This window comes from Ochotona curzoniae, unplaced genomic scaffold (assembly GCF_017591425.1).
Source record: "Ochotona curzoniae isolate NIBS_2020 unplaced genomic scaffold, NIBS_Ocur_1.0 contig_64, whole genome shotgun sequence".
Classification (NCBI taxonomy): Eukaryota; Metazoa; Chordata; class Mammalia; order Lagomorpha; family Ochotonidae; genus Ochotona; species Ochotona curzoniae.
Genome location: NW_024466502.1, coordinates 1,910,639 through 2,487,354, shown reverse-complemented (window position 1 = coordinate 2,487,354; position 576,716 = coordinate 1,910,639). Strand labels below are relative to the sequence as shown.

At 46.1% G+C, this 576,716-nt stretch overlaps 1 protein-coding gene across 1 annotated transcript; it reads left to right on the top strand.

The window, feature by feature from the left end:
- Positions 1 to 196,808: 196,808 nt before the first annotated feature.
- Positions 196,809 to 557,956, top strand: MYO16 (myosin XVI). The gene is made up of 34 exons (XM_040991535.1): positions 196,809 to 197,064; positions 211,897 to 211,967; positions 223,526 to 223,669; positions 259,115 to 259,223; positions 263,783 to 263,907; positions 278,337 to 278,462; positions 281,583 to 281,658; positions 283,853 to 284,006; positions 298,575 to 298,725; positions 305,556 to 305,666; positions 308,746 to 308,811; positions 314,666 to 314,793; positions 318,841 to 318,946; positions 326,314 to 326,431; positions 330,817 to 330,948; positions 365,710 to 365,852; positions 368,791 to 368,908; positions 369,555 to 369,626; positions 372,101 to 372,242; positions 389,288 to 389,360; positions 402,590 to 402,742; positions 407,013 to 407,213; positions 426,903 to 426,978; positions 434,621 to 434,796; positions 436,726 to 436,806; positions 437,033 to 437,238; positions 465,904 to 466,006; positions 483,575 to 483,671; positions 488,042 to 488,288; positions 489,976 to 490,190; positions 498,921 to 499,928; positions 517,601 to 517,759; positions 528,767 to 528,858; positions 556,675 to 557,956. The coding sequence occupies exons 1-34, from the start codon at positions 196,839 to 196,841 to the stop codon at positions 556,900 to 556,902; spliced, it is 5,433 nt and encodes a 1,810-aa protein (XP_040847469.1). The 5' UTR covers positions 196,809 to 196,838; the 3' UTR covers positions 556,903 to 557,956.
- The last annotated feature ends 18,760 nt before the right edge of the window (positions 557,957 to 576,716 follow it).

The window sequence follows — 576,716 nt, the reverse complement described above, 5'->3', positions numbered from 1 at the left end:
CTCATCTGGGAAGTTTTAGCATTGTGGTGCGTAATGCTGATTAGATAAGCAGGCACCATAGGTCCCTCCTGTAGGGAAGTGCCTCTCCCAGTTGGACTTTTGATGGCTTTCTCTGGAGATAATGTTATGAGCGATCTGTCATGGACTTGGGTTCCCAGAACATATGATTCATTTTCTCTTACAGCCAAAGCCATAGACCTCGTACTAATGGGACAGCCAGGCTGGAAAAGGCTGGTGACTAATTGACCATTTGACTCTTAAGGAAAGAGGATAGAAAAAAAAACATAGTATGATGTTTTGGAGACAACCACCAACACACGGCACCCTTTTTCTCCCAAGAGTCAGTTCATACTACAAATTAAGTACAGAGTAAAATGTTTCTGGTTTCCAGTAGGAAAAGCTGTTTATTTGCTGGTGCAAGAACATCTCAAGTTTTGGATTTTTGTAATACAGAAGTTGTTTGTAGCCAATGTTTTCACACTTAAAGATAGTTATGACCAATTTACAATGTGGAACATAAAAGCAGAAGTACTATGGGTCTAACCCAAGTCATGCCTTGAATGTGGGTGTATGGAGTATGTCATGCAGCAGACGTTCTGAGCAATAAGAGTGCTCTTCCTCAGGTAACAGGCCGACTCAGCGTAATGAGTTGGGTGCAGCTGTGTGGCTTCCAATTCTGCTGTTAGGAACCAGTGGTGTTGCTATGGATTGTACTTGAGCTCTTGCTAGAATCAAGAACTGGATGCATTCCATGAATTGTACTTGTCCCTCCTTCGAGTGGTGGAGCCTGGTGTGGTCCTGCGGGAGTGAGTGGTGCTCTGACCTGTGCAGTGACGACATGGTGGTCAGATGGGGCGAATGGTGCTTTTGTTCACATGTGATAAACTGGCTGTGGCCATGTGGAAGCTGGCTACGTTTTCGCTAGCATTGGACTGGTTGCAGTCTCACAGCTCCGGACTGTGCTGCTCGATAAGCAATAACTGGATCTGCCTGTAGGGATTCCAGCTGTGGGCTTAAGCAGTGAACTGGACGAGATTATGTAGGCGCTGATGGTGCTGGAACTCACGTGGTGCGCTACAGTGGTTGAATTGGATTCTAAGTCTTTGTCAAGCACTGAACCTCATGTGATCCTGCAGATCAGACAGTGATCTGCCTCTCATCATGATCTGGACGTGACTACGTGACGTGTAACCGGATCCCTCTGTATCAGTTCACTGAGTGCCAACTGTGTCTTCACGCATAGAATGAACTGAGTGTGGTCTTACAGCTTCTAAGTGTGCTTGTGTAATGAATGGGTGTGGCTGCATGGATTCTAACTCTGCTCTTGTTCAATTAAGGAATCAAGTGTGGTTGCATGAAGCATGTCTGAGCTCTTATTAGTGGACTGGATGTTGCAGGGGTTCCAATGGCTGTTGCTCATATAATTAACACTGCATGGGATCTAACAGTGCACTGAAGTAATGAACCACTTTTGGTCTTATGGGTTCCAATGGTGCCCTTACCCAAGCAGTGTGGCAGACGTAGTGCACGGTGTCTAACTGCGGTGTTACACTTGTGTAACCTGGGCGTGGCTGCACGGGCTTCCACAATGCTGTTTCAGGCCACAGTCCAGAGGTGATCGAACGGGTTTGAACTCTGTTCTTACATAACACAGTTATCTTTGAGTGAATGCTGCAAGCTACTTTTATTGCCTTTGAAGTTTAAAATTTTGTTTCTTGAAACAAGCATTTATCTAACTTTGGGGATCCATGTAATCCACGAAGCTTTCGGAAATGTGTTTGAAAGAGATCAGTTCTTGTCACGTTGGCCAGGAGCTCCTCGTTCGTCGGCAGAACAGTAGGACAGCATTGGTCTCAGCCACTCTGCAGCTCTGGGAGAAGCAGTTCGAACTTGGACTTTGCTTCTCTCCTGTCATGGTGCGTCCATTACAAGCAACAGCATTCTTCATGACATAATTGCAACCAAAGAAGATTGTGAATTTCAGGACATAAATCAGCTGAGGGTATTACACTTGGTATTTTATTCCTGAAACAAATGAGCAACCTGGGACTCAGAGTAGCCAGTACCACATGCCTGAGGTTATTTCCATGAGTCCCACAAAGAAGGTAATGCAGCCTGCTGAGTGCAGGAGACCCACCCCATTTCCTTCACCTGTCTGTCTTCTGCACACCTGAAAAATTATTTTTGCCATGAAGCAACTGGATGAAAATTCACTCTACAAGTACCCTGAGACACCAAAATCGAGTCATGGAAGACAGCGCTGAGCTATTTTTTCTTTTTAACTTATTATCGCTTTATGTGAGTGGGTCTGATGTTTTGTAGCATTGATCTGACAATTTCAAGGGAAGGAAGAAAACGGATATATTTTAAATCCTTGCTTTTGTGCTTCCCGTAAGAGCACAGAGCAGATATTGGGAGTCTACCCAGGAATTAGGCTGAAACTACTAACAGAGTTGGTGAAATTTTATTTGACAGCAACTTGGCCAACCACTTTCATAGACAAGAAACAAGGCCAAAGGAATCTATGATAGAGTGAAGTAGCTCGTGAACAGGATCAAAGCCAGCGACATCGGGAGAAGTGGACAGGTGGGAAGACAAGCTGTGGACATATGTGAATTGCCAGACATGTGGGAGTGACCGGGAGGGGTGACTGGCATGCCAGCAAGTGTCGCAGCTGTCAAGCTCAGTGCCATCTGGCCACACCAGCCGCTGGCCTGCTGTGAGGCAGCAGATGCAGGGTGGCCCAGGACGAGGCTGGAACACAGGAGCAGGTGCTGCTTGACCTGATGACAGAGAAGAGGCAGAGCACAGCAAGGAATCCGTTGGCGTGCCCTCGTTTATTCCACGTCCATTTACCACAACCCCAACACGGAAGGGACGTAGACATGTTAGGCTATGTGCTAAGACAATATGAGGGTCTTCCTTAAGATCAATATGTTGTAATTCTATGTTTTCAGTGTTCTGAAGACCGCTTTCATTCTGTGAAGGAGGAAGCATCTGTGGAAGGGAGTGGCTCACCCCCACATGCGGGCACCTGGCTCTGCTCCCCCGTGTGCTGCGTTCCACATTCTGCAATGCTCTGCTTCTGTTTTCATGTGGACAGTGGGGATTCTGTGGCTCACGGTGGCAAAGGGCTATTGTGAACATAAACATATTTCTTTTTGAGAAAATATTATTAGCTATTACTGCCTTAAAGTTCCTATATGCTATGGGGGAACCACACAAATCATTCTGTTTTCCTTGAACCCATCTCATTTGCAAGAATAAAACACTTGCAGAACTTGAACCTTCAACCAAAATACAACAAAGGGAATGCTGAGCAAATTTATGTGAGTCTTTCAGAAAGGTAGAGAATTCAAATTTTTGGTGAAAGAATTTTGAAGTCCATACATAAAAGAGGTCTTCAAAATACCATGAAAATGTGTCATTCATATATATGTGTGTGTGTGTGTGTATCATATATGGCATACACATTACATACATATATGACATACATAAATATGATATATGCATATAAAAATATATGTATGAACTATGCAGGACTTTTAACTTTTGCACAAAAACCTTACCTTTTAATTCAGTATTCCGTTACGTTTTTGAAGTCCTCTATTAAGTTTAAGGAAGCAGTTAGTACAGAAGCATTTAAATAAAGTTGCTCCCCAAATTGCCACTTTCGTATTTACTCCCCCAAAGTTGAGTTCTGTTTGTAACTGAAATATGTACAGGAAGTAACACATGTGCAGGAAAACCAGGAAAGCCTAAGTGTGTGCACTGATTTCTGCTGAAGCAGCATGCTTAGAGCTTACAGAAGACCTGAACTATCAAATGTGAAGTTTAAAGCATGCGACCACTTATCAAGTTCCATACACTTACAGAACTCACACGGGAATCATTTATTATTTATGTAACTCTTAAGTATATTTGGGAAAGTTTGAGTATGTGAATCCACTTTTTAAAATTTACAAAGTCAAGTATAGTTTAAAAACTTTAAAAAATTATGATGTGATTTGAGATGGACTGTAAATTCAAATATGTAGCAAACTGCAATGGCAGAAAAATTCAAGATGTTGTGTTGATGCAATATATCTCATGTTGGCCTAAATAAAATCCATAAGAAGCCTTATCTGTTCTTCATATTAAAGTGATACATCTTAAAAATTCATTTACTTGAGCAGCTGGTATCATGGGGTGGTAGTGTAAGCTGCTGTCTGTGGTACTAGCAGGCCATATGTGCGCCTGGTTCGTGTCCCGGATTCTCCACTTCCCATCCAGCTCCCTGCTTATGGCCTGGGAAAGCAGCACAGGATGGCTCAGGTTTTTGGGCACTTGCAACCATGTGGGAGACCCAGGGAAAGCTCCCTGCTCCTAGCTCAATCCCTGTCTCTCTCTCTCTCACTCTGTCTCTCTCATTCTCCCTGTGTAATCTGGCTTTCAAATAAAAAAAAATGCACCTTGCATTTATTTCTCTGTAAGACAGATTGAGAGGCAGAAAGGGAGAGAGGGAGTGACAGTGAGGATGATCATTACTCAAGGGCCTGCAAAGGCCAGGGCTGGGCCAGGCTGAGGCCTGGAGCAGCTGCTCCCTAGGGGTCTCTCAGAGGGTTAGCAAGGGCCCAGGGGTGAGTCACCCTCTGCTGCTTTCCCGGGTTCATCGGCTTTGACTCCAACCCATGCTCTGATATACACTAACACCGGTCCTTCTTCCTACTTTCTGAACAAGTGCCACCAAGTACTGCAGATCACACGGACCTCATGTTCAGTTCTGCAGTCTGCCCAGTGTCTTCAAGTCCAGCCTTGATGTGCTGCCTGGCTTGTAACTGTGATTCTTCTATTGCCCATGTTGGAGAACATCACCGTCCACTGATTGATTCTATTGCAAATTATTTTGAATGCTTTTCTTTGTTTTCCTTCTTGCTATCCTATTCTAGAACCAAGCTTCTCTAACCTTTCCGTCTGCAGACCACCGAACCTGTTTCAGGTGGAACCTGTTTCAGGTGGAACCTGTAGGCCGTCAAGTCGGCACTGCTTTTCCTGTGGGACCAGTGTAATGTGCTGAGCTGTGATTTCACTCCTTGCTGTTGTCTGTCCAATCCCACAGCCTTTGCCCCAGTATAGAAAATGGCATTAAATGTGGCATTGGTAAGGTGTCTGTGCCGAGAAACCCACCCTGTTCCTGCACTGACCACCTGGGGTCTGAGAACTGTCTCTACTCATGATTGGACCAAACAAATCAGCAGCAAGGGCAGTTCTTTGCCTGGGTTCACCTCCTGAGCTCCTGGTGAACTCCCCCTTCTACCTGGTTAATGCTGGAGCTCTGGCTGCCAGTGGGGCGATGATTGTCGCTTTCTGCCTACTGCTGGAGTATCTGGTCATGGCAGGACTGCTCCATTGTCCTGCTTCCTCGTTCCATGAGTCTTCTGGTGCCCCTCTGCTATTGGCCCGTCCTCTCCTATCTTCTGGAATCTTTCCTCTCTGCTTCACTCTGGCTAACGATTGGCTAATGATCCTCCATCAGTTTAAACCTGTCCTCACTTAATACTGCTATCTTGCTCTCTGCGAGTCAGGACTTCAATTCCAGTCTCCCATGTGAGTACCAGGAACTGATGTAGTTGCGCCTTCACCTGCTGCGCCCAGGTGCACAAGAGCAGGAAGCTGGGAATAGAGCAGCACTGAAGCAGGCACTCTGCTATAAGCTGTAGGTGTCCAAGCAACATCTGGGCCACAAGGCTCCTCCTTCATCTTGCTGTCCCCATTTTTGGCACTTGGTGAATGCATGTATTTATTGCTATGTTTTTTACATTTTATTTTTAAAAGTTGATACACAGGGCTTGGCATTATGGCTCAGTGTCTAAAATCCTTTCCTTGAATGTACCAGGATCCCATATGAGTACCAGCTCATGTCCTGGTTGCTTCACTTCCCATCCAGCTTCCTGCTTGTGTCCTGAGAAAGAAGTATAGGATGGTCCACGCTGTGAGACCCTGAGCCCACAAGGGAGACCCCAAAGAAGCTCCCGCACCTGGTTTGTATCTGCTCTTTTCTGGCCATTGTGGCCACTTGGAGCGTGAACCTGTGGATAGAAGATCTTTGTCTCTGAATCACATTCTCTCCATTAATCTCCTTTTCCATTAAAAAAATCAATACATCTAAAAAAGTTGATGCACGGCAATTTCACACATTTATAGGATATAATGTTCTGTGTATCTATACAATGAATAATCCATACAATGAATGATAGGATCAGGACAGTTAGCATGTCTATCACCTCAAACATTTATCATTTATTTGTTTTAGGAACTTTAATGATCATTTCTTAAATTTCTATTATGAAACACACAGTAAATTGAAATCCAAAAAGTGCTCTAACGTGCTATGGGACACTTGAACTCCTTCCTCCTGACTGACCACTTTGCGGCCGTTGACCAGCCGCTGGCTTATGCCTCCCTTCCTCCGCCCTTCCCAGCCTCTGAAAGCACTGTTTCATTTTTTGCTTCAATGGGATCAGCAGTTTCAGCTTCCACGGCAGAATAAGAGCACATGCTTTTTTTTTTTTAATGTGCCTTATCCCCCTCCCCCCCCCCCCCCCCCATTCTTCACGCTCCTCCACGTTGTGTTTCTGTTTTCTGAGGCTCGTGAGTGGACGAACGCTGCCTGTTGGGCCATACGTCTTCACATTCAGTTTTCTGAAGTTTACCTGGACACATGGTTCATGGACAGCACTGCTACCACCCCTCTTCTCACGGCTCAGTGTGTTTGCTGCAATCCGCCCTATAAAACTCTCCATTGCCACTGTACCCTGCTGCCATGGCAGGCTCACACAATTTAGCAATAGTGAAAATCAAGATTTCAACTCCCATTTTAGGTAGAATGTGTAATCTGGGAAAATTTCTGAGAATTGATTTAAACAATAAAAATTCATATTTTGTTCACTTCCTATTGCTGGTTTAATAGTGGGTGGTTGTCATTCATGAAGCCAAGATTTTTTTTCTTCAAATGCCTATATTATTTGCAAAGATTTTATCATCTGATTGGCGTTTGGACAGTAAAGCAAGGAAGAAAAGAAACAGAGGGAGAAGGAGGGCGAGAGCAGGAGAGATGCCAGCGTAGCTAAGAGACAGAAACGTCGCCATCCCGGGAGAAACGGCTTGGGGAATGAGAAGTCCAAGTCCTTTAAAATATCCCTTTGCATTTTCCCTTTTGAATTCAGCTGCACTTTAACTTTAAACATCATTATTATTGTTTTTCCAAATTTACTTTATTCCTTCTTGGGACTATAAAAAATACATAATTTACATACAACTACATATTTATATAATGCTTAATTATGCATTATGTATATATTTTCACAATCTGGTTGCAGAGCACAGGGATTCCCCCTCTGCCTCTGCTGTTTCCCCTTTATTGTCGCAGTCATATAGCCCTTCAGCAACAGCCACACGTCCAACATTCTGCTCTTTAAATGTGTTGTGGCACCGCAGGTGTAGACAATGGTAGAAAGTCCAGCATCCTACTGTCAAGACGTCACGATTTCCTTGAAAGTCAATCTTTCATTTAGGAGCAGAGGTGCATGTTGTGATGTAGCGTCACTTCTTGGTATGCTAGTCGTCGTTTATATAGTTCCTCTGGATGAATCTGTGTATATGCTTGTTTACCTATATTTATTTACAGGCAAATAAATATAGGTATTTATTTATAGGCTTATTTATTTTACCTCCTGCATTAAAAGTCTATGCTACTTATCCTTCTTTTCCAGTTTCTTTTTCTTTATTCATTTTTTATTTTTTGATCTATGTAAACCTATTAAACACAGTTCTAGAGTGTTTTATGGTGTAATTTTTAATTTTCTGATTTCTAGGTTTTTTTTCTCTTTTTTCATTCTGAGTTGTTTGATTTGTGTCTCTTTTTTACTTTTTCTTATCTTCAAATGTTTATTTATTTGAAAGGCACATTTACAGAATGAGAGAGGAGGCAGAGATCTTCCATCTGCTGGTTCACTCCCCAAATGGTCGCTATGCCAAGAGCTAGGCTGCTCCAAAGTCAGGAGCTTCTTCCAGGTCTCCCAATGCGTGCAGGGCTCAGTGCCTGGGCTGTCTCCTGCTGCCTTTCTACCCCATTGCAGGGAGCTGGAATGGAAGCACAGCGTCCATGGCTCAAACCAGCACCCTTACGGGAGACTGGTGCTTCAGGCAGTGACTTCCCTCATTGTGTTCCAATGCTGGATGCCAGTTACGGCTGTTGTTAAACGTCTCTGAGTCTCTAGTTACTCATATTAGAGAGAAAGACCAGAAAATCCAAACAGAAGTTCTGTGTTGTTGGTCCTATCATTTGAACAAATTCTCTCTGGTGACTGAGAAAAAGCCAACCATGAACCTGAGTATCTTGTGTACCAGAGTTAAGTTCACTTCCTGCTGGGATTCCAAAACTCCCCAGCATGCTTCCTGTCCTCTCTCAGTGCCCTGAGCGCACAGCTGTGAGAATCCTTGGTTGTGTCTTGCTCATGCTGTGGATGTTACCTGGGAAAATGGTTTAGGAGATAGAATAGGAATTACCTTGCTCTGTCCCACCTCTTTCCCTACTGACTCCTCTGCTGGGCTCTGGACCCCGTGCCGGTTCATCCACATGATGCATCCTTCTTTTTTCCTACTTTCTGTCTTGCAGGGATTTGAGCAAATCCTTGTCCTCTGAGGCTCCTACACAGATCTCTTCCTTCTTATGTGCTTATGGACTATTTTTTATTTTCAGTTAGAATATGGAAAGAAGAGATTTTTAAAAATCTGTCCTCTGAATGGAGTCCCGAAGCATTCTACTCCAAGGGATCCAAGGCGGTATTTCATGTTCCGAAGGCCAGCTCGGTGGGGGTATGGACAGACAAATCAGAGTGTGGGGAGAAGGGAAGGAATGCTGGCTTCCCTGAGCTGCCCGTGGAGACAATGCAGTTTTCTGGAAGATTCTGGAGCTTTTCAGGTCATGGCAAGGGTCCAAGTGATCAGACCATCAGGAAATTACCTAGCTTTCCTTTCACAGAAGTCAGTACTTGTGTTATTTCACAAGTGTGGCTTACATTGCACGATACAGGAATTTCATGTGAGGGGTTGAGTCCAAGGTCGTTTTCTGGGAAGGCCATCCCTCTGCCAAGCCAAGTCTCAGGCCTGCCTGAAGTACATCCTATCCCATGAGATCAACCAAAGGTGTCCCATGGGATAATTGTGCAGAAGCTGAGCTAGATATGGTCATCAGCTGAGGCTCTATGTCGTTCGCTTATTTAAAATTAGACTAGGATTCTAATAATAATTTGGGCTATTCTTATGACTGTAGAATCAACTTGTCTACACACTGATCCAAAAATTTAAATTTCATTTTTTACTTCAATATGCAATGATTTTTTAAATTATTTTCTGATTCTCAAGCTTCATTCTACATCATTGTTCTCCATTGGACTGTCTTCTATCTCACTTTGGAAAATATTCAGCGGGGGCCGCTCTTTGGAGCGTGTTACGCTGGCATCTCCCATGGGCACCTCTCTGCTGATGTGCCCCAGGAGGCAGTGGGTGCCAGCCCTGTGCTCCTGCCACAGCGTGCAAGGCCAGGGTGGATTCCCTGACTCTTGGCTTGACCCGCCCAGCCTGGCTGTTTCCACCAATCAGGGGAGAACCTTCAGGGAGAGGTGTCTTGTCTCTCTGTCTTCGTAGCTCTTTCAAATGAACAAATCTTAAACGCTTTATAAAGACTTTTAAAATTTTTATTGTACAGGTAAGTTTACAGGGAGGAGGAGAGACAGAGAGAGATCCTACAGCTGCTGGTTTACTCCCCAATTAGCTGCAATGGCTGGAGCTGAGCTGATCCAAAGCCAGGAGCCAGGAGCCTCTTCCAGGTCTCCCACATGGGCAGCAGAAGCCAATGAACTTGGGGCAATCTACCACTGTTTCACAGGCCTAAACATGAAGCTGGATCAAAGTGCCCATTTGGGATGCTGTTGCTTGCAGGTGGAGGGTTAGCCTGGTGAGCTACCACACTGACCCCTAAATCTGCATTTTTACCAATACCTCAGTGGTTATCACTGTAGGAAGTTCTGTGAAGGTGCCACTTAGTGTGAGGCCCCCAGGTGTATGCGTGTGGCTCTTTCATGGCAAGACTCCTCATTTCCCAAAAGGTTTGTGGGGGAGAAAAGTGGGCCCATAAATCCAGTCTCACATTTACTGTGAGTTCTGCTTATCCCAGGGGTCAACATCCAGTCTAGAGTCACTATGGAATAACTTGTTCAGGAAAGAAGGTCAGTGCTGAGGGCTTCTGCAGATGATTATTTATTTACTTGAAAGTTGCAGCTACAGATAGAGCAGAGAGAGAGCAAGGAGAGAGGGCGGGAGGGAGGGAAGGAGAGGAGGTAGAGAGAAGGAGGAGGTAGAGAGAAGGAGGAGGGAAAGAGAGAGGGGGGAGGGAGGGGAGAGAAATAGGTGGTAGGGAGGAGAGGATGGAGGGAGAGAGATGAGGGAGGGAGGGAGAGAGACAGAGAGATGTGATGGTTCACTCCCCAAATGGCTGCAACAGCTAAGGCTGGGCCACAGGAAAGACAGAAGCCAGGAGCGCCTTCTGTGTCTGCATGGGACGAAGGCCTAAGTACCTGGGCCATCTTCATGACTTTCTGCAGCACATTAGCAGGGAGCTGGATTGCAAGTGGAGCAGCTGGACTGGAGCTGGTTCCTGTATGGCATGTAGGCCCCACAGGTGGTGGCTTTTACCTGCTGTGGCATAACAGTAGCCCTGAAGATTTTTTTAAAATTAATTAAAAATATGGCAATTGGACATTTTGAGCAGAAATTCTGTGCTTGTGGTCATGGATGCTATCATAACTGAGCCCACTGTATTTAAAGCAATAAAAATTGTCATCTGTTTTTTATGTCGATTTTTTTCCTTTTAAGCTTCTATAGGGCTTAATCAGTTACAATCAACTTTCAATGAAGGTAGCTCTAGCTTCTTGTGCCTTCCATGAACATTCACAACACATCACATTAAGGAAAAGTGTCAATGTGAGAAGCCATATTTTGCAGGTGCATCGTGTCCATATGCCCTGTGGCAGGTCTGGGGGCAGAAGGTCCATATGTGCAGGGTACGGTAAACAATCCATAGCCTACAGACGGCTAGAAAATAGTTTATAGTATAAGATTTTCAGGTTTTGGTTAGCATAATGGAGGGATTTCTTTTTGGTAAGATCTATTTACTTAAAAGGCAGAGAAACAAAGATGAGTAAAACTCAAGCCATCCACTGTCTGCTGATCAGATCCCTGAATGAAGCGGCAGCCAAGGTTGTTCCAGCTAGATCTCCCATGTGGCAGCAGAAAGCCAAGTGCTTGGGCTGGCACCTGCTGACTGCCCGGCACGTGAGAGAGACCCTCAGTCATAGACAGAGTAACTCGGACTCCAACCAGACACTCTGCTACGAGATCTGCCACGCCAAGCAATGGCTTCACCCTCTCTGCCCCAACAGCTGCTCTAATCTCAGGTGTGTAACCCTGTTAGACTGAGTTTTCTCAGCCCTGGCAGCACTGATACTTGGGGTTAGCTGTTTCTCTATTGAGAGGCTATCCTGTGCCCCTTAAGTATTTGGTGTCCTCTGGGACCCCTGGCCAGTACACACCATTAGCTTTCCAGTCAGCTTAACTCTGGGTGGAGCTAACTCCAGGCATTGCCAGCTGACTGGGGGAAGGGGGAATCCCATGAATCCCAGTTGAGAACCACTGAGGCAGAAAACGAAAGCCATAAACAGTGACCCATGTTCGCACATTGTTGGGGACATAGAAAAAGGTATTGTGAAAGACAAAAAATAATCACATTTCAGAAGAATTGTGTTAAGACCATCACATGGAGTGAGCTGTAAAATGCACTGGCATTTGTACTAGCTTGTGTATTGTATCACCCAGTGTTATGTCACCGTGTTATTCCCCATTCCCCACATCTCCAACATGACGTTCCAGGCATGCTTTACTTAAAAATCGTATGTTGCACATACATGTCAAATACTTCCATGATTTATTTTTGCTATAAAATATTTATTTTTCTTCCCTAGACAACTGTAATTTTCTGGCTGTTGGATATTTCTATTTTATGCTGTACTTAACGAACTGTGACAGAACAACCATTTGTGGAGTCCTATAAAAATACCCATTTTATTTTAGACCTAGGTAACTTCCTAATTCAGTGCTGCAATTTTACGTGCTTCATTTACAGAGTGAGCCTATGCTTCCTGTTCTTAAAACTCATGCCCGCCCCATCCAGGCACCTCAGCACGACGTCTTCAGTAACCACGGGGCACTCTTTCTTTGTAACAAAAGGCCAGAAACTGGTGATCTCTCTCCATTCCACTCTAGCCTGTGGTACATGAAGTTAGACTGATTTTTGTTAGAATTTTGAGTGGGGAATAGAGCTATTCAGTGGAACCGTAGACCATCAAGTCTTTTGTTCATATCAGAGCCATTGAACATTCAAGAATAGTATTGCAATGAGACGAGGATACAATCCTCAAGAAGTAAACATTTTTTTAAAAAGATTTATTTATTCATTATTGGGAAGTCAGATATACAGAGAGGAGGAGAGAGAGAGGAAGATCTTTCGTCCAATGATTCACTCCCCAAGTGGCCACAACAGTCAGAGCTGAGCTGATCCAAATCCAGGAGCCAGGAGCTTCCTCCAGGTCTCCCCTGCTATTGCAGGGTCCCAAGGCTTTGGGCCGTCCTCAACCACTTCCCCAGGCCCAAGCAGGGAGCTGAATGGGAAGTGGGGCCACCAGGATTAGAACCAGTGTCTGTATGGGATTCTCGCATATGCAAGGCGAGGGCTTTAGCCACTGGGCTACTGTGCCAGGCCCAAAATAAACATTTTAAACAGTACCATATATATCCTATTTTAAAAATATTTCCACTCCCAGATGATCTTCAGGTAACCCAGTAGCAAGAAGAAATGTTTTCATAACTTTAAAACGAAGTTTACCATTATAGCACAATTGAGATATATTAGCAAGTGTAAAATTCTAGCTATTTCTTTTCAATAATAGCTTATTAAAATAGTGTTGGAAATACTAAAGTAAATAAAACGTATTTAAACACCCACTGAAAATGGTCATTTTGCTCTTCGGAAGCCATTGTCAACAGCAAATGATATATTGCAGCCTAAAATAGCTTTTCTCACTAGAAGCGTACTTCGTCCCCGTCTGCGTGAAGGCACTGTCACACGGCTTTGGAGCCTGACTTGGCAGTCACTGCAGGCGACTGCCTCTCAGAGCTGCAGCTCTCTAACACAAAAGCAAAGCATGTGGCTTTGGAAAAAATGCAATTTTTAATTCCATGCTAACTTGGGAGAGCACTCTAGTATCATTCTTTCTGGAAAGCTCACCATGCGAGGAGAGTGCATTAGTGGTGGCCAGTGGACAGTGTGATGGGGCGGCTGGACTTGGAGAGGAGAGGTCTCAGGAAGCTGAAGCCACTGGCAAGCAGGTGACAGCACACGGAGGACTGAGCGCAGGGAGGAGTGAGTGCAGGGAGGAGTGAGTGCAGGGAGGGGTGAGTGCAGGGAGAGGTGAGTGCAGGGAGGACTGAGCGCAGGGAGGAGTGAGTGCAGGGAGGGGTGAGTGCAGGGAGAGGTGAGTGCAGGGAGGACTGAGTGCAGGGAGGAGTGAGCGCAGGGAGGAGTGAGCGCAGGGAGGAGTGAGCGCAGGGAGGAGTGAGTGCAGGAAGGAGTGAGTGCAGGGAGGAGTGAGTGCAGGGAGAGGTGAGCGCAGGGAGGAGTGAGCGCAGGGAGAGGTGAGTGCAGGGAGGACTGAGTGCAGGGAGGAGTGAGTGCAGGGAGGAGTGAGTGCAGGGAGAGGTGAGTGCAGGGAGGACTGAGTGCAGGGAGGAGTGAGTGCAGGGAGGAGTGAGTGCAGGGAGGACTGAGCGCAGGGAGGAGTGAGCGCAGGGAGGAGTGAGTGCAGGGAGGAGTGAGTGCAGGGAGAGGTGAGTGCAGGGAGAGGTGAGTGCAGGGAGGAGTGAGCAGGGAGGAGTGAGTGCATGGAGAGGTGAGTGCAGGGAGGAGTGAGCAGGGAGGAGTGAGCAGGGAGGAGTGAGTGCAGGGAGGAGTGAGTGCAGGGAGGAGTGAGTGCAGGGAGAGGTGAGTGCAGGGAGAGGTGAGTGCAGCGAGAGGTGAGTGCAGGGAGGAGTGAGCAGGGAGGAGTGAGTGCAGGGAGGAGTGAGTGCAGGGAGGAGTGAGCAGGGAGGAGTGAGCAGGGAGGAGTGAGTGCAGGGAGGAGTGAGTGCAGGGAGGAGTGAGTGCAGGGAGGAGTGAGCGCAGGGAGGAGTGAGTGCAGGGAGAGGTGAGTGCAGGGAGAGGTGAGTGCAGGGAGGAGTGAGTGCAGGGAGGAGTGAGTGCAGGGAGGAGTGAGTGCAGGGAGGAGTGAGCAGGGAGGAGTGAGCAGCGGCTGCTGAATGGTTGCATATGTTTCTGGCACACTTTACATACTTAGCTTTTTGGAGGGATATCCCAAGCATTTAGCAGACTTGAACAAAGCTCACCCAGATGCCGGAGGTGATGATCTATGCACTGACGTTGTTGCACAGGTCCCTGCAGTTCCTGCTGAGCACTACGAGCAGGGCCTTTGGTGGCGGGAGCTACTGCCACCTTGGGCCTTCAGCATGCTTCCTCGTGTGTGTCCATTAGAAATGACTGCATGTCCCACAGGCCTGGAATGTCCACGTGGCCCTGTGTGCCGTGCCTGCCCTCTTGCTGTCCAGTCATGGTCTGTGGTTTCCACATGAAGCTTTCCAGTTGACATAGTTCTGTTTGGGTTTCCTGCTTTTGCTCACTGGTGATGTTGAGAAGCTTCAGCAAGCCTCCTCCGGTCAAGGGGCAGGGAATGTGGCCAGGCCCCCGCTCAGTTGTCCTTCCTCTGCCATGCCCAGGGGCAGACATTACCAACAGCTGCAAGGCCAGGCCGAGTGCTCAGGCTTGGTCCTTCGCGAAACACGTGCGCCCTCTCCCCCAGGATCAGCCATGCTCGTGCACTGTCACCAGCAGTCAAACCACCAGTACCCTGAGTTTTAGTTCTTTCAGCTGCTCGAGGTGCTGTGACCTGCAGGCAGCTTCCCCACCCCCCAGGGCTGGAGTTTCCACCTGCAGAATAAAAAGGCGCCCATTTTTCAATTTCCCCCTATTAACTGGACTCAAGGAAGGATGGAAGAAAATTGAGGTATATGAAATTTGATATTCCAATTCATAGTTCTATTATGAAAATATAGTATTACATTTTCTATGAGAATTTCAATTCCTCACACACTTTTTACAACTTACGTGTAAAGATTGCATTAATCCAAAGTGTTTTAGCTTTTATATTGTTTCTTGCAATTCTATTTATAAAATAAATCTAAATTATTACCTGGAAATTATTTCTTGATGCTGATTAAGAATTCCGTAGGCTAATGCCAGCTAACATTAGTCACAAATGTCTTTTTAAAGAATCCATTTTTGCTAGGATTCCTCTTAAAATTGTTTCAAGTTTCAGTAATTAACTCCAGCTTCCAATTACAGTGTTTTTAGCACTTGTTGTTCACGTGAGAACAACCCAACAAATGGAGCTGCAGCTGTTTCAGAAAATGAGCTGAAGAAAGTACCGGTGTTTTCCCAAGTCCCAGGTAGAGGGACTAACGTGGCAAATTAAAGATTGCAGTCAGCCTCCAGTTACGCCAACAGAAAAACTGCCAGTGTGGCTGGCAACTGGGTTATGTAATAAACTCACTGGAAATGGCTCAGTTCTGTGCGGGAGGGGGCGAGCTATTTTGGAGACAGCTGTCTTAGTGCGGGCACTTGTGTGACCTTGGAAAGTTCTAGAGCACCTCTGCATCTTGTTCTACATGTGCAGAAAGAGATAGCTCCGGTTATGTGGTGTGCTAGTGCAACAAAGTAGAAAAGAAAATATTTGTGATGCTTAGAAAGCTGTGCGTCAACCAGCACTAGCTCAATACATGAACATTACCGTGACCAGAGATTCATTTCAAGTTTGTAGCTGTTTTTGCTGCAGGCCAAGACTCCTTGGCTGACACCTGGCCACAGTCTGTGATGGCGCTGTGTCTGCAGGGCTGCCTGCTGGATTGTGATGATGCTGTGGTGCTGTATGCCCATGGCCCAGTTCCTGTGCCTTAGGGAGCTTCTACAGCCTCCATAGCTTTTGTCTCACAGGATGGGTTGACTGTGGCTTTGGAATCAGGACACAGAAGGCCATGCCCTCGTAGGTGCAGGTACTGCTGAGCAAAGCCAATGAGCAGTGATAAGGAGGCGAGTGGCCTTCCAGTCCCCTTGTGGATGCCATGCTATCAGCCCCAGAGCATGTCACAGTGCTGTGCAAGCATCCAGTGACTGCTCCTGCTCTGGGCTAGGTCTCCTGGCCAAGGCCTCCTCTCATTCACCTTCCAGGCAGGTGCTCTTCCCAGTGAGCCTTTTGCCTCTGCCCCTTCTAGGACCAGAAATGTCTACAAAAGACCTACTGATTCCCAAAGTCCCACCTAGGCCCTTCCAGGAAAGTGTGGATGTAGTCTGGCCTTCCGCTGTGCCCCAGGTCTGGCCTCGGGCCTGCTCTCCTGAGAATGGTGTTACAAGATATTTGAACCTCAGACACCTGAGCACACAGGTTGACCAAGAGACCGATAAGGCTAACATCTCTGGAATTAGTTTACCTCCTGCAGGTATTGTCAGTGAGTAGTCACCCATGAAAACCACTTAGCAGCGTGGCCTTTGACACGCCCCACGTGACCGTAGCGTCCCATCACTCAGGAGAGTGTCAGGATACAGAATCTCAGACACTCCACAACCGAATCAGACTCCCCTGCTGACCAGTGTGCGGAGTGGAGAAGCTATGGCGAGCAGTGGCCCTCACATTCAGACGTCACCAACTCTATCACTCTGGCACTCGCTGCCTGCAGTCAGAGTCCAAACAAGGTAAACACCCTTCCAGGACTGACAACCCCTGCAATGCCCCATGATGGCCTGCCTCACTTATTGTGAAGAAAGTGCAAACAAGACTGAATGCAGACCACACAGGCCCAAAGGCAATACTTAGTGCACATACTGTGAACATGATTCTCTTAAGGCTCTCATTCCATGCAACTACCAAAGACCATTGCCCCGGGCAGGATTAAACAGGGGAAGAAAACCTCGTGTAAGAGTTATCCTGTGGAGAGGGACTGAACTTGAGTCTACTAGAATAAAGCAAGGGGGCATTTCCCAATGCTGGGCTGAGCTGCAAGGGGGCAAAGAGGAAGGCCAATACGCTGAGGCCATCTGAATACCGCGGTCGTGTCTGGGGAGTCAGCCTCTTGTCACAGCATATGCTGGGAGACTCTGAAGGTTACATTTCCAGGAGATGACAGCCAGGTCCTTAAGAAAAATGGCAAAGGGCCTCCTACCAGACTCACAGACATTGCATGGATGTCCTGCACAGGCTGGCCGGCTCTGCTTCTGCAGGTGGTTTGGACTTGGAGTTCCTTTCTCATTACTGACGTTGCAAAGAAGCCAAGGGTCAGGTATGGGCAAGCCCCAGTGGGTAACAGAGCCCTCTTCCCCTTTTCTCCTCTTTCTCAGCAGAGCTCTCAGATCTAGGGTTCCTGGCAATGAGCCGGCTACACAACTTGGATTCACTTTCTGTGAAAGGTGAGGCTCCATCTCAGCTTTCAAATTCAGTAACATCCTCTACTTCATTGTACCAGAATGAAAGAGTAAGACTTGAATAGCAGAGGGAAGAGAGGCTTTGGTCTTCCTTATGTGTGCCTCTTGCTGAAAGCTTACCGAAAGTAAACATGATTCTTAGGAAGCAGTGCTTGTCTTACTGGTTCCATACATTCAGCATTGCTTAACAGCCTTCAGACGCTGTATTCATCCCTCAGCAAGAAGCCAGGCTGCAGTGCATTGGGCAATTCAGGGAGTGTGCAGCGTCCCTCCCTGTGGCCGGGCTAGAGGAGACCAAATGCCTACCTTTAGGGAATGGCTGCAGGGAGGGCAGCGTCCCCCTAAGCCTGGGCTGGAAAAGAGCAAACCCCTCCTGCACATGATCCTCTTGAGGACAACAAAGGCAGCTCTTTCATGATGGCCAGTTGTTTTACAGCCGTGCTCTTGTCCATCTCCCAACCCCTCCCTGCACTCTGTTTTGTGGAATGTTCCACACATAAGGCAGGTGGGAGGACTTACATATTTCTTTCAGTCTTTCTGCAGTCCTACACCCAACTCGCCAAGGTGTTGCATATCCAATGCTCTTTTTTTAAATCTAAGCTGGCACCTACTTGGACAATGATCTTATGTTTTCCTTCCTGCAGCATCCATGAGATTCCTGGAAGGCTTCCGTGGTGTTCTCTGTGTCTCTCACCACCCCATCTGCACGTTATCCTCAGATCAATGTTCCCAATGTAAAAATAGCTTTGTAAGATGCAATATTGGAGCAAAGGCAGTGACAGATGCATGGAATTGCTTATTTTTTTACAACTGAACGTGAATTAACAATCATGCCAAATGTAAAGATGTGGGCTTTTACAGTAGACCAAGCTGCTACTTAGCTGCCTGGGACACCTGAGTCCACATCAGAGTGCCTTGGGTCAAGTGGCATGTCTGCTTCCCATCCAGTTTTCTAATATTGACCACTCTGAGGAAGGGGCAATGTGTGATGGTTCAAGTATTTGGATTTCTGCTACTTGCAAGGAAGACCCAGATGGAATTCCTCTTGTCTTGGATCTGGCCCAGTCTTGAATATTTCTGGCATTGCAAACTGAAATGCAGAAAAACATTTTTAAAGTTAAAAAAATCCCTAACTCTCTTTTCCAAAAAGATTCTAGAATATCTTCCAGAATTTGTAGTTTCCTTTTATGAACTGACTTCTTGGCTTGCCCAGTCTTATTTCCGGGTATGCTGTTATGGCTGAATTTTAGGGAAAAAGGAGTGGTGATGAGATGTTCTTTGTACCAGTTCAGTCCTAAGAAGTCCATTAAAGCCAGAACTGAATCAAGCCAAAGCCAGGAGCCAAGAACTCCACTGAGCTACTCTGGTCTCCCCCATGAGTGGCAGGAACCCAAGGGTGTTGCTCATGATACGATGCCTTTCCAAGCACATTAGCAAGAATGCTGGATCAGAGACATAGTAGCCAGGACTTGAGCCATCACCACAATATGGAATGTGGATGTCCCAAGTGATGCCTTGAATGGCCATGCAACAACATCCGGTCCCATGATGATGCTTTTGACTCAGGCGTACAGAAGTACCCACTGACACCAGAATCTTCACTTCTCTCACGCTTTGGTCTTTGTAGGTGATGCTTCTTTTGGCCTGGGTGTTGGGGGGTGAAATGGGGTGTGGTGCACCCCTGCAGTTTGTCACTTTTACAGCTCAAAGTTCATCCTGCTGCTTTCTCTGTAGAGACTTTCTGGATGAGCGCATGCTGATCTCCAAGTTTTACGTTTAAATTGTGCAGCAGCTTGCAGAGACTTCCACGTAAGCAAACGTTCTGTGTGCAGGATGTGCTTTCTGCACATTTGCCAGCTGTCCTGCTAGAGCCCTGTGACCTGGCATTACATGCTTGTGTCTCTGTCTTTTAGCTGAGACAAAACAGAGCTAAATAACTGCTCCATGTGTGTTTCTACTTGCTTTGATCAACAGACTAAGATTCACTGTTGTTCCCAAATACCACTGAAATTTAGTATGACATTTCAGAAACTTTGTGTCTATGTTCATGAGAACAGGTGGAAACAGAAAGATTGAACATGCTATTATATATTCAGACCACATCTTGCATTCTACATTCTTCCCAGAGTTTCAGAGACAGCATGAAAAAGAGAGAGAGGGAGAGAGAAGGGAGTGGGGGTGAGATCTTCCATCTGCTGGTTCACTCCCCAGATGGTCATCTAAGCCATGTGGGCCAGATCCCATTGGGAGCTTCTTCTGTCTTCCGTTTCCATGGCAGCAGCCCAAGCTCTTGAGCCATCTGCTTCTCAGGTGGTGGCTTTACTTGCTATGGCATCATGCAAACCCCACATCCGAAAGTCCTAAGTCAAATGAATCCATTGCTGTTGTGCTGTGGCAGACAGAGGTGAACCCTGCGATACTAGTATCCCATGTGAGCACTGGCGCATGTCCTGGCTGCTCCACTTCCAATCCAGCTCAAAGCTAACCGCTCGCAACCTTAATGTTGTGGGCTAATCTGGGTCTAAAGTTTCTACTCCAGATTCTTACCTTTTCCTTTAAAAGGCATTCTAATTACAGTCACAAATATGACCTAGAAAGTGACAAAGTTTACTAAAAATATGAGGAAGTCACGGTGAGTGAGCCTGGAGGGGAACTGATTGAAAGATGTTTCCATCTTTCACCTGTGTGTCTGCAGAAGAGGGAGAGCCCCTCCCCACTGCCTGCCTTCTTTGAATTTAGGAAGGGGAAGCAGGAGTGGTCAGGTGCTAAGGCCCCCAGGTCCAACGGAGCAGAGTTACTTTCTTAGGAAGAACTCTGACAGACAGTGGGAGGTCAGGGTTACTTAGGTCAGGGGAGGTGTGCCTTCCAACTGACGACCCTCATCTAGCTACCTGCGTATCTCAGCTTGTTAATACAGCTGTGCAAGTCACTCTAACTGTATGTGAGTTGTTTAAGAGTATGCAGGCACTCCAGTACTTGCAGGTTCCATCTTGGACAACAAGGGAGGTGGTCCATGAATAGGAGTGTCTGGTTAGTGGCGGAGTGAACTCCCACAGCACTGACTCAGGGCAGCATCCTACCATAGGGATCAGCACCCCAAGACTCATACGCCCCGTTCGAACTTGACTTCCATGGAGTCTCCCCTGTGGGGAAAGGCTGCTAACTGGAGGACCCCAAGATTTGCATGCTCTTGCTTAATTCTTTTCCTATAAGCTTGGATTTCTGTGCTATTGGTATGTCGGAACGTGAAAACCGCTGTGTGCTCTGATAATCAAGTTTCTGAGTGTATGAAAATTAGAGCTGCTCCTGGAATAGATAATTACACCAGCTGAACAGCCCGCTAGGGGTACTTTCTTTTCTGGGTGATCAACAATGCTTGATTTCTACCAGCAAAACATTTAGAACAGAAACAACTCTGATGAACAGAGAACTCTCCTGGGGTTTGGCTAGGCAATCAGAATAATGAAAGTAAGATTAAGCAACTTGAATTCAATCAGTTTCCCCATCACTTTTACATATTACCGTAGGCTCCACATTTTGGGGTATTGTTAGATCACAATTGTTCTCATCTTCTTTCTTTTACTGTATCTTTAGAATAATTATCTTATGCATTAAATAGGTATTTTATAGTTGAATACTTTGGCTTTTAGAAAATATAGCTTAAATTAGTTTTTATAGAGAAATGGTTTTAAATTATTAATTATATGCTTTTAACATAATTTAAGGTATAATAAGCTTAATGTAATGGTTTGTTATATTCATTAAGGAGAAACATAAATGTAACATGTACTTTAAAAATGTAATTAATTTCTTACAGGTTATATCAGAGTGAAAAACACTTCGCTGCATTTCCCTACTTGTAAAAGAGTAATTTCCTCTAGAGTCATAAAACCTTTGATAGATATTACTGAATTGCACAAAATGATCCAACTGCCTTTGAGAACGAGAACCATGGTACATATATAAGATGGCTGGCCAAATCCCATGAAATGCCTCGCAGATGCATTTATTTATGAAGTGTATATGTGTGTGTGTGACAAACATGTTCTTTTATAACAAATCCAAGAAAGGGGAAGAAGGAGACCATGTGGGATGTGGGGCAGTTGGAGTGACCAGTAACCAGAAAAATCAACAGAGATCATTGGAAGCTAAGACGTACAGACTTGCTGGCAGTGGGGTGGAAAGGAAAACTATCAAGATGGTTCAATATAGTGCAACTGTTTGGGGGGATTGGTATTTTGAAATATACTGGGAATTTTTAAAATAGTGAAAAGTGCTAAAATTGATATCCCTAATTATAAGACAAAAAACATGACTCTCAGATAACTATGAAACAGCCTTAATCAAGTCTTTGCTGCCTATGCTTCTTTCGCCAGTTACCGGAAAAGCCTGCTGGGTTCTTTCTGCAGCTGATATAGAAACAAAAAGCCGGGAACTGGTTGTGGACAGGGTTTTACTTGCAAAATGACCAGGTGAGCGGGGAAAGAAGAGAGAAGGGCAAAGCACCTCCCAAGAGAGAGCCGGGAGTGGGGTGGCTCTTAAAAGGAGAAAGAGGAAAAACAATGGTTTGAGGAAGGGTCTTGGGATTGTAAGCATTCTTTGATCCCTTCTAATAGGGCAGAAACCTCCAGGTGAAAAGCTCTCATTTGGTGGTATCCAGTTGGGAGATGTCTGAGCAATGCTTGTGCCACCTGCTTGAAGATGTGCCCAAGATTTTAGCCGACTTAGATGATCTCACTTTTTCACACCTCTGATGTCAGTTTCCCTCGATGTAAAAATGGTATCAGTAGTATCAACACCCAGATCCAAGATCTCTTTAGCAAAGTGGCCCTTAATAAAGGATATCTCCCATGATCCCCCTTCCCACTTGTTGCCGGTGGTGTTCTGGCTGCCAGTGGAGTTCAGAGCATGAATGCCGCTGAAGTATCGGTCACTGCAGCACCACACCGTTGTCTCTGCTGCTTTCCTGTGTCCATCAGTCTCCAGATACCCCTCTGCTGTCAGTCTGTCCTCTCCTATTTCCTGGAATGTGCCCTCTCTGCTTCATCCTGGCTAATGTTTCTCTGTTTAAACGTGTCCTCCACCATCTTGATTCCCTGGATTGCTTTTTTCAAAGTGATGTTTAGATACAATCCTTCAGCTGAAGGCAGGAGATGGAATGGCAGATTGTCAGCTGTTAATATTCTTTACAGAAAGATTACCCTGTTGGGATGTTTCTTGCTCAGTTTAGAGATCTTGTGATCCTTTGGGTGTGTAGGTTTCATTTTTGCACTTGATAAAAACTTCATTGACTTGCTGTTTGTGACTTTTACAATACCGTTTTTTTTCTCTGCATCTTTTTGGCAGAGTCATTCGTGGATCTAATAATGTGAAAACCCAGCTACTTATCTGATTCCAGGTCTTTCTTAGGCTTCTGTCTTATAGTCAAGGATCTTAACTTTGACTAATGACAAGTCAGTCGGTTTGACATATTATGTAGTCAGATTTCCTGGCAATATGGTGAGGAGGAAGCAATTGTTTTACAGAATTTCCACATAGGAATTTATTACAAACCAGCCTGGATATTTCAGCTATGGAACATTTTATATCCCTTGAATTTTGTGTGTAGCATGCATTCATACCGTATTTCTGTGTGCATCTTAGAAGACAGGTTGTTCTTCAGAGATTTTTCAAGGTGCATTTAAATGATATGGGACTTTACAGTCATCAAAGTTCCAGGGAAAATTCTTTCATTGGTAGGCATTTGTCTGTAATTGTTAAAAAAATTTTTTGAAGATTAATACTGGCAAGTATTCAATTAAAATAATTATAGCCAAGTGAATAAACTTTCCATAGATTCCTTTTTTAGAGTTCACCATTGGAGAAAAAGCACGCGTGGCATTCTTTAATTTTATCTAAATGCCAAGGTAATTGAAACATCACAGTCACGTGACAAGCATCCTGTAACTTGTGTGTAGGTTTAGAATCTAACAAAACATCCCACATTCCACCAGTGTGTGATCTGTGGCATAAAATGAACAAGTTTGCATAAAAATGTACAACTTGTGTGTATGAAGTAAACTCAGACCTTGAGGAGAGCGACCAGAAGGCTTTCCGTGGCTGCTGACAGGTCTTGCACTGGAAAACACCAAACACTGGCTAGTATGTTCAGAAGGCTCCTTCAAGGCATGGCTGAGCAGGAAAGCTGGTGACCGGAGCTCCTGGCTGTCAAAATGCAGGGAGTGTGACCAGAGAGAACCTACTGGCTGCCCCCAGAGCATGCAGGGAGCAGGGACCGAGCCCCACGTGGGAGGGCAGTCCAGGGGGTGGCCTTTGCCTGAGGCAGGACCCCAGCCCACCATGTTCTCTGGGCGTCTGTGCCAGACACAATCGCCGTGCAACATCTGCTCGTACGGGGTCCTGGCTGGCCCTGGGAAAAGCACACACCAAATCTTTCCCCCGAATCTGTCTGCAAACACAGGTTGTTCCTTCCGTTGCTATGGGCTGCATTCTCACAAGTGTGCTCTGGAATATTTTTTTGTGTGTGGGAGTATAAATTGAGCTAACTTTAGAGAGGTTGACTTGGCAAAGCAATCAAAATGAAAAATGCTCATTATTGAGCCAGGAATTCCACTTCCAGATTTAGCTGCTAATACAGGTGCACAAGGAGAAAAAAAAAATCCTCAAGAATGTTATAATAAAGAAGAAAGGGAAGAAATGACTATATATCATTACAAAAAATAGCAGACAACCATTTTACTCAATAATCAGTTGATATCACATATATAAAAGATGCATGTCATATAAAGCACACCGGGCACGTGTTTGATGCGGTAGCTCTTCAGCCAGACATCACAGGATGTCTGCATCTCCGATCCGAGTGCCTCGTTTGAATCTCAGCTACCCCAGTTCTGATGGACCGCCCCACTAATGTGTCCTCTGGGAAGCAGCAAATGATGACTTTCGTAATGAGTCCTTTGTCAACCTCATGGGTGGCCCAGGTCCTCTTTGCCCTGCCTTATCCAGCTGTGCCTATTGAGAGCAGCGCATGGGAGATCTCTGTCTTTCAGATGAAATGAAGATAAGCAAATATGAGTTTTTAAATAAATATAATAAAATGTGATGGCAGGGTCAGTGTTTGTGGCACAGCGGATTAAGCTGCAGATTGTGACATTTGCCTCCCGAGTTAGGCGCTGATTCACATCCTAGCAGTGCCACTTCTGATCTAACTCCCTTGGAATCCACCTGGGAAAGCAGGAGAAAACGGTCCAAGACCTTGGGTCCTATTCTGGCGTGGAGACGCGGATGAAGCTCCTGGGTTTGGCCTGGCCCAGCCCTTGTCACTTGCTTTTTTCAAACTAACGACCTTTATAGTTGCATATTGTAGCTTCACAAAAAGTGACGGAAAGATGGTGCCTCGGGCCTCTGCACCGACAACCAGTTTTTTTTTTTTTTTTTTTTCTGACTCTGTGTATTAACTTGAGAAGAGAGTCACGGGCACTGGTTTGCTAACATCCCTTCTGAGTCACAGCGATTTGCACATTCCTGGTGTGCACCGTGTCATCCCGGAGCACGAGCTTGTGAGCACACGCGTCACGCACACGCGTCACACACGCAGCTGTCGTTTTTCAGTGAGCACACTTTCTGTCAGCGTTTCCGAGGAATGCCACGTGCTGTTAGCCACAGCCACTCTGCTGTCCAATGGAGCACTTGAGGCTGCGTCTCCCATCTAAGCGTGTGAATGAAAGAACCAGGTCACGTGTGCCAACATGGATGGAAGGGCAGGACACTGAGCTAGTGAAGCCACGCAGTCGCAGAAGACAAACGCTCAACATGTGGGTCCTGTAGAAACGGGCAGCGAAACAGCGATGAACGGGGCGGGGAGGTGGAGGTTGGACAAATGCCAAAAATTCTTTTAATTGACAAGATATGTGGGAATTACGAGTATCTGTTTTAAAAGTATTTTATGTTGAAGACTCCTAAAAAAAATGAAGGCCACCATTTTTAGTTTTCATTGAGGACATTTGTCCTCGAATGTATCTGCTAAGATTCTCACCTAAGGATTGCGTGTCCCTGCTCGGGCTCCCGGTGCCTGCCCGCTGTAGCACAAGTCCTGGGAGCGGAATGTGCTTGAATCCCGCCTGCCCCCTGGCACAGGTTAGGAGGCACTGCCCGGGCAGTCTGCATTCTCTTTGATCATGGCAGGTTGTTTCCTGTTTAGCCTTGAGTAACATGGAACAGGGAAGTTGTCACTGTGCCTCTAGGGAGTGTGCCTTTCATTTAATTCAAAGAGAATCATAAGCAGAACAACAGTAAAAGTGCACAAGGGCCCAGCAAGTGACTGTAGGTGCATCTGGTATGTTCTGAGATAAAGACGGACCTGTGCATTTTAAGATTTCTGCTAATTGAAAAATCCTTTCTAGTACTTTTCCTTTCTCAAGAACTCAGGTTGGGCCCAGCTCAATAGCATAGTGGTCCTCGCCTTGCACGTGCTGGGATCCCATATGGTCACAGGTTCTAATCCCAGCAGCCCCGTTTCCCATTCAGCTCCCTGCTTGGGCCTGGGAAAGCAGCCGAGGACAGCCCAAAGCCTTGGGACCCCGCACGCACGAGGGTGACCCGGAAGAGCTCCGGGCTCCTGGCTTTGGATTGGCTCAGTTCCAGCCGTTGCGGTCACTTGGGGAGTGAACCATCAGACAGAAGATGTTGCTCTCTGTTTCTCCTCCTCTCTGTATATCTTCCTTTCCAATAAAAATAAATAAATCTTAAAAAAAGAAGAACTCAGGTAAAATTAGCTTCCTTTCCATGTAGAATGGAATACATTATAAAATTAAAGAAAAATTGTCAAACAATGGATCAATGTATATGTTTTTTCTTATTTGAAAAAATCATGAGACGATAAAATAGATGCTAGGTTCTGGAACCAGAGCAGCCACAGCCAGGACAGACTGTGCTATTGTCCCTATTTTCTTCTGCTGTTTACCAAGGATGCTGAAGCGAGATGTCGTTCACAGAAGGCAGCAGGTACAGCCAGTCTAGCAGAACCTTAACATGCCTGTGCAAAGAGGAGCTGATTTTACAGTAGTAACTAGACTTTGCTGTGCGAATGTTTTACAGATATTTTAAGGTCTTTGTTTAAATTCAAGTCAGCAGGAAGCCAGAAATGTCTTACCCAGTGGTGGGATCACACAGGCATTCCAACTGTGCCATTTTTTTTTGTCTTTATATTTTGACATTTCTAATGCTTGGATTGTTAAGGTTCTAAAACTGGAAATTTTGCAACTTCTGTACAATGCATTCTAAACTGATCACGGCCAAACTGAGCATTGGAAACAGCTCAGACAGGTCTGTGTCATTCACTATTTGTCATCAATATTAAAAGGAGCACTTTTGGTGCTCACTAAACACTTTTGAAATGAATACTATCGGTTATGGACAAGTTCAGCCGATAAAAGATTCAAGTTATCTTTGCTGTTATTTTTAAAATTATCAAATCATTTGCCCAAGAACTGCTATGAAAATTCTATGCAAGAAGTGTTGCTTTAAAATTATCTTAATTTTCTCCATGAGTGCCTTTCTGTTGTTTGCCTAATTGTTTTTGGTAATTTTAAGATTGCGAAACACTGTGTGAAAAATTGGGGATGTTGTGCTTGTCTACATTTTGCTTGAGCTGTGTCTAATATTAAATGCTGTTTTTATGTTAACTTCATCTTTTGGACAGCAGTTATTTTGTGGGGCTGGGCTTGTGGCATAGCGGGTGGAGCCACCACCTCTAGAGCTGATATCCCTTCTCTTGGTTCCTTCTTCCAGTCCGGCCCAGAGCTTGCCATTACAGCTCTCCAGGAAGTAAGCCAGCAAAAGAGGACTGCTGTTTCTCTCCCCCCACCACCCGCACTCTCTCTCTCTCACTCACTTGCTCTATGAGGTACATCTGGTACCATAACAGAGGATGGAGGACAAAACAAATTGGTCAACTACCCCAGCCAGGCATTGGCAGTTCATATCTGGGCAAGTGGAGACTCTAAGATGGACTATCTCAGCCAGTGGACATTGGAAAGATTTCTCCATCCATGGATCAGTGAGATCAATAGCATTTCAGAACTATTGTAACCACTTGAGCAGAACCCTCGGAGCATGCTCCACACCAGGCATACTGGGATGATGTCAGGTTGCCATTCCTCATTCCTAGATACTGAGGAGGTTGGAGGCTGTGTGTGCGTGCTCCCCTTATCTCCCCTCCCCCAGATACAGGAAGAAGAAAAAAGAAATCTTGGAAACAATGGTCTCACCCATTCCCATTAACCCTGGGCCATCCCTACCCTAATCAATTATGTAAACATCATCAAAAATAAAATTTAAAAAATAACAAAATTAGTTTTAAAAGAAAAGATTATTTGTTTTACTTGAAAGGCACAGTTACAGAGAGGAAAGAGACAGAGAGATCTTCCATCTGCTGGCTTACTCCCCAAAGGCCGTAATGACTATAGTTGGTCTGGTCCCAAGCCGGGAACCAGGAGCTTCTTCTGTTTCTCTCACATAAGTACAAGGGCCCAAGGCCTCATGCCATTCCCTGCTGCTTTTCCAGGCCATCATCAGGGATCTGGGTCAGAAGTGGGGCAGCTGGGTCAAACTGGCCCCATTTGGGATGCTGACACTGCAGGCAGAGGATTAGCGTGATATGTCACCACATTGGTCACATTCCTCTCTCGCTTTCATTCTATCAAAATAAAGAAATGATGATTTTTAAAAAAATTTATAAAATGGAAACAACTGTTTTAGCACCACACTAACTAGCTCTGTTTATTTCCATGGGAAATTAACAAGAAATACAAACTTCTTTTTCATCTTTGTATCCTTTTACTATTTGGAACAGGAAATAGGACAATGTTTCTCTTTCTATAAATAGAATTGAATAGTCCATGCATAATGGAATGCTACTTAGCCATAAAAAGAATGACATTCTTTCACAACAAAGTGGATGCAACTGGAGACCATTGTGCTTAGTAAACAGGACAGTCTAAAAAGACAAATCTAATCCATTTTCTCTGATTTGTTGTGTCTAATACATAGGATAAAAAATATATATGTGAGTGACACTGACATCTTGACATATGATTATTGTTTGTTCTTTGTCTTTAAACCTAGGTATATTGGTCTCTCTACTTAATGATTTTTTATTTACTGGAAAGCTAAACCTGTGACAATAAAGCGAATTAGAAGTATATCATTGGGGGAACGAACTCATTTCAGGCTCAATGAATTGCAATGATGTGGCATCCTACAGGTTCCACCCAAAATAAGTTTGTGTAGCCCCCAGACTTGATGGCCAGCAGATCAAGAACTCCATGAGTGCTGCATCAGATGCCATTTTGGACAGTGTGGCAAAGACTTTGACACTGCAGGGACAACAGTGAGATGCGCATGTGCTGAGCTGGGAGTACTAAGCCCAGTGCATTGCAATGGACCCACGTTGAAAATAATAGTGACTTTGGCATCTTACAACCCAAAATAGGTCCAAAGGGCCCTAAAACCTAATGGCCAGTTGGTTCCAGGAAGATCAGCACCACCAGCAGCCTAGCTGCTTATAATATCTGATATTGCCTTAGTCCTGAGAACTGTTTGAACTGGAAGTGGGAAAAGGTTGTGCAGAAAATGGTGCAACAACAGCAAGGGATCACAGCTGGTAGAGTGGTGAGGCAGGGCTGGGGCTAAGGAGACTATGGTGGAAGTCTAACACAAGAGCCCAGATCTAAAACTTGCTGGAGGGAGTGGCACATGTGACTGAAAACAAAGCACGGTGTACCAACCACAATAAGTAAATTTGAATTGCAGACCTGTGGATGACACAGTTTAGAAACCTGCCTTAAGCAGAAGAGTCTACTAACCAGAAGTACAATGACAAAGAACAAAAGAGGAGACAAAGGCACAATGAATATTATTGAAGACTCTCCTGCAAAGGAACAAAACCCTATGTCAAACTCAGAGTTCACTGAGGAAGACATCAAGAAAATAGGGATGCAGAATTTAGAAAACTCATTATGGAGTTTCTTATCAACAGCAAGAAGCACATAGAGAAGTTCAAGGAATTTGAGTAGTATGTCACACAGGAAAGAAGAATGCTGAAACAAACTCACGCCAAGTTATTTTGAATGAAGGATGCAATAGAGCTAATTTAAATATCAGTGGAAAGTCTGCGTAATAGAATGAATGAGGCAGAAAAAAGAAGCTCAGAATTGGAAGATATTTCTTGTCACAATGGGGAAACAAACAAAAACCTGGAAGCAGAGCTGGGTCAAGCTAAAAAAAGTATTCAAGAATTAAGAGACATTATTAAAAGGACAAATATAAGAGTTTATTGGAGTTCCAGAAGGTGCAGAAAGAGAAGCTGGGTTTTAAAATGCATTCAATGAAATAATAAGGGAAAAATTCCCTAATCTGGAGAAAGAATTGGGAAACAACATCCAGAGGAGCGCAGAACTCCCAACAGGCTTGATCAAAAGCGATCTTCACCACAACACATTATAATCAAGATCTCTGCAACTGAACATAAGGAAAAGATCCTTAAATGTGCACATGAAAAAAATCAATTGACAAATAGAGGAATGCCAATTAAATGAATGCTGATCTCTCACAGGAAACTCTACAGGCCAGAAGAGAATGGAGCAACATATTCTAGATTTTAAAAGCAAAAAATTGCCAGCCCAGAATAACACGCCCAGCAAAGCATTCCTTTGTCTTTGAAAATGAGATAAAATTCTTCCACAGTAGGGAAAATTTAAAAGAATATGCCTCTTCCAGACCTGCCCTACAATTGATACTGAAAGATGTTCTCCTGACAGGAAACCTACCAAAACCAAAGGCAAATGTGAAGAACATCCCAGTAAAATGACAACAGAAGACCAAATCAATGAACAGCCCCTTGCTGAATGACAGGAACAAGTTACCCCTATTTATATTAACCCTGAATGTGGGTAGCTTGGACTCATTGGTCAAACAGCATAGATTAGTAGACTGGATTAAAAACACAAGACCCATCCATCAGTTGCCTGCAGGAGATAGAGCTCACCAACAAAGATCAGCAGTAGCTGTATCTCATGGATTCTGATGCTTCTAGCTTCATTTCTTCAAAACAAGCTTTTTTTTCTCATTAAATTCTTCAATGATTCACAGATAACACAGTAGCATCATTTTCTTCAAGAAGGTTTTTTATTTCCTTTTTCATTTTTCAGTGACACATTAATCATCCAGTAGCATGCTATTTAACTTCATGGTGTTGTTAATTTCTTTTTTATCCTGTTATTGATTTTGTTTTGTGGCTTTTCATTTAAGGGGTTCTATATTAACTGTGTCATGGAGACTGTCATATCAAGTGTCATGTTGTTCAACTTCATGGCATTGTGAATTTCTGTTTCTCTTCCTGTTGTTGCTTTTGTTTTGTGGCTTTTCACTTGGGGGTATTTATGGTGACTGTGCAGTGGAGACTGACATGTCCAGCTGTGAGGATACGGTGCAGTGTGCATCTCTACTTCCAGATCGAGGATGGACTCCCAGTGAAACTGTTGGATGTGTCCTGACAATAAGATGCTGGACTCTCTGCCATTGTCCACGCCCGCAATGATGGACTTTATGACCGTCTTTGAGGAACTATGCTGTCGTAATGATGGGGGAGAACCTGGTGGGCAATGGGGATTATAGCAGGGGGGTAGGGAAAATTCCAGGGTCTAAGGAACTGTATAATAATAAAACATTTAAAAAGTATATCATTATAAAAATTAAAAGAAAAAATGAGAAAGGAGGGATGAAAGTATGAACATTCTTAAAACTTCATATGTGAGTATCTTTATATAAGTAAAAATAAAGATATTGTATTCAGTTTCCTGACATTAATTCTATTTGTATCCAAAAGGCCAACAGCTTTTTGATGACGTGGTTTACTAGTTCCACTTATGGCAATGTTCAAAATTTTCCAAGTTAAATTTGGTATGCATCTTGAAGTGCCTGAGTTGGTGCAGGGAGATTTGCATCAAGGGCTAAGCTGTGAGGGATTCTGGAGAATATTGCTTAAGTAAGATTACCTACACAAGCAGAAGTTTGGAATGGAACTTCTCTTTCGAATGGCACCAGCACATTTGATATCAGTGTGGTTGTTGCTGCTGGTTTACTTACTTGAGCTGAGTGATAAAGAAAGATCACAAGACTTGGACCAAAGCTGGGAGCTAGAAACTCAATGTGAGTCTCCTATGTGTCAGTGGGGTGAGGTGACAGGGAGGAGCACAGATGCTCAAGCCATCATCCTTGTCTTCTCAGGGTCCGCATTGGCACGAAGATGGAATCAGGAAGCAAAGGCTGATTTCTGGAATTGAGAGATAGAGAAAGGGAGAGAGTGAGGGAGGGAGATGGAGGGGAAAGTGGGAGAGAGAGAGAGAGGAGAGAGGAAGAGAAAGAGAGAGGGGGAAGAGAGAGAGGCAGAAAGAGAGAGGGAGAGGAAGAGAGAGTGGGGAAATGGGAGAGAGAGAGGAAGGAGATGATGAAAAGGGAGAAAGGAAGAGAGAGAAAGAGAGATGAAGACCTGGAGGGGGGCGAGAGAGGGAGAGAGACAGAGAGAGGGAGAGAGACAGAGAGAGGGAGAGAGACAGAGAGAGGGAGAGAGACAGAGAGAGGGAGGGAGACAGAGAGAGGGAGAGAGACAGAGAGAGGGAGGGAGACAGAGAGAGGGAGAGAGACAGAGAGAGGGAGGGAGACAGAGAGAGGGAGGGAGACAGAGAGAGGGAGGGAGACAGAGAGAGGGAGAGAGACAGAGAGAGGGAGGGAGACAGAGAGAGGGAGAGAGACAGAGAGAGGGAGGGAGACAGAGAGAGGGAGGGAGACAGAGAGAGGGAGGGAGACAGAGAGAGGGAGAGAGACAGAGAGAGGGAGGGAGACAGAGAGAGGGAGGGAGACAGAGAGAGGGAGGGAGACAGAGAGAGGAAGAGAGAATTTGAATGTGAGCTTAGGAACAAATGTCAGAGACACACCAGGAGTAAATTTGTTTGTAAACAGCGTAATTACCCAACAGAGTGAACCATACCCCAACAATTAAAAGCTTCCATAAATGCAAGGTAAAGCTATATATGTGGAAACATCATTTAATTATGATTCTAATAACAGACACTTGATAATTAGTCATTCGTACAGCAGTGGAGTAATTAGCGTAATCAGACAAATAAGACAAAATACATGAAGTAAAAGTAAACAAAGATAGCAAACGTGATGAAAACAGCTGTGTTAAATGCTAAGCTAATAATTTGAAAACTAGATGAATTGTTATATAGAAAAAACTAAATGTCTAAAGTTGATCTCAGCAAATATACCAAAACCAGAATTCAACAAAAATATTTCTAAACGAACAAATACTTTGCCATTAGAAATAACGAATGGATTAGAACATACTAATGTAGCAAGGAGGCAAAGCAATATTTCAATAGAGGCTAAAAATATAGCTGATAAAATTCCACATTTTCCTTGATGAAAGTTGTTTAATAAATTAGGAATTTGCAAGTTTGTGTCTCAAATCAAATCTCAGCACAAAGCATAATGGTACAAGACAAGTATCATTTCTAAGCAGGTCAAAAAATAACCAAGAATACCCAATACCACTGATTGTTTGGCATTATTTAAGACAATTAGCTAAAGGAGTCTGTTATGTACCTTGGAATTCAGCTTTGAAAGTGTAGGTCTTATCTGCAGATTTAGGACCTTGCTTTTTACATGGCTTTGGTGTTGTGGAGTGCCCAGGACCACATGGACACCCCAAGGGTGACCTGAAACAAGTCTGCAGTCGGGATTGGAGAGCAGGGTGCGGCTTCCGGCGTAACGTGGTAACATAGACAAAATGATAGCATCTGCTGACACACTGACCCCAGTGTGGACTCCTGCGAATGACAGCTCCACCCCACAAGAAAAAATCCCAAAAGATAGAGTGATTTGGTGTAGGAACTGAGTTTTCTGTGAAACATGAAGATCTGAAAGCATTTTTAGGATATTCAAGTAAAAATTCACATGGAATATTTGATTCTGAAGCTCAAGGATGAGAATGGCTTCACAAGTATCATTTAAAAGCTTACAATATGCTGGACTTTTTTTCTGGAAGGGGGAATGGATGCATGAATAATTGAAAATTTCTGCTGGAACCAACCAGAAATTTCAGTTCCATAACACGTAAGTGATACTTGAAAAAGAAGACTAGGTAAGATTGACCAGGAAATGTAAGTAGGAGGATGAGTAAGGCCTTGAGCAGATGTTAGCAGAGCAGATGAAAAGCAGCCAGGGATCAGAGGGAAATTACAGGATGTGGAAAGTGAAGAGAAATTGGAGTGCGAAAAAAAAAAAAAAAGCAAAAGGAAATGTCGAGGTGGCATACGCTACACAAAGGACAGAAATAAAGTCATTGATTTGCCTATCAACTTAGCAATGGCTGTGTTGACTAATCATGAGGACAGAATAAGCTTTGGGATTTATGCTGATGCCTTGTCACAGCAGTGAGTAGAACAGTCAAAGTCCCTACTCTATGATCTGCACTTGAGTTGTTAGGGGCAGGTGATAAATAAACATGTGACGTATCAGCAAGGGAGAGGCACCCTAGCACACCCCTCTCAGCAAGTGTGGTATAAGCAGGCAGAGAGGAGCTCATATCTGCAGGTTTCTAGAAAGGCAGAGGATTGATAAGAGCAGAGGTTGCAGGGTCAGGAAACAGGGCCCGAGCCAGAGCAGAATGAGTGTGGAAGAGGCAGTGACAGGGAGCAGGCCTGAAAAAACAGGGCAGCCCCATCTTGAAGAAGGCAGGAGGAGGGCAGTCGGATGGGTCTTACATCAACCCCTCAGCATGATTCTGGCAGGATGATCCTCAAAGGGACCCCAGGATGCAAAATGGAATAACAGAAATTGGTTGGAAATGCACTGCTCAAAGACTCTGCCAGTGACACAGTAAAAGGAAAAAGTACTTAGTGAAAATCTTAGTACGATTTTTGCATGTTACATGGCTCAGACATGCGTGCTACTATAGTGAGTGTGATGCAGAGCCTTGGAAGGACCCACTGTTGCCTGTGGAAGAGGCGTGGCAAGCACTCCAGCCGACGAGCTTCCCTGTGGCTCAGGCAGGGTGACCATGCAGAGCTGTATGGGCAGCGTGAATGGACAGCAGTGATCCTGTGCGTAGATCTGGCCCGGCTGTGCCGGCGTGGGTTTTGTGCATTCCTGCATGGCTCTCTACCCAGGGGCAGGCGTTTTTGTGTTTAGCTGATATTTCCTGCAGATAAAACCGGACACAAACGAAACCTGAAGCTCACATTGCTCGCAAACGCGTCAATCATGTAGCAACAAATTTTAGTTTTTAAAACAAGTGTCAGCAGGACTGATGGCATTTAATCGTCTTCAATCATCTTTGCATTCATTTGAATACTGTGCAACGTTTCTTTAGACTGCTGGTTCTCCACCTTGACCATTAAGTCACCTAGGAAAGCAAACAAATCAGCATTTAGTCACTCATGGATGACATTAAGCTGTCCCTCAGGGCAGGGGTCTAGTGCATTACTTTAGGCCTTGATGATTCCAAACCTGATTGGGATTGCACTTAGATGCAGTATAAGCTAAAGTGATGCACTTGTTTCTGATGTACACGTGTGGTCTTGTGCTGATTTGAGAGCTCTCCGTGGTGCTCTCTAGTTACTATCTGTGTATTTTATTTGCTGTTTCCCATTGTAGGTATTTGCTGCACCTTGTTGATCCGTTACAATAGTGATCCTGCCGCTATGCTGAACAGCTGAGTTCACAAATGGAGCTTGGCCTCTGCCCTCTACTCTGCCTTTCACGAAATCCCTGGTCTGGATTATCTGCACAACCCACTCTCACTGAATGAGCTTCTACATTGTCCTCGAGGGTGACTCCTGGCTCTCAGTTAAAGATGCTCCCCATGGACTCCAGCGTTAAGACCAGCTTATGCTCTTGGACTCCTGACTCCTTTTTGTTTAATTACATCTGGTGTTTTCATTCATTTTTCTTTACACTCATGGATATGCATTTAAAAATTTACCTGATATTTGCAGTTGTAAAGTAGGGTTGATTCTTAGAATATCCAGGCCCCTGTTAGTAAAAGCAAAGTTTTAGAAGTAGTTTGTCCATTTCTGATGCCTCTTTTTTCTTTCAATATTTATTTATTTGATGAAAAGAATTACAGAGCGAGAGAGAAAGAAAGAAAAGAAGAAAGGAAAAAGACAGACACAGAGAAATCTTCGCTCTGCAGCAGCAAGCACTGGGTCAGGCTGATGCAAGGAGCTTCTGCCAGGTCTCCAGAGTGGGTGGCAGTGGCCCAAGCACATGTACCATCTTCTGCAGCTTTTCCAGGCATGTTAACAGTGAGCTGGATAAGACAGAATCCAGCACCTCAATGGGATGCCGATACCACAGGCTATACCCAACGTTGGCTTCTTCAGGGATGTTCAGACATCCGTTTCCTGCAAGGAAAACCCTTTCATCTGTTTCCCTTTATTCTGAGTCCTTCTGTCTAAAAGTGGAGGTGGCTTTGTAAAAATCCTTTTCAATCTTTGGGAGGTGAATCCCTAGACCTTTTCAGGCCCCCTGAAACTCCTGAAAATGCTCATTTATTTCTCATCTTATTTTCCAACTGATCAGAATCCCGTCGTGCACAGCGCTTTCGTCTTGAAAGCTGTGCATGCCTCCAGCTTCCTCATGTAGCCCAGTTGTTCTGCTGGGGTTTTTGTTAATGCAAATATTTGCATGCTACTGTATGAACACATGAAGACAGTTTAATCTCTGCCTTTCAAGAGCGTCAGCTTACTCCTTCCTTTTCCAGGAGCAGGTTGGACATTGTTTACCCAAAGGGAGAATGTCTTTGCCTCAACCACAGAGAGACTGTTAGCATTGCTCCTCCTTCTACACTAAATATCATGGTTTTTTTGGCCCTTGCCATTGTTATATAGCTTTTTCAAGTTCAGAAAGAGCTCTTAGCTGGTGTTCTTAATGACCATTTTCCCCAAGATGATTGTAAAGGTCATTGAAAGCCTTGATAACCGTGAGATGATTTTGCATTTTTTCTGATTCAAACCATTAACATCAGTGTTTACAATGTGAGCCATCGTCTCATGTCAAGCACAAACTGCCTTTGGCTGCGTTATTTTGTTTCTATGAACATCTCACAATGGCTAGTGAACACATTTTGGCAGTTAATACTTTATGCAGAATTGTTTCATCCGTGCTAATACTTTTTGCAACCCTCACATACTCTTTGGTAGCAACATTCTACAAATCTTTTTACTTGTTTCCTGTTCCCAGACTCATTTTGTCTCTTTTTCTATCATTCATAGCATTTACTTAACAGAAGAATTCCTTGAAAGTTTGGGCAATTTCATCTGTGAAACACAAGTGCCCGTAACTGTGTGTGTTCGGTGTGTGTGTGTGTGTGTGTGTGTGTGTGTGTGTGTGTGTGTGTGTGTGTGAGTGTGTGTGTGTGTGTTTACAATAGCATGTAATACCAACCTTGGACCACACACTCTGCATAAACTCATGGAGAGGAAAATATTTTGAATGATATTATCAACTTTCTAGTCATCATTGGTCAAAACAAGTTTCTCTATTTCTCATTATGCCTTTTACATCTATTGTCTAATTCTTTGAAAACTTTAACCATTTGGTTTTTATCAGATTCTTCAGCTATGTCATGAGAACCCTCCAGGTGCCAGTCTAACTACAGTAAACCCTCATGGGGAATTAACCACTGGTTCCTTCCTCTTGAATCCACTCTATATTTATGGAAAGATCAATTGAGGCAGAAAAGGTTAGAAATCTCAGTAATCACATAGTAAGACCTGGCTGCTCCATTACTAATCCCATTGACCTGAGCAAAGCCAATTTCTAATGCAAATTGTATGGGGACTTCTAATCTATACTCACTGGGACCTAGCTGATGCCAAAGTTAAAGAATTCACTGTTCAGAGCTCAGCACTTCACTGTCTTTGTTTGAGTTCCATGAGGCTTCCCGACAACTGATTAGTCTGGTTTATAAACTAGTGTATCTCTAAAATGCCACTTCACTGCAAGATTTTAAAAAGGATAAATAATATTATGTATCCACATTCTAAATATAAGCTTTGGATGGTAACCATATTGTGCATTAACTGCTGAATTAATATTTCCTGGCGACTTTTTTGGCTTTCTTCCTGTATTAGAATATCTCTTAGTTGAATGACGAAATACCATGTGTGTTCACTTACGTCGTGCATTGCAAGAAGGATTTGCACGATAGTGTGCTGTGATTTAATGAGTGGCATTGGCAATCCAGATGTTAATCAAGGATCATCAACAGAATATTTTGAAATCCTCAAGGAAAAGTCAACAAGACATTAAGTGATCTTCAGGAAGTTAAAAAAAGGTCATCTTTAAATCCTGTGATCAGGAAGTAAGAAACTTGAAAACAGAAATCAAGCAAGCCAAAGCCTGAAGGCTCCACACGCTGTGGGTCGCACTGCCTGGATTCCCATGGCTCTAAGCTCAGACTGCGCCCCTCGGAGGACAGGTGAAACCAGGCAAACGAGTCCAGAGGGTGTCACTGAAGTTTCTGATAAACTTGTGTGCCACACCTCAATTGTGCAGTCAAGTTGGTTGGCTGTGTCATGGGTACGTGAAGGAACGAGGATTTCCTAATCTGCAGAAACATGCACTGGGGTCGACTCGCCCGCAAACAGTCCTGCTAAGAGGAGCAACTTTTAAGAAACGCTGAAAAGATTCAACGTGCTCCAAAAAGTGCAAAGCTCTCTCAAAATAAATCTACAATCAAAATAAGAAAAAAAATTTTAAAGGTGCCTGGTGTCCTTTGCCTGTTACGAGAGGTAAGCAGCTCCAGGACTGGGCTGGGGACACAGTTTGCAAGTCAGCCTCTGGGTCTCAGCTGTGCCACAAGTTACCTGCACCTAGGAGACTGGCAAGGGCGGTAGGCAGGGGAGAGGTTGCCCAGACCCCATCCCTGACAGCCATGCTGCTTTCTGTTGGTGCGTGAGACTAATTTAAAAGAAATTGCATATTTATTTCAAAGGCAGAGTGGCAGGGAGGTGTAGACTGAGAGATCTCCTACCTGCTGGCTTGTTGAGGCTGGAGCAGGTCGAAGCCAAGAGCCTGCAACTCCAGTCGAGTCTTCTGAATTCTGTAGAGGTGGAAGGGACCCAGACGTGGGAGCCATCATCCACTGCCTTCCTGAGCACATTCACAGGAAGCTTCATCAGAAGGGGAGTAGCCAGGACTTGAACTGGTGCTCCCATATGGGATGGCCAAGTTATAGGCAGTTAGTTAACCCACTGTACCAAAATGCTGCCCCTGCCTTTAGATTTTAGATGAGGCAGAGTTTTAAAAAATACAGTATTGCTCTCCAATGCACAAAACCTCAGGAATGAGAATACACATTGCCTTCTGCCTGTATCTTTCTCATCTTGTCCCGTTGGTGAATTCTGTCAAACTTGATGAGATGGCACTGTTAGCTGGTTAACAACCCATTGTTCCATGATGGCAGCTAACCAGAGATGAACTCAGAGAATGGTAAGATGCTTACAACTCTTTTCCCTGGTTCCTGGATGAATGCCCACTCCTCGGCTTCCTCAGATACGCCCCAGTGATTTCTCAGAACCAAGCATTTCCTCTTGAATCCTTATCCACACTCGATGTTTCTAGCCGTGATCCGTGTGTTGGCAGCAGCAAGTTTGAGAGTTTTGGCAGAGGTCCTAAACTCTAAGAATAACCAGGGACAGGAGCAGCCAAATGCATAGAAATTGGAGATTGCAAAACCGGGCTGGAGCTTTGCCTGGTAAACAGAGCCTGCTGAGTTAACACACACATTTATGGCTGTAGCTATCTCCATGCTCATTGTCAGTCATTCCTCAATGTCTGTCCAGGCAGGAGTCTGTGTCAGGATTTCCATCCCCGTGTAGATGACCAAATTCTTCAGCTCATGCTCAAGTCCTTTCTAACAACAATAACAACAACAACAACAACAACAACAACAACAACAACAAAAACAGAGAGAGAGAGAAGAAAAAAGAAGAAACAAACATGCTGTTTATATTCCACTGAATCTTCTCTATCTACTTTATATCATCCCTAATCTGATACATACTTTATGTACATAATTCATATCGTCCCTAGACAACTCATTCCGCCTCATCTGATACAAACGCTGTGAAGAAGGTGCTAGACTGTATTGCTTAGGGAACAAAACAAGGAAAAAATCCTCCATTCGTATTTCTATCAGGTTTTGTTGTGTTTTGCTGGGGGCAGCTTCTGAATTTGCTTGAAGTTGCAGACAGGAACCCGCTAGGGTTATCTGCAGTCTTAAAACCACATGTTCACACTGATACATGTGTCGCAGTCCATTATGGTGCTTTTTCTTCAGGGTTTTTTTTTTTATGATTTTTACATAGTTGATTAGGGCACAAAGGGTCAAGGGCTACAGGAAAGTGGGCAAGACCACTGGTTTCCTCATTCCCTTGTCTCCTTCCTGCATCCAGGGGAAGGGGAGAGACAAAAGGAGAAGCCACACCAACCCTCCCAACCATCCCAGGGTCCCTGATGTGAGACATGCTCCAAGGATACTGCTCAAGTGGTTTTGACAGTTCAACTGTTCTGAATTGCTGCCAATCTTGCCATTCCAAGCACGATGAAATCTCTTCAGAATCTACTGGCTGGCGTAGTCCACCTTAGCGTCTCCACTTGCCCAGATTTTCATTGACAACACTTGGTTGCGATAGTGGATCAGTTTGTTCTGTTGTGGTCCCAGGTGTCCTGTGCAGGCTCCAATGTACTACCATATTCTCCGTGTGCACCTGGATACGTGCCCACTGCTATATCTAAGCCACCGAGGAGGCCCAACTCTGACACATGTACCCTACAGTCAGACAATGAAACCTGTGATTCTCTCTGTGGTTGGGATTCTGAGTCCAGCAATTCAGTTGGGGTAATCCTTCAAGAAACTTCATCTGAGGTAATCCTACACCTCATTCTTGTGTATGCTTGCCAATACAGGATCCAGCACAGTCCATCGACCCAATCAGCTTATGCACATGCTGGTCACTGCAATTGCTGGGTCAGTTCTTTCTCCAGCCCTGTCTTCTACACATACCAACGGGTGGTGGAACCCATCCCAATCCTGCCCACCACACACTTGTCCACATAAACCAGTGGGATCTGCAGCCGAGTTGGAGTGACCCAATAACCCTCACCAGGCCTGCCCCCTACCCTGTTTCCCATGCGTGCCAGTATTACAGCAGACTGGTGCAGTCTGCTTCACATCGCATTCATGCATGTCTCTCGTACATGTCAATGGGCATTGAAGACTAATTCAACCTAACCAGCCCCACTATCCAGCCCACACACATACTGACAGGTACCACTCTGTCTAGTCATGCCTGCTCCAGTCCTGGTTCTCATGCTCACCACAGCGGCAACCCAACAGGGAGGCTCCCATTGTTTCACTCCTGGGCTCACTCCCAGATCATGTACTTTCCAGTTTGGCTTGACAGAATTAGCCTCCTGTGCCAGCATCTGCTGGCTGATACCGTGGCAGAACCCAACCAACCCACACCCACTCTGACTTATGCTTGCATCAGTAGGAACAGTCAACCCAGCCTGGCTTTTCCCTGGTCCAGCTCACATGAAGCCAACAAGTGTTGTAGCTCTGCCCAGTCTGGTCTACTCACATCCCAATTCAGGCTTTCCAGTGAGAATGGTGATCCAGCAGGGGAGCCCCATGCCATCCACCACTGGCTTTTTTCCCTACCCCTCAGGTCTTGCTTGTGCTGGTTGGGTGCTACAGCTCAGCTGGCATGGCCTGCCTCGCCTCAGCTTTTGCCAGTGGGTGCTGTAGGCTGGCCTGGCCCGGGCCACCCCCAATTCCAGCTCAGGTTGGTTGGGGCTACATCCTAGCCCAGCCCAGCTGGCACCCAGTCCAAGCCCTCATGTGTGCTGGCATGTGTTGCAACTGAACACAGTCCAAACCACACTCCATTTTGATCCTCAGATTCAATAGCATGTGATGTGAACTGACCTTGCCTGGTTCAACCCCGACCTGTGCCAAATGTATGATACTGGCTACCATTTCCTAGCCTGGCCTGGGCTACTCCCTATCTTAGTTCTTATGCTCACCTGCAGTGACTATGTCCTGATGGAGGAATTTCCCAGGCTCCTCCATCTGAACCTTTCCCAGTGCCAGATCTCTTGAGCACTGGCGGAATCATGGGCCAGTCCTATTCAGTCCACCTCCTGACCTAGCATGAACAATGGCCTTTCAAGACGGGTCTTCAAACCATTCCAGTTATTATTATTGCGTGTTATGGCCCAGCCTAACCTGGTCCACACACAGTCACAGCTCACACCCAGCTCAGCAGGGGCAAAAACCTACCCTAGCCTCTCCTACACCTCCCCTGGTTCTCATGAGCAGCAGTGGGTGCTGGAGTCTAGCCCAGTCTGGCCTACTCGCCCCAGTCCAGACTTGTGCCAAGGGATGCTGCAGCCATGTCCAGACCAGAGCACAGCTCCCATTCCAGCCCTACACTTAGCAGTAGAAACTACTACCCAGGCATCTCTTTAGTTTCCCAGCTAGGTCTGTTCCCAGCTATAGATCTTGCACATGGCAGTGGTTGCTTTGACCCAGCTTGGCCTAGCTGCTCACCTGTCACGAACTTGGCCTTTGGATGCTGTTGCCTGGCTTGACCCAGCCTACCCCAAGTCCCACCACTCGCTGGTAGGTGCTGCAACCTGACCCATCCCAGGCTCATATAAACTGGTAGGTGTGACAGCTTAGCTGAGCTTGACCTGTGTTCCAGCGCGATTTCTACTCCTGTCAGTGAGGTGAGGTTGGTCAGCCATGCCCAGCCCGCTCCCTTCCAAAACCAACCCACACATTAGCCAACAGTTGGATTTTCTCTGCTCAGGCTGCTCAACACCCAGGCCTGGAACATGTGCTCACCAGCAGGAGCTGTGATCTCAATAGGGGAGTTTCACAGATTCCCCCACTCAGCCCACTCCCTGACACAAATCTCACATGTTCCAGCAGGTGCTAGGCCCTTGCCAGGCTTAGCTTGCTACTCTGTCTTGGCCTTTGTATGAGCTGGAGGATGTTGTGGCTTGGCTTGTCTCACACCCTATTTCAGGCTGTATATGCGGGGCCTGCAGCCTGGACCTGCCCAGCCTGTTTCCCATGCCAGCACCTGTGAGTGTTGGTGGGTTCCATGGTCACTCCTAGCTTAGTTCATCATCACCCCAAACCTTAAGCTAACCAGCAAGACTTGTATTTCCATACGGTTGGACCCACTTATCACTGACAGAATCTATCCCTGGACCTGGTTCTCTCTCATGCTGGTTAGTGTTATGTGTCATGACCCTGCCTGATGGGACCCATCCCCTGTTCCGACACTCAGTCAAGTACTAGAATCTAGCCCTGCAAGACAGGCCCCCAGCCATAACTTTTGTGTGGGCTGATGTGTGGCAGTCAATGATGTCGTGTGCTAACAGCCCGTCCCAGGATGCCCATGTGGGCTGGTGAATCAGTCTGATTCATACAGATCTTACAGACTCTCCCCTCAAATCACTGGGCCTCAGTCTCCTCACTTACCTGCAAGTTCAGTGCCACTGGGAGTCACACAGGATTCCTTCCTACACGTTCAGTTATCCACAGATGTTCCCAGGTAGCAGTTACATACCCTCAAAGACCCTAGAGCTCATCTCTAGGCAGCCAGCGGGCAGAGCTCTGCACCACTTGGCCACCCAAAGCCAAGGACTCACTCACCATATAGCAGTGGTGGTCATGGTCAGGACCCCAAGCATTGAGTCTGACCTGGCTCAGGCACTCCCAGCAGCAGCCATGCTACTGGAATTCCTTGCACCCAAGGCCCATGGCCGAACTCCCCTCGGTGCCTCCTGCTGCAAGATGGTGATGGCAGGGCGAAGCCAGGGACCTAGTCTAGCTCCCAACGGAATTCCTCATGGCGTACTTACCATGGGGGGAGAAGTCAGTTTTCACTCTGCAGGTTTGTAGCAGACTTTCATCAACATACCCACAACAACAAAGAAACAGGAAATTGAGTCCTCATGTAGATTAATCAAACCACTTTGATCTGAAAAGTGAACCTGGCAAATTGCTTAAGACTATTATTCCTACTTAGGCTTGTGCACAGAAATGTCTGGACCAGTCCTGTTACTGAACCACGGCAGTATTTTAATTTAATTTGATCTTCTGAGTTTTTCCACACAGCAATGGTCTCTATACATACTGTGGTTTTATTCAACTTAACACTGGACCCTGCCAAAAGGAAGCAACTGATGTTTTTCTTTAAAACACTAAAAACAGAGCATAGCATTTGAATACTTTGTCTTTTGTACTTTGGAAGATGATGATCCTTGTGCTTAAAATCGCATTCAGCTTTCTGCATCACTTAATTAAACCCCTCCTGACTCTCACGTTGTGTAGCTTCTCAAAACAAAACAAACAAAATATATGTATATATATATATTTAACTTGTTAGTAAGATTCATACTTTCACCTTACGTTAATTGAAAGTAGGATAGATGCATAAACATTAAAAATACAAAAGAGGGTTAGTAAATAGCAGTGCTGGCAGATCCTAGTAAGAAGTCAGTAAACTAAAATCCAAGCATTCTGAAATAAAACTAACAAGAATTTATCTCAACCTTTGTTTAAGACTGAACATGGGATATTATGGAACTTGAACTTGTGCCACTGGGAAGGAAGACCGGAATAGTTTGAGATGGAACTACGTTGGCCCACACCTAGACTGCCACTGAGTAAGTTGTGTGTCAGTGGATTGGGTCCCCTCCCGTGCGGTGCTTTGAAGGGTGACCCTCAGTTGTCAGCGTATGAGGGGCTTGCTCTATTTGATTTTCGAGTAGATCACAAATTTCTGTATATTGCTTGGAAATGTAGTTTTTCCCTATTTTCCCCAAGCTTCTGCATCTTTTTCTAACTGGTGCATTTTATTTTGTGCATATAGCTGCATGTTATCGATCTGGTTAGGTATTAATTTCAGTTTGTCTGATATTGGAATTATAGATAGGAGGAGAGGCCGTGGCCCTCGCAAAGGGGTCTTTCCTGTAGCTGGATCCTGCCTGAAATTTCTATTAAAACTGAATGAGATTAAACCCAGACTGAATTTGTGTTTAGATAACCTTGTCACTTTTCATTACCCAATCCTAAACAGTTATGAATAAGTGAAAGCCCCAATTGTCCTTCTCGGAATATGCCAATGTCAGGGAAATAAACACAGTGTCGCCACCAAACTGTGTCATTATCACATTGCCTTCAGCAGTTAACAGATTCAATTTAAACAGGATTGATAAACCAGTCTCAGATTTTCCGTGGGGTCAAAAATGACGACTACTTCTCTATTTCTGTTTCTATGCCTTTCAAATAAAATTTTAATAAAAAAAGAGGACAGCCGTGGACATTCATCCTGGCAGCGAGGATGCAGTCTTGGGAATCCTACATCCAGTAGCAGAAGTGGATTCCAGTCCTGCTTTGCTCCAGACACAACCTCCTGCTGATGGACACCCTGGGAGCTGGCAGGTGATGGCTGCAACACTGGGCGCGTGCACGCAGAGACCTGGAAGAGGAGGCCAGGCTCCTGACTCAGCCTCGGTCCAGCCCCAGCTGTTGCAGGTTTTCGGCAAGTGAACCAGCATGTAAGAGATCTCCACCTCTGTGCCTTTCAAATCAAATAAAGAAATGAATAAATGTAAAATGGAGCACCAAGACTTCTCTTTATTTAGGTAGGTTAGACTCCATTTCTTTTGCTGATCTTGACATCGAATTTCCATTCTCCCACATGAAATTGCATCTCCTGGTTACATAGCACGGATGCTTTTGTTCGACACAGGAGCTAGGCAGCTGAGCAACAGAGGCACCGACTGTAAATGACAGCTCAGGCATATGTTCTAACATTCATAATGACTGCTTGACAGCAATGACGATGTTATGGCTGTCTTCAATCCTGTGGTGTGCCTGACACAGTGGCCCTTCTGGCAGCATCCACACTGGCTAACCACCATAACAGAGTATTTAGTAACTCTGAATATTAAGCATGGTTCTACCTTATCCAAATCCAGTGTTTTAAACAAGGCAGGACTTTCTCAACAGGCCACACCCGAGGCCAAGCCAGATTCCAATGCTTATTTTGTATGGACCGTGAGTTCTGAGTATTTCTTACATTTCAAAATTTGTGACTGGGGGAAATAAAAAAGAGGGATGTTTTGTGACACATGAAAATTGGTTGGGATTCGAATGCCAGTGTCTATAATGAAAGCTTTATTGGCAGGTAGCCACGCTCAGTCGCTTGCCTGACACCTGGGACTGCCAAGGCAGAGCTCTGAAGAGGTGCTGAATTGGGCTAACCTCACTAGCTTTCTCCCCAGCCAGGCTATGCCAGAAGGCCTGTTGAAGGTCCCTGCTCCTGTCGGCCAGAGGCGTGTTGAAGGCATGTTGAAGGTGTGTTGAAGGCATGTTGAGGGCATGTTGAAGGCATGTTGAAGGTGTGTTGAAGGCCCCTGCTCCTGTCCTGCCAGAAGGCATGTTGAAGGCGCGTTGAAGGCGTGTTGAAGGCATGTTGAAGGCATGTTGAAGGTCCCTGCTCCTGTCCTATCCTGAGTTCCGAAAGCACTTCACCTGGGTGGCTGATTAATGATAGATCCCTCTGTGTCCCTTTGAACTTGAATAAAATGTGACAGGTGTTGTGACCCTGGTCACGACACGTGGTGACTCCCCACGTTCCTCTGTAAGAGCCAGGGGCATAGGCAACAGTGGTTGCTATCTCAGAAACTATCCTTCAGGCTTTTTTCTTATAGCCAACTCACTTTGTTACAATGGAATTGGTAGTGCAGATTCAAGGTCCATTTTCACACATTTGTTTAGAAACAGTCACTTTCAGCAGTGTTCTTTCAGCGGTGCGGACACAGCTGTCATGGACACAGCCTGCATGCCAGCGTACAGCTGCACCAGCGTTCTTGCTCCTGGCCAGCACCCATCCTGCCCGTGGTTTCATTCCATTCCCCCACGTGAAGCAGGGCTTGGTTAGAAAGGGGGAGAGCTGAGCAGAGTCATGCCTAAACCTGGGGCCATCTCCGCACTTGGGATGCCTGAATAGCTCGTGAGAAATGTGCAGGCTCAGGGCATCTGCCTAGATTTTTCTGTCTTTTGTTTACATCCTGTCGTTGTTCCTCTGTACAGGAACATTATTATCCATATATTTTATTAATTTCAATAATTTTTCTGAACTTCAGATCATAGATTTCGGGGTCTTCTGTCCAGTAGGTCCTTGAACCACCAAGGGGTGAGGCTACGGTGTTTGTTTTGCAGCAAAACCACCGAAACAAAACTGGTGAAGGAATGTTTATTTGAGAGAAGTCACAAACCTACATGGGTAGGAGAAGGGAGCAGGCAGAAGCATGGCCCCTGCAGTACTTCCACCCAACAATGGCAGTGTGACTGGCTAGCAGGTGTGTCTATCTCTCTGGACCCTCCAATGAATTAAAGGTCATGACGCACAGGGAGCACAGGAAGCTGTGTCTCAGGCAAGCTCCTTATCTGCTGAAGAGCTGGATAAATGTAACATTTGACTTCCTAGAGCTGCTTACCAAGGAAGTCCTAGCTCTTTGAAGAAGCAGAGAAGAGAGACTGGGGTGCAGCCCGTAGCTCCTGCTGCATGCCCAGTGAACAGGCCATGCTGCTGTCTTGGTTAGCAGAGACACCCGTCAGAGGTTTGCCCTGGGACACTGTGTGCCACGTGCTACGGCCTCCCTCACGGGCTAGGCAGGCAGAGCTCCAGGGGTGATTACCCACACAGAGATGAAATGGTAAGGAAGCATGGTCCCCATCCCTTGCCAACACGGTGGCGATGGAGCTGAATGGTAGCTCCCAGTCGCTCACTGCTGTGGCTCACAGGGCCTGATGAGGAAGATACTGATGCGTCCATCACATCTAACTCTCAGGCACCCCTTCCCCTCGTTTTTGCAACTCTGTGGGTTTCCTCTTCTGGCTCCTAAGTCACGTGTGGGGAAGCACAGCCCTTTGCTGTGTCGTGACTGTGATCATACGGAGGTGAGTAGGATGATTCTCATAGCTCATACTTCCAAGTTAGGCCTCTCCCTTCAGCACTTGCTCAAAAAGCCCCGTTTTCAAACCCACCCATACAAGGACCACTACTCTGGTCACTGCAGCGTGTAAAGGTCAGGGTGGGCTGCTCCTCGGGAGAGACATCCCATGTTTGGCTGGGGTCACGATGTCCCTGGGGCTGCCCTCAGAGCGAGACCAACCACAAGTGCAGCAAAAGCTTTTTGGGCATATGTTTTTTTCTTCTTCAGAAATGCTGAGATTTACAAAGAAATCTGGGGGGAATTCTAAGCTCACTTCTTTGACTGTTCCCAAAAAATCACAGCGCAAAGTATCATTCACGGTGAAAACGAACTTCTTCTCAAAATGGCTCATCACCATCAGGTACATTTTATGTTAGAAGGCAGGAGACATGGGACACACAGGTTTTAGAAATGAAGAGCGGAAAGCTGACACATTCAATGGAACATCGACCTTCTGATTCCAGGAGGTTTTACCACGCAAGGCACACGGGGCTCACCCCAAGACAGATGTATAATGCATCTTTATTTTTGGCTTGGAAAATGAGAATTCCTTTGTTGTTTCTGGACTGATCCCAATTTGGTATGTGCTGTGAGCACCGCCCAGGGAAGGAGCATAATATGTAAGTGAAATAAGTGAACTTAAAACATGCACATGGGAAATAACAAGTAATGTTTAGCCTGGCTAATTCAAGTTAATAGACCTGGAGCCACGATTCCACTGGAAATCAGCAGGGATCTGCAAGAAAAACCGAGAACAGTGGTGTGGGATAGACCTTTTAGTTACAAAACACAGTCTGTGTGCAGAGGAAAAGAGTCCAGGGTGATTGACGCCATTGAGCTCTGGGTTGAGAACCTCTCTCTGTCATGCCAACAAAGCTGGAAACTGCCAAGAAGACAAAATGAACCCTGTGTCATCCAGCATGTCCCAATAACGTAAAGGCTTCGTAGAGCTTAAGAGCACACAAGAAAGCAAACAGCAGAGAAAGAAAAGATAATTAAACTAACAGGAATCCGTAGGGAAGAAATCTAATCTTATTCCCTTATAGAAAATGGGAAATACAGTGAAGATATTTTTCCAGGGATGTTTGTACAAGAGCATAATGTGATGTGCTCCATTTAATTGCATGCAAGTGATAGAGCACAAGTGATTTACATTTCTAACTCAATGAGCAGGAGGGGGATAAGGTGACGTGCAGACGTCTCCACGGAACTAGAGTTTGAAATCCAGAGACGGCAGCAGGTGGAGAGTGCCTGTATACAGAGAAGTGCTGTGTTTCTCCCTTCTTCCAACAGACAGGAGCTGTGCCCATTTCCTGAGCTATCAGTGGGAACATAGTGCAAGGCAGATGGCATCAATGGCCTCAATGCCAGTATTCGAAATTCCCTGCCCAACTCTAACAGTAAAAACCTTTCAGATTTTAATAACACCTGTCACCCGGGCACTCACGACCCGCCTCGAATTTCATTATATGGAATGTTTTCATTAGGCTCATGTCTGTTTTGCTGCCCTCTGCCAGGGAAGAATCCTATCAGGGGTGTAGGGAAAGTGGCCCAGTAGCTCATGGTGTTTCTAATTACTGCCTTCAGTTTTCTTGAAGCACCCTGTTCTGGTGTCCACACACATGCACACACACACACAGGTTGTTCCTGTGTCCACACACACGTGCACACATGGGCTGGTCCTGTGTACACACACACACTCATAGAGGCCCAATCTTCTCCCAGTGGTTACTCCAGCCACTCCTATCTCTTTGAAGTGGGGGGTCAGCCACGGTGGGAATATCTATTGAGGGCAGTTTGGTCTCCAGCCCACCGTATGCCATTCATCAAATAAGTCTGCCAACATTCTCCTGGCGCCTTCTCTCAGCCACCCGCTCTCACTCCGCAGAGCTCAGGGTTTGTTCCTTGTGAAGGACAAGAGACCACACAATTCCATCAGTTGAATTTCTTAGTAAAGATAGTGTTTGTTTTCAACAAAATAAACTATCCATGGTCCTCTGAAAGCAAGTTTTATATTCTCGCCATCTTCAATGTTAGCATGAGAGTCAGTGATTTATCCAGCAAGTTAACTAACCGTTCAACTGTTCAAATTAAACATCTCATTAAAGACATAAAACATGAGCTTCAACCTTCAGTGGACTGATTTGCTCCTTTCCATATGCAACTTGGAGAATCACGACTGTTGGTGACAGCACAGACCAGACCTGTCTTCCCCAGCAATTCACAATAACAGCAACAAGGGCTGGCATTTACAAAGTCATTTGCCCAGACCAGACTCTGACATAAACACTGTACCTACAAGAGTTAATAGGAATCTTACGAAGTAGGAACAGAGAGGCGAGGAAACTTGGCGAAAGCATGCAAGTGGAAGACAATCACGGAATCCTTGTCCTCACTGGATGCGGGATCAGGGCCCAGGACGCAGATGGGGCTGGTCACATACCTTGAAAGTTTGCAGTATGAAGTGATTTGAAGGCCCCTTGTTCCTAACTTCCCAGGATTTCCCTGGCAGCAAGAACAGCGCATGTAACAGAGAGTCAGTCCTCTGCACACGGGTCTCTGCTCCTTGCACCGGATCTGCTTAGGAGTGGCTGGGCCCACTTCTCCTGCAGCCAGGTCTCCTGCAGCGATTGCACAATGGTGAGTACATCCCACCTCTAGTCTGTCCTTACCAGAGAGCCGAATGCCTGTGTTCTCATGTCAGTGGCTGCTCACTTGTGGTACTCATTGACAAGCAGTAGGTTCCATGGTTAAGCTGTATTCCACATGCAACTGTGACATTGCCATGCTGGGTATCTCCATTGGGCACAAACACACTAACCCATACACTTATGCCTTTTTAAGTTACATTTTAGTAGGACTCAGTAATTATGCAAACTAGGATTTGTGCGATGTGCTGTGGCAGTGAGTTACACTATGTGTGATGGTCAGATGATCAGGGTTTGAGTTGAGCACCCACCATCACCTGCCTCTAGTTCATCACGGCCTGTATGAGGTCTCCATTGTTGTTGCAGATTTCACCTCTCCAAAGAGGACAGCACCAGGGCTTCTAGGTCACAAAATCTCCAGGGACACAACACATGTCTTGCAGAACTAAACAAGTTTATTGCTTTCCCAGAAACATGAGCAACAGAAAACTGGTGGTTTTATATTCATATTTATTTCTTCAATTTTGTGAATCAAGATAAGTCAGATTGAATCTGTCCTCATGTACTTTGAGAAATGCAACCTCTAACTTTTTTTCTCATAAAAAAAAATCTAGCTTCCTGACATTGGCTAGTGCCCTGTGTGTCTGACATCCAGTCAGCCTTGGCATCCAAGGAGTGGACTGTGACAACTGCTGCAGATTCCTTGCTTTCCACTTCATTTCCCAGAGCCAGAGGTCCCCAGTCCGGCCGATCGCCTCCTCCCTGTCTGCCCCCAGAGCACTCCCTATCCAGCCTCACCGCTCCCTTCAAGAACGCTGAAAATAACGGTGGTCACCTGCATTATAGGGGGTTTTCTTTTATGCTTAGAATTCCTTAGACATTTTAATTTGCATACCAAAAGGCCTTCAAACAATGCTTTGTGTCTTAGTACGTTCATTAGAAAAATGAGGGTTTTGTTCAGCATTTCTTCACTTGCCTCTCCTGTCAGGGAAGTTGGAACTGCTGCTTTCCAGGTGCTGCTAATCCCCACGTCCAAGCGAATATCTACTCAGTCTTCCTGTTCCTAGACTTGACATTTTGCTTCCAGAATTCTCAAAGTAAATAATTTGAGTCAACTAACTTGCTGCTAATTCAAGTGCTCAATTTAAAATTCATTCCACAAGACAAGTTATTTAAATAACAAATGAAACCCCCAAGTGAATATAGCTTGAGTTATTTTTACAGTTTTTTACAGTAACAAGAGACAATAAAGACTCATTTCGTTTTGATGAAATAAAGGACACATCTCAATGTAACGTTGACAATGCTAACCTTTTGCAAAGCCAAAGCATACCGCTGGCTGCATCTTGATTTCTTTCTCTTACTGTGACACAAGACTGGAGGGCAGAAATCTGTTTCTCACCATTTGGGTGTTGCAGGTCCGATTGCCATGGTGTCATCATCTGGTGGAGGTCTTCGTGCTGTGTCCCTGCTCGTGGAGATCAAAGGACAGACAGAGAGAGAGAGAGAGAAGGGGTTGAACCTGGACTTGATAACAGTGTTAATCCCATGCAAAGTGTAGTCACCTACCAAAGCATCTACCTCTGACACTGAGTCCAGAAGAAAGGGATATGAGGGCCAGAACAGTGACTCTCAGCTTCCCAGACAGGGTGCTCCTTTGCCATTGCACCTGCTACCTTCCAGTTACAGATAGGAGGAGTTGTAACAGCAGAGCAGTAAGACAGAGGTTACGGTGTGCGATGCAAGGTTAGGTGATCCTTGGCAGTGTGCTATCCCTCCTTCTCTCTCCTGTGACTGCTCACTCCAGCGGAGACCAGAAGGCCATGCTGTGTCCACCTGGGCAGTTAGTGCTGAGGCAGGCTGGCAATGCTGACGGGAAACCACAGGCTGCTCACTGCCAGGTGGAGAGTTCAGTTCCAGGACCCCAACTCAGGATTGTACTCGGCTCGTGGGGACCCCAGGCCTCTCCGAAACCAAGGCAGATCTTTAGTGTTCCTTGTTCAGAGTGCTAGGTTTCAGGGCATAGTTTGTTACAAATGTGGCATGGGCCCAACTTAACTGTGAGCAGAAAGTGCAGAGAATAAAGTCTCTTCAGATGTGACTGTCACACCCGCTCATTTGCTCACACGTCCTTCATCTAGGTGCTCTATGCTTCTAGTTAACTCAGGGACGGGTGGATGGCTTGGAATGAGTATCTGTGGCTTAGATATCATTTTGTGCAGCACACCAAAGTCATCAGCGAGGTGTTTAACATCTTCCTTAGCCCGTCTGCCCTGCTTTTCACCTCTTCTCAGCAGTCTGAGGTCTAGCCCACTTGATTCCATTGCAGGAAGGGGCGAGGTGCTGTCGGGTCTCACCGCCCTCTGCCAGCGCAGGGTCATGCCCTCCCTCTGCCAGCGCAGGGACATGCCCTCCCTCTGCCAGCGCAGGGACATGCCCTCCCTCTGCCAGCGCAGGGTCATGCCCTCCCTCTGCCAGCGCAGGGACATGCCCTCCCTCTGCCAGCGCAGGGACATGCCTTCCCTCTGCCAGCGCAGGGACATGCCCTCCCTCTGCCAGCGCAGGGACATGCCCTCCCTCTGCCAGCGCAGGGACATGCCTTCCCTCTGCCAGCGCAGGGTCATGCCCTCCCTCTGCCAGCGCAGGGACATGCCCTCCCTCTGCCAGCGCAGGGACATGCCCTCCCTCTGCCAGCGCAGGGACATGCCCTCCCTCTGCCAGCGCAGGGTCATGCCCTCCCTCTGCCAGCGCAGGGTCATGCCCTCCCTCTGCCAGCGCAGGGACATGCCCTCCCTCTGCCAGCGCAGGGACATGCCCTCCCTCTGCCAGCGCAGGGACATGCCTTCCCTCTGCCAGCGCAGGGTCATGCCCTCCCTCTGCCAGCGCAGGGACATGCCCTCCCTCTGGACACTGTTTGGGTGCCACCAAACTAGTGGTGCTCAGCTCTTTCTTCTTTGGATTGATTTATTGGATTTTGTACCAATTTTCAAATCTTATCACTTATACATTACTTATATAATACAGATTTGTTTTATCTGTAAGATGAATTCTGTACTTATGCGATTTCTAAGAACAGCTTAATCAATGTGTAACACATTAGACTCACTTAACAGAATACTGTGGATTAATAGATGCATTATGACCAAGCAATAACCACATAGTTTGTAACAGTATCAAACCTAACCTTAGGACACATGTGATGGGCTGATCTGTCTCTTCTGCTAGTTCTAGGGTGAATCCTAATGGCTACTACCTCAGAAAGTGACAGCAACTGGAAAAAGAGAAAAAGCAACTGGAAAAGGGTCCTTATGAAAGAGATAATCAAGTTAAGCTGAGGCCCTACAAGTCAGCCCTGTCCAATAGGACTGGTGTTCTTCAAAGGGGAGATTAGGACGCAAATACAGAGGAAATAGCAAATACCTCCTTCTGCATCTTGTGATATACCAGGATGCTGGGACTGGGTGATCTGCAAAGTACAGAAGCTTCCTTCCTGGTTCAGGGGCTGAGAAGTGGAGCACAAAGGAGGCAGCATTCACTCGGGGTCTCCCAGCTGCACTGGATGTGCAGGAGGTGCCGCATCGCAAGAGACGGCAGCTTTCACATTTCTGACCAAGCCACTCGGGCTGTCCTGGGGCTCATGACCTCGTCTGATCCTAGCTGCTTCCCAGCCATCATCAGCGTGTAGACTGGGAGACCGTGTTTCAGCACATGAACTATCCAGGGACATTTTCAATTCATTGCTGCAGCAAGCTGTGGAGGGAGCCCTCAAAAGGGGTCAGCTGCTCTGACACGCGACCTTGGGCTTCTGGGCTCAGGGGTTGCTGGGAGGTAAATTGACATTGTTTGAGCCACCCGGTCTCAAGTTCTTTGTGGTGTGCCAGCACAGGCGTTGGCACAGAGGAGAATGAGGGGGCAGGTTGCTCCTCCCTGCTGCATGGGACTGGGATCGGGGTCCCAAAGGGGGCAGGCTGAGGTCTGGGCTCAGGGTTTGACTCTGGGAATGCACACACTTTGAAATTTATTGAATATGGATTCCTTTACTGGATGGTCAATTATTCAAGTCACTTAGGGTCAAGTTTAAAATCTTACTGCCTACATTTTTTGTAATGAAATGATGCAATTTAAAATAAGAAGATTTGATAAAACTGCGATTATCTCTGAAGACAGCAGAGGTGAAAATATTTCCATTGTATGTGTGCTGTTTACACAAAAAATACCTGTGACATTATCATGCCCAGATCCCAAACCTTGCACCTTGATACCTCTCATCACTGTGATAGAGTCATAAAAAGCAATGTCACTTGGAACATGAAGAAGCGGTGAGGCCATCAGAGATTGAGTGACTTGGTGTCTGGTATTTGCTTTCCCTGAAGGGAGGCAGATGAAACAAAATTGAAAAAAAAAATGTTAGCTGGTCAGACTGGATGATGAATACAAAGAATTCATTTTACTTAGATGTATTTTTTATATGTTTGTTTTTTAAATGGAAAAATAAAAATCTTTTCAAATATTGGCATTGAACTCATTGACTTCAGTGTGTAGCAAGTTTAATTACAAATTTCCCAATCTTGGGTCCAGCACCATAGCCTAGTTGCTAAAGTTTTTCATCTTGTTAGAATGGCTGCCAAGTCTTTTATCACTTAGGGAGAGCATCTGCTGACTGCTTACCTGCAGAAAGAACAAAGGCAACTGTGTTTTACTTTATCTTAAAATGGAAAAAAATGTATCTAGTGTGTTTCCAACTTCACAATGAAATCATTTGCACAACCTGCCGCCATAGCCTAGTGCTTAAGTCACCATTTTGCATGCACTGGGATACCATGCGAGCATTGGATCGTGTCCCGGCTGTTCCACTTCCCACCCAGCAACCTGCTTGAGGCCCGTAAAGACAGAGGAGATTGGCCCAAAGCCTTGGGAGCTCACACTTGCTGGGGAGACCAGGAACACTCGCCTGATCCCTGGCTTCGGTCATGGCTGCTCGTGAGAACAGCTTCACATTAACAGCGAGCATGTTTTTTTCCTTTCACAAAGATTTTAATGTACCTTAAGAACGGGTTTGAATACCAAACAAATTGGCCACTCCAGGGCCCTGTGGAGTGGCATGGTGGGCATCCTATCTGGATGCTAGATTGTGTCCAGGCTACTCCACTTCTCATCCAGCTCTCTGCTAATAGCCTGGGAAAAGCAGAAGATGGCCAGGTGCCACGCAAGCAGGAGACATGAGTGGAATTCCTGGCTCCTGGCTCTAACTTGGCTCAGCCCCGGCCACTGTGGCCATTTGGGGACCTTGGCATGGCAGCAGGCAGCAGGCAGCCTCTGAGGATCTCTCATGGTAAACCATTCTGAATAATGGAGAGGAACAAAGGGCTTGTTTTAAATACTGTTTTTATTTTGGAGGCTATCTGGACAGTATTTAAAAACTTGCTTTTAGAAATTGAAATGAGATCATATCAGTGAAATTTATCATTGGCATGGAAAAAATGTAAAATTTATCTCATAATCTGATTCACCAATACAAGTGACCGTCCCTCACTAACCTCTCCAGGCAGCTTGTTCTGCTCAGGCCTTCAGAGCAGTCTTCCTGTTTGCATTGTCTGCAGGAATCACAGCGTGACTTTATGCACAGAGCTGGTTCCCAGGCCTGCTCCGAGAGCTGTGCGTGTGCTAAGTCATGGGCCTGCTGACCTACTGGCAAGGTGGCTACCCTTCCCACGCCAGCTCCACAGGTGAGCAAGCTGACAGACGCAGCAGTGAAGGACTTACGCCAGGACATGGTGACTTTGCACGCCAACCCCATCAAGCTCCAGAGCAAGCTGTAAGAGGATTTATTTACTTATTCGAAAGGCAGAAGGCCAGAGAGAGGGTGGGAGAGTGGGAGGGAGATGGAGATCCTCGTCTCTGGTTTGCTCCTCCTCTGGTTCAGTCCCAGGCCAGGAGCCGAGCACCGTCTCTGCCTCTCCCACAGAGTGCAGGGACCAGAACTCCCTGGTCACCCTCTGCTGACTCCCGAGGCGTGTCAGCAGGGAGCTGGACTGGGACTTGAAGACACAGCCTAAAATGAGATGCCAATATCACTAGCAAATCTACTGTGCCACATTGCCAGCTTCACCATGCTTGCTAAGATACGTGTGCACAACCCATCCACCTGTCCAAGCAATGTCAGGCATTTATCAAACTCTTCTGCCACCTTACTGTTCTCACTAAGAATGTCAGAAACCTTCTGCAGCATTTTTCCATCCCATAATGTATTCTGCACTGTCTGCCCCCTAATAGATCCTGACAGCTGAGTGGCTAGTAGTTGAACTTCCTTCTCAGTTTTTAAATTACTTGTGATTTGAACTATTTCTCAGAGTTTCATGCCTGTAGCTAGGCACAGCCAGATCCCCTCTGTGACTGTGAAAGCAAAACCAAAGGCCCAGTAAGGAATGAAAGGCAGAAGGAACTGGGACATCCCACCATGCAAGCAGGTGCTGTGCTGCATTCTAGCTGTCTCTGCTGCGTTACACCGAGCAGCAGCATCTCCGGTCACCAGGGACTGCAGCATTGCTGGCTGCACAAGAACAAACGAGAAAGAAGGCAGCCGTGGGGGAGTCTGCACAGCATCACATGTTCCGTTATTGGGAGGTGTTTTGCAGTGTGTGTGTTTGCAAAAATGTATTTGTTTGGAAAGCAGAGTAACAAAGACATAGAGGGAGAGAGAGAGAGAGAGAGAGAGAGAGAGAGAGAGAGAGAGAGAGAGAGAGAGAGAGAGAGATCTCCCATCTTCTGGTCCATTCCCCCAAACAGCTGCACCTGCAGGATCTGGGCCAACCTAAAGCCAGGTTTCCACCTATATGTGACTGCTTTCCCTGGCTGACTAACATATCAAGTGTGGTACTTGCTTGTGCTCTGCAAAACTTTCTCCATTACCATAGTAACTGCTTACATGTTGGCGGAAGCTGATGTCATTCGTGAATTGACAGAGTGCTAGTAGGCTTCAGAGTTTGCATGCCAGTTAAACATGCCTTAACCCCTTCTCTGCCAGGTGTCCCCACCTGCCCACTGAGCATCTCTCAGGGGTGTCAGAAATGCATCTGTAGTGATGGTGAACAGGGTCTCCATTAAACTGTAGGTTCCTGGGGTGGCCAGCACATCATGCTGATCTTCTGCTTGTGTCGCTGGTATCTAATGTCGGCACTGGCTTTAGTCCTGGCTGTTCCACTTCCGACCCAGCTCCCTGCTATTGGCCAGGGAGAACAGCAGAGGATGCCCAGGTGCGTGGGGTCCTATACCCCCATGGGGAAGACTCAGAAGAAGCTCCCAGCTATGGATCAGCGCAGTTATGGTCATTGAGACCTTTTAGAGAGTGAATCAGCAGATGGAAGCTCCCCTCCTCTCTCTCCCAAAAAATCTTTCAAGTCAAATAAACAAAATTTTTAAAAACTGACTTGCTTCAGCCAATAGATTTGCACTATTCATCTGCTGAGGTTGCCATACAAGGCATCACAGACCATGTGACTTTTTAAGAAGGTATTGGTTTTATCACAGGACTGGAGCCAGGAAGTTTAAGATCAAGCCACTGGAGAATTTGGTTGCTGGTGCCAGTTTGCCCTCTGGCTTGCAAGCTGCTATCCCTCTACCTAGGGGATTCTCGCCCAGCTCCCGGCGGCGGGGGCGGGGGCGGGGGGGTGCTCGAGGAGGAGAAAGAGCCCACTGGCTCCTGGGACAGAGTCACTTAAGCAGGGATCTAGGGATGTGTCTCTTGGACTCGGTAACATGCAGAACCGTGCTTTACTGGCCTCAGACGTGAACAGATGAGGAAGATGGACCCTGTAATGTACGGAAGGTGGGATTGTATGAACAGAGAACATGGCAGGGTGATTGCTCAGCAGTGCTTGCCACAGAGTGCGAGATAATCAGGTGCAACCCATTTGAACATGTTTGTATGCTGACAGAAAATAGGCAGAGTAATTAGCTTATAGAGGGGGCGAAGCCCTTCCTGCAGCGGGAAGCAGGAGCGTTCTCAAGGCGTCTGCAAGGACTACATGGCGCTGCCCAAGAGTCACTAGGGGAGCTGGGTGGGCGAGCTCTGTCTGCCATACTTTGTGCTGGGGTGGTTATGCTGCATTCAGTAATCGGGGCAAAATATTACAATTTTCCCTCAGAGAGTGTGCTTTTATAAACTTCTGTATGTGCAAGCATGTCAGTAGCCCAACACCCAATAATATTTTACCTTGTCTTTTTCAAATAACCCTCGTGTTTCTTGTTTCATTTGGTCTTCCTATTTTTTCTGTCTTCTGGTCATGGTGCTATAATGGGGCCAGTTTGAACTTCTAGAAAAAAAGTGCAATGATTTGATCAGGAGGCACAATTGCATACTGCAAACAGCAAGTTCAAGTCCCTGTTCCATTCAGTCTTTTTCAGGTGATATTCTGCTCTGTTGCAGTGATACTATCTGGAAGAAGCTGGAGTAGACAATTAGGCATCACCGAGCATTAGTTGCTTATTTTTAGACAGCAGTTACATACACATGTCCTTTTATCCACCTTCCCCTTCTGTGCATCGTCACCAACTTCCTGCCCTTTTCCTCTCCAAGCAAGAAACAGATTTGGAAAACAACTAAGGTCTAAGCAGTATCCGACCCTGAGTGGAGTTCTGGTCGCTTCTTTGAGCAGCCTCTGACTTGGAAGTGAAGCCTTCCGGCTCACCTCTTTTCTGTGACACTGGGTCATTAATCTCTTTGGAGCGATGAGCCATAATTCTTCCCATATATTCTAATTTTAAATGGTCCACCGTGTTTTGCAATATAAATAACCCCAGGATAAGTGTGGCTAAATTTACGTTTTACATCCTCTATTTCCTCAGCACATTTCTACAGTAAGAGTTTGTATACAATGTATGTGAACGTTTTTAGAGCTCGTCATAGGATTAGCAATTTGTTTCTTGCAAAGCTGTTCCAATTTATGCTCCCAAGAGTGTGTGAAGACGCTTGTGCTCTGTGGATGCTCTTCATCGTTTTTAACTTGTATCCACCTGCAACTTGAGAATAAGCTTGCATTTAATGTATTTCCATAACTGTCAGTATGTGCCGACATTATTCCACATATTTACTGGAAACATATATTTATTTTTTCTGAATTATGCCTTGCTCAGCTAGAAGTTCTTTTCAATTACTTTCCGTGCTGATTTGAAGCGCCCTTTGCTGCTTAGACGATTTGTCAACTGCTCTCTATATTTAGCGTGGTGTGTCCTGTGGTTGTAAAGCAATGAGAGGATCTTTACTCCTTAGTGCTCCGTGCCCCAGACATGGGCTGGCAGCCTGACAGCCAGCGTCACGGCCAGCCTCAGCGCCCAGCGTCACGGCCAGCCTCAGCGCCCAGCGTCACGGCCAGCCTCAGCGCCCAGCGTCACGGCCAGCCTCAGCGCCCAGGAGCCGAGCTGGTGCACACTTGGTGTTTCATGTCACAAAGTCAGGGAACACTTGTTAGACCAAATGAAGATATGTTCCAATCCTGTGTCCTATTGATTAAATTGATGCAATTGATAAAGTGCTGTTTTTTTTTTTTTTGTTTTTTTTTTTAGTAATGCAAAATTCTGTAGAGTTTCAGCAGAGACAGTCATTTGAGTTTTGGTTCCAAAGTGTGTCCTGAGCTGACAATGGGCAGTCTGTGCTCGTGGGACGCTGGGAGGGCGCTGGGAGGCGGCTCAGGGACAGAACGCACACTCCGCAGCATGGAGAGAGCTGAGCAGTGAGGCTCCTGGGCCAGGGCCCCAACGCACTTTTGGTTCATCTAAGCTGGGTTGATCAGGAGGTACCCCATCATAAACCCAGCAGCTTCCGTGTTTATCCTCATCAGAGTACAACTTCATTTTAACTGTTGCATGCTTAACCCTTTGAGAAAGGTATTTTTGCAGAAAGGAAACTGCACTTTAAAGAAAAACAGGTTAACAGATTAAATTTCTTTCAATAAAATGAAGATAATGTGTCTATTTTCTGTGTAGGAATGTGTACTGCTGAAAATTGTTTAAGAGCATGTGTTTTAAACAGCTTTTATTGTAGTTATAATATCTGGAAAAATAGAATCTGCTACATACATTTTTGGTTCTCTGACGTCTTGGAGATGTTACTTGTTCCTGGGTAACAGTAACGGCTTCCCTTACCGTACACTTTCTACAGGCAAAGCAAAGAAAGTGATCTAGACCTGCCCTCCTCCTGGATTACGCTGTCAGGTTCTGGCCACTGTGACACTGTCCCCATCACTCCAGAGCCAGGTGCCAGCAGGATTGACAGCCATGGGCCCTTCCTCCCAGAAACGCCTGAAATGACTCACCTGCTTTCCGTGCTGTCAGCTCTCCCCTGTAGCAGCCACACAAAGACTCTCTCCCAGGTCCTGCTGCACGTCTGCCTTGAGGCTCCCTGGTGCCGCCGGACAGGCTCCCCAGAGAGCCAGGCATGGCCCTCCTCTTGTGGCCTGTGAATGAGACAAGCTCCTTTCCTTTTCTGTGAGTTGTCTTCTCATCAGCCAGCCTTGCCAGAATGAGAAGATCTACACTGCAAGTCATGTCTATGCTTACACACAGGTGTACAAATGCAAGACACGTGTGTCCATGCACTGCTAAAGTAGCTCTGCACCTGTATGTGCATACATGTGAGGAGCAGGTAGCTGGGGAAAAGGCAGCGTGAGTTACACAGCGGCAACTTGCCAAGTCTCCAGGGAGTGAACTGTTCCTTTACCTGTGTCACACTTGAACGTCCTGAGGTCCTCCGCACTACCCAGTGGGAGTGAGAGGTGCCTGCTGGCCACTTGTGAGGACCACGCCTTGCTGCCACTGGTGTCTTCTCAAAGGTGGCTGCTCTTCCACCAGCATGGAATGGTATGTTTGCCATCCTTTCCATTATCTGGTTTTCACAGGCACGCAGTGTGTGGGCTGTGCCCTAGGAGCAGTGCTTAGCTGGACAATCAACCAAACATAATGCAATTGATGCAGCTGGTTGTCTGAGAAAACAGTATAGGTGATGAGGCTTAAAATCTGAGATTAAAGAAGAAATGCACTTCACACATCCTGACATGCTGCATGTTTCTTACAAGAAAGAAAAGCACTGATGAGTGTGTGTAGTTTTGACCATTTTGCCAACCATGCTGGTTTTCAACTTGCCTGTTATGACAGTGAGAAAGGGAGGCCGCACCAAAGTGAGACCAGAGATAAGGAAAGACTAAAACTGTCATGAGACAGCGAGGGGTGAGGAAGCTGGACAAAGCCTATGTGAAGTGTGACAGGAGAGGGGAGGGCCTGTCCTGGAAGCAGAGGGGGACAAGGTTCAGAACCAAGAGTCTGGACCAATCTGCACGACTCTAACTTCTCCCACCCCACCGGCAGCAGGGTCCTAAGTCAGTGTCGAGTCTGCACCACTCAAACCCACTCAAGGGCCTCGGGTGTGCGGGACAGTGTCCAGCCAGAGGGCACGGCCAAGGGCTGTATGGTAAGGGGCGGTGGGGAGTAGGCAGTAGGGACTCAGCATTCTCTGCATCCACAGCTCCTGAACTCGGCACCACCTGGCCAGCTCCTGAACTCGGCACCACCGGGCCAGCTCCTGAACTCGGCACCGCCTGGCCAGCTCCTGAACTCGGCACCACCTGGCCAGCTCCTGAACTCGGCACCACCGGGCCAGCTCCTGAACTCGGCACCGCCTGGCCAGCTCCTGAACTCGGCACCACCGGGCCAGCTCCTGAACTCGGCACCACCTGGCCAGCTCCTGAACTAGGCACCACCTTGCCAGCTCCTGAACTCGGCACCACCGGGCCAGCTCCTGAACTCGGCACCACCGGGCCAGCTCCTGAACTAGGCACCGCCTTGCCAGCTCCTGAACTCGGAACCGCCTTGCCAGCTCCTGAACTCGGCACCACCTGGCCAGCTCCTGAACTAGGCACCACCTGGCCAGCTCCTGCACTCGGCACCTCCTGGCCAGCTCCTGCACTCGGCACCACCTGGCCAGCTCCTGAACTCGCTGCAGCGCAATGTCCTGCTTTCATGATACATCACAAAGTATTGTAAGCATTCCCAGTGGCAGCGATTGGCTGCTGGGACAACATTAGCAAGGAAAAGTGCATCTTCATTATGGATTTAGATTGCCTCTCTAGCCCCCAAGGGCTCTGGAGACCCTTGAACTTCTTTAAAGGATCATTTCCTTGGTGCAGTGCAATCACTCACAATAATCCGCAGCCTACCCATTAAACAATGCTATGAAATTCTCAAAGGCGATGCCTCAAGCTAAAACTTGCAAGTGGAAACACATCGCACAAATCCATCATTAGGGAATGCTGGAGACAGACTTGACCAGACAGAACAGGCCAAGAGTCAGGCACGAGGCCATGTTTACCGAATGAGCATCCACTTCGAGATGAAGTTTCCTGGTGACTCAAATGCACAACCCGGACGAGAAACTATACCAGAAACTCAGTCTGTTCAGATGGAAAAGAATCTTATGGCTGAAGTTTCCAAGTGGAATGCTGGTTGTTATATCAAGACATGCTTGTCTCCAGACCATTACAGAAGGAAGCATTTTAATGTAAGCTGATAATATAAATGACATTTGGAATCAATGTTTAATTTATCTCAAATTCAGGAGAGCCAAATGTAAAGATTATAAAGCTTGCAATCATGGGATCTGAAGCTGAGTGCTAAATCTCCCTGACCTGTTAGGCAAATCACACAGGAGTTCTAGATTCAGAAACGTCAGACATCAAAGAACAGGAATAACCTCATTTCTCACGAGCGTTAAGATTCAAAATATTTTATACCCACGCGACTCTTAAGATGCATGGCAACATGTACATATTATTATTTTGGCTGCTTTTTTTCATTCTTGTGGTGACAAAACTTAACAGTCACTGCTGTATTTTTTTAAAGAATTCATTATATCATCATTAACAAATGCTTACTATGCAACTCAGCAGATCTCCTGCATTAATTACTTTTACCTAATGTAATTGCACATGTATCGTTGAACGACGTATCATCATCCCCCACTAGATACACATCCACTGTAACCACCATCCCACCCTCCACTGTTACATCAATATTATAGATTATGAATAAGATCACTGAGTAGTCTGCTTAACATCTCTCATGCTCGGTGGAACCAGTTACTATTCTTCTCTTAAAAAAAGTCTCTTAGACAACCTGATCATTTTATGTGTAAATAAAACACTCTATGGAACTCATTTTTGTGAGGCAAAAACAACCCCGAAACAAACAAAACAGAACAAAACAAAACAAAGCAAAAAACCAGATAGCAAGAGCACGCTTATGGAAAATGCAAATATTGAGAGAGATTAAGTATGTGTTAAATTTTACTCTGTAGAATTTCTGCAACAACATGAGGTCCAAATTTAGTAGTCATTCATTCCCTCTATATTAATCAATCACTTCTTTCGGATACCATTTTACAAGACTTCAATACACACTGATGCATTTCAACTACTTCTCTCATCTTAACATGCTGTTTCCATTTGGCTTACGTTTTTATTTTAAGCTTGTTTATTTCTTTCTACTTTACATTTTTGTCCTCGTAAGCTGTGTTTCAGAAAGAGAACACGTGAAAATAAAAAGAAACTGTATAATGCCGTTCATAAGGAAATGCTGTTTGAGGCTTGAGGAGCTAGCACTGTGGCTTAGTAATTTAAGCCTCCATCTGTGGCACTGACGTTCTATATGGCTTCCAGTTTGTGTCCAGCTGCTCCACTGTCAAGCCAGCTTCCTGCTTACGGCTTCGGAAAGCTGGGGAGGATGGCCTGGAAAACGCTCCTAATCCACAGCTTTGCATCAGCTCAGCTCTCGCTGTTACAGCCACTGGGGATTGAACCAGTGTAGACAAGATTCTCTCTCTCTCTTCTTTTCCCTGTATGCTGCCTTTCAAATAAAAATAAAATAGCTTTAAAAAAAGAAAGCCACTGTCTTGAATAGGCCTGTATATATATAATTTATCACAGATATTTTAAATGCATGAAGAGGGTACTGGGTCCTATATAATAACATATGTCACAGGTAATGCTTGCTGTTGTTGGAGAGGCATGATGATATTGCTTAAATTTCAGGTTTTTTGTTTTTCTGTTTGTTTGCTTTTTTGTTTTGTTTTTTACTTATTATTTCCAAGGCAAAGAAACATGGAAATGGCCTGGCTGCCAGTGTACTGCCCAGGTGTCTGCTTCACTCGGGCCGAGTCAGGTCACAGCCATGTGGCAGGACGCGAAGCAGTTGATTCATTCATCGCCTGTTCCTCCCATGGTGCACATTGAGGGGAAGCTGGAATCAGGAATGCAGGTGGGACTCAAACCAGGCACTGTGATGTGGTATACAGGCACCTATTATTTGTTACAGAATTACAGGCGTTGTGTAGCATCCACACCAACCACCTGCCTCTAAAATTCAGATTTTAATCACTGTGTTTTCAGACTCCAGTGATATTTTTCCTTTTATCCTTAGCAAATTATTCTGTATCAATGTCAGGAAAAGAATAAATACATGAAATCTAATAGCTAAAATATGCATTTTGTACAAATCAAAAAGTTATTAAAGGAAATAAGCATACACTTGTAATCTCATGAAGGATATAATGGAAAGCAGAGCACCAGAAATCAGAGACAATTGACAGAGTACTCCTAATGAAACTTCGAAATACACCTAGACAACAAAATGTTAGAGTGTCTACCATTGCTCATACCAACAGTGTAATGACGCTGAAACCGCCGGGTCTCAGCTGCACGGGGCAGTACGTGTGAGATTCCAGCTCCGAGCAGACACCTGGCCACGGTGGGGACTCAGCTGGCCTGGGCACACCGTCGCAGGCAGGAGACTGTCTTCAGGATCACCGCATTGCTACTTAAACACACAGAGTCTCCCTCGGTCCTGTTCTCCTGCCAGAGAAGAAACAAGAAAATCGTGGCTTCAGTAAATGGGCATTGGAAGTACCAAAGTCCTGTTCATCTTCTTTCTATCTTTTCTCTTCTGTGTTCACTAAGGGTTCTCTCATGACTTACGAAGAAGTGGCAAAGACTTGATTTCATCATTGGCACTGATAGGAAAACTTGCTCTGTCCTGGGCAGCTGCAGCACTGTTGTAACACAGTAACCTACATGTACTGAAACCCTGGCCTGACAGTACCTGCCAACTGGTTGCATGACTCCGGAGAACATGGACTCCCTGGAATGGTCTCTCAGTCCCTCTCCTCCAAGCTTCACGGCCAGCGCTCTATGTTGCCTCTCTCCCAAGCCGTCTGGGCTGCAGAGCAGTGCTGATACCATTTCCCACCATGCTGTTCCTACCCCAGCACCAAAAGCTTCTAGGCTACCTGACATGCCTACAGAGAGAGCTGACTGCAGCGTAAGTGCTTGATTCTCACGTTTGGGGCACCTGGAAGCTGATTGGACAGGATCTTACGGCTGAACTTCGGTGATCACACACAAAACTGAGGTCATCGCAGAGAAAGTTTAGGGACGGGAGAATCCAGCATACTGAAAAAGAGATATATTTTTCCTTTACAATCTGCAAGAGACACTGTTAAATAGAAAATAGTAACGGTCATAGTAATATATCTTTTTGAACCAATCTACGGCAGAAAAACTAAAAACTGGTGATTAGAAGACGTTAGTTGATTGCACTGCTCTAGTGAACGGTGTGATTCTGTTGCCTATTTGGTGTTCGGCATGCTAATAATTGTGCAGATAGATCACTAACTCTGCTAGCTTCCTCGGAGGGAGAGTGGTTGCTGCAAGAATAAAGTCAAACACAAGTTTCAGCCCTCAGGAACACTTGGAATTGCGATAAAAGCTGAGTGCTTCTCGAACCACCCCTGTAACAGTGTTCAGACGACAATAAGCAGAAACACAGAAGAGGAATATTGGCCAGCACATCTGGACAAGGGGACAGCTAGCCAAGGACTGTACTGGGGCCAAGACAGTGCAGAGTGAGAGCCGAACACCCGGAAGGAGTTGCGGACCTAATCAGTCTCACCGTGGCAGCAGCCTTCTGAGGAGAGTTCCACCAGGGAGAATTCAGGAACCAGAGACTTGATTTCCAATGATCCCCTTTGCAGATGGGGAATGGTCCAGGAGGAGACTCCAGGCGTGAGTTTGAGGGCACGCCCTCTGAATAACGCCTGGCTTCCCACTGTTGTAGCAGCACCGTGGGGTCCTTTTTCAGAGGTGGATGCACTCATAGCGGTCAGCATTTCACTGCGGCGTCTTTCTGCCTTTCCTGCTCTGAGTCTTGATTATAGTAAACAGCATTGGCTGCCTGGGTCAGCTGATCCAAGGAGGCCTTACCAGGGTCTCCCGTAAGCATTTGGAGCTTTCTCAGGATATCCAAGGCAGACTGCACAATAACTTGTCCTTGAGGATTGCTCCACCCTCCACTGTGTTTAGGTCCAAACTATTGAACTTTACTATCGCCCCTTGAGGTGTTCTAGAAAGTTCATCGGTGGCTCATTCTCCCTGATAAACAGCTCACCACTGTTCAGAGGCTTAATGTTTGCCTTTCTTAATCCGTCTAAAATATAATAAATAGATTTTGCTTCCACTTGTGTCTTATTTTTTAAAGATTTATTTATTTTTATTGCAAAGTCAGATATACAGACAGAAGGAGAGACAGAGAGAAAGATCTTTGATCCAATGATTCACTCCCCAAGCAGCCGCAGTGGCTGGAGCTGCGCTGATCTGAAGATAGGCGCCTCTTTCAGGTCTCCCACGCAGGTACAGGGTCCCAAAGCTTTGGGCCATCCTTGACTGTTTTCCCAGACCACAGGTAGGGAGCTGGATAACAAGCAAGGCAGCCGGGATTAAAACCAGCGCCCTTATGGGATCCAGACACGTGCAACGCAAGGGTTTTAGCTGCTGGGCTACTGCATCAGGCCATCTGCTCATGTCTTTCATCCTTTGGGTCCCAGTTGGGATTCTTTGTGTGGATTGCCTACGCTCCAATGGGGCTATTTATCTTGTCCTCTTTTCCCCCTGGGCTACATAATAACTGTCTCCAGCCTCACGACCTTTTCCTCTTTCTAAAGTGGTCACAGTGTTGTCTGACAGTAACATTACATCCTTCCAAGCTAAGTCATAAACAAACTGGAGCCATTCCAAAGTTTGTACATATTGACCAGAATTGTCAGTATAACTGCCCAAATAATTTCTGACTTCTTTTAATCCTCCAAGAGAGAAAAGATTATACCCACCAAGTCCTGCTGCACACGTGCCAGGGCAAGGCTGTGAGCCTGTTTCCCTGAGGCCTTGGGCTGCAGAGGGCAGGGCTCCTGGGGGCAGACGAGCACCATGAGGTCCCTTGTGAAGCCTTCTCTTGGTTGTGTCGAAGAAGTCTTTGTCAAGCCCCATGTTGGGCGCCAGGGAAACTGTGGTACCAGGAAAGCTCCTTGGGCTCTCTCCTCAGCCAGGAATTGTTTGCAGACGGAGAAGTTTTATTTGCAAAGTGATCAGCTGACCATGCTTCCTGAGAGAGAGTTGGGAGGTGGGGGCCTCTTGACAAGAGAGAGCTAGGGACACCTGGGTGCTTTCTCTAAGCTTTTCACCTGCACAGTGCCTTCTACCAATCAGCTTTAACTAATATAACTGTATAAATGTGCCATAGTAATTTTATTGGTCATCTCATGTGATTCCATTTTAATCAGAACTTAACAAAGCTTTTAAAAGAAATAAGTTGAGGAATTCAGGCTTGACGTTCTTATAGTTTTCTGAGTATCACTGAAATATAAAAGATGTATAATGGATTTTCTTCCTTTCTAACCAGTCCAGTATAGTTGAGTACATTTTGTCCAGCTCATTTAACTTATGGCACTTGATTTCTGATTAATAAAATCATTTACCCTTAAGATCTCTTTCAGAATTATAATCCTGTTTTCATAAGATATGCAAGTTTTCTTGAGACATGATGCTGAAATCTTCATAATTCATAATGCAGAATTAAAATGTATGTTTTAGTATTGCAGACCAAAGAAGCATTTTAAGAGAACATACGTTCAGGAATCACGGTTTGAACAGTTTTTGTAAATACTCTAAGTTGTGTTTATAGTCTCCACCTTGAAATAAGGTACGTTTTTAACTTTCTGGAATAGAACCTTCATGAAAAGCTCTCAGCTCCATGGTCCTACCGACAAAGGGAGGGATGTGGCAGTTCAACCTGCTCTTCAAGCCTAGACCAAGAAGACAGAACAGTAAACACAGACTACATGGTTTGAACTAAAGCTGCAATGATTTGGGGAACCCAGGGGTGTCCCCACATTTCATACACAGAGCTCTTCAAGTGTAGATGGTCTGCCTAGCATTGATGTGCATGTTTTCATTTGCTTACTTAATAAAGAGGAGAGATGCATGAAGTTCTTGTGAAGAAATAGGATTCTCTCACAACAGTGTTGATAATTAATGACTCATTCTATCTTTGCCAGGTGTGTAATGTGTGTTTTCTGAACTCTAAAGTTCACGTAAGCTCATTGTCCCAGGTTCCTTAGAGAACTTCCTTGTGGCTGCACAAGCTCTGTAGTCTGAACACAAACTTCACATGTTCCCTGATGAAGGGCTTCTCTGGTCCACAGCCCCGGCTCATCTCCTGGTGAGAGCTGTGCTCTGATTTGCTGAAATCACACGCTTTGTACATGACTGTTTTTTAGCTGATAAAATTTTAATCTCTCTCACTGGCATGTCTCTAGCCATCTTATCACATATTTAATCAGAAATGTTTGCTAGAGGCTAAATAAATACCTAACTAAATTTAAAAATAAATGGCAGCTTTTTACACAAATACACTTGCCAAATAGATACATGCTTAAAAGTATGAATGAAAAACTATATTAACTCCCTTCCAAGTGTCTTTAGACTACCAGCGTTGGAGTGCAGTGGCATTCCAGAACAGCTCCAGTTCAGGTCCCAGCTGCCTCACCTCCAGTCCCACTCCCGGTAATGTGCTTGGGAAAGCAGCAGGAGAATGGCCCAATACCAGGTCTCTGCTTCTAGGTGAAAGACCCAGCAGGAGTTCCAGTGTCCAGGGCTGGGCCTAAGGCAGGAGCCTAGAGATCTTGCCACGAATTGGGACTTCACTGGGGTCTGATACGGCATGTGGTGGTGCAGGGGTGGCTTAACGTGCTGTGCACACTGCCATAGCGCAGAACACATAACCTTAATACACTACTTACTTTAAAGGGTAAAGGCTGAATTGTCAATGCCTTGTTCAGGACTTTCACCAGCAATTGTCTCTTGAAGCATTTATCTTAATGAGAAGAAAAGCATAAATGCTTGTTTGGAGACACATAATTACATCTATTTAATCTTTTTATATGTTTGTTTTACCGAGTTCGAATGGCTGTGCAGTTGGAGAGGGGTGACCATGAAGCTGGTTCATAAAGGTCCCTCCTCTTTAGGCAGGAGGGTGACATTGCTGTACCAGGGGACCTGTTATACGAAATGGATTCACATTTCCACTGTAAGAACTGGCCAGTGCCTGATATTATTCTCGGCCATTTGTACATTAATCACCAGCCACACTTCTCTGTCGCATAAAAGACTAGTGATTTAAAGATATCTTGGAGACAACTCTGTGGCTTTGACGTTATTAGATAAATGGTTTGGCATAAATAAACAGAGATGATCAGTGAGCCTCTTAATAATTTGCATATTTTTCTAATAAAGATTCTTTTGTGTAACAATGGGGCATATTATACAGATGGAAAACTTTCCATAAGAGGATTTACAGTGAGTTAAATTACTTTCTTTATACTTCCTAATTGCATGAGCAAATCAGATGGAACAAGTTTTTATGCCCCAGCTCTCTTCCGGTGCCCCTTGGCTTTACCGTGCAAGTAGAATATGAAAAGTATGTTGCTACTATTATATTCTTATAAACTAACATGTAACGTGGTAATGTAAGGACTCCAAACTTTCCAGTTAAAACCACTGAAAGGATAAAAACAGGAAGAGCTAATTATATGCGTCCTCCAAGAAACACTTTAAACACCCCATCATTTAAAGGGCAGAGTATGGAATAAGATGTTGTGCACAGTATGCATGTGAAATTATCTGTAAAGTAAAGCTCGGTATTACTGATGGGAATGCACTCCAGAAACGTTTGCAGCACAATCAGATGAGATGTTGTTGCTGGGGGGAGGGGAGTCAAGGGGACAGCGTCCTGTGCAGTAGTAAGATGATAACCGAGTGTCCCTGTCACCTGTCAGAGTGCCGTGGGCGGGCTGTAGATTCGGTCCTGATGCTGTTCCAGCTTCCTCCTCACGCACATCCTGAGAGGCACAGGTCGTGAACAGGTGCTTGGTGGAAGCTCCCAGTGGGAGAGGCAGGGTGAGTTCCCAGCTCCTGGCACAGGCTGCCCAAGCCCTGAGGTTGTAGGCATTTGTGGGAGTGAACCATGGGATGGAAGGTTCTCTCCTTTCAAATAATTAATGAAAATCCTTCCATACAATTACCTCTGGAAGAACAGGTACATCAGAGAGCTTATAATCTTAGTTTTCTGGAAACAGAAATTTTATTCAATGTCAAATCCTAGTATTTAGCATTTCATAAAAAACCACAAACTTCAATCTGTAGCTTCAGTAATTGCTGCAATAATGTGCTAAAATGTCCACGTGTTTATTATGTTGAATTTAACCAATATTTATTAAGGCTTGAAGAAACTATGGTTTTGACCATTGCTGTATGGAGAGATATAAAACCTAGGCCATGTCTTTAAACAGTGTGGGAATTAATTTGAGAAACTAGACCTTGATACAGACCATGAGGTAGGACTTACAACTGTGAATTGATTAGAAATTATGTTTTCCAGTAACACATGCATAATTTTTCATTTTGGGGGACTCGTCAACACTTTTTAGGGATATGACTTTAATCTAGTGCTTCCTGTTTGGAAATGAGTGTCTTTGTTTCCTAGATAACTATTAAGAATCAACAAATAGCTTTACATCCATTTCTAAATTTCCATTTTTTGGAAAATTTTTCATTATTTTGGAAAGGTGTGTATACATATCATAAACATCAAACACCCAGCCTGGTGAGCCAGTTAGCCTCACAGTTGCAGGCTGGTTATAACATCCACAGCACCCCTGGAGTTCCTGGGGTCCCAGGGTCCTGTCAATGCACGCTCCGCAGGCGGTTGTGATGGCTCAACAATGGGTTCCAGCAGCCTTTTGGGAGCCTGGATCCCGTGTCTGCTCAGCCAAGCCTCTGTCACTCTGGCCATCTGGGGGAGTGAACCAGCAGCTGGGAACTCTGTCTGCCACTCAGATAAATGAAGGAATAAACAAAGAAATTTAAACAGCAGGAATTCACATTGTCCTGTAAGATGATATGTATGTTCTGAGAGGTGGCAACAACTTTACTTCAGGTAACTGTGGCTGGTTGAAGCCAGCAACCTCTCCTCTCTACCAGAACCTCGTGGGGTGGACTGAGCTGAACGGATAGTGCAGGCTTCTGGGCAGAATCACTACACCGCTGTGTCTCCGTGTAAACAGGGACCATCAATGGCAAAGCAGCGTGTATATCTCACTTTCGGGAGAACAATCACTGCAGGGGACTAAATCAATATTGACATTCTTAATAACGCATCGCTGTACACTTAGATAGCAGAATCGTTCTGGAAAGCCTTGTCTAAGAAGCTGTGTATCCAAGGCTGCCATGAATACTACCTGAGCCAGGCTGGGACGGCCTGGAGAGAACAGAAACCAGACGCGTTTTGTTACAAGATAAGCACGGTAACAGCATACACCACGAACCCTAAGGATCCCCACGTCAGCTGGATGTCTGTGATGCTAAATCCTAGCTAAATCTGTTCAAGCTTTTTTTTTTTCGACAGAACTTTCACAATATCAAGAGTGAAAAGGGCAATTTAAAATATGGCACAGCAAACATAGAAAATAACATTATTCCTCTCACCACATTTCCACCTCGCTGGTGGTGAGTGCACACAGCACCAGGAAGCGAGGTGCTGGAGCAGCTATTTGACTTGCAGGGACAGCGGTGTCGCCAGCCAGCCTTCTCCGGCACTCTTGTCTGGCTCGCTTCACTGTGTGCTGCTTCCACGAGGCCTGACACTAGTCTTCTCACAGTGATCGCAAGTTAACGTTACAATTCACAGAACATGTTTGAAATCTGTCAGAGTCTGAAATACAAACGCCAGGTAAAAAGCAGTATCTGAAACCATTATTTAATCCCTCTCTGTGTCCCGGGTGAAGACCAGGGTCTCTAACTTTTCTTGTAGCTGTGTCCCAAATATTCAGATGTGCCCAACTGCAGCCCTAAACGGCACGGTTAGAAATGCGTTTGCATAAAGTTACTGAGTACATAACACGCTACCGTATTTATGTCTACACAAGCATCGCATGTGTGGATTTTTATGGACAACCACAGCCTTCCATGAGGGCACACTGTAAGCCTGGACTGAAGACGGCCTGTGGCGCACAGGGCAGGGTGTGACCAGTGGGCCGTGTGGACAGCCCACTCAGAAGAAGCCTGGAGGCCGTCTTCCACGCGGTGCTGACGGTGCACCCCACTTTCCCGAGGTCTGGGACAGGCAGCAGCGCTGGCGCGGGGCTTGACCCGCCACAGGTTCGCCTCGGCCCACGCAGCGGTTTCCACTTTGGAGCTGACTTTACCAGAGCTCGGTTCCGGTCTCCTTCGTCGTGAAAAAGGTCCCCCATTTCAGCTGGTGACAACTGCCACACACCCCACGGGGGCCTTTGTTCTGGGCACTGCCCACGGCGTGCCCTCTGCAGGTCTGGGCGCCCCTGGCACCCGGTGCCCCGCGCCGCTCCCTGCGCCCCTGAGGAAGGCAGGAGGGAAAAGTTTGAAGAGGAAGCCCTTCACCCAGCTTGCACAAAGCGGGAACAGCTGAGAGGAGCCCGAGGGGCCAGCCGCCCGGGAGGCGCGGTCTCCGCGGCGCGTGGGAGCGCGTGGGAGGGGCGGCGCGGAGCCCTGCGGGAGCCCCCGCGCGGGAATAAGAAGAGCCGCGGCTCGGGCGCGCTGGGCGAGGCGAGGCGGCGGAGCGCGGAGCGGCCGGGCCAGGCGCCCGGGGAGCCGCGGCCGCAGCGGGCTCGGGGAGGGCCGAGGCGGGCCCGGCGGCTGCCCACGCGGAGCGCGGGGGCCGGAGGCGGTTCGAGCGAGCTGCGGCCCACGGGGCCCACGGCTGCGCGCCTCCGCCCGCCCGAGCGCGCCGCGGTCCCGGGCGCCGCAGCCCCGAGCGCGCCCTCGGCCGGAGCGTCGCGGACCCACCGGAGCAGGTAGGGGCGGCGGCGGGGCGCCGGGTGCGGGACCTCGGCCTGGTGACCGGAGGCGGGCGGCGGTGGAGGGCGCCGGGTGCTGGGAGACGCCCCGCCGCGTTCCCTCAGCCCGAGGAGGAGGCTGGCTACGCCCGCGGGGCGCTGGAGACCAGGCTGGGGGGTCCCTTCTCGGGACGGGGACCTCCGGCACGTCCGGACCGAGGCGGAGAGCGGGGACCCTGTGAACTCCGCGGGGCCGGGAAGCCTCGGGTTGCCAGGGAGATGGGCACAGCGCCGTCCCCTCCGCAGGCGGGCCGGGGGCGTCGGGGGCGCGCGTCCCCCTCGCTCTGCTCTTGGAGGATGCGAGGGAGGGAGCGAGCGCTTAGTTGTGAGAACAAAGATGTGGGGGTGAAGGAGGCTCCCCGACTGCTGCCTTCCCAGCGCTGGCGACGCTCGCCGCGGTCCGAGCTGGCCAGGGTCAGCCCCATTGTCTTCGAGGCTGGGCGGCTGGGGACGGGCGGGTGAGCGGGCGGCGTGGCACCTCCAGGCTCCAGCCCGGGCTGCCTGGGCTCCCCTGCAAGCGCCAGGTGGAACTGCTACCTTGCACGCTCCGGAAAGGAGATGGAGATGTATTTGCAAGTTCTCTCGGTATTTCCGCCCTTGACAGAGCGGTAGGTAAACTCACTTGTGGCTTGGATCCAGGCTTGGAAGCAAATGAGCCAGTGTGTGAAAACCGTGTGTTAAGCTTGTGTCTTCTCGGAGGATTTCGCCGTCGGAGGAGGGCTTGTCCTCTGCTCAGCGGGGCCAAGCAGGACCGAGCTGTCGGGAGGAGCGCTGGAGCGGAGGTCGGGCTTTGCGGGGGTGGGGGCTTTAGCCCCGCAAGTCGCCGTTTTTGTTTCCCTGTCTGGGGAGTTTTCTGGAGACCATCCAGGCGAAGGGAGCGCCTGTGCTGAGGTGTGCCCTGCGCTCTGGCTGTGTGCTGAAGCGGCCGCAGGCAATCCCTGCGCAGCGAGGGCTCTTCATTTAGAACCAGGGGAAAGGGCTGGGACCCTCTCCTCTTCATCCGTGGATCCCCAGACCCGGGAAGGGCCGCCTGAACCTCACCTGGAGCCCCAAGCCGCCCTCTCGGGTGTGATTGCATAGCTGCCAGAAAAGCTGAACTGGGGTCTTGATGTGTGTTTTAAGAAACTTTAGAAGCATTTTAGCATCTGTAGATTGACACTGCTGGAGCTGTTTTAGCTGATCTGAGACTGGCACCTGTGACCTGTGTCCTTATCACAGGTGGGCACCCCGGAGGTGTTTGAGAGACTTTTCAGAAACTCGCACACCTGCCATTCTAGGCAGCACCAACAGGTTCTAGGGATTCTCTAAATTACCACATAAAACCACGCCTAGTGCCATGTCCCTGTACTAAAGGGAGGTAAGCATAAGCAGCTGTGTGGCACTCAGGGGACACCAAGCTGTCACTGAGCTCAGCATCATTCTGTAAGAATGGGATGGGGAGACTGGGACAGACTTGTTCAGAACGTACCAATACTATAAAGTTTTTTTTCTTTTTAAATTTTTTGTCCCCTCTGGTTTGAGGACACCCGAGTGTACATGCCTCGGTAACTGTTGTCTGATAGTCCATGTGACCTGTGCGTGTGTCAGGGTGTCCACTCAGCCTTAGCCACTGAAGGGCATGCCGCTCCATCCCACCTAAGAAGTCGGAACTTAAGGCCTGTGGGGTAAAAGCCGTAACTCCTCCTCTGGTGGGTGCGATCCAGATATGCGTGCAAAGTTCATGCCAAGGATTGACACGCTGCTCGGGAAAAGAGCTGTTCTGGAACTGGAATATTCAGAAATGGCGTTTCTGTCTATTTGAATCTATGCTTATCTGAGCACCTCAAAGTGTGTCCTTCCAAATGGTATCGCCAGGGCAAATCTGAGTCTGTGAGAGCACATGGGCCTAAGATGAGAACATTTCTGGGAGGGAAAAGAACTTTAAAGATGATTTTAACAATCATACAGCTGGATACAGTGCTGGGCTTGCTGTGTCCTCATTGGAGTGTTGGGGATGGGGTGTCAGCCACCTTTGCCTTCCGATTCCTGACCTGCAGGTGTCACGCTGTAAGAAAGCCATTGGTGTTTGGCATATGGCAGTTCTGAAGTTCCTCTGAAGCCAGCCTTCCCTCTTTCAAGCATACGTGCTGTTCAAGGGGGCATGCCAAACAAAGAATCCTTTTTCAGGCAATGAAAAATTGATTAGCATTTGTGTTATGAGTGTTTGGAAATGAGCGGGCGTTCAAGTGTGAAGTGACTTAGCACTGATGCGTAGATTGCGTCCTGCCAGGGAGGGCAAGGGCAGGCGCTGGGCTGTGAACTGTGCAGGTGTTTAAGGGGCAGTGGGTTTCTGCAGCCCACCACAGATGTACTGAGTCTGGGCTGGGGCAGTGGCTCCTGGCTCATCTTCAGGAGCACTGTTTGAAGGCCATGGTTCATCTGTTGGTCAAGAATTGAGGCTCTGCCCACTATGGCCTCTCTCCTGCTGGGGACTCTGCTGAAATTATTTTTTAACGAGATTTGTTTCATCTTGCTTTGGTAACTAAGGAGACGCAACAGCAAACCTGGCCACTGATTTATAAACGTGTACATAGGCAGAGTTTGTTATTTTCAAGAAGATTGCAAACTTCAATTGGCTGGATCGTGTCAGCTGATTTCATCCGTGTCCACACAGGTTTATCATATTCGGTGCACTGTTGTTTCCAGGGGCCTGGTCCGTGTAACCTCTGGGTGGATGTGGGGAAGTCAGGTGCTGGGGTCTCTGTTCTCTCTGCCTCGTTCCGGCTTGTTCCTCAGCCTCACTGCCTGCCTGACTTTGCTTCCCGCCCCATCGCCTCCTGGCTCTTCAGGCTGTCCCTCGAACCTCTGTTTCCTGTTTTCCTGTTGTCCTGAGCTTCCTCCTTCACATGCATGTGACCAGGTTCTCCATGTATGTTGCTGTGGGTAAAAACCGTAACTTCTCCTCAGGAGTTCCTGACTTCCGTTTGTACATTCAGACCCATCCCTTGCCTGGATTTCCCAGCCATAACCACACTGGAATTCTCTAGCACCTCTTAAAGCTGGCGTCCGTCGCTGCTGTTTGCTTGCTGCGTATGTGTTCACTCTTCTGTCCCTCCCTGCTGTGTTCACTCTTCTGTCCCTCCCCCATTTCTCATCCGTGATGAACCTGTCCCAATTCATCTTCCGAGCACTGTTGGGATTAGTCTGCCCTGTTCTGACCTTCTAGGGCTGCCCTTGGGCGAGTCTTCATCAGACCCCGGCAGGGCTAAGGGACCGGGCCCTAATTCATCTTCCTGTTCTCGTCTGTGCCTGTCTCATCCGGTCCTGCAGGTGCCAGAATGATTTATCTTAAATGCAAATTCAACCATGAGGCTGCTTTCTAGAACGACTTGAATAATTTCCTGTTCCCCACTGTGTGAAGACCCTGTGCCACTGGGTCTTCCGTGTGGTCCTTCTTGACATGAGTCCTCTCCTTGTGTTAGCTCCCCCTTGTGACTCACATTCCAACACTGACGTGCTCAGCTTCTCCAAACCACACTCCACATTGTCTCTTCCATGGACTGTCCACGCTGTGGTGTGCTGGGAGTGAGCTGCAAGGCCGTTCAGCTGTCATCAAATCCACGCTGCCCCCTCGCATCCTTCCGACAGTGTTTGGAAGTGAGCAGGTGTTCAAGTGTACAATGACTTAGCGTTGACAGGTAGATTGCGTCCTGCCAAGGAGGGCCAGGGCTTCTGCTGCCTGCATGCACTTTGCTGTCTGACCCTCTGAATGGCGATAGCTGCACTCAGGTCTGACTTTCCTCTGAGCTGCGATTGCTCCTGTCTGAGGTGTCTTTGTGAAGTTGTGCAGTTTGGGCAGGTGCTCCATGAGTGAATCAGGAAAGGAGCGTGAAAGCCAAGGTGCACCGACGTGGCCTTAGGAGGACCCAGCGCCCAGCACTGATGTGCACTGAGCGAGGGAGTCCTCCTGCCTCGTTGCTGCATCCCTGTCTCTGTCGTCCCAGGTCCACCTTCTCCCTCCCAGAAGAGTCATCTACTGACTGTACAGGTAAGGAAAGAGGCCCTCGAAGAGATGGGCTAACATTTCTCAAGTTCTGTCGCCACCATCTTGAAGGTGACCAGGACTTGCACACAGGTCTGATTTTCTGTAGAAAAGAGGAGAATCATTTAATTGATGAATGCCATCTAGTGTGGGGACAGTGAGCTGTCACTAGTGGCCGGTCCAGGCCTGGCCAGCCTTGGACAGCCTGTAAGCTGAGCTCATGCTGTCAGTAGGCTCAAAGTCAAGGAGAAACTAATCAAACTAAACCAAGACTGTAGGGCTAACTCAGATGTCAGAGCCCACACTTAGCCCAAGACATTTACTCTCTGGTCGTGTATGGAAAATATTTGCTGCACCCTCATCCTTTGGGATGAGCGGGTCTAGAGGTCACATTTAGCAGAATTAGTATATATATCAGCAAATAAACCTGAACTAGATATATAAAAATAAGGTGTAGACTTTCAGATAATATAGGGAAGCTATAACCTGTATTATTCAAATAGCTGATACCATAATCATTTCTTGAGTTTTCAGTGCTTGTTATTTATTCACAGCAATTATGATATGCTTAATTCCTGTGAAGATACGAGCAATGAACCTTATTTTGTCTCATAAAAATCCTTGTGGAATTTGTGGTTAAAATATATGCTTTCAAAGTATGGATTAAGGTGCTCCAAGTTCAGCTTCCCGTAAGCGAAATAGTCACAAAGAAAGTGTTCAAAGTGTTTTCATTTCATTTTTATTACTGGAATCAGTTAGTGTTTTAAAAATAACCCAAGGAGGTTAAAACCTCCAGCATGTGGTACTGTATGCCTTTAATGAACACATTTGAAATATTAAATAATTCCTTTAAGAATGATAAAGTCTTATTCAGGCTTACTCATTTTCATTCCAATTTAGATTCTTGCTTATAAGCGGCTCAGTAATGTGTGGTTGGGAGTCCCTAGATAGAAATAATTTTATGAGCTCCAAATCTTTTTAAAAAGTCTATTAATATGCCTTTTATCTTTCTTATTTAGAACAGAGAGCTATTAACTTTACATTTATTCCAGTGAGTTAAACCAATTGTGAGTGCAAGAAAAAAGAAATTTGGCCGCCGGAACAAAGGAACTTGAGAGCACTGAGAAAATATTTCTTCCATAGATTTGCTGTTTTTGTTTTAGAAGGCATAGACACAAGTACATTTGAATGAAACCTATTTCCCAGGAAGGGAATCTGCTAAAGCTGTGGATATCTAGGCTTTCGGATCAGCATGATAAATGGAGTTTTGCTAATATAGCTTTTGCAGTAGCTCTTGAGGCAGGAAATGAGATTTAGTGCAAGTGTGGTCAGAGGAGCGTGAGCTTGAGGAGAAGCTCGAGTTGGAAGTGATTTCTGCTCGTTCTTCTCTGAGCCAGCGGATCCGTGGAAGAGTCTTCCCAGGCCTGGTCTTGAGACTGCATAGTCAGGTGGCCTGTCTCCAGGGTTCTGCGTAGACTTCAGCATATAACGGGCTCTGTCTCTGTCTCTTAGCCTGGCACTTGCCACCGAGAAGAACCTGGCTGCTAACGACTTCCTGTGCATTGAGCCTTCTGCTGAAATTCTCACTTACCAAAGTCTGAGGAACTTTGTAAAGTTTCAGTTGCCTCCCAACAAGTTTGTCATTGCAAACTCAAAATAAAAGATGGCTTAGCTCAGGCTCTGTTAATAAGTGGGAACTTGTTGGTGACACATGGGATGGAGATCTTTGAGCCAAATGGTGCTCCTACATTTTGGGGTGTGTTTTGTGGAAGCGGCTTGCTGTGTAGTAGATCCCTGGAGAGAAGGTTTTCAAGTGTTAGCAAAGATCGTAAGTCATCAGACACAAGTTGCAAAATCGAAAGTGACAAAACCTTAACAACATAATGGTGTCTGGTCAGTCATGACCGTCAGGAAGCAAAACGAGTCCTGTAGAAATATGCCCCTACTCTTGAGGGTCTGTGTGCCAGAGCCATTTCTCTGCAATCCTTGCATTGTATTCAAGAAAAGTGAACACGAAGCTTGTGAATTTATAAGAGCATCAGGACCAAATCTCACATGGCTGGAGCTGAGAAGGTGTCCTGAGGACCGTGTTCAGTGGAAGAATAGCATGGCGGGGTCAGCCTCTGGCAGGCATTGATGAGATGTGAAAAGTCAATGTGACTTGAAAATGAGTTAAAGCTTCTAATGGCTTGAAAATCATCACTCATAGTCATGCCCTCTTTACTATCTGTTGAGAAAAGTTCAACAAATAAAAAGTAAAAAAGGCATTAAATCTCAAGACAAGTGAGGAAGCTAAAACAATAATTGACCTAAAACACACAGAGATCTCTCACCTGCTGTATCATTACTCAAATGTCTGTGGCAGCCAGGGCAAGTGGGAGCGCAATCCATGTGTCCCAGGTGGGTGGCAGGGACAACATAGCCAGCCATCCCTTTCGCTTCTCAGAATATGTGCGAGCTTTGCACCAAGCGGGCTGCAGGCACCTTGGTGGCAGTTTAAGTTCTGTGTCAAAATGCCAGCCCCTTGTATAGCCCTTTTAAGTAAATTTAAGTTAGGTTCAAGGTCACTGCATTCCAGAATACTGAAATAAGTGAAAATATGACTTTGTGAGTACCGCGGTCATCTTTAGGATCAGATAGAAAATTATGAAACTGCTTTTCCTGATGTGCCTTGGACGTCTGTGCCAGGTGACACCGTCTTCGTGATGTGGAGTGGGGGTGTCTGGCACCGATGTATCCTTGAGGCTTGTAGAACCCTTCATGGAAGCCAGGTGGTCCTGGGCTGCTCCCCCCGACTCACCTGCTGCTGGTGACAGTTCTCATGAGGTCTTGCAGTCCTGCAGGATTCTGTCTGTCCGCTTCGTGAACCTAAGACGTGGTGGTTTTGGGATTAGCTTGTTAGGTTGTTCACAGCTGCCCCTGATCTGAGTCCTGCGGCATCTGGTGGGCTGCATTGCCTTTCATCTCCAGCTTGCCTTGTTTGATTTCCCCCTTTTCCTCTTGGTCTGCAAAGGTGCTTGCTAATCTTGCTGGCCTCTAAAACGGGGGCGGGGCCCCAACTGCCTAGATTTTAAAAACTGGTTCTGCTCTCCGTTTTGTATGTTTCTGAGGTGGTTTTATATTCCTAGTGTTGCTGACTCTGGGTTTGTTTCTTTGTGGATTTCCATGAGGTGTGTAACTAAGTAAGTTGTTTGGAGATCTTTATTCTCCTAGGGATTTATCACTGCGAAGTCTCCTCTATTAACATTGCTTTTACATCATCCCATACGTTTTTTATTTTCAGCTGTCAAGATGTCTTCCATTTTCTCTTGTGACTGATTAGTTTTCAAGACAATGTTATTAATTTGTACGTATTTGTGAGTTTTCTAGTTGTACTTGTGCTCTTGATTTCCACATTGATTCCATTGTGGTTATAAATGATATTTGGTGTAATTTCAGATTTCTAAGACTTGTTTAGGCTCGTGATTCTCTTTGGAGAACTTGAGATGAAAATATGTCCTGTTCTTGTTAGATGGCATGTTTTGTGTGCTGTATTCGGCTCATCTATAGCGTTGCTCAATCTGCATATCCGTATTATTCTTTATTAATTGGGTATTGAAGTCCACTCTTGTCACTCCTGTTTCCCGCCCAGGTTTCTTGCAGCATTCTGTGCTGGGCACTCTGAATGTTGCTTGCATTTACATACACAGGGCTTCTATCTTCCCATCAACTTGATTGTTTTATCAATATAAAATGTCTTTCATTGTTTCTTGTGGTATTTTTTCACTTAGTTTAATTTCTCCAATGTGATTATGGCCGTGTGGCCGTTACGCCTGCTGTGGGCATCCTGTGGTTGTGAAAATCTGTTTCACATTAATAACAGCTTAAGTCACATCACATGTAAGACCTCTACTGCTTCACATTCCCTCATAATTTATGTTCTAGATGTCACAGATCATATATTTTATTCTATGTATAGATTAATATAGTTTAGTAGTTCATCTTTCCATTCTTTGGTCTTAAATTTTTATTGTTTTGAAAGTCTCACTGGCTTTATTAGCCTGGTGGGGCTATTTGTTCCCAGCAGTTCATGTCACTGCCTCAGCTTGGTGCTTCCGGCAATATGTAAACCTCTTCCCTTTTATTACACTTTAGATGTTGGTCCTTGGTGTTGTGGTTGTAATTGTCTTGGGGAGCTGTGACCATCCTTGTGTGAGAAGGCAAGTGTAGTTGATAAGTACCGCTCGTGCTGACTGCTCCAAGGACCAGCCACTTCCGTATGTCACTGCTGCTGTCTTCAGATCGTCTCGTTCCTCAAGACACAACAAAAATGACATTAGGTCACCTGGTACTTGTATCGTGGTCTGAGTGCTGAAGGAAGTGGCGCACCCACTTCACTGTAATGGAAGGTCCAAGTGAGTAGGCTCAGTGAGGAAGGAAGGCTGAGAGCTGAGGGCAGACGTGGGCTAAGCGTCTCACACCGGTTGGCCAGATCATATAAGAAAGGAAAATGTTCAAGGACATGCAAAGTGCTGCTCCAGTTCCTCACAAATTGTTAGGAAGCAAAGCTTCCCTGTTTTATGGAGAAAAGCTCAATGGCCTTGGCAGATCAAGTGAGCGACAAATTTCTATTAGGTCAAAACCTAATCCTAAGCAAGGTCCTAATCCTTTCCTTTCTCTTTCCCTCCTCTCCCCTCCCCTCCTGTAACCTCCACTCCCCTCCCATCCCTCCTCTTCCTCCTCTCCCCTCCACTCCTGTATCCTCCCCTCCCCTCCTCTCCCCTCCCTTCTCTCCCTCATCTCCCTTCCCTCCCCTCATCTCCCTTCTCTCCCTCCTCTCCCCTCCCCTCCTGTAACCTCCACTCCTCTCTTCTCCCCTCCCCTCTCATCCCTCCTCTCCTTTCCCTCCCCTCCCCTCCCTTCTCTCCCTCCTCTCCCTCCTCTCCCCTCCACTCCTATATTCTCCCCTCCTCTCCTTTCCCCTGGCTCCTCCTCTCCCCTCCTTTCTTTCCTGTCTTATTTGAAGATTTATGTATTTGAAAGACAGAGGGAGAGAGGGAGGGGGAGAGAGAGAGAAAGGGGGGGGGCTAGCATCTACTTCTTTCTCAGGTACATTAGCAGGATGCTGTTTGGGAAGCTAAGCAGCCAGTCCTTGAGCTGGCACTTCTCTGCGATTTGCTGGCATCACTGATGGTGGCAGTGTGTCTCAGTGCTCTGCCTGTAACTGCATCACTGATGGTGGCAGTGTGTCTCAGTGCTCTGCCTGTAGCTGCATCACTGATGGTGGCAGTGTGTCTCAGTGCTCTGCCTGTAGCTGCATCACTGATGGTGGCAGTGTGTCTCAGTGCTCTGCCTGTAGCTGCATCACTGATGGTGGCAGTGTGTCTCAGTGCTCTCCCTGTAACTGCATCACTGATGGTGGCAGTGTGTCTCAGTGCTCTGCCTGTAGCTGCATCACTGATGGTGGCAGTGTGTCTCAGTGCTCTCTGCCTGTAACTGCATCACTGATGGTGGCAGTGTGTCTCAGTGCTCTGCCTGTAACTGCATCACTGATGGTGGCAGTGTGTCTCAGTGCTCTGCCTGTAACTGCATCACTGATGGTGGCAGTGTGTCTCAGTGCTCTCTGCCTGTAGCTGCATCACTGATGGTGGCAGTGTGTCTCAGTGCTCTGCCTGTAACTGCATCACTGATGGTGGCAGTGTGTCTCAGTGCTCTCTGCCTGTAACTGCATCACTGATGGTGGCAGTGTGTCTCAGTGCTCTGCCTGTAACTGCATCACTGATGGTGGCAGTGTGTCTCAGTGCTCTCTGCCTGTAACTGCATCACTGATGGTGGCAGTGTGTCTCAGTGCTCTGCCTGTAACTGCATCACTGATGGTGGCAGTGTGTCTCAGTGCTCTGCCTGTAGCTGCATCACTGATGGTGGCAGTGTGTCTCAGTGCTCTCTGCCTGTAGCTGCATCACTGATGGTGGCAGTGTGTCTCAGTGCTCTCTGCCTGTAACTGCATCACTGATGGTGGCAGTGTGTCTCAGTGCTCTGCCTGTAACTGCATCACTGATGGTGGCAGTGTGTCTCAGTGCTCTGCCTGTAGCTGCATCACTGATGGTGGCAGTGTGTCTCAGTGCTCTGCCTGTAGCTGCATCACTGATGGTGGCAGTGTGTCTCAGTGCTCTCTGCCTGTAACTGCATCACTGATGGTGGCAGTGTGTCTCAGTGCTCTGCCTGTAACTGCATCACTGATGGTGGCAGTGTGTCTCAGTGCTCTCCCCCCCCTGTCTTCAGTTGTGTAGATAGTGTGAAGAAGCTGCAGAAAAAATGCTTGCCAGTCAGTGTTTGATTGATGAGGCTTAAGAAAGGAAGGCCTGTCTGTAACATTCAAATGCAGCAGTTCTCATGCCGCCCGAGCTGATTCTGAAGCTGCCAAAAGTTATCCAGGAGATCCAAGAAGAGTGATGAACATGGCTGTAACAAGCAGAACATTCTCACACAGAAAGTTCTTGAACAGCAGTAGGTAAGTCAGCTTCATGGCTGACTTGCTTGGGAAGGGTGATGCAGGTGATGGGTCACTAAAATGTAAAGCCAAAAATCATTTACTGGTCCAAAAACCCTGGAGTCTTTAAGCAGTGTGACAAACGCGCTAGGAAGGCCCGGATTAGTTTATCTGTTTGCCTCATGTATTACTGAGTATTTTCACCCAGCTGCATACATTCCATACCAGGATTAAAAGTGATTTACACATCACCGATCAAATGTCTGTTTTGTTTCCAGAGCCTTATGTTTTTGTGTGTCTGTTTACCATCATTGTTGCATCACTTTGAAGCGTCGCCTTAAGTGTGTTTTGTTTTGGTAAAGCAGTTCTAGCAGTGCTGATCTCTGCTCTCCTCTGTCCTTGTTTTGAAGGATGGTTTTGTTGCACATACTGTCCTTGGCAACACGCCGTGCTGTCCCCGAGAAAGGGGGTGCTCCTTCTGTATTCCCATCATAGCCAGGTGATGCCTTTGACTTATGACAGTTTCCTTGCCCTGGGCCCCTGTGTGGCCACACTGGGTGCACCCTGCTGGAGCCTGTGGAGACCCTTAGGTTGGAGGTTCGTCTTCCTCAGGTTTAACAGCTTTCTGGTCATCGTGTCTTAAAACCGATCCAGTTCCTTTTGTTTTCTTCCGGGAATGCTGGAGCTCCAATAATGCCTGTATTTTCTTACTTGTGTCGCACAAAATGCCTTAGGCATTGTTCATTTTCTTAGATTTTGTTTCCTGTTCTGACTAAATGACTCCATAGCCCTACTTTAGGTTCCACAATTCTTTCACCTTGGCGACCATGTCTAATATTGCACTCTTCTGATGTTCGTTTCAGTATTCTGTTCTTCAGCATTTCTATCTGATTCTCATTTGTACTTTCCGTCTGTTAGTAGTCTTATTTTGTGAGTGCAAATTTTCTTAAACTTTGTTAGTTTCATTTTTATCTTCTATTTGAACTCATTGAACTTTTGAAGATTTTGAGTAACTTATCAGAGACTTTTGCTTCTTTAGCATTGAATTCTGAATATTTATTTTATTTTTAATTGAGCCATGTTTCCTTGTTTTTGCTTGTTTTATAAGTTTTTTCTTCTGTGACTTGGGCCATGTGAAAAACAGTTGCCTTCCCCAGTCTCTATGGGCTAGCTTTCTATTGGACAAGAATTTCTCTAGCAATCAAGACCAGAGATTCTGGAGCTCCTCTAAAAGCTTTTCTGGTGTTCTGTCTTCAGGTCTGTGTGTTCATAAGCATCCTTTGCAGTCCTTGCTCCCAGGTGTTGGTCTGTGGTGCCACAGAAAGCTACCAGCTCTTTCTGCTTGAGTGCCCTCTAGGAACTCAAAGCAAGCCAGCTAATTACATAATCACCTAGCCCTGAAACAACCTCTCACACAGAATAACACTCCTGGTAGTAAGCTATTGAAGTTTAATATTTTCATTGAGAACCGTAAGGACCATAGAGAAAAATGCGTTAAATGTAACATAACATGTAAGCATGAGCATTAAGAAACAGAATTATTGGGGCAGGCATTGTGAGGAAGCCTGTTGACTTGTCTGCATCAGGGAGGACTGGTTTGAGTCCTGGCCCATTTACTTCAGTCTGACTTCCTGCTAGTGTGCCTGGCAGGCCGCAGATGTTGGCTCAAGGATTTGGGTTTCTGCCACCCATGTGGCAGGGCTTGACGGAGTTTGCTCCTGGCTTTGGGTTGTTGAGGGCATTTGGGAAATGAACCAGCAGGTGAGAGATCCCTCCCTCTTATTTTTCCATGTAAATATAAATAAATCTTTAAAAACAGACTAAACAGCCACATCACTGCACATCCTTTTATGATATTTATTTATTTTGCATTTTTCTGTACTTTTATTATGTTTTATTTCCTGTGCTTTATTCAGTGTGATTATGAAATGTATGTAACTTAAAGGTTCTTTGTAGATCACTAAATTTGCATAAATATTTTTGCTATTACTGTTACTTAAGATTCATATATATTTGCAGTATTATATATTTATATCTGTGTGTACATAATCATTATATATGTGTATATATGCACATACATATGAGGGAGGGCGAGAGGCCGAGAATGAGCGGCAGTGCTTCAGGCTGGGCTGGGCGTGCACCTGAGAGCTAGGGACACAATCCCAGACGTTCATGGCGGCAGAAGCCTACTTGCATGGCCCGTCACCGTGGCCTCACACAACCTGCTTTAGTAGGAAGTTGGGATTGGCGGCCAGGGAGCCAATCCAGGTTCTCCAGCACGGGACAGAGGCCTGCTCACTGGCATCTTACCCTCATGTTTGATCTTGAATGCACAAGAACATATCTCTGTGTTGCACTGTCAGTGGCGTCTGTTACGAATGGCGCTGTTCCACTGAGCAGGTGTGTACGCGTGCATATGTGTGTGTAGAGAGTCCACACGGAGCAGGAGGCTGGGTCATGGAAAGGAATGCTCCAGGATGAATCCATATATAATAAGATCTTTAAAGGTTGGCATTTCGGGCCAAGAATAACAAGAGGGTGTTTATTTACTAGCGAGAATTGCTGTTGGTACAGTGTCAAAGGTTCAGACTGTCAAGGGCTTACCAAAATGACACTTGGAATAAATAATGTGTGTGTCACTTGATCTCTGCTTAACAGTAATAAACCAAGTGTTTGTCCAGCAAATGCTGAGATGCCACTGAAATTGGAGCCTAATCTATAATCCAAGTTGATAAGTTTACATTCAGACTACTGTATTTACTTTGGGGAACCAGAAAAATTTAAGATTTCCTGATCAAAGGATAAAAAGTAGAATACTTCAAGGCCATGAAGATATGCGGAAAGTATTTTCTTGGCAAAGGGTAGAGAGACTGTGCCTTGTTTTAATATGGAAAAGTGATGGGGCCAGTGTGATGGCTCACTTGGTTAATCCTTTGGGTGCAAGTGCTAGCATTCCATGTGGTATCACTGCCCATCCAGAGAAGGGCAGCCCAAAGCATTGGGTCCCTGTACTTGCGTGGGGGAGGCCCAGAAGACACCTCCACTGTTTTGGCCATTTTGGGAGTGAACTTGTAGAAGGAAGGTCTTTTTATCTGTCTTTCCTTTTCTCTCTGAAAAATACACCTCTGCAATAAAGCAAATGAAATCTTTTAAAAAAAAATGATGACATCTGTTTTACCTTCTTGAAGTGGACCAGTGGAGAGGGTAGGAAATCATGTTAAGGCATGCTTATAGGGCTCCCAGTTTAATGTCCACTAAACTCTGACACTTCCCAAGGAAGGGTAGTCTTGTGAGGAAGGGCTCATCATTGAAAGAGAAGCTCTCACAGAAGCAGGAGCGCATCAGCTACAAGTGTGTGACGTACAGAGTCCAGCAGATGGCTTTTAGAATCTTCTCGGGGCGTCTCCCTGTCAAGGAAGACAGGACTGAGTCACAGCCCCAAACAGGCCATGCTGCGGCACCTGTGAGCAACCGCTCCGCGTGTTTCCCACTTCTTAGATGTGTTTCTCCATCCTACACCGTGGCTTCCTTTCGGTGTGTACAATGGAACCCAGCTCTTTCCATGAGAATAATTGCTGTTCAGCAAAAGGATAGTGTTAGGTGAAGGAAAAGGCCACATTTCTGACAGTCTCAGGCAGTGTGGGACCTGGTTTAGACTTCACAACATCTCAAAGCAGGAATACAACAGGGGCTTCAGTGAGCAAAAGGAATGTCAGAATCCATAACATTTTACCAATTCGACGATTATTCTATTTTTTCTAGAACTGCTTTTTAGAACTACAAATCTCTACCAGGCCAAAGGATGCACATGACTTCAGGGATGGGCCATGAAATGGATGTTCTTAAAGCCGAAGCAAACCAAAGCCACCCACTTGGTGGGGGTAATGCAGCTTTGAAAGTGCTGAGGAAGAAAAAGAATCATAACTTTAAGCACATTGTCACATAGAAAATAAAGACTGAGAAGTTAAAACTTCTACTGAATTTTCTTGGGCATCCATGACTCTCCTCAACTTCCATTTTTGAAGTGATCTTGGTTAGTTAGTTAATATCACCATCATAGGGTGCTGACTTTCTTTGTTTTATATTTATTTTAAAGGCAGAAATACTCGTATGCCACACACACACTCGGTTCTTCTGCCTTCCAATGCCAGGGCCAGGCTCCGGCAGGGACCCAGCCTCTGGCGGTCTCACCTGTGGCTGGCTGAGATCCCAGCACCTGCACCATCCCTGCTGCCTCCCAAGGTCGGCCTCAGCCACAGGAGCAGGAAGCAGAGACAGACTGCAGGCAGGCACTGCACACGGAATGTGCGCCCTCCAGTGCCAAATGCTTACTCTAACCAATGCTCTGTTTGCAATGAGATCTGATTTGCCTCCATCTTAGTGAAAATGGAATTAAATGACACATATAAAAGTTATTTATGAAAATACAGTAGGCCCTGTGTTCATAGACGGTTGCAATCTCAAGGAAACCATTCTACTGCAAGTAGGTCTAATTTAGATATGTTAATCAAAATAAGTCTATCATTTATTTGATATTTGAGATTATAGTTATGTCTTCATAATGACTTTGAATTTGTATAGCACTTTACAAAAATACTGCCAATTTGTGGGAATTAGTACCTTTACTTCTTCAAATTAGAAAAAAGGCACATTGGACAAAGTTGCTGTTAGTCAAGGAGAAAATTGGATGCTAAAGACAACATGGTATGTTTTAAAAACTCAGCACCTCATAGCAACATTCGGATTCTGGTCAGGCCCAGGCACGTTTAGGTCGGGCAGTAGGAGCCCGATGCTCCTCTCCCAGCCAGGGCCGGGAGCAGATGCCGCTGCCCTGCCCCAGCCTCGGAGCGCTGGCGTCTGCTGGGGTTTGGGCTCTGAGCAGTCGCAGGTCACTGTTTCCCTTCACCGTCCTCCATCTCTTCCTCCTTCTCTGCTTTTCCTTGGCTTCCATTTGCTTGTTTTTCTCTCTTCCCTTATTGATTTTATCCAAAATATATCTAGATTTATTGTGTCAGGAACAATATACAGCAGCACAAGACACATTCTCTGAGCTTCTGGAATTTAGAATGCACATGAGAAAAGAGAAGTCCGTATGTGAAATGGGTCGGAAGGGAGCCAGCCAGGTGGCCACCAGGCGAAGGGATGGGGAGACCAGGAGAGCGAAGGGTGGCTGCTCTTCATGGTCGTTGCAACTTTTTAGGAAGCCTAAAGAAAGACTCAACTTATGTGGATAGCAAAGGCTGTGATATTTTGTGCTTTAGTGGTTATTTCTGATCGTGCTGGGTGGAATGTAGGGCAAATGTTTGAAACTTCTAGAATGGATTCCAGCTTCTTTTAATGTGCTTCAAAATCTGTGGCATCCAGCTGTCTGTTAGGCGAGTCCTGTTCTGAGTGTTCAGGTCACAGACTTCACTGGCTGCTGGCAAGCTGCTCCTCCGGCCACCTTCCTGCAGGTGCCTGGCACTCGGCCCTGTCCACACTCAGGGCTGGCCTCCTCATGCCGAACAACCTGCCGCTGAACCTGCCGGCTCATGCTTGTAAATGCAGTGAGATTTGATTACCTGCTTTGTAAATACAATTGTCTTTTCTGTGGGTAGTCAAGGGACAGTGTGTGCCAGGGAGATTTCAGCAAACATGCCTCTCATTCGGTTCTACATTGGTTTACATGCAGTTTCATCATCGTTACTCCAAATGTACAAATGCCACTTGGATTCATATGAACATTGCTCGGAGACAGAAGGAGTCACACTGCACTGCTTCCCATCTCCTCCGTGGCGGTTTCATCGGTGTATACAGAAGCTGTTCAAGAAACGGTTGTTGACATTTTCCAAATGTAAAAGCAATTTCTGTATTAGGAAGGGGAGACATCGCTTTTCATGATTACCAGGAATATACTGGGAGGGCCATCTCTCTTACTGTTTGGCCGTAGACCCCAGAACTGGGCCAGAATCCTAAATATCTCACTTCTTTGTTGTTCAAGTTAGGACTTTTGGGAATTCTGTGATCCAAATCTTTGGCAAGTCTTTTCATGTTTATTGACTGGATGATAGAAGCAAATGGAAATGGTGATAAAGAGCAGCCACTGTTTGCTACTTCCTGCAGGAGTTTCAAGCTGCACCCCAGTTCCTGGCTCCCAGCAGTGTCCCGTGGGCGTACAGGGGCCCAGCCACTTGAGCCATCCTTTGTTGCTTTTCCAGGCCACAAGCAGGGGGTGGATCAGAAGTGGAGCAGCTGCGACATGAACCAGCACCCTAAAGGCAAAGAATTAGCTTGTTAAGCCACCATGCTAGGGGCTTTTAGCATTCCTTTTATGGGTGCATTGTTCTTAAATCACCTAGAACTTCAGTTACTTTTACAGATTTTGCAAGTTTTCTGTGTGTGTTTTACGTGAACAGGTAATGCTGCTTGTTTTCTTGATAAGTCTAACTGCAGATTCTGCTCTTCATCTTTTAACATTTGAAGGTTTGAGGGGCAGAAGAGAGACCAGCTGTGAAGCCAGGATGTAATTACAAATTATGTCCTTCAAACAAATACATACATGGACAACCAGGAGTCGTTTTGGCAATTTCCCTAACCTTTGATAGGAAACCAGTAAAAGAATGGATTCTTCATGCACATGGTGTCAGTTTGGTAGATTGGGACCCTATTTCCTGCGAGATTCCTGTTGCATGTGCAGTTACCACAGAAGTCCATTACAAATTGCATTAGTTCACTGTTTTAATAGCACTTCCATCTTTGTTGAAAGTAGTGATAAATACGTCTTAAAAATGCCAGCTTGGGGAGCAATGAGTGACGCGGCCTCTGACTGTGGCATCCCATCTCCAAGTTCTGGTGATAGTCCTGGCTGCTGTGTTTCATGTCTAGCTTCCTGCTAAGGACCCTTGGAAAGATACTGCAGAATGGCCCGGGTGCCTGACTGCCTGGCACCCACGTGGAAGACCCAGAAGCAGTTCTGGCTGTGGCCTGATCCAGCCATGGCTGTTGTGACAAATTGTGGAACAAACTAGCAGATGAAAAATATTGTTTCTGTCGCTTTGTCTTTCAAATAACAAATCTTAAAACATAGAAAAAATGGCAGCAACAAATATGTCTTTAAAATAGAAAGCCTTCAGATGGAGAATAAGGATCTTTCTGTTTTTTGTTTAAGAGTACTCTCCCTTTTCTTAAAATTTGTTGTGTTCCTGGCAACAACTTGTGGGCATGCCTGCCTCCTTCTAAGTACTGATTTATTAGGGACTTAATTGCATTGAAATATGGCTGTTCAATAAAAACATAGCTGGGCAAAAGTAGGATCATTTGTGTACTAAAATTGCTATATATCTTTGTGACAGTTTTAAATTATTCAGGTAAAGTAAGGATCTTAAACAGTGATTTACTGGTGATTGCTGCAAATATTCTGCTTTATTTCTGGCTTCTGTTGCTAGCCACCAGTCATGCTGCCAATCATACCATCCTTACTTCTTTCTGATGTATCACTTCCTTTCCGGAAGGAAGTAGAATAGAGTGAGTGTTGGCAACACAGACTTCTGGACAAGCTTCCAGGGTTCAAGTCTTAATCAGCAGGCTGATCTTGGAAAAAGCCAGTGCAAGCTGTATCTTGTTCTGTCACTGACAAATAAGGTCACACCGTGAAGTTTGGATGGGTTACACAATGCAGTGGGATCACAGATGGTGAGTTAATTATCATGAGGGTTGGTAGATAAAATCAACCATCTATGACAAAATGGCTCATAACTAAGTGAACAGGAACAGCTTTCTAAGATGAATTTCTAGGCCGCCTTTTTTTTTTTCCAGTAAGCAATGGCAGTCATTGAAAGTTTCATATTATTAAGACATTTTTTTTTTTTTAGTCCTTATAGGAAACAGACTGGGTTTCTCTAGCAACGAGTTTGTAAAGATCCGTTTAAGATTACAGTCAAGATATGTTTGATAACAACTATTAAGCAAGTTTTGCGACGCTTCATTTTCTGATGAGACGCAGTGGGGGAGTGCATGATTGGATTGGTCCGGCTCATGTAGCAGTAGTAAGCCAGTTATTTTCATGCTTTCTTATTGACCTGCAGATTATGGCTTGGAGCTTCTGCCTTTAGCTGCAGTTTTCAGTAATGGGTATGTGACTAAAGTTTCTGGGACGACATGGTTTCTTAAGGAAATCCTTTTACAGTGATTCCTGTGGATTTTTACAAGGGTGTGCCAGTTTGAATTCTGAGACTAGATTAGCAATCTCGTTAACTCCACCTGACTCCAGTGAACTTGAACATGTTGGGAATGAGATGAAGAGTAGGGCCCCCAAATTAGACAGATCCTGCAGCCCAGCCTGTGCCCTGATCCTAGGTGGTAGGATTGGAGGGTGGAATTTGGGGCGTGAAACCTGCGGTTCAATGCCAAGAACAAGACAGAAAATGGACAAGAATGCAGTGAGTTGACTTGGACACTGTTTGATTTGAATAAAGACAGCAGGATTTAAAGTATGAACGTTTATATTCAATAGACTCTAAAATGGAGAGGTTTGTTTCTGCATTTACGTTTTCTTTGCCTCTTACCTCTGCTTCCTCTGTCTCGTTTCTTCTCGTTGCCCCTGCTCCTCCTCTGTTCTGTCTCTGTATGTGTACACCTCACTTTTCCTCTACAAATGGAGTTTTCAGTGTCTTCTAAGAGCTGTAATAAAGACACTGAAAATGTTTTAGAGGAAGATACATCCTAAAGTGAGGAGAAACCCAAAGGTTTAAAGCATATCTAGGGGTTAAACATCCCCCAGATGGGAGATTGGGTTCATTAAGTCTCAGGTAAAAACAAAAACAAAAAAACCGTCCATATCTGTCTAGAGTTTTCTTACACTTTCTGCTTTAAATCACCAAGACCTTTGAAACCTGAGTACCACTTTCCCCGACATCTTGTCTTAGGATGTGGAATGTTCTTCCTGTTTGCAAGCCCTAATATCAGTCGCGGCATAGTGCGTTGTTTATGCCATTGTTCTAAATGTTCTCTGTGTTCTGCCCTTGGCTACGTAACTTGCTAGAAAGGTTACTGGGATAAGCAGCATGTAATTGGGTCAGGGGACATTTTGAGTTCTTTCATCATCCCAGCACCTAACAGCACCCTTTAAGAGGACGTGTTCTTCATTAAATACATTATTTCTCCACTGTTGGACTGTCAATCTCAATAGCATATGTAGTTCCACTTTACATTTATATTCATGCTGGAATAAAGTGCTTTCCTTGGGAAGAACATACATACTCTAGAGGGTAAGAATAAAGAATCTCTTTATTACTTTGGATCGCATAATCCATCAATTTCCCTGCAGTGTGTACACCCAAAGGAAATGAAACCCACATGTCAAAAACACACCTCAGTTCTTGTGCTTATTATAGAACTATTCATGGTTGGTAGGATTTGGAACCAACTTAAAATCCGCTAGCAGGAGAGTGGATAAAGAAAGTGATCTGCCTGCCTGCCTGCCTGCCTGCCTGCCTGCCTCTATCTATCTATCTATCTATCTATCTATCTATCTATCTGTCTGTCTGTCTGTCTGTCTGTCTGTCTGTCTAGAGTTCACTCTGTGTTCCATTCAAGCCAGCAATCTTCCCTGTGCAAACACAATAAAAATGCTGGGTAAAATCAGATGGATCACCTAGCCAGGGACAGGCTAGAGACCTCAGTATAATCTCAAGATTATACACTGGAACTTGGCACTTACTTGTGATTTTAATTAACCAACAGGGCTCTCACGTGTGACTCTGTGGGAATTCAAATGCCCCATATGCCCTATAAGAGAATGATCTTAGCTCAGTCCAGTGTTCTCATGGCTGCTGCCTGCATTTCCATAGGTCCACTGTGAGAACACAGCCTGGAAGTAGCAGTTGTACTGAGAAATCTCACCAGGTAATCCTGGAATCCTTGTCTCGGTGATTTTCTGCCTTCACAGTGAGCACTCCAGTTGTTCTGGCATCTCGGTTCTCTCCTGCTTAGGAGTGAGCTCAGAGCGGCTGTGTTCAGAGACAGAGATATTAAAGAGGAAAGTAGACATTAGTGAAAGCTGCAGGGAAGAAGGGGACAGTGGTTATTTAAATGCATGCTATGATAATGTTATTAGGCAAGTATGTTTTATTTCTAGTATTATTTTAGAGAATAAATATAACTCATTTGAACACATCAGATCTCGCTGTGTAACTTTAGATTTTTAAAAATATTTTTATCTGTTCTATTATTTTGTTGAAAGATTTTATTTCTTTGAAAGTCAGGGTTAGAGATCTTTCAACTACTGTTTCACCCCCTGAATGGCCACAATGGCTAGGGCTGACGCCAGGCTGACGCCAGGAGCCAGAAGCTTCTTCCTGGTCTCCCACATGGATGCAGGAGCCAAGGACCTGGGCCAACTTTGGCTGTTTTCCTAGGTATGATAACAGGCTGCTGGATAGGAAGTAGAGCAGCTGGCAGTATGGACGAAGGGGAGAGTGAAGGAACAGCCTGGAGTTCCCCTTGTAGAGACTGAGCCAGATTTAGGCTTGCTTGATGAGGGTTCTTGGGAGAAGGAGAGAGCATGTAGGAAGACCCCCAATTCTGGTCCAGCAGTTGGATGGAGAGGGGGCACTCGCTTTAAAGATTGATGAGAACAAGGGGACTGTAGCTGTGGTGCAGTAGGTTAAGGCCATGGCCTGGAGTGCTGACATCCTATGTTGGTGCCGGTTTGAGTCCCAGCAGCTCCACCTCCATTCCAGCTCTCTGCTAGTACAACTGGGCAGGTAGTGGAGAATGACCCAAGTGCTTGGGTTTCTGAACCCATGTGTGGAGACCAAGAAGAAGCTTCTGACTCCTGGCTTTGGACCTTGGCCATCTTTGGGGAGTAAACCAGCCATTCTTTGGGGAGTGAATCAGCAGAAGATCTCTGTCTCTCCTCCCCTCTCTGTAACTCTGCATTTCAAGCAAATGAATAATTCTTAAAGAAAAAGGAACAGGAAAGAATTCACAGCTCAGTTGAGAGTTTTACTCATTTTTTAGTTTTAGAGGTATGTGTGGATATGTCAGCCGGAGTCCGTGTGAGTTCACAAGAGACCTATCTTAGGCCAGAAGTAAAATGTTTTAAACGTATGATAATAAATGACTTGGTCAACAGTTACTTAACCTTCCTGTACACGAGCTCAAGTGGGGACAGAGATGAGGGAGAAGAGAGGGGCTTCCTGCAGACTTTGAAGAGTGCCCGCATTTAGAGATCAGACCAGCAGAGTCATTTGGGGCCAGATAGGTCCCACATGTTAAGGTGTTGAGTGAGTGAATTCAGAGGGTCGTTAGCTGCCAACAGATTGTAAAGCCCAAATTCATAAGTTTTTCTTATTTTTTTTCTTACGTTAAAAAAGAACATACTTTTTCTTATGCAATTTGGTTTTTAAAACTTGTTCAGATAACACATTTTCTCAAAATTAGCATGTGAGACATTTAGTTTTGTGCTTATAGACATCATTTTAGGACAAGTCAAACATACTTGAGCATTAGGTCCCAGTTTAGAATTTGATGTTTGATTTTTCTTTTGCTAGTGGAGATTCTCTACATATTGTTCTCTGAGCTCTTCTTCATGGAAATCTGTGACGTGAGTTTTCGGCATGTCCTAATTTCAGGAACATGTAACTCGTGTAACCACATATAGCTTCTACAAGAGGGACATTTCAAATATAAAACAGCCCAATTTTCCAGTCTTTACTCATGAGTTAACAATCTTTCCCTTTCCCCATTATTCCTGGGACAAATATAAAGAGTTTGATACTGTTTTACTAGCAGTAAAGTTCAGTTTCCTGTAAGAGATTGAATAATTACAAGGCAAAAGCTCATAGACAATGCTTAGTTATACTGTGAGTCTCTTGAAAAGCTGAGCGACCGCTCACCAGAACACAGAGCCCAGCCTCACAATTTACTAAATACATTTCTTCTCAACTCTTTTGATCAATAAATTCTAAAAGCATCCATGTGATAGAGACAGGAAGTTTGTACGGTGTAGCCTTAACCTGTTACTTCCTCCTGTTGGTGACCTGAATAGGTGATGGAGCAGAGGCATACAGTCCATTCTTAAGGCAGTAAGTATGGACGACCAAAGCTTCCCTAGCATGGCAGTGGCTTTGCAGATGTCCACATCGTGATGGTTGAAATAACAAAGCCCAGCTAAGGTTAAAGCTGAGCGTTCCAGAAGGCCTGCCTTGGCAACTTGCCGTGGAGCACCCCCATGAACATAGGAACAACTTGTCTGAGGCCCCGGTGGCTGTGGAGAGTGAGAGCAGGGAGTCAGGTAAGCAGCTGGCAGCAAGCCCAGGGGCAAACACAGCAGGTGCAGTGGGAGGTCACAGCCTTGGCACCAGCATGGCGACTTTGTGATAGGATGTGCTGCACCACACTGCATCCGGGCAAAGGTGGCTCCTGCAGAGCCACTGAGGCGCGAGCAGGTCACACCTCCAGCTTCAGAGGACACAGCTCCACCTCCTTGGGTCCCACAAAGGACGTGCAGCCTCAGGGGAGTCTCGGCTCCAGAAGGCTCAAGCTCATCCACCAATCTGAAAGCAGTTCTATGGCATTGCCCACTCACTGTGGTGACAGGAAAATCTTATTTTTGAGGCTGTATTTATTTATTTGAGAGGGAGCAGATGGAGAGATAGATTCTACCCGCTGGTTCACTAAGTGCCTGCGACAGCAGGGCTGGGTCAGGACCAAAGCTGAGAGCAAGAACGTGGTCGAGATCTGGGTCCTCAGTGCTCCCTCAGAAGGTCAACGTAAAAGGAAGCTGGGGGAGCCAGGAGCTCTCTGGATTCTAACCAGCTGCTGCAATGTAGGACACAAGCATTTCAGTCCTAGCAAAGAGGGAACTGGGTGGCTGGGGAAAGAACTCCCTGAACATCCCACGGATCTGTTTCCTTCATTGGTGTTACTTAAATTTTGGCCTGGGAACAAATGGCAGCAGTATCCAAGTACTGTTACTCAGGAGGCACAAGTTTGCTTCTGTCTTGTGATTGTTGTCGTGCTAGGTGGATCCCAAAGCTCTGGCACCTGGGGCTGCCCTGAGCAGGATGGAAGCTGCTGCTCCAGGAGCACTCACATCAACTCCCAACACTGAGGCGTGCAGAGAGCCGCTGCTGGGCACTTGAGGGTTGAGTGGCTTCAGTTGACTGTGGAAAACGTGACTACCTGCTGTTCCAAGTTGTATGTCTTACCGAGAATGAGGGTTTGCAAGTCTAGCACCACATTTTCTGTTTTTTAGGCAGGTTGTTCTTAGTTCTTGATGAGACTTTTGATTTTCCGAACACCTTTCTTTCCTGAAAACTTGGAGTAGGATCCTACTTAAATAAGAATGTCCCTTTGTGCAAGTTGCATGTATTGTGCATGCGTGCCACCACACCAGGCTTTCTCAGTGGGAGGAGGTTGCTAAATCATTGAAGCTGAGGGGGAGAAATGTTTTGAAAATAGTGTTCCAGGAGAGAGAGAAATAGCCCGTGCTGCAGAATGTACAGCATGTTTGTCTCTAAGTGCTAGCCCCAATCGGAGCGGGTCAGGAGTTGGAATCTCAACAGTGCCACATGAAGCCTTGCGAAAGTTTCATAATCCTTATATTCTGAAATTTTCTTATCCAGTGTAAGGAAAATGAAGTTTTTCAATTATTCAATTAATAATTAAAACCTGTCAATTTAATCATTTGGCAATAACTTTGAGGAGTTAATGAAGGGAAATGTGAAATTTTTTATCACGAGATTTTGAAATCTTCTCTTGACAATTTCTCAGTAATTGAGTGGAATTTAATTTATTTTAGTTCAGAGTCATAGAGAAAAGTGCCAACCCGATTGATTCCAGGAGAAATCACAGTATTTAAACATTAAAGAGTATAGGAAACAACAAACAGGAAATAAGTCAAAGATTTAGAAGGGGAAGCAGAAGCATAATATTGTGGAAAGAGAAAGCAGTGCTAAAATGGACAAGTACCTTCAGCGCGATGTGAGCTGGATCCTTCCTGAATTAATTACCAGTGCCTTGTGCGAGAGACGGTTCCCTGGCTATGTGGATGGGGGCATGGAGTGCAGATCCAGAGCCTGCTGGGTACAAGAGACAAGGGGATGAACGAGCAGGTGGTGCTGGCTTGGCACTGATGCTTGGCCCAATTTGGGAGCTGCAGGAAGTGGGGTGATCTTCCAGGGGCGGCTGTCTATGGCTCTGGTGATTGAGAGGTGCTTCTCAGGTTCATTGCTGGGTTGGGATCTGTCCATGTCTTCAACTCCACCCTGAGTTCTTAAAGGATGGGAATTTCCTTTTACTGATTTGTCACGGAAGTTTTTTAAATTTATAATTTCTGTTTATTTATAATTTCCATTTATGTAAATGTTTCATAGATACAGTTCTAAGATTACCATACTTCCCTCCCTTGCTGCAACCCCTCTTTTCCTTTAATTTTTGCAAATACATGCTTTCAATCCTCTTTATAGTCACAGGCTTAATAGCAAGAGTACCCAGAATCTCTGAATGCTTTAAAAATTGTTAGAAAAATGCATGAAGATATTGATTCTGATGCATAACTCTTGAAATCTATGCATAAGAGATATTCAGAATATTCCCAGGAATGTGCGTTATGTCAAAACTGTGCATGCATTTCAAATGCAGTTACCAAAATATACTTACCTGTTAACTCCATTTTCCATGAGTTTTTCAATGTGTGCTTCCGTTTGTGCAGTGAGTACCAGACCTCACACGGCATTCTGATGAAAAAGTTGGATGTGCTATGCCAAGCCCTCTTATCTATGAAAATATTGTGTCTAGATTTGGAAAAAAATGGACAAGGATATAAAATTTTCCTTTTTTCAGTTCTACCAGTTGAACGGTGCCCCTCGTTAGGTCACAGTTGATGCCATGGCCCACACCTGCAGTTCTCCGCCATTACTTGGCACTCTCGTCACCTAGCTACATCATCTAAAGCTTTCTTCTGACACAACCAGATTTTAAAAATATACTGTGCCTGTACTGTCATTTGTCATAAAATTTCTTTCCAGTGTTTATTCCCCCATAGTTGAGGAAAAAGAAATTGATTTGATCCAATGGTTGCTGAAGACTGTCTTCTAAAAGAATGTCCTTTATAATGTAATTTACCTGACACACAGATACAGTGTTTAGCAGCTGCTCCCCCACCCTTTTTTTCAGAATAGCAAACTGTTGTATAAATCTAAGAAGTCCCCACCAATATACAGTAGAAAATCCTCATTCCCCTTGTGTGAGTCTAAGGGCAATCTGCACAGCCCCTGACTTTTCAAGTTTCAGTTCTTACAAGCTAGTGTTTCATCCTGGGAGCAAGTGCATGATGAAAGACCAAAATATATATATTAAACTTGATGATCTAATCTGGAAACCAGCACCAGGAAGTGTAAATTGATGATCACCCTCTCCATGGGTCAGGTGACTTATGATCTGTCAGCTAATGAAGTACCATGGTTAAGGAATATTACAGTGGTTCTGTGCAGATGTTTCTTACATTGAAAAATGGATTTATTAATGGCCTGCTTGTGATGAGAGCTCTAATCTGGGATTCTGTTACCGTATTTAATTAACTAGCCAGCTGTTGAAGATCCATGTAGCTGAGGTCTAGGAGTGAGTGATAATCAATTTTTGGTTTTGCGCTATCCACAGCCAAGAGGTTGGTTGCACATCTTGCAAAGCTCAGTCACAAGAGTAGATCGATATTTTATTTCTTTGTATTTTGCTCCTGGAAACCCACTGGGAGGAAGTACAGTTGTGTTTTCCTTGTTACTTCTTTGGCCCCATACTCCCATAATTTTCAAGGAATTCAGAGGATATGGGAGTTGAAAAAGAGTATTAAATTGTTTGTGTCACTGCAAGATGATAGTTAATGACAAGGTTATGCAACTGGTGTTATTGCTAAACTCCAAATTAATAATTCCCTGTAACAGGGAAGTATATATTCTCAGAGAACCTTCATAATAAAATGATTCAAAGCTTTTGGGGATAACGATCAGCTTGTTTTCTGTAATTAGATGGCTAGCTTCGTGAAGGAGAGTCTGAATAAACTAGACCATAGCGAAGGGCACACACTGGGAATATCTGGTGCCAGACTTCATGTCTGCACAGCCATGGCGTGGCCGAAGGTCTCATTCAGTGAGATTTTTGGAATGCCTTCCTATATTGGAAAAATCTTTCTTAATCACACTCAGAAATAGTCTGTTCTACTAATGGTGGCACTCCCAACTTGTCCAAAAGGTGGAACTGAATGGCAAAACCCACAGTGCAAAGATGAAGTTATTCAGGATGTGGGTGATTTTAAACTGTGGTTTTCAGAGATTCAATTTTGTTAAAGCCTAGAAAATTGGAGATTTTTTTTTGCCATTCACAGAGAAATACCTTAAATTCCTGTACTGGAATGTGGTTCCTATGGGCAAAACCACAGCATGTACGTTGGCCATCATAGAACAGTTTCTTTGCAAAGAGGTCAAGTCTGTAGAGCTTCTCTTAGGAGGCAGCGTGTGAAGGCCTTGGTGAGACTAGAAGTATATGAACCTGGGGCTGGAATTGTGGGGTGCAGTGTGTGGAATCTCCGCCTGCCACATCTCACGTGGGTGCCAGTTTGCATCCTTGCTGCTCCAGTTTGACTCATTCCCCTCTGATTGCCTAGAAAAAACAGGGAAGATGGCCCAAGTGCTTCAGCCCCTGTGACCCAGATGGAGCTTCTGGAATCGGCTTGACAGCCCTGGTCATCGTGGCCAGCTGGGGAATGAGCCAGCGGCTGGGCGACCTATGTCTGTCTCTCTAACTCTTTCAAGTAAAAATAAATAAGTCCTTTTTAAAACACAAATCTCCACATTTGCCCACAGGTAGAATCCTTCTGAGATAGCACCTCCAAGTTACTTTTGCCAAGAAGAACTCTGTTTTGTTTACTTGCAAATAAAAAGCAAAGTTTCGGTTTCTAAGATATTAAACATCAACCTTCATTGTCTTTATCGAATACTCTTGCTGTGTTTCACTGTGAAGAACAGGGGCACTCTTAAGTGAGGTGTTGGGAAGCAGTGGGCGATGTTTTCTTGTGGCTGGGCTTGAAGTTCCACTGGACGGAAGGCCGCGGAGTCCCTAGGCAGAGCCGGCCTTCACGGAGTGCTTGTCCTTCATGGTCTATCAGCAAGCTTGGACGGCCCCTCAGCATTGGATGCTTGACATGGTAGTCCTCATATCCAAATGGGAAACTTTGCACATTTCCCATAAGTCACTTTGCAGACCTTTGCTGGATATATTCATTTGGTTATATGCCTTAGAACAAACATGCATACCTATATAAGATTCTTAAATTTCTTTCTGACGCACTATAATATTCAGTGGTTTAAATAAAACTGTAAATAGTGAGTCTATATTTGTGCTTTAGAGATCATAACCTCAACATTTTGTTTCATTTTACTTGTGAACAATTTACCATTAAGATTTTCAGCAGATTAAAAAATTGACGTGAGAACAAACCTTCAGATATTCTAGATTCAGAGATCAACATTGATATCTTTTTAATAAGGTCTGTTTTTATTCATTTGAGAGGCAGATCATCCTTTGATCTTCTCCGTAGATGCCACAGTGGTTTAAGACAGGAGCCCAGGACTCTGCGTTTTGCCCGTCCTCCATTGTCTTCCAGGTGAATTAGCAGAAAGCTGGAGTGGGAGTTAAGCAGCTGGGATTCAGACCGACTCTGATGGTATCACTGGGTTTGCAATCAGTGGTGTAAGCTACTGTGCCACAACTTTGTTCTAATAACTACTAATTATAGGTTGGCCGTTCTCACAAGAATATATTCTGTAAGAGCTGTCTTAGTTCTGCTTGAGTCTTTGATTGTTAAGCTAAAGATTAGAAATAAAGCATTATTTTGTCATCTCCAATCAGACATTGTGTTTCATCCTAAATATTCTTTCAGAATCCTAAAATACTGTATTAGAGAAAGCATTTCTTGATATTGAATATTACAAGTATTTCTCTACAGAAAGTGATAAATGAATGAGAATAGAAATTGTTGAATGAACAAATAAAGGGTTTCTTCAGGATGAATTAAGAAAATGGAGACTTTCAAGTTTTTAAAGTTTGATTATAAAATGTCCTTTGCTGTTACTATATATTTATGAAAATTGTGTGACAGATCTTTACAAAATAAGATCTTGGTGTAATAGAATTTCACATTCTCCTATCTGACCATGAATATTTTAAGATTGTTCCACAAATTTGTGACCTGCTTAGTAACAGCTGGGAAGTCTCGGTCTCGGTGGCTATTTTGTCAATCAGCAGGAAGTCGCAGGCATCTCCTGGGACTTAGTTATTTAGAAGGTGAGGACGAGAACGGCGAGTCGCCTTGTGATAAAAGGGGCTGTGGAAGATGGAGAGGTGGCCTTGCTCGCAGGCTTTCTGTCTTTGCCTCGTTCACCTGCTGCGTGTTTTGCCAAGAAGCTCACCAGGGTGGAGTTTGACAACTGAAGTGCAGGATGGCTTAGTCTTTACTGCTTCCTTTACAGTGTCGCTCCAACACAGACCCCCTCCCCACACACACAGAGCGGTGGGCCACTTGATTCTGTTCTTTTCACTCCACTTTTGTGTCCGTTTTGCATGGGACACTTATCTGGCACCAGGAAATTGCAGGGTAACCCACACAAAGCAAGAGGATTTTCCACCAGCTGGGTTCCCTGGGCACTCTGTCCAGGCCCATCCCTTGTCTGCATAACTTTAAGAAGTAGGAAAACAAATGGTAGAAAATAATTCTGGAGGAAAACCACGCAATGTTCCTAAATAGATATTTTCCACCACTCCTAATATGTACCATGCTTGGCACAAGGCGTATTAAATAAGCGGAACTTGGGTGGCAGACTGTGGTCATACAGGGCACTGTTTAATATCTGTGGTTGGTTTAGGTTTCTATAAAGAATGACACATACCTTTCTTACCAAATGATGGCTTGGGTTATACCTTGTGTTCTAATCATGTTTAAATTTCCTTCTCTGACAGAATTTAATTTTAAAATACAATTTCAGAAATCTGTTTTTGTTAGAATCCTCTAAGAAACAAAACCATCCCCTTCTCAGTTTCTGTTGAAGAGGTGTGGATAAGGTGGTGGCTGTGTGTGTGTGTGTACACATGCATCCTTACCCTTCATTAACAGTGGTTCATTTCATTTTGGAGACAGTGGTCAAGAGGGTCATCCATCAGAATAAGTCTTGCACTGACAGTCCCTCCTGGTGCTGTGTACGCCAAAGCAGAGAGCAGGGTTTCACGTGGTCATGTTAGTGGGCTGCAGATGGCCCAAGGTAGCTGTTTTCCTTGCAAAGATTAAATGATAAGGTGTGGTGATTACTCATTCCTTCCAAAATTTATTTCCTGCCAAGTGGGTTTAGTTTGGTCTGATTTAACATTCCACTCACAAGGGTTTCTGGGCTTCTGGGCGAGATCTGGCCTGCCCCGGAGAGACATGATGTGGGAGTTGCTGATCCCGGTGTGTCTGTTAGGCAGGTGTGGCTGGCTGTGAGTCAGACATTTCTGCCTTATCAACTTTACCTTTCTGAAATTGACTCCACAAAGAAACAGTGTTCTAGGCCTGTGCCTGCTCTGCTGGACAGTTTTCTTTAGGCTAAGAAAATGTCAGGTGAATTGCATGTTGTAGAATGGTTTTACGATATTAGTCTTTTATTTACTCATTTTTGGTATCCTGGAGAGTATGGAGTGCATGAGTGAGGCAGGCATTTCATGGCAGATCTGCAGCATGAGGGTTTTTCAGTGTGGTGTGCACTCCTCTGTGCCCAGGCTTACTTCAGCATCTCAGGAATGTGTATGATTTATGATTTTCTACATAAAAGTGTTGGACATATGTGTGTGCATAGATGTATGGGTGTGAGTCTAGTGCCCTTATCGCGTATGAGCACTGGTTCGAGTCCCGGCTGCCCCACTTCCAGTCCAGCTCCCTGGTAATGTACCTGGGCAAGCAATGGAACATGGCCCAGGTGCTTGGGCCCCTGCCTCCCAGGTACAACACCCATGTGGAGTTCCAGGCTCCTCCTGTTGGCATGGTCCAGCCCTGACCAGAAACTACTTGGGGAATGACCAACAAATCAAGATATCCTTTTCTGCCTCTGTTTCCTCTATGTATATATTTGCCTTCATTTCTTAAAAAAAAAGAGATTTTATTCATTTTTATTGGAAAGTCAGATATACAGAGAGGAGAGTCAGGAAGATCTGTCTGATGATTCATTCCCCAAGTGACAACACTGGAGGGTTGAGCCAATCCACAGCCAGGAGCTCCTGTTGGGTTTCCCTCCGGGTGCAGGGTCCTAAGTTTTTATGCTTTATATACTAAACTTCCCATTCAAAACTTGGAAAGCACTTTTCTTTTTAAAAGACAGTTACTGTTTTTGTTGGAAAGTCACTTATAGAGAGGAGGAGAGACTGCTAAAGACCCTGCATCCACTGGTTCAACCTCAAATAGTGACAGCCATGCTGAGCCAATCTGAAGCCAGGATCCAGGAGCTTCAATTAGCTCTCCCGTGTCAATATGAGGCCCAAGGCCTTGAGCCCATCTTCTGTTGCCTTCCCAGACCATAAGCAGAGCAGCAGGGACTCCAACTGGCACTTATATAAGCTGCTGGTGACACACATGCAAGCTTAGCTGACTCTGGCATGGCACCAGCCCTGAGTATTACATTTATTTTTTGTCTGTTTCTCTTCATAAAAATTGTATTTGAAGAAGGGAGCTTGTTTTGTTCATTTTTATTCCCAGTTGTGTGAATATTCTATGATGCACCATAAATACTCCAAATCTGCTCCAACCTCTCCCTTCCCTCAGGCTCCCTCCTTCTGGGCAAGGTCTTGGGTATTGTTACAACTAGCCTGCAGTTGTACTCAGGGGACATTTGTTACTTTGAGCAACAAGCAAATCAATTCTGCTGTATTGCGAATTGGCAACTGCATGGAAAGACTACAGAAAGCTTCAGTCTTCCCCAAACCATGATAAACAGGCTGCTTTATTAGTTTGGGGGTTCCTGTGGAGGCCAAAGGGAGTCCCAGACTTCTATAGAAAGCCAGACTGGGGAGTTGGTGGGCCCAAGTCTTGTTGGCCCTGTGTTTTCTACAAGCAGGAGAGCCGAGTAAATATTTGATGTGTGGTTAAACGAATGGAGTTCAGTGTGGAGCAGCACATAGATTTTGTATTAAACTATGACTGGAAGTTAGTCCCTGGGTAGTGGCAAGAATGTGATGTCAGTGGAGGTGAAAGAGGGTTGTGGAAGAACGCTGGCGCTGGTGGCTGTCTGAGACCATCACCTTCCAGGATATGGGGATGATTGAAATAATATTTAAAAAAAAATAAGAAAGTACCAACGTACCCCCTAGGTGATAAGAAGGTTAACCGGACCCTAATGGCTGTGATGTAAAGTATACGTTCCTTTGGTAAGGAAGTTGCTGTGATTGGGCGCAGACTCGCTGGCCCCATCCGTGGGTTGCTGTCTTCAGTGTGGTTCCACATGGCTGGAGCTGAGTCCAGCTCTGTTTCATGTCCGCTATGTTGGTGGAGCCAGCTGGCCAGCACACCGATTCTGATGAGAAGTAGATGGAGCTTCTGAGCACGGCAGAGACAGTGGGCCCTGGAAGCAGTCTGCCCTGGCATGGGCACTGCTAGTGTGTCTGCTGACCGGGCACGCCTTCCATGGCGTCAGCCACTTGGCAGCCGTCCGGAGTCCTGGGAAGCACTGCTGTGGCTGTCCCCTCGCTGCTCTCCTGAGCTTTGAACTGGAGTTTCTCTTGGGGGCAACACATAGCATATATGCTTCAGTAGGGACATAAAATCCTTCTCCAAGTGACGCTGCTGCCTCAGCTTTAATGCCTTGCATGGGAATCCGGAGTCTTGTCTTTAGAGAAAGTGTAAAAATAGTTGTCTCACCTGCTAGAGTATGGCTGAATTTAAAAATACAACAGCAAATTGGCAGTGGTAGAACTGCTGTTTGTATTTTGTCATGACTTTTAACTAGAGCAAACAGTGTTGAATCATTTATAGCACGCTGAGATTTATTTAAGTTATAATGCCCATGGATGTGTAACACAAAAGAACTAAATCGAAGAGCAGTGTAATGATCTTCATTTGTCTTTATTTTAGTGTACTAACCAGAGCTACCCCTCTTTTCCAAATTTGCTCTTCCAATTAAACATTTACTGAATTCCTGCTAATGCTTTGAAAATGAATTTGCATTTGGGGCAAAGCATCACATTTTTTTCTCTCCTTCTATTTGAGCAATGTTAACTTGCTCTTTGAAGGTGAAGCCTCCAGAGAAATGTTATACTTACGTGTGTAATTCTTGGTTAAAAGTGCATCTTGGGCCCAGCCTGGCAGCTTAGTTGGCTAAAGTCATCGCCTTGTATGCACTGGGATCCATATGGGTGCCGGTTCATATCCTGGCAGCCCTGCTTCACTTACAGCTCCCTGCTTGTGGCCTGGGAAAGCAGTAAAGGATGGCCCAAAGCCTTGGGGCTCTGCACCCACAAGTGAGTCCTGGAAGAAGCTCCTGACTCCTTGCTTCAGAACAGCACTAGCCATTTCAGCCATTTGGGGAGTGAATCAGCAGACAAAAGATCTTCCTCTCTGTCTCACCCCTCTGTAAATCTGATTTTCCAATAAAACTATTTTTTAAGTGCATCTGGTAATTTTATGCCTTCAGTCTAGGGGAGGGTTGGGGAGAGCCTCATAAGTAGGAGGTATCTGGGACCAGGATATATCTTCTTTGTTGGAGAGGGAGGTCAACTTGCCACGCTGTGCCTGGCTGAGTGCTTCTTCCACAGCCGTGTCTTAATATGTCCGGGTCAGGTGTGTGAGAGCGGACTGTGGCTTTACGCAGGGATCCTTCTGGTCTAGCTCTGGTTGAACTGTGGCTTTTGTTTTTATTGGTTTCACAGATGTTTGTACATCTTACATCTGAATTCCTTCTTACTTTTGCCCGTTGAGGCTGATGCTTTCTGCTTATCCTTCACCTGCACTAACTACGCGGTGTGCGTTTCCTCTGTGTTTTGCTTACCTGCAGTGTGTGTATAACACCTTTTATGAGTTCCGTCCATTTTCCACATGAGTTTGGAGGGGCAGACATCCATACCACAGTGGTGTCTGTCTGCTGTTGTCTGATAGGCTATGGTCTGATTCTGTACTGATCTGCAGTGGAGATGATGTTAGCTTTGAGAATACTGAAGCTTCTTGCTGACACCTCCATTCTGTCGTACACTGAGAGCAACATGGGGTGCTAATTCTGGTAGAATACGTTTTGGTATTCCGAATGATCCCAGCCTGAGTTATTCCCATGGATTCAAAGGTCATGTTATTAATAGCAAATGTGTGTCTTTTGCTTCTACCCCTGGTTGCAAGTGTCCTTGTGACATATCTGGTCTCTGCAACGCTGTAAGAAATCTCGTGTGTTCAAAGCACAGTTTTCTTGCATGACAACTTTCGTGTGGGGTCAACCACGTGCTTATGTCTGTCCCGTGCTTCCTCATGTGATTTGCTTGTAACAACTGTAATGCCGAAGAGAAGAAGGAATCATGTAAGGATGTTTATGGGATGCAGTCCAACTCCTGGTTCCAAAATCCAGCCACAGTGTCACAGATACACTGCCATGCTTCAAAACCACATGCTTCCTTAAACTTACCATAGTACTGGCTTTCCCCAGTGTGCCATGTGAGATGCCTGGGATTCTGTGCTATTTGTGGCAAAATTTCTGTCTCTTTAAACCCTGCTTCCTGCTTCCAAGTCAACACGGCCTTGACTTGCCAGTGATTCATAGAAACTGTGTGCTGTGGCACTACTTTTGCTTCCTGAATTATGCTACTCTGCCTTTTTCTTCCTACTCTCTGCCTGCCTTTCTCTTTAGCTTTATTCTTCTAGTCTTTTTTGTTTTTCATCAACTGAAGGCAGAAGTTCAAGGTCAGCATGGTCTTCAAGCCTTTTTATAAATACCTGTCTCAGAGTGTTGACCCATCCTCTTTCCTTCGTGGCTTTGGCTCCAGATTTTATATCATTTGTTTTGCTATCTCATCCCAGCATTAGTCATGTTATAATTTTTGCAGTAAAGTTTTCATGTTTGCCAGTTCTGTTAACTTCCTAAAGCCATGTCTGCCATCTTTGCTCTGAAAATGATCCAACGCCCTTATCTTTTGCTTATGCTGTTTTGTAATCTTGGAAGAGATCTGGGCATCATCTAACAAATGCAAACCTCTCATAGGACAGGGAAATCTAATTCATAGGTTGTATTTCATTTTCTAGCATTGTGCTTCTAGCAGGTCTTAAATAAGTGGTTATTGATCAAATTACAGTATCTAAAAGAGGATCATTTAGATCATTGAGTATTTGGATCTGTGTGTCTTCCTTGAAGCCATTTGTCATCTCAGTGCAGTCAGTCTGGAAACGTCCAGCAGGTGCTGGTTGGGGTTGGGCCTTAGGATAAATTCTGTAAGTCACAAACATCCAGGAGAGCTGAGGCCATATGACACCTGTCAGTGCAAGCGCAGTAAGGTAGGTGTGTGGGGCGGTGGCTTTCAGATATTCAAAAAAATCATGCACATTAGGAATGACATTGAGCACTGCACACACTTGTAACCAAACAAAACTGTAGCTCAGAAGAAAAGTTTCATAAAATCAGATTTGTGGCTTGGGCAGTTGAGTTGGCGGTTAAGATCTTATTTGGTGAAATAGTAAGCCTTTTACTCTAATGCAAATTTAAAATATTTTATCTCAAAACTAGAGAAAGAAAAGGAAAAGAGAATAGGAGAAAGAAGGAGGAAGACTATCATGTTTTTAGAACTGTGTTCTAGAAACCATGTTGAGTATGTAAAACCTGAATTTAAAAAAATGTTAAAAACAATAGTGATGAATCGGAGAAACATGTTGGAGCAAAATAAGTGAATAAATATGCAGTTTTTTAAAAGATAGCACTTGGATGCTCACATCCCAAATCAGAGTGCCCAGGGTTCCATTCCTGGCTCTTGTCATTCATCTGCCTGCTGAGGCCCACTGAGAGGCAGCAGGCGGAACCCTGGTGGTCGGGTCTCTGCCACTTGTGGTCACTTGAGGAGAGAACCAGCAGATGGAAGGTCTCTTTTTGTTTCCATCTCTGTCTTAGTTAAAACCACACATTTGTCTCATTATGTGATGTTTGCAGTCCGGAAACAGCATTGCCTGCTCCTCCCTGCAGTGCCTTTTTGAATCAGTTTGAATGATGCCTTTTTGGTTTACTTGGAGTCAGGGAAAATTGCTATAGACATATTTCCTCATGTGGAAAAGTACTATTTCAGTGTAAAACCGAGGAGGAGAAGAGGTTTTATATATATTAGAATAGATGAAATTGGATAAATACGTAATTCAAAAGAGCTGAAATACTCATTTAAAACTGTCTCTTAAAATATGAAAATGTGTCACATATTTTCTCTTGTCCTTTTTAATTCTGTTTATATTTGAAAACCAGAATTAAAGGGAGAGAGAGACAGAGCGCGCATAAGAGCGAGCTCAGTCTGGTAGCCTAGTGGCTAAAGTTCTTGCCTTGCGTGTGCTGGGATCCCATGTGGGTACTGGTTCATATCCCGGCTACTCTGTTTCCCTTCCAGCTCCCTCCTTGTGGCCTGGGAAAGAAGTGGAGGACAGGACCCTACATGCACGTGGGACACCTGGAGAAGGCTCCTGGCTTCTGGCTTTGGATTGCCTTAGCTTCAGCTGTTGTGGCCTTTTGGGGAATGAACCAGTAATGAAGGATCTTTTGCTCTGTCTCTCTCTCTCTGTGAATCTGACTTTGCAATAAAAAAATCAGCATCAATCTTAGAGAGGCAAGAGGGATCATTCCCCAGATGGCAGCAATGGTGAGGGCTGGGACAAACCAAAGCCAGAAGCCAGGAGTTTCTTCTGGGTCTCCCATGTGGGTGCAGGGACTCCAGCATTTGAGCTGCTTTTACAGGTGCAGTATCAGAGAGAAGAATCGGAATGGAGCAGCTGTACCCTGCACTGGTCTGTATGGGATCACCAGTGGTGACTTCACCTGCTTTGACACAGCAGCCCCATTGTTCTACTCTTACATGGTGATAAAGCAGAAATGCCACAAAGATTATACATAAGTAGACAGAGATGCATGTGTGTCACCACCTTGTGGGGCTACATGATTTAATTGAGCGAGAAGCATCAAGTGGCCTCTGAGCAACCACACTGTGCTCATGCCTAAAGTTTCCCTGTCAATTTTCTTGAAGAATTCTAAACATTGAGATTCTTGTAACAGCATGGAAAATAAATCAGAATGTACCACACTCAGAGCTTGTATTCTTCCTGCAAATAGAGAGACCCAGGGATTCCCAAGTGTGAGTTCTCTTCAGTCCTGTGCAAGGTGCTTGCTGTGGCAAGGTTGACGTCAGATCAACTTTGTGGTTCCTAGTGGCGTCCTGACTTCGAGTTGAACGTCCCTTGGAGAAGCCCCTCCCACCCCATTCTGCAGCTCTCTCCTGCTTGGGGGTTAGAGTGTGGAGAGGCATCATCCTTTGCCTCCTTGTTCTGCCTGGAATCCGAGAGTGCAGGAGATCTGGCTGAGGGGTAGGCACCTTGTTGGGATTTCCTTGCTGGCTCACAGCCAGGGCGAGGGGTGGACTCCACAGGTCGCTGTCCAGAATATGCACTCTGTTGAACAGTACTGTCACCAGCAGTGAGAGTGAGCGGGTGAGGGCTGCTTTACTGTTTGTCACCAAAGCTACCACCACTGCCCCTTTATTTGACCTTGTGAGCAGATATGTCATCTGGAAGTTAGTGCCTGCAACATTGTTTTGGGAAACTGGAAGCTCTCTAACACTCTTCACACTGATAAACAATGTAGCTGGTTTTTGTTCTTTGGAGCTTCTAGAAAATGTTTCAGATGCATCTAATATGGTCTCTGCAATGTCAAGAACTACTGGAGATTTGTCTTTCTAGTGAATGTTAAGTTATCCTTACTTGAAATTAAGATCTCAGGCGCCGAGAGCTTGAAGATCCGTGTTTATGAAGGCGCAATGCTGACTAGTCCCATGATGCGGCTCACAGTGTGCTGGGACTTGAGCAGTGCTTGGCTGCTCTGTTACCATGTTGCAGAGTTGCCATGGCAATATCAGACCCATGAATGGACCCCCTTGCTGAGACAGGCTCTGAGTAAGTGTGAAATTGATTCAGTTGTACTCAGCAGTAGGTTCAAGCCAAATTTGTCGGGATAACCTATCTAGTAAGAAATTGCATTTTTAATTACATAGATGTTATGAAATGATATTTAATATTTGCTTTGAATATTCAAGTAAAATGATATTTGAAAATTAGGTACATTATTCAGGTTGTGTGTATTTTAATTTAATATCCATTCCACACTTATTTTAGGTAATACTGAATTTTGTTTTCGCAAAACAAAATTTGTTTAAAATTCGGGTATCTAATGCAGAATTTTATGCTTGCGACTGGTATGCCATCTACCTGTGAAGTTAGTTGCTTTACTTGCTTTTATATTAATGTGCTTGCAGTAACGACTTTTTAGAGAACATCATTGAAACCTGTTACATATATTCCTTTATTTTATGTAGCATGAACATTGCGTTGTGCAGACTATCCCGAGTTGTCCATATCAGAAATGAACAGGTCTTAACATTTTAGTTCCAAATGAGCTCATGTTCAGGTTTTACAACAAGAACTTTTTTACAGGGAAGGCTTTTTGTGTTCAGTCCTCCTTTTAGGCCCCAGGTATTATGCGGTTTAACTCTAGGTGCTAGGAATGTCTTGGACTCAATTTACGTAATTCTTTTTTGTTAAATGGTTGATGTGTAAACTGAGAAAATCTTGTGGCTTTTTCCCTCACCATTCTCATCCATAATACCCAAGACACTGCTCGTCTCTAGGGTTGCTGGAAGCGCTTTGAGGAAAGGTCTCTGTGTGATGAGGTGATTACTGGGGAGCTGAGACGCAGACACAGTCAGTTCGCAGGCAGCACCTAACTCATGGGGCTGGGCCCCGCGAAGGCTGCCTTAGTTCCCATCAGCTCGAGTTGCCCAACGGAAGAGCATGACTTGTTTACATAACAGAAACCAATATTTGCTCTTTTCTTCTCTTGGCATGGACTTCCAAGGGCAGCGTTTGCCAGATCCTGGCCCAAAAGAAAATGAGAAAAAAATCACTCTCACTGACAATGCGTTTCTTCTTGGGAGATGAGAAGACGGAACTCACTAAAACAATGCTGCATGATGTTTTTATGGCTTTCTAACAGTTACATGTGAAACTCCTTGTTTTAATACAAAGAACCACATCTGTTTTCAGTTTGAACTGAGGTTGAACCATCTAAAACGTGCTGCTTTTCTGTTCCAGGGTACACTTGCTGCTCAGTCACACCCAAGGATCTTTTCATAGCAAGTGCTCCTACCTTTTTGTTTTATTAAACCCAGTTAGAACTATGAACATCCAAATTTGGGGAAATGCATTCCCCAAATACTACACAACATGAAAGATTCAAACAATAAATTGAATAAATCCTCTTGCTATAAGAATCATGTTTAGATTTTTTTAAAAGCTTATTATCAGATGTGATGGAAGTAATGCCATTCAGAATGGAAGCTCAGGAGATAAGTACCTCACCCCACCAATATGTTTATAGCATTTCTGAGCCTGGACTGTAATCCACTAACCTCTTTTAAGCTTGCCCAAGTAACTTAGTTAGGTCAGCCTGTATCAGTAATGCATCTTAGGCTGTTGTATAAGCAATACAACAGTTCTTTCTCTCCACTTTGAAGGTTAGAAGTACATGGCCAGGATCAGTGAAGGCCATCTTTCTGGTTGGAGACAAGTACCTTCTCGAACCACCATGGCAGAAATAGAGAGAGCTGAATCTTTTCTGTACAACAACACGACCCTGTTAGGAGCGACCTGCTCCCATGATCCATCACCTTCTGAAGCCTCTAAATGCCGTCACAGCACTGGCTAGGATTTCAATATCTCAATGGTGAGGAATGCACACACTTAGTTCATGGCAGTACTCTGTCAGAGAATATAAAAAGTAGAAAGGGCATAATCCATTTTAACTTTCATTCATTCACTCACTCATTATTTTATGTGTTTCAGAAAGAACTCAGATCCCTGATTCGTGCCCTGAACACCTACAATAGCCAGCCAGGCCTAGACGAGGCTGACGTTGGGAGCTTGGGTTACATGTGTGATTCTTCTGGGGGATGGGGACCTGATGGCTTGAGTGTTAGTCGCATTGGAGAGGCTGCTGGAACAGGCAGCTGGAATCTAAAACAAAGGCTGCACTCAAGTCCAGGCACTTGGATAAGTGCTACACCAAAGGCGCATCTTGGAAGATTTGTTTAAAAAACATACACAACTGATGCACTGTTGGATGCAAGTTTTAAGCATGACTTGTTTACATTCTATAGAATTCTTGCAGGAAACTTATGCAAATTGCTGAAACTGTTTGAACTTACAATGACCATGGGACAGCATGGTGGTGTATGGTCTAAACCTGCACCTGTGGAACTGGCATCCCTTATGGACACCAGTTTTAGTCCTGGCTGCTCCACTTCCAAGCCAGCTCTCCAACGTCCTGGGAAGGCAGAGACATAAAGAAGCTCCTCGCGCTCAGCTTCAGATCTGTCCAGCTAGGGACATGGTGCCCGTTTGAGGAATGAACTAGCAAATGGAAGATGTCTGTCTCTCTCTTCCTCTCTCTGTGCAATTCTGACTTGCAAATAAAATAAACAAATCTTTCAAAACATCAGACTATAACCTTGTGTACAGTTGTGTTTTTCCATGTGTATGCCTCGACCAGGGTGGTGTGGCTGTGATGGCCAATGGCTTGACTAGAGGACTCTTTTCCATGGTGTGGACCCTGTAGATTTTGCTGATGTCATGGGCCACAAGTGCTGTGGGCAGCATTCTACTTTTACACAACCAAATTACATGTTTCTTTTCATTTGATTAAAAGAAGAAGAAAAAGAAAAATGGTCATTCTCATGACATCTTATAAATCATTGGTATAGACCACAGATTGCTTTCCATTAGAAAAGTTCAGACGTCACAAATTATGAATTCTACTGTATTTAACCCAGAATGGATTGATGTGGAGGAGAAAACAATCGGGATGATAGCAATAACCACAGCAAAAATAAAAACGGCAGTGAAATCCGTCTCCCTGCCTGAATACTGCATGTCTGAGCTGCGTGCAGGGTGCTTCCCAAGCGTGTGGTACATAGTCCTTAGGAATACCTGATGGTTCACTTGCCTAGCGACTGCAAAAGCCAAAGCAGAGCTGATCCGAAGCCAGGAGCCAAAACTTCCTCCAGGCCTGCCTCATGAGTGCAGGGTCCCAAGGCTTTGGGCCATCCTCGACTGCTTTACCAGGCCACAAGCAGAGACTGGATGGGAAATAGAGCAGCCGGAACACGACCTGGTGCCCATACGGGATCCAGGCATGGGCAAGGTGAGGACCTTAGCCATTAGGCTACTGCGCTGGGCCCAGTAGCTGCAATTTTAACATTTCAAGTAGTTTACAAACTGTTTCCTAAAGGGACAGCAGCATTTCACATTCCACCATTCACGTATAAGGGTTCCTGTCTTCTATTGCATCTCTTGTCTGAGTGTTGTCCCGCTCTCCTACTGTTGTGGAGTGGTATTTCAGGGAGGTTGTTATTTGCACTTTTCTTTTTTAATTTTATTTTATGATACAGTTCCATAGGCTCCTGGCATTTCCCTTATGCCCTCCCCAATTCCCTTCCCCTCCACCAAGTTCCTCTATATCATTCTTAACATAGTTCTTCAAACACAGTCATATGTTCATTATTGCGGGCATGGACAATGGCAGAGAGTCCATCATCCTATTGTCAAGATATAGCAAACAGTTTCATTATAAGTCCATCTTTCTCTGGAGTAGAAATGCATACTACATTGTAGCCTCAGATCGGCCTATGTTAGTCTCCATTTCACAGCTACTATACATCCCCTTAAATGAAAAGTTATAATACAAAATCAACAATAGAAAGAAAAATAGAAATTTACAATGCCATGAAGTTATGACATGTTACTAGATATGACAGTCTCCATTACACAGCTACTATACATTCCCTTAAATGAAGAGTCACAAAACAAAATCAACAGGGAGAAAAAAGAAATTAACAACACCATGAAGTTAAATAACATGCTACTGAATGACTAATGTGTCACGGAAGAGATGAAAATCAAGAGCCTTCTTGAAGAAAATGATGCTGCTGTATGATCTACGAGTCATTGAATGATTTAATCAGAAGAAAGTGTTTTGAAGAGATGAAACCAACAGAAAACAACAAAACCCATGTGATACAATTTGTGCAGATCTGTGTTGAAGTGTATTTCCTCCAGACAATAAACAGATGGGTTTTGTTTTTTAATCCAGTCTACTAATCTATGATGTTTGATTGAGCTTAAGCCATTTAAATTCAGCGTTTATATGTATGGATGGTACTTTGGTCCTGTCATTTTAGGAATGGGTTGTTCATTGGTTTAGTTTTCTGTTGTCATTTTACTGGGATGTTCTTCCCGTTTGCCTTTGGTTTTGGTGGGTGCTATTTCTCTTCTCTGTCAAGAGAACATCTTGAAGTATCATTTGTAGGGCAGGTTTGGAAGAGACAAATTCTTTTAACTTTTCTTTATTGTGGAAGAATTTTATTTCATTTTCAAAGACAAAGCTTTGCTGGATATGTTATCCTAGGCTGACAATTTTTTTCTTTTAGAATCTGGAATATGTCACTCCATTCTCTTCTTGCCTGTAGAGTTTCCTGTGAGATCTCTTGTGAGTTTAATTGGCATTCCTTTATGTGTCAATTGATTTTTTTCACGTGCACATTTAAGGATCTTTTCCTTATGTTCAATTGAAGAGAGCTTGATGACCATGTGTCTTGGTGAAGATCGCTTTTGATCAAGCCTGTTGGGAGTTCTGTGCCCCTCCTGGGTCTTGTTTCCCAATTCTTTCTCCAGATTAGGGAAATTTTCCTTGATTATTTCATTAAACACATTTGCAAACTCAGCTTCTCTTTCTGCACCTTCTGGGACTCCCATAACTCTTAGATTTGGCCTCTTAATAGTGTCTTTCAATTCTTATACTTTTTTTTGGCCTGATCCAGCTCTGCTTCCAGCTTTTTGTTTATTTTCCCCTGATGACAGGAAAGCTCTTCCAATTCTGAGATTCCTTCTTCTGCTTGCTTCATTCTATTTTGGAGACTCTCCATTGTACTTTAAATTTGCTCTACTGTGTTCTTAATTTCTGATATATCAGTCTTGATTTGATTTATTGCTTCCTTAAATTCTTGTATGTGCTTCTCTTTGTTGATCAGAAGCTTTAAAATGAATTTTGTGAATTCTTTGTGCCCCATTTTCTAGATGTCTTCCTCAGTTAACTCTGAGGTTGGCATAGGGTTTTGCTCCTTTGCAGGGGAGTTTTCAGTAATATTCATTTTGCCTTTGTCTCTTTTGCTCTTGGTCGTTGTACTTCTCATTAGCAGAGTCTTCTCCTTGGGGCAGGTTTCTAAACTGTGTCACCCACAGGTCTACAGTGCAGTTTTACTTATTGTAATTGGTACACAACTTTTTGCTTGCAGCCACTTATGTCACAACCTCCAGCGAGTTCTGGGTCTAGGTTCTTATGTTAGATTTCCACCGTGGTCTCCATAGCCCCCGTTCCTGGCTCACCACTCTCCACCTCCTGTGATACTGTGCTGAGGCTGCACTGTTGTCTCTGCAGCCTTTCTCCCATTTCAGTTGGAGCAGGGCCCAGGATTAGAGAGACACCAGATGTCCTATATTGTTAGGTTGTTGGTGGAGCTGTTCTTGTTGGAACCTGTTGGACATTAGGTCTGAGTGCCACATGGACCTATTTTGACCCATGTGATGCCACAGTTGGTATTATTTTCCTGCAGGACCAGTGCAATCCACAGAACTCAGTGAGTTCTCACGAGCTCAGCATTTGCACATCTCACTGTTGTCCCTACATTCCCGAAACTTTTGCCACACTGTACAGAATGGTGCCTGTCGTATCACTACTAGAGTCCTTAATCTGCTGGCTGTCAGGTCTTAAGGCTACCGAGATCTGTCTTGGGCGGAACCTATAGAATGCTACATTGTTGCAGTTCACTGAGTCAGAAATGAGTTCACTCCCAGCTCAGCGTATGTTCAGTCCTTTCCCTTGCCTTTGCCTCCTTAAGCAAAATGATGCCCAATTCGGCTCTAGGGGGCTGACTGGGCTGTGAAATCCACGCTGTTCTCACACTGCCCGTCTTGGATCTGCTAGTCTGTCTCTGCTCCTGGTCAAATCAAACGGACTAGTAGGACGGATAGTTCTTTGTCTGGGTTCACCTCCCAAGCTCCCAGTGCAAGTCCCTTCCCACCTGGTTGCTGGTGGAGTTCAGATCACCATTAGCTGAATGCCACTGGAGTATCAGTCACTGCAACACCACACCATTGTGTCCGCTGCTTTCCTGTGTCTTTCAGTCTCCAGGTACTCTTCTGCTGTAGTTCTGTCCTTTCCTATTTCCTGGAATATATTCTCTCTGCATCATCCTGATTAAATGTTTTTCTGTCCGTTTAATTGTGTCCTTACCTTATTCTGCCACTTGATTCTGCTCGCACTTTTCTAATAATTGAAGTTTTGCAGGATCTTTTTGGGTGATGATTTGCCATTTGTATATCTTCTGGAAAGCAGTGTCTTCAAATTCTTTAGCAATTATTTAGGTTATCTTTTTATTGTGGAGTTGTCAAGAAGCTTTACAGATTTAGATTACCAGTGCTTTATAAGATACATTTTATGAATATTTTCTTGTATTATTTGAGGTTTCCTCCTTTACTGATGATAGCATGTGCCTGGCAAAAGCCTCAGTGTTATGATGCAGTCAAAAGTATCTGCATCTTTACTGCTAGGCATGTTTGTGACAACACTTATAGGCGTGTTTTTGTGTTGATATTATATTTGCTACCAAAAGTTGTTCAGTTTCATTTCATACTGTTGTGCTTGTGATCCTGGTGATTTTGAGGTAACTCATATTTATAGTAAAAAGAAGGGAGTCCTGTTTTATTCTTTTGCTTGTGCATATTCAGGTGTATTAGCATGTTTTGTTGAAAAATTATTGTTTTGCTATTTATCCTTTTGTCAAATTCAATTAGCCATAACTGGTTGGGTTTCTTCCTGTCGGCTCAGCCCTAGTCCCTGGCTCTGGGTCTGCCACAATGCCATTCCCTCATTTTCTTGAGGACCATAGCTGTAAAGGAAGTTTTTTTTTTAACGATTTATTTTATTATTTTTTTCATTGGAAAGGCGGATATACAGAGAGGAGAGACAGAGAGGAAGATCTTCCGTCCGATGATTTACTCCCCAAGTGAGCGCAACGGGTCGATACTATGCCAATCCGAAGCCAGGAGCCTCTTCCGGGTCTCCCACGTGGGTGCAGGTTCCCAAAGCTTTGGGCCGTCCTCGACTGCCTTCCCAGGCCACAGGCAGGGAGCTGGAAGGGAAGCGGGGCTGCCGGGATTAGAACCGGCGCCCATATGGGATCCCGGGGGTGCAAGGTGAGGACCTTTAACCACTTGCACCACTGCGCCGGGCCTGATACAGTAGATTTTTAATGTGTGATTTTTTTAGGGGGTTCTCCCTATGTAAGATCATGTCTTCCTTGAATAATGATAATTTCACTTCTCTGTCTAATCTAGATGCTCCTTCCTTCTCTCTTTTTTTTTTTTTTTTTTTAAATCCTGGCTAGTACCTCCATCGGAGTGCTGAATAGAAGTGATAAAAAATTGACATCCCAGTCTTATTCTGATAGTGAAGGAAATATTATTAGGCTTTCAGTATCAAGAATGATGCTAAGGGCCTGGCATGGTAGCCTAGTGGCTAAAGTCCAGGACCTTGCACACACTGGGATCCTGTGTGGGCAGTGGTTTATATCATAATTGCTCCACTTCCAACCCAGATCCCTTCTTGTGTAGGGAAACTAGTGGAGGATGGCCCAATGCCTTGGGACTCTGCACCCACATGGGAGACGTCAAGGAGCCTCCTGGCTTCAGATTGGCTCAGCTCCGGCCATTGTGACCATTTGGGAAGTGACCCAATGGATGGAAGATCTTTCTTTCTTTTTTTTTTTTTTCTCTGTAAGTCTGACTTTCCAATAAAAATCAATAAATCTTTTAGAAAGAGAGAGAGGAATGCTTCTCCTGTTGTAACATAGCTGCTTAAGCCACTGCCTGCGATGTTGACATCTACTATGGGAAAGATTCCTGTCTCGGTGACTCCACTTACGATTCAGGTTCCTTCCTTCTAAAACAGTGGAAGGTGGTCCAAGTGCTTGGATCCATGTACCCGCATGGGAGACCCAGCTGAAGCTCCTGAATTCTGGCCTCTGGCTTCTGGGACTTACTGGCCATTTGGCCATTCAGGAACCTGACAGTAGATGGAAGATCTATGTTCCTTTGTCTCTGTGTGCGTCTGTCTCACTCTGTAGTTTTGCCTTTCGAATATCTTTTATTTTTTTCATGATAAGGTTCCTTAACCTCAGGGACTTCCCTCTACCATCCCCCCTCCCCCACTTCCCCTCTGTATAGTTCTTCAGTAGCAGTCACAAATCCACCATCTGGTTTAAGTGTGTCATGACATCGTAGGTGTAATGGTAGATAGTCTGGCATCCTATTGTCAAGACATACTTAACAACTTCATTGGGAGTCCATCTTTGATTTGGAAGTAGAGATGTGTACTGCAGTGTGTCTTCTTGGTATGCTGGTCTTCATTGTATGGTTTATCTGTGAGAATATATGTATATATGTGTTTACCTATATAGCTAATAATTTTGTGTTTTGCATGATGGTTGCCTTACATCAGAGAACGTATGATACTTGTCTTTTGGGGATTGGCTTATGTTTGATACACACACACATATATATATATATTTTGAATTTTCGAATTTTATGTGTTACAATTTTGTGTACACTGGAATTTCCCCCCAAACTCCCACTTCCAACAGATTTTCCCCATTTTACTACAGTGGTAGTAAGGAATTCATAAGGAATTGTAATTGCATCAGTCTTATTCAAGTGTACCCTAACATTGCTGGTACAAATTCAGACAGTCCAGCATCTTATTGACTACATTTGTCCAACTGTTTCATTGGGAATCCACCTTTCGTGTGGAAATAGGGATGCATGTTGCATTGTACCCCCACATCTGGATATGGTAGACCCCAGTACTCCATCATTATACATTTCCATAACTGAGAAGCCATGAAACAAGGTCACTCAGTGCCATGTTTTTTTATGGAGCTGTAATTTGTTGTTGTTGTTGTCATTGTTGTTGCGGCTGTTCTTATAGCAGTGGTTGACCTTGTTTCATGGATTGGTTTATTTAATTGAGCATAATGGTTTCTAGCTGGAACCATTTTGCAGTAAATGGTAGGATTTCATTGTTTTAATGGCTGACTAATACTACATGGAGTAGATGGACCACAGTTTCTTTATTTGTTCCGCTTTGAATGGGTATCTGGCTTTTTTTCCATCTCTGTGCTCTCAAAATTTAAAAAAGATAAATTATTAAAAAAAAATAATGCTGACTTCAGTTTTTTTTGAGATCCCTTTTACCAGAAAGAGGACATTTTCACTCTATTCCTGATTTATTGGCTGCTTATAACATGGTATTTCTGTCTTAACATAATGATAGTATATGAAGGATATGTATGATTTGCAAATGTATTTTTACATGATCAACTGTTACATCTTGCGATAAATCCCAACTTTCATGCTGTATCCTCTCTTCTGTATGTTTTTGGATTTTATTTTTGTTATATTGATACTTTAAAATATCCCCAGTCTTCTAAGTAAAATCTGGTGCATTTAAGTAGAGAGATGTCCACTCATTTCCTCCTCAAATGCCTACAGTAGCCAGAACTAGACCAAAGGCAAGCCAGAAGTCAGGATCCTATTCCAGGTGTCTCACGTGGGTGACAAGGTCCCAGTTACATGGGTCCTAGTAGTTTAGCTGTAAAAATATTTCTGTTTTTAAATGTTTATTCATTTGGAAAGCAGAGTTACAGAATGAATGCAGGAGAGGGAGAGATCTTCCATCTGCTAATTTGCTCCTTGAATGGCTGCAGGGATGGACAAGACAGAAGCCAGGGAGTACAATTCCATCATGGTGTCCCACATGGTGAGCAGGGATCTAAAAACTCAAGCCAGGCTGCATGGCTTTCCTGGGCACATTAGTTGGCATTTAGATGTTCAGAAGCCAAGAATTTGGAACTGAAACTCATGCCCATATGGGACGGCAGCCTACCGGGCAGCAGTTGGATTTGCTGCACCCCGAGGCTGGCCCTGAGACTGCATTTCGTGCCTGCTTACTTACTGTGAGGACAGGAGCGTGACCTAGTGTGTCTGCTCTGCTGGGCCCACGCGTGGATGTGAGGCATTGCTTCCGGCAGAGGTTTATTTGCTTCAGAGCTTTGTGAAAACGTGCAAGTATGCATTGACATTGATTAATCTTCATGGCTTTTCGTGGCTGATAGCCTGGCCTCTCTTTTTGTCAGCATCGCTGTTCTGTTCCACAGCGAGGCTCCCGAGTGGTTCTGTGCAGGGACTAGTACCTCCCTTTGAGATGGCCATGGTGGTGAATTGTGCATCTCCTGGGGCCACTAAATACACATACAAATATAGTTAAAAGGACAGAGAATTTATTAGATGCATTTTAGGGAGGCCCTCAGTAACAATGACATTATTATAATTTTTATTTTTTCTGGACTAAGTAAATTTTGTTTGTTCTAAAGCAGATTGTTTAGGCTTTAGTATTATGAAGGGGAAGAAGGTGGGAACAAGGCAAGCAGTTTGGGCTGTAGTTCCAGTTATTGCCCCTGTTCCCTCTGGGTTTCTGGAAAATACTGCTTTGATGCCTAAATCTCTGAACTGTGGCAAAGTAGGAATTGGCTCGCTGGTTAGGGATGAGAAGATCCACAGAGATGAAAGCCAGATTTCCCTCTTCTGTTCTTCACCCATACATGCTGTTTCTGTATTCAAAAAGATGATGAACTAATTTAGAGTTTCTCATGGGCCCTGCCAGGTACTTGGCATTTCTTGTGTTTTGCCCCACATTGACAGTTGCCTGGGATTGCTCTCGAAGTCCTGCATGGACATGTCCCTCACTGATGTCCAGCTTTCTGGAGCTGCAGTAGAAGCAAGAAAATCTGCACGGATCCCTGACTCCAGGAAGCAAGGAACTAGGATGGAACGCTGTACATTGCTCCCCTTGCACTGACTGGAGAATCCCCTAGTTGTGAGTCCGTTGGCACAGGGGTTCCCTGCTGGGAAAGCGTGAAACACACTATAAAATAAACTTTATTTCCCACTGAACCATGAGCATGTCAGTGGTGATAGCATTTCCTCTGACAATGGATGGACCATGGCCAGCTTTGAGTTTTCTGTGAACTCTTATATAACAAAGATGCTATCACTTCAGTTCTCAATAAATTTTTGATTCAGTAATATAAAATGCATGAGATGAAGGCTTCTGCCTTTGCACAATTGGAACCCTACTAATTATTAGACACATGCATATCTGTATATCTGTCTATCTAACCCTGCTAATTGTTAGATATCTCTATATCTATATATCTATGTCTGTCTATATCGAGAGAGGGAGATATAGAGAGGAAATGAGAGTTTTTTTTTTCTTTTTCTACCAGGCATTTCTTCTCAACATAGACTCTATTCACAACAGATTTCAGAGTGGGTTAAGAAATAAAAAGGCAAGTGGGTAGAATGGTTCCCATGTGGCTTCTGTTACAGGGTGAGCCCACACATTTCCTTGCTTAGGGCTAACCCTGACACCTGCAGGTGTCCTGGAGGTCATCAGAGGTCTCTGCCCAAGGGGACAGTCCAGCGTTCATCCTTCACACATTGACTCACCTGTGTTTCAGGATCCACCTTTACAGCCCCTAGGAATCTTGGGTGTTTGATTAGCTCCTTTGCTGGAGAGCAGCTTGGTGAGATCTCTGACGAGCCCCTCTCCAGCTGTTTATCCTGGGACCACTCTGTGCCTCTTTACTGCTCAAATCATGGCAGTACAAATGGTATGAGTTGTGGTTGTCATTCCTGCACTCTGCCAAGGTGATCAGTCATCTCACTCCCGCTCTGAATTTCTGGAGGAGTCGTCAAACCTATGCTCACTGCACTTGTAACAGCAGGAATGTAGTAATCTAGGGGAGAGCGAAGAACTTCACACACCAGGAGTGAATTCCAAAGAAGTTCTTTAGAATTATTTTTCTTCTTTTGTCCCAATGAAGTGAGTTTTAGTCATCTGGTGTTGGCACTGTAACTTCACATCTGGTCACAAAGTGGAAAGTGGCTTTACCAGCTGGTCTGCATTTTCATTACTTCTCTCCAGTATTTTATGGCCATGGAAGGGAGGTCCTGCTGCACTGGCTAGTTCTTTGTTTTGTAGCACTGTACTCAGAAGGGCTGGCAGTGCTGCGGTGAGTTCTGGAGTTGTAAAAATTATGGTCCATCTCTTTTCCAGTGGATGGCTGAGAAGCTGAACCCTTCAAGCCAACAGCTTCCAAGTGCCAGCAGCTGAAGGTCCAAGAGGATGTCGATAGCTCGGGCTGGAGGGGGCAAAGGCAGGCCCTCAAAGGTGATGCTTGCATGGGCAGCATCAGCATCCCAAAACTAACCTGGGAGAATAGATTCAAACCAGTGGATGAAATTCCAAGAAATTGGTAGGGATGAGCCTTCCGGTGCTGCAGCTTAAACTGCTGCTTGGGGAGCATCGGGATCGAGCCCCAGCCACTCCATTTCTGAGCCAGTTTTCTATTGGTGCAGCTGGGAGGCAGCAAAAGGTGGCCCAAGGACTTGAATACCTGCCACTCACCTGTGAGATTAGATGTGGTTCCTGGTTCCTGGCATTGGTCTCAACCCCAGCTGTTCCAGATATTTGGGAAGTGAATGACAGGAGGTTAGTCTCTATCTCCTTCCCTCTCTCTCTCTGTTAAAAAGAGTTGGTAAATGAAACTTCGCACCACAGTAAGAACGGATCCGCACACAGAAGTCGTGTCAGTGGCCGTAGATGAAACCCTATCCCCTATAAAGTGATTTCTCATCGTAGGCACTGCATTCTAAATTCTGCATGACAAGTTCTTGAAAGTTCTTGCAAATGTCCAGGGAAGAGGTGGCAGGGAGTGGGGAGCTGAGATTTCACTGGGGAGTACTGAGGCCTCAAGGATTGGGAGACCGGCTACTGTCATACTGAGGACACAGCCAGGAATACTGCTTCATTATACAAACACCTGTAAGCATCAGATACAATATGCAAAACAGTGGTAACTGTATAAGACTCTGATTTATCAGACACACAAAATATCAGAACTGTGTTATCTGTAAGAAAATGTATTTGGTAGCCATAGTTTTTGTTTAAAATAATTGTTATAAAACATTATCATACTCAAAAGTAAATTTAAAGTAAATATAAATGGTTTTTCTTACAGATTTTGGTGTAAGCAGTAATTTCAATCGTCTTAGAGACACTGTAGGTTTAATTTGAGTCTGATGAACACTGAAATGTCTGTTCATTTGATTGAATTTTCTTAAAGTTCCATATCTGATAGTTTTCTGGAAGCTTCTGCCAGGTTTTCAGGTGGGTGTTTTTAACATCTGCAGATAAGACACAGCACCATGCTGTCACTCACTCCACGGACTGCCCTCCTCAGGGCTGCAGTTAGAGGATGGTTCTGAATGAGTGTTTTCAGGTGGCAGCTGACGGAGCTTGCTGCCCCAGAGCCTTGGGTTCCATGTGTAGGGCAGGGCTGAGCCGCTCACCGTAATGTTGTGGGGATGTGACAGGATAGCTGGTGCTCATTACGCATGTCCTGGGCGTTAGCACACTCGGGTCTGTCACCACGCACTCTGACCCTGGGCATTAGCACACTCGGGTCTATCACCACACACCCTGACCCTGGGCGTTAGCACACTCAGGTCTGTCACAACGCACTCTGACCCTGGGCGTTAGCACACTCGGGTCTATCACCACACACCCTGACCCTGGGCATTAGCACACTCGGGTCTGTCACCACACACCCTGACCCTGGGCGTTAGCACACTCGGGTCTGTCACCATGCACCCTGACCCTGGGCGTTAGCACACTCGGGTCTGTCACCACACACCCTGGGCGTTAGCACACTCGGGACTGTCATCTCTGCTTCTTTCTTGGTTTCGAATATCGTTTCTTTCTCTGCTAGTGCTGACCTGCCATTAAGGGCTTCTTTATGTCCCCTTGGTTGGTCCCACGAGCCTTTTCAATCCACCATATGCTTTTGTAGTTGCATTTTCTCCTAAAATGTTGCTTTCTTCCCCCTGAATGGTGCTGAAAGTTTCTGAGGGAGATGTTTGCAGTCCCATACACCTTGTGGTCTATTTTACATTATAATTCTTTTGACATTAGGGAAGGGCTCCAAGCAGTCTTTTATTTAGAAGGTATCCTATAAGAGTGTAATGATTAACAAAAACAATGTATTCCTGTGTTTGTGTAAATTTTCCAAAACTGTCCTATGTCCGGATCCCACATCCCCCTCCTAGCCCACATTCCATTTGGGAGCCACTGGAGGAGCTTAGCGCATGTCCTAACTAGTCCAGTTCATCACCTTCACTCTGATCCCCTTCATTATGGCAGGGTATAGCTTGCAGAATGCACCTGCTTGGTTTTTTTTTTTTTTTAAGATTTATTTTTATTACAAAGTCAAATATACACAGAGCAGGAGACAAAGAGAGGAAGATCTTGCATTCATTGATTCACTCCCCAAGTGACCACAGTGGCCAAAGCCCAGGGCTTCTTTTAGGTTTCCCATGCAGGTGCAGGGTCCCAAAGTTTTGGGTTGTCCTCAACTGCTTTCCCAGGCCACAAGCAGGGAGTTGGATGGGAAGTGGGGCCGCCGGGATTAGAACCAGTGCCCGTATGGGATCTCAATACATGAAGGCGAGGACTTTAGCTGCTAAGCCACTGTGCCGGGCCTGCCACTTATTTTCGAATGACAAGTTAATGATTTTAAAACATATTTGGAAAATGAAATTCTACGGAAGAAATTACTTCTTATCTTTGGTCTTGTCCAAGTTAAGACGGGGTTTTCAATATGAAACCTGGTTTTGAGATTAAAGGTTTTCATTCATGCTGAACATGTCAGATAGCGCCGCGAGTTGTCAGCACTTCCCACTGTGTATTTCTGTGGTTGGAAAAGTGGTGTTATCATCTTCCATGTTTAAATGAAGTTGTGAATATACCCTAAATGTTCCACAAATTGTCACTAAGAAAATAAAAAATGAGAAACTTGCTTTTAAAGCAAACTTTCTGAATGCAATCCATTCAGTTTTTTTTGTAAACCCCAATGTGTACTATTATACAAAATACGGTGTCAAGGTGGCTGCCAAGATTGAATCATCTTTAGAGACAAGCACTAGGGGAGCCATGTTTTGCGAAATGCCATGGAGCCATCTCTACCTAGGACATTGGTGCTGTGTGTTTTTCTAACTTGTCCCAGTGAGGACCCTTCCAGGGCTCTTCCCAGGTCCCAGTAACTCCCAGCAAGGTGTCCGCGTCCCCGTGTGGATGTCATTTGTCCTGACACACATGCAGTTCTCAAGTTCAGCTTTCCCCTGTGGCAGCCCCAGCAGGCACATGGGGGCTAGATCATGGGGGATTTCACTTGCCCCAGCATCCTTCCATGTTTCTGAGGCTCTTAATTATGGACTGTGTGGGGAAAAGCGATGAATGGCTTTATGGTTCTATGTTACGTGAATATTTGATTTTCCAGCATCACAATTTTGTTACCATAATCACTGAGGAATCAGAGTTAAAGGCTGATCATATTTAAGAGACTTAAAATGAGTTAATGATACGTTGTTCCTTTGTGTTTTGTTTTTGAAAAATAAATACAGAGGTATACCTGGCTATTTCCAGTTGCACATACAGAATGGCGCATATATGAGAATCACCTGTGTTATCTGTTTGGCATCTGCTTGTTACAAGACAATTTAAGCCACTTCCTAACAGCACTATTAATTTATATCCTCAAACCAAAAAAAGCTGTGTTGCTGCTATCACAGGGACCTATTCAAGATTAAGGGATAGTGACATGAGCTTTTCCACACACATTGGCTTCAGGGTTTCCTGTAGGTGGAATTCCAGGGAGGGAAGCCAGGTAATAATTTCTCCTGGGGTATCCCATGTTTTGCATAATGTTAAGTATTCAGAAGGCAGTGTGTGTAGTGTGTATTTACATAAAGTATGAGATGATACAAAAAATTGAGGAAAATATATATGATTGCTTTATAATCATTAAGTGGGGTTTTTCTGAAGTCAAAAGGAAAATATGCCTTCTGTATGCTGGGTGTGAATGGAACTTCAAGCAAATTTAAACACTCTGCCTGATCACATGGTGCCATGGAATGCATCATTAGTGGAAGAAATTAGAACACTCGAGAACAAGATAGAGGAGCTTGTAAGCCGTGGTTCTCTGATGCTGTCTGCAAACGGTCACACTGCGTGTGTTCCTTAAGACAGAATGTCTAAACGTGGAGCCCCAGCTCACTGGTGCGAATAGCATTAGAAATTCAGGTTGAAATCCTTTTTGCCTGTCAGAATCCTAAGTCCTAAGTAGATGATCTCTATATACATTAACTATGCAAGGTAACTGGACATGCTGTGCAAATTACTTTCTGCCTCTTGTTCAAAGATGTTCTCAGTAATTGAGGGTTTTTTTCCTACCTGCAAGCCCTACCCTTTTCTTGCTTGTGTTTCTTGTTCTCATTAACAAGAAGAACTGCCCTCTACCCTTTGTCAGAGACAGTCCTTGGTAATGTTATGAATGAGGTGACGATCTTTATGGTCTGCAGGAATTTCCTATGAACCAATGAATGCTCATTGTTTTCACTTGAGAGATAATAATTTATTTAGGTACATTCAATAATGTTCTCCAGGTGTATTAAAACATGTTGGGGTGACATGGAGACCTAATTTGAAGACACTTAGGGCAGGCTAATTCAGATTGTGTAGTTCCTTTAGTCTCTTGATGTGTTCTAAGTTTTTCAGGGTTACATAGGCAGGATGTGCAGTGAGACGGAACTGAACCCGAGGATGAAGCACCACTGAGTTGCTCAATTGCTTTGTCTTCTGACCGTGAATCCTAGTTTGGCTCATGTCTGCCCAGTTTTACATGTATGTGTCCATCCCATTCCTGTGAGTCCGTTGAGCAGAAGGTGAAGTGAAACAGACAAGTTTTCTAAAATGGAAGGTTTTTAAGGATGAGGAGCTTGTTCCCCAAGGTGGCACACTCAGCTCAGCCCACAGAACACCCAGCTTGACCAGGGAGGCAAAGCCACGTTTTGATCCATGGTGTTAAACCAGGGGACGGGGCTGCAGGCACAGACAGCAGGACCAGGGACTCGACCCGTGATGGGATTGCATTGTGGGGTGGCTCCTGTGTGCACAGGGGCAGTAACATCTGGAGAGATGAATGTATGCGAACTGCACAAGGAAAGAAGTGTTTGTTGCAGACCTAGGTGTTTGGGATAATGAAGAAAACCCTGTCATCCAAACGAAGGTAGGGTCTGTAGTCAGGCAGTATTGGTGTGCATGGTCTTACTGAGTGATGGGAATAGAATCTTTACTGACCTCCTACAATTATTCAGCTGTTCTCAAAATGGAATCAGGTATGGGAAATCAGTGGACAGACTTCTCGCTGCCGGTGGGCCTTTGGCTTGGTGTCTGTCATGTGGGTTAGAGCATGTACTTCCCACGCTGTACTGACTGTGTTTGACTTTCTGTTGTGTCTACTGACACACGTCCTGGGAGGCAGGTGGGGATGAACTGTGAGGAGCAGTGTGCTAGAACCAACCCCACACATATGATAGGCCATTGCAAGATGGCGGCTAGCCGAGGGCCAGGAGGCGTGGTTGGTCCCACCAGTAGGCAAACAGGAAGTCATGGGGATAGGCTGATGCCCTCGCTATGATTATGTCATTGCTACTGGCCTATCAGGTAGCACCCAGTGGACCCACGGGGAGAAGTGATTGGTGGAGAGCTGTGTATATAAGCAGCCTGCTTTCGGCAATTAAAGTTCGTCTGTTCGTTCATTTGTGTTCTGGTTGCAGTTCCTGTTTTTCTAGACCCTCGAGAGTGCCTTGTTATTTTAGTGTCACTGCTGGTCTGCGACAATGACTGCCGTCATTCCCACCATAGGCCACTGGGTCAAGGCAGCTGCTTCACACTCCATCTCCCCAAGCCCGGGGACGACAGGGGAACCTGGCTGTAGACAGCTCTTTCTGTCTCGCCTTCTCCTCTCACTATGTGTGTGAAGATCTTAGAGATCTTATAAATATACCTAACTAATGTATCCCTTAGAGTAATATATCCAACTAAGGCATCCCTTAGAATAACATTTGAAAATTTGTAAAGCCAGATAGTTATATTTTGAATGGATAACTATAAATCGAATTTTGTTCTTGGAATTTTCTCCAGAATCTAGTTTATCAGTATAAGAAATCAGTCTGAGGTTCTGTGGTTTTCCTCCTTTTAGCCCCATAACAAAGTTGTGTTTACTCATGAGCAAGGACTTACTAATTTCTTCTTGTGGTATGACTAAGAGTAACAGCCCAAATACTCACTATGAAGTTTTGTAAATCTTCAAATGTTATTCTGCTATCATTAATTAGATTTATTTGTACTAGATTTACATGTAGACAAAAATCTAAATAATTACTTTTTTCTAATTATAATGTATTCAGGACGATAGAGAATGTCCAATGCTATTTCTCTTATTGCCTAATCTTTAACAGAGTATTATTTTAAGTTCCCCAAGATTCAGCCTGAGAATTAACATAAATAGAGGGCTGGAGGTTTTGAGAAGGCTTTTAGAAAGTGTACTTGAGATGGATCTTGTCAGAACAATAGCTCAATTATTTTAAATGAGATTGTTTGTGAAGAGTGCAAAATAGGCACTTCCACATGTATATCATGACCACAGATTCCCCCACTCACTAAGACACATTGAGAGAGAACAAGAAAAACATACCAACAAAATAAATCAATGTTAGGAAAATATATGGATTTGGGCTACCTGCCCTAAGATAACTAAACATAAACTTATAAATAATTTTAGACTGAATATGGAGAAATTGTATGATTTTTTCTATTTTAATATTGTTCTTTAGAAATGTCTCTCATATTTATTCATTTTAAATTGTGCAAAAGTAATTTTTTGAGAAGAGGTTGAGTCCTGCTACATTACTGCAGCTTGGCTTGGCAGGCTGAGGTCCAAAAGCACGTAAGAGTTGGCAACTCAGTACTTCCTGTTTGTTGTCTCCGTCTCTGTTTCCCTGGAATGGACGACACTGCTGGTTATTGTCTTTGAATGTCAACATACTCGGTCTACTTTTAAAAGTGCTTTATATATTTATTGGCAAGGCAGAGGGACAGAGTCAAGGAGAGACGGAGTTCCCACATGCTAGCTCTGTGCCCAGATGTCCACAGTACGGGGCGGGGCCAAGCCGGCCGAGTCAGGAGCTGAGAACTGACTCCAGGGCTCCTACATGTGTGGCACACACTTGAGTCAGTTGGCCCTGAGTTGTTTCCCAGGGTGTGTGTTAGCAGGAAGCTAGAATTTGGAGCAGCTGGAACTCACAAAGACCTGTGGAATGCAAGCTTCACACTTCACCACTTCTTCCACTGCCCACCCCTACTGTGTGTGTGTGTGTGTGTGTGTGTGTGTGTGTGTAGCAGCAGTTACAGAACTAATGCGTTAGCATCTTCATGCCCTAAAGAAGCAGTGTTTTTAGAAGTGTTATGTTTACCAACACATTCTGGTAACAAATCATATTGTTCAGTAGTAGGATCTGAATTATGATTTAAATCATATCCTTCACGAAAGACTCTGTAGGTTGAGGCTAACATTTGCCAAATTTTGTTACAACTGGGAAAGGATAGTTCAGATGTGATCTTTGTCCACTGTGCAATACCACACTGTACAAGTCTTTCTCATTAATATTCATGTGGGAATGACCTCCCACAACACCTTACACTCTTCCGAAGCACCGGCTTCCTGTACCCACGCAGTTAAATGGTCTGAGTGGGAAGTTGTAATTCCTGTGAACAGATTCATGCCAACCATGAGTCAGCCTTCTCAGAAATGATTAGCACGTCTGAACACAACCATTGTCTCAAACACCCAGCTTCTATTTTTCTAAATGGAAGTGTATTTCCGCATAAAAACATATATATGAAATAGTATATTTGTTTAGAAGCGTATCACAAATGTGCCTTGGGCTATCTGGAAAACAAGGAAAATATCTAAAAATAAATCATGTCTTCCAGCATAGCCTCTCATTGCATCACTCAGGAATAACAAACAGTAAAATCTGGCACAGTGGCATGGCACACTAATCATTCACTTGCAGTGCTGGCATCATTTGGGCACTGGTTCATGTCCTGGGTACCTCACTTGCGATGTAGGCCCTTGCTGTGGCCTGGAAAGCAGTGGAGGCAGGGGCAAGTCCTTGGGCCCCTGAGTCCACATGGGAGACCTGGGAAGAAGCCTTGGGCTCCTGGCTTCAAATCAACTTACCTCTAGCCACTGTGGCCATTTGGGGAGTGAATCAGTAAATGGCAGACCTTTCTTTCTGTTGTGTCTCCTTCTCTCTGAACAAAGCGTGTTTATTTCATATACCTAGTCAGATTCGTAGACCTCTGTGTTTGGATTTTTGTGGTTACCCTGTACTTCTAAAACTGTTTAGTGGAACCCCTCAGGTTTCTTGGTGTTGAAGAGTCTGGCCTGCTACAATCACCACAAGGCCCTTTGGAGAGAAGGAAGTCTCCCTTATGTGTGCCTTGAGAGTTGTGGCCGTTTCCTGGTGTGGACTGATACACAAGACTGCTCAGACCTGCATGATTGCTTGCTGACTGGTGCGCCAAGGACGTGTCAGTGAAGTGTGCACAGAAACTGCTGGGGCCTGAAAAGACCTGGGTAGTTTTTAGAAAAGTATAAAATCACGACAGAGCAAGACAGAAGTTACAAAGATACTGACGGCCCGGTGCGGTGGCGCAGTGGTTAAGGTCCTCGCTTTGCACGCCCGGGATCCCATATGGGCGCCGGTTCTAATCCCGGCAGCCCCGCTTCCCATCCAGCTCCCTGTCTGTGGCCTGGGAAAGCAGTCGAGGACAGCCCAAAGCTTTGGGACCCTGCACCCGCGTGGGAGACCTGGAAGAGGCTCCTGGCTTCGGATTGGCATAGTATCGGCTGTTGCGCTCACTTAGGGAGTGAATCATTGGACGGAAGATCTTCCTCTCTGTCTCTCCTCTCTGTATATCCGCCTTTCCAATAAAAACATAATAAAAATAAATCTTCAAAAAAAATTAAAAAAAAAGATACTGACTGGACTGCCTTTCTGTGAAAAAAAAAAAAAATGAAGACAGATCTTTGCCAGAGGGTGGTTCAACAAAATGTCGGGTCATGCCGAAAATTTTATACTCGCCAGTGTCCCCTTGGCCTTTCTAGCCTGGGGTAGGGGTTGTGCTGTGGTCTGTGCGTGGCTGCATGGCTCCGAGTCTTCAGTTTGGGTGAATGATATGGGAGAGCACAGAGGATGTGGCGGGGAGCCTGCCTTAGGCCCTTCCTCTTTGCTGTGCATCAGGGCACTGCCAGTGCTGAATGGAGACACTTGTGACCCCAGGAAGCAGCCATGGGCATAAGTGCTCAGAGTTGTTTTTGCTCAGTTTGATTAAGCCTGTTGTGGCTTTGCAGAACGACCCAGTGTGTACCATGAGAACAGTGCTTTAAAACAGTTACCGAGTAAATGGGCACTCTTTGTAGTTCAAGTGTGAAGCATGTAAGAAATGGTCTCCATGGGCCACAGTGACATCAGCAAAGCTTGGCCATGAGCGTCTAGGTGAACTCGCACAGTGGTTTCCATGCCTCAAGCGGGGCCGGCCTCATTTCCCAGTTTCCTCTGCTGCAGCATTAATAGTCGCGCCTCACCCTTTCAGACACCAGTTCAGAGGATGAATTCTGCCTTAGCTCTACATAAGCCCCACGTAGACTTTTTATTCTTATTTGGTCCTCCTGAAGAAGTTGGTGATTTGTTATTGTTGGCCCAATATTTTTGGTATTATTACTTACTTGAATTTTATTTCTAACATTTTACTATGTCATATTTCTCAATTTACTAGGTTTATTTTCATTAATGCAGTGTTTATTTCCTCCTGGAAATAAACTTTACACCATCTTGTAATAAGCATGATTGTCTATCCACTGTTTACTGTGACAATAAAGCAAATACTGGCTTCAATACAGAAATGAAATGACACGTAATATTTCTGTAAGCTTTTTCTAGGTGATTTTTAGGTCGGTAGGTCTCTGTTTTGAACATTACAATTCCTTTCTGTTCTGATCTTTTCCTGCCGCTTCCCCCCTCTCTCAACCTAGTAATTTTATCTACCTGTTTGGAAGATTTTGAAGCCAATAATTACTACATCCTTTCTGGAATCATGACTCTGAAAAATGGGGGACAGTTTTGAAAGAGCAGCTGAAAGACAGTCCAATACTTGAGAACCTTCAGAGCAAGATTGGAGATACACAGCTGTGGGCAAGTATTGTAGAAGGAATAGAGATATTGTAAATTAGGCAGTTTGCCCTCCAGCCTAAGTTTCTTCAGTTTAGTTCACTTGTTTGTAATTTTTCCTTATTTTCTAATGAACTTATGCTTATTTTTAAGGGACTTATTAAATATTGATAATTATCCCGACAAGGAACTTGTAGCCTCTTGAAGGCCATGTTCAGAATCTTGTTTTCTGCAAGGCATATTTGCAGCAGAGGCTACGAGGGTCGTTTTTAGTTGTTTTCAGGAAAGGGGACATTCTGTTTAAAATCGCCACGGTTCCAGAGTGTTGCTTGGTGGCTCTAGAGTTCTTTGAGAAGAGTTGAAAGAACCCCAGTGCCTGAGCCTGCCACGATGTGTCTGGTTGAACTGCTTGCAGCCAGTGATGCAGTGCAGAGCAATGTGGTCAGCAGTCCTGCAGAATGGCGGTTCTGCTGGATCCCGACCTTTGCTTGCACATTTTGGGAATTCATTGCACGGCCACGGTAGACACATGGAACCACTAATGGACAAGGTCCTGATGTAATTAAGATGAGGCCACATTGCAGCCGAGTGGGCCCTAACGCGGTGATGGTGTCACAGAGAGAGGACACCACATATAAGACATGATGGTCACAAGCAAGAGGCTCACGTGAAGGTGAGGGTGGAGATGGGAGTGATGAATCCACAAGCAATCATAAGGATTTTTGGTCGCCCACGGAAACTGCTGATCTCATCTCAGGGGGCTCATACGCTTCGGGGGGGAGGGACAGTGAAGCCCCCGAGGTGTGCGAGCGTGGCTGCTGGAGCCAAGAAAATAAGATAAGTCTCAGTTGCCCACAAAGATGCAGTTATCTGTTGTGAACTCAGCCTTTCCTCAGCACACAAGGGGAACGTGCAGAATTCCTCTGAAAATCAAGTTCTACAGAATGTATTGATTTGCTTGCTTTATAATTGGAACAAAAAGGGGGCTTCCAGGCTCCTAAGTGGTTAGGGTCTCCATTCTCTGTGAGTACTGGGTGATTTGTGCTTTTCATTTTTAGTTTGCAGTCAGTGGCTTTTCTTAAGGACTGCGAGGAAACAAAGAAATCAATTTCATGACTTATTTTTCCCTGACAATGCGCTTTGCAAAAACCAAAAATGGTGTTTGGATTTGGAGTTTACCCTTGCTGAGCCTTGGTTTTTATGTTCCCTGTCTTCTCTTTTTTCCTTCCTCATCCTTTTCACTGTGTAAATGACCTACTTTGAAGTTGCAAATAAAAGGAAGTTAAATAGGCTTTTATTTGACTCTTGATTCTTTTCTAGCAAGTTTGGAAGAGGTCCTCACTTTGAGTGTAGCGTGGCTGAGTGCAGAGGAGACACAAAGAGTGCCTCCTGACTTGTGTCTCTGTGCTGCTGCGCATTCGGGGACTTTCTATCTCCGAGTACAAGCCACTGACCTGCCAGACTCTTCACTCTACAAGAGAAGTATTTGCATACAAGAAAATATAAAGGCCGTTTACTCTCCTTTTCAGAGCACATGGAGTGTGTGAGTGTGTGTACGTACAGCCACCCAGGGCTCATCCTCTTCCTGGCTGCTTTGGCAGTACAAGTTGCCCACAACTAGACTTCACTGACAAAGGTTACTTCCTAATAAAATTAATGAGTAATGTGCTGTGTTGAAGGGAAGATTTTGGTGTAATCATTTATCAGATTTTGCAGGTCACTGTTCTGTACTCCTTCCCAGGGAAAACTAAAACTGCTTCAAAATCAGATGTGCCATGCCACCACATAGCTCTGTGCAAACTGAGCTAGTCTGAGTCATTGCCTGGTTTTCTGTTCTGGTGCACAGGATGGGACGCAATATATCGACACACTATCTCTTCACTGTCACCGTGAGGGTAGTGTTTTTTGTCTTGAAAGCATTGAGGTAATGAAGCAGGCTGCGTATGGTGGTTAAGAAATGATTGACAGTACGTGATGGAAGTTTGAGAATAGGCATTTAATATATAAACACACTGATTGAAATGTTTGTCCTAGACAAATTTATGATCTAATCATAAATATGAGTGTAGGTGTGATTTAAGCTGTATAAAAGCGGCACTGGCGATGCTGGGGCTTGTTGAATTGACAGGCCAGAGGAAAGGGTTCTGGGGTAAAACGTTTGTCAGCTGCTGCAGGCATGACCACAGGATGCACCTGAGGTCAGTCTCACCTGACACACTGCCAGCAGCAGAGTGGGGCAGGCTCATGTGTGCAGGCAAATAGTTTTCCACTGCATTTTGAAAAAAAAATGTATTAGAAGAGTGAGAGAGAAAGAGGGAGAGAGAGAGGGAAGGAATAAGAAAGAGAAGATGAGAGAGGCAGAGAGAATCTTCCATTTGTTGATTCACTCCCCAAATGATTGTAACAACCAGCACTGGGCCAGGCCAGAACTAGGAGCCAGGAACTTCCTCCAGATCTCCTGTGAGGATGGTGGGGGCCAGACACTTGAGTTATTCTTTGCTACTTTTCCCAGGCCGTTGGCATGGAGCTGGGTTGTCAGTGGAGCAGCCCAGGCATGTATCTGCATCCAAATGGGATGCTGATGCAGCAGGCGAGAGTTCTCTGCACTATGCTGGAACCTTGGTCCTTTGCATTTTTTTTTTTGACTTTAAATAAAATTTTATTTTGACATTCTTTACATAGTTAATTAGGGTAAGAAGGTTCAAGGGCTACCGGAAAGTGGATAATACTAGTATGTTTTCTATATTGTTACCTTCATGTTTAAAGGGGGGGTATTAAGGGAGAAGTCCCACCCAATTTCCCACCCTCCCCAGGTCCCGGATGTAGGGCTTGCTGTGAGGTTCTTGCTCCAGTGATTTTGATATTGCAACAGTCATGAATTGCTGTCAATCTTGCCCCCCCCTCCAAGCACTATGAGGTCTTTGAAAAATCTACTGCTTGACATAGTCCATTATAGCTGAGATGGTTGGTTGACCTGTCTTCTCTCTTTTCTTCGTTAGGGTTCTGAGTCCAGCATTTAGATTAGGAAGATCTCCAAAGAAACTTCTTGTATGTGCTAACAAGTACAGGGCCTGGCACCGTCCATCACTCCAATCAGCTGGTGGTTGCAATCGCTGGGTTGGTTCTGTTTTCACTCCCGACTTCCACTGGAACCAATGGGTGTTGCAGTCCAGCCTGGTTCTGCCCAGCACATACTTGGCCCTCATATAAACCAGTGGGAGCTGCAGCCTAGTTGGAGCGACCCACAATAACCCCCACCAGGCCCACCTCCTACCCTGGTTTGCCAGTAAGTGTAGCAGTAATCCAGACTGTCCCACACCTTATTCCACCCCAGCCGCTATCTTAGTTTTATGTCCTCCTGTGGAAGTGGTAACTCAAGAGGGATGAGCCCACTATTTCCCTCCCAGGCCTCTCCCACTCCCAGATTCCAGCTGATGCTGCATCTAAGCCCAAACAACCCTCGCCCACTTTAGTTTTGTTTGCACCAGTAGGAATGACCCACCCAGCCCAGCTTTTCCCTGATCTAGTCCACATGAGGTGCACAGGTGTGGTAGCTCTGCCTAGTCTGGTCTACCCCTATCCCAGCCCATGCTCTCCTGCGGAAGTAGCTGTCCTGCAAAGTAACCCTCCCTTATTCCCCTGCCGGCACTGCCCACTTCCTTTCTTGTTCTCAGGCTGGTTGGGCACTGCGGTCCCTTCCGGTACAGGCAACCTCACCTCGGCATTCCATATTGTGCACTGGTCTTTGTTGCGACCGAACCTAGGTCGACCCACACTGGTGCCTGGATTTGCCAGTGGATGACGTGGACAGATTCAGCCTGGTCTTGCCCCAACGTCTGCCAAGTGCATGCCAGTGTATAGCTTTCCATGGCCTTTTCTGGGCTATTTCCTATCATGTTACTTGTGCTTACCTGCTGGGTCTGTGTCCTGCCAGAGAAGTTGCCCGGGCTCCTCCATCAGAACCTCTCCCAATGCCAGGTTTCATGCTTACCAGTGGGTCCATGAGCCAACCCTACTCAGTCCACCTCCTGTCCTAGCAGGAACTGCGGCTTTTCCTGACTGGCCTTCCACCCAATCTGGTTCTTGCTGTTGGATGTTCCAGCCCAGCCATGGTTTGTCCATACCCACGTATGGCTCACATATGGCTCAGTAGGGGTTTGAGACCTTGCCTAGTCCATCCCACATCTGCCCTGGTCCTCCAGAACACCAGGGGGAGTCGGGGTCCGGCCCGGTTTGGTGCATCCAATCCCAGTCCACACTTGTGCCAAGGGAGACTACGACTGTTTCCAGATCAGAATGCAGGCCACGTGCCTCTTGGTGGGAACCTCAGCCCAGCTAGGGTTGTCCCCTTTGCTCCCCAACCGGGCCTGTTCCCAGCCATAGATCACTTGCCTGCCAGTGGATGCTCTGACTCAGCATGGCACAGCCCCTCCCCATCCCGAACTCTGCCTTAGACACTGTGGCTTAGTGTCCCTGGCTTCCACAGACCAGTAGGTACAAGAGTCTAGCTCGGCATGACCTCTGCTCCCTCCTGGTTTCTAGTTTTACTTGTGGGCTAAGGTTTGCTCAGTCGTGCCTGATCTACTCTGTTCCATTACCAGTTGACACATTAGCCAGCTGTTGGAGCTTCTTTTGCAGGACAAGCCCCAAGCCATAGCTTCTGCATGGACTGGTATTTGGTGGTCAGCATTATTAGTGATTACAAGTTTTGCAAAGGAAGAGTTACTGCCTGTTTCAGGTCCAAGAAGCACAATGGGTTCAACCTGGAGCTAATTAAGCAGCAAATCAAAGAACCAAATCCTCAGAGCTCCCCGGCCGGCCGGGCGGCCAGCAGGCGCAGCCTGGCACCAAATGGCGCACTGGCCGCCCAGGGAACAGCTCACCCTGTGCACATGGCGGCTGTCTGGGATCCAGGCATGAGACGCCCCGTCCTGAGACCCCGGTCCTTTGCATTTTCAAAGTGAAGAATATGGCTACACTTTACATACGGTAAGATTTTTATGTATGACACCATAAAGTTGTCATCTATCAAACAACACATTTGGGTTTGATCTTTAAATGAAGGAGGTAAGATGACCGCAGGCTGCCCTTCTTAGATTCTCTTTCTGTAGAGTCAGGATTCGTAGCACGAGCTAACACCTGTGAGGAAACCCCATTGACAATTGTCATGAAGTGAGTCAGTCTCCTGCCCAGTCCCAGGAGTTCCCTGTACTCGTATCTGAGAGCGAGAGAGCCGGCCCTGACATCCCACAGCTGCCTGGCAAACAGGGTTCACCCACGATGCTCTTCTGCACACTGCTGTGTTACTAAACAGCAGTAGCAGACAAGGCCACTCAGGGTTAGTGATGGATCAAGACAAGCTTGTATGTACACATACAAGAAGCACAAGCATCATGCAGTTCAGAGTCACCAAGCCACTTGTGCTGACTGACTCAACTTAGCATGGCCACTAACACCTTTAGTCTGGCTCTTGTCTTCCCTTCAGCAGTAAGATCAAAAGACAGCAAATCAAGAAAGGCCCAAGGTACTGACAGGTCCTATCCAAAGACAATCCCTGTGGCTTTGAATCCAGCCCAGTCCCCCTATGTGCTCCCAGATCACCATCCTCTAAACACGGCCTCCTGACATGGCCGGAGGTTCTCACTGTTGCTGCTTCATCCTCAGGTGCTCCTGAAAAGTCTCCCCACCTTTGTGCTTGCTCATGACTTCTGAAGATGCAGTCTAGCTCCTCCCAGCATGTCTGTGCTCAAGCTGGGTGATTAACATGCTGCCGTCTCGGAAGAAATACATTGGCGTCTGCACGTTAGTAGATTGGCTCCAGTTTGCCCGTGCTGAGATTCCCTAGATCTTGTGTTCCCTTGATGGGGCATTTTGCTGTTGGATGCTCTGACACAGCTTTGGACACCTTATCGCACCATTGGTTGCAATTTCTGGAGACCAGTTCTGTAAATTTCCACAACCCAGGGAAGCTGACAAAATTGATGGGATAACCTGTCTGTGCCTTCTGAAACTATTTAGTCTGTTGTAGGGGCACCTGCATTGGGAATTAATTTGAATGAATTGTTAGAGCTCTTCTGAGAAGTGCCTGTGACATTATCATCCATGGAAGTGGAAGGAGAGAAACATTTTCTTGCTGATTTATGACCCATTGCTGATTGTTTTTGCTGAAAAATAAGCCGCAGGGCACTGTAGGTCATAGCAAATATTTAACCTGCTGGAGAGGCTGGTGCGGTGGCTCAGCAGGCCAATCCTCTGCTTGCAGCTCTAGCATCCCATGTGGGTGCTGGTTCAAGTCCTGGCTACTCGTCTTCTGATCCAGCTTCCAGTTCATGCACTGGAAAGGCAGCAGAGCATGGCCAACTCCCTGGGGCCCCTGCACCCATGTGGGAGACCTAGGAAGAAGCTCCTGGTTTCATATCAGCTTAGTTCTGATCCCTGTGGCCGACCACTTGGGGAGTGGACCCATGAATGGAAGATCTTTTGTCTCTCTGTGTCTCCCAATTATGCAAATCTGCCTTTAAAAATTAATTACCTTCCTAACTCTAAACTCTCTTCAGTACTTTCAGTCTGTTCCATGGACATTTTGGCTCTCTGGATACTTCTGAAACTAAATCATGAGCATCTTGATTTCTGTTGAGAATGGGCTCTTACTGTACCCCTCATGTCTTCTTTAAAATGAGGTGTAGTTGTTTTACACGTTGACATTTATTTATTCTGCTTATCAGTCACAGAGGCATATGATGTCTAGCCTGGACATTCCCAGCTCATTTTGGTTTTGTTAATTTTGCTCCAATTTCTATGGGAGCATTTGGCTTATTGGAAAATTGAATAGATGTTTGGCTTCAGGTTGGGTCTTTCCACCTCCACTTGGTGTGTCTGTTTTAGGGGAGCTAGGCTAAGTGTTTGCTTGTGAGTTTATAAAAAATAGTTTCTTCAGAGTGGTTTGGGATATTCTATGAGGTCTTGTTCCCAGAGAATGCTGCTTAGGTGGGGCCTCTGTTCCGTCCAATCAGTGTGAGCCGTGGTCCTGGCAGGTGTCGCAGTGCTCTGGCTTTGCAGCCACTGGAATCAGGGCCAGCTCCACCTCCTGGACCAGGCCCTGGCCCCGTGATGCCTCTGATGGCTCCAGTGAGTAAAGCTGCTGGTTGACAGAGTTCTGGGGGTAAGGCTATTTGCCTGGGAGAATTTTAATCTGGGTTATTGTATTGGTTGTGGCCTCAATCACACGTGACCTCTAAAGAAAAATTGTGTACACGTGGGAGTTCTTTGCAAACTCAACTCCTTATTTTTATTTTCACGTGGTTGCCATTGCCTGCTCACGATGCCTTGCTCTTAAAGAGCCTCCCCGTGATTACAGGAGAGCAGTGACTGATGCTCTGGTCTTGATTGGAGTAGAGGTTACCTTTAAGTCATCTTGTGCTTCTAGGTTTTCTGGAATAACTTCCTCTTTCCAAAGTGAGGCTTTGAAACCCAGGAATGGGCCATCAGTTGTGTGTGGGGAGGTGGGCGAGGATGGCACGGAGTAAGTCTGACAGCGAGTGTGGCCCGGGTCTGCAAGCTGAGCCTCTCGGTGAAAGCAGAGGGGAGGTTTGCAAAGGTTGCTTTTCCTTCTAGTAGGTCGCTCATCCACACTGTGGTAAGTGGGTCAGCTCGGCTCCCTCTTCCCTTCAGGAGAGAACACCCAGCGCCATTAACCCTGCTTTTTCCACAGGGAGTTTCAATTTCCTTAATTTCACAGTGGGTATGTTTCAGTATCAAAATTTTGTTTGTCTGCTTTTGGTTTCTGATAGTTAAACTCAGCTTGTTCTAAGGAAATCATTGTCTTAAAAATATCTTCGCTCTAAGGCTAAATAGTAATTACAAAATGCTAATTTCTAAGAATCTTCCCAAGTGAGGAGGAAATACTGGCAAAGTTTTGAGAGACAAATAAAGTACATTTTTTAGTTGTATTTGTGTTAGCAAATTCTGTGTGTAACCTGAGATTGAAGCTGGCATGGACAGTGGTCATGTCTCTTACGCAAGAACATACACAGATTTTAAATGGCTCCATAGTGTGTAAAAAGCAGTTGAAGACTGCACACATTTTCCACCACATACATGCTTTTTTTCTTTTTTCAAAATCGGTGTTCTAGATTATCTGGATGTATCATCAGTGATTTAAACAAGAGGATTGCTACCATCGTGTATAGACCCTTCCTTGGAGGCAGACTGTTGCATTTTTATGTACAGTACTTCATGTGCCAGATGCTTTGTTAGTCCCTCAGAGTACTTTCATATCAAAGCTGTCATATGCAAGGTTGTCATGAAAGTTCCTATGCAAAGGCCACTGCTTGTTTTTAACTGGTATTACACCCATAGGCAAAACCAGGAGCTGTTTCTACATTTAGCTTTTGGGATACTTAGTGCCATCCACTTCAGTAATATACAAATACTGCTGCTGTTTTTTTGCACACTGGCAGCTGTTCTCCAGCTGTTACACGGATTTGGTGGTTTGGATGCCTTTGCACATGCCATCCTCCATCTTCCTGCCTCCCCCTTTTGATGAGTAGACATGCAATTTATAGTTCCTGTCCCTTCAGTTTCATTAGTAACTTCAAAAACTACTTGTATTTATTATTCTGTCAACCATAGCTAGTACAAGTCCTTGGAAGCTTAGTTTATTTTGGTGCTGGGAAGTTTTCAAATTCTTGCATATGAGGAGTCCTAAAGAAGTTCATGGAAAACATTTATTATTAAAAATACATGCATCTTAGTGCTGCCATGTGGCTCAGTGTGCTGATCGGCCTATGGCACCAGGATTCCATGTGTGTTCTAATCCCTGGCTTCATATCAGCTCACCTGTAACCATTGCGGGCACTTGGGGAGTGAACCAGCAGATGGAGGAGCTTTTTCTCTGTCTTTCCTTCTTTTTCTAAATCTACCTTTTCAATTAAAAAATGCTTTTGCTATTTTTAGTTTTATTTGAAAGGAAAGGAGACAATGACAGAGATCTCCCACCTGCCAATTCATTCCGCAGCTGCCACAGAGACCAAGGCTGGAAACTGGGGAGTCGGTCCATGTCTCTCATGTGATGGCAGGGACTCAATCACCTAAGCCATTGCTGTTGCCTCTGGGGCATGCTTTTAGCAGGAAGCTGGAATCAGGAGTGCTGCCAGGAAACAAACCCTAGCACTCAGACAAGGCAGGCTGAGCTGGGCTATAACACCTGCAAGTGGGAGCTCAGACTTCAGGTGGGCCATGCTGAGCTGGGTCAAAGCACCTGCCAGCATGTGCAAAATCAGGGGCTGGGAACAGGTCTGATAGGGCAGTTTTGGGGACTTCTGAGAGCCAGGGCTGTAGGTGGAGTGGGCTGGGTAAAGCTGTAGCAACTGTTGGCAAGTGTGTATGGGCTGCGTCTAAGGGCAGGCTGTGGGTGGACTAGGCTAGGCACCAGCATTGGCTGGCACTCATGAGAGCCAGATTGGTTTGGAACAGGTTGGGCTAGGCCATGGGACCAGCTGGGTCACGTGAGTGCTGCATCTGGGTTGTGGTCCAGGCTGGGCTAGGCTGTAGCATCACTAGTGAGAGCCAGAATGAGTGCAGTTCAGTCAGGCTAAGCTGCAGTACCTGTCAGTGAGTGGCAGGACTGACCGAAACCATGACAGGCTGAGCTGTATTCACGAGATCCAGTGCTAGCAGCAGACCTGGTAGTGGAACTTAAAGAACTCACTTGCTAGAATGCAGCTCCTGCTGTTGAGTGTGACAGTCGGTACTGGTGGCAGACCTGGATATGGTAGGCTGTGGCATCCATTGGCATTTGTGTGGGCCAGGTCTGAGGACACAAGTGAGAGCCAGAATGGGGTTCAGAACAGGCCAGGCTGGATCGCAGCACCTGCAGTTTACATGAGGATTGGGCCTGGGAGTAAGTCTGGCTGGGCTAGGCTGATGCACCCACCTGGGAATGGTGGTAGGCTGGACTGAGCTGGGCTGCAGTGTCTGCTGGAGAACGCTGAGACTTGGATTAGGCCATCTGAGGCTGGCCTGTAACATCTGCCGGAATGTGCAAGACCTGGAACTAGGCGTGGTCCTGGTAGGGGAACCTCAGGGACTGCCCTGCTGGGCCACTGTTTCTGCTGGTGAGTGTGAGATCTGCAACTGGCAAGAGGTCTGGGCAGGGTTGCAGCACCCATCAGCCAACATTTGGGTTGGGTCTTGGCATGGACTGGGCTGAAGTAGGCTGCTACACTTGCTGGTACAAGAGAGTGTCAAAATGGATGTGGGCCAGCAGGGCTAAGCTGCCTCACCAGTTGGCAGTGCTGGTACTAGGTACAAGTCAGGTCAGACTGGATTGCACTATCTTCTGGCAGGTGCAAAATTTGGGGCTGGGTGCAGGCCTAGAAGGGGAACTGTGGACTTCCTTTGCTAGGTTGTACTTCCTGCTGGTGAGCATGAGAGGCAGGGCTGGGGTGGGCCAAGCTGATCAAGGTGGCAGCACCTGTCAGCATACATGTGGGTCACTGGAGGTGGATTGAGCTGAGCTAAACTGCAGCACCCATGGGTGTGCACAAGAGCCAGATGAACTGCAGGAAAAGGTGGCTAGGCTGCAAGTTCATACTAACACATGCAAAAACTAGGGTTGGGGCAGGCCTGGTGGAGGTAGTTGGGGTTCACCCTGATTAGTCCATGGCACCTGCTGATATGCGTGAAAATTGGGGCTTGGCTTGGGTAGGCTGCAGTGCTTGTGACTCCACATGAGAAAAGGGACTGAAGCAGAACTGACCAAACAGCTGTATCTGTTGGTGGTGCAACTGAATGACCAAGCCTGACACTGTACTGACAAAAGTCTGAGGTCACTCCAGGTGAGCTTTCTTGAAGAACTCCGCAACTATATCGCTGGACTCAAATTCCAGCCACAGGGAAAAATCACACGTATGCGATCCAATCTTGGGGTGTATGCATTGGAACTAGGCCTCCTCAGTTGCTGATGCTTGAGCAGTGGGCAGCATGCCCAGATGTACACAGGGACATGACAGCCAGTTCGACAGAAAGTAGAGCAAGCAACTTGGACAATTTTTCTGGCCAAGATTTGCAGCAAGTGCCTGTGTTTGTGGGTAATACTAAGATGGGCTTTGCCAGCCAGTAGACCCTGGCAAGGTTTTTCTCAACTCTGGTGCAACAAAGCCAACAATGCCTTGGAACTGTCAAAATCACTCATGTAACACCCTCAGAACATTCTTCTCCACATAGTCTCTAAGGGGTCATCAAATGATTGTCCTCCATCCCCAAGTGCTGATGTAGTTTGACAGCAAGGAGTGGTCCCCTTCTTGCCCCCTTAGCAATCCAGAATAAGAAAAGAAGTGGAAGAAAAATTATAGTACAGAAAGCAGTTCATCAAACCCTAAAGTTAAAACATCTTCCCACATGAAAGATTGTGCAATTGCCAAACAAACAAAGTATTCTAGCACTGTGTTATGGGATGGAGGCATCTCAAGCAGTGTTTAAACCACTGTGCCAAATGACTAAATTGTTGGAGCGCTTCCATATTTCTTGACTCTGGTTTTATAAAATGCAGCTGTAGTCTGTTACTTCCCTACCCTGCCCTTCCCCTCCACCTTCCAGTCTGCATTGGCCTTTCATTGCATCAGTACAATGCCTAGGAGATTTCGAAGTGGAAGATTGGTTTAGTGATATCCTTTAAACTACCCGAATGCATTTAGAAACAGTGAAGATGGCTGCTGCTCCTGTGCCAGCTCAGACCGCTTGTGAGCATGAAGGAGCTGCTGCATTTCCCCAGCCACTGTCAGGGCTGCTGTTTGTTGAGTCAGTGCTCCTTTGCACTCTGGGAAGGTGAGGTATCAGCACCTTGGAGAGAGGAATGAGAGCCGTGAGAAGTGGTCACCACCTATGTTCTTATTCTGCAGTGTTTGTGGAGCTCCTGGCAAGACCCAACCATCGTGTGATGGAGCAAAGGTTGACTCCCACAAAGATTTCTGTTTCATGGGACTGCTGATACAGTGGCACTGTTATGTGTATGATTGTCTGTTGTGGGTTAAGGAGTTGACTAGTGCTTATTGATCTGGGCAGGAACAGGAACTGGGTTTGTGGCTAAAAACACCTAGACTAATTGGACTCATCTATGTCCAATATCCTGCTAAATGATGATGTGGGGAAAGAGTGTATAAGGAGAGGTGAAGGAGCGATAGGGAGACTTCGCAGAGACTTCCACCATGACTGGTCTCCTGTCGGTGCTTCATCCCCAGACCCTCTCCCTGCCCACAGTACTGGCTCTGCTGGCTGGGGCAGTTGTCCATAAGTAAATATTGGTTAGTCAGAGGGGGGGAGATGGACAAAGAGATTCAAACTTCAACTGGGATTCTGCTAAAATGTTCTGGGCTTTTAGAACATGGTATAAGCAAGACTGGGCAGTTGTGTTGATTTCTTCTGTGACTTGGAGGGATACGTGTGGGTTTCCTTTGTACTGGTTTTAAACACTGGAGCATAAAGGGGGGCAGATTGGTGTATGTGAGCATTGGGAATCCTGAACAAAGTTACTTGTGGATTATTTATGTTCATTTCGTAGAGGTATTCAGTTTTTATAATGCCATGAGAAAGTCAGGGTTGTGCTCACTTAAGTCAGTTGCTCATGGTCTACCAACATGTGAGACAGATGTGTACAGGAGGCCTGGGGTCCGGGCTCAACATTGGTGAGAGGGACAGATGAATTCACATATATTCCATGACCCTTGAGGTTTCTGTTAATTCCTTTGAACTCCAAGCCGCTCATTCCCACAGTAGATACAATTTCTGTTTGCTTTACAAACTCCTGTGCTGTCCCAGTTTTGCATTCAGAGTCCAAGAATAAAATCATGTTCTCATTTTTCACACCCTCTTGTGTGCGGGAAAGAAAAGTGCATGGGGGCTGGGGTAGCATCATGGCCTAGCAGATCAAGTCCTTGCCTGGAATGCACCGGGATCCCATTTGGACACTGGTTCTAATCCCATCAGCCCCGCTTCCCATCCAGCTCCCTGCTTGTGGCCTGGGAAAGTGGTCAAGGACAGCCCAAAGCCTTGGGATACTGCACCCGTGTGGAAGACCTGGAAGAGGATCTGGGCTCCTGGCTTCAGATTAGTGCAGCATCGGCCCTTGTGGCCACTTGGGGAGTCAATCATTGGATGGAAGTTCTTCCTCTCTGTCTCTCCTCTCTGTATATATCTGACTTAGCAATAAAAATAAATAAATTAAAAAATCAAATTCATCTTTTAAAAAATTCGAAAAGTGCACAAGGAATGCCTGCACCCAGGTCGTTGGTGAGCCCGGCAGACTTTATGAAAACTCTGGGCAAGTTGTTTCTGTTTTTCCACGCAGTGACTTAGCCATCCATTGAAAAATCACTTGCTTTCCGCTGCCGCCCCAGGACCCATGTATACGAGAGCTATTATTCAACCCAGTCAAATCATCCCTTCACTTACCCTGATTGTTGTACTCCTTAACTACTGAAGATGATGTGCCCTAATGTTCTGAGTCTGATGCAGAATTGTGGCATCTCTGTCCTGAGGGAGCCTGGGATGGGGCACCATCAGTGAACAAAAGCTCCAGGATCTGTACCGCTGTCAGCAAGAACTGGGTGTGCCTTGGGCCTGCTGCTGTTGGTCTTTGACATTGCTTAATGTGGTGCACTTCTGTGAACTGTGCCCTTCTTGTATGAAAAGTGATCACACCGTTTTACCCACTCCCTAGAGCCCTTAGCCCCACATAGCATAAAGCATTTGAGATGCTTGGACAAGCATGCAGCACCTTGCCTACAGCCAGCATCTTCCTGTGGTTAATACTGCGTTAACACGGCTGATGCTGATGCCTGCACACTCAGAAGACTCTTTGTGTAAGTTCCATCAATCATCTTTAGAAATCATCAGTGCTATAGAATTGACTATATTTAAAAATGGTTCCCTGGGAGGGAAGCAAAGTGGAAGATCTGAGGGTGACTGTGAAGCAGCCAGTGCACCAGGCTTGGTGTGATACCTGGACTCTGACTTTCCCTTAGAAATCATGGCACTTTCAAGTGATAATGCTGTGTGATCAATGGCAACACCCTTCTACTTCCAGTTTGCAGTTTCCTGTGAGATATTCAGTAAATGCAGCCCAAGGAATAGCTCTGATAGTAAAACCAGATTTATGTTCTGACCATTTATTTCATGATGGTTTTATAATCAGATAACTTAAAATCTCCAACAGTCCTATGAAAAGGACTTTACAGTGAGAATTTCCCCCTTTGCTTTTTAGAAAGAAACCTGAATAAAGGGGAAAAAAGAGATAATACTGAATCATTTCTCTTGGAAGGGCTGTTGCACGGCTTTAAGCTCACGTATCGGGTAGATAGACCCCATGGAGCCTTCCAAGGCAAGCCAGAGAGAGGTGTGAATGTGGACTTCACTCAGTGCACGCTTCTCTTAGGGTATATGTGTCCCACAGGGCAGTGCGACGGAATTTAAAACTAGAAATTGGCTGATTTTGGATTGTGTGATGAGAATGAGAAATCTTGTGAGGTAGCCAGCCAGTGCAAGGCATCCTGCAGTAGCGTCCCCTGAACATGGGCCACCCATGCAGGTTATATATATAATATATATATAATATAGGTTATATATGTATATATATTATATTATATCCCTAATGCCCTTTTTTTGGTAGCTTTTAAAATGTGTAATTAAATGTTAAGGTCATGTTTTCATGATATTGGTAGTATTTAATGTGTTTTGGCAATAATTTCTTCCAAATGAAGGAACGTTTAAAAAAACCAAAATAGTCATAGAATGCCATTAGTAATAGAAACATTAAAATGTCGCAAAATATAGAACAGTTGGGTTGTAATTTAGGTCTGGAGTCTAGCTGTTGATAAGCCTGTATCACATGTCAGGGTGTTTCGCTCTGAGTCGCAGCTCCATTCGCCACTCCAACTTCACGCTCATGGACACCGTGGGAGGCAGCAGGCGCTGGTCCAGTCCTGGGTCGCTGCCGCCCTTATATGAGCACAGGGTTGGTTTCCAGCTGCTGGCTTTGTCCTGACCCGGCGCAGAGTACTGCAGGCAGCTGGAGTGAAGCGGCAAGTGGAGATCTCTGGCCCCTTTACCTTTTTCTGTGTTTCTTCTTTTCAGATAAATGAACAATGCATCCTAAAAGGACATTGCCAGACACCCTCTGACACTCTCCCGAAGACTGGATGAGAATCCACATTGGTGTGCGTGATGATTGTGTTGGGATGGAGCAGTTGAGGAATGGGGGAAACAATTTTCCTAATTAAGAAGATCCTGGACATGTTTACATCACACCAGAACGTGCAGTCAATTTGTGAAGCGTTAAATTGACTGCTTCGCCTGGTCGAGAGTGTCTGTGTCCTGAATTGCAAGTGGGCTCAGAGAGCAGTTGGACTGTATTTAGCAATGGAGTCAAGGGTGTTGCCGCTTACAGGTTTTCTTTGTGATACATTGTGCACCTACTGAGCTTTGATGTGTAATTTTGGATGTTGAATTTGCTGGGAAAATGTTCGAGTTCTACGAATCTTTAGTTTGGATTTTGTGCTATGCTGACATGGAAACTGTTTCTTATAAATCATGCAGTTTGCTTGCTTCTTGTCTCACTGCGGCTTCATTTGGATGGCTACTTTCTCAGATGTTGCCTATATTTGGCTATTCGTAGTAGTTTGGTAGCAGGGCTCACACCGGATTAAATGGACAAAAGTGTTGAACTCACAGTCTTGCTAGATTTCAGTATGTGTTTATGCCCAGTCATCTTCCTCTTAAGATTGAGTGTTCCTCGATTAATTTAATGAATCTATTTATAAACGTGTTGTGTGTCTAGACTGTTTGTAACCTTTTAAGAGTCCTGGAATGCTTTGAGGAGAAAAGACATCCCTATACTAATTATAGAGCCTGGTGATTCCCTTTTGGGGGAACCAAGAGAGGACCAAGCTACTAAGTTGCAGCAGTGGGAGGGAGAGGCTGTGTGATGACAGGGCTGCTCGCTTCAGGGTGGTGGCCTGAAAGGTGAGCCAAGAGGTGAGTGAAACCAGGAAGATGTGCTGGCTCAAACACTGTCATCAGAGGGGACTCAGAAAAGTGCATGTTTAAAGTCAGTTTTGAGGAATAAATTTAGGGCCTCCATTCCGCAGCTGTGTTTCAGTACGTTGACTGTGGTGCCTTTGCCTTCCGGCTATTTTATGAATGCTCTGATAACTGATGTATTTAGAAGTTTTAGTAAGGGCTTGCTCGATGTAGTGTGAAATGCCACTGTGTCCTCAGCGCATTGCCGGCATCTGACTGCAGTGTGATGCGATTTCGCCCACGTGTCTGTCCCCCGCGGTGTGTGGCACCTGCATGTTGAATGTGGTTGGATGTGTGGCTAGATCAATCTGCTGATTGGTTTCTGGGTGGTAGAATGTGGTAAGCATTTTTCACTTTTCTCAGGGTTGACGGTGAACTAATTTTTGGGAAAAACACTGTATCTGATTTTGGCATTGTGTCCAGGTGGTGAGAAAAGCCCTTGTACAGCACATGACAGCACTGTGTCACTGTCACATGTTAATTTCACCTCTTAAAGGAGTAGCTTATCGATGCGGTTTGGACTCCTGTCGAGGTGTTTTATATGGGGGCTCGATAAAGCTGTGAATGTCAAGAACCTAAATACACCTGCTCCTAAACTTCTTAGTAATAACCTTCCATGTACTCATCTGACTTTGTATAAAAAGCTAATATCATCCAGTGTTACCCCTAGAATTTTAGAATCTCTCTTGATGGGGACAGGTTTCCAAGGCCCTGGAAGGATGCTGTCATATGCTCATTCGTTTGTGCGAAGTTGGTCATGCTCCCCCCTGCAGCACCTTCTGTCCCCCAGAGTCTCGAAGCTCCTTTCAGCCTGTGACCCCTGACTTTCTGTCTGCCTCCTGCAGTTCTCAAAGTGCTTGCCTTAGTTCTATCAGAAGATCTGCGAAGTTCGCGACCTTGGACAGGCTGTGTGAACACCAGCTGTCTCCTTGGCTGTTCCCAGCCAGCCAGGTCTTGCGCCTACTGCACCTCACAGCACTGCTGATCAGTGGCTATTATTTTTGGGTTTGTAGGGTCCTGGAAACTGTGGACCCTGTCCCTGGTTCAGGATGTTTCGTGTGAACACTGCAGACATGCAGGACAGCACGGGGCAGCGTTTCAGCAGACCCTAGTAGTCACTGAAATATATAGCTACGTTTGATCAAGTACTTGCAGTTTCCACAGAGTCTGTTGCTCGTCTTGACCCAAGACAGGATCTGACACCCTACCACTGCAGCTGCACTGTTTTCTCAGCACACCTTTTAATAATTTGCCATTTTTCCTCTTGCTTCATAGCCTTGGTGTCACCATGCCATTGACTCTGCCTGGAAATCCTACCCCTAAATATCGCCTGTTCACCTGCACCCTCATCTTCAATCCACTTTCTCATCCAACCTAACCGAAGCCCACCCTTTTCAACGAAATACACCTTTCCCATTCTTTCTTATCGCTCTGTTCCTGACTTTCCCAGTATTTTTCATAAATGATATCTTCGTTCATGTCAGCCTGGGTAGCCCAATGAATCTGATCCCATTTGTCCACTCTGCACAGAGTAACATTTTTAAAGTCTGTCATTGTCTGCAGTCAATGTAAAAGAAATCTGTGGGGCCCAGCACGGTAGCCTAGCAGCTAAAGTCCTCACCTTGAATGCACTGGGATCCCATATGGGCGCCAGTTCTAATCCTGGCAGCCCCGCTTCCCATCCGGCTTCCTGCTTGTGGCCTGGGAAAGCAGTGGAGGACGGTCCAAAGCCTTGGGACCCTGCACCCATGTGGGAGAACTGGAAGAGGCTCCTGGCTCCTTGGGACCCTGCACCCATGTGGGTGACCCGGAAGAGTATTCTGGTTCCTGGCTTCTAATTAGTTCAGTTCTGGCCCTTGTGGCCAGTTGGGGAGTGAATCAACAGATGGAAAACTTCCTCTCTGTATATCTGACTTTGCAGTAAGAAGAAATAAATCTTAAAAGAAATTTGATCATTTTTTAAAGATCGCTGAAAGGTATCCAACTTGGGGACTCCTGTGGCACTGCTCAGTTTTCTGCCTGCTGATTCAGTTGGGTTCAACACTTTTCCTGGGCACAGGACGTCACTGCCTTGCTGTGAAGCAGCCGTGTGGTTGTGGAACTCTGGGGAGGACTCTCTCCCCTCCTCTGAAGTGCTTTTCTATGAGCTGCATTGTTAGTGCCTGGCCTGCCTTGAGATTCTGCAGTGCAAACATTTGGGCTGTGGGCTTTGCATGGGGAGAAAGCACTAACCTGGTACAGAAACAGAGTTTGCAGGGAAAGGCAGATGGCGGGAAGACCATCCCACTATAGTGACCATGATTCTCTAATGATTGTCCCTGGAAGTGTGAGCCTGTGAAGGCAAACCATGTCTGCGAGGTGTGTGAGTTGGGTGAGTGTTGAAGAATATCAGATGAGCAATGAGTACAGGAACAATTTTGGGGAGTGTCCCCAAGCTGAGGACTCAGTGTAGTACTAAGCTGAAGACACTAGAGGGAGAACAGAGGACTGGAAGCAGAGAAGACTCAACTGTGCCTGTTGGTGTGGCGGTCTAATTTCTGCTTCTTAAACATATATAGGTGAATATTATGGGAAAAATTATGGATTTGCATTTTTTCAACAAAATAAACTTTTCAAAAAATGTGTGTTTATATTAGGGAGCAAATGGGAATGCTTCCACCTACTGGATTGCTCCCAAATGTTTGAATCAATGATGGCTGGGTCTGTGCCATGCTGTGCTGGGCTTGTCTGGGCTGCGCTGGGCTTGGCTAGGACTGAGACTACTAGTACTGGTGCTGGGCTGGGCTGGGCTGGGCTGGGGCTGGAATTGGGGCTGGGGCTAGGACTGAGACTGGGACTAGTACCGGTGCTGGGGTTGGACTGGGGCTAGAATTGGGGCTGGATTTGGAGCTTGGCTGGGCTTGGCTGGTCTAGGACTGAGACTGGTACTGGTGCTGGGGCTAGGACTGGAGTTAGGGCTGGAATTGGGGCCGGACCTGGGGCTTGGCTGGGCTGAGGTTGGGGCTGGGCTGGGCTGGGTTGTGCCTGGAACTGGTGCTGGGGCTGGACCTGGGGCTGGACCTGGAACTGGTGCTGGGCTGTGCCTGGAACTGGTGCTGGGGGTGGGCTGGGTTGAGTTGGGACTTGGAAGACAATCCAGGCCTTCCAGGGGAGTGGCAAGAATCCAAGTACTGGACATCACCGATGCTTCCTAAAGCCTACATTAGTGGGAAGATGGAGTTAGAACCTATTACTGCACATTAAACCCAAGTACTCCAATATGGGATGTGAGCATTGCAACCCACAGACTAATGCTTGTTCCTAAAAGTTATTTTTAAATTTCTGTTTCCAGGAGCTTTCTGGTGTACCTCTGTATGTGTGTGTTTGGGGGTGGTAAAATCTTATCAGTGACAAGCATCTATTCTGTGTCTTTAATACAAATTATAATGGGCCCCCCATCATTTGTACAGGAATGTGGAAGTGTGGGTAGACACTCTAGGAAGGTGAAAATTATTTGAGAAGTGCTGGGCACAGGGGTATATGGCTTAAGAGAATTGCCTAGAATTTGGACACTGTTAACTGAAGTGATGACCTATGCATCCCTGGAGGGAGCTGAGGGAACTGGAAATTGACAGACCATTCGAGGATGCTCTGTATGTTCTTTGAAATGAAGTCATTAAGATAATTCATTCCGTGTTTAGGAGAAGTAGGGAATTGCTTGGGTAACTCAGGGTAACATCCAGGTGGAGTTCCGGGGCAGACTTCCAGGTCTGAGAAAGGGGTCCAAGACTTGCTGTCTCTTTGCGTCTGAGGAGTAACTTGTGTAGGCCTTGATTCTTCATATGCAAAATGCGAGTCCCAGAGATTTGGTGGGAGCTAATAGAGGGTGCACAGCGATCAGCAGGTGTGTGGGAAGAACTTGGCACTAACTTGTGGCTGGTGGGAGATGGAGCCAAGACCACCAAGTATGCGCTCACGTTGTCCTGCTTTCCTGCCTCTTCTCTTAGATGCCCTTTTAACGATTATGCTGAGGGACCTTGAGTGTTTTGTGGGTAAGGGCACCACTGTCTTCTGTGTGTAACCCTCCTGTCTGTTGGCGTATCTGGTGCACGGGAAGAGAAGGTCCCAGCAGTGTTTTGTGAATGAGCCTCAGGACAGCAGTGGTCTGTGGGATTTTTGCAAGTCGTAGCAAATGCTGCTGGTGGAAGTGCTCTGTAAAGGAATTGTCTGAGTTCGCCACTGCGCTTCTTGACAAACGTGCTTTTTTACTTTTTTTTCCTTCTGGCTTCAGTGTTGTCACATCTGGCAGAGGCTCTGATAAGCAAATGGCCAAGAGCTATCTTCACAGAGAAGGTGACCTTGAGCAGAGAAAACAGGAGATAGAATTGGAGGATGGTTTAAAAGTAAAGTGAAACAACGCTTGGCTGTGGCTCATTACTTTTACTCGTCTGTATCCAAGTACCTTCTGCTCCCCCGGATAAATGAAAAGCTGCTTTAATAAAAAATGGTTTAATAAAAAATTACATGGACTCATTTTAATGAAAGAGGTGATGAGAAACTGTTCAGTGGGCATAAAAGCCATAATATTTTCAATGATGAATGCTCATACGGACTTTAAAAATTAAAAATATCTATTAGGCATCACATCTATCATTTTGAAATAATGTCACATCATCTGTCTAATTCTGAAAATGTCACTGGAAAGATCTAGGAGTTTCTATGTGCTGGGAATCTGAGTGATTCCGTCTGGAACACAGACCTGGGCGTAGGAACATCACGAACCTTTTGGTTGTGAAGACCCAGGAGTGGGCCTTCTCGTTGTTTGTGATTGCACTGCATCACAAAACAGATGCAAGAAAAAAAAACCTTGAAAAACCACCTATCCAGTGACTCTAATTAATCACTTCAAAAGTTCCAATTTGAAGATCATGTTGAAACCAATGAGAAACAAAAGTAATTAATTTGGAACTACCAGAAAAATGAGACGTAGCCAGTGTTGGACTCATTTCAATTTAAAATCAGTAACTTTAATGTTTTACCATCTGCCTCACCAAGAGTCTTGTAAAAGCTGAATACTGCACTCTTTAGGGATTCACAGACTAAGAAAGCTCTTTTAAAAGGCCATTTCAAGAACGTAAAACCAGAGTGGTTGCTTGCCAATGAGTAGTTAGTAATTAGGATTACTGAAAAGATACATTCATCTCTCATGTTATGAACTCGAGCATTCCATTTGAACTCATGCTGTCTGCCTAATCTCATGGTAGCCCATCTAATAGATGAGAAAAATTGAGACTCGAAGGGGACCAACAGTTAAGTCAGATTATCATCCTTGTAAATCTTGATATGCTGGAATCGAAATGACAGCTCTGAACTATTGGTTGTAGGCATGGCACGTTTTTTACAAATAGACAAAAGATTTGGAACAGAATAAGCTTTTTTCTACCAACTTTTCATACTCTCCATGTTAAGGTGAGCTACATAGGAAGCAGGTGACATTTGCTCATAACTTATTTTGTAAAGTTGTGCACATTCATGTGTCGTTGTAGACCTTTTATTAACCTTTCGCTTATGGAGGAGATGCCAACACGATAACATTTATGCTGCTAATTTTAGTGGATAATTCTGAACACCCTCTGGACATTCACTGTCAGTTACTCATCCTTGCAATCTCTTGTCGTGCACTTTACCAGCTCAACAAATAAATGGATGCCCAAGGAACGGGAGAGTTCACAAGCAAACGGAGAAGTGCTGATATGAGGAAGAAGGCAGTACTGCACTGGAGCCATGGTTATTTTAAAAAGGATTGTACAGAGCATGCTCGGGGGGGGGGCACTGAGGAAATTCATCATCAAAGAAGTGCCTTCGTTTTAGGAATACTAAATTACTCTTTATCGACTTAACATTTAACATGTTCTAGATATTTTGGGTTGAAGTGTTAAATACGATGTGGCCTCTGCCCAAAGGAAATTCCCAGGAGATACCCAATGAAATAAATAGAATGTATATTGACAGATGTTGAGGCAGTCCTTCAGTATGTGCAGCGCATCTCGGAGACAGAAGCAATGACTCCCAAGCATGAGGCGGAGATAGAATGGTAAGGCAAGCAGGGGAGTGGCTGATCCTTGCCATCTGTTCTCCAATTGCATTCTACCCCATCCTTGCAGGAGGTGAGAAATGCAGTACAGGTTGTCAAGATGCTGCAAGTTCTTGCTCCTCTGTTGTTGGACCTGTGTGTTAAAAGGGAAAGGAAACCAAGTAAGATTAGTCCCCGTTTATTGGCTGTGTGTTGAAGTTAAACTGAGGTGTGTTTCACAAAGCAGTAACCAGGATATCAAGAGGGACTATTGCACCATAAAGATTCTGAAGTAAAGGGAAGCATGGAATATGTGGTGACAGCAGTAAAGCTCGCTGAAGTGGTAAACAATGTTTATGAGTTACAAAGATGTGTGATTATGAGTACAGTTAAAAGAAATTGGACCCACTGTCCTAGAGAGGCTAAAGTTCAGTTTAATTTCGAGAATGTAAGAATATATTTTCAGCTTCTTCGTACTACATTTGGGCAGACTTTTATGCCTAGGAAAATTTACATAATCTTTCTGGATTGACATTCTGCCTGTTTAAAAAATTGGAGCTATGTAAACGAATGATTGCATCTAAATGTGTCCTCATTTCTGGCGATGCCTGAGACGCTGTAAGATTCATCTCTATTTGTTCCGTCTCTTTAATTCGTGTCATCCAGTTAGTTGACACGGCCTGCTGGTTATGCTCATGTAAATTAGCTTTTGATGTGTGACAAAACATCTTCAAAACCCGGTGTCATGATAGAAGAGGAAGGAACACTTCCTAAATCATCCTGTAGTCAGGACTGTGCTGACACTAAAATCAGACTAAGACCTTCCTAAATCATCCTGTAGTCAGGACTGTGCTGACACTAAAATCAGACTAAAACCTTCCTAAATCATCCTGTAGTCAGGACTGTGCTGACACTAAAATCAGACTAAGACCTTCCTAAGTCATCCTGTAGTCAGGACTGTGCTGACACTAAAATCAGACTAAGACCTTCCTAAATCATCCTGTAGTCAGGACTGTGCTGACACTAAAATCAGACTAAAACCTTCCTAAATCATCCTGTAGTCAGGACTGTGCTGACACTAAAATCAGACTAAGACCTTCCTAAATCATCCTGTAGTCAGGACTGTGCTGACACTAAAATCAGACTAAGACCTTCCTAAATCATCCTGTAGTCAGGACTGTGCTGACACTAAAATCAGACTAAGACCTTCCTAAATCATCCTGTAGTCAGGACTGTGCTGACACTAAAATCAGACTAAGACCTTCCTAAGTCATCCTGTAGTCAGGACTGTGCTGACACTAAAATCAGACTAAGACCTTCCCGGAAACTTAACAGGCAAAGTCTCCAATGGATATAAAATTGCTCAACAGAATTAAAGGACTGCAAATTCAGAAACATAAAAAAGGCATATTCACAATGACCATTTCAAATTTATCTTTGGAAAATGTAAGGTTGTTTCAACATGTGATCACTGACTAGTTTAATGCCTTGCATTGTTAGAACAAAATACAAAAACCACATGATCATAATAGACTGAGAAATATTTGACAAAATTTCAGTTTTCATGTTTAAAATATGCAGTAAGCCATGGATAGCTATGAAGAGAGGTTCTCAATCTCATCAGTTTTCTGAGGTCAGGAATATACATGTCTACTCTCTTTAATTGTGTAGTTCACCAAAGGCTCTAGCTAGAGCACCTGAGAAGGGAAATGAAGGGAAGAAAGGGATTCAGATTGGGAAGTAAGAAGTCAAGTTGGCTGTTAACAGATACCATTATCTTGCATGTAGAAAACCATATCATTCCACACAAATAGGGGAATAAAAATGCTTAATCAGAGCAAACCAATCATATTTCTAAAAAGGCAATGAAAACAATAAAATTAATTCAAAAATTTAGTTACAAATGGCATAAGGAAAGAATAAACTTCTTGGAATAAATTTAACAATAAGGGAGAAATATGTGCATTTAAAATTGCCAATTAATGTTGAGATTTAAAAGTTGTAAGTGAATGAAAGGGCAACCAGTTCTCTAGGATTGCAGGACTTCCAATTGGAAAGATGACAGAGCTCCCTACACTGGTCTGTAGGGTAAAACTGAGGCTGAACTTCACGTATAAATGCAAAGCTCCCAGACTAACCCGAAAATCTCTTAAAAGGAAAACAAGCACAGGATTGAGGAGTCTCAGTGTGAACATTACTATTGTATAGCCCTGCTGTGTAGTGTGATACTGGCGTATGACCAGATAAGCTTCCTGCTGGAGAGAATTAAGTTAAAAATCAACATTTGTAGTTAGTGTTTTGAAAATGTACCATCAGCATTCGATGGGTAATGAATAATGTTTCCAGGAATCCAGGATGGCCGACAAGGGAGAAGACATCATGCCAGTTCTTCCCAGGGGATGATACAGAGGAAGTGTTTCCCCAGGGAAGAGAAGGAGAGACGTTTATTGTGGAGATTCTACAGGAAGAAGGATCTGCTGAGCACTGTGAATGTAGCATGCAGTAGTCGTGAGCAGGGTCCTGGCCAGGGGCTGGCAGTGCTGCCTTCTTCTGGAAGGATCTGCTGAGCAGTGTGAACCATATAGTGTGCAGCAGGGAGAAGGGTCCCGGCCAGGGGCTGGAGGAGCTGTCTTTCTGGAAGTGAAAAAGGGGCTGAGACTCTGATGGTGATGGCTCGTGTGATCATATGCTCCCCGCTACGTGTAATAGACATCTGCCGCTTCCTACTTGGGTGTGACTCTGGACTCTTGCCCCATCCTGCAGCACTGAGCAGAGTTCACACACCCCTGGATATCCGCTGAAGGAGCACACTCCACTAAGCACAGCAGAATAGTTCAGAGATAAAAGCCATCTGAGAAGACCAACAAATACTTCTACAAATGCCAGAACAATTAAGACAATAGATAGATGCAAGAACAATTAAGACGATCTCACTCCCCCAAAAAGACAACAATTGCACTTCAATATTAGAATATGAAAAGGAAAAGTTTGATGAAAATCTGAAAATGAATTCAGATGAATGTTCATAAGATCACTCAGAAGCAGAGAAATGAATACGAGATAAATCCAGTATATTGAAAAGAAAATACAGTGAAAACTATCCATATATATGACAATACAGAGAAAAGGGTCTGCAAATTAGAAGACAAATCCTTGGAAATATCTGTGAAGTAATAGGAAAAATGAGAAAATATTGGAAAAACTCAATGTTCAAGATTTGTGGGATACTATAAAAAGACCAGACATACCTATGCTGGGATATCCCGTAGGTGTGGACAGAGAGAACTGGAATGTCCATTCAGTGAAATATTAACTACAAACTTCCTTTTGGGAAAAATAGTGACACTCAATTGCAGGAAGCCTGCAGAACTTCCAGGAGAGCTTATCAGAAAAGATCTACTGACACATTGTGGCCAAATATAAACAAAGAAAATGTACAGAAAGGATTCTAAAATCTGCAAGAGAAAAATTCAGATTATTTCCAGCAGATTCCCCAACTAGATTGACATCTGATTTCTCATCAGAAATCCTGCAGGCAAAGAGAAAATGGAGAGGTATGGTCCAAGTCCTGTAAGCAAGAAATGGCCAATTTAAAAATCTGTGCCCAGCAGAGCTCTCACTTCCAAATGAAGGTAAGCTAAAACCTTCCAAAACAGAAATTGAAGAAATTTATCAGCAATCCTTAGCCTTAAAAAATATTTTTAAGGATGTGCTACACACAGAAAGAGAATAATAGTCATTATTATGAAAGAATGTGAAGGTAGATCCAGTGAAAGAGCAAAAGAAATCCAAATCAAACAAATATTTATGGAAAAATATTAGGCCCAAGCAGTTACTCATCAATAATAACCTCTAATGAAAAATGGTCTGAATTATACAATTAAAAAATTTGGAGTAGGGCTGGTGTGGTAGCTCACCAGGCTAACCCCCCCCCGTGCAAGCATCGGCAACCCATTTGGGTGCTAGTTCATGTCCTGGCTGCTCCACTTCTGATCCAACTCCCAGCTTTGTGGCCTGGGAAAGCAACGGAGGACGACCCGGGTCCTTGGGTCCCTGCATCCATGTGGAAGAACAGAAGAAACTCCTGACTCCTGGGTTGGGATCAGCTCAGCTCTGACTGTTGCGGCCATTTGGGGAATGAATCATTGGATGGAAGATCTTTCTGTCTCTCCCTTTCTCTCTAAATGTGCCTTCCCAGTGAAAGTAAGTAAATCTTAAAGAAAATTGATCCAGTTATGCAGAAGAAGAAAAACTGGAAGAAACCAAGCCAAAAATTATAGGAGGTAAAAAATAATTAAAATTAGAGAAGATACAGACAGAATTGAAATGCAAAAAAAAAAAAAAATTAGTGCAATGAAGAGCTATTTTTTTGGCAAAACAAATAAACAGACAACAAAATCGATACACTGTTGTTTCCACTAACCAGAAACAGGATTTATCCCTGGTGTGCAAGGAGGAAGCAGTCTGCCAAGCGATAAAAGTGATGCATCCCATTAACTCACTGAAGTGCAGAGGTCATGTGAGTGTCTCAATAGATGCGGAGAAAACATTTGATAAGATTCTGATTCTTTCATTATAAAAACCTTAAGTAAATTGGGTATAGATGGAACGTTCCTCGATAAAATCAAAGGAATATACGACAGACCCACTGCCAGCATCATATTGAATTTGGAAAAGTTGGGTGCATTTCTGCTAGGATGCAGACCCAGACAAGGTTTTCCATTTTCACCATTGTTACTCAATGTGCTTCTGGAGGTTTTAGCCAGAGACACCAGACAAGAAAAAGAATTCAAAGAGATATAAATTGGAAAGGCGGAAATCAAATTATCCCTGTTTGCAGATTGCATGCTCCAAATACAAGAGAATCAGAAGAGTTTGCTGAGAGACTGTTGGAACTCGTAAGAGTTTGGTAAAGCGACAGGATGTACAGTCAACTAAAAAAATGAAAAGCCTTTGTATACACAAGCAATGTCATGGCTGAGGAACACTTGTGATATCAACACCATTTAAGCACTTTGAAATAAATTTAACCAAGGATGTGAAAGATCTCTACAATGGACATTACAAAACATTTTAAAAGGAATAAAAAAAGACACACAAAGAAAAATCTTCCAGCAGAATGGAGCAGAGCATTTGGATCTTGTGTGTGTGACGAGGGGCTTTCATCTGCAATATTTAGGGCATTCTTAATAATACAACGATAAGCAGCCAATTTTTAAAAAAGACTTAAGGCTTGAATATATACGTATCTTCAAAGAAAATAAACAAATGATACTCATGCTCTCGTGCCTTTTAACTTAGTAACGTGATGAAAACGCCGATCAATCAAGAACAATGTTGTCAAGAATGTAAAGAAATTGGGACTCTGCTGGTGAGTGCTGTGTGCCAAGGCGAAGATCCTGCAGGGATGCTTGTGTTCTCAAAATGCCTGGATTGAGATACTGGCTCTGCTTCTAATTGCACTTTCCTGCTGGTGCAGGCTCGGGGAAGCCATGATGGCTCCAGTATAGCTTGGTCCCTGTCACTCATCTGGGAGAGCTCAAGTCAACTGTCTAGCTGATGACTTCCACCTGTCCCAGCTGTAACTATCAACTGGTGGATTGGAGGTTGCTCTCTCCCTCTGGCTCTCAAAAACTAAGTTAAAATAAACTCAGACCTTAATAGATGAGTATCAGGATTCTGAAATGGTACGTTCAGTTTGGAAAGCAACCTGACAAGTGTATGGTATTGCATATGGATTATCACGTGATCCAGAAATCCCACTCCTAGATGGTTAACTAGGAAATTGTAGAGACAATCTCTCACACACACTACACCGATAATCATAGAAACATTCTTAATAGAAGAAGCTGTAAGCAGTCAAGATGCCCATCAATTAAGAAATTTTTTTAAAGATTTATTTTTATTATTTTTTTATTGGAAAGGCGGATATACAGAGAGGAGAGACAGAGAGGAAGATCTTCTGTCTGATGATTCACTCCCCAAGTGAGCGCAATGGCCGATACTATGCCGATCTGAAGCCAGGAGTCTCTTCCGGGTCTCTCACGCGGGTGCAGGGTCCCAAAGCTTTGGGCCGTCCTTGACTGCTTTCCCAGGCCACAGGCAGGGAGCTGGAAGGGAAGCGGGGCTGCGGGGATAGAACCAGCGCCCATGTGGGATCCCGGGCGTGCAAGGCGAGGACCTTAACCAATGCGCCACCGCGCCGGGCCCAATTAAGAAATATTTTATACATATGATTGACTGCCTATCAGTATTATACCTAATCAATACATATTGAAAATGTCTGATGCATAAAAACTCCTGCTGTGTGAAAAAAAAAATTGTCAGACAAAAAGAGCCAGGTATTGCCCAGAGCTGCACGAATCCAGAGACAGAAGGCAGATCAGTGCTTGCCACGCATTCAGATTGGTCTGAGTTTTGTTTCCGTCTTCAACAACTACTTGTCTCCATACTGGTGATTCATGATGCAGCGATCGTAGATGTCCAAGTGCACTTGCCTGCTTCCTGACCTGTTACAGCACCGTATAATCCTCAGATGCATTCTCCTTGAATGAGTCAGTGTGTCTGCATTGTTGCTGTCACACTACCTTGGCATTCTGACTTGACCGGAACAATCATGCTTTGTGTCAAACTGTTGATTTTTGTGGCGGCCTCCTTCCTTAACGTTATTAAGTTTGGGACACCTGACTTATTTCTCACCAGCTTTTAAGGAAAGCATGTATCTTTCAATATCAATTTACAGGAATTAAATATTTGAAGAGTAAGATTTTCAAAGTTGTGTTTGTAATAGTGAATAATAATAAACCCAGTTGGCAGTCTTTCAGAGCAAAGGGAAACATTTGAGCAGAGTATAATTCCAATTTGTCCTTCAGATTCTATTTTTTTCTCTGATAGGATAAATGCATTTGACCATTGAAAAGGCAGGGCACACCAACCCAATTTTAGCTCACTCCTGGCCATTTGATAGTGGCCTTTGTTGTGTAAGAAAGCTGAACTCTGGATAGCCATTCTTTTGCCTTTGTTCATCGTTAAAACATTTTCTCAGGGAGGTCAGCTGGAGGTTCTGTTCGGAGAGCCTGAAGTTGTCTCTAGGGAACAATCACATCCTTATTGTGGAACTTAAATTTCATGCTTTCTGCTGTAAGCAGTTTAAATGTCACAGTGTTTTAGGAACTATCATATTGCTTTTGAGAAAGTGGACTTGCCTGTTAATAATTCAAACAAGGGGGAGGATGCAGAAAGTGTGGAGTTGTTAAAATGCTTGTGTCTTTGTTGAATACAAGACAAGAAAAGGTTAGAGAAAAGTTAAGGCACTGTGTCAAGTGAACCTGTTAGTAAAACCATCACCACTGCCATTATTGGCATACTTTTGGCCAATTTATTGGTGTGCTGAAAAACTGTTTGGCAGTAAAGATTAGAAGATCAATATGACCAAGTTCTTGTTCATATTTAAAGGTGGGAAAATAAAAACTAAAACTTAGGGTAGTTTGAATCTTTTTTGTTTAAAGGAAAAAAGGTTTATTTATTTCTTTGAAAGAGAGAGAGGAAGTCACAGCAGTGGTTTAACTTTCCAACCTCTGGCTCACTGCACAACTGGCTCTCTAGACTGGACAGGTTGAAGGCAGGAGCCGGGAACTTCCTCCTGGTCTCCGGTAGGGATATAAGGGGTCCAAGGACCTGGGCCGCCTTCTGATGGCCTCCAAGATTCATTAGCAGGAAGCTGGATTGGAAAAGCAGAGTCCCCAGGTCTCAAGCTGGTTTCCCACTTTGGAGTGTGCGCATCACAAGCAGTGGCTTAAAGTGCTGCACTGCTCTTGGGCCCCTGTGCTCTTTTCTGCACTCTATTTTACTTACAACACAACATGCATGTATACATGTATGTTTACATGCACATACACAGTATATACGTGTATGTATGCATGCGTGTGTGAGTTTATATCCATCCGTATCGTGTAGCTTCATTTCACTAAGTTTTTTGTTTTTGTGTGTGGATCGGTGTCTTATTTGGTCATATTGCAGCCTGGATGTCAGTGGGAAAAGCTGAGTTCTGCCAGCTGAGGCTGCGGCACATGCACCATGGTCATTCTTGCATAACCTCACGTTTCTTAGGACTAGCAAGGCCGGTCACAGGATATGAACGCCTTCGGCATTGTGTCTCTGAGGTGCGCACATCACCGCCCTGTGGTGGGTTTACTGATCTGGCAGGGATGTTTGGTTATTTTTTCCTAGTGCTTGTTTACCCAGGATGGAACGTGTCGGCATGGTCCCTAGTTCTCTGGTGTCACTCCCTCATGCACGCTTGCCCTTTGCTTTTCTCTAGCCTGTAGATGCTCGCTCACCTACAGCAGGGGCTCGTGTTTCCCTTCTTACAAGTGTTGTGCCGTTTGTCTTTGGTTTTATTTGCCTAGAGCAGCAATTCTGCAACTCACCTGTATAAGAAACATCTGAGGACACAACTCTGAGTTTCACACTCAGCACTGGTGGGTAGGAGAGGAGAATGAGATTTTTTTCTGAATCGGGGAGGATGCTGGTACGGCTGCCTCAGTAAGAACTGCAACCTGCATCATTCCTTCATCCTCGTTTGTTCCTTTGTTTTATCCCCTCATCCTGCATGCCTCAGCTAAGGTAACTCATTCCCCAGCGCCTGGGCAGACTCTCCTGTGAATGCTGGAGTCCTTATACCATCGCACTGCATTGCCAGTCTGCTTTTGTAAATTCTGGGTGCTGCCTGGCAGTGTGAGCTCCTTACAGCAGGGGCTTTCATAGGGACACCGTGCAGCTCAGGGTACAGCCCTCTGCCTTGTTTTTCAGGCTCCATAGAAACAGTAGAGAAAATGATTTTTAAAGAAATGGATGGATACCAGCGTCGATGTCCAGTGTTGCTTGGGCTCTCTGTTCCTTATACCAGCAGGGCCTGTGCCCAGCAGAAGCAGTATACATGCTAATTTGATAAATCAGCAGGTTTACAGGTTCTAAACATTAGCCTTTCTGAGAGTGGCTGTAAGTACTTTTGTGTTGTGTTGTTTACATGGTTCATCCCCCTAGAATAACCTCGTGTCTGCTGCTAAGCCATTCTTTCCTCCTCCACTCTGATTCTGCTGATGGCCCCTCCAAGCTTCTCCCAGGTCTGCTTGCTCCTTCTCTCATGTCGAGCTCACCGCTCAGTCCTGTTTCTCTCCTATCACTGCTGGAGAACGCAGCTAGTCTGTTCCATCCTCCCCATCCATGGCTGCTTAGAGCTCTCATCGTTTCTGTCTGAGACTATAATAAGAAATTTTATTATATTTCCCTGCTGCCTGTCTTGACTCCCTCAAATCTGTTCTTCATAGTCTCGTGTCTAAAATCTGTCATCCACACCCCATCTGCTGTGAGAAGTGTTCATTTTCTGGGGCAGAAACCCCTTGCAGAAGCTATGGATTTTCTCCTGAGTCTGTGGCAATCTGTGAGAAAGCTGACTTAGGCAAAGCAGCTCTTGAGTACCACATGCAGTGCCCCATGGGATCTGTCCTTGCCTCTCCCCAATGGATTCAGTTCTAGCTGCTGGTTGCCTGCGATGCAATGTTCAGGAATCCCAGCTGTACCACACCAGCCCAAAGGCAGAAAGCATTCCCTGGATGTGTCTCCTGCTGAGATAGTCTTCCCTGAATTAACCTGTATTATAGGATTATCCTCCTTTATGTGCTCACGTTGTCCTGTTTAAAACTGACCCTGAACTTGTCACCTTGTATCCTGACTCCCCGTGGACCATGTGCAGGGCTCACAGACCTGGAGGAGAGCTTAGTGCTGCGTACTCGTGTGTGTGCATCTGAGTAACTGTGATAGTTGGGCAATAGTTTTTGAGTGAATGTAGAATAAATTAATACTTCTGACATGCTTAAATTTTATTTCTGACATACTTAAATCTCACATGCTTAGAAATCTTTTTATTCCTGTGTCTATGCCACTATGTTGGGAACTATGTCACTTTTTTCCCAACACTTGAAAAAGCAAGTGATTTGAATATAGTAAAATGTACAAGTTTGGCACCATGAATCTTCATATATCTCATGGATTTGTATTTGTATTAAGGAACTCAGATGTAAATATGAAATATTTCCATTCTAGAGAGTTCCTTGTGGTCCTTCCCCATCAGTGATCCACTTTTCAACTTCAGTCTTCATAAATCATGTGTACCTATTTTGATCTTCAGGTAAATGAAGTCATAAAGTTAAAACACCCAAAATATCCCCCACCAGGTTTACGTGTGACTTTATTTCAGGGATATTTCTTCACATGCATCACACGATTCCCTCCTTCAGCCAGTTAATTAACACCTTCACGTTGGGTCTAGAGGTGTGTAGCAGTACCCCCTGTGATTTGGGACTAATTCTTGCAGTATCAACTGCTGAGCTGTATCTGCCAGGTGTCATATTATAGCAAATTAAAAGGATAACTCTTAAAATTGTTGCAATTCAGTTATCTCATAAGAAATCTGAAGTCTCATTACGCTCAAATCCCATATCTGAAGGCATGCTCTGCCTTGCCTTGAGAAGACTTCCTATCCGTAGGGCAGTTCTGACCATGACTTTGCAGGTTCATAGTTGACAGCCCTGTTGGAACTCTTAGGTGAACAAGCAGACATCAGAACATCATCACTGTCTCCGTGGTTAGAGAGGAAACGCACAGGAGACAGATACACCGTGATAGGATATGGAGTCAGGCATGATACACCAGTGTGGTCACCGTAACCAGAGAAGGGAGGCATGAGGTCAGAGTGAAGAGATTTGTCCATGTCTGACCTTGAACTTTTGTTCCCTCGTCTTACTGAGCTCTTCCCTGCATCCCCTTTGCTCTTCAAGGCTCTTTGTGCACATATCCTCCGTTATGCCTTTTCCTCCACTTGTGCACATTGGGTAGAGTTGAAGGTCATCAGGAAAGGAAGGACGGACATGAAACAAGCACAAGAAAAAGTGCATTGAGCAGATATCAGGACCCCAGTGTGTGCAGAATCTAAAGGTCAACTCTAAAGCACTGGCTTAACCAGTTACCTTCCCTGGCACTTACCTCATAGTCATGAGAATTCAATAAATTGATCCACATGAAGTGATCAGCAAATGCCTGGCACATGATCAGCAGTTTTGTTTTGCTTTGTAAAATCATGCCTTAAGACAAATTCAAGGTTGCCTTCCAGAACAGCTCATTTAGAATATTATTTTTTAATTTGCTTATTTTCCCAATGTTTTGCTTGTTTGGGATGCGGAAAGAGTGATATCAAGCAACAGATGAACTGTGAGTTCCCATCCCATTGGCTCGTTCCCTACTTGCACACTACTACCAGGGCTGGACTGTGGCCAGAGCCAGAGTCTAGGGTTTGCTTATGTGGACAGGGACCTGTTTGCACAGGCCATCCCCTGCTGCCTCCTAGTGTGTGCGCAAAGCTCCAGTCAGCAACAGGAGCCAGGAACTGAATCTAGGTGCCATCACGTGGGATCTAATTATCTCAACTTCAATGCTGAACACCTGCCCCCTGGTTCCTTGCGTTTGAATAAGCAATCTGTGTGTTCTATCCTTATTTGCTTTGATGGACTGAGGTTCAGGGGCTCTGATGTGTTTGAGACTGAAGCTGTTCTGGGGCAGGGAGAGAGTGATGGGGAGAACCGTGAGAAAGAGTACAAGTTCCCTTTTCTGGTTCCCCACGCCCGTTCTTAGAACAGTTTCTACAGGTGGAACTTCTGGAATTTGGACTGCTAGGATTGGTGATGATCGATACATGAGAGAAGCACCGTGTTGGTCAGATGGAGGCTGCCCTGAAGTGGACACTGGAAGGGGCTGGGAGGAACTCTGAGGGGAGAGCTGTACAGAGGATACAACCGATCCAGGAGCAGTTCATGATGGCTCCTGGAGGCTGTGGATGCCGCCTGCAGTCAGTCACTGCCTGGCCCTGGCCTGCTCTTTAGATGACTGGCACAGCTGCCAGAGTACGCACTCTGTTCTAGCCATTTCTTATAGTACAATGTGTAATTTACAAATCTGATTGCCCCACTTTCTTGCCTTAAAGGCTTCACCACTTCTTTGTGACTGATGAGAGAAAGCATAGGCCATCCACCTACCCCCAAACTCCACAACCTGGCCTCTGACTTCTTCCTGGCTCCCCTCCCTCCTTGCCCTGTGTGTGCTGCTGTAGCTGTGACAAGTGTTCTGTTCCCTTTTGACCATGTCACAGCTCTCCCAGTCGCCCACTTGGCAACACCCTTGCCTGATTTCTTCCTACCTGTTCTCATGAATTCTCTAGGCAGCACTTTTGAGGGACACATATTTCTTGCTTGGGTGGCTTGCCCCATGATGCCATGCTTTTTCATGGCTCCTATTTCCCTGTGTATAACCTTGCTGAGCTGTCTGTGATGGGGTCTAGATGGGACTCAGTATTGTGTGCAGTGCTCAGCAGATGCTGTTAGAATTGGTAGAGATCTGTGATAGTTGCTTATTTGTTTGTGACTATCATTAGTATAGACTGGTGCAAGGCAGGGGCAAAGAAGAGTAATATACTCCAGGGAAATCAACATAGACCTTTCACTCATCTAAAGGCACTGTTAATTTTTTCAAGCACCAATAATACACAAAATGTTTAGAAAATAATGGTGGAGCCACCCCTGTTGAATAGGTCCCTGTGCATTTGGCATTGTGGTTTCCATTTTCCAGCTGAGGAATCTGCATTGCAAACAGGTGCTTGGACAGTGAGGGAATGGTAGACTTAGGACTCAGCAGAGGCGAGCGACAAAAGAGGAAGCGAGGCCGCTTCACTCACTGGAGGAGCGTTGGTGGAATGAAAGGAGCATGCCGTCTCTCCAAGGCTTCCTCAGCATTTCTCAGTAATGGACTTATGGCTGCTCCCCTGTGAAACCCCTCCAGACATCCAGCTGAGTGAAAAACCTGGAGAGGATGCAGAGTTGAGAAGGAGAGGAGACAGAACAAGGGCAAAGGAGAAGACGGAGAGAGGAGAGAGGGGTTCTGGCAGGAAATGGGAAATCATGGACCATGGATCAAAGAACAGACCACTTTCTACATTCAGCAGGGCCTACCAGTGAATTCCTGAGTGCTAGCCTAGTGTTAACTAAGTATGTGAAGTAAGGCATAAAACCTTAAACATGGGTCCACAGACCTGTTTTGCAGTAAGCCAATTAGTGACATAAAAGTGGTTAAGGAAAGTAAACATTTATTTGCAAAGTGCAGAGTTGGACAGCTATTGCTTAACTCTCAAACTCGCCAATGATTCCACTAACAGATCTTGTGGATTGAAGTTGGGGTTGAGAGTTGGAGTTGTTTTACTTGTGTGTAGGTCTCAGATTTGTCCACAACGCTTGTGACTGAGTCAGAAATATGTGCTTTTAGAAGTTTTATTGATACTCAAGAAGGCACTAGTCAGTCATAGGGCTACGTGTATGCAGCAGCTGATTGCTGAAGTTTGTTCAGGCCCGGAATTTCTGAGAAAACTAGACACAATAGCTTAGGATGGCACCTCTAGAGAAGAGAAACGACCTAGTGATTCTTGTTATTGGGAAGCCTGTGGGGTCAGCTGCACAACTCCTTCCATTTTGTGAGGAACTCTGAGAGGTTGACTCGCAATCATAGATGCAGAGCAAGGAATCATGAAGATCAGGTGAGAAGATGGAGAGACTGTGAAAGATGAAGGCCTGATGGTCTCCACTGTGCTCCCAGGCTGCCGTGCAGGGCTGTAATACAGCAGAGGAAACACAGAGGAGTCCACACTTTTATAGCCTGGTGGTACTTCTGGTCATATACCAGCTTAGAGAGGGTGTGGGGAGGAGACAGAACTGGGAAAAAGCTATCTGCCGAGACAGGAGGAGCAGTTCTGCCTAATTGCTGTGTAACACCCAGGAACGTGGAAGGTTATCTTGCAGGGTTCTGCAAGGCTCTGCGCCACTTGTTGGCTTCCACGTGTGTTTTCAACACACACTGCCCTTTGACCAAGTTGCCAGTGCTGTTATCTCTGACAGCCCAAGTTGTGTAGGGTCCTACAATAAATAACATTTCAGTGTTCTCCAAAGAGTTACTGGCTATAATTTTGGTAAATATTTTTATATCATTTGCAAGTTTGATTATTTCAACATATAGGTATTTCTCCAGATCCTTTATAAATACTGTCAGTTTGGGGAATCATCCCAAACTGTATACCCAGAGAAGAAATCTGCAACCAGGGAATTTTAGAATGAAATCTACTTTGTTCCTGTACTGTTTGGGGGTCCATGCTAAAGGCACCTCAATGGAGGACATTGGCAAGCCAAGGACACTCGGCGCTCCCAGTTGGCACACTGTCAGGAGAGAGGGGCTGCCATACTCATCCTCGTCTCTTTCAAGAATACTAAATGATACTTGGCCCCGTGCTAGTAATCCTGCCTTAAATCCACCCGTGGATGTTAAGTGTCTAGAAGGTGCTTTAGGGAAATTCTTTGGCTTTTCATTGGTGACCCTGTGATTTGGAAAGCAACATGGAAAAAATCTAAGCCTCCAAGAATGAATAACAAAGCTGGGGAATGGCTTCTCTGAGGAAATTTGAGAAAAAGAGGAAACATTGTGAACTAAAGAAAAAGATGAAGCAATGCTGGGTTGACTGGGACATGAAAAAGAAATGAATGCTGAATTCAGAAACGCTAAGACTAGTGGGAATTAAATATGGAGAGGTTTGTAGCTAAATGGACTTGAAGTGAATTTTGAAGATTGTATGGAGATTGAGTAAGTAACTCCATGTATGCACAGATAAAGGCAAGGATAATGACACTGTGAGAAAGGGCATGAGTCAACTAAAGTAACTCTTTAAAGATTAGCATTCAATATTATGGGCAAGCTCCAGATTTAGGAATTATCTATTCGGTTAAGTATAATGGTGTTGCTGGTTGTATTCTCCAGATAGAACTCTAAATAGGACAGAAGGTTGTATCTTCCCTGAGGAATCTATGCATCTATACATTGATTACCTAGGCAAATGTGTGATTTTAACTGCTTATCATTCACTTGCATCTTCTGTTTCTCTCTCTCTCTTTTTTTTTTTTACTGGGAAATAGTTTAGACTTATTTTAAAATCTGTTGCATAGTAATGCTAACATTTAAAAATTTAAAAAGAAAAAGTCATATGTTCTTATCAGGAGTAGTGTGAATAGTGAACAGCTGTTTGGTCTTTTTTAACTTTTATTATTATTATTTTATGATACAATTCCATAGGCCCTAGGATTTTTCTTACCTGCTCCCCAAGTTCCCTCCCCCGCACTGAGTTTCCCCTATTTATTACTAAAGTATAGTTTTTCATAAATAGTCATATGTCCATCATGGTGGGCATGGACAATGGCAGAGAGTCCATCATCCTATTGTCATATAGTAAACAGTTTCATTGGGATTCCATCTTTGGAAGTAGAGATGCATACTGCATTGTATTCTCACATCTGGATATGGTAGTCTCCGTTACACGGTTACCATACATCCCCTCAAATAAAAAGCCATAATACAAAGACAACAACAGGAAGAAAAATAGAAATTTACACTAGAATGAAGTTCTCAAGAGGCTTGGATAATTCAGCAGTCCTGGATTGCTGGCGATGCCACCCCTCCAACTGTGATGAGATTCCCGCAGAATCTACTGGCTGCTGCGGTTCAGCTGGTAGTTTCTGTCCGATACTCACTGCTGACACTTGGTTGGAGTAGTTGATCATTGTGTTCTGTCCTCCATCCTCTGCCATGGTACCCTGTGTCCTCTAGAGGCTGCAATATACTGCCTTATCCTCCGTGTGCCTTTGGAATATGCCATCCACTGCTCCATCTGAGCCACTGAGGAGGCCCAGTTCTGACACACGCACTCCACGGGTAGACCATGGAAACTGTAATTCTCTCCAAGGTTGGGAGTCTGAGTCCAGTGACCTATTTGGTAGGGAATCACCAAAGAAACTCATCTGAGTCCATCCCAAACCTGATTCTTGTGTGTGTTTTCCAATACAGGGTCTGGCACAATCTGTCACTCAGATCAGCCTACGCACACTCAGGTAGTTGCAATTGCTGGATCAGTTCTGCCTCCAGTCCCATGTTTTATGCAAACCAAAGGGTGTTGGAGTTCAGCCAGATCCTGTCGACAACATACTCGGTCTTCACGCAACCAGTGGAAGCCGGGCCCTAGTCAGAGTGACCCACTGTAACTCCCACCGGCTCTGTCCCCTACCCTAGGTCCCCTGCTTGCCAGTATGTACAGCTGACGGGTCTCATCTTTCCCATATCCCATTTGACTCTTGTACATGTCAATGGGCAGTGAAGCCCAGTTCATCCTAACCAGACCCACTATCCAGTCCACACTGATGTCAGTGAGTGCCACCATCTATCTAAGCCATGAATGCACCTGGCAGAATTTGCCCCCCATGCCAGCATCTGCCAACTGATGCTGCTGGAAAAGCCCAACCCACCCACACCCACTCTGGCTTATGCAGGTAACAATAGGTAGAGTCAGCCTGGCCTTTCCCTGCCAGTGGTTGCTCTGACCCAGCCTGTCATAGCCCCTCCCCTGTCCTGGCCTTTGCCACTGGACACTGCAGCCTGGCCTAGCCAGCCCCCAGTCCCAACTCTCACTGGCAGGTGCTGCAAACTGGCCCTGCTCAGTCTGCTCCCATCCCTGGCTAATGTAAACCAGGAGGTGTGATGCCCTTTCCTGGCATAACCTGTACTCCAGCCTAGTTTCTGCACTTGCCAGTGGGCTAAGGTTTGCTTGGCAATGCCCAGTCTGCCCCGCTTCCAAAACCAATGGATGGGGCTGCCTTGCTTAGCTTGCCTGGCCCCTAGTTCTGGACCATGTATTCACCAGTAGGAAATGGGACTCTGTAGGGGAGTTTCCCAGGTTCCCCAACTCAGCCCCCTCCCAGACCAGGATCTCACAAGCTCCAGCAGATGCTAGGCCCTTACCTGGCACATCCTGCCCCTCCGTCTTGGCCTTTGTATGAGCTGGTGAATGTTGTGTGGCCAGCCCCACACCCTGTTTTAGGATGCACATGCAGGTGCTGCAGCTTGCACCTTCCCAGCCTATTCTCGACTCCAGTACCTGTGAGTGTTGGCGGTTCCATGTTCACACCTAGTTCAGCCCATCCCCACCCCAACTCTTGAGCTAACCAGCAGGACTTGTATTTCCACAGGTTTGGGCCTACTGTCCCTTGTGGATTCTACCCCCGGACCTGGTCCTCTCTTGTGCTGGTTACTGTCATGGCCCTGCCTGTTGTGACCCATTCCCTGTACCGACACTCATTCAGGTCTGGGGATCCAGCTCTGCTAGATGGGCTCCCAGCCGCAGCTTTGTGTGGGGTGGCGTGTGGCAGTCGGCAATGCTCTGCATAAAGAAGCCCACCGAGGGACTCCCGTGTGGGCTGAAAATCAGCCTGACCCACACAGATTTTCAGTCTCTCCCTTCTAAACCACCAGGTCTCAGTCCCCCTGTTTACCTGCAAGTGCAGTAACTTTGTCATTGAGTGTCCCTCAGGATTCAGTCCTCACATGGGCTCTGCCCACTGGTTATTTTTTTTTCAAGATTTATTTATTTTTATTGTAAAGTTAGGTTTATAGAGGAAGGAGAGGCAGAGAGAAAGATCTTTCACCCACGGGTTCACTCCCCAAGTGACTGCAGTGCTTAGAGCTGAGATGACCTGAAGCCAGGAGCCAAGAGCTTCTTCCTGGTCTCCCAAACGGGTACAGGGTCCCAAGGTTTTAGAATGTCCTCTACTGCTTTCCTAGGCCACAAGGAGGGAGCTGGAGGGCAAATGGAGAAGCCAGCACAAACGGGTGCCCATATGGGATTCTGGCGCATACAAGGTGAGGACCTTAGCCACTAGGCTACTGCACTGGGCCCTCCTGGGTCTGTTAAAGAGGAAGATGTCTGGGCCAGCAGCTGAGATGCTGCCTGAGCTGCCTGCATCGCAGGCCACGTTTCAGGGTGAATCCTGGCTCGTTGACTCCAGCTTCGCTGCTGAGGGGCATCCAGGAGAGCAGCATGCTTTACATCAGGACCCTGGCTCCTGAGTGAGAACTGCAGACTGAAGTTCTGGGCCCCTGGCCCATCCCTGGCCCATCCCTGGCTCATCCCTGGCTCATCCCTGGCTCATCCCTGGCTCATCCCAGGCTCATCCCAGGCTCACCCCTGGTTCATCCCTGGCTCATCCCTGGCTCATCCCTGGCTCATCCCAGGCTGGTACGCGCATTTGGGAATGGAGCCAGCAGGTGGAATATTTCTGTCTTGCCTGTTTTAGACTCTTTTTTCAAATAAATAAAAATAAAGTTTAAAAGATATTCTCAAGCCCCATGTAGTAGCCTAGTGGCTAAATTCCTCGCCTTGAAAGCGCCTGGATCCCATAAGGGCCCCGGTTCTAATCCTGGCAGCCCCAGTTACCATCCAGCTCCCTGCTTGCAGCCTGGGAAAGCAGTCGAGGACGGCCCAAAGCCTTGGGACCCTGCATCCGTGTGGGAGACCTGGAAGAGACTCTGGTCTCTGAGTTCCTTGCTTCAGATTGACTCAGCTCCAGCCGTTGCAGCCACTTAGGGAGTGAATCATTGGATGGAAGATCTTCCTGTCTCTCCTCCTCTGTGTGTATCTGACTTTGCAACACAAATATATAAATCTTTTTTAAAAGAATTCTCAGTTATACCAAATTACTTTAAAACTATGTAACGTATTCATATTTAGTGACAACAATACCTCATTGTGAAGACTCAGAATAGTAAAGGGTGTATTATACTTAATAATTAATTGTTCTGGTTATGTGGAACACCCCAATATTTGAAATACATAGGTGAATTTGGTGACTGATTCTTGAAAATAAGCACATTTGTAAAACATGTGTATATCTAATTTCACTTAGAAGTTACTAGAATGATCTGTTCTTGTCCATTTAAAATATACCACTAACAGGGTCCTAAAATGACGATGCTGTGAGTTAACAAAGAGTTAACTTTCTCAGGGATGAACATGGACTGGGAAATTTTTATGAAATTTCATTTTTTTTCCTATTTTATGAAGGAAGTGAATTTAATACAGTCAAATTATGTTCCCTAAGTATGAATGCCTGACTAAATCATTTGATTGGGTAATGATTAGCAATATGCAGATGTGCACATGCATGCTAATAGGTAATTCTGCATATGTTTGCATGAGTAAGTGGTTTCTAAACATAAGACACAAGATGGCCGCCTGGTCTGGGGACTGCAAACCCTGCACCTCAAGGAGATCTTAAGAACTTTCACAGAGTTGGCCTTGTACCTTTGAGTGCGTGTCCCTTATCTGTTAAGTGGATTGAATGTTGCCTACAAGGCTTGGGGTACCTGTCACATGGCATTGTACTAAGCGGCATCAGGGTCTGTGTGTGTGGAGCACAGGGAAGGGTTTTATATACCTCTGGTAGTATAAACCAAGGACTTTCCAAGTGTCCATGGGATAAATGAGTAATTGGAAACTGAACACATCTGACCAAGAGTCCCAGGAGTATAAGGAGATAAGTAATTTCTGTCGGGTCACTTTGGTCCAAGTTCTCAACAAGCGGCAATTTATTATTTAAAAACAGACTTCTAAGGCTCCAAGCAGTGATATTTTTAATCTAAGTGCACATCATCCTTTTCTGAATCTTATACCTTTGTTTTCATTTTATTTACTGTTCTTTTTTAATCTTTCAAAAATGCGTTTATTTTACCATTTTATGATACAGTTCCATAGGCTCTGGGATTTCCCTTTTCCTTTCCCTAAGCTCCCTCCTCTCCACATTGATTTTTAAAATATTTTTACAACAGTAGAGTCCTTCATAAACAGTTCTAAGTCCATCATTCTGTTATTTAAGTGTATCCTGACATTGTGGGTACAGACAATGGCAGAACCCAGCATCCTATTGTCAAGATACATTAAACAGTTTTATTGGCAGTCCATCTTTGATTTGGAAGTAGAGATGCATATTGCATTGTATCTTCACATTTGGATATGATGGTCTGTATTACACAGTGACTATACATCCCCGTAAATAAAAAGCCATAAAACAAAATCAATAACAAGAAGAGGAAATTTACAACAATATGAAGTTACATCACATACTACTGAATGGCCAAATTATGGTTGAAGAAATGAAAAAGATAATCAAACCTTCTTCAGGCAAACAATAGAATGAATGGTCATAGACTAACTCTATCACGGGAGAATTCACCTATGCTGTAGATTGCTATTTCCAAAACCTGAGAAGTTGGAGTGTTTGCAGAATTTATATAGACACGACACTGTGTGATTGTGTTAAAAGGTGAAGTGGAGGACATATGAAGGGTGGACTCTTCCCCCAGAGAGGTGCTGGACCACACTCACACACATTCACCCTCACTGTACAGTCTTATTGGAACATTGTAAAACATAAAGGAATTCATTGTGTCTAAAGGCAGTTTGTTAGATCAAAAAGGCACATATTTTTCAAAAGCAACTCAAAGCTGACTTATCAGACCATAAGTCAACAGTTAATTGCAACGTGACTTAATGTGGTGTCAGCATCACCTTGGAAGGTGCAGAGCTTCCTTCTGGCTCTTGTTAAAGAAGTGTAAGTGTCCCCGGCAGTCGTCCCACACGGCAAAGTATTCCTCCTTTCTTTCAGCTATGGAATGCAGCAACACAGACTAGAACCTGTACTTCCAGTCTTCAGAAGTGGGATTGAAATTCAGTTACCATGCACAGGTGGGGAGAGAAACCCCAGGAGACTAAATAACTGGTGTAAAATGACATTCCAGGAAGGACAGTTGTGACGTGAGTTTAGATTGTATTTTACATCACACTATTAAAATGACTAGAATGTTAAACGGTGAAAATGCGGTAGTCTCGGCCTTTGTTTGCATGGATGTAAGTTTTTATTTTGTAGTCTTATATAATAAAGGCAATGGGTTTTTCTCAGGAAGGGATTCAAGAATTCTTCCACCACAAACAGATGTAGATACTTAACACACTCTTCATATTTACCGTTGCAATGCCTCAAAATCTGCAACACAAATTCTAGACTGGGACAAGTTGCTTTCACAGATCCATTCACAGAAGCTCATCATTGTGTCTCTCGACATGACTTGACCATGACCCGTCACTTTAAGTGACATGGTGTTGAATTGTAAGCATGATATTTATTTTTTATGACTATAAGAATAATCCTATATTCTTCTCTGGAATCAATTCAGACATAACCTCACCCAGTTAGGTTATGTAGTTAAACTCACTGTAGTTGGCAGAGGTATCAGGATGCTAAATTTTAAACCTGCATAAAGCAAAAGCTCTTTATGGGTGATTTAAATTTTACATTCTGCCGAGATCACCGAAAAGATAAGTTGTGAAATATAGTGTCACTTGTTCTCAGCTACAGGCAGATGGAAAGATCTCTGATTGTATGATGTGACTATTTTGAGCACCTGCTATCCATTTCCATTCACACACAGCAACTGGTGGCAATCAAATCAGCTTTGCCATCAGTAGGACTCCGGCCGTGCTTGGCTGATGGACAGTGGGGACAGTAGATTCAGGGTCCCTCTGTTGCTTGCTTCCCTCTGGCATAGTCATCAGCTTTTGAAAGCGATTGAAAAGCCATTAACGGGCAGGACTGGGAGAGCCGCACTGCAGCATACCTCGTGCCGGCAGAAGGTGACTGCATGTGAACACCAATTACAGCCGACTGTTCCCGGGATCCTGGCGTTAGGAGCCCTGTCAATCAAGCATGCTACAATAGCACGCGTGGCCGTGGTGCAGCCCTTCCCCCCGCCCCCGGGAGGCTCTTCTGAACTCCAGCTGCTGAGTGAGAATGAGTGAGTAGCTTATTGCAAGAGCATAGAGTGGAGCTGCATTCAGTAGTGCATCTCCAGGCAAACCGTTACCTGAGTGAGGGCAAGTCGTGCGTTTCCTGGGGACGGCGCCGGTAGAGGATGCTGGAACCTGTGCAGGATTGCTCTCTGACGTGGAAAAATGTCTCAGTATCATTTTATCAAGTGCTGTAAGTAAGCTTGGCATTTTGCTCATTTGACTGTCTGTATTCTTAAAGTATTGTTTATGCAGATGCCAAAATCAAGGCAGGTGTCCCTGTGCTATGTCCAGATGAGAGAGACTGCTGACTTTGAAGGACATTATGTAGGCTCGAGCTGTGTTGTCTTCATTTCAGGTTCTAGAATATTTCTGGCGCAATCTCAATGCTGATAATGTAGAAATCTGTAAGAACTAAGCTTTTTAAAAATGATAGAAATTGCAAGTTTTAAAACATTTAAAGATAACAGGCAGAAAGCAGTTGTGTCAGCGCTGCAGGAGGAACATGTCTGGATATCGTCATGATTCTCGAGGTATCTGTACATCCATTAACAAAGTGCATCCCCACGGTTCGTTAACAGGTGCTGAAGTCGTGAGTCATCATTTCACTCCCAAGTCTTACCTCCTAAAGCTCCGAGTCACAGCGTGGTCTTCTTAGATCTCTCTGATGGCAAAGTTTCGTCCTTGTCTCACTCACCTTGCAGTGTTCATGCAGGGAGTGTACCACATGCTGTACACTGATGCTCAGATGTGTGAACATAGCTTGCGACCAGTCTTTCTGATGAGATTCATCAGGGGCTGCTTTAAGCCTCAGTTAGCTGACATTTCTGAGCCGAGTAATGTCTGCCTCTGAGCTTTCTCTGCGTGATGATAACGAGGAGGGCGTGAGAATGGCTTGTTCCATATAAACATTTTATTTTCATGCTATAACACCTCCGAAAAGTTTTATGACATGATCTTAAAATAACAGATGGAATTTGTAGAAAGTGGTTTCCTTTTTGGATTAGGGTTTGGTTGATAAAGGACATAGCAGTGTTAAATCTAATTTACTATAAGAGAAACGTGTTGTGAATGAACACTGAGTTTTGTTCTAATGGAGACTGAAAAAATGATTGAGAGGGATAAAATATTTTATCTTTAAGGGAGAGTGTATACTGAAATTAAAAGGATAAGATTAGTAAAATGAAAATGTCTTACTCTTGACACTTGCCAAAGAAAATATGCTTTGAACCTGCAGAACAATGTTCACTCCACATGGAGTTTATAGAGCTGTGTGTAGATTGATGAAAAAGTAAGCATAGGAACTGGGGACCTGCAGCCCATTTAAGAATCTTTGTCGAAGCATCTGAAATCGTGGGGTTCCGTGTGGAGGGGGCAGTCTGTCTAGGCTGGTTTCTGTTGTGCATCGTGTGTTACCGCAGAGGAAATTCCTGAGCTTCCCTGGAGCGTCTGCCAGGAGTCTGGGCGCATGCCTGGTAGAAGGCAGCGGCTTGGCAAAACGCGCCAAGACAGAGCAACGTGGACAGAGCGGTTCAGGGAGCAGCTCGTTGGCAAGCATGCCTTGCCTTCTCTTGTTTTGTTTGAGTTCAATTAATTGAGCAATAATTTCAGAAAATTTAAGAAGATGAAGATATCCAGTCAATGGCATCACTTGACATTATTCTTTTGTCCATTGCTATAAAAGAAGCAATGTAAAATGAATAAATTCATAATTTTAATGAAAAAAGTTCCTGGAAACCACTATCCTGATGAATTATCAAAGTGAGGAGCAAGTGCTCAGTGCAAAACCAGTTACTTGCTAAGCCGAGGATGTGGCCATGTCCGTAAGTGGAAAGGAGGCATGGCGGCTACAGAGGCTGACTTCCCTAGAAGGCGGTGTGAGATGCTGAAGGGATTTGGGAACCATTTTCCATTGCGGCTGAGCTAGTCAAGGAACTTTGCGTAGAAAGGCACATGCGGAGCCAGACTTTAAAGATCAGTGAGATCTGAGTAGAAGCTGACGTGAGAACCTTGTTGTTTTCAGAAGTGTTGATTGCTAAGGGTCGTAATTCATAGATTAATAGTTGTTCTTGCTCTGTAAGATTGTCTCAAGTGGTGTTCTCTTGTTCCCTTCGTTGCCAGGGCTGATGCACTGGCAAGGTGATTTTGGCTATATTCTTAGATGTGTTCCTTCTCCTGTGACTGCCATTTCCACCACATGCCTGTTTTCTGCTTTTTTTTAAATACAGATCCTCATATGTCTCCAAGCTGTCATACCTTCCAAGCCTGATCACTGTGTAGGAAGTGCTTGTGACCATTGTCCAAGAAAGAACTTCTAAGATGGCGCATCAGTAACCGCCCGTCTAGCCCTTGGAGACACAGCGCACTCCTGGGTGGGTGTTAAGTGGCTGTTAACTGATGCTTACGTGAGATGCCTGCTCACCTGGGACAGCTGCTCATGCTTTAGTATTGAAATGGTTTATACTGAAGAGTCTGAATGCACCATCTAACAGTGGTTATCTCTGGTTTGTGGTGTTACCAGTTACTTCTGGAAGCTGTTTTCAGAATTGTGTATGATGGACCATGTTTTAAAATCAGACAAAGAAAACTTCAGCACAGTGAGAAAGAGAATATGGAGAGAAGGAACAGCTTAGCTTTATTTTACTACCCAGATCTCCTGCTGGTGCCATGGAAACTGACCTAGTTCTGCGGCTGTTCTGTTTCCCATAGAAATTCTATACCTAATGTACAAAGATCACTTGTGGAAGTGGAATGTGTTGCAAGGAAGTTAGAAACAACATAACCAAAAATGCTGGTGCTTCATGTCTGTGAAGTACCTTCAGATAGATGTGTAATAAGAGTTTTGTCTTCGAGTCTTGTAAACTTGGCCAGATGCCTAATGGAGTGCAAGCAAGAGAACTAGACCTGGAGATGCTGGCTCGTGGTTTCAGTGTCCTGAGAGGACTGAACTATGCTTCTGCTTTGCTCTTCATGAAGTGGTTCCTAGAAGTCTGGGGTGTACCTGTGTAATTTCCTCTTTGTTCCTTTCCATCCTTTGAAGCCGCATCATCTGCAGTGTGAGGAAGGCTTAAGTGATTTAAATGAATAGTTTCCAAAATTACTGCTCTATTTACAGCAGCTAAATTGAGCCAGCTGTAAAATCCGAATACTTTAACTTTGAAACAGCTTTATGGGGCCAAGGTCACGTCTTTGTGCCTTATTCCACTTATACCATGAGGTGCTCTCTGCTGTTGCCTTCAGCACTTCTAGCTTTGCACACACTGCCCATTTGTTCAAGAACTCTCCTGTAGCAGCCCTACAAGTTCACAGGAGTGCCAGATGCCCTTCCTACCGCTTCCAGTCTGCCCGATGCAGACGCTAGGGTCGGTGGCTGGAATTCTCTACTCCATCCCACCCTGTGTTGTACTCAAGTGACAGATGCTTTGCATATCCTGGTTGAACTCTGTCCTCACATCAAAGCAGTTGGATGGTCACAGGAGGAGGACAAGGAGAGAAAATGCAGATGGAGTTTATGTTGGAGCCATGATTGCAGGTCCCCAGCAGACAGACAGCAAACTCCTGCCCTCTCACCAGGAACCCAGCAGGCACCATTGTTCTGCCTAGAAAGCCCTGATCTTCCTTTAACCTCCCACACTCCCAAATAGAAACCACCAATTACAACCCCTGCACAGGTGCCTGCCTCTCTGTGGCTTCCAAGATCATTGCAGTTTGCCCAGATTGTGACATTTTCCTCTTGCGCCCCACTTTCTTGCATCCCATAGGGGAAGTACATCTTTTCTGTTCAGTGACAGAATTCTTATGTATTGTTATTTGGATATACCTTATTCTAGAACGTTTGTTAAATCATCCACATACTGATGTCTTCCCTTTTGGTACACACACACACATTCATTTCATTCAGAATTATATATTTCAGTCTTATACCATACACTGTTGGTGCTGATTTGCAAATGCAACATTGATTCCAGTCGCACTGTGGGTTTCATTCCATCGTGCTGCACCTCTTCGATCCCTGCAGCACTGAACAGGTGCATCCTCTGTCTGCTAGTTTGGACAGCTTCTCTACCTCCAAATGAGCTAGGCCTGTGGCTGAAGCACCGTTTGTTGGGACGTTTTCTTAATGCTCGAACAACTGGTGTGGAAAATTGCCTGATTTTTAATGAGCCTTATTCATCTTTTTGGTAGTAATTCCTTTGATTTTCTTTTTTTTAAAAGATTTATTTTTATTATTTTTTTATTGGAAAGGCGGATATACAGAGAGGAGAGACAGAGAGGAAGATCTTCCGTCCGATCATTCACTCCCTAAGTGAGTGCAACGGCCGATGCTATGCGGACCCGAAGCCAGGAGCCTCTTCTGGGTCTCCCACGCGGGTACAGGGTCCCAAAGCTTTGGGCCGTCCTCAACTGCTTTCCCGGGCCACAGGCAGGGAGCTGGATGGGAAGCGGGGCTGCTGGGATTAGAACCGGCGCCCATGTGGGATCCCAGGGGTGCAAGGCGAGGACCTTAACCACTTGCGCCACTGCACCGGGCCCTCCTTTGATTTTCATCCTTTTTCTTGATAGTTTCACTCTGGAGTTCATATTGGAAACTATTAATGTTTCTCTGCACTTCTGATTTTTCTTCTCCAAGGCTTTAGAAATAGGATTTATTTTTTTCAATTAAAATTAGTTGAAACTAAGTTTTAAAAAAAAATACATAGTCAACAATTTTGATTTAAAAATATGGATCAAATGCATGGCACATCAGGATGAGCCTTCGCTGACTCTGATGCCCTACACCACAGAGTCTGCCCCCCTGAGCCGCTTCCTACCAGTGCTGCTCAGGAGGCAGAAGGTGGTCCCAGTGCCCGCCATCCTGTCACATGGGAGAAGAGGGTGGAGCTCCTGGCCCAGACCCATCAGTGATGCTGTGAGGAGAGAGTCGGAGTGGATGCCCACCTGCCCTTACCCTGCCCTGTGTGTACAGGCTGCTGTCATGTTCACATAGTACACAAAGTCTTACGAATATGCTAGAATGTGTTAAGTGGGCGTGCAATGCTGTATTCTAAATATATTTAATACGTATCATCTCCTTGGAACTTACATTTGGTTTGTGACAGCATACTTGAAATTTTTATTGTTTTTACCAATATTACTTTATTAAATATTAAGAATGAATGCTACTCTCCTACTAGTGATACATCTAGAACTCGCAGAGTAGTGCAACTAGGAAAAAAAAAGAGCAGCCTTTAAACTTGATGCCGAAGAAAAGATTTCATCTTGGATAGCCACACCCATTTCCAAGTCCTTGTGACATCAGCGACAGGTGCAGAATAAGTACTTAATGGTTGCATTCTGTAGTATTTGTCATTCAGACCATCCTGGATGGCGTGAGCCACTTGTGTGCTGATGGTCTGCTGCGTCTGGCTGTTCTGCTGGGATTGACCATGAATTATTGAAGTCTTGTCATTCTGCCTGGCGGGTCCAGGCCTGTGCCCTTACTTGCCATCTGTTGCTGGAAGATGATACCGTCCCTTTTTGGGGAAATAAACGACGATCAGCTCATACTCAATATCGATTCAGGAACATTAGCCTGTCTGCTGACTTAACTGCTGGGTTGATTAGGTTGGCTTCTCTTTCCTATTCATTTGTATGTTTGTTTAGTTAGTCCTCCAAATGTCCTGGTCTGTACCAAGTATTGGCTTAGCAGACAAGCTTACAAGGCCAAGGGCATCATCTGACATCCCTAGTGAGTGGGAATCCCCAAGCCAGAGGATGAGACACAGAGTAAACATGTAAACAGGTATTGATAGGAACCTCTGGAGGCTGCGGTGATGTGAAGGCCATGAAGGAGCTAAGCAGGTTTGTGAATGACCTGGGAGCAGAACGTAGGTGAGGAGCACTTTTAAGTCAGTTGTGGAGGGAATGTGTCTCAAGATGCAGCTGTGAGTGATGAAGCCACCTGGGAGGAGGGCAGAGTGTGGCAGGCAGAGGGAAGAGCATCGTCAGGGTGGCTCCAAGGTGAGAATGTGCAGTTTTCTCTGATGACTTGGAGAAGCTAGACTCACAGAAGTTTCTTCTGTTTTAAAGTTTGTTGGTGCTTCTCAGCTAGGCGTTGATGCTGCTTTTTTTGTTTCAGTTTCTTACTCAAGTTAGTACCCATTAGCTTCTCTTACTTTTGATTCCAAACTTTTCAAAAACACCCGTACGTTCTCAAGTACTTTGGGACCCCGTTACTGCAGTTTAGCCACTATACCATGTCTGTACCAAAACGATGAAGAAATTGCATTGTGGATCCATGATCCACAATGGACTGTATAAATGATGGCAGTCCCATGAGTGTGTAACAGAGCTGAGACTCCTATGTACAATGTCCAAGAAATGGAAACAAAGTGTCCATCAACTGACGACAGATGAAGAAAGCTGGTGAATGTGTCAGTGGAATACTACTCAGCCAGCAGAGGGAGAAATCTTGCCGTTTGAGCAGCATGGGTGGAGTGGAAAGTCATAATGTCAAGTGAAAGAACCAAGCTCAGAAACCTAAATTCTGCCTCTCTCCCCCTCTCTCTTTTACCTCTTTCTCTGTCTTTCTCACACACACACCCTTTCAACTAAATAAATATGTATTTTAAAATGTTCTTAATGTAGGAGATTAGGCACAGTTTTAAATGTACTGTGTCAGAAGTAGGTGAGAGGTTCTGATATATTCATCTGTGCCATCATCTGGGAAGTCAGATCTGCCCCCACACTTGTTCTCCACTCATGTCTACAGCTAGCTGCAGTTTCCCTGTCTCCAAGTTGAGTGGAAAGAATGTACTGAAGGTTGTGCATTAACACTGTGTTAGATTTATTTATTTTAAAGCATTTCACAGAGTGTGCAGTGGTTCAAGCACTTATACCATGGTCTGCTGCTTTCCCAGGCACATTAGCAGGGAGCAGGATCGGAAGTGCAGCAGCTGGATCTCAAACTGGTTCCCATATGGGATACAAGCATTGCAAATAGTGTTTTACCCGACTGAACCACACGGCTTGGTTCATGAAACTGTTTCTGTAATCTTTCGGATTACAACCATGCCCTGAAAATAGCAACCACAGTGCAAATTCGGATGAAAGCTGGCCTGAGGGAAATGTGTGCCCTTCGCTAATTGCTTTAAACCAACGCTGGACCTGAGCATATAGAATGTTTAAAAATGATTGCTTGACATTAAGTCCTCTGCTTCATACTGTGGAAACTTGTGCTTCGAGCCTCAATTGAAGGGTGTTCTGTGTTCGGGAGGATGTATCGTCTAACTACAGACCTTGCATTTGTAGGTTCACTCCCCACAGGCTGTGGTTGTCAGAGATGGAGCCGGAACTGCCTAAATGGTTTTGAATCAGTTAAGTTTTAAACTTTTTTTTTTGTCAAATTAAAAAAGCAATCTAGAAGTCATGGCGGACAGTTCAGTTGATAAGTTACTCACAGTGATGGCTGTGGCCAACAAGGTGAGGTAAGAATGCTATGTACTTTAAAACAACATAATACAGTGCAAAGGGACAGGTGTGATTACCTTGTGTGGGTCACTTCTGACTGCTGTCCTCTCTCGAACTTGTTCTGCATGAAAGGTCTGTTGCTGATAGGAAGTGGTTGAGAGGAGGTTTATTAAAGGCACAAAGTGTTGGGATCATTGGAAAGATTAAGAGGCCTGAATTATTTATTATGTAGAAATGAGGAGTGACTTGAGAAACAGTACAAATTAATGAACTGTTTCATGGAAATCAGTTGGTTGTTTTTCCACATTCAGGCACTTAAGGGGAAGACCCCCATTGAAGTGGCTGGTGACAAGTATGTAGTTAATAAGGGATATGCTTGTGGGGTTTCGTATTTTCAGAACGTAGATGTTACCGCTGCGCAGTAAGGTTGAGGAAACCTAAAGCAGAAGACTGCAGTTCTCATTCGTTATTCTCCACTCTGAACAGCTTCACATCTCCAGGTCACCTTTGGAGGACCCGAATCCATCAGGAACCTCACCTCTTCTGGCTTGAGGACTGCTGAGCAAGTCCCGGCCAAGCCCTGTCATCACTCCATGAGTGCCTGATGCACCTCACCTGTGATGAGCAGGTGGCGTCAGTGCCCCATCTGCCCTGCAGAGGATGGTGTTGCTCCCTGCCGCTGGGAGCTGGGAGCACAGGTGACAGGGCCAGCATGCGTCCTCCAGTCATTGGGAGATTCCACTGCTGTTATGTGGCCACTAAGGCTGAAGGGTATCTATGCTCTTTTCTAAATAGAGTTTGCCTCAGTGGAGCACTTGGTTTCTCTGTGGCTTAAGACTTGGCATGTTCATTTGAAAATGTGGCTAATAATACCAGCCGTGTTTCTGAATGTTGGTAATAGTTAATTAACCTGCTAATCATCATCATCATCATCATCATCTCTGCTTTTCGTACTCCCAGTCTTTTACCTGTCCCGCATTCACCCTTGAGATGGAGTCACTGTGGACACAACACGGGCAAACTGGCCATTGGTCCTGAGAACACGGATGTGAAGGTGGTGTATTTGTTGTCCGAAGCCTATGTGGCAGTGTGAGTAAGCTCCTGGAGACCTGAGCAGCCCATCGTGTTTTGATGGATGGGGCAGGAATGGGGTCACTACGCTCTCCTCTGCTGAGCAGGCATCTTAGTTGCAAGGCCCTTTCCTCGGAGTCCTGTGGTTTGCAGCACGTGACAGGGAGTGCTCTGTACCCTGGAGTCCTTTTCCATGTCTCTTTAAAATAATTTGTCCATTTACAGATCATAACCACAGAAGTGTTTTCTCTTTAGAAATTGTTCACTGTGGCCATGTGTTAATGGAATATACCTCTGCATTTTGCTGGTTCAGTACTTTGTCTTACACTGGTATGAAAATCTGATTCTAAATTTGAGTCTCTAGTGTGTGTTTTGTTAAGTCAGAATTACTGAGATGTCATTTATGTGTAGAAGGTCTGTTTTTAGGAGGATAAATCCATTTGAATTCTTGAAAATGATCATTTATTAATTTTAAGAGTTGCAGAGATAGGGGGAGATCTTCCATCTGTTGGTTCACTTCCCAAGTGGCTGCACTGGCTGGAGCTGGGTCTAGCCGAAGCCAAGAACCTCTTTTGGGTCTCCCATGTGGGTATCAGAGACCCAGGCATTTAGGCTGTCTTGCACTGATTTTCCAAGGCACTTAGGGAGCTGGATTAGCAGTGGGGCAGCTGGAACATGAACTGATGCTCATATGAGAGTCTAGCTTTGCAGGCAGTGGCTTAACCCACTTTGTCACAATGTCCTTCCCATGGGTAAGCTTTCTTTGTACAGTTCTGTACATGGTTTTTTAAATGGAATTTTATGTGGGCTTTTCTCTTTTGAGTTGCTGTGTCCTATGATGAGTTTAGCTGTTTAAAGACACTGACTTGCATTCTTCCGTGCTCCGAGACTCATCTGTGTGGAGGCAGGCATGAGAGCCCTGCCCCCGCATACTGCTGAGTGATTTCTCAGTTTAGGAATGACCTACCATGGATCTGTTCATTCAGTAGTTTGTGGGCGTTTCTTTTGCCCCCTGCGTTGGGCTCTTGTGTATATGGACTCTACAAGTGTTCAAAGGCAGGTTATTGTTGTTTTGGGGTGGGAGCTTTGTTTTATTTGCATTTGGCAGATAGGAGTGGGATTTCATCATCATCTTGGTACACTGAATTTTCTGGCCCGCCCTGGAGGCTGCACTGCTTAGCAGAAGTCACAGTTCCGATGCACAAGCCACACAGTGACAGGGACACTGGATAAAGTGTCAGGTGCTTTTCAAAAACAATCTCTTAATAGAAGGTATGAAAGCAGGAACATGTTGCTGGGCTCCCTCCCTGTACTGAGACGTCCATGTCCCAGCGTCTAGACTGGCCTTCTCTCTGTAGATCAGGCTCTTTGCTGGGCTCCCTCCCTGTACTGAGACGTCCATGTCCCAGCATCTAGACTGGCCTTCTCTCTGTAGACCAGGCTCTTTGCTGGGCTCCCTCCCTGTACTGAGATGTCCATGTCCCAGCGTCTAGACTGGCCTTCTCTCTGTAGACCAGGCTCTTCAATGGGCTCCCTCCCTGTACTGAGATGTCCATGTCCCAGCGTCTAGACTGGCCTTCTCTCTGTAGACCAGGCTCTTCACTGGGCTCCCTCCCTGTACTGAGATGTCCATGTCCCAGCGTCTAGACTGGCCTTCTCTCTGTAGACCAGGCTCTTCACTGGGCTCCCTCCCTGTACTGAGACGTCCATGTCCCAGCGTCTAGACTGGCCTTCTCTCTGTAGACCAGGCTCTTCACTGGGCTCCCTCCCTGTACTGAGATGTCCATGTCCCAGCGTCTAGACTGGCCTTCTCTCTGTAGACCAGGCTCTTTGGCTTTATGCCCTTTGCTTTCAGACTTCACTCACTTGCTGAGCTCGTTCTGCTACCATAACAGCTGCCAGGTGTCCTTTCCTGGTTGCCAGCCCCGTGAGCCTGTTTGGGGTCCTACTGGACGTCCTCTAGCTTCTAGTCTCTTGTCTCCTGCGTTCCCTCCACCCCCTCTGAGTCTGTGTGCTGGTTCCTGGGCTCCAACAGGTAGCACATCTGCCTAACACCTAAACTGCCTTAACCCACTGTTTTGATGCCAGTGTTGCTTTTCAGTCCTGCATAGCTTCCTGTGACAGAACTAAAACAATACAATTTTTTTTGCATTGATGGTATTGATCCACTTTTTGCATTTTGTTGTTGTTGTTGTTGTTTTATTTTCAACTTTTCACATTTCCCAAACTGAACAAATACTTTTTGTGTTTCTAACCTCTGCCTGTCTTCTTTTTTCTTTGGATTGAGGTTTTTTTTTTCTTTAAACTTTAAGCTGTTACCTGCTGTCCAATTCCAGATCAAATGTCTTGGAATCTTGAGCTTCTTCAGTACCTGTTCTTGTCATTTGTACTGAATTTGGAATGCTGTCAGTGTTTCTTCTTTAGGTCTGTGTGGCTTGGCACTATCCTTTGTTTTAGCCTTCATAGACGGTGTGAGTGCAAAGATGTGACTAAGCCTGGAACTACAAGATGTGCTATAATCACTTTGCATGTAGAATTTTTTAATGATTTACTTGAATGAATGAATTAGTAAACAAATGGACGAATGAGTGCATGACAGAGTGCCTGTAATGACAGGTGCTTGATGCGCTCTCAAGGTGTTTCTGTGGTTCACTGGTCAGTGGAGCAAAGCAGGGAGGGTGTTGATTGAAGTGTGCTTTTCATCACAAGAAAGCTCTTAATAATCACAGTGAGAGAACTACTTCACAGCAGACACGTTCATGAAAAACATTAAAATGCAAGCAGTGGCTCAGTGAGCTTCAGTGACTTGAAAAGCACCAACCTGAGCTTGCGTGCTCCAAGAACAGGTTCTGCAATACTCCTGTGGCCCTGTATTTTCTAGGGAGTGAACTGTGGAGTTGGCCTACTGCAGTGGAAACAACACAGAATTCTTCCGTTTCCTCTGAAGGTTTCATTGAGTGAATGAATTATCGCTTCTGGGGTTAGAGCTTTGTAACCAGGGTTGTTAACTTCTGCCTTCTCATGTCTTAGTCCTTATCCTTGAACAGAGAATTCTTTCGGCATGTGTTTCATCTGCTAAGCATAGCTGTCTGTCTGAATATTGTCCTTTATCCCAGCACAGCATAACACATGGGACTCTGTGACACCTGAAACTGTGTTCTTTAAAAAGAAATTATATATATTAAGATGTCCTACATAACATAAAAAATATAGCCCTTTGCTCTGTATATGGAATAAACAATATATTCCCAACACAAGAGAACCAGAGCAGATGACCCAAGGGATATATTCTTCAGCTCATGGGGCTCTTAATAGAAGGTTGACATGTAATGGGCTAAGTACAAAAGGAAATCCACTGTCTCTAATAGCTGGAAGATAGCCTGCAGAGTCGAAGCGCATGCCTGTGTCAGGTACTGCTTTGTGTAGGATTGAACTGATATTCATTCTCATGGTCATATTCTCTCCCTCTATTGTATCATTGTCTCTTTGTTTGCTTTTCCAGAAGCTATGGGCATTGATTGGAATGCCTCCACATCTTAGTGGTTTTATCTTAAAACAGTAGCGGGTGCCTTAAAACCAACCAACCAACCAACCAACCAGTGTTCCTTTATGAAACCTGCATGAGGATCCAGGCATTGACCCAGGGTAAAGGTCACTATGCTGGGCTGAGCCTCTGTCAGGCAGCTAAGACCCCCTATCTAATAACCCCGCAAAATCTATGTGGATCTGATGACAGCTGACTCCACAGAGAAGGGTGAATCAAAACTCATGCGTCCTTGTAGGTAGTGGTGGAGAATGGCATACACCATGTGGTGGAGGAGCAGGAGGGAAACAGCAGTGAGGGTAAAGGTTATGGAAGAGTTGGTTGGTTTGTATGGCGCAGTCAGTAACAGTAACAGCAGAGGGCAAGCTGGAGCCCTTGGATCCTGAGCTCTCAGGGTTGTGGCCCTCTTTTCTGACTGTGCCATTATTCTGAGTGACTTTTAAGATGAAAGTGTTTTTCTAAGGTGTTGCTAGTTGGAAGGATTGGTGAGAGACTTAAGCCAAGGTTAGTTTAGGTGGTAACCAAGACCTGAGAGTGGGAGGGTCCTCAGGCTGGGCATAGAGTTACCTCTCTTCGCATCCTACTCTGCTCTTAAGTCAGTTTTGAGATTGACCTTGAAGATCTTCTTTCATCTGAGAGTGTCAAACATGATATGAAAGGCAGTTAAAGTCATCTGAACACACAAACCATATAACCAAGAAAAGGTAACAGAAGATATACCACTCCTTTTCCCTTAAAAGTGTTTACATTCGGAGAAAAATAGACAGCCAAAAGTCAAAATTGATTATTACTATGCGAGATCCAATTTTATCTCAGATCACTTCAGAACTGAACTTGTATCACATTTAGATAATATTAAATGGTAAATAACATCTCAAAGTAATATTTCAAATACTTTTATCATTTTAAAAAATGTTCACAGCCATGATGGTTATATTCATGAACCCAGTGCACACTTGCAAGTTTTTTTGTGTGTGTGTGCTCATATTTATTAATTTATTTTGAAAGGCACAATGAGAGAGATTGAGGAAGAGATCAAGAAACAAGACAGATCTTCCATCAACTGGTTCACTCACCAAATAGCCACAACAGCCAAGGCTGGGCAAGGCCACAGCCATGAGCCAGGGCCTTCATCCAGGTCTCCTACATAAGTGTCAGGGGACCAAGCAGTTGAAGCACTTGAAAATGTTGCGTTAGCAGGAGGTGGTTTGGAAACAAAGGGGCAGGTTCTGGGTCTCTTACCTGCACGTCCATGCCCTAACCCTAACCCTGACCCTGACCCTGAGATGCTAATGTTGCAAGCAATGGTTTAACTGACTGTGCTACAATATCAGCCCTGTTCATGAACTCTTAACTTAAACTAAAAATATCAGCTGAAAGGAATTGCAACTTCTGGCCACTGGTCTTGAGTTTGGAGAATGCCTTGTGTATTTCCAAATATTGTTGCAAGACTCAAACTGGTGGTGTCAAGTAGGAAGGGCTTATGCTTGTGTAGATGGCAGACCGGAAGGGAAGACAGTCCCTAGACACAAGGAACCCATCTATTGAAGACCTTGGTTTGTGGAGTAGTGAGCTGAACCTCTTGCAAACCCAGCTGAAGATGCTGTCAAGGGACAGAATAGGGAGGTATGGATTTAGAATGGATTGAGTGCTCCAAATGGATGATTCTGGAACCGATGACCTAAATGTCTTCTACTGATTATGAACCCTAAGAGGACTTCTGCCTTGAGCTAGAGCCTGTGTGTACAGTTGCCCTGCTCGTCAGGGACTGTGAGTTTCCAAGGTTTCCTCTTCCAGAAGGACAAGGTTGTGTTTCCCACCCTTGGACACCCAGGAAAGCAGGGTGGTGTTCGGAAGGACAGGGACAATTCAGAAGGAGCAAGATCTCCTGTCCACAACATGGCAGATGTCTGAAGACCGAGGGGAGGCCTCAGGAGGCAGGTGACCTTAGGAGAGCTGGACTTTCTGGAGAAGTCCTCCTTGAGCATACACCTGACAAGACTTCTCTGAGACCTCACAAGTGTATCATCCCTGCCTGGATCCTCCTGAGATGTGAGGCAGCGACGAAGGGCAGTGTGGCCAAAGACACACAAAGACACACAACAGTGAGGGGTGGGGAATGAGGATTTGGTATGCAAAGATGAGGCTGCAGGTCACCAGGCCTCATAGATGCTCTGCAGGACCTGACTGGCCAGAGCTCCACAGACCACGAGTAGTTCTGGAACCAGTGTGCACAGGACAGAATGTTCATGACATGGAACCCCTTACCAACTAGACCCAGTTACAAGGCTGGGACCAGTGAGGTGATGAACAGTGTCTATCGTGGGAGGTGACTGTCTTCAGTTTTATTGTTGCCTACACAAAGTCCTGGAAGGAGTTGTGGCTGCAAATCTGCTTCCACGGCAAAGCTTTCATATTAAAACCACTTCATATTAGTAAAGAAATATAGCATGTAAATGAGAAACCTGGGCCTGTGTAGATTGATGTATAAAATTATAGATTGTACAGTAATTTTATGTCATGTTTACTTGTTTTATTTCCACATTAATTTAAAAACATCTATCATACTGCTGTTGCTAGAAAACGGTACTCAAATAACTGCATACAGCCCCCCCGATGGCCTCTAGGTGCGTACATTTAGAAGTCTAAAGATAAATATGAAGGAGTGAAATAAAAAAAAAATATTGTTGGTTTTCTTGAAAGGAATTTAAATTATTTAAAGTTATCTAAATGTGTTTCCTCATCTTTTAGAGGAGCACTTCCAGCCAGGGTTAGAGCAGGTGAGGTGGTGTTTGTGGCATCTGTAGCTTGTGTGGAAGCTAGCACCCATTCTCTGCCAGCTGTGATTCCTTTGTGCTGTTTTTTGCTCTGTAAATAGGGATGCATGGTTACAGCTTAACTACAAGGATGCTGGAATCTAGCTCTTTCTAAATACTTCAATGCTTAGGGGCACTTTAAGCTTTGGGGGAGTGTGTTGAAATTGATTATAGTCTTGTCTTTGAAAATTCCCATTGTTCTTTTGTTTGGTCATGTACGCCATCAGAAGAGAATTGTATGACCAGTGGCAAATTAAGCCAGTGGATATAGAGTGGATTAAATGTATGCCTGTGGAAGCATTGCTGAAGAGGAAAGGGAGAGTGGAGTATGAGGGAGCAGGAGAGGCAGGGGAGTGAAGGGAGTGTGGTGGTCTTCTTGGACTTCGTGTATGAAACATAAAGTTTGTGCCATTTATATTAATGGAATTTTAAAAGTTGTCCAAAAAGCAAGAAAATTCAGCAGTATTTTAAATGCTTCCCTAATCACCATTAACCGTTGTGGGAGGAAAAACTAACTTTGTGAAATTAAGGAGTGTTAATTACTGTCATAGTTAAAATCTGAAATATCAGTGGCCGTTCACAGGGGCAGTTCGCTTCTCAGATGAACGCTGCTGGTGGCGGGCGTTCTCGCAGGCAGAGTGAGCGGCCTGGGCTGCAGTCCTAGCTGAATGCCCCGGAGAGGTGGCTTCTGTGGGTGCTTCTGTGGGTGCAGGCGCTCTGCATCAAGCTGATGGAGGGGAGAAACAGTAAAATACACGTGACATTGTCTTGGAGGGAAGCCTGGGAGAGTGAAAAATGACGTCCAGTTAGGTGTCTAAGATAGGATAACAGCACAGCTTTTGTAGACAGCAGCGAAGCCCAGCCACAAGGGAGCTGCATGCCGTGCAGTCATGTCAGTTAACGCAGCATTGTGCGAATGAGATTCTGCTTAATACTGACGTAGCTCCTGTGTGCTGATCTAGGCAAAGAGACAGAATTGTGGGAGACTCAGTGTTTATCCGGAAGAGACGTCAACACTTTAGCTCTGTTATGCAACAATTAAAAACCAGTGTCTGTCCAGAGTCACGCCCAGGGACATCTGCATCGCCACCTGATGTGTTCGTCGCTGTCATCCGTGGCTCCCTGATTGGAAAGTTCCAGAGGTTTAGAGTAGATGACACCATGTGTCCCCACACTGCTGTTTTTGATGAATGGATACGTGCTCATGGCATCGCCAGTCCACCTGTTACTGGACAGCCGCAGCTATACCACCCATTATATTTTCAGATCATGTGAACAAAATCAATTTGTGAAATAATTAAATTCAAAACATGGGAAATTATTTGGCAAGGAAATATGAGTATGTTAAAATCAATATTCCGTACATGTCTGGATATGAAAGTTAATGACTGTGCACTTTAAACTTTCCTGGACCACGAGGGCAAAGCAGATTAATCTAAGAACAGCCCTTGGTGCTGCTTTTGACAGTCGGTGAGAGCTTGCTCGATGAATCATGAGCTGTCACCACAGATTTCTTAAAAGTCCACTGAGAGTTCCCCCGACACCCTTCCTCGGAGTGCAGGACAGGGTGATTTCTGTGTTCCTGGAGTAGCCTCAGCTGTCAGACAGTGCTCGTCAGCAAGGGACCCTGGGACAGTGTTTGACATCTTCAGGTTTCTGGCAGGCCTGAATAATCCCTGGGTACCAGGTGACGATCCACCGGGGTCAGAAAATTCAGAGCGTCACAAGCATCAAAGTCAGTATAGCAAGCTCAATGTCATTCTCTGAGCAGACTGGAAAGCAAGCGATGGCTCCTGTTTGCCATTAGTGAGTCTCTCAGTTTGTGGCGTTGGTCCTGGTTTTTCCAAACATGCCAGCCAACTCTGGAGCCATTTGTCATTATTGCAGAACCACTGTTGTGTGTTGGTGTTTAGGCGTTAGGAAAGAAAACTATTGATGTGGAAATGGTAAGTTCTTCCAGTATGGCTGTTGCAAGTATGAAAGAGTTAGGAAAATGTGACTGCCCTCTTTTTTGGTCAAATGCTAGTAAATTCCTAAATAGTTTTTCTCCCACCCTTCCTCCCTTTTATGCAAAAGCTGGTGTATGTTAAGTATCAGGCTTTAGAGAACCAGTGAGAGTTTTGTTTATTCTTGAGTCTTTATGCAGACATATTTGACCTTGTCATTTGGCCTTGGATCAGTCACTGCACCCCTCTGTTGTCTTTGCTTGCAAAGCACAAATGTCAGTATCGGTGTATTTGGTGATTGTGAAAGCAGATTTCCAGGGATCCAGAGAAACGAATGAAAATAAGATGATTATGACTTAACCCTTTCAAAGGAACAGCGCACTTCTGAAGGAGAAGCAGGCTGTTGGTGTGTGATCTTCTCAGATGTGGAGAATGATCGGCAGCATTTTGTGCATTACAGTTGCCTTGTCTTGGGGATGGCATCAAGCCTGTGAAAACAACAGATGAACATCGATTTTGTGACCTTGCTCCCGGAATTTTCAGTGCTTCAATGTTAATTTTTCTGCCAGCCATAAAATATAGCAAATATAAGTGTTTGCACAATTTCATGACAGGTGCTTAAAGTGGTGTTTATGGAAAACATCTGGAAAAGAGTGTTTTCAATTCTATAAGAGAATTCAGTTTGTTGGCCCATGTGTTAAATAAAAACTGTAATAGCTACAATCCGTTCTATGATTACAATTTTCCCAAAGAAGAAAATCCTCTGTACTGTTTCTGAGTTTTGGACCAAGCCACAGTGAAGGATTTAAAACTGGAAATTATGGATGATGAGGAAAAGGGTTCAGCAATACATCTGCCGAAAATTCCTACTGTAACATTTTTAAGTATTGATATAATTATCTATTCTAGTACTTTGAGCAGAGTCACCTTGACAAGCAAACCCTGTTTTATTCATGTGTTCTGAAAGACTTCCTAACAAAATTTAACATGCAAAGTTTAGTTAGCATTAACCAATTATATAGAAGGAAATTAGCACAATGGTAGACATTCAGACCTCGGATATGAATCTAAAGGAATAGGAACAAATGAAATGTTGCTGATTTTATATATATATATATATATACATACATACATATATATATGTGTGTATATATATAATTTCATTTTTATTATTTGACTTTCACTTCAATTCTCTTATTTGAATTTTGTATTACTCTGAAAGTTTGTTTTGTATATCTTCTCAAAAACATTTTTCTTGATAGTTTAGTATTCCATTGCAATTCCATTTATTTTTGCTCTGTTCCTTATTAGTTCCTGTGTAACGTTTGCTTGTGTGTCGTTTTGTTCAAACTCTTTAAGATGTATCACTAGATCTAGTTTTTGAGACTTTTTAAAAATACAAGCTTCCCTCTTCATATTGCCTTTGTTGTATCACAGGGTTTGATATGTTGTGTTCTTGTTTCATTATTTCAAGGAAATTACTGATATCCTGTCTTGTCACTCATGTTTAATTTCCACATGCTTGTGAGTGTTGTATTGTTCTTCTTGGTGTTAATTTATATGTTTATCCCTTTGTATTCTGGAACGATAAATGGGGTGATTTCAGTGAATTCAGTTTTACTGGCACTTGATTTGAGGAGTAACTGACCTGATTGTGGATCCAGTCTAGAACGTGCTCCATGTGCTGATGGGAGTGTGTGTTCTGTAGCTGTTGGGTAAAATAGCTTACAAATGTCTGGTAGGTCCATTTGCTCACTAATATCAGGAAACTCTAATGTACCTGTTGATTTTCTCTCTGTAAGATCTTTTATAAGAGTGAAATGTTAATGTCACCCACTATTATAAAATTGGAGTGTATCTCTTTCTTAAGGCTCATGGTTGGTCTTATTATTGGGTTCATATATATTTTTATCATCATTACATCACATCTTATTGATCAGTTGATTCTTTTAAGTAAATCATCAACTTTCAGGTCTTCCTTAAGCTACAGAAGGTTTTGATATTTGTGAATTGGACATTGAAAGAATTGAATGAGGTTATGACATGTGAGTAGAGTAATAGGAAATAAGTGTGCTACACATTGTAGTGCTGCTCTGTTGGCATAGGATTAGGTCTAGTGACATTTCCATTTTATTTCTTTCAGGTTGCTTTCAGCTATGTAACGTTTTTCGATCCCATGAAATGGAAATTGACCAGTGCCTGCTGGAGTCCCTCCCCCTGGGCCAACGGCAGCGTCTGGTGAAACGCATGCGTGGGGAGCAGCTTAAAGCTTACTATGAACGGGAGAAGGCTCTGCAGAAGCAGGAAGGATTCCTGAAGAGGCTGAGGCATGGCAAGAGCCAGAAGGTTCGTTTCAGCCTCTGTGACATGGTGCGGGATGCCATCGTCCACCACAACGACAAAGAAGGTACATGCCAGGGAAGGGGCCCTGTCAGGACTGACTGTACTTGCTTCCTGCTCTTCCTGCTGGGGAGGGGTGCGGGTGTGGGTGTGAAATCCCTTTAAAGAGTTAGCTATCAACCTTCAAAACAAATCAACCTTTCAGTAAATGTGGAAAAAAATGTAAAATGTTGGTCCACTCCTAACACCTGATAAGGCCCAAAGCCAGAAACCAACTCCATCTGGCTCTGTCACCTGAGTGGCAGGGACCCCATCAGTGGGTACAGTGGCATCGTCTCTCAAAGTCTACAATCAGCAGGAAGGGAGAGCAAGGGCAGGAGCTGGTACTGAACCCAGGCATTGCCATAGGAGATAAAGTTATCTTTTTAACAAGGTGCACATATCCACATGGGTGACAGGGATACAGGCACTTTCCCCTGGAATTACAATAACGCTCAGTGGCTTTGACTAGAATTGGCTGCTCAGACATGGAATCTGGACACCCCAGAGAGTGGATCATACCACTGCACCAAACACCAAGCCTGGGTGCAGGTGTCTTAACTGGAATCTTAACTCTTGGGCAAATGTCTACCCTAGATTTATAGTCTGATGCCTCCCCAATACATGATGATTGGGAAAGCAGTCAGTTCATGCAGTTTATCATTTTGTGTAGTATTGCAGTAGGTTTGTGTTTATGCAATGAGAGATAAACAAAAGTTTGCTCTCCAATGTATCTCATTTAATTAAACTGGGAAAAAGAAAAAAAATGAACATAACTGGACGCAGTTACCACACAAAGTTGAAGTGTCATATTAGTACAGCAGTGAGGCAGTTCCTTGGGGAATGTGGTATTTCAGAGACACTTTTCTTGATGATTTCTTATAACTTAGATGTTTGAAAGAATGGCAGGTGAGCCCTCTGTGCTGAAAATCACAGTCTATGTGAGTCACAGGCACAGAGACCTTTGGAACCAGTGGCAAACGGACAGGGTGACCACTGAGGCCATTTCGAGTTGAATGAGACTGTAGGACACTCTGTGGTTTGGTTTGAAATGGAAAGCAATGGAAGCCATTGTGTATTCTTCAGAAGTATGTTTTTATGAAGCCTGGGATGCTTAGCAACGTTTCATGGTGCTTATCGCTCCATGTGGTCAACTGAGGGAAAAGGATGAGACCAGGAAGTAGAACAGCTAAGAACCACTGTTGTTTCAAGGTCAAGAGAATCAGCAGGGCTGGGGTAGCTGCAATGGAAATAGAAACGGTCCCCAGTCATATTCACAGACTATGTATTAGTTCATCAAGTATGTGTTGAGTCTCCACTAGTCAAGTGTGAAGGGCAGTTGTGAGTGGATCAAACTGTCTCTCTGATGCCCACTGTCATGTGTGGGTGGCAGAGAAGTGCAAGCTTAAACATGTGGTATGCTGGGGACTGCTAAATGCTGCAAGAAGCTTCCAAAGAGAGCTCACTGTGTGGATGTCTGATGGTGACGTGTCCAGCAGGTGCAAAGCCCTTGAGGCAAGAACACCTGTGCTGATGAAGGAGCAGCAGACCAGTGTAAACAAGGGCGGGGGACAGAGCAGAGCAAACCAGACGAGGTGGGGCCTGAGAGGTGCCCAGAGAGGCTGGAGATGGGTTATTAGTCGATCATGCTCATGTCACAAAACCATACAAATCCACAGATAACTGGGTTTGTACGGAAGGTTGGGAGAGTGCAGTGGAGAGGCCCTGGAAGCTCCTGTGCCTCTGACCACGCCGTGAGCCCTGTGCTTCTGCCTGGCTGTCTTTCTGTGTGCTTTGTGGTGTTCTTTACCACAAGTGAGTAAGCCAAAAGCTTCCTGAGTTCTGTGAGCCACCCCAGCACCTCTTGTATAGAGAAGGTCCAGGAAGAGGCCTGGTGTTCCTCACATTGTCAGGCAGGTGCAGCAACTGTTGCATTAGTGTGTGAGGGCAGTGATAATGATACCCTGGGCAGGGCTTGCAAACAGGTTCCAAGTCCAAGGTCAGGGTGTCAGCAGATGTATTTTCTCTCTCCTTACCTTGCAGCCATATGGACGTCTTCTCTCTGCATCCATAAATACTCACTTTTCTTCCCACCCCCAGCCTCCCACTGTATTTGTAACATTATCGGTGATATTGGATTTGGGTCTTCCCTATAAACCCTGAAATGACCCTGTCTCAGAATTCAGCCACATCCTGAGGTTGGGCAACCACTGTTGGATCTGGGGAGACAGAATTCATCCTGTCACACTGGTGAAGGAGAGAAGAAAGTAAAATGAGGCAGGGAAAGTTACAGGATGCAGGAAGGGTCAAAGAGAATGTTCCGTGAGGCTGACAGTGTGTGGCCAAGACTGTTGTGGCTGTCATCCTCCCGGAAACGGGCCTGTAATGGCAGAGTTCCCCTGCACATTAGCAGGGCGTCACTGAATCATGCTTTTGCTGCAGGAGATCGGAATAGACATTTTCATGCATACTGCAGATGTTAAGACGATAAAAGCCTGTTACAGCTGACATCAATGATGGAGTTACAAGTAGGGATAATAGGGCAGGAACTACAATCAGCAGAGAAAGCGAAGGAGAATTAAGGTGCTCCAAAACATGTTCATTGTCTGGACCAGGATCTTACCTTACAAACTTGCGACTGCAGTGCGGACCATGAGGACGAGGTTGAGTTCTCATTACCAAGACCATCTGGGGAACTAAACCAAATTGAAGGTCAAGTTGAAAATGCAGTGCAATGTTTGACTCTAACTCGTTCCTCAGATTCCTTTGTGTGTGCTCCCAACTTGCTGAAATGTTTTAAAAAGCAACATTACTGTATGTATGGGCAAAGTTTCCAAGACAGTTTGAATAGTCAAGGAACCAGTGTTAATGCAGGGAGAGTTGTGTAGCGATGGGGAGCTGTGGTGCGTAATTGGGGATGGGAATAGCTTTCTGCTGTGTGGTGTCTTGTTTGTGAAGGAAATGGAAGGCCTAAGCAGAGAATGCTGTAGCCCATCGCAGGAGGTCAGTGCAGGTGCCGTCCTGTGTGGATAATGGAAGGTGTGAGTAGAGTGGAGTAGCTGACCACGGGCGGTCAGTCCAGGAACCGTGTTATGTAGATAATGGAATGGCATAGCCGATCGCAGGAGGTCAGTACAGGTGCAGTTGTGTGTAGATAGATGCGTTCTTCATCAGCCTCCCATGCAGCTACCACAAGACAAGCAGTGTTTTTACAAAGAAAACAGGCCAGGTTCAAAGGCTTCTACCTTGGTTTCCCTGCTTACTGTTGAACTGTGTCACTGCCTCTTGTCAAATAACAAAGATTCTTGACTGACAGTTTCCACACTCAGCCTATGGTTAAATAGGCAGCTACCTTAAACATAGACATGCGGATAACACAATCTCAATGGAAGATACGTCTATCTTTTGCAGAGACAGGAGGCCTGTCCATGATGTTTTTTCCCGGTAGATAGCACTGGCAGAAACGGTGATGACATATGCACACCTGGCCCCTGGGCTCGTGTCTTTGCTAACACGGTTACCTCTTAGTGTGCCATCTCTTCTGTTCACTTCTTGTTACACTTCTGTGGAATTTTTGAAATAGTTAATTGAACTAATTGGCCTCCAAATTTTCTCAGTATCATAAAGTAAGTCTACAAGCTGTTGGTACTTACATGATGCTCACATGTTTGAGCTTAAACTATATTCTTGTACTGGCCTGTCTCAAAGTTCCTGGAAATCTCAGCAGAACCACAGCTCCCATAGGATTAAACGTCAAGTATGAACTGCTTTCAGTGTTAAGATAGGAGGTGTTTAGCCATAACTTCTTGGTAGAGCCTTCTTTCCTTTCCTCTGAAATTTCACTTCAGGCTGTTGGTTGGAGAGCTGCGGCATAAAAATGCAAATTATATAATTTCATTAGAGATTTTATAAAGGTATGTTTTGGCAAAGACCAAGCACTGGAAGATCAACAAAGTAAAAATTATAGATCTTGCATACAACATGTATATAGCTTAATGATATCATGGAAGTCAGATTCTTTGAGTTTCAGTTTTCTCACAGGTTATGCAGAAAGAATGACTTATAAACTTGTTGAGAATTGGACATCAAGTAGGCACCTGTTAAATGGTAGTTAATAAACTATCAAGAGGTTGCTAACAGATACGTTGTAACTATATTTCTTACAACCCAGTAAAGTCAGTATGGTTAAACTACTGCCATAAAATGCTGTGATTTTTTAAAAAACTTTAGGTTATAAATTTTAAGAGCATGTATTGTTGATGTAACATTTGAAGTTAAATTGAATTTTATTTTCATAGTTCATGTGGGCTTCAAACCTAACTCTGAGTAACACTTGGTATTTTGGTTATCACACATGACAAAAATATGTTATAGATATTAAAGCATACGGAATAATGCAATTAATTGGTTGTAATTTTAATTATATACATATATATATGTTTGCCTTAAATATCAGGTATATACTTTTTAATCACATTGCTATATACGAGTAATTTTAAAAACCCAAATTCTATCATGATAATGTATTAAAATAGTTTAGATAATTATTTTAATTGAATGACCAATGGGAATCTCTGTGTAAATAATAGACATTTTAACTTATCTTTACAATTATCATATTTTGTTCAATTTCAATTAGTCTTCATTATAAAACTGCATTGCTGAACTCAAACCCTAATCTACCTTATTATTGTTATCAGTTTGTATACAGCAAATTAATATAAAAATCTGAACTGTCTGAAATGAGAAAGATAAAAACACAGTCGAAACAAAGAAGCTAAAACTGAAAAGCTGATACAACACTGAGCTGAAACTTGAAGCACCACAGTGAGCACCATGGCAGTTGCTCCATTTGCAGCGGGAAAGTATGAGTTAATTCAGGAGAATGGGAGTGCAATGTTAAAAACATCGGAGCCTGTGTCGTGCAGTGAGACTGAGAAAGTCACCCGCACGGCGTCCCGCTGTAACTGTCAGTGAGCTGGCTCTCCTCTGCTGTCCCGCTCATTTCTCCGTTGTTTTAAATGCTCATTTCTCAGCGGACAAATCTAATGGCTTCTGCCAGATACTCTAAATTGTTAGTTTGCAAGATCTGTGTCTTGAAAGATGAGTACAACAGAGCAAGCAAGCATGTAGCCATGCACCTCTTGTGGACGCTTCCGGTCCCAGTGGGCTGTGGCGTGGGGCAACAGTCACTCCTACAAGCACTCTCTTGCCTTTACTTTCTCGTATCTTCCTTTCTTCTCTTTTGAATAATGGTTAAAATAAAAATTGCCTGCCGGTCTTCACTGCAGGTAATTTCCACATTTTTCTGTAATGCCAAACTCACTTCCTGTCCAAGATCTGGAGGGTTCACGTAGACATAGCTGACTCATTTTTTGAAATATATTTCTTGTCATTTTCACTGGTCTCTGGTGGAGAATAATTCTTCTGTGTACGTGCAATGCCGATTCTTCTCATTACTTTCTTCATTCTCTAAGCTCTAACTTAATAAATCCCAGTGGGAATTGGAAGATTTATTTCCTTCTCCATTCATTGCTCACACGAGTTTTTTTTTTAAAGATTTATTTATTTTTGTTGGAAGGGTGGATATACAGAGAGAGAGGAGGAGAGACAGGAGGATCTTCCATGCGATGGTTCAATCCCCGAGTGAGCGCAACGGCTGGAGCAGAGGTAATCCAAAGTCAGGAGCCAGGAGCTCTTCCAGGTCTCCTACACGGGTGCAGGGTCCCAGGGTTCTTCTGGGCCATCCTCAACTGCTTTTCCAGGGCACAAACAGGGAGCTGGATGGGAAGCAGAGTTGCCAGGATTAGAACCGGCGACCATATGGGATCCTGACAAGTGCAAGGCAAGGACGTTAACCACTATGCTATTGTGCCGGGCCCTGCTCACACCAGTTTTTAACACCCTTCCTAAAAGACCCTTCTGATTCTGTTGCTTCCTCAGAAACATGCTTGCTTCATTGCCTTAGCAGAATGAAGCCTCTTCCCATTTTGCGTGGTTTCCAGGTTGATGTAATGTTTATGCAGTTCCTACCATCCATTTTGGACAAATCTGAAAATGTGGGAGAGTTAGGTAACTGGGATGCTGCACGTGTTGGTAAGGATTTTCTCAGCATGAAACAAACCGACTGGTGAATCTGTATGATAGAATGCGATCATGTTTTGTTCTACGTATTTCTTTTTAGAATAGATTTATCATTATTTTTATTGGAAAATCAAATATACAGAGGGGAGGAGAGACAGAGAGGAACATCTTCTGTTTGTTGAGGCCCAAGAGGCCGCAACAACCAGAGCTGAGCCAATCCGAAGCCAGGAGCCAGGAGCCTCTTTAGGTCTCCCACGTGGGTGCAGGGTCCCGAGGTTTGGGCCATCCTCGACTGCTTTCCCAGGTCAGTTGGGCACCAACATGGGATTCCGGCACATGCAAAGCGAGGACTTTAGCAGCTAGGCTACCATGCTGGGCCCTTTCTACATATTTCTCTTTGATATCTATTCTCTAAACTTCATTTTGTATAATGATACCAATTTTCTAATGAAATAGCTTGAATTGATTGCTCTGCTCATCAAGAATCACTGTAATCCATGGAATCCAGTAATCCAGTTCAGAGTAACCCATTGGGTGCATTCTCTCTCTCTCTCTCTCTCTCTCTCTCTCTCTCTCTCTCTCTCTCTCTCTCTCTCACACACACACACACACACACACACACACACACACACACGTCTAGTCATGCCCTCAAGCCGTGTGCACTGGGGCTTTTGTGCCTGGAGTGCTGTCCTGGGAGCATTCTGCCCTCGTTGCTGCTTGTCCTCCCCGGCTGGATGTGCTAATGGAATGCTCATTTCTTCCTGTCTTCCCTGTTAGTTCTGATGTTCGTGAGACTCAGCAGCTGCTGTGCCATTTCACATTTTCTTGTTCCGTATTTCATCGCTTCCCTGATGTCATGTCAGCCTCTTAATTTGAAGCGACGTCACTTGCCTATTTTCTTTCAACTCTTTAATCCTTTAATCTAATAGCCAGCAGCCTATCTTGACAGTCAGCTGTGGCCTAAGCTATAGCTTCCAGTATATTAAATGCTTCCACAAAGCTAAATCTTTTTTATCCAAAATAATAAAACTGACCATTTCTTATAGCTTAGGGCCTAAATATCATTATTCTATGTGAATACCCTATTGTAAGCTCTTTTTTTCATAAACTTGGATCTATAATTATAATACAGAAATGTGTTTGATGATTTGAAAATGCGCAATAATAGATTAGTACAAAAATACTTCTTATAACATCAGCAGCTACACTTCAAACACAGCGGACAAAAACTTAGAGCAATATTTAACCACATGTTGGTAGAAATAATGGACATCATTTAATACTTACAATAAATTGACACTCATTAGGCCTGAATATATAATAAATAATGTACCTTCCAGGAAGGAGGAGATAGAACTATTTAATCAATGGTGCTGGATAATGTGGGTGTTATTTTTTCAACAATGGGAGTAGGGAGGGAGGCATGAGTTATTTAAGATTTTCTTAATGGATTTCCCAAAGTGCGCAGTCTCTCCACCTGTGAGTATCTGAGTTTCTCCAAGTGGTGTTGTAGCCATGGGCTTGGCAGAGCCGTGGGATCTGAGTTCTCTGGAGGCATTTTGGAGCTCTGGGAGTCACAGGGAATCATGGGCCACGGCCTCTTTCAGCTAGATGAATGCGTTTATTGTGAAAAAGGACATTTACTTATCCACCTTCCTAAATAAACTAGGATACATTGTGTTTATTTATTTTCCCTATATTTCTATTTTAAAGGAACTTTAAATGGCAGGGACTCTGTTTTACACCACAGTTTGTCTTTAGCACTTCCTTAGGGTAACACACGTAAGTATGGCCAAATATCGACCACCTCCACTTTTACATTAATATTCATACTGATAAATATTATATTAACAATTAATATTGCATCGATAATATGTATATTAATACATCTCATTAAATACAAATAACTATTTGTAATATGTAATGTTATTAAGATATAAAAAGTTTTCTTGGAAATTTTTTCTCTTGGAGCACTTATTAGCTTAATACTTTCTTTTAAATAAAAAGATGTATTTCTATTGGAAAGGTAGTTTTACAGAAAGAAGGAGAGACAGAAAGACCTTCCATCTGCTGGCTCACTCCCCAAGTGCCTACCAGGACTGGAACTGAGCCAATCTGAAGCCAAGAGCCAGGAGCTTCCTCTGGGTCTCCCATGTGGGTGTAGGGTCCCATGGCTTTGGGCCATCCTCCATTTCCTTCTCAGACCATAAACAGGATGGAGAGTAGAGCAGGTAGGATGCAAACTGGTATCCATGTGGATCCCACCACATGGAAGGCAAGGATTTAGATGCTAGGCTATTGTGCTGGGTCCAATACTTTGCTTTTTAAGATAATATATTTTTAATTCACATTATAGTTAAAGGCTGAATTATGTATGGCAAACCCACAGCAGACATCATGCTGAGAAGATAAAGCTGAAAGCGTTTCCCCTCAGATCTGGATCAAGTCAAGGATATTCATTTTTGCCACTCTTATTCAATGTACCTTTGAAAATATTACCATGAATAAATAAGGACAAGAAAGAAAGGGCCTCAAAGTTAGAAAGGAGAAAGTCAAAGTATCCATGTTTGCAAGAGTTTTAGGTTTTCCCATGTGCAAAGCTCTAAGAATTGATCAATCCGTTCCATAAAATTGCAGATTACAAAATGAATAAATAGAAATATTTTTACAAAAATAGCAAACTTGTTAAAAGAGAAATAAAAAAAAAACAAATCCCATTCACAAGAGCCATAAAAAAATCAAACATTTAGGGATAAATATAACCAAAGCAGTAAAAGATAGGTAATGAAAATTACAAAACATTGCTGAAAGATATCAAGAAGCTGGCTCTGAGTGGAAGAATTAACATCAATGAAGTGTCTGTAGTGCCTACAGCAGCCTACAGATGCAGTGCGAACCCGATCAAAACACCAGTACAACTGCACAGAATCACGCCTCGCCATCTTAGAATCCGTGAAGGAGCACAGAGCACCCAGGGTAGAGAAAGCGATTGTGAGGGAGGAAGAGTTAAACTGGGTTTTCAAGTCTACTGGGAAGTTACAGTAGGACAGGATAATACTCCCCTAAAGGCAGGCACGTGGATGGATGGAGCAGACAGAATGGCGATTAGTCCTCATGGCTGCGGCCAACTTCTCTGAAGAAAGGACAGTCTTTCCAATAAGCTGTGCTGCCAAAGCTGGATATGTTTATGTAGAAAAAGAAAATTAGATCCCTACCTCTCACAATGAAAAAATCAACTAAATATCAAAAGCCTGTATTTAAGATCTGGGACTGTAGAAATATTCGAAGAAAATATAGAGGGAACTACTGAGAACAATGTAGGTGATGACCTCTTGGTAAGACCTCTGACAGAGGTAACAGTAGTGAGATGGAACTATTGCGACTGTGGCAAACAACAGCGCTGCACATAGGAAAGGAAAGACTCACAGTGAAGAGACAAAGTATTTGCAAGCTACTTATCAGACAAATGATTAGACTCAGAGTATCTTCGTAACCAATGAAAGTCAACCCATCTGGTGAAAAAATGGGCAAAGGAATACATCAGTGGCTTTCAAAATAAATAATATTCAACAATATATAATAAAGTAAGGCATGTGAGTGAAATTGATATTTTGATATTTGATTATTACTTATAGCATTTATACTCCTGTGCTTGTTGAATTCTTTTTTCCCCTAAAAATAGGGAACAGCAAGTTACCTCTAGGAATATAAATAAATTTGGCCCCCTTCCCTGAGACTACTCCCATATTATTTACTATTTGTTTAGATATTCATTACCAAGTTGAGGAGGCTGCAGACCCCTGAGGGCCTCCGATTAAGGTGGAGGGGGTTGGGGGAAGCTGGTGAGATGAATGTTCCAGCTCCCTCTGTGGAATACATTGCTTGTTGCTGTCAGATCATGTCATTGCCAGGGTTGTTGCCTTAGAGGCCCCAATGTGGGGAACAGTGGTCTTGATGGTTCCGAGATGCTGTCATTTTCATTACAACAGGGGTGAGGCACTTTGTAGAGCCTGTTGGCTGTCCGTGTCTAGCTCAGTGTGCCCACTGACATACGTTCTTGTTGTAGAGCCTGGCTTAGTGTTGTTCAACTTGCTTTCTGTCTTTGCCTTGGAACTTGGCTCTCTGCTGGCTTAGAAGAGCTGGCTGTCTTGTCTGTATCTGGCTGTGCTGTCCATCCTTCCATGAGAGTCTGCAGCCAAGTTGGCTCAGTCCAACACTGCGGGCTCCGGGCTTGGACCGCACACCCATGTGTTTTTCTTGATGTTGGAGACAGTGCAGTGGTCTGGTTGGAGGTCCGCTAAGGCACCTCCCCTGAGCGCTCCTTAGACTTACTCTCATGTTGTTCAGCTGGTTCAGGCCAGACCCAGCATGTCCCCTGCACCAGCACTGTTGAATTCTTCATTGAGTGGAGGATCACACCTCTGACTACCCTGACTGAGAGGTCAGCCTGGGGATATGTTCGGGAAAAGAGGGGTATTAGCTACACCACAATTTTCTGCAGCATTTCTTTCTTAGAATTTTATTCTATTTATTTTGCAGGTAGAGAAAGAAGGAGGAGGGAAGGGAGAGGGGAGAGAGAGATTTCATCTGTTGCCCTACTCCCCAAATGGCCATAATCACCAAGGCTGTGCCAGTCTGAAGCCAGGAACCCGGGCGTTCCTCTAGGTCCCCACAAGGTTGGGCCGTCTTTCACTGCTTTCCCAGGTGCATTTCAGGGAGCTAGAGTAAAAGTGGATCAGCCGGTTTTTGAAACATGACCAGCGTACAATGACGGTGTCGCAAGCAGCAGCATAACCTTCCGTGCCACCCTGCTATCCTCTGCGGTGCCTCTTTAAAATAGGTAGTGTTAGATTCCACTCAAGCTACTGAGGCAGAACATGGAGAGGTGGGACTGAGCAGCATCCTAAGAGGGAAGAAAGATCTAGAATAAAAGTTTTGGTTGGGGGGATAGAAAAGCAGTGTAGCAATGGTTTATAAACAGATTCAGAGTGAAGAAGTTGTTTCAAGTTAATGTGGTGGGGGGCAATAAAAAAATGGAAAAGATCTGAAGCAGAAAAGCCCGTTTTAAACAATCCTCACGTCTCTCTTGCATGTCCCGCTGTTGGCGTTGTTCCTGGGGAGGGAGATCTGTGGGCGGCATTACTGTGCTGGTGGACATTCCCCTTGCCTTGATGACGGGGTTCCTGCACTTTCTTGCGCTTCTCTTCCTGTCATACAAATGAGATCAGGTAGAAGCTGAGATTTCTGAAAGCACTACCAACTCTGTGAAACACATTTCCAGAAGTCTTCACATGGAGGCTTCCAGTGTCATGCCAAGAAAAACAAACCTACTTCATTTTTGTTATTCATTGCAGCTTTTAAATTTAGAAATAAAAATAGCGCTTACAGACAATATGCTCAAATAACACAGATAACTCCTAAGTGCTTTCCAGCCCCAAGCTTACTAGTTGCTAATATTTTCTTTTTTTTCTTAATTATTTGGTTATTTATATATTTATTTAAGACAATTATTTTTATTGTTGATGATTTTTACATAGTTGATTAGGGTGCAAGAGGTCAAGGGCTACAGGAAGGTGGGTGAGCCCATTATTTCTACATTCTCTTTCTTTTTCCTTTCTGCACCTGGGGGAAGAGGGACGATTGGGGAAAGCCGCACCCAGCCTTCCAACCGCTTCCATATCCTAGGATGGAGGACAGCCACCTGACGCCATCCCAGGGTCCCCGAAGTGGGGCAAGCTCTGCCAACCTTGCCAAGCATGATGAAATCTCTCTAGAATCCATGGGCTGATATAGTCCATCTTCAAGTCTCTGCCCATGTATTCACTGCCAATGCTTGGCTGGGGTAGTTGTTAAATTTATTCTGTCCTCCATCCTCTGTTATGGTGCCAGGTGTCCTCTGCAGGCTCCGATGGACTGCCATATCCTCCATGTGCACCTGGGTATGCTGTCTACTTCTCCATCTAAGCCACCGAGGAGGCCCAGCTCTGACACATCCACTCCATTGTAAGACCATGGAACATGCAGTTTTCTCCATGTTTGGGGTTCCAAGTCCAGCAATTCAGTTGGGGAGATCCCCCAAGAAACTTCATCTGAGGTGGATTCTTATGTGTGGTTGCCAGTACAGGGTCTGGTACAGTCCATCATACACACTGGTAGTTGCAGTTGCTGGGTCGGTTCTGTCTCCAGCCCTGTCTTCTACATAAACCAATGGGGGTTGGAGCCCAGTCAGATCCTGCCCACCACACATGCAGCTCTCATGCAAACCAGTGGGAACTGCAGCCTAGTCGGAGTGACTCACAATAACACCCACCAGCCCTCCCCTGCCCTGGTTCCCATGCTTGCCAGTATGTACAGCAGACTGGTCCAGTTTGTCCCACATCCCATTCAGCTCTCTAAAACATCAATGGGCATTGAAGCCCAGTTCAACCCAAACAGCCCCACTATACAGCCACACACATGCTGGTGGGTGCCACTTTCTGTCTAGTCATGCCTGCCCCAGTCCTGGTTCTCAGGCTCATCAGTCAGAGTGGCAACTCAAGGGGGAGATGCCCACCGTTTCCCTACTTGGCCCACTCCCACTCCTGGATCTTTCACTCTCCAGGTGGTTCTGCAGTTTGGCTTGACAGAATTAGCCTCCTGTGCCAGCATCTGCCAGCTGATGCTGCGGCAAACCCCGGCCAACCCATACCCACTCTGGCTTGTGCAAGCATCAGTAGGAACAGTAAAACCAGCCTGGCTTTCCCCTGATCCAGCTCACATGAGGCCAACAGGTTGAGGGGGGCATTGCCAGACTGTGCCTCAGTGCCCAGCCAGTACACATGAGACCATGCTGGACCACCATTCCCTGTAGTTGCTAATAGTTTCTACGTAGGATGTATCCTTCCATTTTTCTAAAAGAAGGATTTGTCATAAAATTCAGACCCCACATTATGTTTTGTTTTACTGTTCCTTTGTTCATTTCAAATGTCACTTTTTTGTGGTCACGATGAGCCAATGTCAACAAGAGACTGAGTGAGAGGAGAACTGGTTTGTCACACACTTCACTCTGTCCACACCAAAGAAATGATCTCCAAAAACTCATAGTGTGTTATTTAATTATCATGCCTAAATCATGGGGCTATCTGGAAATGCAAAGCAGGTGCCAACCACCAAGTGTAATGCTGGGTTTGGTCGTAGTTGGCGAGCATGGGAGCCAACCACCCAGGCTCCCAAGGCCCCAGCCATTTTAGTCCCAGCTTGGCTCTGACAACTGAAGATCTGAGAGTGGAATTTTGGTTTTAAGAATCAAGGTGTGACACCGCCCCCACCTCCACCCCTTGCAGATGGCTCCCTGACAGAAGCCAGAGGCGTACACAGCGAGATGGCGCCAGGCAGAAACATAGTAGACAGACGCCTCTGCTTTAATGCTCTGTCCCGAGGCTGTTTCCCTAGCGCTTTGTCACAACAGAAAGCTGCAGTGTGGTAAGACTGTTTTGATGTACTGGCAGTCTGAATGCTGTTATTACAAGGGTGCCAGGAACCCCTGTGTTTCTAAAATATTCACAAGTAAATTGAGTAATTTTACATGAGATATTTTGAAGGTACCAAAATGACTCTCAGCTCATGTTGTGACTTTGGGATTTGGGTTAAGTACACAGACTGTGGAGTGGATGGCTAACTGAATGGTTTAAACCCCTGGCCTTAACCACAACACAATGTGTACATACAGTCCCCGAATCCTGCTGTAGATTCTTACTTCTAGCAATGCAGACCCTGGAAAGCAGCAGTGATGGCTAACATAACTGTGATCCTGCCTGTGGGTAGCCTGGATTGAATTCCTAGCATCCAGCCTCAGCCCAGCCTCAGCCCAGCTCTGGCCATGGCAGGCTTAGGGGGAGGGAACTAGTGGACAGATCTAGCCTAATTGTGTGTCTGACTGCTTGGCCCTCTCTGTTTGCCTGTCAGGTAGATAGGAAAAATGTGGGCTAGAAAGAAGTTCAGGCTTTGAGTGAAGACCGAAGAATCTCAAAAGAGAATCCCTGGGTGAATGAGTGTATGTGGCCATGCTTCTCTTTATGAATTGCTTTCTGGGAATGGATAGGATCAAGCTGGTTGTGTAAGCCAGGAAGGCAGGACAGGCATTGCCCTTGGGTAAGGTGAATGGGTTCAGGGTCATGGGCGGGAGGGCGGGTAGCTTCCTCAGACTGAAGGTGCTTGGGTTTAAGGAATGGATTCATGGAAGTGCCATTCAAATGGGAACATTGGTCACCTTTCAGCTGTGCATTTGTTTTGTTAATGGGTGTGCTGTGGGCACTACTAATTTGTCTGCCTATAACGCTTTGTGAGAGTGGCAAAACCTTTGCTCAGGACCGAAGGCACTAATGGAGGTTACAGTGCAAACTGTAAACTTTTATTCCCTTAAGCCAATAGGACCTGAGGAACTGGAAGATTCAGTGTCCTTATGCCTGCATGAACCTTATGTAGCAGTTTCCTTCTTGGAGTTTTATTTTTTGTTCAATAAAGGATGTCAAAATGTGGATACTCCAAAGTACTCCCAATAGTTACAGTATGTTACATTTCTCATTAGTTTGGGGGCTGTAAATAGCTCATTATGTGGCCAGGGAAGAACAGTCTCAATCCTGGAGACATGGAGTGCTGTCAGAGGGTGACCACTCCCTGGCCACCCCTTGCAGGGCTGTCCAGATTCCATTTGCAAAGGAGAGGCTACACAGCGGGGATCTGCTCTGGACTGGGAGACAGACGAGCTCTAACTCTGTCCTTCTCTGTTCTTTCTCAGTACTTCGGCTCCTGAAAGAGGGGGCGGATCCACACACTGTCCTGTCTTCCGGAGGGTCTCTACTCCACCTGGTAAGAGCTTCAGTGGTTGGTGACACCTTAAGACGGGGTTTCTCATGGGGCTGGCAACATGGTGGCAAATTGTACATCTGAGAGATCAGAAATGATGTGCTTCAAAGGGACAGACTCGAATACTTAGCTGCACCCATGGTTAATTCTGCACTGCAGCTTGCAGTTGTCATAAAACAAAGGCAAGTAGGCCTTGTCCGGAAGAAAATGCTTTGAAGAAAGAAGTCCAGTGCGGTGGCTCTGTCGTACACTGGTGGGCAGCCCTCTGTCTTTCCCTGTACAGTTCCTCTATTGTTAAATGCTATTTTGCTCTACCCTATGTGACCTGGCTCATGTAAGTGTGAATCAAATCCACCCTCTATTCTTTTTTAATGTTGTGTCATTTAAAAGGCTGAGTAACAGAAAGAGCTGGCTCACTCTCCCAAGTTTCTGCAAAATCCAAGTCTTGTGCGGGCTGAGGCCGGAAGCAAGGGTCTCCATGTCGGTTCTTCATCAGCTGCTTCCCAGGAACAATAATAGGAAGCTTTGCTGGAAGTGTCAGCAGTCAGCTGGCAGGTATCTCAATGCTAGCATTCCTTGGCCCACCACTCTGCGCCTCCTACTGTCTCTTATTTTGGAAACAAGAGATAGTTAAGTGAATAAATAAGTGAACACCTGGAAATCTTTTTTTTAGAGATTGATTTATTTTTATTGGAGAGGCAGATTTACAGAGAGAAAAGGAGAGAAAGAAAGATCTTCCATCTGCTGGTTCACTCCCCAAGTGGCCGCAATGGCAGGAGATGAGTCAATCTGAAATCAGGAGCTAGGAGCTTCTTCCAGTTCTCCCTTGCAGGTGCAGGGTCCCAAGGCTTTGGGCCGTCCTCAACTGCTTTCCCAGGCCACAAGCAGGGAGCTGGATGGGAACTAGAGCAGCCAGGACATGAACCAATACCCATATGGGATCCTGGCACATGCAAGGCAAGAACTTTAGCCAATAGGCTACTGTGCCAGGCCTATCAAACTCTAATTTTAATTAATGACACTAATTTGTTGTTAAAGGAAGTAGAAACTGCAGGCAGATATGTGGCCTAATGGCCACGATGCTGTTTAGATGCCAACATAACATACTGGAGTGACCTAGTGTGATTCTCAGCTCTGGATCCTGGGTGGGTAGCTAGTGGTGGCTGTAGTGTTTGCATCCTTGCCACCCGTGGAGGACACCTGGTCAGTGTTCTTGCATTCGGCCCCATCTTGGGGCTACCATGGGCATTTGGGGAGCACATCAGTGGGTGAGAGGTCCTGTGTGTTTGTCTGCTTGCTGCCTCTTGAGTAAAATATTGAAAGATACATTAATAACGTAATAAAAGAGAAAGTGGTACCCAATAAACTTTCAAGAAATCGGGGATGCAAGTAATCATAAATCAGTGGAACAGAAAGCTTAAAATATTGAAGGGGAGTTTACACAGTGCTATAGATGGTTGTTGCCTGCATTGGAAAGGCATTTCCAGGTTAAAGTTTGCCATTTCTGGTGTGTTTGATTATGAAACCTGTCCGTTTCATACTTCGATTATTACAGGATTTATAAAACATGTTAAAGAGCCATACCTCCTGATCATTACCTCCTGGATTTCTTCTAGACTGGGAGACGACATGAAGAGCCTTCCCTCTCTGTAGTCAGGAGTTTCCCTTTGTGGTCACAGCATAGCTCAGCACGAGCTTCGACAGTCGGCCTGCTGCCATCTTGTACTGAGGACAGAGTTTTCCATGCAGAGCAGGCTGTTGTTGCTATCACAAGGGAAGTGTTACTTCTGAACATTTGTCATGTGCATTGTGTGAGTTGTGGACAGAGAGGTTAGAGGCAGAGAGAGAGACAGGAGGAGTGAGGAGGAGGCGGCTGAGAAAGCTGACTGGGCCAGCACTTCTTCACGTGCACATGTAACTGGTCTGACTTCTGACAAGCGCTGTGTCTGTACAATCAGTCAATCTGCAGGCACTTCCTTTATTTCAAAAATAAGACCTGGACGCTACCACCTCTCACCCCAGCTCCCCTTCTGTCCTGCACTGCCGTCTCCCCTCTGCATCTTTCTCACTTGTCCCTCTGGTGCTTGCTTTGCCTGCGTGTAACTCCATCCGTCACAGCTGCGACACTGTCACACTCCAGTCACTTCTTGTCCACCAGGGAAGCATGCACAGTCCTGCCCATGTCAGCATTGTGATTGGTTGCCAGGTTCCAGTCCACATGTGGGTGACTCACCTCTAGTCACTCCCTCGTGGTCTCTGTTCCACCTACAGTGGTCACACACCTGCTCCTGAAAAGTGGGCCTGGAGACCTCGTGCTTTTGCTTCTTGACTTACTGTCTACCTCCCTCTCTCTCTGAAGCCATTGGCCTACTTGGTCACTTGCTTTGGGTGGGTCTCTGTGTTCATGTCATTTAACCCCCACTGCTTTGCCCAGCATCCTCTAGACAAAACGGTAACCCACTGCTCTCACCCACTGTCAGCTCCACTCCCATCCCTTTGTCTGTTTTCCCAAGCTTTATTACACAATTGCTGCCCAAAAGGCTGTAGGTTCACATGACTATTTTCTGTTTACTAGAATGCCAGCCTTGGCTTGGGTACTTCTCCATTTACATTTCATAGGAGTTAGCCAGACATGCAGAAGATACTCAGTAGACTTGTTGAATGGATATTTAATTAATGTTTTTGCTTACTTAGTCAATATCTAATGGAAATTAGAGAGAAAGGTACAAAAAAATACATTCTGTGCCCACATTGAGTTTGGTTTCCCAAGAGAATCAGAAAAATATTGAGTGCAGCGTATCTGGAAGCAGAGTGAGCCAGGCAGGAAAATCTGTATAGAACCACTCTTAGCCACCTTTGGGTTGGATATGAAGCTTTTTCTCTCTCTCCTGTCAAACCTACCCTTTTATCCAGCTCACAAGAGATGGTCTTTGCTTCTTTATAGATCTTGATACAGTGATTTGTGATTCGTGGTGTGTGCCTTCCTGAATGTGCTAGCCTGAAATTTCAAAAACCGCTGCTGTGTTTACCACTTAGTACATGTCCAGCAGGTGCTGCACAAACCCCCTTGGTGTTTGATAACTGGATGAATGAGTGCCAGTTAGCTGTCTGAGAGCAAGTAACAATAGAGCAACAATGTCTAGAGGCAGTGAAGTCACAAGAGAAGATGGAGAGTGAAGGGGGGAGGAAGGTGCGGGAGGCACTCTAACACCTGTTGATGGTGTTTTATCTCATGTAAAGGACACGTGCTTGAGACAAAGGGCGAGGAGAGGAGAGGAAGCCTCGTGGCCCTCGTGGCCCTCGTGGCCCTCGTGGCCCTCGCGGCAGCCGAAGAACCGAGGATCAGTGCTGGAATCCTCTCTTCCTGGACTTCCTGACTAAACAAAAACAAATGAAAAATTGCAGGTTGCCAGAGAGACAAAATTACAGGGTTTTAAAATGCCTTAGGTACTGGAAAAGGCAATTTAGCTATCTAAAATGTCAAGTGAGAGGCGCATGGCTGTTTACCCACCTCTCAGACCTGTGTGCTGAAGCCCTAATTACACATCCTCAGACTCGGAGAGAAAGGCAGCGTGGGCTTGTGCAGGGCCTTGGGTGGAACTGCAGAAATGCTGAGATTAGCTGAGTGGTGGATGTTCCACCCCATTATCATTCATTCAGGACAGCATTCCAAGTGTTGGTCTCCCTAAGACAGTTCTCAGAAGGACAAAAAAGTTGGGGATTAAACATTCCTTCAGGAATTAGGTAAATACTTGCATTTTTAAAATTGTATCTTTATCTTCTTCCTTTTAAATAGTCACATGTCAGACATTTGACAGATGTAGGGTTCCGTGATGGATGAAACATGATGGCCTAAAGGAGTGATATCTACACCCCAGGAACTTAGTCTCCTGCGAATAACATAGGAGAAAAGTCATGTCTAGGCAGTGAAAACAAGACTTATGTGAACATCCCATAATGTTATGCATTAAGAGCCTTAACAAATGAACGATTGAGAAGCACCCAAATGGCCTACAATGTTTGGAAGCATCCACATGGAATGTAACCCCCTGACGGGTTCTTTGTTTCACTGAGCCAATTCCAGTTTAACTTCATGATATTGAAACAATGAAATCCCTGTAGTGGCCAAAGGCAGTTTTGGGAAGGTGTGTGCAGTACAGCCGGATGGGGGTTGGCAGACAGAAAAATGGACAATTTTTTTTTTTAATAACTGACACCATATCTTGAGAGCAGAATAGAAACTTTCTTGAAACTGATTACAGTTGGAGGGGGCAGTGCAGTCTTTTAATTTTTACCATTTCCTTTTTGTGTTGTTTAACACAAAATAACAACACATGGATATTACATGTAATAGAAGAAACTATTAAAATCACAAGAATTATGTTTTTATTAGAAGCTTAAATTTTAAATGCTTTGCATATGAGAAAATCTGTGCTCTGATCAAAGATGCTCTTTCAACTTTACTGTGAATTTCCGTAACTTCTCTAGTTCTACCAGAAGCAGAGATAATTACCACGATAGGAGAAAATGATGTATTCAAAATTAAATAGAATGTTTTGTATTTTGACAGGAGGCAGATTATCATGGTGCCAGAGCAGTTCCTCCAAAAAAATATCTCCTCTTTTAAAGAACAGATATAGTTGGTGTGCAGAAGCTGCCAGAGCAGCTAACCCTGGTCGGCCAGCCTGAGGCATCTGGTGATTGATCCTGTGGCTTATCCTTCTGTGCTTTCCCGGGACAAAAGAAAATCCGTCCCAGAAGAAGGCAGCATACCCTCTCCAGGGGGTGTTCTTGGGGTGTGATTGGGGGCCCCGATGCATCATGATACAGCAGGAAGCAGAGGGAAAGAGATGGGAGTGTCCGTGAGAGTTGGATGGCTCTGAGATCTGAGCGTGAATGGCTATAGGGAGCTCAGGATGCTGGAGTGGGTAATGGTGGCTGTGCTGGGAATCGGGTCTCAGGATGCTGGAGTGGGTAATGGTGGCTGTGCTGGGAATCGGGTCTCAGGATGCTGGAGTGGGTAACGGTGGCTGTGCTGGGAATCGGGTCTCTCAGCCTTCCCCCACGATGTGACGTAGGTTTCAAATTCCTGACAACTTTTTGACAGCCAGTGTCACTTTTTGAGTGCCACAGCATCTATAACTGGAAGGACTGCAGTCTGGGATTTTAGATCCTTAGGGCAGTATCTAGATGTACTTGAACAGACGCTGGGACCTGGCCCTGCGTTGTGAGTGGATTTTTAGCATGACTACCTGTATACAAGGCTTAACGTTAAAAGGGCAATCGAAAATGAGATTGTGATGATTCTTGAAATGTTTCCAGAAACCCAAGAGACTGGCTTTTCCATTTTTGAGTGCATGCACCACACAGGCCTGATTATTCCAATATCAGCTGGTAAAAACGGATGGTGGGGCATTACCATCTGGACTTGGTTGTTGTCAGTTCTTATGCCTCTGCAACCAGGAAGGGAATCTTGCTTGGGAGGACAAAGCATTGCCTGCAGACTCCTTAGATAATTCTCTGCTTCTTCCCCCATCATGATCTTCACTTGTACAGAATTCTTTCCAGGAGAAACCTTAGTGATGTCCAAGACAGGTGTTCCTTTAAGTATTATCACCCTGAAACTCACTCTGTTAAAAATGACTTCCTCATTTCTAACAGTTGTGTTGTCAGCCAGATGGACCAAACTGCTCCTGCATGGACAAATGGCTCCTCCTGCTTTCTCATGCTCTTTCCATTGTGTTGCTCTCCATGCTGTCCAGGCAGTTGCTGGCCTTGCCCACTGGAGCTCTGACCTGGCTACATTAACCCCTTAAATGTCAGCCATTGATTTAAAAAGGGCTCTTGGTTCATTAAACCTGTCCTCTGGGATGCCTAATACTGGGCCCAGGATAGGTCTCCTGTAGGTATGTGTCTAATTGATAGATGTATGACTGTCTCAACACAGCCCCAAGTCCTCCAAGAGTAGCTCCTGTGATGAACTGCAAATCCGATGGTCTCTTTCTTGAACTGGTATAAGTTACTGCCTCCTATGACTTTGTAGAAAACTATACATGCTTGCCCAAAGAGCCCACATTGCTGAACTGCACGCCCAGATTCTCAGAGATATTTATGGAGTCATTTAAATGTGAATATGCATTGCCCAGGGCAGTGCCTGCGGTGCAGTGTTCCCCAGTAACCTTTCACCAGCTGTCAAAGCATTCACTCCGAAGGGTGACTCTTCCAAGGATGTTAACATTCTTGGCTGCTTACTGCTGATGCTTTGGAATCGCTTTACTCCTGGTCGGCTTCATACTCAGGTCAGTTGGCCAGACTTCAGATGGAAAGGCTCGATAGAGTGCAAGTTAAGGGATTCAGGAGACTTAGCTATGGGGAGGTGTCTGGGGAATAACAGGCAAAAAGTACCTGAAGTAGAAAACAGTGCTTGTGTGTTACTGAGGCCGAGAAGGGGTGAGCCTCGGACTGTGACTCCGGCCCAGGCTGAACTGGGCAGCCTCATGCATCCATGTCAAATACAAAGAGCTGCACAGAAATTACAATGATGTCAACATTTTTTGAAATGGGGACAAATTTGAAATACGTTTGCTAATGATACCAAGCGATCAGCCTGTTTCTCTCTCTGTGGAAATGTTTTTGAACCACTGAGAATCCACAAAGGACACGGAAATGAGACTGCCACTAATCCATCACTTTCCCCCTCCCAATCGCCCAAATGTCGAGAGGCTCACATATAGAGAAAAATAAGTCTATTTAAATGGAGATAGCTATGAAGATATAGCTGTAATCGTAATTTAGTAGGGCTATACATAGTACATGATATTCATGCTATAATCAATCCAGCAACAAAACTGAATGCTATCCCAGTAGCTCTAATTTCCTTACCATGATTGCTCCGTAATCAAAACAAAAAACATGGAAAACAAGCTCCAATCCCACATATTGGGAAAATGTACATATTGGGAAAATGATCATTGCAGCAGGTTCAGCCCTCATGTGAGAAAAGCAAGGTAATTTCCTTGCATAAACCATGAAATTTGGTGAGTGAAGTTTAAATATTTGAATTGATTCTCTTATTTTTCTGAGTGACATATTCATTAGCCAATCAGTAGAACAATACTGATGCCAAGACAGAGGGCAACAAAAGTGGATTTTCAGGTTAAAATTGTCTTTGTCATTTGGTTTCTCAGGTCTTTGGTCTATATGGAGTTTGCACATTGAGAAATACTGTTTTTGTTCAGAAGCATTTTGTAGCAGTTGAAAGAACACAGTGCCTGCTCGTCGCTTGCTAGTTGTACCATTAAAGGCGTGAGCAGCCCCAGCACACAGACCATGGCCTGCTCTGTGTGTGTCAGCTCCAGGAGGCAGCGTGGATATCCAGCCATGGTGTGGGAGCTTGCAGAGTCGGGAGGACTGTGCTGATGGCACTGGCAGGTGATGGCAGTGACGTCCAGGACGGAAGGCAGTTGATGCCTCAAGTAGGCTGGAGAGTCCAATTCTGGTGGTCCCTCCTCTGTGGAGGGTGCTCAAGTTGGACACAGATCTATTGTCAGGGTTCCCAAGACTCCATGGGAGAGAGAAGTCGTCAGGTTGGAAGCCGAGGATGTTCACGGTGGATTTAGGAATTAGGACATTAACCTGAACATCCAGTGATTCTTTGGGGAGGGGGATTCACTTTATTAGTATTTTAGTTTTATTTTTTTTAACATATTCAATGTGGTGATCTATGAAATTCTAATGATTACAGAAGACTTTATCCACAAGCTCAGAAGATGCCCGGGCTGTCGGGGTTCTGGGGGATACTAATGTTAGCTGCACTGCAGAGGCTGCGCAAACTCCATATGGACCAAAGACCCGAGATGGTGTCTGTAGGGACAACACCTTCCATTGAGATATTCTGGACATTTTCAGATGGGGAAAATTTGTTTACAAAGTTCTGGGTTCTAAAGGCTTGGTGGGAAAGAGGCTGATGGCTCCCTGGCTAGTGAGGGACTTGGCATTCAGGAAGCGTGTGGCACACAGTCCCTCAGAGACTGTGCCACGATGGGCTTCAGGCTCTGGTGTCCCATCCTGGAGCTCTCAGTTCCATTTTTGATGGGAGGCCTCACATTTTTGTGTTGCGCAGGGCACCACTCCGACTGTGTTCCTACTTCTGCCTGGCACCAGAACAAGTAGATGAAGGTGACCAGTGCTTGCTCCTGGCTCCAGGCTGAGGTAGCAATGGCAGGTGGTGGCAGAGTTCTGGTGAGCATGATGGCATGTGACCACCAAGTGTCTCCAGAAATCGCCTGCAGCAGGGAAGTGGGATACTGATTTGCTACTGAAGAAGATTGATGCTGGGGAGGATTCCCTCTACTGGAAATGTTAGTGTAAGCACGCTGCACGGGTGTGCTTAACCACCTTAATCTTTTCCGACAAGTGTGATTACAAGGTATTTATTGCTGTCAAATTATTATTCATAGTGCTCTGAAATGCAAGTCTAAAAATCACATCATGCAAGAGGGCTGATATCACCTTCAACATTGGAACTAATTAACTCTTTTAGTGAAAGACATTGGAAACCGGAGCCTCAGGTGTCTTTGAATTACACATGTGGATTCCTAAGGTGCAGGGTGGGGCGTATCTTGACAAGGACAGGAGGAGAGTCATGTGGCTGTTTGTTATGCAGTGAGCTGTAATAAAAGATACCAGGACTAGAAGAGGAATTACTTGCACATGAACTTCCTGAAACCAATTGGATCCAGGCTCCACATTTTAAAGCCAATTTATTGGAATTTACTGAGCGGTAGAACTGTGCCCTTGATTGCCTCTGTCCTTGTATCCAAACCTGGTATTGCTGTGTTCCACTTCTCAGGGACCCAAAGAGGGGATGTTTTGACTCCATCTAATCAGGATCAGATACCCCGATACCTTGGTTCCAAAGCAGAAGCTCTGTCACCAGCAGCATGTCTGCCATCGCTCCAGGCCCTTGCTTGCACCCTGTGAATGAACTCTGCTAATGACCTCATCCCCTGGGACCTCACGTTGAGGTTTTGCATTGTAGTTGTAGTTCACTCGGGAGACAGGCCACGCAGGCTGTGTAACTGTGAACCACAGCTATACAGCATTTTAATGGTTTTAACATCCTGCTTTGATTACTCTAACATGTTTGTCTCCTGGTTTTGTTTTTATTGATCAGTTTTTCTCCAATTTTCAGTGCTTTTCCAGGCATCTACAAATACCCTTTTTTTTTTAAGCACAGACAGAATAGATCTGTTACTAGCACAGACTGTATCCACAAGCTAAGGGTGCAGTCCAAGTCTCCCGTGTAAGTGGCAGGGACCCGGGTACTTGAGCCATCATTGTCACTCAGGAGATGTGGCAGAGAAGTCAGTCCACGCAGCTGTACGCCCTTTGGTTGGGACAGAACAGTGTTTGCAGTGTGACAGATGTCCTCCAGAGAGACAAGACTGCTGCGTTGATAGATGAGGCCAGTGGTGCGAACTGGCGCTGCCTTACGAAGTTTAGGTGCTGTGTACCTTCTCAACAGTTCTTTCCCCGTCCCTGGTTCCTTTACTGGAAAGCCTGTGCTGCCGAGCCACCGCTCAGGGGCCTCAGAGTCCCAAACCCTTTCAGTGGGTAGCTGTGCGCTCTCCCTCCCACTGGCTTGCCCCGCTTGAGCTGCAGGCATTGTATGAGTGGGCCGCCGTCCAGCAGGGTTACCCCTCATGTGTTGCCATTTGGAATCTCATGCAAGGTCGAGGGCTGGTTTCCCTTGTTCCAGAGGTCATAGAAATTTTCTTTCTTTCTCTGGCCAGGCAATGAAGGACTGCCTGAAACTGGACTGCCTGGGCCAGTTACATGTTCCAGGTTGGTCGGCAATGTCATGTCCTTGATGGAATCTTGGTGATGGCCGAGCAGGCTTCGGTCAGCCTCGTGGTTAAAGGCAGGTGATGGTTACGTTCTGTGCAGAACTGAAATTCCCTAACAAAATGGAACCCTTGAGACAATACTGGCCTCCACAGCATTCTCTATTGGAGAGGCAGATGAGCTCTGAGTGTGTGCAGCAAGCGGCACCACTTCTTCCGTGCAGTGAGTGAGCCCAGAGATGGTGGCCTGGGGCCGGAACCACATGGAGTCTCGCACCTGCATTCAAAGCACTGATGAGGGACTGGGTTTCAATAGGTTCCTTTTGCTTGATATTACCATTACACATTTGGCATTAATACAACACATAGATGTAAATATGGACAAGTCTGGTATAAGGCCAGGAAATTTGCAGAGCTCAGTGCTGGGTGACTATGAGGGACTTTTCAAAATATGTTACAAATTCAAGTTGGTAATAGCAGAACCGTAAGAAAAATGACAGGCCCCATTCCCATACAGCTGCATGGACTGTGCATTTGGCAAGTCAGGCCTGACTTCTCTGTCATGTTTATTTTTGTGTCATCTATTCATAGAAAATAAGGACAACGTCAGTTTCTGAATAGTTTGCCTTGGGAAATTATGGAATATCTATAAAATAAAATATGAATTTATGAATATTTATACTGGAAAACTTAAACAGTTCACTTTTGCAATGCTGCATGTGCAACGCCTTCTAGTCTTATGCCCCCAGGGTCAATGCCACGTGTGAGAATTGTGGAAAATGAGAGAAGAAAAATTTTGGAGAATCTTGTTTACTTTGGGTACAAGAAGAAAGGATCATTTTATTCTTTTGGAAATGACAGGCAATGCATGTTGTAAAACAAGACAGTCGTGTGACCGAATCAGCATTTTACAAAGATGATGATCGTAAATCAGTCAAGGTCTCTGCAGCTGAATAGTAATCTATAGCCATTTTAAGGTGTATAGAACCCAGCTGTATAGAAACTAATAATTGTAATGTCAATGTAGAAGTCATAGGATGTGGTTCAGAACTTGTACTCCTTTTTTGTTGTTGTTGTTTTCTCTCTCTCTCTTTGAACATGCTGGTTACACAATATCATGTCAACTAATCCCATTACGTTGTAAATTGTTACTGATGTAATGTCGGGACTTTCAATTGATTGGGATGATACTCTTTCGGCTGTACCTTCAGACCAGACTGTCTCCCCATGAAACTGTTGAACTTATCTGCACAATAAGATGCTGGACTCTATGCTTTGTAGATGCTTCCAAGGAAAAAAAATCTCAACTGAATTTGATCTGTGGTGATGCAACAAGATGGAAGAATCTACTATGGGGGAGGGGGAAGCGGGTTTTGGGGAGTGGAATGGGGAATCTCAGTGCCTGTAAAACTGTGTCGCATGATGCAATGTAATAAAAAAAAATTCACAAGAAAAAAAAATCAAGGTCTCTGATAACCTCATTGCTCAGGAAGACCCCACAAGTAGGATATTTGGATTGGCTTAATATCCCCTCCTGTTTTGTCCGCATTCTTTCTGCCCATGGACGCAGTGTCCCTCCAAGCCTGATGTGTGTCCTTTACCTTGTAGGTCAGTGGGGGATGAAAACGCATTCTTTAGCATTTAACTTTCAGAATTGTCTCTGAACTGAAGTGTGCAGTGTTGAGGTCTCCCGTTTCTTCTGTTTGTTTCTTTCAGTGTGCTCGGTACGACAACGCCTTCATCGCAGAGGTCCTCATTGACAGGGGTGTCAATGTGAACCACCAGGATGAAGACTTCTGGACGCCCATGCATGTCGCTTGTGCTTGTGACAGCCCTGAGGTCGTCCTGCTGCTCGTATCAGTGAGTCAGCCAGTTCGTTGATCTGCTGTTGAAATGCCGTAGCACATGCACAGCCATACATTCAGCTGATAGGATCTCATAATATGGAAATACTTGAACTGAGAAAAAATGTGTGTATGTCATTTATTTACCTAGGACACAGATAATTAGAGACTAAAGTTGAGAGTCATGTAGTTTGTGAAAATTTGGAAGCTATGCCAAGGTTGGCTGGTGCTTTTTCTTAGAAGTTGCATGACTGCCATCCTACTTGGTCTTTACTAAGTTGTTTGATAGTTTGATTTTCCAGTTCATGCTCACCTTCCTGAAATTTAGCCAAACAGCAAAATCTTTAGGTTATAGCAGAATCTTTTTTTATTCCCTTGCTTTTACTTAGTAGAGAGGTGGCATCGATGTTTGTTTCTATGAAAAGGAAAACTTGAAATTCTAACAGCTTTCTGACTGGTAACACACGACACTCATTCATTCAGTGTGCTTGTGTGTGTCTGTGCCGAGAGGAGTCCGTAGTGAAGAGTAACAGCACCAACAAAGAGAGCACGACCTTCTATCTTTTGGAACTCATGTTGTATTGGTGAGAAGTTAAAGAAAATTTAAAAAAAATGGTGTGGCATTACATTGTGGATTCAGTGAAAGAAAAGGGGCCTGAATGACTTCTTCCTTCGTGACCTAGGCACTGGGAAGCATGCATGAGATTGCTGCTGTCAGTGTTGGTTGTTGGAGGTTCAGGAAATTGGGCTTAAAATGTGTATTTTTGAAGTTTTTTTCACGTTCATCAGGATGCCATCTCTAAAAATGATGGCATTGATCCCTCTGATAACGGTTATAAACTATTATAAAGTAGTGGCCTGCGCATGTGTGGCCATCATATGTATGTAACAACATTTGAATGATGCTGGTTTAAGTGAATCACAAAGGTTTTATGTTTCAGAGTGGGCTTCACTCCTGAGCATTGGTCGGTGAGTTTGCCAAGTGGCTTAGTAACTGGCAGATACTAGCACTTTGCGTCTATACAGCGTTCCCTGCTGCCAAGCGTTTGTATATGTACCTTGTGGTTATGAACTCACTTAATCCCCACTTAATTCTGTTGCTTAGGTGCTGGTGGCTTTGCTTTTTGTGGGTGAGGCCTAGATGCACTGGGCGGCAAATCTACCTGCTGGAGGAAAGATGACGATGGCGGAGATGAGAACCGATCTCTTAAGTGCCAGCTGCAGAGGCAGAGCCCCCGAGCGTCACTGGGGCCATTGCTCTACTGCTCGTAAAGTAACACAGGACTCTAAGTCTGCCAGTGGGCTAATATCCCAGTTCTCATTTCAGTCTCACAGGTCTTTTTGTCTTTAAAGCACAGCCTCTGGCTTGGTCAAGCAGAGTCACTTCTTGTGCTTGAGCTAGTGAATACTGAGCACCTTCCCTTCTTCCCTTAGGGACATCGCGAGGTTACATCCTTTCCCCTCTGTTCTCAGCGGTTTCATCAACATGGCTATACATAAACTTGTTTTATGTATGCTTCTGTTTAAAAACTCTGTTTTCAGTGTCTGATGTTGATCCATTACTGTTGAACTCACAGCCAATAGCAGCACAAAGGATGCTGAATAAACCTTGTCTAAGACACCTGGTTTCCCTTCTTCCACTTACGAATGCTAGATCGTGCTTTAGGACTACCTGGGGGGGATTTTGTGAAAACTCACAGATGTGGAAAATGTTAAATAGACAAAAATAAGTAAACGGGCCTGTTTACCCTGTAAGACTGGAACAAGGGGCAGAGATGATCCGTTGTTTGGCCTTGGCTGCCGGTGTGCACACACTGGGTGTCCACCATCGCTCATCACTCGGTGTGGATCCATGGATGGCCACAGAGGCTTTCAGAGTAGTGATTGTGCTTGCAAATAATCCCTAGCAAATACATGACTTTGCATGCATGGAATGCGTGAGTAGTGACCACCACCTGTATCTATTACTGCACAGAACTATTGACTTTTTTCAGAAGAGTAAGTATGAATTACCAATCAGCTAAAGCCAGTATATTTTAGGTATTGAGGCAGGTCAAAAATCATAGATTTATGCAGTAACTTTTTATTTTAAAAGTGTTTATTTTCATTTACTTGAAAAGCATAGTGACATGGAAAAGAGAAGGAAACAGAGAGATCTATGCTGTGTGTGTGTGTGTGAGAGATTAGCATGTTGGACCAGGGCATCTATGCCTCGTGTGTGTGTGAGAGATTAGCATGTTGGACCAGGGCATCTATGCCTCGTGTGTGTGTGTGTGTGTGTGTGTGTGAGTGTGAGAGATTAGCATGTTGGACCAGGGCATCTATGCCTCGTGTGTGTGTGTGTGTGTGTGTGAGAGAGAGAGAGAGAGAGAGAGAGAGAGAGAGAGAGAGAGAGAGAGATTAGCATGTTGGACCAGGGCATCTATGCCTCGTGTGTGTGTGTGTGTGTGTGTGTGTGTGTGTGTGTGTGTGCACGCGCGCAAAACCAGCAGGTTAGACCAAGGCATCTATGCCGTGTGTGTGTGTGTGTGAGAGAGAGAGAGAGAGAGAGAGAGATTAGCATGTTGGACCAGGGCATCTATGCCTCGTGTGTGTGTGTGTGTGTGTGTGTGAGAGAGAGAGAGAGAGAGAGAGAGAGAGAGATTAGCATGTTGGACCAGGGCATCTATGCCTCGTGTGTGTGTGTGTGTGTGTGTGTGTGTGTGTGTAAGCAGCCTGTAAGACCAGGGCATCTATACTCTGAGCAGGTACTTGGAGAATATCCCGACACTGCTGAGTCCCTGCTGCTTGAGAGGGCTGCCAGAGGCTCAGCTCTCTGCGCTCGGTCATCAAGAGTCTGGCCTCTGAGGAGGACTTCTTGGTGCTCAGGACTTTTTTGCTTTAACTTGCAATCAAAGCTTTGTATTGATCTGCAGCACGCTGGTTCTGAATGCCTGCGTTTCCCTGTGCAGTGTGACCACAGCTCCTGAGCTGCTCTGCAGTGTAAGCCATCCTGCAGCTGTGAAGAGTATGCGTGTTTTAATAACTCACTGCAGTTTAGATCACAGGAAGCAAATCTGCTTCATTTTGGTGTCAATTCTTTTGAAGGAAAAATCACCACACTTGTCTTGTGAAAATGACTGCCTGGCTGGAGACAAATCCTCTTACAATTTTGGTTGTGTAAGTGTGTGTAATATAAGGAAGCAGATTGATACTTCTTGTGTCCTGGAGCCACATAAGAAATTTTACTCTAAAAGTACATATTGTGCATACCAAGAAATTCACAGACAATAACCACAGAGTAAAATATTATCAGTTTTACTTTGCAAAGGCGAATGGGAAATAGCAAATCATCCAATTACTGCTATTACATATACTACAACAAAGTATCAACTGTTTTCATTCTTGGGAAGCGGGAGTTGTGGGAGGAAGTGACAGCCAATGAATGGGCACGTGTTAAATGAGGCTCCATGAAGACTTTGTTCACTCCGGTCACGGTGGTGTGATGACTGCTCCCAGACCGTGGCCTTCTGCGTCTGAACAACTGATGTGAATAATGCTTTGCCTGTAGGATGGCGAGCGCATGGACTGTGTCTATGGGCGGTGTGGAAGTAGATCATTTTAATGGGTCCACAGGCAACTGCTAGAACTGAACACCTCTGTCACAGCCGAAATAGGAAGTGATATCTATACACATGTGGCTTAATTTGTGTCCCGAGGCTCAAGCTGATAGATCAATGTTAAGACACTGCACAACTTCACTGCTTAGCTGCTTAGACTACTCCCGAGTCGGATAGGAATGTGTGCCATTTTGTGTTGTTTGTTTATAAATGACCCTGTCCGTCACTCTGAGCTGAAATGCGTCAGCATGCAGCCACCCTTGCTGATTCGGAAGGTCAGAGTCTTCCCTAGAAAGTGAGTGTAAATGACACACTTGATGTAAGCCTCACTCACAGTGCGAAGGATGGCACAGGGCGTCGGCTGTGCACCTGATTATCAAGGCTTTATGCAATGGCTCCACATAGATATGCCATCTCTCACTCAGCATCAGTCTTGCCTCTTCGGCTGTGCTAAGGAAATAGAAATCTTCAGGCTTGAATGCATCCAACTGATGACTAACCCCATTTATTCGCCATCTTTCTTCTATTCTTAAGCAGGTACTTGTTGTCTTTTGCAGGTTTAATCCTTCCATATCCTTTTTTTTTTTTCTTTAAGCTCTGCTCATCACCCATCAAAGGATTTCTCCCTTGTTCCTGTCTTGGGTCCCTAGTCATTCTACTTTCTTTCCCCTATGTTCATGATTATGTATCAGCGCCTGTATTAACTTAAACAAGGGGTAGAATAAGGCAAACCCACAAGTCAAAACCATAGACTTTTATATATGTTAGGTACCTGGTTAACAGACACGGTTATATATCCAAGAATTTATACATGTTCATGTCTGCTGGGTTTAATGCATAAATGGTTACACATCCAGGTGTTTATAGCTGTGTGTGTGGAACTTGGTTAATACACAGTTACACACCCCAGTACTCGCACATGTGTGTGTCCACCTGAGTCAATACACACATGTGCATTTGAGCATTTCTCAAGGTCGGCTTAGGGCCTGCAAGCAACATCAGTTCAGCAGCAAGGAGCACATGGGGCTCCAAAAGCTGAATTCAGTGAGTCGAGGAATGGGATGTTAAATTCTCAAGCCTGCATGATTTTGGAGTGCTCAGTGTAAGCAGAGCCTGTCAGACAGACACAGAATGGTGAGGTAGCCCTCCGTGACCCACACTGGAGCAGCAGAGCACAGACGGCGTCTCTCCGAGCGTGTGTGTGTGAATCAGTGAAGAACGCACACAGGCATCCCATGTACTCGTGCGCTTTCCCCACCTCCAAGGGACGTGGGCCGGCTGGTCACTCCTGCAGTGTGTGTGGGCCAGACTCCCCTCACTCTGTGAGTGTGCCGTGTGGAAAGGGAGACTTGATGTCCACCACCTCTGCCAGATGGCCAGTGCTGAGTCATTATGCTGCGTTGTGCATTTCATGTGTTCTCTTGAGTACAACCTTCCAGAAGTCTCCCTGGCCCTATTCCAGGAACACACAAAACCGCTCATTATCCCTCCTCAAAACTGCAGAATCATAAGGTGAAAAAGGGGGGGCAGGGAAAGTTGATAAATCTTTGAAGCCAGGAGGATGCCAAGGAGAACATGTGTCCCCGTGTAAATCCTGGGGCCGATAGAAGACATGCTGTGAAGAGGGGGAATTTGCGTGTAAGCCAATGAGCATGTGCAGTGGCAGTTGTAACACACATTCTGTGCATGCCTGTAGTAACAACTGAGGAAAGGTGGGGCCAGCCTGATGCTGTGCAGGTCAAGTCACTGCCTATGAGAATCCTGATTCAGACCTGGCTATTTCACTTCCAGTCCAGCCTCTGGCTCGCGTGCCTAGGAGGGCAGTGCGGGATGGCCCAGGTGCTTGAGCGCCTGTGCTCATGAGGGAGAATGCAGGTTCCTGGCTTCAGCCCAACCAGCCCAAGTCTTGCATCCATTTGTGGAATGAACTCACAAATGAAAGCACGTTCTTTCTGTCTCCCTGTCCCTTTTTCTCAAACACACACACACACACACACACTTTTAACATAAGCAAATCTTTTAAAAATAGTTGAAGTAGGTGTGGAGTATATAACATTCTGTAGTACTTCCTAACATCTTCCTATAAAGCTGAAACTGTTCTGAAATTAAAATGTTTATTTAAAATATAAGACATTTACAAATAACATTTTTTCAAAAGAAATTTTAATATTTGAAGCTTCTGAAGATCAAGGAATAGTATCTGATGTGACTTCTCAATAGTATTCCCAAAGCCATTATCTGTAACTCTTACTTCCTTTTCCAGGAAAAAAAAATCCCCTGAAATATTTATACCAGTTCTTTCCATGTAAAAGATACCTACAAAACTGCATTACATGTGGGCTAGCCTGCTTGTTAGTAAGGCCAACAATTCTTACAAGGGTTATTTTGGTTTCAAAAGTTAGTTACACAAATGGGATTATTAGAATTCTGTGATTGTTTTTTAAATTTTTTTTAAAAAGACTTGTTTTATTTTTATTGGAAAGTAAGATACTCAGAGAGGAGGCAGAACAGAGAGGAAGATCTTTTGTCACTTGATTCCCTCCCCAGGTGGCTGCAATGGCCAGAGCTCAGCTGATTCGAAGTAGGAGCCAGGAGGCTCTTTCGGGTCTCCCACACAGGTGCAGGATCCCAAGGCTTTGGGCCGCCCTCTGCGCTTTCCCAGGCCACAGGCAGGGCGCTGGATGGGAGACGAAGCTGCCGGGATTAGAACCAGTGCCCCTATGGGATCCTGATTTGTGCAGGGCAAGGACTTCAGCCACTAGGCTATCGCACCAGGCCCTCTGTGATTGTTTTAGCAAGTATTACAACCGTTCTTTATTGGCATCGATTGGAAGAGACTCTCCAATAACCCAGTATTTACTGACAATTAAGAGTTTATGCCATCAAAGTGCAAATATGGTAGGAGAATTCCACTTTAATTTGCAAGAATAAAGTACCTTAACTCATCATGGCAGATGGTTATGGTAAAGTGTTAAACATTTTTCTTATTTTTATTATTTTGCATGGTATAATTTTATAGGTGTAGGAATTTCCCCCTTTCCTCTCCTTTTTCTCTTCCCATTTTCCCTCATATTACAATAATTTAGTCCTTTAGTAACAGTTGTGAGTTTGGCATTCTTTTATGGAAATGTATCATGGTGTTGCAGGTAGACAAAGATAGAAAGTCAGGCGTCACACTGCCCCCCTGGGGTCTTCATTCAACTATCACACTGCCCCCCCCCCGGGGTCTTCATTCAATTATCACACTGCCCCCCCCCCGGGGTCTTCATTCAACTATCACACTGCCCCCCTCCCCCGGGGTCTTCATTCAATTATCACACTGCCCCCCCCCCCCGGGGTCTTCATTCAACTATCACACTGCCCCCCTCCCCCGGGGTCTTCATTCAATTATCACACTGCCCCCCCCCCCCCCGGGGTCTTCATTCAACTATCACACTGCCCCCCTCCCCCGGGGTCTTCATTCAACTATCACACTGCCCACCCCCGGGGTCTTCATTCAACTATCACACTGCCCCCCCCCCGGGTCTTCATTCAACTATCCCCCCGCCCCCCCCCCCCCGAGGTCTTCATTCAACTATCACTCTCCCCCCCCCCGGGGTCTTCATTCAATTATCACACTGCCCCCCCCGGGGTCTTCATTCAACTATCACACTGCCCCCCCCCCCCATCTTCATTCAACTATCACACTGCCCGCCCCGGGGTCTTCATTCAACTATCACCCTGCCCCCCCCCCCCCCGGGTCTTCATTCAACTATCACACTGCCCCGCTAGGGTCTTCATTCTACTTGTGTTAGAAGTGTTTGCTGCCATGTCTCTTCATTTCTCAGCAAACTAGTTTCCATGTTAGAGTTCATCAACAATAATGTGTGCGTTACTTGTTTGCCTGTGTATCTGTTTGTTTTGTATTTTGCATGAAATTTGCTTTTTTCCCTCAATCACATGATAGATCAATTTTCAAGATTTTTTTTAATAACAGAAACTTAATATAGATGTCAAAAGCTTGATGTGGCAGATATAGTAAGTGGAATGTTTTTCAAGCAGATGATAACAGAGATTTGCAGGATAATCCTGTTTCTTTGAGAGACTATGATTTGGGGGCCATTTCAAAGCATTCTTTCTCTTTGGGGGTGACCAAGAACATCTTATGAGTCATTATTTCTGAAGTTTGCGCATCAGGAGCGCACGTGGGCAGTGTGCATCTTGGTGCTCTGGTGGGACCAAGGCCTTTTGGGGCCACCTGAAGGAACCTGTGAAATGACAGCTTTCTGGGAAAAATGCAAGAGCCCAGGCCGTTTGTGCACAGATAGTAACGAGAGCAATTTCAGTTCTTTACCTGTTTAGTCTTTGCATGACACGTGAGGGATCTTCTAAAAGCTCATGGGGGGTAACTGATATGAAAGCAAAGGGTGCATGGAATTTGAAAATAAGTTGCACCCAAATAATCCTATGTTTTGATTTATTTTTCCCTGGAGAGATTTTGGGAGTCCCTTATATATAAAAAGAGCTGCCGTAGTTGGAGAGTTTGGCAGATCTCAGGTGACCAGGAGTATGTCTTGGTTTAAAATGGAGCCTGATCACCTTTGAGGCAGTGTTGGCATTTACAGAAGAGGTGTAAGGATTGAGATGGCCGGCGTTTCACACCACTCCAGTGCTGTGCATACAGGAGGCAGAGGACATACAAGGATGCTTCAGGAGAAGGCATGAGTTCATGCTACATAAGTCAGTACATAAGCCACTGATGTATGCGGTTCTCAGCCGGACTGGCACACTGAACCCCATTTTTAGCATGACCGCCACTTCTGGAAAAACACTATACCATGGTGGCTACATCTGAAAGCTTGTGAAGAGTACAGTAAAAAATTACTTTATTTGGATGCCAGAAGAACAACTGAAATTCAGGTGAGGTCTTTGAAAATTTGAAGAGTGGCCATTATGAAAAATCAGGCAAGTAGTTTATAAATTTTTGCACTAGAATAATCTTATTCTCTGATTTCTTTTCCCCTACAAAGTTCATATGTGAATTGAAAAGTCTTAAAGCGTAAAACTTATGTCGAAGTCTATGGCTAATCGTGAAGTCCAGAGCCGTTTCCTCATGTGGGGTGACAGGCTCTGGGCGACCCAGCAGCTGCATCGGAACTTAACCAGCTCACGTCCATGCCCTGGCTGCTCCAGCACTGCGCATGCCCCCGGCCCATTCATAGTATCCATTCATAGAGTGTGCGGGGTGTTTGCACAGCACCACACTGTGATTGCAGTGAGGGCTCGAGGACGTGAAATCATCCGTACTCTGAGCACTCAGGAAGACACCACGTGCACTTCGAAAATAAACAACGCATGAGGAAGATGCAGTTGCCTTTCAGCAGGAAGCATCCTGCGTGAGTGTGAGGGTTCTGAGACGTCACTGTGGTCTGGCGCTGAGGAAACCTCACGGTGTGGAGGCCACAGGGTTGTGGAGGTGTTGAATTCAGCAGTACTCTAAATGCGTGCATCGTGCTGAATGTGACGTAAATCCTTCCGAGTAAGTGGGAAAAATACCCAAATGTCTGTCTGTCTGCCAGCAGATATGAGCCCTAATAACCTTTCTCTCCTTGTTGTGGAGGTGCAATTTCCCTTTGAAGAAAACTGCAGAATTTGGTGTTGAGTATGATTACTGAAAAAAGTCAATAGTTTTAAAATTAGGATCCATCCATCATTCTAGTTTGTGATTTTTTTTTTTCTGGTTATAAAAAAGAATCGCAGAATGTAATATCCTAAAAAGCAAGTTAAAATGTTTAAAAATCATGTACTTCAGTATGATTTGATTGTTTTTTAAGTATGATGAAACTTAAAAAATTGAAGAATTTTTTAAAGAGCACCTGATTTTATATTCTTGAATTCTGACAGTGGTATACATTTGTTATAATTTCCTTTCGCCTTAAGAAGTGGGGCAGTCATGGCAGATGAAACCTGGACACAGGCATGTGGGATAAATATTTGAAACAGACCATCTGTGAAGATGCATTAAATACTCAAGAATTCTCTTAATTATGGTTATTAATGTCAGAATGTAACATTTGGAACTGCTGCTTCCATTTTAATGTAATATTTGTGGGACAGAATTTAACATAAGGCAAGTGTTGTGGCGGCCAGGGTAAGCTGGTTAGGATGCATCCATCGCATCAGAAACCGAAACTCGAGCCCCACAGCTGCTGTCCATCCAGCTCCCCGCCAACGCACAGCCCAGGATGCTGGATGGGATAGGCCAGGCGGCCATGTGGCCTGCCACCTCGTGGGAACGTTCCAGGCTCCTGGGTTCAGCCAGCCCAGTCTGGATGTGGCTGGCATTTGGGAAATGACCGTCTCTCTGTCACTCTGCCAGTCAAATAGGTAAATAATTTTAAAATGTAACATTACCGATAATCCTTAAAAGGCAAATGGTCTTGTTTTGAACCTGAATTTGGATTGCCCTTGAGTTCTCTAATTCCACTATTTTATTCAACATAAAATGTTTATGCAAGAAGGTGCAAGACCTATAGCTTCACCGTGGATATGCATTAACTTGGTTTATTGTGGCATTCCATATCATTGATCAGCATGTCCAAGGAGTTATATATTAATGATTGATTTTTCCTTTTTTACTAATTTTCTAGTAGAAGGAAAAAACTCTAAATACAAATGCGTTAACTAAAAATATTCATTTCTTGTATAGTAGCTGCATAATAGACTGTCGTATCCAGATGTGAAGGTACAGTGCAGTGTGTTCCCCTGCTTCCAAAGCAAAGATGGACTCCCAGTGAGACCGTTGGATGTGTCTTGACAATGGGATGCTGGACACTCTGCCAGTGTCTGTACCCGGAATGTCAGAACGCACTTAAATAGCACAATGATGGACTTAGCACTGCTAATGGAGGAATATGTTATTGTAATAATATGGGAGAAATAAGTTGGGGGGAGGGCATTTGGGGAGGAGCTGAGGAAAATCCCAGAGCCTGTGGAATTGCACCATAAAATTAAAAGTAAATAGAAGGAAAATATTCATTTTATGAATTAATATAATGTTTTACAAAATATTTTTGCATTTTATTATTTGGTATGGGAAATATTTGCTGAAACATCTCATAGCTAAGAGAAAAATGGCCAAATGAAGTTTTTCTGGGCTAAGTATATTTGGAAAACTTAGATGCTTACCCTCTGTTATCAAAATCTAAGAAACTTTTTTAGGCCTGCACTGTTTATTTTTTTACCCTCTTAGTTTTTATCAATTCTATTTCATTTCAAAGTGTTTCCTAAGACAAAGAATATTTTAATCTACATATTATTAAAATAATTTATCAAACAATTTGCATTAAATCATGAAGCGTTTATATTTAAAAATATATTGTTTTTAATTATGGAAGCAATTGTATTTGTTTTACCAACATGGGGAAATACATAAAAACACAATAAGAACCCCGTGACCCCACTTAGGGAATATCGGTGTTGCCTTTGACTGTGTCTTCCCAGTGTTGCTCTCCAACCCCCTTCGAAATGCCTGCTTAAATCTCAGATCTGAACATTGGATTCACGTGCAACTCACACGTATGTCTTCTTTTGAACGTCATGAAAGTTGATGAATATTTTCTGTTTCCATGTATTTCCCTCAAATATATATTTAGTAGATGTTCCATATTTAAGTGCCACGATACTTTAAGCTTTGGAAAATGTAAGCTGTTTCTAAGTCTTCACACGTAAAAGAAACAATGAAAGATTAATCACTTAATAGATTCATGTTTCCAATAAAATATAATGAGCAGTTTACCCTGTGTGTGAAATAGAATGATCTCAATAGAGCGAGCTTTGAGGATGTGTACGGGTGCTGACAGATCTACTCTGCGTTAAGTCTCCAGTGAAACGCGTTTTCCAGTCATTGGCAGCCAGATTTCAGCAAAAAGAGCTGACCAAGATGCTCCACACTAACACGTCTGTCCTTATGTTGAAATTCTCATCCCAGTGTCGTGGTATTGGGAAGATGGGGCTCCGTGGAAGGTGATAGGCCATGCAGGTAGGGCTCTGTGATTGGTCAGAGGTCTATAAGACTTAGCAGAGAGCTCCCCCACTCTGCTGTTAGGCGCAGCCCCCCGTGCACCCGCAGGTGGGCCCTGTTAGGCACAGCCCCCGCACACCCGCAGGTGGGCCCTGTTAGGCGCAGCCCCCGCACACCCGCAGGTGGGCCCTGTTAGGCGCAGCCCCCCATACACCCGCAGGTGGGCCCTGTTAGACGCAGCCCCCCATAAACCTGCAGGTGGGCCCTGTTAGGCGCAGCCCCCGCACACCCGCAGGTGGGCCCTGTTAGGCGCAGCCCCCGCACACCCGCAGGTGGGCCCTGTTAGGCGCAGCCCCCGCACACCCGCAGGTGGGCCCTGTTAGGCGCAGCCCCCGCACACCCGCAGGTGGGCCCTCACTACCTGCTGAGTCAGCTGCTGTCCTCATCTTGGCCTTCCCAGGATCCTAGTTCTTCCAGAGCTTTGAGAAACACATTTTTTATAAGCCAGAAAGTCCCAGACACACTAAGGCATTTCGTGGCAGGTTCTTTTCTTCCTGCCAGTCAGTGAGGGATGACACAGGCAGAGGTGCCCTAAGTGTGTCCACTAGGGGCTTCATCGAGAGTGTTTGTCCACCAGTGGCCTACTGATTCTGTGGTGAGAGGGCTCAGAATCCTTGGGAAATCTCCCTTCTGGTACTGGTTGATTTCCCTACAGTTTTGGCCACTGGGAGGAGGAAGGGACCCACATCCCACTGTGAGGAAGTGAATTAGGAGATATGTGGAACGTGGGACTCTGTTGCCAGGTCTCGTCTTTGCTTGGACTTCGAATTAGACATGGCTGTCACCCTAGCAGGTGGCTGTGGATGGCCGTTCATTTCTGCTTCAGTTTAGAGCTCATCCTGAGGAGCTGAAATCCCTTCACATTCGTGTTTAAAGAAACAGCCAGTCTTTAAATGTTATATCAGATTTGCAAGTGGTGCAGTTATTTGGGGAGGACTCAGAAGTGTCAGCCCCAGAATGCACTCATTCCTGATTCGTGCTTTCATGCCATATCCTTGTCTTCACTGGGAATTCTTGATACCCTTCTTGCTTTCTCAATGTTTATGTATTGCAACTGCATTTGAGTGCCTTAATCTGAACAGAAACAGATAACTTATATCTTACCAGTTTTGTCCTTTTTTGTGACAGTGTTATGCAATCTTTGGAGGTTTTTTTTTTTCTTGAAATAGTTTAATTTAGAACTGGTGAATCTGGACTTGTTAAGATGACACCATTCTGACCATTCTGTTAATTGCCTGTAACCGTTGTAGAGATGAGTACTGTAAGAGCCGTGGAGCAGGAGGAAGCACTGCAACCGGCTTTCGGGTCTCCACGTGGAAGCAGTGTTGCTGTCACTTGGAGCAGGAGGAAGCACTGCAACCGGCTTTCGGGTCTCCACGTGGAAGCAGTGCTGCTGTCACTTGGAGCAGGAGGAAGCACTGCAACCGGCTTTCGGGTCTCCACGTGGAAGCAGCGCTGCTGTCACTTGGAGCAGGAATGACTGTCTCACATTTCGTGCTGCTCTGCTTCCTCCCACTCTGGGGTTTCTGATGTCGTGGGGATTCATGCTGTTATTACAGTTTGTAAAGTCACTGGCAGATTTCTACCTGGAAAGCAAGATAGAAATGAAGGTGTTTTATGTGAAATAAATAATGTAACAAGCAAGTGTGATAAAACTGAGATATATTTGAATTCAGTTCAATTTGATAATTCTAGGCCTATGTAATATTTAAAAAAACATTTAGCTTGGGAACAGCTTGGCAGATAAACATGGTCATATTCCTTCCAACAAAAATCATAGTTTATTATGGAAAGTGGGTTAAAGGCTGAAAGTCAGGTGGAAGTATGCGCATGCATAAAGAGCATATCTAGTAAAGAGAAGAGATTTCTTGCACTTCTGGTCCCAGAAAGTAAACTTTTTCAAAAGCCAAGAAGATGTCAAGAAGATCAGATTATCACTAAGGAAGTTTATCAGGCAAAGAGAAGCAGATATGGAGTAAATCCGTAAGTTTCATTTCTAAAAATAATAAAACCCATTCGATGGCATTGTCGATACAGTTATAATATTGGTGACAGAAATAAGTGATCTCTGCCAAGAAACAGAAGGTGAGGCAGAAAAAAATAGCAGCAAGATTGCGCAGCAGTTGTCTGTGCTCTTCGGGGCTGGGAGGAATGTGCACAGCCTGCACTGGCTCGGCGGACGCATGCTGCAAGGGCTTGGGCGTACCATGTGTACCTGCCGCCGTCCTTACCGACAAGGAGACAGACATCCCCCGCCCCGTCCTCAGGATGAATACATTCAGGGCTGTACATGAGGGTCTCAGGACATGGCCAGTCAAGGTGCACTGGAACGAGACCTTCGGAGTGTCCCTAGGACTTGATGGCCAAATACGGCCTTCCTCACCAAGCTTGAGAAACGGAGTCTCCTTCCTGCCTGGCTTCATTCCAACACTCAGAGATGCTGCACTGAACTCCAATGCATTGCAGAGCTGTTAGAGGAACAAAGAGGCAGATGTCTCTTCAAACAGATTGGACCATGAACAGCTGTCAAAATAGTGCTACTGCAGCATGCATTGAAAAGCTGGCAGAGCTGGCTGGTGGCACCGGAGAGAGGAGAAGGGATAGCCGAAGGTGAAGCTTGTACTCTGTGTCATCACCAGTAAGTGGAGCTTCCTGGGCAGTGAGAACAGAATGAGTCTCACTGAGGAGTGTTTCATGGGAGGTGGGCAGCTATGGGATCATCTCAGCAGCAACAGCCACACTCGGGAGCCCCGCTGCAGGCTGGCAAGTGGGAAGTGTCTGCTGCTTATCACCTAGGATGCTGGGCTGGGTTGTGTGAGGGTCTGTTCATTTCCAGCCTCTCCGAGTGTCGGTGAGTACACTCTTGGTAAACTGTGAACTTCTTGAAGGCAGCTTGTTATACCATGCCTACGTCCTCCTTCTAGAACAGCAGATAATATAATGCAGAACCAGGGGCAGCCATGTGTCCCAGCAGGACACCAGGTAGAACAGCTCTGCCCCATCCCCCCACCTCAGGAGGCCTGGCTCTCAGTCCCAGCTTCCTGACTGTGCAGACTCTGGGCAGCAGTGACGGCTCCTACCAGCCAAGTGGGAGGCCTACCCTGAATTCCCAGTTCCCATTCTTGGGAGTTTTGTATTGTGAATTTGGGGAGCAAAAGAATAAATTGGAGCCCTTCTCCTTCAACTAAGAAAGTTGCTGGTCCTACTGTGTCTCTTTACCGTGTCAATAATTTCTTTATAATTTAAAAATTCAGTGACAAGATGCAAAAGAAATCCTCTGAAATATGCGATAGGATTCTGGAGTTATACGGATTGGCAATGATCTTGCCCCCCAGTTAAAGACTGATTTGAGCAATCCCAATACTGTGGTGGCTAGGGGATGGGTGTGGAGGAGAGCCTATGTCTTCCTCTGGCAGGGCAACAAGGACAGATCTGTTCTGCCCTAGTCCTCCCTTCCTGGGAGGTTAAATATTTCCCTTTGTCAGTCACATTTACCTCCTACAGAAGTCCTATGTGCTGAACCAACATCAGTCCAGTTCAAATTTTAGAATACAGGAACAATCCCTCTGCGTTTTAAGTCATTCAGCTTTGTCTCGAATTTGGAGTAAAGGAAACACTATTTTAGTGAAGATTTAACTTAAATCTTCTTGTTCACTTGTTCTGTAACATTCATATTGATTCACACAGATCTGTCATGAAACTCGTTCACTCGTCTGTAACGTTCATATTGAGGCTCTAAAAGTCTGCGGGAACCATGTTTGTTTCTGAGCGTGCTGCAGCAGCAAGGTGATGTGGGTGTGGCTTTTTGAGTGCTGACATGCTTGGGAGCCTCTGGCTGAGTTTCTGGTATATAATCACTGAGGTGTTTGAATACATGCTTTTGTGCACGCCATGCACACAGCCTTGGCCTCTGATGAGTTCTGTGAGAGGGTAAATCAGTGACATTGGAAACCCAAGTGTGGTAATGATGGGAGTAAATGAAACTGGGAAAAAATGTGTTTTAGATGAAGGCAACATAAGGAAATGTTAAGGTAGGTGTTAAAGAAGAGGACATTAGAAATAACTCTTAGCTGTTGGACGAAATTGGGAGGGCTGATGCAGTTTACAAAAGACAAAAGATGCTTTTTATGGAAGAGGGCTATGAATTCCCTGCAGAATATCCAAGGTCAGGGTCCCTAGAGGATGTCAGGATAGTGAGGCCTGGAGGTACTGGCCCTGGAACTCAGACGAGACAGCTGAGTCTCACTTGCATGTGTGTGGGTGCTGAAGCCTGAGGTAGTCACGTGTGTTGTCAAAGTGTAGTCTGCAGAAAGAAGAGTTGAAAGAGGGTCCACACTGCCATTGAAGAGCTTGCTGTTGAAACAAGACGACTGAGAAGGAGTCAAGATGAAGAGTCAGGAGATAGTGTTATCATAGAAGTCAAAGGGAAAGTGCCTCGAGGATTTCCTTGCAGTGATGGCGGCTCTGCCCTCATGGGGAAAGTCAGTCCGTGTGAAACAAAAGCTCCGAAGACATGCTGATTCCGTCCCTGGCTTGCGTGTGAATACAGATTAAACCCTGCATGCTGTCCTGTTGAGTGCACGCACATACTGCTGTGTAAAACATTAACACAGGATGGAAAATTGCACACTAAAGAGAGGACAAGAAGTGCAGGCGCTGATGTCACAAGGTGCTGAATCGATTGCACACCAGCTGTTTCCGAAGACATCGAAGGACAGAAAACATCAACAAGCCCGTGGCTTCAGTTTGTTGGTAAAAGGGCCAGGGATGGATGTGTCTCTCAGGGCAGTGTTAGGTGAGCACGACATACCTTTTTAAACCAGAGAAAGCAAGCTGGTTTGGGAGGAGAAGTGAATGAGTGGTTAGAAGATAGATGGGCTCTGACCAGTTTCAGACCAGGTTTTGGTCAATCAGCATTTACCAGGTACCTGCATATGGTGCCCACAAAGCCATGGGGTAGGGGAACAACTTGCTTCCCGAGAATGGCAGTGAGAGTTCCTCCTGTCTGTGTGGACTCTTTACCAACCCGGGGCCCATGGCTTTTAGTTTTTCTGGAAATCCTTGCGGCGTAGGCTTCTTTTTGAAATAGTGTCTATTCATTGGGTGGCAGGCCTCTAATTATAGTCTGGCCATTGGTGCCTATGAGACTCAAGCCAGTCCCCCAAAAGTGGCAAAGTTCTCTAAAATTTTGCCCCTTACAGTTGTATTAGGTAGACTTGAAACTTGCTATGAACACAATGGAGTAGCCGTGTGCTTTTGTCGTATTTTACTGTTTGAGAATATATTTTTGCTCTATATAAATGTTTGCTGTGGAATTAGAAATAGCTAAAATATGAAGAACAACACAAAAATAACATTCTATCACATAGCGATACTAAATATCTTTGATGCAGTTTTTAATCAGCCTCTCTCCTCCTGCACAAATCCTAAAAATTCATCTTCCTGTACCTTTTCCTGGTCTTCTCCAGGCTTTAAAATCTTCCTCAGTGTGATTTTTTTAGTGATACGAAAATGTATTGTGTAAGTATCAGTACGTTTTTCTAGTTTAGACATTTTATACCAATTGTAACTACCTATTTTTTTCTAATTTGTGTAATTACACTATTATATTGTAATGGCAAGAAATATCTCCTGAAAGAAGTGTTTTTATGTGTACTATTGTTTCTTTTCACTTCAGATTTTTGGCTGTCATGCATATTCAAAGGCGTACATTACATGCATATCTGAAGATGCCCGTTGGTTCAAGTGTTTGCTCAGCTCCCAATTCCAGCTCTCTGTGATAGAAAGTGGTAGCCAGCAAACGGTGTCGGAAGTGCCTGTTCTGCTCACACAAGAGACAGGTTGAGTTCCCAATGCCCAACGTTGGCCTGTCCTAACCCTAGCCACTTTGGATAGTCAACAAGCAGATGGTAGATTCTCTCTCTCTCTCTCTTACTCTCTCCCTCCCTCCCTCTCTCATTCTCTCTCTCCCACTATATGTGTGTGTGTGTGTGCAACCATGTGTGTATGTGTTTGTACGTCTGCCTCTCAAACAATTAAAAAAACCCACACTTACTGAGGAGAAAAGCCAAGGCTAGATGGTTTACTGAACTGGAAACAGCATCTTGCGGCTCAGTACTTCCTTTCCTTGCTTCTGGCTCTGTAGAATGGAGTGTGTAGTTTTTCTGTGTTCTGTTTTATGCCCAGTGGAGAGGAGGATTCTATTTTCTGTTCACAGGTCTCCCAGTCACCATTAGATACAAATATTGTTTGGGGGCGGCCCTTGTCATCACAGCGCACGGTCGTCCTGGTAACAGGTGGAGATGTATTGAGTGTGAGGATGCCTGCTGTTCACACCGTATTAGTTACTTGGAATGTTACGACTTTCTTTCTTCCCCGCGTATTTGTCACTTCGGATAACAGCAAAGCTGCACTTAGTATTCACGCTCTGCCGAAGTAATCATTACTGACCTTTGAGAGTTTACAGAGACTGCTGTGAAATGTGTTCAGATATAATTCAACTGCCATAAAATTTTAAATAGTGTAATAAAAGTCTTCAACTTTTTATTGCCATAAAAATTCAAATCCTTAAAATCTCAAAGTACTCTTTAATCATAGTAAGGGCTTAGTTCGTTGTTTGTTAATGAGTAAATGAACTCCCCAGATGTGTTGCCTCCTACATCGTTTGTCCAAAGTCTAGAATCAGGCAGGTCCTATGCTTTTAGTGTTCTCACTCCTATAGAAACAACCGAAGCCCGTGGGAAAGCCTTGAGACCAGAGCTAATGGAGCTTCCTTGTCCTGGGTGTGGGAAGCAGAGTGCCATCTGGTTGGGCTGCAAAGTACAAGCAAGTCTGTCTGGAGCTCGCAGACCCTGCTTTCTCAAACCCAGTTAACAGGACCCGTCGAGGCTGAGCCGCTCCGCTTTCTGCAGGTATATCATCGCTGGAGCCTCCCTCACTGCCAGGAGACTCTCCTGAGCACTGGGGTGTCAGCCATGACGCAATGGCTTTGGGTAGCAGGCTTTAAGAGTGTCTTCAGCGATTCCCTTCTGTACCTTGGGTTTTCAAATTGAAGGGATTGCCTGGCCGGACAATCCCTGTAATTCACATTCCGACCCACAGCTGGTTTCCGGTGCCGCGCGGAATGGATGTCTATTCCTGAGTGCAGTCGGCTGCCCTGCTGCATCTCGGCCGAGCTTTGTTCTGCAGTCACCCCCAGATTTAACCTTGTACACTTTTGTTTAGAACTCTGATGATTTTGTTTGTGTGAAACCAGTCTGTTGCCTTGGCCTTGATTCTTGAGGTTCAGCAGTTCTTTGTAGCCAATCCTTGAAGAAAAGGGGAAGACTTGTGGGAACATCCCTCTGTTCTAGAATGGCTGTAAGCAGTAGGGTCGGCTCTGTGGGCTTTTTCTGCTTTACCAGCTGGAAGAAGCTTTCAAAAAACTAAGCTGTGTGTTGTCTGGAAATCAGTGATGTGGAAACAGGCTTTTTTTGAGATTTCATTCATAAATACTGGTAGGTCTACACTTAAACTTTCATAAATATGTTTTGTTGCATCTGGGTAGCTTATTTATGGGTAGTTTAAAGGAGAGAGAGGCGTAAGAGGCTGTCGCATATCTGAAGACACATCACATCTCTTTTTTTCTAGTAACAGTTATGATGGAGCAGAGTCTGTTATTTGCTCTGTCTTGCTGTAAATACTACCCCGGGGGCTGTCAGCCTTGTTGGAACTCCGTATTGTGGGAAGAACATTTTTCAGGCATTTATTGCCTTTAGTACAAACTGTTTTATGGCTACATGGCTGATTTTGTTAAATATATCGTGTGATGAGAACACAGGGAGTTGAGAGATGGTCAGAGCAGCTCTCCTGTCTTACTCAGTCTGTGCAGCTGTGGATGAATGCCCTTCTCCGGTCTCTGCCAGTATTTCACTCTGCCTCATCCTCAGGGTTTGAGTCCCTAAGGATGGATTGTTTAATACGTGTAGTTCATGGTTGTCTTTGCAAATATTGCACCTTCATATGATATTCTGTCTTGTCCTATTAGTTTTAGTAGTGCAGATATGACTTATTGAGCATATTGTGTGCCATGCATTGGGCTAAGTATCTGACGGACTGACACTGAGATCTGCAGAAGTAAACATTAATAACTTGTGGTCTCCACTTTGCAAGTGGAAGAATAGATTTGATGTCCCTTGGTCCCAGAGCATGAGCAGTGCGGCTGTGTGATGTGTTGGTCCCAGGGCATGAGCAGTGCAGCTGTGTGATGTGTTGGTCCCAGGGCATGAGCAGTGCGGCTGTGTGATGTGTTGGTCCCAGGGCATGAGCAGTGCAGCTGTGTGATGTGTTGGTCCCAGGGCATGAGCAGTGCAGCTGTGTGATGTCCGTGGTCCCAGGGCATGAGCAGTGCGGCTGTGTGATGTGTTGGTCCCAGGGCATGAGCAGTGCAGCTGTGTGATGTGTTGGTCCCAGGGCATGAGCAGTGCGGTTGTGTGATGTGTCCGTGGTCCCAGGGCATGAGCAGTGCAGCTGTGTGATGCCCGTGGTCCCAGGGCATGAGCAGTGCGGCTGTGTGATGTGTTGTTCCCAGGGCATGAGCAGTGCAGCTGTGTGATGTGTTGGTCCCAGAGCATGAGCAGTGCAGCTGTGTGATGTGTTGGTCCCAGGGCATGAGCAGTGCAGCTGTGTGATGTGTTGGTCCCAGGGCATGAGCAGTGCAGCTGTGTGATGTCCCTTGGTCCCAGGGCATGAGCAGTGCGGCTGTGTGATGTGTCCGTGGCCCCAGAGCATGAGCAGTGCGGCTGCCTGGCTTACTTTACCTAGCCCTGCTGCCCTGATGCACATATGACACCATGTGGAATTTCCCTTTGTCTTCTGTTACCTGTGTGCGTTCCTTTCTTTCGGCTTCAGCACGTGTCTGCGGGTTTGTCACGCAGCTGTCTGCATGCCAGCGTGCCCCCGCCGTGCGTGCCTCACACCTGCTGCCGTTGTGACGGAAGGTCGCGCCTGCAGACCGCGTGCTCCGTGGCAGTGCCAAGCAGCCCTTTCCAATGCCTGCTTCCCCCTTTCTGTGCGTTTCTTACAGAAAGCAGCATCTACGCTTTAATGAGCAAGAGGTACCATAAATAATGACTATCATTTCATGTCAGAAAAATAGAATATTTTTGATCAGGTTAATTTGAAAAAAAGCAAAACAGCTTTTGGAAGTCTCTGAAACAATATTTTATTGCAGAGGGTTTTTTTAGATACTTTAATATACTAACATTCCCCAAATGTTATAAGACAGGAGAACTGCGGAATAATTATCAGTACAGGTTTTCACATGAATTAAAATCAAGTGATTCGTGTGGTTGATTTGATGATTATATTTTAGTGGAACATAATGAGAAGAAAACTAATTTTATTGATTTATTAAAATATATATGTGTATAATTGGAAGGGCAGATATACAAAAGGAGAAGAGACACAGAGGAAGATCTTTGTCTGCTGATTCACTCCCCAGGATGCTGCAATGGCCAGAGCTGCACTGATTCTAAACCAGAAGCCCGGAGCCTCTTTCGGGTCTCCCACATGGGTGCAGGGTCCCAAGGCTTTGGGCCGTCCTTGACTGCTCTCCCAGGCCACAAAGAGGGAGCTGGATGGGAAGTGGGGCTGCTGGGATTAGAACTGGCGCCCATATGGGATCCGGGTGCATGCAGGGCGAGGACTTTAGCTGCTGGCTATGGTGCTGAGCCCTGATTTTATTTATTTTTAAATGTATTTTTTTAAAATTTTTTATTCCAAGTAGACTGTTTTCGGTTTGTTTGTTTTACTAAATATTCTTCAAAGAATTTTTGCTAAAAAAAATGACAACTGCTTTGTAATATCAACAAAAAATTACAACCTCAAATTTAAATAGAGAAGTTGAATGGATGATTGATGAATGAAGGTATGTAATGGTCGTGAAACAGACCAAAACCATGGCTTTAAAAATACTCTGTCAAGGGCCCAGCGTGATGGTGCAGTGGTTAAGGTCCTCACCTAGCACGCCCGGGATCCCATATGGGCGCCGGTTCTATCCCAGCAGCCCCGCTTCCCATCCAGCTCCCTGCCTGTGGCCCGGGAAGGCAGTCGAGGACGGCCCAAAGCTTTAGGACCCTGCACCCGCGTGGGAGACCCGGAAGAGGCTCCTGGCTTCGGATTGGCATAGCATCGGCCGTTGCGCTCACTTGGGGAGTGAATCATCGGACGGAAGATCTTCCTCTCTGTCTCTCCTCTCTGTATATCCGCCTTTCCAATAAAAAAAAATAATAAAAATAAATCTTTAAAAAAAAATAAATCTTAAAAAAAATACTCTGTCAAAGCCCAACGTCGGTGACAAAAATATGTTGTTTAATGTCATTAATGATGCGTTCACTTGTCACTATTTCCTCAGCACCGTCCATGTATGCATGGTGACAGTGGGACCCGAGCTGGTAGGACAGGATTGGCTCAGGAAAAGTTAGAGGTTTGGAACACAAACAATCTACCAATGTGGACAAACCAGAGAGAGACAGGGTCTCCCGTTTAGCGTGTCACTCCCCAAGTCTTGTTGCACAGGGCAAGGCCAGGACTAAGCAAAGAACCAGGAATTCAGTCCACGTCTCGTGATTGTGCCCGCCCAGAGTGGGCACTGGCAAGAAGCTGGGGTTGAAAGCAGATGGGGCTGGAACCGCGGGCCAGCACTGGGCCACGTGCACTCTGTACAATTTTTACGCGGCACCAGCGATGCACGAAAGCTCCCTGCGTTCTCTGTTCTCGCAGCCTTCACTGTCAGGGTGCTGGACCTTGGCCAGCTTCGCAGGTGCATAGTGTCATCTTCCCGCCCTTGACACTTCGTTGACTAGCAGATTGTATAGCATCTCCTCATATCTCTGTCTGTCACCTTCATGTCTTCCCTACAGCAGTCTCTTCATTCACATTTTTCTTATTGTTGAGTTTTACAAGTTCTCCGTCTGTTTTAGAATAAAAATCTGATCTCAGTTATGTCTTTGAGAATATTTTCTTCACATCTCTTCATTTTCTCCTTTTGACAGGGTAGAGAATTAATTTTGAAAGGTTTATTTGAAATGCATAGTTATAGATAAAGAGAGATGCAGACAAGGAGAGAGATTTTCCATTCTCTGATTCACTCTCCAAATTGCCAAAATTACTAGAGCGGGGCCAGTTATGGAACCAAGAGCCAGAGGTTTCTTCTTGGCCTCCCAAGTGGATGCAAGGACCCAACACTTGGGCTCTTCCACTGCTTTCCCAGGCGCATTGGCAGGCTGCTGGATTGGCAGTGCAGCAGCTGGGACTCCAACTGGCCTATGTTGTTGTGAGAACTGTACATAGCAACTTTAACTGCTACGCCAAAGTACTGGTCCAGAGATGCAGCTTTAATGAAACAGAGCTTACAGATTATTTATTTTGGAATGTATTATTACATTTCTTAAAACTGCATGTGCATAACTGTTTTAAAAACTGTATATATAAAAATACATGAAAATTGTTCCCTTTGTATAAATATATATGTTTTAAATTATTTCCTTTGAAGCTGTATCTGAAAGCTAACCACCATGTTCAACATTTATCATCTCAGAAGAGTTTCAGAGTTTCACATTCATGCCTGAGACTGATCTACTTGGAAGGAATTTTTGTGAGCAATGAAACATCTGTGTGTAGATGGATTTTGATTTGTGCTTGCATGTGGGTGCCTGCTCGTCGCTGCCCCGCTTGCTGAAGCTGCGTCCGCTGAGTGGCATCGGCTGTTCTCTTTTCAAAGACAACTAGATTCCCCTTTGTGGCTGTGCGCTCTATCTGTCTCATTGATCTATTTGTCCATTATTTCACCGATCAATACAGCACAGTCTCAATTATGTATCTTTGTACTAAGTCTTACGGTCCAACGGAATCTGGCCTTCGATTCTCTTCTTCTCCTTTAGTATTTTCCTGGCTAGTTTGAGTCTTTTGTTTCTTTCTAAGCTTTAGAATGTATTTATTCTTTTTTGTCTATAAAATAATTTACTAGGATTTTATTTGAATTGTATTGAATCTATCATTCAAGTTAAGAAAAATGGACATGATAATGAAATTGAATCTTCTTAGTTACCATCTTAGAATGTCTCTTAATTTGCTTGTTTTTTTTTATTGCTTTCACCAGAGTTTTTTATCTTTGCATATTCAAACTTAATGGATTTTTTTCAGGAGTGCTAATGTCAGTGACGCAATGTTTAAGCATTTAAATTCAGTGTGCTGATTTTTGCGTCACATCCTGCAACCTTGCTAAAAGCGCTTATGGTTTATGGGTTTCTGTTGTCATTACGTCTTTGTCATTTTCTGCATAGATGCTTCATCCATGAACAAACACAGCCTGATTTTTCCTTTTGGATCTGGATACGTTTTAATTTCATTTATTTCTGATACCACATTAGCTAGAACCACTGGAATAATGTTGACGTGCTTGCCTTTTGCCAGTTCTTTGTGGGCACCAGCTCTTCTTCGTCAAGTACGATGTTAACTGGAAGTTCTTGAGCTGTTTCTGTCACGTTGAGGAAGCTCCCCTCTGTTCCTAGTTTACTGGGGCTCTTTGCTCTCAGGAGGTCTGGCCTGTTACATTTCCTTCTACATCTACTGATATCATGCACTTTCTTTCTCTCTTTTAGCCTTTTTGATATGATTGGCAACTTTAATTGATTTTAGATGCGATTTTGTATGCGTGGGTGAGTTCCACTCAGATGTGGTGTGTAATTCTTGAATTCTGCTTTGTGGGATTTACGTTAATGTCTCGACAATGTTCGCATTTATGTTAATGAGAGATACTAGACTGTTGTTGATTTTCACACAATGTCTTTCATTGGTTTTGGTGTTATTTTGTAGAGTAATTCAAGTAGTCTCTCTTTTCTGTTTCTCCCTCCCCTTCCCTTTTCTTCCTTTCCCCCTTCAATCCTCCTCCTTGCTCATTCTCTTCTTCATTTTTTTTGCCTTAAGTGACTTGTGGCATTCACCGCTGAAACCATCTGGGACTCGTTTATAACTGTTTTGAATAATGTAATAAACATGACCTTGTTCAGATTGTTTCTTAAGTGCGTCTGGCAGATTTTGTATTCCTAGGAATTACCCCACTTCATCTGCATTGTGAAGTCTGTGGGAGGAGAGTTGTCCACAGGACCTTTATTTTCTTTGCATTGCCCGTGAGATCTCTAATCTCACTCCCTCTTGTGCCCGTGAGATCTCTAATGTCACCCCCTCTTGTTCTGGTTTCAGTATTTGATGTCTGCTTTTTCTTTGTTATCTAAGACCAGAGCAAGTCAGTTATATTGAACTAGGGTCAATTTTAAAGTGAAGGCATTAATCGCAGTCGTGAGGTTCTTACCTTGAAAACCAGTCATCATCCAAAGCTATTCCACTTTCTAGCACTGTCATTTTGGGGGTTAGGTTCAGATATGTGAATTTGGGAAGAGATGAAAACCTTCAATCCATTACTGGGTAAAAGGTGCTGTTTTAGGTTCATGGGACTGCTCTAATAAAGAGCTGTGAATGATGTGGCTTAAAGCCATGAATCTTTACTTTCATAAATGTGCAGGCTTTAATCACGGTATCTCCGGGACTTTGCTCCCTTGAAGAACTTTCTGTCAGGTGGAGAGACCTTATTACTGTGTCTTCTCGTTCTTGGTATTCCTGGGTGCTTTCTCATATCTGGTACCTTCACTCCAGTATCTGTGACCGCTGAGTCTCCCGCATGGATGGCCGGGGCCCAGGAGCTTGTCCCATTTGCTGCTGTATTCCTATTTCTAGAACTGTTAGCAGAGAGCCGGATGAGAAGCAGGGTAGCCAGGGTTGAAACCATCAGTGTTTCTAAAGAGCAGCTCAGTCCATTGCTCCTAGCAGTGGCCCCCCTATGCCATTGGGAAAGCAGTAAATAAAATCACGATTTTCTGGTGCATTTGAGACATCCCCATGTCCAAGAAATGTAATTCAGGTGAATTGGCAGTTGGGCCACCTTCCAGTTTCAGTAATCAGAGGGGAGGTGTGCTCAGGATACTTGCTAGGAATGACGCAGTGCTTGACAGCTGGAGTAAGCAGGGCTGCTGATGGTTTAGTGAATGGGACGTTGGCAGCTCTCTCCCTGTTTAAAGCCAGTTGTGTTGTGGTTGATTCATTTTAGAAAAGGAGAGAACTGCCTCATATCTACACTGGTAAAGCAGAATTGTCTGTTATACTATGTATTCAACATTGTTAATTTGGAATTTCTCTATTTAAGTGACATTAACACTACTAATTATTTTCTAGGGTGGGTGTAGGACAGGCTGGACTAGGTCTTAGCAATGGCTGAGCTATGTGAGAGCTGTGTCTTGCTGTGGACCAGGTATGGCTGGGTTGTAGCACCTAACAATAAGAACTGAAATGGCTGTAGCACAACTGGGCAAAGCCAGGGGTTGGGAGCAGACTGGATTGGGCTAGACTACAGAACCTGCTGGTGAGACTTGGGATTGGGGGCAGGCCGGGACAAGCCAGGCTGCAGCGTCCAATGGTAAAGACCAGGACAGGGGATGGACTATGCCAAGCTGGGTCAGAGTAATAACCACTGGCACATGCAACATCTGTGGCTGGGAACAGAGCAGTTTGGAGAGCTAAGGGAACACATGGCTGGGTTGTGATTACCTCTGGTGAGTGTAAGAGTCATAACAGGGGCGGCAAACTAGGCTGGACATAGGCACAGCATCAGATGGCAAGTGCTGGGGCTGGGGGCAAGTCCAGACAAGCTAGAGTGCAGAACCAAGATCTAGGGTTCGGAGTGGGCCCAGTAGGGAAGTGCTGGGCACCTCTCTGATGAACTGCAACTCCCGCTGGTGAGCATAAGAACCAGGACTAGCTAGACGGTGGCACCTGCTGGCATGAGTGTGGGCTGGGTAGTGGAATTGATTGGGTTGAGGTAGGTTTTAATGCCCATTGACATGTATGAGCTGAATGGGTTGTGGGCAGCCTGGATCAGTTTGTTGCACCTGCTGTCAGGTGCACTGTGGGTAGGCATAAAGATCAGGAGATATGTATACATTCTTGGATCATGAAGTATTTTTAGGCCTGGACAATCATGTTTTGCATTTTAAAAGTAGCCTAAATTCTCAATGCTTTAGTTTCTCATCTCTTGAAAAAAAAAATGAAGCTACATACACCCAAATGCGCACACCAACACAGGAGAAAAGTAAATTCAGCAATGAATGTTGGTTCTCATTTTGCACAAATGTATCAAGCTGTATATCCAAAGAAACAATGTAATTAATATAAATGTTAATCTGGCAGCATCCTGGACTCTCACATCAGAGAAACAACATGTAAAATGTAAAAAGGACATTTCAATAAAATCTCTTAAAATACCAATTTTCCTGGTGGTTAAAATGCTGATTAAAATCCCATGCCCCATCTAAGAGCAGCTGGATTCCATGCCTGGCTCAAACCGCTGACTTGGCCTCCTCCTAAAGCCTGCCCTTGGTTGCCGTGGTGATAGCTCAGCTCTTAGGTTCCTGTCACCTGCATAGGAGACCTCAGTTAACCCCAGCTTTGACCCATCCACATTTAAGAGTGGACAAATGGGAACATGCTCTCTCTTTTTCTCTTTCTCTATTCCTCTACCTCTCAAATTAAAAAAAAGTATCAAATCCATATCTTGTAAGAGGATAAATTAATTTTAGAATACACATATAGGTGTAAATTCTAATATTACAAATGTGTAACAGCAGGGATTTTTAAAAAAATATTTATTGATTTTTATTGCAAAGGTATATACAGAGAGGAGGAGAGATAGGGAGGAAGATCTTCCATCTGATGATTCACTCCCCAGGTGACTGCAATATCTGGTGCTGAGCCAATCCGAGGCCAGGATCCAGGAACTTCCCCTGGGTCTCCCACGTGGTTGCAGGGTCCCGAGGCTTTGGGCTGTCCTGGACTGCTTTCCCAGGCCACAAGCAGGGAGCTGGATGGGAAACGGAACTGCTGGGATTAGAACTGACACCCATATGGGTCTCAACACATTCAAGGCAAGGACTTTAGCCACCAGGCCAAGGTGCTGGGCCCCAACAACAGGGATATTTTTATTGAATTGCTTGCTCTTCAGAAATTGAGTAAATTGTTTGTGCCAAGTGGTTCCAAGTACTTTTTAAAATACCAACCAACATAATACCCTCTACATGCTGGTGACTCCAGACCCCGTTTGCTGTTGCCTCTTCACTGCACTGGGAAAGAAGCCTGCTGCTAAGGTGAGGCCTTCTGAACGTTCAGGGAAGCTTCTTGCTTTGTGACTCATCATCTCCTTATTCCAAGGACACCCGTTATCTAGTGAAAGTGCACATTTACTCCTGAGCTAGCTGGAGTGGTAATAAAAACAACCATGAAACTTACCCTTTTCAGTCACATTAATCTTAAACTGCAGTTAAAAATAAGGAATCTTGAAGCGTAATTAATCCGTGCTAAGCAGAATGTGACTGCCTATGCGTGTGTGTGTGTCTGTGTGAATGTGAAGTCAGGGCTGCCAGGCTGTTCTCATGCATTTGGGAACCATCAGCTGTCAGGCTTTCTCCAGGTCTGAACATACAGGGGCAGACTTGGGCTTGGGGAACCCCTGAGCACGTGTCTGCATGAGTGTTTTGTAGCTTGAGAAGCAACAGAAAAGCTCTCCGTGCTAATTCTAATCTGCCGAAGAATGTGCATTCGGCCTTAAAGTGCCCTTCTGTGCCAAGACTTTCTTCCCAAGTGTAAATATTTTGCAGTGTGTGAAGCGTCACTAAGTGTTTCCTGAGAGAACTCAGATCTCTTGCATGGAGACAAGGCAAAAATCCCTGTCTCAGAGAATGAAGTCTGAAGTCGGGCATCCGTACAGAGAAGGAAACAGGCATAGAGTAGAGATGGATGCCACCAGCCCCGCTCCAGGACTCTACAGAGACCAACTGGTGGGACCATTCATCCAGCAACCTTCTGTCTTTAGGCCCTAATCTCTCTAAGGTTGAAATATTTAATAAAAGTTGCCTGTGCCTTCCCATTGCTTAGTAATCATTGAAATTGTTTCCCATGCCCCTGACAGTTTCTGCCGACTTGCGTACTTATTTGTGGCTCTCTAGGAGAACTTCAAGCAGGCTGTAGCAGCCAGTGCCTTGCTGGGTTTTAGCATCCAGGAAGGTGTAAACATTGACTAAGTAAGGAACTTATTTTTCTGGCCCTACTGTGTGCTGGGATCCTCATAGAAGTCTTCTTGTACCAACACCATATTATTGGTGCTTCAGTATAATTTTATCTTGATTTCACTTTATAACAAACCCATTAGCTCCATTTTCCAACTGAAGGAAGTTGACTTAGATGGTAAGTAGCTCATGGTGAGCAGTTCATGGTTCACACCGGGTCAGCAGGAACCTGCAGCTGACATTCAGGCATCCTCTAGGCCTCTGTTGTGTAGTCCCTGGGCGAGAGTGAAGGTGCAGCCTCCAGGAGCAGTGGCACAGTGATGCCCAGGGCCACGTGGGTCACATCTAAGGCTGAGAGAGGGTGTGTGTTCTTAGTTCTGGAAGGATGCACGCATGTACCTCTCCCACATGGTAAATAGAATTACTGTGCCCTGCTTTTACCCAAAGGGAAACCTAGACAGGGGAGTTTTAGTGTGCCCTGCTTCTTAAAGATAAGTGCGGAGACCAGGATGTATGGCTCACGTGAGACCCTGAAACCTGAATGGTAACCCCCGTGCCCTTCGCTCCAGAAGAGAGGAACCGAGGAAAGCAGTGAGAGCCTGATCAGAAGACCGAAGAGCAGCAAGTGAGGCAGTTTGAAGAGGGGACATTTGGCATGAGGGAGTGGCAGCTAGTAGAGGAAGATTAGTTCCTTAGCAGGGTTGGGGAGTGCTGGAGAACTGCCTGGGCTCCCGGAAGCCAAGGCGAGAATCCAGAAAGGCGGAAATCCAGGAAGAACCTCCTGGGAATGAGATTTAGGGAACTCCCTCCTGGGTGCCTGGACGGACTCTGGAAGCTTCCTGCAGGCTGTCAGGAAGCTGGCTGGCTGGCGGCTGTGTGCATGTGCCGAGTGCACACTCACTGATCAGAAAGTGTCATGGTTGCCTAGGGGAAGAATCCTGGTTCCTCCTGCCCATCCCTGCACTGTGCCCAGGTGATCTACTCCATAACCCTGTCTCCGGCTCTTGGTCAAGCCAGAGAAGAGGCTACCCGTGCATCCCATGTTTGGCTGAGCTATCTTCAACTGCAGGAGCTTCCAGTTTAAATCTGGAATCTCGGGCCTGGCACAATGGCGCAGTGGTTAAGGTCCTCGCCTTGCACACACTGGGATCCCATATGGGTGCCGGTTCTAATCCCAGCAGCCCCACTTCCCATCCAGCTCCCTGCTTGTGGGAAAGCAGTCGAGGATGGCCCAAAGCTTTGGGACCCTGCACCCATGTGGGAGACCTGGAGGAGCTCCTGGCTCCTGGCTTCGGATGGGCTCAGCAGCCATTGTGGCCACTTGGGGAGTGAACCATCGGACAGAAGATCTTCCTCTCTGTTTCTCCTCCTCTGTATATCCACCTTTGCAATAAAAATAAATAAATCTTTTTAAAAAAGGTTTTAAAAATAAATAAAGCTGGGCTCTCCGTGAAGTGCACACACCTGTCAATTCATACACTGTGCCCTTGTATGTCCAGCAGTCTAAGAATCCATGTCTACAACCATTCTCCAGGAGAGAGAGTGTGTGTGTGTGTGAGAGAGAGAGCGAGCGCCAGGAAAGTCGTGTAACTCCCAGAAGTAGTGAGCTGTAGTGTTCACTCCCCTGAGAAGGGTGCTGTTTCCCCAGAGGTCTGAGTGTCACAAGGAACGGGCTAGTGTGGTGCACGTGAAGGGAAGAGAACATCATCTTCAGGGTCCTCACCCCAAGCAAAGTCATCCTGAGCTTTGAAGGAAAGGGAGATTCCTCTTCAGCACAGGGCAGTGAAGGGAGATTCCTGGGGCATCTGGATCCGTGAGGGTCTGCTTCCCGTGCCTCTGGCTGGGGGCATCAAGGTTCACGAGGGTCCAGTTTCTATGACTAGCAAATATCGCATCCCAAGGATCAGAACTCCATCTCATCACAGTTCCTGAGCACTTGCAGACAGGTTAATTCTGCACCATTTTATCCTGGCCTCCTGTAAATATCACATCCCAAGGATCAGAACTCCGTCTCATCACAGTTCCTGAGCGCTTGCAGACATGTTAATTCTGCACCATTTTATCCTGGCCTCCTGTACAGTGGCACTTGGCCTTTGACTTTCAGCAGTTGGAGCTCTTGCTGTGAGGGATGCGCATTCTCTTAAGGTTGGCCTGGAACGAGCTCCTGCTGGAAGGACTTTGCTTCATTGAGCTCAGGGTGCCTAGGCCACTGCCCTAAAATGAGTCTCCAGCCCCTTCAGCCCCGAAGGGCCTTGCTTCAGTTTATATTTCAGAACCATTTGCTGTAGGTCTTGTCATAGGCTGACACCCACTCACTGGCACAGGTCTCTGCTGCCCGCGCAGACACAGGGCACAGCTATACCAATCCCCATACCCTCTTTGTGAAGGACTGTCCTTGGGACCGCTCCTTGCTTGAAAAGTGTCTAGTCTGGAGCCACAATCCCCCAGCAGTCATTTCAACAGAGGAAACCGAGTTTGATCCAGAGAGAGCAGCAGGTGTAGAGAGCCAATGCTCCTGGGGTGCAGGAAAAGACTCAGGGAGGGGATGTTCTTGGAACTGTCCTGGATGTTGATCTCATTACAGAGGGTACAGCTGTGGCCTGGGCAAGGCAGATAACTTCAAGAAAGGTGCTTTGGGTTAGCAAAGTTTGAGGACATTTGCTGGGGTATGAGGGAAACTCCCTGTTACGGTGCTGGGAAAATTCATTGACGGTCGGTCATACACCTCTGAGCCTTCTGTAGATACCTGGCAGGGAGGCCTTGGAGCTGCAAGACCCTCCTCTACTCTTCTGGAAGCATCCCTCCAGTGCCCACTACTGACCCAAACCTATCCTGCGCAGCTGGAAAAGGTGCAGTGGCAGAGCTCAGTGCCAGGGTCACTCAGGCAGGCCACAGAGATGACTGGCACAGCCTAGAAACTGAAACCATTTTGGTCATGTTGAAGGACTCCTTCTCTGGACCTACAGTGCAGTAATGCTTCCTGGAGAACAGCTTCACGGTGAATTAAATAGAAGAAAATGTCCTTCCCCTTTGCTCAGGTGTGATGTGCTGTGTTTGGGAACTGCTCTGCCCAGGGTGTACAGCAGCTTCCTTTAGTCTGTGCAGTTCAACAGGAGGAATAAAGCAGGCAAAAGCCATGGCTCTCGCTCATCTGGTAAAAGCGAAGGCAGTACAACTAAGTGTTTGCCCAGTGACTACAGTGTTGTCCGTAAGCTTTTGAAAATAGTGGTCATGAAATTTGATTTAAAAGAATCGTTAAGCAAGTTGTAATTCTTTGCCTCTCTTTTTAAGAATTCCGGCTCCTTCTTTTACAGTTGGTTTTAGTGAATATGCTTCAGTGCGTGCTAAGTGCCAGGCATTTTGGTGGGTGTGGGGAACAGCAGGAAGAACATGGCATGATCAGTAACTGCGGAAGTTCCTGGCTCTTGGGAGGGCTGGTGCACTGGCGCTCCATCAGCACAGAACACGCGATGATTCACAACTTGGAATGTGGTGAATGAACCTAGCTCAGTTTTCTCTCACCATGTTTTAGGTTGAGGGTTCCTTTGAAAACAGTCTCATTACTTCTCAATATATAGAAAGCGCTATTTCCAAGTGAGACAGCCCTCTCAGGCACATGGGGTTTTCCTGTTCATTTCTGTCATAACTGGCAGTGCAGTTATACAGAGAGAGGGAAAGATGGACAGGGAGAAATCTTGCATGTGCTGAGTCACTTGCCAAGGGGCCACAGTGGCCAGATCTTAGCCAGGCCATAGCCAGGTGCCAAAAGGTTCAGCCTTTTCTCCCTTGTGGATGGCAGGGGCCCCAGTGCTTGCACCATCTTCTGCCTCTTGCTAGACCATTAGCAGGGAGCTGGATCAGAAGTGGCATAGCTGGGACAAGAACCGGCAGCCATGTGGGATGCTGTCATCTCAGGTCATGGTGCTGCAAGGCCAGCTCAGGATACAGGGTTTCTACAAGAATGTATAAATCAGAAAATAAAGAACTTGATTATTTCCCAGTGATCGAGAGTGGAGTAGTTTCCAGTTATTGTTGAAATCACTGATGACACGCTGAGGTTTTCTCTCAGGCCATTTGACTTAGTAAGTATCTTGGGTGTTCTTTGCAAAATCTCATTCTTGTGTTTTGGAGAGTAAAGAAAGGTATCATTAGCAAAACTGACTTAAGAATGTACTACAAGTAATTTTTCTCAAACTCCAAATAACAAAAATTAAATCTAATGCACCAAGGAATAGTCTTAAAGTCATATGCTTTGGGGGGTTGCTCTTGTGGTTGAGCAGGTAAAGCCTGCCACATGGGCATTCCAAAGGGGCAGCAGACCTTGCGGATCCACCTGCAGATCCAGCTCCCCTTTAATAGCCTAGGAAGACCAGCAGAATATGGACCAAGTGTTTGGGTCCGTACACAATGATGCTCTTAGCTCCTTGTCTTGCCCTGTGTAGCCTGCTGTGTTGACAATCTGGCGATTGAACTATACAGGAAGATATGTCCCTGTATCACTCTCTCTTCGTAATTCTGCTTTCAAACAAATAAAAGACTGTTCTCACTGTCACGGTGTATTTTCCGTTAAAGGAACAGGGAAATCTTTTTTTTTTGTCCCCAGTTTAGCTACATTATTTAGAAGCATATAGGAAACTATGAATAGTGGGTTCATGTCACACTCTCCAAGATGTTGACCGCGTTGTGTAAATGTAGTGGAGCTTAATTATTAACGCATATGTGCCAATGATGACAATATGTGTGATCAGCTTTTAAGAGTGAAAGGAAGGTCCTGGCGTGGTAGCCTAATGGCTACACAGTCCTCACCTTACATCTGCCAGGATCCCATATATGCACCGGTTTGTGTCCCTGCTGCTCAACTTCCCATCCAGCTCCCTACTTGTGGTTTGAGAAAGCATCAGAGGATGACCCAAAGCCTTGGGACCCTGCACCCACGTGGGAGACCTGGAACAGGTTCCTGGGTGCTGGATCATCTCCAGATGTTGTGGCCACTTGGGGAGTGAACCAGTGGATGGAAGACTTTTCTTTCTCTTTTCCTTCTCTCTATAAATCTGATTTTCCAGTAAAAATAAATAAATCTTCTCTTTAAAAAATGAAAGGAAACCTTGTATTTTAAAAAATATGTATTTATACAAAAGACAGAATGACTGGAAAAGAAAGGGAGACAGCATTGTGGACTGCTGGCTCACTCCCCAGATGACTCCAAGGGCCAGGACGGGGCTAGGCTAGCCAGGAGCCCGGAACCCCATCTGCACCTCCTACATGGAGACAAGGCCCCAACCGCTTGAGCCATCTTCCATGGCTTTCACAGGCACTTTAGAAGACAGTCAGGTTGGAAACAAAGCAGTGAGGAGTCAAACTGCACTGTGACGTTAGAAGCCAGTGTCATTAGCGGTGGTTTAACCCACTGTGATATCAGAAGTCAGCGTCATTAGTGGTGGTTTAACCCACTGTGTTGTAATGCTGGCCCTATGTGTTTTAAGCTGGGATGCTGCCCACGGGGAGCAGGAGTGCTCAGAGCACTAGGATGTGGGTTCTTTGAAGGTGAAAGATGAGGCACAACTGTGGTAATGTGGGCAGCCCATTTGTGTTTATAGGTCACGCTTCCTCCCAGAGAACAGTTTCTAGAAAGAAAAACTAACCTGCAGCCACTGGCACGGGTTTGTCTTAAAACACCGTAGTGTGAACGTTGCTGCCAGAATATCCTGCAGCTCAGATGGTGCAAGCTGGACCAGAGAGGAGTCCACCCTTCAGGCCCTCTGAGGCTGTGGGCGCAACTGTTGCCATAGCAACAGGAGCCCAAGGCAACCATCTCAGCAGGTGGAGAACTGCCTCATTGATTCTTACAGGCTGAAAACACTTGAGGAACTGGAACTTGAGACAGGGACCGTTTGACCTGAGTTGTCCCACATGCAGCAAGGCAGAAGGAGTCTTTGGGGAGGGCTTTCTGTACCAAGGCAGAAAATTGCCTTGACCACCAGAGGCTGGAAAGGGGGCTGCAACAGCTCTGAATAAACACACCTGTGGAAATGCCCCGTACTGCCAGTTCATACTCCCTGTCTTCCATGTCTTAGCAACACCGCTGTTCCTCCCCAGCCTGGTCCAAACCTGCATGTGTCCTGTCATTCACTATGGCTTGTCTGCAGAGCACATGGCTTCATCTTTCATACATTCTTCAGACTCCTATGAAGATCCCCATGTATGTGTAAATTTAGTGAAATCTGTATGCTTCCCTCTTGTTAACCATCCTTGCATGAGTTGGGTTTCCAACCGAAGAGCCCAGGTGGGAACTAGAGTCCAGAGGTGACCGCCCTGCTCTTCTACAGAAACTGGATGGGATCAAGAGTCAGCTGACAGAGACTGGTTTAGCGGCCATTGATGGAATATTCTGGTCTAAACAATTGGGGTGGGAGGGGAAGTGGCAGGTGGCAAGGTGTGTTGCATGATGAATCAACGTTTAGAATCTCTGCTGGTTACTGAATATTTGTCTTCCAAATAATGCTGGTGTCCTCCGTAATTCTTCAGGATTGTGTGTGACAGAAACCACTTCTGGGTCTGTTCCCTACAAGTAAAGAGAGTCTTGTAACTTGTTTTCAATTTAGCTGTGCATTTCATGCTATTGTTTTTTCTTTTTTCTTTCTTATGCATAGGCTGGAGCCAACGTCCTTCTCCAGGATGTCAATGGAAACATCCCCTTAGATTACGCCGTGGAAGGGACTGAGTCCAGCTCTATCTTATTGACCTATCTGGACGAAAATGGTAGGTTGCAGCTTTATGAAACAGAAAGAGACGGGGATTATAAGTGTGTGTTCATTGTGTAGGCATGGTTACATCATTTCCAATTGGCGACCTTTCTTTAGATGGTGTCAGATAAGGTATTTTTCTGTTCAGCTTCTCGTTGTTCTTTCTGGACTGCATGACCAATTTTTCTCAAGGCAACACAAACGTAGAGGCATATAGAGCCTGTAATTAATAGGCCTGGGTTTGTGATTATATTCTGCCCTGCTCCAGGAGGGGAAGGGAAGTGAACCAGCACTGTTAAGCTAATGCGAGCAAGGTCCGATGCAGTGTCTACTCTCGCAAGCAGGTGTTCTTGGTAAGGGTCAGCGGATGAGGGCTCCGTCCCGAGGAGTGTGCGCCATGCACGGGACTTCCTTGGGTGACACAGGAGAGAGGCCACGGTCGAGAGGCCACGGTCGAGAGGCCACGGTCGAGAGGCCACGGTCGAGAGGCTAGCCTCACAAGATGAGCCCAAAGTGTATAATTCTGTGAGTAAGTACAGCTCTTAGAAAGCAGGGCAAAATTTGAATTCCTAAGCCTGATACAGAACCATGCTTGCCTTTTTTTTTTTTTTTTTGCCATTTAAGTATAAATAACAACAATGGAAATCCAGTCTGCTGGAGGTTGACCCCTGGTGGGGGAACCATCCAGACTTAAGGGCTCTCCCCTTCCTCCTCCTTGGATTTAAGTGGGGGGACAGTCTGATTTCCCTTTGTCACAGGTTGCCGAGGCAGGGCACCCCTCAGGTCTGCATGGTCTTCAGATCCTGTTAGCTCTGAGTTGACAGGGAAGATTCTGTTGCTTCTGCAGGAAGCAGAGCTTGCGATGAAGCAGATTTCCCTGCAGTAGAGGTAAAGCTTTGGTCTTTGCAGAAGCCCCCGTGTGACACACAGTGTGAGATTTGCACTGTCTGCGGCCACACCTGCAGTTAGCAGAGCTGCCGTGTTGCCTACGGTGTGGCCAGCAGTGCAGCCTGTGGTCTGGCCTAGGGAGGTTAGATCCCACAGGATGTGTCCCCATGTTCCTTCTGCAAATGCTGGGGACCGGGGAGCTTCAAATTCCATAGTCCTTTGGACTTGGGAAGGTCTGCATGCATGCTATTGACTCAGCATTCCAAATGCAGAAATTGAGAATCCAGATAACTCCACCCCCTAAACTCTTTAAGCATCAGGTACCATGTGAAACGTCTGATTCCAGAGCATTTCTGCTGAGTGCTGTGGAGGCTTCTAGAACAGCAAGAGGAGTGGAGACGTGACAGCTTTGCACATGCTGCTGAGGCTCTCACAGATGCTCACTCATCACAGACATGTCAGTGCATTACTGATGTAGTTCGGTATCCCCAAGTGGCCTGACAGTAAAATACAGCTCCCGCGGTGTGCAGTCCAAGAAGGAAAAGATGTCTGTCTGTGAAGACATCATCGCTTACCTGGTTTCAAGTCACTAAAACGTATTAGTATTTGCTGAATCGGTAGAATCATCCCCGAGATACTGATTCTGGATGGACAGCAGAAAATCGGTCACAGCAGTGGCTGTCACAGTCAGTTTGGGCAGCATAAGTTTGCTGGAACAAATTCAATTTAATATGTCTTGAATGTTTAATTCTGTTTTCCATGTGTCCCTGGTGTTGCCCTGGCTCTATCGGTGGATGCACCTGCGCTCGCTCACCCCAGTCTCAGCCTGGTCCTCATTTGTCACGCTCGCTCCTGCCTGTCTGCATCACTGGTTGGGTTCCCAGCAAGACTCGGATTGCATTGCTGTCTGGGTGCATCACTGGTGCACTCGGAGGGTCAGCAGCTGACACAGGGCGTGGTGGTGTCCCTGTGTGGTTCCCAGGTTCCCAGCCGAGACTTGTGTGTCTCGTGGCTTTTGGCGGTTCCACACCGTGTTCTCACAGGCAGTTGCATCGTGTGGGTTCTAATTGGAGTGTGTACCCGCTCTCACTTCAGGGTTCAGGTGGCAGGAGGTGGACTATCTAGCGAACAAGTTGGGTATGTGGAAAATTGTTGGTCAAGGGTCTCAGTTGTGCTGTCACCACTAACACACACTGTATTCCTCGCTCAGGGGTGTGACGTGGCTCATCCTGTGCTTCCCAGGCCCGTAAGTGGACTTGGCTCATCCTGGCAGAAGCAAAGGAGCTGTGCTGCAGGGAATGCCATTAATTAGGAAGGGAGCAGCGGGAAGAGGGAAGAGTTCAGGGTGGTCTCAGATGCAAAGATGAATATTCCCATCCTGGGAAAAGGCCACAGTCCTGTTCGGCTCTGCAGGCGTCACTGCCCGCCACCCTCTTCAAGCCGATCCTGGGGGAAAAAAGCAGCTGTTTTTATTCTGCTTGGCCACCTGTCTGCTGTTACTCAGCCCACTGACCTTAAGCTCCCGACCCCACCAATCTTTGGGAAGTGTTCCTACAGCGGTCAGCCTCGCGGTGCTTAGCATTCTCCCAGCCACCACTTCCCCATTCCCTTCTTGACGTCTCTCCATGCCGTTCTCTGGAAGACTGTCTTGCCACATTCTCTCCAGACTCCTTCTGTCTCCTGAACATCTACCTTCGGTGTCCTTCCTCACTCTGCTTGTGTTTCCACACCCCCTCGTGTAAGCCATCCCTGGGCTTGGCTGTGAGACTTTGGAGCTCCACTAACTTGCTGGTCAGTCACCTTGTGCCTGTGTTTGGGCCATGTGTCTGCTTCCAAGAATCCTCCTCTAGCTGAATGATGTTTTAAGCCCTTCTGCTCTGCTTCAGCAAATTTATTCAATATCTTGACTTGGATGTCATATAGTCTGAAACACAGTGTCCAGTATGGAACTTAGTACTGCCCTGTCACACTCCATGCGTGTGTCAAGTTTCACAATTACAGTGAGGAACCTTGCTAACTGAATATCACTTTTATTCTTCCCATTCCACTGCACCTGCTTCTCATCAAATCTTACAGCTCCTGCTTCCCTGAGCTGATGAGTCACCTCCAGGGGTGATCATATGGTCTTCTGTGTGGTTCGTGCTGTGAGTTCCTGCAGTCTCCTTTGGAAGGATTGACCTTTCCCGTTTGCCTTTCAGAGACCTCTGGCACTAAGCAGCCCCTCAAAGCCCCGAGCCTTCCCTCAGTTTAATGTTTATTCACCCTTCTCAGAACCATGGGAAAGGCATCCTGCTGTACTTAAAACAGCCTCAGGTTAAGGCTGGCACCAGAGCTTGAGGGAGAGAGACCAGATGAGGTTGGTCTGAGTATGTTGTTTATGTCTCTTTGCTGGAAGCATTTTTCTTTAATTGCTTTTGTCTTTTGCTTCCACGATCTCTCAGGAACACTAACCATGGAGACAAAGTTTGGGGTTCGCTACTATCCCGTGAGCTTATAGAACCTCGCGTAAAATTGGGCACGAGTCATATTTTAGTGAATTGCAGGTGCCCATTTAGCTTTATTTTCCTTTTGAAGTCCCGCAGGCTATTCTCTGTAAAACCAGTGATGATGCAGGAAGCTATGGTGTGGAAAGTATGATGAGTGCAGGGAGCAAGTGGAAGGGAGCAGTGTCCCCTAAGGAGGCCCAGAGGCTCAGACAAGTGACAGCTACTTCAAGCACTGGGTAAAGAGCTGCGCCCCCCTTGGGAGCCCATACCTGATGGGATTCTGGCATGGTGTGGTGCGAGCAGTGGAGGAGAGGTGGAGTGGTTCTTCCCAAATTCGGGGCAGGGAGAAGAGACAGGAGATGGAGTTGAGGCTGACTTGAGGCTGACTTTCAGGTTTTCAGACGTTTCTATGGAAGTCCCCAATGTAATCAGCCCATAAAAGTAGTGGACAATGTAATGACGTGTGACTGTCAGGCCAACCATTTTGTTTCTCAATTCATCAATTAAGAGAATAAATCTAAGCAAGCTCATGTGAAATTTACTTTCAGCATATAGTATGAAAATAAAAATGCATTTCTTTTTTGAATCTGATATGAGTCCTTCATACCCTATGAAATAGACAGAATGTGGGTTCTTATTACCTTGTTTGATTGATTGGGCAGCAGTTCAACTTTCCCGACAATGAAGACAAAGAATTGCTAAGAAATTGTGTTGTCCCACTGAGGTGTGCTTCTTTCTTGAAAGTGTGTTTCAGCTGATGTAGTGTTGGCTTTACATTGAGTTTCAAAATGATGGGACAGAGTGCCATCAGATTTTCCTAGTGTCTTCTCAATAAGAAGCAGAAACACTTTGTTCCTGTGATGGAGTGTGCTGTCAAGCCGAGTGCCGAGACTGTGGCCAGATCTTCGTGTTTTTGTCTGTGTTGTCCTCTGTAAGCCTGGATCTGCTTTCATCACTCAGCTTTGATTGTATACGTTAACTATCTCAAGGAAATGTCCACCTTCAACACACATGACAACATGATGAAATCTAGCAAAATAACGGGATTGTGGAGTAGAATCACCTTTGGGTTCTTTCACATGTAGAATTCAATTCTGACACCTGAAAAAAAGATAAATCACTGGTCCAACTCCGAATTCCTAAAAACAGGCTTTGGCCTGGGTGTCTCTGCATTTGGTCTCAAGTGGCTTCTTCTCCACAGGAGTGGACCTGACCTTGCTGTGTCAGTTGAAGCTGCAGAGACCGCTGAGCATGTTATCGGATGTCAAACAGTTCCTGTCCTCTGGAGGCAACGTCAATGAGAAGAGCGACGAGGGAGTGACACTGGTAAGCGAGCGTGTCTGACTTGGACACTGTTTAACAGGGAAGGTAGTTCAATTTCTAAAAAAATACAATTGGATATAATTCACCTTTAAGTATGGTTTCTTTCTTATCACTAAAGTGGTGAATTCATTGCACGAATTTTTGGGCAGTACACAAATATGCAAAGAACACAGTGCAAATACTCATGCCAGTCTTTTAAGAGAGCTAGTGTGTCCTGTGTTGATAGGATTTCTTCAAGCTTACTGTGAATGTGTGGTTTTTCTATACATTTCAATCATTTCTATGCTTTACTTTGTCAATATATATTTTAAGATATAGCCTACAGGGAATGCCTTTCGTTTTAGTTTTAAACAAAATAGAGATCTCTTGGGTGAGTTAATTCCTTGAAGGAAGCAAATTCTTGTCACTACTTTGTTGTTCTCAAGCTGCATGTAATCAAAATCAAATCAATTCAATTTGGGTTAATTTTTATAAGACATTTTACTCTACTGGTGTTTAAATTTACCTGTACTAGATAAATTAAATAATATTTAGTGAAGAAATTTCAGGATTTGGGAGCAGGAGCAGATGAAAATTGTAGTCAAATAGAAGAGCAGAAAGAAATATGAAATTCAGCAATGCAGGCTTCATAGACGTGATAGTGTTTCTAATTAGGTCTTTATCACTGGAACATTCCAAAGAGACTGAAGCATTTTAGATTAAGTGCAGGTTGGATGCCTTGACACCTCTAGGTGGAATTCTCTTCCTAAATGTTGATTTTGAAGGACAGAATTTAAAAGAATACAATATTTTTTTAAAATTGTAAAAATCAACACTATTACGTTTTATAATTATACTCCTCTAAATTTTGTCTTCCAAGATTTTTATTTATAGATTTTAAATGACTAAAAATCTATGTCTTAATAATTAAGGAATGTTGACAAATTTAAGTGACAAAGCATTCTGTACAGCTTGTGAAGCAAACAGGGCTTCTCGCCTGCTGTGAATGAAACCGTGAGTGGGAGCCACGGTGCCTCTCTGGTCATAGACCTGTGTTTCAGTGGGAAAGTGGGTAACAGGTGCCATAAGGAGTCAGGCCTCTCGGGTATGTCAGTCATTGCAAATGCAAAGAGGACAGCAACCACACCCCCAGCAGGCCCCTGTGTTGTGTTGGAAAGTCTCAAAGAGAGGTGTCTAGGTCCTACCTCCAACGTAAGAAGCTTGCTCTCTGGGCAGCTCCTGTATTAGAAGCCACTGTACAAGTTGGGAGAGCAGCTGAGAGTTCAAAGAGGAACTTATGCGGCAATGCAGGTTGTATGGATTGCGGAGGTGTTAGAAGCTGACACGACAAGAATTGGCCAGTTAAACCTGTGTTAAGGGATCCCACAAGGATTCCCAATGGGTGGTGTGGTACAAGGTCAAAGGACTCCCAGAATGTCCCCAGGTGCGATGGACTGACATCCGGTGAGACAGAGGGCTGATGGCACAGAAGAGGGCTTGGAGCAGGATGCATTTTGGAAATGTTGAGTTGAGAGAGCCATTGGGTTTGTGGTTGGATCTTGCAGTCTGGAATTCAGGAATGATCTAGGGAAGGACTTCCTGAAGCAATAGCACTCACAGGATATTGAGAGCCTTGACCCTGCACACTTCATCATGTGACACAGAAGGAAAGAGGGCTTAGGGGATGGGGGTTAAGGGGAGGAGAAGGATCCAGGTGTGTGAAGACAAGGGGTAAAGAGCCACCAAGTAGAGGAGCCCCTGAGGGACACGGTGCCTGGGAGAGAGGTGAAGAGTACCGAACGCAGGACGGCATGCGAGCTGAGTCAGATAGAGGCAGTTGGCCGCCCTTTGTCCCTGCTTGGAGGACAGTTTCCGGGCCTGGGAGCGTCTGAGCTGTTTAGTTCATTTATTGCATGCAACAATGCCCAACACAGCAGAGCTTTCTTCTGTGTATAAGAAGTTATTACCACTTTATGTTTTAAAAATCACTGCTAAATACAAACAGTGTATATATTTCCATCACAGCTAAGCAGATACACACTTCAGTAGAGAAGCTATTGAAGGAATCAGTACAGAGCAACAAATTGCTATCATTTCAACCATCTTTAATTTTGACATTCCTTGTGGCCTTTTTATTGAACATAAAGCGTAAATGTTGCAAGTGATTGCTCTGCCGTAACTGAATCTTGTGATGATTGTCTTTGAGCTTTAAACAAGACACCGACAATAAGGGAACTGGGCTGTAAGGCCGGGCCTTGAGGATCACAGCATTTAACAGTGGCAGTTTGCTCCAATTCCTGTGTCTGAATGGGTTAGTGGATTTACGTTCATGGCTGTCCCTGCCTGGTGTTGTCTTTGCAGTAAGATGCCTGGTTGATTATGTTTATTCTGTCTATTGGTGAAGATAAATATAAGAAGATATCTTTGTTCATAGATCGACATCTGTATTCTCAGTTGGAACGTCAGTTACATTCCATAATTAGGCATAAGTTTTCACAGTTAAATTGTTAGTTACGGAAGGTGAAACGACCAGCAGAAGGCTCAATAAGAATGAACTTCTGGGCAGGTGCTTGCCTTTTGCTCTTAGAGACCACAATGAAATAAGCAAATATGCAACAGCTACTTCCAGAAGTTTCTTTAGTGTGCATTAATGTTCTCCTTAAAAACAAACAGAGCCTCAAAAGGGCACAATGCTTAAAACACTACATTAAAGAACGTATGAAAATAAACTCCTGAGTTTTGAGTGTATAAATCACTATGAAAATATTACTGTCCTAGCGAACAAATATTCTGAACATCCTAACAATAGTTGCCTACAGATCTTTCTGCATCAGCTGTGAGAGTTAATTTCTCAGGCTGGTGGGGAATAGCAGTAGATATGAATAACAATTTTATTTTTGTTTTCTCTTATTTCAGTAGTGCTGATTTAGCCCATTCTTCTGATCAGTCAGTGCCATTAATTTTCTAGTTGTTTTAAGGAAATTGAACTTTTATGGTCATTTGATGTGGCAAAACATAACCTCAATTTAGAGATTAGGACATCTGGTCCCCTATGTGACAATGAAAACTCCCAATGTAAGTGAGGGGTAACGACCTTCTTATGCCTCTTGCCCTTATCCAGCTGGAGTAGCCCATGGCCCTTGCCAGAAACATGCTTTAAATGTATTCTTTTAAAAGGCTGCTGGAATGACGAAGGAAGCCAGTTAGATTCAAATTAAATGGGCAGACTGATTGTGTGCTTGCTTGCTCCTGTCCCAGGCCGCAGATGTCACTGTGGTTTAGAGGCAGCATTGGGCAGGAGTGGCGTTTGGAGCCATGTGCTGCAGCAGGAATGTGGTGCAAGAAAAGTGTGATGCTAACACCATGGCTCAGCGGCCCATGGTCATCACTGAATGATTTGCTAAACAACACAAAGAGGCCAGAAAAAAGAACAGCAGTGTTCTCATATGAATTTGCAAAACCCCTATATTTTATCCAGAGACACTGTGGGAAGCCATGGAGCTTTAGGATCTGATTTTTGTCAAATGTTATTTTCCCCTGCTCAACGTTGGGGACCCCTAGGAAGGAGAATGGACACGATCAACTCACTGCCTCTGCCACATCTCTCCTGTCTCCTGTGCTGTGGCCCTGAAGTTCAAGGCTTGGGAAGTGATGAGGATGAGGACGGTTTTGCTTGACCTTGCTTGAGATGGGGCCATGCTATCTGGGAAGAAGTGGAAACTTGTGAGGACTTCAGAGTTCTTCAGGAACACCCACTCTCCTCGTGTCACAGGCATCTCTAGCCTGCACTAAGCCTGACTGGACATGGTTCTTCCTAATAGGCCATTAATACACAAAATCAGTCCTCTGGAAGAGCGGGGCATCCTCCTCCTGGCATCCCATGAAACAGAGCCAGAAATGGCACAGTGGCTCCCCAGAAAAAATCAGCTATGAGGCTGTGCGGTAACTGGGTCCCAGTGTGTCCACCACTCTCCTCCTGTACCCCAGAGCAGCCTCAGAGCAATCTCTGATCCTCCATTTTCTCCAGGTAGGAATTAAACCCCTTCCCTCGCTCTGTTTCCAGATTTAGGGACTGGGAGGTTCTTAAAAAGTCTCTCCTTGAGCGGAAGTGAGGGAGCAACTTGTACCTGCACTGTACCAGAGGGACAGTGGCTCCATCCCTCCCACAGTGTTCTGCAGAGACCACGCTCACTTTCTTGCTTGTTGTTTCCACCCAGTACATCCTCCACTGGGAGACAGATTTCAAAAGCCAGGGAAGCTGTATGCATGTGGTACCACTGTGGGAAGTAATGCATGCTATCTGCGTCTCTCGGGCACCACTGAGGCCGTGTACAGTTGGTGGTTGATGTATGCATGCTATCTGCGTCCCTTGGGTACCGCCGAGGCTGCGTGTGGTCAGAGGTTGACACATGGTGTCTGCGTCCCTTGGGTACCGCCGAGGCCGTAGCCCTTAGCGGTCAAAGTCCTGAGCAAGTCTAGAAGCTCCTAAAGGCTGCTCCTCCAGAGTTATTTTCATTTACTCTTAGCAGAGCTTTTGTCAAAATAGGACGTTGACCTCAGCGAGATCCTCAGACTTAAATATGACCAAAATCAGCAGGCAAATATGCAGACATTCTTGAAAAAAAGATGCACACATATCAAAGAACCTGACTTGAAAACAACACCTGATTTCCAGATTGTGTATTGAGAAATGCCTTAAGCCCAGCCGACAACAACCCCACATTGCTGCAATGGTAGTAAGAAAAATCACCAGGTGACATGAAGCCTTTGGCCACCACACCAGAAATTAAATTTGACATGTTTGTATTAAACATGAACAAAATTAAGAATCAGGTAATAAATCAAGAGTAATGAATACATGAGGTTCTTTGGTGTTTTAATCTTTGATAAATGCAAAATTCACAGGAATAAAAAATGACAGCACCTTAATAGAAAATGGAATTGTTTTAAGAGCCTATTCACACACACACACACACATGCACACAAAAAGCTACTACTAGGACACAAGCTTATGAAAACAAGAACACCGTTCCCTGTGTTGGGAATTGATTGCAAATGTATTTGTAATCATTTTATAGACCACTGACAATGAGAACCAATAAAGCCGAGGTTCTGTGCCAGTGGGCTCCCTCTCGCACTGTTGGAGGCAGGGTGAGTGGACACAAGCATGCCCAGCCATGCTGCGGCAGTATGTGTTAAGAACATGAGCCAATGTGCATTATTTGAGGACCAGAACGTGTCGGTCAGAAGCCAACCTGAGGCACTCAGGAGAACGGCATCATGGTGAAGAGCTTCGCCATACCTCACCTCCGGTTTTCAGCGCCATCACTTCCAAGCCGTGGCCAGTCTTCCTGAGTCATTATCTTCTCACTTGTTTAAGTCACAGTAACACTACATTGGTCCAGGAAAAAACAGCTCCAAGGAGACCAAACCAGTCAGTGCCCCAACTTACTGTCCAGTTAGTAGGCAGTGAGCTGTCTGCCAGGGTAAAGCTTCATGTGACAAATCAGAGAGCAGGGAAAGGGTGTAATGTATTTGAGAAAGGTAAGTTTGAAAGTCATGGGTTTATTTCCATTAATACATTAATGCTATTGTAATTGACAAAAGGCCACAATTGTGTACATTAGTGGAGTAAGTTGGATGCTCTGCCCTGTATGGAAAGACTAAATCAAGCTGACCAGTATGGCCATCACCTCTAAATTTTTCATCCAAGTGATGAGGCACTTGAAATTTACTCTGTTGTGTCTGATCTACTCTGTTGTCCTGACTGTAAAGATCTGCCTGTTTCACAGAGTTCAGCACTGTTCCTCCTGCTGCTCAGACTTTGTACCCTGTGGTGCATGTTCCCCTGTCCTGTTCTTCTTTAACCCACCACTTGGCTCTCTCCTGGCAGGAATTTGACTTTTGCAGAGTCTATCAACAGGAGAAGTCGTGTAGGATTTTCTTTCTTTTTCTGACAGTTTGTGTAGCCTAATGCCCTCTGTTTTCATCTATGCTGTCACAAACAGGAGGATTTCTTTATTTTCCAGCCTGAATGTGTCTCCTTGTATAGACAATAACGTTTTCTGTATCTGTTGGTGTGCGCCTCATTCCTTAGACTGGCTGCAGTGAGCGTGGGAGTTCACGCGTCCCTTGAGCATACTGACGCCACATTCTGTGGATACCTGCCCAGTAGGAGCACGGCTGGATGGTTAAGAATTCTATTTTTTTTTTTGAATCACGATGCTGCTTCACTAATTTATATTCTCAGTGATTGTGTTTGCTCACTTTCGCTTGTTAACTTTGTCTTTTTGGAAGCAACCGTTGTAATAGGACTGGGCTTATAATTAGCATCTCCCCAATGAGGGGAGTTTGGTACAGTTTTTTATGATACTGTTGGCTAGTAATATACCCTTGTTTGATAAATATCTGTTCAGGTCCTTTTCCATTTGTAAATTGAGGCATTTATTTCCGTGCTGTTGTTTGAAGATCCTAATTTGATCAAGTGAGAGGTGTGGTTGATAGAAATCAAAAACCAGCATATGGAATAGCAGTTGCTATGGGAATGCAATTGTAAGTTATTTTTAAATTGTTCTTGTATTTTATATATTTTTAGAAAAAAAAAGTTCTGAAAAATAGATGTAAACTAAGTTATGGTTAGAGCAATGTCTCTGGAGTTTGAGTAGGTTTTGGGAAGGACCAAGAACATGTCACTGTTAAAATGTTAAAGACAGGTCCATGTGGATGTGAGCTGTGGCTGTGTCATCCTCTGCTTAAGTTAACTTTTGTCAGAACAGTTGATTCAGGTATAAGCCAATATCTAAACATATGATCATCAAGACTTGTTTTTGTTTTTATAACAATTTTGTTAGACTAATAATTTTTTCAAATGTTAGAGCTATGATTTATTCAAAAAACATTAGAAATCTCTGACTCTAGATAACTAGCAGTAGTATGCTATATTTTAGCAGTGAAAGCTGTTATCAAATGAAATGAATTAGTTACCGAAAGGTGAGGTATTGTGGAATGAAATGGGAATAGCTTTACTGGCATTCACTTGATTAAAAAATGTCATAACTGAGTAGAAATCCTTAAATCTGATCCTTGGTCACCCTTTGCAGGGAAAGATTTACACAAGAGCCCTGCTGGAATGGACTTTAAATTCCAAATGCAGGATCAGACTCTCCTGTGCTTTGTCATTTGAAACCAGCCAGAACTAGAGGCTGGCTTGGCAAAATAAGTCAGGAGTTGACGTGCCACATTGAACAAATGAGATCGTGTCCACAGTGCAGAGTGCACAGCCTCCAGAACTAGCTCAGAAATGTTGCTCCTCTTCCAGGGCTAAGAGTGAACGCAAAGTAGAGGGCAGGGTGGGGGTTCCGTTTACAAGAAGGAAAACATGTTATAATAAAACAGTTACCGACTTGCTTGGAGAAGGGATCGCAAGCTAACAGAACTGTGGACTGACGTAGTGAGGAGCTGCAGAATGCAAACCACCCCCTGGGCTGTGATCCCGAGCGTGGGCTGTGATCCTGAGAGGAGCAGCGGCTGGTGCTGGAGGATGTTGCCCATTCGACGATGGCTGACTACAGCGTAGACACACTACTGCTTCCCAGAGTTCTGAGAACAAAGGAAGTACTATGTTCCCAGAGCCCTCATTGGTGAAATTTTCAATGAAGAAGTGAAAATAAACAAACAAAAAGGGCAAGAGCAGACAGACACTGCTGCGAGGCACAGCATGCACAGCCGCCATCCTGCCATGTCAAGGCAGGAAGCAATTGCTGTGTGACCTGTTGCTGGCGCCTCTGGTTGCGAAAGAATTCCATGGTCACCCACCATTTTCACTTCAGCCTGGAGTGTGAGCAGCTGCTGGGCTTGGACCACAGAAACTGGCTAGCTTTCTTCTTCCGTGCCATCCACTCAACATGTGAAAGTCGGCGGTGAACATCGTGTAGCACTCTGCTCTGTTCCTACATGCAGTTAGAGTCAGAACATCACCTGGGGCAGAGGACAGATGCCCTGCATCCTGCGACTGTGGGAATCTGGGGGCTTGAGCCACCAGAGCTGTACTCACATTCTACATGGACCAAGGAGTTCACCTTACCTCATGGAGGTTAATCAAAGAAGTAACTTGTGTAAGAGTCTGCTCTCACCCTGGGAGACTACGACGTATAGATACACCTGCCATTGATTAAGACAGGAGATCACCTAGAATTGGACCAAAGCAATATACCAAATGATGACCTGCGTTCCAGCTAAACCATAAGCTTGCAATAAAACCTGTTCTGTAAGAAGGGGTGAGTGCACCACAGGAAGACATCAGTAAAGGGATGGAGGAGACATGGTGAAGCCAGTAGCATAGCGCCTACGAATGGACACAACAGCCCTCCCTAGTCAGTGCCCAAGATGTGGAAAAGCCATGAAATGACAGACATAGAATTCAAAATGCTGATTGTAAGGAGCTCAGTGAGATGCAAGAGGATGCAGAGGAACAGACAAAGAACTAAGGAAATCACTGAGTGACAAGAAGCAAAATCTGACCGAGGAGCTAGAACTCGTTGAGTCAAGTGAGATAAAATATACGTTTGAGAACTTTAACAGCACAATGGACAAAGGAAGGAAGAAATTCTGACTTCAAGGATAAGAATTTTGATATAACTCGTTAGACAAAAATAAAGAAAATTAAAAAGAAAAATTCTTAAATAAACCAATCAAGCAAGACTGAAGCAAATTAAAAAGAAAGAAGAAAGTCTGTGTGAAATATGGGATACCAACAAATCATTAAATATTTGTATTATACATATTCCTGAAGGAAAAGGGAAAAGGATTTTGAGAATCTGCTAAATGAAAGGCTAGCTGAGGGGCCAGCATAATGACTCATTGACTAAGCCAACTGTGCGTGCCGAGATCTCATGGACACTGGTTCATGTCCCGGCTGCTCTACTTCCCATCCAGCTCCCTTATGGCCTGGGAAAGCAGCAGAGAATGGCCCAACGCCTTAGAACCCTGCACTCATGCAGGAGACCCGGAAGAAGCACCCAGCTCCTGGCTTTGGATCAGTTCAGCTGCAGCCGTTGTGGCCACTTGGGAAGGGGACTGGTGAATGAAAGATCTCTTTCTCTCACCCTCTCTCTATAAATCTGCCTTTCCACAACAAATAAATCTTTTAAAAAATAAAGAAGAAATAATAGTTAAAAATTTTTTAAAGATCTATTTATTTATTGGAAAGTCAGATATACAGAGAGGAGAGACTGAGAGGAAGATCTTCCGTCCGATGATTCACTCCCCACGTGAACGCAACAGCAGATGCTATGCCGATCCGAGGCCAGGATCCAGGAACTTCTTCTGGGTCTCCCACGCGGGTGCAGGGTCCCAAGGCTTTGGGCTGTCCTCAACTGCTTTCCCAGGCCAGAAGCAGGGAGCTGGATGGGAAGCAGAGCTGCCGGGATTAGAACCAGCGCCCAGATGGGATCCCGGGCGTGTGCAAGGCGAGGACTTTAGCTGCTAGGCTACGCCATTGTGCCGGGCCCAATAGTTAAAATTGTGCCTTTCCAGTACAAATAAATAAATCTTTAAAAAATAAAAAAGAAATAACAATTGAAATTTTCTAAGTCTTGAAAGAGATATGGGTCTTTAGGTGCAGGAAGCTTAAAGTATCCCAAGCAAGGTCAACCAAAAAATGTCTTCCCAATTTTTCAAAAATTAAAGACAAAATAAGAATCCTAAAGACTGTAAGAGGATCTAATTACATATAAAGGAAAGCCCATTAGACTAACCTCAGATTTCTCAGCTTTTGGCAACCATGCAGTTCACAAGAGAATGAGACGATATATTCAAGATCTTAAAAGGAAAAAAACAAACAATAACAACAAGAAGAAAAGAACTTCCAACCAAGAACATTATATCAGCAAGGCAGATCTTTAAAAGTGAAGGAGAAAAAATTATTTTCCAGATGAGCAAAAACTACAAGAATTCACTACCACAGAGCAGCCCTACAAGAAATTCTGAAAGGTAACCTGCATTAAAAATACTATGAGAACACGTGTCAGCACCAAATTCACCAGCAAAACAGGTAGAATCAGTATCCAGTCAACAGCCTGGCATGTCAGAGTATTCATCTGTCAGCATCATCCTTGAATGTAGGTGGATTAAATTCACCAATGATAAAACTTAAGTTCGATAAAAAATCAGGACCCCACTGTATTCTGCCTACAACTAACTTGCTTCACAAAAACCCACAAACTGAAATAAAGGAGTGGAAAACTATGTACCAGAAAAAACAAACCCAAAGCAAGCAGACAGAACTATCTTGATGCCAGATAAAACAGACTTTAAATAAAACACTGTAAGAAGAGATAAAGAAGGATATTATACTAAAGTAAACGGTTCAATTCAGCAGAAAGACACAGCAATAAAAAATATGTATACCCAACAATGACCACAAACAGACACAGTAAGTACTATTAAATGCAAAGGGAGAGATAGACTCCACCACAGTAATAGTGAGTTTAATAACCCCTTTTCATCATGGGACAAATCATCCAGAAAGATCAATAAAGACACATCATATCAGAAAATGGGCAGTTACAGAACATTTCACCCAATTGCTATAGAATACACATTCTCATCAGCTCATGGAACTTTTTCTAGGATGGACCACAAATGGGTCACAAATCAAGGCTTAGAAAAGTGAAAAGGATTGAAACCATTGCTGTGTTTATTCTCAGACCATAAAGGGATAAACCTAGAACTCAACAAGTACAAGGAACACTCTTAAACACTTGAGAATTAAGCAGTATGATACTGAGTGACCAAAGGGTCATTAAAGAAATTAAAAAGTTCATTAAGAAAGTGAACATGAAGAGCTGTATGCTAATACGCTGGGGCACCTCAAAGAGATGGATGAATTCCTGGACTTACATAACCTTCCAAGATTAAGCCAAGAGGGATTAGGGAGGCTAAGCTGGCCATCAGCAAGGACTGGGCCTAATGCAGTTCTCCAGGTCTCCCATCCAGGAAAATTCCAGGCCATGGTGGCTGTATTACTGAATTCTACAAAACATTCAAAGTGCGGGTAACTCTTCAAACTGTTCTAGAATATTAAACGAGATGGAGCTCTGACACTCATCTTATTAAGCCAGGGTTACTTTGTTGCCAAAACCCAAGACATGGTGGGAAAGGAAAACTAAGTGGCAGGGCTGCATCCTTAAGAACACAAACACAAGGGTTCTCAACAAGATGGCAGCAACTGACGTCACAGACACAGGATTCTCAACAAGATGGCAGCAACTGACGTCACAGACACAGGATTCTCAACAAGATGGCAGCAACTGACGTCACAGACACAGGATTCTCAACAAGATGGCAGCAACTGAAGTTTATCTGTCTCTCCTCTCTGTATATCCGCCTTTTAATAAAAATAAATCTTAAAAAAAACTACATGAAAACACATCAGTTAGAGGGGATTTATTCCAGAAATGTAAGGGTGATTCAACATTCACAACTAAATAAATTCATGTCAGTGGAATGAAGAATGAAAACCTTAAAAGATGCAGAGAGAGCATTACTAAATTTCATTTCCCTTCATGATAAAAGAAAAGCGTTCCCCAAATCGCATATAGAAGGTGTAGTCCTCAAAACCAAGAAGGCTGTCACAAAGCAGCGGTCCATAGCATACTGCGTGGGGGACAGCTGACGCATCTTCCCTCCGGTCTGGAATGAGGACAGGGTGTCTGCTTGCCCCTCTTATTCAGTATAGTACTGTTCTTCTCTACAATGGGAACTCTCCTGGGAGTATTCGTGAGGTTAATTATTTACATAACAAAGTAGGGGAAAATGTGTAACTTGATATCTCAAGGTATGTGTTTTAGATATATATGGATATATATATATTGTCCTGATGCTGTTGATAATATAAGAAATAAATATGTAGGTAGACACTGTATATTGAAAAGCATAATTAAGCCCAAAGTTAGCAAAAGTTTTTGCCACATAGCTTATTCAAAATTTACTCTCATCAGCCTTTAAAAATTTACTATTATTTTATCTTTGCAGTGAAAACAGCAAGACAACTACTAAATTCCGTGCTATCATGCCTAGTTTTTTTTTTATTTTTAATACTTTGGCTTTTCCTTTCTTAATAGTTTCTTCTTGTTATTTTTATGTTCATGCAATAAAGCTGCACTGACACTTTGAACCTTGTTGGAGTTGAATATGATAGTTTACAGCGTCTACCTTCAAAACAGGAATCTGAAAAAAGAAAGCCTAAATTGCAAACCTCAGCTTTCGTTAGAAACTAAACTGGGATCACCGTACAGCTGTCTGGAATTAACTAATCCTTCCAAATGTGCCTGTCCTTGGGCATATGGAGAAGAGTGTCTTTAGCTTGAACTTCCAACCCACAAGAGCAGGGGCAGCGTCTGGAATAGGACAGCTAGTCAGTACCTTTGCTTTCTTGGCAAAAAAGGAAAAACTGTTAAGACTTTTAGCTTCCATTTCAATATAATAGATTAGAGTGAAAGGGGGTAGGAATTACAGGGGAGAAAATACATATTATCTGAAACAGAAGGGAAGCAACAAGTAATTCACCTTTGTTTCAAAGAATGCCAATAATGTCCACTTGAACCAATGAAATTACATGTGTATTCTGTTTCACTTCTACATTTTTTATTGATATAAATTGCATTGGTTTTGTGCATTCCACGGGGACAGTCACCCTTCCCCCATTCCCCATGCTCCTCTTCAATGGCATTTGCAGAGTCACGATTTTGATCCCCTGTAGTCACAGGCTTAATTTGCCACTAAGCAAAGTTTGAACAAGTATAAAGCTAAAAGATCACAGGACCACACTGCCCCTGGAATTCCAAGACCAGTCCTGGGGCTGGTGTTGTGTGGTAAGCCTCCGACTGTGGTGTGAGCACTTACAGGGTGCTAGTCCGCGTTCCGGTTGCTCCAGTTCTGATACAGCTCCCTGCTGCTGTGTCTGAGAAAGCAGAGGCAATGCAGCCCAAGGCTGGACCCAGGCATCCCTGTGGGAGACCCAGAAGAAGCTCCAGGGTCCTGGCTTTGGGTTAGACCAAGTAGCTCTGGCCATTGTGACTATTTGGGAAGTGAATGAGCAGATGGAAGATTTCTCTCTGTCCCTCCTTCTCTTTCTATAAATCTGCCTTCCAATAAAAATAAAGAAAAATTGTTCTATCCCAAAATGATGATTCCATACCTACACTCTTCTGTATGTTCTGAATTAGCTGCCACGTATCAGAGAAAGCATACAACACTTGTCTTTTTGAGACAGGGTTATTGTGTCAAGTATAACCGTTTTCACTTACATTCGTGTTGCCACAAATGAAAGGATTTCACATTGTTATGGCTGACTTGTATTCCACATTTTCTTCATCTCGCCGTCCACTGATGGACATTTGGGTTGATTCCATGTTTCAGTGATTGTGACTGGAACTACAGTGGGTGTGGGTAAATTCTAATTTGTTTAGATAAGTCCCCAGGAGAGGGACGGCGGGGTGATGTGGCAAACGGGTTTTCAGATTTCTGAGGAAACTCCATACTGTCTTTATTACAGTTGCCAGGTTGCATTCCCGCCATCAGTGCGATCAAGGGTGTTTTTTTCCATTGCTCACCAGTGTTTACTGGTTTTGGTTGCTTGTTTTGATTTTCGGACAATAGCTCTAGCAGCTGGGGTAAGCTGAGGTTTTTATTTCTGTTTCGACGGTGGCTAGTGATCTCGAGTGAGTCTCTGGTGTCTGTTGGCCATTTGCACTTCATCCTTTGACGATTCCTTGTTCACGTCCTTTACCCAATTCTTAACTATATTGTTTGCTTGGTTTTCTTAGATTTATTTTATTATTTTTTTATTGGAAAGTCAGTTATACAGAGAGGAGGGGAGACAGAGAGGAAGATCTTCCATCTGATGATTCACTCCCCAAGTGACCCAGTGGACGGAGTTGAGCCAATCTGAAGCCAGGAGCCAGGAGCCTCTTCTGGGTCTCCCATGTGGGTGCAGGGTCCCAAGGCTTTGGGCTGTCCCCAACTGCCCTCCTAGGCCATAAGCAGGGAGCTGGATGGGAATGTGGGCTGCTGGGATACGAACCAGTGCCCATATGGGATCCCGGCGTGTGCAAAGCTAGAACTTTATCTACTAGGCTACCGCACCGGGTCCATTGTTTACTTTTGTTGTTGAGTTTGAGCTCTTTTTATAACCTGTTTATTAATCTTCCACCAATTGCGTAGTTTGCAAATATTCGTTCCCATTTTGTTGGCTGCCTTTTCACTTTATTGAAAAGTTTCCATTGCACTGCAGAAGCTTCTTAGCTGGATGCAATCCCATTGGTTTATTTTTGCTTCAGTTGCGTGTTATCTTGCTTTATGTTTTTTTCTTTGCAGTAATTTTCTAAATGGCTCTGTTTAAATCACTGAACAGACTTTTGTATTTAAAATCACCAATTGTCTCTGCGTTGCAGCTGCACATGGCCTGTGCCAGTGGCTACAAGGAAGTGGCTTCGCTGATCCTGGAACATGGAGGTGACCCCCACGCAGTGGATGACCAGCACTGCACACCCCTCCATGTGGCTGCCAAGTATGGTCAGGTAAAGAAATTTCCTGCAGCATTTTTTTTTGGGGGGGTGCTAACTTTTTTTTCTTTTTTTTTTTTTTATTGTGAATCACATTGTGTTAAGTGATAGTTTTGTAGGCACTGGGATTCCCCCTACCCCTCCCACAACCCTCCCCCCTGGTGGAGTCTCCCACCTGGCTGCATATTCACAGTTGAGGCTCAATTGGGATTCATTCATTTTTTGAAACAACCTTATGGCCAACAAACGTCGTATCTTAATCGTGTAAATTGACTTTATAAAAGGGATACACAGACATAGGTAAGACACAGAACATACTCCAAGTCATTAGATTTCTCCTTAAATACCAGCAACAACTGAGGTGGGTCCAGGCTGGAGCCGGGAGGCTGGTCCATCACCCATGTGGGTGTCAGTGAGCCCGCTGAGCCATCACCTCTTCCTTCTGCAGAAACAGCAGGTTGGTTGGGCTGGGACTGCAACCGGGTGCTCCATGTGGGGAGCAGCACCCCAGGCTGGGGAAGACTTGTGCCTTTCGAGCCTCATCTCACTAGACAGATACGTTTATGAAGGAACGCATTTACTTTAACAACGGCGCATAAGCCTGTATGTGCTTCCAGACATTGTGGCCAAACCACTGGAAAATGAATCCCAGCTACGGACGTTCTATGGAATAGAATAAAGGATGTTTTCTTGACACAGTGTATGTTCTTGCGTTCACAAAACTGGACAGACTGAACGTTTTCTGTACTTACTGTTTGTAAATGAATGTAGGACGGGTAGCAAACTTCTTTAACTCGATTTGGGGCAGTGTGGCTGATGAACTGGAGTTATTTTATCTCTTACTTTCTTATTAGACACATTAAGTCATGAAGGAGAAGACAACTATGATGTTTAATGATTTATGTGAAAATTTGACAAGGAAGGATTCAAAATAATTCATCAGTACCAAATTCTAGTGCTAAAACCACGAGTGACATTTCACGTTCAAGAAAGTCTTAATGATTGTACAAGCAAAGCCCTGTGCTAAATGTACATGGAGACACATGCCAAATTCTTGACTTTTGGAATATTAGTTTGGGCTAATATCAATAATCAGTGAATTTTGACTTAGTTACATATTTCTTACACAATAACTACAAAATAGTTATAAAACGTGAAGTGTGCTATTGTTGATAGAATTGAAGCAATACAGTTTATGTATTTAAGAAAAAGTCTAATATTTGGTGAAAGTCATTCCAGCTCCCCATAGCAGTCAGGACAGTCTGCTGGAGCCAGGAGCCAGTTCTCCCACATGGGCGAGAGGATCTGAGCCGTCACTGAGGCCTGGCATCCTGACCTCACTGTGATGGATGCTGCTCCCCGGTGGCCTGTGCTGCCTCATCCTTGCAGCTTTCCTGGTCACAGCCCACAGGTCGGAGTCTCATCTTCACAGCTGCAATCCCATATTTCCACTCTGCACCGCCTTGTGTGCAGTGACTCCATCCTTGTGTGCAGAGACTATGCCCAGTCTCTGTCTGGACCTCAGTTTATCCAGAATGTTCCTTGACATCTAGTGGGAGGCAGCCGTTCCTGCACGATGTTACTGGTCTTGGTGCATGTAGCTCTTATGCTTAGCACATATGCTGCAGCGTACTGGGGACTTCCCCATGCTTGCCTCACAAGCTGCTTGCCACTGTGCTTGGTGCAATGCTCACTTTGCTGCTGGCACCTCTGATTTTCTGGGGTTTCCTTCACAGACTCACTGCAGATTGCTCTGTGAGTCTCATAAAATGCACCTTACAGTACAGCTTTACCTGGCCTTCCAGACCCTCCTGGGAAATTCCAGTAAAACACCCATGACCTCATAACCCACAGTCTTGGAATCTTCAGACCTGCAAAGCTAGCGTCTTGTGGACAGTGCCAGGATCTGTTGTCAGCAGCTTGCACTGGTGGTTCCGCTTGAGTCAAGCTGCAGTGGCCTCTGAGCACTGCGGTAGCAGTGGAGATTCTGGGATTAATTCTGTGCTCTGGGCAGCATCCTCGAAAGTAGTGCTGGATCTTTTATCTGAACTCATCTCGTTAGAAAAGCAGGTGGACTGGGCTCAGTGGTTAGACACCCTCTTGAAATATCCGCAGTCAGCTAGAGGAATGTAACTGGGATCAAACAATTTGACAAAAAGAAACAGTGGCGCCATCTCACCACCTTAATGCCTCCATCCACATCCTGGCATTTGAAGTATGAATGCACATCCCTGAGGGAGCTTTTGTACCGTGAGGTGAATAGACGTATTGAGAGGAAGATTACCTGTAAGTCAGTGCAGGACTGCAAATGACGCCGGTGTGATTCCCATGTACACGTGATTCTGTGCATCCAGTGATGCACCATGCTTCAACTGGGTGACCGAGGCAGTGTGGCACACACCAGGGCCAGCCACAAAAGCAGAGCACCAAGGAACGTGTGCCGGAGGTCCTCATTACTGGAGGACCTCTAAAATGTCACAGACTAGGCGACATGTTGTCGAGGGTTGCTTCTGTGCGAAATTTCCAAACACATAAAGACACTAACGATGAGCCTCAAGTTCATACTGTGATCCACTTCAGGACTGGATAAAGGGATGGTTTGAGGGAAAACACTCAAGTCATTGATGATACATTTTAGAAGGTGGCTGCACTGGATTTATAATCACTGTGTATGAGTATGATATGAGTTCTTTGTCGCTGTAATATTTTCTTAAATCTATTGATCACCTTTCAGGTTACTTCATTCTTGTATTCTGAGCTTTCCATCTGCCCCAGTGTGACTGTGGGGTCGTCCGTGATGTGACCGTGGAGGGGTAATACTAACAGCTTAGACTCTGACAGATTGCTGAATTAAAACACAGCGCAAGCCACTGTGCTATAGAATCTCTCGCATAAAGTATCCTAAGTAGGTCTGTAAGGTAAAAGTCATCCTTGAACTCTCAGCAATTAAACCCTCATCGGTTGAGTGACACTGTCTTGCATTCATCAAGTGCTGAAATGGTCTGAGTATCTGATATGTTCAGGAGAGAAAACGAGAGGCCAGACCGTGAGGGCCGCCGGGCAGCTCGTGCGGGATTGCTGAAGGCTGCGTAGAACGTGGCGTGCTGTGCTACCCCGCTGTCTTTGATGTTTCAGGCCAACCTGGTAAAGCTGCTGCTGCTGCATGAGGCAAACCCCAAGCTGGTGAACTGTAACCAGGAGAAGCCATCAGGTCAGTGGTGCTCCGGGACCCTAGGGCTGGCGGGTTCCACTCCGTTATCTTACTGCTGCTTCTTATAACAAGTGCAGGCTCATTCAGTGGGGTCTTTTGAAATAACACCTAGCGTTGCTTTCCATGAAGGCAGGTGGACAGCAAGAAATAAGGAAAAGAGCACTTATATGCTCATTTAAAAACTAGAAAATCTCAGGGCCCGGCGCAATGGCGCAGTGGTTAAGGTCCTCGCCTTGCACGCCCGGGGTCCCATATGGGCACTGGTTCCAATCCCGGCAGCCCCGCTTCCCTTCCAGCTCCCTGCCTGTGGCCCAGGAAAGCAGTCAAGGACGGCCCAAAGCCTTGGGACCCTGCACCCGTGTGGGAGACCCGGAAGAGGCTCCTGGCTTCGGATTGGCATAGCATCGGCCGTTGCGCTCACTTGGGGAGTGAATCATTGGACGGAAGATCTTCCTCTCTGTCTCTCTGCCTTTCCAATAAAAAAAGAAAAAAGCTAGAAAATCTCAACTATGTGATGTTTATTTTCAGAAAATGTTTTTGAAGATTTCCACAGTTCATTTAATTGCTAATATCTGTTTTTCTGTAAACCACAAATATTTTAAATCTCTTAAAATTTAACAGTGGGCCCGGTGCAGAGGCCTAGCACCTAAAGTCCTTGCCTGGAACATGCTGGGATCCCATACGAGCACCAGTTTGTATCCCAATGGCCCAGATTCCCATCCAGCTCTCTGTCTCTCCCCCTCTATGTATATTTGCCTTTCCAATAAAAACAAATATTTCTTAAAAACAAATGTAACAGTAAAGGAGCTGTGCATTTCTTTGCACAACATTAAAAGATATAGTGAGAGTCTGTGACCAATGGCACGCATGCAAAGTGCATACAAACTTCTGCCCTCAGTGAGGGTAATGGTACGGCCTCTTCCCTAGCATGATGGATGATGCATTTATTAGAAACGATTGGTCTTCTGGCCCCGTGAATGACCAAATCTGGATCAGTTCTGATCCCATCAGCACTGTGAGTGAGGAAGCTACCAGGATGGCTTCCCCCATTGGCCATGCTTCATCTCCCATTAGCAAAGGCCCTACTGTGCGCCGAACTGGCAGTCAGAGCTACACATTGGGCCCTCGGTAGATATTAGTTAATTGAATAAGATTGCTTGTTACACACCCAAAGGTTAAAGAACTGAATGCAGTGTGAAACTTGACTGCATTTTGGTTGTGGCCACTCCTGACCAGTCAGCAAGAAGCATGAGCTGCGTAAAGGGTGTGCGGAGCAGACAGCTGGCCAGTCGTCTGACGATATCGTCAGTCCTGTGTTACAACCTCACTATTTGATGTTTCTGGAAGTTAGCATGGACACATCTAAATGACTCTGAAGGAGTACGCAGCTGTGGCGTGGGACGGAAACTTTTCCCTCTCAAATCGAAGACGTTGATCTCACCCTAACCCCTTCCGTATGTCCCTTAGCACGAGTCAACTAACAGTGAACTGAGCACTAACATCTTCCTGTGACATCCAAATTGCTTTGGTTATCCTGTAATGTCACATACCTTAGCTTCAGAAAGGTTGAAATGGAGCACTGAACTTCTGGTAGGCTCTTTAATTGATACCAACGTGAAATTCGGAATCATCAAGCTTTGGTTTCAGCTGTTGTTAGTACAGATTTTGCTGTTCCATCTTTGTATATCTGCCATGCCTAATTTGTAAAGAAATATACTTATTTGTATTTTCAGTGTAACAATAAAGTTTAGAGAATGAGGCCTGGACCACAGTTATGATAACACAATTGAGTATTTCTTTGTGCATCTACCCATTTATTGGAATGCTGGTAGAGTGTTCGCTGCATGTTTTGTCATAGCCCAGTCACTGGGAGGATGAAGCTCTCTGGGTGACTTTGAAAGACTGAAATGACATGGCTTTCAAGCACAGCTTCTCAGTGATTTCTCAGTGTAGACTTTACCGCCCAGTAGATACTGTTTTATAGTTAGTCATGTGTAATTAAGCATACCACTGATGTAAAATTTGATAGTCCTTTAAAACGGTACCACTGAAACTTGATCCCTGTCGTAACTCTTACTGTCCTGTTGCTTTGCTTCATGCTTTCGCAGATGCACATCAGAGTGATTGAACGTCAGTGGCTGGCTGTGTTGTCATGCCTCGCTCGCCTCTGATTCTTGTTTCCTGCTTCTTGTAGATGTTGCAGCGTCTGAGTTCATTGAGGAGATGCTGCTGAAAGCAGAGAGGGCCTGGGAAGAAAAACCCAGGCAGCCTTTGTCTGTGCCTCCCTCGGCCCAAGAGGAGCCCTACGGGGAGATCCTGCACGATGTTCCGGTGCTTTCCAGTAAGCTGTAAGTGCTTCCTGCAGCTCAGTTCCCACGGTCTGCCGTTCGTTTCGTAGCCAATGTCAAGGCTTTCTCTCAAGAGAAACCGAGACCCATAAGGAACATACTGACCCAAAACCTCGATGATTTCAGCATCATTTGATGATAGGCTTGGATTTCCGGTGCTGTGGTCTGAGGCAGGGGTTGAAGCAATGCTGAATCTCAGCTCCCCTGACGGCGAGTGCTCAGTGAGCAGCATAGTTGCTAACCTTCCTAGAGTAGGAACTGCAAACATGCCAGTATTTCTCTCGCAAGTATAAAATGGCTATATTTTCTAAACTAGTAATCTTCTGGTTGATGAAGAATCTCCCAGACTGGGGTGGAACATTGCCGTTGTTTGCAAGGCTGACAAGGTGATACATTATGTGACTGACAGGAACAATTAACAGTAACTCACATTCTCGCTAGTGCTAAATTCTGGGGGAGGATAAATATTCACGTGTTCTATAAAATATTGCTCATGCTTTCAGAATCTCTCTTTGCCAAGATGTATTTATACATAATGGTGTGGGTTACTGTGTGTGTCGGTTACATGCGTGATTGCATGCACACATAGAAAACTTTCAGAATTGACAAACCTGTAGGAGCAGAGTAAAGGGGTCATTGGCGGGACTGTGAGGAGAGGAGATGGAGAGGAATTTCTGATGCTTATGGACTTGGGAAATATCACAGAAGCTGAAAGTTGTGACATCTACACAGGCTTGGAAATACAGTACACACACAGTTGTACATTGCAGAAGCATTGCTTTTCCACTAGTGAGCTTATTTCTATAAAGGAAGTAAGTGCATCGGGAAAACAGCATTCCATGTTGAAAGTGAAGCACGCTGTAGCCACACAGTGGGATCTTGAGGTGGTTCATTTCTGCAGTTGAAGGCCATGCCTCATAGTCTTCACAGTGAGGCTGAGGGTGATGAATAAGCAGTAACTCAAGGGCTTTGAGCTGAGAAACATTCGGACTGGACAGTGGAGGCCCAGAGCCAGCTGACTGCTGACCAGGACGTGGCTCAGGCTCTCACTGGGTACGGCGGCTGAAATGCTTGCTAGGTAGGGTTCGGTGCTGTTTGGTTGGCCAACTTGACGGACTTACTACAAGGTACCTATCATGGGTTCTTGGAACTGAGTGGCTTTCCCCTGAAGACTCCCACCAGAGAAGGAGGACTCCTGCACTGTCTACAGGCAGGGCCCCTCCAGACACGCGGGACCTTCAGACTCAGCCTTCCCTGGACATTCTGTGAGAGATGTTCATCCACCTCGCAGGCCTCGAGGGAGGCACAGGGTCCATGTGGCTCGATGTTCCCTGCCATCAGGCAGAAGAGGTACACTGGGTGAAGGAGTCACGTGCTGTTGCCTTAAGTGCTGCAAGCTCTAGGGGAGGCTCATGCTTCAGAGCCTATAGAACTTGTAGAACTGCCTAACTCGACTTGTGCACACCCCTCAGTGGTTAACGTGATATGACGTGCATTGACACTGCATAATACCCACGTTCATTCAGGACTGGGCTGCTTTCTGCTGGGTGATTCTGTGTCAGACACTCCAGGGAGAGCCAGCACTGTCTCATCCTTGGAGAATGACCAGTCTGTGACCCAGCAGTCAGACTGCAGATGCTTGAGTGGTACCATCTTTGTTTACCGTGTTTACAGGTGGGGAAAAAAAACAGCACCTTGTTTGTGTGGGAGAAAAAATTTATGAAAATGAAAGGCAGTATCAGATTAAGTGATGAGATGCATCCCAAGTGACTGGTCTTGATACTTGTACTATCACTGAGAGGAGAGGAGCAATTCTAAGTTACTCTGGAAAAATTTTATTTTTCAGAGGTTGATATTAAAACAAGTATCTGGTATGCCTTATCCTACTTTTAATGTTATCAATCTCTCAAGTAAAAAAAAAAATACAGAAATCGAAGCAAGATTCCAGTTCGGCTTCAAACCAAATCAGTGATTTGCTTAAACGTTAGGTTATACCCATGGCATCTTCCGAAGTTTAGTGAAGTATGTGCATTGTGTAGATAGGCTAGGACACAACAGTCCAGACGCTGCCTGGGACACCTGCCTGCCAGCTTGGGTGTGCACACCTGGCCAGTGTGCTCCTTGGGGACAGCAGAGATGGGTAAGCAAGAGGGTTCCCTGGAGACTGGCCTCAGATCAGCAGTCGGCTTCCGACTTGGCCCACATGTTTGGTGCAGGTATTAGAATGAAAGATCCATCTCACCTCTCACTCTCCACTCACCTTTCAAACGAAATAAGAATGAGTAAATAATTGTAAAGATACATATTATGAAGCCATTATGTTCATATTTCAAATTTTTGACACCAAAATTTACTTTTTAACTCTGTTTTCCCACAAACTCTTATGTGTCTGGAGTTTTACTTTTTGATTTCTATTTTATTCTTTAAACATAAAACAAATAATGAATCTGTCCAGTACTTTTCAATTTTTAATGATATTGACTGAGCACATAGTTAAGAACAGATTAATTGGTTATTCTGTACAATTCAGTGTAAGATTTCATTTACCTTTCTGAGCGAAGCTGAGAAAGTTTGAAATAAGCATATGTAGAAATGATACTTGTTCGAACTTTGAGGTCTCTTGCTACGTTTGTTCACAGGTATGGTTAAAATTAAATAAACAGAAGCTCAAAAATTACTCAAAGTTTTGTTTAATCATGAGAAATACTGAAACGAATCTAACTAATTTAGCTTTCACTTGTAAGCACTTTTGAAAATTTCCTTTTGTGTTTGTGATTGTGATATATTTCCTCTGGCCATTTTTGTTGTTATTTGAGTATAATAAATAAATGTGAACCAGGAAAACATACACTTGATAAAAAATAGAAATAGGTACTTTCAAAAAACGTTATAAGCTTTGTATTTTGAGATGTTCTTTGGAATTCCAAGTTTCACTCATTTTAGCCAGTCGCGTTGTTAGGGCTTGATGGTCTGACTGTCAGTGTCAGGCCTGGCCTTGCAGCTGCTTTGGGAGGTCTCAGCGTTAGGAAGGCTGGGCCACAACTGAAAACAAGGAGAATCAAGCCTGTAGAGCTGCCAGCATCCTGTGCGCCTGTCAGGTGCGACCGTTCTGCGGCTGATTCTCCTTCAGTTGCATTTTCCTGCCCAACAAAGCAAACGTGCAGATGCACACGGAGTTCGATCAGCTGTGCCAGAGGCCCTTCTCCTGCAGGACAGAGCTTTTCACTTACGGAAGGGCAGTTCAGAAAACCTGCAAAAAGACAGGATTAAAAGATATGTATATTTTGGCCCATTTAGTGTGGGTTTTCATAATACACACTTTTGAAAAACCTTTGCCTTTTTCTAAAACTTGAATCGGGAATGGAATGAATTGCCTTTTTTTCCTCTTAGCAAGGAACTGTCTTCTTATTTGCTGAGCCTTCTCTGCCCTACGTCATGATTTAGTGAGATAAGAGTGTTGCTTTCGCTGTGTCCCACTGTCAGCAGGAAATACCAGCCTAAGCATTGTGGGTGCAGGAAATCTCAGTGTTCCTGCTTTGTCCTGCATCCCTTGTTGTTGAGTATGTCTTCTGTTCAGTTACACAGTTAAATTCTCTGACTTCGAGTCCAAAGATGTGCAGATGAGGTGAGACACCGAGCATTCTTCCAGCTGTGCTGCTGTGCATCTGCTATGCCAAATCCTTCCTGTTAAAACGGCGCAGCCACTTCCACACTGGAAGGCTATTTCCTGCTCTGTTCTTTTCTCACTGGGAGCCTCTTCTCTATGATGTCTTTCCCCTTAGGTGTACCGGAGTGCTTCAGTCAGCATCCTTGGTACCAGTGGAGCAGCTCCCAGTGATGTGTCCCTTGGTGTCTGGATGCAGGAATGCTGAGCTGAAGTGTCTCATGGCACCAACCTCTTCCCGCAGTTTTCTACTTCATGGAAACCTTGAGAAGGAATCCTCTGCCCGAGCCTCACACCAGCAGTTTTACTCAGTACTATCAAGAATGTCAAGAACTGGCTTTGGTTATGTAGTACCAGGTTTCCAGACTTGTGCAAAGTGGTTTACGTGGACAATTTTGTTTAATATTCAAGATAACACAGGAGCACTTTGTTATCTGTGCCCATTTTATGCATACCCTGCCCAAGGCTCATAGCCTGAGTAGCAGCTCATGTCCTGTGCAGACACTCAACCTTGTACTGTTTCAGCAAGAGTTCAGGTTTTCACTTTTTACTTTTATCTATGTAAGAAAAAGACAAAGGGACACACATGCAAGAGAGAATGTGTGTGAGAGATGAGGGAGACTGAGAAAGATGGAGAGAAAGTGGTTCCTTTCCAGTTGCCTGCAAGAGCTGTGTTAAGGGCCGGACTGAAGCCAGAGCCGGGCAGTCATTCCAGGTCCCCACGTGGATGGCAGACGTTCACTCTGTCCCTGGGATCCCAGGTGCGTTGAGCCATCCCCACTCCTCCCCAGGTGCTGCATTAGGTGGAAGCCCAAGTTGGGAGCTGTGCCTGGCCACCTTACCTGGGTATTCCAACATGGGGCATAGCAGTCCTAACTGCTACAAGGCTAGATATCAGCTTCTAGAAATCCAGGTTTATGCATATTTCTAAAACTTGTAGTTGTTTCCAACGGGAAAATGATGATGTAAGTTGCGCTGCTATGATCCTTGTCAATGGAAGGGCCTTTCTCCTGCACCCTGCTTTAAACATATATGCAGCCTTCCAAATTGGGAAGAAATCTCTGTTTAATGGAAACAGTGAGCATATAGCTGCTTTTCAGCTAGAGCTGCAAGCCAGAGTGGAACTAAATGAGCCTTGTTCTTCTGTTTACCAGGTTATGCAGTAGATCCTTCAGGGTCTGAGCTGAGTGTTGCTGGTGTGGCATTAGATGTGACACTCGAAGACTGAGATACCACCCTGGTTCAGGCTCTGGCTCCTTCTCCTGGAGCAATTTAGCGTGTGATTTATTTATTTTTTTTTAAAAAAATTCAAGTGTGAAATGTATGTGTTGCACAATGAAAAAGGAAAGTCCCCGATTTCTGGGGAAGTGATTCTAACTCTTTGAAATTGCCCAAGGCATAGACTAAGTTAGGACCAGTCCTTGTTAACCCTGAGCACCTTGGGTCACACTGGATTTCAGGCTCAAGCCTGTTGCTCTACAGCAAAAAGACTAACTGTGGATTAAAGGTTTGCCATATGAGGCAGAACGGCTTTCCGGAAGGGCAGGGGAGGTAAAGACTTGAGTTCAGACATAAAACCAAAAATGATGGAGTCATTTACACCCATGCAGTCAGACCCCAGTGAGAACTCTGGAGTCAAAGCCCACCAGAGATCCCCGATGGTGAAGCTGGCTTTAGGCTGCAGGGACGATGGACCCTGCTTCCCCGTGCAGCCACAGAAGCCCTGCATTTGGGGTACTCCCTGACTTCACCCTCTGTGTCTGCTTGCTTGATGGGTCATGATTTGTGTGCTCTGTGACAAAGCTTTGGTAGTGAGGATAACACTTCCCTGAGTTTTGTGAGTCATCTCATCCAGGGAATTGCCAGATTTAGCATAGGTGGGAATCCCAACAGAGAGGTCTGAATGGCCAGGGGAACCCTAGAATTGGGCAGAGTCTTCTTAGGAAGCATGGTCTCGTGGAGTCTGAGCTAGCCCTGTGTGGTTAGCATCAGAACTTGACTATAGGACATTGGAGTGTGGTGCTGGTGATGATGGTGATGATGTTGACAGCCACAATGACACTCACAACGCTGTGTGTGATGAATGGCTTTGTTAGTATTCATGCATTACTTGGAATGGCCTCTGCCACATACTGTATGAAATGCTTGAGAAATAGGAGGAAGAATAAGTCACGAGCATGCATCTGGGAAGAAACAGCAAAGCTGTCTAAAGGAGTGTTGGCTGGAGAGGAGACCCCGCTCCACAGTTGTTGGGAAGGACAGGAGGAGGCACCGGGGCTGGAGTCCCTGGCTGGCTTCAGGCAAGTGACCATTGCTAAGGAGAAATACCCCAGGGAGACTGTATGGCAAGAGGATTCCCACATGTCTCATGTCGTTCTTGGCCTTAGTAAGAGCAGAAGATGCTCAATGGGCTTCGGACAGATTTTGTGGCAGTCGCTCAAGGTGTGACATATTTTGAAACAGGTTCACCTGTACTCACCCGGCAGCCAGCCTGGAACTCTGCAGGGCTTCTTCCCTAAGCCTCTGTCACTCAGATGAAAAGTAATATGATTTGCATATCCAAAGCACCATAAACACTCGTTCTCACGGGTCTTCCTCCAGACTCCTCCATGTAGTGTCGATGGACAATGTTATTCAGCATTCACTCAATGGAAAGTGAGTCCCTGATGTATGGCTGCCCAGAGGGCATTGCTGGGGAGGGACATCTGTTAACACCCAGACCTCTGGACTCAGTTTCCCCTGGGCTGCTCAGGAAGATGATCTGGACATTGCCCTAATCGCATGGTACATACAGTCTGGCCATGCAGAGAAAAGAAAACCAGTTACCTAGAGGAAGTCACCCTGCCTGAAGCCCACCGGTGAGCATGCACCTCGTGGAAACGACTCCTTATGACAAAGAGAGGACACTTTGAGGGGAAGTACTAGACAGTGAGTTTTGCTCTGTATTTCTTACACTGACACTACAGCTGCCCATCTCCTTGTTCCTACTGGATCAATGCCAGCATCTGCCATACCCCTGTGAGATGGTTCTTTCACTGGCAACTCTGAATAACTTGGGCATTTTTAAACCAGCACAGCTTCCCCCGCCACTTGCATATCCTGGGACAGTCTGAGCGAACTGCCAGTCCCAGAATCTGCAGTGCAGTCTGGCACTCCAGAGCCACTGCTGTTGGGCAGATCTGGATGCCTTTCTAGTATGTGACCTAGAGGGATTTATGAAGGAAGCAGGGAGAAACAAACACCCACAATTCCAAACAATTCACATCCTCAGTCACAGCATCAGCCCTGTGTTGAATGTTGGATTTTATTATAACCATTTAATAAATGAAGTTCTACTGAACAGTGCCTGCTTCACATGGGAAAGAAATGAGTTCAGTTCCCAACTCTGGCCGCTTATCATTAAAAAAGCAAAATTGTGCCTTATTAGGTGATATTTTCCCAAGAGCCTACATTAAGCTGGTTTAAACTTCAATCAACGTGAGATGAAACCCCAAAACAAAAACAGGGAGTATACTGGCCACTCCACACTCATGCACAAAATGCCGAACACAAGAGGGTCCCCTACACACTTGTAGCCATGACACCTTCTCCTGCTCACTTAACTGAGGTTTGGACCTTGAATGATTGTATTGGTAGAATAAAGGAATCCAAATTCCCTTTGATAGTGCTGCTTTATGAGTTTGGGGAGAGTGAGGCCCAGTGCTAATGACCTCTGCCTCAACCCCAGACCTTTGAAGGGATGACAAATAAAATGTTTTCTCATGAGTTATCTATCATAAAGCTCCCTGGATTCCTCATTGTACACTGAGGCTACAACAAGCCTACCCTCATCCTGTAAAATGAGAGTCGGCCAGAAATAATCCAAGATGTATGTAAGGGCTTGAAAACCATGGGATTTAGAATGTTCCAATGGTGAGCTGAGTGTGGCTTGGGGGAATGTAGAGGAGACACTGTGATGGTGATAGGGCTGGGTCACCTGCTGTCCAGAGTTCAAACTTGTTCCTAGCCAAGGATTGCCATGAGCGTTCAGCAAAGTCAATGCCCTCTTGAGTCTCCTCCATCTGTCAGGACTCCATGGAAGGAAAGCAACCCACCTGAGTTGATCCTTCTTCCTACGGTGCATTCAGAATTGGAAAGTGGCTAGTTAAAATTACTCAGCAGCCTTTTCTCTCCAGAGTAGGAGCTGGCTACGGCCTCTGTCCACCGAGGAGGCTATGGAAAAGTTGAGCAGCTGGTGAACAGCACACTTGACTGCTCACACCCCTGAAAGCCAGGAAGGCCCCTGAGATCCAGTGTCTGCTGAGAGCTTGTCTCTTCATAGATGGTGCTTCCAGGCTGTGCACTTACACAGAAATTCAGAGCAGCTCACTGTGGCTCCTTCATAAAGACACTAATCCCAGTGCTGGGTGCTCAACCTTCATGTAGGTCGCACCACATAGGCTCCACCCTTTAATGCTATCACTTGGGAGATTAGCTCAAGCTCCTTATTTTAGCAGCAAATAAACTCAAATCTTTGCAGTCACTGTCTCAGCCAGTGGAATGTGAGTAAAGAGGACCCAGTTATACAACAGGATGTGCAGCTAAATTTGAATTTCTGATAAAACATTTATTTAGTATAATTATGTGCCAGTGATTACATTTTTATTTGCTAACAAGAGCAAGTCTACTAGGGCAGGGATTTGAGGAGAGCTGTTGTTCTCCTGATTGAGATGGACAGATTGATTTAGCAAGCGTTGCTAGTGGAACCATTGCTAGTGGAAGCCTAGTACAGAGCTGATATCCTGAGACGCCAAGGAATTTTGCTGCTAAAGGATGAAAAATAATTTTCTGAGAATAAAAACAGGAAGCTGGAAGAGACTCGCATTATACATGCACTAATGAGAATGTTACTATTCCTGGGCTGCTTCGTACTGGTTTTCCTACTATGTGAGAAAGTGCATCTCATTTCCTGGAGAGATGGCAGCTAGTGTCTTGTGATATTGATTGGTACCATAGCTCCGAGGTCCTGCAGAGAGCAGGCCTGCGGGATTGCCCATCAGAGAAGTTATGCGCCACGTTTGAATGTTTCCTGTGGAACTGCATGACCCTAAAAACCTATACATTCATCACTGCTGGGAGAAACTTCTCACAGCTGCAGTCGCTCTACATTCCAATTTGATCCAACGGTTTTATGCCTCATAGTGCACAGTTATGAACAAAGTTCACGGGAGCTTAAACCCATCCTAATTGGCAATTTATTCTCGTTCCACTTTTGAACAGAGAACTCTAGAAAAACATTTCTTAGGTAGCTTCAGTTCACATTAGTATTTTAAAAAACAGCAACATTGGATAGTGATTGCAACAATGTAGTTAATATTTGTATGTTACCAAATTATGAAAGACTGATATGATATGCTCATTTGATGTAAGAGTCTTTCAATAACTGTTAATTATACAAGATATTCCACCTGGTTACTAATTACAAATTATGCAAGGTTGCTAAAATCCTATTGAAAATAATGATCGTTTATTGACACCTGAGCTATCAGCAGATTCCCTAAATTATTTCACTTGGAAAGATATTCTGTATTCCAATAATGGGCAGGAAAACTGCACTAGGATATTGAGACATAATGACGCATACAGGGAGGAACCTCTAGGGGCCGGTGTTGTGGTATAGTAGGTTCAGCCTTCGCTGGCAGTGCTGGCATCCCATGTGGATCCGACTTGAATCCCAGCTCTTTGGCTTCTGAGCCAGCTCATTGCTTGCCTGGAAAAGCAACAGAGCACGGCCCAAGTCCTTGGGATCCTGCACCCACATGGGAGACCCAGAATCATGGAAATGAATCATGTGTCTTAAAAGCAGTGTAAGTGCATCTGATAGTGTAGGATATAGAGGAATACGGGTTGGAGGCAGGGTGGGGGGAGAGGAGAGAAGGGGAAATCCCAGAGCCTAAGGAACTGTGTCCTAAAAATTAAAAAAAAAATTAAGCGTTTTTAAAAAACATTGATTTATTTGTATTGAAAAGGGAGATTTATAGAGAGAAGGAGATAAAGACCTTCCATCTACTGGTTCACTCTCCAAGTGGCAGCAGTGGGCAGAGGTGAGCCAATTTGAAGCTAGGAGCCAGAAGCTCTCTCTGGGTCTCCTGATGGGTGCAGGGTCCCAAAGCTTTGGGCCGTCCTCGACTGCTTTCCCGGGCCACAGGCAGGGAGCTGAATGGTAAGCGGGGCTGCTGGGGTTAAAACAGTGCCCAAATGGGATCCCAGCGCGTTCAAGAAGAGGACTTTAGTTGCTAGGCTACAGCACCGGCCCGTAAAAGCAGTTTTGACAAACAACAAAGCTGATGATATGCCACTGCCTGATTTCAAACTCTGTTCCACAGCGAGTGTAACCAAAGCTTGTTCTACATAAAATGAGGCCTGTACACAAAGGAAATAGCACACAGAGCTCAGCAGTAAACCCAGAACTGGTCACCTTTGCTTTGACAGGGGTGAGCTCAACACACCATGCTAAAGAAACACCCCTTCAGGAAATGTGCTGGGAAAGCCGGATGTCCACATGCACAAGAATGGATTTTGAATCTTTCCTTATAATGTGCAGCAGGAAGCCATAAAACTTCTAGATGAAAACATGAAAGCGAGCTTCCTTAACATTGATCTTGGTAAAGACTTTCTAGCATTGATCCCATAAGCAGTGTCCACAAAAAGCAAAGATTACCACGTGAGTCTGTCTCAAGCTAAAACATTTCCGCATAGCAAAGGAAACTGTCAATGGGTTGGAAAATCATCCTTCAGATTGGGGGAAAGATTTACAAATCACGTATGAGTACAGAATTCCAAAAATTCAGAAAATTTTGTGTGAAACAATTTCGGGATCTGTGAATGCTTTTTTCTCAGTTTAAATTTTCCATTGGCTTTTTAAAGACCCCTTCTCCATGAGGATCTCACTCAATTCGGTTGCCAAATAAGAAACGAACTAAGTTTTATTTTAATTTTTTATTATGGGCCCGGCACGGTGGCACAAGTGGTTAAAGGTCCTCACCTTGCACGCCCGGGATCCCATATGGGCGCTGGTTCTAATCCCAGCAGCCCCGCTTCCCTTCCAGCTCCCTGCCTGTGGCCTGGGAAGGCAGTCGAGGATGGCCCAGAGCTTTGGGACCCTGCACCCGCGTGGGAGACCTGGAAGAGGCTCCTGGCTTCGGATCAGCATAGTATCAACCCGTTGCGCTCACTTGGGGAGTGAATCATTGGACGGAAGATCTTCCTCTCTCTCTCCTCTCTGTATATCCGCCTTTCCAATAAAATAATAATAATAATAAAAATAAATCTTTAAAAAGAAAAAGAAAAAATAATTTTTTATTATTGTCTTATTAATCTTTACATATGTGATTAGGGCACAAAAGGTCAAGGGCTACAGGAAAGTGGGTAAGACCATTATTTCCACATTATTATTTTTTTCTAGATCTGGGACAAGGGAAGAATAGAGGGAGAAGCCCCTCCCAGTCTCCCACCAATCCCAGGTCGACATAGAGCATCCTCTGAGGGACCTGCTCATGTAGTTTTGATAGTCCAATCGTTCTGAATTGCTGCCAGTCTCGCCACTCCAAGCATGATGAGATGTCTCCAGAATGCACTGGCTGACACATTCTAACTTAGAGTCTCCGTTAGCCAGATTTTCACTGCCAACACATGGCTTGGGTAGATGATCGAGTTGTTCTGTCCTCTGTCCTGCTGTGATACCAGGTGTCCTCTATAAACACACATCCTCCATGTGCACTTGGATTTGCTGTCTACTGTTCCATCTGAGACTCTGAGGAGGCTCAGCTTTGACGCATGCACTCCCTGCACTTCTCTTCATGGTTGGGGTTCTGAGATCAGCAGTTCAGTTGGAGGGATTCTAAAAGAAACTTCATCTGAGGTGATCCCAGGCCTGATTCCTATGTATGAATGCCAGTACAGGGTCTGGCACGCTCCGTCACCCCAGTCAGCTTACTCATATGTTGATGGTTACAATTGCCGGCTCAGTTCTATTTCCAGCCCTGTCTTCCAAACAAATCAATGTGTGTTGCAGTCCAGCCTGATTCTGCCCACCACACACTTGGCCCTCACTCAAAGCAGTGGGGGCTGCAACCTAGTTAGAGCTGCACCAGTAAGCCCCACCAGGCCCTCCCCTGCCCTGGTTCCCATGCTTGCCAGTATGTACAGCAGACTGGTCCAGTCTGTCCCACATCTCATTTAGCTCTCCTGTACGTCCATTGGCATTGAAGCCCAGTTCAACCCAACCAGCTCCACTATCCAGCCCACACACATGCTGGCGGGTACCATATTGTCCAGCCACGTCCGCCCAGTCCTGGTTGGTGTGCTCTGCTGTGGGAGTGGTAACCCAAGAGGGAGATGCCCACTACTTCCCTCCTGGGCCCACTCCCTGATCATGGACTCTCCAGGTGATTCTGCAGTTTGACAAAATTATCCCCCGATGCCAGCATCCGCCATCTGATGCTGCGGCAAAGCCCAACCAACCCTCACTCACTCTGATTTACGCTTACACAAGTAGGAGCTGTCAACCCAGCCTGGCTTTTCCCTGATCCAGCTCACAGGAGGCCCAGAGGTGTTATAGCCCTGCCGGGTCTGGTCTACTCCCATTCCAACTCCAGCTCTCCAGTGAGAGTGCTGTTCCAGCAGGGAACCCTCCATATTCCCCCTAGCAGCTTTACCCCTTCCTCCATGGGTATTGCATGTGCTGGTTGGGCGCCGTGGCCTAGTCTGACATGGCCTGCCTCACCTCAGCTTTGCTGGTGGGTGCTGTAACCCGGCCCAGCCTGGCCCGGCCCACCCGCAATTCCAGCTCAGGTTGGTGAGGGCTAAAACCTAGCCAAGCCCAGCCAGTACCTAGTCTAAGCCATAATGTGTACTGGTGTGTGTTGCAACTGGACCTGGCCTGACCCACATTGCATTCTGGTGCTCAGATTGGCCAGTGGGTGATGTGAACTGGCCCTGCCTGGCTCACCCCCTACCTGCGCCAAATGTATGCTGCTGGGTACTGTTCCCTGGCCCGGTTAGGGCTGCTCCTTAGGATGGTTCTTGCGCTCACCTGAATGCACTGTGTCCTGACAGAGGAGTTAAGAAACAAGCTAATTTTTTAAATAGATAAAGGACCTGAATAGATGTTATCCAAAAATGTATACCAAGAGCCAATAGGTATATAAACACATGCTCAGCATCACTAATTGACAGGGAAGTACTGTCCATTACAAAGAGACAGCACTGCACTCTTATTCATGGCTTTTATTATCAAAAAAGCCAGAAGATAACAAGTTTTGATGGGAAGATAGAGAAAAGAAAAATTTATATAGTATTAATAGGAATCTAAATTAGCACAGCCATCATGGAAAATAGTATAGCGGTTCCTCACAAAAATTAAAAATGATCAAGTGACCCCACTTGTGAGAATACATAAATGGACGTGACATCAGAGACTGCAAGGTGTACCCCACGTTCCTTTCAGCATTATCCACAATCGCCCAGGGATGAGAACACTGCAAGTAGTTGTCAACAGACAAATGAGTGAAGAGACCGTAGTACACACAAGGGAATATTATTGAGCTGGTAAAGGACAATAAAGAGGTTCAAAAGCCTTGTTTGTGACAACGTGGATGAAACCAGAAGACAGCAACATGGGTAAAACAGGACGAATAATGCATTATCTTGCTCCCGTGGGTTTTGAGAAAGTTGAACTCATAGAGGCAGGGAGCAGAAAAGTAGCTACGAAGGATGGAGGAGACCTTGTCCACAGAATGTCAAGGCTCGGTTACGTGGTGATCCAGTTCTGGGGAGCTCATTGGTTTGTTGGTTAAAATGGCATTGAACGTGGCACTCACACCTTGGAAGGATATCACAACCAGGCTTATACATAGAGCATATTCGATCTTTATTCGTCAATTAGATATCTTAATAACGGAAGGGAATTAGAATTGAAGCCACAGCATAAAATCATTAACGTACCTAATAATTGTCTACAGAGGACACCAAGAGGGTGACAACACGTCTATATACTGTTGATTATGTTTGATACAAAACTGTATGTGGTGTATTTCTCTAAGCCAATTTATTGCTTCCTCCTCCCTAGGATTCCTGTTGGACTTTAGTAAATCTGAATCTTAAAACAGAAGAGTGCATTGAGCTCAAGTTAGAATTATCTTCCGGTTCAGAGCACATGAAATAATAATGTCTCTATATAATAGTCGGTTAAATATGCATGCTTTTCTGCTTGTGTGGTAATATTTAGAGAGACCTTTTAAAATTGTATTAGACTGCAGTGTTACAGTGCAAATCCAGCAGTTATATTGAGTTTATTTTTTATGAACATTAAAAATACTGGCTTTACTTTGGCAATGAGGATTTTAGATAAAAAAAAATCAAGTAGCTTTCATTTTATGCCTGGTTGGAACTATAGAGAAATAAAATTGCATCGGCTTTTAATACTTCAATCCTTAAACATTTGGTTTCTCTCTAATTCCTGTAGTATTATTTTATTACACATTCAAAACATTGTCTACAATTCTATTGTAAATCCTAAGGAATATTTGGATTAATTGCATTCTTTTCTTTGCTTATTTGACAACCGTTTATACTAAATATCTCACTTGGTTCATTCATGCAAAGCCTTAGCTCTTAGTTTGCTTATTGATTTTTTCCTGTCTATTACTGTTAGATACACGCAAAAATGTGCCTTTAAAGGTAAAGTTTAAATTTGGAATTAACAGAAAATCTTACAGATTTCCTATGAATATTTTCCCAAGAGCTGATAAAAATGTTTTCTTAATGAAGCAAATGTCTGTAGTCCATCTGTCTTGTGGTCGTAATTTTGATTGATATGACACGGTAGGAAGAAGACTGACTGGGGTACTGCTTGTTTCCTCCAGCGGACCCCTGGTGCTGCCAATTGCCAAGCAAGACAGTCTGTTGGAGAAAGACACTATGTTCAGAGAGGTGAGCACAGGTTCGTGTATGCCGCAGTCTCAGGACAGCAGCCCTGAACACACGTCGCCGAGTGACTCCACCACGCCTGAGCAGGTACCGGCACGCTGGCCGCCTGGCTGCCAGCATCTACATGTAAAGTCGCTTCCCCCGAGCCAGCCTTCACAGATAACCACCAGTTTCCATGCACAGCAGAAGTGCTGAGTGTAATCACCATGAACAAGCATGACCGCTGCTGTGGTGTTAGCAATTGTCTAAAGTTTGTAGTCTTGACTTCTGTTCCGGGAATATAAGCTCAGACAAAGCATTACTTCTGAGTGAGTCATTTGTCTCTAGTTCACTGTAACGTAGTTTATGGGGTTTCGAGTCCTTCTATTTTCTGAGTATTCTATACCATCAGATGAAGGGCAATCAAACCACGAGGAGTCTTCTGTTTTTACAGGTGACTGTGCTGGTAATGACATCATGTGTGTCTGTGTGTCTGTGTTTGCATGTATGCATATGTACACATCTCAGTGGCCAAAATCTGAGATCACTTTTAAAGTGGGGTGGTAATGAATTCAGAATTACTGAAATTAGTGTATTTTATAATTATGATGAAAATAGATGGTTTTAATGTTTATATTCTATGAAAGACTGACCGAGTGATTTCAGTCTTTGAAAATACCTTGTCATGATGTCTCATTTTGAATATTTCATTTTAACCAGATTTTCTAAAGTCCTTCTTTTTAAAAGAGAAGTATCTTTAGTTTCATCTATTTAAAGCAATTAGGACAGAGAAAAGGATACTTGAAATACTTTTAAATTTTTGTGGACATCCAGTGGACCCCCTGTGGCTATACTCTCAGATTCCAAAAAGCACAGTTTGAAAATGTTTAGGGTGGGAATTGCATGTGTACTGGGTAGGACTGGACCATTCTTTTGTCATTACTTTCCGAATGCTGTGAAATAACAGCTGTTGACATAGCATCCATGTGTTATCCTGTGTCGTGCGTCATCTAGAAACGACCTCACCTCGAACAATGGAGTGTGCGTGGGTTGCACTTTGCATTTTATATAAATTCTGCACCCATATGTGAGGAGGTAGGGGGATGGAGGGGGCCTGGGAGGTGGTAAATTAGACAGCACTGCTGTAGCAGGGGTGACCTCCAGTGGGGTGAGGTGGTGTGAAGCCCCCCAGGCTGTGGGTTGTGGGTGTGGAAGAAGGATGGAGCGATTGGATCCAGTCATGTCCTAGATGGCAGTGCAGGCAGACATGAAGAAGGGAAGAGAGCGCTTCCCTGGACTCTGCCTCCTCTATCTGTGTTTGCTCTCCTCCCCTCCCCTCTGCCCTCATCACACCACTCTCCTCCCCTCTGCCCTCATCACACGCCACTCTCCTCCCCTCCCCTCTGCCCTCATCACATTCCACTCTCCTCCCCTCCCCTCTGCCCTCATCACACGCCACTCTCCTTCCCTCCCCTCTGCCCTCATCACACACCACTCTCCTCCCCTCCCCTCTGCCCTCATCACACACCACTCTCCTCCCCTCCCCTCTGCCCTCATCACACACCACTCTCCTCCCCTCCCCTCTGCCCTCATCACATTCCACTCTCCTCCCCCCCCCTCTGCCCTCATCACACACCACTCTCCTTCCCTCCGCCCTCATCACACACCACTCTCCTCTCCTCCCCTCTGCCTTCATCACACACCACTCTCCTCCCCTCCCCTCTGCCCTCAACACACGCCAGACTCACATGGTGCCTGTGTTAAACTTGAACCCACAAAATTTGGACTAAGATAAACTAGCTTGCTTCCTAAGTGGTTGTTCTCAGATGTTTTGGTTCTAGGGATGCATACGAGGGAGAGATTGGCTCCAAGCTTCGGCTTAGTCCAGTACTGGCTGTTGTGGCCATTTGGAAAATAAACCAGCAAATAGAAGATCTTCCTTTCTCTTTACACCTCATTCTCTCTGTAATGTTCTTCAAATAAGCCTTTGTTGAAATTTAGTTTTCATCTGGTAATTTGATTTTTTCCATGGGAATTTTTTTTAATTTTATTTTTGATGATGTTTACATAGTTGATTAGGGAAGGAAGAGTTGAGGGATAGGAGAAAGAGACCACTGTTTTCCACATTTTCTTGTTTTCCTTTTTCTGTATCTGTGGGAAGGGGAGGACAGGACGGGAGAAGCCACTCCCAGGCTGTCAAGCACCTCAGTGCTCAGGGGTGGGAAATGGCCAGCAGTGGCGTTCCAGGCTCCCCGAGGTGCAGCATGCTCCAAGGGTCTGCCTAGGTGGTTTCAGTCCTTCTAAAATGCTGGCCTCCCGCCACTCCAAAGGTGAGGAAATCCTTCCAAGGTCTATTGGCGACACAATCCACCACAGTCTCCATTCACCCAGATATTTGCTATCAGTGCTTAGTTAAGGTAGGTGAGCTATTTGTTCTGCTCTCGTCCAGTGAACTACCATATTCTCCATGTGTATCTGGGCATGCCGTCCACTGCTCTGTCTTAGCTGCTGAGGAGGTCAGTTCTGACACATGCACTCCACAGTCAGATCACAGATCCAGCGTTTCTCCCATGGCTGGAGTTCTGAGTCCAGTGGTTCAGTTCGGGGGATCCCCATTGTAACCTCATCTTAGGTGATCCCAGCCTTGACTCTTGTATGTGCTTGTCAATATGGGGTCCAGCTTAACTTAAATACTGCCCTGAACTTGAACCCCATCCTGGATTGCCTGGCAGGGCTGACCAAATAAATGATGCTATGGGCTTGCATAGCTGGTGGACCAGATGTTCCTCCTTTCCCCCTGGAGTACAGCAATGAAAGGACTAGTTAAAACTAGATAAGGAAGCTGGATTATAGTGACCAAGAGATTAACAAGGAGCAGGTGAGGATGTTAGACTATAGCAATGAATGGAATGCTTAAAGAAGTTGGACTACAGCAGTAAAAGAACTAAGAGTGGGGGCTGGCATGGTGGCTCAGCAAGCTAAAATCCACCTGCAAGTACTGGCGTCCCATGTGGGCTGTGGTTTGTATCCCAACTGCCCCACTTCCAATCCAGCTCCATGCCTGTGGCCTGGGAAAGCAATGGGGAATGTCTCAGGTCCTTGGACACCTACACTCATGCAGGAGAAATGGAGGGGGCTCCTGGTTCCTGGCTTCAGATTTACTCAGCTCTAGCCATTTGTTGCCATCTGGGGAGTGAATCAGTAGCTGCAAAATCTTTCTCTGACTCTCTTTCTGTAAATATACCTTAAAAAAACTAATTAAGAAAATTAGACTCATTTCCTTCAACAAACGTAGAGTGAGCACCTTTGCAGAGAGCCGCATAGCAACAAGACTGTTGGCTTGGCCACACTTCACTCAGACTCTTACTGTCTCCTAGGACTGTCTGAGCTCTTCCACATTAATATTCAAAATTTGGTAAAAATACTCTGCCACTCCCTTTAGTCGTCCCACCTTCAGTTTGGGTCCTGCTTGATGACCAGGCAGTATGCACACATGTCCGGGACCCTGGTCCTGCACCTTCCCAGGGAGCCCTCCTGGCTCCAGCCCCTCTCAGAACACATTGAATCAAGCCTTGTTAGACTGTCTTCTCTCACTTCATGTTCCTCCCCAGTCACGTGCCATCCTCTGAATCCGCTCCCCCACCAACCCCGAACTCTGGCTAGAAATTCCCCCTCTCCAGGTTTTCTTTTACATGAACCCGGTTTGTGTCCTTTCTTTCCCACTGCCCTGCTCCTTGTACGTGGCTTGGTCCCATGGACGAATTCTTTAACAGGTCCCATGGACGAATTCTTCCAACAGGAGACTCCAGAGCAGCCTCGTGTGAAGTCGGCAGAAAGCTGATCCTGGGTGTGCAAGCCCTTTCTCTGTGTGTCACTGACCATGCTGATGACACACATTGGCTACAGGGCGGGCCCGGTGCCAGCTCCTCCTGCAACTAATGAGGGATGCATGGATCACGTTCCGTAAGATGATGTGAACGTCAAAGACCCTTCAAGACTTCACAACTGGGGCTAATGCTGATCATACACCACAATCTGAGGGAGCAATTTAAATGAACTTGAAAAGTTTAGCATTTAATTTAAATGAATTTGAGTTGTTTGGCATTCAAAGTAGAAGATCTCAAGTTGATGTCTAAGACTTAAAAAAAAAGAAAAAGGTCATTTGTTTCAAAGGCAGAGTAAGAGAAGGAAAGGGGGAGAGAGATTTTCCATCTACTGGTTCACTCCTCAGATGACTGCAATGGCCAGAGCTAGTACAGGACAAAACCAGGAGCTGGGAACTGCGCACACCTCCCATATGTGTGGCAGTGGCTGCCCTCCACTGCTTTCCTAGGCACTTTAGCAGGGGACTAGACGGGAAGCCAAGCCACTAGGGCCTTGAACTGGTACCCTGATATGGATGGAATCAGACCAGCATTCTATGCGTGGGAAAACCTTGAAAATGAAATGACAGGAAAAGATGATGTCATACAATCCTAACATTGTTTGTCACTCCAGGAAAGTTAGGGTATTGGGGATTTTTTTTTTTACCTAGCTGTAGGAGAAACAAAGAGAGAGAGAAGTCCTCTTGATGCAGTCCCAAATGTCTTCAGTGGCCCGAAAGTAACGGCTGAAGCTTGACCCAGGCCTCCCATGTCTGCCCCATCACTAGGAACTCCCAGAGGTGCGAGCAGGAAAGTGGAGCCAGGAGCTGATAGTGGGTACCAAACCCAGGGACTTAACCACTAGGCCGATTGCCCTATGACTTGTTCTTTTGTTCTTTTGTTCTCACTAAAGTATATAAGTTATTGGATCCCATTTAAAAATATTTGTTGAACTACTTCTTGTAAAAATTTGTGTTTATTCTAAAAGCAGAGTTAGAGGGGTAGAGAGAGAGAGAGAGAGAGAGAAGGAGAGAAACACATAGGAAGAGAGAGAGATCTTTGATCACTAATTCACTCCCCATATGGCTGCAATGGCCAGGGTGGGCCAGGCCGAAGCAAAGAGAGCTTCTGGGTCTGCATGCAGTTACCAGGGGCCCAAGGACTTAGGTCATCTGCCCCCAGGAGCTTTATCGGAAGTGGAGCAGCTGGTGCTGAAACTGGCACCTTATACTGTGCCAATGTGGCAGTTACTTAACCCGTGGAGTCACAACATGGACCCCCGTTTAAATGTATTTCTGATAGCCTCAAAGCTTTAAAGGTATTCTTCTAATCCAACGTTACATGACTAATTTCAAAAACTCTTGTAGTTAACTTTGAAAAATTCTTTGAGAAGTTACACACACATGATGCATTTGTTACATATAAAATGCATTTACATAGTATATATATCATGTAATTTGCATGTACAAATACTGCAGGACTAGAGATAAAGTGGCTGAGTGAGGAATGGGGAGTTGATGACATCTCTGAGTTCTGGTGTATTTTATAAACATATTTGAGATAAGTCAGCGAGATGCTGCCGCGCTGTTGTGCTGGCACCTCTGCAGGGCAGTTCATGGCCCGCCTTTCTCTGACTTGGGAGGTGCTTCCTGCGAAGCTGGTGTCCCTGTGAGCATGTAGGACCCGGTGACCAGCTTCAGCTCTCCTGAGAGATATCTCACTGTGAGAAATATTCACAAGCACCAGAGCTAGCCCTGGGTTTAACATCTTTTTTTTTTTTTTTAAAGATTTATTTTTATTATTTTTTCATTGGAAAGGTGGATATACAGAGAGGAAGATCTTCCATCCCATGATTCACTCTCCAAGTGAGTGCAACGGCTGATACTATGCCGATCTGAAGCCAGGAGCCTCTCCTGGGTCTCCCATACGGGTGCAGGGTCCCAAAGCTTTGGGCTGTCCTCGACTGCTTTCCCAGGCCACAGGCAGGGAGCTGGAAGGGAAGCGGGGCTGCCGGGATTAGAACCGGCGCCCATATGGGATCCCGGGCGTGCAAGGCGAGGACCTTAACCACTGCGCCACCGCGCCGGGCCCGGGTTTAACATCATCTTAGCGATGTATGTGTGTGTGCTGCTGCATGCACTTTTACCTTGGAGTCAGCAATGTTTAGGTCCCAATAGTTGCAGTGATATGTTCAGGTAATGGTGTGTGGTCTGTAGTGAAATTACAGGCATAAAGTGCAAATGCAAGCATGAATACAAACTATCAACTTGTTCCTGTTGAAGAGCGACTAGGGACATCCAGAGCTCACCAAGGCTTTGTCCAGGACCGTTTTCTTTCACTCCTGTGCTGACTGACGGGGTAAAGCGGGCGGCTTTGCAGTTCTCTAAATTGTAGCACACCTCGTGCATGTGTAGCAGTAAGCATTGCTATGCCAACTTGGAAACAACATTTTCACTGAACTGAGGGATACTGGTCCCTCTTTTTTATTTGAAATACTACCCGGTTTTTAATAAACTGTCACTTTATATTAAACTGAATAACAACAGTTGTATTTATCATAGAATTACAAGTAATGTAGAGCAGAATAAATATCACAAACTGAGATCTAAATTCGGCTCACTTCACGTGATTGAGCTACCAGATTCTGTGCAGGTCACTTTCTCTGTCGGCTAATGAGTCACAAGAGAAGTTTCATTTTTGCTTTGAGAAGAAGGCTTTTCAGCTGTCTAATAACCAGCACTCAGTTCAGCCCACACTTACACAGAGCTGTGGAGCACAGAGCAGAAGGCCCACGCAATTAACGGACATGTTGCCACAGTCGCTCTCTCTGATATAGTGACTTGCACGGGTGCGAGCTACTGCATGGCTTATGTGCACCTGCACGTGGGCCCGAGACACCACCTCTCTTGTGAATGTGCTTTTCCATGCCTTCAATTTGTTTTTCTGCTTTTATTGGCCCTTGCCTCTTTTCACAGTAGCTTCTAGGTTCTGGAAGGGTGTAGAAAGGGGGGCCTCTGACTGTGAGTGAAGCAGAGTGGGAGGCAATTAGCAATGATCAGCCTTGTTTCTTCTCAGGTCAAGCTCGTGCCTCCTGCGCCCAGCGACGACCTGGCAACGCTCAGTGAGCTCACGGATGGCAGTCTGCTCTATGAGATGCAGAAGCGCTTTGGGAACAATCAGATTTATGTGAGTGCCCTGCCGTTGCCTTTTGCATTGATTGCCTGGCCAGCCCTTTTCTCTCCCTGCAGTGTTGTAAGCATTGCAGGGACGGGGTTCCTGGGGGGCTTCCAGTCACCATGGCTGCTGAAACCTCAGCTCTCTTCCGGCTTAGTCAAAAGGCAAGTTTGGGCTAAGTTCCAAACTTTGTGCAGGGTGGACTGAAGCCCTGAATGTGCACAGGAGGACGCACTGCTGTTAAACTCCCCTTTGGGATGATTGCTCTGGAAGCCCTGGCTGACGCCAGCCAGCACATCTATGGCTTATGCAGATGCTGCTCCGTGTGGGCCTGGAAGCTCATGCAGATCCTCTCCTGTGGGTGGAGCTGCTCCTATCCACCTGAACAGAGTTCTGTTGTGCCTTCAATGACCAGGAAACGTCTTTGTAAAGTGAATAATTCATATGCTCATTTCTGATAATTATCTGCAAAAATATCAGATGACAGCTCAAAGAATTAATTTACTGTAGCTCGATCCAATACTGCTAATTGATACAATCTGTTATCTCATTACTGTGTCTACCCTGCTCAGTGTGTCTCTTTCTCGTTGATTGTGTTAGCTTCCACACACAGCACACAATTCAATCAGAATGTCTATAGGGAAATCTGATTATGCACAAACTTGCTATCTCTTTTAATAACATCTGTTTTTTCCCCTGTCTACTGAGAAATTGATTAAGTAATTTTCATGTAAATGTGAAGTCTTCAGTTTTCCTTACGAGTAATAAATTGTCAGCTGCTGATTAGCCTATGAAAATGCAATACAGCATCTTAATGCTTGGATAAATTGCCTGTCACGATACACACACCTTAAAAATTAAATACTTCCATCAAAATTAATGAAATTGAGCCATTGGCATGAAGTGCTGCAAGCTGGTTTCCTGGTCTCTGTATCCCGTTAGTCTTTTCGAAGAGGGTGTTGTTTTACTGTGTTCTCTCGTGTGTTGGTTTCTTTCCTGCCAAGTCCAGCCTTGACTGGGAGCACTAGAGGCCTGGGATGGTGAATGACTGCGGGGACTGCCCAGCGTTTCTTTATTCCCTGCATGCTTTCCCCTTGGCTGTCCCCTGAATGTGCACGCCGTGCCTTTCTGCTCCTGCTGTGGCCAGCACCCTCACCAAATCCCCTTCACCCCTTCCCCAGCAGCCAGTTGTTTCTGCAGGAATCTTTCTTTGGAGTGCCAGCTCGCCGTACACTAATGTAGCTTTTGCAGTCCACGGGTATGTCCTCAATCCTCCATCTCTAGTCCCTGCTGTGTCATTCCTCACAAGTCCAGAATCCTCTCTCTGCCGCCTGGAATCCTGACAATGAGATTCCCAAGGCTTAGCCGCTCAGCACTTAATCTCAACTGCATGATTCTCACCCTCCTTCCACCATCCAGGACTTTCCTGAGACCATTGTCCTGGGCTCTGAGGTCCAGGGCCTTCCCACAGAAGTACTGAGCTGGACAGTCCCTGCAGAATGTTTTGCAGTCTTTGGTAAGCCTCCCTGGGCTTCCTGGCTAGCCATGGTGCCGTTCTCTGGAGCAGTTGCCACAGCTTTGAGTTCTGTACCTTGTTCTGTCTTTGTTGGCATCTGGCTGCCTTCTGGACGCTGCCTCCTGTCCAGTGAACCTTGCCTGCCTGTTGCCCTCACCAGGAGACCTGGCCAGTGCCTGGTCTGAAAGGGTTGGGGGCTCTCTCCCAGCTTGGCAGGGTCCTGACTCCGGCTCTTCCACAGAATGGCTGTCTTCATGGGTGCTGTTTATCTACCCAGTGCCTCTCTCTGTCTAGATAATCGGAATTTAGTACTTCTGATTTGCTAACACTCACCTCAGATATGAACCCGTCACTGTGCAAAGTGTGGTTTTCCTTACCCCCATAGCTGAGATATTGAGGACTAAATCCCTGGACTGATTTTTACCTTAGGGGTGCCCTAAGGTATGGTGTCTGAACTTGTGTGTGACACAAAGACAGGAACTTAAACATTGTGGATTGAGTCTTGACAAGTGGTTCTTGAGAATCTTCCGTAAGATCAGTCTACCAGGAGCTTAAGGAAAATTGGAAGAAATTCTTGTAGCAGTTCAATGATTTACTTTCTGCCCATTAGATCTAATAAGAATCAGAGTTTATAGTTGCATGTCTTTGTCCCTTTGCAATGTTATTTTCCTGGGTCATTTGGTTAAGAGGATTTCAGGGAGGTGAGTTGCCCAGGAAGATGAGACACTGAGCTTTCTTTCCCTTCACTGACATCTGATATTGTGTAGATGGAGACAATTTAACATTGCCCCAGCCCTGTAGTTGAGGCTGTTTTTTTTCTGTCTAATCTTTGTATCTCATTTTTTGTTCATTTAAACAGTATTTTTGTTAATTCAAAGAGTATTTTTCTGTTTCTCTGCTTTGATAATTCTGTTTTGTATCTTTTTAATTACTACATGGTAACATAGTATTCTTGATTCTATCAACTTCTTCCTGTGGTTAGTACTTATTTAAACTCAGTTTGACAATTTTGTAATCATAAACCATATGTTTAATTGGTAATAAGATGTAGCTTTTTCAAAGAGATCTTTCTTATTTATGTGAAAGAGTGAGAGTAGCAGAGAGAGAGAAATCTTCTGTCCTTGATTCTCTTCCTAAATGATCTCAGTGAGTGCTTCCTGGCCAGGGCAGAATCACCTGCATGTCCCCATCTTCCTCCGTCCCAGGTACTGTAGCAGGGAGCTGGACTGGAAGTGGAGCAGCTGGGACTCAGAGGATCCCATGCGTGCTAGCACTGCGTGCTGGGACTTGGCACACTTCACCACAGTGCCAGTCCTTGGCTTTTACTCAGGCTTGCATTCACAAAATCTGGTTAGGGTAAATTCTTAGAATTCATCCAATTGACTTAATATGCGGCCTATTTGTTTAGTACATTTATTTGACTTTTCTACTTTTACAACACATTTTTGAACAATTTTATAACGTCCAAGTATGATGCTTTTCACTGCTCTGCTGTGAACAACCTTTTAAAAACAATTTTCATTTTTAAAAGTGCTATTCATGTGTTTCATGGCTTCTTTGTACCTTTTTCAACAGACTTTCATTGGGGACGTCCTGTTGTTTGTCAATCCATTCAAGGAGCTTCCTATTTATTCTACCCTGGTAAGTATCGAGTTCAGAGTAGCATTTAACATGGCACCCATTACAAAGGAAAAGCAAAATCGCAAGTAGCTTCCAACTTTTTATAGTTATTCAATGTGCTGAATTAGATGGTTGCAGGATAGTGATTTTAACCTCTTGAGCAAATTTGTAAATCGAAATATTCTATCACAAGTTTCCTTTACAAGCTGTATCATGTTTCTATAACTGTAAGTGGACAGGCTTCTAAAATTGGATAGCATAGACCATGTTTCCCACGGCGTCTTGAGTGATTCAGGAACTCGGTTGGTTGCGAGTCCCTTTCTTTCAAAAGCATTGGGCGTTAAACAAGGCAACCTTTTCAGATGTGCCTTCTCCCAGAGGACTTCCCAGTTTTAACTGTGACTCATGCAAAGTTAAAGGAGGCGTTGTTCATGAAATATTACTGTAGCCAACAGCACGGGTTGACTTAACACACTCCTGAGAACACTCTGTTTTATGAGTAAATGCAAGGCTGTTCCAAGTGAGACTCAGGACCCCTAACGGGGGCAGTGACACCCCAACAGGAGTCCTGATGTTTTAAGGGGGTGTGGGTGGAAGGAGATATACAAAGACAGATTGAAGATTTAAGTCCTTAGGGGATCAAGTAAGGATTTTGACAGTGGTCGCTGCTGAGAGCAGGAGCGTGCCCCTCACCACTGCATTCTCAGCCACCTTGCCAAATGTCTGTGCCATGTGACTTTGAAACTGTGTTAAGTCTGTGTGCCATTCCCATTCTGTCCAGTCCCACCCTAATCCTCCAGCATCCTCAGCCTCTGACACTGGAGCGTATGAAGCATGAAGGAGCAGATCAGGGGTGTCACCCACAGCCGCTCCAGTGGATACACCCAGGAGGGAAGCACCTGTGCCTTGTGTCCATGAGGGTTTTCATGTAGAATTCCATGCAGTGTCCATCCTTTTGCTGCTGAGTCAAGGCTAATATTTGCATAGTATGTTAATTCAAGCATTATATACACATTGCACAGAGCACAACCTGGCTTTATACAGAACAATGACACACCTGAAAGCATCAGAAATAAGCAGGATGTCCATGGCCTCTCAGGTCAGAGCATCCTGTCAGAACATCCTGTCCCAGCAAGCCACATAGTCCAGCTGTCACCGTCTGCATGCATTGGTTTGTAACAGTCAAACCTTAGAGAGTCCTTTCACTGGATCTGGTTTCTTCCTCCCGCTGTTTTGGAGGAGAGATTCATCCATGATTTGGCATGGAGTTCTGCAATAGGTACAGTAGGGTGCTTTCATTATCATTGTTTTAAAATCCCTGCTGTGGATAAGTGGCAGTTTAATTAACATGGAAGGCTAGTGATTCTGTGTCTTCACACATCTTTTGGATACCATGTGTGCTGCCTGTCTGAGATGAGCCCACAGTGGAGTTGGAATGTCAGAGTGCCCAGGCTTGGCAGACAGACAGCTCTCCAAGTGGATGTCTTGCTGTGCAGAGCCACTTCACAGAAACTCCACTTACTTTTCTGCTTTGCCCACATTTAATTCATCTTGTTTCCTTGTTTATCATTCTATGGAATAAACAAAGAAAGATAAAGAATAGACAGAGGGAGAAAGAGAGGTCTTCCATCTGTTGCTTGATTCTGCAGGTGGCCATAATGGCCGGGGCTGGACTGGTCCAAAGCCAACAACCTGGATCTTCCTGTGGGTCTCCCACGTGAGTGGCAGGGGCACAAGGACTTGGGGCATACTCCACTGCTTTCTTACATGCAATAGTAGGGAAGTGAATTAGAAGCAGGATAGTGGAGACTTGAACCTGTGCTGATACTGCAGGCTGGCATTTCAAGCCACGGGTCCACTGCTGTACCATGGCACAAGCCATGAGCATTCAGTTTCCACAGCTCACAAGTGTCAGGTGAGAGATGACCACGAGGCCCATGTGTCTTTCCACCATTACTGAGCTCCTGACCTCAACATGTGCTCCCTACACCCCAGAACAATGAGGCAGCTAAGGTCTCTTAGCTCTTCAGAAAATCATTTTACTGTCTTGAGACCACAGAGTTTTACACAGAGAAATGACAGTGCAGGCTGAAAGAATACCAGAAAACAGAGTCTTGATACTCTGTAATATCCCAGATTGTGAAGTCCGGGCTGCTCTTGTGGCTGCCTAAGGCACAGAGTTAGATGCTTCTGTTTCATGTTATGTGGTATTTGCCATTAATCATGTTAAGAGAATTGGTCTGACACCAGAATAAGATAAAGGTAGCCAGATCTACTTTGTAAAGTACTTATTTATTTTATTTGAAATAGTAATAGAGGGTAACACAGAAAGATATCTACACTGGCTTACTGTAAATATTAGCTGTAGCCAGGGAACAGGAATTCTATTCAGATCTCCTACATGGTGCCTAAACACCTGAGCCATCATCCACTGCCTTCAAGTCAAATAGAATTGGAGTAGGTGGGACTCAAACAAGGCACTCGAGTGAGGCATGGACTGAACCATGCTCCGAGGAGCAGCTTCACGTGCTGTGTCTCAACACCCTTCCTGGAGCTCCAGTGGTGCGATCGGTTACCTGGCGGTACTTGCACAACACCCTTCCTGGCTCTCTCTCTCTCCCATCCCCTGTAGCTGTGTACATTACCCAAATATCAGAGGATCATTTCGCTTCAAATGCCTAAGCTGATCTGAGGTTCAGTATTATTTAATTCTGTGTGTGTTGACAATTGTGGGGAGACAGAGACAGAGAACATGTACTGTAGAAAATGAACAGAGGCATACATTGAGGTTCAGTGGGCTAAGCCACCCCAAAGCCAAAGCACCCCAGATCACATCCCACCTTCACCCAATCCTTGGTTCCTGGCTCCTGCCTGGCCAAGTCCTGCTCACTAGTGGGCATTTACAGCATGAATCAACAGATGGAAGACCCCTACATCTATCTGCCTTCTGCCTCTCTTTGATTCTCAAATAAAAATGTTACTATACATTTGAAAAATTAAGTTAGCTGTTAACGTATTATCCCTGGCTTATACTTATGATGTCACAGTTGTCTTTAGAGTTAGCAAAAATCTTATCATGAAGCAATATTTAAATGAAAAACATGCAGCACGTGGGTTTTGAGACCCCATCACTTGTGCTGTCACTGCTACCTGTGGGCTCTGCCTGAGCAGGACACGGGCCAGGAGTGCGGCCTGGACTTTGCTGTGGGACTCAGTTCTCCTGTCCAGTATTTTAGTGTCTAGGTCAGAAATTATAGCTGGGATTGTTTCTAGAACAGTTCGTTAAGACCTCATATGGCCAATGTAAAATAATTCCCATGGTTATAAAAATATAGTCTATATAATTCATGCATAGTAATGTTTTAAAATTATTAGTAAAGTATATTATGTGTAATAAGTATATGCATATAAGCATATTAAATATTTAAATATATATTGAATTTTAATAAACTATATATAAATGAACTTATATTTATCACCCCTCACATTTACCATTTACAAATCACTCTGTCAGAAAACACGTGGAAATCTGCTAGTCAATGATGGAAAGCTTACAGTGAATGTCCTGCTTTCCACGGGAAGTGGTGGGGGAGTTCACACGTGGCCTAGTAACAATTACAAACATTGTCAGAATGGAATTGTTTTGTTGAATTACTGGGCGTCTTCTGTATCAGAATTAGGGCTTAAAGTTTAATATCAGCTGCTCATGTGGAAGTGGTACTGCTGTCCTCCGTTGACTGTGTGTTTGAGTCTTGTTGTCAATGACCCGCTTGGCCCAGATACCTTGTTTTCTTGCTGCGCTGATTAATTTGATGAAATAACAGTGAGCAGGACCCCATCTCTCCCAATGATAAAGGCAGGAAGGCAGCTCGTGTGCCTCATGTTTTAAGAACTCACGTGCAGCATCTGTGTTTTAGCTACTGTTAGAGGTGTGGGATTAAGCTTTTGCATAATGCACATTTCCCTCTCCAGCGAGTCATTAATCACAGGGCTGGAATGCCCTTCATGTCTGGCTTTCTCCTGAGACACCCAGTAACACATGCCAGCAGGCAGCCCCCCCTTCCCGTGGATGCAGCGAGCACAGTCCTAGGGCAGAGCTCCCACCACGAGTGGCAGGCAGGTCTGGGCACAAACTGACGCCATGGCACAGGCTGCATTATAGGATGCCCATCTATGGCAAGGACGAGTCACGTGGTTCATTTTAAACGCAGGGGATAGAATAGGGAAGAAAAAAGTAGAAACTAGTTTGAGTCTTTCAGTACACACACGCTTTGCCAAGCTACTGAATGTTGGTTGGCAGGGATGCTGAGTTCCTCACCCTAGGAACTGCATCCTTCCAGAGAACCACAGGCAGGGATCCCTTGAGGACACGCACTGGTGGTGGCCGGTCTGGAGCCGAGAAAGGAAAGGAGCCCTGTTAGGAATGCATGGAAAGCGGTATTATGGGGACAGAGCAGAGCACACTGGGATTCCAGGAAGGCCTGGGGGATCTTGGCCCAGGTGAGCCGATGGGAGCCCCATTCCGAAGGTGAGGAGACAGAGGCCATCCCAAGGACCGATCGGCAGTCACGAAGCTGTGTAACTGGAGAACTTGACTCTAAGGAGGGCAGTGTGTGATTCAGAACATCAAGAACCACTGGGAGAGAAAAAGCAATTGGACCCGAATTGTTGAAAGCCTGCTTACTCCAATCGATGTGAGGAGCAGAGACATTTGGGCAGAAAGGAGCTTATGAACTCAGACAAACCAAGGGTCAGCTAGTCAGAGTCGACAGCACAGGGAAAGGGTGCAGTGGCTGAAGACCAGCAAGCCGATTTGAGGGATGTGCATTTATGGGTGAAAGTTAACAGCGTGGTCTCCGGTCGGCCTGACCCATGTCCGTGCACATAGTGTTTGGGAGATTCATCGTTATTTATTATTGACATCCATTCTGCTTTTTAAAATTCTTCTCTTATAAGTTTCAACCACTTAAAATGGACATAAAACTCTGCAACGAATGGTTATAAGCAACATTTTCTCGACTATGTGGTCCCATCAATTTTAGGATATGGTTACTACTTCTGACAAATGAGGACACTCAGCTGTGTAACCAGGACAGTGGCCTAACCAGGAGACCTTGCTGTAAACAGCCCCATGTCCCTGTAACAGCCACCCAGCCAATGGCCCCAGGACCGCCAGGCCCCTCCCGCAAGCCAACAGCCCTGGGACCGTCAGGCCCCTTCCCCCACCCCCCGCACTGTGATTCTGAACTTGCTATCCAACCTTAAATCTGTGAAGCCGAAATTAAATGTGTGCATTGCTCATGACCCAGAATCTTCCTGTTACTTAGTTCTTATTCTATTGTTGCCAGCTTCACTAGCAACTCAAAACTAAAAATACTAACACTGAATCATGTCGGCAATCCCCGTTGCGCTGGAATTAAGTGCATTATCATTAGGTTTTGATTTTCTGAGGAATTGGTGGACTTGAGTCATTTCAGCTGCAGGTGCTCCTTATTCTATTTTAGAATCCTAGCTGCCTTATGCTATTGAAATGGTTGTGGAGAGCAGTGGTGTTTGATGTGAATTATGCTTCCCACTTACTACCCTGATGTCTATTAAGCTGTATTTTTATGAGTTGTTCTTTTTAAAAACAGCAGAATACTTTAAAGCAAGAGAGTGCTGAAGCTAATAAGCTATCAGCTACAGTTTTGTCACTGTGCATGTTTAATATTTGCTGAGAAGGGGAAATTTTACAGAGATTTCCTGATACAAATCAGAGTCAAAGTTAGATGCACTCGCTTTGGTCCAGTGTGGAAGGAAAGCCAGCTGCATCAGTACCAAGGAAGCCCCAGGGACCTCATCACGGAGGACCTGCCTTTGCGGCCTTGTGTTTCAGGTCTCGGAGCTCTACCTGAGCGACACAGGGAGGCCCAGCCCCTCGCTGCCACCACATCTGTTCTCCTGTGCGGAGAGAGCCTTCCATCAGCTGTTCCAGGAGCAGCGGTCCCAGTGCTTCATCCTCAGGTGAGTCCCTGCCTGCTGCCCTGGCGCAGGTGCACCCTGCAGGTGGGTGCCCAGCAGACTTGGCATCAAGCGAGCGCGCTGCTCTCTTGGGTTGGGCTAGTTCAGCGGCTCAGCAGTTCAAAGCCCCATCTTTCATGGCCATAAGCACATGTGACTCCTTCCAAATGATAGACATTTTTGCAACTAGAGACGACCATGAGTGTGGGTGAAGTAATGTCAACAAGTTTGACCTGAAACTCATTTCTCCTTTGAAAATGGAGACCTGGGATCTGGAGTTTGGTCTCAAAGCTGAGAAAACATGACCAGAGCAGTGGTGGACAACACAGAACCTTTCTTCTTGCCCCACGTTTAGGTTTTCACCTGGGCGTCCTGTGCTCATGGTCCCCCAAGTTACTCCTCCACAGGTGTCTGTGTGTACGTGTGTGTATATATATGTATATATATAGTATATATTGTGTACATATATATATTGTTTTGTATACATATTCATGTATATTGGAAGCGTGATGGTGGCTTTAGCTTGCAAAAGTTAAAATGCTCACAGGATGATTGACATGTAGGGAAACTGAATGTATAGGATGTTCATGGAAGCTGAGCCAGGTGCCTGGGAGCTTCCGTATTCACAGTGGGGCCATTGGGAGCTTCTGTGTTCACAGTGGAACCATCCGTGTTCACAGTGGGGCCATCATGAGCTTCCGTGTTCACAGTGTGACCATCTGTGTTCACAGTGGTGCCATTGGGAGCTTCTGTGTTCACAGTGGAACCATCCATGTTCACAGTGGGACCATCTGTGTTCACCATGGGGCCATCATGAGCTTCTTGTTCACAATGGCACCATCCGTGTTCACAGTGTGACCATCTGTGTTCACAGTGGGACCATAAGTGTTCACAGTGGGACCATCCGTGTTCACAGTGTGACCATCCGTGTTCACATTGGGACCATCTGTGTTCACAGTGGGGCCATCTGGAGCTTCCGTGTTCACAGTGGAACCATCTGTGTTTACAGTGGGACCATCATGAGCTTGCTTGTTCACAGTGGGACCATCCGTGTTCATAGTGGGGCCATCTGGAGCTTCCATGTTCACAGTGGAACCATCCGTGTTCACAGTGGGACCATCCGTGTTCACAGTGGGGCCATCAGGAGCTTCCATGTTCACAGTGGAACCATCCGTGTTCACAGTGGGGCCATCAGGAGCTTCCATGTTCACAGTGGGACCATCCGTGTTCACAGTGGGACCATCTGTGTTCACAGTATGACCATCGGGAGCTTCCGTGTTCACAGTGGGACCATCAGGAGCTTCTGTGTTCACAGTGGAACCATCCGTGTTCACAGTGGGGCCATCAGGAGCTTCCATGTTCACAGTGGGACCATCCGTGTTCACAGTGGGACCATCTGTGTTCACAGTATGACCATCGGGAGCTTCCGTGTTCACAGTGGGACCATCAGGAGCTTCTGTGTTCACAGTGGGGCCATCAGGAGCTTCCGTGTTCACAGTGGGGCCATCAGGAGCTTCCGTGTTCACAGTGGGACCATCAGGAGCTTCCGTGTTCACAGTGGGGCCATCAGGAGCTTCCGTGTTCACAGTGGGGCCATCAGGAGCTTCCATGTTCACAGTGGAACCATCCATGTTCACCTTGGGACCATCTGTGTTCACAGTATGACCATCGGGAGCTTTCGTGTTCACAGTGGGACCATCCGTGTTCACCTTGGGACCATCTGTGTTCACAGTGGGGCCATCAGGAGCTTCCGTGTTCACAGTATGGCCATCGGGAGCTTCCGTGTTCACAGTGGGACCATCTGTCTTCTGCCTCTAGCATGAGCAGATCTCTACCCTGAATCAAGAATTCCCTTCCTGTCAGCTTTTTTTTTTTTTTAACTGGGCTCCCTGATCTTTGCTAAGAAGGGAGTTACTTTTTAAAAGCCGTTTGGAGGATGTGTGAAATGCACTGTGGTGTTGAGTCATGGGAACGCAGCACCTGCAGGCCCTGGCCCCAGTGCTTCCTGCACTGGCCTGCTCCCTCTGTTGGACGGGAGGATACCGTGGCATCACTGTCACTCAGTGGGGATACTGTTGAGCTTCAGCATCATTGCATATGCCAGGGGACTGTCCAAAGGGCTGGATAATTAGCTCAGGGTCCCCAGGAGTAGCCAATGGTGGCTCTGGCAAGTGAGCCAAAATTTAGTCCTGAACCCACATGAAGATAACTGAATGGCCAAGCCAAAACAGATCCACAGCTGCCACCTGCTGCTCACTGAGCAGGGCCTCACCTGTAGCCTGTGCCCACCATCGCTGGGTCAGTGTTCACAGGTCCCAGGATTTGCTCACATTCTTGTCGAATCCCGCTAACCATTCCAGTTACTGCCCCAGAGGTGCATGTGGCCAGTCTCTGGGGGAGAAGAGGAGCCAGTGGAACACTGTCCCATGGGAGCCTGCCCATTCCAGAGCACACAACTTCCAGTCCATTTTTTCAGTAAATAAACCTTTTGTCTTCATTTAACTCAATGAGTTCTACATGTATTTTTCCTAATAGGGCTTGCTAATATCCTGTTTGGGGGGCATTTTTTTAAAGATTTATTTTATTGGAAAAGGAAATCAGATTTACAGAAACAAGGAGAGACAGAAAAATCTCTTGTCTGCTGATTCACTCCCCAAAAGCTACAATGACCAGAGCTGAGTCATTCCAAACCCTCTTCTGGGTTTTCCAAGTGGGTTCAAGGTCCCAAGACTTTGGGCCATCCTCTGCTACTTTCCAGCCCACAAGCAGGAAACTGGGTGGGATGTGGAACAGCTGGGAAATGAACCAGCATTCTTATGGGATCCCTGCACTTGCAAGGTGAAGATTGAGCTGTTGAACCATCATGCCAGGCCCTCCTTGGAGTGTTCTCTGCAGGCTACTTGGTTATCTGCTTCCTTAGGGAAAAAAAAATGTCTGTTCAGAGTTCGAGAAGTCACTCTTTCATACTGGGAAGGAATTCAGGAACAATGTTGAAACACCAGGACTGGATCTTTTGACACAGTTCTCTCTCAGAATTGGCTGCCTCTAAGAGTCTTGCAAGCTCGGTGATGGCTTTCACTCACTGGTTTTCCCTGTTGGTGCCAAATGTGGACACATGTTTATAAAGCCTTGGCAGTATCTGCTACCTCCCATGATTAACATCCATCCACAAAGGCGGATGTGAGAGTTGATGATCAGAATTCAAGCGTCCGTGTGAAGGATGTCCCAGAACTTAGGACCAGATGAGAAATCTAATTTTAGTTCCAAATTTTAATTTCATTCTGTTGATAATTTTATACCCCAAGGATTAAAAATTTAAAATCAGCACAAATGGGAGAAAATCATGAACATCTTGAGACTTAGTGAAATGTCGTTTTTTTTCAAACAATCTTTGATCAGTGTCACTGGGACCGGAATTTCAAAGTAGAAACTATTGGGTGAAGACAAGCTCTGCATCTGAAGACAGTACTAGCTTTATGGTTCTATAGCAAACCACTTTGGGACAGTAAATGTTGCAGCTGACTCTATATTAATCTGATAACAGACAGTGTCAGAAATATAAGTTAACACTGATAGAAATTAGGTAAATTATATCTAAAAGAAGTAGCAACAGTGTTATCCTAAGTAACTGCTCCAGTCTGTCATTGTTGTAAGATTAAGGAACAGTGGAAAATGTGGGATGTCGGAGCTGAGGGCCATCTCTGAATGGGAGCATAGGAAAGTCTGCTTCAGGCCCTGCCACGTCAGCTCTTCCCCTCTGAGGACCTACCGACTTCGTGCCGCTATGTCTGCACTCTGCTTTCATGTCGAGGAAGAGCAGTGAGCAGGATTTAATGCCTTTGCCAAGAGCGAAGTGTGACGTCCCCACACAGGGCTCACACCCCTAAGTATTTGGAGTGAGTGCTTTAAAGTTCTATCAAATCCTGATGAAAGTGGGCGTCATGCCATTCCCACTTTGTGTGTGTTTCTGAGAATTGGCTCTGCCCCCTGGAACGTTGTGCCGCTTCCTCCATACCTGTCAACTTATGTTTCTTTTGTGTTTTCTCTTAGTGGAGAAAGAGGATCTGGGAAGTCCGAAGCCAGCAAACAGATCGTGAGACACCTGACCTGTCGGTCCAGCTCCAGCCGGGCTCTGTTTGATTCCAGGTTTAAGCACGTAAGTTTCTTGTCTGGGCCAGAGTATGACATCAAGCAAAGGGAAGGCATTTACAAGCAGGCAGGGTGAGGGGAGGACATACAGTAACTTCCAAGCGGTCCAACCTGAAGGAGGTCCACTCTGCACTGTGGGTGAAGAGTGCTCAAGTGCTCGTTTCGTTCATGTATTGACATGCATCTTGAGCGTGCCCTCTTCTCACCTGTGCTCTGGGCGGCTGCCTCTGGTGCACCTAGTGCTGTGAGATATTGTTCTTTTACAAGGTACTTTTCTGAATGTTGGTACACTTGGTTGTGCTGTCCTGAAAAGCAACTGTTGCATGAATAGCAGTAATAAAAGTCACTGTGTCTAAAAGAAGTGACAATAGTAATCCTAAATGTTGTTGCTAGGTAATCAACCTTCGTTCCTCCCAAAGCAATTCTAAACTATATTCAAAAACACAGGTGCATTGTATTCCGTGTCATGTAGAGGCTCCATATCCTCTGCCTCTGCTGTTGAAAACACACCCAGGACTCAGGAGCACACAAGAGTCAGTCAGCAGCAGTGAAACAGCCATGCCCGAGATGGCTGCTGCAGGTGTCTGCAGGACCCGGGTCCCCCTGCCTTTGCACACCTCTGGCAGGTGGTGCTATTAGTGCTTTTTATAGACCTCGGTCTGAAGAAGACATTCAAGGAAAGCTCACAAGGCCCCGATGTGTGTCTGGGTGACAAGTACAGGAGAACAGTAGGAAGCAGGCAGCAACTGAAACAGGACTGGACGGTCTGGAGGGGTCTTCTCTGGTAGATCAGATGTCCCACATTTTGTTACTCCCTCTGGCAGTCATTGCAGGGGGTGGAAGCCCATCATGTTTGAGTCTCCTGTGCATGTCCACATGGCGGCCTGGTTCACAGAGCAGCCCTGCTTGCCAGGGCCAGCCAGAACCCAGGCACTTTCTCATCAACCCATAGACGGAGAAAATAGAGCCTGAGACAGGTAGAGGGCTTGTCCTGTAAGAAAGAAAGCCCTCACTGCGTTCATAGTTAATGGCTTGGCTCAGTACACCATGTTTCCAAGCAGGCAGCACATTCAGCTCCCACTATCACCAGCAGGAGGAGAAGTCTGCCTGTCTCACCATCACTCCCTTGTTCAAACCCTAGATGATGCTCTCACCCAGTGGATCAGCATTACCCTCCTGCCTCCATGCCTCTGACGCTGCTGCAGCTGCCTGTAGCCGTGCCTCCCTCCCAGATGAGGCCGTTCTTTCTCATTCATTTGCTTGCTTTTATCTGTGAGGTGTTCCCCAGTGCATGTCCCCAGAAGGTGCTGTCTTTGCCTGGTAATCCCAGTCTCATAAGTGCTGAATAAATCAATGGAAGCAAAAAATAATCGTTAAAGGCTTCAGCAAGCTTAGGAAGGATGGAGACTTCCTCAATTAGGTAACTCTAATGTTAGCAAATAAATGTAATACAGGCAACTTGTGGTGTGCGGTCAGGGCTGTGCATTCCAGCGTGTGTGTGTGTGTGCCTCTGTGTGCTTCTGCCTGTGTGTGTGGATGTGTGTGTTTGTTTCCATGTGTATAAGCGTTTGTATGAGTGTATGTCCATTGCATATCGGTGTGTTCGTGTTTGCACACATGTGGACGTGTGTGTGTTTGCCTGTATGTGTGTCTGTGACTTACAGAACCAGCATTGATGCTTTCTCATGTCGATCCCTTCCCTGTCTTCATGAAATAATTGCCCTCTTCCTGCTTTTACTTACTGTCCTTTTATCTAAGACACATTTATTCAAAAAAATTAACTTCTCACCTCAAGAGGTCATTAAATGCATGCATGTATATATGCTATCAAAAATCAGGTTCATTTCTTCACATACAATAAATAAATACAGATCTTGCTGAAAATGCATCAGCCTACTCCACATAGCATTTAGGGACAAGAGGTACGTTTGTGCTCCATCACCAGGCTGGGCTCAGGCCAGGCTGCCTCGCCGTGTGCCGCTGTCTGTCAGCCCTCGGGGGGGCCTGCAGCTCTGAGATCTCAGAGGCCGGGGTGCAGCCTCAAGAGGCACATGTGTTCCCCCCATTTCACTGCACCACATTTCTGTCTCCAGACGTCCGATGGCGCCAGAACAAGGCGGCTGCTCTTCTCCCGGTACATGCCCAGCACCAATGTCAGTGGATAACTCCAAATCGGAAGATCTGGAGATGTATCAAGTGCCGTGCTGTGTGTTTCTGGTTCACCTGGCCCAGCCCAGCAGGACAGAGCGCTCTACCAATTATGGCGGTGTTTCCTCGGGAGAGTACTGGGGATTGGCAGCGTCTGAGTCCTCAGGTTGATGAGAGGAACTCACTAGACTCTGGTTAACCTATAGAAATGCTACAGCCTGTTGACTAAACTGCAGTGACAAGGAATGCTAGTTCTCACTCTAAAATACAAACTAAAATGATCATTCATTAAAATGATTGAGCGAGAACAAGCTACATAATCTATAATATGCATCTCTGATTATGTAAATTGGGTTTGCCTTTTAGTTAAGGTGAATGAGTTCTAATTTGCATTCCTTTGAATAAAATGGATATAAATTTTCCAAATCAATTAGTGTCTAGGAGCCAAAACTATAATATCAGTGCAAACTTCTATTAGAAGTACTTGTAATCCATTTGTCTCATTCTTCCTATGACAAGTGAGAGATGATGTAATCAGGGTTTCCAACCTCATAGGAAACATTGCCCATATTTGTATCTTAAACCCCGTGTCAATTATGGTTTGTTTATTTCTCTTTAAATGATCGTCTAGATGACTGTAATTCAGTTTCCAAGGTGTTCATGAAAATTACTCAGCTGCAGTTTTACAGATCATCCAAGCACATGTACCAGAATTAGCTGCAACAGTGGAGAGGCCTGTGGGTCCTGAACGTTCTTGTAGCATTGCAGAGGACAAAGGTCACTGGAGAGAAAGGTCAGGTTTTTCTGCCTGAAAAAGAAATGAGGAAGGAGCATGGTTGATGTGGGTGAAGTTCAGTGCAAGAGAAGGAAAAGGGGTGCTCGCTGGGTGGCACAGTGAGGGGGCAGGGTGAGCTGGGCTGGGAGGGCAGGCAGCCCTGCTCCCTGCACGGCATCTTCACCAGGCAGACTGCAAAGCGCTGGTCTTCCAAAGGGAAAGCAGGCCACTCTGTCTAAAACCTGGCACCGAGTGAGAGGATGAGTCATTGGAGTTGTAGGACTGGTCTCGGGGATTGGGCGTTACAGAAACCTGCCCTGTCGGGCTGAAGGCTGCAGGCCCAGTGACACGCAGGAGCTGTGGGGTTGGGGAGGATGACGGCTGACCGGTCAGGGAGTCCATGCCACCACAGCACACGGCACTGTCCACGAGGGAGGAGGCAGGAAGGAGCAAAGGCAGGCGAAAGAGAAGTGATTGTTGGTAGTGTTAAGCAGACAAAGTGCTTACTTGGCCAAGGAATCTGTAGCTGCAACACTTGCAGGAATCAGTCTTCCACTTCAGTTGTCCCATCTGGAATGTTCGCATGGGTTGACAGTATGGCTCTGCCGTGTGCTCCAGTGTGCTTGGTCCTGGGAGGGAGGGAGGGACGGACAGGATCCTGGCTCCCAACACAGTGCTGCTGTGGCTGCTGCTCAGAGCAGCCAGCATCAGGCCGGCAAGTGTTTGGATCCTGGTCCCTGGATTTGTGTTTCAGATGTTGGAAGCAGGGGTTTTCCATGGCAATGGGCTTATTGGAACAGTAAAATCATACTCTGGAAAGCTGCCTGGGATTTCTCGCCAATTCTCGACCAAATTTCAAATACATTTCAGTGTTACAAACATTGAGTTCCATGCACAGCACTCAAACCAGCAGTTGTTGAGTAAGAGACTTCAAGAATAGCCCGACAGGCTCCATGTGAGGAGGAGGTGGTTTGTTACTGAGAGGGCCAGCCACGTTGACTTTAGAAAGCACGATAGGGGCCTGCATTGTGGCAAGGCAGGTGGAGTTGTCACCTGCAGTGCTGGTATCCCATGGGGGGCAGGTTTGTGTCCTGCTGTTCTACGTCTGATCCAGCCCCAGTAGCAGGTGGCCCAAGGGTCTGGACTTCAGTCACTCACGTAGTTGTGGGCCACCCTGGGCGGTTAACCAGCAGATGGAGGGTCAATAGCTTTCTTTCTTTCTCCATCTCCCTTTCTCCAACTCCAACTTTCACAATAAATACTTTTTTTAAAAAAAGAAAGTGTAATAGATTGGGTATTCCTGTTAAGAGTGTAGGACTTTTATCCAGAAAAAGATAAAATTATACCAAAAATGTATGTTAACTAGAAAGAAAATCATACCATTAAGATTTGAATCAGGAAATATTAAGGATATACAGTTTGAAATACTTTCACCTATATCCCAGTGTAAACTGTAATACTATGCAACATTCTCACTATTTTGTTGCGAAATCAGCATAAGCACTGGAGTAGCATTTGTTGACATACCTATAATGTATTTATTCAGTGCCACCTGTTGGTCAAGTGGTAAATTCAAGATGAAAACCACTGGCTTGTTCAGAGTTGACCTGACATTTCAATCTTGCATTGTGAAACCATGATCAATAGAGAATGCCGAATGCTTACGTTGTGTTAAGTGGTTTTAGCTGTATGTTAGCTTATGTGTTTTCCACCTGGGCTGTTCAAGCAGCAAGAGCTGTGTGGTGTGGTTCTGCAGCCTGACTGCCTGGGGCCAAATCCAAGATCCATCATTTACAAGCTGAGCTGAACCCTATGAGTTATTTAATCTGTGTATGGATTTTTCCTAAAAAGCAACCCCCTCCAAAAAAAAGAGACATTAGATTAGAAGATTAGATTAGATTAGAAGACAGACACCTGAACGTGCTTTATTAGCCCTAGGATCTTGTCTCACATGTGGGAAACATAATATACTCCTTGCCTGTTCCTCTCACTTCCCTTGGGATTCTGTCATGTTGGGTTCTGAGAGTTCCCTGGCTGCAGACATGCGTGCCATGCACAGACACTGCAGGACTAACTTCCTGTGCTGGGATCCAGGAAAGTGTGCTGGGAGAAGGTTCTAGGGTGTGCTGCCTGGCCTGGGCTGTGTCACTCACTGAGCAGGGACCTGATTCTGTCTGCAAGGACGTGCATACAGCCATCAGCGTATGCTTCCTGTTGACGGGTGCTGATGGAACTGTGATGTTTTGCCTAGAAAAACAAAAATGGCACTCCACTGTCAGAAACCACACCTAGGAGCTGGAGCAAGCTCTAAAATAAATGCACCCTAAGCATTGTGGGGACTTCTCAAACCATCGTGTAATGAGATGTGCTTGAAATAGGTTCAAGTCCACTATTAATTCAGATCCGTGTTTAGCATTTTATCATTAAAAATGAACAAAACGAGTTTAATAGAAGCTAGTTTCGATTATTCTTCAGAGAATATTCTGTTGTCACTGCTGACTTTCTAGGATTTTGAGGCTATTGGGAGCAGGCATTGCACCTTGCTATTTAGGTACCAGTGTGGACACATGCCTTCCTCTCCAAGGGCTCGAGTCCAAGCTCTGGTTCTGCTCCAGCAAGTGACAGCTCAAGAACGTGGGCCCCTGACACGCCCGTGGAGACCTGACTACAGCCTGCTCCAGATCTGGCTGTCGTGGGCATTTGGGTCAAGAACCAGTAGATGGGACACCTTTCATCTTTATATCCGTCTGTTTCTGACTCAAGTAAAAGGTCACAATGTTTTATCTAAGGCTATTGTATAAGGCCTAACTCATAAAGTTATTGATTTATCTCCAAAACTTCAGACTTCCTACTTCACTACTCCCAGTTCCCAAGGCTTCTTATTCTTGGTTATCACCCAAGTGTTATTTCACAGTCTCCCTCAGTGTAGGCTGGTTATGGAAGATGTACTTAGTGTAGCAGATGTCAGGAAATTAAAACAGTAACATCAAAACGTCTTTTAAAAAGTGAGAACGAAGTTTTCCAAGTTCTGTCACCAGAAACCACCTGGTGTTATCAATAAGGCATCGTTGTGCTCCCTCTTGTGGCTGCTCCCAGAAACTGTACCCTCACATTAGATCCTTCCACACTGTGGCAGGTCTTGGTCATATCACCGTCACAGGCACTCATTGGGCAGAGCTGGAAGGAATTCCAGACCCAAAGGGCGACGTGAGGGGCTTTATGGCGATTTGCTCTGCTCGGTACTTACAGCTGTGAAACCATGGGATGGCAGAGAAGTCCAGAGCTGAAAGGTGGGGAGAGAGGCCCATGGAATCCCAGGGTGCAGCGGAAGGAGACAGAGCAAGGGCTCTGCCCATTAGAATGGATGAGAATGAAGTGGGATTCAGAAAGACCTGGCGTGCTGTCTTTGAGCAGATTTCCTGTTCTGAGAGGAGCTGTGGCTATTGCTTCTTTTGATTCTTCCAAACCAACAAAAACTCTTCTTGGTCTTTTCAAGTTAAAAATCTCAAACAGTTTTGGTTGTGTCCATGTGTGCGCACTGTGTGTGTTCATCCTTGCCTGTATGTGCACTGTGTGTGTTCAGCTTGCCTGTGTGTGCACTGTGTGTGTTCATGCTTGCCTGTGTGTGCACTGTGCATGTTTCAGCTTGCCTGTGTGTGCACTGTGTGTTCATGCTTTGCCTGTGTGTGTGCTGTGTGTTCAGCTTGCCTGTGTGTGCACTGTGTGTGTTTCATGCTTGCCTGTGTGTGCACTGTGTGTGTTTCAGCTTGCCTGTGTGTGCACTGTGTGTGTTTCAGCTTGCCTGTGTGCGCACTGTGTGTGTTCAGCTTGCCTGTGTGTGTGCTGTGTGTTCAGCTTGCCTGTGTGTGCACTGTGTGTGTTTCATGGTTGCCTGTGTGTGCACTGTGCGTGTTCAGCTTGCCTGTGTGTGCACTGTGCGTGTTCAGCTTGCCTGTGTGTGCACTGTGTGTGTTCATCTTGCCTGTGCATGCACTGTGTGTGTTCATCTTGCCTGTGTGTGCACTGTGTGTGTTCATCTTGCCTGTGCATGCACTGTGTGTGTTCATGCTTGCCTGTGTGTGCACTGTGTGTTCATGCTTGCCTGTGTGTGCACTGTGCATGTCAGCTTGCCTGTGTGTGCACTGTGTGTGTTCAGCTTGCCTGTGTGTGAACTGTGTGCATTCATCCTTGCCTGTGTGTGAGTACATATGTGAGTGGTTTGTTCCACCTACAAGCATTGAGACAGCCATGTCATGAAGCTGGTGTAGACGGAAAAAGCCATGTCGACAGAAATGGGGTGCTACAAGCTTGCGTTTCAGTAAAGAACAACCTTGCAATTGAATCGGAAACCTTTCTGATAGCAGGATATTCCTGGCAGTGGCATCTCCACTGACTACTCCTTCCCACTTTGTTTCAAGAACAGGTAGATCGGTGACTCTGTTCCTTTGCAGGTCATGTGCATCTTGGAAGCCTTCGGGCATGCCAAGACGACGCTGAATGACTCATCCAGTTGCTTCATCAAGTACCTGGAGCTGCAGTTCTGTGAGACGAGGAAACATGTCACGGGAGGTAAGTGTCCCGTTGGCATGTGGAGCCTCTGCATGCTGCGGAGGGAGGCAGGGGCTGCTGGGATGACAGCAGACGGAGCCTTGCTTCCACACAGGCAAGGGCAGAGGCAAAACTCCGTTAAGCCAGGCAGCAAAAAGCCCTTCCTCCCTGAGCTGCGTTTATAGACCCAAACCATTGGATCAGCAGTGTAATGTGAAGCCACATGCAGACTGGACAGGCTGGGTAGAACACAGAAACAATCTCAAGGACGCAAATGAGCCCTGCGCCCAGTGGGCAGGTTCTTCACGGGACACACACTGGGATCTTTCTAAACAAAACCGAATGTGTATTCTGAATGACACAACTGAAATGAACTCAGACTTCCTGAGGAGACCCTAGTGAACCCTCTGGGAATCTGTGTCCCACTTAACTTAGATACTTACTGTGTATTTTATGAACCAGCCTTATTTAAACTTCCACTAACAGAGAATCCCCCTGGATGTCACGTCTTTCTAACTAGAGCAGATTGTCCTGGAATATTAATAACATGAGCACAATTGTAGGTGGACTGTCTGCCTACTTGGGGAATCAGTTGTTTCAAAGACTATCACCCTACCTGCCAGTGCACAGGCGTTTATTGGCTCATTATAAATGATTTTCTCAAGGTCTCCATTTTGTCTGGCTTTTTCAAGCCACCCCAGCTTTCCTTGAGGAAATGAGTGTTAGGATAGGTGACAATCTAGGAGCGAGCTGTGCTTTGCAATGTGTCAACAAAACTCAGCAGTGTGTCTTAAGAGAGAAGAGAAAGTTCGTTTCAGAGGACGAAGCTAGAAGTTGAGTTCTCTGGGTTTGTTTTTATGATTATTTTCTTTAATTTAAAAAATGTGGTTAAACATTCTGAAGCTCCGCTCTTCAGAGAAACATCGCAAGCCTCAGTCTGGTGTTCCTGTGTGGATCTCTGCCATATGAGATGGAGACTAACATATGTAGATGTGAGGATACAATGCCGTGTGCATCTCCACTTCCAGACAAAGATGGACGCCCATTGAAACTGTCTACTGTATCTTGACAATAGGATGCTGGACTCTCTGCCGTTGTCCATGCCCGCAATGATGGACATGTGACTGTGTATGAAGAACTGTACACTTCAGTGATGATATAGAGGAACTAGGTGGGGAGGGGGGACTGGGGGGATTTAAGGGAAATTCCAGGAGCATTTGGAACTATATCATAAAATGGTAAATAACAATAATCTCAAAAGAAAGTATGTTTAATAAATAGATAGATAGATGGACAGAAAAAGAAAGGAAACAGTCGTCTGAACAGCACCAGAGAGAGAACTTGCTTTCTCAGCCAGCACCCCATGCACTGCAGGGAGACGCGTGCTGGCTGCTGAAGGTGTGGGCCGTTGTTTGTTTCTTCCCCTTGGTCCTTGGTGGAGACTGATGTATCCTCAGGAATGCTGACTCAGGAAGTGATCAGAGCTGGAGGGTCTGCCATGCACTCCCACCTCGCTGTGTGTTAACACGCAGCCCTGCTCACGTGCAGTGCAGTCACATCCACAGGTGCCCACAGCGTGCACACGGGGCAGGAGCCTGAAGCAGTTTGCAGTCCTAAAGTGACCCATGCCAGTCCATGCCATCTCCACGTTGTGTGTGATTTGATGTGGCCACCTCCACATTCCCTCACTCTCCATTCTGCCTTTCTCGGATTCCTCTGTCCTAATTAACATCCTAATTCAGTCTCCGTTGCCTAGTTTTTAATCTTTGATATCTTCCTACTGTGTTCCCTTAAAAATTTGACCAAATGCTTTGGTTATTGCTTTTATACTTAAAAATCATGAGACAGAAAACTGGCAGTGCTACGTAGACTGCACTGATGGGAGAACACTTGGGTAAGAGTTGGCCCAGAAGCAGGAGGACCATGCCATCCTGCTGCCATCCTGCTGTGGGGCTCAGGCCTTTGTGTCCAAGGAGTGGGTTTGCAAGAGAAGCCTCACCGGGAGAGTTAAAGTTCGAAGATACATTTCCCCATGAATACTGACAGAACAGAAGCTGCTGGCAACGAAGAGGAAGGTTCAGGGGAAACAGAACAAAGTTCCGCAGTGTGCAGGATGAGTCTGCAGTGCAGAGATGTCACATGCTCACCACCAAGACCCGGTGGGGGCTTTAAGCACAGCTGTGCTGCAGCGAGAGGTTGGCTTCAGGCAGCCTCCCTCTTGAGGCGTCTGCCAGCAGATGGGAGGAGGAAACCTAGGCTGGCTGGGCAGAGTCCCACCCCATGCAGAGCAGCTGTACTTGCTGTTCACCAAGGGCACGCGGGACATGCTCTGTTCCCTGCAGCGGTGCCACCTTGAGGCTAGAACAGTGAATCTGGACAGCTGCCTATCCCCTGCAGCAGTACAACCTGGTGGCTAGTCCAGTGACTGTCCCTTGCTGCCTGCTGGCACAGGATCAGTGGTCCCTGGGCAGTTGTGTCACTGCCCAGGGTCTGCTCGAACAGATTGGCATGACCTCAGTAGCATAAAGTGCCAGAGTAAGTGTCCAGTGTCAGAGCTGAGATGTCTGCCCAGCCATGTGTCCCAGCTCCCCTGACTTCTGCCATGGAGGATCTGCCACTAGGACAGCTGCCAATGCTTTACATTTCTTGACTTGGGGTTGCCTCACCTGTTTCTGCTTCAGTTGATCCCACCCTTCCCTCAGCACCTCTCTTCTTCTTAAAGACACCAGGCATACTGGGGGTGCAGACTTCATACCCACCCTTCTCCATAATGACCTCATTTAAACCAGCTGAGTGGTTCACCTCAGTCTACCTGCACAAAATTCTCAACTGTGAATGTTAATTAAAATAAGCAATCACAGTTTAGCTCTCCCCTAAATTTGGAATTCAACAAGCACTAGGCAGGAAGTCGCCCTTCCTCAGGAGTACCGACAGGGCAGGAAGTAGCACTCACTGTGTGTTGCACTCAGGTTAGTTACACTCCGTGTTAGTTACTGCAAATCAAGGAACACATACTGTATTTCACTAATCACATGGTTTCCAGTTGTATGCATTTTGCTGCAAAAGACAATATTTCATTCTTTTTTTATAGCTGAGTAGTATTCTATTGTGTAAATAGAAAGCATATAATTGTAAATTAAAAGGCATAGAGAAGAAAGATAAGCACGTGAGGACATCTTGTTGATATGGTGTAGCCTTGAGACTATAATCAGTGGAACAAAGACAAGCTCACACTTGCTAGAAAGATGGGCATGCCAAGGCCTGGCAGCCCCCAGTGCCAGCAAGAACGTGGAGCCACCAATTCATAGCTGTCTCTCCTGGGATGCCAAGACAATTGGGCAGCTTCTCACCAGCATCTTCCCACACTATCCACAAGTCATTCTTGGCATTTACTTCAGTGAGCCCACAGAAGCTGGGTGTGGGTGTTAATAGCAGCTTTATTCCCTGGAAACAACAAGGATGTGCCTTCTTAGAGTAATGAATAAACCATGCTGCATTCATGCAATGAGATTTTATTCACCGACTGACATGCGTGCTAACAACTCATGAGAAAACATAAGTGACTTTTGAGTGTGTATTGTGGGGTGAAAGAAACCATATAAAAGGTTACATGTGCAGCCAACTACATGACATTCTGGCCAAATGGGAAATATGGAGATCATGAGGAAATGTGGTTGTTGGGTGATGGAAGGGAGACTGGGCAGGTGAGGCACAGGGAAGGTGTGTGGGGCAAGCAAGTGTCCTGTGGATGTCCAGGAATCAAACACTGCTGTGCACCACGGACTGCTGTTAATGATGATAGGTACCAGTGTGTCACCCCATGCCAGTGTAAGATTCCACTGACAGAGGGCATAGTGAGGGGCAGGCACAGGGAGCTCTCGGAACCTCCTACTTGATGCTGCTGGAAACCCAAACTGGCTCTAGAAAATGAACCCTCGTTTTTGAATAATGAAGAAACAGATTGATCACACACGGAAAACCTAAATTATGCATTCGTTCATTTTCTTTCCTTCAGTAGAAGAAATAATAGCTCAGTGATCTCTGAGAAAGATATTTACTCATTACTTCAGCATGTGTTTATTGAGAGTCATCTATTTGCTTAGACCAGTGAGGTTCAATAGAAATGTGATGCTCAAACAGAAATGGGAAAGACAACTGCAACTTAACATGTCTCATTGCCGTATTCAACAAACAAGACAGTGGCTGAACTTGCTTGTAATAGCATATTCTGTCTAGTCATATATGTCCAAAAGATTGTCAATGCAAATGGTGACAGTTACGAATGAGAGAAAAGTTTTGTGTTGACAAAGAAACTGCAGTCTTATCTCCTCGTGATTCATCTGTGTACAACTATGGAAATGAGGTCATTGATGGGTCTAACAGATAACTTTCCTTTTCGCAACCAGCCAGAATGTATACGTATATGCTCGAGAAGTCCAGACTCATCTCACAGCCCCTCGGCCACAGCAGCTTCCTCATCTTCCACCTCCTGATGGATGGACTGTCTGCTGAAGAGAAGTACGGACTGCACCTGCACCGTGTGCGCCGGTGAGTGACACGGTGCTGTGTGTGTCAGGGCTCTGTCTTCAAGCTGTGATTGCAGGTTAGCAGTCTTAAATGGCCTCCTTGTTTTTCAAAGAAGACACGAGCCTTTAAACAACTGTTGGATATGGTTAGGATCAAACCATCCCCATGACAGGGTTCTACCTGTTGAATCTCTTGATGAGATGTGCTGTGTGTGTAGGAATGAAACTTCGTATTTTACTAGATTTCAGATCACACTAGAAATCAGCACGTATAAGCACATATATGAATTTTTCTTTGGGGCATTTTGGTGATAACAGTGGTACATTCCTGGTGTTTTTTTCTCATGTTGTGCTGCACTGGTAGATGTTCTTGGAGAAATGACTCGTGGGTAACAGAAGAGGCTGAATATTGGGTTAGGACACACAAAGCTTGGAAACTGGAGACAAAAGAGTGTTTGTGTGTTCCACAGAGAAAGCCGAGGGCATGGGGTGCCAATGGAAGTGGGCGGGCCTCCAGAGGGAGCTGAATTCCTGCCAGCTGGCCCTGTGTTCTCACAGGGACAGGTCCAATTTACTGAGAAGGAAGACCATGAACAGGAAAGGGCGGCAAACCTCACTTAGAAGCAAAGTCAGAGGGCAGGAAATGGGGACACAGCAGAGGCCTGGCCAGTGCCCCACTCTCACAAGTGAATTCCCCAGCCCGGGTGCAGAAGGGGGGAGGTGCTTCAGGTTGATGTTAACCCCTGTTGGTAGCTGGATCTTGAAGGAAGATAAGGGTTTGCAGAATGCTGAGAAAACGTTTGTGAGAAAAAAGAAGTCATGGATGTGATATGACAACCGACACACGGACACTGGTCAGTGGCTCTGCCCTCCTGGCTTGCTTGTAGTCGAGGCAGTGGGTGTGCTAAGTCAGTGTAGAGGAAGCAGGTGGCAGCCAGCCCTCGGTGTGTGTATGTGTACACACACAGAGTCTTGTTTCAAGTGTGCAGAAAATTATGGCCAGTCACTCCAACCTTATTTGTTGGTTTGTTCATCTGTCCCAGTAGGGGTCGATCACAGTCCAGGTGACATGGTGAACATCAGGTTGGAGCTGGGGATCAGGCAACACTTCGGATCCTGGTGTGACTGGGCTACTTGGAGACAGCTCGTTTGCCAGGGGAGCTAGTGTGCACACCCTCCTGGGCCATGGAGGACTCTGGGGAGCATCGGAGGAGATGGGCGGCTATGCAGACTCTGCAGGAAGGCTCTGGATGGGTGAGAGCTGCAGGCAGGTGGGGGTGTGTGGCCAGAGACTTGGAATCTGTGGAGTGACTATAGGCTACTTGGACTCTGAGTGCAGAAGGAGTTGGTGTTCACATTGAAGGAGACTCCAGATCTGTGAAGCTGTCCCTGTGGTTATCACAGCTGGGAGCAGAGGGTGAGACTCCTAAGGAGCACCTGCAGTTGGGGTGCTGCTGAGAAGGTGGAAGTGATACGTGGGGACGGCCAGGAGGCGTTCTGAGGCTGTGGAGCTGGGACTTAAAGGAGTGAGATGTGAGGCGTTCTGAGGACACAGGGCTGCGACTTGAGTGTGAACCAGATGCAGTTGTGAGGGGAAGAAACCAAAGCAAATTATTCCTGTTGATACTGCCGAGCACCGTCAGGTGTCACATCCAGAGAGGACAAGGCTGGTGGGAATGCTGGGTCTGTGTCTGGGGCAGGTGAAGGTGGAGATGTGGCAGGGCAATGCATCCATCGTGGCTGTGAGGTGTGGAAAAAGGCAAGGTGGAGTTAGGAAAAAGAGACTGATTTCCACTGTCTCATTTGTCCTTATCACTCTGCTCCAGTGAAAGCGCCACAGCTAGGGTAGATGTTGTTTGTTACATTAAATAGGGAAAAAACCCACAAAGAAAAAGGCTGTTGTAGGAGGTCACAGACTCCCAGACACCACAGATATTTAAGAGACTGTGGTCAACATGTGGCAGCTTGTCGGAAATGCCTACCTTCTACAGCATCAGACATGCGTCTCATCAGAGTCTCTCATGTTGTGTCAGAGAAAATCCAAGCCAGGGCCATGCAGAAGTTGGATGTGCGTTACCCCTGTGATTATAGTGTATGCGAATTCTGTTTATTTTTACAAGAACATAAAGAGAAAAGCACAAAAGGAGGGATTGACGGAGGGACGGAGGGAGGGAAATATGTTTCTCATCCTAGAAGTTCATCTGTGAAATACGTACAATCAGTTCTTTTTATAGTAATAAAACATTTTTTTTTTCATTTTATTACATAGTTTCATAGGATCTGGGGTTCCCCTCAAACCCTCCCCTGATATTGAATTCCTCCATATTGTTGCAGTAGTACAGATCATAACCAGTCATGATTCCTTCATTGTGGGCATGGACCATGCGGGGAGTCCAGCATCTTATTTTCCAGACAAATTCAACAGTTTCATTGGGAGATCATTCTTGGTCTGAAAGTAGAGCTGGCAGGATATCATTCCCTCCGATGAGATACCACTACATAACTTCAACAGGAAGAAACATGGAAATTAACAACATCGTGAAGTTAACTAACATGGTATTTAGTGACCAATATGTTAGAAAATGCAAGTTTTTAACCACATCCTGTAACTACTTCCTTGACATCTCAATTTTAGTATATACACAACCGGCTGCTATAAACCTAGAAATGGTTATAGGGTGCTATTCAGCTGTCTCATGTCTATTTTCATTTTTATATTTAGCAGCTTATAGAATTCAAGGGTGATTTTTACTGTACTTCACAAATTTTAGGATGGTCCAAACAGGCTTATAACTCTAACAGGCCATTTTTTAACTGATTGATGAGCAGAACAATTTTTAGGAGGGCTGTGCAGAGAAATCTTCAATACCCTAGTGAGGAATAACTGATCTTTGTGTCCTACCTAGTAAAGTATATGGTAGTCCAAGCTGACTTTCTTCTGTCTGTTCTAAGCTTTCCTTATTCCTCTCTATCTGATCTAATTTGGGGGCTCCAGAGTGACCCTGATGGTCATTGCAAGAGAGGGTGGAGAGCCAAAGTTGGAAGTAAGTAAGGACCAGAGAGAGCTCCTCTCCTGAGTCCTGAAGGAAATTTACTCTTCTGTTTTTGAAGACTGTTCAGGGCTTCTGGCTGTTGTTCTGATGACATTAGGTCCTGTGAGGAAGGATCTGGGCTTCTTCCATCCTGTGTTGGAGATCCTATAGGGAATGGTTGACTTCAGAGTTCTTGGCCTACAAGGGCATTCCAATGCCCTGTGATCTTTGTTAACCAGTTGTCCCAACAGCATTTATTGAAGAGACCTCCCCATTTGCATGGATTATCATCTCTCTCTCTCTTTTTTTTTGGTCAAAGATTATTTGCTGTATCTGTGTGGGTTCCCTTCTGCTGCTTCTATTCTATTGCACTGATCCTCCTCTCTGTCTTTGTGCCAGTACCAGGCTGTTTTAATAACCACTGCCCTAAAGTATGTCCAAAGCTCTGGAATTGTGATCCCCTGTGTTAAATTTCTATTGTTGGGGATGGTTCTAGCTATTTGCGGTTTTTTGTGCTTCCAGACGAAACTTTGTATCATTTTTTCCAGTTCTATTAAAAATGTTTTGTGTACTTTGATTGGGATTGTGTTGAATGTGTATATTGCTTTTCTCCATCTTTTGAAGTCTTCCTCAATTTCTTTTTTAAGCTTATTGTAGTTTTCTTCAAAGAGGTCTCCTACGTTTTTGGTTAGGTTTATTCCTAGATACTTCCTATCTTTCTTTGTTGCTTTGAATGGTAACTTGCTGGTTACATCTTCTTCCATCTTGGGGCTGTTTGCGTACACTGTGGCTGTTGATTTTTGTTCATTAATTTTGTACCCTGCCACTCTACCAAACTCTCGTATAAGTTCTAGCAGTCTCTGTATTGAGTCTCTTGGTTCTTCCATGTAAAGGATCATGTCATCTGCAAATAGTGAAAGCTTGACTTCTTCATTTCCCATTTGGATTCCTTTGATTTCTTTTTCTTGTCTTATGGCCTCTGTGAGTACCTCTAGAACTATGTTGAATAGCAGTGGTGATAGCAGATATCCTTGTCTTGTTCCAGATCTCAGTGGGAAGGGTTCCAATTTTTCTCCATTAAGTATGATGCTGGCATTCATATATTGCTATGATTATGTTGTGGATTGTTCCTTCTGTGCATTCCTTGTTTAGAGTTTTTAGCATGAAGTAAGTGATGTTGGATTTTGTCAAAAGCTTTTTCTGTGACTATTGATACTGTTACATGATTTTTGTTCTTCAGTTTTTGGATGTGGAGTATTACATTTATGAATGTTGAATCATCCCTGCATTCCTGGGATGAATACTACTTGATCCGGGTGAATGATCTGTCTGATTTTTTTTTTAATTCTATTGGCTAGAGTTTTGTTGAGAATCTTAGTATCAATGTTCATGAGGGAGATTGGTCTGTAGTTTTCCTTCTCTGTTAATTCTTTATCCGGTTTTGGGATTAAGCTGATGTTGGCTTTGAAGACTGAGTTTGGAAGGGTTGCTTCCTTTTCTGTTGTTTTGAAGAGTTTGTAGAGGATTGGGGTTAGCTCTGTTTGGAATGTTTTGTGGAATTCTGCAGTGAAACCATCTGGGCCTGGGCTTTACTTTGTTGGGAGATCTTTAATCACTGATTAAATCTCTGCCTCGGTCATAGGTGTATTCAGGTGTTCTGTTGCCTCTCAGCTAAATTTTGGTAGCTGGTAGGAGTCCAAGAACCTTTCCATTTGTTGGTGATCTTCTGATTTGTTGGAGTACAGTTGTTTGTAGTAATTTCTAATTATTTTCTTAATGGTTGCAGTATCTGTTGTTATATTGCCTTTTTCATCTTTGATCTGATTAATTCTTGCTTTCTCTTGTTTTTTCTTTGTTAGTCTGGCCAGTGGGGTGTTTCAAAATCCAACTTTTTGATTCATTGATCTTGTGAATTGTTTTTGGATATCTGTTTGATTTATCTCTTCCCTTATTTTGGTGATTTCTTGTTTCCTATTGCTTGTGGGATAATTTTGCTGCTGCTCTTCCAGTTTCTTGAGGTGTATGTTTAATTCCTTTATTTGGTGTCTTTCTTGGGCCTTAACATAAGCACCCGCTACAATGAACTTATCACATAGCACTGCTTTGTTGGTGTCCTACAAGTTTTGGAATGCTGTATTTGAGTTTTTGTTGGTTTTCATAAATTTTTGATCAAATCCTTAATTTCTTCTCTGACCCATTGTTCATTTAATAGCATATTGTTCAACCTCCAAGAATTTACATATTTCCTGGGGGCATTTTGATTTATTGATTTCCAGTTTCACTCCTTGGTGGTCTGAGAAGGTTCATGGTATGATTCTGATATTTTTTAAGTTAGTGAGACTTGCTTTTCCCCTATAATGTGGTCAATCCTAGAGAAGGTGCCATGCACTGGTGAGAAAAATGTATATTCTGTGTCCGTAGGATGGAAGGTTCTGTAAATGTCTACTAAGTACATTTGTTCTGTTGTCTGTGTGAGTTCTATAGTTTCTCTGTTGTTTCTCTGTCTTGTTGATTTATTGCTGTTAATGGGGTGATGATGTCTCCTAGGGTGAATGTATTTGCCTCTATGTCTCCCCTTAAGTCCGTCAGAATTACTTCACTAGCTGGGTGCACTTGTGTTTGGCGCGTAGGCATTTATAACGACAATCACTTCTTGATGGATGGCTCCCTTCGACATTGTGAAGTGCCCCTCCCTGTTCCTTTTGGTTTTTGTCACATTGACGTCTATATGATCTGAAATTACAACAGCTATGCCAGCCTTTTTTTCTCGCCCATTGGCGTGAAATATCTTTTTCCATCCCTTAACTGTCAGTTTCTTAGCATCTTATTTTGGTTAGATGTGTCTCTTGTAGGCAGCAGATACTTGGGACCTGTTTGTTGATCCATCCTGTTAATCTGTGTCTTTTGTTTGATGAATTTAGGCCATTTGTGTTTAGAGTTAATATTGAGAGGTTGCAATTTTGACCTGCCGTGTGTGTGTGTGTGTGTGTGTGTATGCGTGTGTGCGTGTGTTGGTATCTCTGTTTAATTATCTTTCCTTGCGTGGACTTCAGTGAGGAGGTCTTCCCATTTGCCATCTTTGATTATGGTTTGCATCCTTTCTTTCTGGCTTGAGCACATTTCTAAGGAGATTTACTAGAGCTGGTTTCATGAAGGCATATTCTTCCAGTTTCTCATTGCTATGGAAGTATTTAATTTCATTCTTGAATACAAATGAGATCTTCGCTGGGTACATTATTCTTCATTGACAGTTGTTTTGTTTCAGGATTTGAAAGAGTTTGATCTATTCTCTCCTTGCTCGGAGGGTTTCTTCTGAGAAATCAGCAGTGATTCTGATTGGTTTTCCTCTAAATGTAATCTTGTCTTTTCTTCGTACTCGTCTCAGAATTCTTTCCTTGTATTCGTTGGAGGGGAGCTTGAGCACAACACGTCTGGGTTAGAATCTCTTTGGCGAGAATCTGTTAGGCGTTCTCTGCCCTTCCTGGATTTGGGCTAGATTTATGTTTTGAAAGTTTTCCTGTATAATTTCATTGAGCCCCTGTTGCAAACCTGTCTCTCTTTCCACTCCTTCGGGAAGGCCTATAATTCTGATGTTTGACTTTTTGAGGTTATCGTTCATTTCCTGTATGATCTTGACTTTGTTTAGGTTTTTGTCCAGCTGTTTGATGAACTGCATGTTTTTGTTCTGATTGTCTTCCATTTCTGACATTCTGTTTTCAGCTGTATTAATTCTGTTGGTCAAGCCCTCAACTTTGTGCTCTAATCCAAGGATTTCATTTTTTTTTTTAATTTTTTTTTTTAAAGATTTATTTTTATTATTTTTTCATTGGAAAGGCGGATATACAGAGAGGAGAGACAGAGTGGAAGATCTTCCGTCCGATGATTCACTCCCCAAGTGAGCGCAATGGGTCGATGCTATGCCGATCCGAAGCCAGGAGCCTCTTCCAGGTCTCCCACGCGGGTGCAGGTTCCCAAAGCTTTGGGCCGTCCTCTGCTGCTTTCCCGGGCCACAGGCAGGAAGCTGGAAGGGAAGCGGGGCTGCCGGGATTAGAACCGGCGCCCATATGGGATCCCGGGCGTGCTAGGTGAGGACCTTAACCACTTGCGCCACCGTGCCGGGCCCCAGGATTTCATTTTTCACTTGTTTTATTTCTGTGATGATGTGATTTTTTAATTCCTTGAACTCTTCCTGGTGCTTCTCACTGTCTCTGATGAATTTATGATTTTCTTTTTTAATTCCTCATCTGGAGCTCCTCAGTGTCTTCAACTTGCAACTCGGAGATTGAGATTGATTTTTGGTCGTTTTGAAGGGGAATGCTGGTTCTTTTGTCTGAATCATTTCTTTTTCTGATACTTCTCCCCATTGCTTTGTGTTTTCTTGTCGTTTTGGGATTTTAGTCTCTGACTTGCTTGTCCACAGGCTCTGATCTCAGTGCAGTAGCCTACAGCAGGTGTGGTCCAGCTACTGCTGCATGGTGTGCAGACAGAAGCATAATTCTCCACGCTCTAATGGGCATGGCAGGTGACGATGGGGGGTTGGGTAGCTTTGCTTATGCCTGGATCTCTACCTCTGCAGCCAGGTTCCCCTGTGGTCTGTTGGGCACAGTGCTGACTTGAGTGTGCCTTCAGGGGCAAGGGGAGAGCAGGAGAGAAACTTTGTAGCCTCTGGGCTCTGTGTCTCTGCTCTGGGCAGATTTGGATGATCCTCAGCATGGCTCAGGTCCAAGTGCCCTTGGGAGAGAGCAGTTTTGGGGCACTCTCTGCTTGGCCCCTGTGCTCATGCTTGCCACTGCCACTGGGACTTTTGGTGCCCTCATGGTCTTGGTTGGTCGTTGCTGCCACCAAGGGCTCTGACTTCACAAGTCAGGGCCACACCACCAAGGGCTCTGACTTTGGCCACTGAGGCCTCTAGCACTCCTGCAGTCTTTTTAGCTGCCACTGCTGGGGATTCCACAGGCGCCACCGAGTAGGTTCGGGGCACTCTTCGTGCGGCTCTAACCCATGCGTTTCACTTCCCTACTTCTCCTTCTCAAAGATGTTCCCTTCTTGGGGAGCAGGTTCTGGGGGTCTCCGCTCAGCTGCTGCCTCTGCCTGGGTTGCCCCTGCATTCACTTTTGCCACCACCACTGGGGCCTCCGGCGATCCTGTGGTCTGTTGCCACCGCCGGTGGGGGCACTGACGTTGAGGGTAGTTGTAAAAACCAAAAAAACAGACAAACAAACAAAAAGTCCTTCCAAATCCCTGTGTCTCCTCTGGGTCGGCTGAGGCTCCTGCCAGCCTTCCCCCTGCCTGGATTCGTGACACACCAAGTTTTGAGTTCTCTAGAGGTATCCGCCTCCAGCAGTTTTAGGTGCAGGTCGCTGTCTTCTTTCTTTTCTCTGGCTGCCCTTCCGAGTTGTGTGGATCTTCTTGGTTCTGTGAAGTCCAGGGAGCTTCAGGTACCTCTCCCTGCAATTCTACTTGCTTCTTGCTCGCTTTTCTGCCCAGTTCTGTCCGTCTCTCTCTGCACTCTCCTTTGCACCAACCTTCCGTTGAATCCTTAATAATAAAACATTTTAAAAAAGACCTCAGTACTAACATGAATGTGTCCTGTGAAGAAACTTAAAAAGTGTGTACAGCAGTGAGATCATCAGACAGGCTATTTGGAGGTCAACATTTGAAGTCAGTGCATGGGTCTTTTCATAATGGGCATTTTCCATGGCTTGCTCTGAAGACCACTCACCTTGAAATCAGCTTTTTCTTTTTCTGCCTTGAACATCTCTGACTGAAGACTTTATCCCTGGGAGGAAATGCGCTGGTTGTCTGAGGAACAAGTTGTCTCTCTTGGATGAAGAGTGTTTGCATTTCTGTGCTCTGTTCTTTCCACCAACAAGAACTGCAGGTAGGGAGCAGAGCAGATGTTGGTTCCAGGGGTGGAGGACATCTGGTCAGTGCCTGCCAGGGTAACCTCAGGCCCGATTCAAAATCCAATACAGCTGTTGTGGGCTGATTTCCAAGAGATGGCTTCATATGGGCCACGAATGGTGATACCCAGATGCCTCTGGGCAGAGAAAAGATTTTGCACCCACGAGGGTGTGCTTGTGTGCAGGTGTCTGTACAAGCCGGCACCATGTTCCCGCGTGTGCTCAGCACCCAGGGACACACAGGGATCCAAACTAGTGATCTAGCCTGCCACACAAATGGACAGTTCACTTCTTGGTCTGTGGTTTGGACAGACCAAGTAGTTTGAAGTATGTGGGAGAGAGCAAAGATTTCTCTGCTGTGCTTCAGCTTGAGAATCAGCACTTTAGTGAGAGGGTGTGGATTTGCTTAGGCTGTTGAGAAAGTCAAAGTGTCAGGGGTGCTTTTTTGAGGGGTTCCAGCAGGAAAGAACTGGGGAATCATGAATAATTCAATTCCCTTGAACAAAGCAATTATTTTATTAGCAGTATGAGGAATATGAAACAACATCTTCCAATTAAAAAACATGCTCCACCACTTCAAATTCCTAAAGGTGCAAGTTAGAGCTACTCTGCAATGATAATTCCACAGAAACAGAATGCATTGTGTGTTTCAAAGATTTATTTGAAAGTCAGAGTTACAGAGAGAGAAGAAGAGAGAGAAATCTTCCATCCACTGGTTCACTCCCCAGATGGTTGCAATATCCAGAGCTGGGCCAGTCTGAAGCCAGGAGGCAGTAGCCTCATCTGGGTCCTCACATGGGTGCAGGGGCCCAAGCACTTGGGCCATCCTCTGCTTCTTTCCCAGGAGCATTATCAGGGAGCTGGATTGGTAGTGGAGCAGCTAGGGATTCAAACCAGTGCCATTATGGGGTGCCAGCACTGCAGACACTAGCTTTACCTGCTATTTCACAATGACACCCACCCCAAAGTGTATTCTTTAATAATAGATCAAGCTGTTTCATATGTTATAGACTGTCCAGCCTTGTCTTTTATGATTTGTGTTTTTGTTGGTTAGAATGTTTACATTTTGTAATGTTAGCAAGGCTTGCAGAGTTCACATCGGTTTGGTGTTGGAGTTCAGCTAGCAGTTGTGGATGTTAGGTGGAGCTATTGCCACATTCTTTGACTTGTTTACACCAGAAGTCCAGACCTGACCTTGCTGGCTTTCTGATCGCTCACAGATCCTCAGGGATTTTCGTAGTCAGATCAGCATGTGCTGCATGCTTAATGCTCTCCTGGCGCAGAGTTGTAAGTGCCTGGCATGCATAAATGATCCTCGCCATGAAGAATGCTGGTACTATCCGCAGACCTAGTTGCCTGAGTTCCTTTAAAACGATACTGACATTACTGTTCAGTAGATTTAAGCTACACCTCAGCATCTGAGCCGCTCCCTGCCCTTTGCATCACTGTGCAGTGCAGCTTCTCATGAGGTCTTCATCACTGCCAAAATCCCACGCACGCTTCCTCATCCGCACGAAGCAGAGGGAAAGCCTGTGTGACAGTGAAGTGGCTCTGCCATCAGTGTGTGTCCTTGTGCGGCTGGAACTCAGCAGAGGGGAGAACATGACTGCATCATTAATGCCACAAGCATTTTTTTGTTTGTTTCACTTGAACTCTGCTTCTGGAACCAAGCGTTTATGACGTATCACATCAAAACACGGCAGGAGCTGTGAGTCAATACTGAAATGGACCTCAAAACACATCCCAGATTCCAGTGTGAGGACGATGCCCAGTCTAACTGTGGGGTAGACCTGGTGCAGACAGACACCGACCCGTAGTCTGACTGTGTGCCAGCATCGCTGGGATTCTGTGCCACTCCTTGCCACATCACAAGCTGTCTCCAGGGGCTGATGAGGAAGAGGCATGCACCCAGGATGCCCACCAGATGGCAGGCTCCCCACAGAGTTGGAAACAAACCCCAAACACAGAAACAGTGTTTCTCCGGAGTTTCTTCACTCAGACACCTTTTCTCATCCTGTTTCAGTTTTATTTCTTTCTTTTAGTGTAAAGGACAGACATGACATCTAAACAATCAGTGTAATTTATGTTCCTGGAAACAGAGATTTAGTGAAAGTTGGGATTGTCAGTTGTGTATCTTTAGCCTACTTCCAACAGCTTTTTTAGGTTTTGTTCCAGAAAAGCTGGCCTTTTAAATCCAGAGAAATCATTCATGATCTCCCTTCATACTGATTCATGAAGCCAAAGCTGGTGCTGCCTACATGATAAGGTTTCTATATATATATATATAAATGTCAGATTTTGAATTACAGGCAAGCGATCCTTTGACTGTGACCTTTTCCTAACCTCAGTGTCAGCAAAAGGAAGCGCTGACTTACCGGGTGTTTGAACTTGTGACCGCGCCCGGCAGAGCACCTGTCACCCAGAAGCTGCAGCAGGAACTCCCAGCTCCCATTTGGCTTTTGCTAATGGTTTATTATGAACTTTGAACTTCCTCTGATAAGATTTCACGTGTTGTGTTGGAAAGGAAGTGAAAGCTAATTGCAGGTGATTCTGCAGTTTTGTGACAGGGTGCGGTGTTTACCCCGTCACGGGCTTTAGGCAGTAGAACTTGATGGAAGGTGCTACTGAGACGGAAGTTCAAGGTGAGAGGCTGATAGCTGGAGTGATGGTCACAGCTGTCATTAAGACACAGGACAGAGCTCTTCCCAGACTGCAGGCTTAGCCCGGTCCGTGGTGCACCTCTACTCCCACGCTCACTCGTACCCGGACGGGGAACACGTGGTGGAGTCTGCTTCCCATGGTTTAGGGGGTAGAGATCGCTCTCTGCCAGACGTCTAAGCCACACTTGGGTTCTGCTGCTGAACCTCATTTCTGTGTTGTTTTCCCAACATGTGGCCTGTGGACCAGCCGCCACCACCACCCTGCTGCCCTGCCTTAGTGAAAGTGAGAGAAAATTAAAGACAAGAACAGGGTGCAAGTCAGCTTGTGCGTGACTTCATTCCAAGTTAAGCAAAGCTTAGCTTTCTGCCACTTTTTACCATTGTTCTAATTCCCTTCAAAAATGTTGCGGCATTAAAAAAAAAAAAAGAGCCAGAAAAGCTCTTTGATTGCCCCAGCTAGAGTACAAGGCAGCGGTTACGAATGGGTGGAGTCATCTGTGTGAACGGGCAGGTGACTTTCCCTGTGAAATGTGAACCACCGGAAACACTGGCTTTTGTCTGGAGCTTTTGGAACTCTGTGTACCCAAGCGCAGAAAGAGAAAAACAGACTTGGGGCTTCTGTGCTCTGGCCCTTTCCTTAACTCACACCCTCACAGAAGGTCTGTGGTCAGCCTGCATTTTACTTATGATGGCTTGGCAGCACAGGTAGCTGCCTTCTCCAAGGATATTTAGCCGGTGACAGTGGAAGAGGGGCAGACAGGCACAGGCTGGGGGCTCAGGAGGGCTGGGCCCGAGCAAACACAGAGCCCCAGCTGCCGCCTGCTGGCATGAGTCAGGCCCGAGCACCAAGCTGCTTCCAGCCTTGTGCTGGTCACGCTGCTGGTCTGTGACTTTGGGGTGCAACGGCTGAGCTTGGGAGCGGAAGTCAGACTCAGCCACAGCCTGTTCTTTGGAGTTTAGCACATGTGAGTGTCCCAGTTTCTGAGCAGCAGGTGTCACTGCCCCTCAGGAGCCTGGCCAGCGCCTCTGCTGCCGACTTCTCTCCTTGCTTTGTCCCCTCTGCCCTGGCCAGCTTCTTATCTCGCTGCCTTCTGCCCCACCCTCGATAAATTCCTGAGAATCACATTCCATGAACTGTAGTTTCACCATGGAAACCCTTCAGATGTTAGGAATGTTGAGCTCTGTCCCTTCAGTGCAAGCCCCCTGGTAAAGGCAGGTGGCACAGGCAGCCAGGCCTGAGGTGCCAGGGGCTGAGGGCTGCCCCACTAGGTACTAGGTGGTGGCCCCTGTTTGTCCAGACAGAGCTCAGCACTATGGGCTCACCATCCCCCTCAGGAAATGAGGCCTTTGGGGGACTGAGTGGGTTCGGGCCTTTCAGCACATCAGTGTTGCACCCCCCATCATCTGTTCCTTTCCAGAACTCAAGTGCACACTATCCAAACTGAACACATTTAGCAGCAAAATCTGAGTGTGCACCCATAATATTGCAGATACTTTTCATGTGTCTCCCTGATTGTCAGCACTCCATGATTCTCAAGAGTTAACCTGTCTTCCCGTTAGGGGAAACCGTTCCAATCTGTGAATGTGAATACTGCATGGCTTTAACAGCCATATTCCAGGACATATTTTTCTGCCCAAGGTTAGGGTAAGAAGTTGTGTAATGGGACTGTTGCCACTCTGCAGACTGGGCTGCCACATGCCTCTCCCCAGGGGGAAGGCTCAGCTGACCTCTCGGGGCTGCAGGATGAGACACTGCGGAGATGACCAGCACAGAGCCAGTAGGCTGGATAGGAGGACACTGATCACGCCCCAGGTCCTCGTTTCCTTCCCCTCCAATCTCTCCCCCACCTACCCACCCACACTCTGTTTGGAATTGTCCATCCCTTCTCTGAGGGCCAGTGTGATGGTTCAATTGGCTAATCCTTCATCTGCAAGTGCCGACATCACATATGGACACCGGTTCATGTCCTGAATGTTCCATTTCCCATCCAGCTTCCCGTTTGTGGTCTGGGAAAGCAAAGGAAGATGCTCCAAGTTTTTGGAACCTTGCACCCATGTGGAAAGCCCAGAGGAAGCTCCTGACTCTTGGCTTCAGATTGCCTCAGCTCTGGCCATTGCAGTCACTTGGGGAATGACCAGTAGAAAGATTCCTCTTTGCTCTGTAAATCTGCCTTTCCAATAAAAGTAAATAAATCTTTAAAAAATATTCACCATTTCTCAGAAAATTACATTACTGTGGCCCAAATGGGGAGCTGCATGTTGCTGCTAAGCCGGCATGGGTGTGGAGGCCTCTGGCTTCTCAGGCCCATGGAAGTGCAGAGCACGGCTCAGGTGTCTACTCTGCTGCCATCTAGAGAGGGGTGTGTGTGTGTGTGTGTGTGTGTGTGTGTGTGTGAGTGTAAGGGGGAAGCCCTCTCTCCTGCCTTCTGAACCCTGCCAGCATGACTGAAGCACACACTATCTGTCCTGACTGCCCACACAATGTCGTTCTTTCCTAGCCCCTTGTAGGACGTCCTGAGCCTTGTGTTAGCCGCTGGGTCTGCGGTGACCATCTCTAGCTCAGATGGGCATCACCCACGTTCCAGCCCAAGTCCACCCCAAGCTGCCTTCAGCCCCTTACTGACTTGGCGCCCGTTTGCCATTGCTCTTGACCAGAACAGGGAAAAGCGTCTCTGCCCAGCCCATTCCAGGTGAGCTCCAGGATCTGCTAGGTCATGGCCAGGACACAGAATGTGTTTCATTGTCTTTTTGATAGAACTATACCCCCAAAATCGATATACATGAATAGCTGGTAGCGGAATCACAGCTCTGTAGGCCAGCAGAGCCAAATTTTTCACCAAGGCTGACATTTAAAGAGCTTATGTCCTCACTAGGGGTGACTGTCTTTTGCAATTCATGAATATTCGATGTAAATATGTGTGAGCTGCTAAAAGTGGCAACAGTACTGGATGGAAGCAAGAGAGTTTAAATTGAGACCCGCCTCTCCCTGGCTGGGGTTTTGGGAAAATCAGGCCATGTGTTGCTGCTTCCCATCATTGGAGAGCTCGGAACCAACCTCAGAGACAGATGTGGCTGAGGACCCTGTGGGCTGCAGGTGGGCCCTCCGAAAGCAGGCGCTACAAGCGTTGCTGAGTCATGGAGGATAGCTGACATTGTAATTTTTAATGTTTTGTTTATGTATTTTAGAGGCAGATGGATAGGGTTTCAGTCCTCTGATTCACTGCCTGGGGCATCATGAACTGGGCCAGGGTTGAATCCAGAACTGTGTGGACAACAGGGACCCTGTCACTTGGGCTGTCGGCCCCCGAAGTGTGCTGATGTGAAGAACCAGGGCCAGGAATGCAGCCTGGGTACTCTCGTGTGGGCACAGCAGCTGCTGGGATGAGGGATATCCCTGAACCTTTACGTGAGCTGTGGTCCACGCTTTACGTGAGCTGTGGTCCACGCTTTACGTGAGCTGGGGTCCACGCTTTACGTGAGCCGTGGTCCATGCTTTACGTGAGCTGTGGTCCACACTTTGTGTGAGCTGTGGTCCACGCTTTGTGTGAGCTGTGGTCCACGCTTACGTGAGCTGTGGTCCATGCTTTGTGTGAGCTGTGGTCCATGGTTACGTGAGCTGTGGTCCACGGTTACATGAGCTGTGGTCCACGCTTACGTGAGCTGTGGTCCACGCTTTACATGAGCTGTGGTCCACGCTTACGTGAGCCGTGGTCCACACTTTACGTGAGCCGTGGTCCACGGTTACGTGAGCTGTGGTCCACGCTTTACGTGAGCCGTGGTCCACGCTTTACGTGAGCCGTGGTCCACGCTTTACGTGAGCTGTGGTCCATGCTTTAGTAGACCTGTAGTCCACGCTTTACGTGTGTTTTGATGGAGAACAGTCTAGTCAGATATTTTACCCATTTTTAGTGAAGTTGTTTGTGAGGGTTTTCTACTGTTTCCTAACATATCCATCACGTTTGCTCACTGTCAGTCTGCAGACAGCCTTGTCTTCCGAGTGGATTGTCTCTTCCCTCTGTGGTTTTAAAGAGCTTCTTGGGTTGGCACCGTACAGTTGGTATCATTTTGATTTTGTTGCCTGTGATTTGGGGGTCTTATCCAAATAAGGTATATTTCAAAATAGCTAAGAGAGATGAATTTGAATGTTTCACTACAAGGAAGTGAGAAATGTTTGAGGTAATGAATATGCTAATCCTTATGATTTGATCTTGGCACGACATGGATTCATGTGCCAAGACTTCACTGTGTGCCCGTAGATTTGGAAGGTTGTTTATATCCACGAAAACATTAAATGAAAAAGCAACTTGACATACATCGTCTCACTTTATCTGCAGCCTAGACTAGAAGCAGGCTTCTCGCCTTCCTGCAGATGAAACCCTGACTCAAGATAGCGCAGAGGGGTGCTCAGTTTCCAGAAGCTCAGAAGCCATGGTTTGCAATCCTGATAGCTCAGCAGCAGCTGTCTAGGGTGTGCTTTTGCAAGAGTCTTGAGCAAGGAGGGTTCCCAGTAAGCAGGCACCTGTACCTGAGGCAGGACTGCTTTCCTGTCTCTGTCCAGGTGTGAAAAGGAACTGTCCCAGAAAGATGCTGTAATCAACACAAAAGAAACACAATATCAATGAGTAAAACTTAGCAGGAAGAATGCAACGATAGCCACCATCAAGTATAGACAACGTGGTTGCATAGAAAATTCCACACAGGATTCATTGTGAGTCCCGGCTGCTCCCTCCCAGGATCCAAGAGCTTCCTCCAGGTCTCCTATGTGTGGATTCAGGGTTCCAAAGCTTTGGGCTCTCCTCTACTGCCCTCCCAGGCCACAGGCAGGGAGCTGGAAGGGAAGTAGAGCAGCTGGAACACAATCAGGTGCCCGTATGGGATCACAGGGCTTGCACAGGGATAATTTAGCCATCGAGCCATCGTGCTGGGCCAGAAAAGAAACCAATATTTAAAAAAACAATAATAAAGATACTGCTCATCTATAGCCTACCTGTGAATGAATCTGACAAAGACACTGATGGATAGAGTACCGTTATGAGGCGGTTTCTAACTCAGGCTCCAGCTATGGCGCTCGCTGTCCTCCGCTGCACACATCTACTCCCCAGCCAGTCTGAGCAGGGGGATCTTTATGCATGCATGTGCATGTCCTTGTGGCCCACATGCAAAGAATGCTTTGTGCTCTGACCTGCCTACAGATTCCACAGGTCTGTCTATACCACTTCCTGGCAAGTCTCTGTCCTCCAGTTAACAAAGCATTTGCTGAAGAACGCCTCAAGTGAAGACCTGCTTGAGCCCTCGCAGGAAGCATTTTCCTGCAGAAAATGCCCCTTGAGGACCTCCTATTCCCAGAAACTTCCTCTTAGTCCTGGCCTCGTTTTTTTCTTGTCATAGGAAGGCTATCTATCTGCTGAGTGCGCAAGTGTCATGTCATGTCATGTCATGTCATGTCATGTCATGTCATGTTATGTTAGAGGCACCTGTGATGGGGTCAGGATGGGTTCTGTGTTGTTTGTTTACATCATGAGCAAAGCACTAGGATCTGACGTGTAAGCAAGCATCCTTCTATCAGTCAGAAAATAGATCACATTGATTTTTATTACAGCTATCGATTCTGCCAATCCTGAAATTTCTGCACTTATTTCAGAAGGATTATTAGAGGTAACTGGTCATCAGACGCCCTTTCGATGTCCACAGAGCAGCTTGTGATTAAATACACACAGCGTCGTGCACACAGGGTACGGTGTGGCCTCGCCCAGGTTGTCACAGTGGATGACTCATCCCACGTAACCAGTCTGATACCTGTGTGTGTGACTGCACAGTTCAGAACATTTTGTCCTGGACGTGTTGGAGACCTCCCCTGCTGAACTAGTTCATGGCGAACAGTCATGTGCTGTGACTGAGTGTTTTTCTGCATTGTCTCTAGTGACTGATGCATTTGCTCAATTGTGCCATAAACTCACATTGCAAAACTACTGTGTGCTAATTATCTTTGAGTATGAGTACTGAGGGGGTGCTGGCAGGACATTGAGGCTCAAAAGTGGCAGATTCTGACAGAGAGCTGCCACAGTGAGCTCCATGGGATCAGAGATTTGGGTGTTTCTGGCACTTCCGTGACCGTCCACAAACCCTGCAGTGTGGAGTGCGTGCAGCAGCCTCAGGCTGCCTCCCTGTCAATATTGTAAGCATGCACAGCTGTCCTGGGGATAGGACCAGTCATGGTCGCCTGTGCCTGGTTCAGTTCTGGTGGAATTCCAAAGTCAGGAATCCTCCAGAAGGAGAGGTTGCTGGGAGCGGACAGCAGGATACCAGGGCCGGGGAGGTGGATGTACAGTGACCCCAACCCTCTCCTTGGGCTCCTGTCCACTGTCCCAGACTCCTGAGAAATGTGGAGTAGACAACATTTCTGTCTTCCATGGTCAAGTTATCTGGAAAAGAGTGAGCTGTGGGCATGCAGGAAGAGCCAGGAGATAGATGTTGGTCCCTTGGTTTTCCATCTGCCATGCGTGATGTGTCCTTTCTTTTGGGTACACTGTCCCAGGCCAATCCAAACAGGGCATGTTGTAAACCACTCTTTGATAATGCCATTTCCCTCCTGGATGCAAAGCTATCCAGTCTGTTCAGCTTAATTGACTTTGAATTCTCTTTAACAGCCAGATATAATCACACGTAGACAGTAAGCTGTTTTGTAGATGGGTGGGCACAAGTACCACATTTGGGGTTGCAGTATTTCCTGTGCCATGTTTCCACAACTTGCTGGTGAGGCCACAGGTCTGCGTCTTGGGGTTCCGGGGCTCTGATGAACGATTTGCTCGTTAATCATTCATTGCTCTTTCAGATCATCCGTTGATGGGACTTTTCTAAATGCAGTCATATTATTATTACAGGCACATTTAGTGAAAGCATCTTGTGCTACTCTTAAGTTTGCCTCTCCCAGAGAAGAGATGAATTCTTAAGTTTGAAAAATCCTCTTGATTGTAAAACCCCCTTAGAAAATGTTCTAATGAAAGCACGCTCATTTAAGGAATTGCTGGCATTTTGCTCCGTTATGGATTGAACCGTATGTTTAGAACTTCTGATAAAACCAGTTTTTGTTGGAAGATGCACCAAAATGTGTCTCTTAAAAAAAATAGAGGGAGAACCTTGCCTTCCTGAACTTAATAATTAAATAATCTTGCTATAATATACAGTATATAATGCAATTTACTGTACATGTTTTTGACTACAATATTGTGATATAGCTGTCTCAGATACTAGTGTATTATGACTGTGTACAATACTGCGTTTGTCTTTGAATTCTTGAAAAATAACAATTTTTGGCTCCTGGTAAAGCTCAGTATTTTTTTCTTGACAGACATCTTACTATCTTATCCGTTTATGATAACAAGCAGACAGTTTGTCCATGTTGTTTTCATATGTCTTTTCTGATTCATTCAAACAGCTCAAACTACTGCAGCAGTTGTGTCTGTCCTAGTAATTTCCATCGTCTTATGTTTTGTTAAGAATCCTCCTTGCTAATAACTATGATGAGAGTGGGAGCCCTGCTTCTTTCATGCCGGGGACCCCAGTAGAGGATGTGATCCATCTTAAATTAAGCATGAATCCTCAAATTGATGAATTACCAAATTCAAAAGCTGTTCTGTGAATGCTTATCCGAGGGGTGACATTGTGGTTTGTAGAGTAAGTCTCTGCCTGCAGTGCCGGCATCCCGCATGGACACCCGTTTCTCTTTGCTAGCGACAGAGGATGCCCAAGGCACCTGTGCCAGCACAGGAGAGCCGAGAGTAGTTCCTGCTCTTGGCTTCAGAGTCCGCGCAAATGCAGCGTTTGTGGCTGTTTGAGGAGTAAACCTGCCGATAGAAGCTTTCTCTCTCTCTCCTTTCTGTAACTCTGACTTTCAAATAAAGTGAAACTTTTGTCCAAAAAGGCAGTGAGGACTCTGACCCCCACAAAGGAGACGTGTGAAATGAGAGCCCATGTTCACGTCTATGGATTTGCATGTCACATGGAAGAGATTCATTGATGGTTGATAACAGAGGCCTTTAAGTCACCGCTTTCGCTGCACGAACGTTATAGGAATGTGCATAGAATTCAAGAATGTTCCGCATCAAAATGAACTGGTCGTTTAATCCCACGTCCGTGAATTTTTTGAAGTGATGTCATAGTTAATACATATTAGGCTGCAAAATACCATAGTGGCATGTTGCTATACCCTATGGCAGTGCTTGAATATCATATCAGCAGCTTGAAGAGCAGCACTGTATGTGGTTGTCATACAATGCTGGTTGGTTTGTTCTGAAGAGTCTGTTCCGTGTGCAGTGGTTAAACCCCTTGGTAGCACACATTGCCTCCCGTAGTTAGCACGTGTGTGCCAACAGCACCGTCATGCATCGCAGTGCTGCAATGGGTGGGCATGGTGCTCTTGGCACAGGTTTCTCGAGTGTGTTCCTCCCATGTAATGGTGACGAGGCAGGTGTTGAACAACGTCTGTCCCAAGCTAGCTGATTCTGTGAACAGCTCTCCGTTCCTCTGTGGCTGAGATGTGTAGCTGAGTCCATTTAAGCAGGAGGAGACTCTTCCTCTGAAAATGGAGATGAGTGGGAAGTGAGAAGGACATTTAGTGTCACTGGTGAGTCAGCAGGAGGGTGCTCTGAGGCAGAACAAACCGGCCCGACCCAAGACGCAGGGCAACACGGAAGGCCTGGCCCACCTCCCGATTGGGCCTTTCTCCTTGGGCTCTGTGGATGATGCACCTGTGACAGGAACATCGTAAGGGGAGATAACAAAAGGAGCAGAAATAAAGAGACCCACTGGTTTACGATAAGTCCACCTAAGAGAATTGAGCCAAGAGTAAGGAAAGAACTTATTTTAAATACTTAGAGCTTGCTTCCAGCAGCCTTTCTTTAAAAGAACTTGCCTGCTTTGTTTTGGCAGTCCATATTGTAATATCATGTGCATTATATTTTCATACGACACGAACAACTTTGTGAAAGTAGGGGAGAGACAGCCTCAGTTGCATTTGACAAGGATGCAATGATTCCTTGCTGGGTCTTCACCCCTCTTCCACTTCACGTTTGCTAAAGAATACTTTCGCAAATCAGAAGTAAATGCCTACTGATGTAAATCTTCCTGGTCTGGAAGCTTTGCTGTCTCTTGGAAGTGTGTTTGGCACTTTAAATACAATTAGTAACATACTAGAGGAAGAATCAGACCTAAAGATGTAATCAGAGAGGTTGATACAATGTCTAAAGAATCATCCATAACATGGTGTAAATCCTTGTAGAGTCATTTCTAAGGAAATAATAGTTATTTTCCAAATGAGTGATCCTGTGATGTTATAATAGTGATAGTGAAAGGGTAAGCTAAATTCTGTTTGGTCAGAATGTTATTTTGTTTTGTGGCATATGTCAGAAATTGTTCCACTTCCTAAAATCTTACTTGTTGCTCTAAGCTGAGAGGCATTCATCCTGGAATAGTGCATTCTTCAGTCTGCATTTTTGACAAAGCCGATCTTAAACACTTCTGAACGCCTGGGAACCTTTCGGTGTGACTAGTTGTTTAGGAATGTTCTTGCACAGCTCCTCAGATGTCTCGGATCATGGGAGGAGAGTGTCGCAGTGGGTACAGAAGCATTCTGTGTCCTTTATCAATGCTGTATTTCCAGGATTCTAAGGGAAGACAGCATTCAGGCAGCGTGCCAGCATCTTTTCCACCGATTTCCTATCGTGTGCTGGTGATCTCAAGTTTAAAGCACCGTGCATAGCCACGGGACATTACTTATTATGTGAACTCCATTATTGTTTCATGGGTAGTCCTTCGTGTGATGAGTAAGCATTTACATTAAGCCTGGAAGGGCTAGCCTTATGGCATAGTGGGTTAAGCTGCCTTCCGTGCCAGCATCTCCCATCTCTGATCCAGCTGGTTCCTAGTGTCCTGGGAAAGCAGGGAAGGATGGCCCAGGCACTTGGGCTCCTGTCCTCACATGGGAGACCCAGAAGAGGCTCTTGGCACCTAGATCTATATTGTAAGACTCCATGTGATGTATATTTTTATGACACATAAGAGAATGCATAGCATGGGAGTAATGTCAGTACCAGGTCCAGTAGACAAGATTGACACGAAGGCATCTGCACCAAGAACTAGAGGTGTGGCCAGAACAGTGGATCTCAGAGCAAAGCCCACTGTTCCAGTCCTCTTCTTCTTCATTCTAAATGAGGATTGGTATTTAAATGAAAGAGAAATGGACTTTATTTAGTTTACGAGTCTGTTCTTAAACAGGTGGCCCCAACATCCGGTTTCCGACATTGTTTAGTACATGCTGTGTCTTGTCCAGACGACCAACACTTGTGCACAGCACGCAGAGGCCACCTTCCGGAGGAATATTTTTAAATTATTTTTAGAATTATAGATATAGCCTGTTCTTATTTATTTCAGATTCTTTTTAAAGGTTTGATCCGTTATCATGGAAGTCCTGATGTTGCTCATTAACACAACAAAGGGTTTTGGCACAACTCCCTTACACTGAAATGAAGCCAAGCTCTCCAACTCTTATCTAGGATGCAAATTTGCTGTCTGTCTTATCAGGATGTTCATCAAACTCATCAAGTGGGATTTACCTATTTTGGCCAACATTATTTTACTAATTCCTTGTTTTTATTTCATTTCCATTTCCTCTTACCAAATTTAAAATGGTTCAAGACATTTATCCATGTATGAGGAATATGGATATTGTGAGAAACACCCAGGTTTCTTCTGTATACAACATTTCCCAATAGATTCTTCATCATGGTCTGTGTTTTCATTTGATCTTGGCAAATCATCCTGAGACTCAGGAGGGGCATGAGGGAAATTGCGTGTGAGAGCTGCAGACACAAGCTCAACAAACACCGTTATGGCTGCAGTGTGGAGGCAGGCAGCCCCTGCTCAAGCTGCCCACACAGCATTCCTTCCCAAGCAGCATTGCGGTTCCATTCAGCCTCCAGTCAACTGGATAAAGGCCTCCCATGGTAGCAAGGGGGGTTGGCTGTACTCAGCCAACTGATTTGTATGCGAGTCTGATCCTAACACACACCCCGAGTGCCGTTTGGCTGTTCAATGTCTGGCCATTGCTAAACCTAGTCAACTCATGGAACCAACCTTCACAGGCTGGGCAAGGCAGAGAAGGCTTGTTTAGGATTCCAAGCTTGTTCTGACCTTGCTGAATATCTGAATAAGCTCAGGGAGAATCCTGCTGAGGTTGTAACAAAAGAGCAAAAGTGCAATCCAGGATTCATAGTGGGCAGGTGACTGGCCTGGTGGTTAACTCTCCATTTAAGATGCTCATGTCCGCATTGGTGTATCGGAGTTCCATTCCAGTCTCCAGCCAGCTGCTAACTGCAGCTTCCTGCTGCTGCAGGTCCTGGGAGGCATTGGGTGCCTGCAACCCAAAAGGGAGGCCTCGCTTGAATTCCACTTCCTTGGTTCAGCACAGGTCAGGTGCCATTACAGAAATCTTGGAAGTGAATAGGCTTTCATCTCTGTCTCTCCCCTAGTCTCTGGCTCTCAAATAAAGAACATTTAAGAAACATAAGAATACAGTGACCAGCTCCAGTGAGAAGGAGGATGCAGAGTTTTTGTAAAATATGACAGCTTAATGAGTAACACTTGTGTTATGGGGGTGTTAGAAAATGTTACTTATGAGATTTTTCTGTAGAGATTGATGTGATGGAGGTGAGTTTCATTGAGAAGATTAACCCCTGGGAGGATCTGCTTTTTTCTTCAATCAGAATGACAACTACATGGGGACCTGACCTTGCTGATTTATTTGGTGGGGATCTCTGGGCACTGTGAGTAGGACCTGAGAAAGCCCTCTTGTGCAGAAGATGGGTGGTCTGGGAGCTCGCAGGAAGCACATCCAACCTACAAGGCTTCAGAGAGTGTTCTAGGAGGCCCTCTCTCTTGGGTGTGCTTGGAAAGTGTTCCCAGGAACGTGCAGGATCAGTGAAACAGAGTCAGTCTGAAGTGAGTGTATTTGAAGAACCAGAAGAGGATCTATGTAGCCAGAGCTCAGAGGACAGGAGAGTGGCCTTGTGACGGCCCTGGGCTGTGGAAGTATGTGGTGTCAGAGATGCCTGGCAGTGAGGATAGAAGAGGTGATAGCTAAGACACTTACAGGTTTGATTTGCAAATTGAGTTCATTGAAATGTGATTATTGAAAGACAGAAGCCAGGCCCTGGGCTTGTGGCAAACAGTCAAGCCTCATCCAGCTAATTTTCACATGTGACAGCAGAAGGAAAAGATGTGGACATTGATTGTGAATATTGTAATCTGTGAACTTGAAAAAAGTTCAGTGGAAATCACTGGGCAGGGGAATGAAGTTCTGTCTCGGGACTGCCACGTTGAAAAGGACTGCCTGACATATGCGTACATTCCAGTGAGAACAGATGTTGTAATCCAGATAATAACATGCCAGAAGTATGTGTTACATGTCACAGGTGGAACTGGAAAACCATAGATTCATCAGCAGCTATCATCAGAAAATGCTCCCACATCTCAATTTACATATCCCTGAAGTTCTGATATTAGGTGGTGGCCACCTCAGTCAAATACATGTCATGGTTTTGTGGATGTCTATCCTTATGATGTTAGTACTGTGACTTTGCACAATGCTGGTCAGGAACCATCTCCCCTGAGCAGGATGGGAACGCTGTTCTGCCACTGCCATGGTGGGCTCATTCACGGAACCTCACGGTCCTTCCTCTGGTATGGAGTACTGCTTCCTGTGGCCCACCCTGTGTGACTTGGCATGAACAGGACACGCCATCTCCTCCCACTCCTGGCAGGTGCAGCTCCTAGGCCCTAGCTTGTTAAACAGACTCCGCCGTCACCAGCGACAGGTGTGTCTACATGTTCTGAGCAGGGACCTCACTTTCTGCCCATTTACTCCATGGTTTACTCATCTACTGACATCTCAGAGGGTCTTCTGGAAGATGGGACCCTTATTGGTCCCACGGCTCAGGCAGGGTCCATACTGGGGTCAGCCCTCACAACCCTGCCTAGGACCTTTTGTCCAGGATATTCAGTCACTCTGTTCCCACATCTCCACTCCCAGCCTTACCTCTAGACATTTCTGGAAACAAGTAAGACCACACTAACACCCCCTGTTTCCAAAACAGCAAGAATTTAGAATCTGTTTCAATAGATGTTCTTGAAGAAACAGTCTGACTGATTAGAAAAATCTGGACAAACTATTCTTGGAATGTCACAAGACACATCTTTCTCAGAGTGTAATTTTCTCATAAGAGGTTCTATCCTTTTTCTGAAGACTACCTTCCAAACAAAACAGCTTGTGGTTCCTGTATTAATATTTTCATTGGTAGCAGTTTATGTACACAAACCTATTAGATACAACAGTTCATACTTTTATTCTATGGAGATGGACTCCAACCAACTTGGTTTATATGTTCCATTGAAAACAGTGAAGAGTTTCCTTTGTAAGAGTAAGTTGTTGGGGTGAGCAAGAAATAGCTCTTGCCACCTTCTTGGCCAATAGTGTTGTCATGATTGATGCTGGTTTTATCTGGCTTCTGATCGCGTATTGAACATCACCGAGGAAAAGGCACCTCTGCCCACAGTACAGAACACATTGTTCTTTAGTCACGCGGGAGATGAAATGTGGCCAAAATTTAGAACCTTTGACTGGATGAATAGGTTGTAAAAAATTTTTTAATGATCATGTGTTTTATTTTAGCTTTCATTTGCACTGCGCCTTGGGCACACGTGCCGATATATGAGGTCATTTATGGTTCCCTGGATGGCGATGCCTGCTAAGTGCCCAGCACCACAGAGTCAGCAGGTGCAGGCTATGGGGGAGGACAGGGGCCTTGGCATTCAAGGAGGGCTGCTCTGCAAATGGTCATTGCTTGTATTTGGTATATGGGTCCTTCCCTTGTTACCTTGAATTCATAGTCCTCAGAGTGAAGCCACAGGCAGGAGCATCTAAACTCCCCTCTTCACAAAGCACACTGTGCAGTGGATTGGTTGCCAGTGTTTGATCTGTTACCAGGCGAGGCCCTTCTGTGATCTGATGTCTGACTTAGCATGCATGAATCTATCTGTTCTCAAGCGAGATAAGAAATGTATTCCAGCACCTGCTGAACTTGCCTAACATCAACACACACTCATACATACACAGGCACATGTGCACACATGCAGGCACACATACACCTGCACATGTGGGCAAGGCACATGTGTGTACATACATGGATGTGTACAAAACACATACACCTGCACACGTGGGCAAGGCACATGTGTGTACATACACGGGTGTGTACACAACACATATACCTGCACACGTGGGCAAGGCACCCACATGTGTACATACATGGGTGTGTGTACACACGTATGCGCACACACTGTTTTCTGCCTGTTTCACCGGCTTCTGTGAGAAGCCTCACCAGCAGCCGTCCGCCAATGTGGAGCATGCTCCAAGGGTTGCACGCAAGAAGTTTCGATAGTTCTGACATGCTGGCCATCTCGCTGATCCAAGGATGAAGAAATCCTTCCAAAATCCATTAGCTGACATAATCCACCCCACAGTCACCATTCACTCAGATATTTGCTGTCAGTGCTTGGCTAAGGTAGTTGACCTGTTTGTTCTGCCTCCTTCTTCCATGGTACTCAATGCCCTCTGTAGACCCCAACGCACTGCCATATCCTCTGTGTGCATCTGAGTTGCTGTCCACTGCTCCATCTTAGCCGCTGAAGAGGCCCAGTTCTGACACATGCACTCCACGATCAAACCACAGCTCCTGGGATTCTCACATGGTTGGAGTTCGGAGTCAAGCAGGTCAGATCCTCAGAGGAACCTCGTCTGAATTGATCCCAGTCCTGACTCATGTGTATGCTTGTCAGTATGGGTCCAGTTTAGTCTGTTACCCACATCAACCTACACACATATTGGTAGTTGCAATTGCTGGACTGGTTTTGTCTCCAGCCCCATCTTTTAGGTAAACCAATGGATGCTGTGGTCCAGCCCAATTCTGTCCACCATGCATTTGGCCCTCAGGTACACCAGCGGGAACTGCAACCTAGTTAGAGTGACCCCCAGTAATCCTGCTAGGCCCACCCCCAGTTCCTGTGCTTGCCAGTAGGTACAGCAGACTGGTCCAGTCTGTCCCAAATCCCATTCAGCTCTCATACATGTCAATGGGCCTTGAAGTCTAGCCTAACTCAGCTGATCCCAGTTTCCAGCCCACACTCATGCCAGCGTTTGCCAGCCTGCCTCAGCCTTGGTTCTCATGCTCACCAGTGGGAATTGCAGCCCATCAGAGAGGTGCCCAGTGTTCTCCTCCTGGGCCCACTCCCAGCCTTGAATCTTACACTCACCAGGTGCTTCTGCAGTAGCTTGTCAGGATTTGCTCCCAGGTCCAGCCCAACCAGCCTGTACTCACTCTGGCTCGTGAATGCACCAGTGAGTGCAGTCAGCCAGCCCAGCCTGGGTCTCCCCCTAACACGGTTAACATGCAGGCCAGAAGATGGTGTAGCACTGCCTAGCCTTGTCTGCTCCCATTTCCAGTACTCATGCTCACCAGTGGGAGAGGTGGCTTAGGAGGAGAGGGCCCTAAAGCACCCCCTACCAGACTCACAGCACCCCTGCCTGGATCGTACATGCTCTGGTGGTTACTGAGGCCCAGTCTGGCATGGTCTGCCTCACATTTGCCAGCAGATGCTATAGCCTGGCCTGCCTGGTCTGCACCCAGTTCCAATTCAGGCTGGTGGGTTCTGCTACATAACCTAACCCATCCTGCTACCAGTGCCAGCCCCAGTGTAGCCTGGCTGGTGTTGAGATCTGACCCAGCCTGTCCTGCACCCTGTCCTGGTCCTCAGATCTGCCAGTGTGTGTTGTGAACTGGCCCAGCTTGTCCAGACCCCAGACCTAGCAGACACTGCAACCTGTCCTGGTCTGGGATGCTCGTTGCATTGGTTCTTGTGCTCCCCTACAGGGACTGCATCCTGACAAGGAAGTTCCCCAAGTTCCTCTATTAGGTTTGCTCCCAGTGGTAGATCTCATGCACACCCAGTGGTTGCCCAGACTATCTTAGTCCACCTCTTGTGCTGGCAGGAAAAGTGGCCTTGCCCAAATGGCCCACACCCATTTCAGTTCTTACTGTGGAATGCTACAGCCCAGCCACACCTGGCCCATGACCAGACACAGCTCTCACATGGTTCAGTGGGAACCAAGGCCCAGCCCAGCCTGTCCTATACCCACCCTGCTTTCACAACCACCAGTTAGTGCTGGAGTCTAGCCCATCTAGAGACCTAGACCCAGGCTTACATCCATGCTGAAGGACACTACAGCTATGTCCAGCCTAGTTGCCGCCCCTGTTCCTGATCTTACACTCACCAGAGGCAATCACAACCCAGCCATGCATTCCCTTAGCTCTCCAAACTGATTTGTTCCCAGCCACAGATGTTGCATGTGCCAGTGGTTATTACTCTGACCCGGCTTGGCATAGCCCATCTGCTGTCCTGGTCTTTACCATTGCATGCTGCAGCCTTGCTTGTCCCAGCTCACCTCCCCACCCTAGTGTCAGATCTCACTAGTCTCAGATTTCACTGGCAGATGCTGTAGCCTAGCCCTGTCCTATGCTCCGAGTTCCTGCCTCATACAAACTAATAGGCGTGATAACCTAGCACAATGTGCCCACACTTCAGCCTGGCTCCTGCACATGCCAGTGTGCTAAGTTTGGCCTGGCCCTGCCTGGTTCATCCCCTCCAGAGTCAATCCACATACTTGCTGTAGGGTAGAGCTATCTTACTTGGCCTGACCAACACCCAGGCCTGAATCGCATGGCCCATCAGGAAAGTTCCCAAGCACCCCCACCAGGCCTACTCCCAGACCCAGATATCACATGTCCCGGCAGGTGCTGGACCTTTACCCAGCATGGTCTGCCCACTCTGTCCTGACATGTGTATGAGCTGCTGAATATTGTGGCCCAGCCCTCCCCACATGCCATTCTTGAGTGTGCCTGCAGGTGCTGCAGCTTGGACCAGCCCAGCCTATTCCCAACCCTAGTCCTCATGAGTATTGGAGGGATCCATGGTCATGCCTAGCTCAGTCCATCACCACCCCCAGCTCTTAAGCAAACTAGTGGGAATTGCATTTCCACTGGGATGGGCCAACATATCCCCCACAGAATCTGCACCAGACCCTGTTCTCTTGCATGATGGTTAGTGTCATGGTATAGCCTAACCATACCCATCCCCTGTCCCAACTCTCACTGGTGGGCACTATGGTCCAGACTTGAGAGTCCATATCTCTGTACTTTGTAACACTTATGAACTACGTGAAGCTGTGGTTTTAAAAAAGATTCATTCATTCATTCATTCATTCATTCTTATTGCAAAGTCAGATATATAGAGAGGAGGAAGGTATATAGAGAGGAAGAGCTTCCATCCGATGATTCATTCCCCAAGTGACTGCAATGGCCGGTGCTGTGCCGATCCGAAGCCAGGGTCCAGGAACCTCCTCCAGGTCTCCCACGTAGGTGCAAGGTCTCAAGGGTTTGGGCCATCCTCCACTACTTTCCCAGGCCACAAGTAGGGAACTGCATGGGAAGCAGAGCTGGTGGGATTAGAATTGGCACCCATATAGAATCCTGGCTCGTGCAAGGTGAAGATTTTAGCCACTAGGCTACCGTGCCGCGTCCAGTCTGACAAACTCTTAAGTACAAACCAGCAATGGCTTCTGAGCTGTAAAAATACTGTCCAAGAGATAAAGGAGTTCTAAGGAAATGATGAAAAATCCAGCGTCTTAAGCTATTGGCATTAAAGGAATAATACAGGCAAGAGTGAATACTGGGCCCAGCGCCGTGGCCTAGTGGCTAAAGTCCTCACCTTGAACGCGCCAGGATTCTAATGGGCACCGGTTCTAGTTCCATCCAGCTCCACTTCCCATCCAGCTCCCTGCCTGTGGCCTGGGAAAGCAGTTGAGGACGGCCCAAAGCTTTGGGACCCTACACCCGCATGGGAGACCCGGAAGAGGTTCCTGGTTCCCAGCTTTGGATTGGTGCAGTACCAGCCGTTGCAGTCATTTGGGAAGTGAACCATCAGACAGAAGATCTTCCTCTCTGTATATCTGACTTTGTAACAAAAATAAATAAATTTTTAAAAAAAGAGTGAATGCTGAGTTCCAAGGTTTGGATTCTGGGCTGGTGGGACCACTGCTCACTCCATCAGCTGAGTGTCGGCTGAGACCGTTTCTGGGTGGTTTTAATCCACTGCATTGTCGTGAGTGGAGTAACTTCAGGGGAAGGACAGCTGCTCCACTGGAGTCTCTCACTCAGCCTGGAACCCTTCTTACCTCTCTGAAAGCATTAAAATCAGCTGGAAAGCCCAGGCATTGCCCTTGCCTGTGATGGTCAGCTCTCAGGTGACGCACAGGAAGACCGGCGGTCATGTGAGAGCTCTCAGCTTTTCCTGGAAATTGTTTCTTGTTTTGATCTGAGAGGAGAAAGGCCTATTTTTAGGATTTAAGCTACTCTGTGTTGAGAACAGCATTTGTTTCAGTGTCAGAGTGTTCCAATGTTTCACTTGAAGAGCTTTAAAAGCTTCCTCATGATAGAACACATTTACTAAAAGTCCCCCACGTAAGCAAGAGAGTATTTACAGAAAACTTTCCTATCTTGTGTGTGCACTAAAATCTGAGTGTTGGGGGCAGGTCTTGCGTGGTGACACCATGGACAAAACTACTGCCTATGAAGCCGACATCTGCTGTGAGCGCCGGTTCATGGCCTGGCTGGTCATTGTCCAGTCAATTTCCTGCTAGTAGTCTGGAAAAAAGCAACAATAACGAAGTGCCTGGAAGAAGGCCTGGCCTAGGTCTTGGGCTCCTGCCATCATGTGGAGAACTAGATGAACTCCTGGCCCCTGCCTTCCAGCCGGCTCAGTCCTGCTGTTGCAGCCACTTGCGGAGTGAACCAGCAGGTGGAATTCCTCTCTGAACTCTCCTTCCCTTTGTTTTCTGACTTTCAAATAAATTTGTTTTTTTCCCAAAAATATATGAGCATAGGGGCAGGTATCTGGTCCAATGCTGTGATGGTGCGTGGAACCCTGTGTCCAGGACCAGGGTGCCTGGGTTTGAGTCCCTGCTCCGTCCACACTGCCTGCATCCTGCAGGTGTGTACCTGGAGGCGGCCTTTGTAGGCCAGTAGGTCCTGGATTTTCCTGTCACGCACGTGGGAGATGTGGTTTGGGCTTCTCATTCCTGGTCATTGTGAGCATCTGGGGAAGCTCTGCATCTTTCCCTGCCTCAAAGAAACAATTGACAAAATGAAATCTGAGTGTAGAAAGTATAGGGCACGCAGCATCTCATGAACTACACATTAGGCAATTTTTACTTGTTTTTTAATGTATTTTACTCAGTTTTTAGGTGATGACATATGTGTAGAGTAACACAAATGTCAGTTCTCTGATTGTTGGTTTCAATATATTGGCAGGCACATCTTCTCTAAGTATCTCTGCCCTGGTGTGAGGTTGTACGATTGACTCATGTCCATGGGGAAACCACTGCAGGACTTTTAATCTGGAGGAATAAGCCTGTAATGATCTTCTGACACTAATCCTATCAATCAAGAAACACTTTCACAGCCAGCTGAAGTGAAATCATATTAAATCCCATTGCGTTTTAGGGGGACATTTAAATTTGCATGAAAGATGTGGTGTTTTACAGGTGTTTTTAACTGCTCTTTCTGTCTAACTCTGTGACTGTACACAGCCATTTTGAGTAGAGAAGCCTGTCTCGGGCAGACTGCCCCCTAAAATGGTCTTTCATGGTTTGGTTTCCCTCAGCCCAAGACAGGCAGGGAATCTTCAGAAAGCTCGTGCACTCGTGAATCTGCAAAGTTTATTTTGGTACAAAATAAATTTCTGACTCTGTGCATAATGGTTTCATGAGATGCATTTCCCATGAATTTTGTGAAGGCCCTGCCTTCCAGCCAGACCCTCCCCCAAATACCAGGATGACCCTGTCCACTTCCACCAGCAATTCAGCTGGGGCAAAGATGCCGAATCAGGGATATTTGTGCATGGAGCAGGTCTCATCAGATAGCACATGATCAACCTCATGGTTAAGATGCACATTGGTGGGCCTGCCACCCATGTTGGAGCATCTGTACTTGATAGTCAACTGTAGATTCCAGTTCCAGCCTCCTGGGATTGAAGACCCAGGGAAGCAGTAGTGATGACTGAGGCAGTTGGCCCCTATCACTCATGTGGGAGACTCATAGTTAGTGTATGGTCCCCCTGGCTTTGTCCCAGACCCATAATTAGAGCATGGTCCCCCAGCTTTGACTCCAATAGGACTGCTGTCTATGTCTGTGAAATAAATCATTTGATTTAAAAAAATAAGAAAGGAGTTGGCTTAAACAAATATTTTGGCTAGTAATGGGAGGAGTATACTCATTGGTTACTTTTAAAGAATGCTAATAGTAATGGTACCTTTTGGATATTTGCCTGAAGTGGCAGTGGCAATGGCAGCCGACTGTCCTCTTCTGTAATGTGATAAATGGTCTCTCTCATGTGATGATCAGCAAGAGGGAAAGAAAGTAGAATCCTGGAAAAGGCACAAGAATGGCTGTGAGAACTGGCAGTGCCTGGAGCAGTTGCAATTTCTCATTAGGAGTATTTCATATTCAAGAAATTACACTGTATCAAGGCACGATGACCTGAATATCATAAGACAACTTTTTCAGATGCTGTTGCCTGTGGCTTTTCCTTTGCCCCCTTGCCTAACCCTAGCTTGCCTACCCGGCCTCAGGTGGGGGAGCTGTAATGATAGCAACCCCACCCCAGCCTGTGGCCTCCACTTCCCAACTTCCAGAGCTGTGCACCCTCAGTCATTTAGCTGCATCTCCCTGCTCAGAGGCTGCATTCTGACCCCTTCTTGTGGGGAGCAGGGTGCTAAAGCCACTCCTGGGATTAGGAGGGGCCGTTGCAAGATGGCGGCTGGCCCAGGGCCAAGAGGTGGAGTTGGTCTCCCCAGCAGGTAAACAGGAAGTCACAGGGATAGGCTAATGCCCCCGCTGCGATTACTGGCCTATCACGTAGCGCCAAGTGGACCCACGGGGAGAAGTGATTGGTGGAGAACGATATAAAAGTAGCCGGTAAAAGCTGGACGACCACGGACAGACGACAGGACGACTGCGACAGACTACGGACAGACACGACGACGACGACAGAAGACTGGGGGACAACGGACGAGAAAGACTGGGGGGGCGCGGAAAGGAGACAGGGAAAGTACGGGAAGAAGAACGGGAAGAAGGGTGGCGGAATTAGGGCTAGAGAAGTGGCAGAGGAAAGCTAAGCCAATGAGGGCAGGGCCAGTGGAGAGAAGGATTTAAACGCAGCCGCTTTCAGCAGTGAGCGTGCCTCACTGTTTTAGTGTCGGCACTGCTGGGTGGCGGCAGCACCTTCTCTTGGCTGCCGCCACCCGAGTCTTCATGCCAAACCTGACCTTACTGTCTCCTGGAAATACTGAAGTCATAAGGCAGTAACTGCCCTGCTGCCTGGTGGTCCAGCCAGCCTGGCCTTGGTGAGCACATCCCGCCCTTCCGTGCTGCAACGTGGTTTCCTTCCCCCAAGGTTGCTCAGGACTCCCTGGCTTTCCCACTCTCTGTACCTCCCTCCTCTTCCATACCCACGATCCTGAGGTTTGAGTCTGCTGTCCTGTCGTTATATGCACCTGTCTCAGATGCTAAGCCCTGGGACGTCTCTCCTGCACCCACCTCAGCCAGGCTCTTCTTTCAGGGAGCAGTGATGCCATTGCAGACCTCTCCCATGCACTATGCCGTTTGTCCTGCCCCTGCCACTCTGCAAGTTCCTCTGTGCCTAGGACCCGACTGCTCGCTTCCATGCTGTCTTGTCAGTCACCACTCACCCATTAGCCTTTAAGTCCACACCATGAAAATACTGCATATCAGTGACTTTCTGATAATACCAGAGAACTTTAAAAAGATGGTGCAAAAACAGTGGAGCTAAAAGGTGCTGTGCGTCTTCCGCGGATATTCGCAAGTGCCTTTTGTTTCGTGGTACTTCCTTGTTTCATATTCTTTTCTCTCTCGTTCTTGGAACACCACTAGAACTTTAACAAGTGGCTCAAATTCAGCAAGAATCCTTGGCATTTTAAGGCTGGCTGTCTCATAACAGTCAGTCATTCTGTGGACAACGCTGTCTGGTTTCGTGGGCGCATGGCTCTGCTTGTTTCCCAGAAAGAAATGTGAACACATCTTTAATGGTCCTCCTCCTCCCTCCCTGGACCCCTCTGTCTCTCCTCCTTCAATCCTCTTTCTCACCTCTTCCGGCCTCTCACAGGATTACCCACTACTCTTGGTTGCCTCACCCCTTCCCGAGAGATTTTCCACTGGGGCACCAGAATGTGTTTTCAGGGATGCCAAGCTGTTCATCCCTTTCTTGGTCTGGAAACCCCAGGTCTGTTAATTGCTTGCAAATCAGAATAGAAGCTTCTGCAAGATGCACAAAACTCAGCTTGGTACATCTCCTGAAAGACTGGCTCAATAGATGTTTGTTGCCAGGATGCATTGCGCTTGGTCAACCCTGGGTGCCTTCGTAAACAATGCCGATGTCCACTCCAGCTGGAGACTGTGCCTCTCCCCAGGGCCCACTCCCGGACCCTCCCCTTCCCATGTACACCAGAAGCTTGCGTGCCTGCTTCAAGATGGCCTCCGCCTCTTGTCTCCGCCCTTGGCGGTGATGTGCTGCAGACCCAGGCACAAGCTCTTGCTTTCCCCTACATTCGGAATGTGATTGGCTTGTGTTTGATCAGTCAGTAAAGGAACCAACTTCTAATGAAAAGATGTCGACAAAAAGAAATAGCACATTGCTAGAATTCAGGCATTGTTACTACAGGTGATAGATCCTGGCGAGTTTCTGTAGGAAATCCACAAAACACCGTGACTTTCTCCTTACATGAGCAAGGACACAGCTGAGGTGGGGGCCGTGGTATGCAGTGTGAATAGGTTCAGTACAATAAGGGCTATTTTCCATTTCCTGAAGCGCCACGTGCTATTGTGTTCCTAAAGCTTTGTCAACACATGGGCACAGGGTGTGCAGGTGAATTCTACCACTTGAATGACCACAGATGGCTACGGTGAGTTTCAGTCTCCCAGAATCTGACAAACAGCCAAGGCCTGAGTCCATGTGCTTTGTGTCCTAACAGGTACTTGAAGCAGACCACGCGAGAGGAGTTGTCAGCGGCCGAGCAAGCTCTGAACAGGGAAAAATTGATGAGTCTGAAACAAGCGCTAAATGTAGTTGGCTTCAGCACCTTGGTGAGTCCTATTATTGGCGATTCAGTGGGAAAATCAAGCCTTCTACTGATTCATCCATGTTAGTCATTCGGGAGCTGCATTGCAGCCATGGTGGTAGACATTGAAAGTTAAAACCCAGGCCCAGTCCCCACCTCCCAGGGGTCACTTGGGGGCTGGGTCAGTAGCTACAAGCCGACTGTGTATGGAGGGACGAAAGCAATGACCTTGGAAAAAACCCTTAGTAAGAGGGGAGAGTGCAGCTTGCCAGAGGAGGACCACCACCCTTGTGCAACAGGAGAAAAGTGTCTCTCCACGCAAGCCATTAGGTCATTTTCCACCCATTGGTCTTTGAGAAGGTGGGTGGATCTGAAATGATGATTTACTGCTAACAATCACCATGAAGGTAACTCATCATCACTTTACCTGGGCAATATTAGTTGAATAATGACTTCTGCAAGCACTGGGAAGCTGAGAAAGGTCCCCCAAGCCTAGGAGACCACAGCTGTGCACTGGATGTTTCTGTGATAAAGCAGCTGTCCCCAGTCCGTTCACCCCAGGCACTGGTCCAGTTCTAGCCAATAGCGGTTATTGGTCAGGCAGCACAAAACAGAGGGAGAAGTGAGTGTTTCACATTCTTTGATTTTAATTCATTGAATTTAAATATCCTGCAAGCTCGCATGTTTCCACATGAAACAGCACTGGTCTCGTGGTGTGGAGCTGTGAGGAGGGCTTCTCGGAGTGCCCACAGATCTCTGCTTATCTCTCTGCCTCCTATTCTCTGTGGCTGTGCTGGGGTCGTCAGCCAAGTCCTCATGAGCAAGTAATGCGAGACTGTGGAGGCCACTTGGAATTGAGTCACATACTTAGAGACATCCCTTCTGATCTGGGGCACCAATGCTTTGGTGGACCTGGTCTTGTTGTTCTTCTGTCTTCATAGTGATAGCTTGGTGAGGCAGCTGGATGGAAGGGGGGCCGGGACAGGGTTGGGAAATGAGACCCAGCAGAATGAACTGGCTCCCTGTACTTGGTTGTGCTCCACCCTTGCTGCACTCAGAGACCAGAATCTGTGGGCCTTGTTCTTCTGGCTCTGCTCCTCTGAGTCTGTGTGTTTCTATCCTGTCCTGTTCCGATTCCTTCTCACTTGCTCCTTGCTGCCTTCACCTTTGCTGCTTCTGTACCTTTCTGCTTTCCCCCTCTCCCATGTAGGCCTGACATCGCCGTTCTTTAGATAAAATGGGGACACAGATAGGAGCAGGGAGCCATTTCACCTGAACACCAGTTGCTTGGAAACAGGCTTTGAAAATCCAGGATTGATCCTCAAAGGCAGGACCAGCAACATGTACCTGCTGACTGAGTCAGGTGATAGAGGATGCGTCAGCCTTTAGGGTAAAAGACAGGTGGATGTTTTAACAAAAGACACCAGATTCATTTCTTCATTTTGGCCCTTTGACATCACTTTAATGTGTGAGAATTCCAGCCCACGGTGACAGGCTGATGTCTGACAAGAAGTGAAGGAAGGTATTTACGGGCTGACAAAATCCTTGAACGAAAATGTGCGGGTGATGGTGGCCCTGAGCTCTGTTCGGAACAGCACCTGTACCCTTGCTGTCCTGGGTGGAGAGAGCTGGCCCAGCAGGCGGCAGTCTTCCTGCTCACCACTGGAAGTCGCAGAGCAGCAGCCTCCTGCACTCACAGAGGATCATTCTTACATCCATCCTGTCCAGACCCCATCATGCTGAGAGGCACGCTCAAGCCGGTGCTCCTGGCTGAGGCTTCACAGAGCTGCCAGGTCCTCAAGGACACTGGGCCTTGCAGAGGTACCTGGCTGGCAGAATGCCAGGTTGGTTAAACAAACAAAAACTGCTCCTGGGCTTCTTAGAAAGGGAAAACTCAGAAGGTTCCTGGAGACTGGGAGACGCTGGGCAAATGTCATGTTAAACATGCAAGATTGTGCCATCGAGTATGACAGTGGAGAATGAGGCCTAGAGGCAATGCTTGTCACCGCTCTGGCACCTCAGCATCCAGACTGGCTCTGGGCGGAATCTGTCCCTGGGCCCAGGGCGGTGCCGTTTCCCCTGTGAGTGTGCTCAGAACAGCCCCACTGTCCCTGGGGCACAGGTGCCTGATTGCCAAGCTACAGATCATGAACCCACACACCCAGAAGGTCATGTCCCTGCCCATCGGGGGTCACCTTGTTTAACCGTGCTGTGATGTTGGCGCTCTTCAGAAAAGTGGGGGTCTACCTTCCTGCTTGTTCTTTTTTCATTCTTGCCACACAACCAAAGCTCAGTGTAAGGTCTAATACAGATTCTCAGATATGCCCTGGGAGCAAACACCCTGTTACTTCCTGTCATCTTGGGTTGCAACACAATTCTGGCAAATATCCATTCTTTTTTTCTCTGTTTTTCTTAAAATACACCACCAAGCAGATAGCATCTGGCTTAAGCAGAGTTGTGTGCATGGGGTGTGTCTGTGGAGGCAGCTCCTAAGACAGAGAAATGGAAGGGGACTCAGGAGCAGTTACTTAGATTGGGGGCCATGGCACCTGCACCCAAGTTGTCACCTCCTGGTGCCCCTGGCTCACCCTGGAGCATAGGGGTCACCTGGTTTTGTGCAGCCCATGTTTAGGTTTTAAAGGGATGTGTCTTATAAGACTCTACCATTGTCTGTGCCTACCATGTCATGATACACTTAAATAGAATGATGGACTTGTGATTGTTGCTAAAAGACCACAGTACTGGAATAATACAGGGAGAACCTTGGGTGAGTGGGGGGTAAGTGAGGATAGAAGTGAAAATCTCTGAGCCTAGGGAGCTGTATCATGAAAGAAACAACAAAGAAAGACCAAACATTGAAAAAGTGATAATACATGAATAAAAAATAGTAGTTTGTAAAGGATATGTCTTGTAAGCCGCGTTGAAGCAACAGAATTCATTTTCTCCCTTTGCCAAACGCCCAGGAGGTGGAGAACCTGTTTGCAATTCTGGCAGCTGTCCTGCAGCTGGGCGACATCCGGTTCACCACCCTCTCAGACGCCGACTCCGCCCTGGTCGCTGACCTCCAGCTGTTGGAGCAAGGTCAGTGGGAGCCACCTGCTCACGCCCACCGCCGAGCTGCACTTCTGCAGCCTTGCCGGTGGATGGAGACACAGACACAGGATGGGATGGCTGCGCCTCTGGGCTCCGGCTGAGCCGAGCGGGAACAGAGTGTCCACCGCTTCATTCTCGTTTTCTTAGAAACGCCTGCGGGATGAGTTAGGAGATGCGCTGTTCTCACCCCCCGCCGGGACGCGCCGGGGCCATTTCTGTTGTTCCAAACGTTCTTGCCCTCACCCTCTATCTGCTTGGTGTATTTTGGGAACGTGTCATTAGCTCAACATTTTAGACAAATACATTTCGCTTCCTGGCAAAGATCATGCTGAAAAAGTCCTCTCTTCTAGAAATGGTCTTCTGAGTCATTTCTAGATTTTTTTTTCAAGACACCTCGTAACTACAGAAACCGCAGGTAGTCCCAAGCAGCGAATCGGCCCCCACATCAAAGTGAGGCAGGCTGTGTGCGGGTGCCTGCTGCGGGCAAGACGAGCAAAGCTGGCTGGGCTTCTGTGCGCACAGCCACGAGAGTCTCTGACAGGGGAAGATACCCATTTCCTGATGTGTGTGTTTGGTAAGTTATCCTCACGAAGCACCTGTTAACTTCACATTTACCACCCTGGTTTGGTTTCAGTGGCTGGAATCTTACAAGTGTCTGCAGATGAACTGGCGTCAGCCTTAACAACAGACGTTCAGTACTTTAAAGGTAAGGCTTTGTACTCTGTCATCATGGTGCCTTCTGTGGTGGTTTATAAAATTTATTTTATTTATCTGAAAGGTACAGTTATTGAAAAAGATTCGCACACAGAGGGAGGGAGAGAGAAAGGTCTTCCATATACTGGTTCACTCCCCACCCCCAATGGCTGCAATAACCAAAGCTGTGCTTGATCAGAAGTAAGAGCCTAGAACCCCTCCCGCGGCTTCCACCTGGGTGCCGTGGCCCAAGCACCCGGGCCGTCTCCCGCTGTGCTCCTAGGTGCATGAGCAGGGAGAAAGATCAGAATCAGAGCAGCTGGTTGTAGAGCAAGTGCCCAAATGGGCTGACACTGGCCTGTGCAGTCTCCTTAGAGTTCTGCCTTTCCCCACCTCCTGGAACCGTCCCTGTGACCTGAACACCAACGAGAAGAGCGTCATGAACCGTTTGGCCCCTTGCATTGAACCCTTGTCAGAAACCCTTACTGCTCTTAGAACATCTCATTAACTGGCCATCCTTGGTAGCTAATCTGTCATCTTAGGAAAATGAAAGTGGCCCTTCCTCTGCTAGGTCACAATATAATTCATCATTTCCTGCAGGGTTATGAACTGATTGACACGGTGCCAAGTGCTACAGACATTGCAATATTTTATATTTCCCAAGTCTGCTGTGAGGTGGGCATAACTCTATTTTAAAACCTGAGAAAGCCAATGTTCAGTGAAATGAGATTCCTATGGATGCCACATTCTAAGAAAATGACATAGTTAGAATGGGAATCTTAAAGACCCTGACTCCCAGGTGACTGAGCACAGCACCTCTTGCCACACAGGTTGGCTCTACCAGCTGCTCCTCAGTTGTTCACTGTCCGTCTTGGTCTCACCCTGCTTTATTGCAGTTGACAGGGCTGAGCATCTGTCTGACAGTGCTTCTCTACTCACTGTGGTTGTTTCTGGCCTTTTTCCCCCCAGAGGCCACTCTTACTGTGTTTACACACATGGCTAGTGATTTCTGCCAAGCCCCTACTCTCAGAATCCTCCAAGCGTATGCCTGGGACTAGTGTATTTCCCATCGTGCACTCAGATCCCCGGAGCCATCTCAGTTTCTCTGTTCTGTGTCCTCCTGCATGAGGCGGGTCAGCCCCAGGCCAGTTCACCCTCCCGATTCCTTGGTTGTTTCTGGCTTCCCTTCTTGGTCATCAACCATTCTATCCCTGGTCAGTGGCCAGAGCCTCTTCGCTCATCTTTCCTCTGTCTTGTCTCTGGGCGCTGCCCTTCTATTGGCTCCAGAAGGCGTCTTCCTAAGACACACAAGTGCGAGTTTTGCCCGTGGATGACAGTATTTTATACATTTGCCCTCTTGGCAGGAAAGCTCACCCACTAGAGTGGCAGGCTGGCTCTTCCTGTTTGGGCATCTAAGCTCTCTGCATCCTCTTCTTGCTTCATTTCCTGGATCATTTGTCACCTGCCTGGTATCCAGCCGTACAAAGGGTCTTGATACTCTGTGAATATGTAATTCCTTTCCCTGCCTCTGTTGACAATGGACCTCACCACCAGCCTGCACTAGGCAGTGGGAACAGGTGCCCGTGTTGATCCTGTGCTCACGCCCCTGCCCTCTCAGCCACCGTGGTAACCCATCACAACTCCTCCGCCATGCAGACGGGGGGACCTTGCTCACACAGCTGTGTTCACTCGTAGCTCAGTCTCTGTGAACTTGAACTTGGAGCTTTCCTGCAGTGGCTGCTGTTACTTTATATCTTAACCCATTCCAAAAACCTATCTCCCCCTCAACTGTGCCTCCAGTGGATGTGTAATGCCTTCAGCCCTTCTTGCCCAGGGCTCTTATCCAGTTTCCACTCTGTACTCAGACCCTCTTGACCAAGAGGTGGACCCTCTTGACCGAGGCCTTGGAATATGACTTCAGGATGCACATTTATTCCTGTCATCCCAACAAGTTGTAGGGATCTGAGTTTATGCTCATTTTTTCTTTTCTTGTTCCCTTCTCTGATTTAGTCTCTACCAAAAATCCTGTGGCTCAAGATTTTTTGTTGTTATCTCTTTCAGAATGACATAAAAAGTCTGTCCTTGAAGCTCAGTGTCAGCCCTGCACTGTGCACAATTAGACCATTTCCTTGAAAATGTCTAATGCTGCTAGTGGTCAAGTGTTACAACACCTTGGCGTGTTTCAAAGGAGTGGTTTGGTGACAGAAAACCTGCTTAGCAGGGTCTTCATGGATGGTTGGGTCCTCAGTGAGTGGAACTTACATAATCTACATCAAGGTCAAGCCCTGTGGTCAATGTGTGTCCCCAATAACACTGAGATGAGTGCAGTCTCTTTTTAGGGGACATTCTGTGTAAGCAAAGGAGGTCTTAGCAGTTACTGGAATCCCAATCTAGTGCTGTAACAGCCTGTGAAGCATGTGACTGCAGAGAGTAAATGAGATGGCAATGAAACCTTTCTCCCTGCCTTTCCTCTCACTGCTATTGCAGGCGATCTGATCCTGCGGAGACACACAGTGCGGGTGGCTGACTTCTACCGTGATCTCTTGGCCAAGTCCCTGTACAGTCGTCTGTTCAGCTTTTTGGTGAATACCATGAACTGCTACCTCCAGAGCCCAGAAGATTCCAGAAGGTAGGCATCCCTGGAGGATGGTCTCCACTGCTGCCCTGCCAAAAGCAGCTCAAAGCTCAGCTCCTAGAGGCTGCCTATCACAGCACGAGCATTTCATGAAGCAGTTCATTCCAAGCACTTGAAGGGTTTTATTGATAGTTCTTTTAGAGATTTAAGTCAGAGCGAGCCATGTCCTGTGTAGATATGCACATGAGTTTTCCCTGGATTGCTGGTGTTTGTGCCCTTGTGTGGCTTGAGGAAGGAGGCTGAGGAGCATGAGTCCCTAATGCACCTGGACCTGCTGAGTTCCCAAGTTCCCACAACTTTCTCGGCAGAGTCCGCTGTTGTTTCTCTGACCCCCTTCTTCATTTCCTGGGTCTCTGTGGAAATCGCCATGGTTCCTACCCTGAATCACTGCTAAGCAGAGGTTTGAAAGGCTATTTATCATCTGAAAATGAGACATCTCTGAAGAATCGTGACAATGGAAAGTTTCGTTATTATTCCTGCTCCTTAGGATGGCCTTGAACAGACACGGAGATCTTCCCACACGTGCTCATCCCTGAGGCAGTCTGACAATTTCCTTTGTGTTCATGTAGACTTCCTCATCAAATTCCTGAAAATGGTTGCTGCTTGAGATTTCTTGGAAAGTACTAAATGAGAAAGTTCTTGGCTAAACATGGACATCTCAGATAAGGCAAGGGCAAAGGAGCAGCAGAGTTCTTATTACAACACAAAATGTGCAGGTGCAGCTCATGGGAGTGTGGCTGTAATAGACTGTGTCCGCAGAAATGCTGCAAGATTTGGTGTGGGAAGAAGTCTGCTTTTCGCTGATTTCTTGCTCTGGCAGACCTTGTGATTTTGGGTGAGACTCCTTACAGAGTGATAGTTACATACTAAGTCTTTCAAATTAACTTTATGTGAAACTATTGGGAGCATTGCTTGAGTTGACATCGAAGAAATTAGTATAAAAACCCACCTGCCCAAATAAGCTTGGAGGGAATTTCCACTTGATTTCTCAATCTTAGCGATACCCTATGTTTGCATAATTATGAATACTTCTATGTGGGCTAGGCTTTCGACAGAACATGTCAAATCATGCCAACGTGCAAAACATCCGATTCCTCCTTCAGTGGTGATGTTGCCGTTGTATTAGAATGCAAATGGGTGATGATGGTCTTGCCTTTGAAAATTGTTTACTAAGCAGTGAATGAAGACAGACATGAGTGGAAACTAGGATGTGGATTAATGCCTTATCAATTTAGCTTCTATGAATAAAATTCTCGTATTCTGTTTCCTCCATACGTCACTTAAAGCTGAATTTAAATTCCCAAACAATGCAAGGAAAGCATATATTTTCAGTGTTACCCACTTGCCAAGGAAGTCTTAATATCTTCATATTTGCAGCTCTGCTGTAGGTCTCAACATTTGGGTAAGCTTAGAGTAGGCAGTCTAAGGTGTCTTGGAATTTGTTTTTAAATCATGGTAGGAAAGACTACATAAATTTTTAAAAATCCCTATGGTTAAAGATGCTGATCACTTTGATATTGATAAGATATACATATTTTCTATGCTGTTTTTGTAAATTTTGCAAGAAAAAAATAAATATAAATATAATTACTCTAGTAAGTCATAAAGATTGAAGTAGGTGAAATGTTTATTCTTGGAGGAATGAATTCATTTTGTGGATTATTGTAATTGAGGCACAACATAGGCAGTACAAATGTGTCTAAGATAGTTCTACTTTTCTATCTAGACTCTAAGTAGGTTTGCTTCCAACTGAGGTGTAATGCAGGTGAAGCTGATGGCCAGTTCATCAAGATGGGCGTAAACTAACCTTTGAGAATCGCTCAGCCTCAGGGTTCACTGGTGGTATCTGCTGCGATGGAATTGCTTGCAGCTGCAGGGATGGCTCAAGGATTGCACAGAAGGTGTCGGGGTACGTCAAACATAGAAAGACATGTGGACTTTGTTTATTAGGCTTGTTTGAAAATCCTGGCATCCACACAAATCAAAAGGCATAATGATAATAGTAGCAGTAAAATGGTGCTTCCTGCAGTGTGTGTGTCAACACATGACCTTCAGAAGAGACCAGGGTAAATGGTTGGAATGATACACACACGTGTCCCTCCTCAAGAAGAGGCCCTTGTAGGCCACCATGAAGTAAGGGCTTCACTTGTTTCCTCTGTCCGCTTGCCATTGCTCTCCCATTTGCTAAACTCGTTGAGAAGTGAGTTAGTGTTTAACTACTTGCCAGGCCTCACCAGGTCTTTAGCATAGGATGGCATGGCGCTGTCATCACACACCTGCCCTCTACACCTGTTGGAAGGCTAGCTGCCCTGGTCAGCTCCTTCTTGTGGTTCTCCACCACACTTTCTCCTGGAATTGTGGCTGTTGGCTTCCCATCCCTGAGGTACCCAGGGGTTCATGAATGTTCGGTGCTATCGTAGGCTTTGTGGGAGATTATAAAAAGTTCCTGATTGCAACTCAGACTCTTCATCCATAGAGAGTTAAGTCGTGGAGTGAGATCAGAGTCGCATTAGGAATTCTGGACATGGATGGCAGCTGCCTGTGGAAGCAGCTCTCACCAAGACCAAGGTTGTTCCATTCATTCAGAAGAATCATCCTGAACCCCCCACCAGCTCGACACCCTGCAGTGTGCAGTGTGTGCCACGTGCTGGAACAAACAGTCCTGAACTCGCCTTGTGTGACCTCCCCTCCCCAGCAGCAGTGCTTCTCGGAAGGGGCAGGAGAGTGATAACCCCAGAGTTTTCTTCTTTCTGGGTCCCAGGACTGTGAGTCAGCATCTGCGTCCAAGAGATCTGAGTGCTGACACAGACTCTGACGGAGGCCCGACTGTGGCATCAGGCTCTGAGTCAGCTGACGCTGTAGTGTGCTGTTTTACAAGATCCAGAGTAGAAGCTCTCTGGCTGCCCAGCACATGGAAGACCCTTACAGCTTTGGGTGAAGGAGGAAGATCAGGATTTAAACTTGCATGTGACCATGGTCTTCAACTGAGCAGGACTGCTGCTATCCCAATGATTGCCTAGTTTTGGTCCTTTCACCCCAGAATTGAGATTGTTCATGAAGCTAGAGCAGGTGGCTAGTGAAGGAAATAGCATTTGTGAAAAGCACCCCGTCATTGGAACTCTCCTTGATACTCAGTGGGACTGCAGTGTGGCCTTCACAGGAGAGGAAGTAATGAGCAGGTGCACGGGGAGAAAGAGGACGTCTCACCAAGAGGCTGACATGATTCACTCCAGAGTTATTTTGTGTTTAACTCACTTATCAGTTCAGCAATTTGATTCCTGGCATTAGCGATAGGATTTGTTACATCTTGTTATAGCTAAATCACATTCAGGGTTACCGTAATTTCTTTATTTGTCCTTAAAGAATTTCTTGCATTTTGTGCCTGGCATGATAGCCTAGCAGCTAAAGTCCTCTCCTTGCATGTGCGGTGATCCCATATGGGTGCTGGTTCGTATCCCGGCAGCCCTACTTCCCATCCAGTTCCCTGCTTGTAGCCTGGGAAAGCAGTTGAGGATGGCCCAGTGCCTTTGGCCCCTGCACCCGCGTGGGAGGACTTGGAAGAAGCTCCTGGCTTCTGGCTTTGGACCAGCTCAGCTCCAGCCATTGCAGCTGCTTGGGGAGTGAATCATCAGACACAAGATCTTTCTCTCTGTCTCTCCTCCTCTCTGTATATCTGATTTTCTAACAACAACAAAAAAAAGTAAAATAAATCTTTTTTTAAAAAATTGGAAGAATGCCGGGTTGGAGGTCTGGCCTCTCTGCTTCCTTTCTGCTGCCCCCAGGCTTCTGCGTCCCGTTGTGTTGTGGCCTGGCCCAGACCCAGCTGTTACAGCCATCTGGGAAGGGAAGCCACAGAAGGAAGATTCAGTCTCTCGGCCTCTCTCTCTCTCTGCCACTCTGCATTTTACAAAAATAAACAGATCCTTGTTGAAAAGCAGAGCATAAGAAGATGTCTCCAAGTTGGATGTATTTGCACTGCTATTTTGATTATAAAATTGGAGAATAACTTTTCTGTATGGTTCACAATCTTGTCTCCTCTTTCTCTTCTTTCCTTCACTCACATCTCCTCGCCTCGCGTCTCCATCCTTTGTCCTCCATTCCTTTCCCTTCCATCCCTTCCATTGCGCTCCTCTCCCCACCCCTGCCCACACACTCTCCTCCTCCATCTCACTTTTCTCCTACTAGTCTATGGTTCAGACATTGCAGCTAACCATTCAGCAGGAGCCAGGAGGTATAATCTGTCCCCATTTGTCAGACACAGAAACTGAAAGCCAACTGTAACTTGAATTTGAAGCTCGTATTAAGCATGCATCAATGAATCTAATTAAAACCAAATGTTTTCATTACATGTTAGTTTCAGGTGTCTACCTTGTTGAAATGATTACAGATTTAAATGATTATGAAAATTTTAAATTATGAAGATTTGATGAGAATTATAAATCAAAAATGGTATATGTAAAAGAGATAATAATCCAAAAACACAGAAATCAGTTCATAATTAAGTATTGTTTAAAAATGGCATTCCGTGTGTTACAGTACTACAATGAAAGCACTTAATTCTTAATGATGGGTTTATACTGTTAAATCTCAAGTGCCTCGTAAAAATGATGAAATACCTGCAGTGTGTCCATGAGGAACTGAAAATGGACTTGTCCGGTTTTCTCCATTTAATGTCTTCATTATATCGTGGAGTCCTTTCCTGGGAATGATGCCATAATCAGGAAGATCATAAAGCGATATCAGGCCTACTGCGTGCAATGAGCACATTCAGCGCCTGGGGACTTTGGCTCAGGATTCTTGTTAAGCATCAAAGAAGAGGGCAGTCATTGCCAAAAGCTGAGGTCCCACGTGCTTTCCTGCGTAGAAGAGACCCTCGGAAAGCTCGCGGGAAATGCATCCTGTGAAAAGCCATGCGTACATTTCAAGGTTTTGTTTGTTTTCAATATAAACTTTCCTTGTAGTTCTACTTTCCTGTCAGCGTGCCTTCCCCTTCCCAGGCCTGACCTCTCCTCTCCAGAGACAGTGAAGCCAGGCTCCTGTTTCAGTGTTTGATCCTGTAGCCGTCAGTGCTTCCTGACAGGGCGTCCCGAGTTCTGGAGTGGCAGACGAGTCTCTGCTCCTCTCCCTGGTGTGGGCACCTTAATTGCACTGATCAGCAAGAGCTGGTTAATGCCTCCCCACGGCTGCGTGAAGTCTCCTGGACCAAGACAACACAGATCTCGTCTGTGTCCCTGCTGGAAAACACTTGTCTCTGCACTTTTTCCAGTCGTGATGATTGAGACGTGCGTGTGAAGTTTCTCTGGTTGGGTGGTTAGGCCTGTCAGGAGCGCACCCCTGCACAGCTCCTGGTGAGGACCCCCGGGCGGACCCCCAGCTGGGCAGGAGCACAGGGCTCTGGACCCTCAGGGACTCTAGGAGACGCTTGTTCTCCAGGCCCCTCGGTTTACCTCCTGAAGCTCTCAGATTGCAGCACATCATCCACATTGTGTATATGAGGCGTTTATGAAATTGTATGCTTTCAGTTGGCTCTTCAATGATTCTGACCAGTGTTTCTACACTCCCCTACTGGTTTTTAATCTGCTTAAAATTCTATCAGTAATGTATTGTTTTAGTTATGTAGTTCTTACACAAAGTTCCTACTTTGTCTTGATTGTCCTTGGACCTTTTTATAAAATATGAATTTTAAAAATTCTTCTGGAAGGTTGACTAGAAAAGCGTGTGTGGCTTAATACTGGGAACAATGGTTCTTTTAGGGTATTGATCTTTGCTTCTTTTATGAATATGTACATTTCACCCGCTGTTCATTTGTTCGTTAATTTCTTGGGCATCGTTACTTGCCTTTTTATAGGTACTTTGTAGTTGACTTCTATTTTTCTATTATATTTTAATGTTTTATTGGAATCCTGAGTTTTCTGTATTCATCTTGCATGTAGAAATCCTGGCTTTTGTGTCAGCTCTTATAATGTTCCTGGAGGATGTCTGAGCTGTCTGCTGACATCCATGGCCATAGTTACACTTTACTCTCTTAATGTCTGTTATTTCTAACGATTTCACGGCATTGCCATGCACTGCCGGTCAAGGTAAGAGTAGATCTATTCTTTTTTTAATCTTTTATTTATTATTATTATCATTTTATGATACAGTTCCATAGGCCCCTGGGATTTCCTTATCACCTTCCCAATTCCCTCCCCTCTCACTGAGTTCCCTATATCATTACTAAAGTATAGTTCTTCATACACAGTCATATGTCCATCATTGCAGGCATGGACAATGGCAGAGAGTCCAGCATCCTATTGTCATATAGTAAACAGTTTCATTGGGAGTCCATCTTTGTCTGGAAGTAGAGATGCATACTGCATTGTATTCTCACATCTGGATATGATAGTCTCCATTATACAGTTACTGTACATCCCCTTAAATGAAAAGCCACAAAACAAAATCAATAACAGGAAGAAAAAAGAAATTAACAACATCATGAAGTTAAATAACATGCTACAGAATGACTAATGTGTCGCTGAAGAAATGAAAAAGAAAATCAAGAACCTTCTTGAGGAAAATGATGCTACTGTATGACCTATGAGTCATTGAATAATTTAATCACAAGAAGCTGTTTTAAAGAGATAAAACTAACAACAACAAAAAATCAAAATGGCTGAGATATAGTTTCTGCTGATTTTTGTTGGTGAAATGTGTCTCCTGTAGGCAACAAATAGATGGGTTTTGTTTTTTAATCCAGTTTATTCACCTGTGACGTTTGATTGAGCTTAAGCCATTTACATTCAGGGTTAATATGAATGGGTGGTAATTTGGTCCTGTCATTTTAGCAATGGGTTGTTCACTGATTTAGTCTTCTGTTATTTTACTGGAATGTTCTTCACATTTGCCTTTGGTTTTGGTGAGTGCTATTTCTTTTTCTCTGTCAAGAGAACATCTTGAAGTATCATTTGTAGGGCAGGTTTGAATGAGGCAAATTCTTTTAACTTTTCTGGGCTGTGGAAGAACTTTATTTCATTTTCAAAGACAAAAGAAAACTGCTGGATATGTTATCCTAGGCTGACAATTTTTTTCTTTTAGAATCTGGAATGTGTCACTCCATTCTCTTCTTGCGTGTAGAGTTTCCTGTGAGAAGTCTCCTGTGAGTTTAATTGGTATTCCTTTCTTATTGCTTTCAAAGTAATGGCAATGTGGCTAAGCACTTCCCATGATCTAACATGTCTGCCCAGCATTCCAGTACAAAATCCTTGGTAAGTTGTAGATGTTGAGTGTTTTCCCTACCTATTGAAGACCCTAGGGAATATCACTTCTCTGTCCAAGTGGCAAACTGCTTGGGGTATGTTTCTCATGGTGTAAAGTGGCCCCTCATTGATGGAAGGTCCATTTAGCCCTGGCTTACTGATTCAGGATTTCAGTACTCATTTAGGATTCTTGGATTCGATTGGTGACAGGTCTAAATTTTTCTCTTGATTGGGCTTTGGGGTGACGTGCACAGTCAATAGTTCATGGGGTCCCTTCCTTTTTTGTGTGACGAGTTTATGCGACATGAAGATGATATTTTTATTTGGTATCTGGGGAAACCTCCTTAAAATCTGGTTGGGAGGATGCCTCAAGTTCGTATTTTTGAATTGTTCATTTTTTTTGTTTCACCTAAACTGTCCATAAAGTTGCCCACTTGGAGGTTTTCATGTATTCTGTAGCCAACTCTGACTTTCTCATCTTGAGGTTGGTTGTACAATTCTCGTGTAACAGGCTTTCCATTCCTGGCCTGTGTGCACACTGCTGTCGTCTTCAATGCTTGAGGTTGACCGGAAGGGCTGTTTGCTTCCAAGAGTCGCCATTTCTGCGCTCACTGCTTCACTTTCCCCACCGGTGTGCTGCACACTTGCTTGTACTCGCTGTGAACGCTGGGCTTTCTCTCTGTTGTTCTGGAGTCTAGTGCCTGTTTTGTGTTTTCCGGGGGTTTCCTCCTCCGTGTCTATGAAATATCCGCTCAACACTTCACAGTTCATCCGTGTCTTGCTTCCCTTGCTTCGTTCTAAATATTATGTCTGTATGTTGTTTCAGAGACAAAATAGCAAACAATTTGCTGTAAAAATAAGTTTACCACACCACATTTTTCTCTCTTTCATCCAGACTGGGGGTTTTCCCCATTAAATAGTGAGATTGCTGTGATTCTTATGAATATATGAGTGACTGCTATTTCAGAGTAGACTTATGTAAATCATGGTGCTTATTACCGTGACAACCCAAGATACACAAGTTAGCAAATATCTGAGACAAAACCTGCTTTCTACATCACTCTCCCTCTGCCTCACTTCCTCCCTGAACGCCCATATGTATAATGATTTCCTAAAAATCTTTGCCTGGCAATTGTGCATTTGCTTTCTGTCATTTTGAGAGACAATTTTTATTTTCAAATAGAAGAATCCTAAGGAATAAGAAGCAGCAGGGTTGATGAAAACATTGTGTACATTCTGCTAATGTTCCAACAATCATTAATTGCTACCTAATAAATATAAAATAACAAAGATTTGCCACTCACCCTAGCAGTCCCCGTGTACCATGGCCAACATGATGGTTCGTGTGATAAGCAGCTTATTGACCCTCTCAGGAGCTTTGTGCTCTCGCCTTTCGCCCTTGTTTTACAGAGATAGAAAATAGATTGATCAGATCTAGGAGATGAAGACACATTCAGCATCCAGCAGTCCTTGCTTGCTGCGAAAACAACTGCAATGTTACTTGTAAATATGATTTGAGAGCCAAGACTCTCAATAAAATGTGTAAGAAACGCAGCCATTTACAAGGCGGAGGAGACTCTTGCAGCATTCTCTTCCCTTCCTTGAGTGCAGGGGCAGAGGCAGGTGTGTTTATACTAAGGAGAGCAGTCATTGCACCACAACCTGCCTGAGTGTGTGCAGGTGGTCTCTGTTGAAGTCCTGATGGCCGTCCCGCTCCACAGAGTGCGGGCTGTGTTGACCCTGTTCTCTCTGCCATCACAGCAGGGAAAGCTGCAGAGCCAGGCCGAGAGGAAGCGCCTTGCCTTGTCCCCTTCTGGCTGCTGAGCTGGAAGCCCCAGTGACTGCCTGTGCATGTTACTAGCCTTCTTGGAGTGTTACTTGCTGACAGAAGATGGCGTGCTTTCCAAGCAAGGCACAGTTTAGGTTTTCGTGTGCCCCATGCCTTGAACTTTTCCTTCTTCCTACTCTGGTTAAATATCCATTTCCAAGCTTGGGTAATTGGTGGAGGCAGATGTCATGCCGCCAGTGCGTATGGGCGATTACCTGTGAACTGAGCCAGGCAGGGAGCTGCAGCAGAGTACCCTTTGTACTGATATCAACTTCAAGCGTAATTACCTCCCCACTTCCAAAGAACCCCGAAACCAGCGACATTAAATCACTGGCCTCAGTCACACAGCCAGAAAGTGGGAAGATCAGGGAGTGCATCCTGCCATGCCTGACTCCAGGAATGCCTCCCACCTAGAACTAGAGAGTGCTGAGAAGTGGGAAGGCTTAGTACTAAAGCTGTAAGAGCAACCCTTTAAAATGCAGGTGATTTGCTTATCCCAATTAAGTTCTGTTCAAGGTAATTCTGTAACACAGTCTGGGTATGCCCTGAGGTGACGCTAGCTGCGCGTCCCCAGCGTTCAGCACAGCACCCTTCACAAGGAGGTGCTCAGGGCAGACCAACAATGGTGTAAGTCAGCTTCACACAAAAGATGTCACCCAAGAGATTGCGAAGGCCTGTGCCATACAGCTTTGATGCTTCTGTGACCAGCCGCCTAAATCCCTCCCTCTTTCTTTGAGCCTTTACTGAACCTGGGCCTGGCATTAGCCAAGAGCAAAAAGCAAGGGTTTTTACTGCAAAAGTCTAGCTTGCAGCATCATATTGTCAACCTAAAACACACATAGCACAGCTCACATTCCTTAAACATTTTTAAAAGTAGTTTTAAAAGATAAGAGATTTGTATTGGATGGGAATTATTATGAAGGAAGAAAAGGAACTCTATTAAACCAAAGCATGAAAAATCAAATACCAAACAATGCATTTCATTGTAGGTAAATGCTAGAGGATTGAATGGCAGGTCAGTTCAGCATGTGTGCATTCATGTCCAAGTGCAGGACAGTTCATTTGCAACAACAGTAATTTTATCTTTTAGCTGAGTTGTAACAATTTTCATTTTACAGAGTAATAGGAAGCGAAAGATCTGGCTTTCTCTTCCGAGATGCCACTTAGCATTAATGAAATTGCAAGTAAAACATTTATGTCTTGTGAATCTTAATGTTCTCAGTCCCTGAGACTGAGCTCCTCACACCCCGTCTGTGTGCAGATGAGCTGGGGCTCACATACCTCTTGGCTTGATTTTGATTCCAAGGCCTATGAGTCTGTGACTCTTAGGGTAAGTTTTTAAAACTTCGGTCACATTCAAATATCTGATGCTCTTGAAATATGCTATGGGTGGATCAGGGAAATTTGTAGCTTCGAGCACTGCATGGCACAGTCCATTTTTAGTAGGCGTGCTCCAAGCACAGATGATTTGGTGCCACGTCTCTGGTTTGTGTGTGACCTCAGAAACAGAGGGAACGAGGGGATGGGCAGCAGGGTCGTGTTGCTCAGCGTATTCTGCAGAATATCAGCCCACGGCATTCGGAACATGTGGCTTGGAATTCAGAAACAAGGCTTCCTATCACCCAAGCAGAGTTGTTTATTCCCATGGAGAACCATGACGCACAACACACAGAGACTCGAGCTGCAGGTGAAGCATGGCCAGAGTTCTACTAAGAACCGATGTTACCCTACTGGGGAGTCTAGGCCCACAGCATAGCATATCTGATTAGACTGGTTGTTTCTGCAAGCAGAGACACACAGGTAGGTTTTCCCCAGGCCTCTCCTTGCTTAAGGCTCCCTGCTGGACTGAAGCCGCTGCAGGACAGGTGTTGTGATCTGCATCCCCACCACCGCAGACGGTGAGTCTTAGGGAAGTGTTGCAGTGCTTTCAAACCCAAGGAGCTTTTGGTAAGCTTCTTCTAGCCAGCAGTGCAGCCAAATCTTCACCGTGAGAAACATACTCCCCTTTTTGCAAGCGCAGCCTTGCTGAGATGGCCCTTCCGACTCCAGGTGAATGCTGAAGCCTGTACTTGAAACGTCACTCCTGCCTGTGAATCCTCAGCTCTTCCCTAACAAGTGTGAGCCGCAGAGACGCTGTAGACCTTCGTGGAGAATCCACATTCCGTCCTGCATTGCAGTCACAGCAGACTAGCCTGTGCCTGCTTCAACATGTCCAGCCAGATACCCAGGGCATTCTCCCGCTGAGGAGGCGCCCTTCTGCATGTTAGTCACACCTCTTTCAAAGGTCGCAGGACATCTCTCACCCAGCCTACCTTCACTGTGTGTTCTCATGTGATCACACCTCTGTCTATGGCTTCCTAAATCCACACTCTCTACACTTAAGATGTGTTGAAAGCCAAAACCTGAACTGTAAAGCTCCCTCAAACAGAGTTCTCACTCCTTTCAAACCTCCCCCGAGAGCCCAGGCATCCCTGGGCAGCCTGTGGCTGAGTCCTTCACCTGTCCCTCAGTTGTCTCCTGCAGCCACCTCACCACTGGCACAGACACGAGTAAAGGAGAGGTATCCTCCAGTTAAGACTGCAAGGAAGCAACTGAATTCAGGCTTGCTCACGTGGGTTTTGTCTTGGCTTTACCATTTTGTAAGAGGCAATCCAAGTGTAAAGACAGCGGATCCTGGTTTAGAAGCACTGCTGGATAGTGTACGGCATGTGGTTTAATACAGATGGCCACTGTCTTTGAGCAAGGAAGAGACAGCCACACATACCCGAGTTGCTTTTGTGTTGCCTCTCGTTTCCACGAAGCTCACGTGCTCAGAGTACTTCCTCTGTAGTTGTGCGCTGCTGACAATCGTGCTGTATTGCCTTCGGATAACGTTGCTCAGCCACCAGGGGCCTACCTCTCTGGCTCAGTTACCCAGAGAAAACAGGCAGAGAGCTACTGCTGTTCATTTGTGCCAGAGGTAATAAACTCACCGGTCTGGAAGCAGCCCCGGAAATGGCCCTTTGCTGCCAAAGAGCATCAGCCGACTGGGAGGAGGACAGAGAAGAACCCTGGACGTGAATGAAAGCCGTAATGGGGGAAAGGCCACCTCGCTGGTGTTGGGCTGCTGGGAGAAGGTGCCCTTCCTGGCTCCCTCAGCCCGGGACTTTCCTGTTTAGGGTTTACTTCCCTGCTGGTATCTTTATATTAGTAAATGGCGTTTGGGCCTCTTGTAGTAGCCAAGGTCAATCATAATGCAGTTTACTATTCTCACATAGTGTTTGACTTGGTGGTGCCAAGATAAACACGGGTTTAAGTGTGTCTCATTTAACAAATATTTGACTAGCTATCTCTACCCCATGCATCATTGAGGTCCAAGTGAGTATGCTACTGTTTGACTGTTTTATTGAGGCATGGCATTGCTGCAGTGTACATGTCACGCTTACAGATCTGTGGAGTTGTACACGTGTGACACAGAACTACATGGATGTGGATGCAAGCGACACTCCAGGAAGCTCCTTCTTCCCTTTGTGGATGGCCACCTTCTTTGGCTCAGTGTTAGCACGTGACATGCATGTGTAGTGATGAGTGCCACTCCCTTGCGTTCTCAAGTGTATTCCTGTGTAATATTTGTTTCCAAAAATACATATGGCACATCATGCTGTGTCCTTGTTTCAGTTATTCTACTCTTGGTGGATACCTTGGTTGTTTTTAAATTCAAACTATTGTAAGTGACACGCAACCTTGCATATTCTCAGGATTGCCTTTTAATGGACATATATATTTGTTCTCTTTTTAAAGATTTGTTTAGTTACTATAAAGGGTGAGTTAGAGGGGGAGAGAGAGAATGTAAAACACAGAAAGAGAGCTTCCATCTGCTTATTCACTTGCTAAATGGCTGTAACAGTCAGTGCTGGGCTAGATCGAAGCCAGAAGCCTAGTTTTGTCTGGGTGCCTTAAATGAGCAGCAGGCCCCAAAGCAGGAGGCCATCTTCCACTGCTTTCCCAAGCACATTAGCATGGAGCTGGGCTTCTAACTGGTGCTTTCACAGGCTGCTAGCATTGCAGGTCCTGCTTAACTTGCTATGGCTTGACGCAGGCCTCACGCTACTCGGGAGTGGGATTCCAGAGCATTCCGTGTCAGCTGTTTGCTTTCCTAAGCTTCCTCCTGGCTTAGGCCACTCTTGAGGTGAATCTCCACCTTTAGGGGTGACTGACGGTGAACCCTGCTTTGTGCAAACTGGAACTGCTCTGCTCAGAAGACATAGTTCAAGTTCAAAGGTAGGCACTCCAGGTAACTGGGGCCTTTCCTTACCCTGAACCTGCACACCTGGATGAGCAAATCAGATGGACGGGGTGGCATCGGAGCTTCTTCCACACCTAAAAGATTTTGTATTTTAGTGTTTCCTTAGCTACCAGGAAATCTCTTTGGAGAATTCTAAGAGTTTACATTTGCAGAGACCATCTTATTAACATGTTAATTTTGCCTATTGGATTGAATCCTGGTTGATCAGATGGTGTCCCTGCAGCTCCTTGTTAGAAAATGGATGTTGACTGTCACAGCGCTCAAGATGTCAATAAAAGGGGTGGCAGTGTGGCTGGCTGCCACTCAGCCTGGACGTGCTGCTGCGTGGAAGGTCGCCTAATGCCCCTGCCACACTTGTGACGGCTATATCAGGCACATGTCTCCCATAATCATCAATGATAAAACAGGCTTTTAAACAGACGTGTCCGTCAGTGATTGTCATCCCGAAAATGTTTCAAACTTGCACTTGAGCTTTCTGCCGAGAATGGCTGTTCTTCCCTCATTGTCTTTTTGAAAACGCGTTTCTGTTTTGTGTCCAATGTGGAATCTTGTATCTGGGAAGTGTAGAGGGAGAAGGGCAAGAGGAGTGCGCGTCCAGCTACATGCGTGACTCAGTTCCTCATTCTGGTGGACTGGCCAGTCTGGGCTCGCACGTGCTGCCTGCTTAACCACCTGGTCTCCTCTGGGTGTCAGCACCAGGCAGCACCCTTAAGACAAGGGCAGCTGGGCAAGCATGGCCTAGTGTCCCTGCTCGCTCTTGCCCTTCCCAGCTTGGACGCACAGAAGAGAGTCAGAGGTGAGCGCAGCTGCATCGTGCGTAGGAGGCTTGTCTGTACTGAACCTTGCACGTGACGGGCAGAGCAGGGCCCCCGCCACTCTGCTGACCCCTGTGACCTTGCAGCCCCTCTCCCCACCAGCAAAACCAGCACCTTTCCCCTGCCACTGGAGTGAGCTGCTCTGTTCTGAAGGTCAGGGCCATCCGTTTGCTCTACCACATCAAAAAACACCCAGACATGTGCTTAGTCATCAATATTTGCAAATAAGGGGTTTTTAATAAAGTTAAAGTTAAATATGATCCAATACTCACTACAGAATGTATAGGGAATTAAGCAGTCCCCGCCATGTCCAACATCCTAGGGAAATCTGTGCTTCATTTTCCCCATGCCACAGAGTTGAACTCACACTCTGCTAAAGATAAACATCTGATTTCCAGCGTCTGTCTTTCATTCTGTGTTGATCATAAACATTTTCCATATTTTCATATTGTCTTTCTGGATGTCAGTTGCATCTTGACTGCTTATAAAAGTAACAGTTCCGATAGGGAAACCTTGGAAAACATGGATCAGTAAAAAGAACAGACTCAAAGCAGCTGCTCCCTCTTCTGTGACTTGCTCCGTTTCCTTCCAGCTCCCCTGGATGTGTAATTGGGTTGTTCTCTACACAGAATTTATATCTTACTTTCTGTTAACGAGACAGTTTCATTAAGTTAATCCATCATGGGATTCGTGCCATTTAACTAATTGTGTCTTCAGTGTTGGGTATTTGTTATTTCTCTTTATTGTTGTTTCTGTAATTAAGATAAAACAGGCCCCCACAGAGCTGCCCATAGACGTTTTAAAAATAAAGCCCAGGGACTGAGGCAATTTCAGCCCTGCCTTGAACAGCTCTTACATGTCCTGCGGCAGTGGCTGCAGTTATGCAATCGCACCTTTAAATGTTTCTTGTTTTTCCCCAACAATTAGAAAACAAACATTTTCACATTTAATTTTTGTTTTAATATTTAACTCTTTAATCTGCATAGAGTTTATCTGAACATTAAGTGAGATACAGATTTATTTCATTTGTTTCTCATCTAAAAATCCAAATTGTTCTGTGGGAGTCATTCATGGAACATTCTGCCTTTGTCTCCCTGCTTGGCAAGCTCTGACATGTGAACGGCTGTTTAAATGCCCTGCTTCCGCTTTATGAAGCTCACGTTTCACCCACACCCAACAAATGATCTTACAAACAGGATGCCAGAGTTGTTCCGCTATGTTTGTAAAGGGGAAAAATAGTCATTTCAGTGACGTGTTACCGATCCTCTTATGACTGGGTAACGTTCCTGAAAAACAACACACAGGTACAGAAACACAATTGGGGGGCTGCAGTTTGCACAAAAAGCCAGGGAAGCCAAGGGTCGTGAGTGTGGACTGCATGTGAACGCTGAAGGCGTCAGAATGGTCCAGCCAACGTCCAGTGGATTTCACAGCAGATAAGGAAGCAGGCATCCTCTAGGAGCACTGGTTCAAGTCCTGGCTGCTCTACTTCCAGTCTACCTCCCCTTTGATTATTTAGGTAGGGCAACAGAGGACAGATCACATACTTGCGACCTTGTCACCCAATGTGGGAGGCCTGGACAAGGCTCCTGGCTTCTGGCTTCTCCAAGCTACAGTGTCTACCTGGAGAGTGAACCAAATGATAGAAGATCACTCTTTCTCTCTCTCACTCTTATTCACTTGCTCACTTTCCCATCCCTCCCTCCCCCCCCCCCCCCAGCTCTGGCCTTCAAATCAATGGCTATATTTTGGCAGAAGCAAACAAACAAACAAACAAACAAAAGAACAGCATTGTACCATGCAGAGGTTGCATTAATGACATGGAGGAAATGGAGCCTGTTGCCCTACTGACCTGCATTGGGTCAGCCCAGGCTGTCTGGGAAAGAAACAAACCTGTACACGCTCCCCCAGGCCAGGTCCTCCCCTCACCCCACCGCCTCCCAGCTGTCAGAGCGCCTCTCCCTGGCCGATATTCTTTATGACATTGAGCACTGATGACTCCACTCCTGGCTGAAACTGCAGTGAATTCAAGAAGGTGTCACGTATCTGTGAATCACAAGGCTGATTTCTTTAAAATTTTCTTCAAGCTTTCACTTTCTCATGTCTCATTTTTTAAAGATTCATTATTGAATATGTAAGGTATAGTTTTTAAAAACTATATATTTATTTGAAAGGCAGAGTTATATAGTGAGAGGGACAGGAAGAAGGAGAAAGAGGTAGAGAAGAGATGATTTTCCATCTGCTGCTTCCTTCCCCAAATGGCCAAAAAAGCCAAGGCTGAGCCAGCCTAATACCATGAACTGAAAGCTTCTTCCAGTTCTCCCATGTAGGTGGAAGGGCCCAAGCACTTAGGCTAGCTTCCCCTGGTTGCCCAGGCTATTAGCAGGGAACTGGATTAGAAGTGGAGCAACCAGGATGCGAACTGGCTCCCCACATAGAATGGCATGGAAGGTGATGGCTTAACACTGCATCCCAGTGCCAACTCCAAAATGTATTTTTAGAAAAGCCTGGGTCTGCTCTACCACAAGACACACGGAGCTTCACTGTGGTGGACTTCCTGTGACGTTGTGCCCAAGGAAGGAATTCTCAGTCCTCTCCCAGGAGACAACTGCAAGGCTGTTTCAGAGAAGAAATGTTGTGAACCCATCAGCACGGGGCAGCATTTGTAAATTAAAAATTAGCATATCGATGTATCTGTGTCTGATTCCCAGCATTAGAACAACTACTACTAACACTCAGAATCTTCTGCAAGACGCCAAGATATTTTTTTTTCTATTTCTAGTCCAGATTGATAGTGACACACTCAGTGACCGTGTCCCTCGAAGCTGAGAGGACTTGGAGACAGCCATTCATTTCTTGGTGTTATCTTCTTTCAGTGCACAGATCCTGAATATTGGAATATTGGACATCTTCGGCTTTGAAGAATTTCAGAAGAATGAGTTTGAGCAAGTGAGTAGCCTTTGTCTGGATATATCATGAATCATAGTGGCATGTTTCAACTCTTACGTCTTTTTGAGCGCAGTGACAAGTGGAAGTGTAATTACTTTCAAATATGAAATCCAATTAAGGATGTTGCCCTCTTGTTTTGAAATGAGTATCTCAGGCCTGTTGATCTATTCAGCACATCTCTGTTCTGGCATTGGAAAATACATCTTGTTTTAGAAGACAGTGCAAGGTGGGGACCTGAATTGTGCTTTAGGAAATGCGACGTCTAGTAGGCAGGGAGAGGACACAGAGCTGGCAGTCAAAGCAGAAGTCTCCGGAACTGCTGGGCAAAAATCAGATGGCTTCTCATGGCTTCCCTACATGCAGCATCCATGCACAGGACAATCAGATGGCTTCTCTTGGCTTCCCTACATGCAGCATCCATGCACAGGACAATCAGATGGCTTCTCATGCCTCACCTACACGCAGCATCCATGCACAGGACAATCAGATGGCTTCTCTTGGCTTCCCTACATGCAGCATCCATGCACAGGACAATCAGATGGCTTCTCATGCCTCACCTACACGCAGCATCCATGCACAGGACAATCAGATGGCTTCTCATGGCTTCCCTACATGCACCATCCATGCACAGGACAATCAGATGGCTTCTCATGCCTCACCTACACGCAGCATCCATGCACAGGACAATCAGATGGCTTCTCATGCCTCACCTACACGCAGCATCCATGCACAGGACAATCAGATGGCTTCTCATGGCTTCCCTACATGCACCATCCATGCACAGGACAACTGGAAAGCCACATTTTGAGGGACATTAATTATGTCTAATTTATGATTTAAGGCTTTTTGAATGCACTGTTATTTAGGCATTTCAATAGTGCTATAGAGATACTTTTAGCAAACTAAATACACTTAAAAATCCAACATTAAGGAAGAACCTAAAAGTACAACTTGCCTTAGCCAGCAGAAGGAGAAATGGCAGATTGAAAGACAGAAAAGCAGTTCAGCAGGGACTCTATCTATGCTGTGTTTGAAGAAAACTTCCAGCAATTAAATGGTTTACTTAGCTTCACTTGCTCCAGGTAGAGGTGCGACTCATGGCACTGGGTAGGAACTTGGAAGCTCGATTTTGTGATGTTTCCCAGCTGGGATAAAGAATCTGTACAGAAGCACAGTACTCCTCTCTGTGAAGTTGGGTCATAATGGAGTTAGGGAGCGAGCTCAGTGGTGGTGTTTACTGTCACACTGAAATGCTCGGAAGTGCTGGGTAGCTCTACTCACTGATGTCAGCAGGGATCCTGACACATTTCCTGTGCCTCACTAAGAGAGCGCTGAATCATCCTGCGTGCACCTCCTCAGGTGAGTCAGCAAGAACCATTTCTCTACATGACTTTGCAGAAAGATCAGTCTCAACAAAGAACAAGGAGGTCTTCAATTTCTTCTCCTTTCGTGCTTGTCCTTGGATGAATAGGGAAGGAAACCTTTATGCTGTGGGTTATTTATCACTATAAGAGAAACAGCAGTCTGCACAGAGAAAGCAGCAGCTAAAAGTGACCTGCCGAAACCACTTCTGCAATTCTGCAAGTGGCCTATCGAAGCTGTCCCCTCCACCACCATTGCAAGGCTCCAGGCTGACCGTGAGGACAGCTTCTGGCTTCCACTGCTTGAATCTTGTCAGCACCAGTCTCAGGTTACTATGGAAACACACACACTTCTATGTCTGGGGGAGAGCCACTGCTGATCCCTTTCTTGGTAGGTGGCACAGGTGGGAACCTGGCTGTGACGTCTCTAGGGCCACTCTCCTCCACAGCAGCTGCTCCACTCTCAGGCTCGGTACTGTCCACGTTCAACCTCCCCGTGGATTCTGATTGAATTGCATTATTGTATTGCAGTGTTGTGGATCCATGTCCTGGTGATGTATTTTAGACTAGAGTCATAGGATGAGAGGTCTACATGACAAGAACTGTTCAGATCTGCAGAAGGAGTCTCTACTGAATGTCAAAGCTTTAAGAATTGATAGGTATTGACAGATTGAGAATTGAGAGGTATTGATAGGTTTTAAGAATTGATAGGTATGCATTCTTAGACATAAACTATGAAAAATGTAAATGTCTTGGAAAACATGAGGGAGCTTGTTTTACTGTTGTGCGCAGTTGCAACCAGAACTCAGGAGGACATTGTTTTCTCAGCCTGACTTAGTGTGTGAATGCTATTTTTACAAAGTACTGTGTGACTGATGCATTCTACAGTCCCATGTTGCCAGCACAAAGTAGACTTTCTTTTTAATCTGTCGTGAAATTTCAGTGCTGAAGAAATCAGTGCTGTGTTCAGCATCGAGCCAGAACATATTAGTGCTTTTGTAAATGTTTATTTAATTCTGTTGGGAGTCCGTGGGCTCATCAGTCAACTGTCTGCTACAATGTCATCACCCACAGTGCTCAAGTTGTGTTTTGTGTATAATAGAAACTTAATGAATGTCTTTTCAGTTAAGGAAAACAAGTTAATTTTTTTTACTACATAGTGAATTTTCTAGTGATTTTCTTTCTCAGGAATAACTAGATGTGTCTGCTGAAGGTGGTCCCTCTGGAAGAAGCCTGTTAAGGACACAATTGGGGAGTTATTAAAGACATCCAGACCTCACAGTCTTCACTTCTAAGCCTCTAGAAATGCTGATAGATTAAATGGCCCTACCAATATTCTTTGATTATTTTTTTCAAATTTTAATTTTTATTTGAAACGCATAGCTGCAGACAGCAAATACGTATGAGAGCAAGAGCAAGAGAGAAGGCGAGCCTTTAGCTGGTTCACTCCATAAATGACCTCAGTGACCTCAATGGCGGGTTGGAGCCTGGATCCAGGAACTTCTTCAGGTCTCTCACGTCGATATTAGGGTCCAGTCAATTGGGCCATCCTCCACTGCTTCACCAGGCACGTCAGCAGGGAACTGGATCTTAAGTGGCACCAGCCACTCTAGCTGGTGCCCACGTGCGACACCCGTGGCACTTGCTATGCCTCGGTGCCAGTCCCACTGATATTCAATGAAAATGTATTTCGTCTCACAGGAAACTTCTTAGACTTTGTCTTATTCGGTTTAGGCTTCTGTAACCAAACCCCAGAAGCTGAGTCGTGTGCAGTCACAGAAACTGGGGTCCAGTCTCTGCAAGCCCGGGAGTGCAAGGTCGAGGACGCTCTGCCTCCTGGTGGGGCGTTTTCCCTGGGGCCTCGCTTGAGGCCTCTGTTCTGAGTACCAGATCACCTTCACGAGGGTGGGACTGTGTGCTGTGCCTCCTCTCCTGGCAAAGCCCACCTTCGAGGCATGTCATTTTGGTGACTTGGAGGGGACACGAACATTCACACCATAGCACATGTTTAACGAACCATTTCTGTTGGGAACCGTTTCTGCTGTTGTCATGAAGACCATGTTTTAGGGGGAAAATGCACTTATGTCGCTCAGAAGTAATTTGATCCTTTAATGAGAAGCATATTACACAGATTCCCTAAGCATAATCTGGAAGGCTCTGAATATGTCACTCTGATAATTAAATGGTTATATTCATGTTACCTCACAGTCAACTATGTAATACCTATACTTAATAGACTCCGATTTCCTTTATTATATAAAGTTTATTTGTAACAGTATAGACATATTCCCAAGTCCCTGAAGAGAAAACCTTTCTACTATACTCTGTAAGTGTGCCCAATGAGAATCAAGTGAACAGAGCTGGAAAAATAGACAATAAAGAAGGCCAGGGCACGTTGTTGACACATTTCAGTGCCAAAGACATTAGCAAAGAGAATGCTCTTAGGGGCATAAGAAGGAGAAAGAGAGATAAAATGTGTTTCTACTTTTAAGTGATTCTACATTTTTAAGCATCTAGAAAACCCCCAAAAGATGAATGAGGCTAACTTGTACACATAGCAAGGGGACTTGGCAGCAAAGTAGGAAGTAAAATTATAACATATACACCAAAAATAGCTTGTCGGATAATACAGTGCAAAAGAAGACAGCATTCCATGTCAAAAATAAGTAAACAACCTAGGTGAGAGAGCTCTAAGATGATTCTGGAAGTCAAATAAGGTTTAAGTTGATGGAAAAACACTGCATTTTCTAACAGAAAAGCTTGCTGATAGAATGGATCCAATGTAATATTTATGTGTTAACTTGGGAAAGAGCCCTTAGTTAGCTTCATATATATGAATGAGGAAGAGTACCTCCCAGTGTTAACTTACAAGTGCAGCGTGGTGCCGTGCCACAACAAGTAGATAAAGAATGAGTGATAGAATGAGAACAAGACAATATTGTAGCTCTTAGTAAGTAATGAGTCTAGGCAATGAATATCAACAATTGCTAACGTTATTTTTAAAAGAGAGCATGCATGAGACAACTGTCAAGTATCACTGCTAAGCAGGAAGGGAGGGAGGGACATAGGAAGGTGGAGGGGAGAAGGAAGGTGGGAGAGAGAGCCCTGAATGTAACGAAGCTCCTTGATGCAACTGCTAGTTGGCGGAAGTCAGAGAAGGACGAAGATAATAAATGCACCCTGTGCGTGGACCCAGCCAACTAAGAGCGCAGAAAGGTGTGTGCAAAGAGTCAGCTGCTTCTACATAGAAAACACAGGGGAATGCGTGAATGGTGGGGAATTGTAAGTCAGAAGCAATCTGAGGACTCGTGTGTTCATTAGTGTGTGAACATTGCTGAACTTTATTAAAGCATAAAAAGGAGTGTTAGGCATTGTGACGTCTAGGTGTCGTCCTAAAAACATTGGTAGTGTGTGGTAACAAGATTATAGATACTTAGGTCAATATATTTCACAGAATTGTACTAAAATATTCACTGACTTAATGAGTCATATGAGTCCGCTTGGTCACGCGGGGACATTAGGAAGTAGCAGAACGAAGTCACTCATGAGCTGCCGGTGGGTGATCATTTTCAATGATGGATCATGACATTCTGCCTTCATAATTATCTGTAATGTCCCGTGTCAAGCATCTGAGGAAGATATTGAGATGATGTAAATATGATAATTAATGCTAGACTTTTTTATTTTCTAAAAACATTATCACCAAGTTTTGCATTCTACAGATGTGCAACAATGAACAAAGTGATGGGAACAAATGATGTAATTTAAGATTCACTAAAGGCACACCTGCTAAGGTGTATCATGAATTTGCTTAAGCTAATAAAATTACATATCAGAAATCTGGCAGGAAGTTTGGAGAGAAAATATAGTATTAAAAGTAAAAACTAAAGGAGAAGATGAAATTTTGATGTGCAGTGGGTCTTTACGCCAAATTTTGTCTAGACCGATTTCAGAAGATGCGCCGAGGACTCAGTGTTTCTCTGCTTACAGATGTTGGTTGCCTAGAAATACCAAGTGCGCGATAACTCAGGCTGGCATTATACATTCAGTTTGGGAAAAGCTACATCCCTTGATTCTGAACTGCTGTGTACAATGTTATTATATAGCCTAAAGCCCTTTTTCTGGAACTGATATCCTAGAGATGATAGATAAAATAGTAAAATAACTGCTGTCATTTCAGCTTCTAATAGATGCTTTTCCCTGAATTATCACTTTTCTGACCATGGGAAAACTTGAAAATTTCTCTGTAGGAGAGAGCTCATAGGAAGAGCTGCATTTGTGGCTCCTTTGCACAGGAGTAGGCTATATTCATTCATTCAACCAACATTTATTGTGTATGTAACGAATTCCAGATCCTGTACTGGATACTAAAGCATGTATACACGTTAGGGTGTGAGAGATGGGGTGCAAGTTGTCAAAGGCCCATTTATTGAACCAGGTTGTTCCCACTTCTCAGTGGGTCCCAGCTCTACCGATCCTGTCTGTCTGTTTGGGTGCCCTCTCTTTTGTGGCTGGGTAATTACCTGAGAACTGAGTGAACACACACTTGTGCCCACTGCTTGTTTGAGTCAGCAATGTGGAGGGGAATGGAGGAACATCTGACTTCGGACCCAACCTTGGAATGCTGCAGATCAGGGCCCCCGAAAGCTGCGCCAGTGACAGGCGTGGGGGTCCCAGTTCCCCCTCACTGGGATTCTGTGTGATGGGTATGTTTTCCCACAGTATGTTGACTGATTTCCCCAAAAGACAGCCCCAAAGGTGGAAAACCCTAACTTGGACTATTAAGTATGGAAACAATAGTGCTGTAATCAACATTATAATCCGTTGGTTTCCACCCCAACCCCCAAAGTGGGATTTTTCACCAAGCGAATTTTTAATGAATGAATGAATTGGTCAATCCGATATGTAGTTCTTCAAAGTAGAGCACCAGATGTGTAAGGGTTGGGACTGAACTTGGCCTATGTAAGAACTCACCACCCACAGGAAGGAATCCCAGGCCTGAGGGCAGAGGCCAGGTGGCCTTAGCAAACACAAACACTCCGCCTCTGCTGCCTCTGCCTTGCAAACCAATGTGTTTCCAATGTGTCGGCTTCAGTGGTGTCCCCCGGAGAGGGCATGGTGGAACTCAGTCCAGAGCAGCAGCACCAAGAGGTGTGGCCTTTGGCAAGTGATTCCTTGAGAGACCTGCCCTCATGAATGGGATTGGCAGGTGTCCTTAGGAAAGAGCTGGAGGTGCCGGGAGCACCCTGTTTCCCTCGTAAGGACAGACTGTCCCACAAAGGGACCAGCACACCATTCTGGAAGCAGAGAGCAGCACTCCCCAGCCCCCAGAGCTGCCAGCATCCTGATCTTTCCCAGGTGCCAAAAGCAGGAGCTCTAGCTGTCTACTGCCTGTGAGTGACCCACTCTGAGGGTGTGTTGCGACTGAGTGAGCACAGCCTAGGCTCCTATGTCATAACAGCTTATGTTAATGGGAAAGATATCATGAATGGAACCTATGGGACTTTTAAGAATATCTTTATTTTATTATTATTATTATTGCTTGAAAGGCAGGTTTACAGAGAGAAGGAGAGATAGAGAAAGCTATTTTACCTGCTGGTTCTCTCTTCAAATGGCTGCAGTGAGGAGCGCTGAGCTGATCTGAAGCCTGTAGCAAGGAGACCCCTCCAGATCTGCTATGCAAGTGCAGGGACCCAGGGCTTTGGGCCATCCTCCATTGCTTTTCCAATCAATGAACAGGAAATGATGGAAAGTAGAACAGCCAATACATGAGCAGGTGCCCATATAGGCTGTTGGCACTTACAGGCTGAGGATTAGCCAGTTGAGCCATTGTACTGGCTCCTGACCTAGAGGATTTGTTTAATGAATCTCCATTGCTGGTGGAGAGTAGATAAAATAAATGCAGAAAATATTTTTAATCTATATGAAAACTACCTTTGTGCATGTGAAATAACTGCCTTTTATATGTATTTAAATCTAATTTATGTACTTTGATATGAAAATATCAGGTAGGACAAAAAAGGACAGAAAGTTTGCTTCCTATAAGAAGTAGTAATCTACTGTAAAAGAAAATGGGGCAGGGGAAGAGAGTAGTATTATAAAATGACAACTAAAAGCTCTGAAGGAAAACAGCTGCTGCTTAGGCTCCAGGTGGTAAGCCGTGGGAATGGTGGGGCGCATGCTGGGTTCCTATTGGCTCGTGGCAACACCAGCTGATCACATGACACCTGCCTTGGTCCCTTGTTCTTATAATAACATCTGATTGCGGACAGAGGGCTGGCTGGCTGGAACTAGGACAAGAAGAGACACAACCTTGGCCCTACAAGAAAGGCAGAGCTCACAGATCTAGACAGTAATAAGAAACTCGGAGAAGACAAACTAAATGACAGGGTTTTGAGTCCAGCGAGTTGCTGAGCTCTGCCATCCCCATGGGCCTGTTTTCTAAACAGCAGAGGAGGGCAGGGAGGAGGGAGCGAGGGGAGGGAGGGCCGGGCTCTGGGTGCAGCCTGTGAACCCCTGGCTGTCTTCAGGAGACCACACTGGAGAGTCCCAGGCCCATGCAGCGTTTCTCCAGCTGATGTCTGCTTGGTTCACACTTCCTCGATGGCAGGTCTCGATGTCTCATGTAATTAATGTTTGTAGAACATGTTTGCGAAATGCCGAGGGTTTGAATTCCAACATTCCCATGTGCACTGTCTCTCCTCAATAGATTATATTTGAGAGTCCTTCAAAAAATTCATGGAAATGGGGTTAGAATGTGTGTATTTTGGTGTAAGATATTTTTGGTATCCATGCACTATTTATTCCATTGTGAAGAATTCCCAGGAGCTTTTGTGAGAGCTTTTGCGTATTTGGGTTTCATTTTCTTTTCATACCAGAATAAACTTTTATGTTTATTTCTAATTTGTCATGAACTGCAGAAGTGTCCCCATCCATGTAGATTCTGATGAGTAAATTAGTTAATGGATTGTGTGTTCTCTGTCCCAATGAGTTCAGGCACATCTGCATATGAGAATCACCTGGAAAGCTTTTAAAATACATCACTGCCTGGGCTTCCCTCTGATTTAATTGGTTCGGGGTCAGCCCCAGACCTCACCCTTTTTTAAAAAGCTCCCCAGTTAATTCCAGCAAGCAGGGGGAGTGAGATTCAATGTCTAATGCCTGGGGCTCTGCCTTCCAGCTGGAGTCAGCTTTAATTAATCTCCCACTTTAATTCTGTGATGTATATGTCATGCTCTATTATATTTTTGCCTCAGATATATTTCACTGAGCAATAAAAATAAAGGGAGAACAGTTGGTGGAAATTTACTCAAGAAATTAGGTTTGTCATTAATACCAATGACGTGCCATCTGGAGAACAGTACGGTTGTGTGACTAAAGAGTGTTTTCAAGGGGTGCGTAATTTTTATTATTAAACCCGTTTGCAACAGCATTTAATGTGCGAAGCATGTATTTTAATTAGAGAAGGGTGCATGCTAATGAAGCCGTTACTTAAGAGTTATCCATTATCCCTGGTGAATCTTCACCCTTCACCCACGTTTGGATCATCCCAGGGGAATACCCGGAGCTCTGCCGTGTCCCAGACACAGTTCTGGTGCTGAAAACCCGAGCTGACTTGATGACCATCCCACGTGGAAGACAATAATCTTCCAACTTTTAAGGCAGATTTTTGCTTCTCGATATGTAAGCGGATCGGCTTGGGGACATGGTCACCCCGTCTTTCCCTGGTGCTGTTGAATGCACACCCACATATGCACATCGAGACACTCGGAGTTCTGTGAAAATGAAGAAGCAGCAGCTCGTTCTGGTCATGATTTCTGCCACCATTTTGGTGATGTGAGTGGCAGTGTGCCTTGTTTTCCATTTGTTAGCTGGGTAACCGACACTGGGAGATGGGTCTGTACTTTGAAGTTCATGCAGCAGTATTTTAACTTTGGTGCAAGCCATCCGTGCTTTGAACAGTTTGCAACAGGGAAAGGCAGACTTTGGCTGAAACATTTTAATGTATACGTTGGGCCCGAGTGATTATGAGAACATTCTCCCCTGAACTGCACATGTTCCTGGTGATTCACTGTTCCTCTCAGCATTGCCTTCCCCGGTTAGAAATATAAATATAGATTTCATTCCAGGAAGCAGCCTGTAATAAAAGCTACATGCTGGAATTCAGTCCGCAGGCTATTCAATTTTATACATCAAACTGGAATGCTCCCTGTGGGATTTTAATAAATTACTTTGGGATTTTTTCCCTTCCAGAATACAAAGAACATGATGTCCAATAAAAGGCTCAGGTATATTGTAAAGGTCACTGCATGCCACAAAAAAAATCAACCGCTGCAGGATACTGCAGCTTGAAAGTGCTACAAGTTCAATGGAGGAACTGTGTGTTTTATAAATCATTCTGACCAGAAGAGCAATAAATTGGGTTTCTCCATCCAGAAGCACAGGCCCCATTTTTTTCTATGTGCTGGAGGTGAACAGGTCTTTAGAGCCTTCTGGGAAAGAAGAGGGGTCAAGGACATCTGGTGCTCTGGCCTTACTCCCTCTCCGTGTGGCCTCCTCTGCATTGTTACTAAGTGTCACCACCCTGGTGACCCCAACGAGTCAATTCAGGACAACCCAGGATGCAATCTGATAGAATACTCAGAACCCCTCACGAGGCCACTTTCTATTATGCAAAGGCTCTGGTCAGGCAAAACAGAGCCCCGGTGGTGAGCCCAGGGCAGTTGCAGCTTCATCACGCTCTTCCGCAATGCAATTCCTGCGGACACAGGGACTCAGACCACCAGCGATGCAGAATGGCAGGAGGATTGCATCAAGTATGTCATGGGTATGCACACCCTGACACATGTGCAGCCAGAGAGGCTGCCTGTCCTCGGGACACAGTACGTGTGAGAGAACTTCATGGGGCAGTTCTGAATGCTTGCACATGGTCGCAAACACTGCCTTCCTCTTCGTGGCCTCTGTGTGTGTTGCCTAAGCAATGTGACCCCTCATGTACACTTCTGATCACGTGGCTGAGTCCAGAGTCTGTGTTTTCTTAAAGGACTCAGCATTGGTTTTGTTGTTGTTGTTTGTGTGTGTGTGGAAAATGTGAGAAGTTACAACAAATACTTCCTAGAATCATAAAATTTTCCAGGTTTCCATTCCATGAGCAGAGTGGCTTATTTGCTGTTCCTTTAGGATACTTAACCTGGTCTTAGTAACTTTACTGTTCATGGGTCACAAAATTACCAAATGAATTACCAGAATGAAGAAACAAACAGAAACAGGATTTTGAAAGCAAGGTGAAATGATCTAAACGATTTCAATTCTTAACTGCAACTTTTAGAAAATTCTGTTACATTTATGATGGGTGCACCAGGTCAACACACTCCATGAGCAGTGGCGATACTGCTGTGGACAGACTCTCAGCGTTGTGAGCAAGGAAACGTTCGTGTTTCAGACCATTGCAGTAGAGTGAGGTACACGTAGAAGTGTGTCCTCTGGAAAAGGTATGCAGGATTTCCGTGTTTGATGAGTGTAGGTGCATATGCGACATATGAGATAAATGCAGATCTACGTGTGAAGGATGAGATAAACAGACTGTATGTGTAGGCTATGAGATGCATACATCTGTATGTGGTAGGAGATCAATAAGGCTTTAGCAGAATAAGACAAATGTAAACACAGATTGACATGCTGTGGGTTAGGGCTTTGATTATAGGCTGTGGGGTAAGAGGCAGACTTGGGTGCTGTAGGGTAGGACACACACGTTTATGTGCTGTGGGGGAAGATAAACATGGACTTATATGGTATGGAGTAAGAAGGTATAGGTAGATATGCTGCCGGGTAGAACCAGTGCAGATACCTAGGCTGCAGCGTATCCTAGGCGTAGGTCTCTGTGCTGAGGGAGGTAGAAAACCTGGGTTTATGTGCTGCGGGTGAAGATGACCACGGATTTCTACGTTCTGGGATCCGAGACAATTGATTTATAGGCTGCTGTAGGCTGCAGTAAACATACTGTGTGGGCTGTGGGATCAGACATGTAGATTTCTGTGCTGGAGAACAAGTGAGACACCGAAGCTGACTGTGGGAAACTGGGCCCATAATCACCCCTTGGCTCTGATGGAGTAGCTGGTGGGGATGGACGTGCCAGGCCACAACACTTGAAAGAAGACAAAATTGTTCATATGCTGCTGACACACTGGAGGCCTCCCTCCCCTTGCCATCTAAAATATGCAGAAAGTGTTGGTCTGTATCCATAGGCAAATTATGTTTGCCTTAAGAGCAGCATGTGCAGGTTCAGTGTCCTGTATGATGTATTCTTTCTGAAGTACTATGGTTTTTACTAATAAATTGACCACTTAAACTGAGAAAATACCTTTAAAGCTTTCCAGTTTTATGTACCTGTTGTAACATCTGCTTTCCAGCAGCAAAGAAGTGTTTGGTAATTCCTAGTCAAATAAGCTAGCAGAGTTAGAATTCTAGAAATTCAGGGACCACAGGTAGACTGGAGAGAAGAAAGGTGACTCAGAGAGAGATGCTGACTTTCCACTGTGTTTTTCGCAGAAGTGTTGTTTGTAGGAGAATGCCTAAGGGTTACAGTTAGCAGAAGCTTGCCCCTTGGTTCACAGGCGGCACCTTTTGCTATGGAGTGAGAGATGCAAGAAAAGCAACGAGAATGAGCAATAAACCTAGGCTGTCAGCTTTTGACCAGGAGCCAAGATTCTTATTGTTTGTATGTCAATATATAATATTCAGTTAATTAGTTAATTATGAAGGCAAAGAGACAGATATGTTCTAGCCACTGGTTCACTTCCAACAGTCAAGTGTGGGGCAGTCCGGAGATGGGAGAATGGAATTCAGTCCCTGCCTCCCACATGCACGCAGTGAGCATCTACTGCAGTCACCTACTGCAGTCACCTACTGCAGTCACCTACTGCACTTCAGAAAGCTCGACCGAAGGGGGGTGCACACTGAGCCCATGAACTCTGATCTGAAATGCAAGCACCCCAAGTCATAGCTTAGCCATTGCCCCAGACACCTGCCCCAATATTTGTTAGAGCTTACTTTTAATATATAGGGATATTAAAAAATTCGTGGAAAATGAACACCATGAAAAAGGTTTATTATGAAAACATTTTGAACCCATACTGTGTTTTTAATATGCATTTTCCATGCGCTTTTGAAACTACTTTTTAAGACTTGTTTTTTAAAAAAATGGAAGATAGTGAGAAGCCTAGAGGGGGAGTAAGTTTTTTTGCTTTGATTAAATTTAAGGTTTTTCTTATTTTTAAAATAGCTGGAAAAAAGTGAAGTGTTTTTTAAGATTAAGAAATTGAGACTTTACAGATCAGAAGCAGCATCTCAGTTTCCCAACGATGGGTCTGTCCTGTGCAAAGAAGAACAAATTAACAGGAGAAGGATTGTAAGAAAAAATCTTTGCAAAAATAATTATGATATAAAAAGATGTTACAAAAATTTTCTAATAAAGGAAAGTGTGTTTTCAAAAAACAACAAAAAATGGGCTGATTTGTCGTGATTCCTTAGAGACACGTCAGCTTCTCTCCACCAGTTCTGTCAGGCAGGCAGGTGTGGCTAGTCCAAGCAAGGTTCCTCCTGCCTGTGGAATGTCGTGGAAACCCTGCTGTGATATCGCTTGGGGGTGCAAGCATGCATATCTCTTCTTTATGGCATTATTTCAATTGCCCAAATACATTGGAGACATACACGAAGTTAATGCCACAGTCACACTTGGTTGTTTCCGGGCTCAGTCCACTGGCTCGCACGGAGACCCTGCGATGCTTTGTCTGGGCGGGCTGGCATTTCCCCTGCGTGGGTCTGTGCTGCTGTGCTGTCCTCTGACTTGCTTCCTTCTTCCCACGATAGCTTTGTGTCAACATGACCAATGAGAAGATGCACCACTATGTCAATGAAGTGCTCTTTCTACACGAGCAAGCGGAATGTGTACAAGAGGGAGTTGCCATGGAAACAACATATTCTCCTGGGAACCAGACTGGAGTTTTGGATTTTTTTTTCCAGGTATTCATATAATATAATTAGATACTTAACAGGATACATGCATTTAGACATCCTGGAGACAAAGAAATTTCTTTCAGGAGGGCTGTTTCTGAGGAATGTTTGAGATTCTGTGGCATATCGTTAACTTTTAAAATCTGTTGGAAAGCATGGTTATCTTTCACCTAAGAGGCATATGGAAAATTATCAATTCATTAAAAGGCCAAGAAACATCAGATTATTTTGATATAAAAATATTAACACTGTTGATCCAATAGGGTAAAATTCTGCTAGCAGTTACAAGTGCCCCAAGTATAAAATTCATTTTGCTATTAAATAAGTATCTCAGATGAATATCATCATAATATTTTTTATGTTGATATTCAAAGTTTATGAAATTTAAATTCTGAAAAATTGGCAGAAAAATATATGTGTGCATGTATGATGCCTAGGGTAAAGGGAGCTTGCCCACGACAGGTGACTTTGCTTGTCTTTGTTGTTTTTGTACTCTGCAATGAAAAACTCTGGCTTCGTATCTCTGTCAGATAAAACTGCATCGTAGAACAGTAGTCCCTCCATACAGGTATGGAAAAATAGTTTATGGCTTTTTCTTATATCTCAAAAACACTTGAATCTGAAAAACAGCATTCAGCTAGTCAGGGAACAGGGTATGCCATTTTCTACCCTCTCTTCCTGCAAAGCTGGGTTTCTCAGCTGCATTGCTTGATGCACCAACTTGTTAGGATTTGTAATTGCAGCCAGCGTCCTCATTCAGAGGTCTGACACTTGTCCGGAGAGCCTCCGCCACCCATCTTCCAGCTCACTCTTCCCTCCCAGGGACTGGCTCGAGGTTACTTCAGCCCTGCTTATCATACTTGCGAGTTCCTCCTTGGAGCAGTCGTTTTAATGGCAGGGTCTCATCCCTATGGGCTGGAAAGGAAGGTAGATGTTTCTGGCTGTCCCCTGTCTTTGACACCATTACAACTAGTGAGCAACATGCAAAGTAAGTGTGAGCCTTGCACGCTTTATTTTCTTTCTCTCGCTCGCTCTCTCGCTCTCTCTCTCTCCAGACATGCATGTTTTTCTATCAGGAAGCACTTGCTGTATTAAAAAAAAACAACTTGTTTCCTTTCTAGAAATTGTAGTCCACCACTCTTCATCAGCATTGCTCGGATTTGTACCTCAGTGGTTCTAGATGTTTCTGTCCCCCTGGGCAGTTATTTTCCCAGATGCTTACCGCACTTGTGTGGTGTGGCAGGTTTTGCTGCATTTGCTGACAGATGAAGCCTTCTGCCATTGAGGAGAAACTGTTTATGACAGCCTTTCACACAAAGCCACATAACAGTCTCTCCTACACCTTGACAATTGAAGAAATTAAAGCCCAGGGTCGATCTTTTTCTTATCACATATTTCTCCATGTCTAGTTTTTTTTTAAATTCAGATGTTTCCACAAGTTTTAAAGTCAGGAAAATTGGTGCCCACCATTCTTTCATGGCTTTACTGCAAACATGCAGAAAACGTAGCACTGAGGGTTTTTCTTTAAGTGGTTTATTCAATGTTTTGGAAAGGCAGAGAGAGAAAGAGAAATACACACAGGCACACACACACACACACACACACACACACACACACACACACACGGAGAGCGAAAACCCTCATGTCTGATCTTGACTGTCTCATTCTCTGAATGGCCACCACAAGCAGGATTATACAAGTTCGAATTCAGGGTCCAGGAGCTCCACTCTCATCTCTGTGGGTGGCAGGGAGATGAGTAGGTGAGCCATCCCTTGCTCCCTCCTGGGACCCACATTAGCAGGATGTTTGAGTCAGAACATGGAGGTGGAGCGTGAAGCAGTGTGGGCTGCAGGAATCCCCAGGGGCATCTTAACTGCTACACCAGACACCTGCCCACTCACACATTCCTTAAGAATTTGGAGGCAGTGCAAATTATGATGCTTACAAATGTCTTGGTAGAAACCAGCCATCCCAGCCCAGGAGACCTCAGCTTCGCTTGGGGAGCGCAATGACTTTGCTCTCTTGGTCCTCTGTTGTTAACGCTGAACTGGGGCCCTCTTTCTGAAACACGAATACCCTTGAAAGCCCTTCCCACCAAGTGAACGTCCTCAGCCCCAAAGAGCAGCTCTGCCACTGCCCTGAGCATCAACCACTGCAGACAACCTTGAAGCAGCCAATGTGCCCTGCTCAGCTTGCTCTGTGTGTGGCTGAGTCCTCACATGCAGAGAAAACATGCTGTGACATAGAGTGGCCTTCGAGTGGAGTGTCAACCTTGAACTTACTCCCCAGCAAATCAGTTGGTTATAGATACATATAAGTAATTGTTTCCTCTTTGAAGCAATGTGAACACAACCACCCTTAGCAGGTTCCTTGCATTGACTGTCTGCCTTGGAAACTGCTCCCTGTTTGTTCTAGAGACTTAGAACCTAGATTTCCATTTTTCACTCACCGCTGAGCTCTTGGAGACTCATTCTGGGTCCCTGGCTGTTCTAAGCCATACATAAACTGGCTGTTAGTCTAGCACTCCCAGCAATGGACCTTTTTCTCCAAATGTTCCCACTGAAACTCATCTTGTGATTGGTCACAGAAATCTCTCCTGCCGTGGATGGGCCTTCGTCCATGAGGTCCCTTTCCTGTGCTACTCACCCGCCCCCCACCTTCCTTCCTCTGCCTCCTTCTCCCCTTCCCAGCCAGGTTTGGGTTTCCCGGGTCATGCAGTGCTCTGCAGCTGCAGCTCTTGCATCAGTAGGTTCAACCAACCCCACCGCAAGGATGTCCCGAAGAACAGCACATCAACCCTGAACATGCACACGTTTCTCCATTCGTGTCCTCGCTCGCTGAGCAGTGGAATGGCCATGTAGGGTGTGCACATTGTGTTAGGTGTTGTGCGCATTCTGCAGAGCAGAGCGAGGAAGGACTGCCCGGTTGTGCGCACATCATCTGCCATTTCTAGGGAGCACTTGAGTGTCTGAGGATCTGAACCCACTCCCCTGTGTCTGGAGCGGCTCATCTCCGGAGACGGCCCTGTGCAGCAAGCCCATGTCAGCATGTGTTTTCCTCTGGTCAGCACTAACCCAATTCGTGCCCAAGGCCGACAGCCTCCAGACAGCTGCACGCAAACTTTAGATTTTCCTTTGTGTAACAGGAGACTCAGAAAGGCTCAAAACAATTGTAGAGCTGAAGCTGCGAAGAAATGGACCTTCTGTTAACCAAAATATGATATCTCAAAACTTCCTCTCACAGTGTTCAGTGTGAGAGAGAGATAGTAGGCTGCTGCACTATTAAACAGCATTTTCTTTCAGATGAAATTAACTTTACATCGTTACTTAAAACATACACACAACACACACACCAGTGAGTAAAAATAGAAGCATATTAAAAGCAACAGCTGATTTGTTTTCCTACTCTATATGAATGTAGTAAAAATAAGTGAGCATAGGGCCCGGCGCGGTGGCGCAAGTGGTTAAAAGGTCCTCGCCTTGCACGCCTGGGATCCCATATGGGCGCCGGTTCTAATCCCGGCAGCCCTGCTTCCCTTCCAGCTCCCTGCCTGTGGCCTGGGAAAGCAGTCGAGGACGGCCCAAAGCTTTGGGAACCTGCACCCGTGTGGGAGACCCGGAAGAGGCTCCTGGCTTCGGATCGGCATAGTATCGGCCCGTTGCGCTCACTTGGGGAGTGAATCATCGGACGGAAGATCTTCCTCTCTGTCTCTCCTCTCTGTATATCCGCCTTTCCAATGAAAAAATAATAAAAATAAATCTTTAAAAAAAAAAAAAATAAGTGAGCATACACCAACACTAACAAAAAATCCAAATTATGCAATGGAGGGAAAATTCTCTCCTCTTAACTTTTGATACCAAGTGACTTTCGTTGTTGAAAATGAATATTGGAGAAACACTTCTCCTTCTTGGGATTCTGCCACAGTTTTTATGATTTAACATCATTATTGATTGTATTGCTTGATGTTTCTTATCCCATTATAAGTATGAAGTATTTCATATGAAAATAGATTTTCACATAGTCTGTAATTTTACTTTGCTTATTAAGATGAGAATACACTTTAAAAATAGCTCGTTCGCCTAGTCAGCAGATGCGCCTCTTCCCTGACGGACAGCCTACAACAGTGAGCAATGTGAAGGCACATTAAAAGCAAAGACCAGATTTTCTGAGTGACTATATAAATATAACAAAGCATGAACACACGTGAGTGTGCACTGACAGTATTACCAAGTTATGTGATAGAGGGGGGAGAAAAGCTGTATCTCTTCTTAAATTTCAGAAGCCATCTGGATTTCTGTCTTTGTTGGATGAAGAAAGTCAGGTGATTGGGTCGACGGACTCCAGCCTCGCCAGGAAGCTGCGCAGCCTCCTGGAGTCCTCCAACACGAATGCGGTTTACTCCCCCGTGAAGGACGGCAATGGGAACGTTGCCCTCAAGGACCCAGGCTCAGCATTCACTGTTATGCACTACGCAGGAAGGGTAAGTGAAGGGAACCCTGCCATTGCAGCAGGGAGAAGGGCTTCCATATTTTAGGGTGCATCGTTGTGGTCAGTGAAGACTGGTGCTCACCTAGATAATTCTGCTTTCCTGAGCTGTGTTAGCTTTGTGGGAACTGGTAGTGAGGCATGCCGTGTGGCACTTCTTGTAACGGCCACAGACTTGTAGCTCTGTGGGAGCAGAAGGCTCTGGCTGTGACACAGAGGGTGGGACAGACGTGGGGCTTCTGGGCTGCTTTGTCTGCAATGTGTGTGTGAGTGCAGAGGCGCTTTCTGTTTCAGCTGTCTGCTCTAAGGAAGACCCCAGCGTTCAGCTCTCTTTCCATCCTCTGCTTGGTCTCTGAGTCATGCTGCTTCCTTCCAAATCTCTGAGGACATCCTCTCCCTGACACAGTAATGCTGTCCCCCGCCTTGGTTTGGACTACCATCAGGCGTCTCTAATTGAGTGCATCTTATTTTTTTCCCCAATTCCCAACCATGACTTCTGTTCAGGTTATTTTTTCCTGACTTCTTAGTTTTCCCACACTTGCCAGCCCTCCTAAACTCCCTCACATTTAATCTTAAAGCATCCTGCTTGTCTTCTTAACAAGATCACATGCTATTCACTATTATGAAATCCGCATCCCTGTATTTCAGTCGGACTCCCATCTACAATGAATGTCTCACCTTTGAACCTGCTCTGGTGCGTTGGCAGCGTTTAGCACAGATGGGGGCGAGGCCCCTGTCCAGTGCCCTACGCTGGTTTCCGGTGTGTTTCCCTCAGAGAGTATGGAGCCCCAGTACACCGTACAAGCAGGAGCACAGAGAGCCCTCCCTGCTACTGTCAGCATTTCCCTTCAGTAACGGCCCCACCTTGTGTTCTGGAGAAGCTGGTTGACTGGTCACCACGGTGGATCTTCACTGTGCTTGCACCTGACTTTGTGCCCTTTTTCTTGGCCTGCTGGCAGCCATGACAAGCATGCAGCCTCTGGTACAGGGCTATCGTGGAGGCCAACCTTTGCTAAGCCAGCAGTTGCACTTGTCTCTTCTTCCCATTCAACTTAAGGAGTTATTTTTAAATAGGTGGAGAGATGAGGCAGCAAGGCAGACATGTGAGTTGGCACAGATTGGTTGATAAGGCAGAGTTTTGGAAATAATCAAGGTCTGTGTTTGAGCAATAGGTGGGGGACAAAGAGGTGACGATAGAAAAGGAAGAGGAATCTGGGGCCTGTGTGAAGTGAGACAGGCATGGCTTGGAAGAACCAGGAAGGTTCTGGAATGGTGACCAAGGCAGGATTGGGCTGTGTGGACTGAGAGGCAGTCCTGGAGAGTGAAGCAGCTTGCTGTTCAATCTCCTGTTTCTAGATTTGAGATATTTTAATGGAAAAACTGAAAACAATGCTGAAAATACTTGGTGATGAGATAAAAGTGGTTGGTTGTTTTTGGAAAACATGGGTATAGATCTAGAAATATGTGTCTTAAGGTTTGTACCCTGGGAAAGCATCAGAAAGATGGAGAAACTGAATCAGTGGGGAGAGAGCAATCACAGAATCCCTGGGGGAGGAGAAGGGACAGGGAGAAGAGGAAGTGGAGCTTGGGTGGTGTGACAGTCTGCCAGATGCTGTGGCCACCTGCTCATAGGTGGTGTGAGTGGCTAATGGGACATGGGAAGGAAGTTAGTGGAAAACTTCATGTGTATGTTCTTGGAAAGGTTCTAACTTTCACTTACATTTGAGTGAATTAGCCCTTAAAATTTCTTTATAGAAACAAGATTATTTTAGCCTTGTATATTGATTTCCTATTCTTTATTTGCTTCATGTAAATGTTTATTGAAATGTTTATTGCAGAGTTATTTTAATGATTTATTTGGAAGAGGAAACACAGAGCTAAAGAAAGTACCCATCACCCATCCTCGGGCTCACGCGTCCCGCACATGGCCACAGCGCTGGGCTAGGCCAAAGCCCCAAGGCCAGCATTCTTCTGGGTCTTCCATGCGGGTATGGGGACCTTTAATGCCATCTTCTGCTGCCTTTCCAGGAAAGTAGGAAACAGGATTGACAGGAACAGCTGGGACTTGAACCCGATATCCATATGGGATGCCAGTGCTGCAGGACCCCGCTAGTCCAGAGTTCCAGCCCCCCAAAATTATTTTTAAAACCTTGAAAAAGATGGAGTGATTTGGGGAGATTGCTTCCTCAAAGTTGCCTGGGTGTTGTATGCTAAGTAGGCAAGTCCTTGGCTCGCAAGCTGTTCTGATTGTGTGCTGGAAACTCACAGGATATTCTGCAGATGCGGACTCCGTGAACAGGAGGGACGTGCGTTTTGGAACAATTTTAAAAATTATTTGAAATCATAGTTATTAAAGTTATCCTGTAGTTTCCTGCTTATATTCTTTCCATTTTAATTGCAGTTGTTCTTAGAATACTTGGTGGAAGAATCAACAAACCTCTTAAGCTGATAATGACATTTTACTGAGTTCTGATACAGATATGCAAAACAGGAAAAACTAGCCAATGCTCTGGGGCAGAGAAACCCTCCTGGAGTCGTGAAATGTTCCCATAGAGGCACCTTGATTTTTAAGCAAGATTTCTGTGATTGGAGCCAACCCTGTGGTCTTACAGGAGACTTATACCCCATGGAGATCCTCCTGAGGACCCCGAGGCCCACTGGTCTGTTACAGCAGAGGTTGTGTGTGATCTGCGGTGATATTTCAAGCTGTTATGCATTTGCACCACCCAGCACATCTCCATGTGCTTTAATCTGAGCCGTTGCGCTTGAAGCAAAACCAGCCTGAAACAGCAGAGCATTCTTCATTTTGCGAATTGAGAAATGTGAAAATTTGCTTGTAGAATAGACATGCAGCTTCCTGCACACAGTGGGCTGTGCAACCCCAAGCTGATCCTTGCCAAGCAGTGCTGCCCTAGGGGAGCACGGTGGCCGTGACCATCTGGCATTGTTTTTGACCTGATCTTTGGTGGGATAGATGGGCAGGCATCCATCTCTCATCCCTGTGGGTGTGCCTGACCTTTCCCTGGATCATAGATACAGCAGGTGCCGATGCTGCCCTGCCCTGGCCCATCCTGAACACTGATCCGGCAGACTCTGCTGTGCCTCTGGGTCCAGCTTGCAGCAGAGGCTCGAAGGTGCTTTTAGAAATGTTTAAGCAACATGATTTGAATTTTAGCTCAAGATCTTCCCTAAACACATTTGAATTTTTCATTTCTCACAGGGGCGGTGCATAATTTTCTTTCTCCATTACAGAAATATTTTTAAGTAAATGAGAAGAGGCTGTGCATGAAATATTAACAAGATCTCATTAATGAGCATGAATTTGAATCAAAGGAGGCTTATGGGTTCTTCGTTATTTTCTTTTGGTTGATTATTTGCTTTAGCAAATTTTAAATCATGGATGGGATTACCTATTGTAGGGGTTGCACTTAAATATCCACTGGTGACTTAAATGACAGAAAAGCATTAAATCCAGAAATGTGTCTAATTTTATTGGCTTTTCAAATTAAAAGTCTTGAAGTGTAGGTAAATTATAGTTGGCTCTTAGAAGAGCTGAATTCCATTAAAGTGCTTTTGAATGGCCACTAATAAGGAATAGTATTTTAAAGTTTCTAAATTTTGATGTGGAAAAAGTGAATGGATTAAGAGATGAAAAGCAATCTGAAGTAATAAAAAGAAAGTTAATGAATATATTAATCAGAATGGGTCATTAGGCAATATACGATGCATATGCGCATATACACCTGTGTGAATCTGTGGCGAATGCAAGGAGGCCTGTTTATTGTCTAGCTGTAAGATTCTCCTTTGAAATGTTCTTGGGATCATTCCTTTTAGTTAATACAAAGCAGTTCTTTCCGGACAAGGAATTACCTCCACGGGTCTGGCTCCCGCTCCCATGTCCGTCTTGGCTTATGGGGATCGAGCTGCAGAAACTGCATTCTTCGGTCTCTGTCTTAATCCCTTCTCAACCCCAGACACTGGTGCGTGGTTGAACGGTGGCCTCCCCAAACACGCCTCTGTGTCCTCATCCTTGGAAGCTGTCACGTGCAGTGGTTTGCAGGAAGTGTCTGTGTAGCAGTACCTGACCTTGAGGACTCAAAGAGACTACGTGGAGTGTGTGGGTCAGGGAGAGCAGGTTCTGTGACTATGTGGGCAGCGGCTGGAGGGGTGAGGGAGGCCTGGGACCCCAGACCCTGGGAGAGGCGAGGGCCATTTCTCCCTGGACCTCCCAGTGCAGACCCCATTTAGAGAGAATGCACTTCTCTGCTAGGAGTCGGCCAGCTTGTGGGGCTGAAGGAGTCCTTGATTCAGTGCTACAGGTTATAGGGAAAGTATCATTGTAAGCCTTTCCTCGTCAGCACCTTCAGCCTTTTCCAGCTGTTTTCAAGCAACCTCTCTGCTCTCCATGGGTTCCTTGTGTTTCCTCACCTCGCATCCCTCATCTTCTGTCTTTGCACATCATGTCTGTCTTCTCAAGGACCAAGTAATCGTTCTAATCCACAGTCCTTTGATCACTGCTTATCCTCATCAACAGTAATGCCAGTGTCTGCCTCACATCTTCCTCTCGGACAATGGCACTGGCATGCAGACGTGATCATTTTCGCCTCACAGTTGACTAAGCCCAGTGAAGTCCGTGTTTTCTGAAGAGAATACAGCTGCACATGAGGATACTTCTAAAAAGTGGTGGAGATGCCAGCAGTGTGGCACAATGAGATTACTGTAATGTGGCAAGCCATGTTGGAGCACTGGTTTAAGTGCTTAGCTGCAGCACTTCAGTCCCTCGCTGGGATAACACACCTTGGAAAGAAAGTAATATGGTGCGATTACTTGGGCTCCTGTCACCCACATTTGAGACCCAGACACAGACCAGGTGACTACTTGCTGGCTTCAGCCTGGGGCAGCACGATGTAGCTTTGGCCATTGTGATTAGGAGAGTGAAGCAATGCTGAAATATTTCTTTCCTTCCCTCTCACTCTTTCTATTTGCCTGTCAAATAAATAAATGAATCCTAAAAAAATTTAAATTTTCAAAAAAAAAGTTTGTGAGAAATCAACAGATAAAATTACTTAAGTGCACGAAGAAATTTGAAATCCATATAGCATGCATGAGATTTCCTGGGGCTGCCTTAGCGTGGGACCATTATCCAGTGCTTTAAAACAGCAATATATCCTTACACAGTGCTGGAGGACAGAAATTCAAAAATCAGGAGTGGACAGGGTTGGCTGTGTCCAGAGGCATGGGAGATAATCTCTCCCATGCTTTCCTACCTCCTAGTGGCTGCCAGCCATTGGCATTCCTTGGCACATAGACACATCACCCAGTCTCAGCGTGCATCGTGTGGCTTCCCCATTGTGTATGCCTCTGCCACTTCTGGTATTTGTGTAGAACACACTGCGTCATGCTGTGATCTCATCCTGATTGAAGGCCCCACTGCCGAACGAGGTGACAGGCAGTAAGGGTTTCAAGTGGCCTCCCTTCAGCCCACTACAGGCTGACTAAGATCTCCTTGTCCTCAAGTCCCTTATGTTTTCATCTAGACCACAGCTTGGTGTGAAATTCTGAAAGTACCCATCCCCCATGCCCACAGAAACCTGCCTGGTGCAATGGGAAGAAGGGAGAGGGTAACCTCCTGCCCAGCCTGGAGTCCCAGCTCCATTGCCTGGTAATTGAGGGGCACAGACCCCTCTGTTGTAGCGTCCATGAGATTTAAAATTAAGCAGTAGCCACGAGCCTGTTAAAGCTATCCCAAAGGTTGCGTGGTGGGCAGTCAATGTAGACGGACTTGATTTGCCCATGTTGCCTCAGTTATGCAAGCCACATCTCTCTGCAGAAGCCGACCTTGGTGCAGGAGGCCGCAGGAGAGAAACATTCTGAACAGGTGGACCAGACATACCGAAGGCCCCAAGATAGTTCAGGGATCATCCAGTCAACTTACTATGCTTGAGGAGAATGTTGGCAAGCTACTTACTGTGCGCAAAAGGAAACGATGCATGTCTCTGATAGTTAAAAACAATTAATTCCTGTATTTTATAAATGTGCTTTCATCACAAGGAACAATGCTGAATAAATCAAATGATGAATGCATTTATCTTTATAGGTCAAAATTTTAGTAATCTTATTGCAGTAGATGCTAGGACAAGTATAACTACTCAGATAATAAGATTTTTGTTTTTCCTAAGACAGTTTCAAAACTGATGGAAATTCAGTGCAGAAAATTGAGATATTTCCCTGTAAAACCAATGCTGGTCTTGTGAAAAAAACAGGCATTTTTTATTTATGTGAATATTTCTTTTTCTTTTTTTTTTTTTTACTGAACACATGGATTGCTTTTGTGTTGAGTAGTTGAGCCTGGATCAAAGAAAACCTTGTAAACTATTATGGTTTTAACTGTTTAGTTTTGTGGCTCTTATTTTAATTGAGCCTAAAGGTGTGTGAAATTTTACTGCATGTTTTAAAAGATCCTGTCGATATTATTTCTCTTAAGAAAATGAGGACATCCTCTACAATTTATACACATATTCGGCAATTTTATGATAGAATAAAAATTCACAACTGCGGGCCTGGCGCGGTGGCGCAAGTGGTTAAAGGTCCTCGCCTCGCACGCCCGGGATCCCATATGGGCGCCGGTTCTAATCCCGGCAGCCCCGCTTCCCTTCCAGCCCCCTGCCTGTGGCCTGGGAAAGCAGTCGAGGACAGCCCAAAGTTTTGGGACCCTGCACCCGCGTGGGAGACCCGGAAGAGGCTCCTGGCTTCGGATCGGCATAGCATCGGCCTGTTGCGCTCACTTGGGGAGTGAATCATCGGACGGAAGATCTTCCTCTCTGTCTCTCCTCTCTGTATATCTGCCTTTCCAATGAAAAAATAATAAAAATAAATCTTTAAAAAAAAAAATTCACAACTGCTTTACAGGATGTGCCTGAGGCGCCGGCCTCCTGTGGGTACATTTCCCTTCCGTCCCTCCTGCCACGTCCTCGTGGAGGCAGTTGGAATCCCAGACACACACAGGCTGGTCACACTGCTCTTGTCACTCATTTCCACAGCTCTTGGCAAAGACCACATTGCTAAAACGTTAGTAATGGAAGGGATGTGCAGAAAAGAAGCATGTTAACTGGCCTCTGGCCCATGTATGCCATACCGTTTGTTTTTGATCTTTTTCCCTGCTGCTTTTCTGAAAAAGGAAAGATGGACCCCTAACTTGCACTGAACTGAGCCTGAAAGCTGTCTCTTGCTTGGGTTTTTGCTGTTAGCCCCATCCCTGAGACGTGCAGAGCTGAGTCTGGTTGAGAGTGCAGTGGATTCCGCATGATTTCCTGAATAAAGCCGATCTCTTGGCAGGGAGGCACGGATGCAGGATACAAGTTCAGGGAAACCCCAGTGGTTCCCTTGCTGCCTCCATCTGTGCCAGGGACATCGTTTGTGATTTCTCCGTTTTGCCCCTGGAGATTTGAGGGCAACACAGTGGACCCAAGAAAACCCTGGACAGAGACCTTTCAACCAAGAGGAAATTGACCGATCAATTAGGGCGTGTTGCATTTATTTCTCTCCCTCTCTTTTTTTCTCCAGGCAGAATCCCCAGACATAACAATCAAATCTGTCTGGTCTAAGGCAAATGGATACTATTAAAGGCTATTTGACAAAGGTGTTTTGACCCGCACGGAGAAGAGCTCAGTTTACATCTGTGTGTGGTCACCTCTTGGGCAGACTTTCTGGAAGTTGGCTCTGCCAGACTTCCGCTGTTCTGTCAGTTTCTGCTTTTGGCAGGGATTTCCCATGATCCAGGTTTCCTTTCCTTTGTTTTTTTGTTTGGGAGAGAAAAGATGGAATCTTCTTTGGGGAATGCTATTATTTCTTTAGAGATTTAGTCCATTTTGTTATCTTCATGCCTGTCACAAAGATATCAGCATAAAATATTGATTTCCTGCAATATCAGTATGAGATTGCTAATTGATTGACACGTTTTCCCTCTTAGAAGCAACAGATGAGGAATCTGCAATGTCAGTTATGTTATTTCCAGAGAAATATCTCGATGAAGATTTTTTAGCCTTCTAGAAGAGGGTCTTTTGCATTTCTATGCATCCCTTAAAACCTTGTTTGTAACTAGTGTTGATCAGCAATATTTGTAGGCCAGTGTCAGAGGCCTCCGGTTTGTCCCATGTGGAAATGCACTGATGGATGAACTACTGCCCGGGTCCAGGGCCCTGGTCAGCAGTTCCTGGGGAAGGAGCTGGAACCAGGCAGCGGAAGTAACGAGGCACATTGACAGTCTCCCAGAATGGCCAGTCTCAGAGAACAGCCTTTTACTCATTTTGCTGAAAACCCAGTCTTGGCATGCATCACGATGCGAGTAGTGTTGCCTCTTCTCCCTGGTTCTTTGAGCCCACAGGCCAGCTTTCAAGGGATTATCTTCAACATTATCCAGATAGGATGAGGAAGAATGGGATTATAGATTTGAGTGGAAGTGGCGGTTTACCTCCATTCTGTGAATGCTCTAGACCCCTGCGTGGGTGGTGGTGGGCATGCTGCTGGGAGACAGCTCCCACATGGAACCTGGTAGCTATCTTTCTGTAATCTCTCTTTGGGTGTCATCTTAAATTCAACATAAGCAAAATAAGCTAAATTCCTCTCCTGTTTCCCAAGCACTCTGTGTCCTAGTTCTCTTTTAAGGCTGACTTTCATCTGTGTCCCATGTTTCAATTCATGCTAAAACCAGAAACTCAGTTGCACAGCAAGTTTACATCATCTGAAATGCTTGGGGCTAGAAATGTGATTCTGGAAGTTTTGAATTTTGGAGTACTTTCATAGACTTTATCAGTTGAACATCCTGACTTGGAAAAATCTGCAATTTAAAATATTCCAAGATACACAAGAGCACCAGTATAATATTTTTATATTTTCAGATTTACGAGCATTTTGGAATTTTGTATTTTGGATCCTCAACTACTGCAAGCCTCTCTTTTTAGTGTGTGATTCTCAGCCCCTTAAGTAATGTTTCTTTTGTGGAACTGTGTTCATAAAAGCGTTAAATGCTATTGAGAACCAACTAGCACTCAGAACCACACTGAAAACGAGAGTCTGACACCCCAGCCCCCAACACTCCAGGTTTCCATGGTCAGTGCTCAACTCACACTCAGTGATGAGGGAGCAAACAGTCCCTCTGCTTAGCCATGTTCTGGAACTTTTACGCCACCACATGCTGACTGGTTTCGTGGGAGAGAACTCCAAATCATGTGTGGAAAGTAGAATTGAAGGTATTTGACCTTGATGTAAGCAAACTTGTAATCCATGCATAGTGATTTCATAATATGCGTTTCCATGAGTGTTTAACTTTATGGCTTCTATAGGGTGTACATGGCTTTTATAGGACACTGCAATAATCAGGGATTTAAAAAAAACATTTCTATCGTTAGCATCTCAGATGAAATTAGTTGGAAGTTTTTTCTTCACTGTGTTTTGGATAGTGATAACTCTCCCAAGGAAGTTGAATCTTGCATATAATGTTTGGAAGTCTCAGCTTAAACATGTAGCAATCAAAAATGTGTTAATATCTACTCTGACAGTTGTCCACTACAAGACGGTATCCTTCTGTCAAAAATGCATGATGAATATTGACATACCGGAAGCCTTTTTGTGTGCTCCCTTGCCAACAGCCAGGGTTTCGTAACAAGCATCACACCATGTCCCTACCAACTGGAGTTATGATTCTCCAACTTTAGTGTGTGACCAGAATGAATTGGATCCATGTTCCTGGGCTCTGCATTTACAATGTTTCCCAATAATTCTGGGGTGAAGTAGTAAGTGTTTGCAGGTGTCCTGAACACCCCAGAATGTTGCAGCTGCTCTAAGAGTCTCACTTAGAGAAACCCAACAAGCAGTCACTACAGGGTGGGTACTGGGTTTTGCACATGTGCCCAACAACCTGGCACTGGCCTCCTCTGCAAAGTCTGGGAGAGCAAAGAGGTTGGAAACGTGAAGAACTCATGGCTGCTCAGCTCCGCTCAAATCCTGCCCCTTCTTTGACAAGGAGGGGGCACTGGCTGTTCTTGCCTGCACTTCAGGGAACAGGAAGCCCGTGTTGGTTGATGGAGCTATTTCTGTGTCGCACTCTTGCCTTTGAATTTCAGTTTCCTTGGAGATCAGCCAAGCGGGAGCCTGACAGCCTTCAGCTAGGAAGAAAACGCATGTGGTCGGCATTCAGCAGCTTGGATTCTCTGTGGAGCCAGGAAGGTTTGACCTCTGGCCACGGGGAATGTTGGGCACCTCCGTTCTCTCTAAAGGGAACTAACACTGTTTATCTTTTATTGTATTTATTGCAGCAATACAATTATGTTACAACAAGTGCTTCCCAAAAAGCAGCATCCCGTGCTGCCCTCCAGCTGCCTTCTCGCACTTGCTTTGGCATCCACACAGAAGCATTTAAATGAGGATTGCTAACTGCTGAAACATAAGCAAAATGCAAAGTTTTCTTTTGAGTCGTTTTACAGAACACAACCATGCTAAAGGAAATATTTGAATCCAGAATAATTTCCTTCATGATCTGCACCAGGCTGTATGCACAGAAGTTTCTCAGTATATTACATGAAGTGGAGGGGGGGGGGCGCCTTACACCTGCCATGTCAACACCATTCCAGAAAGGGCCGCTAAAGACCCAGGATTAGGTGAAGAAAGAGACCACAGTAACTGGGTCTTGAGCTTTCCTTCTTTCCCATTTTCCTCCTTTCATACCTCAAATAATAAATCAACAAGAAGAGCAAAGCCCTGGGCAAGCCACTGTCCGAGTGACCCAGGAGGCCGTGTCTGCCCATTAGCAGCCCTCTGCCTCCTCCGGTGAGCAGATCTCATTCGGTTCCATCACAGAGCAGGTGACCAAGCCCCAGGGGATTGCTGGGAGAGCTGGCAATGTTCCCTTTCACAGAAGTTCTTGTGTCTGTGTAGCTGGGCTTTGAGGCTCATTTCCCTTTGAATCACCCAGCAGCCCTCAGTGACCTTGTCCTCACTAAGGCTTGCAGGCAGTGTCCTCACCTCACGGCTAATGGCCACTCCAGGGGGGGCCTTGGTGCTGGCTGTGTCCACATGCTGAGGTGGGGATGGCTCGTGACTTGCATGGACTTGGTCTCTACTGAGACTTGGTTCACTTGGGACCAATTCCCTCAGCAATTGGCAAATGGAATTCGGCTGATTAAATTACAGGTCTAGCTCGCATCTTCTCATTGGGCAAGTGACCCAGTTAGCAGCCTCGAAATAGATTACTTTGTAACTCCATGAGCCTGCTGAAGCTGGTGATGTACAGACTCAGGGGAAAGGCACCAAAGAAGGCACAGGTAAGCAATGGGAGCAGGAGTGAGGAATCTTTATATTTGTTAGAAAACTGCAGATACTCCACTAAGATGGGTACACCTAAAGTTTGTTATCTTCAAAACCACCAAGAGAGACAGGAAGAAGGACTTGGAGAAAGAGAACAAGCGAGGTTGGTGTTACCATCCATGGTTTGTAACCACGAATTGTTACTCAGCACTCCCAGGCCCTGGGGCCTCTTGCAGCTTAGGTCCAGAATGTGTTTCATGTGAGCACCTGTTCTTTCAGTTCCACTTAATGCCTCCGAGAATTGTCTTCAAAGGCAGCCTTGGCCTTGATAGCTGCAAAAGAGTGATGTCAAGGGATTGTGGGAAGCAGTGGAAAAAATGCCTTATGTCAAAAATTTGATAAGGGGAGATTCTGTCATTGATACGGAAGATTTACTAAGGATCACTTGAACCGGCTGCTGTGAATATTTAGTGAAGAGAGCAGAACGCTTTAATCGTAAGGCGAGAACAAGGCAAGAGTGCTCGCTCACCCCACTCTGAATTCAACATAGCTCTGAAAGTTCAGGAACGTGGAATAAGGCAAGAAAGGAAGGAGGAAGGGTCTTTAAAAAGATCATGAAAATGTGCGTTATGAAAAATATGCATGATTTCAAATTTGCGTCAAAATACATTTATCTTTTAATTGCATTATTCATGAACTCTTTGAATTAACTTTGTAAAAGGCAGGCAGATTGGGAAGGATGGCATAAAACTTCCGCCTGTATGCACAACACATAATTGTCAGTGCGTAGGATCCCAAGGGTTTCTACCAAAAGAAAGTAAACACGCAGAACTGACCGTGAGTCCAGCAGGGCCACCAAATCGGGCTAAGCATGAAGCAGCTCATTGTGTTTCTCCGGGTTAGAAATGGGCTGTGCAGTTAGTCACTTTTATGATTGCCCATTAGAAAATAAGATGCTTAGGCATGAATCTCACAAAGCGTTCAGACACAGAGTGTGTGTTTTGAATGCCACAAAATGCTCATAAAAGCAAGTAAAAAGGTACATGCCACATTCATGCGCCAGAGAACAGGACAGGAAGTGGTTGATTTACTGTGAACACAGTAAATAGTTCTCTCCAGTCAGCATACACATTTAACACGATTTTTTTGCCAAAATCACAGAAAACATTTAAAGATACATGGACAATATTATTCTGTAATTGCTTGCAGGTGACAGGGGCCACTTACTTCGGGAATCACAAGTGCACAAGACTGGGTATCAGTTGTTTAAATTTTCAAATTGCCTTCCAGAATGCCAGAATTAGACTTCACTGAATTAAGGAAATTGTGATTAAAAGAGGAAATTTGAAATCAAAGTGTACTTATCTTTAGATGAATTAAAAAAGTTTATGTCCAGGTGTATTTTCATCTATGCCCACTGGAAACACGTAAAAATATCAACTCATCCAGTAGTTATAATAGCTGTCGTAATGGTCATTCCTGTTGGGTCTGAAGGGGCCAAAGGAGGGTCGGTAGTGTCCTTTTCAGCTGGACTACAGAAGGACTCATTGCAGATGCACTTGAGTTCAGACTTGGATAAGAATGAGATGACTTGCAACCATGAGCTGACAGTCCACGAATGCCAGTGGTTTGTGGTAAATCCTCAGTCGTTGGCTCACTTTATTATTATGGCAAAATAGCTGTGCTCTCTGGGTTGTGACTAGGATTGGCACTTAGCCATCAACCCAGGTCTCACTCGTTCACATCTTAGAAACTGGGTCAGAGTTTTGTGAAGTTGAAGGACCCTTACAGAACCTTGTGGATTTTTTAAACATTTTAAAAAATTATTTTCTGTGGTAGAGTTTTGCAGGATTCCCCTTTTTCCTTCAACGTTGTCCCTCCCCACACTTCCCCTCCTGCCATTTCCTACATAGTATTGCAATAGTCTACTCCTTTAGTAGCGGTTACAAGTGCCATCATGGCATTACAGGTACGGGTATAAAATCTGCAAGGTACATTTGACCTACTGGGGATCCTGCTTTCTTTCAGGAGTAGAGATGCATACTGCAACATGTTTTCACTTTCCGTAAGAACAGTTCCTCTATGAAAATATATGTGTATACTTGTTTACCTATACCTCTGTTTTACATTTTGCCTAAAGTTTGTTTCATATCAGCACAAACATATGGTATTTGTCCTTTTGGGGCTAGCCTATTTCACTGAGCATAATGGTCTCTAGTTGGGACCATTTTATTGCAAATGGTAGAATTTCTTTCTTTTTAATAGCTGTGTAATATTCCATGGAGTAGATGTACCACTGTTTCTTTATTAACTCCTCTTTTGACATGCATCTGGCTTGTTTTCGTGTCTCCATTGCTGAGGGTTGTGTTACTACAGATACAGGGATGCAGGGAGCTTTCTTGTATGCAAATTTTATGTTATTTGGCTATATGGGATAGCTGGGTCATTTTATGGTAGATCCATTTTCAGTTTTCTGATCACTCCCCATACTGACTTCCACAGTGATTGCACAAGTCTACATTTCCACCAACAGTGGAGTAGGTACTCCCCGCCCATCCATGCCTGCCAATATGGTCAGCAGATTTCTGAATATGGGTCATTCTCCCTGGAGTTACATGGAGCATCAGTGTGTTTTTAAATCTGTGTTTCCCTGACAGCTAGAGAGCCTGAATACTTTTCCTGTTTCATGTATCCATTTGAATTTGTTCTTTTGGAAAATGTCTGTTCATTTTCTTCACCAATTTCTTCACAGCCTTGTTTGTTTTGCTGTTGTTGAGCGTCTACCACTCTCTGTGAATACTGGATGTTAGTCCTCTGAGCTTATGTAGTGTGCGAGTTTTCTGCTGATTGTGTCTTCGTTTTATTGATTTGTAGTGCAGAAACTTCTTAGTTTCTTGTAATCCCATTTGTTTATTTTGGCTTTAACTCCCTGTGCTTTTTGTATCTTTTCTCGGAAGTCTCTGCACACAAACGTCTTACAGAGTGTTCGGTGTGTTTTCCTTTGGTAAACTGATAGTGTCTGGGTGCAGATTTAGGTCCTTGATACATTGAGAGCTGACTTTTACGTAAGGTGCAAGTTACGGTCTTGTTTCTTACTTCTGCAAGCGAATATCCAATTATCGCCGCATTTATTGAATTAACTAACCTTTCTCCCTGAGTTATTTTCAGTTCTCTTGCCTAAGATTAGTTGGCTGTATGTGTGTAGGGTCACTCCTGGGGTTTCCATTCCATTGATCTTTTTTGTTTTTGTACCCGTACCAGAGTGTTTTGATTGGCACTGCCCTATAAACTGTTTTGAGAGATCTACAATTGTGATTCCTCCAGCTTCAGTTTTACTCTTCATGATAGTTTTGGCTATTTGTGGTCTCTTGTGTTTCCAGATGAATTGTTGCATTATTTTTCTTGCCCTGAGAAGAATGTTGTTGGGATTCTGATTGGGATTGCATTGAATCTGCATGTACGTTTTTTAATATGGACATTGTGATGATGCTGATCTGTTGGTCCAGGAACATGGTAAATTTCTCCGTCTTGTAATGTCTTCTTCTATCTCTTTTTTTAAAGTTTGTAATCTTCATCATAGAGGTCTTTCACATCTTTGGTTAGGTTTGTTTCCAGCTATCTAAGCTTCTCTACTATCTTAAAAGGGACTGTTTTACAAGTTGGTTCTCATCCTAAGGGTTGCTGGTGTATACTATGATCATTGACTTTTGTTCATTGATTTTGTACATTGTGGATTTCACATGTGAAGAAGAACTTCACAAGCTTAAAGACTTTGTCCAATATCAAAAATAATGATGCTCACTTGCTTCATGTTTCATTAATTTTGTATGAATGCTCCAACAAGAATGAAGGTGTTTCTACACACATCAAACTGTCCTCAGAATGTTTGTACTTACTGGTGGGTACTGGACACCCGCCAGTTTGCGAGGTTTCCCAGGAGCTGGGGCTATGGAGACCATGGTGGAAGTCTAACATAAGAACCCAGACCTGGAACTTGCTGGAGGGAGTGGCACAGGTGACTGCAAACAAAGAGCCATGTGCCAACTGCAGTAAGTAAAATCAAACTGTAGACCTGTGAGTGAGAGAGCTTAGAAACCTGCCCCAAGGAGAAGAATCTAACTAGAAGTACAATAACCAAGAGCAAAAGAAGAGACAGAGGCACAATGAATATTATTGAAAACTCCCCTGCAAAGGAGCAAAACTGTTTACCAACCTCAGAGTTCACCAAGGAAGACACTGAGAAAATGGGACATACAGAATTCAAAACACTTGTTATAAAACTTCTTAACAATGAGAAGCACATAAAGCAGGCCTTCAAGGAATTGAAAGAATGTGTCACACTGAAAATGAATCAAATGAAATCTGATATATCAGAAATGAAGAACACAGTGGAGCAAGTTAAAAGTACAGTGGAGACTCTCCAAAATAGAATGAAGGAGGCAAAAGAAAGAATCTCAAAATTAGAAGATATTTCCTGTCAGCAGGAGGAAACATACAAAAAACTGGAAGCAGAGCTGGATCAGGCCAAAAAAAAAGTATTCAAGAATTGAAAGACACTATTAAAAGGCCAAACGTAAGAGTTATGGGAGATGCAAAACAAATGTATTTAATGAAATAATAAGGGAAACCTTCCCTAATCTAGAGAATTAATTGGGAAACAATATCCATGGGAGGGGCACAGAACTCCCAAAAGGCTTGACCAAAAGCGATCTTCACCACGACACATGATAATCAAGCTTTCCTCAATCAAACATAAATAAAAGATCCTTAAATGTGCACGTGAAGAAAATCAGCTGACATATAAAGGATTGCCAATTAAACTCACAGGAGATCTCACAGGAAACTCTACAGGCAAGAAGAGAATGGAGTGACATATTCCAGATTCTAAAAGAAAAAAAAAATTGTCGGTCCAGGATTACATACCCAGCAGAACTTTCCTTTGTCTTTGAATATGAAATAAAATTCTTCCACAGTAAAGAAAAGTTAAAAGAATTTGCCTCTTCCAAACCTGCCCTACAAATGATAAAGATATTCTCCTGACAGAGAAAAAAGAAATATCGCCCACCAAAACCAAAGGCAAATGAGAAGAATATCCCAGTAAAATAACAACAGAAGACTAAATCAATGAACAACCCATTGCTAAAATGACAAGACCAGATTACCACCTATTTATATTAATCCTGAATGTAAACAGCTTAAACTCATCAATCAAACATCATAGATTAGTAGACTAGATTAAATAAATAAAACCCATCTATTTGTTGCCTACTGGAGACACATTTTATCAACAAAGATCAGCAGAAACTGTATCTCATGGATTTTGATTTTTTTTGTTAGTTTCATCTCTTCAAAACACTTTTTCTTATTCAATTCTTCACTGACTCAGAGATCATACAGCAGCATCATTTTCTTCAAGGAAGTTCTTGATTTTCTTTTTCATTTCTTCAGCGACACATTAGCCATACGGCAGCATGTTATTTAACTTCATGGTGTTGTTAATTTCTTTTTTCTTTCAGATGTTGATTTTGTATTGTGGCTTTTTATTTAAGGGGATATATAGTAGGTCTGTAATGGAGACTAGCATATCTAACAGCATGTAATTTAACTTGATGGTATTGTAAATTTCTAATTTTCTTCCTGTTGATTTTATACTGTGGCTTTTGATTTAAGGGGATGTATAGTAACTGTGTAATGAAGACTATCATATCCAGATGTGAGGATACAATACAGTTTGCATCTCTACTTTCAGACAAAGATGGACTCCCAATGAAACTGTTTGCTATATCGTGACAATAGAATGCTGAACTCTCTGCCATTGTCCATGCCCGCAATGAGGGACATGTGACTGTGTTTGGGGAACTGTGCTATGGTAATGATATAGGGGAATTTAGTGAATTGGGAAATCCCAGGGCTTATCAAACTTTATCATGAAATGATAATGATAAAAATATTTTAAAAAATAAAATCTCAAAAAGCAAAGTGAAAATTAAATAAATTTTTTAAAAAGGGGAAGGGTTCCAGTGGCACCCTGATCTCCAGTGCAGACGGTGTGAGGCAGTCATGGAGGAGTGACTTAGTGAATGTACAGGTCAAATCACTAACAGTGTTCCTTATAGGAGGAAATGAGCAGATTCAGGGTTAGCCCTGGAAGTTGGAAGAGAGATTTCCACCTGCTGCTGAAGTACTCTCATGTTGTGTTCATGAGTGTAAGTCAGAGAAATTCTTAGCAAGACACTGGATCTGACACCTCTACATGCATTTGTAACAGGCACAGGCTGTGCTGAATTGTCACAAGTGACCAGACAGGGAACCATGAGAGCTTGTCTGTGTCCTCAGCTTCTTTGGGTGGTTCTAAGGATCAGGTTTATTGAGAGTTGTAAAAAGAATGAGAAGAGAGAATGGCCGTGCAAATGAAGGGAGATGGGAGTCAAACAACAAGAGCCATTAGAAATGAGGGCCAGGAGTTGAGTATCCTGGAGGTGGAGAATCTGCAGTGCAGCCACGAATGATGATGTCTCAGATGGGCATGATGAGAGGACTTGGGATGCAATCTTTCACAAACACAGACCTGGAATGGCGTTTGAGGCCACCAGGATGGAGCCCCAAATTAATCCCAGGTGCTCACAAAATGTGAGGTTATACCTGGAATACAGAAATTTACCAGGAGAATTTAGCTGAATTTTCTGCCGAGTGGACAGGGCTTGGTAAGGAAGCAGCAGGTGTAGCTCTCTGAGAAGTGGCTCTTCCACACCAGCTGTGAAGCCGTACGTTTTCAATAATTCCTTTTGGTCTGTAAAGCATTTTGTGTATATCACATCATGATATTCACAATATGGCAGGGTATTTAAACCCCAGTTTGCCAACTGAAAAACTGGAATTAAATGGCCTGCCGGGGTCTACATATATCCAACTTAAGAAGCTGTGTGGATGTTGGGCATAGAAGCATACCCCAAGGCTTATCAACCCCTATACATTGAAGTTCAGGATCAGGTGACTGTTCTCCGCGGGAGCTGCCCTGTGCAAGGAGGTTGCTTAGCAACATCTCTACACATCCACTGTGACAACTACAGATGAATGCTGCCACTGCCCATTGTTCCCAGAGGGCACCATCAGTCCTGTTGAGAACCATGCTCTGAATTATATAAAATGTTTCCTATTTAATAGCATAAAATATGTAACATAATAGGTGGCTCTCATTTTTAATACCAGTAAATCGTGTTCTGCCAGAAGTACAAAGTGGATAATTAGGTAGTGCTTCAGTGACACAACTGAAAGCTGTTCAGTTGTTTCGGTGTTGCCACGTAGGCCAGCCTTCTGAACAAGATTCTGTGAGAACTCAGAATTCTGCTGGATGCCTAGAGATTTCATCATCATCGTTGGACATTCAAAAGGCCCTACAGGATACGTGCCTCTTTGGGGGTCGTCTGGTCTCAGAGCCCCAGCCCTCTTGCTCATGGCTTTTCTCCTAGTCTGAGTCTTTTACCCCCTGTTGCTGTCAGTCTGTGCTGGGTCTCTGGCTGTAATTGCCAGAGGATTGGGAGTGCGTGTGTACGCTCAGACTCCCCTGAGCAAGTCAGCTGCTTCTCCTGCCTCCTCCAGCTCTGTCCTGGTCCACACCAGGCAAAGGGCCACCCTGATTACCTTGACCAGAGCTGCTTCTTCAAGAGCCAACTAGGGAAACTGGTGTGCCGTGTGATGGACTTTTGGCTGAAATGGCTTCTTTGGACCCTCTGGGTGCCCATACATAACAGGTGGAGAGAAGCAACCAAACTCTTTTGTTCTCCCAAAATCAAGTCTCCTACAACATGCTAGAATACTAATAACACAGCCAAGAACGTCATTTCCATGTATCCTAAGTAAACTGTGGTGGAGAAAGTTGTCCCTTGGAGAACCTGGAGCCAATTGTTCCTGTCTTCCCTTCGTTCTGATGATTTCAAACTAAACTGCAGAAATTACCTTCAGAGTCCCTTTGATAGGGTGACCCCTGAATTGCTCAAACTAAAATCATCCTTCATTATTGAAATGTCTTAGAGCGTTCTGTTGAATTTGCTGAGTGTTTTTGTGCAAGGTAGAACCACATGAATGTAAGTCTTTCCCATTTCCTGACACTCAGGATCAAAGAGAGGCATCGTTCAGTGAATGTGCAGAATGAGAGCAAGGGGTGTCCCTCGGTGAATGTGCAGAATGAGAGCAAGGGGTGTCCCTCGGTGGATGTGCAGAATGAGAGCAAGTGGCTTCTGGACTTGAACTTGTATGTCACATGAACACTAAGATCTGAAGACAGTCCTTTCATGAATACGTTGAAACTCTAGGCAAATCAAATTGTTCTTTAAAGGAATTGTCATGATTAATCATCAGTAATTATTCTTTTCTGTTGTTATAGGTAATGTATGAAATTGATGGAGCAATTGAAAAAAATAAAGACTCCCTTTCACAGAATCTCCTTTTTTTAATGAAAAGTAAGTTGGTTTGTTCCTCCTTTACATTGGCTAAAATGTTAACGTCCATTATTTCTTTATCCCTGAGTATTTTCCTATAAAATATGATAGCTGCTCAAGAATAATCTTCCACATTCCAATGCTTAGAAATACAAGGAATGGCTCCTTGTCACACTGCATTGGCTACAATTTAATTTGGAATCCAGTAGACATCATGATTTAACTAAGCTTTTAGCAGATAGAAATGTAAAACACCTTTACTACTTTAGTGGTAGGAATATAAAAAAGCTTTTCTCTGAAGACTAATGAAGATGAATATTGCTTCCAAAGTTATTTAGGCTGCATTGTGGTGAATTTCATTAGTTACGAGGACTGGTGCAAGACTAAAGATGGCATTTTATTCTTAGATACATTCAGTTATAAAGTATTAATGTTCATGGAGGAGAAAGAGTGTATAAATTTATATGTATGTGCTTATAACATAATGTAAGTATCTGTATTATACACACATACAAATATCAGTAATATTAGTAAGTGGAAGAGACCTAGGTACATATGAATATAGAATCACCTTCTATTTTGTGAACATTATTATGTATCTTCTATCATTTTAGATTTTATATAAAACAGGAGTAAATTTACAAACACTATAGTTATGCATGCATATATATAATTTTTTGTACTATAGCAATTGTTTTCTCAATAGCAGCTCCACAGTGATTCTCATTATTTTTATAATCTTTTTGAACAAAAGGATATCTTTTTTATGTTTGAAGGTATTCTAAAGGAGACTGCATCATTTCTCCTTCCAAGGAAAAGGAGCACATGGGGTGTTTTAGGATGTCGTTTGTTGCCTTCGACAGGAAGCAGCACGTGGGGTGTTGTGTGAGGTGGTTGGTTGCCTTCGACAGGAAGCAGCATGTGGGTTGTTGCGTGAGGTGGTTGGCTGCCTTCGACAGGAAGTAGCGCGTGGGGTGTTGTGTGAGGTGGTTGGCTGCCTTCGACAGGAAGCAGCACATGGGGTGTTGTGTGAGGTGGTTGGCTGCCTTCGACAGGAAGCAGCACGTGGGTTGTTGCGTGAGGTGGTTGGCTGCCTTCGACAGGAAGCAGCACGTGGGGTGTTGTGTGAGGTGGTTGGCTGCCTTCAACAGGAAGCAGCACGTGGGGTGTTGTGTGAGGTGGTTGGCTGCCTTCGACAGGAAGCAGCACGTGGGTTGTTGTGTGAGGTGGTTGGCTGCCTTCGACAGGAAGCAGCACGTGGGGTGTTGTGTGAGGTGGTTGGCTGCCTTCGACAGGAAGCAGCACGTGGGGTGTTGTATGAGCCGGTTGGCTGCCTTCGACAGGAAGTAGCGCATGGGGTGTTGTGTGAGGTGGTTGGCTGCCTTCGACAGGAAGCAGCACATGGGGTGTTGTGTGAGGTGGTTGGCTGCCTTCGACAGGAAGCAGCACGTGGGGTGTTGTGTGAGGTGGTTGGCTGCCTTCGACAGGAAGCAGCACGTGGGGTGTTGTGTGAGGTGGTTGGCTGCCTTCGACAGGAAGCAGCACGTGGGGTGTTGTGTGAGGTGGTTGGCTGCCTTCAACAGGAAATAGCGCATGGGGTGTTGTGTGAGGTGGTTGGCTGCCTTCGACAGGAAGCAGCACGTGGGGTGTTGTGTGAGGTGGTTGGCTGCCTTCGACAGGAAGCAGCATGTGGGGTGTTGTGTGAGGTGGTTGGCTGCCTTCGACAGGAAGCAGCACGTGGGGTGTTGTATGAGCCGGTTGGCTGCCTTCGACAGGAAGCAGAGTGTCAATACCCCTTGTGGCTGGAGGAGCATCCTCAGCCTGTCATCACAGCAGGGCGGTAGTGGTCTGCTGCTCTTTCTAGAGATCGCTCGCTTGCCTCGCAGAGCACAGGGTTGCTCTGAGTTCTCTTAGCTGAGGCTTGTGACAAACATGCACCTTCAGAAATGCCATGTAGAAAGATAGAATTAAAATAATGGATTTTACTCATTAGCATGGGAAATATCTTCCTTCTAGTTTGCAGTTAGTGGAATGTTCATCTGTAATACTCATCTCTTTGGAACCAGTCTTCCATGAGAAACAAATATATAGAGTGTTTTAGAAGTTGGCGCGGTGCCTCCTTCTTTCTTGTAGTATTTCTGGTGATAGAATATATTTAAACGATCTCTTTAATGATCAACCTTGATACGACAAGTCTGCTTATCTTAAAAGAGTGCCTATATTGTACTTATTCTTTTGTGTGTGTTTGCTAACAAGTTCCACGGTAGAATGAGTGAATCTTACTTTATTCTAAGCAAGAAGACAGAACTTACAATATGTTCTTCTGTGTTTGTGTAAGAGGTGGTAAGTGTTTTCTGTGAGTTGCTGGACAATCTGTATTTTAAGCTTTGGGAGCCGGGAGGCTGTGAGTTCTCTGCCATAGGTTCTTAGAGTTTTGTCACAGTGGGAAAGCTGTGGACAACAAATGCACAGTGCCTGGGTTTCTGCAGAACCTTGTTTATGGAAGCTCATGGGGAGCCACATCTGGTCCTCGGCATTAGCATTCCCATTCTATCAAAAAGGAAAAGATGCATGCTTCTTGTAGCACTTTTGTAAATTGTGGTAGGTTTTGATGCTGTAGAAAGTTACTGAAAGCAAGTATAACTTTTAATGTAAATGGCTTTTTTTTCCTATTTGAGAGGCAGAAAGACAAAGAGCCCCCCAATGCTAGCTTACTCCCTGATGCCCACAGTAGCTAGAACTGGTTCTAGCCCAAGCCAGGGAGCTAGGAATTCCATGCAGGTCTCCCACATGATGGGCAGGAGCCCAGTTACTTGAGCTATCTCTTGCTGACAGGCTCTAAATTGGCAGGAAGATGGATATTGGAGTTGGAACTGGGTATTGATCCCACATAGTCCAATGATAACCCCAAGTTCTTTGTATGTACTTCGTTTATGCCATCTTCTTATCCAAAATGTTCGCAGCTGGGAACAGTGGGAGGATCTGTTGTGAGATCTGAATCAGTGACTGCATCTCCCATGTTGGCAGCGCGGACTGGGGTTCTTGTGCCATTGCTTGCTGCCTCTCGGGTGTGTGATAGCAGGACGCTGAGCTCAAGAGCAGAGTTGAGACTAAAACTTTAGCACTCTGAGAGGGGATGTAAATGTTCCAAATGATATTTTGTCATTGTGCCAAATACCCACCCCTGCCTGGGCCTGCAGGTGAAGCCAGTGTGACTCAGAAAGAAGCCAGAAAAGGCAAGGTTCAGTCCCAAGTCTGCTCCTAAGCACAGCAAAATCTGTAATTCACTGTCAGTGCTTGGGGTTTGCACGTAGAGGGTTGGAAGTTGTGAGCACCTCAGTCAGCATGTTCCATGGGGGCTGAAGATCCAAGGAGGACTGCTTCCCAAGTGTGTGAGCAGTTACAGTGACATGAGGAAGTAGCCATGAGTGACTCCTTTAAGAGCAAGGGCAGGACGAAGCTGCCTTGTTGTCAGGTGCTGTGCCAGGTCCTAAGAACCAGAGGAAGGCAGAACGTCGCTTACTCTCTTCTGCTACCCATATTGGTGGCCCGCAGTGGTGCCTTGCTGTGTTAGCAGATGACACAGATCCTGCTGTGTCTTCGTGCGCCTGGACCGTGTGCTTTTTGGGAAAGGTAGAAATAGAATAGTTAGGTGAAGATTCAAAAGGTTACAGACGGGCCTGGTGCGGTGGCCTAGCTGCTAAAGTCCTCACCTAGACCACGCCAGGATCCCAAATGGGCGCCAGGTCTAATCCCAGCAGTCCTGCTCCCATCCAGCTTGCTGCTTGTGGCCTGGGAAAGCAGATGGGGATGGCCCAAAGCCTTGGGACCATGCACCCATGTGGAAGACCAGAAAGAGGCTCCTGGCTCCTGGCTTCAGATTAGCTTAGGTCCACTTGCAACCACTTGGGGAGTGAATCATTGGACAGAAGATCTTCCTTTCTGTCTCTCCTCCTCACTGTATATCTGACTTTGCAATAAAAATGAATAAATCTTATAGAAAAAATTAAATAATAAGCTTATTTTTAGTACAAAGATTTTTGAAATCCATGCATTTGAGGAAGTCTTCAAAAAAGTTCATAGAAAATTTGTATTATGAAAAATCTATTCATAAATTCTAATGTTTTTATTTATTTACTTTCACTTCATTGGAATGCAGAGGGACAGAGGCAGAGATCTTTCAACGTGCTGGTTCACTTACCAAATGCCAGAAGCAGCCATGGCTAAGCCAAGTTAAACTGAGAGCATGGAACACCATCTGGGTTTCCCATGCGTCTGGGAGGCACCCAGATACCCGAACCATCGTCTGTGAGCTTCCTGGGTGAGCATTAGCATGAAGCTGAATTAGAAGCAGAGCAACCAGGACTCAATCAAGGCATCTTACAGGCTGCCAGCATCTCAAGCAACGCTCTCATGATACGACAAACACCTGCCTCCATGCATAAATTTCAAATCTTTGGGCTCCAAAACAAACTTAACCTTAATTTTTTCTCTTAATTTTGTTTATTTGAAAGATGGAGAGAAAAAAGTCAGAGAGACAGTGATAGTCTTTAAAAAATATTTATTTTATTGTTGCTGGAAAGTCAGATTTACAGAGAGAAAAAGATGCAAAGAGAAAGATTTTCCATTCACTGGTTCATTCCCCAAGTGGCTGCAACTGAGCCAATCTGAAGTCAAGAGCCAGGATCTTATCCAGGTCTCCCATGTGGGTACAGGGTCCCAAGACTTTGGGCTGTCCTCAACTGCTCTCCCAGGCCATAAGCAGAGAGCTGGAGGGGAAGTGGAGCTGCCGGGACTCGAACTGGTGCCTATGTAGGATCCTAATAGCAGTTGCAAGGTGAAGATTTAGCAACTAGGCGGTCATGCCAGGCCTGAGAGAGATCTGTCCACTGCCCCACTCCCAAAATATCTGCAGTTGCTGGTGCTACCAGGCCAAAGGCGGAACTCAATCCAGGAGCCCCTTGTGAGTGGTTGGTGCCTCCCAGAGCCACAGCAGTTGGAAAGGAAGTGAAGCTGGGTCTTGAACCAGGAGCTTTTGTGAAATGCAGGAACGCCCCAAGGCATCTTAGTTATTGCACCCATTGTCCACTCCCAAATTCATCTGTCCGTTCCATCTTCATGGGCTTTTGGAAGTATCCGCACCTGTTCTGGTCCATGTTCGTGTTTAGTGTTTTCCATTTCATTGTAGACTTTTTTTCAATCCCAAGAATAACATGTAGCATTGTAAGTTAATTCATATATAGGCTTGCTTATATGTAAATAATAATTATTACCTAGTTAAATGGCTTATGGTATGTTTATTGTTTAGCTGTTATTTTGAAGTCATTTCAAGCTTAAATAAAAACTAGCACAAAAATTTGAACGTACTCTGCCCAAACTAGTCATTTTTCATCATCTTTCTCTCTTCCCCCCTCTTTTCAATCTCCCTTTCCCTGCGTGAACCACTTAAGAATAAGTTGCCTGTTCTTTCATATCAAGATAGTTGGCATCCATAGAAGCAGAAGGAACAGCATGTTCCGTAACTCAGTAAATTATCAGAATAGCCAAATTTGATATAATAACGATCTCACTGCTCTTTTATACTGATTTTCTCTTCAGTTAGGATCATCCATTGCATCTACTTTTCGCTTCTCTCCGGCTGTATATGTGTGCGCGTGTCCTGTGGCCTGTTTGCTTTTCTCTATATTCCGGAAAGGTTTTTTTATTAAAAAATTGTGATACATACACAAATTGTGTTACCAAGTGATACATGATGGCTATATGAACACATTTTGCAATATCAAATTATGGCAAATATGCTTAGTATCTTCTCAGACATTTAGAATTATAATAATAAGCATCTCAAATACTAGGTTCTGGGCTTTTTAAATAGGGAAAGAACTTGTGCACTACCGTGGACTGTGCTATTCCATGGCACCCTGGTGGTTTGCCTGTCCAGCTGTAAGCTAGTGCCTGGGCACCAGCCCTGCCCCTGTCCACTTCCATTCCCCAGCTCCAAGGTCCATCATTATGTCTTTAAATGCTAGGGGATATCCTATTTCATTTTATACTCTATATGTGGTGAATATCATGTGATATTTTTTTGTGATTACCTTTATTCACCAGTTCTAATCTCATATTTATTATTGCCGATCTGGCAGTGAGGGTTGTTTTCCTGTCTCAGTGTGGGAAGACTTCTCTTGCCGCAGAATCCTTCACTTGCTGCCTGCAGGAAAGAACAGGCCAGAGGCCCCGACTGAAGTTACGGTTCCTCCAGTGTTTCAGCACGAGAAAGTCCGTGTAGCTATCTGCATGTTTTACTTAATGCCTTTAATAGTTCTGTGTACCGTGAGCCCCTCACTTACTTGTTTATTATCATGCAGTCTTATTCCCAACCCATTATTATCATTTCTTTTGATGCCAAAATTGTCCAAAACTTGGCCATTTAAAATGCTCCTGGCCATGTCCCGTGTCCTTGGGACAGGTTTTCCATGCTGTTTCTACAAATATTGGCAGCTGGTCTCCCCACACTCTTCTGGAATAATCTCCTTAAGCTTCAATCTAATGTCAGCCATTAGAAGAAACAAAGGCTGGGGTTGGTGGGCTCGTGGCTGCTGGGGTGCCACTGCTTGGAGGGCTGCTCGGAACCCGGAAGTGTAAGATGATAGATGGCAATTATGTAGAGATACGTAGCTGTGTTAAGGACTGTGCAGCTCTGGACGCCTCCAGCTCTTGCTCTGCACCCCCGGTTCCTTCTTACTTGTGGTCTGTGAGTGTAACCCCTTCTTTGACCCCTCTCTGCATGGTCATCAATGCAGTGAGTTTTCACTGAAAGATGCAGAGAGATGCATGGTGTAAGAAAGATAGAGATTAAGCTGCTGTGCTAGTCCAGTGTCTTCCTCAGTGATTGATAGGCTCTGTTCCTATGTTATTTGGTGTCACATTTTAACTTCGCAGTAAACTTCAAGGTAAGCACATTCATCGTGATTTCATAAAACTTAAACTGAAAGGCTGCCTACATACACATGTAAATAACATAATGAATGTCCCTTCTGTATCCTTATCCACCAAAAATATTGTCTTCATTCTTCCATTCCAAGTTTGCAACCCACATTCTTCCCATCCATCCATCCATCCATCCATCCATCCATCCATCCATCCATCCAAACTCCAGTGCTGCCTGAAGTGGCAGAAAAGAAGCTCAATCCAGAGTTACTGGATTTGTGTAATCTGACGTAAAAACCATTCTGGTTGGTTTTACCTTTGCAGCTTGTTAGAAGGAGGAACCTTTTTTTCCTTCCTTCAGTCTTCCAGCTTGTGTGCTGAGGAAGCCAAGTGTCCCCTGGGGTTTACAGACTCTCTGAGATCATGCCAAGGAAGGCCTTCCTCAGAGTCATTCTGCTGCAGTGGGGAGTTCGTGACACAAAGGTCCAATTTCAAGACCTGCTTACTCAGAGAGCCATGGGCCAGTGTGCAAGTGGGTAGTAGTGGGCAACGGCAGTGAAGGTCAGTGAGTAGGGAAGGGGCTGAGATGGGTGCAGGGAAAGCCGACTGCTCCAGCCACCACACCAGTTACAGGGTGTTTTAGTGGTGAGGTGAAGGTTCTTGTGTGAGGAAAAGATTTGATGCTCAAAGCGATGATGATTTTAATGCCACTTACAATATTCAATTATTTATTTCCCAGCTAGTGAAAATGTCGTGATCCATCATTTGTTCCAGTCGAAGCTATCACAGACGGGGTCGCTCATTCCCTCCTGTCCCTCTTTTAAATTCCGAGGACATAAATCCACCCAGCTCAACAGGAAAAGCACGGCTTCTTCTATTATTGGAGAAAACAGGAATTATCTCGAACTCAGTAAGGTAGGGGTTTTGTGACATGTTGGTTGTTATGAAGTTTGCTTACTATATTGGTGAGGCATGAGTTTGAATACCAGCAGGAAGAAATTGATACTGTAGTAGAAAGAATGCCAGGAAAAGATTCATGCCTCAGATGAAGCCATCGGGAGAGGGGCGTGTACAGCAGAGTGTCGGAGTGGGCAATTCGCAGACAAGGGTTGGTGCTCATTTTGCTCTGGAACTGTGTAGCACTCTGTTTACGCTTCCTGTCTGCGGCTCAATGCAGAGGTAACGAACGTCCTTTTCCACAGACTTTCTGAACTCCCCTGTGCAGAGTCCAAGGTCCCCCAGGAACCTGGGGCCAGACGTGTCCTGGGCGATCGTGCTGGTGTCTAGAGATCTCAGCAGCTGAAATGCACTTTAGTTTACTCCCAAAGTCAATGCAGAGTGAGAAGGAACTGCATATCAGGACAGTGTCAGGAGTGTGTGTGTGTGTGTGTGTGTGAGAGAGAGAGAGAGAACGCATACACGTGTGTGTCTGCAGTTTAGAGTAGGGACGCTTTGATTTTGTTGCTGAAGAACTAAGTGATCCCCATATTCTGTCTCAGGGCGCATAATGGCGTCTTATGCCCCAGAGGCAGAGCCCGGCCTGCCCTTGCTGAGAACATCCATGTTGCCGCGGTTTCTCCTGAACCAGCCTGCCCTTTCGTTCTCACTCTCCTGGAAAATCAAGAGCAGGGAATCAGTGCACACCTCTGCACTGTGATGTTTAACCTCAATTATTCAACAGCGTGAGGCCCAGACGCCATTAGTCTTCTCCCTCAAGGACTGCAAGAGGGAGATAATTCACCATTGCTCCTCCACTCAGAAAGGGAAATTGAGTACTCCCTGTCACGGAGTGCAGATTTATTCATTATGCTTCTCCTGCCAGTGCTCCAGCCCTGAGACCCAGAGCTCTTCCCTTCCTGCTGGCCTCGTCCCTGCCCATCCAACTCAGCAGACACGGAAGTGGAATTTGAACCACTCGGCGTCAGAGCATCATGCTTGCCTTGTGTTTCTAGAGAGCAGTGATCTCAGGCCTAGCACTTGCTCTCACGCTCACCTGTCAGTTCAGGTAGTCACTTCAGCCTGCTGGAAGCCAGCAGCGAGTACCAAGTTGACAAGAATGTTTTATCACAACTTTTTCTTACACCAGGACTTTTACGGATAATGATACTGGCTCAAAGGCCAGATTGGTCCAAGTCTGCGAGTTTGTGGAAAGGGTTCATACTCCAATGAGTGAGGTCTCGCTTTGTCCCTGCTTGAGTTAATTCATTATCGTCTGCCTTTTGTTCCCATTCTGGTTGGCCTTTTCCAATTATTTTTAAAATCTCCATTAACATTTAATCTTCGTTATGTATGCTTTTTAAGGAGCCACATATAATTACTTGTTTTCAAAAGCAGTCTATAGTCAGTTCTCACAGCTGAGTAATTTACTAATCCTTTTTAGGAATTAAAGAACAAGGTCAGGCAGAAACACGAGTAAGAAAGTTTCAAATCCAAATACAGTCACTGAATTAGTGAATCTTCCAGCATCAAGTTGTACCATAGCACTGTGTATCTTCGCTGCAAAGCAAGCTCGCTCCGTTTTGTGAAGTGTGAGCGGTTAGTCATGTAACCAAAAGCAGCTGTTGAATTTGTCTTCCTGAGTGAACCACAGGTGTGCTTGTTCTCAGATCATGATGGGAGCAGGTGGTGGCAGGCGTGGTTGATTCGGTGGTTGTGTATTTGGAAGGGTAGCAGGTGCCATCTCACAGGGCTGTCCAATCATCATGTAGTACTGCTTTTTTATCATTACTGCTGCTTTTTTCCTGAACTAAAATCTACTAAAATTAATTCACTGGTTCTTTTTGCTCCTTCCTTCCCTTCACCCTCTGTCTTCCCCTCTGACTACCCATCTTGCTTTCGTCACAGTCACTTAAAAGGAAAGGAACATCTGCTCTTGTGCAGAGACTGGGAAGAGGAGGCCCCAGCACGTCAGCGTCACAGCTCAGGGTGAGTGAAGTTTTAGATTCTGCCGACTTTGGAAAGTCTCCACAGATTTATTGCTCCATTGTTGGGAGCTTGAGCACCTTCAAAAGTGGGCACACCCACACACAGTGAGTGAAAGTGTAATACACCGGGCTAGCGGGTTACAGACAGGGATTTCTAGCTGAGCAAAGCCTGCTTGCCACGTTGGTGCTTCGTTGGGAGAGTCATTGCGTTTTACTTCTCTCCTTAGAAGTCGCTGGTGGATATTATTGGAAAACTCCAGTCGTGCACGCCACACTTTATCCATTGCATCAAGCCCAATAGCTCCAAGCTGCCACATACGTTTGATAACGTCTACGTGTCTGCCCAGCTCCAGTACATTGGGGTCCTGGAAGTGGTGAAGATCTTCCGATGCAGATACCCTGCTCGCCTCTCCTTCTCGGAGTTCCTGTCAAGGTCAGCTCTGCATTCCAGATCACTGTTTTGCCCACAGTTCCCTGTGCTCTGACACTACCGTGCAAGCACGTTTGCCCTTAGTATTTGTCTGTTTTGAGTCAACCAACTATTTGGGGAATCAAGGAAAGCACTACTGGCAAAGCTTAGATGAAAGATCATTAAACTTTTTTGAGCCAGTTTCTCAGAGCCTATTTTTACACTCCCTTAACTTTATAAATTTCCTTGACCTGATAGATTTATAAAATTATTACCTATAAAATTTACAGGAATGCATTTATCATCTAAATGAAGAGTAAATATGTGAACAGATGTAAGAAAAAGCACATGTATATTTTTCTTCTCTATAGCTATAAACAAAATATTTTGCACGTGAGGAGCTGGCAAGTTACACTCATGCATCAAATGCAGCTCACAACATATTTTTGTGAGTAAAGTTTTATTAGAGCATAACCACGAACACGTTCTTTGAGGCTCCCTTCGTGTGGCAGTGGTTACGGAGAATATGCCACACTGCTGAATGTCTGCAAAATATTCGTTTGCCCCATTAGAGAAGAAGCTTGCTGACTCTGCTTTCATACAAATTCAGCCAAGAACCATGTGGTGCACAGGGAGGGCTGGCGCTGCCAGGACACGTGCACACGCCGCAGCTTCCTGCCCGCGAGGTCTGACCTCTCGCCTGCAGTGCTGGATCCCATGGTCTGCAGGGAGCACCCGTTCGCCCAAAGCGGCATGTGTGTGTGTGCCTTGATGGACTTGGAGGCTTAGTCTAGTGTGTCTGATATGAGGAATGCTAGTCAGGCGGTGAGTTGCTGGACGTTAATATTCGCTGTGGACCAGGCTGCCGTGGGACGCTGCAGCGGCTCTGCGTGGTGTCTCATGTCTGTATTGATGTCACTGCACTGCTCCGGATGTCTGGGCTGGGCACAGTGTTGCCACTGCCCCCAGGGGAGCCAGGTAGAGACAGTTTTTCAATGAAGTATTGATTTGGAGAAAATACTGTAAAGGTATGTTCAGCCATTAAAACAGCAGTAATGTGGATAGTCAACCAGAAAGCGAGAAGGGTATTGGTAATTCTGTAGAAAATAAGATGGAAGTTTAAAATGGTATGACTATAAAATATCATCTACCTTATGACCAAAAATCTTAACATTTGTTGCTAAAGTTAATCAGACTGCAACATGTAGAAAAATCTGTTTGGAAAGCTATATATCTAAAGAAGACTCTAAACTTGCTGTTGTCTCATCCAGAAAAACAAAATAAATCAAAATACGTGAATCACTAAATTTGCAACATTTAGTTCAGAACTAAGGGTATATTTAAACTATAAAATTCTGTTTTATGACATTTGTGTTTTCTAGAAGAAAATAGTAGCAGGTGCTTATTATTCATTCTGGTCAACTTTGTGAAAGCACCCTGAAGACAGGGCTGTGTCGAGTTCAGTGTCGTGCCGTCTCGGGATTGCGCGTCCTCAGCACGCACAGCAGAGCCTCAAGCTCGTGGAGAAGTGACTGTTCTGCCTTCGGAGTATCTGTTTCCAGTAGACAAGATACTTGTGTTTACAAACTAAAAGTACTTATAAACCAGAGCTTGGGCATGCTGTCTCTTAATTTATAGGAATGGCTGCCATGTTGAGCATTATAGAGGGACAAATTAAACTGGGAGGCAAGAATTAATTGTGTGGGTTGTTTTGATGGGAGATGTGAGGTCAGTCAGCAGTGACTGCGTGGTCAGGGCCTTTGGGTAAGAGCCGTTCTGCCCTGCCTGTCTCTGTCCCCTTGGTGCCAGTACATTCATAATCTTGAAGGATGTTTGCCAGTTAGTGGAGTGTCTTTCTTCCATTACAAATTATGTATTAAAAACCAGCCTTCCCTGCTTTTAAGAAAGTGTAATCTTTGTGCTCATGAACTTAAAACCTACCAGTATATCCGTTTATAATAATACATTCCCAAACCTACCCTGGAGCACCAGAATGGTAATACAGGAGCGTGGATCCCAAGGAGCCCCTGGCTAGAACCTCCATGTCTGATTTCATGGGAAGCAGGATTAGGTCGACTGCCTTGGGCTCAGGGGTAAGGTAAGGTGCTCTGCCAGGAGCGGGAGGTCCTGGAGCAGCCCAGGCCTTGGTCACTTGTGGTTTGGTTAGCAGTTTAACCCCTTTGCAAGCGCTGCCCAGATAAGCAGTTCCCCAGGATCAGTGCCCACCAGACTCACAGAAGGCACTTGCCAGTGCAGTGTCCAGAACTTCTGTCAGTAAGTACAGGTGAGGCCTGCAGAGAGCATGCCTCCAGGAGCATCCAGGTGAGGTGGGAGGTGCTAGTGCAGGGTGCATGGCCCCTGGAGAACCTCCAGGCACCAGTGCAGGGTGCATGGCCCCTGGAGAGCCTCCAGGCACCAGTGCAGGGTGCATGGCCCCCGGAGAGCCTCCAGCCACTTTGGAACAACAATGCTTCGCTTTGTTTCCACCCAGCCCAGCACTGAAAGTACAGCAAAGCCTAGACAAGCCAAGTGGACTTGCAGAGAACATAAAACCCCCAGGTGGTTCCCGCAAAGCCTTTGGGAGTTTCATGAATCTGCAGCAAGCAGTTGTCCCGGTGGCCTGCTCCCCCAGAAGAGGGTGAGGAGTGTGACTGCGTATACAGTGCTCTAAATCATCATGGTTACAAAGTGTGTTTTTACCCTTTTGTATTAGTAATATATTGTGTTAGGACTGAACTTTGTTAAGCAACCTTTGTTGACATATGCAGATAATAGCTTAAAATCAGATACAGTTTTTCAAATGCATGCATTTCTTAATAATTTCTTCTAGGCAAGTACTACATCTTACTCACGATGTTGTGCCTTGTAGATGTTTAATGAATGTCTTCAGAGTAACCCGGTGTTGGAGATTAGTGGTTGTTCAGCCAGACAGAGAGCAAAGTAATGCCTTGAAAAAGTAGGGTAAGGCTGGGAAATGATAGCCTTCAGCCATCTTTAGACTCCTGTTAACATTCCCCCACTTGAACTGAAGGCGACTTCTGGTGCCTGAGCTGCATGGGTGGCACAGGGATGACTGCGTGGGGGTTGCCACCCTCTCTCTGCAGTGAGGACAGTTTGGAGTAAATGGCAGAAGAAACCCTGAGCCAAGGGGGGTGATTGGTGTCTGGACACTCGAACGAAATCCAACCAATATGCGTTCTGTCTGGAGGGAACCTCACTGAACACTTCTAGAGCCTCCCAAAAGCTCACCACAGCATTGAGGTCATCACAGATGACTACAGAGCGTGAGAAAAAGAATCCAGTTGTCAGTTACCACAAAGGTCTCAGAACAACAACAAAAAAACAAGATGTGGTGTTTTTTCAGTTTGGAAACACTGTTTGTTGTTTCTCGAGTCCAAATGGTGATAAATCCGGGTCATGGACATTTCCTTCAGATCCCTAGGTCATAGCGATTCTGCAGACCTACACAGTGGTGTCCTGGCTGGTGTAACTGACTGTCATTCAGATTCTCGGGTGGGCAAGAGACCCCTGTGTTGACCAAAGGTGGACGTGAGCTTGTTGATTGGTTCCCCAGGTGTGTTGTTTGCAAGGCAGCTTCTGGGTGGGATGGTGAGGGTGCTAGGTCCTGCCTTCCGTGGTCAGGCTTCACAAGCCTGGTTCTGTAGGAACAGCGAGAGGGGCAACAGAACGATTACTGTGTGTCACCACAGTGCGTGATCAGATTACCCGTGGCTGCAGACTGAACCCAGGGAAGGGCTCTAATCAGGTCACTGGGGTTACATCATGTCGTAAGAGTGTCTCTGTGATGGTTAAGATCAACATCCTTGTAGGAAGAGACACCAAAATCTGTCCCATCCCTCTATGTCATTCCTCTTCTCTCTCTCTCTCTCCCTCCCTCCCTCTCTCTGTCTGTCTCTTTCTCATTCTGCCTCCTTTTTTCAGCAAGTCAAGTGTGAACAATCAGAGCTTGCAGAGCTGAGGTTCATCTCCCTTACCTGTGACCTTGTGCTGCAGTCTGGAAGTAGCCCATCTAACCATGCGCCACTCTTGTTCCATTCAGGGTTAGCGATGGCGCAGTTCTAGGATATAACTCATGTTGTGTCCAAGGGGAAAAGGGAAATGAGTGACCAAACACACAACAAAAAGTCAGATTTGTCGACCTCTAGACCAAGAGCTGTTCCTGTGTATCACACCAGTCAAAAACAAACTGACATGAAACAGCAGTTTAAATGACTCCGGTTCTGTGAGTGGACTGGAGCTACGGAGGAACGATTTTGCTTGACATCTACTCTGCAGCTGCAGCCAGATAGCTGGGGAGATTGGTTTTGCTAAGACCTGGCTGGGCTGGGAACATGCAGCTGTTTCTTCACTGCTGTGTTTGGTGCCATCCGCCTATGGCCTCGTCTCTCGAGCAGAATTTCCCAGACTTCTATCCGTTGAGTCAAGGTTCCAAGACATAGAACACTGCCCTACCCGCTGGTCAGAGCAGTGCAGATCGTTTCCAATGGAGGGAATCAATACTGTGTCACAGGCTCTTCCTTGCAAAGAGCATGCCTATCTGGGGACTGTGACGGTCTTCCACAGTCCCACTAAGCTTTGACTTGCTGTCACTTCCTTCTGTCTCCAGTAAGAAGAGCATGTTAGTTCAATATGTGCATATATGATTGTGCTGGAAAAATGGATCTGAGAAGTTGTTCAAGGAATGTGGTGTAGACACGTCTTGTCTGCACCAGCTATCTTCCCCAAGTTCTCTAATAGTCGGTATGCTTCTGACATTGTAATACTTTTTCTTCAGTTCAATGATCTGGAACTGGGCCAGTTCTTTTTGAAATGCCAACCTTTCTCTCCAGGATCTGGGGGAACTGTCTTGGGGGCTAACCCTGGTCATGGGTGGCAGGCTCCAAGGGGCCATACCCCTTGCCCATCCAAGGGATTGTTTATGGTTGGCTGGGTGGGGGTAGGATAACCTCACAGGATGAAAAGGTTTACTCTTCAATGAGATAGACAATGAGATACAGGGTGCTTGCCTCATCAGAGCAGCAAGATGTTTGGCACAGAAGAGCCTGGGAGCTGTGTCTTCGGTTTGTTATTAGATGAAATCTCTCTTGGAAATAGTCTAGGAATCATTTGGCTTGCTAAAAGGACACAGCTACAAAAGGCATGTGTTAAATTGTGCATGGGGAGGTGGATAAAAGAAGGCACGTTTGAGTGTTTTTGGATTAAAATTGTCCAGAGGAGCTGATCTCACCAGGCATTTGTGGTCTCCTGAAAATTTCCTGGGATGCTAGCGATGCCATGACTGTCAAGAAGTCTTCACAATGAGTGTGAGTTAGGAAGTCCAGATGCTAAACACCCTAAGAGCTTTCATTGGCAAAGGCTGCGTTTTATTCCAGGTGATTCTGCTACATCCAACCTTTCAGCTGAATCTCTTCAGGGGGGTTGACTGATTGCATAAGAGTTCATGAGGTTTGAAAATACAAAGGGTCTGAAAGATTTTTTAATGAAATGTAAAATACTAGGGAGAAGCTTAAATCATAGTTAGAAGTCATATCAACTTAACTAAGTACATCTTTATTTGGAATTTGCTGTACTACTCAGTGGGTCATAAGAACCGTCTACTCCATCCCAGTGATGTGAGCCATTTTCTGTAATGGACAAAACTGCAAGAGTTTAGACTCCCCGACTCTGTGGTCTCTAACACAGCTGCTCAGCTCAGCTCTTGAAGCAGAAAGTGTCGTATGCGACTCTGAAGAGGCAGGCAGGTGGTGATCACATAAGCCGGCGTAGTTAAAGGTGGGTGCTTTGGGCTCAGTGGGACGCAATACAGCCCTCCTTACCTTCACATAGCATGGTGTGGGGACTGGCCCTTAGGAATAAGACACCAGGAGACTGTGATGCTCACTTTTCTGGTCTGGGCCACAGCCCAAAGTGTATGTTATCGGGTGAAGTGACTCCCATGAAAGCCACCAGCCATTCCTCCCTCATCCATTTCTTCAGGTTTTCTTCATTGACTCTTGTTTTATATATAGGCTTTATTCAGCCAGAATGCCAGTGTGAGTTGGGGATGACCATCCTGGAGACCGTCACCCCTGGAGACCGTCACCCCTGGTGACCGTCACCCCTGGAGACCATCGGGACTGTCCGGTGCCCCAGGGCTTTGAGCTCCGACTCCTGCACCCACTGTACTATTACTGCTGGAGGCAGCATGGGGCAAATGTTCCGACGGGGTTCAGTTAGGCAACCCTAGTAGTGGCTGTGTCTGCTATTTCATCTTGCCCTAAAGGACATTCATTAGTGCTGTGCATTGTGCTAACTGCTTCATGCCATGATCTCATTTAATCCTCATTACACTCCCAGGAGGTTTGTAATTACCCCACACCTGTTTCGCAGTGAACTCTTGGTGTTTGGATGTCATTACCACCCCGGACGGTAGCTTTGGAATGACTAGAGCAGCGCTGTGATATCCCAGGGCGCAGAAGTTCCTGGAGATTTCTAGAACACAGTTTGGGTGTTGCACTCTGATTATCATTATGCTGTTTCCTGGGAAGCACCCCAGGTGATGTTGCCAAGCTCTTCATGCTTGTGGCCTCTCGTACACAGTGGTCACACAGGGCTGGAGATGGCAAGCAGGCTGGGTCAGTCACGGCCTCTGAAAGACTAAAGATGGAGAACTGCAATTTTGCTTTTAGAACTATGTGGGAAATGAAAGCACATATTGAATTACTTCCTAGTAACTTTGGGAGGAAAACACACCCCAACTGGCCAATCCAAATAATTTAAAACAAATATTCAAGCATTCAGTACAATGCACATGAAACCAGGGTGATTATTGTTGTTCTAGGAAAGTAGACCGGGACTTTGCAGCAACAATTCAATATTTTGACAGTTGCATTGCATTTTAATAGGATCATTTAGTGTCCGTAAAACAATTTCATGCCAAGATTCTGAATCTTGAAACTTGTCTTTCTGCTTGAATATTGGCCACAAGGAGGGAAAACACTCCTTCCCCCCAAAAAAACACAGTGATTAACTTGTTCTTGGGAAGTGTGAGGTTAGAGTGCCCTCCGAGCGGGCCCTACCATTTCCGTCTCTGAAGAAGTTCCTAGACTAGCCTTGCGGATCTTCTGGTGTGTGGGGATGGCAAGGACAGGGTGTGGCAGCATAATGAGGGGCCTCAGTCACACAGAATGTATTGCCCCACTCCTCCATTCTGGGATTTCCCTGTCAGATAAGCAGTATAAATTTCCACTCAAAGCCTTTTTCTTTTTTTTTTTAAGATATATTTATTTCTATTGGAAAGACGTTTTATAGAGGGGAAATTAAGAAAGGAAGATCTTCCATCCTCTGGCTCACTCCCCAAATGGCCACATGCTGGAGCTGAGCCGATCTGAAACCAGGAGCCAAGAGCCTGGAGCTTCTTCTGGGTCTCCCATGCGGGTGCAGGGGCCCCAGGCTTTGGGTCCTCCTCTACTGCTTTCCCAGGCCACAAGGAGGGAGCTGGAGGGGAAGCAGCGCAGGCAGGACACAAACCAACACTCATGTGGGATTCCGGTGTGTTCAAGGCAAGGATTTAGCCACTGAGCCATCGTGATGGGCCCCACCCAAAACTTCTATACTGGGTCATCAGTCTTTTGTCTTACTGATCCAAGGCCACTCCATAATCAAGGCTGTACCTTCATCCTCCTTCCCAAGCATTTTCCTAACCCGTTGCCCAATGCAGTGTATCAAAGATCCTGCTTTGTTAAGGAAAATGTTAAATGTTCTCATAACAGAATCCCAATAGGCCAGATATTCCTCATTTGTGACCATAGGTCTTCTATTTTAAGTCTCCAGCAAGAATGAAAGCTCAAAAATTAGTATGACTTTCAAGTGAAAAGTCCACAGCTATACAATTCTGAGGAAGTTGATTAATCAAAACTGATGAACTTGCCTTTCTGAGCTACAGCTCAGAGTTCCATATGACTGTCCCGAGTCCCCCTTTCCTTTTCATATTTGTGTGAATAAGTTAATTTGTGTCCACTCCCCTCCTCTCCTCCTTTCCTTTCCTCTTTCAGAGGGCCAACCTTGCCGGGTTTCTACAAAATACAGAAGGCTTGCTTCATTGCAGGCACTTGTACTTGAAAAGTGACTTTTGTGGCAAGTCAGTCAGGGAGTATTTATATGGTGTAGGATAAAGATGTCCAACTTAGCATAAGTTAACTTTTGAATAAAAATAGTTTCTTATGGAGGGTGGCAATGTGGGAGAAAGATGGTAGGGTGAGAAGTATCAGAATGCTACTAAATCTGTGTATATGAAATACATAAAAAGTTTCAAATCAGCTAAGAATTTGTACGATATTTCTGAATGTTTATAATCTATGAATATTTCCTAATTTATGGCAGATCTGTTTATCTGCACTATGTATTTTTATTTAGGCTCTTATCTAGCTTCACAGTTATAAAGCACTAGATAATAAGTTAGAAAGGGACTTTTAATGTGCTCAAAGTCTTGCAGAAGGATGAGGATGATGGCGTGATGCCCTGAAAACTGTGCATGTAGTGAAGGAAACAGCGGACAACGAAAGGAAGATGTGAGCAGTGGGAGTGACTGACGGTTGGCAACAGGGCCGTGTCACTGTGCAGCTCGGATCGTTACGGCACCCAAAGATCAGAGTCCCTTTCATGCACATTAACACCAGCCACGGCTCTCATCGAAATCCTGGGCTGTGGTTTAAAAGAACTTGCATTAAGTCTCCCAGAGCTAAGAAGTGGGAATGACTCTACCCATTGCATTTAGTAGAGCAGTGCTTACTTAACCATATGATACAATAAGAGTTACATCTACGCATTTGTCATACATGACAACCTACACATTATTTCAATAATGCCTTCTATAGATTTACCAGAGAAAGACTTTTTAAGGGATGGATGTTTTAATGTTTAAAAACATGGGATAATCAAAAATCAACTGGTGTTTCCCAGCGGGAGGTATTCCTGGGCAAGTATGCCTGCAGGTAATCCATTGTCTTTGTCCAACACACAGCATTGCCAAGAACAATACTGTAATCAATGCCGTAGTTCCCTACTAAATAGTCAGCACCTAGTTACATGCTTTTCTGTGTCAACTTCTGACTCGTTGTTATTTGATCATTATTCTCAGTAAAGCATACCCCTTCTGTATACACACCTCATCCAGTACGCTTAATTGAGGAAGATTTCAGCTTGAAGCAGTTTCTCAGTCTTGTTTGTGGTGTTCTTGTTTCCTGGCTCATCAGCTTCCCAAGGAGGCTGATCCTTTTCGTAAACACAGTACACGTTCTCCAAGAGCAGTTCATTTCTTCCTCTCTGTGATATCATTCATCTCGGAAGTGTGGTGCTGGAGATGGCTGTACATCCCAGGTCTTTGTTCCTGGAGTCAGGTTCAGTCTTCCCTTGACACCCAGATTATCCATTCACCATCTCATCTGGCGGCACGTGAATGGTTAGACAAGGATTTCATTTCAGATTATGTGTCCGGCACTTTTCAGCGGCCCTGGTGCAAGGCCAGTGCTCATGGTTTTCTTGTTGTTCTTCAAAGAGTGCATACCGTTTTCAAATCCATGTCGGGCACTTTCTGGTGACTCTTCTGCTTTCTTGTGCAGCTGCTGCTGAGTGGAATCTGGACGTTTAGCACACACGCGCATGCTCTGCGACAGATTTCTCTGGGTCAGAGCCCGGTGAGCATGGCTGCCCAGTAGGCTCCACCGGGTGTTTGTTCAAAGTTTGGATGGCGGGTCGGAGCCTGGGACCTGGGGGCGCTGCTGATAGGGCTCAGCGTGTCTCACAGAAGCGACAGAGTTGAAGGCTGCCAAAATGATTTCTCTCAAGGTGGTCACGGCTTCACTAGGCCGTAATTTAAAAGGTTTTCTCTTCTCTTTGTTCCCTTTTCCACTTATCTTTCCTTTATCCTTCCACAACATTTAGAAATCATCTACTCTGTAAAATGAATTCTGAGCTACTTTGGCTGAATGCCGCATGGCTTTTGTAAACAACACAAAAATATACAAGTCTATTATTTTTGAAAGATGAGCTTCAGTTTCTGCTTGATTTCTCCTCAATTATTGTCGAGCATTGATGTTGAGTTCTGTGGAAAGTCAAGCTAATCTTCATATCCTGGTGTGGAGTCTAAAATTGGTGATCAACATTCAGATTACTCAAAAGTAAAAGAAAACATAAATTATTTCATTCAACGGGCCATTTGAATCTCTGTCCTCTCCCCAGTGATAAGAGGCGTCCAAGCAGGAAAATATTACAGGGATACATATTTTCGTATGCTTTTTGCCAGTCCATATGCAGGGACAGATGTTGCAAATTCATTTTAAGACATGAACTATCTGTGAAAAGGTTTCAAGCACAATGACCAAATAGCATGCACTGGTTTTGCTAGATTTCAATGTGCCCTGTTGAGACTAAAAATATAGGAATGGGCGCTGTGGCACAGTGCCCTAAGCTGCCAGTTGAATACCTGAGTCCTGTGTCAGTGTTGAATCCAGTCGTGGCTACAGATGCAGCTTCCTGCTCATGTGCCTGTGAACACATCAGGTGATAGACCAAGCGCCTGGGTTCCAGCACCCACGTACAACAAGGCCGAGTTCTGATTCCTGGCTTTGGCCGGCCCGGCTCTGTGTGTCACAGGCATTTGGAAATGATCCTGTAGAACTCTCTCTTCTACCCTCTCCCTCTGCCCTGCCAACAAATAAATGATTTTACAAATATAACATTAACAAATAAAAATGACTAATATTTTGGAGACTTGACTGTTGAACAAACACTGTGAAACCAAATGTTACATAATGCAAATTCATGGGTGTTACTTTATATCACCTATGTTCATTTTAGTTCAATGTATGCATGCATTTATTTTTCTGTTTTTACTTCAGGACAGTTTTTAAATTCCAAAAGACAAATCATGGCATTGTACCATGAGGATCCACGCTCCCGACTCGTTTAAGTGTTTGTCATAATTTGCAAGCCACACCCAATGGCCCCTGTGCTTTTTGCCAAACTCCCTCTGCCCTCTCCTCTTCCAGTTTCTGGAAAGATTATTTTAGAGCAGCTGTCAATTCAAAGCGGAACTGAGGGGAAGAGCCAAAGGTTTCCCATGGCTCCCTGCATCCCTCGTCTGAGGTCTCCCCACTCTGTAGAGAGCAGGTCTGTTGTGTCTGTTACAGCTCCTAGACCCACATGGACACATCGTCACCATCTGGACTTGGTGGTCACAGTAGGGTCAGTTGTGTCTAGTAACAGTTTGAGCAATAGTGAAATAGAGCATTTCAGCTGGACGTATTTTTTCTAGTATTTCAAGGCCTCGCCCCTCTGCCCTGCCATTTTTCCAGTAAATCAACTGTCATTATTTGATGAGAATGAAAGTGAGGAGAGACTAACCTTCTCATTCTTTGTTTCCTTCCACCAATGCCTGCAGTGGCCTGGCCTGGGCCAGCTGAGCCTAGGCCAGGGGCCAGGTCTCTCCTGGGAGTCACGGGGCCCCTGCAGTGGCCAGGCGTGGGTACTGCATGAATTACCACCTCCCGCTGCTGCCCCCAGGTATGCACTAGCAGGAAGTTGGAATCAAAAGCCAGGAACAGTGATTGAACTTGGATTGTTTGATATGGGAGGCAGGTTCTTTAACTGTGAGGTCCCTCCCCTTGAAAGGTTTTTTCGCTCCTGCTGTCTGTCATGAGCGCTTCTGTGAAATATCAGTTCCACGGTATTCAAGCTTTCTGAGTCTTCTTCCTGCATGCCCGTTGGCAGCTGTCCTCTGCTGTCCTCAGCTGTACTGGTTTGGTTTTTATTCCCCTATAATGTCCAGCATTCTATAATCTAATCTAATGTGTTTTTTGTTTCACTCAGAGCTTTTTTTTTCTTTTTTTTCATTTCTAGGTCAATTTAGACCATTTAAAAATTCTTGTCTTTACTGTATTTTGTTTTTTATCAAGTATCTATTCATCAACCAGTTCCGTTATTGCTGTCATTCCTGGGTCCATGAAATGATGGCTTCTTTACAGGTTGCTTTTGCTTGCCTCGTGGTATGCAGTGGATATGGCTTTGCCAGGGTGTCTGCATTTAAGTCTCTCTAGAGAGTTTCTTGAATTTGTTCTGGGAAACAAGGTAGTTTGTTGCTATCAATCCTTGTTAGGTGGATCCAGAGTGCTTCAGGGCCCACTGCCTCCAAGCTAGTGGTGCACAGCAGTGTACCGTCCATCCAGCACCCAGGGATGATGGAGTCTCATGCTGCTGATAGGCGCATTGTCACTGGTAACCTGGCTTTGCCTGGATGCGGTTTCCGTAATGCACATGGGGTGTGTTTCCTGGGGCTCAGGTGGTTCATCCAAGTGCGTTTGCTTAGCCGTGTTCTTCTGGAATCTTCTGCCTGAGGACATTCTCTTCTCTGATTCTCTGCCTGATGAACTCCAGTCCCTTGGCATCCTCGTCCCATAGTGTCGGCTCCTCTAGCCAGACATGACCAGTCTCACTGGACTCTTCCTTCCATGCCGTAGCCTGCAAACTGCCCTTGCCCCCGGCATTGTGCAGGGCCAGGTAGGGGCTTCGTGCCTTCATTTTCTGTCCCTCAGACTTAATGGTCTGGTGTCCATGTCTTGAGGCCCATGGCCTCACAGATCAGCAATTTTAAGTAGTATCCAGCTGGAAGATAAATACAGTCGTTTTTGTTCTATATGGACTGGAAACAGAAATGTGTAAATTTATTTGCACATTGGTTTCTACTCGTTGCACTGCCTTGCTAGCACGCTGTAATGGAGATCCTTACAAAGAGAGCTCGCTGCAGGGATGGGATCGTTTGAACAGAGACACAGAGAGCTGCCATCTACTGATCCAACTCCACAAGTGCCCACAGCAGCTGGAGCTGAGCCAAGCCCAATCCAGCATCTGGGAATGTAGGTGGCAAAGACCCAAGCACCTGAGCTTTCAGCATGCCTTCCAAAGTCTGTGTTAGCAAGAAGCCAGAGTTAAGAGCCAGAGGCTTATGGCAAACCCAGGCACTGCAGTGTGGGACATGGGTGCCTGACTCATTTCTCTAACATCCACCAGGAACTCTGGCCACTTTTTAAGATAAGTTTTTACAAGGTAGACGAAGAAACACTTTTCTGATTTGATTATTTGGATCATGCATACCAACATTTCCTAAACAGACTTATATCTGTACAAAAATTAGCATAGAGCAGCTGGCATTTTATAAAATGATGGTACTAGACATGAGTTTTGGGTAGGAAGTGGAGGCGAAGACTATATTTGTTTGGGCGTGCATGAGTTTTAATTAAGTTAAAATTAAGCGTGCCAGAACTTGGCCAGGAAGCTGGCGATTCTCCTTGGGATTGTCAGGGAAACCTTGGGCCGGGCTCTGCTGCCACCTGGTCAGCACTCGGCACTGCCTGCTGAGCGCGGGCTCTCTGCCCCCGTGTCCTGGGTCAGATCACGTGCCACCTGCCCTGCCACATTAGATGGAGCGGGAATCAGAAAACATCCCCCCTTCTTACTGATGGTCCAGCAAGGTTTGGAAACCCTGCTGTATTAAGGGGGCCTTAAGGTGCTTCAGGCTCTGTGAACGAAAGGCTTGGGACTCTGCCTTGAGCTAAGTCCCTTCCCCGCGTGCTTGTTTCCTAGGCCTGCAGGTGTTGGCATTGCCATTTATCAGCATGTGTCAGTTTAGGAATAAGGCTCCAAAAATTAAGAAGTGAGCAGATGCTCTGGCCTTTCTAACATGCCATTGCCGCATAATTACGGTGATCAGGTAATTACGTATAAACTCTCACTAGCAGTACTTGATCTTTTTTAAACAAACAAACAAAATTCCTTGTAAGGCAGGCCCCGTGAGGTGTAAGCTTGTGGATGTACACCTAAGGGGCTTGTCAATGTCTTCTCAGCGGTCCTGCACTGTGCATGCACTTGGCGAACAACGTGACGGTGCAGGTGTGTGCTTTCTCCATTTAATTCATCAGAGCGTTTAACAAGGAGGGAGGAGGCAGTTCTGAACTAAGTCTAATACAATAATGCCGTATGGTGACATGGAAAGCCTTTCCTTCCATTGCCATGTGAGTTTATTTCCTCTCTTGTCTATCTTCTCTGAAAGGAGCTAAAAGCTCTTTGGTTCACAGACATCTATTCAGAAGTTACCTGTTGCCTGCTAGAGTAAAAGTCAGGTTCCCTCACACAGACTGATGCTGTCCCAAGTACATAAACCTCAGGCATCTCACAGCAGAACACGCAAAAACTCCCTGCATGTCCTGGGCACCCAGAAGCAGGCTGCATCCAGACATTGAAGAGGAAAGGCTACGAAGAATTCCCGAAGCTGCCTTGAGCGGCAAGAAGAAATCAGCAGGTCAGGGGTGAGAGGGTACACACCCCAGGCCTCAGGTTATCCTCAAGGCCGAGGGCAGTCAGGACACGGGCGGGGAAGGGCAACAGGAAAGCAAGTAGAAAAGAGAGAGAGAGAGAATGGGACGAGCCAGGGCACCTGGGTGGTAGGGTGGTAGGGTTCAGATCTTGGACTGCATTTTGAAGCTGATAAGCATTGAATCTTTAAACAAAGGGATGCTATGACTTGGTTTTTCTTTAAATGGGATCATCAGTGTTGGTCCAGAGGCCAATCCAGCCAGCAGCCTGTGTGAGAAGTTTCACCAGCACCTGTTCGCACCGGTGGTGTTGTTGTCTTCTGTGGTTCCTTTTTGATCTCAGAGGTTTAGCTGAGCATTTTGGAATGCTTGTTGATTTATTTATTTCAAAGGTAATTAGAGAAAGAGATCTTCCATCTTCTGATTTACACCCTAAAAGGCTACAATGACCAGGGAGCTGAGTCAGGCCACGCCAGGAAGCAGGGACTCCGTCTGGGTCTTCCATGTGGAAGTGGGTGACCGGGACACAGCAATCACGCCACTATCTGCTGCCTTCCCAGACACATCCACGTTCAGCTGGACAGGAAGCAGAGTAGCCAAGACTCAGACTCATCACAGTGACGTGATATTTGATGTAGGTGCACATGGGGGAATGGTTACATCAGAGAGACATGATGTTGGATGTAGGTGCACCTGGGGGAATGGTTACATCACAGTGACATGATGTTGGATGTAGGTGCGCATGGGGGAATGGTTACATCAGAGAGACATGATGTTGGATGTAGGTGTGCAGGGGGAATGGTTACATCACAGTGACATGATGTTGGATGTAGGTGCACATGGGGGAATGGTTACATCAGAGAGACATGATGTTGGATGTAGGTGTGCATGGGGGAATGGTTACATCACAGTGACGTGATGTTGGATGTAGGTGCGCATGGGGGAATGGTTACATCAGAGAGACATGATGTTGGATGTAGGTGCACCTGGGGGAATGGTTACATCAGAGAGACATGATGTTGGATGTAGGTGTGCATGGGCTAATGGTTACATCAGAGAGACATGATGTTGGATGTAGGTGTGCAGGGGGAATGGTTACATCACAGTGACGTGATGTTGGATGTAGGTGCGCCTGGGGGAATGGTTACATCAGGACGACGTGATGTTGGATGTAGGTGCACCTGGGGGAATGGTTACATCACAGTGACATGATGTTGGATGTAGGTGTGCATGGGGGAATGGTTACATCACAGTGACATGATGTTGGATGTAGGTGCGCATGGGGGAATGGTTACATCAGAGAGACATGATGTTGGATGTAGGTGCACCTGTGGGAATGGTTACATCACAGTGACATGATGTTGGATGTAGGTGCGCATGGGGGAATGGTTACATCAGAGAGACATGATGTTGGATGTAGGTGTGCATGGGCTAATGGTTACATCAGAGAGACATGATGTTGGATGTAGGTGTGCAGGGGGAATGGTTACATCACAGTGACATGATGTTGGATGTAGGTGCGCCTGGGGGAATGGTTACATCAGGACGACGTGATGTTGGATGTAGGTGTGCATGGGGGAATGGTTACATCAGCTTGTGTCTGTGTGCTTTCCCTCACATACTCATCTTTTTGAATGAGAACACAAAATCCACTTCCTTGGTAATTCCCAATGTACACATACACATGCGATTCATGCAGACGTATGTACAATATATTATTTCCTGTGGCCACCATGGCATACAAAAGTTCTCTCAACCCTATTCCTTGTCCAGCTGAAATTCTGCATTGCTCAACCATCATTTCCCCAATGTCCTTTCCCCTCAGCCTCTTGCAGCCGCCATTCTGCTCTCTGCTGATGTAAGTTTAGATTTTACTTCTGTCTGGCTTATTGGACTGACCATGATGTTCACAACTGAGATGTTTTGGTAAAAGATGGCATTTCTCTTTTTTAAAAAAAAAAGATTTATTTTTATTATTTTTTTATTGGAAAGGCGGATATATACAGAGAGGAGAGACAGAGAGGAAGATCTTCCGTCCGATGATTCACTCCCCAAGTGAATGCAACGGGCCGATGCTATGCCGATCCGAAGCCAGGAGCCTTTTCAGGTCTCCAACACAGGGCAGGGTCCCAAAGCTTTGGGCCGTCCTCGACTGCTTCCCCAGGCCACAGGCAGGGAGCTGGAAGGGAAGCAGGGCTGCCAGGATAGAACCGGTGCCCATGTGGGATCCTGGGTGTGCAAGGCGAGTTCCTTAACCACTGCGCCACCACACCAGGCCCAAAAACGGCATTTCTTATTTTTAAGGTCTAATAGCATTCCATTATATGCTCATAAGTATTGCATTTTCTTTATTCATTCCTTGCAGGTGAACACCTAGCCTGGTTCTGCTTCTTTGCTATGGTAAACATTGCAGTAAAGATATTTCTTGCACATGCTCCTGTGATTTTTCTCTGAATACATAACCAGTAGTTGGATTGCTGCATCATACAATGGCTCTCTTTTCCTTCATTCCATGATTTACTATCTCAAAAGTTGGCTGTGTGTGTTTCAACTCTGGATCCCATGGGACACTGTCAGCAAGAGCGTGTAGGATGTGCAAAGTGGCCTTCTCTAAGCTCCGACAGGAGGTGGCCATGTGGAGTGGGGACATGGAAGGAAACGCAGGAAAGGTGTATCCAGGTCAAGGAAGTGGATTTCTCGGCAGGGGAGTCGCATGTTCTCCTGGAGTGGTCCACCATAGGGTGAGTCTTGAAGAAGTCCAAGAGCGGTTGTGCACATGGACATTTCCGGAAGCGTGGGCGTGAGGGATGATGAGAAAGCCATCGAAGGTCAGCTTGCCAAGAGTGTGGGATCCTCACTATCATGGTGATGTCTAACTGGGAAACTCTCACTGCAAACCTAGGACTGGGCGCAGCGGCAGGTGACAATGAAAGTGGTAAGAAAGGCAGTGAAAATGAACTTGATGGGGCAAGGCAGGTGCACTCATAGGAACTGTTTGCAAGGCTTTGGATGATGAAGTAGAGAGCGGAGTAGAGGGCAGGCAGTATGGAGACCTGAGCTGGCCAGAGGGGGTGCCCTCTTTCTTGGGGTATTCTTGGATGATCCAGATCTGCTGTCTGGTGCACAATTCCACGTCACCATGTGAGGTGAAGAAACATGATTTTGTCTTATGTATGTAAAGGTTAGGCAGGTTCCTTCTAGAACCCTCCCCTTCTTACATGGGCTCTTGACTTAATTCAGGTTAGTATGAGACTGAGCAATCAGAGAAAACCATCCAAATTGTGTTCCATGACAGGAACCCGGGAGTCTTCGCAGATTGTAAAGACTGAAGAAGTAACCAAAGCAAAATGCTCTCATATATTTTAAAGAAAGAACAAGAAAAGCATACCATCCAGGAGAGCCAGGACATGACTATGAAAGACACAAACCTCTGCTTGGAGTCCAAAGGAAGGGGCTCTTACAGGGGAGATGGAGAACTTGGGAGACAGGAAAAGCGAAAAACAAAGAATGGGAAGGAGACTCAGGAGAAGAGTCTTCCCATGAGGGAAGTCAGTGGTTTCACAGGCTGAGAAGGAAGAGGTTCCCTAGACACAGGAAAGAATGGCCTATGAAACATCACTGGCTTGCTTGTCCTGTGTTCTGTGACTGAAGTGGTGTACACAAAACACAGTGGATAGCCAGGGTGGAGACTGTGTTGCAGTGAAGGAGTGGTTGCCATTCGGTTGTTGATGGAATTCAAACTCCCATCCTTGCTCACTCTGGGTTACCACATGCTAGTGAGTTGAAATGTCTCCACACAGGTAAAGTCATGACTGCCACAGAAATACACCAGGAACACATCTTCCTCATTAGCTCCTTCTGGAATGAGGAAACTGGTTCTGACCAGTTCCAGTGCAGCTTTGCCTTGATCCTGCAGGCGGCGTGTATTGCCGCTTCTGGGGACAGGTTATTTGCAGGGTTGGGACAGGCATGAATGGCTTTATCAGCTTTCTACAGCTGCAGACAGATCTACCCAGGAAGAGCAAAGGATCGAGTCTTTGTGGAAGTCTCTGGCCATTCCCTGAGAGTTCGCCTGGCCGTGCCGGCTCGACTGAAGGCCGCTGAGCAGTGGAGTGTCGCTTGTCCACTGTTGTTGCTACAGCACTGAGCACCCGTGTATGTTCACTGTAATGAGTTGTTACTAAGGACGTGGGCTCTGGCAGAAGTCCGACTGCAGGTACGTGCTGTGCTGAAGCCGTATGGTCTAGTCATGGACACCGAGGGAGGGGGTGTTTTGCCCTCCCAGCTGTTGATTCCAATCCTGACCTTTTGTAGATTACGATTTTTCATACAGACATTAGACCCTTTGAGTGAGTAATGATGTACTTGAAATGCCAAGGACTCGCAACAACTGTCACGCGTGATGCTGTTTGTCATTTGGATATATTCATCCTGCTTTTATCAACAGTGACATTAAGTAATTAAACTTAGGTTGCACGAGTATTTCCTTTCAAAGCCCTGGTGTCCTGGGTCCTAGTGCCTGGGCTTTTTAGCTACCCCCCATGGGTATCCAGGCATTAGAGTGCTCAAAAGGCACATGTCACTGTTATATCTTCCAGAGGAACAGAAATTTCATTATTCATATGAAATTGATCATTGTGCTGAGGTGTTATTAAAACTATCCTGGCTGCAACCTTTCTAGGCTCAGTGTCAAAAACCATAGTGAACTGTCTTGAAAAGTCCCTGCTACTTTTTTCTACCTTCCCATGTTGATTTTGTCTGAGTGCTGGTCGATTGTTTTTAAAATCATGCTTCCTGAGGTTAACAAAAACACCTAAGTCCAGATACCAAAAAGCTCCTGCTCTGCCACATTTTCAAAGGAAATTCTCGTGACCTTTGAACTGGTGGTATCCTGTCCTCCATGCCAGACTGTGCTTCAGAAAAAACTGCCGCTTCATTCTTAGCTTCTGAATGATTTGCTAGCCAGCTGTGATGGTGCTGATGTTCTGAACAGGAGACCTACATTATTGCGTGTTCAGAATGGACATATACTGGATTAAATAATAAAATTAAAAAATTTTATCACGAAAAGTTTTCTGTTGGCAATGCAGAGACCCCATCTGACTATCCCACCAGATGCTTGCGGCAGTAAGGGCTGAGCCAGACCGAAGTCAGGAACCGAGACTCCATCTGCACCAGGGACTCAGCTCTCTGAGCCATTGCCTGCTGCTTTCAAGGGTATCCGTTAGCAGAAAACTGGAATTGGAAGTGGAGGTGGGACCGGACCTAGGCACTCTGATATGGGATATCCTAACCACTGAGCCCGCCCTCCACCCCTTTAGCCATTTTTGAAAGAAGAGTGTCTCTATCTTTTTCATAGTGAGAAGAAACACTAGGATTACAAATACGCCCACCAAATGTATCTGCCTGCTTTAGCTGTCATCTCCACCACGGGAGGTCAGACTGACCCTGGGGAATATTTGATTAAGGAACAAATTGCTCTGGAATAGAATAGTTTTCTTTAAACCACATGGCTTAAAGAGGTTCCCTTTTAGGCTTTCACAACAAATGAACATCTGTTCCTTTCAGTTGCACTAAACAAGCTGTTCTTGTACCTGATAAATACAAGCTATGGCTCAGCCAGTAAATTGCAGAACGCGCGGAGGAAGGCAAACTAAAGCACACGGGCTTCAGTGTGGGGACAGAGTGTGCTTAGCTCGCTTCTAAGCACGGGAGCTCCAGCAGGGAGCTGCAAGCTGGCTCCTCGCCCGCAGGAACTGCGTCAGCCTACCATGCACACAGCTCCCTGAGAGGCCAGGCTTTCAATGCCTGCTGCCGGGAGTGGCGCTGGAGCGTCCCACTATCCACGGGAGAGGCTCATGGAGCGTCCCACTATCCACGGGAGAGGCTCATGGAGCGTCCCGCTATCCACGGGAGAGGCTCATGGAGCGTCCCGCTATCCACGGGAGAGGCTCATGGAGCGTCCCGCTATCCACGGGAGAGGCTCATGGAGCGTCCCGCTATCCACGGGTGAGGCTCATGGAGCGTCCCGCTATCCACGGGAGAGGCTCATGGAGCGTCCCGCTATCCACGGGAGAGGCTCATGGAGCGTCCCGCTATCCACGGGTGAGGCTCATGGAGCGTCCCGCTATCCACGGGAGAGGCTCATGGAGCGTCCCGCTATCCACGGGAGAGGCTCATGGAGCGTCCCGCTATCCACGGGAGAGGCTCATGGAGCGTCCCGCTATCCACGGGAGAGGCTCATGGAGCGTCCCGCTATCCACGGGAGAGGCTCATGGAGCGTCCCGCTATCCACGGGAGAGGCTCATGGAGCGTCCCACTATCCACGGGAGAGGCTTATGGGGTAATCCCACCCCAGGGTTGTAAGAGAGAAAAGTGTAACTCTTGCCAAAACAACTGTCAGGTGTTGCAGACAGTTCAGTGTACCTGCACGGGGATACAGCTCTAATTTAATATTTCTTCCATATATTGAATAAATAGGGTGTTCTCTCTCTCTTTTAAATTTGCTAGTTAGTGATTTGAAAAGCAGAGATACAGAGAGAGGAAACAGAGAATCTTTCATCTGTTGGTTCGTTCCCCCCACATGGTCACAACAGCCAGAGTTAGGAGCCAGGAGCTTCTTCCAGGTCTCCCATGTGGGTACAGGGGCCTTGGGATGTGCACCACCCTCCACTTCTTTCCCTGACATGTTAACAGAGAACTGGATTGGAAATGGAGCAGCCAGGACTTGAGCCAGCACTCATAAAAGAGGCTTGTGTTCCGTGAAACGGCTATGCCCACTGCATCACAGTGCTGGCCTGGTAGGATGCTCTTAAGCTGCATGATTAAAATGAAATGATGGGACCTGTTTTGAGGAAGAGACCTTGAAGCATTGTCATGGAGATTCTTACTGGATGCTCTGAACTCATTTTTTCATCTAAATTCTAATTGAGCTTTATGATTATTATTCAACTCTGCTATCATCTGAAAAGAGAGAGCCCTGGCTTAATGATGTCAAGTCCAGGCCCTCTCAGGTGCTCTGCATGTGAGCCACCTGTAGTGCTGCTCAGACACTGTGGGTTGTGGTCATTCTCACCTGCCTCTTCTCCCTGCTCCCCCTGCCCCACGTCACTGCAGCTCTTCCGCACTCCTGTGGCTGTGGCAGAGCAAACCTGCAGCCTCAGTGGCCTCTGCTGTTTTCCTCTCTGCCTCTGTCATGTCTTCATGGTGCATTCTGCAACAGACTGGTAGATAAGACTGCCATGCCATGGAAATAATAGCAGGGAAGCCAACCACACTGAGGAGAGAGCTTATGCACATGACCTTAATTGGGAACAAGAAGACAAGAGGGAGAAGCCTCAAGCACGTTGTTTCCTGCCCCTTAACAGCCCCCACACTTGTTTGTTGCTCCGTGTTGGCTGCCATTGGCTTCAGGGCACAGGTCATAGCAATGGCACACAGGTTATTAGAGAAGTACATTTGCTGTGGATTTAGGATGACTGCTTTGCTACAGGGGTGAGGACCAGGCAGATGGGCAGGTGCCCCCAAAGGACATGGGCAGGTCAAGGAGAGCGTAGGAGGTCCGTGCAGTGTGCTGCTCAAGAGGGTAGAGCCTGTGCTGAGCCGTGACCTTGGGTGGGCTTTCTTCACCATGAAGCCTCACATGAGAAAGCATACACACATTGGTGGACAGGCAGGTTTCTGTAGGGACAAGCTTTCTGACAACTGTGTCTTCCTGATTTCCCAGCCTTTTTTATTTAAAAAAAAAAGGCCTCCTTTAGCTGAAAAGCAGGTCTGCAGTTCCCCTGCAAGGACCTTGCTCCCTTGAACCTTCCATGCAGTCTCAAATCCCTGTGTTTTTCTGGGAGAACAGCAGCAGGGGGTGGGGTGGGAACAAAAGGGCAATTGCAGGCAAGGGTCCAGCCTTTCTGCAATGAGTCCCTGTTTAACCATCACTCTACAAGGAGGATGCAGTGCCCCAGGGACAAACCTACAGGGAGCTGTCACCAAAGCAGGTGTGGTATGGCCTCATCCTGTTGGCACTGATAGCTACCCCAGGGGATGGCATGGAAAAAGCGGAAGTAGACAGAGACCAGTGTAAAGAGGACGGTATTTTTCTGCCAGCGTTGCTGCTGGCAGGTGTTGCCAAGTCTGGTTTACCTCTGAGAGCACAGCACTCAGAGAAGCATCCCAGACTCACGCTGCTGCTCCTTGTTGATGCACGATCCGCCAGGGCTGAGCGCCATCTGCATCAGCCGCTAAGCTCCTGGTACTGTGAGTGCTCTGCTTCTCCCCTCATTGTTCCCATTGCCAGTGACTGCCCTTGCCGTGCACCTGACTGTGCACCTGCACGCTGCACTGGGACCATGTCCCATACTCCTCCTGCTCTGGCTGCTCTGATGTTGGGCAGACCCATTCCCGTCTTCTTTGCCTGCTCTTCTGCTCTCTCCCCCTTACTACAATCCTTTGCTAACTATTTTCCTGTGTGTAGCACCCACACCATACTGACTTCTCTTTTTGCATCTCTCGTTTTGTGGATTACCTGGGCTAGTCCTGGGTTAAGAAGGCCTGGTTCCCTCAAAGTACTAAAATGTATGTCCATTATAAGGTCAGTCTCATCAAGACTGGGAATACAGACATGGCTTCTGTTAGTTGCTTTACACATGTTGGTTACAGAAAATCTTAAAAGAGAGAGAAAGAAGAGGGAGGGAGGAATAGAATGTAAGAACACTGAAACAGCAGTATTTTGATGATGGAGTTTCCTTTGGGACTGAAAAGATGAAGTTAATATTCAGCCAACAGTTTCAGGAAGGCTGAGTTGGAGGTTGAAGAGAACTTCATTTGCATGCCTTGTATTTTTATAAGAAGTTGATTCTGCTACCTCCTGGCCATCAGCTCAGAGGTGCTCTGTGTTTTCCTGACTTTCGGCCAGCAGGTGCATGCGGACAGGCTTTGTGTTTCCCTCAGGAACTGGAAGTGGCAGTCTCTGCAGGGAGTCCCTTCTGTTTCATCACCCTCTTGAGTGTTCCTCTTCCCTCTCTGTTGCTGTTGGCTTTCCTGAGCTTGTTCCACCCAGCCCATTCCTGTCAAGTGGTAGAGGCCCCAGAGGTATTGCTTCTGTCATCACAGGTTTATTGCTGAGTGTTCCCAGAAAGAGTTCTCATACTCAAACCCTTGACAGTGGGAAAACATTTGTTAGGTAGTACCCATGTTGAGAGCATTTTCCGTGCATGTGGTCATCATCAGAGATGTTTTCACCGGGGACATGAGGCAGATCCTGCCACTAAGCCAGCCTTCTGGTTGAGCTGAGTAGGACACCAAGGGCTCAGCCCTGTTAACAGAAGCTGACTCAGCTTCTGGAATCTTCAGCTGTGCCCCCTTGTTGGAGAAAAGCCCATGGCGTGGTGAAACAGACTCAGGGCTGTCACTGTCAGCCTAAATCTGGCATGCAGGACTCATGACCCTGCCTTCTTCTGGAACTCCACCTGGATCTCACTGGGCACATTCTCCCTGCTCTGTTTCTACAGCATCAGTGTGAGTCATGGCTGGACTTCCCAGGACTTTCAACAAATGTCCACCTTGTCCACTAAGTCTGAAATCAAGAGCTGGTCTCTCCTCCTGTCATCTCATACCAGCTCATGTCTGAGAAATCTCACTGGCTCATGCAAAGACATGCAGTGCCTACCCAGTTCCCGCCACCTCCATTGCTCGGAATATGGTCCAGCTCCCTCATCCAAGCTGTGGGAAGAGCTCCAGAGGGCCCCACTGTCAGTCACAGCTTGAGGGATGCTGTTACAGCCAAGTACCTCAGCCCGCTCCGCAGGACACAGCATCAAGGCTAGCATCCTTGCAGTTGCCTGCAGGGCCACTTTGTTAGCCCAGGTGCTTGCTTTTCTCTACACTTTCTCTTCTCCCACCACACCTGTGTCCTGGATAGCCCAGCAATGGGTGTTAATGCCCTACACAGAGTACAGCTCCTCCCCTGGGGCCTGTGCTCCCTCGTGATGGCTGGAGTTCCACCCCTCTCTGTCAGGGGTCTCTCACAGTGAAAACTTCTTGCCTCATCCTTCTTATCTCTCATCCTGTGTGGCTCATTTCTTTCCTCTATTTCTCAAACTTGTCTCCATCTCGTGTTCTTCCCTGATATTCCCAGCACCTGGAAGAGTTCCCAGCACACACTTGGTGTTTGGTCAGTACTAGTTATCTGATTGATTGGTTGAGTGATTGATTTGGCATGAGTGAATAAATCTTTGGAAGAGATGGCTATTATTCCCGTTATCATAAAGCAGGCAGAGAGCATAAGATCTGGTGAACTGGACAAGTTAGTGTTCACTTCATGGAGTTGCTTGGTTTATCTCAGAGTCAGGGCAGGTGGAAGCCTGCACCTTGGGTTCTTCACTGGGTCAGTGTGACTTTCCTGGAAAACAGATTAGCGGGGTAGAAGTGAGATTCCCAGAATCCCACCTCCACCTGTTCCAGGCATTGGACCGAGAGCCACAGAATCCCACCTCCTCCAGGTCCAGGACCAAGAGCCACAGATTCCTACCTATTCCAGTTTTACGACCAAGAGCTACAGAATCCCACCTCTACCTGCTCCCTGCCTTGACTTCCCGCTCCGCTCTGCCCAGGCGTTGGTTCTCTGGAGAACGTGGTTGAACTCAGGTGTGGAAGGTGGTCATGATCTTCCACCTGTAGGTGACACTCGCAGTGCAGAAGACAAGACTGAGATTTTACCGATATATGATATCTCACCCCAAGATGATGTTTTTGCCTTTTCAGTTGAAATGTCAGAAGTAGAGCTTTGAAGTGTCAAAAGAACAATATAAAATGAGAGAGGGAAAAAAAGCACCAAGTACAAGGATTTTCATTCTGACTTGTTCATACTATATTCAGCTACTTGAATCATATCAATTAAATTCTTGGTTATTATTAACAAAGTACCCGAATGAGACAATTGTCAGAGAATAAAACGATCATCTCAGTGATGGTCCCCATTGTACAGCTCCAGCTTAACTGGCAGCGATGTGTCAGTCATCCCAAGGGTCCCACCTTGCCTGGAGGTCCCGTTGATAACACAGGCCCAGGTCAGCCAGAGGTCAAGTTGGCCAAACAGCGGCGGCTTCAGTTGTCGCTGACGTGCTTTGCTTGCTTGGTTCTTCGTGGTAGATCTCCCCCTTCTGGGGTCGTGGATCCAGTGGTTCATCTCTGAAGTCAGTTCATCTGAGGTCCAACTTCTGCTTCTCTCTCTATTACAGGTACCTCAGGCTAGCACTGAAGGGGTACTGCAGATAGGATGGTCTCACACTCACAATCCTGGAAACCAAATGAAGGAATCAGCAGGCCTATGCTTGCTCCTGAATGTTCCCCTGCTTACTCCTGGTGTGTCAGTGCCCTGGCCTGTGGAGCCATTGCAGGGAGTTGCCCACCTGGCCTTTTACCTCCTCTCAAGGACAAGAGCCATGTTGGGTCATCAGTTCCATCTGCTTCCCAGAAGGCTTGGGTCCGCTCACCTGTTGGGGAGCTATATTCCAACCTGCAGCATTGCCTCTTTGAACAGAGCTGACTGACATCAGCTTGGTTAACCTCGACATTCTCACAGTTGCAAGGGGATGGTCCTATGTGTCCTTGCATCTGAGAAGCGAGCGCTGGGACCTGAGTCTCTCGCAGTCCCTCAGTGCTCCAGAAACCTTTCTTCCCCCTCCCTCACTCCTCGGACTTCTGTTGTTTGTTGATGCTTTGGAAATCCAGAGGCCATCCACCAGGCATTGTGCTCTGGAAGCCTGCGCACTAGGACAGATAGGAGCTATCCTACTGCATAGAATCTTACTCTTCCCAGGAAACTCACACAGGCAGTTCCAAGGGAGGGCAGAAAGCAACTTGGATAAGTGGCTTGTCAGGGATCTCCTAGCTAGTTCTTGGCTATGTTGAGACCGGAAGCTTGGTGACTTGATTCTCAGTCCAGATTCTTGCATTTTCCAGTAAGTGGGCAATTACATCATTGCCACCTTTCAACCCCTTCAGTGCTATCTTTGTTCATGGAACATGCTGCTGACCCTGCTGCAGCAACTTAGCAGGATAATGCAGCAAACCTCCACCTGCTCCCTCCTACCTGCTGACCCTCCATGCACATGCTCCATTTCATTAATTTCCTCTCTTGTGTTATGCCCTGGAAATGCCCTTTTCTGTATGTAATGGCTGTAATATGGCCATGGAAAAAACAAACCTAACCTCAGAGCCTGAGCTTAAGAACTTACATTCTTGTCACTTATCAATAAAGAAAAAAATTACTGGATACTTCAGGCACCCACAAATGTTTTAAATCTGTGCTGTGTAGCCAAAACGACGAGCAACATTCTGCGTACCCTTGCCTCTGGCACTGCAGTCTCAGCGTTCTGTTTCTGTTACTGCTTCTGTTATTTTTATGCCTTCCTGTACCGAGTGTGATACGTGAGCAAAAATCTCTATGTGAGAAGGAAGGGTCACTACTGATGTTGATCAGTTCATTTTGTCTGGCTCATGGCTAGCAAGATCATGATGATTCTCCACCCGGGAAAAATAAGACTGAGTTTCCTAGGATGATGCAAAGGACTTCTGCTGATAAGTGAACTAGGCATTGCCTTGGTCCATACAAGGTGCTACGATGAATAACCATGGAGTGATAGCTTGTAAGCAACAGTAATGCATCATTTTCACAGTCCAAGGGGCTCGCGTCTAGATCAGTGTGCAGCAGGCCCCGCTTCTTCTGTAGGACTGCTTCCTAAACCAGGAGCTGGGAGGAAAAAATTCTGATCTCTTAGCCCCCTCCAGCAGCACCCTTAGCCACCATGAGCCAATCACTTCCAAAGACTGCACTCAGTAATACGACTGTATTAGGATTTCCGCAGCAATGTCTGGGGACACACAAGCCATCAGTCCTCAACAGGGGTATTTTCTGAGTCTGCTGTGTGCCAGACCCATCATTCCTGCAACACTATCCCCTAGAATTGGTGGCAAGTTTATTCAGAGTGCTTGTAGAAATAAAAATGTGCATGTGTGGCCACTGGGGCCTGCCCAGAACTCACAGCCTCTTCTCTCACTACAAGGGAGATGAATAAAGTATGCAGGCAGTCCACTCCCTGTCTTAATCACCCCGGGCATGAACAAGAAATAAGTACTTTGCTTTAGGAGATGCCACATTGTCTGCAGCCACTTAGAGGAACTACCAGGGTATGATGCAGAAGGTGACAGAGAACTGCTGTGTGAGCATTGAGTCCCCTCAGCGTATACGACAGCCCCACTTGAGCATCAGAAGCACAAAAGACAGCGGAGCTGCGATTACACAGCTCTGAGCTGCCTCTCTCCTTTTTTCTCCTCCACTTCCTCTGGCTTAGCATCCCTCAGCAGCCTTGCTCCTGTGTCAGCTTCAATTCCAGAGGCAAATATAACAGATTGTTTTTCACATGAACAATCTAATTTTGAAATCATTTTTTAATCTGTAGGGAATTATTACATTGCTGTGAATTTCAGATAGGAAATGGAAGTCCGTTAGTCAGAAGTACTTCCCAAAAGAAGACGTCCTTCCAGGAATGTTGAACTGCACAGAGCAAGGAGCTATTCTGCTTCCAGAAATCGAGTCTGTCGGGTGCTGACACACTTCCACTGGTAGGGATTCTGGCCACATCTGGGATGTCAGGAGCCAATGAGAAAGATGTCAACCTTGGAAAGAGTGTACTTTTTTTAAAAGATTTATTGATTTTTATTGGAGAGTAAGATTTACGCAGAGAAGAAATTACAAAGAGAAAGATCTTCTATCCATTGTTTTACTCCCCAAGTGGCCCCCACAGCCAGAGCTGAGCCAATCTAAAGCCAGGAACCAGGAGCTTCCTTGGGGGTCGGCCATAGGGACACAGGATCCCAAGGACTTGAGCTGTCCTCCACTGCTTGCCCAGGCCACGTGCAGGGAGCTGGATGGGAAGTAGAGTAGCCAGGACATGAAGGTGTCCATATGGGATCCTGGCACTTGCAAGGCAAGGATTTAGCCACTTAGTCGTCACACCAGGCCCGGAAGGGTATAGTTTTTTAAAGTAAATAAAATGTCTAATGGCAACCAGTAGGTTGATTTGGATTTTCTTTTACTGGATGAATGGTTTGTGTCAGTCCATCATGGCACTAAGCCTAAAGGACTGACAGCTGTATTTAAGATTGATGTTCCCTAGAGAAGATGAGGCTCCTCCACAGTCATCGGATGGCTGGGACACCAGGGAACCAGGAAGGGTCCAGGTAGATGGAGAGAACTTTGAGAAGCATGTGATGACTGTGCCTCCTGCTTGACAAACTCAGTCACTGCTTGTCCTGCTGCCCACAGGTACAAGCCGTTGGCCGACGTGCTCCTGGGTGAGGAGGAAGAGCTGTCAGCAGAGGACAGGTGCCGGTGCATTCTCCAACAATGTCAGTTACAAGGTTGGCAGGTGAGTGACCGCGGAACTGTGAAGGCAGCATGTGAGACTTTAAGTGAACTGAGGCATTATGGGGAGCACTGGGACCCTCCTAGTAAAGGCAGAGTTCTCCATGCATCTGCAAGGATCCACATTAAGCATATCCCCTCACACACACTGGTCTTGGGATGCACTGGCTCGGGCGTGATGTAACAGACATGTGAGACAACTCGATGGGCTTTGGTTTACAGTGATGTTGGGAAATCCAGGACACTAGTCTTTCCCTATCTCAAGTGTTCCAAGGTTATTTGAAATGCAGCAAAGTCAGAGCAGCCAAAATGTGCAGATCTGGGCTTTGTATCCTCGCCCAGAGTTGGTGCTGCTCAGACCTGGACCCCCAGAATGCCACAAGTGTAGGTCAGGCCTCTGCTTTTCTGCTTCTTTTTGCCCACTTCTTACCTGCCACACAGTGGGGAAAAGCCCCATTTAATCGGAAAACCTTCCTAACTGGGAATATCTCCCAGTGGTCTATAGTCCAATTGAGTGGCAGAGGGCAGGGGCCCAATGGAGCTAGTGCTGTCCTTGTGGAAGCGTAAAATATCTGAGATGAACACAGGACATTCTCAGAGACTCACCAGGGTAGGGCAGAGGGTGGCTCTGGGTTTTGTTGAACACCTCCAGTGACACCAGAATACCGCCTCTGACTTGTGTTAGAGCAGAGTTGAACTGAGAAAGCGATATTAGGACAACCAGGAGATAAAAATAACACACACAAGTGCATGATGCCAGCGCTTGGTGGACACCCCTTGCTCTAAAACAACAAGAAGGACATAGTGGCAGAGAGAATGGTGGCCAATGGCACTGGCGAACCCTTGTGGTTACTGGAAACAGAAAGAAATGTAACTGGAAAAGTTGATAGTGAGCAGCGTATCTACCAGTAAAATCACACAGCTGCTGTCCAGGCCGAAGAAGAGAGCTTGCCTTGGAAGCTGGCGGCAGCCGAGGGGTGAGAGCTGCCAACTGTGTCTACAAGGGGCCACTCCGGGGAGAGCAGGCAGGAAAATGCCGGGTCGACCAGCACACTCTTCTATCCCTGGCAAACAGCAAGTGATCCAGAACTGGGCGTGGATGAGCAATGCCACCCAGTTGCTTTCTTTGTTCCCCTTTTCTCCTCTTCTGGCTAATAATGGAAGGTACACTTTAAATAACACTCTGAAGGAGGAAGCTTACTCAGTCTGTAGTTGCCACGGATGCACATCAGTGCCAAAGGCTGGATAAAAAGGAAGGCGGAAGGAGGAATTACTAACAAGGATGACGTCAGCCTTGCAGCCAGGCGTCAGCAGCACAGTCGTGGGGGGCTGAGGCAGCGTTGTTTATCAAGTGTGTGGGTCCCTGAAGTCCTGTCAACTGAATCATGGCTGCAGTTTTCAGAAATAAGTGGTGGTGCAGAAGTAGCTCAGGAAGAATGGAACAAGGAGGTTCTCTTTTGTAGTTTTCCTTTCAAAATGCATATTCCGATCCTTGGAGTGCAGAGTACGTGGGGGATTATGGGACACGTCACCTGCGGGACTGATTGGCAGAGATCACAGTGTGTGCCCAGCAGGACGTGGGAGGAGACGGGGAGACGTTGAGTGGGAGCTGGTGGTTCTGTAGCTGAGCTTGAGCTGGAATGCTGGTGCCGCAGCTAGGGCTGGCATCCACTTGGAGTGTCTATGGGGCTTTGGAGTAGAGCATCCAAAGGAAAAAAATAAAGAGAGAAAGGGCCACTCATTCCTTGCCACTTCTCTGCGTCATCCTCCTGGTTGAATGCCCCATCAGGAGAATGAAAATATGAGACCCAAAAAAACAGAAGGGGAAGAAATGTATTTTTACCTTCACTGAGCACGTGTGTTCTCTGATTTTGCGGCTTCTTTATTACAACTTCTTACGAGAGGAAACAAGTGAGTGCCTGACTTCACATAAATAGGGCTTGTTCCTAATTCATTTTTATGCTAATGAAAATGAGAAAGATTTATCTGTCGATTACATGGGTGCTTAGGATACTGATCCCATCTCAGGGTGCTTAGGACTGAATCCTGTCTGAGCATCCTTATAATATGTCTGGGAAAAAGCAGCAGCAGATGACCCAAGCACTTGAGCTGCTGTCCCTTCTGTGGAAGACCTGTCTTAACTCTTCCCACTCACTGGTACTGTGGGTGTTTGGGGAGTGAGGCAGCAGATGGATTCTCCCATGTTGAAGCCAAGCATTTGAAGTGCTCTGATCCTAGCAGGTCAGGTTGCACTTAGCTCTATCCCAAGTGCTAATATGTGCAACCGTTAAATAAGGAGCTATTTGTCCAGAGTGTGAGGCTTGTAACAAACAATTGCTGTCTCCATGGTGTGAGTCCCAGATCAGTGAGTAACACTGAGGGATTCCACTAATAGTGTCCCCACTTGGGCCCTGAATGGTTCGCATGGCATGAAGAGCTGTTTTTCCCATGCTGGAGAATAAGAAGAGGTGGTATTCTTGTCTGGTGGGGGGAACCTGACTAAGATGTGCTCTAGAAATTCAGTTGTCGTTAACTAATGCTGTGAGCCATTTGCTGGCATGGCAGTGTGTCATGGGGAGTCTGTGAGTATTGTCAGAACTCTCAGTGAACTAGAAAGGTTTAAACAGAGCTGTCTCTCTCCGTTGCTCTCACACTGGCATGCATCAGAAGGCTGAGAAGGCCAGGCCTCTCCTCTGTTCGCATGGAACCTGCAATACCATCACCTATGTACGTGGGACCAGTGGGGCTCTTTATCCTTCAGGTGGTCATGAGTTTGGAGTCAGTCTGAGAGAGTCCAGGAAGTGTTAGTGTTTGCTGAAAATGTCTTTCATGTAGGAACGATATCCCAATGATGCCAGGTTTTGTACCAACTTGATGTTATGCCAATACCAGCTCACGATCTCATGTGAGACACAGGGAATGGGCCTTGCTGAGGGTGCTTGCGTTGGAGATCAGCCTTGTGATTTGAGCAGGAGGTCCTGTTAAGATGTAATGGTCTCAGGGAGATGGGGACAGACACGAAGGCTCAATTGGCTAATCATCTCACCGTGAATTCTGGGATTCCATATGGGCACCTGTTGGTGTCCCAGCTGTTCTATTTCCCTTCCAGATCCCTGCTTGTGGCCTGGGAAAGGAATGGAGCATGGCCCATGTCCTTGAGAACCTGCACCCATGTGGGAGGCATAGAACAGGCTTCTGGCTCCTAGCTTCAGATGGGCTCAGATGGAAGATCTTTCTCTCTGAATCTCCTTCTCCCTGTAAATCACTTTCCAATAAAATAAATAAATCTGTGTGTGTGTGTGTGTGTGTGTAGTATAGTAGGAAGACCATTCCGCTGAGGCTGTGTCCAGCCCTGCCTGCACCATGTCGTCTCCCTACATCAGATTCCATCTGTACCTTCTGAATTACTCCGTCAGGTCATTTTGTCCACACTGCAGACAGGTGATACGTCACACTGCCCGCACCTTGATCAGAAGCACTTCCATTTGTCTGCTCCTTGTAGTTAGTTTCTGCTTACCCTCATATAGCCTGGTTTGAAGGAAAACCCATGAGCTGCTTCCCACTGCAGGTTGACCAGCTCAGAAACTTTCCACACAAATGGTCAGCCCACTGAGCCTTTTGGGATGGTGTCGCTGTCCTCTGCTTTCCAGCTGCGTCTTGGCAAGGAGAGGGCTGGGAAAGGGGAGGATGGGACAAGAGAAGTAACAGAACAGGAACCCAGATATGTCTTGGCGCCTTTGGGTGGCCTGCTCGTTCTGAGAGCCACGATCCAGCTGCCACCTGGGCTGTCTAGGGAAATCATAGGCCTGGGAGTGTGACACAAGTTTACTCCATCAGAAGAGGCTGTAGAAGACCATTTTGTCAGCTCCAGTCATAGACGTCTCATGCTAGGCATTCCTTAACTTGGATTCAAAGCATCCACTGCCTTCCACCCTCCTAGGCCACTCTGACCCCCTTCTCTGCTGTATTCCTCTCTCTGATATTCCTAGGGCCTCTTTCAACACCGTGGGCTCTTGTCCTCTGTAGTGTTTGCCAGTGGCCCCTTCTCCACAGCACATGGATTCCTTCCCATGAGGCTTGTCTGTTGGTTTGTGGCTGTGTCTCCAGGGCACTGCATGCCAGAGCAAGAGAGGGGAGTTGTGGATAAGAAATTATGGAACAATGCTCCGTGTTTTATATGGAGACGGGGGGCTGTGAAAGATTTCATACCTGAGTGGGAAGGCTATGGAGTTGGCTTTATGCTGAGCGCCCCTGGGAATTGTAGCTTGCATCCACTTTTCTGAGTGTGCTGAGGCATTCCTTCTAAAATTAAGGATGGTTTCAAAGTCATCTTATTACATGACATAGCATCATTTGCATGTGACTTTTGAAATGAGCCCAGTTGTTAAGCATTTGCTTTGCAGTAGAACACCCCTGTGTCCAGCCCTGTCCATGTGCCCCCCTTCTCTGCTGCTCAGAGGGCCCTCTCCTCTCTCCAGTGCAGGAGCTGGGATATCTGCATTTGATCAAACTCTTGCCTGCACGTGGACATCTTCAGAATCACTATGATGTGAGATGGTTTAGTTCTTAAGGGGGAAAAATGAAGACAGCTAGTATTGTAGCTGTGACCAGAAGAAAATCTTTCTTGAATTTTTGTTATTATTTTTTTAATTTTCCCGTTGAGGTGAAAATGTCACATTGTAAAGCAGGGTGGGAAAGTCAGAGTTGTGTCCGTATTTGCAGCTTGCTCCTGGAGAGCAATGGAAGGTTCTGGAAATGATCTGGACGCAGGATGGAGGGCTCGGTCTTAGACCCACAGTCACTGTTTCTGGTGAGGCTGTCATAAGGGGGTTAAAGCAGAGATACTTCTGACACTTCAAAACTTACAGACAGGAAGTGAGAGACTGAAGCAGAACTCAGCTTTGTCCCAGTCGTCTGCATCACCTGGGACTCACAGCTGTGAGTATGGTGAGTGTGTGCTTGAGGAAGTGAATATATCAGTGTGTGTGATTCTGAGTGTGTGTGAGTGTGTGATTGAGAGTTTCTGTGTGAGTGTGTGAGACTGGGTGAGTGTGTGATTGTCAGTGTGTGAGACTGGGTGAGTGTGTGAGACTGGGTGAGTGTGTGATTGTGAGTGTGTGAGCCTAGGTGAGTGTGTGAGACTGGGTGAGTGTGTGATTGTCAGTGTGTGAGCCTAGGTGAGTGTGTGTGAGTGTGTGAGACTGGGTGAGTGTGTGATTGTGAGTGTGTGAGCCTAGGTGAGTGTGTGTGTGAGTAAGACTGGGTGTGTGATTGTCAGTGTGTGAGACTGGGTGAGTGTGAGTGTGTGAGACTGGGTGAGTGTGTGAGCCTAGGTGAGTGTGATTGTGAGTGTGTAAGACTGGGTGAGTGTGTGATTGTCAGTGTGTGAGCCTAGGTGAGTGTGTGTGTGAGTGTGTGAGACTGGGTGAGTGTGTGTGAGTGTGTGAGCCTAGGTGAGTGTGTGTATGTGTGTGAGAGAGACTGGGTGAGTGTGTGATTGTGAGTGTGTGTGTGTGAGTGTGTAAGACTGGGTGAGTGTGTGATTGTGAGTGTGTGAGACTGGGTGAGTGTGTGAGCCTAGGTGAGTGTGTGTGTGAGTGTGTAAGACTGGGTGTGTGATTGTGAGTGTGTGAGACTGGGTGAGTGTGTGATTGTGAGTGTGTGAGCCTAGGTGGTTGTGTGTGTGAGTGTGTAAGACTGGGTGAATGTGTGATTGTGAGTGTGTGAGACTGGGTGAGTGTGAGTGTGTGAGACTGGGTGAGTGTGTGAGCCTAGGTGAGTGTGATTGTGAGTGTGTAAGACTGGGTGAGTGTGTGATTGTCAGTGTGTAAGCCTAGGTGAGTGTGTGTGTGAGTGTGTGAGACTGGGTGAGTGTGTGATTGTGAGTGTGTGAGCCTGGGTGAGTGTGTGATTGTCAGTGTGTGTGTGTGAGTGTGTAAGACTGGGTGAGTGTGTGATTGTGAGTGTGTGAGACTGGGTGAGTGTGTGAGCCTAGGTGAGTGTGTGTGTGAGTGTGTAAGACTGGGTGTGTGATTGTCAGTGTGTGAGACTGGGTGAGTGTGTGATTGTGAGTGTGTGAGCCTAGGTGAGTGTGTGTGTGAGTGTGTAAGACTGGGTGAATGTGTGATTGTGAGTGTGTGAGACTGGGTGAGTGTGAGTGTGTGAGACTGGGTGAGTGTGTGATTGTCAGTGTGTGAGACTTGTGAGTGTGTGATTGTCAGTGTGTGAGACTGGGTGAGTGTGTGAGACTGGGTGAGTGTGTGATTGTCAGTGTGTGAGCCTAGGTGAGTGTGATTGTGAGTGTGTGAGACTGGGTGAGTGTGTGATTGTCAGTGTGTGAGCCTAGGTGAGTGTGTGTGAGTGTGTGAGACTGGGTGAGTGTGTGATTGTGAGTGTGTGAGCCTAGGTGAGTGTGTGAGACTGGGTGAGTGTGTGATTGTCAGTGTGTGAGCCTAGGTGAGTGTGATTGTGAGTGTGTGAGACTGGGTGAGTGTGTGATTGTCAGTGTGTGAGCCTAGGTGAGTGTGTGTGTGAGACTGGGTGAGTGTGTGATTGTCAGTGTGTGTGCCTAGGTGAGTGTGTGTGTGTGTGTGTGTGTGTGTAAGACTGGGTGAGTGTGTGATTGTCAGTGTGTGAGCCTAGGTGAGTGTGTGTGTCAGTGTGTGAGACTGGGTGAGTGTGTGATTGTGAGTGTGTGAGACTTGTGAGTGTGTGAGCCTAGGTGAGTGTGTGTGTGAGACTTGTGAGTGTGTGATTGTCAGTGTGTGAGACTTGTGAGTGTGTAATTGTGAGTGTGTGAGACTGGGTGAGTGTGTGATTGTCAGCGTGTGAGCCTAGGTGAGTGTGTGTGTGTGACTGGGTGAGTGTGTGATTGTGAGTGTGTGAGCCTAGGTGAGTGTGTGTGTGAGTGTGTAAGACTGGGTGAGTGTGTGATTGTCAGTGTGTGAGCCTAGGTGAGTGTGTGTGTGAGTGTGTGAGCCTAGGTGAGTGAGACTGGGTGAGTGTGTGAGACTTGTGAGTGTGTGATTGTGAGTGTGAGCCTGGGTGAGTGTGTGATTGTCAGCGTGTGAACCTAGGTGAGTGTGTGTGTGTGAGACTGGGTGAGTGTGTGATTGTGAGTGTGCATGAATTTCAGTCAGTATGTATGTGGGTGGGAATGTGGCACGTGTGTTACTGTTAGTGCACAATTATGTGTTGTGTGCTTGTTAATGTGCAATGGTGAGTGTATGTTTATGTGAGTAGGTGAGTGTAGTGTGCGTATCAGACTGTGCAGTGGTGAGAGTGTACGTGCGAGTAGGCAAGTGTTGTGTGTGTTTATCAGACTGTTAGAAGGTGTGAGCCTGAAGATGATGGTGTGTGTGTGACAGAGAAAGACTGGGACAGATAACGAGGAGCACTCGGGAAAGGCAACCGCATGTTTTAATAAAGCCTCCTGTTCCTTCTCTGTGTGTAGACACGTTCACTATCACCGTTTTTTCTGTCGTCACTGAGTGTAAGGCCCATGCGCTGGGTTGGCCCTCTGGGTTTGTGAAGTGCACATCTTTGAAGGGTTAACTCTGACAGCCCTGAGAGCCCAAAGATTAAGATTTTATTTTAGCACCCAATAAAATCAGGATTTATTATTTCATTAATGTAAAATAGTACAGCAGAGAAACGATAATAAAAATAGGAGTACAAAACTGGGAAAGTTTTAACCATCCCTCACCTTTTTTCTTTTTTTTACATCTATTGGGATGAAATGATTGTATTAGAGCCCCTGGTTCTTATTAGTACAATAAATTAATGGTTTATAATCTTTGTTTTATTACTCAAGGAATACTTCATAAATCAACTGTAAGCATGAGCTAGGAAATAACCGCCTATAAAAACATTCTTTATCTTGTGTTCCTTCTCTTTGTCTGGAATTTTTAATATTGACGACCGTTTCAGGCTCTGCCTTACAACTGTGTCCTAAGAACTATGTGTCACATATACATTTATCTCCCTTTCTCTAATACTAAATGCTTACCATTCACATACATGTGCATACATATGTACTTCCATGTGTATGTGTACTTCCATGCTAAACACACGTGTGCATTACACACATATACATATGTGTGTACAGATACTCATGTTAACATTTTTGTTGTAAAAGTAGTATGTATCCTCTTTTGGATGTAAAGGCAGATTTACAGGGAGGAGAGACAGAGAAAAATCTCTTGCATCTGCTGGTTCACTCCCCAGGATGCCACAATGGCCAGAGCTGAGCCAGGCTGAAGCCAGGACCCAAGAGCTTCTGGCTCTCCCACTTGATTGCAGGGTCCCAAGGCTTCAGGCCATCCTCTGCTGCTTTCTCAGGCTGCAGGCAGGGATCTGGATGGGAAGTGGAACAGCCAGGACATCAACTGGCACCTATATGGGATCCTGATGCGTGCAAGGCAAGGATTTTACCACTGAGCCATTGTGCCAGGCCCAGCGTGTATCCTTAATTTTTTTAAAGTTTTTGAGAAATTAAAAAAAGAAAATTAAAGAAGGAAATGCAAATTACCCAGAATCAAATTACCTGGAGAGAAGCACTCCAAGTGTTTGGTGTACATTTGCTCAGCAGTTTGAAAACATACTATTATGTAGGCTTGCTTCTTGGTACCTTTCTTTCCCTTCTCACTTGGAAAACTGGGGGCCAATATCGTGGGTATTTCCTCATGTACTTCGTGTGTGTGTGTGTGTGTGTGTGTCTTTGAGAGAGAGAGAGCGAGAAAGAGAGAGACACAGAGAGAGACTGTCCCACCTCCAACAGGGTCCTGTACATCATGGATACCCAATCAGTATTGGTGGAACAAGTGCCAAGAACAGGAGCCAGGTGTATTGAGACTCTGAGATCAAGACAGCAATGAGTGCAGCCCTGGGAAGCAGGTGCCAGGGACTGGTGCTTCTCAGCCTCCAGTTCTCCTTAGCGCCCCATACGGGAAAATTATCTGGACAGCTACCTCAAGAATTTACTCTCCAAAAGGCAGAGATAGCTTGGTTATTATCATGGATTATGAACTCTCCAAGATCAGCCCTCCTGGAGAATATGTGGCTCTTAACAATTGCTGAAAGATGGCACCAGTGCTTGTGCCTGATCCAGTCGTGTTTAGATGTCAGTCGAAGTTTCTCCAGTTCCCAGTATTTTTACTCGTACAACAAGCAGTCACTGAACACCTGTTTTATTCCAGAAGCCTTGCAATACCAGAGGTGCTTTTCCTCATTCAGGACCATCTCCCTATCGGGGCCAGGGTCCCAACCAAAGACCCTTGCAGAGGCCTCCAGTAATTACATTCCTTATATGTCGTTAAGTCCAAACTACAACTACCAGCTGCAATGCATCAATGTCCCATTAAGTATAAATTAGCAGCACAAAAACACCTGTGGCTTATCAACAGGAAGGAGTTAGGCCTTTAAGGCTTGAAAGCAGCAGAGTTCCAGAAGTAAATGAGTCTCAAAGCGAGAGCCCAGCACAGGCTGGGGAGCTGGGACAGCAGGAAAGTACGTGGGCAAATCTGAATTGCTAAAAACATTCTTACATGAGAGTGCTGCATGATCAGGTGACCAGGTGGAAGTGAATGGCTGTCCACATTTCTAGTGGTAAGCAAACATCCAAGCAAAGTCACCATAGTAACTGCAGTAACTTGGCAGATGCCAGTGGGGCCAGGCTCCCCCCAGTGTGTGCCCTCTGTGCTCCAGCCAGGTGCCAGTGGGCCTAGGTGCCCACCCTGGTTTGTGTCTTCCTCTGTGCTCCAGCCAAGTGCCGGTGAGGCCAGGCTACCCCCCTGGTGTGTGCCCTCTATGCTCCAGTCAGGTGCCAGCGGGACCAGGCTCCCACCCTGGTGTGGGTCCTCCTCTGCGCTCCAGCCAGGTGCCAGCGGGACCAGGCCCCTACCCTGGTGTGGGTCCTGTGTGCTCCAGCCAGGTAACGGTGGAGCCAGGTTCTCCTCTGGTGTGTGCCCTCCTCTGTGCTCCAGCCTGGTGTCAGCAGAACCAGGCTCCCACCCTGGTGTGTGTCCTGTGCTCAGCCAGGTGCCAGCTGAAGCCAAGCTCCCACCCTGGTATGTGCCCTCTGTGCTCCAGCCAGGTGCCAGCTGAGGCCAGGCTCCTGCCCTGGTATGTATCCTCCTCTGTGCTCCAGCCAGGTGCCAGCGGGCCTAGGTGCCCGTCGTGGTGTGTGCCCTCTGTGCTCCAGCCAGGTGCCAGCTGAGGCCAGGCTCCTGCCCTGGTATGTATCCTCCTCTGTGCTCCAGCCAGGTGCCAGCGGGCCTAGGTGCCCGTCGTGGTGTGTGCCCTCTGTGCTCCAGCCAGGTGCCAGCTAAGGCTGTGTTTATACCATCGCTAGTTGCTGATGACATCCTCATCCACGGGGCAGATAATTACTACTTTTATTATTCAGATCATTTGATTAGGAAAAAAACAAGATTGCTGGGTTTATTCAGTATGCCTGTTTTTGCTCTTCACAATGTGAGTCTTTGGGAAAATGGATTTTTTTAAGCACTGTTGACCATATTGATATGATTTCCATAATGAAATAATACATAGGGTCACATGCAGATTAATTCACCAGTAAGCTCAAAATAGTAGTTTTTATTCATTGTTCCCTGCTGTTCAGGTCATGCTGTGCTAGGTGAGATTAATTGATTTTTCTTAACCTATAATTATGTGTAATTCAAGCCAAACCACCCTATTCAAACACCAGAAGATACAGTGAGTCCTCTATTAGGTGTATGTGGTTGGAATTATCTTTTTGGCATGGAAGTTAAACTTCAAGAATGGTCTATTTATAACAAATGGAACTTGTACGTGCATGTAAATTTGTCCTCTGAGAATGTTTAAAAGTTGATTCAGAGTTTCAGGGCTAGGCTGGGGATTAGAAGATTTCTGTTTGGTGATTTCTCAAAGTTGCCATGGAAATGTAAAATGCTGAGAGGTTAATCAGATATGCACACAGAGTAACAGTCCACCTTCAAAGCCCAATGAATCAAAGAAGCAAATGACAGAAAGGTTTTGTGTGGCCTCAAGAGAAGGCGTTGGTGGACTGAGATGCAGCTGGTGGACAATGTACTGATCCCAGGCACGTGGAGAATGTGCAGGATCGAATCTTGGTAATTGGCGTAGAAAGGGGAATATCGCCAAGTCCTTACTCAGATGTGAAGCCTGGTCAAGTTGCTCTCACAGAAGAGAGATCACTGCAGCCTGAAGTGGTGGGCAGACAGGGCAGAGAAGGGGCACCACACAAGGGCTAGGTAAAGGAACAAGTCCTCCTGTGCCACAGCACAGTGGGGCGACGGTAGTTTACCATAGCTGACAGTATATTGATGCAGAACTCACAGACAAGAGTGGTTCAAGGGCTGCCAGTGCGAAGAAATGGTGACTGTTGGAGAATTTTAGAATCTCAGCTGCTCTGTGGATCATCCCAGCAGAGCAGTCTGTGTCCTAGGCATCCCCACCGTCCCAGAGGCTGGCACAGCACTGGCCTGAGGTGGTCCCTTGCCATACGTTTGATTGATGAATGATGTGCGAAGGATTATAAACAAAAGACAGATGGTAGAATGATGGAGTGGTAAATGTGAGACAAGGAGAAACAAAAATATATAAAAGCATGGCGCTCCTGCATGTGTGGGGTTGCAGGTTACAGGTGGGAGACTGCTGACAGCAGCCTGTGCAAGTGTGGGGGCTGGGGCGTGTTGCTGCTCGGAAGAGATGACCCGGCAGGCGCAGAGACTGTTGCTCATGGTGAAAACAGAAGCACGGTGTTTTCAAGGAGCTCAGTGACATTCTCAGATCAGCAGGAGGAAGAACAAGTGTGAGAAGAGACTCACGCAGGCATCCGAGCACATTCAGGCAGGACTGGCACCAACATGGGCATTAGAAACCCAGCACGCATCCCTAGTGCTGCGTTCCGTGAGATGCCAGGGGGATGTTCTGGAATGATAATACTGCAGTGGAAAAGATGACTTATTTTAATAAGTCTGAGACTATAAAAGCGGTAACTGCTTTTTTTTTTAACTTGGAAGCGTTTACTAGGATGGTGCTAATAACTGTAAAGCAGGGGAGAGTGAGATTTTTAAATATTAACTTCATGCCAGTAATGATGAAAATTAGAGGGTTGTTTTTACACCAAAGGAGTTAGTATTCATAATCAAACATTGCTTATTAACACATGGTCTGTAGTAATAAAACATTCCAACAATTACAGATGCAGAAATAAAACGTTAGCAGCTCACCCCAGGCTGGCAGCACTCGTGGTGTCAGGCAGTAAGGGCCCTGCCCAAGATGGTTCTGGGCCCTCGATGGATGGAAAGGGAACAGCCAGCGAACCAGAACTGCAGTTAATACTGTCTTTTAGGAGATGAGTAAATATCGTTCCCTGGTGGACTTGGGATACTAGCCTTCAAAGGATGCATTCTTCACCTAGGGCCTTGCGAGGTGCTCTACAGCTTCTGTCATCAGAGGCAGGGCACAAGGGAGGGCAAAAAGCAGGCAAAAGCAACACAGCAGTTGAATTGCATATTTTGTTTTGCAGTAACAATCTTAGACCAAGAGTGGTATCACTGGAAATGCAAAATTTCATATTTTTGTTCCATAAGTCATATTGATTGCATTTCTGTCACATGAATTAGATAGTTTAAACAGATTTAAAGTGTTTAGTATTTATTTTCAATGAAGGTGCTTTTTTAGTATATGGACTTTTATTTTAACTACCATCCATTAAGTTTACTTTCTTTGAAATCCTGTCTTCTCTGTTTCCACTGACTTATAAATTGTGGATCCTAACACATATAAATTATAACCTTACATATTTTTCAATTTTTATTAGCCCATAAATATCTCAAGATAAATTTAATAGATACTTATAAAGTAAGCAAAGATTATATTAAATAAGTAAATAAATAACTGCTATATTTATTTGAAAGACAGAGTTATAAATAGAAGAAGGGAGAGACACAGAGAGAAAAAGGTCTTTCATCCTCTGGTTCACTCCCCAAAAACCTGTAATGGCCAAGGCTGAGCCAAGATGAAGCCACAAGACTGGATTTTCACTCAGTCTTCCAAATGAGTGACAGGAACCATACCACTTGGGCCATCTTTTGTTGCTTTTCCAGGCATATTAACAGGAAGCCAGATCAGAAGTGGAGCAGCTGGAACTCAAACCAGCACTCAAATGGGAAACTCGTGCAGCAGGTAGCAGCATAACCCACTAGCCTCTGCACCCGATGCTTGTCAGTAGGCAGTGCAATGTAATTTGGAAATAGGTGAACCTGGACGTGTTGTGGCAGTTGTGGACATCCACTGTGTGATGCTGTGCCATCATTTGTAGTATTGTGCTGTGTACTTAACATTGTAAGAGAGTTCTCTTATTATGTGTGCCTCCTGCAGTTTTTAAAGTAATAACAAAGAAAAAGAAATTGGACACAAAAGGACCCTCTCTTACAAGTCTAGTCAACATTCCAAGAGTGTTTGATGATCATCTAGAAAATTGCAACAAGCTAGTTAATAATTGTAGGCCACAAAGCCACATAATGAAGTTGACATTTAGAAAGCTTACTCTGAAAATGGCATAGAAAAAAAAATGGGTCTGGCCCATATGCACCCATGAAAACTTAGGGAACTTCTGAGGCTGGAAGTGAGTTCTAGGGAAATCAATAGGTCTTTGGAATAGATGCAGCCAAGAGGAACAAGGTTAACAAAAGTGATGACCCTGTGGCGTGCCCTTAGTGGTGTGTGTGTTATTCAACCATTTTTTACAACCAAGTGCCCAAGGTCAGTTTCTTGCAGAGGAAAGAGGTAAATGAACTCTGTCCCACAGTGTTGGAGGATCACAGCTCAAATCAGGTGGCTCCACTGGCTCAGCATCCAGTGGTAGCATTCTTGTTAGCAGAATCCCAAAGTGGCACAAATTATCACACGACAGGTGACAAGAGCATATGTTCCATTCTTTATAAAGCAATTGTGATTCAATCACAGGTCCCACGTAAAAGCTTATCCAATCTGATCACTTCCCAAAGAGTCCCATCTCTAAACTGGACTATGTGTTCATCCTTGTGGTACCATTAACACTAAAACTTAAGAGACCAAGCCTTAATGTCTGTTTGTGCAGGGGACTCCTCATTAATGTCAAACTGTGGTGATTGTCAAGTTGTTTATGGCTCCATTAGCTCAGATAGAAAACACTGGGTGGGAGCGGATGAAAACCATGGGAGAAATGAAATGTACAAATATCTTCATTGTAAGGGGCTTGGACAATATCCAGTGAGCTGGTCCTCTCACTCTAGGCTGGAATACAGGATAAGAATCCCATTTGCAAGAAGAGGAAAACAAAGTTCAGGAGCCTACAATACACTAAAATGACTTCACTTCCCAAGAAAGGGCTTTGTGCCAGATCAGGAAAGAGTCAGGCTTGGTTGACTGTCCCTACTGGTGCAAGCATAAATCAGAATGGGTGAGGGTTGGTTGGGCTTTGCCACAGTGTCAGCTGGCAGATGCTGGTACTGAGGGCTAATTCTGTCAAGTTCAGCTGCAGAATCACCTGGAGAACGCATGGTCCAGGAGTGGGAGTGGGCCCAGAAGGGAAATAGTGGGCACCTCCCTCTTGGCTTATCACTCCCACTGGAGAGCATGAAAACCAGGACTGGAGCAGACTTGGCTGGTCAGAAAGACACCCACCAGCATATGTGTGGGCTGGATAGTAGGCCCGATTGGGTTGAACTAGGCTTCAATGCCCATTGATATGTAGAAGAGCTGAATGGGATGTGGGACAGACTGGACGAGTCAGTGGCACATACAGGCAAGCATGGAAACCAGGGCAGGGGGCAGGCCTGGTGGGTGATATTGTGGGTCGCTCCGACTAGGCTACAGCTCCCACTGGTTAGTGTGGGGGCCGAGTGTGGTATGCAGAATCAGGCTGGACTGCAACACCTATTGCTTCATGTGGAAGTCAGGGCTGGAAACAGAACTGATTCAGCAATTGCAACTACCAGCTGATTGGGGACAACCGACTGTGCCAGGTCCATTACCGGCAAAAATACACATGAATCATTTCTGGGATCACCTGAGACAAAGTTTCTTTGAGGATCTCCCCAAATGAACTGTTGAACTCAGAACCCCAACATGAAGAGAAATGCAGGTTACATAGTCTGCCGCAAGTGCAGTGGACAGCATATCCAGGTGCACATATAAGATGTGGCAGTCCATCAGAACCTGCAGAGGACACCTGGCACCACAACAGAGGAGAGAGGACAGAACAAATCAGTCAACTACACCAGCCATCTGCTGGCAGTGAAAATCTGGACAAATGGAAAATAAAGTGGGCTGTGTCAACCAGTGGATTCTGCAGCGATTTCATCATGCTTAGAATGGCGAGACTGACACCAATTCAAAACTGTTGAATTATCAAAACCACTTGAGCAGGACCCTCGGAGCTTGCCCCATGTCAAGGACCTGGGATGGATGGGAGGCTGAGTGGGGCTTCCCCTTTTATCTCCACCTTTGCCCCAGAAACAGGGGGGAAAAAAAAGCAATAATATGGAAACAATAGCCTCACTCACTTACCTGTAGCCCTTGAGCCTTTGTACCTTAATCAACCATGTAAAGATTGTCAAAAATAAAGGAAAGGAAAAAAGAGGGGCTTTATGGGTCTGGTCTCAGGGATGACGTAAGCATGTAGACGTATAGGTACAGACTCCAGTAAAAGTTTTAGAGATAACCAACTTTCCCAGGAAGACTGTAAGAAGTGAAAGGGGTATTTAGTGAAGAGCTCTGAGGATGTCCGGTGTCCCCTAGGCTAATGTCCTATGGAGCAGCTCTGAGGATGTCCGGTGTCCCCTAGGCTAACGTCCTACGCAGCAGCTCTGAGGATGTCCGGTGTCCCCTAGGCTAATGTCCTACGCAGCAGCTCTGAGGATGTCCGGTGTCCCCTAGGCTAATGTCCTATGGAGCAGATTCATAGGACCCAGGTGGCAGCAGCAGAATGGGAACTGTATAAGTTTGACACAGAAGTGGGACTTCAGGAAGAGGAAGACCCACATGTCCACCCACAGATCAATTACAGACATCACCAGGAGCCTGTTAGAAACACAAGACCCCAGGTGGCTTGGGTGCATGGCACAATGGGAGATGGCCCAGTGTCCTATCGAGAGCCCAGAACCAAATTATCTTTACATTGACTTTGTACAGGACGGGGGAATGCCAAATGTTCTGTCTGCTCCACCTCAAGGTGTCCTGCACAGTGCTGCTTATCTCAGAGGGCCAAGTGGCTCAGGCAGCACTGTCAGTTCTCAGAGACTGCTACCAACCACATCCACGCGTGTTCCCCAGCAGTGATTCTTGCATGGCCCGGAAGTCAGAACTCCCTGAGACCAGGCCCCTCTCTGTTCCCCACAGGTAGCACGATGGTTCGGATAAGCCTACCTCAGCTTTGGGGTGGCTGTTAGAACCAGCATGGCTGGAAAGCTCCATCGCCTCATCCAACTGCCCAGCAAAGCTTGCCCTGTGGGGCAGAAGTGGAGCCAGAGCATAGTTCCCCTAGCTCCCTTTCTATACAAGGCCACTGTGACAGACATCAGCCCCACACTTGGGGAGGAAGAGTTGGCTGTCCTTCCGGAGTTTCACTTGGAAGCCTGTGAGATGGAGCGCCATCCCACGGTCCATGACACACAGAGAAGTGGCACCTCCCTCCTTCCCTATGCCTGTCTCACAGAACTGCTCCACTGAGCTCACAGACGGAACCAACTGTGCTTCCTGCCAGGTGCCAAAATCATCAGCATTTGAGAAGGAAAAAGAAGACAGTGAATCCTGGAGCATGACGAAGGAGTGAGAACAGCGACGGTGTCAGCTCAACAGCTCTCAGCGTCCACCCACTCGCATCAGCTGCAGCCAAGGGAACGGGAGCAGGGATGGCATCTGGCCAGCCTCAGGTCCCACAGAAGGCCACTGATGGATCACCACCTGCTCTAATAAGTCCCAAACAGCTAAAATGCAGGATTTTAGTGACAGTCCTGGCGAAACAGTGCTTCTTGAAGGCTGTAGATGACAGCTATGGAAAGGGTTAGGTGGACAAGGGGGAGGTGGCCAACTACGGTAGTTGAAACTCAGTCTCTGCACAAAAAGGTTCAGAAAAGGTCTCTGGGCAAGCTCTGGGTGGATGAGTCTGACCTGGGAGCCTACCAGTGCCCAAGAGCAAGCCTCACTCCTGGTGACTGCCATGCTTGCCTTCCTTCCTGTGGACTTGCTCCTCTGCCTCACGTGGAGGAGAGAAGACACAGATGATATGAGCAGGTTCATTCTGATTCCTGGGCTGGTTCTACTTTCTTGTGCACTGTGGGGTGTCGCTGCCAGGAGAGCAGTGAGCAGGATCTGCTGGCGGTGCTTATGCACAGCTACCTCCTTATCAGAACAAAGATTGCAGATGTTGGTTAAATGTAGCCATCTGTTAGCGAAGGTCAGATTCTGTCATTGAGCGTTACTCCTAATCTTCTGCCGGGAAGAACCTTGCTGATTCTTTTCCTGCCATCAGTTGGGCATCCTCACCCCGCTGAACATGTCCTTGCTGTTTGCATTTCAGATGGGGATCCACAAAGTGTTTCTAAAGCACTGGCATACAGACCAGCTCAGCGACCTGTGCCTACAGCTGCAGAGAAAGATCATCACCTGTCAAAAAGGTAACCATCGTGGGTGGATGGCTCCAAATGGCTTTGAGTGCCCACACACCCCAGCACCCCAGATGGAGGGTCAGTGGGGTCTGCATCAGAGTATGCCACCCTGTTCATACCCAGATACTTCCTGTGGACCAGTTGTCTAGGTGCCACTTGTGGACACTACCCATCATTTATCTGGCAGCCATCCTGCGTGGAATTTCACATTCCCACCTGCATCACAATTGGGAGTAAGGACTAGGCGTAGCTCTTTTGTTTTTTTAACTAAAGTATCCTTCACCTTATGAATATTCAGGTTCTTGATTGTAGGAGGCAGAGGGCAGTTAGGAATGCGCCAGGGATAGCCGTGGTACCAGTTCCCCGTGCCAGTGGAGCCCAGAGAACTGCGACAAACTGGCTAGTCTGACAACACTTTCTGTGGTTGTGCGGAAGCCGCAGAAAAAGTCGTTGGCTCCTTTTTCCTTTAGGAAGTGATGATACTTTTGGGAGGTCTCATCTATTTTATTTCACTTTGAGAGACACTCCATTAAGGACTTTTTTCCCCTGTGAAACCCCAAGTAAATATTGAAAGCAGATGTGTTTTTAAAAGCACAACTGCCTGGTCTGTGCCCCATGGGTATTTGCATTTCCGTAATCACTTGTGTGCAGTTCAGTGATCAGCAGTTCTTTACCAGAGGTACAGGGGAGAATCCATCTGTCTGTCTGTTACCTTCTGGTGCGACTGGTGATGAACTTGGTGTCTGATAGGTCTGAAACCCTTAATGAACTCTGTGCGGTTCTCATCTGCTTGCTCATGCGGCTGCTCTGGGACTGCCTCTGTGTGACATCTCTGGTCTGCGTGTAGGACCCACAGCTCCAGCAGAGCGAGGGCCGATCCTAACCCACACGCTAACTCTGACCCTGAGGCCCAGCTCCACCCTGCTCCCGTCAAGTCACGGTTACAGCAGACACTGGGCAGGCAGACGTGGTTCTCCTAGGACGTCCCTGTGCAGGGGATCAGGAGTCGCCTGGGGAACTGCTGACATTTAACTGGAAGAATCTGCATTCCTGCTTCCATCAGACATTTCTCTTGTAAAGAGTTAAACCTCGAGGTCCTACAGCCTGTTGACCTGAAGCTGAAGAAATAAACAGAACCCCAACTATCCGTTCACCTTTCCGAAGAGAAAACCAACACGGCCTCGGGAGGAAACCCCATGATTCAATACTACATAAATGGAATAATGGACAGAAGAGCATCTTAAAAACTGCAGACTCTTATATGAAAGACTAACTGTTGATTTTTATTTTCACATCTCAGACTACTTCCCACAATACATTTTGGTAATTTTATTTTTGTTGTTAAATTTATTCCAAATTTATATAATTTGGAGTCATTTTCAGTTTTTATAGAGCTCTTTTTTTCTTATTCTTTGTAAATGTACTGGGGAAAGAAACCTGTAACTTCTTCATTTTCGAAGTAATCATTTTAATTTTAAATTATTCCCAGCAGACGTTTTCTCTGTGACTATTTTTGTTCATTTTACCCTGGATGAACAGCGGCTGCGATGAAGACCTTGACGTGGCACCTGTCATGGAAACGGCCAGCATTGCCGGGGAGACAGCGGACACAGTCTCCAGCCGCAGCCGGCTTATTTGTATTAGTTTTCCCTGATGAGAGATACTGGTGTTTCAGCCTCTGACATCACATTTTTAAAACAGGAGAATGAAGTGTGAGAAAGCAGAGTCCTGGGATGTGGCGCGGTGGGCTCCACGGGGCTGTGGTCCAGGAGAAGTCTGGCATCTTCCTCTACTCCCAGAGAATAACCATCTTGAATATCCTCTCACCTTCACCCCTTCCCAAGTCAGTGTCTTGATTCCTCCTTCGTTCTTTCTTTTTCTTTCTTTCTTTCTTTCTTCTTTTTCTTTCTTTTTCTTTCTTCCTTTCTTCCTTTTCTTTCTTTCTTTTTCTTTCTTTTTTCATTTCTTTCTTTCTTTCTTTTTCTTCCTTCCTTCCTTCCTTCCTTCCTTTCATTCTTTCATTCTTTCTTAAGAAAGAGCTCCCGCTTCTGTCTGGCCCAGTGTGCATATCCCACGCCTCATACTTCTTCATTTTGCTCTACATTCTGCATTCCTGGAAGTATGATTGTACCCTTTACTGTTTCATTATGTTCCCTTTAGATTCATTCAGCGTGACTGTTTGGCAGTTAGCTGAATGCTGTGACATTTCAAAGTAACTCAGTATTGTGAGCTGGAAAAAAAAAGGAAGGCCAAGTTTTGTGCCTTTAGACATCTGGGTCCTCCTTTTCCAGAACTGTGGGAAGTTGTGTTCAGCTTTCCACTCTCCACCGGGAAAGGCATTAGTGCAGAAGCGGCTGCAGATAACCCACACATTTGTTCTTTGGTATTTGAAAGCTGTTAAAGCTGTATGGGCCTGTCCCCTAGAGACACAAACGAAGTGTTTCCCATGAATCATGCATCTTCTGTAGCCTGCACCATTCCTTCTAAGAACTTTAAGGTTCCACCTCGGCCTGCTAGAGGCTGAACGACCTGGAGAAAGACCTTGGCCTGCATCTCACGCCTGTCCGTGGCCTCTAGAACTGCTTGCTCTTGTCTTGCCAAGTGTAGGGATTAGCAGCCAACTGCCTTTCTTTCAAGGAAGCCTGGTGCATGTCGCTCCATGCTGTTAGAAGCTCCCTCGTATTGATTGCCAGCCTGTAGCTCTGTGACTTCCCGCCAGTGATGTGCCCCAGGAGGGCAACAGATCAACACAGCCGAAGGAGCAGGGCGGCCCCTAATCACAGAAGGATCCGCACCCTGAGTCTGTCATGCATTGGTTATATTGACTTTCATGGATTCCTCCCCTTTATTTTCTTTGTTTTTATTTACTTGAAAACAAGAGATAGGCAGATGGTGTGTGTCGCTCCCTAACGCTTCTAACAGCTGTGGTTATGCCAGGCTACAGTCAGGAGCCCAGAACTCAATCTGGTACTCACGTCGGAGACCAAGACCCAAGTACCCGAAGCACTACCTGCAGGCCTGGCTTTACAGGCTTAGGACTCGAATCCCGGTCCTTGGTATGGGGTGCAGCTGTCACGAATGGCAGCCTCTTAACAGCTGCACCTGCAGCCTACCCCAGAGACACACACATCCAGCTCATGTCTTTGTATCACTGCATTTTGAGCATCGTAATGATGTGATTAGGTGTAAAAATGATGGTCTCTTATTTTTATTTTTTACACGTTTGCTCATTTTTCAGTGATCTCAAAATATGCGGAGGGCCAGCATTGTGGTGTAGTACGTAAAGGCGCTCCCTACAATTCCGGGGCCCGCATGTGTTCATCCCCTAGCTGTTCCACTCCCGGTCCAGCTCTCCGTTAACAGCCTGGGGAAAGCCATGGAAAATGGCCCAAGTGCTTGGCCCCTGCCACTCCGACAGGAGCCCTGGAAGGCCCTCCTGACTTCTGGCTTGCATGGCCGTCAGAGGAATACACCAGCAGATGGACGAGCTGCCCCTGTTTATCTCTCCGTAACTCTTGACTTCCAAATAAATAAATGAATCAATCTTTTTTTAAAGAGTATTTTTAAAAAGTATATTTTAACTTACAGTGTTTACCCATTTTTTCTCACCCTCCTTTCTGGAGTAGCAGCAAGAATATCCTTATTCCTACATCGTTTCTTTCCAGAGTCTTCAATGCAGTGCTCATTTCTCTAGGAGTTAAGTTAGAGTCATAAAAACAATATGTCCATGATAACTCAGACTAATTCCAAAAGCCTGTAATCATCTGATAGATTAGAAGATGATCAATCAACTTGCCCAGATAGTGCAGCCGAAGGCCCGTTCCCACTTCCCCAGGGTGGCAGGCAGCTGCCTGTCCGTCTCTGACTCCTGCCCATCAGTGCCAGTGCAGCCGAAGGCCCGTTCCCACTTCCCCAGGGTAACAGGCAGCTGCCTGTCCTATCTGACTCCTGCCCATCAGTGCCAGTGCAGCTGAAGGCCCGTTCCCACTTCCCCAGGGTGGCAGCCAGCTGCCTGTCCTATCTGACTCCTGCCCATCAGTGCCAGTGCAGCCGAAGGCCCGTTCCCACTTCCCCAGGGTGGCAGCCAGCTGCCTGTCCTATCTGACTCCTGCCCATCAGGACCCGTATCTTGGTGCAGAAGGTCCATGTGATCTCCAGCAGCACCGCCTGTGGCACCTCCTGCCGGTCAGGTGTGAAGTTGCTGTTATCATGACTGAAATTACATCTCCTCTTGTGAGATTCAGAGGTTTCGGTATATTCTTGTCCTGGGTGAAACAGCCCTCACTCTAGCTGCTGGGCCCCGAGTGCATGGTGGCTTTTGTCTGTGTGTGGCCGGGTTTTTCATCTTTGGTGACCCAGACTTGTGTTCTTTTGTGAAGTTATAAGGGGCTTTCTAGCACGCCAGCACTTGCTTCAAAAAATGTGCATCCAACAGCAAGAGGCCACATCTGTCAGCAGCTTTCTACAGAACACAGAAGACATGGCACTGAAGACGTACGACGCCCTGCTCATTCAGAATGCCTCGGACATTGCCCGGGAGAATGACCGGCTTCGGAAGAAAATGAATGCTGCTCACCACAGAGAGAAGGTGGAGGCCAGAAGCAAGCCAGAGGAAGGAAACAGAAGGTAAAGACAGACAGGCTCTGATCGATCCAGTGGAGTCGCCCTTAATGGGAAGTTCAATCAAATATGACAGTGGTTCCAGGAACAGGCGTGTGTGGGCTATGGTGGGTCACAGGAGGTGTCCTGTGCCTCCTGCTCATGGCTTAGACACGGCCACATGTATGGCTTTGGTCATATAAAATATAACTATCCTTTCACCTGGCACGCTTGCATAGCTCAGCTTCCCCAAGGACGTTCAGGGTTTTAGGACATCAAATATCCCTGTTCTCATAAAATGATGCAGTTACACTGTGGATGTCTTGATAATAAGTGTCATGCGTTTAAGGCTGGCTTGTGGAAACCGGTAGAAATCTGGCCAGAGAATCAGGACACGTCACCGTGAAGGCAGATAAGTGGAGAACTCTGAATAAGCGAGTGTGCGTATTAGATTTCCCTGTGTCAACAGCCCCGTTCTCTGTGCCGGTAAGGAGAGCTTTGGGGAAAGCTTTTGCTCTGAAAGCTTGCTTTGTATGCCGAGCTGGAAATAGATCCACAAGAGTGCCCTGGCTTTCTCCCTTCTGTCACCATCCCTTCCCCATGTTTGACCAAGGCCCTCTCATGGAGACAGCCAGGGACCTGGCAGGGACCCGGCTCCTTCCCATCCTGGTTCACAGCTGGGCAGGTGCTCACCTTCCTGTGCACCTGCATGAACGCCTGTGTTCTCACTGAAGCAACTTTCCTTTATCAACTAATTTTTTGTTGTTGTTGTTGAGAGGAAACGGCAATGTGTCTCTTGTTAATTAGCTTCAAATATCTCAGTGATTAAATACTGAAAAAAAAAATCCCTTTGTACGGAAAACTGTAATTAAACATTACAGGGAAAACAAATTATCCCCGGAGTGCCATGCTGTCGTCTTCAGCCAGTTCATTTGCTACATGGGCGACTGGCTCTGTCTTCGTGGTTGATCCCAGCCCTGTTGGTGCTGTGCCACTGAGAGGTGATGATTATAAGAACGAATTGTCGCCAGCGCCATGTGACAGGGGCGCACTGTCTTCCCAGCGAGAGATTCCATCCCCTCCATCCCCGTGGGAAGCCAGGAAGGGGGTCTTTAAAAGCAGGAGAGCTGCTAATTCCCTAGGACTTTCAAGATAATATTTATTATTTTCCCTGCTGGAACTCCAACAGCCTCTCCATTTCTCCATTTGACTCAGTATTTACTTCCTGATCTGAAATCAAGTGCAGGGGCAGTTATCCGTTTAGCAGATGCCAGCAGCTCACTTGGCACGGGCTAGCCTGTGGCCTGGAGCAGGGAGGATTCTCCATGCCTAGCACTAAATAATCCCAAGCAGAATCTGGGTGAGGAAAGGACCGTCAGGTGCTCCCACACACACCTGGGTGCCTTTTTTTTTTTTCCAAGGGGAAGTAGTGATGAACTGGAAGGCTTTAAGGCATCAGTAACTCCATAGAGACCGACGTCCGTGAAATTATCATTCAGATTGGAATTCCAGCTCTTTCGTTTGCTTAATAATCAGAGTGTGAAAAATGCGTTCTCCATGCAGATCACAAGCGTGATCCCTCCGGGGGCAGGGGCAGCTTAGGCACCCAGGCGGCCCCTCTGCACGACCCAGACCTTAGGTCTGCTAAGTGGGTACCCGCACCCCCAGGCCAGCTAGGTAACATCTCTGGGCTTGGCTTTTGTTTCACTCTCAGACCTGAAGACAAGGCCGGAGCCCGGCGCGCGCAGGCCGCGGCGTCCGTGCGGTCCCTTTCACTGCACGCGGTGTCCAGTGTGGACGACAGCAGCGGCCTCCCGTCGCCCCGGAAGCAGCCTCCTCCCAAGCCCAAGCGGGACCCGAACACGCGGCTGAGCGCCTCCTACGAGGCGGTGAGCGCCTGCCTGGCTGCGGCGCGGGACGCGGCCCACGGTGAGCTCGGGGCGCGTGTGCGTGGGGGAAGCTTCTGGCCAGCTCCTGCTTCTGCGGCGGGAACAGGTGTGAAAGCAGGCGCGGGCCAGCGCGATGCTAGGTCTTGTTCCAGGTGGATCGTATTTGTTCTGATTGCCAAGCCCCTTAGGGCAAAGTGCCCCAGGTGCCATGGCTTGGGCCCACATCCCTGCCCCGTGGCTGTGCTGCGGCGTGAATGCGTGGGCGGCCCCTAGCCAAAGTCAGCCCCACCCCAGGTCAGAAAGCAAAGCCCAGCGCGTCCCTGGGGCCAAAGCTGATTGTGCCTAGCACAGCTGCAGTGCAGCCCTGATCACCTCTTGCATAGGGACGCCACCTGCACCTGTGGGGACAGCCGCTTTGCTTAGCGGTGGGCTCTCTCCCTGGCATCACCCACGCGGCAGCGATTGCTGAATTATTAATTCTTAGATCTGTGAAAACAGAGGGAGTGCTTCTTAGCAGAACGCTCACCAAGTAACAGAACTTACTGACCATCTGCCATGTGTGAGGCCCTGCTGGGGCCTCTGCAGGGTGCTTCCAAGGCGCCTGCGAACTCAAAGTTGCAAGTGTGAGCTTTACTGGCTCCAAATCAGCTTCAAATTCCACACAGCATTTTTTTTTTAATATGTGTGCCCTCCCCCCCCATTATGGGCGTTATTTCCATAAAAAGCCATGCTTTGCATTTGCTTTTCCACACTTTTTCAAGCTTGCTCATTCACATATACTTCTCTGGGCCTGTGTGTTTGTATGAATTTGGGTATATATGTATTTGTGTATACATGGACTTGCATGTACTCCTGTACACGCATGTGTGTTTGTATATGTGAGTATATATGCACATTGTGGACATGCACATGTGTAAGCACACTGATGTTCTAGCTTTTTGGCACTATGACAAAATACATAGGCCGGGTTGCTTTGTCTTGCTCAGTCTTGGATATTCCATGGCACTGGGCTAGCTCAGGTGAGGACTCTGAACCATCACGGGGCGACAGGAGAGGAGCTGTAAGGAGGCCGGGGCCATGTCTCAGTCCAGGGAGCAGGCCGAGCCAAGCTGAGACAACTTCTAGAACCACTCTGTCTTATGACCTAGCCAGGGTCCCCCAGGAAGCAGTCCTCTTCCACAGCTCTCTCTCAGTTGATCTAAGGACCCACTTCTGATCCTCTCAGCACCTCCCACTGCTGCCAGCTTGAACTCCACACTGCTGGCCAAGGGCCTGTGGAAGATGCGCCAACCGCAAGCAAGCCATAGCATTTAGTTAGATGCGCACAGATAAACGAGCTGGCAGCAACACGTCTCTTCGCTGCACACCACACCTTTTGTTGAAGTGCCCTCTTATTGACCTCACCCAGTAGTGAAGGGTAATCTACAACTAACTGCACATTTCAGATCGCTGCTGCAGAAAGGAAGAATAGGGCAGAGTGGCAGTGCCAGCTCTGGGCTGAGATGCTCAGTGCCATGCCAGTGTAGAACCATCAGAAAGACCCCTGAACCTGCGCTGGAACATGGCTGCTTTGGTAAATCAATGAAGCAAAGCCACAAAGACATAGCAAAAGCAGTGGCCTCAGCTTTGGGAAGTGACTGAGGTGTCACTGGGCAGAGGCAGAAAAAGTGAAGGTCTCCTGGTTTTCTTTGCAAGGCTCCACCAGTGGCTATAGGAGGGACTGGACCTGTAGAACATGCGCTCAGAACGCTGCTGTCCTACCACAACCCTTAGCTGATGGCGTGGTGCAAATTTGCAAGACTGGGAAAGAGTCTAGTGTGTGTGCATGTGTGCAGCCATGGTCACAAGGAGCAGGCTGGAGCAGTCTTCCAGGTGGACGTCAACCTGGACACAGGAAGGTGAGAGCAGTATCTCCCAAGAAATGAGATATTCTCCCTGTGAACCACGCACAAACCAGAAGATTACCAACCTGCAAGCAGCTTAATGCCTTCCATGCAGTCTCGGGCTGCTCCGTCGGTGGTCTGCGGAAAGGAGAGGCCCCAGGGCTGCCTTTGCACTTTCTCTTCCTTCCAAAGGTGCAGCCTTTCTCCCAAGCCCCACAAGAGTGCCTGCCGCCTTGGCTCCTGAGGACCAGAATTGGTACCTCTTGTATAGGACCCCATCCCCTGGGGTGAAGCAGCAGTATCGGAGAGCCCACAGCAAGGGCTAGGGCTGCTTGTAAAGCCGTGGCCTGGATACAGCAGGCACCCGGTGCAGTTACACAGCCAGAGGCTCGTCCAGACCCTTGATGGTCAGTTTTCTCATCTAAGGAATGAATACCAAGTGCTAAATGTGGAAGCTGAGACTACTGTAGAGTTGCTCAGAGGCTGCTCACGATGAAATTACAAGAGCAGGCTTTCTGGGGCAGCTCTCACCTCCTTCATGAGGCCCTTCTGTGTTGGTCCACACTGCCCCTCCTACAAATTCCCGTGGCCCCTTCTCTTAGAAACAACATGTGACTTCTGAAAAATGGTCGTACAGACTGCTTCGTCCACGCACGTGGTGGACGTGCTAACTACGCAGTGGGTGGTTCTGCAGTTCCCTGTGGACATCATGTTCACTTTCTTTCCTTTTACTGTCTTGTTTCCCCATAGCATGCATTCAATAAACACTTAATGAACACATATATAAAAATATATCAAAAAGTTGGTGAAAACAGAATTGAAACCTGAGTTTATTTTGGTGCAAAGATTTTGGACACTCGTGGGTAGTTTTCTCTTAGTAGGCGTTTTCTGTAATCTTTGTGAGCCTCCCTCATCTGCTGCAAAGTGCATTGTTGTGATGCTTTTATTTTAATGAAGTTAGCTTCTCGCCAGTAAATCAAAGGCAACACATTTTGGCCAGGTTCAGAATGTACCCTTGAGATGTGTCATACGTAGTTTGTCAGCGTATTTTTGGCAGAAACCCCTTTAAAGCAGTCTTTTCTAGTACCTGAACTTGGACAGAAATTAGGGTTTCCGTGAACGCGGTTCTGAGAAATGTATTACTGGAAATAGCAGGACAGGATTGCACAGCTCCCACCTCTGACGCAGCTGCTCATTCACCAAATACTAATTAAGTGTCTTCTGTGAGCCAGGCTGTCTCTGGGGACCTTACAGAGCAGCAGGGAGATGAATGGATAAACACATCATGTGCTAAGTGGAGGGAGGGCAGTGAGCTCAGAAGGCTGGGGGCTCAGCCAGGGAGTGAGTAACCCTTCCTGGAGTCTGGGCAGGCTCCAGGGGGATTCTGCAGCAGCAGCAGCAAGCAACAGAACAGTGTGTGAGTGGACAGTCTCGGGAGAGGAGCTAATGGTATTGCCTGGACTCCCCCAACCGTCAAAGAACAAAATGCCATAAGCCATTCTAGCTTAGCCCAGGTGGAACTGGTTGTTAACTTCACAGCCTTGAGGTCAGGTGGTGTCCTGGTGCTGTGCTAGTGCTAGATCTGTTCAGAAGCTAACCAAGGCAGCCTTGGGAGACTTGGGAAATGAAGGGGCTTCCACACCCAGATGCGCATGCTCGCTAGAGGAGCAAGCCTTTCAGTCCCTGCTTGCTTCATAGAGGTGACTCACAGGTGTCAGACTCCCAGTGAGGATAGCCACAGATCACTTGTGTCTTGGTAGTAGGTATGTGCATTGACAATCCTTTGTGCAAGATTCAAAGGGAAAGCTCTGTGTGGGGTAAAATATTTGTCCAGTAGTGGAACTTGAACACAAGTCTAGCTCATGCCGAAGCAAATCAGAGAAGAGTCCAGTAAGCGAATGAGCAGCTTAAGAACATCGTCTACGGAAACCCCCCGAAACCTCCGAAGTGCTTTCGCTGCGGAATCAGGGCATGCCTCATCAAGGCTTGTCAGTACGGGCACCAAAGACAGTATCCCAACTGCCAAGGAGATTACAGGGAATTTGAGTGCCCTCGTAGGCCGAGAACTCAGGTCAGCCATTTCCTATCCAATCTCCCACACGGGGTGGAAGCAGCCCAGAACCTTCCTCACAGGGTCTAATGACATTGGAGCAACAGCCAGGAGCCCTGAGTGGTCCTCAGAGAAAAAAGAATTGTAGATTTCCTTCTGGACTCAGGAGAGGCGCTTTCTGTGCTCCCTACTTAGTTCCAACTTTGGCTCCCAATCCTCTCTTGCACTGACCATCAGGGTTGCTCCAGAGCCCCCAAAATAAGCTCAGATACACAGAGAGAGACTCATATGGAGAGCTTAGGACAGGAGAAAGTCAGCTTGGCTTTTCCGAGACCTCACTAGGTAGGATGCAGTCAGTTATTTCTCACTAACTAGAGATTTCTCTGCACACTCCTAAGACTGTTCTACTCTTCAGTTGTTAATATATTGCTTGTTAGAGTTATCAGTCTGTTTTGATTATTCTGAAATGCACCAAGTTCTGTAAAATCTTGCTTGAATACTATAAACTGCTAAATATAATTTTAAAAAGAACTATTTTGACAACATATTCTAGAAATTCTAGACCCTGACTATCCTCTATGTGGCTGCCATTGTTACTTTAGTTTAGTAACTTGCCTAAGATAACCCTATAAATATTATCTCCCCCCCCAAATAAAAAAGAACATTGTCTAGCTCTTAAAATGTTAGAACTAGCCCTACGAGTGTCTTCTGATCACAGAATATCTTCCTGACTCCATTTCAATGACATTTATGCCTCAGTAGGAGGGGCTAACAAATAAAATCTCAATGGAATGCATTTTTAACATCCCTTAAGTCCTTGTTTGCAGATGAAGCCCCACGCATGCCCAGAAGCAGCCACAGATCAAGCTTGCTTGCACCTTTCTAACTGCGCCAACTGCAGTTTATGGAAAATGAAGATATTTTGTTTCCACTGAAGATTCAGGCAGCAGTGCAGGACCGTGGTCTGTGTGTGTGGTCAGTGAGGGGCCTTGGTGATCCCCATTGCTCAAGCAAGCCCACACATCAAAGAATGTTGTTCTGTCCGCGCCCGGGGGTATGACTGTGGTGTGACCTCTAGACGGGCCACAGAGCCACAGAGCCACAGAGCACCAAGCCTTGTACCCAGGCGGGACTCCAGAGCCTCTCTCCAAACAGGCATAACAGTGTCATGTACAAATGGCTTTCTGCCACATCTAAAACAGTTGCTTAACCACTCACCCAAACTTTGTTCTTCCATTGTCTCCCAGGCTCTGGCTGTATCACTCAAAGGCCTCCATGAAGTTACAGAGCCAGAATTGTCAGCGGCCCTGTCCCTGGCACGTCTTGGGACGGGGTTCTCCAAGGATCTCCATCTGCATATGGCTTTGCACACTGGTTGGGCAGCCTGGAGCTTCAGCTTCAGTTCAGTCCAACTGAGAAATGCATTTCCATGATTCCCACTTTCGGAATACACTCACTCCTCTCCCAGCTTCCCCAAATTTCCATCTTTCCTCACTTCAGAGCTCAGCTAACTCAGATCTGGGTACACAGGCCCCTGAAGTATACCACTCGACCCGAGATTGTGGCCTAAGTAAACCATAGCCACACAACCCACATAGGCCAGCTAAACATTGCAAAGTCAGGTGCTGCCCAGTGACCCTGTTGTGGGCAGTTCTCAGCAACACCAGGACACCTGCTGCCAGTGCCTTGGTAAAGATTTTGTCCTGGTATCGTACCATGACTCTCCATGATTCTTAGGCGTGAGTTCTGGAGTCACGGCTTTACCTTTGCGTTATGACCCAGGAGAGCCTGGTGTATGGGGCTACTGTTCTCTTCAGCCTAAAATCCCAAGGGACCACATTGTCTTCATTTTGCATTGCCTCAACTCTCAGGGATAGCAGATTCAATTCCTCTGAAAGCTTCAAGCATTTCTTGTCAACCAGATGCTAATCCGCATCTTTACTGCAAAGCTAAGTCCATACACCTGTCCGGGATCGTCTCTGCTCCATTTGGAGATCCCTGGAATAGTGGAGAAAATCACCTTAACATTCTTAGGAGGTTTGCATAGTGGAAAGGTCTGTGAAGCAAACCTTCAGTCTTTCTTAGGCCTCAGAGAATCTGACAGGCCTGTGCCAGGTTTGTCTTTAGATCACATGTTCCTGAAAAATGCTCCATTCCACCTCTGCCTAGAAGTGAGTTCTTGAAAATTGTTTACCACCTGGAGACCTGGCATCTGGGAAGTTCCGGTCCATTCCAGTCCATTGTTGGTTCTTTGCTCCAACTCTTTACTCCCCACTCTCCCCAGTTTGACTCTGTGCAGCTGGGAGAACCCAGCAAGCAGCACTCACAGTTTGCCTGAAAGCCTCCCAGCCGGCTCACCCCAGCCGTTCAATGAGCTTCCTGTTTTCCCACAGCCCTACATGGATGCATGGCCACACTTCCCACCGTGATTCACATGTTGCCTCCAACATCTTCCTTGCCCAGAGCTTTCTTCAGGGCCACCGTGCTTCTGCCGACAGTCCCTCTAATTTCCCTGTTTTGATAATAGCGACCATCTTCCGGGTGCCAGGCGCTGCAGTAATTATCTCACTGTCATGTAAGAGCCCCCTCCAGAAGGCAGTGTCTTAGGTCCAAGGGTGGTGTCCATGACAGCTCGTGGTCCTTTAACTGGCTGGGCTACCCTCTGCAGTTGCACCTGGCTCTGGTCAGACAGAAGCTTGGCTCATGGCTGAGTGCTGGGCTGGGAAAACGCAAGTGGAGGCCAGAACAGCCAGGGTTCTCTGGCTGCCCTCTGCCTCTCCACACAACCTCTGCACGGGTACTCTAAGAAGCCCTGCTGCTTCAGGGGGTAAGGATTCTTAGAGGGAAGCCGGGGCACCCAGGACGTGTGCCCCAAAGGGCAGGGATCAGGCAGAAGCTGTTGGGCTCTGGCTCCACCACAGTCGCAGGAAATATCATCTTCTCAAATTTGTATTTGTTGGGCAACCACAAGGATTCTCCCAGCTTCAGTATTCTGGAAGAGACCAGGAAAAAAATTACAGTCTACCACAATTCCTCTGAATTATTCATGTCTTTAGAAGGACTCTGTGCTGCTAGTGTGAGAAGGACTGGACTGGTTCTGGGAGAAGCTCATGAGCTGTTGTTCAGCACATTGATAGTCATCGGAATAATGCATATTAATTAAGGAATTGTGCACCTGGGTATTCGATTCTTACAAGTTGCCACTTTGGGGAGTCTTGCATAATGTTGGCATACAAAAATGTCCAGTGAGTCAGGAAATTAGCTTTATACCTTTGCATGCACACTTGACCAATCCCCTTTTATTTTGTACTCACAGTGTGCCTAGAACTGAGATGAGGACTTTGTACCTAGCATCTGTTGTGTTCCTTTGAGATGGCTGTGAGCATCAGTGTACTGTGGATGTGTCCACCCACAGCATGCACTGGCCCTCCCTCAGGCCTGTTTGCTGTCCTTCTCGGGAATATTAGAGTTGTCTCGTTCGTTGCATTTCCCTCTGTTGTCTGGCTGCTCTCAGTAGAGCAGAGGAAGGCAGGGAGCGTTTGCTCTTTATTCACTGAGTCTCGGGAGATACTGCAGAATTGCAGAGAAGTGAATGAAGGATTGGATGAGCTCTGGACACAGGGCTGCCTGACTCAGCGGCTTCTCATCTGCATGATTCTGTTTCCGCAGACTGGGACACCAGGTCTGTCGGAGGGCACGGTCACTGACGCACAGCTATGACTGCCTTACTTAAATAACTCAGGAAAAGGACAAAATCCCCAGACTCCCAATATACCGAATTAGTAAAATAGTCCAGGACTTCTGTGCAGGGAAATCTCAGTAAACATGCATGTGCCTTTTCTAGTGTTAACATCTGTGTGTGCAGAGAAAGTACGTGTAGTAATGGCATTATTGCAATTTATAGTGAGAATATGTTAGAGGAATGAGACAGTGTTGCTTGTTCTGCCTAGCCTGTAGTAACTGTGGCTGGACTTGTCTTGAAGAAGATTGGGCCTTTTTCAAAATTACTAATACGGGATTTCTTCCTTTTGCAAGTTCGCATGGAAGAAGTTCTTAGCAACATTTTCCACCCTTGGCTTTCTTTTAAATATCTGTCTCTGTCAAGGATTCACGTGTGGCACATCAGTACAGCCCTTCTCCAGTTGCCGCATCCGTAAGGACGTGCTAGTGGCTAAACTCTGTCCATGGCACAGCGCCAGCTGACGCTGCTGGCTTCCTGCAGGCAGTGTCCACAGGCCCTGGAGACGCTCGCTGTCCGGGTTCCTCATCCCCAAGTCCGGGAACGCGAAATCCTACCAACAGGGTCGTCTCCAAGGGCTCGTTACCCTGCTCCATCTGGGGCTTCTTAGGAGGGCATTGTAAAAGTCTCTGACCAGAAGCAAATAGAGTTTTTCAGGTCGACACAGGTTGGAAGTCCTGTAGCAGTTTTCTCATGGTAGGCACCTTCCCTGAGCCTTCTACACTCTTGCATGAATGGATTTCAAAACATGTTGCACCGCCTACATTTAACTGTATTTTCAGTTTCCCTTGTAACTTTTCAGTCGGCCGATACTCCTTGGGATTTGTTTTCCACCTGACATCCTTCCTGGAGGGCTGGAAGATGTCTTCCACTCTCATGCTAGCCAGAGTGTGCAGAATTTGACTTGGCCAAAATCCTAGAGGCAGACCAGGGTCCTGTGTCCCACAATCAGGGGTTGGCCCCTGGGAGGTAACCTTGAGTCCCTCTGTTCCCCAGGCCGGGTCCCCTGTGAGGCAGACCGGGGTCCCCGCATCCCACAGCCGGGACTCAGCTCCTAGGAGGTGGCCTCTGCTGACCGCCCCCTCTGTTCTGCTCCAGCCCTGTCCCGGCCACGGCCACACAGCGATGACTACAGCACCATGAAGAAGATTCCTCCGCGGAAGCCCAAAAGGAGCCCGCACACCAAGCTCAGCGGCTCCTATGAGGAGATCTGGGGTCCCCGGCCCACGAACGGGCCGCCTCCAGGCCCGGCAGGTGCTCCCCCGGCCGTGATGGCGACAGAAGCTGAGGACGCGGACGCAGAGCCCGTGTACATCGAGATGGTGGGAGGCGCGGCAGCGCGGGCCGGCCCAGGGCCTGGCAGCCCAGAGCAGGTGGAGGCCGTGTACGAGGAGATGACCTTCGGGCTGGCGCCCGCGGGGCCCAGCCACAACACCAGTGACATCCCGCCGCCCTTCCCCAACCTGCTCCCGCACCGGCCACCACTGCTGGTCTTCCCACCGGCGCCGGCCACCTGCTCTCCCGCCTCGGATGAGTCGCCCCTGACGCCCCTCGAGGTGAAGAAACTGCCGGTCCTGGAGACCAACCTCAAGTACCCCGTCCAGTCCGAGGGCTCCAGCCCTCTATCCCCGCAGAATTCCCGAAACCCCAAGGCAGAAGGCGACAGGCCCACGTCTCCAGGTTTGGCTGCGCTTGACGGGGCCGGCCAAGGCTCCCTGCCGCCGCCATCCACACCACCACCCCTGCCACCACTGCCCGCTGCTCCCCGGCCGGCCGCGTCCTTCGTGTTCCCGCCCGACACCGTCGCCGTCCACACTGGGAGGGCGATGGCCACTGCGGATTTGTGCAAAGGGCCTCCGAAGCCTAACTCTGCCCCAGCTGGAGGCCCGTGCAGCTCTTTCGCCAAGGTACCCTGCTCGCCGGCCCGGGCAGCTCGAGGCAACCTCAGGAAGGGCAGCTGCGATTCCTCCTCGTCCCCGGGCCCTTACAGCCCCCCCGGCTGCAGACCCGTCTCCAGCCCCCTGGACGAGCTGACCAGCCTCTTCAGTTCCGGCCGCTGCGTGCTGCGCAAGTCTGCCGCGGGAAGGAGAATCAGGGAGGCGGAAGGTAAGCGCACCCTCTTTGTGCATTGTGTATGTCTCTGCACACAAGCACCCCTGTGTGCGTGGGGGGTGGGGTGGCCCTTCAGTGCAGGTGCAACCCACATGGCCAGGCAGGTAAGAATCAACGTTCCATAGAGCAAAATTAGACATTCCAGCTCCTGATACAGAAGTAGAATTAGTACATTGTCACAGTACTTAGAAGAGCAAAGTTGCATTGTAACTTCTGGTTTCTTGGTGGTGTGATACCTCACAGTGCTGGTTTTCCTGGTTCACCGTCCATCATGAACTTCTGGGTATCCCTCTCCTTGACACCAGCCCCGGGACAGCAGCTGGGGGTGACTGTGGGGTGACCACCTCCTTTGGTACCTCTCACTTGGCACTTCGGAAATTCACTGTGTCTTCCATCCATGCGCTATGCCAGAAACAGCTGAACTCAGGCAGGCTGACACCTGTGTTTTCTCACTGGTGGGTTTTCTCTGGGTTTTTTAGCCAAAGGAGCTGTGTGTACTTGAAGGTGCACTGGAGTGGGCTCGGCCCCAGGCTGGGGCGCCAGAGACTGGCCAGCCTGTGCGCGAGTGTGTTTGGTCTCCATGCTAAATCACAGCGTAGCCAGCACAAGGATCCTCTTTCAAAATGTTGTCTAATCTCTCCCCAGCAGCTCAACCTGTGCCACCTTGCCCAGGTCTGGCTGCCTTGGTGCCGAGTGTACTCTTTGTGATCACAGGAAATTGTATCATCTTCCAAAAAGAGGGAGTGGGCAATGGTCTCATGAAGATAGCTCCTCCTGTTCTGTCTTTGGGGAAAGAAGGGCAGACATGAGAAGTGCCCTCTCGTGACGGACTTGCAGCAGTGCCCGCAGAGCCGTGTGCCTCCCTCTGCCCCGAGACTGTTGGTATCCGCACCTGGCAGACAGGAGACTTTAGGGTGGAAAGTGATACTTCGTCCCTGGGAGCAGGTGGTGGGATGGGACAGGAGAGTTTGATTAGTGGTGCAACATTTTAGTTACACATCAGCCTGCTCCTTCTCCAAAAGAAGACACAAACATACCTACTCTTTTTGTCATTTAAGAAGGAAATTATTTTCACTGTGAAAACTAAAAGATCCAGGAAGCACTGTAAAGGAGTACAAAACAGGTCAAGACTGAGAACCTTAGCAAATGAGTGAACAAGCCGTGTTGTTCTCAGACCAAAAGAAGCTAATTGTTTAGCTGATGGGTTCTTAATTATAGGCCATTAATGAGCGAAATTATACTTCAAAATAGCAGAATGCTTAAATTTTTCAAGTTATGTTTCATTCTAAGGTCCAAAAAGAAATGTAAGAGAAACCATTTTTAAAAATAGTATTTGCTTTAAAACCCAGTAAGCCTCATTTGACTATAGATCAGAATTGGGCCAACTCTTGTTTTATTCAAGGAGATGTGGTTAAAGAATTCCAGACCAAGAGTCAGAGGCTCAGAGAGAGGAGAGGAGGCTCCCAGGCCTGTGTGTAAATTTCTCTTGGTCTCTCCCAGTGGTAACATCCATGTATCAAAACGCCTAGTAACAACAGTTTCTTCAACTCGAAAATTACAAGACATTTACTTTCCTACCGAGGGCTCTTTCAGGATGCCTTCCCAATTTGAAAAGATTGGTTTGAGCCATTGATGATTTCCTCATAAATACATGAATTGGCAGCTTTTGTCATTAACACAGTGGCTGATACACAGAAAATTCTGCCAAACGAGGCTCTACTGTTCCCACACACCAGATTACAGGAGCTTTGATGACACACTGGAGGACTCTGTGAGTCTCTGCGGTCTGTGATGAGAGGAATGATGCTGTTATGGGGTACTTAGTGTGGGTTATTCCTGCAGAAGGTAAGAGGGTGAAATATGGAAAGGGAAAATGCTAGTGCCGAGTGCTAAAGCTGCTTATGCGATTACCATGGTTTATGCAATTTAATCCTGAGGTCGATAATCCACTTTCTTCAGCAGGACTTGAGCAGCTGTTGTTTGGGACTTACTGTAGACTCGGGGTTTGCATCCTCTCACATTCTCAGCTCCCACTTTACCCTCGTAAGAGCCAGCTTTACATTCACCTGAAAGAACAGTCCTACCAGTTAGCACGGGTGTGTGTGTGTGTGTGTGTGTGTGTGGTGGATTCAGACCACTTCTTGTACATGTGAACTGCGAGGCAGTTGCTCTGTGCTCTGCAGAGAGAATCACACTGGCCCTTGCTCTTTGGACCGACATGCCCAGGAGATCCTGGCTAGATGCATTCCTAGCTTAAAGACGATGGTTCCCCGAGGTCTTCTGGTTGGTGCTCTGGCCAGCTGCTGTCCCATAGACATGCCTGCAGGAGGATTTCAGGCATTGGCCGTTGTTTCCTGTAGGCCCTGGCATATGCAATTTGAGGTGTGCAATCATTTACTCCCTGAGAGCCTGGAACACCCAGAAAATGTGCTTCATGTATACCTGGCCTTGTGCCCCGTAATCCAGTAGATCTACCTCACGCTGTGAGCTGACATCCCCATCTTATAGAAGGGAAAATTGAGGTTCCCAGCTGGGGGTCACCTTGCTCAGAGTTACCCAGGCCATGAGAGACGGAGCATGTCTTGAACATGCTGTCTCCAGACTGCTGCAAGAAGCTGCCAGAAGAACGGGAATGGAAGGAACTGTGGGCATCTGTGTGGGCTCACCAAGGTCCGACAGGTAAGCCCACAGTAAGGATGGGGAGCTGTGGCCTCAGGCCCAGGACAAGGGCCTGCTCTCCCTGGAGCGCACCTGCCATCCCTTGGCCTGGCTGTAAGTGGGGTTCAGTGGTTCTTTGTGTGTGCATTCTACTTACAAGGACCTGTCAATTCTCAGAATGTCCCACATCCCATTCCCTGGCTGGGATCACAGTACCGAATACTTGCAGATCCTTGGTTAAAAAAAAAAACAGTAGCTGAGCCCCAGTTGTGATTGTGAATCATGGGCCTCGTCGCCTGGTCCGAGCCATTAGGGTATTCCCTGAATGTGGATGGAGCCCACTAGGCTGCTGCCTTGCTCTGAAAGGCGTCTTGAGATGTGTGTGTCCAGGATTCAGAAAATCTGTCTGTGACTCCATTGAGATGTGACAGAGGGCAGTGTGGCACAGGAATTTGAAGAAAACAGGGGAGAACAAGGGTGAATTAAGGCAAATTCTGGTCTGTTGAGTATGCTTAAAAATAAGTTTATTTATTTTTAATGGAAAGGCAAATTTTTACAGAAAGAAGACACAAAGAGCTTCCATCTGCTGATTCACTCCCTAAATGACAGCACTGGCCGGAGCTGAGCTGATTCAGTCCTCATCCAGGGGCTTTTCCGGGTTGCCCAAGGCCTTGGGCCCTGCTCTGCTGCTCTTCCAGGCCACACGCAGGGAGTTGGGCTGCAAGTGGAAGAGCTGGGACATGAACCAGTTCCCATATGGGATGCCTCACTTGGAAGTAGAGGATTAGCCAGTTGAGCCATGCACTGTCCCCCAGAATATGTTTTTAATTGCTTCAATACTTTCCTACTCTGCGCATCTTTAGCTTCTGAAATGCAAATCGGAGCTTAAAATGATGAAAGCAAACCTGCTGTGAAACATAGGATTTCTTATCCCATGGTAGAGGCTGTTAAAACCGTCCTGGAAAAGATGGCAGTTTGACCCAGAAACGTATTTTATGGATTTAACCCTCATGCCGTTTCTCATAAAAATCACTTCAGCTAAAGTGAAATTACTGATAATTTCAGATATCTCTTTGATTACATAAATATTCCAAATGAGAATATTTGAGTTGAAGTTTTCGTGTTATAGAAACAATTTTTTACACTCTGATATTTTAATTCTGTAGGGCCATTTATTTTAAAAGGAGTGCTTTTTTTTAAGTTTGCCTTATGGAAAATTCAAACATATGGAGAAGTAGAGAGAAGGCCCCGGGATACATTCCCAGGCCAGAACTGTAACCCTTTCTGCCTGTCTCCTTGCTCAAGCACTGAATGAGTTCAGAATGAATCCCACTGTCAGGTCACTCTGTTAATAAATAGATAGATATTTTATCATAGGTATTGTTCAAGAGGGAGGAGATACTTAAGCCTCCATACTTGGTGCAGTCCGGTCTGTCCATTCCAGTCTTTGCTGACGTGAAGCAGCAGTAAGAGCCAGAAGCCCAACTATGCTTTTACTTCTGAAGGGCCAGCGACCTAGTGAAACAGCATTGCCCAGTCATGCTTCCTGTCTGACCTTCAGTGCTGGGTTCCCCCCGCATGGGCGGCCCATGCAGAGGAAGCCTGCCCAGTGCTGGGTTCCCCCCGCACGGGCAGCCCATGCAGAGGAAGCCTGCCCTTAAAAAGAAATGTGGGTTTCCAATGACAACATCAAAACAATATGGAAGATCACAACAGCATGACGGTTACATGGCAAGCCAGTGTTTCAGGGGCCTCTCTCTCCACTACAGAGTGGTTCCCACACCATGACAAGCAACACAAAGCATGGGACACCTGCAATGCCCAGTGTTGCCAGCAGAAGCCACCTGGCGGGCAAGGGCAGCATTGGCCGGGGACCATTCCCTGCCCTTGGTGTCTGAAACAGAAGCTCCTGCAGCACGTGGAATCTGTGCTGCAGCCTGAGAGCTGACTGCCTTATGCAGATCTCTCCTCTGAAACAGGATGAGGAGTCGACTCTGCCCCCGCCCCCCGACTTCTTGTCTGCATGCAGACCTGGCGTGCTGTGTCCTACCCAAGGTGGTATATGTTTCTCTCCCCGTGACTGAATTCTCTCCGTGGAGGTTTATTTGTTGGGGAGGGCTGGAGGGGTGCATAGGGGCATGTGAGCCTCATCCTTGCCTGTCTACTCCACTTTGGGTTCAACTCTCTGCTTGTGGCCTGGGGAAGCAGAGGAGGGTGGTCCAAGCCCTTAGACGCCTGGGAGACTGCAAAGAGGCATCTAGCTTCTAGCTTCAGATCAGCTCAGCTCTGGCCTTTGCTGGGAGGTGAGCCAGCAGATGGAAGACTTCTCTTTCTGACTTACATTTTCTCTGTAAAAATCCACCCATCAAATAACAATAACTAACTGCTGAAAAGGAAGGGAGGGAGGGAGGGAGGAATCCTAGCTGCTGTGCTTCTGAGCTGGCTTCCTTCTGGTGCACCTGGGAAAGCGGTAACTGCCACCCATGTGAGATCAGGTGGACTTTCTGACTCAGAGCTGCCTTTCCCTGTGTGTCTGTCCCTTTGTCTGTGTCACTCTGCCGTTCCAATAAAGGGAATACATCTTGAACAGCAATAGTAAAAAGAAGCCTGAAGCAGGAATCCAGGCCAGATCAGGAGTGTGGGATAGAGGTTTCTCCGTCGGTCTTAACCCCCAAGCAAAGCAGCTGCTCCGGAATAAATTCCTAAAAAGGTATTTTAAAAGAAAGGTTATTTGAGCAAGCAAGAACAGTGCCCCATAACTAAACAGAACAATAAAAAATGAAGAGCACAAATGACGTAAGCCAGTGAAAAAATGGCATTTACTACAATTTTTAACCAATATTTAGAAGATAGAAAATATTTATATTTGGATCTGAACTTCAACTGTGGATAAGCTGATTGGTAGGCATGCTTACCCACAGTGTCTTTGCCCTGTCTGTCGGCTGGAAGACCATGTTTTCCTGAAGGCCCGCGTGTTTGTTGCCATGTTCTCCCTCATAGCTTTCAACACTTTCTCTAAATGCCCAGAAGGTGAGAAGGCACGTTGTGAAGCCAGGGGCCTTTAAACCACACTTGTGTGAACTTGTTTCGCTCATTCCTTTAGAGTCACCCAATAAGCATTTTCTTAATGTAAGCATGAGGCTTGCTCCAGGGAACCTAGTAGTTAAACTAGTCCCACTGCAGTGGAGGGAAGCCAGTGGGTAGAGCCCAGCTCAGAAGAGTCTGGAAGAAGACAGGCACAATCGTGGAGGAGGAGCAGGTGGGCGAGCAGGGGTAGAGGGAGATGGAGGTTGAGGGAAGGCATCTTACAGGCATACAGGTCCTTGATGGTCCTCCTAGAGTGTAGCACGGATTCTCTGCGGAGAAAACCAGGTGCCTGCTGCCCTTGCTGGGACCAGTGCACTCTAAGCTCTGTGCTCCAGAGCGAGTGCTGGTTGCCTCCTCGTGTCTTCCAGGTGACGCAGGAAGTCAGCATAGACGCCTAGGATTGCTTCTGCGAGGGCTGCAGAGGTCCAGATGGGTGAAGTGGGCGATGCCTGCGGTGGGTGGCTATGCTGCATGGGAGCCCGACGTGTCAGCTGTCCGTGCCTCAACAGCTGCATTTCTAAGCGGCCCTCTCCAGGCGGCAGAGCGCACATCTGCTTCCTCCTCAGATCTTCTCCCTGGGCGGGTGAAGCACTGTTTACTAACAAACACCCAGAGACGCTCAGGGATTAAATGATTTTTCCCTTAATCACCAAAACAAATCCGTCACTGACTTAGGAATCCAGCATGTCTCATTTCTCCCAAATCCTAAGTTCTATCTTGTATGCCCTTCTGACTCTGAAAACAATTAAAATTAAAAGGTGCCAAGTCCTTCCCTTGGAAAGTAATTCCTTCTGGATGTTAAACCTAAACTCATCACCCGGAAAAGGTGTGGGAAAGGGCAGGAAGAAGTCTGCCCCTGCTCGGCGTGCCTGAGAAGCACACGACATTCTTACAGTGAGATACGCTCTGGAGGTCGTACACTCACTCCTCATCCTCATCAGTCCCTCCCATGAGCATGCTCTGCAGAATCGGGGGCCCACAGCACCCAAGGCAGGATGGGGCTCCTTCCTCATGTGCGAAACCATCATTTCCTCACTGAGTTTCTGGGTGTCCCAGTCCCTCTAGAGTTTCGCTTGCAGATGGAGGCCCTTCTAGACTGAAGGCAGACTCACGCTTAAGTTGTGTTTACTGGCAAAGAGTTCACCAACTCTCTTCCCTGAAGAAGCACCTGACTCAGATAGGGGAAGTTACCTTCAGTATCGTTAGGAGGGCATCTGAGCCTGCCCAGGCCCCAGCTGAAGTTTCGTGGCTGGTAAAGCCTGGCTGAGTGCCGGGAACTGTGCTAACAACTGTGTAGGATGAACCCAGTTCTGTGGTGATGTAGAAATGAGCCCGGGTGTCACCCAGAGGCCCACATTTAAGATCTGTTCTTAATGGGACTAAAGGAGAGCAAGTGGAATACAATGAACATGTTGGTAAGGCAGGGCCATTGGGAAATGAAGTAACGTGTCCGGGGGGTCCTGTGGAAAGGGATTTTGTAGGTAGGTCTGCGCCTTCTCTGATCACGTGATGCTCTGCACTGCCTTGCTGCTTGCCCGGAAGAACACCCTTGCCGGATAGCTGCACGATGGAGACCACCCAACCTTGGCTGTGAGCTTCCCAACCACAAAACCAAATAAACGTCCTCTTTCTTTCCTAAGCAGCCTGCGTTACCATAACAAAAACAGACCAATGGGAGCCGCGACTGTCAGCAGCTCCCAGATGAGAACAGGAGAGAGACACACGGGCTGCCTGAAGCCATGGAGAGCCCCACTGTGTGCACATCAGTGTGTGCAAGAGTGCAGTGCCTTCTCTCCTAAACTGCAGACACAGACACAGGCTCTGATGACAACAGTGCCAGAGGCCTCCCGGCAGGAAGCGGGACGCTCTGCCCCTCCATGGCTGTTTGCTGGGAGTAAAGGACCCACTGGCAACATGGAATATGGTGCCTCAGGAGCAAAGCCAGACAGAAGGCTATGCTTAAATGCTTAGATCAATCCAATTCCAAAGCTTGCCCTTTGAATTGTGCGTGCTGTCTTGTGCCCTGCACAGGGACTCCAAGTCAGGAGCTGCATAGCATGGTGGTCAGACTGTCCACAGCCCGTGGAACTTGACACGGGAAGGCCACAGCCGGAAAACCATCACACTGTCTGAGAGCTGGGTGTGTTCAATAGCACATTTCCCAGTGCTTCGTTCTGGGCTCCAAGCACAGGACGTTGTGGAATGTACCATCAGAAGGTGCAGAATGCACTTTACCCGACTTTCAGAAAATGCCAGTCTTCTCAGAAATGGATTATCTTTCAGAAGCAGTAAATATTTTATCATGCTATCAGCCATTGAAGCAAGTAGCCAGTGTGCACTGTGGATCTACACTGGATTGCAAATGAAAAGCCCAATGGGGGCTCTGAAGGGAAACTCAGACTTTATACTGGAAGCCACTTGCAGCAAGCCTTCAGCAAATCAATACAGGTCTTCCTAACTGTCCGTCTCATTATTGCCTCCTAACACACTGTCCTGGAGTTCTGCTCCTATTGTGAAGAAAAGACTTAGAAGCAGCGTGCTGCATGCAGAGCTCTCCTCACTGAAGCCAGACCGGTGCCACAGCCTCTCCTGAAGAGTAGAGAAAGAGAAACCCATTTTTAATTGCCTTCCAGTGTTTAGGGACTCATGACTGACTTGCATCATCTTTATGATTAGTCCCCAGACCAGCCTGGAACATTCCACACCTCTGTATGCGTGGTCTCTGAGGCCCCTGTCAGTTCCTTCTTAGGGGCCCCTGGAGTTTTTAGCTTTCATTCTCAAATGTAATAGCATTAGCCACCCCTATTGTCATGTTAATTATAGTAATGCAACAAATGACCACATGATTCATTTTTCTCTCTGTGCAAATACCTAGGCTTTGACGCAGGGCCTGAACAAGAGCAGACGTGAGCTAGATCTGGGACTTAGCGCTGATTCCTGGGAGAGTGTTCCTGTGCTGCATACCTGAGAATCTGTATTAATACGGGCCCCAGAGTCCCTGCAGACAGGCCAACAGCTCCTTCCTACCCGGGATTCTGGCAGGAGTATTGATTAAAACTAAGGAAGAACTGACATGTTCAGTTGGTACTCAAAGGTATTTTCTAGGAAAATATGCATTTTCTGGGTTTTCATTTTCATTAAGAAAAAGGTGATTGGAAAGATCCGATCTGCTGAGACAGAGAAGGCTTGGATGAGCCGGTGGGTGGACTGTCGCTCTGCCAGCTCCCCGTATCACCAAGCACTGAGCTACAGCTCGCACTGGCGTGTCCCTTACCCAAGCGCTTGTGTTTGCTGTCACAAGCCCTGTGTCTGTTTACACCTCTTCTTAAGCCAGTGACCAAAGCCGGCTACAGATCCTGGAGGACAAAGGAAACATTGCTTTTGCATTTCCGTGAGAATTGGATTGGCTGTGGAGCTGCCTTTATGTGTGACCGGAAGTAAGGTCTCCCTACACTGTTCATGCACTGCTTGCCTTAAGAATATCTGCCTGATTCTAGTGCAGTAGCCTAGCGGCTAAAGTCCTCGCCTTGCAGGTGCCAGGATCTCATGTGGGTGCTGGTTCGTATCCCAGCTGCTCCACTTCCCTTGCAGCTCCCTGCCTGTGGCCTGGAAAAACAGTCAAGGACGGCCCAAAGCCTTAGTATCCTGCACCTGCATGGGAGACTGGGAGGAAATTCCTGGCTCCAGGCTTTGGATCAGCTCTGTTCCAGCCATTGCAGCCACTTGGAGAGTGAACTAACTCATTTAAGATTTTTCTCTGTCTCTCCTTCTCTCTGTAAATCTGACTTTCCAATAAAAATAAATATTTTTTAAGGCTATCGTCTCCAGTTCTTAATAAAAATGCTCCATTCCAAGGTTGTTATCTGGCTGTCCACTTGCAAGGCAGGGTTCTGGAGCCGTTTGTCTCTTCCCTGTCTCCACTGCATAAACCTGAGGCACAACAGTCACAGCTGAGTCACTCAGATGCCACACCAGACGGCAAGGCCCTAATCACGGGCATAAATTTGAAGTCGTTGCAGCCCAGCAGGGGTTCTCCCTCATTCATTTGTTGGGACCTAAAATCATGTTTAATTCAGAGTGATACAGGGAGAGGCTGTGTGTGGGACACACAGTCACGTGGGATCGTAAACATGTCTTTTTAATCTGCTGGTCATTAGAAAACCCAGTGATGTGGTCCAGCTGCTCATCAGAGTGCATCTCCATGTCTGTGCGGAGCCCTCCATATGAGTGTAAAAAAATCCACCTCTAAAAGCTCTGGCCTCAAAGCAACGCATTCTCTTCAGAACTAGGAATTGCAGAGGCTAACTTTAGGTAACATGATAAAGCCAGCAGGAATGTGTCACATTGCTCTTTGATATTGAAAAAGAAAACCCGGGGAAGGACACGACTCCCTCACGCCTTCAGAAAGCCCTGTTGGTCTGTGTGGTGCCAGGCACCCTGCTTGGTGGGATGGATTATGCAAAGCGGAGAACCTCAGGGATTCCAGGGGCTGCAGGGGCTGAAGGTCAGTTAGCCTAGGGACACTGTGAGAACTCCTAGCGGGCCCCCCGCCCCCCATGGTACCTGTGAGTGTTCTGGGTTCTTACATGCCTGTTGTGACCCAGCGCATCCATGTCCCAGCCCATAAGGATGGTGCGTCCTTTGAAACACTGGACCACAAGGATGTACTCAGAGGGGTGGAGCAAGAGAAAGACAAAACAGAGAGGAAGGACCAGCGGACCAGAGGACTCTCGTCCCTCATGCCAAGTGCCAGTGTGGGCCTCGTCCTGTGTGCTCGAAGAATCATGAAGGGCAAGGTCAAACGATGCCTTGGAGTAACCACCAGGCTAGGCAGAAAGGAGAGGTTTCTCTTGATACTGCTATGTTCCTTGATGTGTAGACACACACACCATAGGAAGGACACAAATGACTCCACTGGGTCAAATGGGGTCTCCCTGGGCACACAAGTGTGCCCCTTCTGTCCTTTCAAGAGGCTGGCAGCTCCTCTGTGAGATGCCTTCTATGTCATGGACTGAAATTGAATCATAGGATTTGTAAAGAATTAGCGATGTCAGCCGAGGTGCCAGCTAGGACGCAGTGGCTGAGGTTATCAAAGCAGCCGCCCTGGAGCTTGCTGACGATTGTGAACAGAACCTGTCTGGTCGTTCGAGGCCGCCAAAGAACCCGCAGGTGGGAAGCAGTGTGTGCAGGCAGGGTCTTCAGCTGGTATCCATGGTGCCTCCACACTGGAATGGGAATATCACCCACAAACACATGTGCTCCCCGAGTCCCCCTCCCTCCAGGGTGGTGGCTCAGCCCCAGCTCTGCCAAATTCCCTGATGTCCCAGCAGGCTGCTCAAGGTCCGTGGCTGTAGCCCATTCCTGTTGCACGGGCTGTACCTACTGGCTTCCAGAGCCTTTGAGGTGGCTCCATGTGTAGCAGATTCCCAGCCCTCTGCTGTGACTGCATCTTTCCTCCACTGTCTGGCTCTGACTTGGTGCCTTGGAGGTGGGCAGGTGTTAGCAACTGGCCAGGCAGTAGATAGATCTTCCCAAGAGCAGGGCCGGACACCAGACCTGCTCTCACTTCCTGGGGAAGTAAGGAGGGGTCATTTTCCTAAACAAGAGCAAGTGGTTCTGACCCCGTGGTGTGGTGCATCTTTGCCACATGCTCATCGTTCCAGGATTCCTGGCTTTGCTTCTGCCTCAGGGGCTGAAGTGCAAAAACCGCTGCAGCCTACGTAACCTCACCACCTATCAGGTGCTGCTCAGACCCGGCTCTAGGCCAGGTCGGCATTGTGTGCAGGGAATGCATAGTCAGCTGTTTATGTAACAGGACGCTACTGCAGAACCAAGAAAGGAAAAGAAATGGACTTTTTTTTTCCCCCTCTTCCATGGCAGGGACAGAAGAAATGGGCAAAGAAATATTATGCAGTTGGTTCAATGAGAAAAGAAATTGGCACAACTTGATTTTTCTGTGCATTTTGAGTCCTGGAAACTCTTAGCCTAACAGTTGTCTGGATTTTCAGTGACTGCATCCTTCCAGCGCTGGGCACACATTGCTGGAGCCACGGCTGTTTCTGACTTCAGCTCCTGCTTCCCCCGCAAACCCTAATCCTACCCCGCCTGCGGTGACAGAGGCTGAGACTGGGGCAAGCAGCATCGCCTCCCACCCTACTCAGCCCAGGGGAAGTGAGCATTTGTGGCACTCTGTCATACAGCACGGCTGAAAATGCAGTCCGTGGTTCCTTACGCAGGTTATTTAAAAAGCAGGTGTGAGCCCTGGGGTCAACTCCAGGCTGTGTGCATGCCAGGCCTCATGATGACCACAGCCCTGTGTCTTGCTTGTTTGCTTATTAAGTGACCGATGCATGGAGACTCATAAGCAGCCTGCCATGTATGGTGCATGTATGTGACAGCTGTGTCAGTGCCTGGCAGCCAGCAGATCTACTGTTCCCTTCCCTGTGTCTAGTAGGCCCTGGAGCCTGCATTTCTGCGTCTATGAGCAAAGGAATGAGGATCAAACTTTGCCTCCTAGGGCTCAGGTATCCTAGAACCAGGCTGGCCCAAATCCGTCACCGGCCTCTGGGTCTCCCCACTCCGTCTTTCCCCCTCTCGGCATACAGGTGCGAGCTGCCACACAGGACACCTCTCTCCGGCCTTGGAGCTTCGGAAGAATCCCCGGGTCTGTGGGTGCTTTCGTTGCTTGACGTTGGTCCCCGCTGACCAAGGTCACTGCCGAATGCCTGACTCATGCCATCAAGCACAGCAGGGTGGGGGCTGGTTCCTCCAACAGCTGGGAGACTTTAGAGAGACCGGTGGACACAATCTAGAAGCTCATTTCGGGAACCGGCAGCCAGCCGTGTGCATGACAGCGTCTCGGGGCGGGCGCTGGGAAGCAGGGCTGCTCACACTGTCCAGCGCAGGAAGCTGCGCCGCGTGCCCGGCGGCTGCGCTGTGGGCATCGGGGCCCTTCCCTCCTGCCAGGCCCGGAGAGCAGGCGCATTCCCTCGGGCACAGCGGCCTCCCCGCTGAGGAATTTTCCTATAGCGGCACAGGCTGCTATGAGTAATGACTCCAAGATGTATTTTCGCATTTTTTATGCCTGACATAGCACTCTCAGGATTAGCTCAGCCAAACTCTCCGAGTTTGTTTTTTCTGCCGCGTTCCTGAAACCTGGATCCTGTCTCAGACTCTTACAAAATAACACTGCGAAAGGATCCCACGTGAGGGTGATTGAAGGGAGAGCAGCGAGTTCCCAGCGTGGAGGGCCCTACCCCACTGTCTCCCTCTCCTCCTGGGCGTTGCTAGGGTCCTGAGACACCCCAGTTTACCAGCCCCAGAGGACCCACCCCCACCCCATCTGTCCTCAGCAGCTTCACTTCCCGCCCAATAAGCACCCTGTTTGAAAATCACAGCGCGTCCAAGCGTGGGCGGCAGGCAGTCCCAGCAGAGAGAGGTGAAGGGGCCATCCTGCCTCTGTGAGGAAACAAAACATGGGGTGCTCAGGCCAGCTCCTACTGCCCCATGCCCGCCCGGGGATTCCCTGACCCACAGCCCCTCTTCTTCCTGGAATGCAGACGCCGACTTCTTCAAGCACACTCATCGGAGCAGCCAGGACTTTGCAGAAATCCCTGCTCTGCTCCTTTGCTCACATTGGCCGGGTCTCCAGCTCTTGCTTTTGGTTGTGGTGTCCCCTCCACACAGCCAAAGTGACCAGTGACCGCTGCCCATTGGTTGCTTGTAGTTCCTCAACTGCCCGCACGGAGCGCTCATATTCAGACTCAGGAGTCAGGGCTGTCACCCCTGCCCTGTGTAGGTACAGGAAATCCTTGCACTTCCTTGGCATGGAGTCCTGCAGCTGTCCACATGGACGAAAGTCAACAAGCTGGGGCACGGATGTGCTCACCTAGTTGGGTTTCACTGGAAGGAGGGCATCTGTAAGCAGAGGCTGACACACAGTTAAGAAATTCAAGAATCCCGTAGTTAACACCGAATACGGAAACCCCCCTTAAGGGGATGTCTCTGTGGATGTTGCAACCCCGTTTCAGCAGCCGGGATACAGTTCCCAGCCCACTGCCACAGAGTCCCAGAAAACCAAGTCGCAGGGAGGAAGTACATGAAGCAAGGAAAACATGCAGGAGTCAAGCTTGGGAGAATAAATGTGGGCAGGCGGTAGCGGCAGGGCCCCTGGATCTGCACCAGTTGCAACACCAGCCAAGTTGTGAAATGTTGGCTTGCAGCTTACCCTCTGGGAGCCTCAGTGACCTCATCTGGGAATAGACATGTCCTTGATGATTCTGCAGTTCTGTTAGGGTCTGTGTCGGGCAGAGAGCCGACACCCAATGAGAGATGGGACTGCACGTCAGATGACTGCGCGAACGTGCAGCACTGACCTTGAGCTCTCATGTCTTACCTCCAGAAGGCCCTGCCCCTTACTACTTCCAGGGTCAGCCTTCAGGAGGAACGCTTTTAAAATTAAAAAACAAAACAAAGCTTCACAGATGAGGTAAGGATTATAGTGCGACTTGCCTGAGAAATTTTAAAGGCTGCCTTGAGTATTCTTGGACCTTCTAATTTGAAACATGAAAATACTTTTTTAAGATTTATTGATTTATTTGAAAGCCAAACTTAGAGAACGAGAGAGAAAAAGAGAACTTCCATGCACTGGTTTACCGCAGATGGCTGCAACAAGTAGGTTTGGGCTACCCTAAAACAGGATCTGGGAGCATCTGAGTCTTCTGCGTTGTTGTGGGGACTCAGTGACTCGGGCTGTCTTCTGTTGTTTTCCCAGGCAAATCAACAGGGAAGTGGATTGGAAGTGGAGTAGCCAGAACAGGAGCTGGCATCCACTTAGAATTGCCAATGTGGCAGGAGTAACAGCTTAACCCACCAGGCCTCAACATTAAGTCCAACACAGGTGTCCTCTCCTCCTCCTGGAAGTTAAGGTGACCTTGGGATCCTGGCTGTGACCCATGCTGTCAGAATGCCAGGTAGCCCCCAGTGCTCTTTGTCCTTCTAGCTTAGAGTGTCCCCTTTCCAGTGATCTGCCTGAGTGCTTACTTGGTTATTGTCAGAGAGCTTGCTGGGAGTCAAACTCTGTATCTGGAGTAATTTTGTAGCGCCTGGCACCTAAGACCCTGGCACAAGAAATAACTAAATAACTCAGTAAACAACCGAATTACAAATGGTGCAAGTGCAATGAAACAGCCACACTGGAAGTGTGGGCAGATGTGTCTCAGTGTAGTGTGTCAGTGATCCAAGTGTGAAAACTCAACCTGCTTTATTGACAGGCTGACGCTTTTTCTGAAAAGGCAAACTGGAGCCGACTACACTGGGTAGATGTCTCTTCATTCTCAGGCCGTTCCGTAACTTTGCAGTTAAGGCTAAGCAGTTAAGGCCGACTCAGCTTTGTGCTTGTGTCATGGCTTAGCCGAGGTCTTTCGCTTTCCTTCATGCACTGGGTTGGGAGGCCTGTGGCTCCATTGATCCTTTGAGGATGATGTCTTCTACCGCATTCACGCAGCTCTGCTCCTCCCTGGTACAGTCTAGCCAGCATTTCCTCCCTCTGCCTCTTCACGGTTCTTGCTCAGCAGAGAGGACCCGTGCTCTGTGTAACTGAGAGATCTGTGCAGGTGACCTGGCGCAGGACCCACCTGCTGTACAGGGCCAGTAGGGGAGTGGCCATGCACACACTGCATCACTGACTGTCCAGGTGCACTGGTCCAGGTGCCCCTGGACCGTCCAGGGGCACTGGACAAGCACCTGATGCTGTAGCACGGCTGAGCACAGGATTCGGGTGCGTGAAAGGGTGAGTCCCAGAAGAAGAGTCAGAAAGAACCAAGCAAGCAACCAACCAACCAACCCTGATTAACAATCCTTTCTCCCTTTTTCTCCTTTCTCTCCCTCTCTCCCCATCCTCTCTCCTTTTCTTCAGATTTCAGGCAACAGAAATTCTATCAAGAGTTTTAAGCATGTCTGTTGCACAATGCAGTCTGTCTTTTAGTGAACAGAAAATGTAATTAGAGTTTGTTAAAGTTCCATCCTGGCATGTTCCAGCCATATGAAAGTAACCCTGATTCTCCGGGGACTAAAGCACCAGTAGCATCACTGCCCAGGGGAGCCTGGTTTGGGTTTTGGCTCAGAAGTGCGAAAATGCTGTTTCACTCAATCTAAAGTGTAATTATGCAAATGGTGTGTATTACCGCTTTTGAATAATTTGTTGACCTAAAACTTAAAGGTTTATCTTTTCACTTTTAAAGACTTATTTACTTATAGTTATTTATTTATTGCAAAGGCAGACTTATGGCCAGAGCTGAGCTGAGTAGGTTTGGGCTACCCTAAAACAGGATCTGGGAGCATCTGAGTCTTCTGCGTTGTTGTGGGGACTCAGTGACTCGGGCTGTCTTCTGTTGTTTATGGCCAGAGCTGAGCTGATCCAAAGCCAGGAGCCAGAAGCCAGGACCTTCTTCTGGGTCTCCCATGTGGGTGCAGGATCCCAAGGCCTTGGGTCGACCTCTACTGCTTTCCCAGGCCACTGGCAGGGAGCTGGAAAGGAAGTAGAGCAGCTAGGATACAAACTGGCATCCATATGGGCTCCCACACATACAAAGCAAGGACTTTTAACCACTAGGCTGCCTAGTGCACCAGGCCCCAGCAAGGTTTATCTTTAAGATAGTCCATTATGTAGTAGCTGAGACTTGTCCCACAAAACATCCAGCACCCCATATGGACAGCTGTTCCTCTCCAGCTGCTCCAGGTCTCACCCAGCTCCCTGCTTATGTGCCTGAGAGCAGTAGAAGAAGCCCGAAGCACTTGGCTCCCTGCACCCATCTGGGGGGCCAGGAAGAAATTTCAGGCTGCTGGCTTCGGCTTGCCTCAGTTCTGACTGCTGAGACTATTTGGGGAGTGAAGCATTAGAGAGAAGATCTGGCCATCTCTAGCTGAGGCTCTGCCTTTAACTAAATAAGTCTTAAAAAAAAAATCCTCCCAAGAGGCGGGAAGCTTTGTGCGGTTCCTGAAACATGAAGGCCTATCCCAGGAGAACCTGCACAGCCTGAAAAAGAGCTGCAGCTCAGGGAGTGGTGGGCAATGGGAAATGGCTGTGTGGGACACTGGTGCTTGGTTTGCGATCTCTGCCCACGTGTGGACCTTGCCCACAGGTCCTGTAGGAACGCCAAGGAACTCCCCAGCCTTGGCATTGCCTGCATCTCCTTGGTCAGTGACCACGTAGTTTTTGGAAAAATCAGAGTGTCTGTATTGCTACATGGGGACTGTGGCTTCTGTGCCAGTACATCTCAGAACACGCAATGTGAGCACCCAGGTCACCCTTCAGGAATCATTTTAGTGCTTAAAATGCACAGTGGTGTTTTCACTATTACAGTTCCGAAAAGGCTAACAGAGGCTTTCACAATAGTGTTGTATATGTTTGAAACTATAAAAAGTCCTCGGAAAGTTCAAAGCAAATGTATACCATGAAGAAACCATGTATACATTTCGAAAATGGCTGCATCAAAAGAACCGTATTTTGAGTCCATTTTTTTATGAACTTATGGAAAAGGTTCTTGTGTTTCTGCTTTCATCAGAATTGCGAATTTTGCCTTAGTCTATTCCAAAGTTATGAGTTAAAAAACAAAAATTAGGGACTTGAACGGGTTGCCTTCTGTAGCTGGGCAACCTACAGCATGCTGTGTGATGTGTGTGTTGGTATGTTTGGAAACTCAGATTATGAAATCTGTTTCCCTTCTCTCTGTGTTTAACAGTAGCATTGCACAACGTGGTGAGCATTGCATAAGCCACGGACTTAAGTGAGGATTAATATCAGTTTGTTTTCATTATAGTTAAGATTTGATGAGTTCTATGATTTTCTTCTAAACTTTGATTTCAAGACTGTTTGGTATATTGTATGATAAAATAATCGTGTCTTTTGAAATTTATTTTAGGTATTGAAACTAACATGAACCTGACTGTCCGGGATGGTCTCCCTCCATCAGAACTTGCTTCAGAGACTCGAGATAAAAATGCAAATAGCCATGGAATCCAGTTATCTAATTCCATATCCAGTGCAATAACTGCTGAAAATGGAAATTCAGTCTCAAATGGTAAGCCCTGTCTAAATTCAAAAGTAAATATGTAAATGTCTTAAGATTTTATCAACCTGTCCTTGGAAGAATAGATTTAAAATACAAAGGCCTAAGAACTAGAAAACAGACTATTAGCTGTGAAACTGTAAGAATGATTTTCAGCCAATTATTATTCAGAGTAAATCACATTGTATTTGATATTTGTTGATTTTGCAGGGATTTGGGAGGTCATCTTACACGGGGCAGGAAAAAATGGATGCTCCACGAATAATTCTAGCTTGAGAATATGTGTCTTCTAAGAAGTGCGCAGGAAAGTAACATGGAGGGACAGTAGGTGCCAGGCTTCCCTGGGCATGTCCAGTAACATGGAGGGACAGTAGGTGCCAGGCTTCCCTGGGCATGTCCAGTAACATGGACGGACAGTAGGTGCCGGACTTCCTTTATAAGTTTGGTTGTGTGTAGCCAATGCTGTGGAATGGCTGCTGAAACATACATGTCTATCTCACACAGGAAGGAATTCAGGCGCTCCCGACTGTTAGATTAGGCCGAGCTTTCCCTGGGACCATCCATAACATCCATGAGAGTCAGTGGGATTTTTGTCAGTTCTGATCAGAAGCACTGCAGTTCTGTCTGGATCATGAGCTGTTGCCACGGCACCGGTGTGGGTGGAGAGGAAGATGAGGGGTGCCTATCAGTCTTGCATGGAAGCTTGTATCTTGATATACTAGGGGCACCTGCCTGTCCGGAGAGAAGGCTGAGACGTGCAGCTGTGCCTCCCGTGCCTCCTGGAGATACAGGCATAGAATGTGAGTCTGGGTCCCACCAGACCGAGGTGGGTCTTAAGCTGTCCATCCTGAGAGCCATGGTGAACGGAAACCAGGGGCCTGAGCTCACCCGTAAATTATCCCGGAAGTCGGAAATTGGATTGAGATGCTCCAAGAGAACAGGGCTGCAGACTCCTGGGAGAAGCGCACGTAAACCTATGAACAAGGACAGGCCTCAGAAACACCGCACACCACCCAAATCTAACCGGGCATGTAAGTACACAGAATAAAAGTACAAGCAGAAACAGCTGTCAAGTGCACTACTGCTACAAGTGCTGCAAAGAGTGAGCTCAAATACATGCAATGCACCCGAAACCCAGTATTTCTCTGTTTCACAAGATTAAAGAAATTGGAAATGATAAAGAAACCTATCTAATAGAATTGAAAAAAAAAGAGTGGAATAAGTAAAGTAAAGTTATATTCAAATAAAATCTATTACAAAATAAACTGGAGAGGCAACGGGTGAGTCAGGATATCTCTAGAATGGAACATGAAGGATCCAAAGACAAAAATGGGAATGCCAGGAAATGGCTAAGGGGCACACAGGACCCAGCTGGGAGGGTTACTGGAATCCTGGGGAGAGAGGGGAGAAGCCGTGACCGAGAGAAGCGTGGTGAGAAATGGCAGAGAGTCCCCAACACTAACCAAGGCACCACAGAGCAGTTGGTAGACTCATCAGCTTCAACATAAACCGTTGCTAGAACCCAGTGATCCTACTCCTGAAAGTCTTCGTGCGAGAAATGAGACAGTGTCTACTTCAGCCAGTCATGGAATTCCGAAAAGTCCCTCCGGTGCTTTCAGCTGGTGACTGGATTGCACCCAGACTCGATGCAGACGCTATTTCCCCTTCTGTGCCTTCTGTGGGCCCTGAGGCTGGCAGTGCTGTCTGCCATCTGAGGGCATCAGCCAAAACCAAAGCCATCTTAAGCCCTGACTGAGGGATGGCTCTCGTTCTCAAGGGTCCTCATTGCTCATGGCCAGACTCAGGAAATTCACGTCCAGGCCCATGACGTCGGCCTCCTGTCTGGACAGCCTCACACCACAGCATTTGGCTTCCCTCAGGTCAAGCATGCCAGAGATGGCACCCAGAATGCAAGCCACAGTGTTTGCCTGACATGTCACATACCTACACCCCTGTCACATTCTCTGTGTTGAGAATGGGTCCCTAAATTCAGTCCTCACTTTGAGGGAGAGGATTCTAAGGAGGTGTGACTGCCCCGAAGTGGGCTCCATCATACAGCTGGCCAGCAGCTGGGCAGGCTGTGCAGTATGTCAGCAGGCGGGCTTCACAAAGAGCAGAATGGGCAGGTCCAACACATTTCACCAAGCGCGAGTCAGAATCAAAGGGCCAGAAGTGTGATTCTGCGTGTGTTATGCTCTGGAGAGGGAAAAACCCTGGGGCAGAGCAGCAGGTAATGGCAGCTGAGCTCAGGGGCACGGCAGACAAGCAGGAGTGTCAGTGGCCTGCAGGTGCGTGGCCCGTTTGCCCTCAGGAAACAGCACCGACAAGTCCTTGGGCTCACATACAGCACTGATCAGAATGCGGTAAATTACTGTTCCCGTGGGTGAAGAAGAGAATTAAGGATGTTTTCAGAAGTAAAAAAAAGAAACACTGTAACTCAAAACACTTAGAGTGGAGGGAAGAAGGAATCCTGAGGGCGTCAGACGGACACAGGTGCGTCCCACTTCACATACTGATAAGACTAATTGCTCGTCAGAACTCAGATCAGCTGACACAAGGATGCCTATGGGATGTTCAATTTCTAAACACATCAAAGAAGGATGAATAAAGATCCAATCCACTAAACTACGGGGAAGAATGGCAAACTAGGAAAATCTGAAAGTTAAAGCAAGTTTAAATTTTAGTTGACAGATCTTAAACCACATCTAAACACGGGGGTTGTCTCAGTTGTGTAAAACTTTAAAAAGACTCATTTAGTATGAAACTACATTGAAGAGAATTGATTAATAAAACACTTCTAGGGCCCAGCTTGATAGCCTAGCAGATAAATTCCTCCCCTCACAGGCCTGGGATCCTGTATGAACACCGGTTCTAATCCCGGCAGCCCCAATTCCCATCCAGTTCCCTGTCTGTGGCCTGGGAAAGCAGTCAAGGATGACCCAAACCCATGAGATTCTGCACCTGCGTGGGAGACCCAGAAGAGGCTCAGGCTCCTGGTTTCAGATCGGCTCAGCTCCAGCCATTGTGGCTACTTAGGGAGTGAATCATCAAATGGAAGATCTTCCTGTCTGTCTCTCCTCCTCTCTAAATATCTGCCTTTCCAATAAAAATAACTAAAAAAAGAGGGTGAGGGAGAGGAAGAATAAGAGGGAGAGAGAAAGAGAGAGAGGGAGGGAGAAATTGACACCTGCCATGACCAGAGGGTGAAGTCAGGAACCGGGCACTCTGTCCTGGCCCCAAGGACACTCTGTCCTGGCCCCCACGGGCACTCTGTCCTGGCCCCCACGGGCACTCTGTCCTGGCTCCACGGGCACTCTGTCCTGGCCCCCACGGGTGGCAGGGACCCTGGTCCTTGGCCCGTTGTCCGCCGCCAGCCAGGCACAGACTCAGTGAAAGTGGGACCTGAATGCAGGCGCTCCACTGTTGGAAGCAGGTGTCCCAGACAGCAGTTGGACCTTCTTTGCCATAGTGTCTACCCCAACACAGTATTTTAAATACTAATATTTCTGAAGACAAACAAATAAAACACTGAAGGGCTAGATGGAAAACATGGAAAAGTTACGGTCTGTCAACGCCCATGCTTTTAGGAGATCAGAATGCATCTCTGGTGTTTGGTGCTGCAGTGAAGGCCCCCGCTGGGCTGCCTGCACCCACATCCAGTGCCTGGATTCTGGCTCTGCTTCTCATGCCAGCTTGCCAGCGTGCACCGTGGAGGCAGCAGCAGTGATCAGCTAGCTGCATGGACAAAGCCGTCTGCATGAAGGATTCAGCTGGAGTTCCAGGCCCCTGCTTCAGCCTAGCCCGGTCTCCGCTTTTATGGGATATGAACAACCTGGTGGTGGAATCATCCATATTCTCTCTATCCCTTTACCTCTCAAATAAATTGAAATAAATGTGTGTTTAAAAGAGAAGATCTTAGGAAAGAAGTAGATCTCCATGCAATACATTCAGGAGGAAGCAACAAACCAGAAAGGAAAGTGAGGCAATGGAATGGAAGTGTGACATAGCAGTCCTGTGGGCCATGGCTGACATCTTAGTGACCGGAAAGGCGTCGCTTTCGGCCTTTGTGCTTTGTGAGGGACCTGCGAATCGAAATCATGTCAAAAATGTCAGAAACTTAGAACCAGAAATTAAACAGCAGGAAAATAACAACACCAAAACTTTCATTATAAACCATGTGCGATGTCCAAAAAAAGCATCTCCTTTGAACAATTAATTTGGAATTCTTTAACAAGACTGACAGTTCTTTTGCAGGGCTGACCGGGAGACCAAGGGAATGAATGTCAGTAAACTCCAGGACTGCACCGTGTGTCTTTCAGAAATTAACGCATGGTGACCAGAGAATGCTGCGAACCATGTTATGCCCAGATAAATGGATAAATTCGCATGAACAACACATTTCTCCCTTCACCTTTCCCCCACACCCCCAAAAATAACTGAAATAGAAAAAAAAAGAAGTAGCAAAGCTTAAAAATGCAATTAAATTAATTCATTGCATTTGTTACTGATTACCATAGGCCTACCTGGGCCCAGATGGTTTCTCCGTGCGGAATTCTTTAGAAATTCCAAAGATGAACTCATGTGCCAGTACAGCCCAAACTCTTCCAGATAAAAGAGGAGGAGGAAGAATACTCCCCGAGATTGCAGGAATAGCCACTCAATTTAGGACAGTATTGGGGCTGTAGGGAACGGAGCCGGGGTGGGCAGAGCAACAGTTGGTGCCATCAGGGCATAGGAGTGATACATTTTATCCTCCCCCAGCTGAAGCACACAGAGCAACTCCTGGTGACCACAGAGGTAAGTGTCCAGCAGTAAGTCATAAAACTTCAGTCCGGCATGGTAGCCAGGTGACTGAATCCTCACCTTGCATGCGCAGGATCCCGTGTGGGTGCCAGTTTGCATTCCAGCTGATCTACTTTCTGTCCAGCTCCCTGCTTGTGGCCTGGGAAAGCAGTAGGGGACAGCCTAAAACCTTGGGACCCTGCACCTGCTTGGGAGACCTGGACAAAGCTCCTCGCTCCTGGCTTTGGATCAGCTCAGCTCCATTGATGGATATCTTTCTCTCTGTATCTCCTTTTCTCTGTGAATCTGCCTTTCCAATAAAAAATAAATAAGTATTTTTTAAAAAGGGAGAAACACATAAAATTTAGGGAAGAAACAGTAGCTAAACACCCCTTCTAGCCCTGAGTGAGACAAGAAAGAGCTTAAACAATGAAGAAGTCGGGGAAAAAAAAACAAATTGAGACACAATAATTTTCAGCATATTTAACTAAGAAGATTCACTAAAAGTTTGGAAAGAAAGCAACAAGAGACATGAAGAGGAATCTCAATAAACATTTCCATGGCGTCCAACTTCACCCATCACAATTCCAGTGTGAATTTCCAACAAGATATGAAGTCTGGCAAGAATCTGAAGGGGAGGAGGAGCTGGGAAAACAGGTTCCCTTGGCATTGGGACTGCCCAACACGAGAGAGCCAGCAGCCCAGCTCCTGTGAGCAGGCAGGGGGTTCTTTCCTGACAGCCTGGGAGCCTCAGTGTCACAGTTTAAAAGAAAGAGAATAAAGACTGAGGGGCAGAGTGAGAGCGAGGGAGCGGCAGGCAAGGAAGAGGAAATGTTCCTTTTCCCTGGTATTTGATATTTTTCTTATTTTGGTTCAAGAAGGAAATTATGATGCCTGGAAATGGTCATAGAACGTTTACCCTGAGTTTCTCTCTAGATTTTGAAACAAAGCCAACAGAACCAGCGGAAGCCCACGGAACCAAAACAGAGATGCCCATGGGGATTTCTGGTTGAAACGGACCATGGGAAATGAAGCGCAAAGGCACCAGGTCGCACACACCCAACCCCAGCACACTGCCTGCAGGGTCGCCCTCCAAGCAGCAGGCCTTGCCCTGAAGCTGGTTCTGCGTCATCACCATTGAAGATCTCACAACTTAAGGCCACAAAAATGATCTGCCTTGGGAACTGACCCCTTGAAAGCAACGTGGCGTGTTGAAACGATTCTACTTTTTTGAACTCTGAATTGCTGGGTACCCAGATGCTGCAGGTGGCCATTAGAGGACCCAACCCCATACCCCATGTCATCAGGCCCTCAGCGAAGGAGAAACGGACTGCATGTCGTCTGCCACCAGTGAATCCTACAGAAAGGGCAGCTATCCCAAACACTGCCACTGTGTGCGTCAGAAGGTGGAATATCCGTGCTCACACGTTCTCTCAAAGCAATTAGTACAGAACAGTCATGGACAGGCTGAGTGAAGGTTCAGGATGAAAGTCAATGTTTAAAATAGCTCAAAGGTCCAACAGAACCCCAGCTCACGTCACTTTTCTAGGAAACACTTCCTCTTGAATGTACCAGTATCTGTATGCTACCACTGTTTCCCAGAAATAATGATGTTTGTTCATTTGCAGAAATAGAGTCATGTGTGAGTAATTACAGCTATCACTTACCTTAACTGCCATGCTCTGGCTAATGCAGACACAGACTTAGGTCTTCTTTTGTACACTTAATTATTCCCTGGGCTTGAGTTACTTATCATTTGATTAGAGCGTCAGTATTTGGGCTGCATCACGCACAACAGCGTGAACATGAAGGTGCTTCTTTTTGAGGCTGGAGAGGTTTTCTGTATGGGGTGTTTTCTGATCGGCGTGAATTTCTTTCTTAAGAACACCTTCTGCTGAGTGTCAAGAAATAGGGCCATTCCGGAAGGCCGCGCATGCTTTGGGATGACTGCTTTCTTGCGGGCACTGTGTTGGTCATGTAAGGGGTTATCTGTGCCAATAAACATCGTCTGAAGAGTGGCATTCTCTGCCTGGAGCCCGACCCTCTGTGGAACTTGTCACCATGCACGCTGTCAAGCTGCCCATGGCGGAACTACCAGGAATGGCATGCATCAGCCTCCCCTGGCCCGCCCAGACCCCTGGCCAGCAGCCCATAAGATGCACTTCGGTATGCATTTTGCTGCAGTTTGTGTATGGAAATTGTACGGATTCCTTTGGAACTGCATTCTGTTCTCTCCGTAGAACGGGAAGCAGGTCTCCACTTGACTCTGGGCTGTTCTGCAATGATCTGTGTTGGGCAACAGAAGGTATCTTTGCAAAGGCAGAGAGCTCCCCAGGTCATATGCAATGTGCCCGTCCCCACTCCTCCTAGTTGGAAACGTCTTAAAGTGCTAATTTGCACATCCTTTAAGTGGAAGAAGATGGAGGTGGTGGCTAAGCAGCAGCATGACAGCTGTGCCCTGGCTCCCTCAGCCCTCTGGGCTCTTCACATAGATGCCAGGACCCCAGAGTCATCACATTTCTACACCTTCTACTTCAGCAATCACCAGAGCCCCGGGCAGAGATCCCTGCCATAGCTGACAAGAAGCCTGTCTCCAAGGCGATTGCTGTGTGTGGCTTCAGGGAAGGTTTAATTACAAAGCCCTTAGTGCTCCCCTGTCCCCTAGAAGCCAGAAATCGCTGGCAATGTGTAACTCTGCTCCCAGCATTGAGTGGCCACCCTCGTAGGTTCCCTGAGTCTCCCATGTGGATAGCTTTGGGGGATTCCTGCTCGGGAACCACTGTGTAATTTCTCTGAGGAGGTAGGAGGCCACAGACCGTGGTCCTGTTACAGTGTAGGCCAGAGGAGGTCTACCACTATGGACATGCTTAGCTATTCAAGGAACCTTAAATGATGTACTGGGAAAAGATGTGTTGTTCTGTAAGAGGGATTCTTGGGGTCTCAAGCTCCCTGTGGAGACAGCTGTGTCAGGAAGAGCCAGAGTGTGTGCGAGCCACCTCAGAGATGGAACCCCACCTTTCTGGGGACCTCTGCAAGTAGGGAGTCCCAGAGTCTGCAAAGTTTGCCCCGACCCCGCCTGGCTGGGTAGGCTAAGTGGGAGGCACTGTGCAGAGCCAGTTAAATGGCACTACATAATCCTCTGTCCCCAAGGTTTTAGACATTCTCTGGGGGTCTTTCCCAACACCCTTTAACTGCAAGTGCAAATCACTGCTACGCTTAAACACCTTTTTTAAAGCCATTATTGGTGAGACTCACCAGTGCTGTCTACCAGGTGAAATTACTTTATTTCTGGGATTTTTCTAGAGAATATGACAGGTGAAGCAAGCTCGGAACTCTGTGGAGGGACACGGTCTTTTCGCTAAGTGTTTCCTTCGCTTTCCTGTGACTTTGGGAATCTGTGATAAAAGGTTCTGAAATACAATGGATGGACCGTCGTAGCGTCATGTACGCTCCTCTGCACACTTATGGCAATACATAGTGTGCTCAGCATTCGCCGTGTTACTTGCGTCTCCTTGATCCTCTATCCTATTCTGCAACCATTTTAAAAACCTGAAGTCAGCCCTTTACTTTGTCTTGGAGGATATTTTAAAGTCTTTTAGTTGCTGTAAGTGTTCCATGAATTTCCTTTTAGATTTGCATTTTCTATTTCTGATATTCTTAGCCTGATTAGACGTTAATTTACTTTTTTCCATCATGGTTTGTTGTTGGATCATTTGCCTTTAGAAAGCAACAAGAAAATCTCTCATTGGCCATGGACTAACACATGTCAGCCCTACCATCTCACCTTCCCTGCATCTGCAGCGTGTAGGCATTGCCTATGCTCTTCCCAGGGCGTGTTGGCCTTGGTGAGGTTGGCCACGCTCTTCAAGGATTCCTTCCACACCCGGTTCTCATTCCCAGGGTCTGCATCCTCCTGTTCTAGAAGAGCCTCTCACGCAGGGCCTCTGCAGCCCCCTGCCCATCTCCCTCTCCCATGACACACTGCGGCCCCCTGCCCATCTCCCTCTCCTGTGGCACACTGCAGGGCCCCCTACCATCTCCCTCTCCCGTGGCACACTGCGGCCCCCTGCCCCTCGACGCGGACCCCTGCCATGGGTTCTGGGGCCAGTGATTTCTTCAGCACACAGACATGAAATGCCGCTTAGTTTTCTGTTTGGCTAACAGGGTCGCATCCCTCCATGGTGCTCCTCACTGTCTACAGAATCTGGTGAAATTCCTGTAGAATATTCTGAGAAGGCCTCTCCTGTCATGCCTGCTTCACTTTCCAGCCTTCTCCAGCTTCCCGCATCTACCTGGCCGGGAAGGAGCCCGGTGCCTCCTTCCCGCATCTCTGCTGCTGCTGTCCATTCACGTGTGTCCACGTCCACGCTGTGCCTTTTCCTCCAAACTCAGCAGCACACGAAGCCTGTGGCCAGTCGGCCCTGCTCTCCCCAAGGGCGGCTCTCCCTGCTCTACTTAACCCCCCTCTGGCGTGCCCAGCTGAAGGAGCTGTTCAGCAGCTTGGAAGCCCCTGGAGGAAGGGGGCTTGCCTTCACCATGCAGCCCGTTTCCCTGGGCTGCATTCAGAGACCGGCCCTCCGTGACTGCTGAGCTTCCTCTGACCCTCGGTGATGCACGCACCACTGCTGATCTCAGTCTGAGTTTGAACCCTGATCATCTAAATTGAGGTTCTGCTTTGATTCTGACAGCAAGCTTGTAATGTGGCATTCAGTTTTGACAAGCAAATCCCTGTTCTCGTCCCCTGTCTCAGTAGGCAGTCCAGTGGACAGACATCTCCAGAAATGGACCTTCATTCTCTTTGTGGGCAGCTCCTCGCCTCCCGCACCACCTGGACCTTGTAAATCCCAAGTGCCTTGGCTGTGCCCAGGCTACCTGGAAGCACTCTGATGCTGTTAGTCAGCTCTTCGCTCATCTGCTCTAATTTGTGCTGGTCTTAGAAGTCTCAGCCTGCCATCTACCTGTTTGAATTCCATAGTATTCAGTCCCTGCCTGATAGCTGCCGAAGTGTCCCAGAGGCCCCAGTGCGCTGCCCTTGCTTGTAGCTGGGATAGTCCTGCAGCAGCTGCCGAAGCGTCCCAGAGTCCCCAGCGCGCTGCCCTTGCTCGTAGCTGGGATGGTCCTGCAGTAGCAGGCTGCCCATCTCGGTCAAGGCAGCCTCTCCATGGCAGAAGATCAGTTGGTTGGCCTTGTTCTGTGCTGACACGAGTGCAGGCTTCCCTGAGGGGCTAGCTCTCCTGTAATTGGAGAAAATGTGCAGTGATTTTCAAGTGATTTTTAATTTGGGAATCTTGTATGTGTTTAATCAATGACACCGTGCTAGTTAATGATGCTCTTGGGTGAGAGTGGTAATCGCTGAGAATTTACATGTCTCCAGTTAAACTCATTCCGTTGCGGGGGGCGGAGAGGGATTACTCCCTTTTCTATTTACACTCCTTCATCAAGCCCCCGGTAGTGATACATCACTCCCAGGGGACTTTTGGCAATGTCAGGGCACGTTTTGGGGACTCACTGGCAACCGTGGATGAAGGCAGCAGTTCTGCCAAGCGTGCGCCAAGGTGCAGGTCAGCCAGCTGCCCCGTTACTCTTCCCCTTAAAGAACTGCAGGGCCTGAGCTGCCAGGAGTGCTGCGACTGGGAAGTACTGCTCCTGGCTAGCAGGGTGACAGAAGCACATTCCTGGATGTGTATATGTTGTCAGGGTGAGGGGCAAAATTCCTGAGCCCATTCTTTATCCAGCATTTGAATTAAGTAATAGTTACAGACTGGTGCTGTAATGAATAGGTGTGTCCCCATCCTTTTCTCATGGAACTTTGTCACTTCCCTCTTGTGCGCCCACTGAACCACCCACGGGAGCATTAGCCAGCACGTGTACTTGGTCATGCCTCTGCTGCAGGTCACACCTTTTTGCCTCCCTGCCTTCCTGCGGATGAAGTATAAAGCAAACTATTCTTTCCCTCTTGCAGCTCCAGAAACCTTTCCCGTCTCCCCTCAGCACCTCTGGGCCAACGCACATGTTACTATGATGGATGTCTTCATTTTATCCTGTCTCTTCTGTGTGCATGTTTGCTCTTTACCAAATGAAAACAAGCCACAAAGGAGGGCAAACTCGAGTCTCAGTTGGCATTCAGTGCTGCCCGTTTCAGCACGTGAACTGTGCTGAGCTCGTTGCACTGAGGGCTGCATGCGTGAAGAGGGAAGGCGGACACAAGGTAACTGCCATGTTTGTTGACCTCCACAGGTGTGTCTGAAGACGGTAGGTACTCCGGGGTGTCTGTGAGCAGCACAGCGATGTCCTCATTTCAGAGACACAGGGAGAGCCACACCACGCAGGTAAGGATCTCGCATGCAAAAGTGACAGAAATTACAAGACAGTGGCGAAGTCGTGATCGCGCCAGGTCCCTCCTCCGCTCCACAACTCACCTCCACCCTCTGCTCCACAGTTTCCCCATCTTCCCTCTCCTCTGTCCTTGGGGACTCCAATATTCTGTATGTTTCAGAACACAGAGAGAAAATTACAACTAGAAATTGATCGGTGATTTTAAATGGCATGTTTGAGACATCAGCTACGTCGTGGTACTTCAAAATCGCTGTCAGGTGATGCTATTCCAGCTGCTGAGTGATGTTGGTGTGTTGTGTGCCTTTGCCCTTGACTAATGTAGGAAGGCTATTGGTGATGGCAGCACGGAGATAAAATGCTTGAAGCACCTACAGTTTTATGACATGCCACTGCCTCTCAACGCCTGCCTTCAGAGCCCATGTCATTCAAATTCCTTTAAAACATAACGTGATGACAACAGCGTAAAATCAAAATAAGAGTGCTGCTCATGAGAGCGCTTAGATACAGCGACTTCCCGTAAGGCTCAGTAGATGAGGGCCATCTCCAGAGAAACCCATCAGTGTTTGTAAAAGATACTTTATGCAATTCATTCCTTTTTTAGGATTAATCTCAATATGTTACTTTTAATAACTACCTTAAAAATATATATATATGACATTGTGTTCAAGGGGCTGCACAAACCAGTAATTAGGGAGACTTATCAGGGTGTTAAAAGATGATTGGCTTAACAGCAGGAGTCTTATTGTATGTAGAGTGTAAACTTTATTATGTCAAACATTTATGTAAAAAAATCTAAATGGAGCCTGCCAAGTACCCAGATGTTTCCATTAAATCAGCTCCACAGTCAACAACCAACTTTTAGCAGAGTGTTTGGTGTGGTCGAGGCACTGCCTCGTTGTCAGCTCAGAGTCTTCCTAACAGCACTCACGAGGTGGTGGGAGCAATCAATAGTTTTGGTCTCATAAATACATCTTCCGGCTAGTCTGCAGAGACCACTTTGCACTAAGGCATTGGCAGAGGGCTGGGAAACGCGGGCCAGCCATGGAAACAGCCCAGCTCATGTCCCTCCAAGGAGCACCTGCCTTTCCCGTCAGTACTGGACCCAGGAACTAAGGTGACTCACAGGATGCCTCTGTGGTGTCTGGCCCTTAGAGCAGAGTGCGGGGCCGTCAGACCCCCTAGCCAGGGTCTTCACTGGCATGTCTTTGCCTTGAGAGCAGCAGCCATTTCTGAAGAATGTACATGAGAGAGGAGGCGCAGTAGCTTTTCCTCAAGTTTCCCGTGGACTTGGCCAAGGAGCAACAAGAAAGCTCATCGGCATGCATTTTCCATTCCCTCTTTTCGGATCCGAGCATCTCTGATGAAGCCATCCCTGCCGCCAGTTGTCTGGCAGCAAGGGGATGGGAAACCAGACTCTTTTTTCCATACAAATTGTGAACACTCAGCAAGACAGATTCCTCACTGCTGAGAAACCGTAAGAGTTATGTGAAACTTCGCGTTGAATGGCCACCCGTCTTTCAGGATTTATCTCTTGTGTGACATTTATAGGGGAATATGCACACATACAGGCAGGCCACATCATAGATTTGCCACTAATGCAATTCAGGAGAAATTCTTTAAAACCAGTCTTGGACCCACTAGATACATGACGATAGAATTAAATGCTGACTAAATATTGAATTCCTCTTTAAGAATGGCTCTGTTTTGAATCAGCATCAGTAGGGATTTTAATGAGATCCGTTTAAGGAAGGTAAAGGACATAGGTGTTGTTTGGATGGAAAGTAAAGGGGCAAGGTGTTCATCAAGCAGTTAAGATGTTAATTCCCGCCTCGAAATATCTGAGTTATAGAATCCCAGCACCAGCTCCTGGCTCTGACTGAGTTAGAGTCCCATCACCAGTTCCTGGCTCCGGCCAGCTTCCTGCCAGGGCAGAAACTCAGAGGCAACAGGAGAAGCGACTTCAGTCATTGCATCCCTGCCAGCTGTGTGGAGTGCCTGCATCGCCTCCCAGTGTCCAGTGTCCACAGGCATCTGGAGTAACCAGAGTGTGTCCACTGTCAAGCTCTCTGTTTCTGCCTCTGTCTCCAAGCCTTTTTTTTTCCCCTGAAAGGAAATGGTTTAGTGATTCCCCTAGTGTAATATCAACACGTTGCTGAGTCCACCGTTGGACTGGATGCTGGAAGCATCTATCCTGTGTCTGAGATGAACCTGTCATGACCCATTAAGATGGTCCCAAGAGTCAGACAGGTGTTCCATAAAATGCTAAGTAAAAGCCCAGGTAGCCACGAAGAGCATTTGTGCTTTGGAAATACAAAAGGAGCATGCCCTTGTCACTTCCTGTGACATTCAGAGCTGGGCTCTGTGAATCCATCCCCCGTGGAGAGGGAGAAACCACGGAAAAAAAGAGAGCATGTGCCTGTGGGGTGACACTGGCAGCGGTGGCCTCCTCAGAGCCTGTGGGGTGACACTGGCAGCGGTGGCCTCCTCAGAGCCTGTGGGGTGACACTGGCAGTGGTGGCCTCCTCAGAGCCTGTGGGGTGACACTGGCAGTGGTGGCATCCTCAGAGCCTGTCTTCTGCTGGGTACTGCTTTCCTCCTACCTCCACCACACCATTCTTGCAACCTCTTGAGCTTCTCTGGCCTTCCGGGAATTGGCACTTGCTCAAGAAGCCCCAGGTTAGTTTCTGCAGTTACAAGCAGAAGTTTTTGACTGAGACACATTTTACAGTACTGCAGATAGATGTGAAACTAATTTTACCTCCAAGAAGTATTTTTGGCACTTTATGCACAAATTCTTTTCTGATCTTCATAGACACATTGTTAGGTTTTAAATGCACGCAGTTAAAGTTCTTACACGCAGCTAATTTCACGCAGCCAAGCCCTCTTTTCTCGATTAGGTTACCACAATCCAAAATACCAGACGTGATGAGGTATTAGGAGGTCTTTATTCCAGCAGAGTAGGAACGGGAGCAGGGGGAGGGGGGAAAGGTTAGAAGGGACACATCTCCTGCCTTGGTGGCAGGATGGGGGACTGCTAGGGCAGGGAAAGGGGGCAAGATGGAGGATGGGGAGAGCCAGGATACAAGGGAAGGAAGGGGAGAAGAGAGCCCATTGATACAATACAGGGAGCCTGCAAGGTGTGGGAGTCTTGGGGCATTGGCTGGGGGGCAGGGGCAGGGCAGGAGGGACGTGACTGGGATTATCTGAGCCACAGGTAGATGGGTGGGAATAGGGGGGAGGGGCTGTGAGATTGGGGGATGGGATTCTTAGGTAAGAAGAAGGGGGCAGAGTTCTAGACCACTCTTCACATTCCTCGCCTCTGTTCTGTGTAAAGGAGAAGGGTGTTGTTCTCCTCCACGGCTTCTTCAAGGCTTCTTCGAGCTGAGTTTGGGCAGTGTTCTCTCAGCGGTGGTCTCAGTCTGGGGTGGGGGGCAGGAATGGGAGATCAAGAGACCCTCCTAGTACTGCAAAAGAAACTGGTTAATGGCTTGGTTAGGAAAAAATTTTTTGACATCTGAGTGGATGACACAGGAATGGATGGAGGGAAGGTCCTTTTGAAAAGGTGGCTAGAGTTCTTCCAGAAGCTCACTGGAATATGGAGTCTGAGGGTTTGTCTTGAGCTTCTCAGGGTGCTTCTGTGGTGACAGATGGGTCATCATGGCAGGCGTTGACCTTCTGTGCAGAGTCTGCATTCCAGCCATTCTTGGATGGAGTGTCCATGTGGCTTTGGCAGGGTACTGGGTAACTTCTACTCTGCCCCAACACATATAAACCCAAGCATATTCTAGAAGGTATAGAATCTCAGCAAGTAGCTGACACAGAGACACAGATTTCCCAGAGACACAGATTATAGAAAGCACAGTTTCTGTCCTATTCCATCAAAAATTTAATAATTTGCTAGACAGCGTGGCTTTACCTTCAAAGTAGCAGAAACTATAACTTGAATTAATATATGTGGCTGGTGAAAGGCCGGGGTGTGGGGCTGCATCAGCCGTCTACTGAATGGTAGGACCATGCTGTGAGCTACACTAGAGTATGCAGGACTTTCCTTCTGCAGATCTGGCCATGAATAAAACCATTACATCATGGAATTCCATGGGCTGACCCTGGAGGGGCTTTGTGACACTTCCCAGACTCAAGTGTGGAATGCTGTAGGTCACTGAAGCCTTGCAATTTGGCTTTAAAACCAGACAGCATTTCTCAACACCACACGGCCTTTAACCACTGAGCCTGTGCCGAGACTTGAGTGTGCAGCGTGCCAGCTCAGGAGTGTGTGGAAGGGAGAGTGTCTTCCAGCCACGGGGCCTCTGGGTAGTTTGGTTTGTCTTTATGTTGCTGGGAGTGCAGCCTTCTGCTGACTCAGGGCAGGAGTCAGGAACACCTGACACAGGTGTTGTAAATAGAGCAGAAGTCTTAAAGTACACAACAGAGGGGACAGCAGGTGTCAAGTCACTAATAATTCAGCTGTTTCGGGGTCTGCAGTTGATCTTGCAGAATGAGCTGTTGCGACGGCAGCAGAGTCGTGTTTACACTGTCACTTCATTGCACATCATCTTCATATCCCTGTGCGTGACCTCTTTGCCAATGAAGGCAGCTGGTTTTGTTGTTTTCTGTTGTTATTTTGGGCATCTATCATGGTTCTATCATAACCTCAAAAAATATTCTCTTGTTTTTAAAGAATATAAAAGCTATGAACATTGGTCATCTTTGAGTATTCATTATAATAATATGTCACTGATGAGTTTTTATAAAATAGTTGCAACCCAGCACCCAAGACCTTAACAACGACTTAGCGCTCTCCTGACAGCTGCCAGTGAAAGCTGTGATATAAACAATACACAATTGATCCACATCAAGAAACAACTCGGATGTGGTTGGTTTTGCTGAACCATCAAAGAAACCTTTTAGTAATGTCACGTATCAGAAGTAAAAGTTCCAAGGCACTAAGCCCCATACCTTTCTCCACTTACTTTGTCACATGAATTGTTCAAACTGTATTATAGCAAAAACTCCAAGTAAACCATGCATGAGGTATGTTTATTTTAATTGCAAGATGATAATTCTGAAGCAAATGCTAGGGAACAAATATGAGGTAACCCTTCCACATATTCATATGTGAGCTACAACGAAAAGCAAATGTTGCAGAGAAAGCCTCTTTGTTAGTCCTGTAGCCGAGCCTGGCGAATCAGTATTCACCACTCGTGACTTACATGTTATGGGCCAGAAATGAAGGCAGTAAATTAATTTGATGGTACAAGTGAAATGGTGGGATTTTCAACAAGGAAAGGTCATGTCCTGTCTAGATAAACCAGATCCTGTCTTTATAGCATTTTTCCACCATGAAATTGTCCCACAACACATATACCAATTGTGTTTAATATGCAGTGTTTTTCTAGTTAGAACATGGACTGTTTGCTGTGAATCCAGTTGTGGGAAACAGGGTAGTGTCTGTGTTTAAAGAGAACGATCCTCTGAGCTCTCACTTTCCCAGTGGTTAGTCTCCCACTCCTGGCCACGCTGTTGTGCAGAGGGGAGAATGCTGTAGCTGAGCAGAAATTATAGTTAACCTAAATGCAACTGAATTGAATTATTTAAATTCAAGAAGAGAAGGAAGGCACCGGCTGTGAGTCCCAAACCTGTTATTTAGCCGATTGGTAGAGGAAATTGGGACTGTTCCTTCAGGTTGACTCCAGAGAATACTTGCACATGCCTAGCACGCTGCCTGGGATAGTACAGGCGCAAAAACCAAACAAAAGACGCTTCCCATTGTGAAGGCAGCTTCCCTTCCTCTTTGTCCAAGGAGCCCTAATAGTGACCATGACACAGAAGGTGCTGTTTAGGAAGTTCAGGAGATTGGACTGAACAAAGAGTACCCTGCACATATCTGGGATTTGATGCAGAATAGGAGCAAGTTTTAAGGAACATTTTGTTAGGGAGTGTTATCAACTTGAGGCAGAAAACATGGCGATGAAGAAAGCACAGGCGCTCGTGGACCTGAGCATTTTGCCATATTTGCTTTAGAAGATTGTGTAGAGGGAAGACTGGCGCAATTCTCAGTCTTGTGCCTGCCCTCCAGCAGGGAGCCCTCCTCCTGGTGGGCACGTCGCCTTGGCCTGTGCTGGCACTGGCTGTGGGTGTGTTCGTATATCACAGGACCCCTCTGGGTCATAACTGATTCTCTACTTGCATCTAGTGAGAAAATGAACACATCACCCCTACACGTCATTTTGCAGCTGCGATTTTTTTGTGGATTTTTTCTTCTATTTGCCACACGTTGTTTGATTAAGAATGGGCTCCGGGTTACATGCAGAAGCCTTCAGATTGCGATGTGTGCACTAAGGGGAACCGCGAGTGGCGCACACCCAGCTGCTGAGCACATCCCGTGCTTTTCCGTTCAGCTAGCTCATAGGGAGTGACCCTGTCGGGGCAGAAGGGCTCTGAAAGGCAGGAGTCATCCTACCTGGCCACCTTTGGTCTCAGGGAACTCAGCTGTCCTGCTCAGGAGGGCATGAGGCACTTGGTTGTCTTGTGGCCTGCTGTGGTGTGGTCTGCTGGAAAGCTGATTCTGAATGACTCGGGGACGTGACTGATGTTCAGTTCTCATGCACGGTTATGTGAAACCTTCTGCTAAGAACCGAGGTCCCCCAGCCAAGGGGTATCTCTGCAAGCTCTTCCAGCAGTCTGGAGCCCTGCCTCCCATCAGCTCTGCAGACACTTGGCCTTTCATTTGAAGCATTCCCCAGAAGTAAGGTGTCCACAAATAGGATCAGGGTGTTTTTTAAAGAATATGGTTTTCAGTTTGAGAAAGTAGGGTGGAAGACTTCTATCCAGAATAAATTTCTGGGTAGATAATGTGATAAAAGAGTGAAGACATTGCTTGAGATGACCTGATGCCTGGGCTCATCCTGGCTCTGCTCCCAGATTCCAGCTGCTGGCTGCTGTGACCCAGACGAGCTTCTTCCTGCTGCCCACACGGAAGCCCTGCATTGAGTTGCCAGCAGCCGGCTTCAGCCTTGCCCGGAGCCCTCGCTGCTGTGGGCATTCGGGAGCGTGCTGGTAGACAGAAGGTCCTGCCTGTCTCTCTCCCCGTCTCCCTCTCTTCCTCTCCTTCCATCCCTTGTGTGTCTGCTTGCCTTTCAAATAAGTACACAAATAAAACATTTTACAACTAAGTTTGCCAAGTTATCAACTATTAAAAGAGCATTTAAAATGTTCACAGTTACCAAAAAAAAGACAAAACTGCTGAGGTTCTCCAAGAAATGGAAGTGTATGTCAGCTGCATTTGTTACAGCTACATCACACACAAAATAGCCAGCTCAGTTTAGATGCACACGCCCTGGATAAGTGCGGGGTTGCCCATTTTCCAAGGAATCACTGGGTTTAACGGCTCATTTTGTCTGTTTGATCCCACAGTTCCTGGTTTCTGTGGAGAGCTCCCCTCTGTCCTGAATGTGGGGCTCCCTCAGGTGTTCTGTCAAATGCCCCTTGCCAGTTGCATGAACGGACTTATCTGCATGTTTGTTTTCTTAGTCTACCTACAAGTTCATCTATTTTGTTCATTCTAAAATTCGCTTTTGCTTGTATTGATTTTCTCTATGCCATTGATTGCTGCTTTGCTCTTGTTTCTTGTTTGCGTTGGGTTTCATTTTCTGGTTTTATTTTTTTTTTCTGTATCTTAGATGAAAGGCATAGGTCTTTTATGTGAAGTGTCATTTCTAAAAACTATCTATTTCATCCAGGTTAGTTTGAAACATTTTGTTTCCATTTTCATTCCATTCAAAAATCTTTTCTAATTTCCCTCAAGACTATCTCCCTGATTAAAGCCGTTTTCTTTCCGTGTATTAGGGGATCTCCCAGATATCTTTGTGTTTCTGATTTCTGCTTTAATTGCATCCTGATCTGAGAAGGTGCTTAGCTGACGTCAGCTCCCTTAGGACCTCTCGGATGTGTTTAGGGTGTGTTTTGGTGGAGGCCAGCACTTGGGGAAGATCTCTGTCCTGGTGCTTGCTGGGTAGGTACCCCAGAGAAATCAGTGAGGTCACACTGGGGACAGCTGATTTCCTGCCTGCTGCTCCCAGAATGAGCCTCTGTCTGCCCGTGCCTTCAGGTCCTTGGGCTCTGCCTCCTACATGCGGTGCTCCCTGTTCCAGCTTTCACCATCATGCTGTGTTTTCATCCATCATTATGCAATTTTCCTTTTCATTCAGGATATTCCTGTTTTAGAAGAATGATTTGTCCAAAATTAATACAGACACTCCATCGCACCTTGAATCACTGCCAGCAAGGTCTGATTTTTTAAAAACCCATTTGTATCTGTTTAATCAGTATCATTAAGGCAAAATGCACACTCTGCAAAAAGCCACAACCCCTGAAGTACACAGTTCAGCATTGCTATTCATCCCTTGACCTTAACACACAAGACCTTTACAGATCCCAGGAGAATGGGTCTGCTTTATTTCTGGCTGGTGTAGCAGTCATGTTCAACCACTTCTTTAATGTCATCATGGACACAGTTGGATGCAGGAGTATTTGTTTTATTGTGAATTTTGTTTTTCCCTATGATGACTTCCTTTGGCTTAGGTGAACATTTTGAACTCTGTTTTAGTTCACCTGCTGGTATCTTCACCAAGTCCTCCCCTGCATGTTTGTTGTGGTTGCTTTGTAGATGGAAGTGTGCACAGGTCTCCCTTTAGTCAGTGTGGCCTTGACCGTCCTCCACTGGAGCTAACAGGTGCCGCATGGCCAGACTCGCAGCCATGGAAACCTCCCAGGAAGTGTAACTTCCACTCCAGTCACCATCCATGGAGGAGCAAGCCTTCTGTGTCCATCCCAACGTTCAGCACTTCCTTCGCCCTCCTCCCTTCCTGCTGGGGTGAGTCCTTCAAGAATCCCCCAGCTGCCTTTTTTTTTTTTTACCTGTGTCATTATTCTGTCTTCATTCTCCACATTTTGATTCCTTCCATAACTTACTTTTGTTCTTTTTTTATGATTCCTCTGACAGATGTTTTCATATTTAATCAGAATTTCTAATCAGTGAGAGAATTATGTAGCGTTACTACATCTCATCCTAGATGTATTAACAGTGTAACATGGCCAATACAGTAGTCGCATCTCAAGAGTTCAAGCTTTAGGTATCCTATCCAAGCAAACATTTCTTACTAAGATAAAGGAAAACACGGCCTCTACCCTGGTGCATACCATGAAGGTAGGAACAAAGCTTACATTGTTGTGATTTTTGAAGCTCAAATTGGGTTTTTCTGTTCAGGCTTTGAAGCTACTTAGGTTGTGCCTTTTTGGAATGCTGTCAGTGAGCAGGGTGATGTCGGTTGGCGCATTCAGCACATTGGATGCTGAACTAGTAGCTGTCCTTCCCTTCTCCCCACCCCCCCAGAATTAAAAGATGATATGGTGTTTCTAAGGTTACTGAATGTCTTGAATTCAGTCCCATAGTAACGGTATCCCAATGCGTTTGGCATCCTTGGTGGAGTATGTTAAAGTAAAGTCACATGTTATATGATGATGACTTCTAAATGACTTGTACAACAAAAGTAACTCTGGGGAATTCTTTCCACTGCTGTCCATGCAGCACGGTAAACGTGGCCTTAATGTCTGTGACTGCATAGATACATGCACTCATTTATACATGACGTAGCAATCAAAGCAGAAGAATAGTATGCAGCTCTTATGTTTAATTCTAGGAGAACAAACATAACATTTAATTTTCTGGGGTTCATCTCCTTCACCAGTCAACCCATTTCTACTGAGGTTCTGTTGGCTCCAGGAACAGGTCCACCTGCTGGAGACCATCCCAAGCGTCTGTCTTCATGGAGGTCAAATGGTAATATGGAGAAGCAAATGACAGGCCACAGCTTAAGGAAAATGTGTGTGACACACCAACATGTCAAGAAGTAAAACAGAAAAGTCAGGGATAGAGGGGGCAAGCAGGATGGAGAAGAGCCGAAGTGGAGGGCAGAGAGGTGAGGGGGTCTCGGTTGTAAGTCAGGCACCATGGAAGCTGCCCTGAGCCATGTTGTCTGGAAGTTGGCGGTTCCCCAGGTGTCAGGGCAGCCTTCCCAGCTGTGCTCCCTCCGCTGTGCCCTGACCTCTGCAGCTTCAGGACAGTGACTCTGCCTACCACCACCAGAACATGTTTAAGTGACATTGAAGCTATCATTGGCCGCAAGTGTTGACTCAGCAAAGGAAAACAATGATGTCACCAACCAGTCTGGATGTGCAATGCAGGGTGCTGTGCGTGGTGTCAGGACAGAACGGGGTGCTGCTGCATGGTGTCAGGACAGAACGGGGTGCTGTGCGTGGTGTCAGGACAGAACGGGGTGCTGTGCGTGGTGTCAGGACAGAACGGGGTGCTCCTGCATGGTGTCAGAACAGGGTGCTGTGCGTGGTGTCAGGACAGAACGGGGTGCTGTGTGTGGTGTCAGGACAGAACGGGGTGCTCCTGCGTGGTGTCAGAACGGGGTGCTGCTGCGTGGTGTCAGGACAGGACGGGGTGCTGTGTGTGGTGTCAGGACAGAACGGGGTGCTGTGCCTGGTGTCAGGACAGAACGGGGTGCTGTGCGTGGTGTCAGGACAGAACGGGGTGCTGTGCGTGGTGTCAGGACAGAACGGGGTGCTGCTGCATGGTGTCAGGACAGAACGGGGTGCTGTGCGTGGTGTCAGGACAGAACGGGGTGCTGTGCGTGGTGTCAGGACAGAACGGGGTGCTGTGCGTGGTGTCAGGACAGAACGGGGTGCTGCTGCGTGGTGTCAGGACAGAACGGGGTACTGTGCGTGGTGTCAGGACAGAACGGGGTGCTGCTGCGTGGTGTCAGGACAGAACGGGGTGCTGTGCATGGTGTCAGGACAGAACGGGGTGCTGTGCATGGTGTCAGGACAGAACGGGGTGCTGCTGCGTGGTGTCAGAACGGGGTGCTGCTGCGTGGTGTCAGGACAGAACGGGGTGCTGTGCCTGGTGTCAGAACGAGGTGCTGCTGCGTGGTGTCAGGACAGAACGGGGTGCTGCTGTGTGGTGTCAGGACAGAACGGGGTACTGTGCGTGGTGTCAGGACAGAACGGGGTGCTGCTGCATGGTGTCAGGACAGAACGGGGTGCTGCTGCATGGTGTCAGGACAGAACGGGGTGCTGTGCCTGGTGTCAGTACGAGGTGCTGCTGTGTGGTGTCAGGACAGAACGGGGTGCTGCTGCGTGGTGTCAGAACAGGGTGCTGCTGCGTGGTGTCAGGACAGAACGGGGTGCTGCTGCATGGTGTCAGGACAGAACGGGGTGCTGTGCATGGTGTCAGTACGAGGTGCTGCTGTGTGGTGTCAGGACAGAACGGGGTGCTGCTGCGTGGTGTCAGGACAGGGTGCTGCTGCGTGGTGTCAGGACAGAACGGGGTGCTGCTGCATGGTGTCAGGACAGAACGGGGTGCTGTGCATGGTGTCAGGACAGAACGGGGTGCTGCTGCGTGGTGTCAGGACAGAACGGGGTGCTGTGTGTGGTGTCAGGACAGAACGGGGTGCTGTGCATGGTGTCAGGACAGAACGGGGTGCTGTGCATGGTGTCAGGACAGAACGGGGTGCTGCTGCGTGGTGTCAGTACGAGGTGCCGCTGCGTGGTGTCAGGACAGAACGGGGTGCTGCTGCATGGTGTCAGGACAGAACGGGGTGCTGCTGCGTGGTGTCAGGACAGAACGGGGTGCTGCTGCATGGTGTCAGGACAGAACGGGGTGCTGCTGCATGGTGTCAGGACAGAACGGGGTGCTGCTGTGTGGTGTCAGGACAGAATGGGGTGCCGCTGTGTGGTGTTAGGACATGGCTCACAGTCAGTTCATTGAGGAGCTGTGGAGCCTCTGGGAATCAGTCAAGAGCAAACACTGGCCTTTTCTGTGAATGGAGGTAGAATTAGACACAGCACAGAATATTTTGAGCCCGTAATCCTGACCATTTTCGAAGCAGCATCTGGGCAAAAGAGTAAGATGCATGCGTCTCATTGTATTGCAGTTTAACAAGTTAACACTGATGGCAGAATTTGTGCTCTCAGAAGACCATGTAGGTCTGGCTGGTCCCTGATTTCTGCATTTAGATTGTTATCTGAAGCCATAATTTTCCATTTCTGACTATCAGAAATAGATTCTTTTAAAACAGATGAAGTGTGATACTGGGAAGTAGAGTCGTGGGGTCAAAAATATAAACTTGATTTTGAAACCCAAGTGGATTTAAATTAATTTTATAAACTTGCATGTAACTTTTATTATCTATTTTTGGAAAGGCTTTATTTAAACACTGTGCTCCCATATTTTGCCTAGTTTGGCAGAATCGTGTGTCTTTTCCTTTCTTATCCTTCTTTGCGTCTGTTTTCCTTTTGAATTTGTATAACGTGGCTCTCCCTGCCTCTGTTAGGGACACCTTTATGGACAGTAGGGTCACAGCATGGGTTTTATTCATTCTCCCTGAGCTCTCAGCTGGACTACATTTCCCAGCTTCTCTTGTGGTGAGGAGGCCACGTGACAGGCGAGGCAACAAAGAGGTCACGTGGTCATGTGACAGAGGCAAGACAGCACAGCCCTAAGGAGATGTCTTGCTTCCAGGCTGGTACCTCCAGTGCCAAAGCTGGACGGTGAACACGGGGGGACAGGCCAGGAACACTTGAGCAACAAGGAATGACACTGATTCAGCAACGTTTGCCTCAATATGAGCAAGAGCAGACTTCCTCAGGGTCCAACTGCTAATATACAGTTTGTCACAGCACAAAGGGTGTCTTAAGCTAGTAACTGCTTAAATGGTTGTTGCTGCTGCACGTAATTATTTAAGCTGCCGAATTACCTAAGGCTAACTTCTAGAAATCAGTCAGCTTTAGCTTGCAACAATTGCACAAAACTTGCCTGTTCGTATCTTCCCATTGCAGACTGATCACACTTTCACTGCTCAGAAATTTTAATGCAAGGAAGTGGTGAGTAGTGCTCCCACCAAGCCATCCTTCCACACACACACACACCCAGACACACACAGACACACACACACACCCATAGACACACACACACAGAGACACACACCCATAGACACACACACACACAGACACACACACACACACCCATAGACACACACACACACACACCCATAGAGACACACACAGACACACACCCATAGACACACACACCCATAGACACACACACACAGACACACACACCCATAGACACACACACAGACACACACACCCATAGACACACACACACACACACCCATAGACACACACACACACACCCATAGACACACACACACACACCCATAGACACACACAGACACACACCCATAGACACACACACCCATAGACACACACAGACACACACACCCATAGACACACACACACACACCCATAGACACACACACACACACCCATAGACACACACACACACACCCATAGACACACACACCCATAGACACACACACACACCCATAGACACACACACAGACACACACACCCATAGACACACACACACACACCCATAGACACACACACACCCATAGACACACACAGACACACACCCATAGACACACACACCCATAGACACACACACACACACCCATAGTCACACACACAGACACACAACCCATAGACACACACAGACACACCCATAGACACACACCCATAGACACACACACCCATAGACACACACATACACACACCCATAGACACACACACACATAGACACACACACACACCCATAGACACACACACACACACCCATAGACACACACAGACACACACCCATAGACACACACACCCATAGACACACACACACACACCCATAGACACACACACATACACACACACCCATAGACACACACAGACACACCCATAGACACGCACACACACACACACCCATAGACACACACACACACACCCATAGACACACACATACACACACCCATAGACACACACACACAGACAGACAGACACACACACCCATAGACACGCACACCCATAGACACACACACATAGACACACACACACACACACCCATAGACACACACATACACACACCCATAGACACACACACAGACAGACACACACACACACCCATAGACACACACACCCATAGACACACACACACACCCATAGACACACACACACACACACACACCCATAGACACACACACACACCCATAGACACACACATACACACACCCATAGACACACCCAGACACACACAGACACACACACACACCCATAGACACACACACACAGAGACACACACCCATAGACACACACACACACAGACACACACACACCCATAGACACACACACACACACACACCCATAGAGACACACACAGACACACACCCATAGACACACACACCCATAGACACACACACACAGACACACACACCCATAGACACACACACACACACACACCCATAGACACACACACAGACACACACACCCATAGACACACACACCCATAGACACACACACACACACACCCATAGACACACACACACACACCCATAGACACACACACACACACCCATAGACACACACAGACACACACCCATAGACACACACACCCATAGACACACACACACAGACACACACACCCATAGACACACACACACACACACACCCATAGACACACACACACACACCCATAGACACACACAGACACACACCCATAGACACACACACCCATAGACACACACACACACACCCATAGACACACACACAGACACACACACCCATAGACACACACACACACACCCATAGACACACACACACACACCCATAGACACACACAGACACACACCCATAGACACACACACCCATAGACACACACACACACACCCATAGACACACACACACAGACACACACACCCATAGACACACACAGACACACCCATACACACACACACACACACCCATAGACACACACATACACACACCCATAGACACACACATACACACACCCATAGACACACACACCCATAGACACACACACACACCCATAGACACACACACCCATAGACACACACAGACACACACACCCATAGACACACACACACACACCCATAGACACACACATACACACACCCATAGACACACACACACAGACAGACAGACACACACACCCATAGACACGCACAGACACACCCATAGACACACACACACACACACCCATAGACACACACACACACACCCATAGACACACACATACACACACAGACACACACACAGACAGACACACACACCCATAGACACACACCCATAGACACACACACACACACACACACCCATAGACACACACATACACACACCCATAGACACACACACAGACAGACACACACACACACCCATAGACACACACACCCATAGACACACACAGACACACCCATAGACACACACACACACCCATAGACACACACACACACACACACCCATAGACACACACACACACCCATAGACACACACATACACACACCCATAGACACACACACACACACAGACACACACACACACACACACATAGACACACACACACAGAGACACACACCCATAGACACACACACACACACACCCATAGACACACACACACACACACCCATAGAGACACACACAGACACACACCCATAGACACACACACCCATAGACACACACACAGACACACACACCCATAGACACACACACACACACACACCCATAGACACACACACAGACACACACACCCATAGACACACACACCCATAGACACACACACACACACCCATAGACACACACACACACCCATAGACACACACACACACACCCATAGACACACACACACACACACCCATAGAGACACACACAGACACACACCCATAGACACACACACCCATAGACACACACACACAGACACACACACCCATAGACACACACACAGACACACACACCCATAGACACACACACACACACACCCATAGACACACACACACACACCCATAGACACACACACACACACCCATAGACACACACAGACACACACCCATAGACACACACACCCATAGACACACACACACAGACACACACACCCATAGACACACACACACACACCCATAGACACACACACACACACCCATAGACACACACAGACACACACCCATAGACACACACACCCATAGACACACACACACACACCCATAGACACACACACAGACACACACACCCATAGACACACACACACACACCCATAGACACACACACACCCATAGACACACACACCCATAGACACACATGCACATGCAGTGCACTCACAGAAATACACATACATACACACACCCTTGTACACACAGTACACAGACACACACACATACACATATACATACACACAGTCACACACAGACACACACACATATGCATATATATTTGTACAGACATACATACACTCAGACACATAAACACACCTGTTCTAAAAGTTTGTAAGTGAAATATGAATTAATAATCAATAGACTTGAGTCTGGCATGGTGGTGTAACAGAATAAGCCTCTACATGCAAGCCCGATGATCCCATATGGGTGTTGGTTCATGTCCTGGCAGCTCCACTTCCCATCCAGCTCCCTGCTGGTGGTCTGGGAAAGCAGTCGAGGACGGCCCAAAGCCTTGGGACCCTGCTGCTGCGTGGGAGACCCGGAGGAGGCTTCTGACCTCTGGCTTTGGATTGGCTCAGCTCCAACTGCTACAGCCATTTGAACAGCAAATGGAAGACCTTTCTCTGTGTCTTTCCTTCTCTCTCTATAAAAACCTGCCTTTTGAATAAAAATAAACCATCTTTAAAAAAAAATGGACTCAATTTCCTGATCAGAGTGAGTCCTCTATGATGGAGTGAACAGCACAAGAAGCGTCTCACTGGATTCAGTGTGCTGAGTGACACGAGGTAAGCTGAACTCACAGGGAAATACTGATGGAGGCAGCAGGTGGGGGCTTGGCTCCTCTGCCTGCCAGAGCTCGTGGGATCCACGCTGCTGTGGACTTACCACGTGTCTCCCTCCGTGTCACACCCAACCTTGCCTTCTCTCCTGCATGTTCACATCCCCATTGCTGCTCCAAAGCCAACCCCAAGTGCTATGCCACACCTCACAAGGCACTTTTGTAGTTACAAACATGGATGTGAACAAAACAGGAATGCTATTGTGTATTCCATTCAGTTGACATGCTAGTGGCCATGCTGCCTTTCAGTGACCTGGCAGCAGTGATCACACGTAGCTCTTGGTGGATTTCCAAGAGCCGGTCTGTGGACCTTCGCATTCATATCTTGTCTGTGTCTTTGTTGATTGTTCATGCATCTGTGTCTTGTTGCCCAACTTCAGTGGAAGCCCCTTGCAGGAGCAGGTTACACTTGTGTAACTTGCCAGTGTAATCTATTAGAATGCCTTCCACTCTCATAATAATTGAGATAATAATTGAGCAGATCTGTTAGCTGATTCGAGGGCAGGGAAAACCATGAACATCAATATAAATCAGATCCCCAAAAGGTTGATTAAACCCTTTGTACCTGGGTTTTCATTCTGTCTGTGCCACTTGGCAGTCAAGTGACCTTGGGCTTAAAAAATGAATTTATCTTTCTATGAAATGAGACAGTTAATATTTAACCCACCTGTTATACATAGTTGTGACCAACTGCTAAAATCAGTGGGGATGAGTTAAGGCTAAAACAACATCATGATGCTGATAGTGGAGATGGGCCTTGGAGACCACAGAAGGAAAGCTCATCAGGCAGGGACGTCTGTATGGTTCAGTCACCCTAACCCTAACCCTAACCAACTAACTCAGTCAACACCCTGGTGTTAGCCGTGAGCCGGCCACATCAGCCAGAGTGCTGTTGGAAAGGGGCTCTTGTACTCCTATTTAGGGTGCTTCCGAACTAGCAGAACTGTGGTTTCTGAATGTTCTCTGCGCTGAACTGGACCATCTAGTGTCAATCAACAGACTGAATGCTGTTCTCGGCCAGTCACTCTTCTGGAGACCACGGGGCTTTTGCAGAGGACAGAATTCATAGAAAATCCGCATCCTCAGAGTCACAGCTTAACCGTGGAGGTTGGTCTGTAGTGCCACGCAAGCCTCTGTCCCGTGTCCTTCAGTCCATTTGAGACCCGACACATTCGCTCATCAGAAAGTCCTTCCATTGATGACTGTCAGCTGCACGTTAAATTCTGTAAAGGAAGTTGATACGACGTCACTTGTTGCCTAAATCTGCAGGAGTTGCTGAGTGTTTGAAGGAAGCAGAGTACTCCTCTTTCTTCCCCGACCCCCATTGTCCAGATGTATCTACTCTGACTTCTATTAAAAACCTTTAGCATAATTTAACATATTTCCCTCTTCATTTAAACTTCGGGCAACACAGGAAACCAAAGTCCAAGGGTAAATTTAGTTGAGTGCTGTATAAATGATTATTTCTTAGGCTAAACCACAAATGTTCTATCTTCAGTTTCTGATAATTTTCTTGATTTATTCTAGAAGTAGAGACATATGCAGTCTTTTAATCACAAATATTGCATTGAGTCACATTTTATTTCATGATTCGTTTCAGTATTTTTCAAGTCTCCCTTTAACATCTCTTCCCTCCAACGTTTTCTTAGCACCGCATGGTAATGAAATTTGCATTTTAAACAGTAATGTCCACAATTCTGTCAGCCAAGACACTTTCTTCTTTTAATTTTCATAAGTATCAGTAAATGCCCCTTTTCACCCTTGGCTCAACACAGTCAAGAGAAAGATCAACTCAGTGACAAATGAAGAGCCATGTGATTTCGCATCTAGGTTGTTTAACACAGACAATTTTTATCCGTTAAGAGAAAGACAAGGTAAAACTCAGCAGCCAGTTATTAATATCTGCTTAATCTTGCTGCCTATAGAAATTCTTATCCTCATGAATTGTATTTCGTTTCTAATTAGCTCATAAAATTCTATTAAAGGCATAGTAAGAAATGATTGAGGATTGGTAGATCCAAAAGCCAAAACCCTCACCAAGCCTTTGGTCATGTTGCATTTTTTCCTCTAGGTCATAAACAGAGTTAGTGTTTCAGACCTTTACAAGTAGCTGAACTGCCTATAAACATTGCATTTTAAAGAAAGATCTGACATGAAATCAATCTTCAAATACTTCTTAGATGCTGGAAGACAGGAGACACTTCACAAACTGCAGGGAAATAGAATCATTTCCCACCTTGAACTTCTATAAAAAGCAGATCACGAAGATCTTTCTCTGTAGCGGGGTAGAGCACTTGTGGCCTCCGTGCTGGGCTGCACAGCAGTCACCACCAGCTTGCGTAAGCAGCACCATTATTTTCTCGAGATAGCTGTGTCTAGAGTGAAAACACTTGCAAATCTGATGACAGGAAGGAGTCTTGCTGGAAGGTGAGTGCCCAGCGAGGTGGTCATTGCAGGGCTGCCCACGTAGGCCAAGGAGTGTCTTTCCCATGTGCAGAGCACACATGTTCATTGCATGGAGAAGGCTCAGCTGCTCTGTGCGAGAGCTTCCTGCCAAAAGGGGGGCTGCGATGTGGGGTGGGTGCTGACTCAAGAGGGCTCGTGGTAGTCTAAGCTACCAGGAGCCCCATCTGAGAACAGCAGATTCCACAGACGCAGGCACCATGGGTTGCCTGCACCACCTGCCTGGGCCTCAGAAGTGTCAGAAGCAGGGTTTGTCACTGTCCCTTCAAGGTCAGATTTCCCCAGCTTCGCATAAACTGCAGCCTTTCTCAATACGGACTGACGTGGATGCCTAAACTGTGCAACTTTCAAATCTCCTCTGAACATCAAATTTGAAAATTAAAATCACAGGCTAGTTTCCCAGTATCTTACCAGGTCCACCCAACAGGTTTTTTTTTTTCCAAACACATTTACACCGAGGGAGCCTGTGAGCTTTTCTAAAAGCCCATTTGGTTGGTGGGTTTTTGTTGTCTTCTTACCTTCTATAGAATAGGGTCATTTTTCCACATTATCCAAAAGTAACACTTCTAGATATAATACGCTTGCTTGAGCCCTTCAGCCGCTATGCCTGCTATCTGAATCAGCAGGTTGGCACCGTGACCATCCCACATTCTCCTGACGGCCCGGCTCACCCCATAGGGCTGCGGGACTGTGCACACCACATGTGACGTCACAGCAGCCGAGCACGGCCACCTCGTGCTTGGAAACACGTTCTCTAGCTCCACAGAGTTCGAGTCGTCTGGAGATTCCCCTCGTTTCTCCTCGGGCCTGGTGAGGGGAGGTGTCCGTCTGTCCAGATGTTCCACAGACCACAAACCCCACTTCTCTCAGACGGGCCAACAGGCAGCGGTTGCTATGCTCTTTGGTGTCACATCGTTGGCCTGTCAAGCAGGAGCCACTTTCACTCACATGAAGAGTTGACCATTTCTTCTAGTCACATAACGTGAGGCTGCTTCCGAAAGCCTCCTGGAACGGACTAGAAGGTGAGGTGGCTTGGCTGCAGAAAACCCTTTTCAAGTCCAAGAATAGGAGAGGCTTCCAAAAAGTTCACGGAAATTCTGTTATGAAAATACGCATGACTTTCAAAGTTTTTGCACCAAAATAAATTGATTTTAATTTCGTTTTTCCGCAGACTCTTCTAAGTCCCCTCATATATAATGTTTTTAAATTACATGAAATTCCCCTTGACCCTTAACATGTTTTAACATTATTTTGTGGCACACATCAAATGTAATGGATATCCACACATATCAAATCTCTATCGTTTCACCTCATCTAACAGCTGTAAACCAAAGCCAGAACATCAACTGAATAGAAATGAAAGTCTGCAAAAGGGAAAACTGAAGTTGGCAAAAGTTCGTGTTTGCTGTGAGCACTGAAATGGCATGACTGTTTCACGTGCAGGTGAATCACCCTGGCAACCGACAGCTTCCTCTCACATCGGCTTCCCCCATCGGCACTGGAGTTTGGCACGTCTGTACTGCTGTTTGCAGCTGTGAATGCTGGGAGATTTCTCTCCTTCCCTGCTCCCTGCTGTCACTAGCTTTTCTTAGGGAAAGAAGAAAATCCAATTGCACATTAAATGCATCTATTCTTTTCTCGCTAACCTACACCAATGGAAAAAGTATTATTTAACAGTACTGTAAATAGAATGTAAAGGTTGAATAGTGCTGAGTTGAGCACCAGCTTGAAATGTGGGTATTCAGAGGATACAAAACAAACTTACATAGCTTTAAAAAAAAATCAGAATACAAATGCAAAATGTTTAGTCCTCAAAGTACTTGAAGACCCCCCCCCCGCCAAATGCAAACCTCATTTCAAGAGACAAAAGCAAACCTTGAGAATCTGCTGCTGAAATCTGCTGTTTCTCTTCATTCCTTCCTCCTAATATGCAAAGAACTTCGAAACATTTCGTCTCTTGCCTCCTATAAGGCTTCCTTTAGTCACTCGTATGTTTCTCCCGTGATCTGTGTGATATTCCTGTGTGTTTCTCTGTATTTTGAGAACATCTCTTCAACATCAAAAGAAGAGATTATGTTGCATTTTATGTAGGGTGGTAAGTTGTTGGAGTTGCTTTCATTTAGAATTTTTCAATCTAGTCATCCGAGTAATCTTGACCCAAGCTTTTAAGAGTTGTTCTTAGCTCAGAGAACTATCACGGCCACACTCATGGGTCCTACTGCCGCGGCCTGTGCTAGGTTTTAGGACTGTCTTCCAAGTCACCGGCTGCTGTCCAGCTGAGCCATCTAGAGGTTCATGGCTGCTCTGAGCAGCAGCAGAAGCTCTGAGTTCTAACCCAAGGACAGAGGTCAGGGCAGGTTGAGGTTCCAACCAGAAGACACAAGCCACTGAAGCCACTTTGTCCAGCCAGGTCATCTCTGCTCAAAGCCAGCCCCAGTCACAGCAGGTGGAAACTGGCGTTCACTTGGCCTGCAAGTCACCCTGTGAGCGTTCCCTGCCCGACCTGGCCCTGCTCATACTGTTGGGGTGACCACAGGACTCCTCACTGCAGAATTCTAAGCAGACTTCTGTCCTCCCATGAATTTCTTCAGCCTGTCTTGCGTGATGTCCCCTTCTTCGCTCATTTTGCCCTGCTCTAAGTCGCTACCACCGGCAACACAAGATGACACACATGTGCTTGGAATATCCTCAAACTTCTTTAAGCCAAGTGCTTGGCATGTTCCCCAGTATGGAGCACCTACAGGGGCCCAATACCTTGGAGAAGCCCGAGAGGCATAGGTGTGGAGTGCTTGTTGCTCCCTGTCGTGACACCTGTTGATCATGAACCCCTGAACCCCTGTTGAAGTATGTGGTGGCATGTGCTTTGGTCTTCGGCTAACTCTGACAAGCGTGATTCCTGTGCGTTACAACCTAACATCCAGAGGGCTCTGAGTAACGCAGCTACACGCCGTCAGGTGCTGATCCTCTCCCATCAGGTACCCTGGATTTTAACCCTCACTTCCAGACATAACCTGTGAATTCTCGGTTATAAATGAAGATGTGTCCCATCACTCCTTCAGTATCTTATGTAGGCCATCGGGGTGATGCTCCTTGGATTTGTGGCAAGCTGGACGCAGCAGGTCCTCGGCTCTGTGACAGACAACAAGGTGGGTTCTGTGTGTTCCCTCCATGCAGGGCCACTTGGAGAGCACCAGCATGACATCTCCCAGGCTCCCTCCATCATTGCCCAGTTGCAATCTCTTTCCAAGAAGGACTTTCTTCACCTTTTGTAATGGTCTTGGGAATTCAGATGTTTTCAAGAGTCCCTGAGAAGTTTCAAAAGGTAGAGAGCTTATTTATTTATTAAATAAACAAATAAGTCAATAAGCGGTAACTTGGGACACTCGACATCGTTTCTTGTCAAGGCCGCTTCAGAGAAGCCTTCTGCAGGTTGGCCGCAGTGGGTCTCTCCCGCTGTGGCTGGGCCTGCTCCCGTGCCTCAGGGCAGTGGCTCCAGGTGCAGGTCTGTTCAGGAGGTTAGTGGAGGACCACGTGATGTGCTCTTGGAAGAGTCTGGGACTTACAAGAATCTGAACTGGATCCATTCCACACTTGGCGTAAAGGCATCAACCTCGCTACTGTCGGGGTAGATACAGCAGAAGGTGGCCGGCGCACAGTACCAAGAGCTGGGTGCAGATTTGGATCCCATGCCCCCTCTCCCACCAGTTTTTATTCATGTGCTTTCATTCGATTTGAAAGAGAAAGAGACTGAGAAATAGAGGGGCCTTTCAATACCCGGTTTGCTCCTCTAATCCATGCAGCAGCTGAGGGTGGGTCAGCCAGAGTTGGGTCCAGAGTCTGAGTCCCCTACAATGGGGACAGTACCCCAACTACTTGAGCCAGCACCTACTGCCTCCAAGGATGTGCATGGGCAGGTAATTGGATCAGAAGAGGAACACGTGCTCAAACAGGACCGTCTGACACATCTGTGTCTCTGTATGCATCGGCCTAGTATGTGGCAATTTTCTTCTATTTCACATCCTTTTTTACAGTGCTTCCTTTTTTGGGGGTTAAGTTGAGCATTTATTACTTGATTTTTTTTCCTTATTGTTGCTCACTGATTGAATGTTCCCTCAGTATTCTTTCAGCAGCTCCACTAGAGAACAACACATTCCCGTTTGACTTGCGAGTTCTTACTCATTTTCCATTTTGCTAATGTTGCTGGAAACTTAAGATATCTCAACTCTAATTAATTCTTCCTAGCTTTTGCAATTATTGTGGCATATATTCATGTTTTACCTAAAATTTTAAACCTTGAAGACATTGCAAGCATATCACTTATGCCTACCCAAGGGCTTACTCTTGCATTCCTAATGCCTCGTTACATTTCCCTCTTTTAGGGTTGGTGGTTGGTGTCGTGGATAAGGTGCCACCCGGGATGCCTCTGTCCCACATCACCGCACCTGGGTCTGAGTCCTGGCTGCGTTCCCAGCTCCAGCTTCCTGTCAGTGCACTCCCTGAGGGCAGCAGATGACAGCTCAAGGACATGGGTCCCTGCCACGCCCCTGGGAGGCCCAGATTGATCCCCAGCCTCTTGTCCCAGCCCCAGCAGCTACAGGCGTTTGAAGAATGAATCAGCAGAGAAGGACATTCCCACATTCATCCACTCTCTCTCACTCATAGGATAAAACAGAGATATAAAAACACATAATTTTTATCAAGTAACTCTGTGAGTTCCCGTTGTTCCCTAAGGGTTAGCTTCCTTCATCCTAGAGAACCTATGATGACAATGTCCTTCAGTTTTCTTTGTCCACCCACATCTTTTTCACTCTCAGTTTTCGCTGACTTTAGCAGTGTCAGCTGTTGGGGGTTGCTCTGGGCGCTTACACTGGGGTTGCCATTCCGTGGCCAGTGGACTATCTCGTGGTCCCTCTGAATGGAATGTCTGGTTCTTGTGGCTGTTGAAAGCTGTTTCCTGTCGTTGGCTCTTGGCACTGTGAGTCTGTCAGGGCAGGGGTTTTCTGTGAGTGCTGCCCGCGTCCATTCTGGTGCCCTCAGCTTGTGCAAGTGTGTATGTTGATGCTGTCAACCACTCTGCACACATCTGATGATTGCTTTGCTATGTTCTTTCTCTCTTGAAAGCCAGTGCTCCTGTGGCCTGGGTGTTTATTCTGGAATATCTTCAACTTGTCATTTTCTCTGTTGGCTTAAACACTGTGTTGTAGGTGCTTATGCATTTGAGTTGCACAGAGATGGCTTCAGGGAAATCCTGTCCATTGTTGGACTCCCCAGATGCCCACAATGGTGGGGACTGGGCGAGGCAGAAGCCAGGGACCAGGAACTCAGTCCAGAGCCAACTATGTGGCCGTCACTTGCTGAAGCAGTAAATGAAACCCAGATAATGTATTCACTCCTACATCTGAATCAGCTGTGGCTCTGCCTTATCTTTTCTTCTGGTAAATGAAAAGCAAACCAGTGGGAGCTACAGCCTCGTTAGAGCGACTCCCCATAACCACCACCAGGTCTGTCCCTCCCCTGGTTTCCATGCTTGCCAGTATGTACTACAGACTTGTTCGGTTGGTCCCACATCCCATTTAGCTCTTGAACATGTCAATGGACATTGAAGCCTAGTTCAATCCAACCAACCTACTATCCAGCCCACACACATACTGGCAGGTGCCATTCTGTCTAGACACCCCTGTTCCAGTCCTGGTTTTCATGCTTTCCAGTGGGAGTGGTAACCCACTAGGGAGGCACCCACTATTTCCCTCCTAGGTCACTCCCACTCCTGGATTATACACTCTCCAGGTGGTTCTGGAGCTTAACTTGACAGGATTAGCCTCCAGTGCCAGCCTCTGCCAGCTGATGCTGTGGCTAAGCCCAAACAACCCTCACCCACTCTAATTTATGCAAATATACTTTTAAAAGTCCCTGGAGGAATGGAATTATGTTTGGTGCATTTTCTAAAACCGCACCTACATAGTTTGTTTTGTTACACACTTGGCCCATGAGCTGCCACAGGCCCCTTGTGTGGTCATCTCCAGGTGTGTGGTGAGCAGCGGGGGTCAGGGGCCATCAGCACAGCAGAGGGAGTTGTCTTCCACCTACAGGTTTGAAGCACGGGTACAAACTCAGCATGCCTCACATCAGAAGCATGGCTGTGCCGAGAGCAGCACTGCCTCTGCGGCCTATCCAGAACCCCTGGATCTCCCCTGGGTCTCCCCGAGACTCCTGTGCTTTGGTGATTGTCCATCAGGGCTTCATTCCTTAAGATCAAAAGGTCACCACAGACCTGGCTGCATACTCTGTGGCCCCAGCACCTGCAGTAGCCACAGCACCTGCCATATCAAGTGTGTGTGTGTCTTGAAATTGAGGCCAGCCATCATCTTGCCTCTGCCCGGTGTCTGCCTAACTGGAGATTTCACTGTGCTCTTGACTGGGGTTGCTTTAAGGCACTGGTAACCCTGCAGTTGAAGAACTCAATAAATGTCCCTTGTGGCAAATGTCTGGGGGGGGGGGGCGGTGCCTCATGCTTCCAGTGTGTGTCCTCTAACCCCACACAGCTGTGAGGCTTGGATAGTTCCCCTGCCTACCAGAATGTCTCTCCATGGTGCACGAGAGCTCAGAATGGCAAACCTCCGAGCCAGAAGTCAGCCGGTCTCTCACAGTTCATCTCGGAAAGCTTCTCCCCATCTGGAATGTTCTCAGTTTGACCAAAAAGCCCTCTGCTAGGATAAAAAAGCATTATTTTTGCAGCTCATCCCCTTCTCTCCTCCCCCCTTTTTTTTTCATTTTTATGATGGGAGCAGGAACCTGCCATCAGCTGTTCCTTCCTAGACAGAAGCAGGAGTCTGTGACCCGGCTTCCTAACTGAGTGAGCAGTCCCTGGCCTCCCTTGCTGAGTGAGTGAGCAGTCCCTGGCCTCCCTTGCTGAGTGACCAGTCCCTGGCCTCCCTTGCTGAGTGAGTGAGCAGTCCCTGGCCTCCCTTGCTGAGTGACCAGTCCCTGGGCTGGCTTCCTAGGAGAGCAGTAAGTTGGTCTCCTTCCAAAAGATGACAGTGCAGGTGAACTTCTGGGGACAGGTCAGTTGAGATGGCCAAGGTATTTGCCTGTCAGTTGCATGTTCTCATGGCACTTCTGGGAAAAGCTGCCCAACCCTGCCCACTCCTGCCTGGTCCCATGCCCTGTGCGCACCATGCTGCCACCTGCCTTGCAGCTCTCATGCCGCCAGTGCCTGGGGCCTGCTGTGGGGCTTCTCGGGGGGAACTCCCCGCCGCACTGCCGCACCGTGCTTTAGTTTCGCTGTTTTGATCACCTATGAATTCTTCTTGGGAGACTCTTTAGCCTGGAGAGTCTCGGACACCTTGTCCTGGCCTCGGGTCTGACCTCTGTGGTCTCTGGGTCTTATTAGCCGTCAGAATCCTCTTCCTCGGGGAGATAACAGGCTGCATTGTTGGCATTAGAATTGGACCTAGGACACTGCAATGCGTGCTGCCTTGCGAGGAGTGCTCCCATCTCTGACCGGTTTGGTTTCACTTTGCTGTGTCTTCATGGAGAGCCACTGGAGCTCCAGGAGCAGGTGGGATGATTCAGTCACTTCCTCTTGGTTCTCCCCGTTCTTACTCCACAGTCTCACTTTGTAACCCAGAGTTCTTTCTTTAGAAATGCCACCAACATAGGTATCTGCAGTGACTGGCTGTCCCACCTTGCCTTGCTGAGGTCAGAAGTTGGCCTTCCCTCAGGTGCCACAGTGGACAGGAAGAGGCAGCCAGTGTGGTCAGGGTTCCAGTGCTCTTGCACAGAGGCCTTTAAGGACACCAAGCAGGCTTCAGGCCTTCCAAGCCCAGGCAGCCTTCCTCCCACCGGTGTTCCATGTCTTAGCAGCTAGCTTCCTGCAGTTCTCAGTGATGGCAAGCACCGCCGTGCATGTACTCGTGGGGTGAGGTCCACCTTACATGGCCTCCATGGACCGTGGATCCCTTGGCAGGGAGCCATCCCTGCAGAGAGTATACTCTGGCCAGTAGTGCCACATGGCCCTAATGGTCGTGTTTGGCTACCAGCTGTGCTGAGAATTCAAGGACTGGCTCCTGGAATGGGATGGAGTGTTAAAGATCCTGTGATAAAAGGTCTCTTCCAGATGGAGGAAGAATGTGGAAGGCCCTAGAATGCAGGCCACGGTGAGAGGAGGGCTCAGGCCGTAGTGCCTTCCTGCATTAGCGTGATGGGATATGGGCTGGCCAGTCCAATTACATCTGTGTTCTGGTCCACTTCATGCAGACCTTCGCAGCTGAGCTTGTTCCAGGCTGTGCCCAGAGGGCGTCCCGCCACCTGGAGTCTTGTGGAGCGCTGTCCAGGCTCCCAGGCCCCAGGTGTCCCTGCTGCACTTGACACTACTTGCCTTCTCCTTCCTCCAGGTCATCCACCAGCTGCGGCTCTCAGAGAATGAGAGTGTGGCCCTGCGGGAGCTGCTGGACTGGAGACGAAAGCTGTGTGAGGAGCAAGAGGACTGGCAGCAGATCCTGCACCCTGCGGAGCCTAGAGCGCCCCCCCCACCACCCTGCAAGAAGCCCAGTCTCCTGAAGAAACCGGAAGGAGCCGCCTGCAACCGGCTGCCCTCGGAGCTCTGGGACAGCACCACCTGACACAGCCCGACTGCCCAGCTTGCTGCACGGCTGCCTCTGACCCACACGGGGGCTGCCCTGCATGCATTTACACAGAAAAGCACAGGACCCTGGTGCTGAGCAGATGAGACGTGTGTGTGTGTGTGTGTGTGTGCGTGCGCGCGCGCTGTTTCTTATCTGTTTTGTGATGGCAGGCTCCATGTCTGCAGGCGTGCTACCCCTCGTGGCAGCAGAAGGCTGGAGAAAGTGCTGATGAGGCACAGGAGGGGACGATGGGTCGGAGCAGGCAGTGACCCATGCACGCCCTGTGTTCTTATAGCAGCCAGCAACGTCTGCGTGTGTCCTCTGGTTTCATGACAACACTGAACACGGGACACTGTATCTTATTTCTTGGAAGACATTTGTGTCTTATGGGGATGACAAACCTGATCGTTATTTACATGTTTCTGACTGCATTTTACAACCTGATGCAATCAGTGGTGCTCCAGTTCATCAAAATATAGACATTAAAACCTCCTTGCTATATTTCTTTTTCTCTCCATACACCCCTTTCTGTATGTGTACAACCCATTGTACCCAAGACCCTCAAGGTCATCCTGTCGTGGTCCCAGCTTCGCCACTGCCCACCCTGGCTGGGAGCATGGACAGAGACCCTTGCTGTAGTCAGTCATGGGTCAGGGGCGGTGGTCTCTGCCCACACCACACTCTGCACTCCTGGCCTCGGGAACTGCCCATACACCCGCCACACAATGTCAGCTCCCCGCTTCCATGTGTGCCCCAGGAGACCTCGCTGCACATGCTTCAGACTCGCGGCTGCTGCCATCTGAAGCACATTTGCACTTAGAGGTGACCCAGGACCAGTCCCCTGGGACTTCCTGGCCACCGTCCTGTCAGCGTCCACTGCATGACCCACCTGCTGTATGAGCTGCACCCTCCCGCAATGCAGTGGCCCTGTGTGTAAATGTGCTCCCGTCAGCTGTCGGTGACAGTGACCCCAGACCACTGTGTCCCTTGACTTAGAGCCTTTCTCTTTGTACCAGCCTTTGTAAGGCGACTGTGCCAATAAAAGGATGCAGTGACGCCCTCCTCTGCCTCTCCTGATTTGTTGTTGCTGTTGTTGTCTTCCAGGGATGCTGGTGTTCTCTGCTTAGACAAGTGAACGCCCCTCACCCCCGTAACAGGTGCGCCCTGCCTGAGTAACACAATGTCAGGGTCTGGAGCTCTGTCTTGAATGTGAGTTTATGCGAATTCTGCTATGGTGGGACCAACAGATAACTGGCAACTGCTGTGAAAAAAGAGAGTTTGTCGTGTTCAGGAATCACAAGGCAAGCAGATCGTGCTGTGGGGAGTGGGAGCAGGTATAGAGGAAGGCCCAGGGCTGGTCCGAGAGCTGAAATAGCCACCTTCACGCCCACAGAAGCAGCAGGCAGGGCAGTGAGTCTTATGGGACAGAAGCTGAGCCTGATGGGCACGCTCCAGCTCCAGTTCAGCCTGGAGTGGGGGCCCAGGGAGCGGGTGATGGAGACGGTGGTTGAGGCAGGGCTCTGTGTTGTGTGATCAGTCACAGGACTAGTCATGTACTGTACCCTGGACGTTTTGTTTTGTTGAAAGGCAGAGCCGAAGAGAGAGCGCCCGTGTGCTTCTCACTCTGCAGATGCCCACCACAGCAGGGACCTGGGGCCAGCTCCAAGCCAGGACACCAGTCATCCACATCCCCCTGGGGCCAGCTCCAAGCCAGGACACCAGTCATCCACATCCCCTGGGGCCAGCTCCAAGCCAGGACACCAGTCATCCACATCCCCCTGGGGCCAGCTCCAAGCCAGAGGACAGGGTCGTTCCACATCTCCCACATGGGTGACAGGGAACAAACACTTGAACTATCCCTGCTGCCACCCGGATGCACATGAGCAAGCAGTTGCTTATGAAGGAGAGCTGGAAGCAGATCCCAGGCCCTCCCAGTGGCTTAACTGCCAAACCAGGTTCCTCTGCTGTGTCTAGGAACTGACAAGGCTAATGAGATAAGTTCAGATGTCGGAGCCCAGGGTACAACAAAGGCAGTTACAACAGTCTCTGTATCCCTACAGACAGCAGCCCGCCCCAGGAGGGGTTCTGCCTGACCTGCAGCTGGGTATCAGCCACGCTCCACCTCTGCGTTCCTCTCCCCTCTCACTCTGACTTCCTCAAACCTAGGAGACACGGAAGAAGGCAGTGTCGCATCCACATGTGGCAGAATCACCAGGATGGAGCCTGCTGGACTCGACACAGCCTTCAGGAGGGAGGTTTATACTCCTTATATACTCTGAAGGAGACAGCTGGGGTGGGATCTTAGACTGGCAGTCCTGCTGCCATTCCACTGAAATGCTGAAGCGACAGTGACTGGGGTCTCAGAGTGAGTGACTCAGGCGGTCCTGCCCAGCTCATGGGAGAAAGCCAGGTCTCTCAGGCCCCTTAGAGAGATGAATGCTTTGGGAAGTAACAGTAAGAGAAGTGGGAGAACTGCTAGAGCAGATTTCTTGAGGGTACCTACCATTTCACCCCTCCCTCTCCTATAGGTAGAAGTAAGAGGTGTGGAGTACCTTTTGCCTGAGAGCCCATCAGAAAGATGCCGGGATGTGTCTACTGCACCGAGGACACAGAGAACCAGTGTCTGGTCCAGGCTAACGGCAGTGAACATGGCTGTTTAAGGATCCCCCTCCACCTCCCAGAGATTTCAAGCCAGCTTCTCTACTCCCTTGGCAGATGGAAACATCTTGGTTTAGGGGCCGGCTCTATCGGATTCCATACCTAGTACTGAAGGATTCCTACAGCTGGAGCCAGAACACTGGAGAGAACCTCGCAACGGGAAGACTGTTCCAAGCCAAGGTTCAGGAGCTAGCAGTCGATCACATCCATGGAAACATTGGCTATGCGATGACTCAGAGCATGACCAATGAAAAAGAGACAACAGAGGGACCTGCAGGAACACGACTCAGCCCAGTGGGGGAATCAGCCTGAGCGCGGAAAGCGAGTGTCATCATGAGAGCGGCAGGAGAGACCTCACTGATTCAAGTGCAGGGCCAGCTCTGCCAGTCAAGACCGCACAGAGAGCCAGGGCGCGGGAACCGGTCTGTGACCAGTCTTGGCAGTATGGCGAAGAGACAGACAGCTCCTGCAGGTGCTGAGACAGGGCTGTCCAGTGAGAAGCCACTGCAGGTGGGAGAGCAGAAGGCAGGATGAGCTGACCACACAAGAACATTTGGGCCTGCAAGGACCTGGTGCATGTTTTCCAGGGGCAGAAAAGCCCCACATTGCTTCCCTCCACTCTTCTGATCTCGCCCCCTCTGCTCCTTCCAGTAAGTCTTCTGCATAAAATGGCCTTTTCAATGTGTCCACCTGCCTTATGCTCCTCGGGTCCATTTCAGGAACCCCTAGGACACAACCAAAGCAGGTACATTCCATGTGTCCCCTCCCCATTCACAGGGGTAGATTGTGATTTCCCCCCAAAAAAAACACAAAGTCTTGTTTGTTTGCTTGCCAGAGAAGGAAAGAGCAGATTTCCAGCTCATGGCTCCTGGGAGAGCTCCACTGGCCAGGAGTACGGTGTGCTAGGGTGCTGAGAATCAGGAAATGCCCAGGGTAACAGCCAGCTCCTTATTTGCCAGGGCTCACTGGGCTCCGCAGAGGGCATCCTACGTGCCTCGAAGTAGTTCCCGTCCACTTTTGAAAACCAAGAATCACACATTATGAAAACTCTTTGGGTTTGTTTTAATTGTGTGCTTTTTTCTTTGGTGAGTATGTCGTGGGAGTGGGAATGTTTTTTTGTCTTAGTTTTTTTGGTTAGAAAATGATTTCCTGAAAATTTTATGAAAAAATCACAATAATTCTGAAATCTAAAAAATAGCTCTTCCGTGCAGAAACCAGCAACACAGCCTCTTCTCAGTGTTATTGGAGGATGGTAATCAATGAGTCTGTGGCCACTCAGCCCAGCACTGAGTTGGTATAACAGCCTGCACCATCACCCACCCGTAACCTAGACAGATCTTCTGGCCCTCGGCTCCATCCGTGGCCCATCATCAGCCATCTGGACATTTGGAGATTCTTCTCAATTGCGAGTTACTCCTAAGTGCATTTGGAGGGGACCCTGGCAACGAACTTTGCAGCCCAGCATACAACAGCAATTGCTCTGCAGGCAGCCACCCTGAGGCTTGTACTCGTGGCGGTTTTGAGCTGGAAGAAAGGATGCAAAGGCAGCTGTCCTGAGCTTGCTGTCTCCTTGCCTCCCCAGTACATAAGCCTCTAACCTCCTCCCAACTGCACAGTTTAGGGAAACGGGATGAGAAGAGATGGCAAACCAAGGGATGGCTCTTCCAGTATCCTCCGGTCTCCAAGTTCCCTTCTTCTCCCTGAGCAGACCACACCCCAAGGGGTCTGCCCTCCCTGCCTGGGTGAAGCAGCCCATAAGTCCAGACAACCCCTGGAAGACCACTGTTGTAAGGTGGACTGGAAGACTGATGGTCTGAATTTCAAGAGCTGGAGGGGAGACGGAGGCTGAGGCTTCTGCAGGCTGGTCATGGTCACTTCATCACTCCCTGCTTCCTTAGGGAACACGTGGGGACTGTGGCGCCCTTCCTCAGCTCCCACCAGCTGGAGACTGGGCACAGCCCCGCCTGAGGGCACAGGGGATGCAGGACAAGTACAGAACTAGCAACCGGTCAAAGGCATGGGTGGTCTTCTCTCTGTTGTGCTTTTGAGAGCAACTGCAGTAACAGTGGACATGCGGCATGTACAGAGCCCTTAGCCTTCCGTTTCTCTATTCTCGCGTCTTCACTCCGTTTCCAGGAGTGCCTGCCCTCTTCCAGGCTGTAGCTTTGACTTACAGAAGTTGTATGCCATCAGTTTGGGTTTGTGCACAATTATAGTGTTCAGTCCTTTGTTTTATGCTCGTCTCAGGGGATCCCAATGTGTTCATTTTTAACCTGTTTCTGGCTCAAACTTTCCACCCAAAATCTATCTACATGGCTTTACGTTTCTACCTAACACTGTATTGGCTTAAATTTCCTCCTGTTCATCAAAAATAAACCTCAACATGTCTCCTGTCAAACCGTTAACTTCATGAACCGTTAACTTCAAAATGAAGCAAAAGCAGATTTGTTCTTTTTTTTAAGATTCATTTTCTTTTCATTGGAGTCAGATACAGAGAGGAGGAGAGACAGAGAGGAAGGTCTTCCATCCAATGATTCACACCCCAAGCAGCCGTAATGGCTGGAGCTGCACTGATCTGAAGCCAAGAATCTCTTCCAGGTCTCCCATGCAGATGCAGGGTCCCAAGGCTTTGGGTCATCCTCAGCTGCTTTCCCAGGCCACAAGCAGTGAGCTGGATGGAGAGCAGGGCCACAGGGGTTAGAACCGGCACCCACATGGGTTCCCAGTGAGTGCAAAGCAAGAACTTTAGCTGCTAGGCTATGGAGCTGGGTCCTGCAAGTTTATTCTTAATAAGTTCATTTGACATGTGGTGTAGGTTTTCAGCGTAGCTCTAAATACGACAACATCATAGATTATTTGACGCAGAGCAGCAAAGCACTGAAAATGTCCAAGCTGTGATGCCTGTCTTCCATTTCCTACGGGCTCGGTTCCCTTTCACCTCTACCTCTCATCTTTTTATAGCTTCACATTTTTGTGGCTATTACAAGAGCATCGTTCCTAAAAATGTCAGCTCACTCAGATTGTCAGCTGGGTGATTCATTTGCTGGCAAATGACAGGAAGCCTTGACGGCCACCTGTGAGTGAGTAGTGTGGTTGTCCCCTACTTGCAGGATGGCTCCTAGGGACGTGCCCGATGCTGGGAGAATTGGGAAGGGTCCGAGGCTGCTGCTTTCTGGACACAGTCAGAGACTGAGGTGGGGGGCGGGGGCGGGGGACACAGGGAGGAGAAATAATGTCACTCCTTCTTAGCCATGTGTGAGAAAGAGACCAAGTGAGTACATGCACTCAGCTTACATTTTTCAACTGGGAATTAGAAGTTATGCTGTGGTCCCACTGAAGTTCTCTCATGAACATGTTTTATTTTAGGTGTGGGAATACTTAAAGCCAATGCATTCATTCAAAGTTAAGCATTGATTTCCTCTTCATATTTGGCAGTGAGTCCAGGCTCTTGTTCAAACTGGTACAGATGTCTATACCTGTATGGGAGGCCTGGAGGAACTCCTGGCTCCTGGCTAGGCCTGGCCCCAGCCCCTGCAGCCAGTTAGGGAGTGTCTGTCTCTCTTCTCTCTCTCTTTTCTCTCTCTCCTTCTCTCTTCCTGTAAGTCTAGCTTTCAAATAAATAAATCAAAGCTTTAAAAAAAAGAATGAACGAAAGAGAGAGAGAGAAAGAAAGAAAGAAAGGAAGGAAGGAAGGAAGGAAGGAAGGAAGGAAGGAAGGAAGGAAGAAAGAAAGAAAGAAAGAAAGAAAGAAAGAAAGAAAGAAAGAAAGAAAGAAAGAAAGAAAGAAAAGAAAGTCTGACACCAGCCGAAGGCTGTGCTGACACAGGTGTGCTAATGGCACTGACGGTTCCCAATTTGGCAGGTGAGACGGAAGTAGTGGAGCTGGCTCGCCCGTCCTGCAGCCGTGCCCTTGTCCATCTGCATGGTCATCCTTCCTTGGACAGCAGCCTGGGAACTGCTCACCAGTGTCACCCAGATTCTGGGTGCACTTAGGCCCCCTGGGAATCATCTAGGCGAAGTAACCACCCTTGACTGTCCCTGCACCTGAGCCACCTTCAGCAGAGTTCCAGGTTCCAGAAGTAGCTGCCAACACCAGACCCTCAGGGAGACAGGGACCTGGAGTTGAGAGTCTGACCCGTTGGCTGTGAACAGACAGTGGCTTTCCATAGCATCCAGGAGTGAGGTGATTCTTAATTTTTCTTCTGGTTGTGGGGACTCAGGTGCTCTTTGAAGGATGGACTTGAAGGGATCAAGTCATAACTAGGCAAGGCAAAAGCCGATTGTGGGATACGTGCAGGGGTTGGTGGTCCTCAGCTGTGGTTTGGTCTCCACAGATGAGTGAAGCACGGCCCATGGCTTTTCATTCTCAGCTCGTGGCACCGTCAAGAGGCTCAGCTTCTGTAAGGTTAACCATGTCTCACACTCTGCAATTGGGAGGCAAACCCGGGAAGTCTATGTTTGGTTCCAAAAAATTCCAGAAACAGGAGCAGGGATTGAGAGGAGGAATTCCTTGTTGTAAATACCAAGGAACTCCAGCCCAAGAACTTGCGTTGGCCAGCAGGGCCAGCTCCTTAAAGGCCAGAGAATAGACTGGCCTCAGAAGCCCTCCATGCGAGACCAAGTTCCTTAGTGAAAGGCAGTCTTCCAGAACTTTAGGAGGTAGCAGTGCTCTCCCAGGCTTCCTGAGTCTGAACCTGGAACCCAGCCCCAGGACTGATAATTCAAGACTGAGAAGTCCTTCTGCAGGCAGACTCCACCCATGCGTGTTCTCCACCACCATGGTCCATGTCCCACCACCTCTCTTCAGGAGCTCTCCCTTCGAGCTCAGTGCAACTGCCAGCTCTCTCCTCTGCCCATCTACCCTGCGCTAGCTCTCTGTGTGGCATTTATCATTATGTGATGTGGGGGTTTTAAAATATGTTTATTTATTTTATTTGAAAGGCAGAGTTACAGAGAGAGGGAGAGACACACAGAAAGAGATCTTCATCCATTTGTTCACTTCCCAGAGGCTGCAGCAGCCAGGGCTAAGCCATATGGGTCTCCCACATAGATGTGGACACCCTAGCACTTGGGCCGTCCTCTGCTGCTTTCCAGGTGAATTTGCAGGGAACTGGACCAGAAGTGGGACAACAGAAACGTGAATCGATGTTTATGTAGGATGCCAGTCTCACTGACAGTCACTTCACCTGATGTGTCACAATGCCTGACCTCATGTTTTCCCATTCCTCTTCTGTGTCTCCCTGGTAGAATCCAAGAGATCAAGGAACCAGGATTTCCTCAAGTGTCTCAGCAGCCAGATGAATGGCGTCCACACCCCTAAGAGAGAGGGTTTAAAGGGAGGCATCTCCAAGAATTCATGGGCAGGAGCCTGACGCCATAGCTCAATCCTCACCTATGTGAGAGCCGGTTCGTATGCTGGCCGTTCCACTTCCCATGCAGCTCCCTGCTTGTGGCCTGCGAGTGCAGCAGAGCGTGTCCCAAGTCCTCGCGACCCTGCAATGGTGTGGGAAACCGGAATGAAGCTCCTGGCTCCTGGCTTTGACTCACCTCAGCTCAAGCCATTGTGGCCACTTGGGGAATGAAGCAATAAGTGGAAATCTTTCTGTATCTCTGCCTCTCTGTCAATCTTCCTTTCCAGTAGAGATAAAATCTTTTTTAAAAAAACAACTTGTGGGCAAAGGTTATTTATTGCCTTGACTAGAAAGCATAGGGTTTGGGAAACCTGAAAGAGAAGGCTGGTGACAAGCAAGAGTTTGTGAAGAAGTGAGATGAAACCTTTTGAATATGCCCACACAGAACCCAGCCCCCACATGTCAATCATCTTGTGTCCCAGTTACCCCAGGGGCCGTCTCAAAGGGCTGCTGAACACAGTGGCCACGGTGACCATGACGGAGCAACAGCGTGAGCTTTGATACTCCTACGGGAATGACCTCCTTCCCGTGGCCTCTCTGTCTGCTGGCTCACAGCTTGGGGTGTGTGATCTGAGATGTGAGGAGCACTGAGCACCCACAAGGATTTCATAGACTAAATACCAGCCAGTCATCCGTGACAGGTCAGGGAAGATGGACTCTACAAATGAGCATACCTGCAAAACTGCAGCACACAGACTTGTCCTCAAAACTGAACATGCCCTGCACTTATCCAGCATCACATACAGGCGGTCTGAACTGAACATGCCCTGTACACACTCAACGTCACACACAGGAGGCTCTTACCAGAAGCCTCATTCTATAGAGAAGTGAAGTGACAGTTTGGCAGGTGTGACTTTCTTTGCCAAGGTGCTGAGACTGTCTCCTGAAGACCTAGAGGAGGTGCAGACTAGTGAGGAGCCCTAGGCGAGGAAGGAGAGTGGTCCAATGTAGCAGTTTCTCTCCTACACAGAGGCTACTATCTGGCATCGATTCTCCAAAGCTGGGACACACGGGTGAGACTCCAAGGGTGGGAAATGGGAACAAGAGCCTCTGTCACACTCATGGCACACTCCTAGGGTTCCTCCCACACCTGCACTTTTAGCACAACCACCAACATCCCTGTGACTTCCAAAGTGAACTCCAGTCACCCATGCCTTCATGCCAGGGGGTGATCTTCCTTCCCATAGACACTCAGTGGGTCCCGTGTGATTGAATCGATCACTTTCATCCAGGGAAAGCAGGCACGAATCCAGCATGACTAAGGTCGTCTCCCATGGCAGGCATCTTCAGCAAGCTTGGATGTAGAGGATTATAATACTCTGTCAAACCCAGGTGCAGGTGGCTCAAGGAACTCCTTGGCTGAGGGCCTGGAACTTGAAGGAGGTCATGGAAAATGTCAGGTGGCAAACCCATCACATGTGTCCTGAGTGGTGACTGACTTTGCCATCCAAACCAGTACTGCAGTTCACTTGTAGTACTGTAAAAAGTGAGCTGTAAAATTAAAATCACATTAGAAATAAATCAAGATTCAAACCAAATTTTGGGTCACATTTCATACAATAAAACAAACAAAAAAACACTGATTCATGTGGCTTTTGAACAAATGCCATAAACTTTTCATCTGTAATGACATTTAGCTTCAAGAAACCTGGGACTCCGGTCCAGCATGATGGCTCAGTGGCTAAATCGTCACCTTGAATGCACTGGAATCCCATTTGGGTGCCAGTTCTAATCCTGGATACTCCACTTCCCATCTAGTTCCCTGCTTATGGCCTAGGAAAGCAGCGGAAGACAGCCCAAAGCCTTAAGACCCTGAACCCATGTGGGAGACCCAGAAGAAGCTCCTGACTCCTGGTTTCAGATCAGATCAGCTCTGGCCATTGCAGCCACTTGGAAAGTAAACCAATGGATGAAAGATATTCCTCACTGTCTCTCCTTCTCCCTGTAAATCTACTTTTCCACTAAAAACAAAATAATAAACCTTAAAGAATAAAAAAGACCCCTGGGCCTTAGCAGCTCTACTGATGGCAGGGTATTACTGAAGTGACCGGAAGCGTTGTGTGCCACCAAGAGGATGCATCAAAGGAACAAACACGAGGCCATGCTCCTCTACGAGAGCAAGATGGAAAACCAAAGCAAGAGAGGTGAAGAAGAACGCTGTGTGTTCAGATTGTAGTTGGAGGCTTCAGATGTCAGCATTCAGAACTTACCTAGTTCAGCCACTGCGGGTGCCTAGAAGGGGCAAGCCCGATTGCCCACCAGCATGCCCAGCACACAGACCTGGGCTTCTAGATGGCTGATTTCACTCTGGGACAGAGAAAGACGTAGAAACAAGACTGGAAAATCGCTTAGGGCTGGAAGACAAGGAAGCATTCAGAACAGTGGGACACAGCGGGCTGCCCCTTGGCAGACCACCTCGGCATCTTCCTCCTCAGGTTTGAAGAGGAACCCTGCAGGACAGATGTGCTTCAAACAAAGGAGAGAAAAACCTTTGATTCAGAAAGGCTAAGCCAGGGAAGTGACCAAGGGGGAAACAGCACAGTAGTCAGCAGCTAAGATGATCATTAAAAGGGCAAGTTGAGAAAACAAAAGTTCTCAAATCCTGTGAAATCCTAGTGACTGTTAGTGTATGCAAGCTACTGCTGCTTTGTTATGCAACTCTCCCTGGTTCTCCAAACAGCAAAAAGAATACTCAGCTTTCCCTTTTCTTGAGTAGCTGAGATCGCCCTCAGGTTATAAAGGGAGAAACACAATAGATCTGTGCCTCAGGTGCTACTGCCTGTCGCCTCAGGGAAGGAACAATGGATGAAGCAGTCATCTGATGTGTTGAGGGCAGGAGTCTGACACACACCCATTCAGAGGGAACTCTAAGAGAGATCTGGATTGGAATCTTGGCTTATTAGTTTACTTACCTGTCCTGCAGAGGAAGACAGAAGAACTGGGAAAGGAGGGGAGGGGAGTGGAGGGAAAGGAGGTGAAAAGAGTAAGAGGAGAGAAGAGAAGGGAGGGATAAGTTGGAGACAAGAATATGAGAGGATGCTAATTCCTAATTGACAACTGGAAAATGTTCTGATTCCTACCATATTGGAAAGTTCACTGCTTTGGAAACAAAAGAGACTAATGAGGAGAGGGCAGTGTCGACCAGAAGTAGATAAGGGATGGGGAGTCCAAGAGCCCAGTTCATCTCTGCACTCCAAGGAAGCACGCACTCCTGCAGAGGAACCGAGGGCCACTCCAAGAGCGAACGTGTGGGGTCGTCATGACAGCGGCCACACACTGTCGGAGGCTCACGGGTGCAGACCCTGGAGCCCAGGGCGGCCACGCCCTGAGTGACGAGGACATCATGATGTGAATCTGACAGCATTTCTCAGTCCTTGCCCAGGAGGAGCCCGAAGAGGACAGGCACACAAAGCCGATTGGACCAGAGAAGGGCCTCTCCCAAAAGCAGGCAAGGCTTCAGAGACGCTGCGACGGGACGGGAGTACTTGCTGCAAGCAAGTGGAGACCAGATGAGGAAATGGGGGAGGAGGGAGTCGGAATGCCCAGCGCTTTGCCAGGACGGGGCCGCACCTGACCAGGACTGGACAGAACCCTGTGGAATCAAAACCCCTGGGCAGAACCGCACAGGAATAGTGGACAGAATCGTGTGTTTGTCTTAATCTGTAATAATCTCTTCCCACTGATGATTCTGAGAGGAAATATTGCCAGATGAATGCAGTAGCACCAGGCCCAGTCCATCAGTAGAGGCTCTTAAGCACCATCTAAGTGGTCGCCTTCCAGAGCCTCAGGTCCTATGTGCAGGACAACCAGGTGTCGACCACAGTAGTAATTCATGAAGCAACCAAATCCAGTCCTAAGTGGGTGCACTGTTTGCAGGTAGGATGGTGTTAAGGATGAGGCCTGGAGGGAGCGGGTGGTGTCTTATCTGTCTTCTGTCTGCCCCTCGTGGGTTTCCCACAAGGAAACGCAATGCATCCAAAAGCGCAGCATGGTTCCTTAGCACCCAAAGAAACGCACTGGCGGTTCATGAAGGCGTGAGCTGACATGTGTACCTGAGATCTTTCCTTAAAAGCTACCAAGCCACCGTTGGCAGCCAAGGGCGCGGGTGCTGTCTTGCATCCACTTCTTTTGCCGGGTGTAGGGCACCAACCCGTTTTGTGCTTGATCTGGCTTTTGTCTGAGAGGCTGTGTGGTCTGGAGCGCCCCAGGCCCTTGATGTTCTCTGGGCTTCTACCCTTCCCCTTCACCTGCTCCTCATGATGGCAGCAGCAGCAAAGCTCTCATCTGGACTGCAGGGAAAGCAAGGCTAGCCACCCTGGGACTCAAGGTGGCAATCAGACACAGGTCCCCCTCCCTGGCCTCTCCAGGGGTTGCAAGCTACAGGAGAGCACCGAGGCGCAGTGGGTGTGATCTCCAGGCCATGGGTCACCACCCCAGAGTTTCCATGAGGTCATTTGCCAACCAGCAACCCTCCTGGATGTTAGCTCTCAAGCAAGAGGCAAAAAGCCCAAAGGCGAGAGAGGCCTGAAAAGGAGAAAGCGGCAGCCAGCTCAGCCAGCTGCATACTTTCCGTGTCACCATCCCACAGTTCACATTCCGTTCCCGTCGATGAGGAAACAATATAATGTACAGGCCTGTCACCATAGCTATTAATAACTTGGCCGTCAGCCAGGACCCCACGGGGACAGGGAAGAGCCTGTCCCTAGCCATCACATCACGTCTGGACGTTTTACGTGGGGCATGGCCCCCCCCCCTGGCCTGCCGAGAGGGAGGAGCTCCGTTTCCAGGCCCACGGAAGTCCCCTGCACAGGTGATAAGGCCGGTAGGCAGGACACGTGTCTTTTTTTTTAAGAGACTTTGCAAACCACAAAGAACACTGAGTTCCAAAAAGCTTGATTAGCACTTTCCAGTCCTATTTTAGAAAACCAAAGGGGAAAAAATGTAAAGTAGAGAGATGTTATTGGGACTTTTTTTTTTTCATCAAAGTACAGTTGGCAATCTTCAGGAATTGTGTCGTTAACCCCTCCATGACAGGGTGATTAAAGGAAGCTTGCGGGGTTTACAACAAACCCTCGCTAAACCCAAGCAAGCCAAAGAGGGAAACAGGAGTGTTAGCCTCAAGAATGATGCTGGAGAGATGACAAAACACACCTGGTCGGTGCATCTGCACCTGTTCAGGTCTGACTTTGTTATTGCAGCTTCTCAAAGGGGTAGCAAAGTCAGAGGACTAGATTTTCTGCATCTGCTGTTGCAATCTCCACTAAATATTACAGAATAACAGCAATACCTGCAGTGACACTGGGACTTTCTGCGACACCGGGAAGGCCTGGAGTTGTTGGTCTGTGTCCCTCTGGGCCTCCAGAGAAACAGCAGCAGCAGAGGCCAGTCCCTCTCCAGGCACTCAAGGGGCTTTCTCTCAACTCTCCCTCTGATGTCAGAAGGAGAAAGCCCATGAGCAGACAGGCAGAAGGAACTTAAGCATCGCGGGTTCCAAGGAGAAATAGGGAATCAGGGGCCTCACTCGGTTTGCGAGAACCCAGCTCTGAGCTGAGGGAAGGAGGCTGTGTCTGAGCAGCAGGAGGGAGCGAGTGCACAGCACTTCGCTGGCAGCTGCCTGACCAGCAGTTTCTGGAGCTCGTACCTGTCACCAGCTGTCCCCGACACAGCTCCCTGCATCCCCCTGCTTCCTCTCAACTCAACACAGTACGAGTCAGCCCACCATGATCAGGCACATCATATCACTAACCCAACAATTTCCTTCTAATCCCGAGAGAAGGAAAGGTCACCTTTTCCCATCTCCATGTCCTCTGAAGTGATGTCCGTTTGTTATGTTCAAGCTTTCCCAAGAAGCACCTTCTCACTTTGAAAATCACCCCCTTGCAAGTGGGCTTCAGTTCTCATAGCTCTCCCATACCCCTGGTCTCACTAACTTTTAGAAATAATCTGAGAATCAGTTCATCCAGGAGGTTCCCCTACATATACTCTCTTTGCTCACATTTAGAGCACAGAAAATAGGTATTTGGGGGGATAGAGAATTAAGATCTAGGGGGATATTTAAAAAGATAGAAATAAAATTTTTTAAATCATTAATAGAAAATGTGAGATACAGCAGAGATTCCTGGTTCGGTCCAAGATGGAGTAACCAGGTAAGAATTTCTTCCATTGCTTAGATCAAGAAAAGAGCTAAACCTGCAAAACAATGGTGTTGAAGACACAAGATGCTGGGCAGTAAAGGAGAGCTATCCCCAAGAGACAGAAAACAGATGATGTCAGCTCTGCTCGCTGCCCTGAGAGATTTTCCAAGCCACAGACGGGCCCTGCAGGGCAGGGGCAGCCCCTGGCAGATGCTGTCGGAAGGAACGGGGAGATCACATGAAGCAGAGTGCTCCAGGGAGCAACAGAGGCCCCTGACGTCTTCAGCAGATGAGTAAGCACCTACGTGTGAGAACACGACGCGGGCCTGGAAGGCAGTCATCCCCGGATTAGCTGTAACCTTCTCTGGCACTGCCAGGCACAGAGAGCAGCACCTGTCCCTGTGAGCCGGATGCAGGACACAGAGGACATGCATGGAAGGACCTTCCTGAGAAGAGAAGATTTAGCCTGCATTGAGCTATAGTCCAGCCCTCTCCAACAAAGCTGAAACGGAGAGAGCCAACAGCTTCCTAGCCGATGGGGCTACAGATCAAAACCTGGGTAGAGAATCTGTGCTTGAACACCCAGTAAGATATAGTTCAAAAATCTCTGGCAGTCAATGAAAACCTCCCAGACAGAAACAATCTAAAACCAGGAGAAAACTCCGTCAGCTGGAACAGACCCATAAGCAGCACAGCTGTTAGGAGTGAGCAGATAAGGTCGTCGATACAGTTACTGTAACTGTCTTCTGAGCATTGCAAAAGTTAAGCGGTTAGTGGGAAATGCAAGATACCAACTGCTTCTAAATTATAGCGATCAAAGCTACAAGGTGTAGGATGAAATACGCACCAAATGGGGTTACAGAAGATAGATATTTGGAAGAAACGTTAGTGATTTTTTTTTAAGAAGCAGAGAGAGAGAAGCTATCCAATATGACAAACAGGAAAGAGAACTTATTTACAGATAGATAGATAGATAGATATGGAGTGTTCATGATCTTGGAGTCAACTTCAAGCTGCTTGAAACACGTGTGAATGTGCCCTAGCGAAGGAGAAAATTATGAGAAGATGCCATGTTTGAAAATCCTCCAAAGCTGATGAAAACAAGAAGACTACAGATCCAAGGAACTCAACATATCCAAAGCACAGGAAACGTGAAGGCCACCAGGCCCATCCAGCCAGCGGCACAAAGAACGTGGTCAGCAACAAGGGAGAAAACACTGACTGACGCGGAGCACCAGGGTCAAGATCAGCAGCTTGCTTGCAAAACCATCAGGCAACAACACGAAACCAGAAAGCTGTCAGCCTGGAAGTCTACAACCAACAAAACACCCTTCAGAAACGAGACCCGGAAGGCCTTGTGAGTGGCACAGCATTGAACGAAGCCCTTTGCACTCGCCCGGAGAAGTGCAGATGGCCAAGCGTGTTGTCCCACGGGCGAGCAGGAGACCTTTAGCAAACCCACTTGACAGAAAACTGAATATCTCCACGGGTATTTTTTTTCAATGTTAAAAGAATTTTAATGATTTATGCAAGAATACAGTTGGCAAATATTTGATCCAAGATACAAATCCGCATCTTAAGATAAACTCTTTATTCCAATTTATAATTTTAGACATTAAGACCCAAGCCCTTTCCAATATATCACTCTGTCTATAATCTTATTTATAGGTCACTTTTTAAAAATACGGGAACTTTTACTTGTTGCACCAGAACTTGCAACATTGAGATTTGCTGAAGCAATTGAAACTTGCTGAGTCCTTTTGTTTTCAATTCTGTGGGGAAGATGGACCATCAGAGCAACCAGGTGGGGTGGGAGGGATTTCTTCCCTGACAACAGGGACATCAAATTGGAAGAACATCAAAAGACACAGTCCCACCACAGAATAGTTCTTGTACCAAACGAGGATCTTAAACATGATAGAAAGATTCAGTCATGCTCATCATGTCCTCCGGCTGTAACAGCTGGGGTAGACCTGGAGGAGACAGGAAAGCAAACAGCCTGTGTCACCCCCTCAAATGGCCACAGTGGCCAGAGCTGGACTGGTCTAAAACTGGGAGCCAGGAGGTGCTTCTGGGTTGTCCACAAGGATACAGGAGCCCAAGGACTCGGCCTATCCCCTGATGCTTTCCCAGACAACATTAGCAGGGAGCTGGAACGTAAGTGGAACAGCCAAGACTCGAACTGGTGCCCAAATTGGATTCCGTTGCCACAGAGAGAGAATCAGCTTGCCAAGCCTTCAAGCCAGATCCAAGGACTTCTATTTTCATGATAAAATATTTACTAGTTAGGACAATGTCGTCTTTCAAACATTGCTATGTCCTCTATTTCCTTGATTCTTGTTTCCATTGACTTGTGAAAGAGAAGACTCTCCTTTTTGGGGAGCTTCTGTGAATAAGGTCTTTAAATGGACTGAGGCAAATCCTGTCAGGTGACTCACGCATCACGTTGACATTCCGGAGAGTCGGATTGCACAATGTGCTTTCGCGGTTTGAGCCATCTTGGTGCGTGTCCTGTCACAGAGCGGCAGGCAGTGCGGATGCCCTGGCTGGCTCCAGACTGGCTCCTTCCGCGGCACAAACAGGCAGCACCGTCCGGGTCTGCTGTGATTCAGCCTGGACCTGCTCACGTTGTGAATGCCGGGAATCCGCCTTCTTCACAGGGAGTCCTGTGCCTTCCCTAACTAACGTTGGACAATGGTGATGACAGCTTTCCTTATATAGCTCACGCCCCGTCCCTCTAGTTAGGAATGCTACACACGTTCTCTCCCTCCTCTTAACTCAGGAATCTGTGATATGCCCTCTGATGTAATCCCGTCATTTTGTTTTGGTATCTGACCTGGAAAGTCAAATAGTTGAGCACAGTCCCGACTTGTCTCAGTTTAGTTTAGCACATTCGAGAGGACTTTGTATCTACCTCAGAGGTCCTCGGGAGGCACGGAAGCCAGAGACACTCACAGGGACCAGAGAAATGGAAATGTTTACAGACATTCTTTCCCACAACAATATATTTTATTCACACTCTAAAAGTCCCAGGATGAAGCTTCTTTCAAACAGTGTGAAGGTGATCCAAGCCTTTAGTGCTGCTGTTACAGGTGCGAGTTGAGCACACGATTATACTTTCCGGCATGGCACACGATTGCTCGTCCTGATGCTATGACAGAACACTCAGCTTATGCTGCTCTCAGAGAGACAGATTTCTTCTTTTTAAAGATTTATTCATTTTTATTGGAAAGACGTATTTACAGAGAGACAGAGAGAAACAGCTTCCACCCACTGGTTTATGCCTCAAGTGGCCACAACAGCTGGAGCTCAGTTGATCCAAAACCAGAAGCCAGGAGCTTCTTCTGGGTCTCCTATGTGGGTTCAGGGTCTTAAGGCATTGGGTTGTATTTCATTGCTTTCCCAGGCCACAAGCAGGTAACTGGATGGAAAGTAGAGCATCCAGGATTAGAACTGGAGCCCATGCGGGATGCCAACAGTTTCAAGGGCCCGAGAGATTTGTTAGAGACAGGTGTTAGCATTTTAAATTCCATGTAAGATCCTGTTGAACCTTAGAGAATATTGCGTGGCGGTAGCCCCACTGAGTCAGGTGTTACAGCAGGAGTGCTGAACTTCAGCTCTTTCCAACAGTCATATCGTCAGTTCAGTATTGATAGAGTTGTCTTGTGGATGTGACGCTTAATTGTGAGATAAATCAAGTGAAAAATGATGCTGCTGTCAGAGAAGTTGGAGTGTTCATTACAGATGAAAGAAATTACATGCTCACTGAAACGAATAAGAACCTATCGTCTTGCATTTGACTTGAAATTATCAAATGGGTGAACTCGTGCTGTGTTCTGTCTTTGCAAATTTGTGTGTATGTTTCTTAGTTCTGTATTTAAAAAATTATTTAGTTATTACTGGAAATGCTGATTTTACAGAGAGAATGATCTTCAGTCCATTGGTTCACTCCCTATGTGGCCGTAGTGGTCGAAGCTGAGCCAACCTGTAGCCAGGAGCCGGGAACTTATTCCAGATCACCCACGTAAATGCAGGGTCCCGGTGCTTCGGACCATCTTCTGCTGAGACAGAGCAGCTGGAGCAGAAGTGGAGTAGCCGGGACATAAACCAGCACCCGTGTGGGATCCTGGGGGTTGCAAGGTGAGCATTTCTTAAAGTCTCGAAATAAGAACTAACCCAGCAACCATGAGCACCCATACCATCAAGATTGTGGTCTCTAAACATGACTTCCCACTCAAAGCAACCAACACTAGAGGGCAAAATGACTGATTCCTGTACAGGAAAAAGTAGTAAACAGGAGTCTGGACTCTGTGTTCTTTCTGGAAGACAAGAATCTAGCACAGTCTGCCGAGTCATGACCCACATCCACCAAACTTCTACTGGTCAGTGGTGAGCAAATTTGAAAATAAATCAGATTAACAGGTGCAATAAATCCGGCTCCATCAAAGATGTTGCCTTATGTGCTAATCTCATTGCTCAGTTTTAGAGGATGCTAAGAAGATAATCTATTTTGAAAAGTAATAAGGAAGATTAATCTAACATGTGCATTGCCTGTTCTGTTATAACTCTACCCCAGAGGTGGGGTGATCACGGAAGGTCATTGTAGGTCATTGATAACAAACGACGCAATCAGGATGACAACACCTTGTAGCTCTTGTTTCATGTATAATCTCTTCTGGGGACATGGGGCAGGTTGTTCCTGATATCCAGATCCTCCTAACTTAAGAAACAGAGGATTTCTGAATACACACACACACACACACACACACACACACACACACACACACACACACAACCACACAAATCCCATCAATTCCTATCAAATTCTAGACCTACCAATTTCTAGGAAAGGCAGGGTTCTAAGAAATTCTACCACAAGCATAGAACAAATCCTAGACTGCAAAATTATTTCTAGGACAAAGGACCCCATTCCTTCCACGAACAAGATAAAAGGAAATTTTAAGGGAGCAGAGTCTATGAAATGAAGAGATTTACAAGCTAAATGAACTCATTGTGACATAGGCACCTTTTGGGAGGTGCTGAGTCAGACACATTCTAAGAGGAAAAAAAAGATAATCAGAAATGTTTGGCACACTAGATGAAAATAATGTTAAGGAATTGCTTTTTAATTTGAGGGTGTGATGATGGTGTTGGCAGGATTTCAATCTTGTAGAGATGCATCCTAAATATGCTTGGAAGAAGGGATACTAAGTCTGGGATTTGCATCAAAATATTCACTGGTGTGTATTCAAGAGAGTACAGCAGGCGAAGCTATGCCTGAGTTTTCACCCTGTTTTGCTGAACTTTCTAGAGTTCTACAGATTCAGTATCAGTGGTGAGTGACCTGCTGCATTTACATCAAAGGGAGTGTCACTGAGCCTCTTGACAAATCCTAGACCATGCATGCGCACCCTGGGCAAGGCATTCCTGACCATCAATTTGACCAATTGTTGGCGAAGCTCAAAATCCCTCTCCTGTTCCTTAGGGCGACAACAACCAGGGATGTGGTCCTTGGCACTCCGGAATCCTTCCTGAGTACACAAAGTTGGGGATGAAAAGATGTAGCAGGCGTATCGTTGATGTGATGTGTTCTGCAGTGACAGCAGCT

Excerpts from the sequence above, each read along its gene's own strand:
- MYO16 (XM_040991535.1), top strand. The coding sequence starts at position 196,839 with ATGGAAATTGACCAGTGCCTGCTGGAGTCCCTCCCCCTGGGCCAACGG. Across the intron at positions 402,743-407,012 it reads TTTTGGATTTTTTTTTCCAG|AAGCCATCTGGATTTCTGTC; the intron begins GTATTCATATAA and ends CTTAAATTTCAG. Across the intron at positions 499,929-517,600 it reads GAGAATCAGGGAGGCGGAAG|GTATTGAAACTAACATGAAC; the intron begins GTAAGCGCACCC and ends AATTTATTTTAG.